General features: G+C 39.9%; 18 protein-coding genes and 2 long non-coding RNA genes across 41 annotated transcripts; 8 read left to right on the top strand and 12 right to left on the bottom strand.

Moving 5' to 3' along the window:
- Window positions 1-7,695: 7,695 nt before the first annotated feature.
- On the bottom strand, window positions 7,696-32,214 carry LOC117502854 (synaptosomal-associated protein 25-A-like). Its single transcript, XM_034161980.1, has 6 exons — window positions 32,079-32,214; window positions 17,706-17,849; window positions 16,109-16,150; window positions 11,372-11,420; window positions 8,039-8,156; window positions 7,696-7,814 (listed from the first exon to the last, which is right to left on the bottom strand). The coding sequence occupies exons 2-6, from the start codon at window positions 17,775-17,777 to the stop codon at window positions 7,772-7,774; spliced, it is 324 nt and encodes a 107-aa protein (XP_034017871.1). The 5' UTR covers window positions 17,778-17,849; window positions 32,079-32,214; the 3' UTR covers window positions 7,696-7,771.
- An 18,463-nt stretch (window positions 32,215-50,677) lies between these two features.
- Window positions 50,678-55,998, bottom strand: ankef1a (ankyrin repeat and EF-hand domain containing 1a). The gene is made up of 9 exons (XM_034162660.1): window positions 55,639-55,998; window positions 55,215-55,376; window positions 54,050-54,249; window positions 53,440-53,589; window positions 53,070-53,193; window positions 51,641-52,451; window positions 51,319-51,545; window positions 51,075-51,178; window positions 50,678-50,927 (listed from the first exon to the last, which is right to left on the bottom strand). Exons 1-9 carry the CDS (start codon window positions 55,874-55,876, stop codon window positions 50,772-50,774), a joined length of 2,172 nt encoding a protein of 723 aa, XP_034018551.1. The 5' UTR covers window positions 55,877-55,998; the 3' UTR covers window positions 50,678-50,771.
- Window positions 55,999-58,866: 2,868 nt separating this feature from the next.
- On the bottom strand, window positions 58,867-90,713 carry emilin1a (elastin microfibril interfacer 1a). Its single transcript, XM_034162051.1, has 12 exons — window positions 90,367-90,713; window positions 75,302-75,418; window positions 68,038-68,246; window positions 67,705-67,804; window positions 66,272-66,380; window positions 66,021-66,185; window positions 64,635-65,912; window positions 62,612-63,026; window positions 62,195-62,320; window positions 61,533-61,550; window positions 61,295-61,429; window positions 58,867-60,915 (listed from the first exon to the last, which is right to left on the bottom strand). The coding sequence occupies exons 1-12, from the start codon at window positions 90,468-90,470 to the stop codon at window positions 60,575-60,577; spliced, it is 3,117 nt and encodes a 1,038-aa protein (XP_034017942.1). The 5' UTR covers window positions 90,471-90,713; the 3' UTR covers window positions 58,867-60,574.
- A 30,311-nt stretch (window positions 90,714-121,024) lies between these two features.
- On the top strand, window positions 121,025-129,076 carry stmn4 (stathmin-like 4). The gene is made up of 6 exons (XM_034162098.1): window positions 121,025-121,171; window positions 126,081-126,143; window positions 126,325-126,420; window positions 126,583-126,788; window positions 127,713-127,904; window positions 128,763-129,076. The coding sequence occupies exons 2-6, from the start codon at window positions 126,131-126,133 to the stop codon at window positions 128,820-128,822; spliced, it is 567 nt and encodes a 188-aa protein (XP_034017989.1). The 5' UTR covers window positions 121,025-121,171; window positions 126,081-126,130; the 3' UTR covers window positions 128,823-129,076.
- Window positions 129,077-132,453: 3,377 nt separating this feature from the next.
- On the bottom strand, window positions 132,454-141,390 carry il17a/f3 (interleukin 17a/f3). Its single transcript, XM_034162327.1, has 4 exons — window positions 141,366-141,390; window positions 133,657-133,856; window positions 133,103-133,246; window positions 132,454-132,668 (listed from the first exon to the last, which is right to left on the bottom strand). The coding sequence occupies exons 1-4, from the start codon at window positions 141,372-141,374 to the stop codon at window positions 132,530-132,532; spliced, it is 492 nt and encodes a 163-aa protein (XP_034018218.1). The 5' UTR covers window positions 141,375-141,390; the 3' UTR covers window positions 132,454-132,529.
- Window positions 141,391-145,478: 4,088 nt separating this feature from the next.
- On the bottom strand, window positions 145,479-152,798 carry mcm3 (minichromosome maintenance complex component 3). The gene is made up of 17 exons (XM_034162254.1): window positions 152,647-152,798; window positions 151,675-151,787; window positions 151,097-151,305; window positions 150,858-150,988; window positions 150,433-150,671; window positions 150,208-150,316; window positions 149,970-150,123; window positions 149,740-149,871; window positions 148,286-148,494; window positions 147,958-148,132; window positions 147,736-147,862; window positions 147,482-147,632; window positions 147,198-147,338; window positions 146,427-146,539; window positions 146,245-146,318; window positions 146,020-146,113; window positions 145,479-145,821 (listed from the first exon to the last, which is right to left on the bottom strand). The coding sequence occupies exons 1-17, from the start codon at window positions 152,719-152,721 to the stop codon at window positions 145,623-145,625; spliced, it is 2,445 nt and encodes an 814-aa protein (XP_034018145.1). The 5' UTR covers window positions 152,722-152,798; the 3' UTR covers window positions 145,479-145,622.
- A 3,607-nt stretch (window positions 152,799-156,405) lies between these two features.
- LOC117503084 lies at window positions 156,406-172,788 on the top strand. Its single transcript, XR_004558476.1, has 3 exons — window positions 156,406-156,420; window positions 168,170-168,174; window positions 172,616-172,788. It is a non-coding gene; the product is annotated as an uncharacterized LOC117503084 (long non-coding RNA).
- LOC117503083 lies at window positions 166,742-188,454 on the bottom strand. Its single transcript, XR_004558474.1, has 4 exons — window positions 188,440-188,454; window positions 176,064-176,233; window positions 175,739-175,902; window positions 166,742-166,916 (listed from the first exon to the last, which is right to left on the bottom strand). It is a non-coding gene; the product is annotated as an uncharacterized LOC117503083 (long non-coding RNA).
- A 12,923-nt stretch (window positions 188,455-201,377) lies between these two features.
- Window positions 201,378-204,631, top strand: paqr8 (progestin and adipoQ receptor family member VIII). Its single transcript, XM_034162681.1, has 2 exons — window positions 201,378-201,511; window positions 203,380-204,631. Exon 2 carries the CDS (start codon window positions 203,414-203,416, stop codon window positions 204,509-204,511), a length of 1,098 nt encoding a protein of 365 aa, XP_034018572.1. The 5' UTR covers window positions 201,378-201,511; window positions 203,380-203,413; the 3' UTR covers window positions 204,512-204,631.
- A 19,919-nt stretch (window positions 204,632-224,550) lies between these two features.
- Window positions 224,551-240,346, top strand: znf395b (zinc finger protein 395b). 2 transcript variants are annotated; one of them, XM_034162160.1, is made up of 10 exons: window positions 224,551-224,795; window positions 227,905-228,086; window positions 230,254-230,441; window positions 231,146-231,258; window positions 231,602-231,801; window positions 232,217-232,317; window positions 233,506-233,797; window positions 234,634-234,729; window positions 235,695-235,801; window positions 238,016-240,346. In XM_034162160.1, exons 2-10 carry the CDS (start codon window positions 227,934-227,936, stop codon window positions 238,125-238,127), a joined length of 1,362 nt encoding a protein of 453 aa, XP_034018051.1. In that variant the 5' UTR covers window positions 224,551-224,795; window positions 227,905-227,933; the 3' UTR covers window positions 238,128-240,346. The 2 variants fall into 2 exon arrangements, with proteins under 2 accessions (XP_034018051.1, XP_034018050.1); XM_034162159.1 differs by having other exon boundaries at window positions 233,503-233,797.
- Window positions 240,347-242,995: 2,649 nt separating this feature from the next.
- On the bottom strand, window positions 242,996-276,439 carry pnocb (prepronociceptin b). 2 transcript variants are annotated; one of them, XM_034162447.1, is made up of 3 exons: window positions 276,292-276,439; window positions 254,575-254,797; window positions 242,996-243,905 (listed from the first exon to the last, which is right to left on the bottom strand). In XM_034162447.1, the coding sequence occupies exons 2-3, from the start codon at window positions 254,713-254,715 to the stop codon at window positions 243,258-243,260; spliced, it is 789 nt and encodes a 262-aa protein (XP_034018338.1). In that variant the 5' UTR covers window positions 254,716-254,797; window positions 276,292-276,439; the 3' UTR covers window positions 242,996-243,257. The 2 variants fall into 2 exon arrangements, with proteins under 2 accessions (XP_034018338.1, XP_034018339.1); XM_034162448.1 differs by lacking the exon at window positions 276,292-276,439 and adding an exon at window positions 268,920-268,941 and having other exon boundaries at window positions 254,575-254,794.
- Window positions 276,440-288,590: 12,151 nt separating this feature from the next.
- si:ch211-63o20.7 (uncharacterized protein LOC566836 homolog) lies at window positions 288,591-294,829 on the top strand. 2 transcript variants are annotated; one of them, XM_034162006.1, is made up of 4 exons: window positions 288,591-288,745; window positions 289,449-290,264; window positions 290,998-291,223; window positions 291,786-294,012. In XM_034162006.1, the coding sequence occupies exons 2-4, from the start codon at window positions 289,506-289,508 to the stop codon at window positions 292,073-292,075; spliced, it is 1,275 nt and encodes a 424-aa protein (XP_034017897.1). In that variant the 5' UTR covers window positions 288,591-288,745; window positions 289,449-289,505; the 3' UTR covers window positions 292,076-294,012. The 2 variants fall into 2 exon arrangements, with proteins under 2 accessions (XP_034017897.1, XP_034017898.1); XM_034162007.1 differs by lacking the exon at window positions 291,786-294,012 and adding an exon at window positions 294,037-294,829 and having other exon boundaries at window positions 288,594-288,745.
- Window positions 294,830-297,427: 2,598 nt separating this feature from the next.
- On the bottom strand, window positions 297,428-310,088 carry elp3 (elongator acetyltransferase complex subunit 3). The gene is made up of 15 exons (XM_034162005.1): window positions 310,067-310,088; window positions 309,572-309,671; window positions 309,255-309,393; window positions 308,944-309,014; window positions 308,685-308,748; window positions 308,390-308,458; window positions 308,019-308,173; window positions 306,015-306,176; window positions 305,776-305,902; window positions 300,298-300,491; window positions 299,885-299,975; window positions 298,798-298,863; window positions 298,414-298,641; window positions 298,237-298,318; window positions 297,428-298,081 (listed from the first exon to the last, which is right to left on the bottom strand). The coding sequence occupies exons 1-15, from the start codon at window positions 310,086-310,088 to the stop codon at window positions 297,990-297,992; spliced, it is 1,662 nt and encodes a 553-aa protein (XP_034017896.1). The 3' UTR covers window positions 297,428-297,989.
- A 1,193-nt stretch (window positions 310,089-311,281) lies between these two features.
- Window positions 311,282-338,009, top strand: LOC117503620 (kinesin-like protein KIF13B). Of its 7 annotated transcripts, XM_034162885.1 has the most exons (42): window positions 311,300-311,400; window positions 311,466-311,520; window positions 312,208-312,290; window positions 314,401-314,494; window positions 320,063-320,075; window positions 320,241-320,301; window positions 320,746-320,838; window positions 321,718-321,898; window positions 321,997-322,084; window positions 322,230-322,364; window positions 322,585-322,697; window positions 323,355-323,466; window positions 325,163-325,375; window positions 325,467-325,577; window positions 325,653-325,787; window positions 326,794-326,924; window positions 327,346-327,432; window positions 327,521-327,711; window positions 327,950-328,172; window positions 328,246-328,408; window positions 328,716-328,862; window positions 328,994-329,143; window positions 329,217-329,342; window positions 329,649-329,822; window positions 329,914-330,071; window positions 330,219-330,351; window positions 331,019-331,165; window positions 331,278-331,304; window positions 331,389-331,488; window positions 331,581-331,707; window positions 331,845-331,900; window positions 331,971-332,092; window positions 332,229-332,405; window positions 332,534-332,626; window positions 333,102-333,254; window positions 333,441-333,518; window positions 334,285-334,341; window positions 334,436-334,529; window positions 334,666-334,766; window positions 335,613-335,672; window positions 335,885-337,025; window positions 337,105-338,009. In XM_034162885.1, the coding sequence occupies exons 3-42, from the start codon at window positions 312,221-312,223 to the stop codon at window positions 337,353-337,355; spliced, it is 5,886 nt and encodes a 1,961-aa protein (XP_034018776.1). In that variant the 5' UTR covers window positions 311,300-311,400; window positions 311,466-311,520; window positions 312,208-312,220; the 3' UTR covers window positions 337,356-338,009. The 7 variants fall into 7 exon arrangements, with proteins under 7 accessions (XP_034018777.1, XP_034018774.1, XP_034018780.1 ...); XM_034162886.1 differs by lacking the exon at window positions 311,466-311,520 and having other exon boundaries at window positions 311,282-311,400; window positions 334,693-334,766; XM_034162883.1 differs by lacking the exon at window positions 311,466-311,520 and having other exon boundaries at window positions 311,282-311,400.
- A 1,049-nt stretch (window positions 338,010-339,058) lies between these two features.
- Window positions 339,059-354,178, bottom strand: hmbox1b (homeobox containing 1 b). Of its 3 annotated transcripts, none has more exons than XM_034162903.1 (10): window positions 353,956-354,178; window positions 350,161-350,835; window positions 347,347-347,432; window positions 346,908-347,018; window positions 344,689-344,842; window positions 344,424-344,506; window positions 343,897-343,992; window positions 343,253-343,347; window positions 342,820-342,903; window positions 339,059-342,706 (listed from the first exon to the last, which is right to left on the bottom strand). In XM_034162903.1, exons 2-10 carry the CDS (start codon window positions 350,829-350,831, stop codon window positions 342,563-342,565), a joined length of 1,524 nt encoding a protein of 507 aa, XP_034018794.1. In that variant the 5' UTR covers window positions 350,832-350,835; window positions 353,956-354,178; the 3' UTR covers window positions 339,059-342,562. The 3 variants fall into 3 exon arrangements, with proteins under 3 accessions (XP_034018794.1, XP_034018795.1, XP_034018796.1); XM_034162904.1 differs by having other exon boundaries at window positions 350,161-350,832; XM_034162905.1 differs by having other exon boundaries at window positions 343,253-343,344; window positions 353,956-354,177.
- On the top strand, window positions 352,863-438,717 carry disp1 (dispatched homolog 1 (Drosophila)). 7 transcript variants are annotated; one of them, XM_034162891.1, is made up of 14 exons: window positions 352,863-352,970; window positions 353,428-353,605; window positions 355,275-355,460; window positions 362,284-362,367; window positions 389,908-389,985; window positions 415,128-415,830; window positions 427,509-427,538; window positions 428,441-428,564; window positions 430,266-430,393; window positions 433,120-433,214; window positions 433,446-433,543; window positions 433,831-435,420; window positions 435,595-435,858; window positions 436,685-438,717. In XM_034162891.1, the coding sequence occupies exons 6-14, from the start codon at window positions 415,163-415,165 to the stop codon at window positions 438,512-438,514; spliced, it is 4,827 nt and encodes a 1,608-aa protein (XP_034018782.1). In that variant the 5' UTR covers window positions 352,863-352,970; window positions 353,428-353,605; window positions 355,275-355,460; window positions 362,284-362,367; window positions 389,908-389,985; window positions 415,128-415,162; the 3' UTR covers window positions 438,515-438,717. The 7 variants fall into 7 exon arrangements, with proteins under 7 accessions (XP_034018782.1, XP_034018783.1, XP_034018781.1 ...); XM_034162892.1 differs by lacking the exons at window positions 352,863-352,970; window positions 353,428-353,605; window positions 355,275-355,460 and adding an exon at window positions 358,343-358,489; XM_034162890.1 differs by lacking the exons at window positions 352,863-352,970; window positions 353,428-353,605; window positions 355,275-355,460 and adding an exon at window positions 358,343-358,493.
- Window positions 430,404-500,431, bottom strand: LOC117503622 (toll-like receptor 5). Of its 5 annotated transcripts, none has more exons than XR_004558593.1 (8): window positions 488,704-489,086; window positions 488,443-488,502; window positions 451,753-451,817; window positions 449,388-451,674; window positions 449,218-449,306; window positions 448,643-448,894; window positions 431,051-431,101; window positions 430,404-430,957 (listed from the first exon to the last, which is right to left on the bottom strand). XR_004558593.1 is itself a non-coding variant. In XM_034162900.1 (8 exons), the coding sequence occupies exons 5-8, from the start codon at window positions 451,798-451,800 to the stop codon at window positions 448,643-448,645; spliced, it is 2,676 nt and encodes an 891-aa protein (XP_034018791.1). In that variant the 5' UTR covers window positions 451,801-451,817; window positions 498,494-498,582; window positions 498,671-498,820; window positions 499,449-499,530; window positions 499,836-500,431; the 3' UTR covers window positions 448,621-448,642. The 5 variants fall into 5 exon arrangements, 4 of the variants coding, with proteins under 4 accessions (XP_034018790.1, XP_034018791.1, XP_034018789.1 ...); XM_034162900.1 differs by lacking the exons at window positions 430,404-430,957; window positions 431,051-431,101; window positions 488,443-488,502; window positions 488,704-489,086 and adding exons at window positions 498,494-498,582; window positions 498,671-498,820; window positions 499,449-499,530; window positions 499,836-500,431 and having other exon boundaries at window positions 448,621-448,894; XM_034162899.1 differs by having other exon boundaries at window positions 430,404-431,101.
- LOC117503623 (thrombomodulin-like) lies at window positions 458,265-460,219 on the bottom strand. Its single transcript, XM_034162902.1, has one exon. The coding sequence runs from the start codon at window positions 460,029-460,031 to the stop codon at window positions 458,391-458,393; it is 1,641 nt and encodes a 546-aa protein (XP_034018793.1). The 5' UTR covers window positions 460,032-460,219; the 3' UTR covers window positions 458,265-458,390.
- Window positions 464,433-466,182, bottom strand: LOC117503626 (thrombomodulin-like). The gene has a single exon (XM_034162906.1). It carries the CDS (start codon window positions 466,145-466,147, stop codon window positions 464,798-464,800), a length of 1,350 nt encoding a protein of 449 aa, XP_034018797.1. The 5' UTR covers window positions 466,148-466,182; the 3' UTR covers window positions 464,433-464,797.
- A 3,159-nt stretch (window positions 500,432-503,590) lies between the features above and the next one.
- On the top strand, window positions 503,591-508,008 carry LOC117502735 (alpha-1,6-mannosyl-glycoprotein 2-beta-N-acetylglucosaminyltransferase). Its single transcript, XM_034161839.1, has 2 exons — window positions 503,591-503,771; window positions 503,856-508,008. The coding sequence occupies exon 2, from the start codon at window positions 504,098-504,100 to the stop codon at window positions 505,343-505,345; it is 1,248 nt and encodes a 415-aa protein (XP_034017730.1). The 5' UTR covers window positions 503,591-503,771; window positions 503,856-504,097; the 3' UTR covers window positions 505,346-508,008.
- Window positions 508,009-512,568: the final 4,560 nt, after the last annotated feature.

The following is a 512,568-nucleotide window of genomic DNA, read 5'->3' as shown; positions in this document are numbered from 1 at the left end:
TGAGTCTTTTTTTTTTTTACTTTATTTACACATTTACATAACATACAAGTATTGACCCAATATTTTTAGGCTCTTTGTTTTTTTTTAAAAACTCAGCATTTTGATTCATGAAGACATAGTTCTAGTGCACTGCAGGCAACAGTAGTCAGTTCTGGGTGATACAAAAATGTAATCAGTGCCTCAATCAATCATGGACAAAATTTCAATCAGACAACTTATATACAGTAGGTAGAAGAATATTGTAATAGCTGTACATACCTTTGAGATTGGAGACCAAGCTCTGGTCACTTGATTAATTTTCTCTACCAATCAGAGCCCATGGGTGGCAGTGTTGATAGTCAGAGGGAGAGGAATTATGCATCTCAAGTGAAAAAAGGAAGTTTTAGAGGCTCATGTAGCCATTCTATTTAGTAGGAAATATGCAGTAATGTGAATGTCTGTTAATGTACATGAAGCAAGCAGCTCGAGTTGTCTGCCTAGAACTAGCTCCAGTTAAATCTGCAATACCATGCAGTATACTGGTAATTTTGCTAATATCTGACTCAAAATATTTTTAGCTTTTTTTTTTTAAATGCAGAAATATCTGAACCTGTTAGTTGATGATAATAGTGTTGGTTACTCACAAGATCAGTAAACTCTATCTTGGTCCTCTTTAAAATTGGACGAGTCTTTATGTTTCTGTTGTGAAACACATTACTGTATTAACAGGCACGTACAGCAGACCATCATCAGTATAACATTGAAAGATGCATTATAATTGAACATTAACCAACTAAGACGTGTTACACTAAAGAAAATAATAAGGGTCCCAGTACAGAACCCTGGGGAGCTCCATATTTTAGACAGGTCTGGGAGCATTCACTGGTCCTGTGCTTCTAAGCATCCACAACACCACAGAGCCACCTTGGGTCATGGATGGCAACCACCCAGTCAATCAATTGATCCATCACTACATCTCTAAAATATCTGCCGTGGTCAGGTGAAATGTGCAAGTCCATATAGCCTTCTCCAGCCACTGAGGTCCTCAACACTCAGACACCTATGAGCTGGGTCATGCACAGAAAACATGCCACATGGTCAAATTGTCAAAGCTGATGCTCCCTCAAGTATGAAAGTGAGGGAGCGTCACTATACACACTTAATCTGGACACAGGTGATGTCAGGAGGACCATGTCAAGAGTCAACGTAACAAAGCAGCAGGATTTGCTAACATAACGTGCCAAGTGCTGAGGGAATGTGGTCTCCATGACTACCAGCCTTGCAGGGCTTTCTGATTTTTGTAACAACACTTTACCTCATTGTTACACAGGTTGCCATTCTTTGGAAGTCTTAAAAGACCAGCTTCCATTAACTGAGTTGAACTTCTGCATGTCAAACAATGTAGTTCTAGTGATACATCTTCTTGAATCTCTAAGATGAGTCATAACATATCATATGCATTATCAACTGGATGAATCCTGAACCCCAGGAACATGAAAGCTGCTGGAGTACAATATGAATGGCCTCTGTGTATATTCAGCACCCACAATCACCAGTGGAGCCCTCTCATCTTCAGGATGGGACATCTGTATTAATTTTTTTTTTTCTACTTTTGATGTAGGAATGCCAGAACCAAAAATCAATCAATTTGATCCTCAGTGGTTGCTTTCATGATTCACCAGCATAATTATTGTCATTTTGATGTTATTCTTCAGAGTCCCATGAGCAGCTGTGTCAAGATCATTCTTATTTCTGGCAAGTTGAGGTGGGATTTCTCAGTCATTAAGACCTGAACAGCCTTGTCCAGTAATGATGTTCATTTGGGTTAAGCTTCCTGATTTTTTTTTCCCATCATCTTGATTTCTTGCCTGGGATGTTATTTTATTTTTTTTTAACTTTATGGCAACTTTGGTTCCATCACTCACTTTAGTGCCCTTAGCTACTCTTCCAAAGTGGACGCTGCCCATCACATTTCTGCACAAGATACCTTCTGACTTTGCTGCAAATGACTCTCTGGCAATCAGGAGCCTCATTCTGATCTTTTTAACGTGTCATTGATGTAATTGTTACAATACCATCTTTCCTCTTGGCCATGCAAGCTGGTCTGCCACATTTCCAACCTCACTGGAATGAAGACTTTTGAGTTGAGACTGACATTTTTTAGACATGTTGATATTAGCAGTTCTGTGAATAAAGAAATTCTTTAACTCCAGCCTTCTGTAAATGATATTATGAAGCAAAATAAGTAGGTCTTGATGATATGTTATGGCTCTTATACATTAAAACTACGGATGACGACCCTTTTTTCTCTCTATTTGTAAGAAAAAGAAAAAAGGAATATAAAAAAATTTGTATTAATTACATAAAATTTGAAACTATGAAATTCTCAAATTTTTCAGAGAATTCTACCTTTTAAAAAGAATTTAGACTCTTGTGGTAGGGTGGAAACCACACCTGGTGTCAGTGACTTGAATTGATTCCTGTCAGATGTATGTTCCCCCTCACCAACTACAAGAAAGTAACTTTCTCAGAGTGATGAAAGTCACACCTGGAGGAACACTGGCACAGGCCTCTCTGCCTTTATGATGTCATAAAGGTTAGAGAGGCAAAGGCTCTCTGGATGAAAGATGGAGCAGATGTCCTGTTTTAAATCACATTTCTGATGAATTCCAAGCAGGAAAGGTTCAAGAAAGTCCCACAGCACAAAGATTCCAGATGCAATAACAGAGCATCACACGGTGTGACCTACATTGACTGTAGTCCATTACACCTTTGATCATCCCTTTGTGGGCCATAGCATGTTTTACTTAAAGAGAAACAGAGCTCATACAAGTAAACCTGTCCTAAATGAAATAGCTTTTATTAGCTATGTGCTTAGGATGCAGTAACTTCACAAACTTTTTATCCCCTGAGATTAAATTGTTCCAACTACAGATCACTTCATTTGTAGTCCACTGTGAGACCAAAATTAAGAGTACAAATAATCCCCCCCACCCCAAAACATCTTATTATCCAGGCTAGCTAGCCTAGCGCAGTCTCTAAAATAGCCAAATGTAGCAAATTAGCATGTGGCTCACTGGAAAATGAGCTTCTTGAGCCATTTTGACAGCGCTTTACAGTGGAAGCAGTGTTCCAAAAACAGACTAGTATAGTCTGTTGTGAGATGTAAGACAAGCTCACAGAGTACAAATACCTCCTTTTCAGGAAATTATCAAGTTATTATAACAAACAGGTTAGCTAGATTAGCTTAGTCTCTACAATGACTGAGCTTGGCTAACTAGCATGTAACTAGCTTGAATAAGAGCTAATTGAGCACAATATATTCTTTTTACATGTTCTTTGGATAACTGCTACAGTAACTTTCCAAAATTTTTGCTGTTGACAGATATTTGCATGTAAAACTTCACACACAAAATTTAAATTCCAGTGTCTTTTTTTAATTACTGGCATACGTGTCTATAATCAGACCACTTCATTGTCACATAAGAGCCTGATAAATACTTGAAAAGTCATAAAAACAAGGATATTAAAAAGCCATTTCATCCTTTGGGTGAAATGGCTTTTTAATATCTTTGACTCATCATGAGAAATATCACATTCCACCTCTGCTGCCTTCTGTAGCCGTTGTGCAGCTGTAAAATAAATATATAAACTTTTGTGACCGATTCTGTTTTACTAATTAATGTGTTATGAGTACACAATATAGTACATCTAGAGAAATATACAAGTGTTATTTAAGAAAAATTGGGATTTTGAGAAGTTTTAACAATTTTCAGTTATATTTAGACAAAATAGTTTGGTTACTGCGCTGTACACTATAGCTGAGCTGGTGTCTTTCATCACTGTTGAATTATTCATAATCTTCAACACCAAAAGAAAGACAAGGGAAATGGGCATTCGTTTTAGTGTTTAAATGTTGCACATTGCAACACAGGTCATTTTTTGAAGATCTTAAGGCATTACAGTAGATAGAGCAAACATTATACATCCATTTTGATCAATAGGGAGAGTACTGTAAAAAAAGATGCAAAAATTAAAAGGGTTTGAGAGCCTTTGCAGTATTTGAGGAACCTGCAGAGTGGATAAAATCCCAGCAAGCAGCCATAGCAAGCACATTGCATGCTGGGAGTCAGTAGTTGTGCAGTTATCAAGCCCAGAACAGAGAACGATGTTCACTTTGGCCCATTTGTAATGTTCTCTGCACTGGTAAAGAAACATATTCATAGTTTCTTTCATCACCTGGACATCTACATATTTGCCACCAATAAAAATCAGATCCCCTGCTGGCTGTCAGGCCGGAGTTAGGACATACTTTGGAATTGCAGTCACACGTTCTTGTTTCCATGAGAAAAGCATATTTGATTTTCTCTAAATTTGAGCTGAACATTCTACAGTAATTTTTAGTGCAGGATTATCGAACAGGTTTGAGTTTGAGAATGAACAGTTTTCATCAAAGCTGTTGAAGAATCCCCCACAACTTATTGAACACAGTATTGATTATTGTAGTTTGTTATCCCCAGGCAGCTGTAGTTTTTTTTTTTTTTTTTTTTTTTTTTTTTAAATTGGTCAGTATAAGCTGGCTTTTTTTGCATATCCCTGCCTTAACCTGTCAGCACAGTGGTGCCAGCAGTTACTGTGCCCCATTCTTCAAGTAAATTTGGAGTTGCACCACGAAGGACCACCATGCAGAACAATATCAGATCTGCTGTCATGACTCCGAGCAAAATGGGAAAAGGCCAAAAGAAAGCATGAATGATTTGATCAACACGGACAAAAGAGAATAGTTGAGTCAACTTAAAAAAGCATTGCAATTAATAAAACCTGAATGAATTAAGTTGTTTGAACTCAAGTTTGTAAGTTAGATCAACTCTAATTTACAAACTTAAGTTGCTAGTTGTTCCTAGGGTGAAGTATTTGGCAGGTTGCAGGGCTTTTTCCTCACTGGGCACCAACTTTATGGAAGAGTTTACCACCTTCTCGTATTTATTGTTGTTTAACTGATTTCAATCATTGAATGAAAAATTATGGCATCACATTCTGGCTGTAAATATAATGTTACAATGCACACAACTGTTTTTTCTTATTTTAGAAGACTAGAATAAGAAAGTACTATATAGGCCCCAGAGGCTCTTTGTTGTTGCTGCTTATTGCTGGATTCCATTGCACGGAGCGGATAAGCGTCTATAACTCCCCCTGAATGAGGCGCGAGTCTGACATTATTTCATCAGCCAAGTCTGGTACCCATTGACATCTGGATGGACTAGGACAATGCAGATGAAGTGTTTTGTCAAAGGACACAAACAGGTAGAGTGAGTAGGAGTCAAACCAAGGTCTACATCTCGGTAGCCTATCTCCTCTCCCACTGAACTACCACACTTCTAACTGAATTGATATGGCTCTGAGTGTGAGAAGGCTCTCATACAATGTTGTTTTCTCCATTCTGTGCAGCACTGTTGATGCTACATGACGCAGCGTGGTGCATCAGAGCCTTTAGGAAACATAACACTGTCTTATGACTTGCTGTTGTTTAAAAGCACCCAAGATTTTTGCTGTACTGCTCCAAAAAATAAAAAAATAAATTTTTTTTGTTAATAATCAACATCATAAACATCACCATCGATTGGCATCATGTGCAGCATTGCTGGTATGAGTTGCATCGTCATGCATGCAAGAGCATTCAAAGGGTCATGCTCATCAGTCATTCCATGTTATTGGTGCTCGGTGGTTCAGAAATGATGGTGGTGGTGCAGGAGGGAAACAAAAAGGTCTCATTGCCTGCAAAAGGTGGGGGGTCTGCTGGATGCTAGAGCAGTGCGGTGGTGGTAGAAATCATGCACATGAGGAGAAGTGTCAAATAGTCCTGGACCAGGATTGCCCAAAAGCATTTTGGGACTGAGATCACAATGTTTTTAGCTCTAGCCAACAAATGCAGATGATCTGGGTACCAAGATGCTTTGGGAGCCCTAGTCCTGCTCTTTTAGTTGAATTTAAAACTCTTTTTACAACTGATAAGCCCTAAAGCTACATCATTGTCGCCATAATAAACAGGACTTCAACAGCACCTGCATGCAGATGACTCCTACTAGAGAAGTATTGGAGAAATGGATGCTTGGAGAATAAGACACTTGGTGATACGAGAGGCACTTATTGATGAATGCTTCAAGCTTGGCTTTATTGGATTTGAGTTTGTTTGTATTTCTATAGCTTTGCTTTGGCTGTGTAAAAGCATCTGGGAAAAGATAAGCGCCGGTAAAAACTGTGCTATTTGTCCTAAAAGAAGGATTGGCGCCAATGATGGCCCAAACCGACAGACCATAAAGTGCTTGCCAACTGTGGAGCTATGAATTCTGGGACAAATCTGAAGATTAATCCAGTAGGGAGGGTGCATTGACTATAAATAAAGACAGACAATACTACAGCTTCTGAAAAAGTGAAGCCAAAATAGCACCATCACCCCCTAGTAACCTAAAATGTGAATCCAATTTTTTTCCTCAAAGATGATGTTAAATTTATAAATGTGATAATTATCCTTGCAAAAACAGTAGTACAGGGTATTGTACTTGCTTTCCTTTGTTTGTATATAGACTAACTCGCAAATGAGTATTCAATTTTTTAAACTCAGTCAGAATATTCACGGAGTGAGTGTCTCAGCTTTTGGAGGGCATTGGTGAAAGGACAAGATTATCTAAAATATGGCCAGAAAAACATTTCTCTGGATATCTCCATATCCAATAGGGTTCCAGAGACAATATAAAGCTTATATTAATTAGTGAAACATTTTGAATCAATAGCATGAGTAAAATTATGATGTCATAAAGAGGTAGTTGTCAGAAAATCACATTTTGCAAGATATCTCAAAAACCACTTGGGCTAAACTAATGTCAATCAGTTAATCTTTCATCATTATAAGGTATTAGGGCTCTAGGCGAAATTCTGTTGTACTTGCATTAATGGTAAATGTCCACCAGGTGGAGACATTGCACCATTTCAAGAACCTTGAGTACAGGCTGCTGGGGGAAATGGCAATGAACCTGTTGCTTATAGTAGAGGATAAATGATGTCAGGTTGTGTATATATCCATAGTTCAAATTCCAAACACCTTTTCACCTTGTTTCCTATGTAATCTGACAGTCTAGAAGGGGCAAACCAGTCTAATTTCAAATTATTTTATAAATTAAACAATTTGAGTCCAGTTTTATGAAAAACTGAGCAATGTTACCTTTGGACCTTTAACTTATAATTCAAGAACCATACATCACAAATATGCCACACTACTTTGACAGTTTTTAACATCTCACCAATTTTGAAATTTAGCCCCTGCCATTAACCCCTCAAGGTCAACACAAAATTGCAAAATCCATTTTCCAGTTACTACGTGCAAGCAGAATACATGAAAACACATTGTCCCCTCTACTATTTTCCTAATGGGAGCGATGGTAACTCATCCATTTTTATTTATAGTCTCCAGGAGGCCGCCATAGAAACCCGTGCATGTGCCTGCACTTGTTGGTGTGTATCTGCAAACACTGTACCGTGTGAATTTGCAGTGCGCCATATGTGAACGGGGCAAAGCTGTTAGGAGCTGGAGCAGAGCGGACTATTGGCTGATGGCCATAATTATGTCACTTCTACCTCGTTTTTTGTGTCTTTGTTATTTTTTTAGGTACTTTTTCTTTATTTTAAATGGCAGGCAGGCAGGCAGGCAAGCAGCACCTACTTGTTACATGGACAGGAGCAAAGACCACAGAATTTCCCTAGATCGTTCAAATTCTTTTCTGCATCCTTCATGTCCTTATTGATTTGGTCCATTCCCTCCTCGATCCGTTCCAGTTGCTCTGATTAAAAACAAGTCATTTATTCCCCACAGAACGAAGCACGAGAGAAGAGAGGGAGAGAGAGAGAGATAAAGAGAAGACAAAGGAGAGAAGACAACAACTTCAGACACTCACTGTGACGAAAGAAAGCAAAAAAGAAAAAAAAGAAAAAAAAGAAAAAAAGAGGAAAAACTGGACGCCACCACATATGTAAAGAACCTTTGGGGCATGTTGTCAGTACCTACTTGTTACATGGACATATGAAAAGCCCACAGCATTTCCCTAAATCTTTTAAATTTTTCTCGGCTTCCTTCATGTCTTGGTTGATATGGTTCATGCCATCTTCAACACGATCGAGTTGCTCTGGTCAGGACAAAGGGATGACAGTAGTGGAATGAATTTCATTGACTGATTGACAGAAATATGAGTTATGATGAGCAGCAGCTGAGTCGTGCACGTCAAGGTGATGGAGACTGAACCAAATTTCTGTTGAGTGCATACCTTTGGTGGGCCAAAATCTAAGAAAATAATCATAGATTTGTTGTTTTTTTTTTTGGGGGGGGGGGGGGGTGTCCATGTACAATGGGTGGAATGGCTCCTCCACGGCTGACTGAGCTAACTGAGGAATAAGGAGCACCATCCATACAGAGAGTATTACAGGAGAGGTGTTGAATGAAATGGAGCACAAAATTGGGCTGCTTTTTGCTCCCTTTCTAGTCTGTACACTGCAGATGCTGCGTCAGCCTCTTGACAGAGCTGGAACAAGTCCATGACATGATGGATGAAAGATTTCTCCTTTTTATTGGATGTTCTTTGTAACTGAGTTGAATCAAAAATGTGTTTAAACTGTCATAAACCAAAGAACGAATTGCCTGACAAAGCTTGAATGTTTGCAACATCGTGAATCAAATTACCTAACCCCAACCCACCCCAAAAACTGGCACCTCTCCTCCCGTGTACTGTTCGAGTCAATGCTGAAATGCTAGTCTTTCCATAATTTAAAGACTGAGCCCAAACTCAAGCTAGTTGACTGCACTACCTTTGTCAGTTGAAATATAACTATCTGAGGATTCAGCACGTGAGGATGGTGACTGTACTTGTTAAAAGAGGAGGAGAGAAGAGCGAGAGAGGAGAGAGAGGAGAGAGAGAGAGAGAGATTCTCTATGGAATTAAAGCTCCTCATTTAAAATAATCCCATTTTTGAGCTCTGCCTGGGATTAGGTCGTCAGCATGGTAACTATTTTGTGTTATGAAACTTTTAATAGGCGCATAAAGTTCCTTGTCCTTGTGTATTTAATGATTAAAATCTAGTATGTGTGTGGTTGAATATCATGGGATTGGCCGTATCTTGTATAGAAACATGAAGTATTTAAAGCTGTTTTTTTTTCATAACTTAGTAATCAATCTAACTAAGCAACTTGCACGACTTGTGATTTGTCACATTGTAAATAGAGAGGGATCAGGATGTAAGAATGGTGAATGTGTCTTGTCAAGAATTATCGAAAAGTCTCTTTTGCACTACACTTGGTCTTAACAAATTCAATGTGCCTGTCTGGTTTTCAATGTTCAGGAATGTTAAAAGTGAAAGTGTAATTGAACTCTGGTTAATAGTCCATGAGCCAGAAACAAATTTTGACCTATTCGATGCCATTTAAGGGACTGAACAACACTTGGAATCCAGCTTCAATATACCATGGCTTACACACACACACACACAAAAATGTATGCTGACATCTTATGGTGGTAGCTGTAGCCAGGTTGGAGTCAATGAAAGATTACGAGGGGTAACTGAGAAGTTTTAAACCTGACCACCAAAAGTAGGGTGTGATTCTCCATCGTTTGCATTCTGAGAAACCAACATATCTTGAGTCACTGGGTGCAATGTTGAGAAATTCTCAATCACCTCTCATACACAGGGGTCAACATTTAAACATTCGGCAGTCATATTGAAAAGTATACCACATTATTTGTCTGGTCATAAAAATTAAAAAAATGTATAGTTTGGACTATCTATGACTGAATGCTGTGGAGTTATGGGGCAAAAACAGAAAAAAATGGCTGCAATTTCAATTTGTACAGGGGTCAAAAGTTAAAGTTGCTCTAATTTTTGGTTTAAAAAGCGTGATGCAAATTATGGGTTGAGCTAAAAGGATTAATAAATGAACTAGTTTGCACTGTTATTGTTAGTTTTCCTGTCATATGTCATGCAATCTAATGGACGTTGACCTGGTTTCACCATTACTTTGGAGGCCAAGTATTAAACACAGTCAAAACTATTCAATTTTTGGCCATGGGTTGTAAGTGTTGTTTAATCCCTGTAAGTGGTACTGAAACCCTGATTGGCCCATGGACTGCTGTGAGCAGCGGGGCGTTCGTCATGCTGATTTGGTGGATGGTGGCTTGGTGAAGGCAAACAACTGTTGCACAGCACAAAAATTCCTTCAGGGTTGCAATTAAGGAAATACAGTGCAAGCAGAGTGTGACAGGGTGAGGCACAGTAAAATATGGAGCAGATTTAGAAACTAGTTCTTTGATATTTTGTTTCTTTTTGTAAAATCCCTGGTTGGAACACATTCATGCAATTATATATGGAATTATATATGGTGATGGCTGAGAGTTTGGATTTGTGTGTTTATTTCATGCAAACTGTCTCCATTTGGTACTGTCTACAGTACTCCAAAAATGCTGTTGAGCTGCAGAAAAATCATTGATGGAGGGTCAGAGGTCAGGTTTTGCTGGTGCACTTTTGGAGAAGCAGCACAACAGGTGTAGAAGACAGCCTGACAATTTTTTTTTCACAGATTTAAAATGCATGAATTAGTCTATACTGCACAGTATTTACGTATTGTACACTATTAGTCACTTTTTGGACTAACAGTCCCTGATTTGCTCCAGTCTGACCAGGGATTATACAACAGCAGGATGTGGGCTGATAGACGAGTGACTGAATATTTTTGTCTTTACCAGCTAAATCGATCGTTTCTTCTACGTTTCACCTCCTGTATGACATATCTGGGCTGGTGGCAGCTGCAAATGCATAACTACAACATGCAAACAATTTTAATCAATATTTCGACAACTAAACAGAACCAAGATCAGACTAGGAGTCATCCTGTCGCTGGGAAAACCAAATCCAGCTTGAATGATGTCAGGAAGCCGCAGGGTTTTTGGCACTGCAGCGGCTGGTACATTATTTTGTTCATGTTTTGGCACAAACATTTCACTAAATAAATCATGTCTTTGTTAGTTACTGAAAAGAAAACGATGCTGGAAAATGTAAGGCAGTTTGGCAAACCACAAAGAAAAATGTTAGGCAAAGGAAACAAAAAGCTGAAAGGAATGAAAAAGGAAAGTTAAATTGGCACTTTCAAACAGAACAAATTCAAATCAACTATGAATTAAATAAAAACCCCAAACAGAAATACTCAGTTAAAGGAAATAATGATTCCATTCGGAAATGCAGTTAAAACAGACAGCTGTATATGAATTGTGATTGACACGGTTTCATATTTCTGCTATACTGTAACACTGATAGAAAGACTGTTGGCTGTTCTCAGATCAGTGATTAACACACTCACCTCCCTGCTCGTCCAACATCACTAAAGTCCTGATGCCGGCATCTTTGCTCTACTCCCCAAAGACAGTGACAGGTGAAGGACAAAAAGAAATTCAAAAATTAAAACAGAAAGATTAGTAATCAGATCTTGGGTAGATCAGAAAAATCACCAAACATGCAAATATGAGTGACAGCCATGTTACAGTTTTAACAGAAAAGTTGGGAGACTGGTCATTCATTCCACTAACACTTTACTTGAAGGTATCATCATAACCGTTACATGACACAGTCAAGAATGTGTCGTAAACATTATGTCAATGTCATTAAATGTTTATGACTGCTGTCATTAAGTGCCATTCGGTTTTTGTAATGATAAATTGACAACTTGGCACACAACCGAAGACCATGAAGGCAAAAGACAACGTCTGGTCATGTCACTTTGATTAAAGACAAGTTGTTATAATAAAAACAACCAAAACCATGTCAACTTGTCATTATAAAAACTGAATGACACTTAATGATAACGGTCATAAATGTTTATGACACCTTCATGACAGTGTCATGTCTCTATTATGATGATACCTTCAAGTAAAGTGTTACCTTAATTCCTTACACTTATCTGTCTTCCATTCTTTAGTATTAAATGAGAATTAAATTTAAAAAAGTGAAAACTGTAGCTAGAAGGGCATCTAGCTTTACCACGCCATTGCTACTCCCTCAAGTTATGTTTCTAAATCCACTTGGAAAGTTTGCATGGAGTGCAGAAATTTTCCAGTAGATACGAATGAGTGAAAGACCGAAAGAGAAGATTATCTGGAAGTAATTAGCGCTAGAAAATTGGGGAAAAATGCGTTTCACATCTCTTTGTTTTGTTTATTCCTTTGTATCTCGTGTTTGTCCTCCACCCTGTATTTTGTTTGGACTCGTTTTTATTCCCGTCCTTGCATATCATTTGGTTGAATTGTTGGTCATAGCTGGATTATTAAATCACTGTGGTTTTGCAACTTACTACTGGTCTCATTGCTGCCTGCATATTGGGTTCCACTTCCCTTTGGTATTCATAACAAGTACACCCAGTTGTAAATGGATACTGGCCTTGGCTGGGGACGTAATGTGTGTTGGACTGGTGTCCCTTCTAGGGCGAGTTGTAGACTCATCTGCTTGATGCTACGGAATGCGAAGATCATCAGCACTGACAGGCCTCAAGGTCTATGTATATAGGGCTTACATTTTTTTGAAACAGGTGGGATGGTGGATTAGCGGTTTGCACTGTTGCTTCACAGTGAGAACCGGGACCTGGGATTGCTTCCTGCGTGGTCCTTTCTGTGTGGAGTTTGGATGTTCTCACCATGTTTGCGTGGGTTCACTCCACTTCCAAAGACATGCAGGTTAGGTGAACTGGAAACTTTAAGTTGGGCATTGGTGTGAATGAGTTTGTTTTATATGTTGCCATGCAATGAACTGCGACCCGTCCAGGTTTTACGCTGTATCTCACCTTATGAGTATTGGGATAAATTCCAGCCCCCCACCCCCCAATGACCCTTAAATGGAATAACCAGCAACACCTTTGATTTGACATGGAGTGTCCCACTGACAAGAAGGTCAAAGGTCATCAGGGCACACGCTTTTCAGTAGCAAACAAATAAATGATTTATTTGTCATAACATGGGAACATAACTCTCCTTCAACCTGTTCAAGCCAGCGACCTTCATCGCTCTTTCAATCGTACATTATTGTTTCTGCAACCAGTCAATGACTCCGTGTCTTTCCCACATTTTTTCAAATGGAAGTCAGTTCCACTAAACCTTCTGAACATTAATTCCTTGTGTGCTTGTGCAACGTGAGTCTGCATGAACATTCAGCAAGAAATCTTTTTGCCACCGGCTCGGCTTTACACGTTTTGACGCTGGTAGAAAAGATGAGCGCCAGCCGACAATAAGGAAACTCTGCTTCTTAGAAATAACATCCACACTGCGCTAAGACGTGGCACCTGGCTGCACCTGATCTGCATAAATTAGATTAATCCTCGTCAGACCATCACACACATCCTCCTGCTTCCTCAGCAGTTTAGGAGGAAAGCCACGATGATGTTGCAAAGCGAGACGGGAGCGTTACGGGAAGTGTGCGCTGTAGAAATGATCCTGTAATTCAGCGTTCCTTACTGCCGAGAAATCCCAGAGCAGATGAAATGAGTCCCTGGATGAAACTCCTGCAGTCATTACCCATGATCCAAACAGGAGAGGAGGGAGTTCGATGATCCGCCCTCAAACCAACCTCATAAAAACACTGATACCTTGAAGTATTTACAAACTTATCATGGATATATATGAAATAACACATTTTAGCTTTCAGCTTCATGAGGTCTTGATATAAGGGCTTGATTAACATGCTTCTTAAAAGGGGTGGTGGCCAAGTGGTTGATGCGCTTGAGTTCAGTGCAAAAAGTTCCTGGTTCAAATCCCACCCCCTGCCAGATTTCTCCATGTCATGTGGAGTTGCATCAGGAAGGACATCTGGCGTAAAACCTGTGCCAAACCAACATGCAGATCCACCTCGGTTTTGCTGTGGTGACCCTGAGTGAAAAAAACGAGGTAGCAGCTGAAAAGTCTTACAATTAACATGCTTCTTAAGTTAAAATATACAATAAATGTTTGGGCTGAAACCAGTTGACCTTTTACAAAACCAATTAACTAAGCTGCTGTATCCTCCAACACTGTGAAGCAAACAAACGTGGCTGCAGATATGAAATGTTTCTGTGCAGTGGCATGACCGCGATAACCAGTACAGTGTATTGCAATACTATCACTTTATGAGAGGTTTCTTTCCAAACAACTAAAAAAAAATCTAACAATGGCAAAACGCCTTTGTAGTACTGCAATATATTTAATACAACTGGATTCTGCCGTAGCTGCCCAGAGCATTAAAGTGCCACTGCACAGTAACGTCTCATGCCTGTAGCTATGTACATTACAAAAATAAGACAAAGGAAGTGGTGGAACTGTAAAGAAGGTTAACAAAGATGCGAGATATGGCAACACTGCCATCGCAATTTTTCAGGCAATAATTTGCTTAATCAGAATATAGAGTAGTAGTTGAATGTTAGAGTGACCACTGACTGAAAAGAACAATGTGCAACAAACAGACTATATATACATACACACATATATATATATACATATACACATGTGTATATATGTATGTGTGTATATATATATACATACGAGGGCTGTCAATAAAGTAACGGTCCTTTTTATTTTTTTCAAAAACTATATGGATTTCATTCATATGTTTTTACGTCAGACATGCTTGAACCCTCGTGCGCATGCGTGAGTTTTTCCACGCCTGTCGGTGACGTCATTCACCTGTGAGCACTCCTTGTGGGAGGAGTCGTCCAGCCCCTCGTCGGAATTCCTTTGTCTGAGAAGTTGGTGAGAGACTGGCGCGTTGTTTGATCAAAATTTTTTCTAAACCTGTGAGACACATCGAAGTGGACACGGTACGAAAAATTAAGCTGGTTTTCAGTGAAAATTTTAACGGCTGATGAGAGATTTTGAGGTGATACTGTCGCTTTAAGGACTTTTCACGGTGCGAGACGTCGCTCAGCGCTCTCAGCCGCCGTCGTCAGCCTGTTTCAAGCTGAAAACCTCCACATTTCAGGCTCTATTGATCCAGGACGTCGTGAGAGAACAGAGAAGTTTCAGAAGAAGTCGGTTTCAGCATTTTATCCGGATATTCCACTGTTAAAGGAGATTTTTTTAATGAAAGACGTGCGGACGGGTCCGCGCATCGGGACGCAGCCGACGCGGTGCGGCGGCACAGGAAAAACACCTCCGTGTTGATAACCATTTGTAAAATCCAGGCGGCTTTTGATGGCTTTCAGTGGAGTGAGTATATGAGAAATTGTTTAACAGGCAGGACATGTTCCAACTTGTCCTTAAGGCTTCAACAGAGGTGTTTTTCCTGTGGCGGAGCGTCGCGGCGGCTGCGTCCCAACGCGCGGACCCGTCCGCACGTCTTTCATTAAAAAAATCTCCTTTAACAGTGGAATATCCGGATAAAATGCTGAAACCGACTTCTTCTGAAACTTCTCTTCTCTCACGACGTCCTGGATCAATAGAGCCTGAAATGTGGAGGTTTTCAGCTTGAACAGGCTGATGACGCTGCCTGAGAGCGCTGAGCGACGTCTCGCACCGTGAAAAGTCCTTAAAGCGACAGTATCACCTCAAAATCTCTCATCAGACGTTAAAATTTTCACTGAAAACCAGCTTAATTTTCGAACCATGTCCACTTCGATGTGTCTCACAGGTTTAGAAAAAATTTTGATCAAACAAAGCTCCAGTCTCTCAGCAACTTCTCAGACAAAGGAATTCCGACGAGGGGCTGGACGACTCCTCCCACAAGGAGTGCTCACAGGCGAATGACGTCACCGACAGGCATGGAAAAACTCACGCATGCGCATGAGGGTTCAAGCATGTCTGACGTAAAAACATATGAATGAAATCCATATAGTTTTTGAAAAAAATAAAAAGGACCGTTACTTTATTGACAGCCCTCGTATATATATATTTACAGAACACTGATGATAGAGAACAATTTCTGCAAAAACTTAAAGGTAGCATCATGCATGCAGCAAAAATAAAAGAATTTGTATTTAGCTGATTTAAATGTGCGTTGTGTGTTAAATGAGGTGTGTGTGTATGTGTGATGGGGGGGGGGGACTCAAAACAGTGGAACAACTATTTAAAAACTGATTTCTCACCTCCTCCACCAGTTGCAGCATACGACGGGTGCTCTCCAGTGACTGCAGATAAATTAGAACACTGTTAACTTCCATTCCTCAAAAACTTAATTTGACAGACAGCTTCAGTCTTTAAAAGAAAAAAAACCTTCACAGAAAACTTGCCATCATTACAGTGCAAACCTCTGCCAAAGCACAAAATATCATGGTGTTTTCTTTGTCTTATTCTTCTATCGTTCTGGAATTTTTTATTACAATAAGTTGTTTTTCAGAAACTGCAATAAATAAATAAATAAAGTAAAAATTGGTTTTGCCCCTTTTTGCACATCCACTTAAAAGGTATTAGTTTGGTTTGTATTTCAAACATTTTCTCATTTTCTGGATAAGCAACAGTGCCCCCGAGTGGCCACCAGGACATTGCGATTAGCAACATGGCTTCACAAGCAACTTAACTAAACTATTTTACTTTATTTTATAGAGATTTTGCACGTTAAAAGATGAAAACATGGGTCAAAGTAGGAAGTTCAGTGGTTCTCCACTGCGTCTAACAGAACCCAAAATGTCAAAGATGAATATGCAAAAATGCATTTCTCCATTAATCCTGTGTTTGCTGTGCTAATTGCAGTGGCCACCAAGCCCACCACTAGTTGGAGTTCAGCTTAATTAATATGTATTATATGATGAGTAACTGTAAAAAAAAAAAAACCTAAATATCTGCAGAAGTATCAGTGGTCGCTATACCGGCTGCTGTGGCCTCAAGAGCTCATGAAATGCGATGTAGGTGAAACGTTTTTTGTGATGCCGCCATTTTGTGCTTGTGCGACGTGTACGTGTGTGTGTTTAATATTCTGCTCAGCTGTGCCCGTGTGACTCATATGTGATGGAGGGATGTGGGTCGATCTGCTCGGAGGCATGACTGAGGCTTTTTCCCTGCGTCTCGTGCAAACGCCCAGTGGAACACACGAATGTGACAACGCGCCTAAGTGTCATGTGCACTCACACGCATGCACACAGTAATACACACCAACCAAGACTCCGCCTCACGCTGTTATGCAAAGGTTCGGTTTAGTATGCATACACAGCTTTTGGTTTTCTATCACAGACTGAGATGAAAACAAACAATACAAGCTCATGTGAATTAGTTATCTGACAGTAACGTACAAATATACATGGAAAGTCAGCAGCCAACAAAACTGCTGTATTTTTGTCATGCAATGAAGAGTAAATATTTAAAAAAAATTTTTTATATCTGCCTAAGAAAAATAACACATCCATTTATCACGTAGATCAGCGGGCATCAGGTAGTGTGCAGTGAATGGCATACTAAATATCAATCTGCATAAAGAGGCGGAGCCAGAATATAAAATCATTTCTATTTCTAGATTCCATGATGGGATGTTTTTGCTTTCCCAGAGGAATACACATGAATGTTTGTTGAAAGCAGTTGATGCTGTCTGCAAAAATCACATTTGCACATTAATCCAAATTTATGCTGCATTCATAATTTTAAAGAATTTTATGAGGCACGTTTCTTCTCGTATGTGAGAATCTACTTTGATTTGTCTGCTGTAATGCACAAATTCACCCCGCTCTAATCCAGTGAGTGCACTGTTCTCACCTCATCGGCCAGCTGGTCGGCGCGTTGCTGCATGTCTGACAGCTCATTGCGCATGTCCGCGTCATCTGCCATGGCTGTTGGATGTGGGGGGTGGAGATACTCTCCAACAGGGAAGAGAAAGTCTTAGTGGGAGTCCGGGGAGGGCTGGAAGAGAGAGAAAGACAGAGATGGAAAAAGACAAATACATCAGAATGGCAAACATGCAAGGTCATGAGGCATACACGCCCTCAGGTCACTAGATCGCTTGAAAAATTCCCATTACAAATTTGAAATTGGGTGCAAATTAGACTATGAAGCTGCTTCTTCATAGTCTAATTTAGAAATCTGACAACATTGGTGGAAAAACTTTCAAATGTGTCAGCAGAATGAAAATAACCAAAGACTGGATGCGCTTAAAACAAATGACTCCTCAGTTTGGTGATGTTCTGAACTGTGGTAGATTATCATTCTCATAATTACATCAAATTAGATTAGTAAGCATGTCCTAGGTCATCCCCACCAACCAAAGGTAGCCATCTGTCTGTCACAACCAGGTCATATGTGGACATCCCATTGGAATTTCCATTTGCTGAGGTCCTCAACCGTGAGGCACCTGCATGCTGGATAATGATTACAACCATAGAGGAAGCTACAAGCACTAGGACCATGAATACAAGGACCTTTGTTTGCATGCAAAGGTCAAAATTGCCAAACACCTCTGTCCAGGGACCTCATATCTACATTGTTTGATCTCAAGGCCTAGAGACATGAATGTTGCTGTCAAGAAAAGTCAATGTTTCAACAAGTTAAGCACTTTCACTGCATATAGATACACTTCTGGTGGCTGTTTTTCTGATGGCCAAATTGTTTCTTGGTTGTTAATGCAGCAATGAGCTTTTTTCATCCTGCAATGCCTTAATAAGGCACAAATCCAGTTTTTGTTCACAGCATTGGAGGATCACCACCTATAACAACTTGATGTTCTGACCCATGACCTGAAAAAGTCAGTCCTATATAGGCTTTAAGTCCAGTTGGTGCCAGTGCTTAACTCCAAAATCCAAAGTCCATGAATCCCAATTGACGGGACACCAGTCCAAGACAGGCTACTTGCCTAGCCAAGGCTGGTACCCATTTACAACTGGGTGGACTGGGACAATACAGATGAAGTGTCGTGTTGAAGGACACAGACAAGTAGCATGACTGGAAATCAAACCCACTTCTACATATTGATAGCCCAACTCCTTATCCCACTGAGATACCTTCTGTGAGCTAACTGGCTAAACATATTACAGCAGCTTGTGATGGGTCAAGGCAATCACATAACTGTAAAGACTATCTCATATGCATTAATCAGTAACTCCATACAATGAATTAATTTGAACCTTTTTAAATTACATTCATTCATTATCATGTTCTTCCATCTAAATGGCCTTCAGAAATGTTCTACAGCCCCGCCTTCCCCCTATGACTAATAGCAACAACAACATAAAGGGATGAAAACAAAACCATCCAGTGTATAAATGAAAACAAAAATGAAGACTGAGATAAATGACACAAAGATGAAAAAGAATTATAATAAGTCCATTTATACATTGACAATATCAAGCCATTGAACATATCGGAACTTGTCTGCAGGCACGATAACGGAGGATTAAAAAGATGCAATGGCTGTTTCTTTACATATTTATAGGACAGGAGGATGCGACTGTTGGTCGCGGACACTCGGTGTTTGGGATTTTCCAGGATAAAGCAGAGAGAAATAAAAACAGTCTGTTAGTCCCGTCATCTTCTGTCAGTCAAGCAAGGGTGAGGAAAAAAAAAAAAAACTGTACTGGATCAAAAATGGGGGGCACCTGAAACACAAACAAGATATTTGAGCTTCACAGGCACCTGTAAAGCACTCAAAGTGAAGACAAACTGTCTGGGATCATAGTGGTCCGAATATATGTTTTTTTCTCTCCTTTGACAATGCAAATAAATAATTATATTCGCATACAACACTTCTTGATGTCATATACATACATCCACAACAGTAGATGGTGTCAAATACTTGTGAAAAAAGTGTGGCCCTCAGGACTAATATTTTAACATGCATGCAAAGCAGCTTCTCTTGTCCCACCACACTTTAATTTTAACACATCCTATTTTCACTGCTCAGATTGCATCAGGAGTGTTTATTTCTGAATTAAGACAGCAGCAGAATCACACCACGCCGTGTCATTTTCCCCCTTGTACCAGTCTCCATAACAGGGATTGTTCATGCACATTTCAGTTTACATTTTTTTTATTCTTAAAACCTCTCTAAGGTGCTTTCCTTGTAGAGAATCTTTTAGGACTTCCAGTCATTTACCCATCTGAAAAGTATGTTGTCAATGTTGCATCATTACGGAAGAGATAATTTGGCACAGAAAGTTCTGCCTGACTGACATGTGGAGCTAAGTGACAGTTTGCACTGTTTATCATACATTTTATGGCACTACTATATGTAATCTAGCCTGTTTTTCTCAGTCAGTGTGCTTGTATGAGCATTATTTTTTAAATGTACAACAAATAACTTAATGCCATTTCCAGAAGTGGCATAAACTGATCCAATAATGGCAAATGATTGGCTTAGAAAGGGTCCTGGATGCCAACTACAAAGAAAGACAACTGGTCCATCTCCACCTCTTCAAAGTAACCATCTATGTGTTACTGCCAGGAGAAAAACGGACATCCCCTTGGTTTTCTCCATCTGCTGGGGCCCTCAACACTGAGGCTCATGCATGGTGGATCATGCCTACAGAAACAAAACATCACATGGCCAAAATGTCACAGCTGATGTTTTCTCTTCACTGCAAGTGGCATAACTCATCTGAGTCTCATCAAGTAAGCATTAATTTGACACAGTCATTCTAAAGGTAGCCAAGGATCCTCTACTAGTCTCCACAACTCTATCCAACACCCAGTGTATGGAAGCATTAAACAGTGCATGAGCCAGAACGCATCCCTGAGAAACACCTCAAATCAAGTAAATTTATAGATATAACACTTCACAGAAATAAATGTCAAGATTAAAGGAAAGTTCTTTAAAGTTTCAAGACAAATTGAACCAAGAATGCACCTTGCACACTTTCACTGCCTACACACAACATCTCTCGAGTGTCTCCACGCATCATTACCATTACAACTCAAACCACTGCTAGAAAACTGGAACGACGATCATATTGTCTCAGTCTATGCAATAAACATAATCAGCGCTTGAAAAGGAGATCGACGAGCTTGTTTTGAAGCAAGCTACAAACAAACTAGCAAGGCTAGCTAGCTTAATGGGCCACTGTAGCAAGCGCATGGGCTAAGCTAGCAAGCAAGGAGAATATTAAGTTAGCAATTAGTGTGTAGTTGTACTATACTAACTGGAAATCGTGTGTTTTTGGAACAGGTTATACTTTAGTTTGGCAACAATTTATTAAATGTGATTGTATGCGCTACAGCCACCTCAGTTTTGGATACTATTTGCTTCTGTTCACTCGAATGTCAACATTAAGACTGTTTTTGACAGTATCAACAATGTCACAGCACACTAACCTCAAACAATGTTAAATATCTGGTTGGATTTCATTCACAGAGCAAATCTGCTCCACTTTCTGATGACCAGTGTTATTTTATCTTCACCATTCTTGCAGAAACTGATCTGCTGGTTCTCTCAGTATAATTATGAGCAAACAGTTAAAGCACTTTGATAGTTTTCCTTTATATCGGTGTGACAGTTGTGCTCATTCTGCTCTCTTTTCTGCTCTCTCTCCTCTGCATTGCTTCACAACAGCGGCGGCCATGTTGACTTACATAAACCACAAAGTCAACAGTGCCGCTCTTCGTGTGCGAGTCGACTCAGAACCAAAACACACTTCAAAATGAGGCACTGAAAGAAAGGAGGGAGCAAAGCCTGCCTCATGCCTACTTATGTAACCAAACCCAGGCAATTACAGTTTAACCGGCTGCTTGGGACTTTTACTTTGTGTCTCAGTGAGAAGGGTCATATTTGGAGTCTGAGTTGCCTTCAGGCTGAGTCGGCCGGGGCACTGAAACAACCACATACATGTGAAGTTAATTGCAAAAATCCCCTCCGGCACTGATTTAAACCATTTATAAAAAAAAAACTACACATGAATTTATATGTTCTCCTCCATAATCACTGAAAAATTCAGCTGAAAATGATGCAGTCCTGCAGCCATGCCCGTCAGTCATGTGATTGGGCTGTTGAAATTTATGATCGATCTTATTTGTGATCACCAGAAGGTAATATTTCAGGCAAGCACAAGGAACCCAGGCATGTTAAAAGAACAACAACAAAAAACAAAACTACAAACTGTGGACATACGGCACAGCATGGAGTTAAACTGAATCATCTGAAAATAATATATTTCAAACACTTTTTAAGAGGGTGACTCTGGAACCTCTGCATGCAAGCTGAGTATAAAAATAAATAAACGGATGTAAAAAGGCATGCACTGTAGGTGTGTGAGATCACAAATCGAAATGCTATTACACCGGGAAATTGGCATCGTAATTTGATGAGTGAGAGCAGAGAGTAGAAATTAATTACAGAAATAAGCATTAGTGTGTGATTTACTAGACTCAATTTCCCAAAATGTGGAAAATATTAAAAACACTTCTGTAAATAATGAGTTAATAACTTGTCTACCAGCCTGAAACCTGCTTGAAAATGTACTGGTTATTATAAAACTAAAAAAAAAAATAATTCATTTTTGTGCAGGACTTAAATTAAATTACACTGCATGACTGTTCTTTGAGAGGGGCTACATATACCGTATTTATTTGAGTCTTTTTTTTTTTTTACTTTATTTACACATTTACATAACATACAAGTATTGACCCAATATTTTTAGGCTCTTTGTTTTTTTTTAAAAACTCAGCATTTTGATTCATGAAGACATAGTTCTAGTGCACTGCAGGCAACAGTAGTCAGTTCTGGGTGATACAAAAATGTAATCAGTGCCTCAATCAATCATGGACAAAATTTCAATCAGACAACTTATATACAGTAGGTAGAAGAATATTGTAATAGCTGTACATACCTTTGAGATTGGAGACCAAGCTCTGGTCACTTGATTAATTTTCTCTACCAATCAGAGCCCATGGGTGGCAGTGTTGATAGTCAGAGGGAGAGGAATTATGCATCTCAAAGTGAAAAAAGGAAGTTTTAGAGGCTCATGTAGCCATTCTATTTAGTAGGAAATATGCAGTAATGTGAATGTCATGTTAATGTACATGAAGCAAGCAGCTCGAGTTGTCTGCCAGAACTAGCTCCAGTTAAATCTGCAATACCATGCAGTAATACTGGTAATTTTGCTAATATCTGACTCAAAATATTTTTAGCTTTTTTTTTTTAAATGCAGAAATATCTGAACCTGTTAGTTGATGATAATAGTGTTGGTTACTCACAAGATCAGTAAACTCTATCTTGGTCCTCTTTAAAATTGGACGAGTCTTTATGTTTCTGTTGTGAAACACATTACTGTATTAACAGGCACGTACAGCAGACCATCATCAGTATAACATTGAAAGATTGCATTATAATTGAACATTAACCAACTAAGACGTGTTACACTAAAGAAAATAATAAGGGTCCCAGTACAGAACCCTGGGGAGCTCCATATTTTAGACAGGTCTGGGAGCATTCACTGGTCCTGTGCTTCTAAGCATCCACAACACCACAGAGCCACCTTGGGTCATGGATGGCAACCACCCAGTCAATCAATTGATCCATCACTACATCTCTAAAATATCTGCCGTGGTCAGGTGAAATGTGCAAGTCCATATAGCCTTCTCCAGCCACTGAGGTCCTCAACACTCAGACACCTATGAGCTGGGTCATGCACAGAAAAACATGCCACATGGTCAAATTGTCAAAGCTGATGCTCCCTCAAGTATGAAAGTGAGGGAGCGTCACTATACACACTTAATCTGGACACAGGTGATGTCAGGAGGACCATGTCAAGAGTCAACGTAACAAAGCAGCAGGATTTGCTAACATAACGTGCCAAGTGCTGAGGGAATGTGGTCTCCATGACTACCAGCCTTGCAGGGCTTTCTGATTTTTGTAACAACACTTTACCTCATTGTTACACAGGTTGCCATTCTTTGGAAGTCTTAAAAGACCAGCTTCCATTAACTGAGTTGAACTTCTGCATGTCAAACAATGTAGTTCTAGTGATACATCTTCTTGAATCTCTAAGATGAGTCATAACATATCATATGCATTATCAACTGGATGAATCCTGAACCCCAGGAACATGAAAGCTGCTGGAGTACAATATGAATGGCCTCTGTGTATATTCAGCACCCACAATCACCAGTGGAGCCCTCTCATCTTCAGGATGGGACATCTGTATTAATTTTTTTTTTTCTACTTTTGATGTAGGAATGCCAGAACCAAAAATCAATCAATTTGATCCTCAGTGGTTGCTTTTCATGATTCACCAGCATAATTATTGTCATTTTTGATGTTATTCTTCAGAGTCCCATGAGCAGCTGTGTCAAGATCATTCTTATTTCTGGCAAGTTGAGGTGGGATTTCTCAGTCATTAAGACCTGAACAGCCTTGTCCAGTAAATGATGTTCATTTGGGTTAAGCTTCCTGATTTTTTTTCCCATCATCTTGATTTCTTGCCTGGGATGTTTATTTTATTTTTTTTTAACTTTATGGCAACTTTGGTTCCATCACTCACTTTAGTGCCCTTAGCTACTCTTCCAAAGTGGACGCTGCCCATCACTTTCTGCACAAGATACCTTCTGACTTTGCTGCAAATGACTCTCTGGCAATCAGGAGCCTCATCTGATCTTTTTAACGTGTCATTGATGTAATTGTTACAATACCATCTTTCCTCTTGGCCATGCAAGATGGTCTGCCACATTTCCAACTCACTGGAATGAAGACTTTTGAGTTGAGACTGACATTTTTAGACATTTTGATATTAGCAGTTCTGTGAATAAAGAAATTCTTTAACTCCAGCCTTCTGTAAATGATATTATGAAGCAAAATAAGTAGTCTTGATGATTATGTTATGGTCTTATAACATTAAAATACGGATGACGACCCTTTTTTCTCTCTATTTGTAAGAAAAAGAAAAAAGGAATATAAAAAAATTTGTATTAATTACATAAAATTTTGAAACTATGAAATTCTCAAATTTTTCAGAGAATTCTACCTTTTAAAAAGAATTTTAGACTCTTGTGGTAGTGTGGAAACCACACCTGTGTCAGTGACTTGAATTGATCCTGTCAGATGTATGTTCCCCCTCACCAACTACAAGAAAGTAACTTTCTTCAGAGTGATGAAAGTCACACCTGGAGGAACACTGGCACAGCCTCTCTGCCTTTATGATGTCATAAAGGTTAGAGAGGCAAAGGCTCTCTGGATGAAAGATGGAGCAGATGTCCTGTTTTAAATCCACATTTCTGATGAATTCCAAGCAGGAAAGGTTCAAGAAAGTCCCACAGCACAAAGATTCCAGATGCAATAACAGAGCATCACACCGGTGTGACCTACATTGACTGTATGTCCATTACACCTTTGATCATCCCTTTGTGGGCCATAGCATGTTTTTACTTAAAGAGAAACAGAGCTCATACAAGTAAACTGTCCTAAATGGAAATAGCTTTTATTAGCTATGTTGCTTAGGATGCAGTAACTTCACAAACTTTTTACTCCCCTGAGATTAAATTGTTCCAAATACAGATCACTATCATTTGTAGTCCACTGTGAGACCAAAATTAAGAGTACAAATAATCCCCCCCACCCCAAAACATCTTATTATCCAGGCTAGCTAGCCTAGCGCAGTCTCTAAAATAGCCAAATGTAGCAAATTAGCATGTGGCTCACTGGAAAATGAGCTTCTTGAGCCATTTTGACAGCGCTTTACAGTGGAAGCAGTGTTCCAAAAACAGACTAGTATAGTCTGTTGTGAGATGTAAGACAAGCTCACAGAGTACAAATACCTCCTTTTCAGGAAATTATCAAGTTATTATAACAAACAGGTTAGCTAGATTAGCTTAGTCTCTACAATGACTGAGCTTGGCTAACTAGCATGTAACTAGCTTGAATAAGAGCTAATTGAGCACAATATATTCTTTTTACATGTTCTTTGGATAACTGCTACAGTAACTTTCCAAAATTTTTTGCTGTTGACAGATATTTGCATGTAAAACTTCACACACAAAATTTAAATTCCAGTGTCTTTTTTTAATTACTGGCATACGTGTCTATAATCAGACCACTTCATTGTCACATAAGAGCCTGATAAATACTTGAAAAGTCATAAAAACAAGGATATTAAAAAGCCATTTCATCCTTTGGGTGAAATGGCTTTTTAATATCTTTGACTCATCATGAGAAATATCACATTCCACCTCTGCTGCCTTCTGTAGCCGTTGTGCAGCTGTAAAATAAATATATAAACTTTTGTGACCGATTCTGTTTTACTAATTAATGTGTTATGAGTACACAATATAGTACATCTAGAGAAATATACAAGTGTTATTTAAGAAAAATTGGGATTTTGAGAAGTTTTAACAATTTTCAGTTATATTTAGACAAAATAGTTTGGTTACTGCGCTGTACACTATAGCTGAGCTGGTGTCTTTCATCACTGTTGAATTATTCATAATCTTCAACACCAAAAAGAAAGACAAGGGAAATGGGCATTCGTTTTAGTGTTTAAATGTTGCACATTGCAACACAGGTCATTTTTTGAAGATCTTAAGGCATTACAGTAGATAGAGCAAACATTATACATCCATTTTGATCAATAGGGAGAGTACTGTAAAAAAAGATGCAAAAATTAAAAGGGTTTGAGAGCCTTTGCAGTATTTGAGGAACCTGCAGAGTGGATAAAATCCCAGCAAGCAGCCATAGCAAGCACATTGCATGCTGGGAGTCAGTAGTTGTGCAGTTATCAAGCCCAGAACAGAGAACGATGTTCACTTTGGCCCATTTGTAATGTTCTCTGCACTGGTAAAGAAACATATTCATAGTTTCTTTCATCACCTGGACATCTACATATTTGCCACCAATAAAAATCAGATCCCCTGCTGGCTGTCAGGCCGGAGTTAGGACATACTTTGGAATTGCAGTCACACGTTCTTGTTTCCATGAGAAAAGCATATTTGATTTTCTCTAAATTTGAGCTGAACATTCTACAGTAATTTTTAGTGCAGGATTATCGAACAGGTTTGAGTTTGAGAATGAACAGTTTTCATCAAAGCTGTTGAAGAATCCCCCACAACTTATTGAACACAGTATTGATTATTGTAGTTTGTTATCCCCAGGCAGCTGTAGTTTTTTTTTTTTTTTTTTTTTTTTTTTTTTTAAATTGGTCAGTATAAGCTGGCTTTTTTTGCATATCCCTGCCTTAACCTGTCAGCACAGTGGTGCCAGCAGTTACTGTGCCCCATTCTTCAAGTAAATTTGGAGTTGCACCACGAAGGACCACCATGCAGAACAATATCAGATCTGCTGTCATGACTCCGAGCAAAATGGGAAAAGGCCAAAAGAAAGCATGAATGATTTGATCAACACGGACAAAAGAGAATAGTTGAGTCAACTTAAAAAAGCATTGCAATTAATAAAACCTGAATGAATTAAGTTGTTTGAACTCAAGTTTGTAAGTTAGATCAACTCTAATTTACAAACTTAAGTTCAAGCAACTTAATTCATTCAGGTTTTACCAATTGTAAAATTAAAAATCCCAGCTTTAAATTTGGAACAAAGAACTTTATTTACCCAAAATCCCAAAGTTAGCTCTGCACCACACCTGGTTGTTTCCAAATACCGTATCAGAGCACAAAAGACATGCTTCAGTACTTCCTAATTCATAATTAATATCTCCTAATTTATCTACCAAAGTGATCAAGCCAACACTAAACCACAGGAGTTCATTGATTGATTGTTTGATCACTTTCTTCACTTTCAGTGTCCAAAATTTTGCATAGATAATCTCAACATTTATGCAGTTCTGAAATAAGACTCATAGTATCTTCTCACTTACAATCAATCTTCTCAGGGTTTGAGTCAGAAGATGAAGGCGGCATGGTTTGCAGTACATCACAAAAAGAACGAAATACATTTTTCTTGAATGTCTGTGATTTTGAATCAACTTTAAGGTTTGTGTAAAAATACTGCAGAGACAAACCTGCACAGAGAATTCTGGTCAGCACCATAAATTCCCTGATAGACACAAATCCTGAAATGAAATCCTTTTCCACACTGTGCACAAATAATGTTTGCAAAACATTAAAAAGTCCCACATAGACTGTACGCCTGATCACACAGTAGAACGTAACCAACAGAAGGTTTAGTCTTAGTAATATTACTTTATTTATCATGATGCAGGGATGAGACACTTCATTTCTTTATACTGAAAATAAAAGCTTTCAAAATAAAAGCTGATTTTGAGTCTCACCATGTTCCATGATTACCCATGTGTGAGGATGTGGCACTTTATTATGTGATCCTGTGAGTAAAGGAGATTACAGATGGAAAAACATCTCAGATAAGTTTTAAATGTGACTTCAGTAGTAAGAACAATGACGGGTTTATTTGATTTTTCTTCACCAGAAAAGCTTCAAAGATGAGAACAGTCACTTGGAAGATAATTTTAACTTCCTCCACCTGTCACTTCCAATGTTGGCTGCAACTGAAGTGAGAAAAATAAGAGCCCGAAAACATTTGTGACAACAAATCTCAATTAATAACCAACTATCTGAGATTAAGCAGGACAATATTCACCAAGATTTTTTTTCTTTTGTTTTCCCACTTTCCTCTTAAAATAGCAATAAAGAAAAAAGAGGTGAAATAAAGAGTGTTTCTTTGGACAAAGAGATTTTATTTTTATTTTGCTTTGCCACAGCTGTGAGGCCTCAGGAATGGCCATTTTCTTGTTCTGTATTTTTGTTTACATGCAGACTGTCCCGAAAAGTGACAGATTATCCTTTGGGAGCTGACTGGACACAAAACACTTCAATCTCGCCTTTTGCTGTGACTCATTCATTTTGCAGCTTCTTTCCAAAAGCAGCTCCACTCCCATTAAAAGTGTCATATTGTGTACATTTTTTGTTTAAGTTTTGTAATTGAATATGGTTGGAATTTCATATTAAACATCCTCACAGTCTTATAATTTAATGCCTGTGCATTTAGATTTTCTCCTTCTATAAGGAAACTTTAGGACTGAAACAGCTTCTTTTAGTCTTCTGTGACGTACGTCATGGAAATCCATATTTGGATTCCAGCTCGTCTGTAAGCCCCTCCCACTGAGTAATTGTGCACATGCCCACATATGATCTGTTGGAAAGATCAAGAACGAGACCATGTCTTTGAAGGGAAATCAGGACCTCCTTTGCATTGATAGCAAGAAGCACAGAAGAAATCTAAATCTTCTTTAGAATGTGCCACCTTTGTGTATGTGCTATTCTGGCTACAAATTTGTATTTATTTTTTAAAGAAACCCAGTGACCTACATTAGTTTCTGGAAAAAGGTGAAGAACATGACCCATAAACTACTGTGCCCCCTGTTTGCAAATGTTCCTTCAAGAAACTGACCAGTCATCAATTTATCATAACACAGTTAATTTACTCACTGGAATAAATCCCCCCCACCCCAATGCAGCTTGGGCACCAGGTTGCGAGCCGGGCTGTAGACAATAAACCCAAATGGTTTTGCTATTCGTAAAACAAGAGTATTAATCGAGACATTCGTCTTCGTTTGTGCACATGACAACAACAGAACAAATTCTGCTGAATGTATTCTCATGATTTAGTTCACCGAAAATCTTAAAATGTTCACAATGAAAGCAAAACAGACCCACAGTGTGCTTTGAGGTTATACCCCTGATCAAAACAACATGATGCACTCTGTGCCAAAGTAGCCTCCAAAAAAATTTTATGCCATCATAAAGCCAGCTGTGATGTATAGCCCTTTTTGATTTTATCATGCCTAAAGTGCCTAAAAATAATAGAAGCTATATGCCTCAAAACTCTACCCCGAACTGTGGAGCATCTCTATAAAATTTTTATTATTGAAACCCTTCGCCTACTTTTTGAGAACAAAAAAAATTAAATGCCTGCTAAACCAGATGATCATACACACTGTGCTTTTTGAAATGGTGAAAATTAAATGATTAATAGGTTAAAAGGATTGTGGCGGTGTACTGAAGCACTGCCATCAGTGTGCCGCACCCCCCCCCAAACATCCCATAATGTAATACAGTATAGAGGTCAGGACAACCAGAGCATCCTTTACTGCAGAGCACACGCACAGCTGCTGGTGTATAATCTGTTCACTCTTCTTCCTTCCTCCCTCATACATCAAACACAGAGAAGTTGAGGTTCTTAAAGATGTCTCCACTAAAATCAGGACACTCAATCTCAAATTACTAAAGTGCCATTTTAAGAATTCAGAAAAAGTGTTGTACACTATTGCAAAGTGCTGATCTAAAGTGTTAACTTCGTGCCTGATCTTGATCTAAATATCATTATTATTGGTGTGGTACAGCTCCTGCTCGAGGGACAAAGTGCTGGCCTTGAGACATACACAAGCATTTTTTTTTTTATTATGTCTGCTTTCTAAGGTCTGATTCCTTCACAAAAGTTGAAATGTGCTGCATGAAATCCATGAAAAAAAACGTGTGTTTTGGCATGCAGTTCTTCAAAAGGACAAATGTTTGTATAGTTTGGGATTCAGTGAATCCTCATGAATATGGAACAATGCTAAAAATATGAAATAGAACTCATTATTGAGATTTCAAGCAGACTACATTAACTCCACAGCTCACGTCAAACATGACGGAGGTCCATCGTCCACCTGTAGCTTTATTTGAAAAATGTATGCAAGATTGACAGAAAAAACAACTATTTAAAATTTCTATCTTGAATGTAAATGCATATGCAGAACTTACGTCACATGCAAAAGCACAAATGCCACATGAGATGTATTTGGTGGTGCATTATGAGGTTGCTGACCACAGAATACTGGCTGCCAGGGGCCTTTTTTAAGCCTCCAGCCTGCCAGCTTGAGACCACTGCCTTAAATCATTGCTGCACTTTGTCCTGTGCACGTGATTTGCAGTGAGGCGGAAAATATGGAGTCATCATTAAAGTACAGTAACAGCATCTGTCAGTCAGGCAGCTTACAGCCCCATGTGGTAATTAAGAGCTTCACCACTGACCAGCAGAAACATCTGATCTGCTGCAGCGTCAAGAAAAAGAATGAGCAAAATCACACCTTCTGTGGTGAAAGCAACACGCAAATCATCCACGTGCACAATATCTGCGGATGGATATGATAAATTATTGATCACGTTCCTGCACAAATGCACGTCGGTCCTGAACGCTTGCATAAGGCGGCTGTTTTTCCCTCTTGTTGTTGGATGAATTTGATCACCGGCTTGTTTATGCGTCATACAGACTGCAGCTTTAAATTTAAAATGTCTGTGTTGTTGCTGCGCATTCATCTGCGTCACAAAAACGAAACAAGCCAAACTGCTCGCCACTTCTGCTGGTTGAACACACCGTGCGCCATGCGTAATTGACAGACAACGTGTGCGACGTGCGTCGCGACGCGGAGACAGGATGGATGGAGATGAGTGTAAAAGGTAGCGGGGATGTATGTGGATGTCGTAGTGCGGGTTTCCTCCCGGCGCCCCCGTTTTCTTTTATATGGTCTGACCCCCCACCACAACCACTCCTCCCCCCGCCCACCGACCCTCGCAGACATCTTCGAGCCGTCATGCGTTCAGTCACGTAAAAGTAGCACGGATTCCACGCACAGACACTGCGTAAAAATTCATCCCACAAAACTGGGCGCGCGTGGCGCATTCTTTAAATCAGTCCTTCCCTCTACCGTCTTCCTCCTCTGGCTGACATGACGCATTGATCCTTGAGTGGCCGTGTTTCCTGCGACATCACCGATTTCAACACCAATCCCTCCCTAGAAAAGACCGACAACAGCCGTTTTTATGGGGCAGAATCGTGACGCATCATTTTGACTCGAGCCTGGAGGCTGCGCCGCTGTCCAAGGTGCTGAAAGAGTGAAAACGCCCACTGTGGGTCTGTGCTGCATTATAGCGCAGCGCTCCGGCATTCATCATCACGGAGGGAGGTCACGTCTGATCACTGCTCTTCTCTTACAAACAAAACTAAACAAAAGGAACAGAAAAACCCATAAAAAAGTGCGTCAAATTATTCGGAGGAGGGGAAAAAAACAACCCCACATTAAAAAAAGGACTAGAAATCAAACCACAGCCGTTTACATTGCCATTATCCAGAGCTTTATGCCAAATCATCGTAAAAACAGCCTCTTAGAGGGATAAAACGTTGACTAGAATGTTGTCGGTCCTTACCTGTGCCTGGTGTCGGTGCCCCGCAGTCAGGAAGGGATGAAATGTGCGTAACGGAGCAGCCTCTGTGTCTGTGCGCGTCGGCCGAGTCCTGATCACTGCTTCTTCAATGGGGGGCGGGAGGGGGGCAGCGCAGCTCCACTCAAAGATGGCGGAGTCCTTTGACGTCAGCAGCGTCTTTTAATAGATATCTGTCAGAAAAAGAGAGAGAAAGACTTCAGAGTGTTTGTTATAAAAAGCAGCGGTGCGGATATCAACGTTACACCACTAATTATTTTAGATGTTCTGCTGTGTATCTGCTGTATTTACACAGTGTGTCAAAAGTTTTTCCATTTATTAAAGATGTATTAACTTAACTCCAATGAACCTGTCTTGTACTTTTCAGCCAGATTAAGTCCTACACAGGATCCCCGTATATCCCCGGATACAGTAGTGTGAAGCGGATGAAAGTGTCCATCTCTCCGAGACTGAACACCAGTCCATCACAGGTTACTTCTCCAGTCTAGGCTGGTATCATTTACACTTGGGTGGACTGAGACGATGCAGGTCTAGCGTCTTGTCCAAGGACACAGACAATCTTGCTCAGAGCACTTGTAGAATCGAAGCATGAATATCGCCAGTGCTTCTTTATCTTTTGCAAAGGGTTTGATTCAGTTGGACTGCTCTCTGGGACATCTTGAGATCTCTATAAAATGAATGGACATCATAACCAGCCTATAAACAGATACTGTGAGCATTGTACGTAACGGAGGCAGGGGAGTCTGAGCTTTGTTCATCAGGTATGTGTTCTGGCTTCTACACTCTGCTTCTGTGTATTGGGTGCTGGGTAGGGTTGTGGAAACTAGTGGCCGGTGCTTTTGTTGGCAAGAAAGTGTTGACTGTGATCCTTGCCCAATCAATGGTTGCCCTGATTGCAGCAGAGGAGAAGCTGAGACAAGTATTGGAGTGTCTGGGTTTGTGATTGTCCTGACAATGAGCATATATGCGGTGACACACCAACTGTAACCATGACGTGAACTGTAGTTTACACTTTTTTTTTTACTTTTCTTGTACCTGCTGAGGGTCACTACTGTGGATATGGCATGGATCCTTATATTGATTTGGATGATGTCCAAGGAGGTCAGGCACAATGGGTTTTGAACCCTAGATGTTATTACTGGGAGGCAAGAGTGCCATGAATGAACAGCCACTTATTTTCTTTGATATGGCCCTTCAGTAGTCATATTCACCATGAAGGTATTTGGTATGACCAACCAGGTGATAAACATCTGTAATTCCACTGCTGACTACAAAACCTTCAGCTTTTATCTACCTAGTAAGTCAAAGACAGGCCCCAAGACCCATCAGGTCAGGGCTCATCCTGGATACTGTACTGTTTAGTGGATGGTAGTCCACAACTCTCCCTGGTTGGGACACCAGCCCATCACAGTTGGCTTCACTTCATCCAAACTATCTAGTTTCTTAGTCCCATTGGCATTCACAAAACATCAAGTTACACATCTTTTACTTGTAAATATTATAACTTATAGATTTCCTAAAAAAAATCCAAGAGATGGGCCTCATGCTCCATCAGAATAAGCTCACTGTTAAGCACGTGGACTATGACCGGATATTTCCATGATCAAATCTTCAACAGCATGGGAACATCTCCCCGACTTCTGTTTTTTCTTTTCTTTTTTTTCAGCTTGGCAGCAAAACAAACTGTCTTAAATTTCTCTGAACTGAACCTGTCTCCTAAATTAATGATAATAACAACTGTGGATGAAAAATCCATTTGGTGAAGAGAGCTGGGGGGGGGGGGGGGGAGAACGGTGTGTATGCAGAATGTGTACTTAACGTGTGCCCATGTTTGTGCATCCACACGTTCATCATTCATTTACTGCTTGGAAACATTACAGGAGAATAATTAGGAATGAATGAAAGCGATTCTGTTTGAAACACTGCAGCTGTTAGAGGAGGACGGCATCCCAAGCAGAGGTGCACGTGTCAGCCTCGGGCCCCGAGGTAGTCTGAGGGGGTCCCACTCATAAATAAATAAAACAACAACACCGGGAGAATGAGTCAATCACAAACTGCAAGTGCCTTTTCCTGTCAAACAAATAAAATAAAAGTAATTTCATGTATTTACATTAATGTGACCCAAAATAAACCCAAAGAGGCAAAAACCACATCTCACATTTGACACAGAGTTATCCAAATTAATTATTTGTGATTCAGAAAAACCATAATATATATGGCTCTGTGCCAATTTGATATTTATTAATTCTGTCCACAACTGCACTTCATCCTGAATTTGTCCTAATCTGACCCTCAATCATTACAAACTGGATCAAAATAAATGAAGACACAGGTTTAAGACCACGTCCAGAACAGCAACAACATCAAACTTTAAAATGATAGTGAGATACATGATTATGTTTCATGTTTGTTGTATTGTACAAATACTGTAGTTATGTAGAATATTTGTGATTTATTTGCAGGGGCAGCACAATAACAGATTCAGTGTTTAGTATGTTGCATATCAATCTGTCCATTTTACACGTAAAAAAAAACCAACCCTAATTTATTTCTTGAATATTTTATTTTGTGCATGGTCTGCCTATATTTCAGAGTAGAATGTAGCTTCAGTACATTTGCACTGGATATTGTATAATGCGGTTAGTAACAGTCACATAATTTTATTATGACTTATGTCTTCCAGTAATGTATTTTTATTAAAAACCTTTTTCTTTTTAACCAGAGCTGACAAAGAATATTCATTCTATTAAATCACACTTATTACTTTTTAAATGTGGTTGGACTGATGCTATTATATTTTTAAATTAATATTTTTTCAGTTTTGTGAACCATGCATAGACAAAATAAATCCTCTGCACATTTATTGCCTTCAATTTACTTTGCAGACATTAGCCGCTGTAGTTTATCATTTAAATAGAACATCACCTTTTACTGGGATTAATATTTTCTTTATTATCATCATCATTATTCAATAAATGTTAAACAAAAGGACTTTAGCTGTAAAATACTTGAAATTAAGTAGCAGTACAAGCCTGGTTGCCATGGCAAAGCTGTTTGCAGATGACATTATGTTGCATGTCACTAGCAGTTCCAAGAATGGAGAAATGATTTGGATGGCAGAAGATGGAATATGAAGGAAAAGGATGCAATATTTGAGGTTTAATGAAGAGGAAGTTCAAGACCTTGCACATTCAGAATATAAGAATGTATGTAACTACAGCCTTAATTAAAGATTCATCTTATGCAAATGGGATCTCATATCTTTTGTTTTATTTGCAATCGAAAACACAGTGCTGATCTTTGTAATGAAGGCAGTCTTACAGAGAAAGTGGTTCTCTTTTCATTTACAGGCCTTACTGCTTTTTTTGCAGAGATAAAAGAGAATGTCCAACTTTTCTGAAGTGGTCTTTGGTGCTGTCGGACTCTGGAGACCTTGGAGGATGGAGTGCCTGTCGAAGTCGGTCAAAGTGCAAAACGCAGCAAGGAGAGAAGATTAGCAGCAGCACTATCAAGTCTGCAGCAGACAAGAAGACATCCACTGAGCTGTGTGTGTGTGTGTGTCTGACTGAGTCCTGTCTTAATTAAAGGTGGGACGCTAGAGAGGGAAGAGGAGAGAATGGATGAGCAGTTCAACAGTGACATGAGAAAAATCTTTTATCGCATCATATTGGACAGCCAAACAAAACGTACATTTGCTCCACATGGTTTTGGAGGGGGACTGAGCCATGCTGATGTCTGTAAAAAAAAACAAAATTAAGACAATTTGAGGATGATCACCAGTGATAAAGAACAAAATCAAAGTAGCCTAATGTGCCAATAGACTGCTGCAAGAATTTACTGTAAAAACCTCTCAGATCCAGATTTGGATTCAACTGATCTCAGAGAAGAAATGAATCACAGCGACACCTTAACAGGAAAAGTCATTTAAACCCTTTAGTTCATGATACCATTGCAAAATAATTTCATGTTATCATAAATGTGGGGTGATGCTGGGGGGAGGGGGGGTGCATATGGAAGCACCCTGACATCAGTGTGTGTGAGTATGTGTGTAAGAGAATGGGTGAATGTGAGGCATCAATGTAAAGCGCTTTGAGGAAAAGCGCTCTTGAAATGCAGACCATTGATTCATGAAACCAAAACTGCAGCAGAACCTTCCAGAATGTAGTTTCAGACTCAGATCCGCCTGCTCGCATCAATGGAAAAAGCTTGTTTGACCAATCAAAGGTATCATCATCGCACAGTCATCTACACCACATGACATCTGACATTAAGAACGAAAACGTGCAGAGGGAGCGAGCGATGGATGGACAGAGCGAACTGTCCATAAGGATGGAGAGAAAGATGACTGTGGTGATGCGACGGCGTGTTGTTCGCTGTGGGGGAGGATGCAGCAGCAGCAGCAGCAGCAGCCTTTGTGTGACTCAGCACTAAAATCTGCCTCTATCTCCCCTCAGTGCTTAGTCATCCTCACAAACACACCGTTTTCTCGTCACTCTTTGGAGTGTTCGTCATGACAGCAGATCTGATGTAAGGCATTCCGTCTCATTGGGTTCTCACAGATGATGTGACTTATATAACAGCGGTGAGCACGTGCAGAGGCTGTTTTGTTCAGGTTGCTTTAAATGGAGCTTTGCATGATCCAAAGACCCGATTGTAGTTTTGGTCAAAGCCTGTAGAGCACAGCGGCACTGCGACACGCGCTCTGTGGTTCCACACCAGCAGGTGCAGCTTAATAAGATCAGAAATAATCAAAATGTCGGCCACTTTCACTTTACCTTCATGGATGTGCTCTCATATTTAACATAACTTGGCAGAGTTGCTCTTTCTGCCCTCTCTGTATATATCACTGTAGTCTGACTCACAGGTGGGTCATATCATTAAAGCTACAGTGTGTAGGATCTAGTGCCATCTAGTGGTGAGGTTACACACTGCATTATGCCGTCGCTGGTCATGTTTTCTCTTTCTTTCTCTTGAGATAAGCAATATGCACAAGCCTCTATTTCACAAAAACAAGGGTTCGCAAATTTGTTAGCCTGTACTAGCGGTAGCGTCTGAATTCAAGGTTGCATTTGTGGGCCACATATGTCATTGTGGTGGGACGAAGGTGTCTCATTTCAAATGCTACTTCAAATGTGGCCGACAAATGCAGCCTTAGGCTAAACAGGTGTATGCTAGCTTGTCGCATGCAGCTGTGAAGTTTGCTAGGCGATCAGGGTTACGGGCAGGATAAGCTAATGATGTTAGCACAAAATACTCCTTGAGCTAGACTGGCTCATTTTACAATGGTTGGTTTGGTCTCCACGGTCTCTGAAGGTCAGATCTTCATAGAAGACCAGGTCAAGTATGGCAGCAATGCGCCAGTGATACATCCACAAGGCCGCGGGACCACCTTGGGTCCTAGATGGCAACCACCCAGAGAGACAACCGGTCCATTCCCACACTTGACTTGGCTTCCAGGCATACTGCAAAATGTGACAAGTGGAGTAAGAATGTCCCATTTGAGCTCCTGTAACATAGTGGTACAACATGGCAGCCTCCTTGAAGGGGGGGGCGGGGGTTCCTCCATGTAGATATGAAGGGCTCATTCTTTGCTTATGAAAACACTTCAGTGTTGCAGGTAATTATACACTAATGCAAAGATGTTATGAATGCTATATTCAATTTCTGATAATGAACACCCGTTACGACTATATGGATTTTGCATATTGCTATTTTTACATTCCTATGAGGAGTGATGTTTCACCCTCATAACATTCATACCTGCTTCTGTTTCCATCTTCTGCAATATCTGTAGCATTTTAACCTTGTTATGTTTTTACAGAAGCATTGCGCAAACACACATCAACAAACATGCACGAGGAATAGCTTTCAGTCGCATCCCGCTGGGGAAAGTGATATTCAATCTGATAATTGAGGTATTGATGGCGCAGCGGTGAGTGGCGACATTAAGTGTGGACCTGAAAGTCTCGTATCCGATGATGAGGATTGTTGTCAGAGAAAGAATCGATCCACATTGACCCGACGCTCTACACCTCATCGGCTTGGTTTTTATTTTGTCTTTTCTATTCTTTCCTTTTCTTCAACCTTCACATACTCTACTGTATTCTCCTTTGGTGTTTCTTGTCATTTCCTGATTTCTGCCAGATCACAAGGCAAAAGTGTTACAAAAAGAGATCAAAGGAAACGTTCTACACACATCTTGATTAACAATAAAAGGTAATTATCTCTTTCTTGACCCAACAACTACCGTTCCACAAAATTGTGTTGGAATCCAGCCACCACTTATTCAGATATCCAACTGTTGGAGGTAAAGTCTTTCTACATCTGGAGTCAACATTTCCAGTGAGGTCACAGGGGACAATGTGCTCTTAGACTGACTAGTTAGAGGTTCAATGTCTTGCTCGAGGACAGATGCACTTGAGGCTTGAACCCAATGACCCTTCATTTGACAACTTGATCTATCAATGAACAAATTTGGTGCCTTCACAGGCTCAGCGACAACTTCACACCTCTTGATGGATTTCCCCAAGCAGCCCTCTACTGGCCACAGATGGCGCCACATCCTCCTGAGCAGGCACACCACTCAGCCAAAGTCAGGAAAAAGTCTTTTTTCAATCAGAAGTCATGGACTCTCACCTACTTTATTCATGCCTGTGCTTGCTCAGGAGAGCCCAAGAAAGGTGCAACACAACTCCATGCAACTCCAGGCAAGTTTAGTCAACATGCCTTCATGAACTCTTGACAGCTAGGGGTCATTATTTCTGTGCTTGGCTTGAAAATTGCATGTCAAGGTGCTTCAAGCTGAGTTTAACTTTCCCCACATTGTTCTGATCTTTGCAGAAGAGCAAGATTGGTCGATATTCAGCCCAAATCTGCAGATTATTCAAGATACACCATAAAACACGCAACCATAAATTCACAAAGGGCACACTTGAACTTCCAATCTTTAACTTTACAACATGTAATGACCTCCACCCTGCCTCTCTGACTTCCTGTCTCCACCTTCATCACTTGCCACACCCCCAGCCTAAGGATCAGCCCTCCTTCATCCTTGCTCCTCTTCCCCTTCAATGTCTCCTGACCTCTAACCTTCTTGACAACTCCACTTGCATCATTCAATCCTTTGTTTGCTCGGGTGTTCTCCGCTGTGATTGGGGTCAGCGAGGTCAGGGTCCTCATCAGCTAATCAAATCTTTGCTAAATGTACTGTGTAGGGGCATGCATTTGTCACAGTAATGTGGAACTGCACTGTACACTTGTCTTTGTCACAGCAGGGGTTATTGCGTGTGTGTGTGTGTGTGTGTGTGTGCACTGGACCACTCACACTGTGATGTGCATGCAAATGTTTCATCTCAGCAGATCGAAAGTTAGATTAGCTCCCAGTGGCTTGCACCTGCCTGTTGTTATGGAAACTGGGTATCCTCTGCGCGTCACCTGTGCCCATGTTTGGTCTTGTTTCCTGCTCCATTCAAAATCTGCCCTCCCCCCCGGTACTGTCTGGATTTCTCTCTCACCCTGTTTCAGTGTATTTACATTGAACACACACGTAACGCCAAATTCATCCACAAATACATGATGCTCACACAAACCGAGCATGCACGTTCTGCAAACACACACTTCGGTGGGAAATGAACACAACTGTTGCTCAGCCAGCTTTGATGAAAGCGTGGTTCAAACAGATGTGCTGTTCTGTATGAATCACCGTTCACGCAAATTAACTCCGGTTATTCATTCATTAACTCAGCAGGGCCCACATGGTCTGTGCTTGACAAGGAAGGGGGCGTGTCCCAGACAGCTTGTAACTTCACCACACTGACCCTGCAACAGCTGAGCATTTATCAGTTTTTTTCATTGCTTTTGGAGGTCAGTCTTACTTTATCTGCAACCAATCAGCGACTTCATTAACAGTTACTCTAACTTCTGCAGTTAGGATAAGTACTTTTAGGTTACTTTCCTTTGATCTGTGATCAAACGCCAGATCTGCACTGCAGAAAGATATAATCACATCTTCCTTGGCCAAAGTCGACATCTGTGCAAAATTTATTTATACTGATTTCTTTTTTGAGATATCTTGCTGACAAACAAAGAGCACTGAAAACAAAAATGGGTCACAACCACATACAGGACAACCTTTCCCGAATGATAGATCTCTGTTTATTCCAATGCCTGCATGTGCAAGAGAGATGGATGGTTCAGAGCAGGTATCTGCAGTATTTACCACAGCTTTTTAATGCGGGTTTTATCAAAGACCATTGAGCCAAACAGCCTGTACCGGCTGCGATTGTAGACCTTCGTCACCGAATTTGTGCCGAGTCACTGTTCGGCCCACACTGACGCAGCCAATTATCCAGAGTGTTGGTTTTGCTTGATGTTCCTACAGGAAACAGTAAGACAGGTTCAGTGCACGTTGCCAGGTTTGGACTGCAAGGTGCCAGGTATACGAAAATTCAGCTGGACAAAGAGCCTCAACTGCAGTGATACAACTCCAACTGGGATGACACCCCCCCCCCACACACACACACACACACCCCACACACACACACACACACACACACAATTGATTCAGTAGTGCAGCAACAGCTGCAGCATAACAAAATAGCAAAAGAAAAAAAAAGAAGCTCCACTTCGGGTTCTGCAGTGGCTGCTGGGAAACACCCCTCTCTTTACTTTCACTGCTGCATCCATTCTTCCCGACCCCAAACCCGCCCTCCTCTTCACAAATCCGGATCCCTTTCCTATGATTCCTGTTCTGCAGCTTCATGTTTCCACGTGCATGAATGGCACACTTGTTTTTGTTTTTTGTTTTTTTTGCAATTTCTGCTTTCTGTCTGCAGGTTTGTCTCGACCGAGCACAACCATCATCTGTGGCTCGCTTTATATTCTCATCCTCTGGGGACAAACTCAAACCCACTGCGCCACACTGCACCTTATTTCACTTGCAGCCGTGCACAATAACAGAAGGATCACATGAATATTTAAACAAGACCGGTGTTCAGCATCCTCTGATTTAGCATCAAGCTAATCGAATGTCAGAGTACAGTAAAAAAGCTAAGACATTTTTGTGTGTGTGTGTGTGGACCTATTTGCATGAACACTTGATACTTGTATATTTAGGGTTGTGTGGTGCATATATCTACATATTAATGACCATAAAATAATTTTCTATGTATATGATAACTTAACAGTACATTGTAAACACTTGACACTTACACTGTAGGTATTCTTTGGGATGTTTGGAAGATTATGACATTTTAAGGCTGTTTGGCACTTACAATGCATATGGAAAGTATTCACTGTGCTTCACTTTTTCCACATTTTGTTATATTACAGCCTTATTCCAAAATGGATGAAATATTTTTTCCCCCTCAAAGTTCTACACACAATACCCCATAATGACAATGTGAAAAAGCTTCTTTTTTTTTTTTTTTTAGTTTTTTTGCAAATATTTAAAAAAAAAATCTAAACAAAACTAAGACATCACATGCACATAAATATTCACAGCCTTTGCCATGAAGCTCAAACTGGAACTCAGGTGTACAGTTGTATTCAAAAGTTTGGGCACCCCTGCTAATTTTCATGATTTTCCTTTATAAATCATTGGTTGTCTGGATCAGAAATTTCAGTTAAATATATCATATAGCAGATGAACACACTGACATTTGAGAAGTTAAATGAAGTTTCTAGTATTTACAGAAAGTGTGCAATAATTATTTAAACAAAATTGGGCTGGTGCATAAATTTGGGCACCTTGTCATTTTATTGATTTGAATACATTTAGCAATAATTACTGGAACACAAAATTGGTTTAGTAAGCTCATTGACCCTTGACTTCCTTACACAGTTGAATCCAATCATGAGAAAGGGTATTTAAGGTGGCCATTTGCAAATGTTTCCCCTCTGTTTCAGATATTTCATGCATATATTTGCAGATTGTTTCCTTAACAACCACAAACTGGTATGTTATATTTACAGTGTGTGTATGTTATGGTGACAAAGTTGGATCAGTTGCACAGCTATACTAATAAGGTGGTAATTTGAAAAAAATCATTCAAACAGTACTCAAGAATGCTTGATAAGATACTTCATATTCAGAATGTACTTAGTGTTGACACAAATACACTAATTAGGGTGGTGATTATCAAACATTACATTTTTATTATTAAAAAATCCTGCAGGGTTTTACTGAATTTTGTTGCATGTCAATATCTGGGTGCATGCAGCAACAAGATGATTTAAAAATGTCCTTTTACCGTCTCATCACTGTCCTCTTTTACATAACTGCTCTGTGTTATTTATAGACGTATCAGAAAGACGTACTGATGATTCCTAATGTGACGTATCATATTTTATGACTGCGCGCTGAGGTTTGATTAAAATGTCCCTTTTGCTCAGGGATGCAACTTCTGCTGAGTGATTGGCTGCTGAAGAGGCCTTAATCAACGGGCAGAGTGTGTGTGTGTGCATGCACATCATGCACGCAAGACATTAGCCCATCTCTCTCTCCCTGTTTTTTTGTTTGTTTGTTTTAGGAGGGTGCAGATGATACTGCAGCATGAACAGTGTCGGCTGCAAAGAGAACAGTGTTCAAGCTTTCAAATGTTTGTCTGCAGCCTGGACGTCTAAGGGTGATTCTTAGACTACGGGCACTTATTATGTCCTTTGATCATATTGTATGAAAAACTGAAAAAAAGGGAAATTTCACACTTTTATAGTTATCTTTACAATGAAAGTGTTAAGAAATTTGTTCTAGTAGTCTATGATGACTTTTTCACCTTTTTTCAGCATCATTATATGCAAATATTGCCGTTTTGTGCTTGTCCCACACCCAGACATTTGATCTTCAATGATAAAAATGAATGGTAAAGAAACATTTTTTCTAATGTTTTAAAATATCTCTGAATAAAATATCAGTAAAATAATCAAAACATAATTGGGGTATTCAATGTCATACAACTGTTGTGATTTTTTTTTAAACAAAATGTAGTTGTCCCACACTATTGCCGGAATTTCCACCACAACACTGTAATGTCCCTAAACAGTTTCTATGAAAGATTGTTTGGGTAGTTTCTATGGAGATAAACAGTGACATCAGAGCACATGTATATAGGGCCAATCACAACAAACAGTTGCCCCAAGGCACTTTATATTGTAAGGCAATGGTGTGGTGGAAATTACATTTACAAGGCCAACAGTTAAAGAATCACCCCTAAATAATTAAAATTTGGAAATGTGTGCAACATATAGACTAAGACTATCAGTTTGTCAATATTTTAAATCCCATATATATAAATTTACAGTAATCTGTGTCTTTATAAGGTGCAATTACTGCCATTTGGAAATTTACTATCTTCCACTGGGCGAGAGGCCATACAGGGGATAATAAAACTGTGTGTGTGTGTGTGTGTGTGTGTGTGTGTGTGTGTGTGTGACAGTGCAGTAACGTTAGCATCAATGTTTGTTTAAAAAAGAAATGTCTGTTTGATGGAGTGCATCCCAAAGTAGGGTGAGATGTCCAGTGAACTACAGTCAAGTTGTTATAACCTGAGCCAATCCTGTGAATAAAGAGGATGAGATGAATTAAATTACAATGAATGAACTTTGACTCATTAATAAATGTTAAAATCCAGTTCTGTGTGGGAATATAGTCGGTTATATCTTGCAGATGGAGTCACTCTGGTGATCTATTATTTGCACCTGCTTTTCTTTTGGGCTCTTTCCCAGGAATTAGTCTGTTTGCATGAGCCAAGCGTCAGCCCCGCATTCACCACCCAGCAATATTGGACTTGCTCTGAAATTCAGATCAATATTCTTATAATAAAAGTCGCAGACCCGAAGCAAATTGGAATCTGTAGCCTGCAAAGAGATCTACTACGGTGGCTGCCGTGGACGCACTAATGAGTGATGAAACCCGGCCGGAGGAAACTTGTCTGCACCTGCACGTGCAAACATCCAGCAGGAAAGTGAAAAATTATCTTACGCACAGACCTCTAAGGCCGCTGTGAAACACGACTCCGGCATTAAATATGGATGGTGAACCAGGACCTCCGCTGTTCCAGTGGACGCAGCATTTCCTGACCTCTGCTGCTGTGTTTACAGTTAATGACTGAACACAGATTTTCTTCAAACTCAGCCAAAGACCCACACAGGCTGTCTTAACACTAATAATAAACCTGGTTGTATTAAATATGATAGAAAACTCTCGTTCCACATGCAGAATTCATAGATTCATTATGCAAACATTAGGGCAACTGCACAGTAACAGAATTAAAATGACGGCAAAGGTTGAGCCCTCTTTTAGCTAACCAATAAAAATGAGCTGACTGTAATTCTGTGAAACCGTAGAATTGCACATTATCGTCCAAAGGCGTTCACATATTCACATTTAGATGCTTATGCATCGTTCTGTGAGTCTGATCAGATATATGTGGGTATTTTTTATTTCTGGGAACAGTCAGATGACTTCTACAGTGTTTTTTTTTCTTATGCATGTGGGGGGGTTTTGTAGCAGAGTGACTCAAAAATTTGTTGGCCATAAAACTAAGAAATAATCCAGTTTATAAAGAGGAAGAACTCGTTACATTTCAGTGTTGATCAGGATTCTGGACCAGTCTTTTTTGTTATTACACGAGGCCAAACCATGCCCATATAGGGTAATGCAAAGCCTTTCCATCTGTCCATCCATGCTCAGTAAAAGTCCACTGCCAGGGTCTTCAAATTCACAGGGAGCATTCTTGGGACACAGACCTTGGACAATTTCAAAGATGGCTAACTATGGCTATATAGTAACTATAACAAAACGATGGCTAACCTATTTTAAGGGGTCAAAAGAGCACATTCTTTCTACACACTCTTTCAATGATTACATGCCCTTACTACCGAGGGTATTTTAGCACTGCATTATATTTTTTATATAGCAACATTGGACTTTTTTTTTTGCATTCAAATCAAAACTCACCAATCTTGATGAAAGTGATCACTTTGTGCCAATATGATGTCCAGTAGGTGAATTCTTTTTGGACAATTTCAGGGTTAATCTTCACTGACATACCAAGATTGAGAGAAATCAGTACCTGGGAGGAGTAGACCAACAAACAGGTAGACATCATTTAGACAGGTAGACATTGACGCCTTGGACTCAGTGACTGACCTTCGGCAAGTTTGTCCTTGTTGGGTAATTCTGGGATCCGGCTCCATATGGGTAGCACGTTTGGAAAAACTTAAATTGTAACCTTTGAACCCCATGACCTGATCCCCAATGGTTGACCTTTGGGTAAATTTGTCTTCCTCTGGGCAATTCCAGAAACTCTCTGCATATTTGTGCAAGTATTGGTGCAAACTCGACCATAAATAGAAATTTAGACATTTGACCTTTAACCCAATGGTTTAAGTCTGGGCGCATGCGCTGATGCTGTGCCTTGGGTTCTGGGTGGTAACCACCCAGGCAGACAGCCAGTTCATCCCCTCATCTCTCAAATAACCATCTATGTGCTGCATCCAGGTGAAATGTTGGGATACCCCAATGGTTGACAAATTTAGTCTCACTTGGGAAATTCCAGAATCTACCTGCACGCATGAGATATTTTTTTTAAACCTTTGACTGTAGTCACCTTGGCCTTTTACCTGCCTGTAGAGCCCCAGACATGTCCAACTGTGCTGGCATTCCTATTTAACCAAATACATGAAAGATTAACTGCAAATTGTCAAAAGTCACCAACATTACCCAAAATATGAGGTTCACTATTCTTCAACTGTATCTATCAAAATCCAAGAATTCAATTCAATTTTTACAAACCCACTTGCTCACTCGATCTATTATACATAAAAAAATGAAGGTCCATTAAGTTTATATTTGTTTTTGTTTACTTAAAACTGGTCTTTGTTAAGGTATAATAATTTTTCCCAGTTATACAAGTCCATTCAGTTAAATGAAAAATAAAATAATAACAGCAATGTTTCATTTTCATGTGCATGCCTATGCTTGCCCTGCAATCAGCAATGATCTGTCGCTGTATGCTGTTACAAAAAGCTCAGACACTTGTGCATCCGCAGAGACACTTCCACATACATTTCTGCCAGCTTGGAAAGCAAAAATCCCTGTGCATCTCCAATAGCAACGAGATGTCAAAAAAAGCTCCCATGTGAGATAAGAACACACTCATGCAGTACTGACACACAGTATGATAGTGTGCATATGCATGTTTTTAAATGTCTACAGGCAGAAAAATGTGCATGGTTTATAACTGTGTGCATGTGTCTGATGTATAATATAGTGCGTGCTTGCTTGCACGTATAATTGCTGGGTTAGATGCATGTGTAAGCATATCTGTGGTTAAATGTCTAGGTATAATGTAGGAAATAGGAGTAACTGTGTGTGTGTGTATTAGAAGCTTATTTTGAAAAGTGAAGGTTTGGAGTGCTGATTGCTGAGTAAGCGGCGCAGGAGCAGAGCTGGGAGACTGCAGTGCTGCTCTGGCAGCAACAAACACTGATCTGAGCTCAGATACTCAGCAAGGGGAAAGGAGGAGGAGGAGAGCCGTCAGAAAGATTTTAAAATGCCCAGAAAGCACAAAAAAATCCTTTATTATCATTATCGTCCACAAGCAAATAGAGCTGGAACCACATTAACATGTTTTATACAGACTGTCACATGCATAGAGTTGTAATGTTCATCCACATGTACATAAAAACAACCCTCTAATAAGTGTATAAATATGCAGAACTAGCACAACTAATCAGTAAAGTCAATTCTAAAATATCAATGAGTTCCTAAAGGTGCTATAAATTACTTTTTCTGCCACTAGGTGTTGGACTTGCATCACACTTAATGTAAACAAATCCTCCCTTCTCGGCCACTCCTCCCCAGCCATCCTTCCTCTGCACTGATCAGAACAAAGAGATCTGAGCACTTTGTTAGTCAAAGGCACTTTTATCCTCAAAATATAAATTTTTTTTACTTATTTCTGGAAACTCAGTACTGTCTGCCATCGTGGAAAAAAATTCAGCAGCTATGTGGTGAGTACTGCTCTTTGTAAATGTGGGGAGGGGCAGCTGTTTCATATGGCAGAACTTACATGCACTAAACATGGAAACTGGCTGCACAAAACATTCACATGCAGCCAGACAGTGCGGCCAACAGGGTGACAGAAAAGCTCAGAGCACAGAGGGAGTGCACAGGACGCCATTAAGCCAGTAAATAATTACACAGAAAAATAGTTGTTGGCTGTTAAATTAATGTTTAAAATGTTTAAAATCACCTTTAACTGCAAGCGGTGATGCTGGTGATCCAGCAGCTTCTTGACCATCCAAACCACATTCCTCTCAGATCAAAGTAGCTACACCTGAAAATAATTTGCATTTACATGCAACTGTTTCAACAGATGCGCTTCTAACCTGCAGTTGTTTAGAAATGGCTCCAACAAACATATCTGATTGTGTAAATCCATGTTTCTCTTTCTCAGATGTGCACTGAGCTTCTTGGACTGTCTCACTGTTCTGTGGGTTAGACAATCGAATGACTGCCGTCCAAAGCATGGTCCCTTTTTATGTTGGCACAGAGAAGCTACCAGCTGTAGTCAATCATGATTGCTAACAGGACGTAAATGACCCTGGCAAGTTCAAGCACATTTATAAGATTCCAGCACCACTGAACTATTACCTAAATGGGTAAATGTTTTTTTTTTTTGTTTTTTTTTTTTACCTTGTGTTAATTTCAGAAACCCCAAAATAAATTAAAACCTACACACCAAATTGCACAATAATTCAGCCCCATAAAAAGAACACTTCAAAGAAATCACTGAAAGCCCAATAATGCTGTGAAATTCATATCCATAAGTGAGTAAAAAAAACTAATTATTTTTCTGTTCTGTTGGATAAATACTCAAAATGCTCAATTATTTTCAACTTTATTTCTTGTAGAAATTTTTTACATATAATTGAGATATTATTAGTTCTTTAACAAAAGCAGGAAACAAGTTTTTTTATTTGAATATCTCAGCAGTAGAATATGTGACTGTTATAATAATAACATATTACAAAATAATTATTTTTCTATTGTTTTATTGTGTTTAAAAAAAATAATCCCATACAATATAGCTGAAACAAATGTTTAATTAGTATAAAATGATGTAATACGGCCTATAAATACGTCACATCTGGTATTAAAGTCATGTGTTTACTCTTGACTTTTTAACACAGATACAGGTAGCTCTTGCAAGGTGTTCTTGGTCTGGCTAATTGTTGACGTGGGATTTTTGTTGAGCAAGAAAAACACCTGTTATCCACCAGACATTTTTATGTTTTGTCTTGTGGTCCTTTATGTGTCCCTGAGCTAAAAATGTGTTTTTTTGAGAAAAGAAAATAGGTTTTATATCAGCATGTAATGGCAACAGATTTCATACAAAACTGCAAATCAACTGTACACCTTTCTTTGTATGAGAATTTTGAAATTAAAAGTAAGGCAAATAACATTCAAAGGAGTGACAGCTTGTCCAATTACTTTTGATCTTTTACAAAAGGGGAGGGATGACCATAATTAATCCACCTCTCAATCCATCAAAACAACCCTCGCATATCAATTCCTCCAGAATTTACCCAGTTTGCATTTGAATTCTTTCACACTGATGCTGAGAATCTGCACACTGAGCTCATATTCATGTTAACGGTTTCAACATGACAGCTGTCACTGTCCAAATACTTATGGACCTGAATATATAACTATAGCAATTTAATGACATTTACACATTTAAATATGACCCTTACTGTAACTGATACCTGCAGGAATATAAATGTGTTTGTTTGTATGCACATAATACACGACTATGACTGAAAATGTGCACATAAGATGCCTCCAGCCTTCAGCACATGCACGCTCATTCAGGAGGAACACGTTCAGTGAAACACACACACACTCACACATGCTGCATGACCATATAAGCCGGAGCCCACGCCCTGACAGACACACTGCGTCACGGCCCAAATCAGCGCCTGCAGCCTTGTTTACTCCCTGTAACCTGCGTGCCACTGATTGTGCTAGAAAAGCCCTCATCTTCTCCTCCCGCCCACTCCTCCTCCGCTCCCTTCTCCCCATCCTCTGAGTCACCCTTAGTAGCCCTCTCTCCTTCCAAATCCCTCCTCCTAACTGCTTCTCTCACCTTCCTTTCCCTTGATGTCAGACTGTTCTGTTTCATTGCTCTTATCTGTTGCATATTTGTCTCATCATGTAGTTTGCATATTAAAACAAACTAGAGTCTGAATTAGCCTACAGACCTCCACGCTCCAGTCTGTCATCGTTCCTCATCTCCCTGAGGTATGGGTTTGTGAGGAAGCTGCAGTCGAATGTTTTCTGGTGGTGACACGAGTGTCAGTTGTGTTCAGCACCAGGGACAGCGACACTGGCACCAATAATCCAACAGATCACATTACAAACATAAAATACAAAACAGGGATTGCAGTAAATTGTTAGATAATGAAATCAGATCAGTAACACATCAGCGAAACAGATTATAATGTGAAAACAGTAAACACACAACGCTGCCATTTTGATGATTCTCTGTGGTACAAGCACAAGTTTTCTACTCAGCCTGCTGCTTCCCAAAAAGCCAAACCACTGCTTCACAAACTGACAAACAGCACCACTTACAGCTTTCAACTAAGAACAGCATTTATTTACAGCTACATGGAACCCTGTTCTGTATGATCCTCCCATCAAAAACTAAAGCATTTAGAAAGCAGCTGAATTCATAGTTTGAGCACCTCTTTGCAAATTACATATTTTTTCATTTAAAATATAGGCTTCTTTAGACAATTTTTAAAAAGGAATCTCAATGTGAAAAACAGGAGTACAACTCAGGATTATTGTAATAATTGATTTTTTTTTCTCATTTTTCAATTCATTAATGAGTCCATAAAATGTCAAAAAACTGTGAAAAATACTGATCACTGATATCCAGAGTTCAAGACGACGCCTTCAAATGTCTTGTCTTGTCCACATCCCAAAGATACTCAGTTTACTGTCAGACAGGAGTAAAGCTTGTGAAATAAACCAGAAAATATTCACATTTAATAAACTGAAATCAGAGACTTTGAACAAAAAAAAAAAAAAGAGAAATTCAAAACATTAAATTGTCAAAATAGCTGTCGGTTAATTTAATAATCAATTAATCATTACAGCTACACACGTGAAATTCAATAACTAACTGAGGAACAAACACTCACATCTGCAATATGCTGTAAGCATACAGAATTGGGATACTTTTTAATGTCGGTTTGTTCGATTAAATTATATGAAGCATTGAAATATCCTGAAAAGCTTATGGCAGTTGGATTTTTCAACACATTTAACTTTCTGGGTCAAATCAAGAAGCACCTGTAAGCAACTACCAAACAAAAACAGAATAAATCTTGTCATATGGAACGTGCCAAACAAATTTACATATAATGTGTAATAATAAATGGCATCAGTGTGGTAATATCTGAAAAATAAACAGGTTTAATGTCCATATCTGACAGGCAAAATCTGTGGATATAATCAGGACACCATGCAGTAAATTCTAAAAGTAACAATTTAAGACTCAATATTAAATACAACAGCTAACAGTAAATCCACAGTAAGTCCAGTTTTGAGACATTTGTCCAGCCAGGAAAGATAAAGTCTGTCTCTGTGGCTAACCTGGTTCCAGTCTAACCCGTGTTTTTTGCTTGCTCCAGAAATTTCTTCTGGATGTTCTGGCTGAAAGATGACATGAAGTCATCAGACTCCACGTCGAAGGGTAAGAGGTCCATCTGTTTCTCTACCTGCGACATTAGCTGACTGGTGGACAGCAGCTTCACACATCCCTGAGACAGAGAAACAAGCAAACATATATATGTATAATAAAAAAAGAGATAAATATATGCCTACATGAAGCCAGCCTCACTCCAACTACCTAACTTGGATCGCTAGCACCAGAAAGGCATTTAAGACTGAGATTAGGCGGTTTTTACCGTCTTTTTCTGTTTTTGTTTAGTTGGCGAGTCCATCAAACATGTGATCAGGTCAATTACTGCAGAGTCTGCAAAATCTCGGGCAATGTCGAGGCAGTTTTTCCCTGTAGGAAGATATGATATATTTAAACAGCGACAATTTATTGTATCTGTCGGCAATTAGTGCTACTGCAGACAGAACATAGTCCTGTAAAGTGACATTATGACGCTTTGTATTTTGGCTTTTGAAGCTCTGTCGTCAAACCTGCTTTGTTCACTGAAGTGACATCAGCGCCTGCATTAAGGAGTAAGTCGACACAAGAAATGCGGGAGCACTCAATGGCCTTCATGAGAGGTGTGCCTCCGTTGAGAGTGCAGGCATTGACGTCAGCACCGGCCTCCAGCAGAAGCTTGGCGATGTCTGTGTGGCCACCATGAGCTGCATGGTGCAGTGGGGTCCATCTGAACTGGTCAGACATGGTCACATTCGCCCTGACAAGAAAATACATAAAACTTCCCCAAATCAAACTCATATGACACTCAGTAACTACACAGCAATCCTTTGATCCAAAAAAGAGCTTTCTTACCCTTTTTTGAGAAGGTACTGAACCACTTTGTCATTGCCACTGGAGCACGCGACCATCAGTGGAGTCTTGTAATACTCATCTTGCACATCTACAGGAACTCCCTGGCTGAAAGCGAGGCCTAGAGACTCCAGATCTCCACTTTTCACACAGGTGTTAATATTGACAAAGACCTTTTGTGGCTTTTCTGTGTACCATCTTGTGTCATTTTTTACAGGATGCTTGGAGTCCAGACGGCAGACATCTGTTAAGTTGGAACATGACTCAATCATGAATTGGGGTGGGCCGCCGTCCTGCCGGCGTTGCATGATGTCTTGTGGTAGGGTACCAATGGGCATAGGAATGGTACTTTTACCACCTTTCTTTCCCTTTTTGCCTGTCTTCGCTGCCTTTTTCTTTTTGGGAACATACGATGACAACAAGAATGGTTTCTGGATGTACTTGACACCTGTGATAAAGTCCTTAATGTTGACGAGCCCCTCGTTGTTCTCCTCATGGGCAGAGATAACTTGAAGAAGCTGGTCTTCTTCAATTGGAACTTTTAACTCCTGTAACACCGAAATGAACACCTCTGTAGATACTGTATCAGATTCATCTCCAAAGGCATGCCAGAGATCACGTTCGCGCTCGTTGCTCCAGTCGTGGAGTGTCAGGGCCCAGGGTTCTGACATCAATATGGCTTCGCTGGATTCTGTTTCTTCTTCTGGTGGCTTCTGTGCTTTCTTCAGCTGTTTGGCTACTACTTTGTGACCTGCTTCTTTGGCAATCTGGTGTGGCAGCAAACCTTTCTGGTTCTTCATCTTGTGGTTACAACCTAAACACAGAGCACTGTTTTAATGATAATACGTTAATACCTCAAAATGGTCAGTATCAGAATCGCCTTTATTGTCATTGTAATTTGTTTTACTATGAGATTTGAGTGCAACTCCAAAAAGGTGCTTTCCGTGATGTGAGTAATTTTTAGCCAATATAAAAGATAGTGAAATTTAACTGTAAATTATTCAGAGTATATGTACAACTAATATAAACATAAGGTAAAATGAAATAAAATAAAATGAGGACCAAAAAATGGCCATATATACAGCTAAGGGTGGATTGAAAGAGGCCATTCTCACAGAAGCATCATATCTGGATATCAACATCAACAATCTGAAAATTTCTCATCTTTGTGATCCCGTTTTCATTTTTAGTGTTGCTTATCTGCATCCATGAAAAATAGAAAAGAATAAAGTTCAACACAGGTCTAGAGAAAACATACTCATTCTACTGCTCAGTTGCATACTTGACAAACCAATACACAAGACAACCAGAGCAGGAAAAGCAGAGACGTTTCCATGGTCATCGCTGAAACTTTTTAAACACTTTTGACAATCCGAACACGTTGTCGGATTAAGTACACCGCCAGCTTTACTCTCGTTCTCTCTCACAGCACCTCTTTGTACCAGGAATTTGCAGCAGAGCGCATCGCCTGTGGCAGCGGCGTAGTGCAGGGGCGTGTTTTCATCTAAGCTGATCACGTCCATTTGAGCCGAGTTTGCAGACAACAGCTGAATCACCTGTTAAACCCAAAACACAAAATAAACTACAAATAACCTCATCATGGCCAATAGCAACTAATGCAACATGACTTAGGTGCTGAAGTTGAAAAAAGAAAACGTATTTGTATTTTACACTTGAATGTGATTTGAAAAAGATAAATAAATACTGCTATTGATGGACCAAAAACTACAAAGCTTAATCAACTACAGTATACTATATCTTACACTATCACCTTCAGGAAAAATGACTTCAGAGCAATTTACCTCCAAAAAGCCTCCCATGGCAGCATAGTGCACTGCACTGAGGCGTTGATGGTCCAGCGCATTAACGTTTCCCCCCTTTTTGAGAATGGCTCGAGCTAGCTGCAAACAGCCAGCCTTAACCGCCGCCATTAACGCTGTGACACCGGTTCTCTGGACACAAAGGACAAGTCAAAAACCTGCTAGTTAGAGGAGCAGATGCACACAGATGGGGATTTCTTGCAGTTTTTCTGGCAGAGCTCTTGTCACATGTTGCATGCCCACACTCAGCAGCGCCCTTTTTGGTCTGTCCTAAAGGTTTTTTTTTTTAACTTGCTCATTTTTATTTCCAACATGTTCAAAGTTTTTTGTAGATCTCAGCAGAATCTCAAGAAAGTTGTACAAAATTGCGAAGAACCACCATCTTTAGGTTGTAACATTATGTTGGGCCTCATTTATTTCAAAAAAAGTTAATTAAAATAATAAAAGCACTAAAAGTAAAAGGATAAAGCCATTATCTTAAACCAAATATCATAAAAAAAATCACTTACAATCTGGTCCTCTTTAGGCAAATGCCTTGGGAAAACAAACAAACCCAACACTTCCCATAATGCCTTGGTGTTAGTCCTGTCACCTGATTTTTTGCATTGGGGTCTGCTCCTCTCTGCAGCATAGCGAGACACATGGACTCAAACTCTTGAGCTTTTTCACACATCAGCTGGAAGATATGAGTCCCCTCTGCAGAGACATTGTTGATGTCTGCCTGGCACTCCACCGCCATCTGCAGGCAGCGTGCATGGCGCTTGGTCGGGTACATGCAGTAGAACAGCACGCCTAAAAAGAAAGGAGCAAGAAGCGTATCAAACACACAAAAAGTGTACAATGGCAGCCCATGATAAATACAGAATCTAGTTTCACATCAAACTCATTTACTGTGATCCTCAGGCATGCTGACTGCAATACCCATGTTAAACACAGGGGGCACTGTAAATGAGCTCACAAACAGCATTCATTAAATGCAAGAAGAAATCTTTCATAAACAACAAAGGATGTGCAGATAGATGAAAGTGTTTGTCTTTAAATCATTGCAGCGGTCTTCATACAGCACATACTGTTGGCTGCACATTGATTCCTGTGGTTTTGGGAATTTACTTGGCCCCACCCACCCTGCAGCACAAAAAACTCAGGCGTGATGCTGAAACTGGCCCGAGTCAGATCTCACAGAGAGCAGGATGATATCAGATTACCCAGCATGCTTCACAGGAAAGGATCACCATGAGGGGTTGATCTGTAATTAGATGTACGTGCACTGCTTTCCTGTTCTTTTAAAGTGCTCATGTTTCAGTCTCGCTAACGCTGCATTCCTTTTCTCACTGTGCTAAAGTGAAAAACAGTTGCTGTCATTGATTCTCTGGACACATGACAATCCATATAAATTTAAAAATGAGTTTAAAAAAGGTTTTGAAGACGCACTTTGCACACCCTGATTGGTGTTGTCTGGGACGCAACCTCTTCATCAATAACTAAACAGAAGCTTTATGAATTTTCATGAGTTGGAAAACAAGGCAACACACTCAGAACCTGAATCGCACAAAGAGAAATCCACACTTCCAGATCAAATGAGAATACGTTAGTGGGAAAGGGCCTACTCCATTAGCTATCATCCAACTGTTTGATAATATCTACTACAAGCTCACTGTTGTATATTTTTGGGTTCAAACATGTAATAATCCTGATTTGGCTCTTAAACTCTCCAAAACGTCTCATCTACACGTCAAAGAATCAGATCTGATTCCCACCTTTGCCCTCGGCATCCTGGAGGCTCAGGTCAGCTTTATGCTGTACCAGCAGCGTCACGGTGGCGACACTGCCCAGCTCGGCAGCCAACATGACGGGGGTTCGGCCTCTCTTGTCTTGGATGTCGGGGTGTGCTCCCCGAGAAAGAAGGAAGCTGACCAAATCTGTGATGGATTCAGACACCATGTTGAAAATACTGAAGTGTCTTGGAAAAATAACTGTTTGCATTCTACCAAATCATATGAAATGCTGACTTCCTCCCAGTTTTAATTCAAACCTCGGGGTGTTTTTAGATCACGACACACTTCAAAAGAAAACTCCAGTTGAAAAGTAGGAAACCCAGTGATGTGCCTTGTTTTATAACAGACTAAAAAATACACAGACACAGCCTTAAAATATAAAAAGTAAGAGCCAGCTCATCATCACCGTCACTGTACGCTCTAACAGCCATGTGAAGCGCTCCTACGCCATCCCGTGGCTCCATCAGGTTAATCAGGTCCTTCACCCCAAACTTCAGCATCTTGTCTATGTGATCTTTATCTGCTTGATGGATGCACTGCAGGAGGCGGTAGACCTGAAGTGTCTGCAGACGGCCCTCTGCTATTGTGCCACTCATTCTGCATGTGCCAGAAGCTGTTTGGATACAAAACATTGAACTAAACATACATTTTTTTTTTTTTTTACATCCAGCCTCATGTTAACCTTGATTTTTTTTGTTGCATCAAAGAGATTGTGTATATACTACAAGCAACCTATGTGCCAGCGCATGTACAGACCCTGTACTAACTGTAAGCTTCAAATATTAAATTAATTTGATATGAACATTCCTGAACTGTCCAGCAGGTGCCAATGTTCCAGTGTTCCATGTTTTCCTTTTTATGTGTACTCCGAAACAATGTTCAAAACATAGGCATGTCAAATGTTCTGTAACAGTTTTTTGAGCTTTTTTTTTTTAATTCTCCTCATTCCATGTCGCAGACCGAATGGTCCCCCACTAAAAATTGTTCCACCCTGCCTTTACTGCACATGCGTCATTTGGGACCACAGCAGTCTCTACATCCAAAGCGATCAAAGGGATTAATGTGATTATTAATCATCAGATGACAAGGTAAAACCTCTTAAATCAATCTAAAATTAGTTTTAAGCAGAAACTAGGTTGTTTTAAGCAGAAACGAGGCAATAATCTCTGAGTCGCTACTGACGCTTTGAAATGACAGAGGTGCAGTGAACACAGCAGCAACAGCTCGTCTGGCTGCGCCGCTCTGATCGCTTCCTTTTATTATGAAATAATGCTGAATTTATGTGGAAATGACTGTTGTACAAAAGCTTCAGATATCTGTCGCTGAGATAGATGATGACTGGAGTGCACTTTTAAGCAGAAACGAGGTGATAATGGGTGAACCGCGGTCGACGCACAGAAATGACGCATGCGCAGTGAAGGCAGGGCAGACCGATTTTTAGGGGGGACTGTTTGGTCTGCGACAGCGGCTTTACTTTCGGTTTTGGGTATATTTTTTCCCCTACTTTGTCACATAGTGGGCAGGATGGTTTCCTCCTGTGGTTGCTAGGCTAAGCTGACACCTCTATGAGATAATAAGGAACGTGTTTGATACCCTCAAATGTACAGCTTGCTTAAAAATGCTGCTATGTCATTTGTCAATAAAAATAAATAAATAAATAAAATAACTCTCTTTTACATTATACTTGTCATTTTCTGGTACGCTTGCACATATAGGCAGCATGATAGCTTAGTGGTAAGCACTGTTACCTCACAGTGAATAGGTCACAGGATCGATTCCCACCTGTGGCCTTTCTGTGTGGACCCCATCTTGGATAAGCGGTTGAAGATTAGTGTGTGAGATCTTTCACATATATCAGCATCTATTTGCATCTGAATCAGAGGCATAATGTGGTTTTCCTTTCTATGTAAGCAGTCACAAATTGAAATTTGGATTCTCATGAAAAAAGTGCACCGTTGGCAGAAGCGTGCCATAACAGAATGAGCTTTCAAAAAAATAGAATGTCTAATCTAACTCAATCAGTAAACACAGATCTTAGATCGAGGATCAAAAAAGACAATTTAAGATAGAGGCCTAAAATGTAATGTTGTTGTTGAGCAACAAGATGGAAATTCATGAAAATTTAGATCTGGCAACATGGAGAAATGGTTCTGATTGTGTCTTGTATTTTGAATTTGTATCATCTGTTAAAATTTTATACGTTGAATATTATGTAACCTTAGTGACCTTTTATATGCAAAAGTTAATTTATTGAACAAAACTAGTTAGATTATGCGTGCATTATTTTTTTTTAAAACAGATTATAAACAATTTTTTTCAGCTTTGTGTTATTTCTTTAATTACGTTAAAATTATTATTATTAATTATTATCATTATTATTATTAAACTGACAAATGCACGAGTCAAACACAAACAACAGAGAAAACCTTCTTACCGTAATGGAAAAACTTTTAAAACCTCTTTTTTTTTTTTTTTCTTTTTTTTTGACGGCTCCAACAACCTTCTGAACAGCGACAACAGCGACTTAAACAGAAGTTTATGTGTCGCGTTTTCAAACTTTTTTAAAAGCACAATCTGGTTTGTCGGCAGGGAAACAAACTCGGCGTCTTGACAACGAAAATATCCGCCGGATGACGTTTCATGATGCCTTCAGGTACACAAATTCACAACGGAATTCACAACTTCGCAAATCCAATTAAACTACAGAAGTGGTGAGGTAAAATGCGCATTCATCAATACGAATTGTTTTATAGTTTGACCGTCAATCTTTTTCCCATATTTACAAAAATTTGTGAAAGACTTGTTTTTTTAGCAAAAAAAAAAAAAAAAAACTTGCTTTCCATCACATTTTGAAGTTGCATCAACTCTGACAACTTACTTTGGCCACTCTGTAGCACTTTGGACCATGTTTGTGACAAAAAAAAAAAAAAAAAAAACTAAACCACCTGCAGGACAGATGGTCATTTATTCTGATGCAACCTAGATTTTTCCAAAGATAAAATGCATTTTTTTAAGCGATTAAAACCTGAGCATTGTGTGAAATTCAACAGTGGTGAAATCTACATGCAAACTTATAAAAAGAGAAAAAACATAATGCATACTGCATTTTGTACGCCAGGTGTATACTTACTTGTTTCAACTGACCCCATTCTCCCCTTCCTAGAATTACCTGTTTGCATGAAGCAACAGAGTTTCCTGTTCTTGTGTGTTATTTGGCAGCTTCTGAGACTTAAAGATTCACCTGTAATTCCCACTAACATGGAACAAAAGTACAAAGAAATGACGGAAAATTATATGACAAATCCCCAACCAGATCTGCACAACCACGTGAAGGTATCGCCTCTGAACACCAGGAGGCGCTGCAATGCAGCAAAAGAGACTGATGTGCTGAAGACAACAGAGGCTGAAATGAACCAGCTGTGTGCATCACTGTAAGTAAAAGCAGCTGGAGCAAATAAAATAAGAAAAAAGTATAAAAAAGGAGGTTGCAGATATTACTTTTTTGTTGTTTTTGTAAAAATGAGTGTCTGTATTTGAGGCACACGTGGGGAAAAACAACATACAAAATACAGTCTGCGAAGGTAACATGAAGTGACAAATATAAAAATCATATAAAGTCAACACTTCTAAAAACAAAAATTGTGCATTATGCGAAGAGTCATACAAAGACACATTCCCACTATAATGTGGTTAAACTTGCTCAAGGATGAAGAACAGCAACAATCAGGCAGATGTGCAGCTTCATGTTATCTTTAGCTTTAAAATTCCACCATCAGAGGAGCACATACAAGCTGCATAATAAAACTTTTCATCCTCTGCTAAATTTAGATGGCCCTTATTAGGATATGAGGAGGGGAAAAATAAAATCCCCTTTATTACGCTTTCCACTCTCAAGCCTCACATTCCTGTTAATGTCCTAAAATGGGCCTTTTGTTTTGCTGTTGTGTGATTTATAAAACCCCGTGGCTTTATGTGCTAGCTTCACTGTCGTTGGCTTTATTTATGCATTTTCTTGTACAGAACAGTGGTTTGGCCCCTGCCCCCTGGCCTTACATCGCTGTAGTTTTTTTTTTTAAATTTTCCTTAGACAATTGGCAGCTAATGTTGCATTTCTGGGAATTTGCTTGTGGCCAAAATAAAACAGTGGATAATAAGAAAAGAAAAGCACATCAGACATGTGCAATTACCTCTGAACATTAGTGTTTGGCAGATTACACCATTTAAAAAAAAAGTATAATTTTGTTTGTTTTGTTTTTTAAACCCAGTTTCCCAATGCATGTTGGACCAGAAATCTACAGTGCTGCAATCAAAGGAAGAATTCAAGCTCACACGCAACATGAAAATGAGGAATTGCCAAAACCCTGCACTGGCATCACACTATAAATGTACTATATAATTCAGGCAACATTTGTCTGCTCCACCCAAGTCCTTTGACCGATTTCCACCGAGTTTGACATGTTGATGATGGTTGACCTCAGAACTGCCCTTAATGTAATAGCTTTGGCAAGTGTCAAGGTCACTGGAGTCAAAGGTCAAAAATTGTTCTTCACGCCAATGTCCCCTGAACAGGCAGAACCAGGAATAGCCCAGGCAAGATCAAATTTATCAATCACTGAGGTCAAAATAATTGCCATGAAAGGTCAAAATTGAAGTTTTTCTCCTCTGATTTGCACTTGGCAGGCATATGGAGGCAGGTTCTGAATTGCCAAGGTAACATCAAATTTACCAAAGGTCAATCACTAGGGTCAAGATCATTGGGTCAAAGGCTACAATTTAAATTTTTCACTCAGATCTGCAACATATTTGGCAAATATATGGAGGTGGGTTCTGGAAAGGACAAATTTGCCAAAGGTCAGGAACTGGGGCCAAAGTCATGTCTGCCTGGCTCACTCCTCCCAGGTCCCTGAGCTGATTTTTACCAAAATTGCAGTTAAACAATTTATTTTGGAAAAGATAAAGGAATTTGGTTTTCCACACATTCTGGAACAAATATGGTGGATTCCAAAATTGCTCTGGCATGGCGAGCCATAGGTTCATCATTTGTATGAAGGTTAAGATCATTGGGGTCAAATGTTGGATTGTGCCCACTGGTCCTATTACTTCATTATTTTCAAACGCAAATAAAAACATAAAATGTACAACGTCTCTTTTTCCCGTTAAAGCGATGTAACACTTTGTGCCTTCCTTTTTAGCACTTTAAAATAAACAATCTATCCTTGTTGAAAGGATTCAGTCTTACACATTCTTCACGTATGTCTGTTCGGCTGTGCATCAGAAGTTCTGTCTCTTACAGTCCAGCAGACAACACAGATGCTCACTTGTGCGAGTCATCCACAAAAACATTAAATAACATCCAACGGTTCATATGTAGTCTCGTAGAGCAACATCCCACTGAAGACCGTGAATGGTTCTGAGGAGTACGCCAGCTTTCCGGTGACAAGGTCAATACAAAGTGTGTCTCCAGCTTCCATGGGTAGGATGATGTTGAAGATGGCCACAGCTCCAGGAATGTGTTTTGCCTCAGACATGGGCTTTTCCAGACCTTCAGGCTGATACCCGGCTGAGTCCACTCGGGCTACTCCAACATTGGACTTGGACAAGACTGCCTCGATGTTCATGTTCTTGTGTCCTGTCAAGATTCCGCTGAAGAAGTACTTCCCACTCACTGGAGCTGTGAAATAGCCTGTGGGTTTAGGGTGGAGAACAATACAAGGAGGAAGTTAATGAACATTTGCACATGAAATAAAATGCTCAAGCATCCCATTATGGCAAATCTATCTAGCGATTTATGGCCCAAGACATGGTAGTAGCAGGCAAAGTAGGAAAGTCCAATTGGGATCAATTTATACCTGCCTCCTCCAGCTCCTCCTGAGGAGTCCTGACCAATTTTTGAGGGTCTAAATAGCGGTGTATTACATTCTCAGCTCAAACAAAAGCTAATTAATGTATAAATGTCATATCAACAAACATTTCTGAGAAGCACCTTCTCCTGAAGATGTTCTAAGAAAGCACAAAGTCTAACAAGAGGCAATCATCTGTGCAAATTCACCCTGGATGTGTACCTGTTTTGGGGTCATACACGTTCTCCTCGTTAACAAAGACCTCGTTAAACACAATGGTTCCAGCGTTGCTCATTTGTCGAGTGAGCGCAGCAGAGAAGGAAAGGCGTGGAACATGAGCGTCTGAGCCGGCAGGACCTGAACACGAAGGAGAACATGGCGGGTATGTTTAAAATAAAGCCAGTAATGGTAATGACCACATTCATCTGCTGCTGCTAAAAAAAAATACAGAGACACATACCCTGTTCTCCTCTGAGACCTGAAATGTGAAAGGAAACACGTTATTTGCACAGGTTTCAACATTCAAAGGTCTACATCAAATATTTTATTTATGAATTAAAACCCCCAACCTGATTAATTCAATTAAATAAACGCAGTCTAATCAGCATCTAAACATTGCAGGAGGACATCCCTAAACTACCCCCCAATCGTCCCAACTAAACCAAACCGACTTCTTTAGTTTCCTTAGACCACCCCAAAACACCATCAGATTGTTCCCCAAAGTAAAAACAAGCCTCGGGCCAGATATTCAAAATGGCATCCAAAATGAACACCAATAAATATAAAATATTCAATCAAAACAAAGTTTTATGTCACAGTAAATACATTTGTACCTCCATAATTTCATTCATAAGTTTAAATCCAAAATGGTGCCCAAAATAGCCATCAAACAGCTGTCTGCCATTAAAATGGAAATGCTAAGCGGTAATGCTAAGTAGTAGGCCATTTTAGATGCCATCTTGTAAATGTGGCTTGAGGCCCCGTCATTTTTTGGGGGGTGGGTGTGGGGGGGCATCCTGATTGCGTTTTTGGGTCATCAAAGGAAAAAGCAGTTGGTTTGGTTTAGATTGGGGTTGGGGGTTACAAAGGGGGTGGTTGTAGCTCCCTGACTATTGTCTTTACCTGGAGATCCAACTGGTCCCCTCTTGCCCTCTCTTCCCGGAGGTCCCACCCTGCCTTGGGCTCCCATTGGACCCTGAGGTCCAGGCTCACCTCTCTCCCCACGAGGACCTGGCGTACCAGGTGGACCTGGAATCAAGGAATGTTTTTTCAATTTAACAGTGACAATGAAAAGAATTCTGGGGTTGTTCAAAATGTTCAGTAAACCAAGAAAGCTAAGATGTTCAATCTGTGCCCTTCCCCTTTAAATGGATTCAAACTCATCTTTCACACAGTCTGCAGACTTTATAGGCTCTTAGACCTTCTCTCTTTCTTTGGCCTATTTTTTTTTTTTTTTTGCCCTGACCTTGTCTCAATTTAACTAAATGCTGTTTCTTGTCCTGAAGTCAGATCCCATGCTCCCTATCCTCTGTAACTCACCCTTAAAGTCCTGCTCAAAGAAGTTTTGGAATTCCTCCACCAAGTCCACCAGTGATGAGTTAAGTCTGTGTATCCTGGAGTCGACATTCTTCAGCTCAACATTCTGGATATTGTTGATAAGATCTCCATGAGATATTAATGTAACATTGAGGCCATTAACACAGCTCCAAAGTCCAGAGACATGTCGGTTCAGTCCTTCCTTGATACTCTCCAGGCTGTCAGAAAAAGTGTCGAAGCGCTTGCACAGCCCCTCCACCTTGGACAGTCTTTGTTCCAGGCCGTTGCTGGACCGCCGGCACTCCCCCACCTCCGTCATGTAGTTACTTGTTATGATGTGGATGTCTTTGCCCAGGCTGCTGAATTGAAGCTTGGAGTCATCGATGTGGTCCATCAGATCCTTGTCCAACTTGTCCACCTTTTAAAGAACATCAACCTGATAAATATCTTCTGACAAAATGATAATATACATTTTCTCCATCACTGTAAGCACATGGAAATCTAATATCTGACCATAACACTTAAATGTTTTAAACATGCTGAAAGGATTTTTGTATATGTTATGTGAAATCGTGTGCCAAAAGAAACAAAAAGCAGGACTGACGTGCTGTTTTATTTAGAGTCTCTCAGGAAAAGTCCATTAATGTATCATGTTTCATACAATGTCACTGTCATTTATATCATTAATATCTGACATTTTGCTTTCATTGACACACTTATCAGGGTTGACTTTGTTCACGGCCTAAAAAACCCAATCTTGCAATGTTGAGGGAAGAAAAAATCTTAAAACGGATATAAGCTTTGTGGAAAAAAGCTAATTTATAGAATTGTGCGTCTCACAATTTGAGAAAATATCCATTATTTTTACTATTAATGGCTCCACATCTTTACCAATATCACAAAAAGTAGTAAAATCCGGCAAAACGTTTGTGACGTTTCACAGTTTTGAAAAACACTATGTTGAAATGGATTTGCTCCACCCAAATACACTGCATTGTTTGAAAAACTATTCACATTACAGACAGAAATGATGCATACAAATGTTTATACATTTACGTTTGTATGTAGATCAGATCTGTTCATATTCACGGTGGCCACGTCAACAGAAAGCTTCTGTTTTTAAAAAGGGCTACATTCACATTCCATGCCAAAGTGACCTGAAATGGAATATTTTACCCAGCCTTTGTCAGACCACATACAGGCCACTTGACATGAAGTTGAATAAATAAATAAATAAATAGGCCATGTGATAGACTGGCATCCTGTCCAAGGTGTACCCCACCTCTCTCCCTATGACTGCTGGGATAGGCTACGGCCCCCCCGTGACCCTTAATTGTTGTAAGCAGGTATAAAAAAAAGTGAATGAATAAATAAATAGATTTAGGCCATTTTGGCCAATTGCATGCATGGCCCAAGATCATGACAGTTAGACTATGTACAGGTCACTTGTGAACTTGAATATCAAGTATCAAGATGAAAGAAAAAAAACTTTATTTTGGAAAAGAAAAACAAAATTTGGGCTTTCTTTTAAAAATTTGGTCCATTTGCCTATATGGCCCAAGGTCTTATTCACACATCAAGATTGGCAATGTGATTAGTGTGACAACAGTCAGAGCACTGTGAACTGACTTGATCTTTTTTTGGAGGGGGGGGGGGGTGCAAAATTATTAAAATAAAAATAAAATTTAGGACACATTTATCAATGATGTGAACAGAACCCATATCTTGTAAAAATTCGATCAATTGTAAAGCGACCCATCTTGGAATTCAAAGGACGCGAGTGAAAAAAGAATATTATGTCACCAAATGACAGAGGGCTTCTGAGCTTTGTGACATCATAGAGAAACAGTTTTAAAGAAATAATTTTTTTTTTTAAGTTTAGTGCAAAGGACACAGATTGATCTGGTTCATTAAAATTTAGACCATCTATATCTAAAGAAATGTATCAAAATGTCAGAATCTGTACATAAGCCCACAGAAGTCATAAAGAAGCACAGTAAGAGCAGCAGGATTGTTGGCGTCGTACCTCAGAGATGATGTTGTCTTTGGCGTCAGTTAGGTGAATCAGAATGTTTTCATGTCTTTGGACAGTCCTTCCCAGCCCATTCAGAGAGTCATTAACAGAGTTGAATGTCACTATGACCTCACCCAGCTCTCCTTGGAGGGACTTCAGTTCTCCTCCAAGTCTTCCACTGTGGATACTGTGATCCTCCATGTGCTTCTTCAGATCATTTATCTTAGTTTGGCACTGAGTGGTGCACTCCTCCACTTCCTCTCGGAGCCGTCCTACCTCCTCCTGGAGGTTGGAGCACACCTGAGAGCAGACAGATTCGTCGGAGTCAATTCTTCTTCGCAGGTCTGTCATTTCCACCTGGCACCTGCTGAGGGCGCTGTTGGTGGAGTTGGTGAGCGAGAGCAAATCCTGTTCTACAGTGCTGCAAATCGAACAGTCTTCAACATCACTGCCCAATGTCCTAACCTCTGTGACAATCTCATTTAAGCGTTTGTCATTCTCTCCTGTCACTGCTTTTATTATTTTGACATCTTCGGCCAAGTCGATCACTCTGTCCATCAGTGAGTCTCCCGACACCGACAGATCCTTTAACCTGGTGTCAAACTTCTGGATCTCCTCTTCGTTGGCTACAACTTTCCACTCTAAGGTTTTGACGGTGTCTTCTACCTTTTTTCCTTTTCCGTTTGGCCCACAGGTCTCATTGCACATCTTCATGGTGGATGTTAGTCTTCTGTCAAGGTGGGTTGTGATGTTCTCCAGCTGAGCTAAACGTCGGCTGTGGTCGGTGACTGTGTCCCCAACAACGGACACATCCAGCTCGATCTTACCGATCTTGACGCTGTTGTCGTCCAGTCGTGTGAGGACCATGTTGCGCAGCTGGGTGACCTCTCTCTGAACGTTGTCCTTCATGTTGTTCCCTGTGTTCGTGCACCTCTGTTCTGTCTTCCTCATAGTGTTATTCAACCTCTTCTCCAATTCTCTCAGCCTGATGTTCAACCTATCCTCGGTCACTCGTCCCTTCCCGCCGCCTGTCCCGGCGAGCTCCTTATCCAGGCGACCTTTAATGGTGTCATATTTGTTAGCGTGGGATGTGATCTGGACCTCCACGTCAGTCAGCCTCTTCTCCAGCCCAGTAAGCGTGTCGCAGCATCCCTGAGAGCGTTCCGTCTCAGTACGTGAGATTTCAACACTCTGCTTCAGCTGTTGATCCAAGGAGCTGATCAGCTTCTCCAGGTCTCGGATCCTGTCCCTGTCCTCCTGCTGTTGGTGCCTCAGGTCCTCCACACCAGCCTAGACGAGAAATCAGGAATCATGAGCAGCAGGTAAGGCATGTATGAACGTCTGTAGGGTTTTCTGATAAAGACAGTCAAGTTACGTGCTCCTCATACTGAACTTTACCTGACAGGCGGAGCAGGACAGAGTCACTCGTCTCTCCAGTTCAGTCAGAATTTCTTCTTTCAGATTGTTGAACTGATTCACTCCTCCTTTGGCCACTCCATCCAGCTCATTGCCTCCTCCATTCACCAGGTGGTTGTTGATGTCAAGTAAAGTCTGGTCATGAACCTGAGGCCAAAATAAATTAATGGGTTGGATCTTTGCATCTGAGCTTTTAGCTTCTTTGGGTGAACAAAGAAACACGTATTGTTTACTTGCGTCCTGTTGTAGAGCTGGTCCAGCTTGGTCTGGATGCTGTGGATGGTTTCCTTCATGTGCGGCTGAGCTGAATCAGCAGGAATGCTCGCCCCATTCACTTCAGGTCTGCAAAACAAAATTATAGATTTTCTCACATTTTTTGGTCATCATTTAAAAAAAAATACAGAAAATTCTAGTATATTTAAAGTTTAGTGAACTTATGTGATTCTGCCGCAAGTTATGGTAAACGTTAATAACAGGAGGTGATATGTTCTGTTAAAAAAAAGTATTCCAAAATGATCTCGATTTACATTTTAACAAGATGCATTCCAAACGTTCATAGTTTTATCAATTCACATGAAATTATAAACATTTCCATGATTCCAGTGTTGTAGTGCCTTGATGTCCATCTTTTCCAGGCCCTTGTCTTGGCCTCGGATGCCTGGACCTTGTCCTTGAGCGTACACAGCCTTGATCATGAAAATACAAGGTATCTTCACTTCATATGGAATTTTGCTATTTTTAAAAATAGACTTTAGATGCTGAAACAACCTGTATGATACATAATACAACTTTTACTCAAAACAACTGTTTGTTGTTGATGAAGTTATTTTCAAAACATAGCTATTTTGGATATAAAGGTCCATGTTTTTGTTTCATTTATTGGATGAGTCTCCATCTTTGCATGTAAACTTCAATTTTTCTCTTGATTGGTGCTTGGGACCAATGAAGGACCTTCTCCTGGGCCTTGAGGGTCAAAACTTTGGTTTGGAACTTAGCAGTAAGGTTTCAAGCCTTTGCCTTGAGGGACAACGCCTGGGGCTCAGGGATCAAAGCCTTGGACTTGATAGGTCAAACCCTTGTTCTGGTCCTTGAGGGTTAAAGCCTAAGTCTGGGCATCAGGGGTCAAAGCCTTGTTTTAGGCCTTGGCCTTGAGGCTTTAAGCCTTGGACTTGATAGGTCAAAGCCTTGTTCTTGTTCTTGAGGGTCAGAGCTTCACTCTGGGCATCAGGGGTCAAAGCCGTGTTTTGGGCCTTGGCCTTAAGGTTTTAAGCCTGTGCCTTGAGGAATCAAAGCCTTGTTCTGGGCCTTGCGGGTCAAAGATGAGACCTGGGCTTGGGGGTTTGGGCCTCAACTACAACACTGTTTCACCTCTTACACAGATTCACCTCAAAATATAACTATCAATTGTCAACCAAGTGTGTCATCTCCAGCATGTTTTATTTAAAAAAAAGTGTATGTGTAATACAGCTTATTGTGCAAAGTTAAAGATCTTTTTCTCCCTCTATCAAAGTCATCCCCAAAGTTTATGCATTTATATTCCAAATTTGACCCAACTAACCCAGATAACTTGGGTTAATATCAGTTCAGTAGTTTTTGGGAAATCCTCCTAAAAATCTAATAACCGGTAAACAGTCATTGCAGCAGAAGGAAACACGTGACCACGTACAGTCTCTGGTTGATGTCATGAACGGTGGACTGGATTTTGTACAGATCTTTAGTCAAACTCCTGATCGTCTCCTCCAGCTGTCTGATCTTCTCGCTGTCACCTGCAGATAATGAACATTAATTACAACCTGTAATTATTATGAGGACAGAGCAGATTTTGAGGTGTATGCGCTCTAATAACCACCTCTTGTAGTTCATTAATTCGCTCATAAATCAAAAGTAAATTGTCAGAAATTGAAGCACACCTCAAGCAGAGCTTGAATCATGTTTCATGGTATTTATGCATGTTCCTCTCATAAATCCTCACAATCTAAAATTCAAACAGGCTTTATACCCTCTCTGTTGTCTCCGCCCCTCTGCCCGCTGGATGGGACGTAACCCGTCAACGTGCCGCTCGGTCGTCCTCCGCTGACCTGAGTGTCACCGCTTTCCTTCGGCCCGTCATGGCAGTCCTCCCCTGTGTAACCATGGCAACATTTCCACTCCATTTCTGTCACCATTTTGTAAGCCACCTTATACCTCGGCCTCCTGTACGTCCGATAGCTGAGGATAAAACATGAATTTGATATAATAAAAGGTGTAAGATTGTAAATAAATGACTGTTTGAACCAGAACAAACAGCAGAAACAAGCTGAGCCATTTAAGTGACATCAAAAAATATAAAATAAATATAGCTGGATAGAAGAAAATGTTTATTCTTGGCAAGTTTTTTTTTTTTTTTTTTAATTAAACATGTAGAATAAAGTGATTTTGTGATGAAATATCATTTGAAGCTGCAATTTGGACTTTTTTTCTTGAGGGAAGCAGCTGGTATAAATGGTTACTTCAGTAACCATCAAAAATTTCAAAACTGTTTTTAACTCTTTGTGTCTGGCGATGTTTTGGCATTTTATTTTGGAATAAAACATCCCTTTCAAATCTGCAGAATTCAGAAGGTTAAATTACAGGTCAAAATTTCCTTTATAGAAGTTCCTGCTACAAGCTATGAAACTATAATGTCCGATCAGCATTTAAATGTCCCGTTGTTTATTTCTATGTTCACAATCAGCATCATTCTGCACATTACCAGCGAATATTCTGTTATCAGAATCAGCCACTTTATCGAGAATGTAATTTGCTCCAGGATTTATTTTCTGCACACAAAAAAAACCCCCTCATTTTTAAGTGAAACTCCAGCATATTTGAACTTCTCCTTCAAACTAAACAGATTAGCAACTTGGATTTTCCTGGCAGAAAAATGCTAAATTATGCTGTTTGCACTACTTGTGTTTTCATGAAAACAGCGCCCTCTATCTCTGGAGGTACGTGAAGGAATTCTATCCTGCAGTTAATATGATTATTAATCAAATGCCTGTTGTTGGTACAGCTGGTTTTTATCTTTTGAATGCATATCACAAAGCATTGATCCTTTTTTGTTAACCCACCTTTATTAAATATCCACGTGGGACTTGGAGCCTGAATGTTTTGGCTCTAGACATACCGAGACTTTAAGCATGTTTATAGGTCCTTGAACCCTTTAGTTTACTCTGTGATATTAATGTGCAGATGCTGCAAAGTAGCTGCACATCATTTTCCTGACAAAAAGTAGCATATGTCTGAACTTCCGATGTTATTTTTGTCTCATTTTCCACAAGAAACCAACTGCACATAACCATCAATAAATCAGAAATTCTTGCTGGTGACTAAGTTTTGTAGAATAATATAAGTATTTTATTTGGCATGTGCTTATGTAGTTTTATAATTAATGTTTTATTCATCCCTGATGATAAAGAAACTCCCTCTCATAGTGACGGTGCAGAAACTAGAAGTGGCCGGAAGTCTGAGTAACGATTTACGGCAGCGCCTCGCGCCCGTTAATGAGCCCTGACTGTGTACGTGCAGCAGGTTACTCTCGTTAATGTCAAACCCACAAAGTTATTTGCTGCATCGCAGAGCCTTTTGTGTGCCACAGAAAAGATCGTCTTCCAGCTCCTTGCACGGTTAGCGTGAGAAAAAGGAATCAAGGATACTCTCAGAGGAAAAACTCAAACGGGGTTTTTTGGATGAGGAGCGAGGCAGAGGTGGGTAATGTTAGAGGGAAAGTAAGTGAAGGGGAAGTTATGTGAAGAAAGGGAGGCAGAAGAAGAAATTGTTTTTGCAGAGCTGGTGACTAGACTGTGGTGCCTGGAACTCTTGTCGGATTCATTCTTAGCATAGTCCAGGTTTAGGGTGAGACCCCTGGCAGCCACGGGGATCAAGCAGCCCAACAACGTAGTAAAACCTTCAAAAGGACCAAACACAGTGGGTGTGCTCATTTCATCTTCTAGCAAACACACTTTTAATTTGAGAAACTAAGTGAATCACAACAAAACACCAGTGGTGTAGGGACAGACAGTGCAGCACGTGCCATCGGGACACAGAGGAGCTCTTGAATTTGTCTGGACTAATTTACATTATCACAGTGATGCACACTGTGCATTAAAGTGCACATCATGCACATTACACAGCTGATTCATTACCTTAGAGCCTTGAAGCAAACCTCTCTGTCATGGTTTCCCAATTAGTCAAATAGTTAAGTGCAATATATTCCAAAATGGTGTGTTTTTTTTTTAAAGAATAATAGGTTAAATTTACAATAACGAATACTCAGTTAAAAGAATAACATAATGGTTGTTTTTCATTCATTGTATTTCATAAGATACTATGCAGTGATGAATGCTGGGTAAGCTATATGCTGCCACCATGTCAACCAATGACATAGCTAGATTTATAACAACTAGTGACACCAAAGATCTTGTAGAAAAATGTCTTCCTACAAACATAAATCTGGCAGTAAGGAAGAAACTTGGAAAACGATCTCTCAGCTGACTAAATTAGACACTTTTGGATTTTTCAACACGGCCAGGAGCTCACCGAAGAGTCCAGGCCCATGCCGCTCCTCAGTGGCGACACCAGGAAATTTTTGTTGGGGGAGCTGAAGGGGTGCTGGGGTAAAAGTTGGAGGGGCTCCACAAAATGTAGCATTGAAATGAACAATATATTGTAAATTGCTTTATAAATACCAAGGTATATGTTTTAGTCGCCCGTGCTCCTCTAAAATGTGGTATCAATGCAGACACACATCACTTAGAATGATTGCATGTTCAGTAAACTTGCACATAGGTATAAATAAAGATAAGTGAAGTTTTAAGAGTGGCCGTAATAAATATTTAGGAAACCTAAATTTTTGGAGTATGAAGTTAAATTTCTCATTAATACTTGCAAATGCACAGAGGGTGATTTACAAATACGAGGTCTATTAGAAAAGTATCCGACCTTATTATTTTTTTCAAAAACCATATGGATTTGAATCACGTGTGATTACATCAGACATGCTTGAACCCTCGTGGGCATGCAAGAGTTTTTTCACACCTGTCGGTTACGTCATTCGTCTGTGGGCAGTCTTTGAGTGAGGAGTCGCCCACCCTCTCGTCGATTTTTTCATTGTTTAGGAATGGCTCAGAGACTGCTGCTTTGTTTGATCAAAAATTTTTCAAAACTGTAAGGCACAACTGAGTGGACACCATTCGATAAATTCAGCTGGTTTTCGGTAAAAATTTTAACGGCTGATGAGAGATTTTGGTCTGTAAGTGTCGCTTTAAGGACGGCCCACGGCGCCTGATGGCGATCTGCGCTCCGAGGCAGCGTCGTCTCGCTGTTTCAAGCTGAAAACTTCCACATTTCAGGCTCTGTTGATCCAGGTCGTTGTCAGAGAACAGAGAAGTTTCAGAAGAAGTCGGCATGAGGAGTTTATTCGGACATTCCACTGTTAAAGGAGATTTTGTAATGAAAGAACGTGCGGGCAGATTCGCATGTCGGGCCGGACTCGACCGCGGGGGGTCGCGACAGGAAAAGCACCTCCGTTGGAAACCTTAACAGACAAGTTGGAACATGCCCAAGATGTTAAACAATTTCTCAGTTACTCACTTGTTGAAAGCCATCAAAAGCCGCCTGAATTTTACAAATGGTTTTCAACACGGACGTGTTTTTCCTGTCGCGGCGCAGATGGATTTGCGGCGGCGTCACGGAACCGACTCAGCGAATTTGCGCGCACGTTCTTTCATTACAAAATCTCCTTTAACAGTGGAATGTCTGCATAAACTCCTCATGCCGAGTTCTTCTGAAACTTCTCTGTTCTCTGACGACGTCCTGGGTGAACAGAGCCTTAAATTAGGAAGTTTTCAGCTCGAAACAGCCAGACGGACGCCACCTCCTACCGCACCGCGCCGATCCGCTTTGTGAGCTGTCCTTAAAGCGAAAGAAACTCCACAATCTCTCATCAGCCGTTAAACTTTTCACCGAGAACCAGCTGAATTTCTCGAATAGTGTCCACTCGGATATCCCTCACAGGTCATGAAAAAATTTTGATAAAGCAACGTGCGCCGTCTCCAGCAGCATCTCAGACAAAGGAATTCAGCTGAGAGGGCTGGACCAGTGCTCACCGACACGCGTGAAAAAACTCACGCATGCGCACGAGGGTTCAAGCATGTCTGGTGTAATCGCACGTGATTCAAATCCATGTAGTTTTTTTTTTTTTTTTTATAAAACTGCCGGTTAGTTTTCTAATAAACCTCGTATCCTTTGATTTGTACATGTGCTTTGTGATCCACAAACACAAATTTATGATTTGTAACTTGTGTGTGGGTTTTTACAAATAAATGTTTATTTGCAAAACTGAACATTCTGTTTGTGAAGGGTGATTCAGCATTGGTGGATCACCGAACACACACATTCATCACTTTGCTCAATTACGCAATATTGAGACATTCTCAGTGCAAAACTGCAGTTGAGATCCACAAATATGTCAGTCGCTATTCAAATTATTGGCAGAATTATTGGGGGGGGCTTGGCTCATTATTGGGTGGGCTTAAGCCCCCCCCCCTTGGTGCTGCCACTGCCGCTCCTCTTATTTCTGACGTTGCCGGTGACTGTGGCGTCAGCTGACAGATCGTTTTCCAAGTTAAAAATGATGAAGACACACCTGAGGAGCTCCACGGGGCAGGAGCGGCTGAGTGGCTTAGCTATCCTCTCCACTGAAAACTCAATAGCCAGAGAATTGGATATTGGGGGCGGTATATAGGATTTTGCCCAGTGCAAGGCTCAGTGGAAGAGCATCTTCCACTGAGCCAAATATTTTTCAGTACTTGGGAACTTGGGGCCTCTTAATAATAATAATTTGACTGTGATGGGTCATCACAGTCACGCCCATCACGCCCATTCCCTGTTTGATCATCGCTGTGCGTGAATTTCAAGGGGGGTCGGGGTCAGTGCTTTGGTTGGACGATCTTTAAATAAAGTTCCCCCCCCCCCCAATAATATCTCCCTCCTGTCTTGTCATGCTACAGGCTTCATTTTCTTATCATCTCTTCTTGCCTTAAAGTTTATCATGTAGGGCTGCACTCTTCACTTTGCAAGAAAATTGATTTTCTAATCACTTCAGCACCACTGTGAATTAGACAGCTCCTCCCAGTGCTCCTCCCACTGTTACAATCCAACAGTGTGTTGGATTGTAAAATCCAACACACTGTTGGTAAAGCTCTATATAGATTTAATAGTGTGGGGGGTGTGCCCATGTGCATGATTGCGCGCGGACGCAGAATAACTAGTAACATGCACGTAGGGCCTGTCAATATATCTTACACTGAGCCCGTGTTGAGGATGCTATGCCACTGCAAAACACGTCCGATGAATGCGCTCAGATTCATTTCTAGATAGCTCTTATTTTGATATGACAAACCTCCACTGGGGTTTCAGTCATTGTTCCAGACACACCCCCTCTCACCAATCCGTCACCTGATCTACACACCTGCAGTAATCACCTCATTAACTGCTCAGTATGTATGCCGCTTTTCCCACTGTTCCATTGCCAGATTAACAGATAAGTTAGTTTTGAAATAGTAGACTTAGTGTGACAGACCAGGCAGAACAAAATTGGATTACCACCCTGCAAAACTGGGGTTCAATTCCTGTTAAACCTACATGTTTGTCCCCTAAGGCAAAATGTTTCATCTGCATTGTTCTAGTCCACTCAGCTGTAAGTGGGGACCAGGATCAGCTGTGGATGTCACCCACAATAGGTGGGGGGATTTGCCTATTTTTGTCTACGTCACGCTATGGAATCTGGGGAAAACTGCCAGCACCAGTGGGCCTCAGGACTGATTTGCTTTTTTTTTTTTTTTTAACTAATGGTTCACCACATAACAAGGCTACAAGCCACTCAAGGTTACGGGGTGACAAAAGACACAATTCATGCAGATGTTAGTTGTGATAATAACACTATCAGTGATTATAAGATTGAGAAGACGATGAAGACAAGGATGATGAAGATGCAAATAATGAACACTGCGATTATGAAATGTGCATCAGTTCATGAAAAGTTTTTGGAAATTAAGTCCTTTAAAAGTCCCTAAACGCATGTTAATGAAAAAAAAAAAAAAGCATTTGGCAGCCATTTGGGCTCTGTCTTAAATATCCGACTTGAGGACTGTTTAGTATTTTTGGCAACATCCTGATTGTTGCTGGGTTCAGAATCCTTTGGCATTCAGAAAGATCTGACGTTAAAAAAAGAAAAACCCTACTTCAGAAAAAAGTGCGTTCATGACATTACCTCGGTTAATTGAGTCATCAACAACTTAGCCTGTCCCACAGTAGAGCTAGGCTAATGTTATCCACTGGGAGAAATGAAATGGTCAAAGATGTTTTTGCTGATGTGTAAACAGAATGTGAATATAATACATATAGCAGTAATGTCGTCTTAAAAATTCTTTTAAAGATGCATTTTTCACCATTATTAATGTTATCTCAGCAGTTGCAATGGGAGCCGCCATGGCTGTGATGTGACCTCGGGTACCTCGTGTTGCTTAATTTCTTCACAAGGTTCTGAGGAAAAATTCCAGCTCAACATAGCGGTCAAGGCATTCTTTTCCCAAACTAGAGGTCAGAATCTCCAAACTTCAGAGGGTTCAGAATGCAGCATGTACGAGTATTTTGGGGTTGTGTCAAAGGAACCTATCTGGTCCCACTCCAAATAAAGTTAAATCAACTCTACAGTATTGCAGTATTAATGACTTTTGCGAGAGTTCAAGAACTTCACAGTGGAACCAAGTCCCAGTAGAGTCGGTTTTACTCTGCAAAATTAACTGTGCACAGAATCCAACTGATCACAATCATATCAATTACAGTTATTGACTAAATTTAATTTGTTTAATTGACATTGCATCACACAACTCACAGTTTGGACTTTTCACCTGCCACTGAGTGTTTTTTCCCCACCCACCCGCCTGTCTGTCTGATAACTTTCCAAAGTTTCCACCAGCCATCTGCTGCTATACCACAGTTCTGTGTAGGAGTTTGACATCAGTACTTAATCACTGGGATTAACGGGTCAAATACTGGTCTGTAATTATGTCTAATATGATCTTCTGGCTAACCACCAACACAGCCGCAGAAAATGAAAAGTGCTGAGTGAAAAGAAACACTCACATGTAGGAATGAGAGTGACCACAAAAACATGTGAGCGTACGAAGGAGTCGGAGCTGCAGGTTGGAAAAGTGGAGCGTTAATAAAGAAGAGATACTCACGCCACTCGAGGGCACTGGCCCCAGGTACAACGTTGGTAGTCCGGTTTGATGTACGTCTCCACCCCGTCCTCCATCACACAGCTGACGGTGCGTGACACCACATAGGCGCACCAGTTTCTATGACGGGAAACACACAAACAGTGGTGCCTGGTCAGAGTGTTCTATAGAGCTAAACATAACCACAATCATAACTTTAATCCATAACACGATGGTCATCCTCATCCAAACCACGGCCAAAACAGTGGTTTGAATTTTCTGAATTGGGGGGTGTGTCAGCCCAAAACAGGGCGCAACTTTCTTATCTAACAATATCTTGAGAAATGAGTCCAAACTGTCATCACTTGCTGGCCCGAGGATCCAGACTTTAGATCAATATCTCAAACTTTGCAGTCGTCATTATGATTGTTATTATGTGCGAGTCCAAATGTTGGATCCTTTCAGGAAAACACTTCACAATGGCTCCCATTGTATGTCCCCTTGACTCCCCCAACAGCCAAACCACATATTACTGCTTTTAACATCTTTATATCCTTGAGAAAATCACTGGCAATACTGACAAGAAGGGAAACTCAGAGGGCCCTATCTTGTAACCCATCCATTAAGGTTTGAGCTTGAGACCAACAAAAACCAGGTAAAAACTCCAGCTCTGTATTTCAACTGCAGCACACACACGCACTTTACACAAGCAGGTTTGCCACATATGTAGACTTTGTGCACAGGGACACATTACAGTACATAACGGGACCAGAACAATGAACACAAAAACAACAAAATAACAGAATAAATGAATTCACGGAAAAGCACAACTTCATTACTTCTGGTTTATATCATAAAAAGCTTGCATTTGTTTGCAGCGTGGTTCTTTTCTAATCTTAAGTTTATGATGAATAGGTACTGAATGCCAAGTGGCCTCTGTGTACATGTTCACGTGCATGCATGTGTATATCTTCGATCACGGATTAACCGGGGAGAACTGACATTTGCTGTTTGGTCTGCTTACATATTTTGGATCAAGGATGAATGCTGCAAAACGTACAGTTGATAGGACTAATATTTTTGGAGAAATTAGGGATATTAGGTAAGAACAGTGAACAATGGATGTTGATATCACCATTAATCAGTCTCTGGTAACCAGACAATCTCTGAACAAAGGAAATATCTCAACCTTGCCAGTTGTAAAAAAATGACATCAACTAAACGTGCCAAATAATAAATACAATTATTCACAAAACTTTCTAATTTTAATTTCCTGCACTTTCAGTTAAAATCATTACAGAAACTTTGCATAATTTATTACCACTCTTGAAAAAATGTCAGCTACCTATTTTACAAACACTATCCAATCTAGAACCCGTAGATCCCCATGGGCAACGTGGTAATTAATAATAATTATAATGACTACTTGTACTGGACTTTCCCAGGAATCAAAGCACTAAACAAAATAAACTCTTAAAGATAAATGCCAATAATCAAAATGTCAACATGTCAAATGTCAACAATGCAAAAATAATTCTAAGTTAAAGAGCTGTTATTACAAAAAAGTAGCGACTTATACTCACACATTTCTGATTTTTAATAATAATAATAATAATAATAATTAGAATGACTATTTACGGTATATCGGACCTTCCCAGAAATCCAACCACTAAACAAAATAAACTCTAATAATAAAAGAATAAATGCCAATAATAAAAAAGTACACTCCAACAACACACAAATAAATAAAATAATACAGATAAAAGTGTGATTTATATATGGGTTATTCTCTTTAAGAGACATTTTTTAACAGGTGTATCTTATACTCTTTTGTGACAAGAAAATACAATACTCAGCCATTAATTACACCCATGTGTGTCATTTGTGATTTTTTTTAATAAGCCCTTTATCATGTTTTCAGCTTGTAACTAACAGTTAGGAAGTGCACCATGGTTATTATTGTAATTAACACACTGGTTGGGTTAATGCTGTAATATTGTGGCATAAACATGATTAATAAAATGCAATGTATTCTGCTGCAAAAGGGAAAATATGTGTTGCCACAAGCAAATGCGCCTCCACCACGATAAAGACAATTAAAAAAATGTCACTATGTTGCAGCATTTGGTGTCCTCAACCCAGCCTCTGCCACGGGTCACCCTGGGTTGTGATAAAAAACAAACCTACAATAAATAAAGAGATGTGAGGCAGCATGAGTTCTATTCCTGGTCACACGATGTCTGTGACTGTTAGCTTTGATGGTCCATTAGCTTTGGAGAAACACATCTAGTTCTTAAAATGTTTCACTTTGCTTAATAACCTTTCGTTTACTTTGTCTTTTCACGTCCACATGGACAATTCTCTCTGTCTGGACCTTGTTTGTTGGACACAGCTGGTCTTAAGTGGGAAGGTTTGAGAGCAGCGAGACCAACGTGCACAGTCTACATGCGACCGCAAAGCGCTAAAAGCTGTAAGAGATGCCCGTTAGCGCTCAGTCTTATGACCCCTTATTCAAGTTCAACTCCAAAAATAAGTGTCTGAAAAGCTGTTTTCCCCACAAACACACACTTCCACAGTCCACTCAGTTTGTCCTCTGGACCGTGACCTCCCGTGACCTCAGATAAGGTTTGTGCGCAGACTTAAAACAGACTTCCTTCTGTCGCTTTCTATCATCATTTTCATATTACCCAGAATGCCATTGTCTCCCTGGAGGTTATTATGCTCAATTAGTGTCAATCTCGGATGTGGCTGAGCAGAACTACGGCGGTTTTAGAAGAACACAAGGAGTTCCTTCATGCTGGAAAGTTAGTCTAGTCAGCAGCTCCTCTTTCCATCAGTCATTCTCCAAATGCAAGAATGTACATACAATCTGCCAAAGGATTAACCAGAATAAACCCAATGACAGTATTTGTATGTTTAAGATGCACACGTGTATTATCATTATTGTCAAAAGTAAGTTGTGCTTGTCAGGAGAAATTCCGTCTTGGCAAACTTTCGTATCTGAAAAGAACTGTAAAACTCTCAAAACCGAAATTTTTCTATGTTAATACTGGAAGGTCAAAACTCTGCCTGCCAAAACATCATGCATTTCTGACATTTATAAATGCTCTTTTTAAAAAAAATGAATTTTGGGATTTAAGTAGGAAATGTACCAGAAGCCCTGAAATGCTCACATTACCCACAAGATGGTGACAAAAACTGCTGAAATGTGCAGCGTGGTCTGGACCTTTAATTAATTTGAGAAGTTAACTTTTAGAGAAAATAAGATGGGCTGACAGCCAAAAATCAACTTACAATTGTGTCCTGAGCCCTTATGGGCAACTTACTTGTTACACTTGTCATATTTTATCAACAGCAGTCCATTAATTTCTGAGAAGCCCCGTTCTCACTTTAACAGATATGCACTGCAGAAACTTATCATTTATACTTGTGAAGCACCAACGCGTGCAAATTTGATCGAGCACGATGTTTCTTGACATAACATGCTGGACCACTGCACCATGCGACCATGTAACCCGTTGGATTTGCACCATGCGATATGCGCAATAACAGCTGTATTACCATAGTGCCTCCAGAAAATCTTACATTACAGGCAACATGGAAGCACAAGGGATTACCAAAATATGTCAAAGGTCACGATGCGAAAAAAGTTAAATATTTGAAAATCTTGAAAATTCAGCCTTGGTTAAAACAAGACGACGGCAATTTGATGGAATATTCTGGTTCATGACAGACACCCTCCCGGGCCCTCAAAGGAGATAACATTCAGATCACTAAGACCCCCTGGGTAAGGTCCTTAATCCCCAAGTTGCTCCCAGTGTACAGTTGAGTGCCTTACATGGCAGCACATTGACATCACTGTGTGTGTGTGAATGTGAGGCATCACTGTAAAGCACTTTCAGCATCTACATTAAATAGAAAAGCAATACAGAAATGGCGGCCATTTACCATTTAAGGTATGGACAATGATTGAAACATCACCTTTCAGGATGCATCGCCGTCCAAGAGCCAGTTGGGGGAATTATGTTAATTTGTATTATCATAATACAAATCAACAGAATTCCATCAACCACAATTGTTTCCTTGCAGAAGATTATACATGATGTCATTCTGCAAAGATCTGCATGATAATCAGATGTTATCAGACACTTAAGGTAATGTCCTGCTGTGTTGTTATGACTCCAATACTTTCCTAATGGAGCCTTCCAGGATTGGATGCTTTATAGGGGAGCTGGAGACACACTGAGAAATTTGCGTACTTTGTATATTATTATTTTTTTTTTTTTATTGGGTATTCAACTCATCTGGCATCGTCACCTGATTTGTATCGCTCGCTGTACTTTGGATGCAATCAGGTCAGTGATCATGCACACAAACAGTGCTGCAGTTCCTTTGCTTGTACTTGCAGATTTGTGGTAGATTGCTCTGACTCTTGTGGGTTATGCACCCAAATGTATTAGCTTTCCATCATGCGGTTTCTTATATTTAATATGGCTCAAATGTCAACTCATTGGCCGTACATCTGAAAGCAGTCTGGGTCGAGTCTTCCAAATGCAGCTGCTTATATCTTTGCGCGTTCCCAGAGCTTGTGGTTTATATTGCATTATGCTCATTCTGCGATTTGTTGTCAAATCAGTTTGGAGAACATTTCAAATCGTAACACCTTCGCCTGTTCCCCTTGCTGTGTTTTTTTTTTTTTTTTTTGCATCGAGACCCCTCCTGCCAGTTATCCTGACTCACTGACTCTCAGGGTCTCACACACTCACACACGATAAAGCCTAAAGTTGGCTACGTTGACACTATCTGCTGTGATGGGGAACAGGCGGTGGGCTTCGTATAAATAAACCTCGCCATCGTGCTGGTTTCATTGCTGAACAGACACAGATGTGGATGTATATATACACACACACACACACACACACACACACACACACACACACACACACACACACACACACACACACACACACACACACACACACACACACACACACACACACACACGCATCCCTTCAGCTCCCAGACACCCACATATGCGCGAATCCCTCCCTGCAGTCTCATTTTCCAGCGTTCCAACACGGGCGTCTCACTCCACTGAAATACATGAGAGGAGTCTTTATATTTCTGAGAAGATGACTAAGTGTGAGGCTGAATGAGTACACATTTACGCATAAGTCCTGCACATGGAAAAAAAAAACGTTTTTACTTGCAATCAGCACTGTGCACAAAAAAAACAAAACAAAAACAAACAAAAGCCAATCAAATTTGGTTAACGCAACAGGGTACTGATGCAGTTGCAGATCTAGAGGGTGACTGCTGACCAAAGGTGCAGGGGGGCGAGGGTATTTGGGACTGGAGCCTATCCCAGCAGTCATAGGGCATGAGGCAGGGCACAACCTGAACAGGATGCCAGTCTATTGCAGGGCCATTAGAAGATTTCCCAGGCTTAAAATAAAGCAAAAATAAATAAAAAATACATTGCGTATTAAAACAATGACTAGAGATTCAGTATTCTTCTTGCCAAATGACCTTGTGCAGGAAAAAGGATGTAGATTTGTGTTTTCAGCTGAAGGCATGTCTCACTAAGACCCCCCCCCCCCCCCCCAAATCTTCTCCAGCTAGATCTGCCCCTGTGATGGTTGCCTAAAACTGTACTCACTTACTAATGTGCTGCATCACACGAGGAGTCAAGCAATCAAAGATTTTGTAGGTTTCAACAACTTAAATTTAAGATAATTTAAGAACTTTTAAGCGAGTCAATGATCACTCAAAATAAAATAAAAAAATACTGTCAAAACCTTAAATGCACTCTGATGAACTACATGAGAGGGCAGCAATACAAACTGCATTTTTAGAGGTAATAACTGACAAATTTTGCTGATTTATGTTTATTTATAGATATTAGATACTCAGCAACTGTTCCATTATTTATTTATTTGGTTCATTTATTTAGTGCTGTGCTGTAGCTTTACTGGCCAGCCATTATTATGGAGGCACTTTATAATTTGTTCTGCAGGTCTTTGTGACATCACAAGGAGGGTGACATTTAAGTCAAACTCTGGAGATGTTTATGTTCTCATAATGCCCTTTCTTTAAATCTCCATCACAAGATCTCATAAGGGCAAAAAAAAAAAGTGAAGGAAAAAAAAATTCAGATTTTAAAAACAAAGGCGTGACTCAAGTGAGACTATACTGTTGCTCTCATAGGATTTATTTTTAAAAAGAAAGGTTAACCAGTGGGAGGGATAAATAAACTAATAAAATGCAGAAATTAAAAACCATATAACCCAGGAGAAGAATAAATAAAATTAAGATGAATTCAAGAGACATGACTTACAAATGAGGTATGAGAGCTGGGACACAATATAGCAGATGTGGAACATTTGCGACACGATGTAAAATTTGGGTGATGAGCAGCCAGCTGAGGAAGAGTTAAGAATTAGTCTAATTAATGAGGATATGAGAGACAGGTGAGCATAAAAATCTTCACGTGAAAGGGTGATAAACTGTGATGAGTTCACTGACCTGAATATGGGCATGAACTGAAAATAGGTTACCACCCAAAATTTTAAATCATCGTTTCTATCAGCACACGAGACTAAGGTGAAATATTTCTATATATTATATTAAACTAGTTCAGCTAAATGAAGAATAACATCATTTATATCTCACTGCTTTATTACTTCTGGGGGTTTTTTTATGATTTGAGACTTCATGACAGAATTGAAAATCAAATATGTTTCCATTAATTTATATATTTGTTTGTTTTATGGCCTCTGTCCACCTGCAGCACCTTCACAGACCACTCCAGGGCCACGGCCCTCACTTTAGAACCTGTCTTATTAAAGAATTCCTGCACCTGTCTGATCATCACTTTACTCCTGAATAAAATCCACCTCCCTTTAAACCAGCAGACAGATAAAACCAGTGGTAAACTTCGTCCCACACACGCCGGCTTTGTTTACTGCATACCAGCCCTGCACAGGGGAATTGTGGGTAAAATCGCAAAAGTGGAAGAAGACGAAGAATGAGGGTTAATGCTTGAACAAAGCCATTGCTTGGCTTTTGTTTGTCACTTTACCACTTGAAGCGGAGCTGAATGGAAAGGGGCGTGTCTCTCTTTTTTGAACTGTGACCCTGAGGTCAAGCATCCCTTCCACGTCCTTGTAAAGGTAGATCCTTCTACACACACAAAAAAACACACAGATGACAACACGCCCGCCTGAGTTCTTACAGGCACACAACAGCAGATGCACCACCGCTCTGTCGTAAAAGGCGGTTTCAGTCCATCATGTGTACACACGCACACGATCCATTTTCGCTCTGGACCAGTTCCACCAACAGGCGACAGCATGACTGTGTAAACTTTGCTCTAATTGTTTAGCCGGACGTTCACAGTGATATACAGTGAAACGACCCCAATGTGCTTCAGTCTTATTGCTTAGACACATCATCAAAATGTTTTAACTCCACTTTTAACCATTTTTGGAGAAAACAGAATTTCATGAAAACGGCCTCAACGTTAACTCTTTAAAGCCCACGGTTAGTGGATTTGACACCCAGACTGTCTTGTGCACAGCGCTGTGATATTTAAGAACTATACATGTGTGAAAGTATTTCTGTTGTGTTAGTAGATTGGCACCAACCTGTGACAGCACACAGCAGACATCAGCCACCAAAGCTCCCTAAGGTGAAGCAGAGCAGCATCAAAGTGAGATGTTCTGTGTGTTAACGCTTATTTCATTAAATGGTTGTTTTTAATTCACTTTTAGTGAGTATTTTACATGCATTATGTCTGTGCGAGTGAGTGAATGAGTGAGACACTCATAAAATATGGTTTTGAAAAATGAAAAATCAGCCCACAGGGAGTATAAAGGTTGATGGGGGAAAAAAATATGCCCAGAAGCTGGTTGAGGTTCATTCAGGTTACATCCCAGTTAGAGCCAAAATGTCAGAATGCAACAATGTGGGTTTTTCAGGAACAAAATTCTTTTTTTTTTTTTTTTCAGGAAACACTTTGTCAATATTAATGGAAAGAAGGAGAAAAAAAAAACACTTTTGCGTTCTTCAACTTTAACTAAATGAGGTGAAGGAGGCTTTCTCAATTGCAATGCATGCTGGGAGCTACAGTAATTAGATTACAATGGCTGTGACTGGAATGGTTCCCTTTCCCACATTCACGCTGCCCCCTACAAAAAGGATCCGTCCTAATTAGAGGAAATTCACACAGATTAATGAGTGAACTTGGATACTTTCCGAGCAAATAGGCATATTTCACGCCTGGTGGCATATTTGTAATGTGTTTGGAGAAATGGTTTCCACTGTCACAACCTGTTTGGGAGGAAGGAATGAAGGTCCATCAGTATTTGGAGATTTTCTGTCCCATCCTTATCTTCAGAATAAATCAGTTGCTGCAGTTAGAAATCAACAGGCGAGTCATCATTTAGTCAGATGGACATACATACATACCTGACTTTTATACATAAGATGATTATTTGACTAATCACTCTCCAGAAAAAAAACAAACTTTGGTTGAAGCTTTTCGTGTTATAACACTGAAAATTAATGTAACTGATATAATTAATAATTTTTAGATTACCGACTGCCTCTTGGAATTTTTTTCTTTATCTGAATTGTAATTATAATTATGTATTATAATAACGAAGTCAAATCTGCAACTGTTATTGTCTGCGATTGCACAGACATCTTTGTGCAACATTTGCATGGCTCTCTCAATGATGTCATAAGCAGAAAACAGATGAAAGGAAACAAAAGAAAAGAACTGATCTCAGATTCACACATGCTGCAAAATGTGACCAGCTCTTCCCTGAAGCAATGAGCATCAGTCCACAAAGTTCCATCAAAATCTGTCCTCTACTGTCTGAGTTACTCTGTTCGCAGACAGACAGGTGATAATATAACTGTTGAGGAGATTACACCTCCAGCCCCCTCTGGCAGTTAACACAGATAACCAATTAACCATAAAAAAAACTAATAACATCAATAAACACAGTCATGATGAACACAGAGGACTGCTGAAATCCACAACAGGGTTTTTAAACAAAAATGCTTCACTGCATAACTATTTTTTCTAATTTTGGAATCGCAACTCATGTCAACAGAACATCTGGGTTTGCTGCATTTCTGTACAGGAGTGAATCAGAAGGTACTCAAGTGTGTTTTTGTAGCTTTATAGCTCCTGTATGGAGTATTACACAGTCATAGTCCACGGGGGAGAAAACACGGAAGGAAACATTAAGATGATCGAACAGGGAGGAAGAAGGAAAATAAGAAGTAGTACATACTGGATCTACTCCTCTCTACCCCCCCAGTGGTGATCTAATGATCTTCCAAACATCAGTTTCCTTTGGTTTCTCCTGCTGGGACATCTCGACGGGGCTGGAGTCTTGTTTATACATTTGCACTAACGCGTTTGGCAGATGGTTTTATTCAAAGCGACTTACAATTAGGGGATTATGCAATGTAAGCTAGAAAGACATCAGGAGATACATCAGCAGCAAGTACAGTAAACACGAGATTTCTTTCTTGAACATTTGTTGCTCTTTTTTGTCACAAATGTTCATGCATGGATCCACATGTATGCAATGCATGACCCTCCCGAGTCCTAGCACATCTCCAGATGTCCATGTACAGTGGAACACCAATGGTCTTGAATCACAGACAGTGTTCATAGGAAGCAAGACCTCTACCATGCCATCACTATACCCCTCACTGCTGATCACTCAGGTCTTGGTCTTTTCTTATTAAAAAAACGTGCAATGGCACGCTGATTGGAGTTGGGCAACTTGCTCCATTGCGTAGAGCACCCAGAGAAGGAATTCTACGTGGGACTTGGGGCAATGTGGAGGTGGTAACACCCGGTGGTAGAACACACAAGATAGCCCATGAGCCAGAAACCAGTTTTGACTGAATCTGCACCACTTAAGAAGACTAAACTGCACTTACAATCCAATGTCAGTATACATGGCAACACAAAAATGTATGCTAGTCATCCAAGGGTAGAAGCTCTACAGACGTCAAAAGTTAAAGTTGCTTGAATTTTGGTAAAAAAGTGATGCATATTATTGGTTGTGCTAATAGGATTATTAAATGCAATTGTTTTGACTTTGGTGAATGGTTGGTTCCACACATAATGGACAAACAAGTTCAATGTCCATTGGATTTGATGACATATGAGAGATGTTACCCCGTGTCTTCAAATTCATCACTCGATGACACCAAATCCTACACACTGTAGATTTAAGGCATTTCATAGTCGAGGTGTGACATGTTACATGACCAGATACAGTATAGACTGATTTTCTGAATGTAGTACAGAGTGAATCTGCATGATCTGGAGATGATTTAAGTATGTTCAATGACAGCAGCAGTAATTTGATGTTGTAAAATGATTAAAAAAAATTAAAAAGTTCAGCCTTTGTTTGAGCTGAAGGTGACATCCTTTCATCTTTAAAAATCTCAGACAGGTAGGAGGAGAGCAATGCAGAAACTGCAGAGTAGAGATGAGTGTCATCAGCATATGAGAGTATAAAAAAATGATTATCTGTGATAGGACCAAGAAGCATCCACCAAATTCTGTTCCCCAAAATACACCTCCATCGAGTTTTACATCCTGCCCTCTTCTCCTGTGACTAACAAGCTGACATGTAGCTCTGCTATTTTGGCAGAAGATGTGTCAGATAGCCGTCAGACCTCCTGAGCCCCCGTCAGACCCCGCTGGACATCGAGTTCATTCAACAGCCTTTGCCACTTACGGAATACTTCACACATCTGTCAAAACAGATCAATTGAGTTCAAACAGATGTCAGAGGCACAAACCCCACAGCTACACGCCAACGCATTCTTCTCCGCCGTGACTCACAATGTGTCACAGCTCAGCCAGGCTGACTCCTTCTTGGGCTACTGGTTCCAGCAGGGGGAAGTCACTTAAAGGCATGAGCCTTCTCTTCTCCTGTCACTCTATCTTTTATTGGATCTTCTCTCTCCTCCTTTTCTTCTCTTTCATTCTCTCTTGTCACGCCTACTCGTTTGCCCTCTCCTCTTTTATTATCTCTCTGATCTTTGTTCTTCTCTTTTTGGTCTTGTCCTTTTGTTTTGTTTTTTCTGTTATCTGATTCTCTTCACCTCAACAGAGGTACTGTTTTTGTCGACTGTCTGTCTGTTGGAAAAATTACTCAAAAACTAATAATTACCAGATGTGAAATGACACATCGTATTTCGTGATGATTGCATCGCAGAGTTTGTATTGAATCATAAAAGTTTTTCTTTTTATGAGTTTTGGGATACCATGAAATTCAAATCCTGCATGGAATAAATAATAATCTCTTGCAGAAGAATTGTAACTGATTTATAAAATACGCAGAGATTACATTCTATTAATTAATGTAAACAGCGCTGTAATTATGTATTGTGATATGCAGGATCACAAAATATAATTACCTTTATTGAAAGAACCCAGCTGAGGTGGTTCAGGCATCTGGTAAGGATGCCCTGTGGGCGCCCCCCAAGGGAGGCGTTTCAGGTATGTCCATTTGGGAGGAGACCCCGGGAAGACCCAGGACTAGGTGGTCAGATTATATCTCCACACTGGCTTGGGAATGCCTCAGGATCCCCCAGTCAGAGGTGGTTAATGTGGCCCGGAAGAGGGACGTTTGGGGTTTCCTACTGGAGCTGTTGCCCCCGTGACCTGATTCCGAATAAGGGATTAAAGATGAGATGAGATATACGAGGGCTGTCCGTAAAGTATAGGTCCTTTTTATTTTTTTCAAAAACTATATGGATTTCATTCATATGTTTTTACGTCAGACATGCTTGACGCGGCGCGGCGGCACAGGAAAAACACCTCCGTGTTGATAACCATTTGTTAAAATCCAGTTGGCTTTTGATGGCTTTCAGTGGAGTGAGTATATGAGAAATTGTTTATCAGCTGGAGATGTTCCAACTTGTCCTCAAGGCTTCCAACAGAGGTGTTTTTCCCGTGACGGAGCGTCGCGGCGGCTGCAAGCCGACGCTGCAATCCGCCCGCACGTCTTTCATTAAAAAAATCTCCTTTAACAGTGGAATATCCGGATAAAATGCTGAAACCGACTTCTTCTGAAACTTCTCTGTTCTCTCACGACGTCCTGGATCAACAGAGCCTGAAATGTGGAGGTTTTAAGCTTGAAACAGGCTGATGACGCTGCCTGAGAGTGCTGCGCGACGTCTCGCACCGTGAAAAGTCCTTAAAGCGACAGAATCACCTCAAAATCTCTCATCAGTTGTTAAAATTTTCACTGAAGACCAGCTTAATTTTTCGAACCGTGTCCACTTCGATGTGTCTCACAGGTTTAGAAAAAATTTTGATCAAACAAAGCGCCAGTCTCTCAGCAACTTCTCAGACAAAGGAATTCCGACGAGGGGCTGGACGACTCCTCCCACAAGGAGTGCTCACAGGCGAATGACGTCACCGACAGGCGTGGAAAAACTCACGCATGCGCACGAGGGTTCAAGCATGTCTGACGTAAAAACATATGAATGAAATCCATATAGTTTTTGAAAAAAATAAAAAGGACCTATACTTTACGGACAGACCTCGTATAGGAGATCATGAAGATAGTGTATTCTTACACCATCTAATATTTACAGTTTTATCGCCAAACTTGGTATATAATAGGGGTTTTTGTCCAGGCAGTGGCAGCAATGCACCAAAGAGCAATGTGTTAACTGATGATAGTTGGGAGGAAGAAAAACAAAGCCTGTTGGTGCGCAAAAAAACCATCACTGCTTGAAATTACTCATAATGCCCCATAGTCACATTAAAAATTATATTTTGGGGCAATTCAGTCAGCATGTGCACTTCCTTCTGGCCTTACAGCCAACGAGCAATTAATAAAAACCATACTCTGAGGCATGTTGTGGAAGAGAAATTGCATTAATCAACACAGTTAAGTAAAGTGGGTGCTCCTTAGAGGATCTTGCTGAAATTTGAGCTTGTCCAAGATATGTTTATTTGGGATATCTGCTTCAAATATAAAGACAACTAGACCAATTTTGTTCAAGTTATCTTATGCACAGGAAACTGCAATTGAGGGGTGCATGGACAGAGTGCAGTTCTTCATCTTGCTTCTTGCCGTATGACCACTGGATGAATCAAATCAACCAGTCTGGTCAGCTGTATTATTTTTCCAAAACACCTTCCTGATAAGTGTTAATATTGCTTCAAACAGCAAGTAGAGATTTGCAAGTATGTTAGCATCTGAACAGCACCAGACATATTTCACTCCGTCTAATTGCTCCAGGCCTTGGAATAGCCTCTGCTGTCACTGGGTGCAATGCATGCTGGTCTTTGTATGCTATTTGAGTAATTTTCTTTAACAAGTCTTCTTGAGAACTTCAGAGGTTCAGTGACTTGCTCAAGGACACTGATGCTTAGCCATGGTCAGTTCAACCAGTATGCCAGCATGGGGCACGGAATTGACATCGCTCATGCGCCTGCGTACAAAATAACTCAGAAATTGGTGAGCAGATTTTCAACAAATTTGGTCAGATGATTCATTGGGTGAGTGTCTCCACATTTTTTACTGTTGGAGGCAATCAGTCAAAGGTCAAAGTCAAGGTCATCAAAATTATGATCTGAAAAACACATTTTCCAAGATATCCCTACAACCAGTGGGGCTACAGAGACAATATTAAGCTTACACAAATGAGTAAAACATTTGTAATCATGTGATATGAGTGGTGTTATGATGACATCACAAAGACGTCACAAAATTGTCATAATTGTCTGAAAAACACTTTTTCTAGGATATCTCCACTGCCAATGAGAAAAGAGATATAAGCCAGAGCTTTTTTCAATCAGAAAATCATTTGTCATTACATCGCATTAGCTACAACCTCATGAAATGACGTCCCTATGCCCCCCCAACATATTTAGGGTAAGCATCATTTCTTTGATGCCTTTCATTTTGATTTATACTTTTCCAATTCCTGAGCAGGATTACTCTAAAACTCTTGAACCAAATTTCATCACAACAGGGCACATGGATAAAGAGATGAATGCAGGAATTTTCCTTTGACAAAAGTATGAACTCTTCTAGTTTTCCCAGCAGCAGTATGATTTCAGATGCTCTTTTTTCCATCATCCTCTTGGCTTCTTATCGCTAACTTTCCATTTTATCAGCCTCAGTCCCCTCTTTCATCTCTTTCTTCTTGTGCTTTTTCTGCTCTCTGAGCAATGCGTACTTTTTTCCACAGTAGTTGGCAGTTTTGGCTCCAAAATGCACCAGGAGAGGCCAATCAGGCACACTGTGCCTCCTCACCACCTCCTTACTCAGGGAGGCGCAGCAGAAAAACTGTGCTGTGGATGCAAACCTGCACACACCAGCACAAAACGTCTTCATTCATGCATTTACAAGCATGCACTGCAACACAAACACATCAGCACACACACACACCTGTGCAGGGGCAAGGACGTGGCTTCACATGGGCCTCAGGCTGGAGCTCAATTACCTTTTTTAACAACACTGGGCCACAGCAGCACCATAAAACTGTGTCAGCTCTGTGATTATAACAGCACCTTCAGGTGGTCACAGATCTGCACAAAAAAAACCTGCTGCAAAGTATCCAAATCTAAAGGTCAAGAAGGCAGGCTTCAAGAATCTGGGCAACCAAAATCATAATAAACATCAAATGTGTGGTTTTGTCCCAGTGAAACCGGACCATCAAACTTAAACTAGTCTTCGGGGTTTGTGGATTATAAATGTCACTCCTGGAAAATGCTTGTGTGGATGATGAATCTTCATCCAGCCCAGCTGAGGGATTGTGGGGCCCCTGAAACCTTTACACCTGGGGGCCCTGAAACAGCAAACACAGGTCTGTCTGGGATCCCTGATTTATAACCTCTACAATGTTGACATGGAGCCTCGAACAATAAAGTAAAAATTCTGTAAAAGTTATTTGATGATATTATTCTGCAGAAACTGAAAAAGTCATAATCAGAATTTATATCACCAAACTGTCATTTTGCTTTTTTTTTCCTTAGTGCAATTACTGCAACTGAGTGAAATTATTATTATTATTAAGTTTCGCACCTATGTCTGCTGGCAGCTCTCGGTCCGGTCTCCGGGTAACCCAGACCCCAGCCGATCCGGATCAGCGCGAAGGAAATCAGGTAGAAGAAGCGAACCTCCATCATCAAGTCCGCTTAAAGGACAATAACAAACATTTGGTTCCTTTCAATAAAAACGTTTTCCTGCTCGTTGATGTTCAGTGAAGTGGTGCTGCGGATGAATGAAGGAGATGAAGATCCATGTCCTCCTCACAGGATGACAAAGTCCCGCAAACTCTGCGGTGCGCCGTTACGCACGATTCACATGGCAAAGTGCGACAGAAGCAGCTTGTTGGAGTGTGACTGCTGACTTTGAAGGAAAGAGGAAAAAAAGTTTCCTGTCAATTCGCCTCTCTCTCTCTCTCTCTCTCTCTCTCTTTCTCTCTCTCTCGCTCTCTCTCTCTCTCTCTCTCGACCATTTATACGGTGGTCTTGAAGTGCAAAACACATCACCAAGACAAATGCAATGCAGGACTGATTCCACTGGACACAGTTTACTGTCTTTCTGTAATGTCACACACGTTCACCTGACATAAAAGTAGGTGTCTTTGCTCTGCCCGTTTTTACATTCTTCTACTTCTACTGGCGGCTCTAGTTAGGGGTCACCACAGCAGATCATCAGTCTCCATCTCAGTCAGTCCTCTGTATCTTCCTCTGTTACATGCATGCCTTCAGTCATTACATCCATAACCTCCTCTTTTGCCTCCTTCTGCTCCTCATGGCTCCATCCTCAGCATCCCTCTCCTGCACATCCCCAAACCATCAACATAGCTAACATCTTGCCAACTTTCCATTCTGTGACAAATCACTCCTGCCACTTTTATCCATCCTCCCTCTTATTCATGCACATGTACGTCATTTGGCTCTGTTGGACTTTTTCATTCCCCACCTCTCCAGAGCATATCACCTCATCTCCAATCTAATTGCAAACTGCTCCCTCATCTCACTAATAGTCCGAATACCGCCACGGTTTGCAGGGTGCTGCTCAGAGACTGCAGTGTCAGAGTTCTCAGTTATCCTTTCATTGAAAATAATGGAAGATCTAGTACATGTGAATATGGCAATTTCAATTTATTTTTATTTATTTAATAACTCTGCCTCAAGCCACTTCACATGGGTAAGGTCTATCAGCAGTATGATATTTCTGGCCATCTTGCTACATCCATTCTAAAATCACTTTAAGTGATCGAAGATGAACTCAAGCATTGATGCTTGCCAATTTATGTCCATACATTGTGCTATCTGCAGTAGATAAGAACTGAAAACAGGCATTGTTTGCCATGTACACACCACAAGACAATCAGGTGGTATTAATGAAAAGGGGGAAGGGCCCAGTCCAAACCAGGTCCAAGTCTTTCGATATATATTGTAAGTTTTGCAAAAAATTTTATCCTTTATGAAACAGACTGAACAATCAGTTCAAATATATAAAACAATCCAATTTTATTCACAAATCTGGGTAAACTTCAAAGTTAGCTGATCCTTTTCCAGGAAAGGTTTCACCATTTGTCGAATATTCAGGAAAATCCACCTCAGTCTCACGGAAAATCAGTTGTGTCTGCATTCTCTGCCTCAGTTTTCACAATCTTTCCTCAGTTTTGTTCTTAAAAAAAAAATATAAATATTATACCACAATTTCCTAAAACCTTTTCCAGATGACACCCCATTCTTCATATACATTTTTGGGAGAAAAAAAATACACATCATATATTTACACAAAATACAAAATAAACAACAACAAAAACATCTGGGTGCTCTAAATTTTACAAACTGGTGCAGGTTTTCAAGAAGACAGTGAGCAGCAAATGTGTGACATTATTTACATTTTGCAAAATTCCATCCATATCTTTCAAATTGGTTTGTCCAAAATATGTATAAATGGTGAGATATTCGGAATCTACGTGTTTGTGCTGCCAGCAGCAGCTAACAGCCGCCTTATCCCACCGGAGGTGAGACTGATGTTATTCTCAGACGTTGTCTCCATTACACTTCAACTCCTCTTCTCCTCGCTGCCGTTATCTGGGTCCAAATTTAACAAGTGCCAAAAAAAGTAAAAATAGCCATCTGCATTCACAGCAGTTTCCTCAACCATTGGCAAGAAAAGGGATCTCGAAGAGAAAAAACCTTCTTAAAATATCTTGCAGTAGAATTCCCAGTTTTGGCCTCCTGCAGCTGAGAAGCATCACCACAGTACGACGCTGCCACCTCCATCCTCTGGAGTCAGGATGGTGTTTGGATGATCATGATGACGGGTGGCATTTGACCAAAGCCAAAAAAACAAAAAATGGCGTTTAATCCGCTGCCACTAATCTCAGTCAAATAGGACCGCAGAACTTTCTACCAGATGACTTCAGAGTTTCCTGCATTCTTTCTGCCTAAATTTGTTTTTAACTACAGCTTTCGCTCTGCTGGATCGACCATAAAGCTGTGATGAATGAAGCTGCTTCTCCAATCACAGCCCTTTTTTAAAAATTTTCATATTAAAGAGTATCATTTTTAAAGTTATTTTATAAAGACGACGGATGCTTGAACCATTTTTTTTGCCTGCTGCATTGGAAAGCCTCTTTTTTCCTCTGTTTAGGAGCAAATTCCATTATTTATTTGGAATGGGAGTATTTTCATGGGGGGTCTTCTACTCTCTGGGTGTATTTCTACTTTTTTTTACTCAAAGAAAGTTGTAAATCTCAACTGTGGAATGCCCAGCTCAGCAATACTCCCATCGGCCCACTAATGAGAGCAGCTCTCCCAGCTGTTCAGTCCCAGACTGAATGACTCCCTGCGGAGAAGGTAACCAGACCTCCTGAGGAGGACGAGGCGATGCACACACATGCAACCATTACCTGCACATACATGATGGAAGCCAGATACCTGTTAGCATCAGTGTTCATGAATTATTCCAAACTATACTGTAGGTCAGGAATCCAAAAACTGTGTTACACTGATGTCCAGAACCATATTTAGAAGTCAGGTTGTGGTACATTTGTGGTATGATGGAGGAGTAGGATAATTTATTTTTTTCAAGAACTCTGTGTTTGTGCAAACTAATGCTGTCAAACTGTGCTTTGCCCAAAATAAAAGCTTTAACAAGTTATGACCTCCAATGATGGGAGGGCTAATGTACAATTTCCACAAAGTTCACACCTCGTTTAGTGGAAATACAGGCTGAAAATTGGTCTTCTAAGTGTACCCTCACTGTAAAAAACCCCACATAAAATCAAAGTGGATTCTCTTTCAAAATGAAAGTTAAAACTGTTAAATAGCATTCTCATCCCAAAGTGTCCTCATATTGATGCTTTTAACTTGGTGTAGCCGTTGTTGACATATGAAGGTTTTGGATAACACTTTACGATAATGGAAACACTAATTAACATTAATTAATGCAGTGATAAGCATTACTAACAGTGAATTAAGAGTAGAATTTGTTTAGTAATAATTAATTATCAAGGATGTTTATGTTATCTATTGCAGTAATAAGCATTCATTAATAGTGAATTATGTGTTAACCGGGTTTAGTAATCAGTTACTAATGGTGTCCATATTAGTTATGCTTTAACAAACTATAACTAACACTGAATTTAGCATTATCTGTGTTTAATAATCATTTATTAACAGTGTTCATGTTATTTAATACAGTAATGAGAAATAACTGAAATGTGACTGAAATGTTATATGTGTTTAGTAATCATTTATTAATGGTATCTTGCAGTAATAAGCATCAATTGATAGAGAATGTGTTAACAGTCTTTAGTAATCAGTAATGGTGTTCATGTTAGTTAATGCTGTAATAACCCTTACCCAACAGTGAATTAAGCATTTACTGTCATATATTAATCAGTTATTAATGGTGTGTTGTTATTTAATGCAGTAATAAGCATTACTTAACAGTTATTTAAAAATTAACTCCTGTTTAGTAATCATTCATGTTAGTTCATGTTCTAAGCATGAACTAACAGGGAGTTAAGCGTTAACCAATGTGTATATTATTTATTCATGGTGTTCAGCACTTTTTTCATAAATTATTAATATTAATGTTAATTAATTTAACATATACTCCCTTACTAACAATGACTAAACAGTTCATGTTTATTGCTACAGTAATTAATGCTAGCTAATGCATTGTTTTGTAATGTGTAACTGGGTTATATGACGGATTGGTAACACTTTACTTGTAGGTATCATCATAATAGAGACATAACACTGTCATACCTGTTATATGACACAGTCACGCATGTGCCATAAACATTATGTCATTGTCATAAATGTTTATGTCTGCTGTCATTAAGTGTCATTCAGTTTTTGTAATGACAAGTTGGCATATACCTGAAGACCAAAAAGGCCAAAGACAACTTCTGGTTATGTCGCTTTGATTAATATCAAGTTGTCATTACAAAAACCGAATGACAATGACAGCAGTCATAAACATTTATGACATTGACATAATGTTTATGACACGTTCATGACTGTCATGTAACACTTATGACAGTGTTATGTCACTATTATGTTGATACCTTCAAGTAAAGTGTTACTGGTGTTACTGTAGAATTTTTTTGTGTTATTCTTTCATACATTTTTTTATACAGATACAGAAGTGTACATTCAGCATCCAATAATGAGACCAGGTTGGTGTAAAATGTTTTCACGTTGATGCTCAATGGCATCTTTTATAAAACTGTTGCATCAAGAAGCCTGTTGTATATTTTTGATGTCATAAAACAATACAAACATGTCAAACCTAAAGTGGGTAAGTACTTTTTATCAGCACTGTGAGTGATAAGACAAAAATAATGAGGTCTGATAAACCATGTGATTTACGACAGAAACCAGACTTAAACTGACCTCAGTGGGAAGATTATGTGAAAGAAGGGATGAATGTTTGAAGGTTTGGGACTCACAAGTTACTGCTGACATCCCACGTTGTTACATATAAATCCTATAGAGAGCAATTAATCTGTGTACACAGACATGCAGCAAAACTCTACCTTCTTAACCTCTTTCCTTATTTAAAGCCAAGTTCAGCAAGTTTAATCAGAACCTTTCAGTGATGATACAACAACCTGTGTTCAGTTGATGTACAGTACATCAAATACTCAAAGAATCTCAGATGTAATCAGTATGTTTATGACCCCTTAAAGGTTCTAAAGTCTTGGATTCCCGATTTATCTTTGGATCTGGAGAACTCCACTGGATGGGAACCAACACTCCAGCGGATGGTTTCCAACTTGATCTTTTACTACCAGACAAATATTACCTACCGCTACCCCGGGCAAATTTTAGGAGTGGTTGCATAATGATTTTTTTTTCTGTCAGTTTTTTCCAACATGTTAAAATACTTACATTCTGCATTAAATTAACATATGAAGAAACACATTCAGCTGTGAATCTTTAACTTCTAATAAGTTTCTCTGATCGCTGTGAAAACGCATATTTAAAAGCTGTACGGCCTTTCAAATTATCCAAAATTTAGCTTCTACCGAAATCCAAGCATTAAAATGGAGGTTTATTTTTGCAATGTGCTGCAAAATTACAGGTCATTTTAATGAAGAGGACATATTTATCTGTGGGGGGAATTCCATGGTGAATATCGTGTTTTCCTTCTAACGCTGTTGTGCAGATGACTTGCCAGAGGAAGTGCGTGTGTGCATATGTGAGGTATTGAGATGACCTTTGACCTGACTCACTTGCTTTGTGCGCGTTCCCGGGGTGTGTACGCTAACATGCGTAAATCATTTTAGTGGTGTTATCCGGTTACATAAACAGTGCTTTTAGATTTAGAAGTGTTTATTTTCTCACTACATTTTATACTGAAAAGCTGTTTTGGACCATTTTCTGCCAGCTGACTTTCTTTACTCTGACTGGCAGTCTCCGTGTGCTTCCCACCATCCCTCACACACTTTGAGGGAAGCCCCCAAGTGATCTGTGACGTTGCTACCACATGTATGTCACGGTGTTTGATTGCTTGAATTTTGAAACTATAAGATGTTTCGAACGAGCGCAACTTTTGATTATATTGGTAATATAGTATTAGGAATCCTTTGTTTAAATATGAAGGAATAAAAGTGGTGCCAAGGAAAATTCTTTTCATGACTTAAATCTTTGGTAACTATTACTGTGCAAAATATTAAATCATTTGAGCAGATAATTTTCCCTTTTTTAATAGAAATCTCCTTTTTTTCCTTTAAATTCCCATTTTAAAATGCATTTTTCACCATTTAAAATATAAAGCAATCAGATGTATCAGCATGTAATCAATGTGTGTAGAAAGAATGTGACCTTTTGACCCCTTAGAATAGGTCAAGATTAACCATCTTTGAACCTGTCCAAGGTCTGTGTGCCAAGAATGCTCCCTGTGAATTTGAAGACCCTGGTAGTAATAGGACTGGAGTTACGCTGAGCACAGACAGACGGACAGACGGACGGTTGCAAAGTCTTCGTGATACCCGATGGCCATATTTTGGCCTCGCTTAAAAACAAATCAAAAACAGCCTTACTAGATTTTGACTAAATGGGAAAGTGTGCCCAAAGTCTTGACTGGTTGTGTGCTTCTGCCAGCACTCGCAGATCCAGATGTGGAAATCAGTTTCACTTTGATTGCGTATGAAAATGAACCCATGCTTCAGTTATTTACAGCTGTCGCCACCTTATCTCAAACACATTTCAAGCAAATGCAGTTCACAGCGAGACACGTTTCTCCATCTCTGAGGCTGATGACAGGATGGCTGGAGGCCTGTCAGAAGCTACGTTTATTTTTAATTCCTGTGAGCGTGAAACAGCGCCAAGACAGCTCGAATAACGGCACCACAACAACGATGTTAGCTATAAAAGTCACAACTACAAACTTGGATGGAACGGATGCGGCAGACCGCAAAAATTCATTTGTAATTTTTTTTTTTTCAAAGAATCTGAGCGCTGTCGTGTAGGCGCGTGGTGCATTTCTCCACGTCTTTTTCAGAGTCTGGCCAGTTTGACCCTCCAGCAGATACCTGATACTTTAAAGTGAACTTCATTTGTCTGGAATCTGGAGTTTTTGTGTGAGTTTGTGTGGTTGCACAGTCAAACTGAATTTTATATAAATGCAACTTGGATTATGTTTCTTTCCTGCAGGTTGAGATTAATTGCATCTTCCTTAAAGAGCCAGTTTGTAATGGTGGATGAACTAGTACTGACCGGGGACTGGACTGTTGACCAAAGCCCTTACGAAGATTAACATTCCTTGGGGGGGGTGTATCTTTGCCATTATAAATAGGCAGTATTAGAGCATTTCTTCACAAAACAAACAAATCCTTTTATTTTTAGCAGCGTGTGTCAGTGAGTGCGCCGTTTACGCCATACAAAAAATTTGCAGTGCTTGTGCACCCAGAATCTATACCGTCAGATTGCATTGTACCCGGTACTCCTCCACCTCCTCCCACTGGCTCTGCTGTAGCTTATCGAGCCGCCTGTGCGTGTGGTATTTGACCACCGCGTGTTTCCGATGGTTTGCAGCGGCCATGTTGACATTCTTCCAAGCTTGGACTGCTCTTCACATTTGTGCCGGTCAGACTGTTTTGTTTGCTTTAACTATTACGGGAGACCGTAGTTGTTATTTCACACTTTGGAAGAACTTCTGAAATGACTCCTCTGTTGTCTTAAACTGTCCTGGGGGGGGACTTGAGCCTCAGCAGTGTTTAAGCAGGTTTTTTAGCTCATCAGAGGTACTGTATTGTCCTGTCATCAGTGTAGACAGGTCTATATTACCTTTGCACACCCTGAACACTGCCAATCTTCCCCATTTGTCTTTCCAAAATAGTTGAAGTATTCCGCTCTGTAAATGCTCATTGGACACAAGCTTGAGCACCAGCAGGACTTCTTGGGAGCCTGTGCTGATGGAACAAGTGAACCTCAGATTGAAAAGATGGTCCTACTGGCTTGGGTTGCCAGGAATTCCCTTTTGGCTGACCTGAACAATATGGAATTCAAAACCCACCGTGGCCTAATTTAAAGACATGTTACACTGTTTGCACGAAGACTTGATTGAGCTCTCTTACTCCTTCCCAGTGAATTCTGGCATTCATCAGGGACGTGTTCTGGCTTCAACTCTGTTCCGTGCATGAATGTACTAGGCACGGGGTTGGGTTGTGGAAACCAACAATTTCAGTGCCTGTGTATTCAAAGATTGTCCTGATTGTGGTATTTCAAAAGCTAAATGAGGAGTCTGAATGTTTGGATTTGTGGTTGTCCGAGGACAAGACAAAGATCAAGGTTATCAGTGAGGTTCTGTCTCAGAGATCCAAAGCACATTTGTATGTGGTGAAGTGTCAAACCTTTAGAGACAAACGTATCTCTGCAGAACCAGTCAGGTCTCTGGGTACTTTGAGGTCTAAGAGTAAGAGATGTTTGCCAGTGCCAAAGGTCCTAGTTCTTCCTGTCTTATTGCGTGACTGTAAGGCTTGGACGCTTACCAGTAACTAAAGGGATTGCCTCAATGTTTTTGTTATTTGGTCCCTTTGGATGATCCTTGAGTACTGATGCAATAACTTTGTGATAAATGAACATTTACTTATGAAGGGTAGTAAGGGAATATCAGCCATGACATTTTGGCAGTCTGGTACGCTACTCTGGGCATAATCCATTGCACAGATGCCTCAGTGTTGAGGACCCCAGTAACTGGAAACTTCCAAGAGGTTGCCCAAGTTCACCTGGCTGGCTGACAGATGATTATTTTCAAGAAGTGGGGATGGACTGGTTGTCTGCCCGGGTGGTTGCTATTAAGGACCCAAGGTGAACCCGTAATGTGGTGGAGGCGTTGACACCCAAGTTAAATACATGCCCCAACAGTGGGCATGACCTGTTTTGCCACTACCATGCTTTATGGTTGAGATATCCCCCCAACTCATGCTTTTCGATTGCTTGGAATGTCATTTTGTCTTCATGGTGCAGACTTGACTCCAGTACTGATCCATCATATATTAAACCATCCAGACACAGCTGTACTGGTATTTATGCCACAATTGTTTAAAAGCCCTTAAGTAAACACAGCTGATCTCTATTTCACCATTTACGTGATTTCTTTTTCTTTTATAAACATGATATATTCCCGTACTAATGGTGTAAAGGGGGCTACTGTGTTTCATGTTTCGGTATCCAGTTCCATATGATCACCTCCATTCAAACATCACACTGCTGTGTGTGTACAGCAAACAGAGTTGACATCTGCAAACGCACGTAGCGTTCATCCATATTTTACTAGACTTTGCACACCTACAATTTCTGAACCATATCTCAAGTCTTTCATTGTCCACAAAGAACGGGACAAATAAAAGAGAACAAAGGTAAAGTTAAACACAAAGCTCACCATTATGTGCTCGTCGTTGACTGAAATGCATGCTTTCAGTGTTATATTGGAAGGAAAAGCTCAAGAAATTGCGCTTGAACTCAGAAATGTCTGAGCCCTGAGACAGACTGTGTGACAACATGTCACCTAAAACAAAATAGTTTTTTTTTTTTACAGTAAACAGAATATAATAATAAAATAAATAATAAAGTAGATGACATACATCTTGCTGAACATACAGTATAACATGATAATATGATTTCCTGAAATGTGTTATGTGAACAGACATTTGTTACGATTTACAGCAGGAACAGAGCGGCTCAAAGCACACACATACACACACAAAAATCTACCAATGAAGAAAGTTCATTTTCCAGGTGCTGCTAATGAAGACTGGTGCACCGGAGAATATCACAGAGGACAGAAGATTATGGAAAGAAAACAAACAAAACACAGCTATCAAGGAGAAATGGACAGCAGACAAACCAACAAAGGCACACTAAAAACCACGGCCTGATATGATGCAGGAAACAGGTATGTGATTAGAAATCTAGTGCAAGTGTGCAACCAGCAGAAAGGTAGAGCACACTGCAACCTCACACATGGACACTAGAGGGAGACAGAAAAAGGGAAAGACAGAGCAGGCAGATAACTACAGTGGTAGAACAGAGCAAAACTACAGAATAAAAACAAAACAGCAAAAAATACAAACTGCCACAAACAGGAGATAAGACATGATGACAGTGTTACATGAGTATAAAGACGGCTACCAGTGGACAGGGTGTAGCTGTCATGGCTAACAAACCTTGCCTACTGGCAACCAAGTACCTTCATCGGGATATTGGTGATTTCAGGATTCACGGACATTGTTGTGTGACTGTGCTGCAAAAACCTTGAAGTACCAGCATCATTACTACCTTTGATTTCTTCACTCTTAGACTTATTTGTTTGCCTGTCAGCAGGATTAAGAAAAACTACAAGGATGATTTTTGTGAAAACTGTTGCAGGACTGTAACATCAACCAAAGAGGAATCAAACAGTTCAGAATAAATCAGGACCAATGGACAGATCCAGGAGATATGTTTTTTTAACATTGCAAAATTTGGCTTTTTTTTTTAAATTAAATTTAATTAATTAATTTATCAAGAACTATTGCACTAATTTGTGTGAAAAAACAGGTATAAGAGAATTTGCTGTGATAATATCAGGATAAATCTATACACTGTACATTGCGTTTGTCCTGTTTTTGTGTTTTCTATGTTATTTTACTGTTTTCTGTATTCTGCTTTGTGTATTTTTTTAAGAATTACACTGTGCTATTCTAATATGATTAACAAATAAGAGTACAAACTAGAAAAGTGGACTCGGCCTTGGATATCTGCACTCTGCAAATGCCCTTCTAGTTAGCATAATTTCAAGGACTAATGCCATGGAAACATAGATGAAACCACATTAACCAAATTCTCCAAGAAACAAAACTTTAATGGTACCTCTGTCAAAATCTGTATCGTAAAAGTGCTGCCATACTTATTAAAGAAAAAGTTCCTTTTTGTTTATTGAGGCACTTTATGCAAAACTACGATGCCAGCAGAGACCTTCGCTTGCTTTGTGCAACAATGTGACATTCTCTGAAACGCCTCTGAAGGACGGTGCCAAATGGTTTTCCACTGTGCCACCAAATTTTACATCCCATAAACATAAACACATCCAGCTGGGCAGTATTGATAGCGCTCCATTAACCCCTCCAAAATTATACTCAAGTGCTGCAATAATTTTCTTTTTGTGTCATGACAGGAATGGAAAATTCTTCATGATGCCAAGACGCGGAGAACAGGAGCGCGACTTACAGTGATAATCCATAAGCCGAGCTGTGATCTTTGGCTGCTATCCGGTTATTACGGCACTATTAGGCTGATTAATGCAACGCTTTGTTTGCTTTATCATGACGACGACTTCTGGTTCCACTTAGAACCAAACAGCTTAAGAACATCTTTTTGCAAAAATCTGATTACTGGTAACAGTCGTAGCAACTCTTACAAGCTGGAGGAATGCCTTCACATAAAATGTTAGTCACATTTCTGAAGTTTTATAGCTTAAAATACCAGAGGATAACAAAGTACCTATTTCTCATACCTTCAATCATTTGATTCAGTATCAAAATCTGGTGTCCAGACATGGTGGGTGGAGCAGAGGGGAAACAATTTCTCTATCATTATAGTCATTTCCTTCAGGCTTTATCATCGCGGATGTTTGTTTAAGAAATCCTACAGCGGTTAGAGGACGAGGACGTATTATCCCATGAGAGAATGAAGCCCAAGCTGAGCTTCATGTCTACGGCTTCAATAAATCACCCGATGTTTCAACGCTTTGCTTCACAAATCACTGAGACGATACAAAGAAGAAAAATAAGGGAATTTTAAGGGAAACACCACTGAGTGTTCCCTTCTTTTCATCTGGACCGCTGCTGATGCATTGTCTTCTGATGTTTCATAAGCTGGTTAATAGTCGCCACTGGCAGCCATATGAGATGAAACCAACTTCCTGTGTGGGCTTTTGTTTGAAGAGGCCGCACTCATAACCAAACCAAACCACCGGGGAGTTGCAGCAGGATGTTTAAGGGGATGTGAGGTAGAATGAATAACTGCAGGGGTCGCTCATGTGCATGCACGTGTACTTTTACATCCAGGCACTTTTGGATTTGCATTCTGCAGATAAACACTCAGATTCCGGTTAAAAAGGAATACCACTGCTTTATTAAATCTGGGTATCATTGCTTTTATTAGCTAAAATGACATTAACTAGTGTTTTAATTGTAATTGAGCTGCAGCCGTGGGTTTTTTTCCACACGCCCTGCGGGGAGGTTATGCACGACACAGCCCAAAGAACCATCTGCAATGTTTTAACCCTCAACCCAATCCAGAAGTCCAACAGTAATGCCGCACATGTTTAAAATGTTTAAACACCACTGTGAATAAAAACAACACATTTGCACAATTTCTCCATTTATGAGCGTTCCACTTGCTGAGTAATTTTTACCATCTGTCTTAAGAAACTGCACGAATCTTTGTTGCAGCCGCTCAGCTCTCCCATGGGAAAACAAAAAGCAAGCCCTGCTCTCATTTATTATCTGAGCACGGTGTCTTATTTGATCCATTTAGGTGCAAATTCAGTGTAACAGCTGCTCATTTGAACTTTTCCTCTTTGATGTTGGCACTCCTGGGAAAATGAGCTTGAACTGCACCAGTACAGCAGCGGTGACATGCATCAACCTTTTTTGGAGGCCACCAACTATCGCAGTGGGCAGTGTGGTAGGTTTATGTTTGAAGTCCTCCGGTAAGAAATCGTTGAGTGATTTGGACATTAACTCATCATCTGTAGCAGTTCAGCATGTTGTGTCAACCATTGTTGCCTATTACAATGTGATGTTTGGTCAGGAACATTAAAGCAAGCATATGCACTCATTCGTGGGGTAATTTCATTGCATGTAAAGGCCAAAATGGGTATTTCTAGTTATTTTGCAGAAAAATATTCCATTGTTCAAATGGAAACTTGGATTCTCAGAGTAGTTTAAGACCACAATTTACTCTCTAGCCTTACTGGTTACTGATATTGGAGTGGGTGAAATTTACTCTTTACTAAAGTTTCAACACCTACGTGATAGAAAATTGCACTCTGACTGAAATTTACATGGTATTTTATAATGAAAGAGAGAGACAGGAAAAAAAAAACATTTGTGTATACACCTGGTTTTGATACTGTATTCAAATATGCCCCCAACTGTGCCCTGTGTGGGGAGTAATAAAATGGTATGGGAATCCCAATGACGTCACGGTTGAACCCTAACGGCAAGCTTAACAAATCATCCAGATGACGCCAGCAATTTTTTTTAATTTGCTTGATATCATCATGTGATATCATTGCCATTTCTGAATACATGTGTTAGTCCCATGAGTGCAGACATCTATGCAGAAAACCTCAGTTGAATATCTCATCTTGTTCCTGAGATATGGTCATTAATGCATTTGAAATGATGACTTCTGATTTGACCTTGACTGTAGTCCTATGACCTTGAAATGACCAGTGTTGTAAGAGACTGGTACACTGAGTCTGTGTGCCAACTTTGAGGCAAATTGCTCTCTGCATTTTAAAGTTATCGCAAATAAAATGATTTTCCCTCTTCTTCTACTCTCTATTACCAACTTCTTATTCTATTTATTTTATTTTCCAACATATTTTCAGCATTTGTCTAACGTCTGCTGTCAGGTAGGTCTTTCCAGCAAAAAATAATTTTGTTTCAGCAGCAACAGCGATCTGTGTGGGATAATTAAAGGAAAATGACATGTTGTGATGGTTATTGTGGGCTACAAATGAGTGGAAAAAAGACAAAGAGGAGGAAACAAGTCAAAGCTGGCGAAGCACTGACTGGAATATGACCTTTCTTGTGTAAAACACCACATATATCTTATTAAAATAAAAGAGTCCTTGTATAATCCCACTATAAATTGTCAAAATTTGATACTGAAGTGATCCCAAATCTGGCCTCACTTCCAAAATCCCTAAAAGGGAAAATGTTCAGCCTGGAGAATTTAGGGCCAAACTCATACCCGACTTCATTTGGACATGTTGCCCAACGAACTGATCCCCTCATGTAGCAGGAAGCTAAGCAGCAGCCGGCGTTTTCATGAGAGCGAGAGTTAAGAAAGCAAAAAAGTCCAAGTGAAGAAAGCTCTCCTTTGTGTGGGAGTGTGAGAGAAGGCAGAGGAAAAATATAGTTTAAAGTCTTGGCTCTTTCTGTCTATGTGTTTTTGGGAGTAGAACCCATCCTATGAAATGACGCGTGCTGCGCCTGTCACCGCCTTCGGCTGTAGGTCCAACTGCAATCTGACTTCATCCAAACTAAACACCGTCTATGACTTCTTTGGATTCACAGGCCTTTGAATCTTAAAGGACGTCTTTGTCCCTGCTCATGTGTTTTGATCTGGTCGGGCTCATGGGACTTTGCCAAAACTGACCCTGGGCAACTGTTTAGCTGAAAACAGATAGTCATCTGAACTTGCACGCTGCTATTAATAGTAATGTTAATAACCAGCCTGTGTAGAACTACAGGCTGCTTTCACTTTTATTAGAGAGAGGATCAACATTCAAGACATCAAAGATTATTATTAAAGAGCGGCTCATTGACTTGTATGACAATAAAATTTAAAGTGATCATATTGTGGAAACCTATATGTCTTTGTAGCTTAAAAAAAGGCTTCATTGTAAACATCCTCAAAGTTCTGTTGTTCCACTTCTTTGGATGTAGAAACGCCTCAGCTGTTTGGAAAAAAAAGGGCGCAAAACAGCTTGTTTTAGATTTCTGTGACATATGTCACAAAGTCCATATCTGATCTCCTGCTTGCTCTGTGGGACACACCCACTCAGCTGTTCTGCACTCTGCTCCTCCCACAATCTATACATATTATCCTGATTTTAATAGCTAGGAAAAACAAATATATAACTCGTTATATTGTAATTATCAGCAGTTAAAATGCATTTTAGGGAACATAAAATGTAATTATGAGTTGTCAAGTAAACTATTTTATAGTTTACAATAGCTTGTGATTCTCTCCTTTAGAGTCTGAGTTTTATCTTCAGAGGCTCACCGAACTCTTAATAGTTACCATCACTTACTGAAGAAAAACCGTTCTGTGCATAAGTGAGTGTACGCTAAATAAAACACATTCAGTTTTTAGAAAATTCATACCAGTCTGGTAAGGTCAGGAATTCTTTTTTTTTTTTTTTGCTCCACTACATAGACCCTATGTTTTTCCTTTCTGGCCTCCACCTACAGTAACCCTAGAAGTGGTTGCAGCCCACACAGGCCACCGTACAAAGACTGGCATTCATGCGTCCGCCGTCCTCCACACCTACAACTCTGACGACACACACAAAGCAGCAGCCAAATATACAACTGATATTTCATGGAAAGGAGACACAGTAGCACTCCTGCATGAACAGTCCCCTGAACGCACCACAAGAGATTTTTACCTTTGAATTCTGAAGATTTTTACCTCTGAATTTTCAGTGCCGTCTGTGAGCTCTTGGGTGAGATGGGTAATTATATGCAGAATTTTAGCAGCTATTTCCAGTGTTCAAGAGCAGGAAAGGTAGACTCACCCTGTGCAGCACTTTGGAATGTGCATAAGGATGCACAGTCACTTTCAAACTGTGACGTGTTCAGTGACACAGGGCATTCAGGCAGGCTTGAAAATAACATTTAAAAAAGGCACATAAAATGTTTCAGGGATGACCCAATTTTACAAATCCAAGAATTTTTATTTTAAAAAATGTAGGTTTTGCAATTATACACATACCAAAATTAACACTGTTGTTTAATGGTTGCAAAAAAAAAAAAAACCCAAACAAAAAAATTGACTTAAGCTTTTGATATACAAACACGTGCATCAAATAATCCCAAAATCTGAGGGCATTGACTCAATAGGGGCTACCTGTGGTATAGGTATCAAGTGCTTACCACTCATTGCTGTCAGGTTATCACATCAAAATTAAAATTCCGCTTGGTTTAAATAAATATAAAAAAAAATTCAGATTTGAAGCAGAACCACTACTTTTTAAAAATTACTTTTCACATTTCATCTAAATATGCAGTTTTGGGCGGTTGACGAGTCTGGAGTACCATGAGTACTCTGGATTATTTATTTATTTTATTTCAATTTTTTTGCAGATGACACTGTGCTTTTCATTGGGGGAGCAGAACCTGTGTTGTGTTATTGTGTGATAGCTCTCCAGACATTCTTTAAAATGAATGGAAACAGTTTAATGAAGCTGTCAGCCTGAGCATATCTTCATTCTGCAAAAAAAAAAAAAAAAACTTGAGGGCCCTTCTAAATCGTAAGATAAAAGCCGCTTTCGTGAGCGTGCCAGCTGCGTGGTGAAGGGTAGCCACCTTGACCTTGCTGAACCCACTGATCTGTGAACCAGAGTTCCTTTCATCACCAAGAAGTGTTCCTGCGCCACGTTATTCCCTCACGGCTTTGGAATCAAATGCACTTAATTAAAAAATCGAAATCAGATTAGGATCAAATAAAGTGGTTTATTGAAGCGATGCAGCTTCTTTTGTTTTCAGCTCTGTTTTTCACTCTATATCCTTCTGCTGCTGGACTGACTGTGTGAAATATAAGGATTGGATCAGCACCTCCTTCCACAGGCTTCATGTTATTGTAAAGCATTCCTTTGGCATAACCTTACTTCTTTCTAATTTCTCTCTGCACTTTGGAAATGTTCTTCTTTTTTCCACCAGCAGCAGCAGCAGCAACAGCACTGGATGATGGATGCCTGCCAAGGTTTGAACAACATCCTGACCTCCAGGAGGTCATATGATCGTATTTGACTGTCGGTTACCAGTCTTACTCAAAAACACATTCATCTTAGCACTTTCAGTTCTGCTACATACAGTTTATTCTCTTGCACTCCCTTCACTGCCCATGTCTCAGCCTCCGTTCTTATGGTTCCTACAGACAGGGAAGAAAGATATGGATGGTCAATCACGCTAGAACCCAAACGTGGCCATTCTGCCAAACCTCAGCTACATGCAACACCAACACAATGACGATGCCAGTCCTGCATGTCCAATCACAGACGATCACATAAACTTTTGTGCAGACCCACATACTCCTGGCTATGCAATCAGTGTGAGAATCCATTTGATTCCTCGTGTATTTCTCACCATCCAGTCAAAAAAGACTCAAAACAGTCTGACTGTGAGCAGCATCATATCAAGATCCTCCTGCAAAGAGCATCAAACAAGCTGCAAATTGCAGACCAGTGCAATGATTTGTCAGTTTTCAGGATCTGTGCTGTCTTTGCACAGATTCCCAGCATCCAATACCGCACTTTCAAATTATGCACCAACACCCACACCAGCTGACCAGTGCTTGTTTGTTTAGGGAGCCAAAAGAATCCAGTTCATTTATTTATGGATCTTTGGACGACATCAGCTGCTCTGGTAGATCAAAGAGGGATCTACAGCACAGCAAACGCGGGATACCGTCCTCTCCTGTGGAATCAGCTCCCAATTCAGATCAGGGAGACAGACACCCTCTCTACTTTTAAGATTAGGCTTAAAACTTTCCTTTTTGCTAAAGCTTATAGTTAGGGCTGGATCAGGTGACCCTGAACCATCCCTTAGTTATGCTGCTATAGAGGTAGACTGCTGGGGGGTTCCCATGATGCATTGTTTCTTTCTCTTTTTGCTCTGTATGCACCACTCTGCATTTAATCATTAGTGATCGATCTCTGCTCCCCTCCACAGCATGTCTTTTTCCTGGTTCTCTCCCTCAGCCCCAACCAGTCCCAGCAGAAGACTGCCCCTCCCTGAGCCTGGTTCTGCTGGAGGTTTCTTCCTGTTAAAAGGGAGTTTTTCCTTCCCACTGTAGCCAAGTGCTTGCTCACAGGGGGTCGTTTTGACCGTTGGGGTTTTACATAATTATTGTATGGCCTTGCCTTACAATATAAAGCGCCTTGGGGCAACTGTTTGTTGTGATTTGGCGCTATATAAAAAAATTGATTGATTGATTGACTGATCAAACCAAATCATAAGGACTCTTAAAGGCACAAAACAGCCTGACAGGGACAATGTCACTGGGTTTTTGCACCATTTTATTCTTGAATAATTTACATTGGATCTGTGCAGTCACATATCACACACACAGACACTAGAGCTCTTGCCAAAATGGGAAAGTCCACCAGGTGGAGATATTGCTCCATTTTAAGAACCTTGAATACAGGCTGCTGTGGGACATGAGGACAAACCTGTTGCTTACGGTAGTATGTGTGATATCAAATTTATATTTGCTTATTGCAAAAAAATTTTGCTGTTTCATTTTCAGTCCATTTGTATTATCAGATGACAGCATGGGGTTGCGACCCCAAGTTCAGTGAATAATTATAGAGTTCAGAGCAACAGTTGCAAGTTAAGCTGAAGCCACACTTGTAAGATTTTGCACATTGCAATACTTGCACTCCCCCCAAAAAGACACTTTTTTTTTATTTTATTCATTTTTAAAGTTATTAAGAGATTCTGTTCTACTATATAGCAAGCATTAAACAACTTAAATACAGTTTGCCCGTCATGAGGTCATCTTCAAATGTTCAAACAGCAGCCGTGCTTAAAACGTTGGTAGTTTGTTCACAGATGAGGCGTCGGCTGTGAGGTCAGCTGGGCTGTCGCACATTTAAACGATAGAGGTTCGAAGTAACGTACGGGCACGCACCAGTCAGAACGCCGCTAACACAGTATACCGTTTTAAAGAAACAAACACGTTTCACACTGTGCTCTAAATGCCTCATTAAAAAAAAAAAAACCCTCCAGTGGTTGAGGTTCTCTCCCTGCAGAAAAGTCTAATCCATCTACACTTCCTCTGAGCCGCCACGCTGACAGTCTGAACACAATTTCAAAGAAAATCTCCCCAAAATGTCAAGGCCTAAGAACAGTAGCCTTGTGTGTAGCCGCTGTGTGCCACATGGGTTTTTCACCGCATGCGTTTGCACGAAGGACAGCAGCACGGGAGCCCGGAGGATCAGGGGCCTCTAACTTAAAGCATCTGTGCCGAGTGACTGAGTTTGTCAAGATTACTGCAGAAATGAAAACAAAGAACCAAAAAAGGAATATCAAAGAAGTGTTCAAAGGAAACGTTTCTTCCCGCAAGTTTTTATGTCTGTCAGGTGCATCGATACAAGTACCCGCAGAACACAGTGTAGGTGGATACTAGGCAAGATACCAGAGGATATCAGCATGAAACAATCCAGCCAATCAAAAAAGCATGTACTTTGAGGTCAAGGTCAAATGTACACACACTTGTGATTTATCCAAGAGCATAAAAAGGTTTTCAACACAGAGTCAGTAATGGACAGCAGTTTCAACCTATATTGGCCCAAACACGGAGTCAATAGTTCCAACTTTATGCAGTGCCAGCCTATCAGAGGTTACTTCCCAAGTCAAGGTTGGTACCCATTTACAGTTGATTGACCTGAGATGATGCAGATGAGGTGTTGTGTTCAAAGACACAAACCATGACCGGGAATCAAACTCACATCTACATATTGGTAGCAGAACATCTGTCCACTGAGTTACCAGGTCTGCAGTATGATAGTCTGGGTCCCTCCCACTAAAATGCATGCATGACCTTTAGCACTGACCTTAAACTTTTTGGTACTAAATAAATCTTACTTATAAAAGTTAGATATTAGTGGGTGCCAAAGTCCAACTCACTATCTGTGTCGTGCCACCTAGGTAGGATTGCCTGTTGGGGTTAAATATGGTGGGGTAGTTGCGTGTCCCTTGGCCGCCATGGTAACAAAGAAAGCCCAACAGGAACCCTGAACACGAGATGGCTAACAGGGCATATGATGAAACAAGAAGACCTCAACGGTGGATCAGGTGGAGGAGGTGATGGTTTGCAACCCAACAGCCGTGAAGGTGGATGAAGGCTACTGATCGACTGGGATTTCCCAGCCATCGGACCAGGCTAAGGATCTGGCAAGGGCTGTGTATTTGTCAGCATGCAGTAACATTCCCACATGAAACAAACCCACTCACGGTCATCTCTGGATTGACCCTGGATGTAGAATTCCACCATCCCATCCAGGAATTGACCAAAAGACTATCTTCCTCACCACTAAGGGCTCGGCACAACAAGATGTCAGTGGGTTTGTGTGTATCCAAATGGTGACTGGCCTGTTGCTTAGCAACAGTAACCACTGCAAACGATTCATTATGAAGACAAGAGATGTCCAAATACATATGGACCTTTCAAATTAAAAGTCACCCTTCTTTCTCATCACCAGTATTGAAATACTTAGCAAATATTAACTCCTGGTGTTAAATAGATGAAAGTATTGATCATTCAAGGTCAAAGTTGAAGGAGGAGGAATAAATTGCTTTTAATTTCACTCAGTTCAGTTTTTGATGCTACTGATGGCTTTAATCAAAGCCAATTAAATATTATTGCCTAGCAACCCTACTATCAGAGGCAAAGTGATCACTGATTTGTGCAAACTCCTATACTAAAAGGGTCTGTGAGGTTTTACGGTCACACACACAGACACACACGGTGTGTCTGTGTGTATGTGTCCACCGCCTGGTGACAGGAGGCCGTCCGCACTAATCAAACTATCAGTGTTTAAAAGCATAAAGAAAGAAACAGTGAGGCAGACACAACAGTCTGTGATGAAACGCCACAGGAATATTTTTGAAAGTGATTCAAACCAGACGTGGGTCAAACAGCATTTGCAAGTAATTTTCTGCATTTTTTTTTCTCCCTTGTGCTCCACAGAAAAGCAGATGGGAACGCTTATCAAAACCATCCCGATTACATCAGGTACATTACTATTCACCTTATTTTTCAGGGTTTGTAGTGTTGCATGTATTTAGAGAACAATTTGCTTCTTTTTTTTTTTTTTTTTTTTAACAGCCTTCAAACGTTATATTTTTCTGGCTCTGAGAGATGTGCAGCTTCCAAAAAGGTGCACAATCCGACCTCCAGGGAATGTTACATAGGTAAAGGGCATCAGTCATCAGGCTGTTTCCACAGCATGTGTCTGAGTCAGAGGAGGTGGACGTTTAACTCAGTTATTCATTTACTCATCTGTGCATCACAATCGTTCATGCACGTCTGAGCTATTTGATATTCCCCTCTGCCCCCTGCAGGTTCTGCTGCTGCTGTGATTTATGCAAAAGTAAAAAGGATGGAGGTGAAGCTGCTGCAAGCGTGACTGTTTAAAATGGTGCCACTGGGAAAACACTGACTAGGACCTGGAACTGTCATACTTAAAAACAAAAAAATCTTTTCTTTGTAGGGAATTTATCTCAGTTGACGGCTCTTTGAAAACATACAGAGCAAGAATTCATTGATTAAATTAGTTGTAGCATGCATGTAAAAGTTTAACTCTAAGATAGGACAGAGTGCCAGTGAACTGCAGAACATAATTTGGTACCTATTAACCCCCTGAATGAGCAAATACCAAATTGAACCGTGTGCATGTTCTGATTAAACATCTGCAGCTAAACAAGTGTGCAGGCTGTACTAACCCACGGTGCCCCGAGCAAACACTGATGACCGTATCATTAGGAAAAGAGCCATTTTTCTGCAGAAAGCTTTAACCAAGACAGTTCAGTGATTTTGGCCTTTAATCTTTTGACTCCAAAATCAATAGGCATGCCTAACACGTACATCAAGTTTCACAACACTCAGGCAATTACAAAATAAGTTATTGTGCTCACAAAAGTTTTTTTAAAAGTATACTCCAGTGACCTTGATCTTTTGACCCCAAATTTGAGAGCTTTCTTTGGGTCAATATACCTGACACACATACCAAGTTTGGAGACAATCAGGCCAGTACAACTACAGTAATATCACTCGGAAGTGAAATGTCTCATCACTGACTGACTGACTGGCTGGCTGCCCACAGCATGGAGAAGAAGTGTCACTGCAGGATCACATGACCTCAGTTGTTTATTTTGATCACTGATACTTCCATCAAAAACAAGACTTCATCTTCAGGTTCCCTTTTGATACTCTGTGTGCTTCTTACTCTGTGTGCTGCTATACAAACCTGCTGCAACCTCATTTTCCCTGAGGGAGTATTTACAAGGGATTAATAAAGTTCTATCTAATCTAATCTAAAATCTGTGCAGAAAACTAAATTTCAGTATCTCATTTAGTTTTATAATCAATGTATTTTATTTGATAAAGTATGCATGTGAAATAATGAGTAATGCACATGATAAAGCATGCATAAATGTGAAGTAACATATGCATGCAAAATAATGACTGTTAGGTGCAAGATAATATATAAAAATGTAAAACAGCCTATGTATGAGAAATAAAATGTGTGCAAGACAAAACATACATGCATGCGAAACAGGAGAATATGTCCAAGACAATGAGGAGAAAATGTGTGCAAGATAAAGAGTGCATAATTGTGAAACGACTTATATGAGACATAGAATGTATGCAAAATAAAATATACGTGTATGTGAAACAAGATATTTGCAGTACATGAAAGATAAAGTATGCATGCATAAAGATGCATATGAGGTAAAGAGATAAAGGATGCATATGAGAAATAATGAGACAGAAAATGTGGAAATTTAAATGTCCCTGTATGTGAAATGTTACAGTTGATAGAGAAAATGCACATGAGAAAAAACATTCATGCATGTGATATGATGACAGAAAATGTATGACATTAAAAAAGCATGTGTTGGTGGGTGGAATATGTATGAGAATGCTTCTGGAAAAAAGTCTGCATGAACGTTCTAGAACGTATGCATACAAATAAAATTATATATGTGAGAAATTGGGAAATGCATGTGAGATAAAGCAGATGTGAATTTCTGTATGTTTGTATATAACGTAGAGGAAAACAGATCAAGTATTTGTGGGGGTGTGTGTGAACACACGTGCATGTAAACTAGTGCAGCGGATAACTGAAAAAAATGCTTCAAATGGTGATGCAAGCACCAAATTTGGCACACATACTCCTTAGACATTACTCTTTTAAAAATGCCAGGTACCCACGTGAACTTTCAATAGGCGGCCAAGAAGGGGTCAACTGAAGTATATTACACAGGGGTCAAAATTTAAAAATGCTCCAATCATATTGAAAGGTATTCCATATTATTTGTCTGATCATAAAGATTCCAAAAAGGTATAGTTTGGACTATCTGTGAATGAATGTTCCGGAGTTATGGGGTAAAAACAGCAAGAACACTGAGAAAGGTCAATTTCAGTTTGTGCAGGGGTCAAAAGTTAAAGTTACTCCAATTTTGGTAAAAAGTGGTGCAAATTACTGGTTGAGCTAATAGGATTAATAAATGGAATATTTTTGACTGTGTTGCGTGCTTGGTTTGCAAAGTAAAGGTTAAACAATATCAGCATCCATTGGATTCTATGACATGTGACATATGCTACCCTGTAACATGATAACTAAGCATGATACATGATGCAAACTATTCCTTTTTAAAACCGTATTCACCCAACTAATAATTTGCATCACTTTTTACCAAAATTGGAGCAACTTTAACTTTTGACCCCTGTACAAATTGAAATTGACCTTTGTCACTGTTCTTGCTGTTTTTACCCCATAACTCCAGAACATTCATTCACAGATAGTCCAAACTATACCTTTTTGGAATCTTTATGATCAGACAAATAATATGGAATACCTTTCAATATGATTGGAGCATTTTTAAATTTTGACCCCTGTGTAATACGTCAATTGACCCCTTCTTGGCCGCCTATTGAAAGTTCACGTGGGTACCCGGCATTTTTAAAATAATTTTTTAAAATTTGGCGCTTGCATCACCATTTGAAGGATCCCTCAGTAAATATTCACTTATCTGCTGCACTAAACTTTGGTATGTCGGAAAAAGAAAATGCATGAGAGTGAATGAGAGAATATATGAATCTGAGACACAGTGGCTCACTGCACTCATGGTAATATGCATGCAGACAAAAGTCAGATTTTCTAACAAATCTCTAAAAGTGTGAAATGCATTTTCTCCCCTAAAGAAGGAGTGTGTGCAGCAGTCCTTCCAAGTGTGTGCTGATCAAAGGCACGGGTCTGGGCTCAGTTTATGGAGTGTGGCGGTCAGTTGACGGCTGAGATCTGAAGAGAACAATTACTTTTCTGCAGACACACATCTGTGCCTGAACTCAACTAATGATGCCTGATCTGTTCAGTAACACCAGTGCGTTTGATATCGTTTTTTCTTTCAGAGAATGGAAAAAATAAGTGTGAAATTAGAGTTGAAATGTTTAATAGATTAGTCTAGTCAGTCACCAACAGAAATCAGCCAATTATTTGTGTTTGATTTGATTATTGATTATTATTTGATTAAATGGCAAATGTTAAATATGAAAATGTTTTACCTACACTTTTCGACATTTATAGGCTTAATTGTAAAAAGAATAAACTGACAGATTAATCAGGAAGGAAAAGATTCTTTAGCTGCAGCTTCGAATCCAATGAGACATTAATTAAGAAGAATGATTGGAGTTCTACTTAAAGACTGTGAAACTGTACACACACACACACACACACACACACACACACACACACACACACACACACACACACACACACACACACACACACACACACACACACACACATGTGCGATTCAGTAAATAAATCAAACATAATGCACTTCTTTGCTTTGGAGCTTTTTTGGCCTGTTTAAACTGTGTTGGGATCTCTTCCAAAATATATTTTTTTTGTCAGGTATTAAAAATGAATAATATTAAACTTTATTCTTGTTTTTTATTGTGCTTTCACTCAGCTGTGGGGGGGGTACCTTTTGTTGTGTGAAAAGAAAACACACTGCACTGCATGTAAAGCCAACATCACTACATCAATGCCTGTAGGAGGCGCTAATACAGCAACAAGGTGGTGGACACATTTTTTCCCCTTTTCTTCCTTCCTCCACTAATTTGCTTTTTTTAGTCACGAAAATTATAAATTTGCAAGATTTCCAGTTCATATTTACACAGTGGCTGAAGAAGGAAGAAAAGCATTTAGCAACTAGAAGAGCACTCGGAGGAGATACCACAGCCGAGGTCCAAAAACACATCCTGCCACTTTTTAAAGGATTTATAAATTGTTCAGAAACTTTGTTTTACCATTCTGCATTTTTGTAAAATTCTTCCATTCTTTCATTAAAAACAAAAACACAAACAAAATATCTTCCTGATATTAAATAACTTTTCTTTCTTTTTCTCCATCTGACATTTTATCCCAGATCTGTCCCAACAATTTCAGCACATTTTGGGGAAAAAAAGGTTCTTGTAACACCATATTTGACAATTAAATATAGTTATTGGAATGATAACACTTTTTTAAAATTATTAGACCTCAATTACTCCACTATTTCACAATAAACAAGTAAGCAAATAAAAATTACATGCATGCTGAACGTATTTCTGCATGTCTTGCACTGCTGGTTGAGCAAATGAAGTAATATGAACTTGTCATCTGGTTTGGGAAACAGTTTATTTTCCATTCACACTGCATTTAAAAAAAGCATTAATCGAGCATGAGAATGAATAAGAATTATTTGCAGCTTACTTATTGTTTATGTCATGTCACACATTGTGTCACATGCATGCAAGAAATGGTGTCTAGAAATGTACATGTGTGGGAGGTACACAAAAAAATAACTTGAAAAGTGACCAAAAACTATACCACGAGTCACCTGGAAATGCCCAACTGTAATTTGTATGAGCGACGCTGAGCGATGTGCCAGAATGTTTGCATTTTCAATGTCCAGTGTCACTGATGTTTGACTCTTGGTTTTAAACGTGTCGGATTCACGTTTCTTGTTGCAGCACTCTTGTTTTCTAAATGAGGGGTGTTTTTGATTTGTGCTACCTGTGCACGCTATCCAAGGCGGAAAGAAACAGTGATTAAAAACGCTGTCAGACGGACAGACGCCTTCGTGCTGATGCTACAAGTGCTATCTCTGCTCTGTGCTCTGCTCCCGAAAGACATGTGACCTCTGACCAGCAGGAGACAGAAACAGGGGGCGCCGCAGGATGAAAACCGCAAACTAAGCCGCAATGTCAAGATTTTGATTCCTGAGGTGCAATATAAATTTTTAAAAAATTACAAATGTGATATTTTATGTCTAAACAGACAGAAATGTGCACACAGCCTTGTCAACGTGTTCCCATCTCATCTGTGAATTTTAAAAAAGGTCTTTACTCCCTTTACTGTAAGAGTCATATTTTAAGTCAGGACTCAGAACCAGATCCAGGTGGCGACCCGCTGAGCAAACAAGGAGTCGTGAGCATGCTGGGCTGACCTTTGACCTCTCCAGCAAATAGTTTTAAGGTTTTCTCGAGGGATGCACAGAACATTTATTGTCTTGTGACTAAGCGTGCGGTTTAGGGACCGCTGTCAGGGGTCAGGTAACAAGATTTAACCTCGATTAAGGCTACAGGTAACCTGCAGCTCCGAGGGAATAACTCACATACCATCAGCTGGGGGGGGGGGTGCTTTTATTTTCTTGACTGAAATTTCTTCCAAGGTTAAAAAAAAGTGGAACTTTATTTATTTGCTGTCCTGCTTTTTGTGCTACAATGGTGAAAAGCTGAAAAAGCTGGAAAATCAGAAATGACATATGAACTTACATCGTTTAGGGTTCTGTCGGAAAATTTCACACTATTTTAATGAAATAATCAAGTTTGAATCAACACCTTCTATAATATAAAATTATCATCATCATCATTACTATTACCACTGAGACTACTGATTTTTACTTATTCAGCCAATAATAGTTTTCAATTTTTATTTTTTTAAGAGTTTTCAACACTGTAGGTGCATTAATTTTTTTTACACACATACAAAAAAAAAAAAAAATAAATAAAATAAAGTCATGAGTTCTTTCTTTATCTGATGCACTGGAACGAACGGCTCAGATTGCAGTTTTTAAGTATTTCTAACATACTGTGAAATAATGCTCGCATATTTTTTGTAACCGTTATTGTATTCAACATTAACAGCATCATGACATTATTAGATCTCACATTCTTTGGTAAAAGTTTTTTCTTTGTTGCATTTTTACTTACGGTGCAAAGAAAGAGAGAACAAGAACTACAGGATCAAATAAGCAGATGACACACATACTGTATATACAGAAAAGGGCTGAAGGGCCGGGAATTGAACCAAACACAAGCATGTTTTTTGTTTTATTGTTTTTTTTAAATAATCTGGTGCATTCAAGTTAACCAGATTGTAATCAGTTTTTCTTTATTACATGCCCTTTAAAGCTGGAGATGCAAAAGATGAAAGTGTGCTTGTTCCTTCTGGCCAGAAATGAACTTTACTATCACAGTGACACTTTGATGATTACACTTTCCTGGAGTGGATTCTCTAACCGCAGTGGGAAAGTTGCACAGTAGAAAATGTGCAGTCAGCCCTGACCGCTGGAAAATAGAGTCATCCGTTTTCCAGGCAGCAGAGGGTGACAGAGCCGCGCAGACCTGATAGCTTAAACAGGCGCAAACATCACGCAGAAGGACTTAGATTTTACTGGAACTTTACAGCAGATTACTAAAGTCCAAGTGGCAGCATTAGTCAGGCTCCGAAACGCTCTCATCTAGTGTTTGAAGCTTAATGGAGACCAGCTTCTCCACTAATATAATTAATCACATGGTGTTACTGTGCACATGGTTTCAATAATAATGCACAGATTGTGAAAGACATGCATGTGAATGAGTGGGTTCAGTGACCAGCTGGAGAAATTCTCCAGAGGCTGGAGTGCAGGGGACGGATCGCTGCATATGTCAGCCATTAAGAGATACAGTCAGTGTGGTTCTGTTCGGTAAATCTGGAGTTGACGCTTCTCAAAACCAGAGTGATCACACAAGAAGGAGACTAGTGAGGGAAGCCACCAAAACACCCTCATGACAACTCTGCATGGCAGAAACGATGCACAGCTTCATGGTGGAGTGGACGAGAGAAGGATTTTCACACAAGAAAACAGATCAGATCTGTACACGTCCCTCATTATCATTATGGTGTCTATGATATTGAGCAGTTTGTGCAACATCCTACATGCACCAAATGCCAAAGGAACCCCCAGCACAGATCCAGCTCTCTGTGTCAGCCCGTTCAGTTTCTTTGTGTTGTTTTTCCTGCAAAAAAAACTTGCTCATGCACTGTTGCACTTGCAGCAATACACTGGTAGAAGACACACTACACACACTGCACACACTTAAAGCTCTAGGCTTCCTCCAGAGGTCTTGTCCTGCTCCGTCCCACCCTGGAGACGGCCTCAGGGTCACACGTCCAGGCCAACATAACTGAATGCATCGACTCACTGAATCAAATGTAAGTCGCACATTAAAACATTAAATGAAAACAGTGAATCCAACAAAGTAGCATTATAACTGTTGTAATAAATCCAAGAAAAAAAAAAATCTGTGAGGATCAAACTTGAGGTTCTGGTTTTCCCTCGATAGCAGAACATGACTAAATGTCCGTCAGCTTCCATTAGATCACCCTGTGCAGTGTTTTACCAGTAATCCAATTATTTTACAACAAGCACATGCACGACCCGTGCACAGAGTGAGTCTAGCTCCTTAGGTCCACGCCCCTTTTTCTCACGCGCTCAGTGGGGTTGAGGCCTGGAGTTTGATGGGATGATCTCATCCTCAGATATACAGAGGAGATGATGTCAGACTTCAGATCAGGATTCTCATGGTGCACCCATGTTGCGTTTGTGCAACAATGTGCACGTGTTTGTGTTCCTGAGCACTGGAGCAAAACAAAGGGTCGCATCAGGTTTTGTCTTTTTTTTTTTTTGGCCAAAAACAGAAAGATGAATTCATCACCGTTTGCAATATTTGCTGAAAACAATGTTTTTTTTTTCATCTCATTTGGTTCTTAGCTACTTGAAAGAGGCGGGGCCACAAGAACATAAAAAAAAAAAACAACCTGCATGATAAAAGAAAAAACAAAAAAAAAAACAGGAAATTTTCATTTAAACAACCAAGTTGTGGTCTGTGTTCCACCACATGGTATTTTTTCTCCTAGATACAGTCTGGCCCTCCCACCTGGTCTGTGCCCCCTTCTGCCCACCCTATGCTCCCTCATATGGTTTGTGGCCTCACATGGTCTATTCTCCCTCATATGGTATCTCCCACATGATCTGTGTTCACAGTGTGTTCCCATCTTTCTCTTGAGCTCCACTCCCTCTTTTCCTCTCCTCGTGTCCTCCCAGAAGTGTTTGATCTTCTTGAGCACTTCTCCTCGTCCTCGTCCTCTGTTCTCTCTCTGGTGATCTCATTTCCAGGATGTGATACCTCAAGTCACCGGTGCGTTTACTGTCAGGAGGGGAGGAGGTGACCAGAGGATCCACCCTAATGTGACCTCACATCTCTCTCTCTCTCCCTCCCTCTCTGTCTCTCGTGCATTTGGACTCTTCGAGATGAGGGCGACAATGAGAGATGATGCTCCGCCTTCTCTCCATGTTTGTCCTCCACACTGCGGCCATGTGTTTGTTCATCGTGTGATAATCGTAACAGCAACAGCACGATAGAGGGGAAGGTTAAAAATAGGGGGGAAAGAGGTTTGCAGCACCATTTTCAATGTCAAATTTCAATAATTTGCTGCAGGGCATAAATCTGTGCATCCATTGGTTCTGCTTAAAAAGGCCTATACTTGATCTGATCAAGTCATTTGAATGTTTTGCATTGACCTCAATAATGTCAACGCCACATTCGCACAATTTCATAGAAAGTGTTTCAAAACATTCCAAAAACAGATTCATGGCGTTTGCGTTCAGTTATAGAAACGCACAAATATTTTACTTGCAAGTCCTTTGAGAAGCATCTTCAGAGCTGGAAGAGTGTAGGCTCCATTCCCTGACTGGATGGATAAATGTGGGTCGAGGAAAGCCAAAGAATTCCCTTATTTCCACCGCGAAGGTGCTCTTGAGCAAGGCGTTTAAACTCCCAGTGCACAGTCGGGCTTTGCAAAGTCATAAACTTGTCTAACAAGGAACAGTGAACTCCAGCGGCCACCAGAAACCTGTGGTTAGTGCTACAGGCTCACCACTAGGTGTCAGTATTTAAACCCCATGCAGTGTTGTTTTTTTAAATGTTCATTTTCCATGTTAAAAACACGCCAACATGGTCCAAAATGGGAGGTTCACTAATCCTCACCTGTGGCTATCAGAACCTGAAATCTCACAGCAGAATATGCAGACATTTTTACAGACTTAATGATGGAAAATTTGCAGACACACTCACGTCTGACACATTAATCCAAGGCAACTGCATGGGAAAACACCTTGTAATCACGAGACAACATCTCTCAACGCTACATTATTTTGCGAACATTTGAGAAGCTCCTTTTATAATAAAACTTCTCAGACTGAAGCTGTAATTATAAGCACTTTAAAATTGAACTGAACTGTATTAAATGTTGCAGCTTTTCATTTCTAGCATCAGCGATGTTGTCGTAGCTGCAGTGCATGAAGACATATTTGACAAGGCTCATGGAATTAAACAGCTATTTGGTAAATGACATATACTTCATGCAGAAAAAGCTTGTAAGTCGTATTTGTAATGTGCATCTAAATAGTTTAGAATATGAGGCGCAGTGCAACATGCGCAAACCACAGCGCCATATAAAACAATCATGCTACCGCCCACCCTGCAGTACAACACAAAGAAGCTCAAGGCCCGCCCCCCGAGGACCCCTCCCAGCTCCCATTGGTTCTGACGCTCGAATGTTGGCAGCATCTGGAGCCAATAAGCCGTCTCCAAGGTGATGTCATGGAGGCAGTGTTGATGCTGTTGCTGATGCTGTATCCCAGCGCCTGTATCCCTGCATCCAGACTGGGGTAACCGTAGTTACCGGTCCACCACCCTCAGCAGCAGCAGAGAGCCACAGGCGGGGACAGAGGGGGGTGAGTCTGCAGCGCTCGCACTCAAAAAGGTGTTTGTTTCTTTTACAGGTGTGGCCATGGCTTTTGGAGGTTTACTTTGAATGTCATTGGTGTTGTGGGGAGTAATGTGGTGAGGATGATGGGTAGTTCCTGTTGTCGGGAGGAAAAAGGAGGACTCGGTGTACCCACAATGCATGGTGTGTGAGCTGCGACATTTATTATTCATGCTCCTCAAGCAGCTTTGTTTCTGTTGAGAGACAGTGAGAAGTCGAGTACAAAATGGAGACTGCGTGTGTTTATGTGTGTGCGTGTGTGTGTGTATGTGTGGGGGGGCAAAGTGCATGTGCGTGTGTGTTCAGAAAGGGCGAGGAGGAAAGCCACAGGTGTGGATGTTAATTAAAAAAATGGTGGATAAAGCTTCAGTTGGCCATATTTTTAACTGCTACCGCTGTAGACCGGTCAGGGTTTATTCGTCTGTGTGTCTAGTGCCTTGCCAAGTGGTTCTTAGGTAAGAACTTGAGGGGCCACAACATTTTCAAACGCATTATGACTGAACTGTACCGACTCATTTTAATAATTCCTTCAGTAACACTGCCATTATAGATTGTCTGCAATAAATTCAGTAAAATTGTGATCAAAATCCACTTATATTTTTCATACAATTATGTGTGATTGTGATGTGATGAAGTACTTTGTGATACTTTGACATATAGTGCAGTTGTGGGTGGAATCAATAAAGAAAAATTATTTTCTCATTAAATAATATATATATTTTTTTATTTAGCTTTGTAGTTGTAGAACTGGATTCTGGGTGGGGGATGGGGTGGGGCTGGGGGGGGCAGAAGAGAGATAAGTGCAGCTACATTTGAATCCAGACTCAAGACAGATGTATACCATTCAAAGAAATTAATGCAGGAAATTAGCACATTCTTGTCACAGATTTATTCAAGTCAATTAAAGAAATCCAGTTAATTGCAATACCTCAATGCCACCAGCTGATTATTCAACTTTATCATCAAGTGACATAACTGACATCAAAAATATGATGCATATGTTAAACTCAGGTGAGAAGACGTCTATGCAGAAAACTGCAGTTTCAATATCGCATCTCAAGTTATGGTCATTCATCTATTTTTGACAACGACCTCTGATTTGACCTTGACCTTTGACCTTGATGTGACCTGTGTTGCAAGAGGGTGGTCCACTGGGTTTATCCACCAATTTTGATTGACGTTGCTGTTTGCATTTTAAAGATATCACAGCAGACAGACAGACAGACATGACCGCCGCAATAGCGTCTTTCCACTTCGGGGTGAAGCTAAGAAATGAAAATGGTATGTTTGCTACTGTTTTTTCTAATATTATTAAGGTGCACAATAATTGGGTGAAGGTAAAGATGCTGCAGAAATCAAGAGTGAAAATCAGGAAGTGAATAGTGGAGAGAAAGAAAGGGCTAACAGGAAGAAGAGTGTCAAAAAGAAAACTGTGCAAAAACTAAACTGTGGCCTGACTTTGCTTTTCATGCAGCATCATATAATGTGAAAATAGTAAATAGGAATAAAATTAGAAAATACAGCGAGTCCACTGTTGTAACTGAAAGAAATACAGTGCTAGCTTGTGTCATCTTGCTAATTAGCCTCACGCCTTGACTGCAATCAAGCCACTTCAACCAGTTCAGAACAGAAAGACGCTCACTTCTGATCAAGTTCCTTGTTTTGACATTACCCACAACGCAGTGGTATGCTACAGTAGGTGCACAAAATCATTGGAAGAGTTACAGTTTGTGGTTAATATTACAAAACGTTTCATGAATATAACTCCTAAACTCGCCAAAGAAGAGGACTGTTTAACTTTTTGTTCAGCATCTTTTTGCTCAAATAGTCAGGAAAAACAAACACACACAGGAATAAAGAGCTCACAAATATACTGTGCACAAACGTATTAATGCTCAACTTTTTGTAGATAATGCATCACCCCAGAACTCTTCCAGTGATTTTGCATACATGCACCACAAACTTAGCATCCCATTGCATTATGGGTAATGTAAAAACGCCAAATGATAGCATTATTAGCTATTCAGGTGCATATATCAGAATTTATATATATTTAGAGAAAGAGAGATAAAAGGATATAGATATATAACGTTACCAGGTCTGAAAAATAAAGTTGTTGACCCTGAGAATTGTCTGATTAAACATTAGAAGAGTATAAATGCAATGTTTCACAAAGAGCATTTTAATTATATACATATTACCATTATTGGATGTACTTTTACAATTGTTAGCAATAATCAGTCACCCACTTTTTGATTTATCTTTCCCAAGATAAATTGTTGGGCTGTGTGTGTATATATATATATATATATATATATATATATATATATATATATCATAAAAAATTTTTCGGGTTGGTCGGATTAAAGGTAGTAAATAGAAACACAATTGAAATACTCAAAAAATGGACATTCTCATTACATTTTATTATGCATTCACTGAAAATGTAATCACCTTCTCTTTCACTTGCTGGTTCCACTCCATCACCCTGCAAAACACAAACCGCCTGCTGTATGTGGCCAAAGTTTGCTCTAAAATCATTGGGGAACCTGTTTGGCCTCTCAACTCATTATGTGATCAACTGAGTGTAAAAACTGCGCGCAAAATATTACACGACTCCACCCATGTGCTTTCTTCGGAGTTTGAGTGGCTCCCTTCAGGACGCAGACTTCATTGTCCAGGCTGTCCAAGTCTTCCAAACTACTGTTGTGCTTTTTTTAAATTGTCCCTTGGAGATAAATAAAGTGATTTGAATTGAAATGTTATACTTTTATTATTAGGTCATCCTGAAGTCTAATCAAGCTCTTCTTCTTTGTCTTTCGGCTGTTCCCGTTAGGGGTCGCCACAGCAGATCATCGTTTCCATCTCACCCTGTCCTCTGTATCTTCCTCTGTCACACCAACCACCTGCATGTCCTCTCTCAGCACATCCATGAACCTCTCTTTGGTCTCCCTCTTCTCCTCCTGCCTGGTGGCTCCATCCTCAGCATCCTTATCCCCTATATACCTGGTCCCTCCTCTGCACATGTCCAAACCATCTCAATCTCGCCTCTCTGACTTTGTCTCCAAATCGTCCCACCTGAGCTGTCCCTCTGATATGTTAAATCTAATCTTGTCCATTCTTGTCACTCCAAAGAGAATCTCAACATCTTCAGCTCTGCCACCTCCAGCTCTGCCTCCTGTCTTTTTGTTAGTGCACCGTCTCTAAACCATACAACATAGCTGGTCTCACTACTGTTTGTAAACTTTCCCCTTCACTCTTGCTGATATTCTTCGGTCACAAATCACTCCTGCCACCTTTCTCCACCCACTCCACCCTGCCTGCACTCTCTTCTTCACCTCTACACACACTCTCCATTACTTTGAACAGTTGACCCCAAATATTTAAAACTCATCTACTTTCACCCTTCTACTCCTTGTAACTGCACTATTCCACTGGGCTCCCTCTCATTCACACACATGTACTCAGTCTTGCTTCTACTGACTTTCATTCCCCTTCTCTCCAAAGCATATCTCCACTTCTCCAGACTAGACTCAACTTGCTCTCTACTCTCACTACAGATCACATAGCCATCTGCAAACATCATAGTCCATGGGGACTCCTGTCTGATCTCATCTGTCAACCTGTCCATCACCACTGCAAACAAAAAAGGACTCAGAGCTGATCCTTGGTGTAATCCCACCTCCACCTTGAATGAGTCTGTCATTCTGACTGCGCATCTCACCGCTGTCACACTATTCTTGTACATGTCCTGCACTACCCTAACATACTTCTCTGCCACTCCAGACTTCCTCATACAATGCCACAACTCTTCTCTTGGCACCCTATCATAAGCTTTTTCCAAGTCCACAAACACACAATGTAACTCTTTCTGTCCTTCTCTGTACTTTTCCAACAGTATTCTCAGAGCAAACATGGGGTGTGCAGCCAGTACATTCTGAGTGCCGGTCCCAAGCCCGGATAAATGAGGAGGGTTGCGTCAGGAAGGGCATCCGGCGTAAAACAAGCCAACCCAACTATGCAGACTCAGAATTGAAGTCTAATCAAGCTAAAACAGAAAATATGACACATTTTTTATGCCAGACAAGAAGACTTGAGATTAAGGGGCTGATTCAGAATGTAGGATGCACTGAAGAAAACCAGTTACTGGTGCTGGTCATTATATCATGACATCACAAAACCTTCACAAATACTGTTTTTTTTCTTTCACGATACAGCCCCAAAACATTTAGAACCACTGGTTTTGACTTGTTTCATGTCAATGTAGACTCCCCATGACATTACTGCTAAACAAACAAAGTAAAGCCAGCAAATGTTGAAATCTCTGACCTTTGACTCTCTGCTTTCAGAGCTCCAGGCCTCACACCATACAGCCATCTTTTGGCTACTGGATATAAATAAAGGACTGTTAAACGATAAATCAGTATAATCAAAGAATTACACTACTTTTCTTCCTGGTTTATCAACACAAATGAAGTGTCTTTGTAAAGGTTAGTACTTCCTGGTCCGTCCTGCAGTGGGTGTTTCTAATGCTACTCCACCAACTACTGGTGGTTGGTTGTAACTGCATGTGGTTCATGCTATTCTTACATTTAGAAGTTTCATGATCTATTTTAATCAAACAGCAAGGTTTTTTTTTTATTTTAAAAAGAAACTATTTCAGCTGTTTTTCCAAGTGTTTATGACACGATCATCCTTTATGTTCTGCTTGGAAATATGTGAAGAAATACAGTGTTTGGAGGCAGATCTGCTCTGGCATTGGTTGAGTTAAACTAGCGCTTCTCAAGGTCATCCTCCCTGCATGACCTTTGAAGGAGAGTCATTGAAACATTGTCTCTCTCGCTCTCTCTCTGCATGTCTCTCACCTTCTCGAACAGAGTGAGAAGGATATTCTGCATCCCTGGAGATTTCCTGACACATTGCGAAAATGACACTGGCAGGTAAATGCAATCGCAGCAGAAATTCAAACATCTCCCAGCTGCTGGTTTACAGCATGCACTGTTGGATTTATTACCACAGTCGTGCATCTCTTCATTATCATGACTATTAAAATACCGAAATAAAAAATGATTGCTTATGTTTGTTGCAAAAGGATTATATAATGCCTTCATGTGTCTCCAGCCTACAAAGAGAAGATGAAAGAGCTCCCCCTGGTGTCTCTGTTCTGCACCTGCCTGAACCCACAGACTCTAGAAAAAACATCATACAAGGCAGAAGGTCAGAAACTTGAACAGTTATACCCACTCGGCACTCTGGGAAATGTAGGCCTCAATTTGGCCATTCAAAAATAATATTCTGGTATGTGCAGGGCCTCTGTGTGGACTTTCCCTCGCTTGAACATTTATTCTGAATGGATAATCTTCATAATGTCCATCACAGATGCAGTGGACCTGGGATGGTGCGTCATCAAAGACGTGGAGGTGATTGAGCTGAACAAGCGGGCATCCGGTCAGGCCTTTGAGGTCATCCTGAAACCCCCGTGCTTTGATGGCGTGCCAGAGCTCAACGCCTCCATGCCGCAGCGCCGTGACCCCTCCCTGGAGGAGATCCAGAAAAAACTGGAAGCTGCTGAGGAGAGACGAAAGGTGAGGACAGAAGGGAAGGATGAGCCGGTATTTCTAAAACCAGTGTTGGAGCATCAACACAAAGCTTGGAGCCGCGTGCTGCAGCTGCTGTGTCGTCACTGTGGGTGTATAAGATTAATGCTTTATTTAAAAGCATTAAAATGCATATTAGTGGCATATTTAATTTGCTCCCATTGAGTTACAACTTAACTTTCAAGCATACATGGTAACTAGCTAGACTAGTATTGCCCAGGTGTTTCTATGAAGCATGCACATTGGAAATATTCTGGAATTAGACTCTATCAGATTCTTCCAGAAGTGTGCAAAGCCAAAATCTGGAAGCAGTTAACAAACTTTTTTCCCTTTCAGAAACTTAATCCCTTAACTTTAACCCTTATGCTAATTCTCTCTGTAAAGTCTTGAATATAAAGTAATATGCAGAGGATACAAGGCAGCTGAGACATTGGGTTTACAGCCACGTTTAGTTCTGAGGCCGGAAATGTATAGCACCCTTCCAGAAATGGCAGTTAGACTCAAAAATGGGGAAAAAGATAAAAATAAAAATCACAAGCTTATCCTGGTTTGCGTAGTTTGCAAAGCACAGCAATTATAGTCACAGTAGCTAGCTAGCGTAGCCATTTGCAGAAAAAATTGACAGTTTTTTTTTTTATGTCAAAGAGAATTTGTTGCTGGATGATTTTTTTTTTAAGTGCTTTATCTCAACTAAATGACAATTAGGTCAAGTTAATAATCAAGAAAAAAGGTCTTATTTGTAGTTTGCCACTGTGGATTCCAGCTTCCATGTGTGCTTCATGTAAATATTGTTTACAGTTTTACTATAGGTACTCCCCTCCTCCTCTTCCCTCCCCATCATCAATAAAAAAAACCCGACAGTAACCACCGGCAACAATCACGCTGACTCCAATCATGTTTGTCTCCCTCTAGTGCCAGGAGGCTGAGCTGCTGAAGCACCTGGCGGAGAAGAGGGAGCACGAGCGTGAGGTGATCCAGAAGGCCTTTGAGGAGAACAACAACTTCATCAAGAACGCCAAAGAGAAGCTGGAGCAGAAGATGGAGGCCAACAAGGAGAACAGGGAGGCCCTGTTGGCTGCCATGCTTGAGAGGCTGCAAGAGAAGGTACCAATGCAAACAAACAAACACCACCATGTCAGGGTTGGGCGTCTTTCAGAATAAAAGTGGTGGGTCATAGTCTTGATCAGCCATCATGTGTTTTTTTAACCAAAATAATACCCAAAATCTGAAATGTTCTTGAATGAAAGTGAGGTCTTCCTGTGATACTATGAACTACATGAGTATTTCTATTATTAAAGCTGCAGTGTGTTGGACTTTGAGGTGTTTATGAGCAGAACTGGAATATAGCATTCATAATAATGTGTTCATGAATGTATAATCGCCTGCAACAATGATTCGATGTGTTTTCATGAGCTTAGAGTGAGCCCTTCATAGTCTCTACTTGGGAGTGGCTAGTGGACCCCCTCATTAAGGCTGCCGTGTTGCACCTCAGTGTAAATACAGTAGCCCAACAGGGACATACTTCATCCACATTTTGCATTTTGCACTGTGGCCAGAAGATAATTAGTGGTTGCTCCACTGCACACCATCTACTTGTTGCTCGTGCAGGCTAACAATTTTGTGAACAATCATTTTTGTGAAATGGAAAATGTTATACTGATCACAAGAAAAGGTAAGTTAGCATGAATCCTGGCCGCCAAAGAGACAAAAACGTGAAGGGAAACAACTTCGTAACCAGCAACGGGATAATGCAATCTGCAACCTCACCACTAGATGACACCAAATCCTACACACTGTAGCTTTAACATTCAAATTGCATGTGCAATCATGAATATCGTAAGTGGGAAAAACAGATTTTTAGTTCCTTTAATTCATTGTTCCTTTGTTTAAATCATTATGAATAAGTGCTGCACCCTCGTATTCAAGCATGTAGAAGCTCTGATGCCGTCTGTGTGTCTGCAGGACAAGCATGCAGAGGAAGTGAGGAAGAACAAGGAACTGAAGGAGGAAGCATGCCGGTAGACCAGCTGAGTGCTGAAGAGAAATGGAGAGTTATTTGAATTGTAAAAGTAAAAAAAAAAAAAAAAAACTAAAAGAGGAAATCGAAATAGTGCAGAAAAAGAAAATTGCATTTCAAAGAAGAAGACAAATTTTCATATTTGGTGTCTGCTGTCGTGTTTCTGAACAAGCTGTAAATTCAAAAGCATTTTTTATAGAAACTCAGCTGGTGTTGGGTTGTGATTGGCATTAAAATGAAAAGTTTTCCTTTAAAATGTGAGTAAGAGGAAACTGAATGGAAGCAGGTGGAGGTAGAACATTGAGTTTATATATATATATATATATATATATATATATATATATATATATATATATAGCTCCTTCATCTCTGCATGATCATAAAAAGAGCTCTGATGAGAAACTCTGGGAAACTGAGCTGTTTGTGCAAAAAATATTAAAGTCTGCAAATGACAGTCTCTGTCCAATCCGTCTGCAAGTCGTCATCTAAATTGTTACTTGGCTTCGTGATAATTCATCACGTTCTCTTCATGCCACTTCCTTGCTGCACTGCATTTGGAGACGTCTTTGTGTGTTAAACTCAGCGAATTTTACAATATTACAAAATGAAGAACCATGCTTTTGTATTTTTTTTTCTATAGCGCTCAAGGGTCACACACATAAAAAAAACCTCAACCAATCAGCTTTTTATCTCTCCATGAAACTTGCATTAGAGTCCTTTTAGATTCTGAGCACTGACTGCACTCTTAGTTCATTAAGCACAACTTAAAAGCACATAATGACATGCAGAATGAACTAGGAAAGCACTCAGAGTGCGTGACTCCGCCAAAGCTCAACACTCCTTGGATTTGACACTGGAGTTAAAGAAGCATTGTTGCAATTTATAAGTATATCAAAGAGTTTCTGAACTGAACTTGAAATGCTGATTGTCTGTCATGGGATATGCTTGACTGATAATTTTCATAAAGATCTGTGCATCTGTTATAGAGAAATTAATTAAAAGTAGACAATAGCACCCAATGGCATGAAGATGCAAAGTTCTATGGCAGATAGGTAGGATCACTTGTTCACAACACAATTCCCAATTGGTGGAAATCTGACTGTTAACACCAATGATCTTGACCTTCAGACAAATGACTGGCCAACGCAATTGTGGAATTCACCTACATATGTGTGCCAAGTTGGGTCCAAATCTGTCTGAAAATCTAATACCTTTACCCCAGTGACTTTAGGCAACTCCAGGCTCAACCTTTATGTTCATACCAAGTATAGCAGAAACTGGCCAAATGACCTGGGAAGACTACACAACAAAGAGGGAGACAGACATAAACGTGACCCCAATGATTGTCCTTGAGCAAATTTGACCTCAGCTAAGCAGTTTGGGAACATACCTTCATACAAATATCTGCTATGTTTGGAGCAAATCGGAGTGAAATATCACATTTTGGACCTTTGACGGAAATGACTTTAAACTTTAAGGGCAATTCCAGGGTCAATGTGGCAAAAGGACCTGAGAGGACTCGACCAACAAACAAACACCTCAAATTATAGCATTGTGACAAATATCTGCTTCCAAGAACATTGGGGGGAAAAAAAGATCTACAATCTGCAATCTACAACCCCTTGGATCTACAATCCAAGGGGTTGTTCCTCTTTATAAGACTTGTGCAGATCAGCTTAACGTGCTAACAGTCAGAACTTCTTGGTAGAGGTAAAAACGTGAACATCAATAACCCCCACTTATTAAAAAAGAACAACGTTGTGGCAAACCAGTGGTCTCACTTTGCTTTGACCCGTGTCAGGTTATAGTTTCACAAAAACAGTGAAAATAAAAGTGAAAATGACTTGAATTGTTGAGTCTGACTTGGTTCTTACGCTGATCCTGTTCGTTTGCACTGTAACATGGGGTTTGTATTTGTTGTAACTGTGTTTCTGTATTTCTTCAAAGGCGGATTGATTGTATGTACTTGGCATGATCAGTAAAAAGAGCTTAAAAAAAATCATACTTTGCACTGGTTCTTCAGGATTTCAGGATCGACACAGGTTTCACAAAGACCTCTCAAACCAGATTTACAGTTTTATTGCATTATGATTGAAATGGCCTCGGATTGTTATATCATCAACTTTAAAAGACGCTTTTGGACACCCTTGATTGGTTTTGTTTGGTAAAGACAACAGCACAGGTACTGCAGAAATGCAGGTGTACTTTCTTATACTGTAGCATCCTTAAATCCTTAAAACTACACAGTTGTAGGAATCACTGGTTTCCTTACCAGGTTTGATCTGCAGAACTAGGACACTGGACTCTATTATTTAGAATGTGGAGCTTGTATTGACATATCTGGGTAATAAAACCAGAATAAACTAATAATAAGCATTTACTGGACAGTCGAGATAATTAAATAAATAATGCAGAGGAGGTATTGGGGGTGACTGATGCATTTTGAGCCTGACCCAGTAAAAGTAGGGTGTGGTTCTCCAGCTTTTGCATTCCGAGAAACCAACATATGTCAAAAATGTGTGAAGTTTTGATTCACTTGGTGCAATGTTGAGAAATGTTGGCTTCTCAGAATGACAAAGATGGAGATGTAGATGTAGATGTAGATGCCCTACTTTTTCTGTACTGGGCTCAAAACTTCTCAATTGCACCTCGTACATCAGTGAGATAAGCCGTTGGGCTACCAGTATGTAGACCTGGGTTTGATTCCCACCCATACTTGACTCAACTGAGACAATGCAGATGAAGAGTCTTGTCCAAGAACCCAGACAGGAGGTATGACTGGGAATCAAACCCAGGCCTACATACTGGTAGCCCATCTTCTTTTCCAACCCTGCTGTTTTCAAAGAAACTAATATTTCAAAAAGGTCAGGCTGAATCACAACCAGCCAGCAAACATCAGGGGGAAGGAGAGAGAACAACATTTGTTTCACTCTCATTATCTGCGCTAAGATACCCTTGAGCAAGGCTTTAATCTGTTTCCTTGCATGGCAGCATCCTAACATCGATGTGTGGGCGTGATGCATCATTGTAAAGCTCTTGAGTCTCTGTCTCAAAGGGACAAACGCTTCATAAAAACAGTCTGCTTATCATTCAGCAGCAGTGGTCTTCTAGCTCCTGAGGGTGTTGTTGTCTTCTTGGTCATCAGCGGTTCCTAATACTGTTCATTTCAACACCCTGGTTTTCCTCTTCATCATCCACATCGTAGCTAATTATCATGCTTTCACTCACTAAGTACTCTGACTGGAGTTGATATTGATGGTGTGTAGAGGACCATTAAACTTGGACTGAAATTAAAATTGTAAAAATAAAATTGTACCTCACCCAGGCAAATGAATCACTTATTTTTACTGATCTTCTTATAGCAAGCAGCAGAGGCCTTGGGAGGCCGAGGATGTGCAAATCAAATCAATTTTATTTATATAGCGCCAAATCACAACAAACAGTTGCCCCAAGGTGCTTTATTTTGTAAGGCAAAAGCCATACAATAAAGCTTTGACCACACCTGCTTCTAATTTCCACCATTAATGTGATGACAAGATTATACCCTGCAACACTCCCACACATGTCCAGCAGGTGGCAGACAGGTATTACAAACATGTTTCCAAAACTGAGGAATAAGTGTCTCTGACACATTTCAGAGAGATCATTTTATTCATTAATAGTAATCATAAATGATAATGCAGCTTTAAGTGAGACAGTGATAAAAAAAACATTATACATTAGTGCCGTGGACAACACTGGGCCTCACACAGGTACAGCCGACTGTGACGACCTCCAACCCCAGCCTGAGGTCATACTTCCTCCGTCTGATCTTCCTCCTTCCCTTTAATTTCTCCTTCTGCAAAGGAATTCTGCAGAAAGACGGGAAGAGTGGTCAAAGCTGAATCTTTGTTAACAGTAAACATAAGTATATCTGTAACAATCCCTCGAAATAGGCATCCTGAAGGAGTTTTATCTTTCAAGGTCAGTCAAGGTCAAATGTCATGACAAATAGAAAGGTGATACATGATGTCATACTTTTAATATAATCACAGGTGTATCGATTACCAATTCATCAAAATAGGCTACCTGTACTATAAATATACCCCATGCATAGGCATTGGACCATAGGTTTGACCTTGGCCTTTGACCTTGACCTTTGATACATTCTTCTCAAATTCAAATCACATTATCTTTGGCTGACAATCTTCCCACAATGCTTGCTCCAAAATGGATCAAAATTCTTTGAGTTATGCTGTTTACACTCAAACAAACATAATAGGTGGAAATCAACCTGCGGTCTCACCTGCGGAGGACCAGCATGGGGTAATAGATCGGTTTGGCCTCCAGGGCAAAATCTTCACCTTCTCCCTGGAGGCTCAGGCATCCAGATGTGAGGCATTGAGCATGGGAGATCTTCCTGGGCAGCCGGGACTCGTCACACGAGTCTCTGGAGAAAAGAAAAAGACAGCATGAAAACAGGGAGGTGGTGTGTAAAGATCTGTTTTAAATCAAGATAACAGGAAGTCAGTTCCCCCCAAATAGAAGAAGGCCAAAACCATACAACAGTTTGGACAACTGCCATAAAATGCATATTTAACATTTGACCTTGACCTTGATCTTTAAAGTTGACATTATGTGGCTGTAACTCTGCATCAGTCATCTAAAAACACTGGTGTTTTGTCTCTCTGGTGTTTCAACCTAAAGAATGTTCTGCAGGATAACTCGGAATTAGGAAATCCAATGTAGATGGTAGGTGGAGCACTTTGATGGTTTCATTCATGCAAAACAATCTGAGGTGAAATTTAGTGTTGGAACAATGAGCAAAATGACTAAACAGGCCGTTGTATTGTGCATCACCTGTAGGTCCACGGTGACAGTGACGTGTTGGCAAGAGTTGCGCTTGACATGCTGAGGATGTGATGCTGTATTGAAGCATCCATGATCAGTCTTACTTTCCTTCCATTTAGTTTGGTTCCCTTCCCAAACATTACCGAATCCTTTTTAGAGACAACATGGGGAAGCATGGCCACGCCCAGCAACAGCAACACTCTTAAACCCTGAAGAGAACAAAATGCATGAGCAAAAGGAAACTTTAGGTCTTTGAGTAATTTAACCCAAATTTGGACACTGTTCCTGCACAGAAATGGACTAAATCAAAGAAATTAAGTTATTTTCTGACTGTTTAACTTAAATAACATGATCATACCTCCACACAATCTTACAGAAAGGATTTAGTATGAATTCCGACACAAAATCAAAAAAGAGTGAGGGAAATGATCAAGCAAGATACACAGTGAATGCTATCCGTGAGAGAGAGAGCAACTGCTTCTGCACAGAAATCAACAAACTCAGAGAAATAAATGGTTATTTTGTGATTGTTTAATGTTCACAGAACTACACAGCTGCATGGAAAGTATTTTGAAGCAGACTTCTTCCTTCTCATTTCCTGTCTTGCTGAACCACGGCTTCCGAATGCAAGGTCCATGGGTTATATTTGGTCTACACACCCTTCATTTTGGGCCACCAAGTCAATTCACTAATTTTCTCCAAATTTATAAATTACTGTTAAAGGCAGTATAAAAGTAGTGTAGTAGTGATTTTGAATATCCTTTTTATTGTCAAAAATAATAGATGTATTTGAAATGTAATAGTCTTGACCACATAGTACAGTTTATTAAGCAAAAATAAAACTGTTTCTTTTACATGGCATGCTCTGTTTTACTTCACTTTATGAATTAAGAGCACCACAATATTGTTTTAAACACACCCAGTGTTCACCTGCTAAATTTTCAACAAAAAATGCCAAACAAATGAAGGATAATGAAAACTCAGGCGTGTGCGGATGAATTTGTAATTAAAAGTGGCTTGCAGAACAATATACAAAACAAAAAAAAGTCTACTACTTGTTCAGTAAATTCGCACCATGTTTAACATATCAGTCCACTTATTGAACTTTCAAAATAAGAACAAAAGCATAATGAAAACCATTAAGCAAATCCTGTCAGTAAGGAGGCGTGATCGCCATTTTAATTCCGGGCAAGTTAGTGATTTGCATGCATAGATGTTCAAGAAACAGGTGGAATATGCCGGAAAGCTGCACATGTTGGCAAAGCCAGACACGGAGGGACAAGGGAGACAATATTTCCTTCCATAAGTAAGTGGTTTTGGTTCTTCTTGTCACTTTGTCCGTGATATTTGGATGATAAACAGCTGTATGTTTCCTGCCGTGTCGCCCGATGACATGGACCATTAACTCTTCCCTTATGTCTAGTTTATATTTTTCCACTGCTAGACCAATGTCTAGTTAAAATACTTGTCATTAGTGATTAAAATTGTTCGACAAGACTGGGGATTTTTTTTTTTTTTTAATTTGCACCTTAAAATAATGAGATTATAATGACCCGCGCTGTGCCGCTCACAGTCACACCCACACATAGAGATGTGTGCCCACACCACTGACTTCATGAATGAAACTCAGTCAATAAAAGATACTTGTGTAAAAATATAATATGTATATAAATGCATTGTAATGGTTTTAGGAGCCGCGCTGCGTTGAACAGCTGCTGCAGCAGGACGCCTCAGCTCAGCAGCTGGAACAGCGCAGATCTGTGTAACTTTCAACACTAATATTTGGGAATGTGTGTGTCAGAGTAAGTTTAATACTTTCCTGACATAATTTAATGCAATTTAATTTTACTGGCTCAATATCCAGGTCAAAGTGGCATTTTTTTTTTTTTTTTAACATGTATTTTGCGAGCATTTTTCTGAGTGTGTCCAGTCGCGGATCTCCATTGAAGGCTGGGGAAGTTTGTTAAGTGGGCAAATCTCATTCTGAGTTACCAGTACATGGCCCCCAGTGAGGCAGTCTTAAGTCAAGACTTAAAACCTATTTTTATTCTCTTTCTTATGAGTAGTTTTTATTTTATGTTTTATTCTTTTACTTATGTTTTTAATTGGGTATTTGAATTTTTTTTTTTTTTTTTTTTTTTTTTTATGTTGAACTGTTCTGTGTGAGGCACCTTGAGACAGCTTTTGTTGTAATTTGGCACTTTTGAAATTGAACAACATTTTACTGAGTCTTAAAGTAAATAAATATGAAATTGGTTACTGGATCCTTAAACTCTGGACATAATAAACTCTACATGGTGGATCCTTGATCTGCGGACATAAACAGAAATAAAATCTGTTAGTTTTTGTCAAAAGCATTTCCTTTCAGACATTATTATTGGCATGAATGTCTTTCCATACCTATGAGCTGAGCTCTTGCAACTGTGCTGCAGGTCAGGTTTATAAAGAATGCCAGACGTCTCATTTTGGGAGGAAAAAACGTTTTAGTCGATTGTAGTTTATTGTCTGTATTGCAACGTTTGTAAGAGGTGTCATTTTATTTAAAGCGGCGATTCGTTTTGAAGTTTTTAATTCCGAGCGGACTCTCAACAGAGAGCCGCGCAGCGTTTGAAGCTGTGACAAAACGATTCTCGTTTCTCGAGACCAGAGTCCCAGTTAGTGACTTTAATCCACACAAAAGTGACTGATGATATTTTAATGGCTTTCAGAGGGGTTAAGAAGCGGACTTACCGCTTCTGAAGAGCAGCGAATCAAAGAGCCACGAGCCATTGAATCGAAGCATTGCTTCGATTCAATGGCTCGATTCAGTCGAAGCATTGCTTCGATTCACGCTTCAAACTGGAGTCGCGCTGCAGAAACGGTTGATTACAGACGCTGTATTGAAAATCGTAAAGGTCCAAAATTCTAGCGTAACGGGCCGTAACGCAAGTTTGCGCTAGCTAGAACCCTGGATAATATCATAAAATGCATTAAAATTGTAATCCTGTGAAGTAATCCCCATTTTTACTAAATTACCTTTTTTGTATCCTAATTACGTAACGCTGTTACATGTATTCAGAACCCTGGATAATATCATAAAATGCATTAAAATTGTAATCCTGTGAAGTAATCCCCATTTTTACTAAATTACCTTTTTTGTATCCTAATTACGTAACGCTGTTACATGTATTCAGAACCCTGGATAATATCATAAAATGCATTAAAATTGTAATCCTGTGAAGTAATCCCCATTTTTACTAAATTACCTTTTTGTATCCTAATTACGTAACGCTGTTACATGTATTCAGAACCCTGGATAATATCATAAAATGCATTAAAATTGTAATCCTGCGAAGTAATCCCCATTTTTACTAAATTACCTTTTTTGTATCCTAATTACGTAACGCTGTTACATGTATTCAGAACCCTGGATAATATCATAAAATGCATTAAAATTGTAATCCTGCGAAGTAATCCCCATTTTTACTAAATTATCTTTTTTGTATCCTAATTACGTAACGCTGTTACATGTATTCAGAACCCTGGATAATATCATAAAATGCATTAAAATTGTAATCCTGCGAAGTAATCCCCATTTTTACTAAATTATCTTTTTGTATCCTAATTACGTAACGCTGTAACATGTATTCAGAACCCTGGATAATATCATAAAATGCATTAAAATTGTATCCTGCGAAGTAATCCCCATTTTTACTAAATTACCTTTTTTGTATCCTAATTACGTAACGCTGTTACATGTATTCAGAACCCTGGATAATATCATAAAATGCATTAAAATTGTAATCCTGCGAAGTAATCCCCATTTTTACTAAATTACCTTTTTTGTATCCTAATTACGTAACACTGTTACATGTATTCAGAACCCTGGATAATATCATAAAATGCATTAAAATTGTAATCCTGCGAAGTAATCCCCATTTTTACTAAATTACCTTTTTTGTATCCTAATTACGTAACGCTGTTACATGTATTCAGAACCCTGGATAATATCATAAAATGCATTAAAATTGTAATCCTGCGAAGTAATCCCCATTTTTACTAAATTATCTTTTTTGTATCCTAATTACGTAACGCTGTTACATGTATTCAGAACCCTGGATAATATCATAAAATGCATTAAAATTGTAATCCTGTGAAGTAATCCCCATTTTTTACTAAATTATCTTTTTTGTATCCTAATTACGTAACGCTGTTACATGTATTCAGAACCCTGGATAATATCATAAAATGCCTTAAAATTGTAATCCTGCGAAGTAATCCCCATTTTTACTAAATTACCTTTTTTGTATCCTAATTACGTAACGCTGTTACATGTATTCAGAACCCTGGATAATATCATAAAATGCCTTAAAATTGTAATCCTGCGAAGTAATCCCCATTTTTACTAAATTACCTTTTTGTATCCTAATTACGTAACGCTGTTACATGTATTCAGAACCCTGGATAATATCATAAAATGCATTAAAATTGTAATCCTGCGAAGTAATCCCCATTTTTACTAAATTATCTTTTTTGTATCCTAATTACGTAACGCTGTTACATGTATTCAGAACCCTGGATAATATCATAAAATGCATTAAAATTGTAATCCTGCGAAGTAATCCCCATTTTTACTAAATTATCTTTTTTGTATCCTAATTACGTAACGCTGTTACATGTATTCAGAACCCTGGATAATATCATAAAATGCATTAAAATTGTAATCCTGTGAAGTAATCCCCATTTTTACTAAATTATCTTTTTTGTATCCTAATTACGTAACGCTGTTACATGTATTCAGAACCCTGGATAATATCATAAAATGCATTAAATTGTAATCCTGCGAAGTAATCCCCATTTTTACTAAATTACCTTTTTTGTATCCTAATTACGTAACGCTGTTACATGTATTCAGAACCCTGGATAATATCATAAAATGCATTAAAATTGTAATCCTGCGAAGTAATCCCCATTTTTACTAAATTACCTTTTTTGTATCCTAATTACGTAACGCTGTTACATGTATTCAGAACCCTGGATAATATCATAAAATGCATTAAAATTGTAATCCTGCGAAGTAATCCCCATTTTTACTAAATTACCTTTTTTGTATCCTAATTACGTAACGCTGTTACATGTATTCAGAACCCTGGATAATATCATAAAATGCATTAAAATTGTAATCCTGCGAAGTAATCCCCATTTTTACTAAATTATCTTTTTTGTATACTAATTACATAACGCTGTTACATGTATTCAGAACCCTGGATAATATCATAAAATGCATTAAAATTGTAATCCTGCGAAGTAATCCCCATTTTTACTAAATTATCTTTTTTGTATCCTAATTACGTAACGCTGTTACATGTATTCAGAACCCTGGATAATATCATAAAATGCCTTAAAATTGTAATCCTGCGAAGTAATCCCCATTTTTACTAAATTACCTTTTTTGTATCCTAATTACGTAACGCTGTTACATGTATTCAGAACCCTGGATAATATCATAAAATGCATTAAAATTGTAATCCTGCGAAGTAATCCCCATTTTTACTAAATTACCTTTTTTGTATCCTAATTACGTAACGCTGTTACATGTATTCAGAACCCTGGATAATATCATAAAATGCATTAAAATTGTAATCCTGCGAAGTAATCCCCATTTTTACTAAATTACCTTTTTTGTATCCTAATTACGTAACGCTGTTACATGTATTCAGAACCCTGGATAATATCATAAAATGCATTAAAATTGTAATCCTGCGAAGTAATCCCCATTTTTACTAAATTATCTTTTTTGTATCCTAATTACGTAACGCTGTTACATGTATTCAGAACCCTGGATAATATCATAAAATGCATTAAAATTGTAATCCTGCGAAGTAATCCCCATTTTTACTAAATTATCTTTTTTGTATCCTAATTACGTAACGCTGTTACATGTATTCAAAACCCTGGATAATATCATAAAATGCATTAAAATTGTAATCCTGCGAAGTAATCCCCATTTTTACTAAATTATCTTTTTTGTATCCTAATTACGTAACGCTGTTACATGTATTCAGAACCCTGGATAATATCATAAAATGCATTAAAATTGTAATCCTGCGAAGTAATCCCCATTTTTACTAAATTACCTTTTTTTGTATCCTAATTACGTAACGCTGTTACATGTATTCAGAACCTGGATAATATCATAAAATGCATTAAAATTGTAATCCTGCGAAGTAATCCCCATTTTTACTAAATTATCTTTTTTGTATCCTAATTATGTAACGCTGTTACATGTATTCAGAACCCTGGATAATATCATAAAATGCATTAAAATTGTAATCCTGTGAAGTAATCCCCATTTTTACTAAATTACCTTTTTTGTATCCTAATTACGTAACGCTGTTACATGTATTCAGAACCCTGGATAATATCATAAAATGCATTAAAATTGTAATCCTGCGAAGTAATCCCCATTTTTACTAAATTACCTTTTTTGTATCCTAATTACGTAACGCTGTTACATGTATTCAGAACCCTGGATAATATCATAAAATGCATTAAAATTGTAATCCTGCGAAGTAATCCCCATTTTTACTAAATTATCTTTTTTGTATCCTAATTACGTAACGCTGTTACATGTATTCAGAACCCTGGATAATATCATAAAATGCATTAAAATTGTAGTCCTGCGAAGTAATCCCCATTTTTACTAAATTACCTTTTTTGTATCCTAATTACGTAACGCTGTTACATGTATTCAGAACCCTGGATAATATCATAAAATGCATTAAAATTGTAATCCTGCGAAGTAATCCCCATTTTTACTAAATTACCTTTTTGTATCCTAATTACGTAACGCTGTTACATGTATTCAGAACCCTGGATAATATCATAAAATGCATTAAAATTGTAATCCTGCGAAGTAATCCCCATTTTTACTAAATTATCTTTTTTGTATCCTAATTATGTAACGCTGTTACATGTATTCAGAACCCTGGATAATATCATAAAATGCATTAAAATTGTAATCCTGCGAAGTAATCCCCATTTTTACTAAATTATCTTTTTTGTATCCTAATTACGTAACGCTGTTACATGTATTCAGTTACTCCCCAAGCCTGGTTATATCTACTGTCAGCTTCAGAAATATATGGACAGTGACACACTTTTTTTTTAAGTGTCTCTGCCCACTGAGTTGACGTGAAATAATTAAGATGAGTTTGTAGTGCCGACTTTCAGCTTTATAATTCAAGGTTTTAACAAATACATTGCATAAAGAATTTAGGAATAACATAGTTTCTTATACACAGTCCCTCCATTTTCAGAAGTGGTAAACTACCAAATATAAGGTTTTTCAGGGGTTTTGTTATACATTTTGAAAAGCTCAAGTCTCCTGTGTGCCTTCCAGTAAACTGTAGGTGAATTTTCAAACACACACACACACACGCACACGCACTAAATAAATAAATAAATAAGTACAAAATTAAGAAAGTACTCTGAAGAAAACTGGCCGAAGAAGTAATTATTTGTATTAACAATAATCGTTGTATCTAGTTTGTCCAATTACTTATGGCCTCCAGAAATGGAGGGAATGTGTATAAAAATGGTAAATATTAATATTAAATAATATTAAATATTTTTTTAAAATTAAATGGCTGTCCAAATACTAATGGAGCATCATGTTACACTGAGTTTTAAAAAGGACAGCCTAAAAAGAAAAGGACACACACAAAAAAGTGCCTTACCAGCATCATGTCTGTGGTCTCGCCTTCAGATGTGAACTTTACTCTGAATGAGTTCTGCTGTTGTCTTCTGCCTTTATACACACGCTGCATTTCCTCTCTGTCACTGATTTTACAGATGCAAAAAAAAATAAATACCCTCTCTGAAAACCTTAGTCCACCCTGTCATGTTTTGTGAATATAAACAAATTGTTTGCTTTTATAGCATTGTTTGAATGTTTAACCAGATATACTTATTGTTGCTAGAGTTGATGGTGGTGGTGGTGGTGGTGGTGGGGGGGGTGCATTGATCACTGAGTTTAGAGTGGGGAAAAAAATCATTTTTTTAGTAATTTCTTGATTCTGAAAATGTTCATTTTTATAATTACTGATGAAAAAAGTATTTACTTTGAATTTGATTGGCTACATTATGTGATTTCCTCATATAATGTCTGCTGGCAGTTAATTTTTCTCTAACAACCTACCGTTTATTTCATTATTTAATCAAACAAAGTAAATTGAAATGTCTGTTTGTGTGTCAATTATTAAGTCTCAAAAATATTTTGCTATTACTGTTTATTATTTATGTGATCATTTCCTGCCCTGGTCATAGTTTGTTTATTTATTTATTCTTTTTTATTCAATCAGTCATTGTCTCTTATTAATTCATTTATTTAATTTATTTATTCATTCATTTGTTTATTCCTTTTGTTTTTTCCAATTAATTAATTCATTTACATATTTATGCATTCATTTTGTTATTTTCCATTTTGTTTCTTTATTTATTTATTCATTCATTTATATACCTTTAAACTTGGCTCATTATTGCTTCAATAAGCATGATTATTTTAAATTGCTAATTGCCATCATATGCTCTGTAAACCGTGCTACACTATAATACACTACAGTATTTCCAGTTTGTGAAAAATAAAGTGTCACCTAACAGAAAATTGTTTGTTTGAAATACTACAAATGGAATATTGACATTTTTTAATCATTTTAACTGAAAATATGCCTGACTCCAAAGGGATTTCACGGCTCCTATTTTGCATCAAAGAAACCACACACACACAAAAATCCCTTGTGTATACGTGTGATATACCAAAACCAGTCATGGTAAATACGAATTATCAAATCCCCAAGACACATGTGAGTTTCTCCTGCAGAAAGATGTGAAAACCATCAATAAATACAACTTCTCCTTAAAACTGTCAATCCAGTTTGAGTCATGTAGGTCAAACAAATGCTTAGAATGCTTCTTGGTAGGGTCACACACAAAATCTCAGCAAAAACAACAAAATGACTTCTCAAAGTGTGATAAGATCTTCCCTCATCAAGCAACATATGAGTAAGGAGACAACGAACTGGAGCATCGTGATAAAAATCAGTTTCGGTGTCGATGCTGAAGCACTTTAACATGTTGCACCTGCAAGAATCCTTCATTTTCATTCATTCATTTGTTCATTTTCTGCTGCTTATCCAAGTCATGCTGGCAAGAGCCCAAGCAGCTCATCCCACACTTTCTAACCTCAAATCTGAAAAAGTCGGAACAGTGTGGGAAAATGCAGATAAGTGCAGTGATTTTTACATTTACTTTGATTTTTATTTCATTGCAAACAGTATGAATCCACATTTCATTTATTTATTTATTTATTTTTGGTCGACTTTATAGACATCCATTCTTGTATTTAAGGCCTGCAACACATTCCAAAAAAAAAGTTGGGATGTAAAAGCATTTATAGAACCCATGTAATGTGTTTAAAAGACAATTTGGCATTGAGGATTCAAGTGATGAAATATATCAGGCGTCATTTATCCCATTCTTCTTGAAAACGCATCTTATGGCATGCAACAGTACACATGCTCGAGTTAAAATAACCGTACAGGAGACTGGACATTTCTGAGTAATCTTGATAAGAATCAGACACACCAGGAGAAACTTGCAGAATGCTATTTTGTATTTGATCAATTTAACCTTCATGGGCTTTGCTCCACAAATAAAATTTTAAGTTTCTACAAGATTAATTTGATGCTAGATCCAGTCACAAATATTTCTACAATTTTAATTCCAGCATTGACAAATATTTATATCCAACCTACAAACTTTGACCTTAATGTCCTTTCTCCCAAATAACTCAGATTAGTCAGTGCTTAAATGCTTCCTGCAAAGAAATACTGAAAGTAAACTTGGCCACAGTTAAAACAGAAAGAGTTTTACACAATACACGATATGAGTCAGACGTGGGTGTCTCGACCTTGAGTCTTCTTTCATATTGGGTGATGCCGACAGCAGATGCAAACTCCTCACCAAAGCTGGTGCAAGCCGTGAGATTGTAAGCTTGATCAGGGTCACGGGGTGAGACTTTACGCAGATGAAAGTTGGACACATCTGTCGAGTGTGGGTGTACGGGTGATTGCGACATCTTCTCACACAACAGTGTGGTTGATCAACTTGAGATCAGATCAGATTAACAAGTATTCACTCAACGGTGCAGCGAGGATGACACTGGTCTCTCAAGTGGGTTAATGTCTTTACAGTAAGTGGAGCACCAGTCCTGCCACCAACCTTTGTGGGGTGATGAGCCAAATGTGAATGTTTTGCATATTGCAAACACAACCTGTAAAGGAACTGTGTTGTGATGGAACCAAACCCACAACCTTCACCTTGAATCACTTTGCCCAATAAATAGTTACAAACCTAACTGAATGATTACAAAACTAATTAAATACAAAGCTAATAGAATAAAAAAAAAGTGTACCATCAAGTTAATCAAACATTCAATTAATCAAATAACAGGATAAATAAGTGAACGCAAAAACACTCCTTGGTTTCAAATATTTACATCAGAAGTTACATGAATAATATTACAATTTTGAAGAATGCGCAAAAGAAAAAAAAACTTGAGTTTCTGCAACTGTTCATTCCAAAATTGTAATATTATTCATGACTTTTGATATAAATATTTGAAACCAAGGAGTGTTTTTGTGTCCACCCTGTATATATGTGGGTGATTCTTAGACTACGGGCACTTATGTCCTTTGATCGTATTGTATGAAAAACAGAAAAAGGGGAAATGTCACACTTTTAGTTATCTTTACAATGAAAGTGTGTTAAATTTGTTCTAGTAGTCTATGATGACCTTTTCACCTTTTTTCAGCATCATTATATGCAAATATTGCCATTTTGTGCTTGTCCCACACCCAGACTTTTGATCTTCAATGATAAAAATGAATGGTAAAGAAACATTTTTTTCTAATGTTTTAAAAATATCTCTGAATAAAATAATCAAAACATAATTGGGGTATTCAATGTCATACAATTGTTGATTTTTTTTTAAACAAAATGTAGTTGTCCCACACTATTGCCGTAATTTCCACCACAACACCAATGTCCCTTTAAACAGTTTGTATGAAAGATTGTTTGGGTAGTTTCTATGGAGATAAACAGTGACAGAGCACATGTATATAGCGCCAAATCACAACAGTTGCCCCAAGGCGCTTTATATTGTAAGGCAATGGTGTGGTGGAAATTACATTTACAAGGCCAATAGTGCCTGTAGTAAAAGAATCACCCATGTATGTGTGTGTTAGCCAGATACACTGAGTATCAAGCCAACTAGTACTTGGATACAACTAAAATTAAGTAATGAAACAATGCATCATAAACACATTTTTCCCCCACATCGCAGCATTTAACATGTATTTGTATTTTGCAGATAAATGAATAAAGGTATGTTGTAAACAAAGCAAACCGTACATTAAGAGATGTCAGTTTACAGGTTTGCTTTTTTTTTTTTTAAATTATCATGTAAATTATTGAAAGTTTAAGTTATCTTCTATAGTAATTGAAATGCTCCCAACTCCAAAGCGACTTGATTTTGATATGCCTGCCCAGAAAGCAGTCACCATCCAAATGAACCAATTTCAGGTTGTTGGTTCAAGCCCCACATGCTGCATACCAATTCCACCCTAATTAAAATTATAAAGCAACATGCTATTTTTTTTTATACATATCCATGAAGCCAGACCTTTATCAAACACAACACTTTATTTAATATAAAATTTCACCTATATGTACACAATTCCACATAACACAAATCTACTACAAAATCATAAAACATGAAAACCATCGCCTGGACTAGAGCATGAACGGGTTCCTATCATCACTGTAGATATGCACAGTAATTATCACAAAAGGAACAACAGCCGACCAGTTTGTATTTGAAAAACTGACATTTGTCATCAAGTCCACATAGTGGAGGTAAGAGACATTGTCCTCCCTCAGATGAGGAAGACCATGTCGTCCGCCACCATGACCTGGTTGTCCTCCTGCATTTGAGCCAAAGCAGCGCGAACCTCTGGCTCTGTGAATCGTTTCTCCAGGTCCTTGTTGATGTCGTCCATCAGGGTCTTCATTTTTACAGACTGAGCGTGAGCTGACTGGAACACGGCGAACAGCGAGGACTTGAACTCTTTCAGCCTGGTGGGGAGGGAAAAAAAAAAAAAAAAGTTTTGATTGCATCTGCAGCTTAAAGATATTGAACAGTCGCCCAAAAACAAACAAAAACACCCCCTTGTACAGATATCTTCTGAGATGGTTTAGCTAAAGTAGATCACTCCTCCTACGCTGTCAAATGCACTCACATTCTTCTGAACCACAGTTTGCTCGATCACCCACCTGTCTGCAGACAGATCCGCCGCTTGTGACGTGGTGTCCATCGGCTCCTCCTCCTCATGTGGAGGGGTGGCTGGTTTCGGGGTGCCAGCCTGAACTGAAGAGCATGAAGGAAAGTGCAACATGTAAGAGAATAAACAACCTACAGGTTTCTCTTTAAAATTCTTAAGTTTTGTCATTCTGATATCAAACTGGAATACTGAGACATTAAAAATTAAAGATTCTTACTCTGAGGGATGTCCTGGTCTTCACTGAAGTCATACGGACTGTAAGGCTCGCTGCTCTGAGAGCCACGGCGCCCCCTGCAGGGCACATGTTCACAGCAACATGAGCATCAGAAGCATGACTGCTGGTGAACATTTTTATTTCCACTTCAGACACACAAGCTTCATTCCCGTGTCAGTTTCTACCTCTTCCTCGTAGCTCGCTGAGAAGACTGAGTGGCTGCTGTCTTCTCCTCCTCTTCATCCTCTGATCCTGAATCTCGTTCCCGCTTTGAACGTTTCTTCTCCTTCTCGAGAACCTGAACAGAAAATTACAGCTAGAAGGTAACAGCCGGTCGTAAAGATAACGAGGTAGAGTTGAACTTTAAACTGTAAAGGTTTAAAAAGATATTTAGTCAAATGAATTAACAGATCTACTTGTGCACCTGAACGCATCATGTGACAGTTAATGCCAACTTCTGCACAACTTTAGTACAACTAAAACATTTGTCTTTAAAACAAAGAGTTTGTCAGTTTTATACCAAGAACTACACTTTGCACAAGCATAAAAATAATAATAAATAAAGCTCAAGCAATTCATAGGATTAAAATAAATAAATAAAAAAGGAAGAAAAAAAAATGGGCCAAGTAAAGTCAGCATTCCGGAATAATTGAATTTGGCTGTTACATATTCCCAAAAAATAAACAATAATTTTGTAAAATTAAAATTGTGTAAAATGATTCACATAACCAAAAAACTGTAATTAATTTTAATGCAAGTTAAATTTATCTTTGGACTGTACAAAAGTCAAACTGGCCATTGAAAAAAAAAAAAATATATATTTGAGATGTCTGAAATTTGACACTTTATAATCAGTTTTGCGACCTTTAAAGTTGACAGAAAAAAATAAAAGTCAGTATTCATGACTTTCTGCTGCAGGAGGACAGACACCCAAATCCCATCAGGGCAACACCGACCTTTTTAAAGTAGGCAAACTGGACGAGCTCCACGGCGACCTCAGAGTCCTCCAGCTCCACGGCTTTGCTCATCCGAGCCTTGGCGTGTGCCGTGGACAGACGGATCAGAGTCTCCAGCGTGCGTGCCGTCACTGGCGAGGTCTGAGGAGGAAGAGCGTGGGACAAGGTCATCATGAGCTCATTCGCTGTGAGCGTGACAGTTTGAGTGAGCGAGTTTGTCTCCACATGGGCAGACATTGGGCGGCACAATGTCGAGATTGATAAACGTGCACGCTCCTGCTCACCCGTGCGATATCGGCTGCCAGCTGCTCCTGGCTCCTCAGCCTGGAGTACTCTTCTGCGATGTGATTGGCTGCCTCCTCTGTAAGCACGGGCGTCACGGACTTGGCGATGTGAATGTACTTCCTCATGAATTCTTTACTCACAACCTTCTCTCTGAAAAAGAGCAAACACATAACATAAAGCAAACAATTTATCATCAACAGTAAAAAGATTTTAAAAAACACAGAAACTGTGATAACAGATTTTGTGCACTTGCCTCTTTCTCTTGCTCCCGTGCAGCAAGTTGTTGTGTTTCTCGTAGATCTGCAGCTCCTCCTGCTCTTCCACAACCGAGTCCGGATCCTCAGTAGCGAGAACATCCACCGCCCCACCCAGAAGCATGGCTGAAGGGAGAACAAGGAAGATGCGTTATGATTTATGAAACACATAGCGCACAGCAGCATCAAACCACGCCGAGCGTACAGAAGAGTCACAGCACCTGCGCCCTCCTGCTCGTGTGGGTCCCGATAACGGTGCATCCTCAGCACATGGTCTGAGATCTCCCGGTCCTGTTCAGGGTCCATTTGGTCCAACATGATGAAGAGGAGATCGAAACGTGACAGCAGGGAGTCCTGGAGTCCAATGTTCTCCATGGGAGTTTTATACTGGTCATACTGAAGACAAGAAGCAACAGAACATCACCAACCTTTAAACTTCACAACTTACCCAATGACTGGTTTAGCAACACGGTATAAAATGCTAATATTTATTGAGGTGCACATCTTCTGAACAAAAAGGGGTTTGCTAGTTTCCTTCTGCACACTCACCCTCCCATACACGGGATTGGCAGCTGCCAGCACAGAGCAGCGGGCATTGAGTCTGGCGTGGATGCCGGCTTTGGCGATGGTGACGCGCCCCTGCTCCATCACCTCGTGGATGGCCGTCCGGTCCATGTCGGACATCTTGTCAAATTCGTCAATGCACACGATGCCGCGGTCCCCCAACACCATGGCGCCGGCCTCCAGGCGGCGCTCACCTGAGGGGCAGAGCGTTATTGTTCCACATGTTCAGGATGTTAAAGTAAATCAGGTTTCTGGACAAAGTTCTTCATTGCTCAGCATAACGAATTCCCAACACAGACTTGTTGGTGGCACTACGGCAAACTTCAAATCACACATCTCCAGAGGTGACGACAGGTCATGCTGGAAAAAGCTGGAATGACCTGAAATATATATATATATATATATATATATATTTATTTATTTATTTAATATAAATTAAGAGGTTTGAGGAAACCAAATTCTGGAGTAAGAATTGTATTTTTAGTACATGGCAGTGATAAAATAAAAAATCATGAAAATGGTTTGTTCATTTGTGGTGCAGCAATTTCAAAAAGCGGAAAGCTGTGTTTCCGTGAAAAACTTGGTCTGATGATGTCCAGAAACTCCATCTCCTGACTTCCACTTGACATCCTCACAGACAACAAAAATAAAAATAATGAATCCGGATCGCCTCATCCACAGTGTAACCTGCTGTTGCTGCATGCACGGGGGTCATCGTGGGCCCGGCAGCATCAGACTTATTTCCACAGCTGTCCTCAGGAAATTAAATATATAAAGAGAAAAATAAATGCAATAAATCTGGTTCATTGGGCACAAACCCAGAACATAACACCACTCTCAAAAACAGTCAACAGAAGCAGCTGATTGGTGAATTTGCAGATCATAATCAATAATCTAATAACACCCCCCCCCCCCCCGCTTTTTTTAAATTCTCATTGGATCTGCATTGATCTCACATGTGGCCTTTTGGCAGCCCCAGTTGACAGAAATCCATTGTTGCAACAGAGAGCTTTAATCCCTGTGGCTAACAGACATTTATTTAGGCAGTTTTTTTTTTTTTTTAGGATTACAGCTCACCTTCTCAGGGTTCCTCATGTTTTTGGCAGATACGCATGCGTTGCTTGGTCTCTCAACCAAGTGGCGCTTTGAGTTGCTGTGAGAAGGACAAACCAATGAACAAGGTCCAATCAGGACTCTTGTGACATACAGGGGACTGTTGACCAAAATAACCAGAGTGCGTGGTTCGTCTACAAGCTGTGGTGAGTGGAGTTGGACCCGAGGTCAACCCATTACCCTCCCACCCAGAATTTTTACACCGATCTCAAAAACATTTCCTGGAGAGACCAAAAAAAAAAAAAAAAAAAAAAAAAAAAAAAAAAAAAAAAGCAGGAAACCGCGGCTCCACGGGAAATTGGCACACCTGCATTTCTATGTCTTACCCGTCTCCTGGTCAGTGGTGACTGCAGCGGTGAGACCGACGCCAGAGGAGCCTCGCCCGGTGGTGGGGATGGCTCTGGGCGCCGTGTGCAACACGTAACGCAGCAGCTGCGACTTTGCCACTGATGGATCACCTTTAAGAAAAAGAAAGAAAAATTTCACGAGATTTTTTTGGCGACCAATCAGCAGACTGAACTGAGCTCATCAATGAGGTGGGGGGGGGCTGCCATACCGATGAGCAGGATGTTGATGTCTCCTCTGATGCGCGAGCCATTTTCCAGGACCTTCTCCACGCCGCCCAGCAGCATGCAGAGGATGGCCTTCTTGATGTACTCGTGGCCGTGGATGCTGGGAGCCAGGGAGCGAGCCAGCTGATCAAACACGTCCTAAGAGGAAAACATAGGCAGGACATGAACTTTTCACCTCATTTTCAGGTTTGGAGAGCCAGTTGGGAGAGAGTGAAGCCTCACCACACTTCGAGACTGACTAAACTTCTTGATTTTGCCAATGTCTGCAGCCGAGAAGGACGGCAACACCTCCTTGATCATCTGTTTGACGTTGCAGGCGATCATGATGGTCCTGCCAGGAGACAGTAGACTGATTATAATCCGGGCTTCATGTTGGACATGCCAAACTCAACTGAAGGTTTTTTCATGGAAACAGCAAGTCGTCTTCGACACTTTATCCCATCTCACCTGAACGTCCCGGACGTGAAGCCGCCCTTCTTGCCAGGCAGGCAGCGGTATGTTCCCACGACCTGAACTCTGTCGCCCGGTTTGACCAGATCCACCAGGTCGTTGTCCAGGATGATGTCCACGGAACGCGGCAGCTGCCCAGCAGGCGCTTTTTCTGGCATCTCCTGCACCGTGATGGTCTGATGGTCCTTGTAGCTGGACAACCCAAACTCTGTCTCCAATGGGTTATTCTCCTCATCCTGTTACCGGACGGAAGAGGAGATGCTTAGGACAATATTGTTAGAATGGGTTAAAAAAAAAATGGAATTGGAAAAAATTGATTGGCACCATCCAAAGCACAATCACCACACCCCAACTTGCCAATTCCCAGTCTGACCAGACAGACACCCCTCAGTAATGGACCAACAAGTTAAATTAATATTTACCTTGGTGGGGTAGATGGCGCTGGAGGGAAAGGCTTCCAGAGAGGTCATATCAGTGTACTTTCTTTCCATCGTTTTCTTGGTTGCTGGACAGTAGTGAACACTTCGCACAACTTTAGGACAAACCAGCGAGCCTACAGCAAGAACCGGGTTAGTCAAATTAAAACCCGGTTTATATCATTCACAGGCTTAAACTGTGATCATCACAAACAAGTGGATGAATTCGCCCAAAGGAAACTCACACTTTGTGATGATGCCCTCCACGCACACCATGCTGCCCAGCAGCCGAGAAGTGAGGGTCCGTGGGGTGACGTGTTTGGACCCAAAGCTGCCCTCCAGGCCGATGAAGAACTCCTCAGTCTGCTTGGCATAGGTGGCATCAACAGAGGCCACCAGGTCCTTCAGTGCTCGCTGGAACGCCAACAGCTCCTCGAAGGCACCATTCATCAGCCTGGCCACACAAACGCACATCCACATCACAGGGTTTGCTGTTTTTTTTTTTAGTCTCGTGAAGAGCAGCGATATCTCCTTTTAATATATGGGTTTACAAATGGATTTTCAAAAAGGACTGAAAGCAAGATTAGTACCTAGTTAGAGTAAGTGCTTCCCAAAATATGAAAGAACCCTGTTTGAAATGTGAAAAATGTCAAGCCCATCCATATTACCTCTACCACAAAGGTTATGTTGATTTGCTTAATTGCACAGTTCTAGAAAAACTACTGGATAAAATTTCACAAAGCATGGTGATCAGTTGGGGTATGAACCAGTGAAGAAAACTGTTTGTGTGACCCCAGATTGAGACGTGATGTCCGCAACATACTTCGCAGCCCGGGTCTCGTTGCGCCTCCTCAGGTCATTGATGTTGACGATGAGCCGAGCTTTATTCTCACTGATCATGTTCCTGACTTTGCCCTGGTAAATTCCCTGGTCTTGCTGCATAAAACACACAACAAAAACAGTTTTTGACACAGTGACCATTTTTTAAATTTTGCATATGACATGTGAAAATTAACAGAAAAATATATCGCCTTTATCGACCCTCATTTATGTTCTAAGGAATATTTTTTTAAACAATTTGAGACTCAAAACACAGTCAGTGTCCAACAATCTGAAACCAAAAAGTGTCATAACACAGATTCTGCACACAAAGAATCACTGTTTTTCAGGAAACTGTGGGGTCTTCAACAACACAGTATTTGATGATGATAACGCCCCAAAATGCACAGATGAGTCAACGGGAACCCCCATGTTTCATCTGAGGCCCGTTAGTCCAGATGAAACCCCCACAGACAGGACCCGAGTGTGACTTGGGTCATTTCCTCAGCCAAGGCCGATACCGGTTTACACCTGGGTGGACAGGGACAATGCAGAGGAACTGTCTTGTCCAGGGATACAGACAGGTAGGATGACTAGGAATCGAACCCAGATCTGCACCACAGTAGTACAAATCCTTAACTCACAGGACCAATGTGCCGGAAAAATAGCAGATACATAATACATCCGGGTGTGGACTCATAGTGACAGCACTTTTCTTACTGTAGTAGTAATACTTGTTGAAAATGAAAAGAATAATAAGATTTTGTGATTGTGTACACTACACGCAACAGAATTTTTGTGTATAAAGTGTTATTTTCATAAATTGTCAAACTGACAATTTATCATGTTCTTTTCTCCCCCTAGCAAAGCTATTCTTATTACTTTTTCACCAGCAAGTACTTATTATTATCTTTTAATATTACATTACATGAAGAGGATTCTTCTGCATAACAAAGTGATTCAAACATAAACTTACATCATCGTCCAGGAAGTCCAGGTAATCCCTCTGAGCCTCTCTCAACTCCCGGTCATCAACCAATTCTGTCGCCATTTCTTAAGATTATCACTATTACTTCTAAAATAAAAAGACTATAAAACAACACAACTTATAACGTGGACTCGCTGCTCGACTCTGAACGGAAGACTGACGACTTTTCCCGCCACTACGTGCTGCGTAAAAGTACAGCGTAAAATCGGATTGGTCATTTTGCTGATATTTGTTTGCATATTCGGCGGGTAATCCGACGACTGCCCAATGGAATCTTCAAGTCAACACATAACTCCGCCTCCTGAAGAAATCCCGCGAAAACACCACAGGAAAAGGCGGGGCATCCGGTTGGGGGGGGGGGGGGGGCGCCGCAGAAATTTCCTCTTTTCAAAATAAAGACTGCGATTGTATTTTATTTTATTTGTACGACGGCGTTTTAGGGCCACATAGAATTTTTTTTTTTTTTTTTTTTTTTTTTTTTTTAGACTTCGAGAATAAAGTCGTAATATTACGAGAATAAAGTCGTAATATTACGAGAATAAAGTCGTAATTTTACGAGAAAAAAAGTCGTAATATTATGAGAATAATAAAGTCGTAATTTTACGAGAATAAAGCCGTAATATTACGAGAATAAATTCGTAATTTTACGAGAATAAAGTCGTAATATTACGAGAATAAATTCGTAATTTCACGGGAATAAAATCATAATATTACGAGAATAAAGTCATAATATAATATTTCGACATTTTTCTTGTAAGATTACGACTTTTTTTCTCGTAATATTACGACTTTATTCTCGAAGTCCAACCCCCCCCCCCCCCCCCCCCCCCCCAAAAAAAAAAAAAAAATTCAATGTGGCCCTATCGTATATTTGCGATTAAAATAGTGGCGAAAATTTTCTTTTGTTCTCATTAGACTACATTGCTTACTATTTGTAATATATGCCTGTTGTAGCATTTTCAAATTTATGAAAAATTTGAAGCACGAAAAGATTTTAAATGTTAAAAAGCAGCATTTCATAATTTAATAAATATATAAAATAAAATTACATAACATCTATAAAAAAATCTACAAACAAATAAATAAATAAAACTCATAAAATTACACAAACATATCAAAGAAAAAATATTTCTAAATGGTATAGTGTAATATTACTGAAGGTGTTGACACATGTAGATTCATTACAAAACAGAAGCACATTTGCTTAAAATTAATTTTTATTTTGTGAAGATTTTACCACAGCAAGTTACTGGGAATTTTAGGCAGTTCGACGCCTTTGTACCACCTGTCAAATGTGATTTTCAAAGCCTTTTATGTGTTAAGTCCGTGTTCCAGGATAGGTACTTCTGAATTGTCCTAAAAAAAAAAAAAGAAAAAAAAAAGAAAAAGCAGTTTGGCAGGTGAGCCAGACTGCAAAGGTGACAAATGGACCAACAAAGAGATACAGGTGTTGTTGGTTTTTTCTCCGTGGATGAGGACCAGCAAGTATTTGAGTCCTCGAGGAGTAATGACAAAATCTATCTTCCAACTGAAACTGTTGCAGAATTATTACTTCACTGCATAAGTAGCTGCACATCATGAGCCCAGTGGGTTCGGGTTAAGGAAAGTTGCCCCTTCAAAATTTTAGCCCAGTAAATGTGACAGTAAGCATTTTATTTATTTTTTATTTGGTGTCAAGGCTCCAAAGCTTGTATTTTCTGCAGAAGCTTGTATTGTATTCCCTGGAATCACATGACCAGTACCTGTTGGATGATGATCACGAGATGAGGTTTCATCACTGTCAGTAATGAAGTGAAGAGCCACAACACTTAAACAAGAAATACATGTGGTATGTGTTGTATCTGGACTGGAAGCTGTGCCTGCTAATTTGTTTTTTTTACTTTTACCAAATTTTACCCAAGGAAATGACTCCGTATTCACAGGGATGTCTACTTATTTTGCACAGGATTACTAGAACCTGAGGTCATTTTACAGAAGAGTGCAAATATGACTGAAATGGTGCATTCAGATGGGACTAAAATCACCAAGAACTCTTGTTGTACTGGCATTACCTTGTGATCCATCCCATGTATGGAAAACTAATCCTATCCAAATATATCTCCAAATAAAAAAGGGCATATAACAAGGAGAAACCAGTAAAACATCAGGTAAGTTTTGCACCAGATCAAGGCTAAAGGTTACTTAGTTTTTCTGTCTGGGTTTGTTGCAGTGAATAATCTTATCATGTGCATGATAGAAATTAGGAGCAAGTGTTTTTAAAGTAACATGAAACTTGTTTGTCAGTTTCTTATATTTCCAAAGCCTAAATCAGGTCTGGTGGCCAACAAGGCTACCACTGCTTGAAACAATAGGAAAAGTCAAAATGTGTGATTGATTGTCTTGGTTGAAGCTGATGTGTGATGTGCACCATCAACATCAGTCAGACTGTTTAGTTGATAATTAGCAGATATGTGAATGAAAACAGGACAAACAGGTTAGTGGGTTGTGAAAGAACAGATGAAAACCCACAAACACAGACAAAAGCTCCTGCTGCTGAACCTGTGACCTTCAAGTCACATGCCATGATGGTTTGTTCAAATTCATTAATATTTTGCACACTGAGGGGGGGAAAAAACGTGATTTAGGAGATACTGAGTTTTGCAGCTGAAACCTACAAATCTAAAAGAACTTGAAAGCATCTACAAAACACCACAGGAGATGAACAAAAAATTCAAAAACAAACTAATTATGGAGCATTTTATTGTTTTACTTCCCAAGAGGACCACGAGAACGTGCTCATCGTTCCACGTGATAAATGATCATAAAGCCGAGTAACAACTTAGATTCCAGCTTCCAGATCCACAGTTTTTTTTTCCTCCTTCGCTTCCTTCTTCTTCATTATTTCGTCTTGAGGACTTCTTGTCCTGCAAATATACAAAAATCTTTTTTTTTTTTTTCATACAAAAAATTAGTTTTCAAGGACAAAAAAATGGCCTGTTGCTTTTATGTGATAAGAATCCAGAGGCATTTTATGTTGCAAAACAATGCATTTTGTGACATTTTTTTGAATTTCTTAAAGTAGGTTCAGCTGATCCTCTTAGAAATTGATTAACTCGTCGATTTCATGGACACAAAGAATCCGTTACATTTTGGTGTTGATTGAAACCCGAATGCGGATTCTGGATAATTTTATTCAACCTTCTTTTGCGCCATCAGAAAGGCATTTTGCAACATTATTTCAAGCTCGATCAACATGAAAACTGGTCAAATTGTCATGAATTTTGGTGTTGATCAACATCCGGTTTTTGAAAAGTGCTTCATTTTCTCAACATTTTGACAAACATTAACATGCTCATATGGATCCAGATGTGGAATCTTGAATTTTTTATTTTTATTTATTTTTTTTATTTTTTTTGTCCTTTAATGTACATTTAAAGACAGGCCAGAATCACAATATTTTCATCAATTTCAAGAAGAATTTTCAGATGATCTCCATGATTTGAATTAAATTGGTGGAATAATCAATATTTTGAAGAGAAAGAACCCACTAACACTCCATTTAAGTGTTTTTGTACCACAAGAGTGGCTGTAAATTAAAACAGATAAAGTCAGTTTAACTTCAGATATACTGTCTTGGCTCACCTGGGATACTGAGTCCAAAGAACAACAAGAACAATGCCGATAAGGAGTAAGGTCAAGAGGGACATGGTCACCAATCCTGGTGATGAAACCATGCATGCAAAGCCCCAATCTCTACAGACACATCTATTGGCCATTTTAGTTGTACAACCCCTGGCAAAAATTATGGAATCACCGGCCTCGGAGGATGTTCATTCAGTTGTTTAATTTTGTAGAAAAAAGCAGATCACAGACATGACACAAAACTAAAGTCATTTCAAATGGCAACTTTCTGGCTTTAAGAAACACTATAAGAAATCAAGAAAAAAAGATTGTGGCAGTCAGTAACGGTTACTTTTTTAGACCAAGCAGAGGGAAAAAATATGGAATCACTCAATTCTGAGGAAAAAATTATGGAATCACCCTGTAAATTTTCATCCCCAAAACTAATCACTTTCCTCGGTGAGTGTCAGTGCTAAACTTCATTTCGTACCTCTGTTACTGGGCACCCAAACTGCTCTGTCTGGTACATGCGAGTGCTTTTTTTTTTTTTTTTTTTTTTTTTTATGGAAATGCATTTCAATGAGTGAAAATCCATTATACAAAATCTGGTATATATGGTGTTTATTACATGGAAAACCATATAAAAACATTGTGACTTTTGCTTTTGTCGATGCTTTTTTTCCAAGACCTGTCATTTCTCTTTTCTCCACTTTGAATGAAATCCAATTTATGAACTGAAATCATGTAAACCAGGTTTTTCTGTTTAACGGATAACTGAAGTGCATGGAAACGGTGACACACAGCCGATCTGCTCTGTGTAATCCTGATCTCAGAAGCTAAGCAGAGCAGGATCTGGTTAGTACTGGGATGGGAGACCTCTTTGGAACACCCGCGGCTGTGTGTGTTTCTCCGGGTAAAACTGGAATTGCGTCAGGAAGCACATCTGCCGTAAAACTTGTGCCAGTTACCGATGCGGATCTGGTTGTATCCCCTGTGGTGACCCTGGACAAAAACTGGGAGCAGCCGAATGAACAACAACAACATGGAAACGGTGACATATTTGCTCCAAACACACCCATGACTTTTCAAAAATCAACCGTGATCTTGAATGCATATGGAAAGAAAGCGTGCAATACTTTTTTATTTCTCACTGACTGCAGCCACCATAGTGTTATATTTGTTTGTGCATCACATGTCACTCAACAACACACATTCATCATCGAAAGTTGGCCCAGTAAACACACCACACCTGTTCTCCAAACACACCATATGTCCTTTTGTTTTCAGGAAACATTTTTTAGAATGTCACTGCAAAATGATTCATCTCATTTAGAGATAGAGTGCATTAATTTTTAATTAGTCTTCTCCTTATTCTTATTGTTATTATCCTCAAAAAAGGGCATTTTGCAATGTTTTATTAAATTTCTTGAATATTTTTCAGCTGATTCCCATTCAATTTGATGTTTTTATTTTTATTTTATCAAAACAAAGAACATATTACATTTTGGTGTTGAATGAGAACTGAATGTGGATTCTGAGTTCTTCTTTAAAACTCTATTTTGTAGCTGGAGAGGGCATTCTGTAATATTTCAAGCATTTTCCTGAAGAATGTACAGCTGATCTCCATGAAAGTTGGTGAAATGTTCAGTCTTATCAAAGAAAAGAACTGATTGAATTTTGGCATTAATCAGGTTCACGATTTTACAAAACCCGTTCCACCAAAATTGGTGGAATGATCAATGCTTTCAAGAGAAACAACCACAATATGTAATTTCCAATTGATGTCTGAAAATGGATCCCAGAACATGTTTAAGGGCCCCTTCACATATAACATGAAGTTAGGCGAAAGAAGTAGAAACCGGCCAAAAATCCGTGAAAAAAAAAAAACGAAATGGGGAACCGCGAAGCATTCCACCAGCTGTTGGGTGGGACACACGATCGGACAGGCGTGCATGATACCGTGGTGATGGTTTTATGCACGCTCGTCTGCATGCATGAACACAGTGCGAGCACCTGGAAAGTGTGGCACCACATCGCACCGCGACTGTGGGGGAAAAGCTTTCATTAATACTGAGTCCAATTTCTGCATCAAAAATCCAGAGATGCGTTTGCACCAGCCTATTTTGCATAGTTCACAAACTGCGACAAAAACCTATCTGGGCACTGTCATGGTCTGGCCCTCGCTGTTATGATTTTGGACCTTTTTTTCCATGTTCTGAGCCTCTATGCCATGTCTTATTATCATTGTCATGTTCATGTTATGTTTGCTTTTGTTTCATTTATTCTCTGTGTATCTTTTCTTTGCCACATATTTTGCTTTGCTTTATTGTTTATTATTTGCTTTCACTCTTGGTCCCTTAGTTACTTTAGTCTTAGTTTCATTGTTTATCACATTTATTATATTATGCTTTAGTCACAGGGTTTTGTTATTATTTATCGTCAGTGTTTTTTATCTGATTATGTTCTATTTGTTATGTATTGCAATTTCTGTTTATCAGTAATGATTTTCATCATGAGTTATTCTGTTATGTTTTTCCTATCACTTTGTTACTTTCTATACTTTAGCCATTGTCAAGTTCTGTTCTAGTTTTGTTCAGCCAGTTTGTGTTTTCATTGTTTTTCATTTAGCTTTCATCTGTATATGTTTTCTGTTATATTTTTATATCGGGTTTTGATTTCTGTTGATTAGTCTGTTCCTGTTTGATTCTGCTTTTGTATTGATTTTCTGATCAGTTCTAGTTGCTCTTGTATTTATGCTCATGTTTGATTTTGGTTCCTGTTGTATTTCATTCTAACCCTGATTTCCATTTGACTCTGTTCTGCTTTTGCTGTTTGTTTCTGTTCGCTCACACTGTTGCACCTGCTCCCGTGTCTTTGTCTATTACATCACGCTACTTTGCTCACTCCCTTCCTCACACTTTTGCCCTGTCTTACTCTTTAGCCAGAAACCACACCCCTTCTAGATTGTTCCTCACGTGCACCTCGTTTACACCACCTGTCCCTCACTTCTTCCTAATTAGTCCACAAGTATTTAAACTCCACAGTCCTTCACTTCTTTGCCAGATTGTAGTCTTTGTACTCTTTCCAGTGCTCATCACAGTCCTGGTTTTTTTTTTTTTTTGTCTTGCCGCGTTCTGAACTTTGCTCTCATCCCGGATGTCTGAGTTTGCTCGTGCCTCTGAACCCTGCTCGTTTGTGACTGCGTCTCAGCCTGATCCTGCTTGTACCTCTGCCACGCTGACTGACTACATGTGTACCGCAACCAAGCCTGGAATAAAGACCATGATTTCTCCCACACCAAAGCCTTGTCTGGCCTTGTCAAGAACAAACTACAGGTGTCTCTGGGTTTTCTGAGGGACAGTCTGACTGACTATCAGAAGGCTGTGAAGGAGGCAAAAGCACAATATCTGTCTCATATTATTTCGAGCAGTTGTCATCGTCCCAGTGTGTTATTTCAGACTATAAACTCAGTTGTAAATCCACACCTCTGTTTTGTTGGACGCTACAACCACAACCTGTGAGGAGTTTCTTCAGTTTTTTATTGATAAGGTTTCATCAGTCAGACAGAACGCTGATCAGAGCTGTAATGTTGAGTTGTCTGCTCCTCGTGCACATTCTGCTGTGCTCGAACAGTTTGAGCCCATTTCTTTTGCATCTCTCACTGATGTTGTAAAACACATAAAATCTACAAGTTGTCCTTTTGATGTTGTTCCAACTAAGGTGCTGAAGGAGGTTTTTAATACTGTTGGGGCGGGTCTCCTAACTTTTATCAATGCTTGTCTTAGATCAGGGTCTGTTCCAGCTGCTTTTAAACATGCTGTGGTTCGACCTCTTCTTAAAAAACCTCACCTGGACTCATCAGTTTTATCCAATTTTAGACCTGTGTCTCATCTGCCATTTCTATCTAAGGTTTTAGAAAAGGTTGTCTTTTTACAGTTACAATCATTTTTAGAAGACAATCTAATCCTTGAAAAATTCCAGTCTGGGTTTAGATCGCGACACAGCACTGAGTCAGCACTTTTAAAAGTTCATAATGATATTACTCTGTCGGTGGATGCAGGGAATCCTGCTGTGCTGGTTCTGTTGGACCTCACAGCAGCCTTTGATACTGTGGATCACACAGTACTTGTTTCCTGGTTGGAACATTTTATTGGCATTCATGGGACTGCACTTAAGTGGTTTAGATCATATTTGGCTGAAAGGAGCTTTTCTGTCATGATTGGGGACCTTTCCTCATCAGCTGCTCATCTGTCTTGTGGAGTGCCGCAGGGTTCTGTCCTTGGGCCGATTCTATTTTCTTTGTATATTCTGCCATTGGGGTCAATTATAACCCAGCACAACCTGTCCTTTCATTGTTATGCAGATGATCTGCAAATCTATCTGCCTGTGAGGACTAATGGGAGTGATGCTTTGTCATCATTATTTAATTGTATTCGTGATGTAAAGCAGTGGCCGTCCCAAAACTTCCTTTACCTGAATGATGGTAAAACTGAGATCATGGTGTTTGAGCGCACTGGCATACCAAATGTGGTAACACCAAATTTTGGTGCTTTGGCTAACTATGTAAAACCAGCTGTCAAGAATTTGGGAGTGATATTTGACAGCTGTTTGAGGTTCGATCAACAGATAAATTCTGTTGTCAAAGCTAGTTTTTTCCAACTTCGCCTTTTGGCTAAAATAAAGCACTTTCTCAGTAGACGTGATCTTGAGACGGCCATTCATGCTTTCATCAGCTCCAGACATGATTATTGTAATGCACTTTATTCGGGCATTAATCAGTCGTCTCTTGCACGTCTCCAGTTGGTGCAGAATGCTGCTGCTCGTCTTTTGACAAACACTTTTAGACGTGAGCATATTACGCCCATCCTGTACTCACTCCACTGGCTTCCAGTTCGTTTTAGAATTGATTTTAAAATTTATTGTTTGTTTTTAAAGCTATTTACGGCCTTGCACCTCCCTACTTGTCTGAAATTTTAACTTTGCGCACCTACAGTAGGACATTAAGGGCGTCTGGCCAGCTTTACTTAGATGTTCCAAGGTCAAGATATAAACGCTGGGGTGATCATGCTTTCGTGGTAGCTGGCCCCAGACTGTGGAATGAGCTACCTCTTGAGTTACGTACTATTCCTGACCTAGCACTTTTTAAATCTAAGTTAAAGACTTATTTATTTAAACTGGCTTTTAACACTTAGTGGGGAGGTGACATTTTCTGTTATTTTTATGTTCTTTTTTATGTTGTTTTAAAATTTTATTTTATATGTTTTATTTTTGTAAATTTGTGTTTTTAACATTAAGCACTTTGGACACCAGTCGGTGCTGTAAAGCGCTTTATAAATAAATGTTTGATTGATTGATTGATTGATTGTCTGGGGGTTTGCATTGCGGGTCCAGCTGCTCCTGGTGACGGGCTCCCTCCCGCCCTGACAGGCACAAAGAAGCCCTTGCCAAAAACTTTCAGGATTTTTTTTTTTTTCCTATGGCCCACTTTCATCACTAAACTTTAAAGTCACACATTGAGCACAGGGTCAGTGTTGATCAGGTTCAAGGATCAATGTCACCCAAATTCATTCCTTTAAAGGCCTAAAAAAAATTAATTATGGAAGGAGGACCAGAGGCCAGAAATAAATATTGATATTTATTATTAATTCAAATTTCAGTCCATAGTTGATCTGTGATCTGCACCATCAAAATCAACATCAGTCAGTGTTTAGTTGATAATTAGCAACTATGTGGATGAAAACAGGACAAACAGGTTACTGGGTTGTGAAAAAACAAAACAAAACACAAAGACAAAAGCTCCTGCTGCTGAACCTGTGACCTTCAGGTCACATGATGCCATGATGGTTTGTGCAATTTTTTATTATTATGCACTGCAGAAAAGACTGAAGAAAATACTTTTTTCCTACAAGCTGTGGTCATCGATTTCCTCCACGTTTCTGTCAGCGTGCTTGTCCTGTAAACACACAAACGTCACTGTTTGTTCCTGTGACTGTTCCAAAATCAACAGTGATCTTGAACGCATAAAGCGTGCAAAGCTTTTTTGTTTCTCACTGACTACAGCCAACACAAAGTTTTATGTCTTTGTGCGTCACGTGTTCACTCATCGACATCGTGTTCATTGTCGAAACTTGGCACAGCAATAGTTACACATGTCGAGGAGATTATGTTTCTTTGTTGGTATTCCCTTTTGTTATCGGGTTTGCAAGCAAATATTAAGGGTCCTAGCATCCCCTGCACCACTGTGGATCCAGGCCTGCCCCAAGCAGGGACCATGAAGAAGCCTTCAAAGACTCTCAGAAAAGTTCGAAGTGAATTTTGGAATGTTAGAGCTCTGAAATTCATAAATCTATGCAGTGTACTGCCATCTAGTGGCACAAATCCACCAAATTTAGCACTGTGGATCAAACAGAGGTCGTTCATAGACCTGCCAAATTTCATGCCATTTGGGTATTCAGCATTCTGGTTGAAGCTGGCAAATTTGGCAGTATTTGGTCCATCTATAAATGAGAGTGCATTTTAAATTGTTTTGGCTGTCCTAAAATGAATTTAAAAATATGAAATAATTTTTTAAAGAGGTGATGATTATCTTTAATCTGCCATTAAAGCTATATTTGAAAGTTACCTGTGGAAAAAGTGCTTTACAGCACCATCTAGTGGTGCAGTTCTACCAAATATGGCAGTGCAACTCAGAGGCCATGCATATACCTGCACAATTTCATGCCATTTGGTGATGCCATTAATGAGAAAATGAGTCATGGAGTAAATAAATTTTAAGATTTCCAGTCCAATTATTGAGATTCGCTAATCAGAGAATGTTTCGATACAAATCTGGATTTTCTATGTCAAAAATCCAGAGATGAGTTTGCTCAGACCAGTTTTGCATATTTTGCAAAAAAAATAAAATAAAATAAAAAAATAAAATAAAATAAAAAATAAGCATGAATGCCCCAGGGCCTGCACTGTTAGAATGGGCTCACTCCACCAATGGCAGCGGTATAAAGATTTCCTATGGTTGACCCCATGGATCAAAAGTTATGAGTGTTTGCACTTTTTTTTAATTAAAGCCCTACCTAGAGTTTTTCACAAGCCATTTTTTCTATACGGCAAGTTTTTTTCCTACATCTATGTTAATGCCCAAAACGTGAATCAGCTGCAAATCGTGAATTATCCACAAACTGTTAATTGCAACGAAAAAAAATCTCCCAAAACGTGAACGCAAGTCTTACAAAATGTGAATATCATGTAAATTTCACATTTCAGTTCCGTGTGGTTTATGCTGCCCAAACACTTTTTGTACCTAGAAACAAAACAAACAAAAATCAGCACAAAAACAAGAGAGCAGCTTCACTGGTACTTGGACCCTAATTACAAGATTGGACCTTTTTTGCAGACAGTTTCTCAAAAACACAGTTGTGTTTGAAACTGTTGGTACCACATGACAAACAAATTGGAATTTCTGTGGTGTTGTGGATGCGGCAAAGCCCAGCATCAGTGCTCCCAGACTTTATATGTGGCCTCTACTCAGCTTCTCAAAATCCTTGACTTTACTGGCCTGGACAACTTCTCAAAAAGCATGACTTGATCAAGTGCAAACTCCATAGAAGTCTGGTTAACATTTTTTGTCTGTATGCCTCGGGTACCAGCTCATAGGCACACAGCACCATGGACTTAATGTCATAATCTAGACTTTGATCTGTTGGGAGAGCAGCACACACCACCTGAGCTTTTCCCACTAATTTGCATTGAAGCAGTAAAGACCACACATCCAAAATGAAACAAAAAATGCCAAAATATAAGTCCACCTCCGACTCCCTGAACGGATGCACAAGGACAATATTCTGATTTGCATATCATCTCTCATTGGGTTGCAGATTAACAGGTGAACTGGGACGCTCCAGGTCCAAGGCTCTCACCCAAAGGTGCAATGCCTGCACCTCTAACTCCCAGCCTTTCATTTCTACCTCATGACTTTTCAACTGGAACTCTTGACTTCTCACCTCCACTTCCCAATTTTTTCAAATTTTCTTTTCTTTAAATTGAGACAAACAAAAAGTTACACAAAAACCTTACAGAGGATAAACATACCAGCGCAAAAACATGAAAAACAGGTTAATATCCTCTGATGTAGATCCAAGAAGTGTTCAACATTTGACATTTCCTGTTTCACTTTGGAGTCAAAATTTGGCCACTTCCTGTTTGGGACTCCCTGTACAATGGGTGAGCTTGAGCCGCTTGCACGTTGCTTCGCTTGTATAAATTCAAATTTCAATCCGCAGCTGATCTGTGATCTGGACCAACAACATCAACAGCAGTCAGATTGTTTTGTTGATAATTAGCAGCTATGAGGATGAAAACAGGACAAACAGGTTACTGAGGTTGTGAAGGATCAGCTGCAAATCCACAAAGACAAAAGCTCCTGTTGCTGTGTTGCAGCTGAACCCTATGAATCTAAAAGGATCTACAAAAACACCACAGGAGATAAAAAAAAAAAAAAAATCCAGAGAAATGAAAAACTAATTATGGAGGATTTTATTGTTTTACTCCCCGAGAGCACCACGAGAACCTGCTCATCGTTCCACATGATGTTTTTTTTAGCTGAACTCTACAAATCAAAAAGGGCTTGAAAGCATCTACAAAAACACCACAGGTGATCATCAAGAAATTCACAGAGAAACTAAAAACTAATTTTTGAGCATTTTATTAATTTACTCCCCAAGAGCACCACGAGAACGTGCTCATCGTTCCACCTGATAAATGATCACAAAGTCCAGTAACAACTTAGATTTCAGCTTTCAGATCCACAGTTTCTTCCTCCTTCACTTCCTTCTTCTTCCTCATTTCCACTTGAATTCTTGTCCTGCAAGTATACAAAAACAGTATTTTTGTTCATATGAATATTTAGTCTTCAAGAAAAAAAAAGGCTTGTTACTATTTTGTGATAAGAATCCAGAGTCTTTTTATGCTGCAAGACAATGGATTTTGTGACATTTCATTGAATTTTTTCAAAGAATTTTTAGTTGATCCTCATAGAAAATGTTTGAATCATTGATTTCATGGACACAAAGAACCTGTTACATTTTGGTGTTGATTGAAACCCAAATGTGGATTCTGGATAATTTTATTCAACCTTTGTTTGTGCTGTCAGAGAGAATACTGTGCAATATTTTTTTCCTGCTGATCAACATGAAAATTGATCATTTTGGTGTTGATCAACATCCAGATTTACAAAGTGCTTCATTTGTAGGTTTTCAGGGTGATCTCCATGAAAACTGGGGGAACCCATTAAACATAAACATGTTCATTTGGATCCAGATGAGGAATCTTGATTGTCTTTCTTTTACATACATTTAAAGACAGGCCAGAATCACAATATTTTAAACAGTTTGTATGAAAGATTATTTGGGTAGTTTCTATGAAGATAAACAGTGACATCAGAGCACATGTATATAGCGCCAAATCACAACAAACAGTTGCCCCAAGGCGCTTTATATTGTAAGGCAATGGTGTGGTGGAAATTACATTTACAAGGCCAATAGTGCCCGTAGTTAAAGAATCACCCTTAAATAAATTAAAACACATTTCAAAGACAGACCAAATCCTTGAAGTCCAATCAGTTTTCAGTTGAACTGATTCTCAGAGAACAGTTTGTACCTTACACTGTGTGTTGCTGCACTGATCTGTCACTCTGTCTCACTCTGCTGTCAGTCACTCAGTGTGCTTGGATTTTGTGGCTCACAGCAGACAGACAAAGGAGGGAGTTGCGCCTGTCATTCAAGATTTGTTGTTAAAAGAAACGAACTCATGTCAAACTACATGTAACTTCACACAAACACATTCATTGAGCACAGGGTCAATGGTGGCCAGGGTCAAGGGTCAATGTCACCCAAATTCATTAATTTCAAGGCCTAAAAAAATTATAGAAGGAAGACCAGAGGCCAAAAATAAATATTCATGTTTATAATTGTCAGTATTAGTTCCAATTTGAATTCACAGCTGATGTGTGATCTGCACCATCAACATCAGTCAGAGTGTTCAGCTATTTTGGTGAAAACAGGACAAAAAGGTTACTGGGTTGTGAAAGAACAGCTGTAAATACACAAAGACAAAAGCTCCTCAGGGATGACTCAGAAACAAGATGCCTGCTGACGTAAAGATGTTCTGCAGCACTTTTTCACTTCAGGCAGACGCTCAAAGATCTTAACAATAATACGTCACATTCACACGGACATCAGGGTGCTGTCACTCAAGACAGATGGAGATAAAGGACTTTGCCCACATTTCCTGGTTGGTGCTGAATGTGTGACCTGCAGGTCACATACCATGATCGTTTGTTCAAATTTGTTCATATTTTGCATGCTGAGGAAAAACAATCTGTTATTTTGGAGATACTGAGTTTTTTAGCTGAACCTACAAATCGAAAAGGGCTTGAAAGCATCTACAAAAACACCACAGGAGATCATCAAGAAATTCAGAGACTGAAAACTAATTTTTGAACATTTTATTGATTTACTCCCCAAGAGCACCATGAAGACCTGCTCATCGTTCCACGTGATAAATGATTACAAAGCCAAGTAACAACTTAGATTTCAGCTTCCAGATCCACAGTTTCTTCCTCCCTCACTTCCTTCTTCTTCATTTCCTCTTGAGGAGTTCTTGTCCTGCAAATATACAAACATCAGTGTTTTTGTTCATATGAATAATTAGTCTTCAAGAAAAAAAGGGGACTGTTAGTTTTTTGTTGTTATAACAATCCAGAGGCCTTTATGTTGCAAAACAATGTATTTTGTGACATTTCATTGAATTTTTTTGAAGAATTTTCAGCTGATCCAGATAGAAACTGATTAAATCATTGATTTTATGGACACAAAGAATCTATTACATTTTGGTAATGATTGAAATCCGAATGTGGATTCTGGATAATTTTATTCAGCCTTCTTTTGTGCCATCAGAGATGATAAATTGCAACATTTTTCCTAGTTGATCAACATGAAAATTAGTAAAATTGTCATGAATTTTGGTGTTGATCAACATCCAGATTTTGCAGTGCTTCATTTTCTCAACATTCCAATCAATTACTCAAACAGTTTCCAGGTGATCTCCATGAAAACAAGTGGAACCCATTAAACATAAACATGTTCACATGGATCCAGATGTGGAATCCTGTTTGTTTGTCTTTATTTTACATACATTTAAAGACAGGCCAGGATCACAATATTTTCATGAATTTCAAGAAAAATTTTCAGATGATCGCCATGATTTAAATTGAATTGGTGGAATAATCAATATTCCTAAGAGAAAGAATCCACTAACACTCCATCTAAGTATTTTTGTACCACATGAGTGTCTGGAAATTAAAACAAATAAAGTCAGTTTGACTTTTCAGATATCACTTCCTGTTCCGGAGCACAGCGGTGTTTTTCTGTATCTGTTAGCTGTTTAATCTGCGCAGTTAGATTGATCTAGTTATCTAGATTACGATTTGTTTCCCAGTGTAATCTTTACGTGCCTTAACTAAAGCACTCCTTCTGCTGAATCACCTCTAAATTATTTTACACATTATTCACTTTGCGTGTTTTTAGGAATCCGCTAGCTTAGCGTAGCTACTAGCTCTTAGCCGATTTAGCATGGCGGCTTCTCCTGTCTCTCCCGCACTTTTCTGCTCTGGGTGTGAAATGTTTAGTTATTCCTCGGCCTCCTTTAGCAGTAATGGTACTTGTAATAAGTGTAGCTTATTCGTAGCTTTGGAGGCCAGGCTGGGCGAATTGGAGACTCGGCTCCGCACCGTGGAAAATTCTACAGCTAGCCAGGCCCCTGTAGTCAGTGCGGACCAAGGTAGCTTAGCCGCCGTTAGTTCCCCCCTGGCAGATCCCGAGCAGCCGGGAAAGCAGGCTGACTGGGTGACTGTGAGGAGGAAGCGTAGCCCTAAACAGAAGCCCCGTGTACACCGCCAACCCGTTCACATCTCTAACCGTTTTTCCCCACTCGACGACACACCCGCCGAGGATCAAACTCTGGTTATTGGCGACTCTGTTTTGAGAAATGTGAAGTAGCGACACCAGCAACCATAGTCAATTGTCTTCCGGGGGCCAGAGCAGGCGACATTGAAGGAAATTTGAAACTGCTGGTTAAGGCTAAGCGTAAATTTGGTAAGATTGTAATTCACGTCGGCAGTAATGACACCCGGTTACGCCAATCGGAGGGTCACTAAAATTAACATTAAATCGGTGTGTAACTTTGCAAAAACAATGTCGGACTCTGTAGTTTTCTCTGGGCCCCTCCCCAATCAGACCGGGAGTGACATGTTTAGCCGCATGTTCTCCTTGAATTGCTGGCTGTCTGAGTGGTGTCCAAAAAATGAGGTGAGCTTCATAGATAATTGGCAAAGCTTCTGGGGAAAACCTGGTCTTGTTAGGAGAGACGGCATCCATCCCACTTTGGATGGAGCAGCTCTCATTTCTAGAAATCTGGCTAATTTTCTTAAATCCTCCAAACCGTGACTATCCAGGGTTGGGACCAGGAAGCAGAGTTGTAGTCTTACACACCTCTCTGCAGCTTCACTCCCCCTGCCATCCCCTCATTACCCCATCCCCGTAGAGACGGTGCCTGCTCCCAGACTACCAATAACCAGCAAAAATCTATTTAAGCATAAAAATTCAAAAAGAAAAAATAATATAGCACCTTCTACTGCACCACAGACTAAAACAGTTAAATGTGGTCTATTAAACATTAGGTCTCTCTCTTCTAAGTCCCTGTTGGTAAATGATATAATAATTGATCAACATATTGATTTATTCTGCCTAACAGAAACCTGGTTACAGCAGGATGAATATGTTAGTTTAAATGAGGCAACACCCCCCAGTCACACTAACTGTCAGAATGCTCGTAGCACGGGCCGGGGCGGTGGATTAGCAGCAATCTTCCATTCCAGCTTATTAATTAATCAAAACCCAGACAGAGCTTTAATTCATTTGAAAGCTTGTCTCTTAGTCTTGTCCATCCAAATTGGAAGTCCCAAAAACCAGTTTATTTGTTATTATCTATCGTCCACCTGGTCGTTACTGTGAGTTTCTCTGTGAATTTCAGACCTTTTGTCTGACTTAGTGCTTAGCTCAGATAAGATAATTATAGTGGGCGATGTTAACATCCACACAGATGCTGAGAATGACAGCCCAACACTGCATTTAATCTATTATTAGACTCTATTGGCTTTGCTCAAAAAGTAAATGAGTCCACCCACCACTTTAATCATATCTTAGATCTTGTTCTGACTTATGGTATGGAAATAGAAGACTTAAACAGTATTCCCTGAAAACTCCCTTCTGTCTGATCATTTTTTAATAACATTTACATTTACTCTGATGGACTACCCAGCAGTAGGGAATAAGTTTCATTACACTAGAAGTCTTTCAGAAAGCGCTGTAACTAGGTTTAAGGATATGATTCCTTCTTTATGTTCTCTAATGCCATATAACAACACAGTGCAGAATAGCTACCTAAACTCTGTAAGGGAGATAGAGTATCTCGTCAATAGTTTTACATCCTCATTGAAGACAGCTTTGGATGCTGTAGCTCCTCTGAAAAAGAGAGCTTTAAATCAGAAGTGTCTGACTCCATGGTATAACTCTCAAACTCGTAGCTTAAAGCAGATAACCCGTAAGTTAGAGAGGAAATGGCGTCTCACTAACTTAGAAGATCTTCACTTAGCCTGGAAAAAGAGTCTGTTGCTCTATAAAAAAGCCCTCCGTAAAGCTAGGACATCTTTCTACTCATCACTAATTGAAGAAAATAAGAACAACCCCAGGGTTCTTTTCAGCACTGTAGCCAGGCTGACAAAGAGTCAGAGCTCTATTGAGCTGAGTATTCCATTAACTTTAACTAGTAATGAGTTCATGACTTTCTTTGCTAACAAAATTTAACTATAGAGAAAAAATTACTCATAACCATCCCAAAGACGTATCGTTATCTTTGGCTGCTTTCAGTGATGCCGGTATTTGGTTAGACTCTTTCTCTCCGATTGTTCTGTCTGAGTTATTTTCATTAGTTTACTTCATCCAAACCATCAACATGTTTATTAGACCCCATTCCTACCAGGCTGCTCAAGGAAGCCCTACCATTATTTAATGCTTCGATCTTAATATGATCAATCTATCTTTGTTAGTTGGCTATGTACCACAGGCTTTTTAAGGTGGCAGTAATTAAACCATTACTTAAAAAGCCATCACTTGACCCCAGCTATCTTAGCTAATTATAGGCCAATCTCCAACCTTCCTTTTCTCTCAAAAATTCTTGAAAGGGTAGTTGTAAAACAGCTAACTGATCATCTGCAGAGGAATGGTCTATTTGAAGAGTTTCAGTCAGGGTTTAGAATTCATCATAGTACAGAAACAGCATTAGTGAAGGTTACAAAGTGATCTTCTTATGACCTCGGACAGTGGACTCATCTCTGTGCTTGTTCTGTTAGACCTCAGTGCTGCTTTTGATACTGTTTGACCATAAAATTTTATTACAGAGATTAGAGCATGCCATAGGTATTAAGGCACTGCGCTGCGGTGGTTTTGAATCATATTTGTCTAATAGATTACAATTTGTTCATGTAAATGGGGAATCTTCTTCACAGACTAAAGTTAATTATGGAGTTCCACAAGGTTCTGTGCTAGGACCAATTTTATTCACTTTATATATGCTTCCTTAGGCAGTATTATTAGACGTATTGCTTAAATTGTTCATTGTTACGCAGATGATACCCAGCTTTATCTATCCATGAAGCCAGACGACACACACCAATTAGCTAACTGCAGGATTGTCTTACAGACATAAAGACATGGATGACCTCTAATTTCCTGCTTTTAACTCAGATAAAACTGAAGTTATTGTACTTGGCCCCACAAATCTTATAAACATGGTGTCTAACCAGATTCTTACTCTGGATGGCATTACCCTGACCTCTAGTAATACTGTGAGAAATCTTGGAGTCATTTTTGATCAGGATATGTCATTCAAAGCGCATATTAAACAAATATGTAGGACTGCTTTTTTGCATTTACGCATATCTCTAAAAATCAGAAAGGTCTTGTCTCAGAGTGATGCTGAAAAACTAATTCATGGCATTTATTTCCTCTAGGCTTGGACTATTGTAATTCATTATTATCATGTTGTCCTAAAAGTTCCTAAAAAGCCTTCAGGTTAATTCAAAATGCTGCAGCTAGAGTGCTGACGGGGACTAGAAGGAGAGAGCATATCTCACCCATATTGGCCTCTCTTCATTGGCTTCCTGTTATTCTAGAATAGAATTTAAAAATTCTTCTTCTTACTTATAAGGTTTTGAATAATCAGGTCCCTTCTTATCTTAGGGACCTCGTAGTACCATATCACCCAATAGAGCGCTTCGCTCTCAGACTGCAGGCTTACTTGTAGTTTCCTAGGGGTTGTAAGAGTAGAATGGGAGGCAGAGCCTTCAGCTTTCAGGCTCCTCTCCTGTGGAACCAGCTCCCAATTCAGATCAGGGAGACAGACAGACCCTCTCTACTTTTAAGATTAGGCTTAAAAACTTTCCTTTTTGCTAAAGCTTATAGTTAGGGCTGGATCAGGTGACCCTGAACCATCCTTAGTTATGCTGCTATAGACGTAGATGGGGCTGGGGGGTTCCCATGATGCACTGTTTCTTTCTCTTTTTGCTCTGTATGCACCACTCTGCATTTAATCATTAGTGATCGATCTCTGCTCCCCTCCACAGCATGTCTTTTTCCTGGTTCTCTCCCTCAGCCCCAACCAGTCCCAGCAGAAGACTGCCCCTCCCTGAGCCTGGTTCTGCTGGAGGTTTCTTCCTGTTAAAAGGAGTTTTTCCTTCCCACTGTAGCCAAGTGCTTGCTCACAGGGGGTCGTTTTGACCGTTGGGGTTTTACATCATTATTGTATGGCCTTGCCTTACAATATAAAGCGCCTTGGGGCAACTGTTTGTTGTGATTTGGCGCTATATAAAAAAAAATTGATTGATTGATTGATTGATATACTGTAGATTTGGCTCACCTGCGATACTGAATCCAAAGGACAACAAGAACAATACTGACAAGCAGTAAGACCAAGAGGGACATGGTCACCAATCCTGGTGATGAAAACATGGCTGCGAAACCAAGTCCTCCAGCTCCAAATTTTTCACTTCCATCTGGCTCATAATGTTGTGGTCTGAACATTTCAATAAAAGTTGTCTGCAGAATAAAGCTCAATTAACCAAATGCTGAAATACAATCAAAAGGATTTGCAGCATGCCTGCATGTACAAAAAAGTCAAAGGAGATAAAATTCTACATCCTGTTAAAAGTCTAAACAACTTCCAGATGAACAGATTCTCAGAGAAGAAGAGTTTGTACCTTACGCTGAGTGTCGCTGCTCTTCTCTGTTGCTCCGTCTCACTCTGCTGTCAGTCACTCGGTGTCCTTCGTCTTATGTGACTCACAGCAGACAGACAAAGAAGGGCGGGACTCTGGAGTCGTGTCTGTTGTTCAGGAGGTTTAGCTACAGGAATTTGAACACACTGACCTGTCAAAAAAATTTTCTGTAGTAGTTGTACAACGTTTGTTTTTATATCGAGTGCAAAATTCCAGGATTGGTGGCAGCGCTGCATCTTGATATATATATATATATTTTTTTTTTGCCATGGTGATGAAAGTATGGTAAAAAAAGAAAGTCACTGCATGTTTCAAATATGGATCTGATTCACCTGCGATACTGAGTACACAGGACGATAAGAAGGCCGAGGAGGCCTTCTTATTAGTAAAGCCAAGAGGGAAATGGTGATAAATCCTGGAGAAGAACATGTGGTTGCAAAGCCAACCAGCCACCTTGGACATAAGTGTAACTTCATTTTCTGTAAAATAAAACTCAACTCAAAACAGACCAAATCCTGAAAGTTCATCAGTTTGTCAGATGAACAGATTCTCAGAGAAGAACAGTTTGTTACCTTACGCTGTGTGGTGCTGCTCTCCTCTGTGCTCTGTTCTCACCTCGCTGTCAGTCACTCAGTGTCCTGAGTCTTGTGTAGCTCACAGCAGACAGACAAAGGAGGGAGGGGCTCTGAAGTGTCATTCAGGAGGTTTTGCCACAATCACTTGAACATATTGTGGTGTCAACAAACCCTCTCAAAAGAAAATGATTTTTAATTTTCTCCTGCAGTTCTACAAAGTTCAGATATGTGCAAGTTTATTAAACCACCTGTTATTCATACGTACATGCTGGTTGTCATACATCTGAGTGCATGTTTCTCATATTGTGGATCAGTCTGAATACATCAAAATACTTGAAGAGGTCATGTTGCCTTATGCCAAAGAGGAAATGCCCTTGAAATTATTTTTTCAACAAGACAACAACCCCAAACACACCAGCAGCAAGTGAGCAGCATCTTGATTCCAGATCAAAAAATATTAATGTTCTGGAGTGGCCAGCCCAATCCCAGGACCTTAATCCAATAGGAAATTTGTGGGGTGACATCAAAAATGCTGTTTCTGAGGCAAAGCCAAGAAATTCAGAGGAATTGTGGAATGTAATCCAATAGTCCTGTGCTGGAATACCTGTTCACAGGTGCCAGAAGTTGGTCAACTCCATGAAACACAGATGTGAAGCAGTTCTCAGAAACAATGTTTATACAACTAAATATTAGTTAAGTGATTCATAGGAAAGATGACTCTTCAAGCATTTCTCAGTTTAAACAGAAAATATTTGAGTTTTCAAAGAATAATGCAGAGCCCACTTTTTAAAAAAAGCCTAATATTACTTTTTCTTGACTTTCTGTGAAGGAATAACAAATTTGCTACATTTCTCTTCATGTTTTGATTTGGAATAAAATGTGCACTGTTCCAAATGCATTTGTGTGTGCTGAAATAAAAACAATTATAACAGTTATTAAGCTTTTGTCTGTTTGTCAAAAACAGAGCAAATCCTTGAAGTCCAGACAGTTCTTAGTTGAACTGATTCTGAGAGAACAGTTTGTACCATCCACTGTGTGATGCTGCACTGATCTGTCATTCTGTCTTACTCTGCTGTCAGTCAGTCAGTGTCCTTGTCTTTTGTGGCTCACAACAGATAGACAAAGGAGGGAGTTGTGTCTGTCATTTAGGATTTGTTGTTAAAAGAAATGAACAAACTCATGTCAAACTACGTGTAACTTCAAACTCACACATTCATTGAGCACAGGGTCAGTGCTGACCAAGGTAAACGGTCAACGTCACCCAAGTTCACGCCTTTGAAGGCCTAAAAAAATTAATTATGGAAAGAGGACCAGAGGCCAAAAATACGTATTGATGTTTTTTGTTCTTAATTGAAATTCAGACAGACTCGCCCACAGACATTATCTACCTGGTTGGTGCTGAACCTGCGACCTTGAGGTCACATGCCATGATGGTTTGTTCAAATTCTTTCATATTTTGCACGCTGGGGTAAAACTTTGTGATTTTGGAGATGCTGAGTTATGCAGATAACCCCTACAAATGTAAAAAAAACTTGAAAGCATTTACAAAAACATCAGAGGAGATGAGCAAAAAATTCACAGTGAGACTAAAAACTAATTATGGAGCATTTTATTGAGTTACTCCCTAAGAGGACCACGAGAACATGCTCATTGTTCCACGTGATAAATGATCACAAAGCCGAGTAACATCTTAGATTTCAGCTTCCAGATCCACAGTTTCTTTCTCTGTCACTTCCTTCTTCTTCATTTCCTCTTGAAGAGTTCTTCTCCTGCAAATATACAAACATAAGTGTTTTTCTTCATATGAATATTTAGTCTTCAAGAACAAAATGGCCTGTTTTGTTTTGCGTTTTTTAAATTTTGTGATGCAAATCCAGAGGTCTTTTATGTTGTAAAACAATGCATTTAGTGACATTTCACTGAATTTCTTGAAGAATTTTCAGCTGATCCTCATAGAAATTGATTGAATCATTGATTTCATAGACACAAAGAATTTGTTACACTCTGGTATTGATTGAAACCCGAATGTAGATTCTGGATAATTTATTCAACCTACTTTTGTGCCATCAGAGAGGGCATTTTGCAACATTTTTTCCAGTTGATGAATTCGATTGGTAATGTTTTCATGATTTTTGGTGGAGATCAACATCTGGATTTTACAAACTGCTTCATTTTCTCAACATTTAGATCAGTTTTTCAAACAGTTTTCAGGTGATCTCCATGAAAACAAGTGGAACCCTTTAAACATAAACATAAATATGTTCACATGGATCCAGATGTGGAATCTTGATTGTTTGTCTTTCATGTACATGCATTTAAAATCAGGAGAGAATCACGATATTTTCATCAATTTCAAGAAGAATTTTCAGATGATCTCCATGATTTGGAGAAAAAAACAATATTCTTAAGAGAAAGAACCCACTAACACTCCATCTAAGTATTTTTGTACCACATGAGTGGCTGGAAATTAAAACAGATAAAGTCAGTTTGACTTCTCAGATATACTGTAGATTTGGCTCACCTGCGATACTGAGTCCAAAGGACAACAAGAACAATGCTGACAAGGAGTAAGACCAAGAGGGACATGGTCACCAATCCTGGTGAAGAAAACATGGCTGCAAAGCCAAATCCTCTCCTTCCACCTGGACGTCGATGTGGTGGTCTGTACATTTTAGTCAAAGTCGTCTGCAGAATAAAGCTTAATTAACCAAATGCTGAAATACAATCCAAAGGATTTGCAGCACCCCTGCATGTTCAAAAAAGTCAAAGGAGATCAAATTCAACATCCTGTTAAAAGTCCAATCAGTTTTCAAATGAACAGATACACAGAGTAGAACAGTTTGTACCTTACGCTGACTGGTGCTGCTCTCCTCTGTTGCACCGTCTCACTCTGCTGTCAGTCTCTCAGTGTCCTTCATCTTATGTGGCTCACAGCAGACAGAAAAAAGGAGGGTGGGACTCTGGAGTCATGTCTGTCGTTCAGGAGGTTTAGCTTCAGGAATCTGAACAAACTGTCCTGTCAAAAAATTTTATGGAGTAGTTGTACAAAGTTTGGATTTATAACCAAGCACAATTGTTAATTTCACAGTAATAAAATGTTTACTGTCAAACAGACAAATTAATGGAAATTTTACTTGAATAATCACAGCAGCATGATTATGTTAATACCACATAAAGACATAAAGGAGGTGTCAGAGTTACTGGTTCTGAGAAGTAATTGTTTTTATAGCGAATGACTGCAGAAGTAATGCAAATTGCAACCAACGTTTTCATTCAAAACCTCAAATTCCGTCCCTGCTCCAAGGGCTTTCTGGTGAGACAGATTCAGCTGTTTGAACATCCCAGTGGCATGGACATGGGTGAGAGGTGAACTAACCTACTCACTACCTCCGAGGTCCATCTGAAGGAGCACTTCTTCAGCTGGCCGCTAAGACCGACTGCATGACCTGGAAGGTTGTGAACCTCCAGACTATTCTTGAATACACTAATCACGCCGATGCTGTCAAGAATAGAAAGGAAAGATTGTGTGTCTCTGCAGAGAAACTCAATCTCATTTTTTATGCTGATCATGCCAGGATGATCAGTTCAGCTTTGAAGTAATACAGCAGCACAGTTACAGCAAATCTGAACCCCATATTGGCAGTGAAACAGGATCGAAGTGGGCAAGCGTGCACATAACTGGTGCTCTGGTGTTGTGCATGAGAAAAATAAATGGATGCACTGCAAAAAAGACTAAAGAAAATATTTTTTGTAGAAGCTGTGGTCATCAATTTCCTTCATGTTTTCCATAGAAGTGCTTGTCCTTCAACACAACAGACATCACAGTTTTTGTTCGAAAGACTGTGGTATTATTAATGAGGATGGATGCACAGGTGACACGTTTACTCCAAACACACCGGTGACTCTTCCAAAATCAGCAGTGATCTTGAATGCATATGGAAAGAAAGCGTGTGATACTTTTTATTTCTCACTGCCCTCAGCCACCACAGTGTTTTATTTTGTGCATGACAAAATCATCGACTCCATCAACACCAATGCATTCATTACTAAAACTTGTTTCATGTGCCAACAGCAAACCACCACCCTGTTCTCCAAACACACCATGAATACACATGCTGATGGCACAATGTTTCTTTGGTGGTTGTCCCTTCAGTCATCACGAAACATTTTTAGAAAGTTGCTTCAAAACATGCAAACTGATACTTCTCATTTAGAGATAGAGTGCACTATTTTTGTCATTTAATACCAATGTGGATTCAATATTTTTCTCCTTATTTTTCTTATTATCATCACAAAATGGCATCTTGCAAGATCTTATTAAATTTGTTGAATATTTATAACTGATTCCCATTCAATTTAGTGTTTTTATTGCTGTTTTATGAAGACGAAGAACACATTACATTTTGGTGTTGATTGAGAACTGAATGTGGATTCTGATATCTTCCTTAAACCCTTTCTTGTTTATTTGTTTTTTGTCACCAGAGAGGACATTCTGTAATATTTCAAGCAATGTGCTGAAGAATGTCCAGCTGATCTACATGAAAGTTTGTGTAATATTGTTTAATTCTTTGTTTGTACATCACCAAGCAAACCATATTGTTATGTGTCGGACGCAGCTCGGAGAACCGACCAGCGTTTGAAGGACCCAGTATGAAATAAGCAGAGCATGGTACAAAGGCTAACTGAATTTAATACATAACAGTGATACAAAATACAACAAAAGAAAGTGCGGTCTGGCGTGGTGTGCTCCCAGCAGCGCTAACGGTCCGGAGCCAGAAGCTGTTCGGACCCAAGGACCCCGCCGACACCCCCCAGGTGGCCGCAACAAACCGAGTCTGTGAAAGAAGGAACCATTATGTGAGTCCACACTCTACACACAGAGAGAACACTTAAAAGGTGTACAAACAGCAAACACTTCCTGGCTTGATTACTAATCAGCTTCCCAACCTGCAGGCATGGAACATCCAGTTCACAAAACTCCACTGCAGTGGAAGCCGATACATGACTAACATACAGCTCAATATAATAAGGTGTGAGGGACACCACATTTACTGACTGTATAAATGTTAGTCACAAAATCTAACGTACCTCAGGAAGTGTGCTGACGAGCGTGAGACCTCACCCCCTCCTCTTTCACAGACCGTGCATCAAACCCTGGACGTTCTCTGCATCCACTGATGATGAGATGGCTCCCGAGACGACGATCTCACCCGTCTGGTCACAAGGTCGAGTCTCTGGCAAATACACACTGTATACTCCAGTCTTAAATGCCACCATGTTCCAATCCATATAGATGCACCTCAGCTGTGAGTCCTGACGAGCCGCAGGTGATCAGGGTGAGGTCCTGATAACCTCAGCAACACAGCCACTCAGTCCCAAATGCAAGCCACCTGGAAGGAGAAACAAAGGACAGAAACAAAAAGGCAGCCAGGCCCCCCCAGCCATATAACACATATTTCCTGACCTTTCAATGACTTGTAATTCTTGTAATTGTAATTCTTGTAATTCAATGACCTTTTCATGATGGTGAATGGAGAATTTTGGAACAAATTAATGATTAAAAAAAAAAACACATAGGAGTTTTGTTTTTTCCAAGGAAAAAATTTCTCCCCCACAAAATGCAGTTCAAAATCCACCCATGCATTCCAGGAAACACATGGGTGGATTTTGAACTGCATTTTACTGCAATAAACATTCACCAATCACAAAGAACATGTTCCACTTTTCCATGATTTTTCATAACCTAAAACCAAATTCCATGACTTTACAGGCCTGAAAATAAATTTTTCAATTGCCATGACATTAAATGAGTGAGCCAACCCTGAATCTTGCACACCTAGGAATTAGTTACATGAGGTTGGTCACCATTATATTGTATTGTATCTTTTATAATTTATATTTACGTTTATATCTTGTATCTTATATTTTCAATCGTTGTACTCGGCTCCAGCTCAAACTGTACGATAAAACTGCAGGGTGTAAAAGTTCAGAGCGCACGATATATGTTCTCACACTATACGGTCTCACATTGTATGTTCAAAAAGAACACGTTGGACTTGTGTTTCCGGAAGGAAAACGTAAACAGAAGCTGCTCTGTCCCAAAGAGATGATCCCTGTTTATGCTCTCCCCAGTTCTGCATTGGTGTTTACACATGCGCAGTGCAAGAGGTTGGGGTAAATCAGCTTGTAAATGCTCGTACCGCTGCTTCAACAGTGCGATACCCTCATGAGGGCCGACCAGAATATCAAACAGGTTTGATTTTCATCCGACCATACGATTGCCGATGGCGAGGTGGTTGTGAGAGGTTAAACACAGCTCGTTCGTTACTCCATGTATACTACATGATGCAGGATGCACGATTAAGCTGAAACTTGGTGCGATCCAAAAAATTCTTGCACGAGTGAAAAATTGGCTCAAAAAGGGCCAAAACTTGCACAGTGTAAACCCAGCTTTAGGACACCGAGTGATTGACAGCAGAGTGAGACGGAGCAACAGTCAGCGTAAGGTACAAACTGTTCTTTTTCTTATCGTGCCCCTGTTTTGTGGAATGACCTCTCTGTGTCAATAAAATAGTCAGATTCTGTGGAGACTTTCAAGACCAGACATAAGACACACTTATTTTTTTTTTCGTATGGCTAGCATACTGGCATAGTATAGTTCTACACTTTTTACTCTTTTAATTAATTTTATTAGGAAACGGAGCGTGCCGGAGTCTCAACTTTATCTAAATTCTGGGTCTTTCAGTGAAGCTTAGGTCTCGTGGCCGGCGATCACCTGAGTATATCCTGTTTTTATTCTTGTTTAATGCTGACACATTATACTGTATTTCTTGTCTTTCTGAGGCCTGATTCTGTTTTTTTTTTTTCTCTCTGTTTAAGGTACAGCTCCATCCAGAGATGGGTGTGGTATTTGTGCTGGAGACCCTCCTGTCCTGTGCACCAACAGTATTTCCTGTATATTCGTTTTGTGAATTGTTCTGTAATTTATGTTTGTAGCATGGCCCAAGCAGAGGGTCACCCCTTTGAGTCTGGTCTGCTTGAGGTTTCTTCCTCAGAGGGAGTTTTTCTTTACCACTGCTGGTGTTGGGGTTAGTAAGGTTAGACCTTTCTTGTGTGAAGCACCTTGAGGCAACTCTGTTGTGATTTGGCACTATATAAATGAAAATAAATTGAAATTGAATTGAAAATTCTCTGAGAATCTGTTCATCTGAAAACTCTTTGGATTTTTAACAGGATGTAGAATTTTATGTCCTTTGACTTTAAAGTACATGCAGGTGTGCTGCAAAACGTTTGGACTGTATTTCAGCATTTAGTTAATTAAGCTTTATTCTAAAGAATATTCAGACCACAGCATCAAGGTCCAGATAGAAGTGAAGGATTTGGCTTTGCAGCCATGTTTTCATCACCAGGATTGTTGACCATGTCCCTCTTGGTCTTACTCCTTGTCAGCATTGACATTATTCATATGAACAAAAGCACTGATGTTTGTGTGTTTGCAGGAGAAGAACTCCTCAAGAGGAAACAAGGAAGAAGGAGGAAGTGAAGGATAAAGAAACTGTGGATCTGGAAGCTGGAATCTAAGTTGATACTTGACTTTGTGGAAAGATGAGCATGTTCTCATGGTTCTCTTGGGGAGTAAGACAATAAAATGCTCCAGAATTAGTTTTTAGTTTCTCTGTGAATTTTTTGCTCATCTCCTGTGGCGTTTTTGTAGATGCTTTCAAGTCCTTTTAGATTTGTAGGTTTCAGATGCAAACCTCAGTATCTCAAAAATCACTAATTTTTACCTCAGTGTGCAAAATATGAAAGAATTTGAACAAACCATCATGTCACGTGACCTGAAGGTCACAGTTCCAGCACCGTAGGAAATATGAGCAGGGAAGTTAAAAAACAAAATTCATCTGACTGGCATGACCATCGAGCAAAGTCCTTTATCTCTGTCTGTCTTGAGTGGCAGCACCCTGATGTCTGTGTGAATGTGATGTATTATTGTTAATATGTTTGCGTGTCTGTCTGAGGTGAAAAGAAAATGCTGCAGAACCTATTTACTCTTCACTGTCAGCAGTCATTTCATTTCTGAGTCATCCCTGAGGAGCTTTTGTCTTTGTGGATTTTCAGCTCTTCTTTCACATCCCAGTAACCTGTGTTTTCTTGTTTTCACCCACATAACTGCTAATTATCAACTAAACACTCTGACTGCTGTTGATAAATGGTAAATGGACTGCATTTATATAGCGATTTTCCATCTGCATCAGATGCTCAAAGCGCTTTACAATAATGCATCACATTCACCCCAGTATCAGAGTGTTGCCATACAAGGTGCCCACTACACACCAGGAGCAACTAGGGGTTTAAGGACCTTGCTCAAGGGTCCTTAGTGATTTTCCGGTCAATTTCAATTTCAGTTTCAATTTATTTTCATTTATATAGGCACCAAATCACAACAGAGTTGCCTCAAGGTGCTTCACACAAGTAAGATCTAACCTTACTAACCCCCAGAGCAGCAGTGGTAAGGAAAAACTCCCTCTGAGGAAGAAACCTCAAGCAGACCAGACTCAAAGGGGTGACCCTCTGCTTGGGTCATGCTACAGACATAAATTACAGAACAATTCACAAAACGAATATACTGGTGCACAGGACACACTGTAAACCCGGACAGTCATACTAACTCATAAACTTTTGATACACATGAATCATAAAAAGACAATTCGTTGATTTAACATTAATCTTTTGAGTACACAAAGTGACAAATCTGGATTTACTTTGAATACAGGCAATAATCTCTGAATTGACATCTTAACTTTTGAGTTTTCCGTGGTTACGTCATGACGTCACATACACCTCCTCTCCGTTCACGCACGCGAGTTCGAGAAGCAAGATGGCTGCTTGAAGCGGAGGACAAACCCTCGTCGCCCGCAACATAAAGGTAACGTTTATTATCTTTATTTCTGCATGTGTTCATGTAAAACTGTGCTACTATGTTTATTTAAGGGTCGGACGTTGACAAGACGACGTAACGTTAACTAGATTGTCTATCGCTAGCATAGCAAGTTTAAGCAACATAGTGAACGTTGTATTTTATACTTGTTCATTACATACAGACTGATTTATTTCAAATGTTTTTTGTTTTAATTTTGATCATTATAACAAACTGACTGGTGATAAAAGCATGCATGCATCCACATGTTGGCCTGAGACAGGCCTGAGGCAGGCTCTGGCAATGTTTTTTAAATCAATCAATCAATCAATTTTATTTATATAGCGCCAAATCACAACAAACAGTTGCCCCAAGGCGCTTATATTGTAAGGCAAGGCCATACAATAATTACGTAAAAACCCCAACGGTCAAAACGACCCCCTGTGAGCAAGCACTTGGCGACAGTGGGAAGGAAAAACTCTCTTTTAACAGGAAGAAACCTCCAGCAGAACCAGGCTCAGGGAGGGGCAGTCTTCTGCTGGGACTGGTTGGGGCTGAGGAAGAGAACCAGGAAAAAGACATGCTGTGGAGGGGAGCAGAGATCAATCACTAATGATTAAATGCAGAGTGGTGCATACAGAGCAAAAAGAGAAAGAAACACTCAGTGCATCATGGGAACCCCCCAGCAGTCTAAGTCTATAGCAGCATAACTAAGGGATGGTTCAGGGTCACCTGATCCAGCCCTAACTATAAGCTTTAGCAAAAAGGAAAGTTTTAAGCCTAATCTTAAAAGTAGAGAGGGTGTCTGTCTCCCTGATCTGAATTGAGAGCTGGTTCCACAGGAGAGGAGCCTGAAAGCTGAAGGCTCTGCCTAGCTAAAACATAGCTAAAACCTATTTTTGGGATGTTCTTAATGTGAGGAACAAAAGTCAGCTCAGAATCAAAAATCATGCCCAAGTCTCTCGCTTGTGGAAAGGGATTAAAGACAGGAACTGTAGTTGGTTTAAAGTTTCACTCTTAACCTCATAGAAAATCTGTGGTGTTTTATGAATAAGATGCTGTTAATGATCTGTATTTGTTTTAATAAATCAAGTGTAATTTTTTTCCCCCTTTGTGCTCCTATGTCTCAGAATAGACCAAAATCATTGTCGTCTGGCCTGGAAGCTGATACAGCTTTACACCTCTACATTTAAATGACCGAGGTATGTATTGACTTGCATTCAAACAAATTCTTAAGCACTGTACGTATTTTCTAGTTAGGGTAGCTAGTGCTAGTGTACAGGAGGAATGCACACTTTTGCTCCGATGATGATAATAGCAATCTTTAGTTCATTATTAGACAACAGACTTTTTAAAATACACAGAATGACTCATTTTACATATTCATGCTGCATGTGTTGTGCAAGTCAATATTTGATTGATTAAATTTAGAAAGTCATGTACTGTCCACATACTGTGTGGTTATGTAACTGAAGTGACTCAGGAGCAGAATGGCCCCTCTCTGGGGCCCGACGGAGTGAGCCCTGGAGCGTCACACTAAGGTGGAGACTGTCTCAGCGCTAGCAAAGTATTGCTTACTTCAGCTAATGCAGAGTTACAGCCACAAGCTAACATCACAGAAACATGGATGTGTGCTAATGTGTAGCAGAGAGCCACAGTTTTATCTGTGTGAAATAAGGGCCATGAACCTGGCTCCTGTGTCATTTTACTTGCATAAACGTACTGTATGAGGTGGTACATTACTCTTCTAAAATTCAGTCAATCAAATATTGACTTGTACAACACATGGAGCTGCATGAATATGTAAAGTGAGTCTATATTGTCTAATAATGAACTAAAGATTATTATCGGAGCAAAGTGAGCATGAGATTTTTGTGTTTAAAAAGGCCATTACATTGGGTTTAAAAATGCTGAAATTCCTGGCTCTTCCAGGCTGCGGCCCCTGGACCCCCAGCAAATTGTCAGAGTTTGGATGCATCTTCTTATCTCCCATTCTCTTCCCTGTGATAGCCAGCTTCAAGCAGACTTCTAGATCAGTGGTTCACAGCCATAGTAGTTGAGTAGAGTACAGTCTTTTTTTTTTTTTTATAAAATGTTTAAAATGTACCCTTATTACAAGAGAAACCGGCCCTGCAACAGAAGAAAAGGGTAACTCTTCTGAGTGATGTTTGGAGAAAATTATTTCTTTTTTGTTTTTGTTATCCCATAAACTGTATTGAACGTACAATTCAGAAAATTGGTCAAATCCTTGTTATTAAAAGTGGAAGTCTAGCTGTGTAAAATATTTAACTCAACCCTAAATGTGACCCTTTTTATTGGCCTTACCTTAATCTATCTGCAAGCAAAAGATAATCCTTACATACAATGCAAGTAATGCAACTCCCATTGGTCATGAAATGTTTACTGATCACAATCAGATTACTCACTGATACTGTATGTATTATCATACTGACAATCTATAAAAAAAAAAACAGTACAGCACAGCAACATATATCAATACGACATAAAATGTAGTGTGACCTATTGAGTAAATGTGTCTTCATGTGTATTTGAAATCCTTATACAGCTTGCAGACTATTGACATTTTTTGTTAAGCCTGATTCTCTGGCTGACCGAACTAAACCATTTCTCTTCAACAAAAATTTTTAATTTTTTTAATCTTCTTTGTCAATAGGAAGTCTTCGGCAATGTTGACATCAGACGCATATTGTGTCTTCGGGGACTTAGTGCCTACCTAATGGAAGATGATACAGACTTCTTCCAGTGCTGCAATGTAAGTATGTTTGTTCTTCATAATGAAATTTATTGAGGTGACTTACTTTTCAGATGACATTAAGATTCACTAAATGGTGACTTAGAGCAGAGTGGTTGAGGACTTTGAGGCTGAGGCAGAAACAAGTGCATGTTGCAAAGGACAATGCCACCACTCACACTTAACAAGATGCAGGTTTTATCAAGTTGTAGACACATTGCATTGTGATTAGGGCTGAACTATTAATCGCATTTGCAAAAATATCACAATATTATAAAACACAATTTTCAAATCGCAAAGTCTGCAATTTTAAAATTGAATAAATGCTTTTTATGCCAGTTTTTTTTTTTTTTTTTTTAGACTTTTATTCAGTTCAGACAGTGTTAAATTGAAGTAAAAATGAAGTTCATGTTTTCTGAAATGTGAAACGGTGAAGAGGTAAAGCCATAGTTTGCTTTAAAGCTGCACATTAATAAACAAGTTATCAGGTTAAACAAACCTGATAGTTTATTATGGAACAAAATCATGTATTAATTTTATTTAATTAAAATACTGAATAATGAAAAAATACACTTGAATTAGATGCCTTTTATAAGATAAAATATCTCAATTTAACAATGTTTTACATTGAATAATCAAGTCTTTTCTCTTATTCAACGCATCTTATTTCAAGCAAAATTTGCTTTTAAAAGTATTTTTATTGTTGTTGCCAGAGTCAGAGGTCAGAATGACTCATAAGGTAAAATATCCTTTAACTGGGTCATTTTAACTTATTAAGGCATCGTTAATTTGAAGTGGATGGACTAAACATGCCCCCAACCGTGCCCCCTGGCCTTGGTTCCCCAGGGCTTTGGCTTCCTGACTGTCCTATATATATATATATATATATATATATATATATATATATATATATATATATATATCCCCTCACATGACCTGTATACCTTTTTTTTCACCCATGTTGATATCATATATTGTATATTAAGCATGCTCTGCCTTGCTTTAGCTTTCTGAACTTTTCTTGAAGAGAGTAGTGGCAGCGCGACGGTGGTTGCAGCAGCCTGAAAGGCACTGATCAAATTTGTTGTCTTTCTGTTTTTGTGCTATGTTGTTTTATGTCTGTTTTGATTGTCTTTTGATATAAAGCACTTTGGCGATCTTTAATCTGTGAACAGTACTATATAAATACATTTTTGATTGATTGACATAGGTAATTTTATTAATACATAAAATGACAGGAACAGTGGGTCTTTAGATTCCTTTTCCTCATCTCTGACTGTGATTTAGCCCACTGCATTATGTTATTACTTGCACAATTTGTTCTAATTTTAAATGCATAATTTGTATTTTGCAGCAAGATGGTGAACCTGATGTGTCCAATCTCCCTCTGGCTCTACTCATCGAGTCTCCAGAAGTCTTCCAACCAGGCAAAGTCTCAATTATAGTGGAAGGAAACATTGTGATGCACGAGTGTTCTACTCTCCCAAAGGCGTATATGTTGTTAATTGGTTTACTGTACATATTCAACATTGAATACCCAAAGCTACTTTTGAACACATTCACATTTGTGCAAAACATTGTGATTTGTCTGGAGAGCAACAACAAGCTCTCAAACCATGTCTGGCATCTTTGAAAAATTATCTTTTTGAAGACCAGTGTTAAATGTTGCAAATCAGGTTGTTCACTATGGTGCTGCAAGTTGCCAGTGTTCTTTTTCTTCTATGAATAGCTTTTAGCAAATTTTAGCTATAAATTTTACAACTTTTTTTTTTCGTAAGAGTGTGTAAGCATGCAAAATGACAAGAGGCAAAGTTCCTGATTGATTCAGGAGGGGAGGGACAAGCACTGACAGGGGATAGTGCCTGATAGAGCTGCTACAAACGACTATTTTGATAGTCGACTATTCAACATTTCTGTGAAGGCTCTCAGGTGTCCAGGTGGTTTCCATTGTAGAGAAGCTTGAATCTTCAACTGGACTGGGTTGCTTGATGCAAGGGTGTTTTCGCTTCTAATCACAGAAGCTTCTCAGCTAAACTACTTGCTCTGGTAGCTGACTTCTGTCTTGACTCTTGTAGAGAAGAAGGCAGACGTAACTTTAAGCTGGAGTTTTAAACATCAGTCTCATTAGGACAGTTTCACTACAGCACAATAGGTGCTAATTAAAGCTTTTGTTAGTCACTAGCCTCTCGACAGGAGGGGTCTGGTTATGTTTAAAACTCCAGCTTAAAGTTACGTCTGCCTTCTTCTCTACAAGAGTCAAGACAGAAGTCAGACTACCAGAGCAAGAAATTTAGCTGAGGAAGCTTCTGTGATTAGAAGCGAAACGTCCTCGCGTCAAGCAACCCAGTCCAGTTGAAGATTCAAGTTTCTCTACGACTAGTCAACGATTATTTTTGCGACTAATCGACTAGTTGGACCATATGGCAGCTATTGCACAATTATACAGCTGCTGTTTTATTCATCGTTCAATCATTAGCTTCCAGCTTGAGTTGGTGTTAAACTGTTAAGCATGTATTGCCAATACAGCTTATAAAAACACAATTAATAGCTATGTAATCATGACAGCATTTAGAATGTTCACCCCAGACAAAGTTAATACATGTGTTTCACTTTTAAGCATATTCATTACATTATTTCAATATGTGGACAGACTGAAAAGAGGCGATGTGTTGTGTTGTTGGCCTGTCGGTGTGCGGGCAGACAGACCAGCTCGTGTTGTGCATGTATTTGTGTTTACTGACTGATTTAGATCAAAAATATTAAAACATATCAGGCCTTACTTTTGGATGGATGCACTTTTACTTTAAAGTTTGAGCCATGGCGTTTAATTTAAGACGAATTTTCCGTTTTGTCTTATGGGACTTGTGGCGCTGACGTCTGGTTCAATCATATTTACGGACACATTATGTAGCTGTATGTTTGCCTATTGACTTTTCTTTTGCTTCAGTATTCAAAGACGTGTGTCGTGTACACCAGCCATTTTGAGTGAAAAACAATGACTGTTCACTTGTTTGAATAATAGCCTAAAGGTTTGAATTGTTTGAATATTGTTTTGAATTGTTTGAATAATAAATGCCATTGCTTTGAATATTTGGCCTTGGGTCTTGTGTTGAAAGCTGACCTGATTATATTATTTGGATGTTTTGTGCAAGTGTATAGATTTTAAGTTAAAAGTTCTGTAAAAGTAAATATGATATGCTAATATAACTTAAAAACTATTGGTTGAAATTTTCAGAAAAAAATGAAATTCAATAAGTCAGGATAACTTTAAAATTCTAGGTTGAAAGTGACAGAAGAAGTTAATGTTACATGTTAACCAAACTTTAAAATTTAAGTTTAAAACTGACAAAAAGTCAGTGCAATAAGCAAGCTGAACTTTAAGGTTTTAAGTTTAAATTGGGAAAAAAAAACGCATATGCAATAAGCTCAGTAAACTTGTAAAAATAAGGTTGTATGGGTCTCTTGAACTTGTAACTTATAAGTTGGACATGACTTAAAAATTTTAGAACATTAACTCAAAAATTATGTCGTAATTTTTTTGCCATTACTGAACTTTTTCGGATTTACAGTGGGGTCTCCAGCACAAATATCACACCCGTCTCTGGATGGAGCTGCACCTTAAACAGAGAGAAAAAACAGAATCAGGCATCAGAAAGACAAGAAATACAGTATAATGTGTCAGCATTAAACAACAAGAAAAACAGGAAATACTCAGGTGATCGCCGGCCATAAGACCTAAGCTTCACTAAAAGACCCAGAATTTAGGTAAATTGAATGAAGTGTAAAAAGCATAGAACTATACTATGCCAGTATGCTAGCTATACGAAAGGGAAAATAAGTGCGTCTTAAGTCTGGACTTGAAAGTCTCCACAGAATCTGACAGTTGTATTGACGCAAGGAGATCAGTCCACAGAACAGGGGCACGATAAGAGAAAGCTCTGTGACCCGCGGACTTCTTATTCACCCGAGCGACACAAAGTAGTCCTGCACCCTGAGAACGTAAAGCCCAGGCTGGTACGTAAGGTTTAATTAGGTCAGCTAGGTAGGGAGGTGCCAATCTGTGAACAATTTTATAGGCTAGTAGCAGAACCTTAAAATCTGGTCACACTGGGACAAGAAGCCAGTGAAGAGATGCAAAATGGTTGTAATGTAGTCAACTTTCTGCTTCGTGGCAAAAGTCTGGCTGCAGCATTTTGAACCAATTGGAGAGCCCTAATTCTGGACTGTGATAAACCAGAAAATAGAACATTGCAGTAGTCCAATCTTGAAGAGATAAACGCACGGATCAGGGTCTCAGCATCAGCCATAGACAGGATGGGACGAATCTTCGCTATATTTCGCAGGTGGAAGAAAGCAGTCCTAGTAATATTTCTAATGTGGAGGTCAAAGGACAATGTAGGATCAAAAATTACCCTAAGGTTCCTCATTTTGTCAGTGTAATGTATGACAACAAGCCCAGGCTAAGCGTTAACTGGTCAAATTGATGCCGATGTCTCACTGGACCAATAACCATCATTTCAGTGTTATCAGAGTTTAAAAGCAGGAACTTTCTAGACATCCATCTTCTCACTGCTGCAAGGCAATCTTCTAAGGATCTTATGTGAACGAGATTACCAGCAGTTATCGGCATGTATAACTGAGTATCATCAGCATAGCATTGAGAGGTAATCCCAAAGCGCCGCAATATGTGCCCAAGGGGTGCTATAGAAAGGGAGAAAAGCAGGGGGCCTAAGATGGACCCATGTGGACCCCCAAATTTCATGTCACTAAGGTTAGAGTTCGTGTTACTGTACAAAACACAGTGAGAATGACTGGTCAAGTATGACGTCAGCCATGCAAGGGCACTCCCAGTAATCCCAAAATGATTTTCCAGCCTGTCAAGTAGAATATGATGATCCACGGTATCGAATGCAGCACTGAGATCTAACAGCACCCGAACCGTAGTGAATTAAATGGGAATCAGTTGAAAATATTCAATAAATGTATAAACTCTTGCAAGATGCCATTTTGTGATGATAATAAGAAAAATGAGAAAAATGCTGAATCCACATTGGTATTAATTGATAAAAAATAATGCACTCTATCTCTAAATGAGAAGTATCAGTTTGCATGTTTTGGAGCAACTTTCTAAAAATGTTTCGTGATGACTGAAGCACAAACCACCAAAGAAACATTGTGTCATCGGCATGTGTATTCATGGTGTGTTTGGAGAAGAGGTGTGGTGTGTTTGCTGTGGCACCTGAAACAAGTTTTGCTAATGAATGCATTGGTGTTGAGTCGATGATTTTGTCATGCACAAAATAAAACACTGTGGTGGCTGAGGGCAGTGAGAAATAAAAAGTATCACACGCTTTCTTTCCATACGCATTCAAGATCACTGCTGATTTTGGAAGAGTCACCGGTGTGTTTGGAGTAAACGTGTCACCTGTGCATCCATCATCAATAATAATAACACAGTCTTCCGAACAAAAACTGTGATGTTTGTGTATTTGTAGAACAAGTACTTCTATGGAAACATGAAGGAAATTGATGACCACAGCTTGTACGAAAAATATTAAATTTATATTATATAAATATATAAATATATTAAATAAATATATAAATTTTAGTCTTATTTGCAGTGCATCAATTTATTTTTCTCATGCACAACACCAGAGCACCAGTTATGTGCATGTTTACCACTTCTGATCCCATTTCACTGCAATATGGGGTTCGGATTTGCTGTAACTGTGCTGCTGTATTACTTCAAAGCTGGATTGATCGTCTTGGCATGATCAGTATAAAACATGAGATTGAGTTTCTCTGCGGAGAGACACAATCTTTATTTCTATTCTTGACAGAACCGGCGTGATTAGCGTAACCGAGAATAGTCTGGAGGTTCACAATTTGCATTACTTCTGCAGTCATTCACTATAAAAACAATTACTTTTCAGAACCAGTAACTCCGACACCCCCTTTATGTGGTATTAACATAATCATGCTGCTGTGAAGCCAATTATTCAAGTAAAATTTACATTCAGTTGTCTGTATGACACTAAACATTTTATTACTGTGAAATTAACAATTGTGCTTGGTTATAAATCCAAACTTTGTACGACTACTACAGAAATGCTTTGACACGACAGTGTGTTCAAATTCCTGTCGCTAAACCTCCTGAACAACAGACATGACTCCAGAGTCCCACCCTCCTTTTTTCTGTCTGCTGTGAGCCATATAAGACGAAGGACACTGAGAGACTGACAGCAGAGTGAGACGGAGCAAAAGAAGAGAGCAGCACCAGTCAGCGTAAGGTACAAACTGTTCTCTGTGAATCTGTTCATTTGAAAACTGGTTGGATTTTTAACAGGATGTAGATGTTTATCTCCTTTGACTTTTTTGTACATGCAGTCAAGATACAAATCCTTTGGATTGTATTTCAGCATTTGATTAATTAAGCTTTATTCTGCAGGCAACTTTGACTAAAATGTACAGACCACCACATCGACGTCCAGGTGGAAGGAGAGGATTTGGCTTTGCAGCCATGTTTTCATCACCAGGATTGGTGACCATGTCCCTCTTGGTCTTACTCCTTGTCAGCATTGTTCTTGTTGTCCTTTGGACTCGGTATCGCAGGTGAGCCAAATCTACAGTATATCTGAAAAGTCAAACTGACTTTATCTGTTTTAATTTCCAGCCACTCATGTGGTACAAAAATACTTAGATGGAGTGTTAGTGGCTTCCTTCTCTTAAAAATATTGTTTTTTTTCCCTCTCCAAATCATGGAGATCATCTGAAAATTCTTCTTGAAATTGATGAAAATATTATGATAGTGGCCTGATTTTAAATGCATGTAAAATAAAGACAAACAATCAAGATTCCACATCTGGATGCATGTGAACATGTTTATGTTTAAAGGGTTCCACTTGTTTTCATGGAGATCACCTGAAAACTGTTTGAAAAGCTGATCTAAATGTTGAGAAAATGAAGCAGTTTGTAAAATCCAGATGTTGATCTCCACCAAAATTCATGAAAATTTACCAATCAAGTTCATCGACTGGAAAAAAAAAAAAAAATGTTGCAAAATGCCCTCTCTGATGGCACAAAAGAAGGTTGAATAAAATTATCCAGAATCCACATTCGGGTTTCAATCAACACCAAAGTGTAAAATTCTTTGTATCCATGAAATCAATGATTCAATCAATTTCTATGAGGATCAGCTGATAATTCTTCAAGAAATGTCACAAAACACATTGTTTTACAACATAAAAGACCTCTGGATTCGTATCACAAAATTTAAAAAATGCAATTTGTTCTTGACGACTAAATGTTCACATGTATGGCCTTGCCTTACAATATAAAGCGCCTTGGGGCAACTGTTTGTTGTGATTTGGCGCTATATAAAAAAATTGATTGAAGAAAAACACTGATGTTTGTATATTTGCAGGAGAAGAACTCTTCAAGAGGAAATTAAGAAGAAGGAAGTGACGGAGAAAGAAATTGTGGATCTGGAAGCTGAAATCTAAGATGTTACTCGGCTTTGTGATCATTTATCACGTGGAACGATGAGCACGTTCTCGTGGTCCTCTTAGGGAGTAAATCAATAAAATGCTCCATAATTAGTTTTTAGTCTCTGTGAATTTTTTGCTCATCTCCTGTGATGTTTTTGTAGATGCTTTCAAGTCTTTTTACATTTGTAGGGGTTATCTGCATAACTCAGCATCTCCAAAATCACAAAGTTTTACCCCAGCGTGCAAAATATGAAAGAATTTGAAAAAACCATCATGGCATGTGACCTCAAGGTTGCAGGTTCAGCGCCAACCAGGTAGATAATGTCTGTGGGGGAGTTAAAAAACAAAACTCATCTGACTGGCATGACCATCGAGCAAAGTCCTTTATCTCCATCTATCTTGAGTGACAGCACCCTGACGTCCGTGTGAATGTGGCGTATTATTGTTAAGATCTTTGAGCGTCTCTCAGGTGAAAAAGTGCTGCAGAACCTCTTTACTCTTCACTGTCAGCAGTCGTCTTGTTTCTGAGTTGTCCCTGAAGAGCTTTTGTCTTTGTGTATTTTCAGCTGTTTTTTCACAACCCAGTAACCTGTTTGTCCTTTTTTCACCCAAATAACTGCTAATCATCAACTAAACAGTCTGACTGCTGTTGATGTTGCAGATCACAGATCAGCTGTGGATTGAAATTTGAATTAATAACAAACAATACTTATTTTTGGCCTCTGGTCCTCCATCCATAATTAATTTTTTTTAGGCCTTCAAAGGCATGAATTTTGCTGACATTGACCATTGACCTTGGTCAGCATTGACCCTGTGCTCAATGAATGTGTGAGCTTGAAGTTACACGTAGTTTAACATGAGTTTGTTCATTTCTTTTAACAACAAATCCTGAATGACAGACAACTCCCTCCTTTGTCTATCTGTTGTGAGCCACAAAAGACAAGGACACTGAGTGAGACAGATCAGTGCAGCAACACACAGTGGAAGGTACAAACTGTTCTTCTCTAAGAATCATTTCAAATAAGAACTGATTGGACTTCAAGGATTTAAATCCTTATAGTTTTTTTATTTTTGCACAAACAAATACATTGGGAACACTGCACATAATATTCCAAATCAAAACATCAATAAAAAATATCAAATTTGTTATTCCTTCACAGAAAGTGAAGAAAACGTAATATATGGCTATTAAAAAAGTTGGCTCTGCATTATTCTTTGAAATCTAAAATATTTACTGTTTAAACTGAGAAGTGCTTGAAGATTCATCTTTCCTGTGAATCACTGAACTAATATTTAGTTGTATAAACACTGTTTCTGAGAACTGCTTCACATCTGTGTTCCATGGAGTCGAGCAACTTCTGGCACCTGTGAACAGGTATTCCAGCACAGGACTATTAGATTACATTCCACAATTCCTCTGAATTTCTTAGCATTGTCTCAGAAACAGAATTTTGGATGTCATCCCACAAATTTTCTATTGGATTAAGGGCTGACTACATAATCTTTTTGGTCTGGAACCAAGATGCTGCTCACTTGCTGGTGTGTTTGGGGTTGCTGTCTTGTTGAAAAACTTATTTCAAGGGCATTTCCTGTTCGGCATAAGGCAACATGACCTCTTCAAGTATTTTGATGTATTCAGACTGATCCACAATATGAGAAACATGCACTCAGATACGCGTATATGACAACCAGCATGTGTATATGAATAACAGGTGGTTTAATAAACTTACACATATCTGAACTTTGTAGAACTGCAGGAGAAAATTAAAAATCATTTTCTTTTGCTTGTGGTAAAACCTCCAGAATGACATGTGACTTCAGAACCCTGCCCTATAAATTAGATTCCAGCTTTCACATCCACAGTTTCTTCCTCTTTCACTTCCTCCTTCTTCCTCATTTCCTCTTGAGGAGTCCTTGTCCTGCAAACACACAAACGTCAGTTTTTGTTGGAAGGACTGTATTAGAAACAACGTGTGTTTTGTAGTTTTTAACTGTTGTCTGAAAATAGATTCAAGAACCTGTTTAAATTACAAAATCAGACCTTTTTTGCTGACAATTTCTCAACACAATGATTTTGGTTCAAACTGTCAATACGTCATGGCAAAGTGGAATTTCACACAAAGATCATGTTGTGTCACAGTGAAATGTTTTATATCCGGTGCAAAATTCCAGGATATATATATATATATACACACAACAAAAATATAAACGCAACACTTTTGGTTTTTCTCCCATTTTGTATGAGATGAACTCAAAGATCTAAAACTTTTTCCACATACACAATATCACCATTTCCCTCAAATATTGTTCACAAACCAGTCTAAATCTGTGATAGTGAGCACTTCTCCTTTGCTGAGATAATCCATCCCACCTCACAGGTGTGCCATACCAAGATGCTGATTAGACACCATGATTAGTGCACAGGTGTGCCTTAGGACTGCCCACAATAAAAGGCCACTCTGAAAGATGCAGTTTTATCACACAGCACAATGCCACAGATGTCGCAAGATTGAGGGAGCGTGCAATTGGCATGCTGACAGCAGGAATGTCAACCAGAGCTGTGCTCATGTATTGAATGTTCATTTCTCTACCATAAGCCGTCTCCAAAGGCATTTCAGAGAATTTGGCAGTACATCAACCAGCCTCACAACCGCAGACCACGTGTAACCACACCAGCCCCCAGGACCTCCACATCCAGCATGTTCACCTCCAAGATCGTCTGAGACCAGCCACTCGGACAGCTGCTGAAACAATCGGTTTGCATAACCAAAGAATTTCTGCACAAACTGTCAGAAACCATCTCAGGAAGCTCATCTGCATGCTCGTCGTCCTCATCGGGGTCTCGACCTGACTCCATTTCGTCGTCGTAACTGACTTGAGTGGGCAATTGCTCACATTCGCTGGCGTTTGGCACGTTGGGAGGTGTTCTCTTCACGGATGAATCTCGGTTCACACTGTTCAGGGCAGATGGCAGACAGCGTGTCTGGCGTCGTGTGGGTGAGCGGTTTTCTGATGTCAATGTTGTGGAGTCGAGTGGCCCATGGTGGCGGTGGGGTTATGGTATGGGCAGGCGTCTGTTATGGACGAAGAACACAGGTGCATTTTATTGATGGCATTTTGAATGCACAGAGATACCGTGACGAGATCCTGAGGCCCATTGGTTGTGCCATACATCCCAAGAACATCACATCATGTTGCAGCAGGATAATGCACGGCCCCATGTTGCAAGGATCTGTACACAATTCTTGGAAGCTGAAAATGTCCCAGTTCTTGCATGGCCGGCATACTCACCGGACATGTCACCCATTGAGCATGTTTGGGATGCTCTGGACCGGCGTATACGACAGCGTGTACCAGTTCCTGCCAATATCCAGCAACTTCGCACAGCCATTGAAGAGGAGTGGACCAACATTGCACAGGCCACAATTGACAACCTGATCAACTCTATGCGAAGGAGATGTGTTGCACTGCATGAGGCAAATGGTGGTCACACCAGATACTGACTGGTATCCCCCCCCCCCCAAGTAAAACAAAACTGCACCTTTCAGAGTGGCCTTTTATTGTGGGCAGTCTAAGGCACACCTGTGCACTAATCATGGTGTCTAATCAGCATCTTGATATGGCACACCTGTGAGGTGGGATGGATTATCTCAGCAAAGGAGAAGTGCTCACTACCACAGATTTAGACTGGTTTGTGAACAATATTTGAGGGAAATGGTGATATTGTGTATGTGGAAAAAGTTTTAGATCTTTGAGTTCATCTCATACAAAATGGGAGCAAAACCAAAAGTGTTGCGTTTATATTTTTGTTGAGTGTATATGCGCCATGGTCACGACAGTATGGTAAAATAGAAAAACTCATTGCATGTTTTAAATATAGCTCTGACTCACCTGCGATACTGAGTTCACAGGACGATAAGAACAATGCTGAGGAGGAGTAAGGCCACGAGGCAAATGGTGATAAATCCCCGCACTCCAAGCAGGGCGCCATCTGGTGGTGGTGGGCCAGCAGTACCTCCTCTTCAGCGGCCCACACAACAGTTGTCCATGAGAAAAATAAATGGATGCACTGCAGAAAAGACTGAAGAAATACTTTTCCAACAAGCTGTGGTTATCGATTTCCTTCATGTTTCCACTGGAGTGCTTGTCCTGCAAACACACAAACATCACAGTTTGTGCGTTTCAAAAGCCTGCGTTATTATTAATGAGGATGGATGCACAGGTGACACAACACACCCAGGACTGTTCCAAAATTAACAGTGATCTTGAATGCATATGGAAAGAAAGCATGTGATACTTTTTATTTCTCACTTACGGCAGCTACCACAGTGTTTTATTTCTTTATGCATCACTCAGACACTGAAACGTTCATCATCGAAAACAACAAACACACCATAATTACACATGCAGAAGACACCGTTTGTTTGTTTGTCCTTCAGTTATCAGGAAACATTTTTAGAAAGTCAATGCAAAACTTGCAAAATGATTCATCTCATTTAGAGATAGAGTGCATTACTTTTTTTCAACTAACAGCAATGTGGATTCAGCATATTCAGCTTCTTCTTATTATCATCCAAAAGGGCATTTTTCAACAGTTTATTAAATTTATTTAATATTTTTCAACTGATTTCTATTCCGTTTGATTTTTATTATTATTATATCAAGACAACAAACATATTACATTTTGGTGTTGATTGAGAACTGAATGTGGATTCTGAGTTCTTCTTTCAACCCCTTCTTTTTCATTATTTTGATTATTTATTTGTAGCCAGAGAGGAAATTCTGTAATATTTCAAGCAAAAGCCTGAAGAATTTGATCTGTATGAAAGTTGGTGAAATAAATGTTCAGTCTTATCAAGGAAAACAACTGATTGAATTTTGGCATTGATCAGGTTCAAGCTTTTCCAAAAAACATTAATTTTAAAGAAATAGAGATAAAGGACTTTGCTCGATGGTCACATCAGTCAGATGAGTTCTGGGGTGATTCTTAGACTACGGGCACTTATGTCCTTTGATCATATTGTATGAAAAACAGAAAAAAGGGGAAATTTCACACTTTTATAGTTATCTTTACAATGAAAGTGTGTTAAGAAATTTGTTCTAGTAGTCTATGATGACTTTTTCACCTTTTTTCAGCATCATTATATGCAAATATTGCCGTTTTGTGCTTGTCCCACACCCAGACTTTTGATCTTCAATGATAAAAATGAATGGTAAAGAAACATTTTTTCTAATGTTTTAAAATATCTCTGAATAAAATATCAGTAAAATAATCAAAACATAATTGGGGTATTCAATGTCATACAACTGTTGTGATTTTTTTTTAAACAAAATGTAGTTGTCCCACACTATTGCCGTAATTTCTACCACAACACTGTAATGTCCCTTTAAACAGATTGTATGAAAGATTGTTTGGGTAGTTTCTATGGAGATAAACAGTGACATCAGAGCACATGTATATAGCGCCAAATCACAACAAACACTTGCCCCAAGGCGCTTTATATTGTAAGGAAATGGTGTGGTGGAAATTACATTTACAAGGCCAATAGTGCCCGTAGTTAAAGAATCACCCTCTGGTGTTTTGTCCACTTGCCCCACCCACCTTTCTTGCCTGGTTGGTGCTGACCCTGTAACCTTCGGGTAACACGCCCACTTCTCAAATCTTTAGTTTACCACAACGAGAGCATCTTAAACTCATCTGTATGTTTCTCTAAATGAAGTGATTACAACAATACATTTAACTTTCTTCTATGGTCAACGTTGACTTTTACTGTTGTATTATTAGATCCCATCATCTTCATCAAAAACCAGAACATCAGGGCAAGAAAGATCTCATTCAAGGTCACCATTGTTCCCAAGAAGATTGAGGCATTAAGGATTTAAGGATGGCTGCAGGTGAGGTAAGGGAGTGCTCGCTGGTACCGCCTGTCTCCCGCATCCACCACACCTAAAAATCTAAAAGGACTCAAAAGCATTGACAAAAAACATGACAGGAAATGATCTAAAGAATCACACACAGACTAAAACTTTGTTGAGCATTTTATTTCATTTTTTTTACTCAAGAGTGTTGTAAAAACCTGCTCATTCGTTCCACGTGATAAATGAACACAAAGCCGAGTAACATCTTAGATTCCAGCTTCCAGATCCACAGTTTCTTCCTCCTTCACTTCCTTCGTCTTCATTTCCTCTTGAGGAGTTCTTGTCCTGCAAACACACAGACGTCAGAGTTTTTGTTCGAAGGACTATTAGAAACAACCTGTGATTTGCAGTTTTTAAACTGTTGTATGAAAATACGAGGCCTGTTAGAAAACTATCCGACCTTTTTATTTTTTGCAAAAACTAAATGGATTTGAATCGTGTGATTGCATCAGCCAAGCTTGAACCTTCGTGCGCATGCGTGAGTTTTTTCACGCCTGTCGGTTGCGTCATTCGCCTGTGAGCACGCCTTGTGGGAGGAGTGGTCCAGCCCCCTCGTCGGATTTTCATTGTCAGGAAATTGGCTGATAGACTGCCGCTTTGTTTCATCAAACTTTTTTCAGAAAGTGTGAGACAGCCAGGTGGAAACCATTTGGAAAATTCAGATGGCTTTCGGTGAAGATCTTACGGGGATCACACAGATTAAGGACAGTTACAACTGGATTAAAGATGGCCCACAGCGGCGGATGGCACGCCGTGCACCGAGCAGCGATCGACAGGCTCAAACGACCAGATCATTTCCAAAGTGAACGCTTGGTTGATCCGGGACGTCGTCTGACTACCAGAGAAATGGCAAGACAGCTGGACATAACACTTTTTCGGCACATTCCACTGTTACAGGAGTTTTTGTAATGGAAAGAGGAGCGGAGAAATTCACCACAGAGCCGCTCATGGTGCGGGACGAAAGCACCTCTGTGTTGGTCTCACAGGACAAGCCCTAACATGCCCAGCTCTTGCACCATTCATAAAATTCAGACAGCTTTCGGTGGCTTTTCAGTCGTGTGACTATCCGAAGAAATTGTGGACGAGCTGGACATGCCACAACATGTCCTGTGAGGCTTCATCACGGCATTGCTTTTTGTTCTGTGCCCTGCGCCTCCGTCCCGACGCGCGAAGTCTTCCGCACGTCTTTTCATGACAAAAAACTCCTGTAACAGTGGAATGTGCCCCCTCATGCACCAAACTAAATTTCTCTGAAAGGAGAAGATTAATAAAGAACTTTGAACATTACACCCCATCATTAAGACATTTTCTAACATGTGACAAAATATATTGCTTTGTATACCCCTGGATTCTCATCACAAAATTATTTTAAAAAGAAACTGACCATTGTTTTTGAAAAGACCTTTTTTTTTTTTTTTTTTTTTGGTGATTGGCTGAAAATGTTTCCTTTGAAGGGTGCGTTTGAACAGCAAGAAGTACAGATGATAAATGTGTTGGTGTTGATGACTGAGTGAACACATGATGCACAAAAACATAAAGACATTGTGGTGATTGCAGTCATTGACAAATAAAGTATTGCACACTTTCTCTCCATATGTTTTTTTTTTTTAATCATTCTTACTTTTTGTTATTTGATTTGGAAAGTAATGCAGTGTACACTCCTGGACAGTAGATGGAGACACACAACAGCTCATTTCTCCCTCTGTGTCAGTCTTTATTTATTTATATTTTAAATACATGGCGCTCATAGAGTTCACACAGTGCCCTCTAACGGCAAAAAGAAACATTCCACAAAAGTTTTTTTGTTTTGTTTTTTTTAAGAAATAAATATACACTAAAAACAGCAAATACTAAATTTCAAATATGACATAATTGGTGACATAGGTAACTTATGTTCAGAAGCAATTAATGTTTTTGATTATTTGAACAATTACTGGTTTTTCATTTACCTTAGAGCACAGGAGATGTCTTCAAATGGCCTGTTTTGAGAAATAAGTCTAAAATAGAAAGATCTTCAAGGGGTTCGACCACCTACTCAAATCAAGTTCCTCAAATTTCATTTCAGTCCAGTTTAATTTGTTTGTGGTTTCTTCATTCATGTCTAATTTCTGTTATACAGCCCATTTTTAGCGGTTAATGAATTGCTACCATGGCCTTGGTGGCCACCACACCTACGCCTTGAAAATGAACGAAGCTGACACGTTACAGCTAACGTCACCAACGCCTGCTCTTAATTTCCATCATCTGTCCAGCAGCTGTTAGTGGCCTTTGTGAGATTTTATATAAGCAAAACATTTGTTGGCTGATGTTCGCTAAAGCAAGCATTAGCTTTATCAAGCTAACATCTTACTAAACTATCTTTCAGCAAAACATATAGAAACTAGCTAGTGTTACATTCAACCGTAGCTTCTAACAGTCAAAAAGTAAAGTGTGTTCAACAAAGCAGTTAGCTACTACAGTATCCATTAGCTTGCACCACACAACGGAATGTCAACAAACTAGCCGTTGTAACGATGCGAGTGAGACAAGCAGGCAAAAGCTTAAATTAACCTTAAGAAACTGTATGATCCACTTTAGAGGTGTCTGAAATCATTTACATCATTTACATCTTTCTTCCCAGATGTATAAATGTATAAAGCTTTTTGAGGAGGTCCAAGTCTAAACGGGGGGGTCAGACTCCCCCCAGTCCCCCCTGTAATTTGAAGCTTGGGTGGAATTAAGTAACACTATGCCAATTTATTCATTTTAATAGAAAATACACTCCATGTTTTAATATTACTTGCTACCATTCAGTACGATTATTGAAAAATCAGTTCCATTTATTTATTTATTATTTATTTATTTACAGTAATTAAATTCAGTAAAAAATAATAAAAAAAATTTTTAAAGCAAAAACATTTATCTCTAATATTTTACCTTATCTGGGTTGTCTTCTCGCAGTTATCTCATAAAAAAATCGAAAATATGTTGAAATTTTTATGGGGGTTAAAATGCACCTGCAGTCTTTTTTTCTTTTTTTTTTTTTTTACCATATAACTCCGCCCACACTCGCATGTCTCCGTGTCTCTTTCTCTTGGGTCATTTGACAGCTTTTGTCCTTTTGCCACCACCTGTATTTCATGTCTTAAACTAAGTTTTTATCCGTTTTCGGGGATTTAATGTGCAGCAGGAACGACCGACCACGCAGTGACGTCATTAGCAACAGGTGTGTCGGAGCAGGTGAGCTGATGTTTCGTCTTACAGACCGAGCAATATGTTTAACTTTATTTTATGGCATTTTGGAAATTTCACATCATTTATAGCAAAAGAGGAATTTTTGACGTATTGTTTTGTTTTTTTTTCCTGTTTGGGCAGCGATCTCTCTTCAGGGTAAAATTCCGCGAATGTTGTTCGTACCTCGTTATTATTAAAAACCTTCAGGCGGTAAAAAAAATAAAAAAAAAATAAATGAGAGTTTAAGTCACCTAATCCAGAACGCTGTAACAGCAAATTAATCATTTTGAGGGGACTGACAGGTGGCACCAGGCTGAGATAATGTCGGGAAGTTTTTGTTTCCTTGCAGGGGCGTAGCCAGCGAGTGTCACTGCAACCCCCCCCCTCCCCCCCATTTATTTTAATGACATGCAGCATATGTAAAACCGGGTTGGTCTGAATGGTTGCTAATGTATTAACTTTTTGTGGGACCAGCTGCAACTGTTGTGTTGTCAATGTGCATTTAACCCCTTAACGCCCATCGTCGCATATATGCTACAATCTCTGACTCAAATATGCAACTTACCAAATTGACCTGTATGCCTGCTGTCGCAAATTTGCAACATACCATCATTATTATTATAACATAAAGTCATTACCAGAATACCCAATATTACTATCTAGTTTTTGTGCAAAAGTGAAATTAATAATCTCAACATTATTTACCCATCTACTTAAAGGCAAAAACACACACAAAACATTTTTTTATATACAGCTATATAAATTCAGGCGTTAAGGGGTTAATCATCAAACCTTTTTTTTTTTTTGTGGGTTTGGTTAAATAACTAACTGGTATTTGATGCCACAATGTTTACACACACATTAAATTTTATATTTATTTTCCTCTGTCATCTCAGAGGTGCTTATTCCTTTTTATAGTGTTAAGTGCATGAGTGTCTACGACTCCCCTCGGACGGGACACCAGTCCATCATTCCATCTTGGTGCAGATTAACTTTTCTGTCCAAGGACACAGACGGGTGGTTTGGAACACAGAGCTGTAATCAAACCCTGGTCTATTCTGTATACTGGCAGTCCAGCTCCTGTGCTGCAGAACCACCTGCTTTGTGACATATGATGATATTATTACTTTGATGAAGGTCTGCCTTTCAGTCAGGTCACCCACACTGTACTTGAAGATTCTTTCTCTTGTCTTGATGTATTTTGTCCTTTAGCTGTCAAAGGAAGAGGGTGATTACAGGTTTGACTACATACTGGCACGATGGGGAAGAATGTCTGCATGCATTCTTGAGAGTGACAAGATGCTGTGACACAAGTCCCCTTGCCCGACCTTATTTCCGACGGATATAAATAAATACAACTTGCAGGATTTGCGACTTTGTTCCAACTTTCAGGTTGGAAAGTCAAGATTTTATTCAAAGCTTTGAAATGCGTAGATACACAGTAGGTGCAGGAACATTTTTTTTTAATCTATACATTTTATGTGCTCCCTGCCTTCACCTTGACTTTTTGTACTTATTTGTTATGCCTTAATAATTTCATGCTGTGTATATGTTTTACTTGACATTCCATCAGTCATAATCTAGTCCAGGACTTCCGACAACACTCCAGGAAAAAATTTATGAGCTAAATCCACTCTTGTAGAGATACAAAAAGCTAAGTACAATGCCAAAGCCCTGCTTTTATTTTGAAATGTATGTATTTCAAGTTTGTGATATATCTTCCACTGCCACTGTACATGGTTATAAGGTTGTCAGCTTACTTAATTTCAGTTGGTTTTTATGTAATCAATGATTTTCATCTGGTAACGTGTAAAGTAAGTAATATTCACCTGAAAAATTCTAGTCACTTTTTTTTTCTTTTCTTTTTCCAAAAGGAATTTTGAGGGAAGTCCACCTAATTTTCTAGCCATGTCCTCTCCTCTTCTTCAAGCCATGCCAGGTGTTTTTCTGCAGTGTCTCAGCACCTTGACTTTAAATGTCAAGCACCTCAGCCGCCTGCCACGCCTCCTGGACCTCTTCCCTTATTCCCTACCGTCACCCAGCCCCACCGTGGCGGCATCCCAAGTCCCCAGCCTGTTTCGAGAACCCTACATCCTGTCAGGCTACCGCCCTGTAGAGCAGGACTGGCGCTGCTACCTCCTCAGCCTCTTCCAGAGACACAATGAGTCCTTGAACGTGTGGATTCACCTGCTGGCAGCACCTTTGCTGCTGCTCCGCTGGTGGGCCAACATGAGCACCTTGGGGTACACCGCGGACGTAGCCTCCTTACCTCTGTGTATCTCCATGGTTTCCTCTCTCACTTATCTGTTCTTCAGCGTGGCAGCTCACCTTTTGCAGTCTCACTCTGAGCATGCACACTACTTTTTCTTTTTTATGGACTATGTGGGCGTGGCTGCCTATCAGTATGGCTGCTCACTTGGCCATTACTTCTACACCTCCGAGCCTGCATGGAGAGAAACCATCGGGATGCTTTTCCTGCCTGGAGCCGCTTTTTTAGCGTGGCTCACCTGTGCTGGTTGTTGTTTCGCCAAGTTGAGGTACCGGAGGCCATACCCATTTGAGCGCAAAATCTATCAGCTGATTCCTGCCACCCTGGCATACATGCTGGACATCAGCCCTGTAGCTCACTTCCTGTTTACAGGTTCCTGGGCAAAGGAGCCCTCACTCCCATTCCATGCCCTCCAGATAGTCTCTTTCCTTTTGTCTGCCATCTTCTTCTCCTGTCCCATCCCTGAGCGCTTCTTCCCAGGCTGTTGTGACTTTGTCGGTCAGGGCCACCAAATCTTCCACCTCTTCCTGTCCTTCTGCACCCTGTGTCAGCTGGAAGCGGTGTTCTGGGACTACGCCAGGTGCAGGAACACAGTTGTACAGGTGTTTGGTGAGAGGCAGCTGTGGTGGGCCTGTGTCACCTTTCCCGCGCTCATCTTCTGCTGCTTGTTAACAGTGTTCATTGCAATGAGACACGTGCGCAAACAACTAGAGGGGAAACGAGACAAAGACATGTAATGTGAAAGACTGGTCAATAATAATTTAATATTTTTAGTGTCTTTTTTTTTTTAAAATCTTTGTTTTACTTGGTGAAAATGTTTAATGTATTTGCCCAATAAAAATGCTGACTTTTCTTTATCTTTGCCATGTTTTTTTTTTTTTTTTTTTTTACCCACAACTGTTTGTTTGGCTCATTTGCAGGATTTATTAGAAACTAATGAAGAAATTCTCAAATACTTTTTTAAATGTATATTTCACAAAGATTAAACCCTAACCCCTACTGTAAGGCCTAAACCATTTAGGATAAAGACTTGTAAGGTTCCCAGCCAGCTAAGATGTTGGGTTCCGAGCCTTGTTCTGACGGAAGCAGGATTTAACCAATCCTCACCCAATGTAGTGAGCAGGTCGAGTCAAACCAAGAATGTGAAGGATTTACTTTTTTGCGGTCAACCTGTGCAAAGTGGTAGAGCCACAACATTTCAAACTATTTATTCTGGAAAATTGGAGAGATTCAGCCAATACTGGAGATGATGTCAAAATGAGGGATGGAGCCACACGAAGGAGCGAGGCCTGGGACTATTTTTTAAAAATTGTAGTATTCTGAAATGGGACTTTCTAGAGATGAATCCATTTTTTTTGCAACTTTGTGAAAATGCTGGATGTGAGTTTACCTCAAAGGATAAAAGGCTGGAGACAAATACTTCTTTGAGGCAGGGCATTTTAACAAGAACCAGAAGTTTTCATTTTTAATAAACTTCTTGTGCATTTTCAAATTGTAAAATGACGTGTTTTTAATCTCAAAGCTTGGTGAAATTGTTTGGTCCAACCTGTAATAGTAACCATTGGGGCATGTTTACAAAACAGATGAAACTAGTAAAATTTAGAGCTGCCTTGCTTCGAAAAAGAACTTTATTAATCCCAAAGGAAATTATTCGGGAGCTGAAACGGTAAACATTGTTTTGTGGTTTTTTTTTTTTTTTTTTTTTTTGGTTTTTTTTGTATGATGTGTAAGGGCCCTGTTCCTTGTACTGTGAAATAATTTGGTTTAAATATATCTTTAACTATTACCCAATAAAACATCATGCAATTGCTGCTGATGGCCTCTCTTTAATGAAATTTGCTAACAAGCAATTTTAATCTGAAACAATGAAAACTGCAGCTAAAACTGATGTTGGGAACTCTTTAGAAATCACAATTATACTGACTACACAAATATGGATTGTTATTTCTTTCTTTTTTTTTTTTTTTTTTTAAGGTTGGGCGCAGCTTTTCATTTAAAAGTAAAGTTGCTGGTAACACCCCAAACCTGCTTCACAGGCTTTTCTCTCTGAATCTTTGGCATTCCGCTGTGAGCTCAGAGGCACTCGGCAGTATCACTAAAGCTGAGGGAATAAACACATTACATAGTGTTAGTGGCGTCCTATCCGGGGTGTATCCCACCTCTCGCCCTATTACTGCTGGGATAGGCTCCATCCCCCTCGTGACTCTTGATTGGAGTAAGTGGGTATAGAAAAATGAATGAATGTTATCCAAAGTGGACCAGAGGCTGGGTTTGTGTGAACAAAGGAGGCAGTTGAAATGAGGCAGCGTGTCGACAATTTAGGTGACGTGGCTGACTGCAAAACTTCCTCGCAAGATCAGTCACAGCGAAAGAAATAATGAGGGTCTGAGAAAGGTCACGGAGCTAATAGTGCAGCAGATAACAGAATATTTGCAGAGGAATTGTTCAAATTTGGTTACAAGCACCAAAATCTGACTGTGTATACCTTTTGGTATATATTTTAGACAAATAACGTTAGTCATTTGAATTTTCAATCGGGGGCCATATAGGGGTCAAGGAAGAATTGCACAGGGGTCAAAATTAAAAAATGTTCCAATCATATTGAAAGCTATACCACATTATGTGTCTGATCATAACTATTCCAAAAAGGTATAGTTTGGACTATCTACGTACTATCGTATGACTGAATGTTATGGAGTTACGGGGTAAAAATGGCAAGAATGGTGACAAAGGTCAGTTTCAGTTTGTACATGAGTCAGAAGTTAAAGTTGCTCCAATTATTGTAAAACATGATGCAAATTATTGGTTGAGTTAATAGGGTTTTAAAAAGGAATAGTTTGCTCCATGTTTCATGCTTAGTTGTTATGTTACGGGGTAACATATGTCACATGTCATAGAATCCAATAGACGTCAACATTGTTTGACCTGTACCCTGCAGACCAAGCATTCATCACAGTCAAAACTATTCAATTTGTTAATCCTATCAATGCAACCAATAATTTGCAGCACTTTTTACCAAAATTGGAGCAACTTTAACTTCTAACCCCTGTACAAACTGAAATTGACCTTTGTCACCATTCTTGTTGTTTTTACCCCATAACTCTATAATATTTAGTCATAGATAGTCCAAACTATACGCTTTTGGAATCTTCATGATCAGACAAATAATGTGGTATAGTTTTCAACATGATTGGAGCATTTTTAAATTTTGACTCCTGTGTAATTCTTCAATTGAACCCTACCTGGCTGCCTATTGAAAATTTAGGTGGCTAATCTGCTTTTACATAAGAGTGTTGTTTAAGGTGTACATGTGCCAATTTTGGTGCTTGTTTCCAGAAATGAACAATTGTTACTGTTATCTGCTCCACTATAAAGCTGTCCAGCAAAAATGAAAGGTGAATGTGTGTTTTATATACACATAGAAACAAGTATTACATCATCAATTAACTTAAAAAACTTTTAAATGGAACTGTTTGGGGAACTGCTGATTAACCAGGTCAGATAAGAAATTCACTTGATATTTTCATTTCTTTAGTTGACAAAATGTTTGTTTTATGGGGATTATATATATATATATATATATATATATATCTACAGTAGTGTTCAGAATAATAGTAGTGCTATGTGATTAAAAAGATTAATCCAGGTTTTGAGTATATTTCTTACTGTTACATGGGAAACAAGGTACCACTAGATTCTCACAAATCCAACAAGACCAAGCATTCATGATATGCACACTCTTAAGGCTATAAAATTGGGCTGTTAGTAAAAAAAAAAAAGTAAAAAAGGGGGTGTTCACAATAATAGTAGCATCTGCTGTTGACTGTACAAACTCAAAACTAATATGTTCAAATTGCTTTTTTAACAATCCTGTGACTCACTAAACTAGTATTTAGTTGTATAACCACAGTTTTTCATGATTTCTTCACATCTGCAAGGTACCAGTAGATTCAGTAGATTCTCACTGCGAGGCATTAATTATGTTGGTTTGGAACCAAGATTTTGCTCGTTTACTAGTGTGCTTGGGGTCATTGTCTTGTTGAAACACCATTTCAAGGGCATGACCTCTTCAGCATAACGCAACATGACCTCTTCAAGTATTTTGACATATCCAAACTGATCCATGATACCTGGTATGTGATATATAGGCCCAACACCATAGTAGGAGAAACATGCCCATATCACGATGCTTGCACCACCATGCTTCACTGTCTTCACTGTGAACTGTGGCTTGAATTCAGAGTTTGGGGGTCGTCTCACAAACTGTCTGCGGCCCTTGGACCCAAAAAGAACAATTTTACTCTCATCAGTCCACAAAATATTCCTCCATTTCTCTTTAGGCCAGTTGATGTGTTCTTTGGCAAATTGTAACCTCTTCTGCACGTCTTTTATTTAACAGAGGGACTTTGCGGGGGATTCTTGCAAATAAATTAGCTTCACACAGGCGTCTTCTAACTGTCACATCACTTACAGGTAACTCCAGACTGTCTTTGATCATCCTGGAGCTGATCAATGGGTGAGCCTTTGCCATTCTGGTTATTCTTCTATCCATTTTGATGGTTGTTTTCCATTTTCTTCCACGCGTCTTTTTTTTTTTGTCCATTTTAAAGTACTGCAGATCATTGTAGATGAACAGCCTATAATTTTTTGCACCTGCGTATAAGTTTTCTCCTCTCCAATCAACTTTTTAATAAAACTACGCTGTTCTTCTGAACAATGTCTTGAACGTCTCATTTTCCTCAGGCTTTCAAAGAGAAAAGCATGTTCAACAGGTGCTGGCTTCATCCTTACATAGGGGACACCTGATTCACACCTGTTTGTTCCACAAAATTGACAAACTCACTGACTGAATGCCACACTACTATTATTGTGAACATCCCCTTTTCTACTTTTTTTACTAATAGCCCAATTTCATAGCCTTAAGAGTGTGCATATCATGAATGCTTGGTCTTGTTGGATTTGTGAGAATCTACTGAATCTACTGGTACCTTGTTTCCCGTGTAACAATAAGAAATAGACTCAAAACCTGGATTAATCTTTTTAGTCACATAACACTACTATTATTCTGAATCTCACAATGCATACATGACACATTTACCTAGAAATAGAGTTTTAGGTGGAGAGATAGAAGTACCTGCAGGAGAAATTCTTTAAATTGTTACAATATCTGAAAGCATAGTTTTCTCCTTTCTTACCTCAATGACACACAACACCTCGGGTACAGCCTTCCGCAACATGTTGATAAGAAGGTTTATGATCAATCAAAATTACATATTATAGAAAGACAGTATTGAAAATACAAGCCAGAAAGTACAAACTCAGTGCAACATAAGATGGAGTATGCAATCCTTTGTAACGCAACTAAGTCATCACTTGTGTAGTTTTCTATACCAGGAATAGTTTTAAACAAAAAGCTTCATTCTAAACTTGATGCTTTATCACTTTCTCGCAAAATGCAACTGAAATTTCACATCTTTTAACAAAGTCCTTCTTTATCCCTTTGCATTTTCATTATCGTTTTTCTAAGAGGAAACATTGTATTTGTCAAATTAGAGATGATGCCATTATTCAAAGGTGAAACAATTTGACAGTTTAAGTTCCATCAGGGGTGTGCTCACTACTGTACATTTCATTGCTGTTGAAGAACTGAAGAAATGCAGATGCACATAACTGGTTCAACTGCCTCATTCACTCGTAAACGTTTTCCGAGGAGGCAGTCTACAACTTTGGGTGATTTCCAATTCTTTCCTTGAGTTGTACAAGATGTTTTCATCACAACAATACTGTAAATTGTTCCAACTTTTTTTACAGCACAAATAAGAGAAATGTGCAAAAATCAGCTTTACAACATGTTCCTGAAGGGACCATTAGCTCATAAAATCAAATCCAGCTCACAAATCATCTCACAACAGCTATTGGGCTTCTTAATGCTGGAACCAAACTGTGATTTTAAACATGAGGCTTTAACTGATTTATTGGTGAATAATCAACATGGCTCTGTATCGTCTTCTGGAAACACCACCACAAGCCAATGATTTTTATCTGAGACAGCAATGGTTGGGGTTTTGTTAGCTCACACACACACACACACACACACACACTGCAGGTCTGACTCATGCATTGATACTGGACCATCCTGAAACTCATCCCACAGGAACAATACATGTTTGAAGAAAAAGGGGTGTGTGGCTTGAATTTCACTCATATGTACTGTATTGCATAATAAAAGGTGGTTCCAACCAAAGGAACACAATGATATGGTTTCTCCCAAACAGGGCTAACAAGCTGTGCAATCAGCATTAATCACCAGGCATCCTTGGTGATAAAACTATACCACATTATCATGAAGCTGTAATAGTGCGGATAAAAAAAATTGCAAAACATACACTATGTACAATTTCTCAAATACGTTTTTGAGAACTGTCTACTCCAGATTTACCATAGAGTGCCATACTGTTTGTATTTCTTCATAACTGATGTAAATAAAGTTCAAGACATATTCAGTGACTTGGAAATGTTCACGCATCCATCCCTTGGCTTGTCTGAAGAAAATTGGGAAAAAACAAAAACAAAAACAGATTATTTACAGATATTATACCAAAGTGTCCATTACTTATGTAACCCATCATCTTGGATTTTATATTTTTTTTTATTAATTTATTTAATGTTGTAGAAATTTACTTTCAGTTTGAGTTTAAGGTAGATCATTTTAGAATTTTTTTATTATTATTGTTATTATTATTATTTTGTATTTGAAATGGCATAAACTAATTAAAATGTGTGAAATACCAAGTGTTCCTATACTTTTGGAGGCCACTGTATGTGTAATGGTGTTGAAAAAGTATTTGTGTGTGTGTGTGTGTGTGTGTGTGTGTGTGTGTGTGTGTGTGTGTGTGTGTGTGTGTGTGTGTGTGTGTGTGTGTGTGTGTGTGTGTGTTCAAATCCTGCAATGCTCTCAAACGCTGTCCCCATTTTTTGTACATTTTTTAAATACAATTTTAATGGTTGTAGTGAAAGTATAAGCACATAACATAAGGAACTGAGCTTTATTAAAGCAATATTTTAGTTATTATGATTATATCTAACTGCAAAATTTAAATCTAACTAAATCTGGAATGTCTTCTGCTCACACTGGATACACCTTAGTTGTTGCACAATCCTAAAATGTGGAATGTAACACAGAAAGTGTGTGCAGATGACAGACAGCAGGGATGGGCAACTTTAAGAACGAAGGACGCCAGTAACAATAAACTAAAACCACACTAAATAATTTCTTTTGTAGTTAAAAGTTTAATAAAACACCAAATACTAAGTTTCTCTCCTTTTTTTTAACTGAAAAGCAACATTTAACCTCAGTTATGTAAATCTGCTTCAGAGTAGTTGATTTTGATCTTATTAATTCATTCAAGATGCTTTGAGAAACAATTTCTGTGCAGCAGTCGTCAGTACGAAAGGAATTTGGTTGCTGTGTTTTGCAATTCATGACATACTTGTCATACGTGCCGCCTTGTTGTCATCGTGTGAAGTTGAAATTCTTCACAGTCGACATTGTTTCCAACAAAATACCAAACGCATCTACTTCCCTTTGAGATGATTTAGTTGTAACTGTGCTACAAAGTAACCAACTTTCTGCTGCAGGTCAAACTTGAGCGTCCCCTCTGCCTTGTGTATTTGGTTACATATTTGACACTGATTGGTGGAAATTATTTTTGTTGTGCTTCTGTGCAATTTTGTCCAGAATTAAAGAACTTTATCCTTGACTAATACACAACTCTTCCACAATTTTTGATTCATATTGGACCTTGAGTTTGACCTTTCAAGGTCATCTGCCCAACAGAAACATAATGTATGACATATTTATTCAACCCACGGGAGAGATGTAAAAATTCTAAACACTTTCTTAATTTTTACAGGGTTAGTGAACAGTAGAACAACTTTATGAAAGTTGGTATTTAACTTAAAACTAGGTTCTTACAGGCTCACATATAACAGGCATTGAAGCACTATTATGCTTGAAGGAGAAAAAAAAAAAAGCAGCACAATGTGCTGTTTGTGGCAACTTGTGACAACACCTCCTAGATGACAGACCGGACTCAAAAGCCCCGCCCTCCCTCATCTACCGTGAGTCACATAAGAATAAGGACAGTGAATGACTGACGGCAGAGCGAGACAGAGCTGCAGAGGAGTGGAGCGACACTCTTTGTAAGGTACAAACTGTTCACCTCTTGAGTATCTGGATGTAGAATTATATCGTATTGTCATCTGACTTTTTTTATGCATACAGATGTGCCAACAATGACTTTAACTGTATTTCAATATTTCTTGTTTTGTTTTATAGACTGCTAAGATGTACGTGGCTCCACCACCAGGACTGGTTGGCTATGCAGCAGCATTTTCATCTCCAGGATTTATCGCCATTTCCCTCTTTGCCTTACTCATCCTCAGCATCATTCTTGTCATCCTTTGCGCCCAGTGTGGCGGGTGAGCCAAACCATATGACTGAAAAAAAACTTTAGATCCACACTGACTTTACAGCCACTCATGTGTCACAGAATTATCTAGTAAGACCACTGGTAGAGGTCACACCTTTGCCAAAGCCAACAATCCCAGGGTTTTGCATTGGATTAAGATATTTCAATTTACATCACAATTCTCAGAACATATTTCAGTGAAACACAACATGATTTTTTTTTTTTTTGGTCAAATTTCACTTGGTTTATCATGGGATACTGACACGTTTAGTCAAGATTAATGTACAAGTATTTTGTTTTTGTGACATTGTCAGAAAATGAGAAAAAAAGTTATTGTGTTATTGAATTCCCAGATTAACAGGTACATTGGGCAGATGGTTTCTATTGATGATTTCACCAATTTTTTGTGAAGCTCATCTAAAAACTCTTCTCGAAACTGATTCAAACACTGATGAAGTGGTCCATCTCTATTTAAAACAACATAAAATTAATTTGGAATCCACATCTGGGTCCAGATCAATACCATCATATAATGGATTTGTCCTCTTGATATTATTGACCATTCTACCAATTTATAGGGTGATCAGCTGTAAAGTATTTGAAAATTTGACAAAAATGTCATGAAAATGAAACATTTTGTTGGATCCTTGTCCTGCCAAAATTGATAATTCCACTAATTTCATGGAGATCAGATTAAACATATTTGTGGAAATTGCTGGAAATGAAGCAAAATGCTGTAAAAGTTAAAAAAAAAAAAAAAAACTACAATTGGGTCCTGATCATAATTATAAAATGTACGCAATATTCCCTAGGACTAATAAAGTATTCTGATCAACACCAAAAAAATATAGCAGGTTCTTTAAATTGATCAAATTGTTCATGACATCAGTGTCTTTAGATCCTTATCACAAACAAAATGTGAAGGCCCATTCGTCTTCATAGATCATAAGTTGCCTGGTAACACATTTGTACTTGGTCCCCGGGCACCGGGCACCGGGCACCGGACTGTGGCTGCTCACTGCTCCTAGTGGTTGGATTGTGTCTAACTGGTTAAATGCAGAAGACAAATTTCGTTGAGAATTAAGCCTCTTCTTCTTCTTCAAACACAGCATCCTCCGCAGGTGTAATTATTAAAGACATTAGTTTCTGAGTGAGTAATTGTGTCCGGCGATGCCACCCATGAGACTAGTCATCTCTTGTTGGGTCTGGCCGCTGTCAGATTTATCTGTATTCATGTCGCTGTGCAGCAGCGCAGAAGACGGACTTGTTTGACTTGATCGGTCGTTGCAGTTGAAGGGTGTGTTTGAAGAGCAGGAAGTAAAGGAGCTCAGTCTTTCTTTTTTTTTTCTTTTTTTTTTAGTCATTCAATCAGCCGTGCTTCAATCAAGAACCCGTTGGTACCTTTATGTGACTCTGACAAACACGTGGCGCATGAGGAAATAAAACTGTGGCGGCTGAAATCACGTCACTGAGCAAAATGTTTTCCAAAAATGAATTGTATTTTTTAGCTTTACTTCTTTTGTCAACTAATATTAATTCTAGCATCGTTTTCAGAAAACACAGAGGATTTCAGCAGCTGTTTAGATGTTACTCAACCTTTTGTTCTAAAATTGAATTCAGCGGGTGGAGCAGCACTTTTTTTAAGTTTGTAATCTATTCCTTGCAGAACGCCAGAATTTGCCCCCTAGTGAACATCCTTTAATAGGTACACCTTGCTACTACCGGGTTGGACCCCCTTTTTGCCTTCAGAACTGTCTTAATTGTTCACGGCATAGATTCAACAAGGTGTTGGAAACATTCCTCAGAGATGTTGGTCCATAGTGACATGACATGACATTTTCAACCTACCATCCCTGGTTCTCAAGACCAGGCACCTAAGTGGCTCTACTCTACTCTTTTCTACTCTTCTATTTTATGCTTCCTTTTTAGATATTTAGAGCATAGTTCCACCTTAGAATTGGAATATAATATATAAGGTGTACCTTACTGAATTTTCATGATGGCATCACACAGTCGCCCATTCAACCAGTCTGCCCATTCTACTCTGACCCATGATGTCAACAAGGCATTTTTGTCCACACAACTGTCGCTCACTAACTACAAGTATCTTCTCTTTTTTGGACCATTCTCTGTAAACCCTAGAGATGGTTGTCTGTGAAAATCCCAGTAGATCACCAGTTTCTGAAATACCCAGACCACCCCATCTGGCACCAACAGCCATACCACGTTCAAAATCAATTAAATCTCCTTTCTTTCCCAATCTGATCTTCAGTTTGAACTTCAGCAAGTCTTCACCACCTCTAGATGCCTAAATACATTGAGTTGCTGCCATGTGATTGGTTGATTTGTGTTAACAAGCAATTGAACAGGTGTACCTAATAAAGTGGCCAGTGAGTGTATAAGACCAGTTACTATGTCAAAATCATTTACATGTAATGTTATTCAAAATAACAGTGATAAAAATGTATTTTTCTATGCTACGTTAGATTTTCAGTGAGTCAACAGTTTATATAAACTATGATAATTTCCTCTTGAATAATCCCAGATTGAATTAGTATTAGAAGCTTGTGAATGATTTATTGCCGTAATTTGGGATTAATTGGGGAACCTTTTTCTGTACAGAAGGGCCAACCTATCAACCCACACACATATCATTGAGGAAGGATCCAACCATACACAACACATTAATGCATTTGGAATGTGCGATATGCCAGGATTGTAGCATCATCCACACTACATAGCAGCGTGTTTGGAGTATTTGTGTTAGGAATGTGCGTGTTGTGAGTTCACACAAGCAAGTACGTTCAAAACTCCTGCAAAGCGACAAGTGCCGTATTTCCCATATCACTTCATAACGTGCATTGCGTGGTGTTACATACATGTTATTACAGGCAGAGAGATGCATACAGCGGCACACAGGCCACTATTACAAGTCCACTTAACTTACCTCATGAATACGTGTGGTTTGAAAATGTTTTTACTGTCAAAACCACAAACAGGAGCAACCTTGAATATACACGTATTGCATATGTCCTCTGCCAGTTCAGATTCATGTCCATGATCAGTGTTGCCACAGTTACTTGAAAAGTTACTTTTTTAGCTACTTTATACAGTACCTTATGCAGTTATGTTATTAGCAGCTGCCAACAACTTGTAACTAATAAGTAAAGTACAGTAAGTAATAAGGTAACTAGTAATCAAACTTGGTTGCTCTTAAGACTGAGTCATCAGCAAAGTAACTAATAGTTACTTTTTGAATGCTCAATCTTGAAAATAACTAAGTTAGATTACTAGGTACTTTATTAGTTACATTAGCAGCTACATACAAGTTGTCTGCAGCTGCTAATGTAACTGTATAAAGTAACTAAAAAAATGTAGCTGTAAAAAGTAAAGTAACTTTTCAAAGTAACTGTTGCAACACTGTCCATGATGCACAACATGCAAAGCCTTCACAGTGTTTCATTAATTCATGACAAATATTTAAATAAATTTGGCAGCACATGCAGCCAAGACAATGGAAAAGGTGAGACATTGGCTCACATGCACGTTGTTCTCTGATCCATCAAAATCCATTCTGTGCTCACTGAATGTATTTCCATGTTTGCTGCAATCCACATAAACACCAAGTAATAATATCTGTCACTCAAATGGTTATTTGCTGTATCAGCAGTCTGTGTGCACTCAACTTGTCACAGTGCAAGAAGCTCCTCAGGTGCACACATAGTAATAAAACATGGGAAGTAATTGCATCTTGTGCGCGCACAGTAGCATTTTGAGTGCTCGATGACATGTGGCCTCATTATGCTTATTTATCTGCAGTCTGGGGTTCTGCATCATTCACAATTGAGACAACTGAGACAACTCATCCATGTCTACACAAATAGAGGCACACACCATAACATGTATGCTGTGTTCTGCAGATCTTCTCCTGCATTACGTTAATACAGCAGTATCACATGGTATCATTGTGTAGTTCCTTGCAATCCTGAGGTTCTGGTGCACTTGGTGCAAATCCCAAAGCATATCTGTACTCAGCCTGCTGCCGTGACCCCTAGCACCCGAGAGCAGCCAAAAAACAAACAACTGCTGAACACAAGAGGTGCTGCAATGGAGTCCACATTTCTATAAGATGCATGCCGTGATCACAGACCTGCTCGCCATGTGTGGCAGCACATGCACAAACAAACAGAAGCCGTGCCATGCAGAGATATGTTGATCTAAAACATGTCCACAAATACTCTTCATATGGAATGAGACATTTGGGATGATGATGATGATGATGATGACGACAAGTGTTTGTTTTTGACCTGACTGAGATGAACAGGAGGCAGATGAATGGAGCTCTAATGGTGCCTTGAATCAAACATTCCCGATCATAAATGCAGCTTTGTCCCCACGCAGATAAAACAAACCATCACGACATCTGCTAATCTTTACTTTTCTTTTTCATCCACAGGAACAGTGACAACACATATGAAGTGAGTGGTGGAAGAACGGTATGAGGGGTGGGGTGCCTGAATTTCTCTCTCTCTCTCTCACTCACTTCTTTTCCTCCACCTCACTCCCTCTGTCAACCTAAAGACTTCACTGTTTGCATGCGACAGAAGCGTTGACATCTAAATTGAGCATCTAGTGCGTGTTGCAGCTCATTTGCTGCCAATTAGGAGAAATAAGTGACTGATTATCAGTAATCAGTGGGAGGATGATGGAGGCTGTGATAGCAGAAAACACAGTACTTAGCTCATTAGATTAAAACTGCACAAGCCAGTGGGACGTCTGAGAATAGATGAGCTCATCAATGAAAATATCTAATTACTGGAAGCTTTCCTCAGAGCTTTATAGAAAGAATATAAATATTTTATGACAAAGTGTATCATAACCACAATGTTTGATTGTGATTGAATAAGATAACACTGACATACTGTAGCTACCAATACTACCACTACAAATAATAATAATAATAATAATAATAATAATAATAATAATAATAATTAATAATGAACAATTTATTTTCAAAACACTATTTAACATAGATGCAGAATTGAATAGAATTATTGTGTGAGAATTAAAAATTCAATTTTCTGGGCAAAAAATTGAAGGCAAAACAAAAATATGCCTACAAAATTTTTAAAATGTTAAATATTTCAAAAATTGTCTAAAAATTTCAAAAATGTTATATAAATTGATTCAGTTTACTACATAAGTCTAATCTTGGTTGCGTCTTTTCAAGGGTTACTGCTGTAGTCACTTTGCTTTTTAAAATTCTGAACAAATTTTAATTCTTTTCGTGCAATCCACAGAGTTACGCAATTACGCTTAAGGAATCTACGTGACGAACTGTCGTGATGAACTTTAATGCACAAATTTTTAATGGTAAATCTTAAAATGTTCATCCAAAATTGTGGCTATCGCGTTAGCAAGGACATAAAATAAGTACTACTATGCAGACTTCTGCCCTGTTGAAATATAAAATTTCCCAGAACCAGATTGATGTAGTTTGCAGGTGGTTACACACACGTCAATACTTTAGATACATTCTTTTCAGGTGTTTTATTTAATATTTGTGAAACTAGCCTAGCCCAATTAATACAGTGGCTTGGTAAGCCAGCTAGCTTAGCTGGTTAGCATATAGTTGTCTCAAAAATGAACAAGTAGAGCTCATTTGCAGCATATAATACACTCTGCTAATACATGTTCACCGTCCTTTATATTTTATCTCCATATTTAACCTTTGTGACTTTAGTGAAGTCACTTAACCAACAGGCTTCCAGATATATGGATAAGAATTTTAATTATTGACCAGAATTCAGATATTTAACTGTATGTAAGCCTTATGAGTCTTAAAAACATTAAATGCAGTCCAGACTTGATATTAAATTCAACATGTCAAGAAAGTACAATAAGAGAAATCTGATTTGTGGGATAAAGAAAGGTCTCAAAGTCCTTGCAGTAGTGACATTCGAGAAAGACTGGACATACCAAAGACAGGATGTTCACATTCCATGTGGCTGCAGCAGATGGTTGTTTTCAAGAAGTGTGGATGGACCAGAAAATCTGAGCAGTGACCAACGTAAATTGAAGAAAGCACCATTTGTCTGAAGCAAGTTTGGAAGTACTAAGAGATGAGACAAATTAGACAAAGAAAACATTTCAGTCTTTGAGCAACAAGCATTAAAATATTACACACATTGCTGAGCACCACGTTGGGTCGTGGCAAGTTGCTTGTTGTGATTGTTTGTACTTCTTGACACTGCCACGCTTCCTGTTTTTCTCTACATTAGACTGATGGTGGAGCTGGAAAAAAAGGCACCAGAGGAACTGCTGGTCAGTTTTGTGTAGACACATATGTAAAGGCTGATTGTGTTGCTGTTCTCTCTTTTTTTTAACATCCATTTGTTAAAATTGTATTTATAGGTGCAAATCCCACACCGTGGAGGGATCACACTTTGCCTCCAAGCACACTAGAGAGACCGAAAGCACATACTACCTAATCAACCAACCTTTACAGCTATCGAAAGCCACATTTTCCAAGACAACAAACGGGGGGAAAATAACACATTTTCCACACTTGACATTGTCACACATGGACAGATGGACAACAAAGGAAAGACCTCGGCCAGTTGAAGTCACCAGTCACAACGTATCTTCAGCCTAAGGCTTCACTCCATCTGGAGAACTGAAAGGGTGATAAATGTGTTCTCCCATTTATGGATTCATCTCCAAAAAACTCTTTATGACACTATTGAAATATGCTCTTGAGTGTTTTTAAATATATAATAGTGTATGTTTGACAATTAACACCTTTTCTTCCCACAGAGAAATAGTCCTGACTATATACACCACATCATCATCTGCATAGAGTTAAACTTTGAAAATTTAACTGACAAAAAGGAGGCCAAATCAAATCTGTGCACACTGTCAATTTATTGCTCTGTAATGTTTTTATGGTGACAGTTATTCTGAGTTGACAAGTGACAATCTGATACTCATGCACTGTTGGAGCATTAGCATAGCTGTTCACAACAGTCTCATGTATCAAAAAGGCACAGACTATTGATGATGGACCAAAAACTGCTGCACATGGATTATTTTTACCACTCTCAAGTGCAAGGAGGTCATAAGTGGACAAACTAAATTATTATTAATGCAAATATCACTTTTAAAGCAAGTTTTCTTGAGACAAATCAGATGGTGGACAAATGAATATTAATTACCAGGTCACTAAATATGTCTTGGGCATGATTTACACCAATCATTAAGAATAATAAAATAAACAGTATGGTACTGTATTGATTACTGAGTGACTGTCCAAGAAGACTAGTGAGGGAAGCCACCAACACATCCATAACATCTATGAAGGAGTTCTAGGTTTCATAGTTGTAATTGGTGAAACTGTACATCGTGAAACCTTTGTCTGTTGCATCACAGCTTGCTGATGGGGTGGAGCAGAGAAGGATTTTCTAAAAAAAAAATTACATGTGAAATTTCACCTACCATTTGACAGAAGGTACATGGAAGATTCAAGCCTGGATTTGATCTGTTTTTGTGTGTGTGTGTGTACCCTGCTTCACTCACTGGTTCTTGGGTCATAGCGCAGGATTAAAGACCCTTTTTTAAAAATGTATTATTTTTGACCACATTAATGTCACTATTGTGCTTAATGCAATAACGGATGTCAGATGTCAGTGACATGGATAACTTAAAAAAAAAAGTTATTATTTTTTAAATGCATCTTTTGCTGACATAAGAGGGACCTATTTTGCTTTTGTATTTTGCATGGTGTCTTACTTTGAATGTAAACATTCAGGTAGTTGTTATTTTCACTATAAGTTCGAGTTCATTAACTCATTTGTTCTTGAATTATAAAGACATTTTTAAAAACCAGCATTTGCAATCATGATTGATTGCTATGAGATGGGAGTGGCACATTGACTCTGTTGTAAAAGCAGGGCAAAGTTGTCGGCCTTGTTATGCCTGTTTTCATGCCATTTTGCAGCCATATTCACCTGCTGAATTCTCCAAATAAACATGCCCAAATGTAACAATACTCCTGTCATGGACACTCTTTGTCTTACTACTATTGTTCACTTTTCTTACTACTACTTGTCTTATACTTAAAATGCAATTTATCAAATCAAATCAATTTTATTTATATAGCGCCAAATCACAACAAACAGTTGCCCCAAGGCGATTTATATTATAAGGCAAAGCCATACAATAATTACAGAAAAACCCCAACGGTCAAAACGACCCCCTGTGAGCAAGCACTTGGCAGCAGTGGGAAGGAAAAACTCCCTTTTATGTTTATTTTTATATTTATGTGCAAAACAGCGCCACCAAAGCAGTTTTCAGCCACATGATAGGATGCTAATTTGTTGGTACCATTGCTGCCAATTCAGATACATACTTGTATATTATTACTGTTCCACACAGTTTGCAAATCAGAAATATTCCCCAATCAGACCTGGAGCATATCGCAATTCTGTTTTTTTTTTTTTTTTTTTTGCAAGACTCCCAGAAATGTGTAAAGTTGTGGTCAATAAGTGGAAGTATTTTTCAAATTTCCAAACATTTTAATGCACTATACAAAAGTTTAAACCTACGCTGAAACCACACCTTAAGAAATTCCACTTTTAAGGTACTGTCATTGAATATAATGCCCATGTGTTGCATATCAAAATGTTCAGCACACTGAGCACATTGTGCGCACTGTCACCGTACTACTCTACGATGCCTAAAGTTAGTAACGAAAGTCATGACTTGTGTTGCATTTCTCCTTGGAAGCCTGTCACAGCATGCACTATAATGGAGACGTGCAAAATATGTTTCATTGTGATGATGTGAACACAGCTTCACGGTCTCCACTGGAAACAAATTTTCCCAAACAAAAGACACTTCAAGCCCTTTGACTTTTAATTACTACTAATTATACCACTTTAACGTCACATAAAATGTTCTGCACTTTGTGTAATTGTTCATCTGTTATCTCCTAGTTTGTACATTTATTGTTGCATTAGTAGTATTTGAATTCACAAGGTTTAAAAAATAATAATTTGAGTAATAATAATAAATCAACTTTTGCCAAACTTGGAAAAACGATTGGGTCAAACAGTGGAGCTGTAAAAATGGGTGGAGCCAGAGCATGTTACGAAATGTGTTGGGTTTTGGCACTAAAGTGTCATCACTCTCGGGAGGCACCAACGTGGAACTGGGGGCGAACGCTCCTCATAGTACTCTGATTTTATCTGTAGAAGTATGTGGTCCCTTCTCGTTGTTTCGCTATTGTGTCAAAGTGGTCAAGGCGGTTAGCAGCAGAGCTACAAAGGTTGTTTAAGATCCAAATTATCATCAGACCTACTGCTGATAAACTTAAGAACTCGTGTGAGGACTCAGTGATGATTTTTGGTTTAGATCCCTCCAACAATATTCAACACAGTGATGTCAGAAACAAGACTTTTTGGTATTTTCAGCGAAATGAAACAATTGCTTCAGAAAGTGATTCCCTATTTTGAAATGGCTCCAAACACTAAATGAAATTTTGAAAAAAAAAAAAAATTTTAAAAATTAATAGTAATAATTCACTTATGTATCACTTTAGACATAAATTTTTACAAAGTGCTTATCATAATAAAACAGGAAAACGATTTAATGTTTGTGCCACTGCAGCTGTCTGAAATTTCAGTGTTATCATTTAATGCATCGCAAACCGACCAGACCAATCACAGCTCAGTCCGCGTTTGAACAGGCCAATCAACCATTAGGAGGGCGGGGCTAGAGGACTGGCTAGGAGGCCTTTTCCATCAGATTTTTCAAGAGTTTTGTGCACCACAAAATATATATTCTTGGTAGACGAATATAATGTGCCCTTTTTAGAACGTACACCTTTAATGTAATTAAGCATTTAGACACCTTAATGATTATTTCACTGAAGAAATTCAATTGCACATCGCTTTCTAATGGCTCAAATAGGAAACAAAAGAATGGTGTCTGGTTTAGGAATCAGATTGAGACGAGGATTGACTCACTCTCTCTGTGTGCGACTGCGTTGCCGCTCAGACCTTAAAATGCCTGCTCACTGGATGTCTGGTGGAGAGGGTGCAGACAGCCGACACTAATCCGGTCTGTCTCCATTGCACTCGGATCCACACAGGCCAGTGCACACATTCACAAGCCCTGCACATGCAGCCAAGTCCAGTTTGATCTCCATGCTGGCAGTTTATTTTAGATGATGTTGGGGGTTGTTTTGCAGTATGAAGCCTTTGTTGTTTTTAATTTACGGAGGTATAAGCATGTGATTAAAACTGTAAATGGGGCTTGAACGCTTGGATGGTTTCTGATATACAAGGTGCTACATTTTGCAAGGAAGGTGCTCTTGAATTATGTCAACATGGCCTCAAATTAACAGGCAGCTTGTGCATTTTGCACATTACAGGCCCCAACAGACACCCACATGGTTTCTAACAAGGCAGGACCCATGTTATGTACCATGCATATGTGCCCCACATAGTGATACCCAATTACTGCCTGTGCGCACGTAGCCTTTTTTTTTTTTTTTTTACCTTTGTTGGTCCCACACCGTACAAATGGGACCCACAAATTTAAACCCATGTGGGCCACACCTGCTTGGTACCCATGTGGCATATGGCCCACATGGCAATACACTTTAACTGTTCAAAGCTGTCCCTAAAAGACCCATACCCACATGAACCCATGCACAAAGACAGGGATATGCAATTTGTGTTATAATATACTCAGATCATGCCCACATTACCCATAATTAATGATAGTGAGGTGCACGTTATTAGTTAACAACGGATCCAACCCTTGATAGCCCACATTTTACTCATAACCACCAATCACATTGACATGTTACTTGTTAAATGCCCGCGAGGAACCCATAAATGATTCCTGCCATGTGTGACCCTTCTTATTGCACCCACATACTGTATGCCTCAGTTTAGACCACTTTGGCCCAATGCTTACTACAAATTTTTTTTGATGCCCACATAGTTGGTTGGAGGGCAGGTGGAACTGGACAATCAATATGTTGGCCTTGGTTTGAGCCCTTATGAGTCTTGCTTAACCTGTGCAATTGAAGAACACACCCACTTAGTACCCACATAACCCTTGAGGGAAATCTTTCCAAGAATTTTATCTTCTTTTATTGTATGGATATAATTTCAGTAACCACCAACTACATACCATCACGTCAACATTTTGCTAACGCCAGCTGGCTACTTTTCCACTGAGGTTTGTGCAACAACTGGGCACCACTGTCTCCTTTGAACCCTAAGTGATATTGCGGGATTTGACCAGTTATGGGGACAGCTGCTGCCGTTGTGTAATATATACACAGCATACGTAACTTCACATGGGAAAATGGTTTACTATTTTCTTTTCGGCTATAATCACCAAAGCAGTTGCGAAAAAAAAATTTGGTTCCCAGTGGAAAAGGGAAGATGAAGCAAATGGGAGACACTGTGTCGGTAAGTTTTAGCCTACGCAGCTAACCTCATTGCTCCTGGTGTGTAGTGAGCGCCTTGTATGGCAGCACCCTGACATTGGGGTGAATGTGGGGCATAATTGTAAAGCGCTTTGAGCATCTGATACAGATGGAAAAGCGCTATATAAATGCAGTCCATTTCTAACCAGAGTAGCTGCGTTCTCTCGCCTGCAAAACCATCTCCACATGTTTGTGCTACGGGTCATAAACAAACCACAACACATCATCACTTTTTGTTTGCATTTTCTTTTTGTTTGCATTTTCACTTTGTTTGCATGTAATTTGCCCAAAAACTCAGAGAAAACGCCATGTTTTTGAAATTACGTCTTATGCATCATGTTTTACCCCTTTAGCGCCTGCCCTCAAACGAGACTGCGCTGCCCAATTATCTTACAATCAACCAGTTAATCCTAAATACAGCATCAAACGCTGTGTTGCACAAAGTGCAGCATGTGCAAGGGTTCAAATATGGACTTCTGTTACATATGTCACAGAAGTATAAAACGAGATGTTTGATGCCTACATTTTATTTGCACTCTGATAATTAGGGACACTTCAAATTGTGAGGGTATTAGAACAGTGGGTGAAACACCAACCATATAGAACTATAAAAGCTCAATAAAATATTTTGCACACCATGACCTCTTTAACAAACTAACACACACTGGTTCCCGCATGCATTTAACTATACCAGCTGCTTGTATTTATTTTGATGGAGTTGTAAGGATTTTGGAAGAAATGTGGAGGACTATTTTGTGGAAAGGTTGGACTTCATGTGAACAGATTTGTGACACACAGACACTGTGGTGTTTCCCCCCTCGTGATACGGCGGTGCGCTGCAGCTTCATATGTGTGCGCTGTGTCCAGCTGTCACCGCCGGCATTGGTCCACCAAGCAGACACACGTAGGCGCGGATCCGACCGACCAACCCCCTTCTGTTTTCCGGCAGACAGAACCGGCGAGCGGCGGGACAGGGCAGCCAACGACGGCGCGCTGCAGAGCTCAACGGGACGGACTGCGCACGGCAGATCTCCGCTGGTCCACCGGGTGATTTAATGCATTTTTACTTTTATTAAGCTTTGGTTTCGCGTAATGTTATTGGAATACATGTTGGGGGAGGAAGGGGGTGTTCCCTCCTGATCGCAATCTGCGTTGCCGGGTAGAGCTCAGGATGCGATTTAAAGAAGAAATCTGTCGTTAACCTGTTAAAAAATAGTCATAGCACCATTAGAACGAAGCAACTTATATATATTTTGTTTGTAAAAGTGTGAATGGCGCCGTTTCGTGCGCACAGCGTGCGTCATATTTGCATTTCCGTTTTTTAGAAGGGTGCATGTTCATGTTTGTGCACGTCTAAAACGACGTGTAGATGCTTTAATGTGGATTTAAAAACCGGATTCTGCAGCGTTAATGACGGTATCGGCTGTTTTCGGTTGGGTTCTATATCACGTTTTCATCCGTGATGACCAAACTGCGTCAATTTTTTTTTTTTTTTTACGGTGTATCATTTGACGCTTTTTTTTGTTTTTACTTTGTTGTTTTATTTATTTATTTGTGTATTTTTGGGTTCTGTCCCTCCCGGCGAGGCTCGTGTCTTCACACGTTGTCAGAACGGGGGTGTGTTCCTGGAAACTGAAACTCAACCAATCAGCGGCGCTGACCCGCCCACTTTGTAGAACCTGTTTACTTCTGAAACTCGACGCTGATTGGTTGGAAAGCTGGGAACTGGGCCTGCCTGCTACGTTCGCGGATCCACAAAAAAATGGAGCATTTGAAACAGCAGCAAACACAAAGAAATGCAACAGCCATTTCAAGTATACTTGCACAAAAAAAAAAAAAAAACTTCATAAATTTAAACCGTGTAACGGAAATTGATATGTATTTTTTTTTCTATTTACTTATATTGGTTTGGTGGTGCATGTTCCTCTGTTGGTCACAGATACTTCACAATAAACAATGAAACATTTTGTTCTCCATACATTAATCTTGACATAGGCGGCTCTAGAAAGGTGGCTGAGTGGGCAAGTGCCACCCTTGAATTTTAATGAACCGAATACCCACCAACACCACCACTTTCATTTTTGCTAAATTATTGGCTTCTGTCTCACAAAATGGGCAGACTATTTATGTCTACTATTTTTTACACACACAACAAAATCTGTAACTACATGCAAAATATAATATTAATAATAATATAATTAACTTTATTTACATAGTATATTTTAAACAGAAACAAACAACATAAAGTGAAGTGAAACAGTTTTAAAAAACAACAAAAAGTGCACCAATAAAATTTTATAGCAATATATGAAAAAGGCAAACACAAACAATTAACAGGGCACATACAGTAGTGTTCAGAATAATAGTAGTGCTATGTGACTAAAAAGATTAATCCAGGTTTTGAGTATATTTCTTATTGTTACACGGGAAACAAGGTACCGGTAGATGCAGTAGATTATCACAAATCCAACAAGACCAAGCATCGATGATATGCACACTCTTAAGGCTATGAAATTGGGCTATTAGTAAAAAAGTAGAAAAGGGGATGTTCACAATAATAGTAGTGTGGCATTCAGTCAGTGAGTTTGTCAATTTTGTGGAACAAACAGGTGTGAATCAGGTGTCCCCTATTTAAGGATGAAGCCAGCACCTGTTGAACATGCTTTTCTCTTTGAAAGCCTGAGGAAAATGGGACGTTCAAGACATTGTTCAGAAGAACAGCGTAGTTTGATTAAAAAGTTGATTGGAGAGGGGAAAACTTATACGCAGGTGCAAAAAATTATAGGCTGTTCATCTACAATGATCTCCAATGCTATAAAATGGACAAAAAAAAAAAAAAAAAAACAGACACGCATGAAAGAAAACGGAAAACAACCATCAAAATGAATAGAAGAATAACCAGAATGGCAAAGGCTCACCCATTGATAAGCTACAGGATGATCAAAGACAGTCTGGAGTTACCTGTAAGTGCTGTGACAGTTAGAAGACGCCTGTGTGAAGCTAATTTATTTGCAAGAATCCCCGCAAAGTCCTTCTGTTAAATAAAAGACATGTGCAGAAGAGGTTACAATTTGCCAAAGAACACATCAACTGGCCTAAAGAGAAATGGAGGAATATTTTGTGGACTAATGAGAGTAAAATTGTTCTTTTTGGGTCCAAGGGCCACAGACAGTTTGTGAGACAACCCCCAAACTCTGAATTCAAGCCACAGTTCACAGTGAAGACAGTGAAGCATGGTGGTGCAAGCATCATGATATGGGCATGTTTCTCCTACTATGGTGTTGGGCCTATATATCACATACCAGGTATCATGGATCAGTTTGGATATGTCAGAATACTTGAAGAGGTCATGTTGCCTTATCCTGAAGAGGACATGCCCTTGAAATGGGTGTTTCAACAAGACAATGACCCCAAGCACACTAGTAAACGAGTAAAATCTTGGTTCCAAACCAACAAAATTAATGCCTCGCAGATGTGAAGAAATCATGAAAAACTGTGGTTATACAACTAAATACTAGTTTAGTGATTCACAGGATTGCTAAAAAAGCAGTTTGAACATAATAGTTTTGAGTTTGTAGCGTCAACAGCAGATGCTACTATTATTGTGAACACCCCCTTTTCTACTTTTTTTTACTAATAGCCCAATTTCTTAGCCTTAAGAGTGTGCATATCATGACTGCTTGGTCTTGTTGGATTTGTGAGAATCTACTGAATCTGCTGGTACCTTGTTTCCCATGTAACAATAAGAAATGTACTCAAAACCTGGATTAATCTTTTTAGTCACATAGCACTACTATTATTCTGAACACTACTGTATGTCCTGGTGTACGTACACATCCTGCACTGACTGTAGTCATTAATTAACTTGTGTTTTATTATGTTTCAATACCAGATGGGGGAAATCAAGTGGAACATTTCTAATCACTTGTTACAAAACAGTTTGTGACATAAGATTTGCTACAAATTAAATGAAATTCATTAATTTTGTTGACAAAATTCTTGTTGATTGAACTTTTCTTCTCTCTCTCTCATTGATTACAATGTTGCATTTCTTTTTAAATTTCTACTCTCTTGAAGTGCATTGAATTCCATTCTGGGGCAGAACCAGTTTGACTGAGTCCAATGTTGTGCTCTCTCTGGTGTTTTGCATCTGCAGGGAGGCGACACTGTTCTCCCAGCGGCACCATGGCAGCTATGGGACCTGAGGGCCGAGTTGGACCCGGGCCAGATGGGACAGTCGCCGAGCCAGATGGGACGGTCGCCGGCCCATCACGGCTCCAGGCTTGCATCTCCAGGACGACGCACAACAGCAACAGGCCTCACCAGTCTCAGATCCTGGTGAGTTCACAATAAGGCCACGCTCCAAGTTGAGTTGACAAATATGTAGCTTCCTGTGTATTGATCTGGAATATTCTGACATTATACCTGCTGCCAAGAAACAATTTTGGTGAAAAAGATATTGGCGAACAAACCAGAACATTTTGGCTTGGTTCTGCAAAACAGGACAAAGTCGGGAAAGTTAAGTCAGGGCTGCACACTTTTGGGCCCCTGGGCTAAATTTGGCCTACGCCCCCTTTGTTGTTGCCCACCATGGAAATGGACAAATTCTGCAAATTAATAAATTGTTGAACAGATTAAAGATTACATCAGGAAACATGTTTTATAATTTTTTATTTTATTTTCAAGTGTTAATTTTATGCAAAACAATATGTTTGTATGGAATTCACACGTCAACATAATTTTTTATGATCCTTCAAAGAAAACAATTTGGGCATCTTTGTGTGAAACATATATATATATATTTAATATTACTAGCTAGCGTAACTATTTGCTAACATGTTTTGAATTTGACATACTGTTATTTATAGACATGTATATCTTATTGTAAAAGTGCTTTGAAATAGAAAATCAACACCATACAAATAAAGATTATTATTATTATTATTTGTCGTAGTAGTATATTCCATATTTTTTTGAGGCAGATCCAGATGAATTAATTTAAAAATAAAGATAAGTCACCATTCTCTCTGAATACCTTTCTATATAAGTACCAGTCTGTTTTTTTAAGGAACTTTTTTCTGATGATTTAATTGATTCAGCATATTTTCGTTTTATACGAAACAGCACATATTGTCAAACCCATATTTACATAAGTTGGTGCTAATGAAGAAGAGCATTTTTTGTCATTGTACACAAATACAGCAAAATTTGTCCTGTGATTTTACCCCGTCCTAATTACAGTTAGACACAATCTAACCAGTAGGAGCAGTGAGCGGCCACAGTCCAGATGTAGAGACGCTGCCTTGGTCAGGGGGTAGAGAGAGGAGCAGACCCTAAATAAGCATGTTTTAGACATTTTAATGTTAGCTCTAACCTGGAATAGCTCTCTGTTAAATTTTTCGACAGATTAGCCAAAAGGCGACCAAGCCAAGCCAGGACGCTGTAAAAGATGGTTTATATCAATCATTGTGAGCCATGGTGGATTTATGCACTCGCGCATAGTTTCACTCATCAATGCACTTTGATGTTGGTGTTGTCATCTCCACTGTGTAACCAGAAGATGGATGAGCTAACACCGGTGACATCATTTCTTTTCCATTGCATGTAACGTTGTGTTTTGTTGCATGTTGGCAGCCGCTTCCTTTTCTTACTGTTTTGTTGGCATTTTGTGAGGTCTGCAGGCAGCACACAGCAGATGGAGAGGAAATAATCTGTTAACCGCTTTATTTGTGCCAACGGGGACAAGTGGTTGTAGAATAGCAAAGACATGTTCATTTGACAAGTGAAGGAGTTGAAGTACCTCAGGGTCTTGTTCATGAGTGAGGGGACAATGGAGCGTGAGATTGGCCGGAGAATCGGCGCAGCAGGGGCGGTGTCGCATTCGGTTTACCGTACTGTTGTGATGAAGAAGCTCTCGATCTACTGGTCATTCTTCGGTCCTACTCTCACCTATGGTCATGAGTGTTGGGTCGTGACCGAAAGATCGCGGGTACAAGCGGATGAAATTGGCTTCCTCCCGAGGGTGGCTGTTTTCTCCCTTAGAGATATGTTGAGAAACTCGGTCATTCACAAGGAGCTTGGAGTAGAGCTGCTGCTCCTTCACATTGAAAGGAACCGGCTGAGGTGGTTTGGGCATCTGGTAAGGATGCCTCCTGGGCACCTCCCTAGGGAGATGTTCCAGGCACTTACACCTGGAGGAGACCCCAGGGAAGATTATATCTCCATACTGGCCTGGGAAGGCCTCAGGATCCCACAGTCAGGGGTGGTTAATGTGGCACGGAATAGAGAAGTTTGGGGTCCCCTCCTCGAGCTGTTGCCACCAGGACCTGATCCCAGATAAGTGGTTGAAGATGTAACTATATGGATGTCAATTTACTCCAATCAAGCAACCGTTGGGTTATACTGTTGGTGTCGACGTTCAGTCATTTAGCCCGTGTGCAGTGACTAGCAGAGCAGTTATCTGTATGTGGGTTGGGGCCTATTGTAAGACTGTTTCTCTCTGAAGGTGTGCACTCAGAGCCGCGGGCAGTCAGATAAAACATTTGTGGACAGCGAGCATCCCAACAAGACACCGGTTCGCCTGCAGCAGATGGACGCCAAGGAAGGCCAGAGCAACCTGGCTGCTCCTCCGCAAACAACAGCTCCCACATTGCACATCTGCAACATGTCGACAACTGGAGAAGCACCCCACAGGTGATTCATTGTTAACACATTGTTAAGGTTTATGGGTTGCAGTCAGCTGGACAACAAGATTGGAATATTCATGGAGTGAGGAAGGTGGTGACTCGGAGGTTAAATCACTGGTCTTGTGTGCAGAAGGTTGCAGGTTCAAGTCTGGGCACCTGGTGCCTTCTTCCTGGTCAACCAACAGTAGTATGGTACCTCACTGCTTTCAGTTGGGGAGATATAATGTGGCAGTTTGTTGGGACCAAATAATGTGACATCACACTAATGTTGATTGTTGAGTAGGTGGTTCTATTGCATAGTCGTTGGATGACCAACCTATACAACGGAGTAACAATCCAAGATATACCCCCTGCTGGCACTGTACCCAGTGTTCAAGTGGGCTAGCCTGTTTTATACCCTTTGTATGTTCTGGGCTATACCCCAAGGTCTAAATATACCCAAGATATAAACCAGCCTGAGCTTTTTTCTAACCCCAGGGTACATCTGACACAACTCCATATTACATGGAGAAATGTGGCAGGGGTGGGGTTGGAACTGGGAACCTTCCACACTGAAACCAAGCGCACTAACCACTTGGCCACCACCTCTGCCTTAATGTAACTGAGAAAAATGACTTAAAAGTGAAACCCCAACTTTAGAGTTCTGCCTGAACCTTCCAGTGATGTGTGCATAAGCAGGCAAATGTTGTGCTGATTGTATGTTGTGTCCAGTTTCCGCAGCCCAGAGTCAGTGGAGATGGACGAAATTATGGCAGCCATGGTTTTAACAAGTCTGTCCTGTAACCCTGTGGTTCAAAGCCCTCCACAGACCGATCCTGGATCAGGTTTGCCACTGCACCTACACACAGGCCAATCAACACCTCACAGAGGCCAGCAATGCAAGAAGAACCAAAAGTTGAGCCAAATTATGCATAAATGTATACGAACAGTAAGGAAATAAGTGTTAAATTGTAACATTTATCGTATTGACTCCGATTGAAAAATGTATTAATGTGCAAGATGAATGGAAAAACCTATCTAGCAAACTATCTTGATAGCTAGCTAACCATATCGCCATCTCTGTACATACGTAGGCTTAGCCAGAAAAAGGTTTAAGAAAATGGGTCAGCATCGTTTGACCGCTGAAACATTTAGATGTCATGGTAACACCACTTCGCTTTCTTCCAGTTGGTCCATCTCCGCCCGCTGAAATGGAGTGCGGTGGCGGCGAACTTTCTGACAGTGGCAGCAGTGGGTACTGGAGCTGGGACCACGGAAACATGAGCCCCGCCCCCTCGCCGTCCGTGACTGAGATGGATAGCAGTCCAGATGAAGGAGTACAGATGGAGCCTGACCAGGGGGAGGAGCTAAATGCCAAAAAGCTAAAGGTGCATATCAATATTTACTCAAAGGAAGGCTCTTCATTTATGGAGCTTGTAATAATAGAAAGTTTGTTGTCCTGTGGGGACAAAACAACTGTCCTACGATGATCAGAAAGCTCACCAAAATGAGGCAGAAAAGAAAACTGCATCTTGTACTTGGGCTCACTACTACCACCTGCTGTTTTGGAGAATATTGCAAGAATATTTCAAAAGCCTTGTCACTCGGTCGTGAAGGCAAGAACAAAAACTAAGCTTCAGCACCTGTTTTACAGACACATTTCACCTGCTGATAAGGTGGATAATATGAACAATAAAGCTCTTCTGATGTATTGCATGTCCAGATATTTGCATGTGTTTGATTGCGCCTTGATGTTTCCTCCTGTTGGCATCATCTCCGCCTCCTCTGCTGTCTGTTTCTCAGAGCTCTTTCAGAGGTGTCTATCAATGTCTGTGGCCCAGCTGTGGCAAAGTCCTTACATCTTCAGTTGGAATGAAAAAACATGTCCGTATGCTTCATCTAGGGTGAGTCGACGCACGTCTTGCTTTTTACCGTCAGACACGATGTTGCGAATGATGATCATCACAACGTGTCTATTCATCATGTTGGAAAGATAATAGGATTATAGAGGTGTATTCCAGGCATGGAAAGCCTGGGAGTTTGATAATGTGTTAGTGGAATCCAGGTAATTTATCCATTGAAAGCATTTCTGAGCCAGGAAGCAATGTTCATAAATAAATAGGAATTAATTTGTATGTAATAGAGGCACTGTGACTTAATTATAAATCACAGTGCCTCTATTATTATATTATTTTCTATTTTTATTTGCTTTTATTTTTTCTTTGTTGTTTTAGCTTAATTCTTATTGTCATTATTTATTTTTAAATGTTTTTTACATTTTTATAATTCTATAATTTCTTTGAAATTTAAACTTTAATATACTGTGTGTGTGTGTGTGTGTGTGTGTGTGTGTGTGTGTGTGTGTGTGTGTGTGTGTGTGTGTGTGTGTGTGTGTTTTGTGTTTATCTTTTGTTATATTGTATTTTTCCATTTTATTTGTATTTAAATGTTTTTTGGAAAAAAAAATACAATAAATAATGCATTTTTACCTTAATTTTCATTGCCATTATTTATTTTTAATTTTTTTTTTTTTACATTTTTATAATTCTATAATTTTTTTTTAAATATAAAGTTTAATATATGGTGTATATATAAATAAACATTTGTGTTTATCTTTTGCTATATTGTTATGTTTTCCATTTTATTTGTATTTAAATATTTTATTTTTTTAAATACAATAAATAATGCATTTTTACCTTCATAATTTTTTTATTGCATTTATTTTAATTTAATTTTCTTTGGCATTATTTATTTATTTATTATCATTATTTATTTATTTATTTTATATTTTATTGTATTTTTCATTTTATTTGTATTTAAATGTTTAAACATTTTCAAAGGTATTCATTATAGTTTAAAAATCTATTAAAATAAAAAAAATAGGTCTTACCTTTTTAATTTCAATATATTTTTATATTGGCATATATATATATATATATATATATATATATATATATATATATATATATATATATATATATATATATATATATATATTTCATGAATAACACTTATTAAAATAAAAATACTGTATTTTTGCATTTTGTGGTGTTACTTTGGTCGTTGATCTGCTTCACTTGTCCTCATAGCAGTGGATCAGCTCACTCCCAGAGGGAAGAGGACTTCTACTACACAAAGATCTCCTGTGAGTCCACAGATGCCCGATTTGCTCCAGCTCCTTCTCCGCAGGCTCTGGGCCAGGCCTTGTCCTCTCATCTCTGCTGGACCTCCTGCTTTCCTCCTCCATGCTCTGAACTCCAGATCCCCCCAGCGCACAGGCCCAGGTCCAACTCCAGCTCTGGTCCGGGCACGAACAGGCCCAGTCCACTCAGCCAATCGGCCCCCAGCAGCTTCTTGCAGATCCACACAGAACATCTCTATCAGGTGAGTACAGTCAAAAGGTAAAAGTCATGCCAAAATGTAATACATCTTATTTTATTTGGGAACCAGTAATAACTCACCGGACGGATTTGACTAACTTAAAAAGTAACTTATCATTTTCATCCAACATTTGGGGCCTCATAAATGTCCATATTTGCCTTTTTGAACTTTTAATTTTTCTTTTTGGCTCACTGCACCATCTTTCCAAAATCTCTGTTAATAAAACATAAACTCTGAAAAGATATCTTTCATGAGCTTATTAAAATTTTGGCGCTGACCAACATGGGGATTTCATGGTTGCATTTGGAAAATCCAAACGTTTATTGTTAATAACTGTGAACGTCATAGCATCAACTCTCTGTAGGAAGATGAGGCTTTAAGGGGGTTAGTTTGAGAGTTCAGAGCAATGAAAGACGACAGAGCAGCTGCGGTTGGTGTGAATTATTAAATGTGTGTGTATTTTTATGGAGTGTGTGCATGAATACAGGATTTTCCCACTGCTCGGGACCCACATTCAACCAATCATATCATATTTCCTGTGAAATCAGGACGTGAGTAAATGAGAAATAAACATCTCCTTCCCCCGCGTGGAAGTCTGCCAGTAAACGACACAGTTTTATGCATCACAAAGCTGCGCATGTAGCCGCTGACCTGCATTTGCCCCATAGCACCGCGCCTGTAAACGGTCGCTTTGTGACAGTGAGAGAGAAAACACTTCCACACAGACGAGAAAGTTTTTACGTTATCTACAAATATAAATGATTATTATTAGTATTATTATTATAAATATTAGTCAGACACACTGATTTGTGTTTGCACCTGTCTGCCTCTTTTCAAAGGCTTGTAGCCCCGTCCAGGTGTCTGTGATTCCCAGGAATCTTGGCTGCTACAGCGGGACTCCGCCCACCTATGTCTCTGGTCACACTAACACTCCTGTGAGTTTCATTATGTGTCTGTTTTTTGAGACTGTCCATCGTTTTGTCTCTTTCACACTTACTGTGTTTTCCTGAGCATACGTCGCACCACAACCTTTAATCAGCATATTATTTATTCATGATGCAAACACATTAATAAGCAGAAGCTAACAGTCTGATTAATAAACTGCTTCCCTTGAGAACTGAACAGATGTTCATATGCGGGCTAAAAGTGCACAGTAATTAAATGTTTAAAAACACAGAATGTTAAAATATTTAGTTATTTAGAATGCACTACTGCATTAGTCAGCAGAAGCTAATGAGTTAATTCATGTTATTGTAGCAGGCACAAAACGCAATTAAATTTCTTTTGGCCACTGAACAGAAAATCATACATGAGGTATAAAAGCAACATAATTCAGTGTTTGACAACTCTGCACATTATTTATTTATACATATACAATACTGCCTCAGTCAACAGACGTTGACGAGCTAATTAATGTTATTATACCAGGCACAAATGCGAGTAAACTTCTTCTTATGGCCACTAAACAATCCTACATTAGGTAAATGTTTGAAAACTCTTTTTAAAACATTTCTACAAGATAATAACCTTAGCTTAGCTGACTTGCCATTGCTGTTCTTCTTGTCTCACTCAGACCATACAAGTGTTAAAGTGTAAAAAGTGTTACGGCGTGAAAAGTGTAAAAGTGTGGTCTTTCAGGTGGAGAGCATTATTTCTTAAATGTACTTATTCTCTAAAACAAACAACATTTTTCTCATTCACAGCTGTTTCTTCTTCTTCTTGTCATGCATGTACACAGTGCCATCTTGTGGTCATAGATGATAATGTAGTGTTTTTTTCTTTAAAAAGTTACTTTGGAAGCAACTTATACTCCAGAAAATATGGTACGCATCATCTGTGCTTTCAGTATGCCATTATTTGACATTATTTATTCTGCATTTGTCTGTTTGTGCCTCGTCAGATGGTGAAACCGCGCTGTCGCTCTGTTAGTGTTGGTGAACAATGGCTCCAGCAGAACAGACTGCAGGCTGTGAGCGGGTCGCCCTCACGGAGCCACTGCTCCTTCAGGTGAGCCCCCGCCTTCCTGGGTTGATTTTTTTTTTTTTTTTCTTTTGGGGAGGAAAAGTTTTGAAAAAAAGTGTTGTGATCCAGTGTTTTTGAAAATCGACATTGACCAGCATGCATTGCAGCCACTGATGTCTGAAGCCATGCTGAGGCCAACTCCAGTGTGAAAATTCTGGAATTCTGCAATTGCACAAGATATCGGGATTTGCACAAGCCATTGCACAATTGTGGAAGTATTGCTTGAGTTTCCAGACTATTTGTTGCACAGAAATTAAACTGAATCTAGGTCAACCAGTGAATAGAGCAGGATTTGATTCCCAGTTTGTGCTTCTTGCTACCTGTGTCTGTCGCTGGGCAAGACACTTTATCTGCATCATCTGACTCCACCCACCTGCTATTAGGGACCAGCTTTAGCTGGGGAAGTAATCTGCAATAGGCTGTCATCCCGTCTGTGAAGGAAGGAGGGGTCATAGAGTCTTCATGCGACGGTATCCAGGGATAGGAACCAGCCTGATGGTCCTCATGGCTTGTATAGGAGTTAACTTTTCTTCATCCTTTTTACAAGAAAGGGATGTTTCAGGGCTGTGAAAACTCTGCGGATCCAAGGAATTCCATGGATTTCATCATGGGGGGGGGTGTTAGTGTTGTACTCTGTAATCGTGATTGCCAGTCGCAAAGTGTTCTTTTTTTTACGACATTGTGCAAGTTTGATAAGTCAGCGGACTCTGATTGGTGTGTTACAGATACAATTCAGTGTCCTCGGATCCGCAGAAGTCCGCGGAAAAAATGCCTCTCTCAAAGTGTGGACTGGTGGGTTGCTACGACGATGCTCCAAGACGCTGTTCTTTAAGCTGAACGTAGCATGTGGACATCGCATACTCAATAGAAGAATTTTGCGGCATGTCTGCGTCACGGAGCGACGTCTGAGAGAGGGAAGATGGCGAGAAACACTTTTTGAAAAAGTTTAATAAGGACAAGAATCCATGGAACTGGTGCTGGGTTGAATTTAAAGTTCGCCGTCATGAACACAGATAAAAGAAACGGGAAAAGCGAACTGGATCTTGTGCCCTCAGGAAACATGGTAAGAATTTTTTGTCTCTGGAAAATGAACACTGCTTTTCAAACAGGATTTCACACAAGATTATGTGTCTTTTTTTTAATTAATGGAGACTTTCTTTCATTGTTAAAAAAGGCATTGTGGCTTTGATTGGATTTACAGGAATTTACACAAGAATATAAGTGACTTTTTTTTAACTATAAGCTATGTTATTGATATTTAACAATGATTTTCAAAATATTCTACAAGCTTTGAAATGCTTTAACATCAGTCTTCATGAAGTTCATGTAGTTTAATTGTTCTGAGTTAATGCATAATTTGGTTTACAATTAAAAGGAAAATCATTCCAGGTCCTACATCCACGTTATATTCTGTTTTTTCAACATTATCATTGATGGTTCAAATGACAGGTTGAATCTAGGATCATTTAAATATGCACTTCTTTTGAGATTTTTTTTCTTCCAGGAGATGCTGGTTTCTGAGGCCCCGTGGGCCCTAAACCCCAGCTCTTGGGGGGCTGCACCCCCCCAGGCTCCCCTGCAAATTTTCCTCAGATTTCACAATTTTCATTTCACATCCCTGATTTTTAAGGTCACGAGCCATCTGAGATTTCAGTTTTGAGCCTCATATCAATTCCAGAAGCATTCAGCACCAAGAAGTGGTAGCCAGTGTCGTCACAAAACCTTTAGATTTGGTCCACTTTCCAACATTACACAACCACACCTTCTCGCGTTGTAGCGACAAGGATCACAAAATATCCAAAATTTGTTTTGTTAATTCACACCAGTGCTAAGCTCATTATCACGTTCTCGTACTTGCGAGAAAACAAAATAGTAAATGGGCCATTTTTTTTTTCTGCTGATTGAGCATTTGGTGCATTGCTGCCCCTACCTGGACAAACATGTGTACTGCATCCCTGATATGCGTACGCACTTCTCCTCACGGTCAAGTTTGAGAGCATGCAATGGTGCCATGCGTCATCACATCCACCACAGTAGGGAACCACCCAGGTTCTGGCTGGCAACCACTCAAGCAAATAACCGGTCCATACCCAGTTTGTTTTAGAGCGGCCTAAATTAAAAATCTGATAAAAGTGAGTTAACGCGTTTTCTTGTCATCTTGCATCACTCCTCACCCACGCCATGTTTTCACTTCTGCAGGAAGGGCCGTGGCGAGACCAAAAAGTGTCGGAAGGTGTACGGAGTGGAGCGGAAGGATCAGTGGTGCACTGCCTGCCGCTGGAAAAAAGCCTGCCAGCGTTTCCCCGACTAAAACCGTCTGCGTGACAAAGAGAGAGTGAGACAGAAAGAAAAGGATGGATGGGATGGGATGGATGGATGAGCGATGAGACTTTTATGACAAAAGGACGTATGATTATAAATCAAGGCCCCAGAGCCATAAAGAAAACCATCTGTTCTTTGACTATATTTTTCTTCAGCTTTAAACTTTTTGTTTCTTTCCTACAGGAATGCAAACCGAGTTTTCTGTATCTTTGTAACTTCATCCTTAGAACTAAAGTCCACGATGGTGCTGTTAACCGATTTTAACCATGTGATGTGCTAAACTTACAATGCTCTCCTTTACCCAAAGCTCATGTTACTGCCCCGTAGCCTGTGGCACGGTCACTCCAGGATACAGCAAAATGGGCATGGCTACAAACTTGCCGTCGTAGTAGTATGCTCTTGCGGGAATGACGACGTGTTGTTTGCACTAAACTTCTCTGATTACGAGATCGGTTGTTTACACCATCGAATTAGTCTGAGATTTGTTTTGATGCGTTAAGCTAAGCAGAAAAAAAATGCACATTATGATTAAAGTTTGAGCAGAAATCAGTCAACCGATGATGAAATCTCAAGTTCTTTCCAAACAGTTTCTACCCACCAGGTCTTGAAATCCAAGTCACGGTCAGAATTCAGCAAGGACGTCGCTGATTCGTATCACTTGGAAAAGCAGGGAGACAACAAAACAGAAATGTCTGATCAGATGATGTATAATTCCCCAACAACACTCTTGAATCACCTTTTCTGGAGTTATGTTTATCAGAATTTAACGTTGTTCTTTCTCAGATATGCATCATGGAAGTTCAAAATTTTGAACCTTTGGCCATACCTTCAAAAACCTTCCAGGAGGTCCAGGTGGCGGTCCACGAGGAACTGGGCTATTCTGCCATTATTGCCGTGGAATTGTTTAACCACAGCAGGATTGTTAACATTTTAGAAAATTCCTTTTTTTTCCGTTGCTAACTTCAACACATCTCTTGCATTTTTGTGAAGCCAATAAAATTGTGACATATATTCTTTGACATCACCAGTTGGTTTTCCATAAGTGCCAGCATGCTATGGTTGTTTTTTGCATGTCACATGGGTACAAGTCCGTCATGTTACATTATCAAACAGCATGCTAGGTCACATTTATGGGCAAAACCACGACCTTCCGGGACATGTATCCACAGAAGTCAGAATGATGCTTTAAACTTGACTTGCAAACAGTTTAATGTTAGCTTGTTAAACAGCCTCACCATCTAAACTGCCAAAACCAAGCAATACATCAGCTGTGGCTAACGGGAAGGCTAACAGTTCGCCTCAAAACATGATGGCAAGCTAATGGTAGCTTTTGCAAAAAGTTATGATGTGAGAAAAACTATTTAAATGCTCGGCTTGTCCGTTTGAGCTTATTATATCATAATTAGCCAAGCTAACTGGAGAACTGGGGTAGTTAGCAAACTTGCTGAGCCACTACACAAATAATAATTTAATCCGGACTATATATGTCCTATCATTGTTGTCTTCAGGCTAACTTAAAAACATCTGATCTCATTATGTATCTGCAGAATTTCACCACATTGTGTTCTTTGGTCAAGCTAATATGGTAGCCGCCATGATTTTGCACAATTGATCATTTCAGTTTCCGCAAAGGCCAACAAAAAACGGGATTTGGGATAAATACAAATACACATCACCCAAATTGAACCAGACATAATATTTGTGCAAATTTGCTTAAGTATTTTTGCTTGAGCAAATGCTCCGTCTCCCTGGGGGATTTATGCTAATTCCACCGAAATTAGTAGAAAATGTGCTGACTAATGCTAGCGTGACCGTGACAGACTTTTTGTTCAAACCTTTTTTCCAGTGTTTACACGGTGGTTATGATGTATACTACAGTATATTGCGCATTTTGAGTTATGTATCTGTATTTTATACCCTTTTTTATTGTATTGTTCAGCCCGTATATTGGGCAGATTTTTGTAATCCATGTTTTCTGGCACTTTATTGGGTATAAATTCACAAGAATAAGCTAAATTGGGTTTGGCACAACCAAGTACCTTCCATGAAATTGAGTTCCCTGCTGCCTGCGTCGGTACGAAATCAGTGTTAATGGTTTTAACTGAAAGAACCATGGCAGTGGGACTGCAGGGAACATGAGTCTGTAATAGCAATAAAGAAAAAGAAAATATATTGTCAAACACAAAATAAAAAGCACTGATAATTTGACCTTTGTTATTGTTTTTTGCATGACAGTCCACAAAAGAAATAGCAAACTATTTTATTGTTTTTCTCTATACACAACTTTTACCAGAACAATATAGAATACTGTATGTTTGAAATGTGGCCAGAAATGAACACTAGTGTATGTTGACCTTGCACAAGCACACACTCATGCGCATGCACATGTACACGCCAACAGACTCGTGTGTACACTCAAGTGCATACTCTCTGCAGTCGCTCATGAATACATGTTTTATATTGCTTAATCGAACACTATTAAGCAAGATGCATGAACAGCTCTGCCAAAATATTAGTAATAATCCAGAATGAAGCTTATGAGCATCTATTAGTTTCTTATTTGTTACTGCTTTGATTTAGCACTTTAAAATCACTCTGTCCGTTCTACAATTGGAACTTTGTTAAACGATGCATGAATAATGTTGACACAAAGAAATGACTAAAACCACACTGTGCTGCCACACTCGTGGAAAAAAATTGCTCTGTGTGAATGTATGTGAAACGTTTCAGGTTTTCACATGAAACCTACAGGATATTTTCACATTATTAAGCGATAGAAGGTAATGTTTTAATGTGAAACATCACATTAAAATGTTAAACTTTTCACATAATGATATGAATGATCACATTTTTATGTGACTAATTTCATGCTTTAACCTGATAATCACTATCACATTTTAACTTAAGTTTGCATTTCTTAACATGAAAAGTTTAATGTCATAATGATAATGCGCTATATTTTTTTATTTGTGTGGCAGCAATATAATTCCATATAGTTCATCTAGCTTTGAAAAAAAAGTGTTTATCCCTGCCTGATTATATTACTTGTTAGATCAATTTGAGTTGCGTATGAGTCATAAATGACAAAAATTAGTATGATTACAGCTATAGTATTTCTAATCCCAATGATTAATAATTACAGGAAACCAGCAATCACCCAAGATACAATTTAGGCAAAGCAAATAATAATAAAAATATTCCAATAAATTATAGAAACCCATTTCCACCAGTTGATAAGGTGATACTGTATACTCAGTCATTATTATGTCATAATTGAAATGAAAATTCCTGACTATCAGTTATTGTGAACTACTGTATTTACCAACTCAGAAAATTACTGTCTCATTATTGTCTCATCTTAGGTTTAATAATTATGACTCTTACTCATAATCATGACTTAACATCTCGTAATTATGAATTACCATATCAAAACCTCTGATTTTCTCATTTCCTACAACTTAGATGATTTTGTAATTAGTTTTTTGCTCTCATAACAGTTTGAACACTTTTGGACATGTTGGGTACACAGTAGGAACTTCACTGATCTATCTTGTAATTGTTGTATCAAATGTTCGAAATAAACAGTTTTCATTCATTCATTCATTCATTCAACATTCTATTATGATTAACTAGTACCTCAAAACACCCTTATCATGTAATTATGACTTAGTATTTCATAATTATAATTTTTATTTCAATTTCAGAATGATGAATCTATCTTGTAAATATCTTGTCTAGTAATTTCCCTGAACTCATAATTATGGTTTATTGTATTGTAATTATGATTTTACATCTAAAACTGTAAATTCTCAGGCTTTGGAAAAAGCCTGGCAATGTGCCCTGGAAAATGCAGAGAGTGAATGAATGAATCTATCAATTCCAGATTAAAAACCTTGTCAGTCTCCAAATTGAAAGGTTATATGATGAGGAGAAACTGATTAAAAGTTGGTCTTATTGCTGCACCAAATTAATAGAAAATGCATGTTTGCTTTGCTTATATAATGCACATGTAACTTGTAATGACAAGCTTGACATGATTGCTATAATGCATCTAAAAACTGACTTATTTTGAAATTGTAACTGTCAGAATTATGATTTATTTACTGCCATATAATTATGACTTAATATTTCATAAGTATAATTTACCACTCCAAAAATATCGAGAAAAAGCGATGTTTTGATGAGATTCAATACATTCAGCAGCCTTACCCGTTTTAACGTTTCTTTTTTTTCTTGAACACGAGAGGTCGCTGTTGTTGCACTAGTCCGTTTATACAGAATAAAGAGAATAAAGGGACTCGAACTGAAACGAGCCTCTGCACAGTTCCAAAAGAAATGTGCAAGTCCATGTTTCTGTAAGATCTTCAGAACATCAACCTGGTCTCACTACAGGTTGTTTTAAATAGTTTTGAACAGTGACGTGGACAGTAACTGCATATGATCAAATTAAAGACAAATTGATTGTATATGAGCGTAAATCAAAGCAACATGATATTTAAGTATGTAGGCTGCGTTCACATTGTCACCTAAAGTGACCTGATGTTTTTGTATTTCTGCCTGCATGTGCTAAAAGACAAAAATCACACTGAGTTTACTTCAGCCCAGAATGTGAACATATACAGTCAGGTCCATACGTATTTGGACACTAACACAATTTTTGTAATTTTGCCTCTGTATCCCATAAAACATGAGGATTATTGTTCATACAAATCATCACTTTTTTTACGTTTTGACCAGACTGTAGCCTAGCATAGCTCCTAAGTGCATGCAACATGACCTTCAAGTCCAACATCTGGGCAGTCAACCAGCTTCCCAGTTTGATTTTTGCCACTCTTAATACACCGACACACAAAAATATTCAAGTGGACTTCTCTAATTCTTTTATTTCACAGAATTGCATGAAAATAGGCTTGAGAAGGACATCACGGTTAAAACATTCCTTGTTACTTAGAGACACAAAGAGAGGTGCATTGATGGTGGCCGTTCTCACGATGGCGACGTCACAGTTCAAAATCTGAGTGAGCTGCTGGAAACATGATTGGCTGAGGTAACCGGAGCAGGATTCTGCGGCAGCATCCCGGTACAGACGAGGGCCGCAGGTTTCACGAGAGCAACGGCCTTAGAGTTTGTTTTGCCTCCAAACTCTGGTTACAGGAATCCCGTTGAACCTCCCACTGCGATTACTCCTCATCCCCAGGTACTGCCTGAGCAGCTGGTTGACCCGTTTCTGACTGTTCCATTTGCGGGCAGATTTGCGGACCCCAATGAACCCACCGTAACGCTTCTGCAGCGGTCTCACGGGAGAGCCGATCAGCTTCCTGTATCCGTGGCGCCCCCTCAAGAAGCCGCCAAAGCGCTTGGATAAGGTGGTGACCTCTGAGGCTGCGCCCTCATCCCGTTCTAACTGGCTCTCCAAATTCCTCTCCTCTCTCAGCTTCCTCTCTCCATCCTCCATGCTGACATCCAGGCCCGGCAGGCCCTCCCCCTCCTCAGAGGATTCCAGCAGTGATGAGTCATACTGAATGCTGCGTGGCTCAAATGGGGGCTCATCGTGATCCCCCTCCTGGAAGGGCTCTGCCGATGCAGATTGCAGCAGCTGACTGCGAGAGTTCAGGTCAAGAGAGGTCAGCTCCATCTCCTCCCCTGTTCTCTTGGAGACAGTGCCCCCCTCTGAAAATGAAGGGCGGCGCGACAATTCCACGGCACTTTTGCACAGCTCCCACATGAAGGAGGAGGAGACGTGACCCTCACACTCAAGAAAACACACCTGTCGAGAAAAGAGATGCGTACCATTTATGAAACCAAAGCATGATCCCAAATCCTGGATTTTTACAAAGTCAAGATTCCTAACAATAGAGGAAGAAACAATGGAAACATCATTTAAATGGTGATACAAGCATGAAACGTGGCAAACATTCACATTGGGGTAGTCTTCTCATTTTTCTGATGAGCCAAGTGATAATCCAAGATGGCCACCAAAATTTCATTTTCCCATATCTCTGAAGATCACTGATGGATTTGAATGAATGCTGGGTCTGTTAATTTATTTATTTTTATCCTAAACCTGATTTAGCAATGAATCATTCTTCAAGAAACCTTCTTGTGTCTTTAAGATAATCATAATGTGTAAATGTGTAATCTGGCATTAAAGTTGGACAAAAATGACAACAAATCCATTTTCATTTTAACATGACAAGATATGTTCTTCATTCATTGTTACAATATAAAATACACTAAATTTATTATGTCATTCCAACAGTTTCACTGACTACAATCAACACCAGTGTTTGACATAAAAAATTTACAAGTTGGTACCTAAGATGATTTTATCAGGTAACATTTCAGAATACTAAAAACCATATAAAGAACAACTATAACTATTTACATATGTTGTGTTGTTCGTGAGATATGTCAGATTTTGATTTCCACCATTGCTGTTTGCAGCAACATTGAAAACATGGCAGCCATCTTGGATTTTTGCTTGGTTTATGAGTTTATTTTGAAGAACACCGATATGAATGTTTTTGCCGAGTTTTGTGCTTGTATCTTAGTTTTTAATTATTCTCCTCAAAATCAGCAGTTAGCTGCCCTACTTAAATAAAATAATTTCTGTAAAACTGTCAACGGTACTTTCCTACACATTATATGGCACCAGACTTTTGACCTTAGATTCTAACTATCAAGTCACTTACCATCCATAAGGCTAATGCACTCGCCAGGTTTAATCAAAATTAAATTAGGTGTTCTTAAAGCTACAGTTTGTAGGATTTAGTGTCATTGAGTTGTCATGATTTTGCCCTCCTTTATTTTTCCTTCTTTGGTGATGAGTATTCATGCCTTCTCTTATGATCAGCAATATGCATGATCGTTTATTTCACAAAAAAAGTAGAGCTCTCAAACTTCTTAACAACCAGTAGACAAATTCCTTTTGTTTTTCTTCTCCCTGAGGAAGTATGTTCTTTTTGGGATCCTGTATCAACATGGCGGTACAGCATGGTGACCACCATGAGGGGGTCCACTCTCATGTAGCTCATTCTAAGCTTATACAAGTGCATTGATTTGTTGTAGGTAATTATGCATGAGACAACAGGTGATTATAAGTGCTATATTCTGTTTCTGCTGCTAAACACCCCCAAATCCTACACACAGTAGCTTAAAGCTAAATTGTTAATGTACATAGAATTGCCAAGGAGATCACAAGCATGTACGCCTCTGGTGAAGCCGCAAACAGTCACGCTCTTCAAGGCAAAACTTGCTAAAACCATGCTTTGTTTTCCTGCTTGATGTACCCTATCTAACTGGGCCTGTGAGTGCCTTTGAGTCCACAATCAGAGGCCGCTAAGCTAACGCAATGGGACACTGACAGAAAACATAAGAGCCTATAGGGTTTTGAAGTTACACGGAAATGCTTGATGGTTTCCACTGTCACCTCATTCTGTTATTTTGCTCATGTTGGCACAGACTTGATAGGCAATTTGAAAGTGGACAGAACTTGAAAACAGAAAAGTGGGAGCTAGCACTTTATTTTGAGTGTAGGAGAAGCAGTAGCTCCTAGGTTTAGCTCACATACAATGCTCTTGTTTGACCAGCCTCCTCTATAAGAACAAATTTAGACACAGCATGCCAACTACAACATTGGGACAAACAGAAGCAATAATTTGTCAACTGTCATCCAAGCAAGCACCTTTGAAAGTGACCCATGTCTGCTCCAGAAGGTGCCACCATTTACAAGCTAACAGGTATCCTTTTCATATCCAAGTAACTTCAAACAGAAAAAATGAACACAAAAATGAAATGAACATATATGAAAATTATGTAACCTAATGTATATTGTTGAAGGGCCTGATAGCAGCACAAACAAATAAGCTAGTTTTGGTCATTAGCGGATGAAAGACTTTTTAGGCTTCTCTAGTTCTCTCATTATGTGACTTCTAAAGCCATCTGGCTGTAAAAGTGCAATTTATTATTTCATGTTTCATATTTATATTTAGTCTATATTGTATTTTAGACTACTATTATGTATAACTATTGTTTTTAGTAATACTTTTACTTATTGACCTAATTTGATATTTATTGTGCGAACTGGTGATAGTAACGCAGGTAAGTAAGCTAGTAGCTTCTCTATTTCTCTCATTATGTGACTTCTAAAGCCATGTAGCTGTAAAAGTGCAATTTATTATTTCATGTTTCATATTTATATTTAGTCTATATTGTATTTTAGACTGCTATTATGTATAACTATTGTTTTTAGTAATACATTTACATATTGACCTAATTTGATATTTATTGTGGGAACCGGTGATAGTAACGCAGGTAAGTAAGCTAGTTTTGGTGATTGGCAGATTATATTTAATTTACATAAAGTTGGAGACTACTATTTTGTGGAATTATTGTTTTTAGTAATGCTTTTAATTATTGATATTATTTAATGGATATTGCTCCAGCTTCGACTAGAAATGCAAACCAGAAAGCTAATTTTGGTGATTAGCGGATGAAAGGTCTTATCTCTGTTTCATGAATATTATGAATTATAAAGCTAACTTGCTGTAAAAAAAAAAAAAAAAAAAGCTATTATTTTATGTTTCACATGTAATTTTTTTTTTTTTTTTTTTTTTTTTGGTGCTTTAAGAATTTCACTTTTCAGTCAATGAGAATATATATATATATATATATATATATATATATATATATATATAATTGCTACTCTTTGACGATCCCTTGACTCAGTTTGTTATTTTTATTTATTTTGGTTTCATGACAATACAAACATAAATGTTCACATGGGAGCACATTTTGTTGCCACCGCTGTCAGTATTTTACCGGCCTCATAAAAAAATAATAATTAAAAATATTATTTGCACTATCTTTGTATTAGCATTTCCAACACTGTTATTATTGTACTTAAATTTAAATGGATTCAGGTGCTGCTAACACCCACATCCACTCTGTGATGAGTGAGTGAGCAAGGATGGAAAAAAGGTTTTTAATGGCCTTGTTGACAAAAGTGTTAGTACTTAATAACAGAGTAGCTTGGTGCGCTTCCAGATGTAGATGCTGTGACTGCACCTGTGCCCTTTGAATGTCAGAGTCTGTCTAACCCTCTGCATAATCAGCATCTCATTTATAATATGTAATTACATTTTATTTTTTTTATCTGAACTTCTGAGCAGACCCAGGCTGATACCTACAAGCTGAGGGCCCCATTCCTGCCGCCTTCAGCATTTATGGAAATCTAGATGCCAAGATGGGAGGTATGTCATTTGATAAATGTGACACCAACAAAATGATTGACAGCATGGAATGAAAAGAAAATGGGACATCAGTTTGAAGGAAAGCTGATAAATTACAGTATGTCATGCGCTGACAAAATAATGATTTTTACCCTCAATTAGTTCCTCAACTAACAATAATGGGTTTTTGCACTTATGATTTAGTGAAGGAAGTTTTCACATGGATTTAACTTTTGCGGTTTCAACGAGCTTGCTGGTTTATTTTGCTGAAAGAACAGATTCAGTGGAATTGCAGTTGCGTTTAAATGTATTCTCCTCTAAAGGCAGTGACGTCTGTACTAAAGTCTTTCTAATAAAAGCACAGAGCTGTCAAAATTCCCATTTTCAGATGATCAATAAATGACAAATAGTATATGTCATCGCGTCTATTCTATCAGAGATGTCACTTGGCATATTTTCTCATCTCTGTTCAACATGCATTAATTGCAAAACTCGAATCTCATCCACATTTTACTTTGAATGTCATCTGCTGGGTCCTTTAATACCAAACATACGGTTGCATCTGTATCAGTGGTGAAGTCAGTTTTTCTTAGGAAATTTAAGATTTAATCACAAATATGCAAAACAGTGTGATTATTATATACAAGTATAGCTTTTTAACAGTACTTTTAATTATTTAAGTCATATTTAAAAATAAACACCAAAGAAAAGGCAACAGCATACGTTGTAAATCATTCTTAATTGTTGGATGGTATTACAAGTTGTTCATGTGGTAGACTTAGGCAGGGTAAACATGGAAAAATATTTGAGTTTAATAGTAAACTTGTGTTTTTTTCATATGGTTTAATGCATGTATTGAATGGATTAAACAATGAACACTAGGGGGGCAGATTTGCAGTGAATAATCTCCTTGCTGTTATTGGTGATCATATATCTATTCTTCCAGTCTATTCATCCTTATAGTGTCAGTTTCTCACCGAGGGGATCATGTTTATAGGTCTCGGAATAACATATTGCATTGTTGATTTTGTTTTTCTGTTGTTGTTGTTGTTGTTGTTTTTAAAGGGTAACCAATGGATTCAACATTTCTGTGTGCATTTATTACCACCAGCCACGTGGCTTTGGAAATGAAACAAACTGAGAAACCAGATCTTTTCAAGCTACATGCATCTTAACCCACACCTACTCCTAATTTCCATCATGCATGTGATGATGAGTTTATTATGTGCGACAACCCCATACATGGCCAGCAGGTGGCAGACACATATATAGTATATTCCATATGCAATACAAAGTTGCTTTTTTTGGTCTGATCTGGTGGAACCAAGTGATGAGCTGACAGCATTTATTCTTTTTCATTTATCATGTTAACAATCCAGAGGGGATTTACACTCATTTATCAAACAGCAAATTGGTGCTTTGGTGCTTTGTAATAGAGGCGGGCGATACCGGGAATTTTGGTATTGATCCGATACCAAGTAAATACAGGCCCAGTATCGCCGATATCAATACCGATACTGATACTTTTTCATATTTAAGCTTCATAGACCCAAAGGATCCAAAAGACCTAGGATAGAATTTCACCAAGCATTGTACGTGAAAACAAAATGCAGCTGATCTGCTCTGTGTCAGCCTGATCCCGTCAGATCTCAGAAGCTAAGCAGTGCAGGACCTGGATAGTACTTGGATGGGAGATCTCTTTGGAACACCAGCAGCTGTGTGTGTTTCTCCAGGTAACACTGGAGTTGCGTCAGGAAGAGCATCGGGCGTAAAACCTGTGCCAAATATCAATGCGGATCTGGTTGTATCCGCTGTGGTGACCCCGAACACAAAAACGGGAGCAGCCAAATGGACAACCATTGTATGTGACAACAGAATACTTTATTATCACAATCAACATTTTTGTTAAAAAAAAAAAAACATCACTCAACACAACTTAAAACAAAATCTCCTGAGGTAGAGGGCTGACAAACCACAATACAAGGGTGCACTGTTCTGTGTTGTGTGACACAGAGCAGCGCTGCTCTTACAGACAGAGAGTAGACTTTGATGAATCTGAGTGTGCAGCAGTCAGTGCATGCGGGAGAGAAAAAAAGCTTGAGTATCGATCTTTTTACACGAGGATCGTTCAGTATCAATACCAGCGTTGGTATCGATATTATCGATATTAGGATCGATCCGCCCACCTCTACTTTGTAATGCACCATATGGGGAAATGTGTTGAAATTCAGAAACCCTAAAAACACCATTATTTTGCACCTTACAATGTCTCAAATAGATTAAAAAATTCCTTTAAATTTTGCTTGAATGGAGGAAATAATTTTTTAAAAATAAGAATGCCCACTATTTTGCCACATGCATGGTCACATCGCTCCATTCACCATAACCTCCTGAGTCCATTTTTGGTTTGAGGTAAGAACAAAATCCCATTTACTCATCAAGCTCCCCCCCAAATGAGATAAATTGCATTCTTATCAAGAACCTGCTCACATCAAAGGAATGAGAGAAGAGGGAGTTCTGCTGTGAATTTATCAGTGGAAATTAATTATCCATTGTAAATGAAATGACCACACTTGGGGATTCTCCACGTCAGATCAATGGAGCAATCTAAAGGAGTTTATGAGTGAGAGATGTGTGTGTACACACAACTAGTCCTGTACTTGTGAGGACCGACCGCTGTGAAAATCCTCCGACGTGAGGATGCTTTGCAGTTCAGGATTAAGTTAAACGACAGAACAACATGCATTTTCCAGCCCAGTCTAATTTTTCTTATGATACTGTCATGAAATCATCATATTTTCATGGCACGTTTTACTCACTACTTTTTTTTATTAAATCACTTTTCGTACCACCATCACAAACTTGGGGTGAGATCGGTTGCATTTCCGGTGGCCCAGCAGTGGTGGGGCCTCTTGTAAAAATGTGCCACCAGGTCAGGTTTAGGCATTCATGCAGTACCTGGTTGCAGTCCTGCGAATGAGCATGATTTCAAGTCTAACACAGTTTACTTTGTGCATTTTTTCTTATAAGGCTGTTCTTCATTCAGAGTTACTCCAGTAGTACCAAAGGGTTCTCCAGTGTCACATAGTACCAAAGAAATCCAGTCACTGTCCAAACTCACAGGTTAGCATATTCGGTGATCTAAGAACACATTACCAAATGCTTTTAGCTTGCTAAAGTTAGCACACGTGAATGCATTTCACAGTAAAGAACTGCTGTCACTTTGATGCTTTAATTGTGAAACACATTTGGTGAAAATATGAATTCATATCAGCAGCTTTACACGCTTCGTTTACTGCCAGCGTTAACAAAGCAGAGCAGCACTTGGCTTACACCACAGCCAAAGATAGGGCCCACCAAGGCCGTGCATTTGTAGGTGAAACCCTGATATGTCAGCAGTGTTATCAATGAGTGTGTGTAATGAAAAATTGAATCATCAGTGTTCCTGGTGTGAGAATACGCAGAGACGGAAATGTCAAGAGGCTAATGCAGGTCGTTTTCTGGCCACAAATGGACCACAAGTGGTGCCGTTTTTAGGGACCTCCTGTCATGCTTAATAGTTACGCATATAAATTAATTTGGAAGTGTGACATCTGAAGTGGAGGCGCTAAACTCATTATCGCCTGCTCTTTATTGGCTAATTGGTTGAGAAAAATTTTGGGTTAGCCTAATAATGTAATAAACAGAACAAAAAGGATTCAATTCACTCTTTGATATGAATAAAACAGCGACGCACCTATAGATTAAAAAGCACCTCAGTTTATTTTCTTATGCATGTTCTCCTTCCTGTTTGACATTCAGGATATAACTGTGTGGCAGAAACCAGCTGTGCCAGATTTAAAGCAGCTTGGCAGCCTTAAGATTGGTTTAAAGGAGGTCAGTGGCGATACATGGTCTGAAAAATGCATCCTGGCTTTTTGGAACTGCAGAAGACAACATACTTATTCATAATTATGGTTTAGACATGTGAATGAACGCATAGGTGAGTGCATGAATGCATCAGTGGTTCCTGACTGTATAACAAACACCATGACACTTTCTGTCTGAAGTGGGAGACGATAGAATTGCTCAGTACGTCCCATCTGTGCCTCAACGGGAAGACGGCAAACAAAACGAGGCGCTGATAAAATGTGTCAGTCTTTGTTTCAAACCCGGGCTGATGATACTGAGCAGCAGTCGATTACATAGTTCCATTACAACTTCCCAAAGGTCCCAGCTGTCTTTCTCTGCATCATTATCAGCTAAATTAGCCGTCCAACAGCTATTCATGGCTGCCCACAGACTATTTTTACACAATGGGAGTTTGTAAATGATGTGTGTTGTGTTGAATTTTTGCTAAACTGGTGTCGTAATGCGCATATTCTTGATTTCTCATTGGGGTGATGTGTTATAAGTATTTTAGTTACTTGAATATGCCAATGTTCCTGCTTTTGCAATGTATGTGCTCTTGCACACACACATGATTAACTGTAGGCACTGGTCTTCATTTTGATTCAGACTTTGGAACAGTGTTCTGACATACGTTTGTTGCAAAGGTATTGAAACTTTGCAAAAAAAAAAAAGTGTTTTTCAGCTTGCCATCACTAATTTGCAGTACAGACGAAACACTTTTGCATCATCCCCAGCCACACATTCTATCCATTCTTTAATTTCCATTTTACTTTCCCATTCTGTTGTATACTTTGTCTCATTTTTGACCACGTAGTGAGTGTCATGTTTCTCCACAGAGTTGCTAGCTTAACTTGTTAGCTGATGCTGAGGTGAAGGTGGGCACTGCATCCAGCAGGGGGCAATCACATCTATCTGATATTGCACAGGCAAAACAAATTTGCTGTGGTGCATCAGCGTTAACCGCCATGTAAAGACTTCATTATCATTGTGTGTTCTTTGAATTAAGTGAGTTACAAGATGACAGTGTTTTTGTATTTGTCATCTCAGTGGGATGAACTAACTCACTCACTGTAACTGACAAACTCACTTACTGTTACCAGCACAAAGGAAAAGTAGTAATTCAAAATGAAAAATCCAGACTGCTTGATCAGGTAGAGTTTGCATCCCCCGTGGAGTGCCACAGGGATCATTTCTGGGTCTACATGCAAATGCCTACCAATCAAATATTACTCTCAATGCTGATTTTTTTCAATTTCAGTTTCAATTTATTTTCATTTATATAGCGCCAAATCACAACAGAGTTGGCTCAAAGCACTTCACACAGGTAAGGTCTAACCTTACCAACCCCCAGCGCAACAGTGGTAAGGAAAAACTCCCTCTGAGGAAGAAACCTCAAGCAGACCAGACTCAAAGGGGTGACCCTCTGTTTGGGCCATGCTACAAAACATAAATTACAGAAGAATTCACAGAACAATTCACGGACGAATATACAAGAAATGCAATTGCCGCACAGGACAGAAGGATCGCCAACACGAACACAACTCCCATCTCTGGATGGAGCTGCACCTTAAACAGAAAGAAAAAACAGAATCAGGCATCAGAAAGACAAGAAATACTGTATAATTTGTCAGCATTAAACAACAAGAAAAACAGAGAAATACTAAGGAGATGGCTGGCCACTAGCCCTAAACTTCACTAAAAGACCCAGAATTTAGGTAAAGTTGAGGCCGCGGCCCGCTCCAATTACTAATAAAATGAATTAAAAGAGTAAAAAGCATAAAACAAAACTGTAGCAGTATGCTAGCCATATGAAAGGGAAAATAAGTGCGTCTTGAGTCTGGACTTGAAAGTCGCCACAGAATCTGACTGTTTTATTGACGCAGGGAGATCATTCCACAGAACAGGGGCACAATAAGAGAAAGCTCTGTGACCCGCAGACTTCTTATTCACCTTAGGGACACAAAGTAGTCCTGCACCCTGAGAACATAAAGCCCGGGCCGGTACGTAAGGTTTAATTAGGTCAGCCAGGTAGGAGGGTGCCAGTCCATGAATAATTTTATAGGTTAGTAGCAGAACCTTAAAATCCGATCTCACTGGGACAGGAAGCCAGTGAAGGGACGCCAAAATGGGTGTAATGTGGTCGAACGTTCTGCTTTTTTTAACCCTTTTAACTGTTTGGGGAACAAATCAGGCATTGATTCATGGATATGATACTATTTTCTCCGATTGTAATTATCAAAACAAAACCTCTTCTAATAATTGGTTCAAGAAGGTAAAAAAAAAAAATGTAGTTACAACCTCTCAGCATATGGAACGACAGTCAGTATGTTATTACAACTCTTAAACTAAAACAGTACTCTGTCTTCTGAAGAACATAACCAAGCCCAGATCCTTTTTCCACCCATTATACAGAGAAATTCATTGAAGCTTTACAAAGGCATTGCACTCCTGCATCCCGAAACAACAACAAAAAAATCAAGACATAAACTACAGCTTGTACAAAATGCTGCTGCCAGAATTTTCAATAGAATAAAGAAGAAAAAGAAGCTCACCTCACTCACTGTTCTGAACTCCCTCCACTGGCAATCTTAGTTCTTGTCTACAAGTCTGTTCACAGACTTAACTGCCCATGAATGCATATCACAGATACACACCAAATAAAAGTCCAGATGGAGCCTGAAGATCTACACACTCTTTGTTGCTCAGTGCAGTGGAAAAACCCAGACAGAGATTTATGGTGAAGCTGCTTTCTGCAGCATTTATTGTCTGTTTCTCACTGGTTGATCATAAATTTACATTTTGATTAGTTGGAAAACCAAATGCATTCATCTTAATGGATTTAGTAATAATTACAACAGATTTAGGGGAAAAAAAGACAGAAAGGAAACACATGAACAGGTTCCATTCCTCTCATATCACTTCTCTTGGCTAAAAATATACAAGCTGCACATTTTTGGAACTATATCTCTAATTTTTTCATGGCAACATAGTTGAAAGCTTTTATCATTTGCCCCCCTCAAAAATTTGATGTTACCTATTATTATCAGTATTATTATTATTATTGCAACTATATATATATATATATATATATATATATATATATATATATATATATATATATATATATATATATATATATATATATATATATATAAATTCCAAGGGCCATTTTGCATGGCAGCACCATTGATTTACCCTTCAGCTTTCTTTTTTAATGAGCTGTGAAGTACAGAAACTGAGAACAACATATAAGACATCATTGGCTACACAAGTCTTTAAGCTGCAAAAGAAAATTCAAAGCAAATAGCGCCTCACCATGGTGTTGAAGGCTTGCTGTAGCTGCTGCTGCTGCTGCAGGAGTGCACCACAGGCCACACACTGGTCCTGGCAGTCACTGTGTCCGGGGTGGAAGAGGCATGCCAGCAGCACTGCCAGGCACCACAGAGTGATCCTCATCGCTCAGCACACCCAGAAGAGAACGGCACTCAGCAGCTGGAGAATGTGGGAGATTCAGAGCCTGCGATCTGGGTCCAGCCTGGAGGGAGAAACCAGACGGAGTAATAGCAATATTGCATCAGTTCCAATTTAAAGGGTTCATTTGTTGGATTTGGGCAATCAGTCAAAGCGTTGGTGGTGGAAGAGTGTTCAGCCAAACACCACAAAATGGACAGTGTGGGTGGGATGTAGAAGGAGCACAACCTGAGGCGATAAATGAGAAAACGGGTATTTTTCACTGTACAGAAACCATCCACTGTAGGCTGGAGGTTTGGATGACTGATAAAAATCATACGACACAGATTTAAGACGTGTTTAGTAACCTCTCATGTAATTGTGTCTGTAAGAACCCTCCAGGTGTAGAAGGATGATGCAGGAAGAAGTTTGTCTTTATGGAGATGGAGGGCAGAAATATTGTGATGTTAACATGGAAACTGGAGGACTTAAAAATGTTTATAACATGTCAAATACATTGTAGAACACATTTAAATACATCTATAACGCACAATATTACTGTGGAAGTGTATTTGTGGTGTGTCCAATGGGTACCTTGATCTATCACATGGATTGATGATGTAATGCACAGGTGTAGTGTGCTGTTTGATGATGTAATGACCAGGCTTGTACCATGTGACATGCATCCAGGGGTAAGCACCTGGTACCAGGGTAGGTCCTGATTAGTACTTATATGGGAGACCTCTTAGGAAGAGAAGGAGTTCTGTGTGTTTCTCTTGGAGTTATGTCAGGAAGGGCATCCGGTGTAAAACTTGTGCCAAATCCCAGTGCAAGTCCCGATGGCCTCAGGGCCTATGTAGGACTTCAGTGAAGGCTGTAACCTGCTGGTTCAGGTGCTGGATCCAACCTGTGGACTTCTGATTCACAGAATTATTATTATTTTCTGAAGGACTATAATTCATAATATATCATACTAGAAAATGTCAATTCCACCTTAAAGTTACAGTGTGTAGGTTTGAGTGCAACCCGATTTCACTCCAAGTTCACGATGGCGTCATGGAAAGTGATTTAATCTATTAGTTCATGATAACTTCACAAAATTTTGTCATGATATGACAAAATTTGGGGTTGGTTAGGGTTAAAATTCGTGTGCGGAGGCTGACGCATCATAAAAATATTATACATTTTGTGATGGTCTCATGAAAAAAATTTTGTGCACCAGGGCTGTTTGAGTGTTACCTAGTGGTGAGGTTGCAGATTGCATGATGCCATCGCCATCTTTTTATCCCTCATTCTTCTGGCTGCATTGCAACATGCAAAAGGCAGCGTAACGGTGTCCCTTTTCTTGTTGCAGGTAATTATCCACAAATGAACAGGTGTTTATGAATGCTATATTACATTTATGCAAATAAACACTCCTGAATCCTACAAACTGGAGCTTTAAGGCAAACAACTGCTCACATTTAAGCATTTGAAGCTGTAAAATGTGGCCATACATGTGTGCAAAAACTGGATTCAGATAATGTGAAGGAATACATCCAGGTTTCTGTTTCCGGCCACAGATATATGAATATTTCAATATATTCCTCTGTTTGACCTCCACTCCTCGCTGACCCCATCACTCCTGTCACTCACCACCATATCATCTGCAAACACAAAAATTACAGTTTACAAAAAAAAAACACTCACAAGAACATCGATTGCTTCTGCTCGCAGTCTGCTGCCTTACTACAAATATTATCTCTGCAGAATTCAGAGGAAACCTTGAAGTACAACCTGAATGTTGAAATCAGATTTGAGACTTGATTTATTCTTTTATTTGAACACTTTCTTTTAAATTACAAAACCTACTTTTCACTATTCAAATGGCACACCTACTGTGGGTTCTTCCTTAACTTAAAACTAATTGCTACCCATTCTTGTAGAAAGTTGGCAGAAGAAAAGCTAACCAATTCATTTATTTTATGACCTCTCTGCAAATCTTCAATTTGGTTTAAGAGCACTTTATAGCTTTTAACGACTCGCCCTTACGCCATGACAGAGTTGTTTCCATGGCTCATGCAGGAAAGTGTTGTTTTTTTTTTCCCCTCTCATTTGAACAGAATATTAATTTTTCTATTGCAACTTAAAAGGGCATGTTTTAATTATATAAACTTTGGGTATTTTTGCGACACCCAGGGGTCATTTTCTCTTATAATTTGCAAAATTACCATTAGATTTCACAGTTGGCTGCACACGCACATTGCAACTAAACAACAGCAACAGTTGCTGTTAAATGACTTGCTTCTGGATATGCATTTGTAATTTCTTAAAAATACTGTGGGGAAAAAACCCAGATTGGTTTTAAAGTTCTCATTTATAGAAATAAACCAAACCATTATAATGCAATAATATGCAGTATTGTTGTGATCAGATGAATAGGGCAGTCCTTTAAAAATCACATGAAACTCAAAATGTTACTCTGTCATACATCACGTGTGGGCTGGGTGCCACGGTGGCTTAGTGGTTAGTACTGTTGCCTCACAGAAAAGAAGGTCCTGGGATCACTTTCCACCTGGGAATCTGTATGTTGTCCGTGTGTTTGAGTGGATTCCCTCCCACTTCCAAAGACATGCAGATTAGGTGAACTGGAAACACTAAATTTGACCAGTGTAGGTATGAATGACTTTGTCTGTATATGATAGACTGGTGTCCTGTCCAGGGTGTACCTCGGCTCTCGCCCTGTGATCGCTGGGGTAGGCTGGAATTAGCAGGTATAGAAAATTAATGAATGACTGAATATCATGTGTGGGTGGGTTTTAAAAACTAAAGTGGAACTCAACAAAGTGCTGGTCCACAGCTTTGATTACATGGGTTTATAGGAAAAATTTCACTTGTGTTATAAAACTATTGTATAATGGTTTTGCACTGCAGCTTCTCTTGAATCCCTCGCAAAACTATTTCATTCACTTCTTTGTTATGAATTCTAGAGAATCAAGTCAATTCATTTTGTTCTTTGTTTACTGTTGGCCCAGAATCAGTTAAATCATTTGTTTCAGTGCTTCATTCATTGCAATGTCCTGGTCTTAAATACAATCCTTCAATGATTTATTCATAACAACTCCTGGTCTTAATTCACTTAATTTTGAGCATTGTTTATTGTACCTTTCTTGTCTTAAATATGTTCATTCAGTGCCCCATTCACTGGAACATCCTGGTCATATATCAGTACTTCATTTATTACAACTTCCTGATCTTAAATCAGTTGACTTACTCCTTTGTTCATTGCAACTTCCTGGCCTTAAATCAATTAATCTGGTGCTTCATTCATTGCAACATCCTGGTCTTAAATCTGTTAATTTAGTGCTTCATTCATTCATTGTAACTTCCTGGTCTTAAATCAGTTAATTTAGTGCTTCATTCATTCATTGTAACTTCCTGGTCTTAAATCAATTAATTTAGTGCTTCATTCATTCATTGTAACTTCCTGGTCTTAAATCAGTTAATTTAGTGCTTCATTCATTGCAACTTCTGAGTCTTAAATCAGTTAATTTAGTCCATTCACTGCAAGTTCCTGGTCTTAAATCAGTTCATTTGTGCTTCATCCATTGCAACTTCCTGGTCTTAAATCAGTTATTTTGGTGCTTCATTCATAGCAACATCCTGGTCATAAATCAGTGCTTCATTCACTGCAACCTTCTGGTCTTAAATCAGTTCATTTACTGCTTCATTCATTCATTCATTCATTGCAACTTCCTGGTCTTAAATCAGTTAATCTGGTGCTTCATTTATTGCAACATCCTGGTCATAAATCAGTGCTTCATTCATTGCAACTTCTGAGTCTTAAATCAGTTAATTTACTGCTTCATTCATTCATTCATTCATTCATTCATTGCAACTTCCTGGTCTTAAATCAGTTAATCTGGTGCTTCATTTATTGCAGCATCCTGGTCATAAATCAGTGCTTCATTCATTGCAACTTCTGAGTCTTAAATCAGTTAATTTAGTCCATTCACTGCAAGTTCCTGGTCTTAAATCAGTTCATTTGTGCTTCATCCATTGCAACTTCCTGGTCTTAAATCAGTAATTTTGGTGCTTCATTCATAGCAACATCCTGGTTATAAATCAGTGCTTCATTCACTGCAATCTTCTGGTCTTAAATCAGTTCATTTACTGCTTCATTCATTCATTCATTGCAACTTCCTGGTCTTAAATCAGTTAATTTGGTGCTTCAGTCACTGCAACCTTCTGGTCTTAAATCAGTTCATTTAGTCTTTTGTTCATTACAACTTCCTGGTCTTAAATCAGTTCCTTTAGTCCTCCATTCATTACAACTTTCTGATCTTTAATCAGTTAATTTAGTCATCCATTCACTGAAACTTCCTGGTCTTAAATCAATGGATTAGGTGCTTTATTCATTGCAACATCCTGGTTTTAAATCAGTTCATTTAGTACTTTGTTCACTGCAATATCATGATCTGAAATCAGTGCTTCATTCATTGCATCTTCCTGGTGTGAAAACAGTTCATTTAGTGTGTCCTTGACTGCAGCATCCTGATCTTGAATCAGTGCTTTAATCATTGCAACATCCTTTTCTCAAATTAAATCATTTTGTGCTTGATTTATTATTACTTCAGCTGAACTCCAAATTCTCTGAGAACACTCATTTTTCACCCGTTTAAAAGACTGTGTTTGTAAGAGTCGCTTCAGTGCAACTTCTTTCTCGGTGCTCCTGCTATCAAGTCAGCAAGAGTAACTGAAAACACAAGCTCCAAGTCAAAAGTAATGAAGAAAATAAAGGAAAGTTGAACAAAAGATGAAACTAAATCATCACGCTTGTCTGCACTTCATATTATGAGAAGAGCTGCTACAGGTAACAACATTCAGTGTTACAGATGTTCATTTTTTGGTCTTCACGAAGCCAGACATGATCGTGTTGTTTGCACTGGTTTGATGAACAGGAATGAGCTGCTGGAGAAAGAAGACGGTGGTGACTCAGTAACGACATCGGCATCGATGAGTCAATGAAAATCTTTGAGAAAGTACGCATTGTTTGTCATATTGATGAACACGCTTAAGCCAAAGTAAATAAATAAATAAAAATTTGCTCACGGTGACCATTTCCATTCACTGCATTAGCACTTGTCAATAGAGTGCGACACTGGCCCATTTAGAAATATATATACATGGCTTTATGGGAAATCATTAGTGGGACCTCTTTGCCTTGCCGAAATGTTTTATGTAATGATCATTTACTCGCCTGCTGACGAAGCCCATTTGATATTATGTTCTCCCCTAAGTGGCCTTTACTTAGTGAACTGAACAAATGCAGCACAAGTGATGACATTCTGTAGGCCACTGAAAAGGTTCCTCTTTCACACATTGAATATCCACTGCAGTGTGTTATTGTAAACACACATTTGGAGCCTTTATGAAATTCTTGGCAAAACACAAAGAAAAAAACCAAAGTGTCACGAAGCCCGTCATTTTTTCCTATTTTATGTGCTTTATATTCACAAGTCCATTTGTGTCCTACCACACATTCAGAGGGTCTTCATGCATCATTGTCATTTAGGCTTTTAGCCAAACAATACGTGAAGAGCATCGGATCATCTGGTGCAGCAGTTTGTTCAAATTCCAACATTTCTAACGCTGGCAGGGAGGTCATGCTTTCATCCATCTGTTGTTGTGTTTGTTTGCAGAATTACTTCGAAATTAGTAAATGTGGTGAGAAAGTTGTGTGGAAGATGGATTAGAAAGTGAAGTGATTTGAGGGGGATCAACAAATGGGGTTTAAAAAAATTAAAATCGTAAGATAGGGCACGTTAACGTGACTGATTTTCATGAAACGTGGTGAAAAGGTTGTGTCTACGTTGAAATACATGGTATTACATTTTGGACAGAGGCCTTTGGTGATGCTGATATATTTTCGGGAGAACAAAGGGTCCTGGTACTTCGTGTTTTACTGCATAATCGAGAGATTTGGATGTCAACCAGTGACCTATGACTGGATGTCTTTGGTACTAGGTGTCTTCTGAGGATTCTTGGGTTAGATGGTTACCAAGCCACAAAGAGTTTCTGTAGTGTGGAGGATGTGGTGACTTTATCAATTCATCTTTGTTGAATTTGTTGAACAGAAAGACTAATTTTCTCCTAAAGCTTTGGTTCAACTCAGTTCAACCAAGGGGCTTTCAAATTGCATTTGGACAATTCCCATAATGTTATTCACTCGCCAGAATGATTTAAGCTGATAAGATAATGGAGCCCACCATTGCTAATATTGTTGACATTAGCATTGAGAGTTAATGAAATAAAATGCCACCTGAGATGTTTACAGTGATTTTTTTTTTTTTTTTTTTAGAAAGCTTTGTATTGGTTTACTCATGACAATGGGAGAGATGGACCGGCCGCATTTGCTCCATTTATTTAGTGAAAGTGTGATGTGACTTACTGCATTATCAGGAGAGGGCCAAGTTTTCATGTCATACAGACAATATTAAGCATATTTTTTCCATTGTTTTGTAAAAGCCCTGGCATGTACCCTCTAAAACGTAGTGAGTCAACATACAGACTAATGAATGAGTCCATTTCCTCCTGTTTGTTAATACAATCATGCAAAAACAGGAAGTCTTGTATGTCTCCAAATGAATGAAAAATGTTTATTTTGCTTATCTAATATCTCTTTGAGCTGCGTGCCATAAGCCAAACGCTGCCACCTGCTGCATGGTTGGTGGCTATTGGATGGGTGATGGAAATTAGGAGCAGGTGTGGGTGTCAGTGAGAGCGACAAACTGTTTCTACGCAAAACTAAATTGTTATTTTCTGATGATGTCACAGCAGTCACCAGCCTATGCAATCATGTGGAAGGTTTTGTATGAATTTATCAGTGAAAGAAAAAGCAAGCAAGGGAGATGGCTGAGCAAGATACGGAGTGGATGAAATTCATGAGAGAGAGAGAGAGAGAGAGAGAGAGAGAGAGAGAGAGAGAGAGAGAGAGAGAGAGAGACTTTCTGATTGTTTGATTGCACTTACTTTGTAAATCTCAAATAGCACACACATAAATCCACACAACCCTTTGGAAAGGAATGTAAGCAAAGCAGACACTTCTTCATTCTCTCTTCTTCTCTCTCAGGCTCAGCATATCTGTGGTTTGGAAGATGCATGTGACTTGAAATCAGCTTTTTTATATATAAGTTTATTTTAGTTTGGTAGCCACCAAGGCCACTGCTATTTCTTCTACAGTGTACAAATAAATGCATGATATTTTATTGACTGTATGATGTGGACTGCAGCTTCTGAATTTGATGGGGGGAAAGGGGGGTTATGGTTGTAGTAATATTTTGAACAGTAAGATTTGTTAGATGTTCCATCAGTCTATTGCAAAATTCATTTTGGGATGAATTTGCTTCAGGAAGTAGTTTAGAATACCATCAGGTCTTGGTTACCGCACATTCTTTAGAAGACTTGTAACTGCAGTCAAGAGATCCAAACACAGCTTTTCCATATCTCAATATCTCAAAATTGAATATTTACGCATCACATTCCTAACACTCTGAGCTATGAAGCTACAAACTCCCCTCTCTGCTTTATTCTCCAACTGATTCTCTTCCACGTCTTGACACTGCCGGTGGTCCATTTGAGTCACTCTTGCGTATAAATTTGCATACTTTTCCAGCTATTGCCAGTGCTTAGTGTCATTGGCATAAATCATCTGACAGTGAGGGTAGCTGACTGCGTAAAAGGGGGCTGATAAATGAAGTTCTGAACAAGGTAAAGTGGTGATTGCTGGGAAGGGAAACCCCTGCCAGGCATAATCTGTCCAGGAGCCTGGAATCTCATTACAAGCAAAGTTTCACTTCAAAATAAAGTTTCATCATCTGCAAACATGTGTAACCTTGTCATTACAAATCAATGCTGGTAAGAAAGTTAAAAACAAACTGTAAAAAAAAAAAAAGACTAATGTCATTCCATCCTACAAAAAAGAATGCTTTTAACCATTTTTCAAAACTAATATGCAGTTATGTACCCCTGTCAATTAAGTAACTCAGAGTGTTATTGAATAGAAAATGTTTTTCTCCATCAGACAATGCCCAAATGGAAAGCTTCTGTCACACATTTGGTTTAATTTCCGCAGAGTATTCAGAGCAGAGCTTGAAATACACGCAGGAACACCTAATGTTCCACCAGTTTACACTTTAAAAAGACCTTTATTTCCCCTGTCCACATCCAAAAAGTGCGTGCATTAATGTGTGCTACCTGTACACTGTGGACAGAGTGGTCCAAAGTGTCATGAATGTTGAGCAGAGTAGAAGAAAAGCTCTGTGCTTGTCTCTGACAGAGCTCTGACTCACTCTATCTCATCCATTAGTCGTCCGCACGAAGCCGAAAAGCACAAAAGAGTCTGCTAATGCATAGATAACCTCGAGGTCTCGCTCTCTTTTTCTTTCTCCATTGTCCTGCTCTGTTTTAGCCAGGACGTGTCTTTTTCCATCTTCCACCCCCTTCCAAATCTCCCGTGCTTTTTCGGCATCTGAAATACAGCCGGGATCTTTAATCTATAAAGGATTGGGGCGTTCTACAGAGGTTTCCAGCCGACATGCAGATCTTTGCTGTCCTTCGTTTAGGCCAAACTAGCCATCAGTTTGAAGATGGATGATATGAAGATACGGTCGCTTTGTAGGAGGAAACGATTTAAATTCCACTTCTGCCGGTTACATCTCACGGGCCATTAATAGCACATACAAGCCGAAGAGATTCACAAGTGTTTCATCACCTCACACTCAGTAATCACCTGTTCAAAATGTGTTGATCTGAGATAATGGGCCAATGGAGTGTGTGAAAGGAGAGAGCAGAAAGGTAAAGACCACTCTTAAAATACTGATCCACAATCCGTGGTTGCATCTATTTCTCTGGACTCCAGGGATCTAAGATTGAAATCAATTGGCTTTTCTTTTAACCCTTTACGGATGACGGAGCTCTGAGGGAAAACAACTCCAGCGTTGCTCTCGGAACCAGATATGCACCGTAAAACCAAAGAAGTTAAAATATTCAAAATGTTGATCACCTTGGAATATTCAGGTAATAGTGGTTTATTAAGAAAATATAAGTTAAAAAATAGAATTTGCAGGTAATGTAATTCCTTTGAGTTTCTTGTCAAAAGGACTTGACTAATTTGAGTTAAATGAACAAAAATAAGGATACCATCCAGAAAAATTCCAGCTTGTTGCTCTAAGACACAAAGAAGCAGTCTGGGATTGATCCACTGATCTGCTTCTTTGTGTTTTAGTATCTGACAAAATATGGAACAAAAATTGTTCTTTGGGAGTTCATTGTAGCATAAACTGAGTATGTTTTCCTGCTTGCTTTGAGGCCACCCATACCAAATTGTCCAAGTACATCTGGAGTCTTGTCAGGGCAGGAAGGGCATCCAGCACAAAAACTGTGCCAAAGCAATAGGCGGAACTATACTGGATCTCCTCTGAGCAAATCCAGAAGAAGCCAAAAGAAATCTAGGAGTGTGTTGGTGTTTAGGGTTAGGGTTAGGGTTAGGGTAAGGAATTAGGAATTTGTTGGTATACATATGCTAGAATTAAACGCATTCATGTAAAGAAACTATATTCTTAGACAATGTCCAGATGGTAGAGTGTGCTATTCTTCAGATGGAAAGTTGGTGGATCAATCCTTTTACTCCTCTTTGGCAAAGTTAAATTTAACACTTAAAACTACACTTGATAAGATTGCGCCTCCTCTTTTAAGGTCACGCCCTCCTAAGGCACAGTCACCTTGGTTCAATGATTATTTGCGAGACCTCAGGCAGAAGGCTAGAGGTTTGGAACGGAAATGGCGTTGTTCCAAATTAGAGGTGTTCCGCCTTGTGTGGCGGGATGCTATTTTAGATTATAAGCATGCACTACTGGCCACGAAACGGACCTATTACTCTGATTTGATCAGTAAAAACAAACATAACTCAAAGTTTTCGTTTGACACGGTCTCATTTCTTATTCACGGGCAGCCACCTGTTAGTCGTTCTCCCTTTTCAGCACAGGATTTCTTGGATTATTTTGAGAAGAAAATAGAAGATATTAGGCTGAGCATATCTCAGCACGCCTCGGCCCAGCCATTAAAACCTGCTATGGAGGTGGGCGCTACCATTGAGGTGTTACCTAGATTGACAGAATTTAATAGTATTTCATTGGGCGTGCTGACGAAACCTGTGGCGTCTACAAAAAGCACAACCTGTTTATTTGATCCCATACCAACAAAATTCTTTAAGGACCTGTGGCCCACTCTTGGACCAACTGTGCTGGAAATTATTAATCTGTTATTAACCTCTGGATCTGTTCCGAAATGTTTTAAATCAGCGGTGATTTAACCATTACTTAAGAAATCTAATCTTGACCCTAGTGTATTGAAAAATTACAGGCCGATATCAAATCTATCATTCTGTTCCAAAATTTTAGAAAAGATGGTTTCACGGCAGCTCGTAGACCACCTTACTGAGAATGATCTTTTTGAGCTGCTGCAGTCTGCTTTTAGGAAATATCACTCCACAAAGACAGCACTCATTAAAGTAGTGAATGATCTTCTGTGAGCAATGGACTCAGATACCACTACGGTTTTGGTGTTGTTAGATCTCAGTGCTGCGTTTGATACTGTGGATCATCATATTTTGCTCAATAGGTTGGAGAATTTTTTTGGGATTACTGGAAGTGCCCTTGCCTGGTTGACGTCATATCTGTCCAGTCGTTCTCAATGTGTCTTGTATAATGGCACTACCTCTGACCTTGCTGACATGAGATTTGGGGTTCCACAGGGATCTGTTTTAGGCCCCTTGCTTTTCTCCCTGTATGTGGCACCCCTTGGGCGTATACTGCAGAGTTTTGGGATTACCTTTCATTGTTATGCTGATGATACTCAGTTGTTCATGCCAATAACTGTGGGAAATTTCACTCCCATAAAGTCCCTGGAGGACTGTCTTCTATCAGTGAGAAGTTGGATGTCTAGTAACTTTTAAAACTTTTAAAAACTTAAAAACTTTTTAAAAACTTAAAAAAAAAACTTTTAAAACTTTTTTAACTTTTAAACTTTGATAAAACTGAAATGATGGTTTTTGGTCCAGTGAGACATCGGCATCAGTTTGACCAGCTGGCACTCAGCCTGGGTTCGTGTGTCATACATCATACGGACAAAATGAGGAACCTTGGGGTAATTTTTGATCTTATGTTGTCTTTTGACGTCCACATCAGGGATGTTACTAGGACTGCTTTTTTCCATCTGAGAAATATACTGAGGATCCACCCCATCCTGTCCATGGCTGATGCTGAGACCCTGATTCATGCTTTTGTTTCTTCTAGACTAGATTATTGTAATGTTCTATTTTCAGGGTTACCACAGTCCAGCATTAGGGGTCTTCAGCTGATTCAGAATGCTGCCGCCAGACTTCTGACACATAGCAAAAGGTCTGAACATATCACACCCATTTTGGCATCTTTGCACTGGCTCACTGTCTCTGTGAGAGCAGATTTTAAGGTTTTGTTATTGACTTATAAGGTTGTTCATGGACTGGCGCCATCTTATCTGGCTGATCTGGTGGAACTCTACATGCGGGCCCGGGCTTTGCAGTCGCAGGATGCGGGACGTCTCTGTGTTCCCAGGGTGAAGAAGAAGTCAGGAGGTCAAAGAGCCTTTTCGTATCGTGCACCCACCCTGTGGAATAGTCTTCCTGTGACTGTGAGGCAGTCAGAGTCCGTGGACATTTTTAAGTCAAGACTCAAAAGCTATTTTTATTCTCTTTCTTATGGATAGTTTTTTTATTTATTTGTTTTATTCTTTTACTTCTGTTTTTATTTATGTATTTGAATTTTTTTTATTCATTTTTAATTATTTATTCAATTTAATGTTGACTTGTTTTATGTAAGACACCTTGAGACGGCTTTTGCTGTGATTTGGTGCATTATAAGCTAATTTAATTAATTAATTAAATTAAACTAAAGTGTTCTCAAAAAGACCCAACCACTGCAAAGAACAGTGCACTGTCTTAGGTCTTGGCTTAAGTGAGATCTTTGCAGTAAAATTAAGTTCTTTTAAGTGGAATATTGTAAGTTGGGGCCAGAAAATTGAACAATATTCTCATTTTAGTTGTAATGAAGACAGATATGCAAAGGTAACTTCAAATATTTAAGTTCTAATAACTTATTTTGAAGTACATAAACTTTTAAAATTTTGATTTAATCGGCCTAATTATTTTTTGAGTTCTGCTAACTTATTCGAGTTCATAGTGCGGGTTGATCTCTTGTCAGGACACAGCACCGGTCAGATTTTGGAGCTTACGTTGGTTCATGCACTGGAAAAAAGGTGAAATCCTAATTAAATTGCTTCATTTGACAACACACAAATTAATTAAGTTTGTGCAACTTACGTTAACAGGTGGGTGTGAATATTAGCTGTTAAGTTAATATTCACACCCATCTGTTAGCTGTTTTTGTTTGTTTGTTTGTTTGTTTGTTTTTTCTTCACTCAACATAATTTTTGGATTTAAGTTCAGCTCAGCTTCCCCTCTTTCCTGGTCCCATCTATTCCTGACTTGATATTCATATGTGCACAACATAAAATAGTTTCTTAAATGAATGTTAATGCATGACATTGGGTTATAACCATCACATTCTGACACCACTAGCTGGTAATTTATTCAGTTTTTTGTTATATTCATTGGTGTTGCTTTGCTGTATTTTGTAGTGCAGTCTGAGCAAAATGTGAGATTTTATAATACATCTGATCGTTAGTGAAAAAAATTATGTTGAGCCTAATTGCAGATGCACTGAGTCATTACACACCAGAATCTGAGACAGACAGGTGACCTGTGGCCATACCCTGACTCACAAAGAACCCATTTTGGGATCATTTGCAGCTCTAGCCCAGTGACACATGGAGATAAATACTATTACTTCAACTACTTCTACCACCGCTGTGTTCTAAAATTAATTTAAAAAAAAAAGCTGGATGGTAAAGGGATGCTCCCAGTGCAGTATGCTGAACTGGTTATGTTCCTGCATTTTAAAGTGTTTAAATGCTTCATAAAGAATGCAAAATTCCTCACAGATCCCTGTGATCACACTGTATTCAAACTTTTTATGTGGGTTCATTCTGGTTCCAAAAAACAGCAAATACCATTCAAAGATGTTGATATAATTCAAATAATGTTGAGGTCCTCTACAATTATTAATTATTTTACATGCCTAGTACACCGAGAGCATCAATTTTTTTGATGATTTATGGTGATATATATTGATATATATATGGTAACTGCATCAAAGATACTATACTACACTGTACTATACTGTCTTCTATGTAACAGTTACCATACAAACGTTGGTTAAACTTACTGTTGTGAGGGTAGAAATGTCAGGAAAGCTAGCCTAGCTTAGTTAACAAGTAAGTTCGTTACTACAACAGGAGTTGCTTATGCTACCTTTACTCAAATGCATAACACTAATGTTGTTTTAAGAAAGACTCATCCGTTGTAGCCAAAAAAGAAAGGTGGTTGCAAATGACGTAATTCCAAGTTCAAGCTTCCCAATTTTCCTGTAAAGCCTATGGTCTGATTAAATTGCAATGCTGGGTCACAGCTTTTGGAATTTCGTATTTGCATTGGTGGTAACTTGAAATGCTCTGCCCCAAACAGTGAAATGGGTTTCCCACACTGGTAGAAATAATTCTTGCATTCGTCAATTTGATTAAAACTCTCTCTAACCTTAACTTTACCTTAAACACAACTACCACAGCATTGTGTCCTAGCAAGCTTTTTTCCAAGCACTCTTATATTCTGATGTATGGCTGCTTTAACCATTGGCAACTGACACCAGAGGAGCATCAAAGGCAAACGTGATGCTCCTCTGATGTCGTATCACGTTTGCCTTTGATGTAGCCTCATGTAGCTTTCAAGTTCTTCTATCATGCCCCCCCCACCCCACAACCCCCCAAAAGCAAATCTCAGAGGTGGTGTGCAACTGCCACCAACATCAAGACTGTAGTAGCCCCATTGAAACACCTTTAATAAGTAAATTCAGGGGATTTACAGAGTCTTTGGATCGTGTTCCATGAGAAGGTAAATCCAGCCTGTTCAGTCACAGATAAACGCTGTGTGACTCAGTGGAGAGTTTAGAGAACAGTTGTGCCCTTCCTCTGGGGAGGATCCTGAAAATTGGAGAAAATGTGTTTAATCCCATTTCTACCTTTCTGCCACATGCTTCACCAGAGGGGATTGGCAGCCAGTAAGTTCACACTGGATTTCGTCACTTTCACCAATGCACCTGCACCACTGGTACTTTTCACTCAGAGTTTATCAATTATAAGCTTCATCGAGAAAAAGCACTCAAGCACAGGGAGAAGGGAACAAGTCGGTGAAGTCATGACGATACTGTATTCACAACGAAATTCATTTCTTGGAAAGGAGTCTGTTAGCACAAGATTGCATGCAGCCTCCTTTTGTCTTTCAGTTTCACTTTGTTTTAATTGCTGTATCTCTATAACTACTGGGTCAATTCCTCCTGCTGCATAATATGTTCTTTTATTGTGCATTGCCTTTATTCTCATAGAAATCCTATTTCATGTAGCCTGCGGAGCACAAAAATTAGTTGGCGCATAAACATTTACACAAAAATTAATAGCAGATATGGCGCTCTTGATGTTCGTATTTGGTTTCTTTTGAGACGTTATCATATCAGATCAATTGAGCATATCATCTCTATCGTTTCTATCATACCAGCAGCATTTCTGTAATTGGAAACATATTTTCGCCTGAGGGTGGATGTTCAACTGGGCGGCATGTATTGTTCCATCATCTCCAGCATCAGATATGTCCTTCATAGGGTGTACATCAGAAATCACACCAACAGACACTTGTCTCATTCAGCCGCTGCAAAGCTGTGTAATATAGCCCCAAATATTATTCTGCCAGCTGAGTTCAACTTGATAGCACGCTGAGAGAGAACAGAATGAAGAACAAACACGCCATCTCTCAGTTCGATGGATAAACTGTCACACTGGCTGAAGCCGAAGCAGGATTAGACACGTGTATAGGTGTGAACTCTGTGGAAAATAGGTTCTTTAAAAGAAAAAGGCAAACCATTGTTTGGCATTCTGTCATTAACATTAAGATGCATTTTCATGCATTTTTTTTAAAGCTCTCATATGACTTCCCATGTGTAGTCAAGTACAACCCCTGGCAAAAATTATGGAATCACCGGCCTCGGAGGATGTTCATTCAGTTGTTTAATTTTGTAGAAAAAAAGCAGATCACAGACATGACACAAAACTAAAGTCATTTCAAATGGCAACTTTCTGGCTTTAAGAAACACTATAAGAAATCAAGAAAAAAAGATTGTGGCAGTCAGTAACAGTTACTTTTTTAGACCAAGCAGAGGAAAAAAATATGGAATCACTCAATTCTGAGGAAAAGATTATGGAATCACCCTGTAAATTTTCATCCCCAAAACTAACATCTGTATCATATCATATCTGCTCGTTAGTCTGCATCTAAAAAGGAGTGAACACACCTTGGAGAGCTGTTGCACCAAGTGGACTGACATGAATCATGGCTCCAAAACGAGAGATGTCAATTGAAACAAAGGAGAGGATTATCAAACTCTTAAAAGAGAGTAAATCATCACGCAATGTTGCAAAAGATGTTGGTTGTTCACAGTCAGCTGTGTCTAAACTCTGGACCAAATACAAACACCATGGGAAGGTTGTTAAAGGAAACATACTGGTAGACCAAGGAAGACATCAAAGCGTCAAGACAGAAAACTTAAAGCAATATGTCTCAAAAATCGAAAATGCACAACAAAACAAATGAGGAACGAATGGGAGGAAACTGGAGTCAACATCTGTGACCGAACTGTAAGAAACCGTCTAAAGTAAATGGGATTTACATACAGAAAAGCTAAACGAAAGGCATCATTAACACCTAAACAGGAAAAAACAAGGTTACAATGGGCTAAGGAAAAGCAATTGTGGACTGTGGATGACTGGATAAAAGTCATATTCAGTGATGAATCTCGAATCTGCATTGGGCAAGGTGATGATGCTGGAACTTTTGTTTGGTGCCTTTCCAATGAGATTTATAAAGATGACTGCCTGAAGAGAACATGTAAATTTCCACAGTCATTGATGATATGGGGCTGCATGTCAGGTAAAGGCACTGGGGAGATGGCTGTCATTACATCATCAATAAATGCACAAGTTTATGTTGATATTTTGGACAATTGAAAGGATGTTTGGGGATGATGAAATCATTTTTCAAGATGATAATGCATCTTGCCATAGAGCAAAAACTGCAAAAACATTCCTTGCAAAAAGACACATAGGGTCAATGTCAATGAGCAGATCTGATTTGATGCAGGTGTTAATTTGGGGGATGAAAATTTACAGGGTGATTCCATAATTTTTTCCTCAGAATTGAGTGATTCCATATTTTTTTCCTCTGCTTGGTCTAAAAAAGTAACCGTTACTGACTGCCACAATCTTTTTTTCTTGATTTCTTATAGTGTTTCTTAAAGCCAGAAAGTTGCCATTTGAAATGACTTTAGTTTTGTGTCATGTGTGTGATCTGCTTTTTTTCTACAAAATTAAACAACTGAATGAACATCCTCTGAGGCCGGTGATTCCATAATTTTTGCCAGGGGTTGTATTCAATACTAACTTCACATTAGTTTGATGCACCTGTTACAGTCCAATACTTAATAGTCAATGGATTTAGACACCACAGCTGCCAGGTCGCGATAAGGAAAGACTCAATTTTGCACAGAAAAGGATCCTACTCATTATTTCAAGTGACACCTGGTAGTCATGGCAACAGTGACATGACAAGACCCAATAGGCATGGGGGTGGAGCTTGGTCCCTTCTTATCATAATCCAAGCATAATAATGGTGGAAATAAGGCTTTTTAGAAGCTTTGAACCAATTGCTTCATAAAATGATTAACTGTTTCACAATGGTCAAACACACAAATTCTTCATAAAATAACTGTGTTTTAAAATGCTCAAGTCACTAAGTGAGCTGATTGCTACCATAAAATGGAAGAACCACTCGAGTAAGTTGCTTCCAGTGATTCGCCATTTCCATATAGAGTCACTGGAGTGACCAGCAAAGCTTCAGAAAATGATTCACTGTGTCAAAGTACTTGAAAGAGCAAATGAAACAATTGCTTTATGAGATAAAATGTGGTTTCAAAATTGTAAAACAAGGGTATAAATATGTGACAGTCTCTTTAAAAAAAAGTGTACACATATTCATAATATGTGCACACAATATTGAGTTGCTCAATATCGTGTGGCTCTACACTGAAAAAAAATGCTACTTTGGATCAACTTTAAAAAAATTGATGTAATTTGTTACAGCTAATTTTTTAGTTTCTCACAATGTATATTTAGGATTTTGTAAAGTGATTCCAGCAGATTTAAACTGGAAACCACAATTTTCCATGAGACCAATGTAAATAAGTACTTTGAATGAAGTGAACTGTGTTGTTTTTTTTCAGTGTAGATGTGTGAATTTATACTGAAACTTTTTGTAGCCATCTGAAATCACTTTCTTTACTTTCCAAGAGAGAAACGTAAAGGTGGACCCTTCTAGCAACGCGGGTTGCCTGCAGTTCATCCAGCAAAGTGTGAAGCTAATGATCTAGTATCAGGAGGCTACTATGAAAGGATGACGTTTAGCGTTTGAGTGAGTAAAGCTTGCTTCGTTTTACAAACTGGATTATATGTGTGTTTGCAAGTTAGTTAGTTTGCACAACCTTATGTTCCAGACTTCAGGTTGTGTGCATGTTAAACAGTCATGAGTCTATTTTACTTGTTGTTTGTTGTTCTGTAGTGGAACCCTTTTTGGTAGAATGGCCTAAGCAGTGGGTCACCCCATTGAGTCTGGTCTGCTTGAGGTTTCTTCCTTAATATCATCAGAGGGTGTTTTTCCTTACCACTGTCACCTGTGTGCTTACTCTACTGGTTAGTAAGGTTAGATCTTAGTTGTGTTAAGCCTGTTGAGGCAGCTTTGTTGTGATTTGGTGCTATATAAACTAAATAAATTGAAATTAAACTGAAATTTAGTAAGTTCTGCACCAACCCAATGTCCAACTTTCAATACATATCAAAAGATTTATGACTTTTAAAAATTTGATATGCCTAAAAACAAGTAAATGGTATTACAGGTAAGCTGAAAAAAGGACACAAATGTCAGTACGAGTCTACGTGTGCAAAAAATGTCTTCTATTTCCAAAACGTTGTTCAACTATTAATCGTCATTACAATTACGACTGTATCACAACACGCCTCCATTCGTCAAACAGAAATCAGACTTAAAACAAAGGTTTTAGCTGCACATGGACAACGTGCCCTTCAGGATGCACTCCAGCCTGCAGCGTTACTGTAGCTGACGCTGTTGCCTGCAAATTCTGCAGCGTGTTTAGGCGGCTGACATAGTGTCATCATTGATCTGGTTTGTGTTAAACTGCGTTGACATCTCCACAAATCCATTGGACATGGAGTGAGGGGAAAGTAATCTACCGCGGTCAGACATCCTCTCTACCTTTATCAAGCTGAGGACAGTGAGACGGAAAAAATAATGAACTGCAAAATACTTCAGGGGGCAAACTGTGCGTCTAACTTTGCTGCTCACATTCAGCAGTAAATAACCTGTATTAAATCAATCTCTCATCACAGCAGCGACTTTATATGTAAAACAGAACAAGCAGTCGTGAATGAATGTTGACACAGAGGGCAAAAATCCTGTTAACAGTGTAATCACTTCAGTCGTGGTGTAGGCGGTGCAGCAGAAATCCTTAAAGCTATTTCAACTGATTAGAAACACAAAATGCTTTTGATGTGCTGCTGAAGAGATGAACAGATTTATTTATTTATTTTATGTTATTTATTTTGCCAGATAGAATAAATACTCTGCCAAATGAAATCACATAAGCCAATAAATCAGTTATGATTAGATCAAATCGATAAGCAGCAGTGCAGAAAATGATTTGGTGCCTATGAGATGCTGCGTGAGATATTTTTAATTTTTAAATACAAACATCATCTTTAGAAACATCTTCATAGCAAGCGTCACAATCTAAGAGTTGTTTAGTCTTACTGGCAACCTGATGCTTTCAAGGAAGGCTGCCAGGGGCGGAGGCAGGATTTTTGTGAAAGGGGCATTCAAATTAACCGGTACAACTTTAACTGCATAAAAAACACTCAAAATAATGGTTACTTTAGGGTTGTAACCAACTAATTCTTACAAATGATTGTTTGTTTAAAAACTGTCAAAAAATAGTTTTGCTTTGTTTTGTTTTGAATACATTTTCAGAGGTTGTGTTTTCCCAAAGGTCAGGTTCATGTTAAATGACTTGTTTTGTATTTTGATGATCAGGGTATGTTTCATTTTCATTCACACAAATTTGCTCTTAATTTATTTAATTAACTTTACATTGGCTGGTTTCCAAATAAAAAATGTTTGCTGCCGTGTGCCACAGTTTTAGTGACTTTTACATCTCCTTGTAATTCGGAGACCACATTTTACATATGTCAACATATAGTCTAAATCTTTTAAGAAATAATGCATCTAATTTTTATAGATAAGCAACCTGTGCAACTCTTTTTTAACCTTTAAAATCACAATTTGTTTTACGTGATAAAAATGCTCTGCTTCGCCATAGTATCCAACTTAACAAGAAAAACTGGCTGTAAATAATTAGATTTTTACAGTGTTATTGAGTAATTATCTCCATCTGTCTTTGTGTTGGCATGTATACCTGTAATGAAATCAAGTTAAAAAAATACACTTGAAAATCAGGTTTGTAACTTGACAATGACTGACACATTTGCTGGACTATAAGTCACAGTTTTTTGTTTGTTTTGTTGTTGTTGTTGTTTTGTTTTGTTGTTTTTTTGGTGGGGGGGGTGTTAGTTTGGGAGGTCCTGTGACTGATACAGCACTTCAATTTATATACCAAAAAAATAGTATAAATATAGCAATTACAATAACTATTCACATGTGACTTTCACAGGAATCAAATCTCTAAATAAAAATAAACTCCAATAACAAAAGAATAAATGCAATAATAAAAAGTAGGCTACAAAAACACAGAAAAATCCAAAATGAAAGACTTGATAATATAGAAACAAGGTGTGACTTATACTCCAGTGCAATTTACATATGGTTTTTCCTCTTCAAGAGGCATTTTTTGACAAGTGCGAGTTTCTTGATATTTTTGATTTACTAATGAAAAACAACATATCAAACACTACATTTTCATAAAAATTCAAGGGTGCCTAAACAAAATTCGTCCAATTTTAGGGAGGTGCAGATAAATTAAATCCTACATGCACTACTTGAAATTACTCAGAAGTGTGACAGCATTAAAGAAGTTTTATTTTTCATCCAAAGTATGCCATAATCTAAGAGTCCCTCTAATTTTTGCTTGTGTTACATATCAGCACCCCTCTGGCTGTGCCCCTGGGTGTAAAATCTTTAATTGAACTCAAACCCATAATTGTGTGATGGGCTCTGCGTCTAAATTTTCACACAATGCAAAGGCGATTATTGGAAATCATTAAATTTGTGACTCTGACTCATTCAAATCCAATTAGCCTGATAACATAGAAAATATAAATCCACAGGACTCCATCAAAACACCTGACTGTAAACATATTTCACCGTTCATGAAACATTTCCACAGTGTGGCATCATTTATCTGTGAATGCCACATTAACCACCCATTTTCTCCCTTGTGTGCTTGACTATCATCTTTACTGATAATGGGAAAAGATTATGCATATTCATTGCCATTATCATTAAACCCGTCATTACCATGTGCTTAGCATAATAACAATATTGAACGGATTCACTCCACCAGCATTTTCCTGCACCGCCGCACTCGGCTGGTGCGCTAAAGCTGCTCCGAGAGGAATGAAATGGCTCCTGTCGACGTTTCTTTGAAGATTTTATTGGATTTTTTTTTCCACACTGACAAATAATATTTCATGATCAATCAAAATACCAAATGATGAAGAAGCTTCTTTTGGTGTGGTTTTGACTTGAATGGAGTTCTTGATGAGTTCAATTGAAAAAGTCTATATATATATATATATATATATATATATATATATATATATATATATATATATATATATATATATATATATATATATATATATATATATAAATCACCAGAAGACATAAGTATATTCAAGTTGAGCCCTTTAAAGTGGATCTGGTTGGTTAACCACTATCTCAGCAGAATTGCCTTCCTGTTAATTACGTGTTAATCAGGTGTTGTGTGGCTGTTGCTGATGGGGATGGTGGTACCTTTAGAGCCACAGGGAGACCAGTGGAAAAAAACAGATTACTTCAGGTGAGGAGGGTTATTTCAAGTCACCTGAGGTCAAAAATCCCAGCGCGAGAAACTAATCAAGCACCACAATGAGAACATTAAAGGCATGTCAAAGAACATATTCCCAAGTGGATCACCCTTACAAGGTACAACAAGTGCTTTCCAAATGAACAGTTTCTCAAAAGAAATGCACAGTGTGCCGACGGTGATGTGGAAAAGTTCCTTACCTGTATCTGTGGCGTCTCTCGGTCCTATACTGTGGCTACAAGACAGTTTGGTGGCTCAGCTCGTATCCTAAGTGTTTCAACAACTGCACGCATGCCTCCTCTGAGGCTTCTTATAATGGCACACCCCTTCCCTCCTGGCTCCCCCTCCACCTCCCTTCCCCTGCATCACCATTCACATCACCACAGAGGAGAGGTAGAGAGGGGTGGTTTCCCCTATTCTGTTACGCACAAACCACACCGACACACAAACGGTGGCCCACGCTGACGTATGTGGCATTGCCTACACCACCGGTTTCATCTTCCTTGAGACATCTAATGGGGGGGCACTAAAAATATGCCTTGTCCTCTATGAGTTTGAGGCATAACCCTTCTATGGTACAAATTTCCACAAAGCCCAAAACTGAACCACCGACCTGATTGCCAAGGTGAGTTAGACCATGATGACTCAAAAAGTACAAGATGAGTGATCAATGTAGCGCCAGAATCATCTGGATGAGCAACAACCAGCGTTTATATCTGACAACTTGTTTATTGCATCTTCGTAGCACTACTCGTCATCCAGTTCTTTAAGTAGCGCTTCGTTATAATTCATTCATGGCAACTTGACTGGAAGTGTCTGTATTTAGGTATCTTCTAATCTAACCTTGCAATGTATTTTGTATTTGTATTTGAGGACAATTTGCGTAAGTATTCCCACAATGTTTCACGTCATTTCCACGTTGCTTCACTGCAATCAAAGACTACCATACGGCAACAACTCCACCTGTCTGCTATTTTCCACCCAGGTTTCACATCTTAACACAACCCACTTTTAAACCGTAACAAAGTTTAATACATTTTGTGTTCCTTGATTGAAACTAGGATAACATCAGGCCACAATGGGGCCCTCGTGATTTAGTGAAGTGCTAATTAGCATTAGCTTGACTGACTACCCAACGGAAGTGGGAGTAAGTCACTGTCAAGTCATTCTCAAGTCATCAATCTGCAACTCCCAAGTCAAGTCTCAAGTCACAATAACCACCAACTGTTTGACAGCTGACTTGAGACTTGACTTGGGACTTGCAGATTGATGACTTGAGAATCCAAATTCACATTTCCTTAGCAATCAAGTGGTGTTGCATTTTAAAATACCACAAACTCTCGTGGTGCACGATTTCATCCAAGATTCACAAGGGACAATTTCCGGTTTGCTGGGAGAATCTTTACGGTTCTTTGTGTGGGAATCTGTAGTACAATCTCTTGATCCCAAGTATCTTGTCCTTCCTGGATGAGTTGCTGCATAATGGAGCAGCACAAAAAACTACCTGTGTGAACCACTTTCCTTCTTTTCGACCAGTAAATTTGGATGAATAACTCAAAAAATTGCTGTAGTCTTTACTAGTAATTGCCGCACACTAATTTTCGCACCAAAAAATGTCGTGTTGTGGGAAAATTACGGTGCATTCATGGAAATGCAAAGCCACTGGATTCCATGACATGTTAGATAAGTAATTTGAGTAATCAATTCCACAATTAGCATTTACGAGTTTTCACTGACATGTTAACTAGCTCGTGTTAGCTTTAGTAGCTCATTAAATTAAGAATTAATTCACTATTATATCATGTCAGATATAATGTAATGCAGTCAGTGGAAACACTTTTGGTGCTTTATATCTCCTTTATATATTATAAAGGCATAAAGGTATTTTATCTAAAGGTGGCTGAAAAGTTGTAAGGCTCACCAAGAAGGAGAAATGCCATTTCAATAAAACTTGGCATGCATTAAGTTCAACTCTTCTGATGACTAACTGTTATTTTCTTCCAGGTTCTGAGGTAGTTTGTGGTTCATAGCCAAGTTTGAAAGTTCATGGTAGAGGGAAACGGCAAAAATGGACAAAATCTGGTATCGCAGTGTGATTAAGTACCTGCATAAGAAGGGGTTAAAGCCCAAGGACTCCAAGGTACTTGAATTCCTTCACTTGGGGCAAGACCTCATTCCCTACCTGGAGTAGGCAATCCATCGGTTTCCTGCTGAGAACCATGGCCTCAGATTTAGAGGTGCTGATCCTCATCCCACACGCTTCACACTCAGCTGCGAACCAATCCAGTGAGTGTTGGAGGTCACCGGTCGATGAAGCCAACAGTACCACATCATCTGCAAAAAGCAGTGATGAGACCCTGAGCCCACCAAATTTCACCAATTTAAACCCAGCTTATAGTGGTTTAAAACCAGTTCAAAGGTGCTTAAAAATTGCTTAAAATCCAGTTTAATGTGGCTTAAATGCATGTTCCAACCAATTTATTCTGGTGTGGAGCAGTTGAAAACCAGATTACCTCTGATCCAGACAGATTGTAGCCAATTTGAGATATTTTACTTTAGTTTTAGACCTGTTTAACGCAATGAAAACAAAATGTGATTGAAGCCACTTCAAAACATTTAAAGCAGATCAAAAGCTCTTTAAAGTTGTCAGCATAGTGTAAACCAGTCAGATCTCGTTTGTCTCACACGAAGCACCAAACGAGTGAATCCCTACATTTGACAACCTGGAACAAGTCATGCAAATGGCAAACGATTAAATCGACTATTAGAACAGGTGACGATTATTTTCCTGTTGATATCAATTAAACGGGTAATTGTGTCTGCTCCAGTCCAGACACACGATGGTGATTTCTTCAACAGGAACAATCGCGATCGAGAAGAGAATGAAGATGAAAGCACCACAAAGGGGCACAAAACAGTGAGTGAAGCAGTATGAAGAAAAATACTGGTGGCACACTGCTGATAATAATACTTATTAAGATGTCCCTGATAAGAAAGTGGATTAGAATTAAGAAAAGTGACTAGAAGTTACACTTGAAGTTACCTTTTGATCTGAGGCGACGTCGTTCCCAGCTCGGTGTCACAGTGTGAATGTTGGCCCTGGACCTGTGTGACGTCTGATAGTGATGGATGAATCGGGTGCATAGACAGGGCCCTTGGTGCGGTGGAGATAAGGAGCCCAGAAGAACAAGCAGCCGCTACCAGGCCTGTCTGTCATTGATATCGCCGTTATCCACTCGCTCTCCTGTGTACATAAACGCTTCCTCTGTGATGACCAAAAGGCAGTGATTACCCTGATGACAGACGGGCTCATGCCGACCTGGCAACACATCACATTGAAAACCTTTTACTGTCAATGTCATATCACTGGCGTTGAAAACATTAAATATTGTTTTTGAGATGAGATAAACTGCAGCTAACACAAACTGGTTTTGTTCATATATATATATATATATATATATACACATGGTGTATTTAATGCCTGTGACCCTTAATTGGAATAAGCAGGTATTGAAAATTGATGGATGGATGGACAGACGGACGGACGGACGGACAGATGGATGGATGGATGGGTGGGTGGACGGGTGGACGGATGGACGGATGGACGGACGGACGCACGGACGGACGGACAGATGGATTGATTTAATGTGTTTTGTCACACATGAATCATATGCAGTGCTTCAAAACAATGTCTTGACTAAATGTGTTCATTATTTAATGCCTGTGACCATTAACTGGAGTACGCAGGTACTGAAAATTGATGGATGGATGGATGGATGGATGGATGGATGGATGGATGGATGGATGGATGGATGGATGGATGGATGGATGGATGGATTATACAGTATTTTTTTGTCTTTCTGATGCCTGATTCTGTTTTTTCTCTCTGTTTAAGGTGCAGCTCCATCCAGAGATGGGAGTTGTATTTGTGTTGGCAGTCCTCCTGTCCTGTGTGCCAATAGCATTTCTTGTATATTCGTCTGTGAATTGTTCTGTGAATTGTTCTGTAATTTATGTCTGTAGCGTGGCCCAAGCAGAGGGTCACCCCTTTGAGTCTGGTCTGCTTGAGGTTTCTTCCTCAGAGGGAGTTTTTCCTTACCACTGTTGCTCTGGGGGGTTGGTAAGGTTAGACCTTGCCTGTGTGAAGCGCTTTGAGGCAACTCTGTTGTGATTTGGCGCTATATAAATGAAAATAAATTAAAATTGAAATTGAAATTGAAATGGATGGATGGACGGACGGACGGACAGATGGACAGACGGACGGATGGATGGACGGACGGATGGATGGATGGATGGATGGATGGATGGATGGATGGATGGATGGATGGATTGTACAGTATTTTTTTTGTCTTTCTGATGCCTGATTCTGTTTTTTCTCTCTGTTTAAGGTGCAGCTCCATCCAGAGATGGGAGTTGTATTCGTGTTGGCAATCCTCCTGTCCTGTGTGCCAATAGCATTTCTTGTATATTCATCCGTGAATTGTTCTGTAATTTAGGTTTGTAGCATGGCCCAAGCAGAGGGTCACCCCTTTGAGTCTGGTCTGCTTGAGGTTTCTTCCTCAGAGGGAGTTTTTCCTTACCACTGTTGCTCTGGGGGTTGGTAAGGTTAGACCTTACCTGTGTGAAGTGCTTTGAGGCAACTCTGTTGTGATTTGGCGCTATATAAATGAAAATAAATTAAAATTGAAATTGAAATGGATGGATGGATGGATGGATGGATGGATGGATGGATGGATGGATGGATGGATGGATGGATGGATGGATGGATGGATGGATTTAATGTTTTGTCACGCATGAATCATATGCAGTGTTTCAAAACAGCGTCTTGACTAAATGTGTTCATTATTTAATGCCTGTGACCATTAACTGGAGTAAGCAGGTACTGAAAATTGATGGATGGATGGATGGATGGATGGATGGATGGATGGATGGATGGATGGATGGATGGATGGATGGATGGATTGATTGATTTATTGTTTTGTTACATATGAATCATATGCAGTCTTTCAAACAACTTATTGATCAAATGTGTTCATAACTTTTGAGCCTTTTTTTTGCAAAACTATAACATTAGCTTAACATCACTAAGTTGCTAACGGTTGCTTCACCCACTGATGCATCACTTGTCCACAGTAACATGATGCTGTTGCTTTGCTAGCGAAATGCCTAGCTGCAGCATTTTGTAGCATTTTAATCAGTGCAATGTTGCGACGCTGCTTTGCTCGCTGCTTTGCTCGCTGTCTTGCTCACTGCCTTGCTCGCTGCCTCGCATGCCTCTTTGTTCATTGCTTTGCTCATTGCTTTGTCCCCAGATAGGGCCCTTTGATTTTAATGTCTATTTCCATATGCAGTTTCATGTAGATCTGTAAAACGATGTGGTTCCAGTGAAAATAGATTGAAGTCAGGTAGTTACACATAATTTACAGCTTAAATGTGAGTTGGGGTTAATGTGGTTGAATACTGTGTCGTTTCTTGGAATAGGTGAGCACTTTACTGTGGTCATCTAGTTTAATGAAAAACTGACAAAAAAAAGCTTCAACTCTTATCGTGCCACGTTAAATGCGACAAAAGAAGCATCCTGTATCCACACCAAAACATTTTGTCTCCTACCCACCATGTGACCAAGTTTCACAAACATTGGCCTGTAGGATTTTGACTCATGCTGACAAATAAACAGATGCTGTTGCTGTTTTTTGTTTTGCCTCCATCATATGCTGGAAATTGTGACCAGTTTCAGGTCTCAGCATGTTTGCAGGCATGACTTAAAATCTGTGCATTTCAGTTGACTTGTATATTTTCTACTCAGCCGGGTGTCACTGCACATCAGTCCTCCTCCGAAATCAACCAGATCTGATTTTTTTTCCCCGCACATTGATTGATAGAACCTTCTGTCAACATTCTGGAAATTGATTTATGAGCGCTTTCTCATAGTTATTACTCGATGTCTTTGCTGTGAAATTTGCTGATGTGAAGACAATTTCCTCTCCTGGTGAACGTTAAAGCAGTAATCTGTCCTATTTTGGTCTCTATGTTGTATTGTAACACCCAGTGATATGCATGAAATTATCTGGATTTAGCAATTAATCTGCATCGTTTAAGCAGAAATATGTGTTTTCATAGGCTGTGGCAGCAGCTCTCTGTTGACGTGTAGTGATGTTCTACGTATTTGAAATACTTGTCACATAATGCCTGCCGTTTTTTTGTTTCAGCGGTACATAGCTTGAACTTTTGAGCGATCTTCTCCAAAGTGTTTGATTCAAGATGAAAAAAAAAAAATGCTGAACAGCAGCTGTTTGGCTCTCGGGCCAAAAGAGTTTGTGGAACTTCCAGACAGCAGCAATCCACAGTATCTCCAGTATCTCCAGTATCTGGCTGGTGTCTGCTGTCGATTTCTATTTGATGCCGCAGTCGGCCCTCCATCTATTCCAGCTGAGGTATTTCACCATCCTCGTCAACAATGAAAGCCAATGATGTGGAACTGTGGAGGGGGGGTCTCTGCAGTGGTTTATAGCAGCTCAGGGCTTTCATCTGTCAAGATGCAACTGATGTTATTAACAGCAGGCCAAGGATGAATTTTGCCTGGAAACGAATTAAAAAGCCACCTTTATTTTGCATGGAAGAAGAATTACAGGTGCACTCTAAAAATCTGCAGCGTCAACTGGTGTAAACAGAAGAATTTTACTTCAGAGTAAGCATTCAGTGAGACATGCAGCCGTATTTCATGCCTTTGTATAGATCTACCTCATCCCATAACACATTCACAATATTTTTTCACTGCCAGTTGCAACTACCACATCGATAAAGAGAGTAGCGGGATATTATTTCAAATAATTACCATACCCAAAGGGCATTTCAAAATGATAATGCATTGCCATTTGTTTTGTTTTTTTGTTTGCTTGTTTGTTTTTTTGTCTGAAAGTTTAACCGTTTGTTACAAAGCCTTGAATTGATTGAGAAACCTTTTCAGTGAAGGGGATCCCAAACTCCCCTTTCCCAAGCCATATTAACCACCTCTGACTGGGGAATCCCGAGGCGTTCCCAGGCCAGCGTGGAGATATAATCTCTCCATGTAGTCCTGGATCTCTACCCCGCTGGACGTGCCAGGAACACCTCCCTAGTGAGGCGCCCAGGGGACATCGTTACCAGCTGCCCAAAAGCGAAGGAACTAGAAAAAACATGGCGCCTGTCGGTCAAAACACTGGTACACCAATGTTGCCAATCCCAATACATGAGCAACACAAAACTTTTGTTTTTTTGTATTAATTCAAAGACAATCCGATTTTCAACAGTGTGTTCCTCACGATATGCCCTTTTAAATTGGAGTCTGACAAGATGATAGTATTTATTGTGCTGTGGTGTGATAGTGTTGAGTTATTGCGTTAACACACTGGAAGTGATGGACTTATTATTCTCTCACTCACTCAAAGCATTTCATAAGGTACATTCCTCGGCTGTGACAAAAGCCGAGGAAATAAAAAGAAGGCTGACCGTGTCGCCCCCTTAAATCTCATTTGGTCCACACAATGTCAGAGAAATTTTAAAATGAGATAAGAATTGTTGCCGACTTCCTAATAAAATTGCACTGCGAGGAACAAAATCATCAATTGTAAAGGAGTGAAGAGTGCTGTGAAATTGAGTACAGGGCGCTGACAAGATGTTTACTCTTTGTCTGCTGGAAGCTCGGGATAGACCTGTTCAGGATTAAATGCAGGGGTTTTGACCTCAATCAAGGAAATAATTACTGTTGCCCCTCCTGTTGTTGGACTCCATAATTAGCCGGCAAAGCCCCCACAGAAACACAATTAGTCTGAAAAAAGACGTGATTAAGACTATAATTCTTATTGCACTCATTAACATCTTTTTGGGGGATCTGGATTACCTTATTGAATTTGTCAGGAAATTCAATTTTAGCTCTTTTTCTGTGGTTCCCACAAAGTGTTTCCTGCAATAAATTCCCCAGCAGGGTCCAGTGTGCACATCCACATGTCTGTCTGAACACGTGAGATATAAGAACGGGCCGCGCGTGCTTCAAGATGGAAACGAGCGGAGCGTGACCGAGTCCATCTTCTTCACCTAATGAAGAACATTGATGATCAGCATCATCAATAAAAGGCGCAGAATGCACAGACCCGCACAAAGACACGTGCTTTCGCTTCAAAGCCAGCCTTTGCAGTGTGCGGTGAAACCGCAGTGTTTGTTTCTGTACTGTAAACCTGAGCGTTTATCTGTGATCAGTGTGTGGCTCTGCCGCCAAAAACCAGTCGATATCGCTGCAGCACCCACTGATGTTTTGTTCAAAGGGCCCTTTCAGATTAGAAGAGACTGCAGCAATGAGAGACCTTTTCTGCACATTCAGGACATTCGGTCAAATTAAGTGTCTTGATTATAAAAGGCTTTAAAGACATTTGATTACTGACTGAGAAATTAGTAAGACTTTCTCAGCACTACTTTCTCCTCTTTCCTTTTGCTTACAGAATGTAATTTGTGAAAATGGAGCTGGCTGAATCAGGAAGTTCTAATCTGATATGGTCAGTATATATATATATATATATATATATATATATATATATATTTGTGTGTGTGTGTGTGTGTGTGTGTGTGTGTAGTGTAGTGTGCTGGGGCAGCAGGCTGAAGGCAGCTGACACAAACAGACTTAACAAGCTCATCAGGAGAGCTGGCTCTGTCCTGGGGGTTGACCTCAGAGAGGAGGATGTTGAGGAAACTGCTCAGCATCTGGGACAACACCTCCCACCCCCTGCATGGCACAGTGACGTCTTGACAGAGCAATTTCAGCCACAGAGTGAGACCACCGAGGTGCACCACAGAACCCCACAGGAGATCATTCCTATCTGTGGCAATCAGACTGTATAATTCCTCCCCCTTCTGCAGGATGAATACATAATGAACAGAGTTATTCAGTTACTCAGAGTTATGTGCAATATTATCAAACACCTTGTGCAAATGTCTTCCAGTCATTTCATATAAATTTGTTGTACTTATTGTAAAAAAACAAAACAAAACTGTTTCCTGTTTCGTTAGTCTGGAAAAATATTTTCCTTTGTAATAACTAAAGTTCTCATATATATATATATACGTATATATATATATATATATATATATATATATATATATATATATATATACGTATATATATTATACGTATATATATATATATATATATTATATATATATATATATACGTATATATATATATATATATATATACGTATATATATATATATATATATATATATATATATATATATATATATATACGTATATATATATATATATATATATATATATATATATATATATATATATATATATATATACGTATATATATATATATATATATATATATATATATATATATATATACGTATATATATATATATATAGATATATATATATATATATATATATATATATATACGTATATATATATATATATATATATATATATATATATATATATATATATATATATATATATACGTATATATATATACGTATATATATATATATACACGTATATATATATACGTATATATATAACCTGGGGTCTAAAGTTGCACCCTAGGCTCTATAGATATCCTAACCAGATCTGGCATTGTATCCGAGGGCTCTCTTCAAGATGGTGATCATTCCCTTAATTGCAGACAACTGCACCTCATGTGCACTTGGGTGACCGGGGATTGCCTCAAGGTATTTCTTCAGGTTCTTCTTCATCAGGCCTGTTGCTCCCACCACAACTGGGATGATATCGATGTCTTTCAATGACCATGTTGTTCGTAGGTCATTTTTCAGGTCTTGGTATTTTGAGATCTTTCCCCTTTCAGCTCGATTCAGACCGTACTCATTGGGGACTGTCACATCGATGATTTTGGCTGTTTTCTCTTGCTTGTTCCAGATGACAATATCAGGTTTGATTGCACCTCCTTCAATGTGTCTTCCTGCTGGGATCTCTTTGTCATAGAAGATCGTAACTTTTCCATTGGATGAGATTGGTGCTGGCTCGTGCTCCCAGACATGTTCTTTGACTTCCATCTCCAGTTCCTTGCAGACCTTCCAGTGGAGATATTGACAGATCTTGTTGTGTCTGGATGTATAATGCCCATCTGCCATGAGGATCTGGCATGCTGAAGTTAGATGGTTTACACTCTCAACAGCTGTATGACAGAATCGGCATGTATCATTCTGTGAGATCCCTGCCATTTTTTTGAAGCCATTTGTTAGAAGTCCCTGATCTTGTGCTCCAATCAGAATTCTTTCTCCATGTCTTGAGTAAGCGAAGCAGTAGAAGATTGTTTTCTTCTCTTCAATGGTCCAAGTAACAGTGGTGTATTTTCGTAGATTTCTTTTTAGCCTTTGAGGCTGTTGCTGCTGGAGTCCAGGATCAGAGCTATGCTGATCTGATGGGTTATCCAGTTGAGTGCTCTCGCAGGGGAGATCATTCCCTGCAGCACTGACAGAAGTTGCACCATTACTTTCCTCACACACCCTGGTGCCTAGGCGTGATTTGGGGACCTTTTTATCCTGGGAGACATCCGGCCAGATAAATGGTTTTCTTCTTGCTTTCCTCCCCTTTTCTTGCTCTGAGTTGTTCATGTGACCAGATGTTTTTCCATATTTAGAGCCTTTAAATTGTTTCTCATCAGTGTTGCCTGAGAGAACAATATTGGTTTTTTTTTCCGACAGTTAAAACTTGACTGAAGTTTTCTGGTCTGTTTCCAGTCATCACTGTCATCAGTCTCAGTTCCAGAACTGTCTGAACTCCTGCCACTGGTATCTGGTTGTAAATGACTGTTTGGACCTGAGTTGCTGGCTGGTTGTGGTCCTCCATCGTCCTCTCCATCAGCTTCTGCTGTCAGTGTTCTGTGTACAGATGAGCTGCTGGCTACAGGCTCAGCCTCTGTGCTCTCATCACTTGGGCTTTGATGAAGCTGTGATGACTCTGGTTTTTCATCATCATTTTCACTCTTCACAGGGACGGCAGTGAAACCAAACTTGGTGAGATCTGCCTCCTCCAGCTGCTGGAGCTGCTCTCCCTGCTGACTTATCCACAGCTTCTCTTCTTCTTTAATGTCCTCCTGGTCAACAGTCAGATTCCATTCCTGGTGTTCAGGGAGAGTTTCTTCTTTAATCACCAACAACGGCTGCATGTCTCTTTTGTTCTCTTCTTTTAAATGACTCATTTCTTCTTCCTGGTCTGTGATCATTCCTTCATCAGCAGGTGTTAGCTGTAGTTTCAACATGTCCCTTCAGACATGTTTGTAGAAAGACTGCTGTGGATCAGCGAACTTCAGGCTTGAAAACTAGTTTCTTCTCTTCTTTAAATCCACTCGTTCTACTTGCTGCTCTGCAATCTGTTTCTACCAACTCAAATATCTCGGCTTCATTAGCAGCAGTTAGCCGCTGTTTCAACAACCTTCTCAGCTCTTCCACCTTTTCGCGCTAACTTCGCCTTTTCTTCTTCTTCCGGTTTACTGTCGACCTTTGTGCTTCTGGAGCTCTTCAAAAAACATATTCGAGGATCACAGAGTGAAGTTTGATCTGTTCACACACAAGTTTCCAGTGTCTCCAGAGAGAGAGAGACCCCTTGTTGGAAATAATCCTGTTAAAATTGTTAAATAGTGTCATCTTACAGTTGTAGCTTTATTGATGGCTGTTGCACCCATCAATGGGTAGTTGTGATATGTTCATTAAGTTGTTAAATATACTATAATAATAATAGAATATAGAATAAAAATAGAATAATAATAATATTTTAGATGTCATTGTGTATGGCTGTATGTTGGCATCAACACTTTAGTCACAAATGTAAGTTGTGCTTGTCAAGAGAAATTGCTGTCCTTCCAATCCGTCTGTATGGGAAAACCTTCCGCATCCTATAACTCAAGAACCATAAAACTCTCAATATCAGCGGTTTATAAATTAATACTGGGAGGTCAAAGCTCTGCCTGCCAAAAGAATCATGCATTTCTGACATTTATAAATGCCTCTTTTTTTTTAATGAATTTTGCGTTTCAAGTAGGAAACTTAACACTAACCTTGAAATGCTTACACGTCCCACTAGATGGCGACAAATGTTGCACAAATGTGTGGCACAGTCTCTACACTCTAAAATTTAGTGTGTACTGTTATTTACTTTTGTAGAAAATAAATGGACTGACAGCCAAAAATCAACTTACAGTTGTACCTCTTCTCTTTATGGCAATTTACTTGTCAATTTCAAGATTTAATAAAAAGGGTTTAGTACAAATGTTTTTTTCCCCCAAAATGAATAAATTAAAACATAATAAATATTAAAACATAAAACATAAACTTTGCATGTTTTGAATGAATTTCAAATCTATAGTATTGTGCAGTTTTTATAAATAGTCAGTTTTTGCCCTAAAATTTGAATTAAATGACGTGCTCCTCAGCTAGGGCTGATAACCAATCAGCGCACCCGGTTGCATTTTTTTATCCAATCAGCCAGAGCGGGATGTTCTAAATATCGACGCGGAAGTTTGTCGGAGTTGGTTAGTTTTTGTTAGTAATAAACAAAAAACTTTGGTTGAATATGTCGAATATATGCTTGTTTGCGAAGGAAATTACAAATTTGAGCTGAACTGTTGCGGTGTTTTCAAGCTGAAGTCGTTTTGGTAAGTTTGAAACCGAAATAAACAGCTCACTTCTCTTTTTTTAAAACTCTTAAAGTTGGGCTTTGTTAGTTGGCGTGGAATTATTTCGGAACTTGTAATATCTTACTTTATTTTTTTCTTTTAAAAATAAAGTTTGTTGAAAAATCTAACTGTATAAACAACAATACAGATATCTACCAAGGGCTAAAAGAAAAAAAAAAAGTTTTGCACTTCATTTCTAAAAAAATTTACATAAAATGTTCTCGTTATCTTAAGATAATACAAAAATTTCATTAGCAATATCACACCATTTTTGTTCTGATCTGCTGAACAGTAATGTTACAATGAGTTTAATTGACAAAAATATTGTAGATAGTGTTGCTGTTTGTTGTGATGACATCATAGTATGAACAAAAAATACAAGTCTTGCATGTTCTTTCAAAATTTTTATTAAAGAATTCAGACATTTGTGTGGAAAAACAGCCTCACTCACTAATATAATTTCAAATTAAGCTTTAGTTCTTGTGTACTGGCGTAGGCTCTAGGATTTACCATAGATAAGTTTAAGATTTTTTTTTTTTAAAAAGTAATGGACTTCCATCAATTGTTGCTAACATTGGGACATCCAGTTAAAATTTGCACAGATAATCATGCATGTTTAAATTATAATCATCATAATTGTGTCTCATCGGATCTCTTAATTTTTGCTTACACTCAACATCAGGTCCAGACTCCTGTGAGTCTGCATGCAAACAGTTAGCGGACTTGCAGTGTTCCCTGTATGGTGAAGATGGAGGCGCTCTACACTTTAGAGAGGGAGGTAGGACGCGGAAGCTATGGCGTGGTCTTTGAGGGCCACATGGCCAAAACAGGACAACGGGTTGCTATCAAGCGGTTGCCTTGCAACAACCCAGAATCTATTGAACTCTATCTGAAAGAGCTGTGGGCCATGAGAGCCACAGCCAAGAACCACATCAATGTCATAGCCCTCCATGGCTGCCTTTTACAGACAGGACCAAGGAGTCTGAAGAACCTAAAACCAGGAAAACTACCTGTACGTCTCGTAGAGAGTGTAATGAAGGGCACTGTCTCTAGGCTGGCACAAACTGAGGAAAGAAGCGCTTCCCGGTCTAACTGTCAGAGGAGGAATAACACTCGTTCAAGACTTGAGGACAACACTTGTGTTAGTCAAGCCAGACCCAAGCTCCAGGACAGAACTAACTCACCTATATCAAATACTGAGACCCCACGAACGCCTCAGAGCAGAGTCGGGAAAAGATCAGCCCAGAGGGAGGATGAGGAAGAACAGCAGCAGGTACAGCAGCGCTGCTTGGCTCTGTGGCTTGTGATGGAGTACTGTGACGGGGGAGACTTGAATCAGTACCTGCTCTCCAGACCTCCTGATTGTCAGGATAATCACACTGTTGTGCAGCAGCTCAGCGGTGCTGTGGCATTCCTGCATGGTCTGGGTATCACCCATCGTGACCTGAAGCCGGACAATGTGCTGGTCTGCCTCACCCGAGAAGGACCTGTTGTCAAGGTAGGAAAATGCTCATATTTGTTGTTGTTTAGGTTACACTCACTGCTTTTGTCACTGTCACTACTGTTATCACTCTTTCTGTAATGTCTGTGTGGTGGGGGAGGGAGGGGCAGCAAATCTGCAGTATTAAAAAATTATGTGCGAGTCAGCTGTGACTCATCGTAGTTGTATGTACAAACACAGGGATTAAAACAAAATAACATGTTTATGTGTGTGTGCTTGGCTGAACATTGTGGAAAATATTAAATGTCAGGTGTGTACGTGCATCATTTTGGCACAACATTGCATAAAATGTAAAATTGCAAAACGGGAAACTAATCCAGTGGAATAAATGTTAGTCAGAAATGTAAACATGCCAATCGGACATAATGATTGATTGATTGAGGGCTGTCATATAGTGCATTTTTTAGTAATGCATTTTACTGTGCAATCTGTGAGCGCCTGAACCTGAAATTCTGCATTTAAGATACAGTTTTGCGGCACTAATTAAATTTGAGATGACAAATCTGAATTGCAGTGGTTTATTTTAACATGTTTGCAAGTTGAAAACTTGGCAATTTTTAAATTTTGGTTTTGACATTTTAAAATATATTAAATTTTTACTGCATCACGTCTGTTTTTTTATTGGCATTGTGACATTGTCCTCAAGTGTTGAGATGCTCGTGGGGTGGTTATGTGGGTTTATGTATGTATATATATGTGTGTGTGTGTTAAGTCCATTATTCTCCCCTAGGTGGCAGACTTTGGTCTGAGTAAGATGAGTGATGGCCTGATGGAGGGTGATCAGACCAGACAACACTTCTCCTCCACCTGTGGCTCAGACTTCTACATGGCTCCAGAGGTTTGGGGCGGCTTGATGTACACGGCCCAGGCGGACATTTTTTCCTTGGGCGTGATGTTCTGGGCTGTCCTGGAGAGAATCACTTTCCTGGAAGAAGGCACCACGCAGGAACAACTGGGTATGTTTGAAGTTGAGTGGGGTAGAGCAGAGCAACAAATCCATAATTACTTGTATTACATGGGTTTAAAAAAAAAAAAAAAAAGAGAGCAAGAGATTGGTGCCTTATTCATCTAATTTTTGTTTTTTCAATTCATCTTTGATCAATAACTTAAATCAATCAGCAGTCAGCAGTTTAAAATGTAAAGATGAACAGTGATTGTTCACATTTTAAATCTAGAACCAGACAAATTTTGTAATTTTAATGATAAATTCATTGTAAACATACCTCAAGATTAATTTGCTTTAGAATTACTGTCATAATGTACTAAGATTTGCCCAACGCCAATAAGTGCTTAAACTAAATTACTGTCCAGTCCTTTTCCTGACATTACACTGTGAAGAAGAAATTGTAATAAAAGTAATTATGCTAATGAAAAGTTGGGCAGATGGTTAATTTTTTTTATCTCAAATATGAATGTGCTCTAAATTATGTAATTCTATATAGGTTTTTCTTTAATGTTCTGTAAACTCGGCAGATTCTTTGCCACCACTGGTGAACCACTGATGCCTTATTTTTATAGGTTGGGTCATGCTTGGGAGCATGTGCCTATCCTGCATGCATGCCAGAACTGCTTCGGGTGCTACCGGGCAACCACCCAGGCCAACCTGCAGTCCGTCCTTATCTCATTATGGAAATTACCTTCTATCTGGTGCAGCCAGGTGTTCGGCGGACGTCATTTGGCACCTGTCTGCTGGTTTGTGCTTTGTAAAAACATTCCACTCGGACGTTGTGTCACAGCCAATGCTGCCTCACATTGTGCATAGTTGTCCAGTGTTTCCCGATGCGGGGGTGCAAAAATATGAAATATGACAATTTGTCTCCCTGAAATCTTGCGATAGTTTTCATGATGTGCAGATATGCCAGTCCTGCATTGAACATGAACTGAAGATAAAGAATGATGGTTTGATGGGGTGACTTCAGGTCAGCTTGATGTGTTTTTGGGATACACTTGGACAAAACAAATAACATCATACTTCCCAGAGGTCTTTGCACTGACCAGAGACTTGTAGCCAAAGCACAGGATTTTCTGTTTCACCACATGTGCCATAACTCTTTAACTTCTTTCTTATTCACATGAATTAATCACGAGTATCATGTAATCCTTGGATTTTCTGAGCATTTTATATTGTTCCCTTAAAGAAATTTTTCTTCCATTTTTCCTTTAAAATTTCCCAATTATTTCCTGTGGCTACAATTATTGTTTCATGTCATCTAGATGTTGTATGAGCCTGTTTTATTATTAAGCAGATATACTCCTCAGTGTTAATGTAGAGTGAATAGTGAGTGGGCCGGTACCACGACAAGTTGAATATCCCACTTTGACGATTCATTTTTGGATGAGAAGACATTCCGTGCGGGCAGGTAACTATGAGGGCAGGTGCTGTTTTTGCTCTTTAACAATTATGATGTAATATCACTTGAGTCTGTTCTTTAATACCCTGTAATATATACCTGTGGGTGATCATGAGATGACATCATCAGAATAGTGAAACTGTTGTAGTCACTGGCTCTCATTCACAAAGAAAGTAGGCTGGCAGCTTGGGATATTAACAGTCCTATTCAGGTTTATGATCTGACAATCGGTGAGCCTCAGTCCGTTATATGATGAGCAAGTAGAATTCAGCTGATCACAAACCATTTTGTCAGTGAGTGAAATGGGGTTGAGGCAGCTGGAAGGTTTTTATGGACAGCTTAAATTATCCATTTGGTGTGCTTGCTTCAGCACAAAGGTGTTAATTTCCCACTATGGGATGAGATGTCTGCTGACAAATTAATCTTATGGTTACAAATGTGATATGCATGATCTACAAATGGAAAGAAAAGATTTTCAGATGTGTGCAATGATTTCTGCATAATTTGAATTAATGGTAACGTGTTCCAAATGCCAAGCTATCGGGGCCCATGTAAGATAATTACAAGTACACAAATGCACCATCCTAATTTTATTCCTCACAGAGATTTAAATGTTCTAATTTCACAGATGTGCAAAATGTGTGTGCATGGATCATCTAATATGTGTTGTGTTCTTGTGCTGGTGGGGAAAAACTAGGACATCTGGGGTTTCAGTGGGCTCATGTTTAATTTCAAGGTGGGAAAGTTCAGTTTAAATGCATGACATCAGCTATCCAAAGTAACGGAGAGCGTGGTAGACGGGAAGAGCGTGCAGGCAGGGTGAGGAAAGGTGGCAGGAGCAATTTGTGACAAGATATCTGCAAAAGGGAACGTTTTCAAGGCTGTAGCGAGACCTGCTATGTTGTGTGGTGACGCTAACACAAAGACGGGAGGCACAGCTGAAGATGTTGCAATTTTCTTTGGAAGTGGGTTATAAATGAACACATCAGAGGGACAGCACAGGTGGGATGGTTTGGAGACGGAGAGGTGAGATTGAGGTGGTTTGGACATTTACAGAAGAGGGACAGGAGGGTATATAGGGAGAAGGATGCTGAGCATGGAGCCACCAGGCTAAAGAGGCTGTTTATGGATGTGCTGAAGGACGACATGCAGACGTTTGTTGTGAGAGATGAAGATATTAAAAATGGTTAGTTTTGTAGTTGTCTACTTGATAAATGAACTTTATTTGAAATGCAGCACACAATGATCCGAGTATAAAAATCTACAAATCTTAAAGTTCCACCTTCATTTCCATTTCTTCCTCATTTCTTAAGACCCTCCAGCTCTGTATTCACTCATGCAGCTCCCTGCAGCCTCTATAGTTCCTGTCGGGGAGGAACTTCCTGTATGATGAATGTTGTTTCCCGTTCCGCTTTTAGGTGCTTATGTGTCTAAGGGCCGCTGGCTGATGCCGTTGGGCGAAGCATTGTGGGAGAATGCCGACCTCCAGCTGTGCATCCCGATGAAGGCTAAGCGAGCGCCCCCGCTGCCACCACCTCCTGGCCCCGCCACGTGCAGCCTCCTTCTTGACATGCTGGCCTCCGATCCGGACGCCCGGCCCCCTGCAGATCAGCTGGAGGCCAGAGTGCGCTGACTGAGGACACCCACTGACAGAGCAGCTGTTACCCACTGAAGCCTCTACATGGAAATATTGACTGCAATCTGCAAAATGTAAGTAAATAATGGCCACTTAGCTGCAGCAGGCCTTTGGGGACAACAGTGCAAACTCTAAATATTTGGAGCTGCTGAGTGGGTGCCACCCAGTGGGTGCTGAAGAATATCCAGCGATTAAGTTAATTTATTGTAAATACCATGCTGTTGACTGAAAGTCTTAATGTCCACAACTCAGTTTTAAATACTCACTGGTCAGTTTATGAGGTTGTCAGGTGTACTTAATGAATTCTTGCTAATTGTCTGTTCACACACACTGATAGACGATTTGCATTCACAAGCAGGTGTTCCTAATGAAGTGGCCAGGCAATGTTGCTGTTCAGCATGACATGAATCCACATTGATTTGATGGATCAGGCATGAGGTATCAGTTTGTCAAAAGTACTGTGCATCTGGAAAGTAGTCACAGCATTTCACTTTTTCCACGTGTGGTTAGGTTACAGCCCAATTCCAAAATGGATGATTTTTTTCCTCAAAATTCTGCACACAATACCCCATAATGACAATGTGAGGTTTTTGCAAATTAAAAATAAAAAAATCAAGAATTTGCATGTACATAATGTTTCTGTACCCTTCCTCAGATTTGTGCCTTGTCTCTGATCCTGTCTGTGAGGTCTACAGTCAGTTCCTTTGACTTCATGCTTGGTTTTGGTTTGTGCTGACATGCACTGTCAACTGTGGGGCCTTATATGTAGACAGGTGTGTGTCTTTCCAAATCATGTCCAATCAACTGAATTTACCCCAGGTGGACTCCAGTAGAAACATCTCAAAGATGATCAGTGGAAACGGGATGCAACTGAGCTCAATTTTGAGCTTCATTGCAAAGGCTGTAAATAGTTATGTACATGTGATTTCCTAGTTATTTTTTTTAAATAAATTTGCAAAAATCTCACCTTTTTTGCATGTCGTCATTATGCCTGTTGTGTGTCGAATTTTGAGAGGGGGGGAAAAAAATTAATTTCATCCATTTTGGAATGGAACAAGTGAAGCACTAAATACTTTTTTTTTTTTTTTTTATGCACTGTAATTTCTGATTCCCACCAAAGTAATAAAACAGGGCAAGCACGCCACGGCGGTCACTAATGTAACGTCCCCTTCATGAACAGGAAATTGCAGCTGGGTTCTGGGGTCGTTTACATGATCACATCTATGCTGACGCCACAATATTTATTACAAGTCATCAGTTTTAGTAAGTGACGAGACAAATATTTTTCATCTTCCATGGAAGAATGTGGGGATATTCATTACGACCAGAAACATGACAAGAATTTTATTTTTTTTTTTTTTGAAAAATGTACAATATTTTGTCTTCCATGTAATAAGTCTGCAGTCTCTGCAATGTGACTATAACAAGATAACATTTTTATGAATTAGTTTAAGACAAAGGGTTTAAAAATCTTGACATTTTACTTCTTTAATAATTCTGTAATCTTTTAATCACCACCCTGCACCCCTAAATTTTAATTTTTAAAAACCCAGTGACCTTGCTTTTATTTTGAAAGCATCTAATGTGTACACTGCTTTTAATTTGTCAGTCTTTATTACATGTTTCAAATTGCTGGTATATAAATAAACTGATGAAATTAACTTTTTTGTGTAAATCTGTTATAAAGTTGTAATGAGAACGCGACAAAATACTTTTTTTGTCAGGGGGGCACGTATATAATGCCAATAAGGTTTTGGTGTGTATTTGTTTATTGCACATGATGGAATAGAACCACTTAATAACAAATGGAAGACAAAGTAGCTGTACTTAAATCGGTCCCAGTTCAAGTCTTACATTTTCTACTGTTTCAAAGCACCCATTCCTGTTTTACAGCACCTGTGTGCATGTAAATTGACAGAAGGGGGAGCTCTAGCCTCAGGAACCACACCGACAAGCCCACTTGTCAAAAATGGCTGTAGATCTGATTAATTTGTATTTAATTGTTGTCCCGCTGCTACGCTAATGTGTGTGCATTTAGCATGAAATGCTCAGCACTGTCTGCGATGGCTGGATTTGAACTTAAAATGAGCAAATAATATGCTCACCATGTTCTCCAGCTTCTTAAAGATCTTCACTTTTTAAGTGTGCCGCAGTCTTTCAGCAAATATAGCAATCTTCAATTTTTTTTGTGGTGGTGGTGGGGGGGAATCAATCCTTTGACTGACTGCTGGATTAATTTATTATGCCCCTGACTTTGACTTTCTTTGTCGACATGAAAAAGTAAAGAATCCAATTTCATCTTCCAAGATTGACCCATTATGAACCATTAAAAACTTCATAGTTCGACATTTTTACAAAGAGTTTCAAAACCTTGAGAAATTCCACACGCCTCAAACAGGGACTCTGCCGGGTTTTTTTTTTTTTAAACTATCTGCTGTGCTTGTGCTCATGTTGCAGTGAAGATTAAACTTTTATTCTGCCTCTTTCACAGCACAAAAATCTGCTTGGCACAGACTCTGCAAGCAGAGAAAGTTCTTCCAGATTTTACAGCTGATAACAGGAGTGAGCAAGCGTGGCGAGAAAATACAGAGCAGCCGATTTTTCTCACTGCGTCAATGCAACACCGGCACAGCAGAGTCACAACGGGGACCACAGCCAGGAAATTATGCAGGGACATTTGGCTTGAGTCACCTTGTGCACCTGGAATCCATATGAGACACGGTCCGCCATAGAAGACGTTTGCTTTTATTGCAAGCTATTTTTCAAGTGACAGAGCCTTTCCAGTAACGGTGAAGTTGAACATAGCACTCAGTCAATGTTCAGCAGACAGGTAACTGATGAAGGCGTAACTGGAACGGCTGCACCAAATGACCCAGTAAAACTCATTCATAGAGCAAATCATCTGGGGTCTCCACAAACGCCGGCACCCTTGACATTGGAGAATGCATTACAGGAGGTGCTGCTGTTGTGCTGACATTTATAATGGAGGGGAAAACATTTTTCTGCGATTTAGGTTTAATCAATCTCTTTAATTTACTGAAATATAAAGAACTATTCTCAGAACAAAATGCACTTTATTGGGGGGGAAAATTCCCAAAATTTGGGCATCACCAGCAGCATATGTGCCACACAAGAATGCACGACAGGAGCGTGACAAACAGGATTAACTGTGAGGGGTTTAAAAACCAATTTATGTAAGGCTAAAATTAATTTCCTGCAGTATAAATAAAAATGGTCCAATTGCCCAACAGCTGTCCATTGAGAGCGCTCCCCACTGTTTCTACATCCACTGAAAACCATTAAACAGTTGAATCTTAATATTTCTATGTAATTCTAACAGACACAATTAACTCAGACAATGACAGAGCAGGATTCTTACCATGTTATTTCAGGGACACTTACTGAGCATTTATAAGTGTTTCAAACTGTGTCTGCAGCCTTATTTCTTCTCGTAACATCAAATCAGTCCTGCTGAAAACAATGTTTCAGTTCAATGTGCAAAATAATGAAAACTGAGGGGGATGTTCAGTGGGAGGGGGAAGGGGGGGGGGGGGGGGGGGGGAAGTATCCATTATTGCATTCCAATCTCAACTCTTCCTGCACTACGATGTTTAAAAGTCTAAAAGTAGATCAACGTGGGTGATGAACTGGAAAAACAAATGATGTTCAGCATCTATTCCACTCATTGCAGGAACCTTGTCCAGATAAAGACAGCATCTTCAGGACCCTATAAGTTCAGTCTGTTCCAGGTCTGTAGAGGTTCTTCGCCATATACGGCCCCTCCAACTCATAGCCCAACTTCCTGTAATAGTTCCGAGTTCCTACACCTGCAGACAAGACAACAGAGGACTGAAGATGACATGAAGGTGTATATGTTTGTATGACTGAGCCTTCTTACTCAGGCTACGTTCACATTACTCTCTAAAGGGGTCGCATTTAACTATGCCTGAACGCAGATGAACTGATAAATTGGTGTTCTCACCTGAGATGACCGCTAGATTGTTTGAGCCGTGCTCCTCTCTGGCGATTCTCTCTGCTTCCTCCATCAGCATCATACCGAAGCCCTGCAGTGGAGGAAAAAACATGCGAGGACAAATTAAGATGTTGATGTAGAGCAGGGGCTGCAAGTAGCAGTGCACGTTGTGGTCGTGTGCGACACCTGATGCTGGAACTTGCTGGGGTCTCTGCTGCTCACGGGCACGACGCTGCCGTACACGTGCAGCTCACGGACAATGGAGACGCCGCCTTTTAACTCTGGACGGAAGGACTGCGGGGAGCAGCGGCGTAGACGCAGCAATCCAATCAGGATGTCTTGCTCCGGATCCTCATAGGACAGAAAGGTCTCCCATCCGCCATTGGCCACGTAGTCCCTCCGAACCAGCTCCACCTGGACATGTTTGAACATGAATGACCAAAAAAATAAATAAAATTTCACTTCTTTCTTCTTGTAGCCCAGGACACATCTCCACCTTTTGCCCATTAAGACACTGAAGAGCTAAAACCTGAATATACTTCCACGTGTGTTGAAGATGACCCTGGTTACCTGATAAGGTTGCACTTTGTGGTGGATCTCCTGAATGCCAACCTCACGGGTTCTCACGTCTCGACACTGCACACAAATGGATATTTTCAGGCTGGATGAATTCTGCTTTGTTTCCCTCCACATTTACAGGACTCTATTAATGCAGATTTTTATCCTGTTCCATGCTCCGGCAGTTCTAAGCTATACCTGGTGGGCTTTCTGTCTGTCATCGTATTGCTCTGGACCTTTTGTATGCAAAATAATCAGCCAGCCAGCATTTATGTGTTGGCAGTAGAGTTTTATAGTGCATCCAGAAAGTATTCAGTGCTTCACTTTTTCCACATTTTCTCATTATTCCAAAATGGATAAAATTCATTTTTTTCCCCTCAATTCTACTTACAACACCCCATAATGACTAAATGAAAAACGTTTTTATTTGGGGGGTTGTTTGTTTGTTTTTGGCAAACCCCATGTGGACTCCAATTAAGCTGCAGAAACATCTCAAGGATGATCAGTGGAAACAGGATACACCTGAGTTCAATTCTAACGTTCATGGCAAAGGCTGTAAATACTTATGTACATGTGATTTCTTAGGATATATATATATATATATATATATATACATATACACACACACACACATAAAAATTTGCAAAAATAAAACTTTTTTTCACATTGTCATTACGGGGTATTATGTGTAGAATTTTGATGGGGAAAAAAAATGATTATCATCCATTATGAAACAAGGCTGTAACATAAAATGTGGAAAAAGTACAGCGCTGTGAATACTTTCCAGATGCACCATACTTTATGGCAGGGGTAGGCAACCTGTTCCAGAAAGAGCCATGAGGGTGCAGGTTTTCTTTGCAGCCACTGACTCCACCAGGTGATTTCACTGATTAACTGATTCCATCTGCTCAAAGTGATATTAATCAGTAAAATCACCTGGTGGAGTCAGTGGCTGCAAAGAAAACCTGCACCCTCATGGCTCTTTCTGGAACAGGTTGCCTACCCCTGCTTCATGGGAACCATTTGGATCACATCCCAGTTAAGAAGCTCATTAGCTTTCTTGCTTAAAAGAAGCTGATACTGTGACTTTGTGTCTCACCTCGGTGCCCATGTCCTTCATCCTGGCCAGAGCCAGTTCTCTCAGGTTGCCGTGTTCTACTCCAGAGCTCACCAGTGGCATGGGGATATCCCTGACGCACGCAGAGAGGAAGATGGGTAAATGGGAGTAAGCCAAGTAGCTTTTTATTACAGGGGTAGCAAAATTACAAAAAGGAAAGTAACAGTGTAAAATGCACATTAACACTGCACAAATACACGCCTTGCAACCTTCCAAAATAAAGGTGTGTATATTTAAGATAAACAGATTAAAATTGGGTTGACTTTGATGCACCAGTTCAATGCATGGGCTTGAAGGGATTAATATCACAATGTATGGTGGAAATTAGGAGCAGGTGTGGTTGAAGTTGCATGCATCTTGAACTACATATGCATCAAGCCCAGTCAGTCTCTCACCTCTGCACCCGGTAGACTCTCGTCCAGGGTGGCACCAGAGCCAGAATTCGGGCCACCAGGTCGACCAGTGAGCTGGGTGTGTAGCTCTTGTAGCGGCTGGTCTTCCACAGCTCATACAGACCTGTGCCTCGGATCACCAGGGTCGGGTAAAGCTTCAACCCATCAGGCCTGAACGCTGGGTTTTCAAAAAACTCCTGCAAACGACGCACAGATCACCAGATGAAATAAGGATTTGGGGGGGGGGGGGCAGTCACATGCAACGATATAATGAGTCTTTCTGCTCAGAGGTGGTGAGATGAAAGATCGTTTATAGACGTCTGACCGATCGTCTGTTCAGGTCCAGAAAATAAATTAATGTTGGTTTTGGAGCAGTGACTGTGTGATTTCAGGATCAGAACCATGACGTGGAAACAAACACGTTCTGTGCAACAGATGTATTATCAGTATCACAGAGTCGCTCACTTGTCACAGCTCATTATCACAGACGGACGTTTCCCACATGGCCCCACGCTAACGCTGTGACAACGCTGCAGTACTAAAAATAAATAAATAAATAAATTCCTAAGGCATTCTGTGCATCTGGTGACTCCCATCATCCCTGGCTATCGGCGCTACTGGTCGGTTCAGGACGTGCCCTCTGGAACAGGGAGCACCTGGACGTGGGAGATAAGTGTGGGAGGATCTCAGACTGGGAGGTAGTTGTAATCGAATTTCATTATCACAACAACCATGATGGACACAGGGAAGATGCAAAGTTCCTCTGCTGCCCGCTCAAAGGGTCTACCATCAAGACCATCGAGATCATCTCCACAAGTTGGAGATAACGGCAAAACGAAAGCAAGATTTTAAAAGGAAAAACCCTTTAATACATATTTTTAGTGTGACATTTATGATGTTTTTCTGTATTTTGTGTAAGAGTACATCTTTTTCATGTCCTGGTAAGCAGAAGGTAATTTTCCACCCTGGTGGACAACAGAGATGGATTTTACTTTAAAACCACAACTGACATGGGAAAAAAAAAAAAAAAAGATAAATCCTTGCTGGCGACTGCTGCTGGAATCCTGAAGTGAGCAGGTCTGAAATGAATTATTTCAATTTTTATGGACACTCTTGTATATTTAAGCCACATCCTTTCCCTGAAAGCGCCGCCGCTGTTTGCATCATATTTACAACATTTGTACCACGTTCCCGCCAAATTAGATTCTGTGTGCAAACCCAAGATGTGAAAAATGTTTCTGCATAGAGTGGCTGGGATGGAAGTAGGGATGTGCCATTTATTTAAAAAAAAAAAAAAAAAAAAAAAAAAAAAAAAATTATATATATATATATATATATATATATATATATATATACACACACACACACACACACACACACCATTTATCCAAGTTGGAAAAACAAATTAGCAGAAATTTTCACATTTCTCAACATCCTTGAACTAACCATGTGCACCAAAAAAAAAAAAAAAATCTACATCTAACATCGCTGTGCTGTTTCCATAGAGGTGCAAAACTTGCAGGTAGTGTGAACAATGACTGTCCAGTGAGTAAGAATGTGACAGAGACCAAAAAAAAATGTGACAGAGACCCAAAAAAAAAAAAAAACACCCATAAATTGCTTGGTTTTAAAATTTGAATTATTTATTTTACTTCCTGGTTCAGATTCTCCTACATGGCACACATTATTTGGTTTTTCCTCCAAATCATTTTCACAAAGTATTGAAAAAAATCATGTTCTTGTCTTGCTACAGTATGTTAAAAGGATCCATTTTTGCAACTTAATTGTTTTCCAGGTTAGATCAAAATTTTGTAAACAGAAAAAAAAAGTTTAGACATCAGGTGTGCACATAAATGGTGCTCATGTGTGCTTAAAAAAATGCATCATGCACAGCAGAAAACAAGGAGGGAAGCATTTCTCAAGAATAAAGTGACAGCAGCACATTGTTAGAAAAGCACTTCCCTCTGCGTATCTTTAATTTTTAAATACACGAGCACCTGAGTACCAGTTATGTGCACGCCTCTTCAGACGTGATCTAAACACAAAGGCAAAAGTGATCATGGAGGGAATAAATCGATACAAAAGTCTCACACTTCTACTATAATAATGCAAATTGGAACATCTCACATTTATCAGTGACTTCCATATTGCACGGTGGGTTCCTGGTCTAAAGGCGTAGCAGTAACTTTTTTTTTTTTAATGGATATGCGGGAACTTGTAGAAATGTTAGTTTAGATACTAAAGTGAAGAAGTCTATGAACATGAATTTTTCCACTCTGAACTCAAAACAGTCTGAAATATGAAGCGGAGGAGCAAACACAGCTCGTGTAATCTGGAAGTGTCAGCGTGATGGGAGAAGAAAGGACAGAGAGGAGATAGATGAAGTGACAGGCGAGAGGAACCGGGCTGTCACATGGGAGAGAACTCACAAGCTTGTGATTGGATAGTGGAGAGAGGAAAAAGATAAGAGAAAGTTAATCGAGGGAGACAGAAGCATGACGAAACAGAAGCCTGCGAGGAGACGCTTCCACTTTGGGGAGGGGAAAAAAAAAAAGACGAGGAGAGACAAAGGAAGAAATTAAGTGTCTGAAGAGGAGACGATGCTGCAGGAGAGCAATGAAGTGGAGGAAAAATACACCCAGAACCAAAAACATTTAATCTGCTTCCTCTGGCTCTGCCGACCTGCCGCTGCCCTCCACATTACCAGCAAACACACATTCAAACAGGGACGCACTGGCGCGCGTACGACCGTAATGTGACTAATTTGCTGGGAGACACGAACCGCTTTCAGCATCTTCAATCATTTTGAGAGAAAAATGAAGCACCCGAGAGCTGTTGATGTTCAGAAGATCGACGGCGCCGCGAAAGCCGCCATCGCTACACATTCAACTTTCTCATTTTACTCCGTCAGCAACAACACCCAAAATAACCTCCTGATCAACTGAAAGATTGCTTCCCGTTCGCAAAGATCTGTCTAACTGCAATTTAAAAGTCCGTTTAAGCTCAGCCAAGCACTGCATCAGAACCATCCATCCCTTTTGTGGTCTGTAGCCCCCAATTCCCCCCCCGCATTGGTGACGTCAATAAAATGATGGTTGCAAGTTTAATTCCCAGATCTGCTTAACTTTATAAGACAGCCAAGTTTTTGCCTTTTTTTTCCCATTTCAGGTCATCATAAAGTTGTTCCTTTTTTTTCCTCTCTTTATCACATCCATCGAGGTTTGCATAAATGATAAAAAAAAAAAATGCATTGATCAAAAATATACATACAGCAGACTGAATATTTGGTTGAAAGTCTCAGCAAGCTTCGCCTTAGCCAGATGCTTATGCTAGCCATCAGTTTTTTTGTTTGTTTGTTTTTTTCAAAATCCAATTCTGCCCAAAGGAAATGTGGCAGAATTGGACATCTGTGCACACTTCTTGGTGGACTTGGTGAAGATCAGTTAAATTAATTGGATTCCTGGAATGGACTCAATGTTTAAACAGTCCACATATTTTTGACAGGTTTGACGTCCTTCTCTAAAAGCTTCATACCAGCTTTGGGGTCACTGTCTTGTTGTGGCACAGTTTCAGCTATATGATTGGTGGTTTGAGGCTTTGCTGAGGTTGTCGTCCTTTTTAGTCACGATTACACTTTTTGTAATGCACCTGTTCCACTGGCAGCAACATGGCCCCACAGCATGACGCTACCACCAGACTTTTAACAGCTGGTACAATGTTCCTCGGATCAAATAATTCACCTAAACTCCTCCAGACACACTTCACTGTGTCCAAACAACTCTATCTTTGTCTCATCTGTCTGTAAAACACTCCCTCAGAATGTTTTCCTCTTTGTTCACATGCTCAGCTAGAACACAATCTTGGAGCAGAACTGTCTTTCTTGGACGGCAGCCTTTCAATCCACCATGACATAAAACTCTTAACGCTAGACCATCACACTGGTGTTCTAGCAGATTCCAGTCCATGTTCTGCCTCCTGTGTGTTGGTGGTTCCAAGCTTGTTCCACCTGAACCAGTTTCTTCTCAGCTGAGGCTGAAAGTTCAGGTCTTCTCCCCAATAGGATAAACTAGTTACGCCTCCCAATAACTTGTACTTACAAGTATTTGAACTGATGATGTATGAGTCTGCAATCTTTTAGAAAGTACTCCAAAGAAACATTTATTATGTTTATAAGTTTATGGCCCTCTCAGATCTGCACCGAGCTCCTTGGACCTTCCCACAGCGCTGTGTCCTGGCAAAGAGGTACAACTTGTGCACCAAATTCTTGAGTGTATTTCCTGTTAGAGGTTTTCTTTGCAATCAATCAACCCCAGAAAAAAAAAAAACAAGAAATTATTTAAAGCACCATAGTGCGTGTAAATATTTGCTGTATTTTAAACTGGAGCTGCTCCACTTTGAAACAGAATGAGAGAAAAGTAACTCATTCATAGAGAGATAGATGAGTAAGCATTATGGTTGAGATGGAGCACATTTTAAAATATATGATTCACATGAAATGTAAAAGTCTTGTGCTCCATTAACCATTTCTTCTTTATTGCAATCTTTCTAATCATTCCACCCCCCCCCCCCCCCCCCCTTTGGTTCAATCAGCTGAAATTGCACACGGTGTCAAACTGAGTCTTCATTTACATCCAACAGTCAGACTCGTTGCCGAGGCTGTGATTCCAATCAGAGCTGCAAAGTCAACCTGCTGTTGGACACCAGACATCCGAAGGGATTCTTCACACAGTCACGTCACTGTACAAAATGCGCGCCGCCCGTCGCAGCTTCACAGTTTCTATTTTCAGATGCAACATGTAGGACGCACTCATCACTACACCGCTGTGAAATAAGCAGTGACGCCGCTCGCCGACGCCAAACAGAAGACACGATTCCTATTGTCAGAACAAACGGCAAAGCTAATCATCTGCTTGTTGCTTCATTTCAACTTGCTGGCTTGAGACTGCAACTTAAAACTTCTTTTTTTTTTTTTATCAGTTTATGACACTTAATCCACCAGATTCTCAAAGTCTCCTTAAAAAAAAAAAAAAACAACCTGCATTTAAAAACTCATTCAGGGTTCTTTCGGTAAGATCTAATTTGATCTTTAAAGTCCTAAAAGATTAAGCAAACAATGGGGGGGCTGTAACTAACAATTATTTTCATTATCAAGTGAGTAATTGGTGATTTTTCTCAATTAATTGACTAGTTGTTAGGGCCATAAAATGCAGATCAGTATTTTTCAGAGCACTTGTTTTGTCCACAACTTTGAAATATTCAGTTTACTCCCAAAGAGAAGTAAAACTATAAAATAAACCAGAAAATATTCACATTTAAGATGCTGAAGTCATACAACTTGGATTTTTTCAAAAATCACAGCTCTAATACACAATATGCCAGTTTACCATTTGATCTAACTGGAGGAGGACCCTGAGTGCATACCCTCGCCAGGTACCCAACTCTGATCCCGATATCTGACGACTTCTCGAAGAATGTACTCACTATAAACTGCTCGATGTCCCTCTCCATGCCCACGTTCGGCAGATCCGGCATCATGTGTGAGACCACTTTGAAGCCGGCATCCTTCGACAGATGGAAGGACTCGCACACGGCACGCACCGTGTGCCCTCTGAAGCACAAAGATTTCAAATGTCACACTTGAAGATACAAATTTAATTCAGTGATGCAGCTGCAGTGATTTAAGTTAATGTTAAGTTAACTTTCCTTCTTGACCCACTGACCTGTTGGTGTCCCGGGCCACGTCTTCATACACGCTCTGGACGCCGATTTCCAGCCGCGTGCAACCGTAGCTCAGCATGTCGCTGAGGTGTCGCTTCAGGCAGTAGTCTGGCCGCGTCTCAATGGTGATTCCTACGCACTTTGTGTTACTGCGCTCAGAGTACCTGCAGGAGGTGTTTTTGTATTCCTGACATGATTATTCATTTAAAATAGTCTATCGCGGAGAAGAAATGAAACAAATTTAAAAACATGCTGGAAGTTACTGAAGACTTGTTTATTCACATGGAAAATAACAGTTTGTATAGAAAAAAATTTAATGAGCTACTAAAGAGTGTTTACTTTGGGTTATAACTAATTATTCGATAACTTATAATTCATAACTATGAGGGCATAAGGATTATTCAGGCTCACACAGGCTGCAGCTAATGACTGACTATTGATAAATCTAGTAATTGTACATATATTTAATCAATTGTTTAGTCGACAAAGTGTAAAATAATAACTGAAAAAAAAAAAAAGACTATTACAGTTCACAGAGCTCAACTCTATTAAACTGTCAGTCATACAGCTAAAAGATGCCAACATGGCCCAAGCTAGGAGGTTCACTGGTCCTCATCTGCATCTATCGGAACCCAAAATTTCAGAGCTGAATATGCCGGAATTTTTATAGAGTTATTTAGAGAAATTTTGTGACCTGCTCATTACCACCCCTGCCCCGCCCCCCAAAAAAGAAGTGAAAACTCACCTGAAAATCTGTTTAAAGACTTTGTTTTGTTTTTTTTGTAAAAGCAGTAATATATGTGAAAGTCCAAATGATGCGAGTATTTTTTTTTATCTGCACTGAACAGCATGTTTGAATCCGGTGCTATTTCTCAAATGTGTTTGAGGCATTGATTATAAAAAGAAAAACACTACAGGAAGCCAAAAAAATGCATCATCTCAGCCCGCTGCCCAGCTGTCATTTTCTACACTCCAGCTGCTGCGATGACCATTAGCACCTGTCATGCCACCTCATGTTCCTTCTGATTCTGTACCTGATGACAACAGCTCCATCTTTTACAGTCTGCTGCCTGATTTACACCAACAGCGCACGTTTATGCTCCAGAGGGATGATCAGACTGTATGAAATGAATCAATAAAAAAGTCCATTATCTCAGGTGATTATCTCAGTATTTCACTGTTGCGATCAGATCAGGCGGGAACCAGAACTGTACACTTTCTTTGAAATGCAAACACATGCACGCAGAGATAAGTACCGTCCACAGCCAAGTGTGCTCAAAGTGAATAACGGCCACAGCAATTACCGCAATCTCAGCATCTTAATGAACACGGCTGATAGAGCAGGGAGAAACCAGCCAATCTCTCCATCACACCTACAAGCTTACCGATGAGTGCACATTTGGCAACCGACACGAAAAAATATTCTGAGCACATACACCCAAACTCGCCTTCGAGGTCTTATCGGGCTTTAGGGAAGTAAATAACCTCTGTGCTGACGAACAAAGAGCCTCAATCCTGTGAAAAAGTCATTATTTTGTCTAATCAGCCATACGGCATATTGACCTACTCAACAAACAGGTATTTGTACTTTGACTTTGAAGCCTCTCCAAGTCATCACTGCTCATCCAAAGTGGGTACGCACACACCCAATTTCATTCAAGTGGGACATCAGGAGAAGAAAACACATTTTCTGCTCGTGGATTCAGAATAAATTAATCTGATGGTCAGTGAAAGTAAACAGTGCTAGAGTTCACAAGGTTTTCCAAGTAAATTATTTTATTTTTAGGTGATAGAAATGAGACTGATATATTTTTGTTGCTCTTATATGTACAAGAAATACGTCTCAGGGAATGTTTTAAATGACAGAACACCTCCCTCTGCTGGACACCCTGCCAACAGCTAACATTTTGAGTTACTCCAACATTTCTAACAACTGCATCATGATGCAGAGAAAGAGAAATGATTTTCTCAAGTGGCGATAGGGGACGTTTTCTGTTGCTGCGTACCTGACAGCCTCTGCCACGTTGTTGGAGGTGTGTCCTGACAGGGCATCATGCAGGTTCCTTATGAAGAAGTCTCTATAGTCCTCAGGCAGTGCCATGAACGTTCCACCCATCACAATGAACTCCACTTTGTCCACACTGTGGCCCAGTTGCTTCAGCTGCAAATTGCAATCAAAAATAGGAAAAAGACAAAATAATTAGCTGCCACTATAAAGAAGCTGTTTCAGCAAAACAGTTATTGGTATATTAGTATTTTAACAGACAATGGTGAATTAGGAAACTATATGAATATGTTTTTTATGTTGTCATTAAAAAAAGCAGCTGATGTGCAAGAGCCATTAAAAAGACAAATGTGGTGACCATGTGACCCTGACCTGCTCCACTCGGTGTCTGGTCTGAAGGTAGGGGTCATAATGTGCTCGGATGGCCCTCATAGATGTTGGCTAATCGGGGAAGAATGGTGAGGAACATGAAAGATTCAGCAAAACGTGTGATCCAAATGAAGGTTTGTTTAGTCTGAATCAGTAGGAGAACAAATATAAAGAGAAACCTTTGGCTGTCCTGAACTCACACTTAAAAATGAATAAGTAAACCTCAAAAAGTTACTACAATAATAGTCACTAATGAATCAAAGCAATAAAGTGTATATATTGTACATAATGAACTCACCTCGTAGCCGGTGTAAGACTGTGTGGAATACTCGAAGTCAGAGTCAGGTCCACCGGGACAGTACCTGCCAGAGCACAAAATAAAAATCATGAAAAATAAAAAAAATTTAATTTGCTATTCCTGCATGTACATCTTAAAAGACATCTACAGATTCATTCCAAAAATAATATAAAAACATTTAAACATCTGCTTGCCACTGAAGAAAATAACATTTCAAAAAAGTGATTTCATGAGTGGGGTGACGATAGTCATGACTTACACACATATGTTCCCTGTGAAGGTAACATGTGGACATCGATGTGGTTTGCACATCACAGCGACCACTGCAATCTGGACACAAGACACATCAGCCATAATTGCTATTCCAAGTGCACCTGCAGTTTAGCGATATTGATTTTTTTTTTTTTTTTTTTTTAAAGCAACAATAGCTACCACTTTGATTGTGCCAGAATGTTCCAAGAATTTGCAAAGCTTAAACAAAAAGGCACGGAAATGAGAAAACTGTCTGATCTGAGTGGATCATTGGAAGATGTCACCCTGCGGACAGCGTGACAGATTAGGCTGATATACCCCGCTGGCTGTGCGAATCGGTTTGGCCTTTAGTTTAGGAACCAGAGCACGACGGTAATGTGGTGGAACAGCGGCGATGATGTCCACCAGTCGAGGCTGGGACTGAAGTCCATACTTAGCTGAGGTCTTAGTCTTCACTCTGTTGAAAAACACCAGCAGATAAAATAGTACAGTCTGTGTCACAGGTAGAAGAGCGTCATTCTTAAAAAAAACAACAAAAAACTAAAGCCTGAAAAAGTCCTCTGAGCGTGAAAATCTGCAGGAACACCACTGACCTGACCCTAACTTCATAGACTTTCACAGATGTTTGGACCTACTTATTGAGATTAATATCTTTTCCCTCTTCGTGGGCTTCAACCAGCTGCTTGATGACGTCAGCAATGGTCATCATCATCAGCTCTGCTTGGCTGAGGTCACCTGTTAAACAGCAGGTTAAGAACTTTTACCATAATCAGGTCAGTCACAAATACTAATAAATCATCACTCAGGTGGGCCCTGGTCATAAGGTCCACAAGTTAAAAAGTCCACAGCTAAAAGGTCCACGAACCAAAACAGGTACTTCAGACTCAGACAGCGCTAACGCCAGCGCATCCTCTGATCACTGGGTTTTTAACAATAAACATACAATTTAAAATTTTACAGCCACGTATGGCCAAGTTTAAAGGTTACAAATAAACATTAGATGCAGTTAAATGTAAATTTAATCTCTCGTGTAAAACAAAAGCACAGTTAGCTCGTACATAGTATTAGCAACGAGCTTCGTTAAACACATCCGGTGTCGAAACACTTTAAACACGTTTCATTACACTCACTCTTTTTCTTTGGCTTCCACATTTTTTTTCCTTCCAAGGCACCAAGTTCCTTTCACAAGAGTAAAACGGCCGCAGAGGTTCTACATCTGGATTTAAACCACGAGGCTGCTAAAAAAAAGAAAAAAATGTAAACAACTCCGCGCCGACACTTCGAAGCTGAGCTGTTCAGCACGAAGCAGTGTTCCGAGGCTTGATTCGTTTCCGAGAACACCACGTGACTGATGTTTCGTCCACCTTTGACTAACTGGAAATCTAAATGTTTGTTTCATGCAATGTTATGTTTATTCGTTTGTTTTAAATGACGGTCTATGTGCATGTACTGCTTTTCTGCCTGTTTTGTTTAGCTTGGTAACAAAGTAAATAGATTTGTTGAATATTCCCTGTGGTCATAATGTTATTTTATTATATTTCTTATTGTTAAAACGGATTGTTTTTAAATTCATTTTATTTATGATGTTAGTCAGCGCTTCCCTGCAATACTGAACCGATTTCCGACACAATGGTTCATAAAGATTCCAGGTTTCAGAAAGTGCCGTGTGCGGTGTATGTCGTCCGGCAACCGCAACTGTCGTAAAACAGTCTTCCGTCATTACAATTTTTAATTTTCACATATTTGATGTCCTGGGTAAGTTTGTATTGTTCAGTCTTTCACAACTGATGGAGAGATTATTTTCATTATTGATATAAATTTTAAAAGTTTTTTTTTTAATATGATAGTAACATTTCCAGGAATTAAGTATGAATGTAAGGAAAATAAAAAGGACAAAATATTCACAAAGAGAAAACAAACAAAAAAACATTGGATTAAATTCAAACAAATTATAGGGCAATATAAATAAAATAATAATTAAAAGGAAAACAGGAAAAGTGCACTTCATAGAGTATTATTATTATTTTTATTATTATTATTATTATCGTCATTGCTGTTGTTTTGAAATTGTTTTGAAATTAATTGATCGTTACACTTTCCAAGAATTAAAAAGAATTAAAAGTAAACTGTAGGACGAAAAGGAAAAAAGTATTAAAGCAAGATTTTTTTTCATCACGTTATTTTTTACAGTTTCGCCACTATTTTTGTTTTGCAGTAAAAGTTTGAAACATTATTATTATTATTATTATTATTATTATTAAAATGAGCGCAGTGTTGCAGCGCGCGTGCGGTTCCTCGTGGCTCCGCGCGGTGGCGATACACTGCGTAGGTGCGTTTTGCGCAGACTTGGAAGTTGGTAATCTGACAGTAAATCCTTTGAGCTGCCGCTTGGACATCATGGCTCGACTCTGCGGAAACTTTCAGGAAATGCAGCAGGTGGAAGGAAGACGACAATGAGCAGTCAGTAAGTGTGCGCGCGCGCTGGTTTATCGGCGGCACTGACGGTATTTGACCGTGTTTGTTGTCCAGCTCGCTGCGGTGTCGGTGAAGTACTTTGGAGGAAACAGCTGCACACTTTGACACGGTTAGTCTCCCAACAATATCTGTCACATTTCACTGAACACAGTCAGGCGGCCAAACGGGTTTATTTATAGAGACTTTCTCACACTTTAGGAGCTCCAAGGTCGCGAAACGAACTAGAGTGGAACACCAGAAGAGGGCATAGTTCCGCCAGGCCACATTCAAAGTCTATGCATTTGTGTTTGACAAACAGAAATGTTGTAATTTTATTTTAGTTTTTATTATTATTATTTTAAACCAACGTTTGCTTAAAAGAAAAAAAAAGGTTTTATTGGCTTCTGTTGCTGTGATTGGAGAAATTGCATAGTGCAACTTTTGTCTGTTGCACAACCAGTTATACAGTTTCTTGAGAGTGGCGCGCAGAATGATATGAGAAAACAAATCTAGGCTCCGTTGTCCCATGTGCCTTCTAGCAAACTATAAAACAGAAAAATAAAAAATATGCAGTGTTTTGTCATTTTTAACAAATGACAAAATAATACAAAATATGTCACCTTCACATCGTTAACTTTAATATAATGGCTCACTAAGGTAGCTAATTGGGTAATTAGCATATAGCTGGCTGAAAAATAAGTCTGCTGTCATCATGTGAATATATTCACCAAAAATAAGTGGATGTGATCAGTACTTTCAGATTTAAGATAATCTCCACATGTACAATTTCAGTTCACATAAGTTGTTTGATTGACAGGTCAGGTGGCACCATGGATGACGGCAGCATCAATGCCTCCAACGTAAAAGTTGCTGTCCGGGTTCGAACCATGAGCAGGAGAGGTGAGCGGTTTTACTCAAACCTTGACTGTGTTCACATTTCTGGCTAAAGAGGCCCCAGTCTGTTTTTGTTGCATTTGATGCACTATTTCTTTGTTGTTGTTGTGCAAATGATGCTAACCCCCCCCCCCCCCCCCGATATTAGCTTTGTGACATATGAGGAGCCGTGACATATCCTCTAAACAATAAATACATGGAGCTAATTTTTATCTTCAAAATAAATCTGAGCTGACATTAATTTGAACGTTGCATTTCTGACAATCACTTATAAAAGTTTCTGCATGGAAACACTGTCTGTCTCACTGACAAACACACCTGCTCCTAATTTCCATCATCCATCCATCTTACATGAACCATCCAGCAGGTGGCAGGCAGATCTGTGTGATATAAGAGTTATTTTTGATTGATCTGGTGCTTCAGAGTTTGAGTTGACAAACAGGAGGACGTGGATTCACTTATCCATCTATTCACTCACTGGATTTTACAGGATGTTATGTCTCAGCTTTTCCAAAGTTTAGGAATAATAATGACAATATGGATCATGGATCAATGGTGGCTCCACATTGGGAGAGTCCTAAGGAGATGTTGAATTGTGTGCTCTGTAGCAGGAGTTGCATTATTGTTTACTATATTCCAACAACCTGGTCCTTAATAATGTGTCACCTTTCCAAATGGAAATTCCTCCATCAATTTCTTTTTCTTGTTCCAATCTGTAACATAGTTTCTCTGTCAGGAGGTTTTAGTGCCGTCTCCACCTTTGCGCTTGGAATGAGGAAGTAAAGGTGTTCCTTTACAGCCTGCTTCTGGAGTATTGAACTGTTTACACAGAAGAAGCCGGAATGACTCATCATCAGCGTTTAAAACGGCTTCTTGCTTTTCCGTGTTGATCACGAGGAGCTGCTGATCTCACACTGCGTTCCACCTGTTCTGTGATGACAGTTGTGTCCGTGACAAACAAGGAAACTTATGCGTTATGTTGAGGGAAAAAAAAGTTAAAACCGTAAACGATGGTGATTGTGCTGTGTTCAACTTCAACACAAACTCTGAGTTTCTCATTTTGTAGTCAGAAGACTCACAGAATGTACTCTATAAAGTCCTTATTCTGGCTGGGAAAGTTGGACTTGAGTTCTGATCCCTCCAGAGTAACATGAAGTCAGTTTCAACATGGCTGTTGGTGATGTCAACAATAACACACTTTTATACCTTGAAATGAAAGTTTTGTCGTGTTTATCTTGACCGTTAAACATCATCAGTAACCAGATGAGCCTGTTCAGCCGCAGACTGCTCCTTCCCAAGTACAGGACCAACAGACTGAAAAACCCCTTTGTCCCTCAGGACATCAGACTGTACAACTTCTCACTCAGGGGGAGGAGGAGTAACAGGAAGACAGGGGATGGGAAGGAGAGGAACAGTAGTTGCCAGTAAACCAGTAGCGGGCAGTATTTATATTTGTATTTACATTTTGCGGATTGTTATTTTACTTTCACTTTTGACACACTGTGTGCTGCTATACAATGCTGCTGGAACTTCAATTTCCCTGAAGAAGCCTTTCCAAGGGATTAATAAAGTTCAATCTAATCTAGATATTCTTTGAAACTTTGAACTGATGGGATGTTTTTGTCTCTTTAAGAGGGTGAACCATTTAAAAAAAAAAAAAGGGATTTCTGTTTCCCCCACATGAGCTAATCTAGTGCTAGTAAGCTAGTTGCTACAACATTAGCTGCTATTGCATAACAAAGTTATCCTTTTGTGTAAAATTTAAGATGACCATTTCACCACTTCAGGGAATCATGAGCTTTCTCAGAGGCTTGGATATTTAAAGGTGTAGTCCTGTTCAGTTTCCCACAAAATTTATTTGTTCTTGAAATGTGAAGTAGCGGGATAATTGAATACACAAGAAGGAGGTTGAGGTTTCCCAGAAGCAATTCTATGCTGGCTGGAGCTCCAGTTTGTCTTCAGAATGTTTTACGCGCGCTGCAAAGTGAGTTCCTCGGTTTGGAAAGTTCCGATATAGTCGGCATGCTTCTTTATGCGGGATAAAAGGTGTAGCTAGGCAATATCCAGCTGAGCCTTTGCTCATTTTCTTTTTCTGTTTAACATTTTTCCTATCCAGAAAAGGACTTGAATACAAAATGTGTGGTGGAGATGGTGGAGAACCAGACACTTCTGCATCCAGCTAGCACCAGTGTGAGCAAAGCAGACCCGAGGTAGGGATCAAGAATTCCAAATGTATCCATACAATTATTTATTCCTGCATCTAAGAAATTTACAAGGTTCCAGCATTCTTCTATTCAGTTGTATGGTCCAATTCACCTCAGAGTCCTGGACGATGTTGTCCATCTTCTCGGCTGGTGGTTTCCAATCCTGAACCTCTACAACCCCCTACCTTGCACATTCTTGAGCTCTACCCACAGTTGATTGGCACAGTCAGGTCATTGAGGACCGGGATTGGGAACCACTCTTCTAGGTCTTCCCCAGAGTCCGCCCAGTTGGACGCTACCAGAAAATGCCCAGATGGAGACATCCAGAGTGCATTTTAATCAGACAGCCAAAACTTTCCAAATGGTCTCTTAAAACATAAAGGAAATTTTCCAGTTTTGGTTTTGTCATTCCAAGATGAAAATCTCTTGGATGTCAAGTCCACAAACCCCAGTCTTCCTGCCCGTCACTGTCTCGCCATTGTGGTAGAACGTGAGCAGAGCGGTTTAAGTATCAGCGTTTAAACCAGGTCTATGTACAGTGTACACAGACTGTAACCTGCCTGTCAGGTTAGCTCCCAGCTCCACGGTGAGGAGATGCCGGTGGAATCTTTGCTCCTACCATCCTTTCTCTACGGCTTCTTTCCTTTCTTTCTCCTTCCTTTCTCCCATTCCTGCCTGGTGCCTCTCTTTACAAAGGGCGTGTCTCCTGCTGCAGCTCAGAAACAAATGCAAAGAATAAAAAAAAAAAAACATTGTGCAAAATATGTATCGATTGTTTCTGACCGAAAATGTTGCAATGGTGGGAAATAATCCGCGGAGTCTTTGCAGAAAGAGAGATTCTCCTTTTCCATAACTTTAGGAATTTTCTTTGGGTTTTCTGCCCTGACATGCTTCAGCCGCGGTATGTTTCCCCTTTGGGGATCGACGTGAGCAGGTTTTACAGGCTCCTCCATACCACAGCAGCACAAAGAGTCAAAGTCAAGCAGAAACGGTGACGTATTGGCGCATTTTTAAAGGGCGAGCGAAGAATGCAAAGATCTGTTTTATGGTCACTTTAATGAGCAATATTTGAAAGTGTGTTACCTGCCACACAGTGCCCTGAGGTTTTGCTGAGTCAGCGGTCTGGCAGGTTTGAACCCATGCCTCGCCAGCCTCCGTGTGTTAATGTGTCGCAGCGCGGCCTCAGCTTCAGTAAAAGCTTGTTGCTGCTTTCATGACGGCTAAACTGATAAAACTAGTTTTAAACATATTTTTGTTTAAGTGCACGTTCTGTAAAAGTTTGTTAAACTGCTTTGTTAATTAAAAGTAAATTATCTGTGTTACATGATGCTGGGAGTCGACGAGCAGGTTGAGACTGTTTTTATGACTCAAACTGTGCTGTTTGAGAAAGGACAGGCTGTTTTTTATTATTCAGTGCAGCCCGAGTATCAGCAGACAACAGGCCGTTTTTTTGTTTTGTTTGTTTTTACTTTTTCTGTTCCTTTTTTTTTTTTTTTTTTTTTTTTTTCTCCTGGAATCATATGAGCTGGATTAAGTTTGTGAGGCTGATCAGGCAGCATGTAAAAATCTTATTACTGATGGTGTGTGTGTGTGTGAAATCTGAACATTTTCTGTTGCTCAGTCAAAGCTTTAATCACAATTTTTATCAAGTTAAATTAGGTCAGATAAATAAAGAATAACAATTTTAAAAACTCATGGCTTTGATTTGGGACTTTTTAAATAAAAAAAAAAATCTAATTAAAATTTTATAATATTTAATTATTTATAAAATTATGCAGTTTTATTCATTCTAATTAGAATGGTATTTTATGAATTACTTTTTATTTATTATTTAGTTGTTTTATAAAAATGAATGTTTACTTTTTACTTTTCGGCACTCTGGCAACACAGTTTCCTTCGGGATTAATAGTTATTTTAAACTTTCGCGCAAAATTAATAAACAAAGGTGTGTTTGTTTTTGACCTCGTGGTCCATGTACAGTACCTGCACGGCACACCGGGGGGGGGGGCTGCGGCCCACACCTTTGGGTACTCTAGTGTAGAGGATCATTAGAAAGGCTGTTTCATGGATGCACATACGGCTGCTAACCATAACATTGATATGGCGTTGTTGTGTATCACTTTTCTATTCCTCACGTGGCCTTTGACCTTGGGTGATGTTGAAAGGTCACACTCACTTATTTTGCAACAAGAAGTTCTAGGACACAAACTCACCCATCCAGTAATCTTTCTGCACACCTGAAGTTGCGTTCAGACGTGAATCCAGTGTAAAAGATGTTGCGAACCAACACACGGATCCATACCTTTCTGTTGGGCACTTGACCTGTGACCTTCAACAGTCAAACTCTAAGCCATCACTCAAAACAGTTTGCAGGAAATCTGGATTCAACATGGTGGACCTGTTACAGTGAAATCTGGAGGTCACTCAGCGCTGTATGTTACGGTTTCCCTGAATCAGGATTTATTTGCTGTGTCCAACCTGCACTCTGGGTTTGACTCCAGTTTGATCACAAATACTTGCTTGCATTATATTTTGACCTTGACCGCTGCTAATATTGTGTGCGTGCGTTGAAGCGTGTTGCGTGTAGTCGTGTGTGTGAGATCTTTGGTTCGAAACTTGCTGACCTGCCGTCCTCCTCCCACTCTCGGTGGGACTCCTTGGAGTTGTGAGTCTCTGCCAGTTATCTCAGGAATGTCCTCGCCTGCCCGGGGGGAGGACAGGACTTAGTGTTGTTCTTTCATGGCACGACACATAGGGAGGCCTTGTTTCAGACCTCCTCGTGCACGCCCATGACCTTTTTTTGTCTCAATGTTGATAATTTCTGTCAGAGTGAAGATGGACTATTTCAAAGTTCAGGATTTTATTTATTTTAACTTTTTCAAATATAGCTATTAGGCATTTTCTGGAGCCGTTTGTATTAGAGCCCGACCGATATGGATTTTTTTGAGGCCTATGCCGATAATGATATTTGGATGAAAAAAATGCAGATAATTGATAAATCGGCTGATTTGCCGATAGCCGATAAATCAGCCGATCAGCTGAATGTTTCAACCTCTTAGCAGTAAACTAAAGTTTTTCATGCTAGAAATAAGGTCTACACAACGTGGGCTTAATAAAAAGCGTGACTGACGCAATGAAGCACATACACATTACTACATACACTGAGTTAATCAAACTGAGTTGAACTGAAACGGGAGAAATGTGGGTTGAATGTAATCACAAAGTTATTACAGACAACATCCTTATAAACTTGTATGCTTTTGTCAGCCGATCAGTGCAGTGTGACAGCGAACTACGGGGGCCCGTGATGAACACATTTAAGCAGGGGTGTAAGCAGCTCTCAGTTGAATTGGAGTCAGACCTCCATCTACTGGACAAACGGTGCAAGGACATTTTACATTGCAGACACAAACATATAGGATCAATCGATTTAAATTTGGTGATGATCCGGGTTTAAACTCTGGAATACAGCATAATGTATTAGTTTGCCCTTTTGTGAATCCACATCCTTCGATATTGATATGTGGCGTGGCGGAGGAATGCGCTCTACTGAGTGCCCTTCTAGTTTCATGTGAAATACTTTCAGTCAGGCGTTTACGCACATTTCTGAGTTACCGGTTTCTGCAAAACACAATGGCCACAAAGATTATTTTTAATGCATTTTCTTGGTTTATTTATTTTTAAATTTCAGAATTTGTTCTGGTTTTGGGGACAGATTTCTGTTCCAACATTATGTCCTCTTACTCAGTCAGCCAGTCATACGTTTCACTTATGATCGAGATAACTTCAGTTGTGCTCTCCCAACCGCCACCAAACTTGAGGCATGCATTATGCACAGTGATACCAAGAAGCCTATTGAGTTTGGGATCTAAAGGTTAAAGGTCAGCTTCCATGGAACACAGTTTGTAAAAATGTTATGAGCTCAATAACTTCTTTTTAAACTGCCTGATTGTCACCAAACTTGGTATGTGTGTGAGGCATATTCACCCTAAAAGTCCAATTGGCTTTGAGGTCAAAAGGTCAAGGTCACTGGCTTGTACCTTGTAAAACTATTGTGAGTGTGACAACTTCTTTTCTAATTGATTTTTGGGGACAAACGTTCAAACTTACTTCACTGTACTTGGCAAAAGCCTTCTGCAGAAAGCTTCAGATGCCAGCGGTAAGCTTATTGGAGTTTCCCCCAGAGTGCCGTGGGTCAGTGCAGACAATGCACTCATTTGTTTTACTTTTTCAGAGTGATGACGGTGACTGTTGGACTTCACATTGTAAATGCAACAGCTGAAATCAGCTGTGCTTGTTCACCTGTAAGTTAATAATGAGGAACTCGCACACCAGTGAGCATGAAACAATTTGGGTACATGATTTGGATGTAAATACTCCAAAAACAAAAAAATTAAAGCTGAAAGTTTGCACTTGGAGCTCAGGTTGACTTCGCTTTTAACTCCAGTATGCTGTTGGAAATGGTCAAAATAAGCCCTAACTATTAAATCAACCAAGAAAACAAGTGCTTTTTGATAGAACTTCCATATTGACAGAACGTGCTCTCGCTGAAGATCTGCTGGGTGACTTGGTTACAGGATGGTATTTTCCGCCGCATTGGGACAAACCTAAAAGCCGCTGAGTGTGATTTAAAGTGCTCCAGTAAGAATGCAGAGATTGCTTCGTCTCCCAGAAAGGCTGTTTGGTTCTTAGTAGAGCTGAAGGTCACGTTTCCTGCTTGATTTGCCATGAGCCAAAGAGGATTAGTCACCTTGACAGATTTTCAAGCTTGACTATTAAACCACTGACTCTATGTCTTCGAGTCTCTTCCCTCTTATGTGTAAACTGTTTTTCTGTACTGCATAGCTGCTTACTGCCGTTTGTCCTCTTGTCCTGGTTTACTATTGAGCATGGACATCTAATACTACTGTTGGTCCCGTGGGGGTAGAGGACAAACGTCAGGGATTGCGGAATAGTAGTAGAGTGTAGTTTTACCTTTCAGAGCAGTACATTTGGAAGCGTTTTGGGAGGGGTCATTACAGTAAAGCCTCGGACCTGCCGTTTGTCTCCTCTTTATATGGACTTTAATCGTCCCCTGGTTGGGTCATAAAAACCCTTTGAAACAAAAATGCATTAATCTGTCCCGTTTACCACCGAGAACGTGACTCGACATACAGTAAGTATCCATTCAAAATCAATCCATTTATCTCAAAGTCTGTGCCACTGTGGTGAGTTGGAATATTTTATGGAATAGAAAGGTTTAGATTCCAGGACAAAAAGGTATTAATCTGTCCCGTTCCCGTTCACGCCTTAAGACATGACTCAACACCACTGTCCCTTTGAGTTTATAATAAAAACAATTTATTTCTAATGCTGCATCACCATGGTGGACAGGAATATGGTATGAAATTGAAAAAAAACCCTGAGATTATAGGACAAAAATTGTCCTATTCCACCAGAATGTTGGTAATAACTGTCCTCTTTATAAATATGTTCCATGCAGACTGTTTGGTTCACTTAAAGTCACCATATTAAATCAATATCACTTCAGTCACATGATTAAAAATGATCTTTCTCTCACTCCCCCCCTCCCAGGAATCAACCAAAGGTGAGTATGAAATTAAACTATAAATGTAGTGATGATAATAATATGCACACATATATGTGCTGTAATTGTAATCTTTTCAAATGTACATTTATTGTCTTTTTGTTCCTTCTTATTGGTGTAAACACTTGTCCTTCTTGTTTGTTTTATTGTGTGTGTTCTCTTCAGGTTTTTGCTTATGATTACTGCTTCTGGTCGATGGACAACTCTCAAACGGATAAATTTGCAGGTTGGTACCGTTTGTCAGAGTCTCTCTTTTTGTTGCCTTTTGAGTCATTTCTTAAACTTATCTCTTGCTCGACTATTTCCTGGATTGTTTATGGTGTCACAGAAAAGGACTACAGGAGGACATTTATTCCCGGAGACAAAATAAAGACAGAGGCACTTTTTTCTGGGTTTGTTCTGTCGGCTTGTATCTTAAATACACAGAATAATTCCCTTGGCAGTGGGTTGATCTTTTTGTTTTTAATATTAAAGGCAGTTATTCATCTCCACGTTTGCACCAGAAATGTTTTTTTTCTCTCTTTTCCTTTAAATGTCCTTCTCTTTAGTGTGGGTCTGCATGCAAACTGCAGTATCAGCTGCGCACTCGTCCTTCATGTCTCACTGAATTTTTTCAGCCTGTGTGTTGTGTTATTGTGTTTTGTTTTTGTTTTTTTTTATGTTTGAGCAGGTCAGGATGTCGTGTTCCAGTGCCTTGGTGAGAGTCTGCTGGACAACGCCTTCATGGGCTACAACGCCTGCATCTTTGCTTACGGACAGACAGGTGACAGATTTTAATCGGACCCTGGATAGACTGATCTAGATCCTCCGGTAAAGGGATAGTGCTGTTGTTGTGTTCACATGAAGGGTAACGACAGTTTTGCAGTTTACTTTATTTGACGTGGACTTTTTTCTGCTTGGATTTAAAACTGTTGGTAGCATCGAAAGAGTTCATTTTTCACTGCACCTGCAAGTCCTGCACCTGAAACCAAACGGCACCATCATAGCGAGATGTAGATGGAACTTAAACATATCTTTTGTACACGATAACACAAATATAAGGTCATAAATCATCAGGAATGGTCTGGGAGTGTACACTGGTGCCATATGTCTCTGCAGCCGCCACACTACTACGGAACTGCCCCTGGTCCTGGATGGCAACCACTCAGATAGCTGATCAAACTGTCCCCACCTCTCCAAAGTAACAGTCTATCTGCTGCATCCAGGTGAAATGTGTTCCTTGACCTTCTCATGCCACTGGGGTCCTCAGTACTGAGGCACAAGCCCAGAGATATGTACCACATGTCCAAAATGTTGCAGGTGATGTTCCCTCACAATGCAAGTGAGATATCTTAGCTGACACAAAGGGCCTTCTGAAGAGACCTCGTACCAAAGACATCCTGTCATCCTTTTAGGTCATTGGTTATTGTCTAATTCTTGGAACCATACAATCAGACAGGAAGCACCAGAACCCAGATGACTTCAAGTTGGCACCATTGGAATTTCAAAACCTGACTTTTATTTTTTGCAGTTTCTGGCTGTAAGGTTCTTGTTGTGGGGTTTAAAAGATTAAATCCCAAATAGTTTTCATAATTGCTTTGCATTTGTTTTTTAACTACACATTTTGACCTGTATGGTACCCTGACTGTGTGTGTGTGTTCAGGCTCGGGGAAGTCGTACACCATGATGGGTTCAGAGGAGCAGCCTGGCCTTATTCCTCGGCTCTGCAGCTCCCTGTTCACCAGGATCGTTCAGGAGGCGCGAGAAGGAGAGAGCTTCACAGTGGAGGTCTCCTACATGGAAATCTATAACGAGAAAGTCCGAGACCTGCTGGACCCCAAAGGGTGAGCAACGCCTTTGTCAAAACTGAGTTGTGTGTATTTTGTTTATCTGACTGAAAATCGAGACTCAGATTTGCAGAATTCTGGACTTTTTTGTGCAGAAGTCGGCAGGCGCTGAGAGTGAGAGAGCACAGTGTTTTTGGTCCTTACGTCGATGGCCTCTCTCAGCTCGCTGTGGCCAGCTATAAGGTACTGCAGGCGGTTTCTTGCAGTACAATTTATCTGCAGTTTTATTTTGCTTTTATAGGGAAAAAAAAAACTCTGTTTGTAAATGGTTGGGTGCAGACAGGATGAGGAAAAATGTAGGAAGTTGTTTGTTTTCTGGCACCAACAGGACATCGAGTCTCTGATGTCTGAGGGAAATAAATCTCGCACAGTGGCAGCCACAAACATGAACGAGGAGAGCAGCAGATCCCACGCTGTGTTCAATGTCATCCTCACGCACACGCTCACAGACCTGCAGTCCGGGGTGAGATGCACAGTCATCAAATAATAATACACTGCAAAAAAACACACACAATCTTACCAATCTACACTTAATATGAGACTTGTGCATTTTTGCGGTGTTTGGCAAGGACTTATTTTTAACAGATGCTTTATTTTAGTCAATATAAGTCACGGTGTGTACAGTGATGCGATCGAACTGTGAGGTTTTTTTTTTTTTGAGGTTTTTTTTACGTTTGTTGCAGACGAGTGGTGAGAAGGTCAGTAAACTGAGCCTGGTGGACCTCGCCGGGAGTGAGCGAGCAGCAAAGACGGGCACGGCAGGAGAAAGACTGAAAGAAGGCAGCAACATCAACAAGTACGGGCAATCAGTAACAGTAAGATTGATTATGAATCTGTCAAACACAGTGAAACCAGGCATTTGTTGGGATTTGTGTCAAGGTTGTTGTTACATACTAGTGTACATCGTTACGTTGTCATCCATTTCACCCGTGCACATTGGCACATGTGTGAGGATGATTTCAAATGAATGAATCTGAAAACATGGTTCAATTTTAATAAAGAAATTGCTGAAAGATAAAGGTGACAGGTCAAGGTCAAATTTTTAATCCCAATGCCTTTTATATAAAAGAGATATTCAGAATGACCAAACTGAGGAATTGGTCAAAGATGCACCTGCGGTTACTATAAAACACTAATATGAAGCATGTTTCTTTGTCACATGACCTTTGAGTTTGCATGACCTTTAAAGGTCAAACTGTCATTTATTGAGGAAATGTCACAAAGAAACATTTTGTGTTTTATCACTGAGCCATAAATAATTTGCATGCATTGACGTCAGATGTAAAATGTAATCGTTGCACTCTGAATGTGTCTTTTAGTTAGCAAGAAGTCTTTCTGCATTGACATTTTTCTTTTTAAAGCCCCTTTTCTTCCCTCTGTTCCACTCTTTCATGCCTCTTTCCTCCCACTCTTTATTCCTCTCTGTTCTTCCCTCTCTCTGATCTTTTTCCAGGTCTCTAAGTACTCTGGGGTTGGTGATCTCGGCCTTGGCCGATCAGGGAGCAGGAAGGAACAAAAGCAAGTTTGTTCCCTACAGAGACTCTGTGCTCACATGGCTGCTCAAGGTACGCACGACTAAAGTAAAGCACCAGGTACACTTCAAAAAAAGTTTGACACACAAGCACAATCATTTTAGTGACTTTGTTTTTTTGTTTTTTTTTAAGCCTTCTATTTGTTCTGCAAGTCCATACATTTCCCCAAACAGGAATATTTGCAGGAACAAATAATTATTTTAAACACACAAAATACCAAAAAATAAAAAAATGCACCAATTAATGATAAAAAATATACAGTAACGTCCTCCTTTGATCGCCGTATGGTGACAGCCAGCGTCCATCCACTTCCTTCAGCGCCCCCACCAGGTGAAGTTTGCTTCTGCCACCTTTGGTCCATGTTATGTGGGCTGAGGCTTTAGCACCACATCAGTTTCCACCCTCATGTGGGCATTTATCCAAAAATTACCTGAATCTGGAGGTTTGAGGCTACTGAGCCGTTTACGTTCTGATTGTGATCTGGAACATTTTGGACCTTGGCAGAACTATGTGCTCCCACAAGTGCCCTTGTAGTTAGGTATTGGTGATCTCTTTTTTTCTTCTTCTTCTTCTTCTTCTTCTAACTAGTGTTCACATATTAATTTTCTTCTGCAAATGAACAACAAAATTTATAAAAGAAATATAGATGCATTCATGAAGGTTGCTGCTAACGTTTGTTGTTGTGACTGATTTTTTTTTTTCTTCTTTAAAGTCGTGTATTCAGAGGTCTTTGAAAAAAAAATTTCAAAAAGTGTATCATGCATTGAGGCCGATTATAAAGCCTTCTTTAATGACCAGATTGTCTTCAGCTGTGTGTCTGCTTTAGCATTTTGTTTGTACAAAATGTAACTTTGAAATCCGAAGAAGCTGGGCTGCCATTTAATTAATTTCTTTTGCTTTTTGGTGATAAATACATTGCGTTTCAAAACTCTGATGGTTATTTTCTTTGGTTCGCTTCAGTTGGAAATAATTTTGCTTTCCCAGCTTTGGACTCATAAACTGATTTTTAAAGCAGCTCCAGAAAACCTAGAGAAACCATCAGGCTGCTTCTAAACCATGTTCACTAATTATTCTTCAAAACCAGTCTGCAAAATGGTATTTGTTGTGTTTTTGTTGCTAGAGCCGCCTCCTCACTTTAATGGATGAACCATCCAGAAGGTCACAGTCCATAAACTACAACAAACCAGCGTGTGAAGCTGACTGTTGCCCGTAAATGTGATTTAGCGTGCAGTCTGATGGTCTCACGCAGTCTTGTACTGTGTGACACTTTCAAAACCAATTGCAGCACCAAACATGGGCACTTACCAAAAACCTCCTGGTGGTAGCACGGCAGCGTTACCACGTCTTTGGAAACATAACCAATTGCCCAAATGTCAAATTTGGCAACATAAAAAAAAGGAATTTTTACTCATCTTGAAAACCCCACAACAATATCACAGAACTATTCCTGAATAATCTGGTTTATCACGGACACCCTCTAAGGCAGCGGTGGGCCCGAAAGGGTCAAGAGGATGCAGGTTTTCCTGTCGATCACTTCAGCAGGTGATGTCACAGAATGTCATGACTTTATTGTGCGGCGATGAGCGTAGTGAAGCCATCTGCTGAGGCAATATCTTACAAGGAAAACCTGGATCATCTTGCTCCTCTTCCAAGGTGCGACGCAATGACCTTTTGGGATGTATTTTCATGAAAAAGAGGCTTGAGGTTGAAGATCTGTTTGCACCTTCAGGACAGCTTGGGCGGTAACAGCCGCACCGCCATGGTCGCCACCATCAGCCCGGCAGCAGACAGCTATGATGAGACTCTGTCCACACTGCGTTACGCCGACAGGGCCAAGAGTATCGTCAACCACGCCGTGGTCAATGAAGACCCCAACGCCAGGATCATCCGAGAGCTCCGAGAGGAAGTGGAGAAACTGCGAGAGCAGCTGACCGAGGCGGAGGTTTAGTTGACCAGTTATCTAATCTGTGCAGAATTTGTGTCAGCGTTTCATGTAATGACAAAAACCTAAGGTAGGTCCTTCTCACTTCCAGTCCATGAAGGCCACCGAGCTGAAGGAGCGGCTGGAGGAGTCAGAGAAACTGATTCAGGAAATGACAATCACCTGGGAGGACAAACTGAGAAAGACTGAGGCCGTGGCACAGGTAGCGTGTCGAGTCAGACCAGGGTCACTTCTGTCCAATGAACTGTGTAATTTGGGGAAAACCTGTTCTCTGTAGGAGCGGCAGAAGCAGCTGGAGAGTTTGGGGATTTCCTTGCAGTCCTCTGGCATCAGAGTGGTGGATGACAAGTGCTTCCTGGTCAACCTTAATGCTGACCCCGCCCTCAACGAACTGCTGGTCTACTACCTTAAGGTACTAGAGCTTTGCTGAACCGCAGAGGGAACGACCTGAATGCGGTCGCATTAAAGCAGAAACCACATTAAAATACCTTTCAGTCACAGAGCGCCTCTTTTCTTCTGAGCAGGTTTTATTTTTATTTAAGCAGTGATGTCAAGATGTTGCTAGGCAACTCGTTCCCACCTGTCAGTGACTTGTGTGGCTGCGGGGCTGCATGTGGTAACGAGCAAAAGCGGTGACATTCAGACACGTGAAAACAGACGTAACAAACTCTCAAATTGTGTTGAGCTTTAAGGTCAGATGAGGTCATACTTTTTCCAGTGGACAGATGCTGGTGAGGAGTCGCAGAGGACTTTTGGGGCGTGCATTCCCATCATGTTTTTTCAGTACGGGAGACTGCCAAGTTTGATAAAGTACAAACAATGACTGAGTTAGAAATATTTCTGCCCTGAGGGGTGGAAAAAAGTTTGAACAAAATTTCTGGAAATTAGAATACAAATGATTGGTCCGGGCAGGGGGGCACTCTCAAAATTCACCTACATAAAAGTGATTAGGTTTATTTACAAATATTAGAATATAAAGTAATTAGTCCAGCATTGGGAAATTTGCATTATCGCAGCAGTTATAAAAGAATAGTGCAACAGGATGACAAAGTAAAGTGTGCAAAATAAAAAGCAAACACACATACATCAGCATGGCAAAACAACAGAGGAAAAATATTATGTGGGTTAATATTTCTGTAATCAAACAAATGAGTGTGAGAATAACTTTGACCCACAGAACGAGGGAAAAACTGCAAAAAAGAAAAAGAACATGCAGGAATTCTTGGGAGAAAGTAGTTTTCCAACCCTGAATTTCAAACTAATTTACACCACAGACAGTGAAGTACTGTTTTAAAAAGGTGATATTATTTATTTGATTGAGCTATTCATTTATTTATGATTACAATTCGTTGCAGCGTAAAATTTTCTGATGTGCATCAGCTCGAGGTAGAATCCTTTGTTTTGTTTTTCTTGTCCAGGAGCACACGCGGGTGGGGTCGGCTAACTCGCAGGACATCCAACTGTGTGGGATGGCCATCAATCCTGAGCACTGCCTCATCGAAATCACGGTGGACAGCGGCGTGGTGCTCACACCGCACCGTAACGCTCGGTACGGTACTGATGCCTTGTGTACGCAATGTCGTCACAAAGTCTTTGCATATCAAGGTAAAATTTAGTACACAGGTTTGACTTAAGACCTCGCACAAGTTCAAGGCGGGGCATGATTCAGTTTTAATTATCACCACCAGGGGGCAAAGTTTCTCACTGAATCCTTGGGTATGTGATAAGGCTATAAGGTCTTTGTGGATCTTGATGAAACTTGCTAACATACATTATACCTTGATTAAAACGGTGTGTTTCATGTTTAATTGTAGCCACAAGGGGGCAGAGTCCTTGAAACCATGTGGACATCATCCTGATGAACTTTGCTCCACTTGCTAAAAGCAGTGTTCTCCAGTCATCATTAGGGCTTGGAATATGTTGTAAATGTTGTGAGTTTAGGGTGTAAACGTGTTGTTTTCTGCATGTAGAACATGTGTAAACGGTGCCTTAGTTACCAGCGCAGTCCAGCTTCATCACGGAGACCGAATCCTGTGGGGCAACAACCACTTCTTCAGGTTTGTTGTGGTGAACAACGGTCACGTCTGAACAGCAGCATTAATTACAAGGGCCCATAAACTGTTTTTCCATGTTTTCCAAACTCAGGATCAGCCTGCCGCGGCACATGGTTCACGCCGGGCGTGAGGATGAGGAGGAAGATGCTCAGATGAAGACTTGTTTAAGCACCGACAGACTGGAGGTGGACTTGGACGCAGTCAGCGACATATCGAGTGAGCTGAGCTTCAGCTACGAGTTCGCTCAAGCTGAAGTCATGATGAAAGGCATGTGCAGCAACGGTGAGTGACGCTCTGACAGAACACCAAAACACACTCTCTGCTCCCTTACACTTTTCTTTTCCGTAAAGTTCAGTTTGTTAAATTGAGATAATCCTCCAATGGTTGGACTTTGACCCAAAGTACCATGTGTTCTCTGGTTGTTATACTGAAGCACATCATCTTCGGCCCTGCTGCTATCACTCATTTGTTCTTTCCTCTTCATCTTCTGTCTATCCTTCGGATCCTCTGCCTTCTTCAGATCCCTTGCAGTCTGTGCTCCAAACCCTGGAGAGGCAGTACGAGGAAGAGAAGCGCTACGCCCTCGAACGCCAGAGGCAGATGTATGAACAAGAGCTACAGCAGCTCCGCCGGCGACTCCACCCTGACAAGTCATCGTCTCTCCTGGATCCGACGGGTCTCGCAGCCCAAACAGGACCATTGTCCGCCTCCCACAAACGGATGCGTCGATGGAGTGAGGACAGGTGCGGGACAACACGACCCACTGTTGTTGCAACAAAAGAGACATTTTTGTAGACTTTGTGTGTCTGTTTGCAGAGAAGCAATGATAACTCGCAGCCTCCGTCGCCTCAGGGGGCAGATAGTCCGGGCCAACGTGCTGGCCCGGGAGGCCGGCTTCATCGCTGAGGAGCTCAACAAGAAAACTGAGTACCTGGTCACTCTGCAGATACCTGCTGCCAACCTGGATGCCAACAAGAAGGTAGAGTGTGTGCAAGTCATTCAGACAAAGTCCCTTCACAGCGGTTACATTCTAAAACTCAACGTGATTGTACCTTCTCACAACCCTACAGAAAGGATTTTTTGTGAATGCAGCTGAAGCAGGCACTTCTTCGTTCTCTCTCTCTCTCTCTCATCGTGTGTGTGTAGTTTTGAAGTTGGCTTGAAATGAGTCTTTCATTTCCAAACCTGATCTTAGGTGGCCTCCGCTGCTTGTCATTTAAAGTCTGAAAGGAACATCATGCAGATGTCACCTTCAACATGCCGATTTCTTTCCCTCCTCTTGTTAGCGTGACGTGGTGTTGAGTGAACCAGCCATCCAGGTTCGTCGTAAAGGTAAAGGGAAGCAAATCTGGGCTCTGGAGAAGATGGAGAACAGGCTGGTGGACATGAGGGAACTCTACCAGGAGTGGAAGGACTTTGACGACGACAACCATGTGAGGGAATAACTGGCTGTGGTCAAAGCAACATGTTTGATTTTATTAAAAAAAGCTTGAAGTAAATCATTTTGTGACTCTTGCTCTTCTTTTTTCTTCTTCTTCTTTTCTTCACCGCTCGCCTGCACCAGGTGATGCGTTCTTATTTCAAACGTGCCGACCCGTTCTTTGATGAGCAGGAGAACCACAGTCTGATTGGCGTGGCCAACGTTTTCCTGGCGTGTCTTTTCTTCGATGTCAAGCTGCAGTATGCAGTTCCCATCATCAACCAGAAGGGGGAGGTAGGAAAACACCATTGTTGTTGTTGTTTATCACATATAACTGAAAGGAGGCTCTGGGTTCTCTGTGTTTTAGGTGACGGGTCGGCTCCATGTAGAGGTGTGGCGGGGAACAGAGACTCCAGGAGATGAGGGTCCAGGACTGACAGACGCTCAGGCCGGCACAGACGGAGACTCACAAGAGCGTAAACTGGACTGCATGGTGAGAGCGGGTGGATTTACCGCATGGTTGAAGACATTACCAGTTGGAAAAATAATTCCAGATTAGTAAATGTGACGGAAGACAGATAATAGATTCCCCTCTTTAATCATCATGTCCAAATGTCTCTGGAAGTTTTGTGTTCTCCTGACTTTTAGCCATGATTTGGTGCAGGACTTGCAGGTGCAGTGAAAAAAGGTCCAAGGGGATTAAAAATTTTACAGGCGCAAAACAGAAAAAGTTGTTTTTTATCCTTAAATGGAAAAATGATGGAAAAGAATGGGAAACAGTTTTATGTTGCTCTCTCAGGTCAAAATTCTCCAGGCCACTGGTCTTCCTCGCCATCTGTCCAACTTTGTCTTCTGCCAGTATCACTTCTGGGGCCAGGAGGAGGCCATTTTTGTGGCCCCAGAGGTGGAGCTGTCAAGCCCCTCCCCCACCTCTAGAGACCCTCAGTGCACTGTGGTCTTCAACAGCTCCAAGGTGATGTCACCACCACCAACCAACCACGATATAAATATGCTGTGCAGTAAAATAATAAACCAAAGACTGAACGGCATGTTTTTGTCCTCAGGAGTTTTTGGTGCCGGTGTCCGAGGACTTTGTGGAGTTTTTGGCAGAAGGTGCGGTGGCAATTGAAGTGTACGGTCACAAACAGGCCAATCATCGGCGGAACCTGGCACTGTGGGACCTCGGAGTGATTCAGGCCAAAACCCGATCCCTCAGAGAGAGGTTTAGTACCACAAACACTCAAGTTATCTCAAAGGCAGTGTGGATGAAAACAGTCTGGCTAAAAAAACCCAGGATCCTGTAAGAGACGGGCGGGAGTGAGGGACGTGTGTTGGGTTAATGTGGTTTTGTGTCGGCTTGGACCTGCAGGTGGAGCGAGGTGACGCGCCGGCTGGAGTTGTGGGTGCAGTTGATGGAACTGAATGAGGTGGGCGAGTTCACGGCTGTTGAGGTCCTTCCTGCGAAAGATGTTCGCACCGGAGGAATATTCCAGCTCAGACAGGTGTCCAGAATCTCAACAGTATCAGATTTGATAGTTGTTTGTGTATTTGTATGATGCATTTCCTGTGTCGAGTTCTTTTTGACTCTGGTCTTTACCTTGATTTTGAAAACTACTTAATTTTGTTTATTGGTGGGAGGTCCTGCAACCTACGTGTTTTTTTTTTTTTTTCCTTCTTTCTTTTTCTTATTAATTGTATAGGACTTGCCCTATAATCCATGCACAAACAGAAAAAAATGCCAAGAATAAAAGTCCATTACAACAATGCACAAAAATCCCAAAATAAAAAGCTGATTTTTAAAAAACAAGTGTACTCAGGTTTTAGTGTATTGTTTTCAATGATGTGGGTCAGCAATCCGCATTCATCTCCATCAAATAACATCCAATATGTTGTCCATCTTGTTTATTTTTGGAATTTAAAAGTCCTTATGTTAAGTAACGGCACACACTGTGGCGTGCACGTGCAGTTACATTGAGCTCCTGTCTGATGTTGAACTCGCCTCCAGGGAAACACTTAAAAAAAAAAAGAAAAAAAAAGTGCAACTTTCCCCCCCTTAAAGGGACACATTTTTGACAGGTGCAACTTACACTTCAGAAAATACAATAACTGATGATCAGTTTAAATCACTAAGTCTAATCAGTGTTGTGGTGTTTTGTTTTTTTCCTCCAGGGTCAGTCCCACCGGGTGCAGGTAGAAGTGCGTTCAGTACCAGAGTCAGGCACCATGCCACTCATTGCCACCTCCATCCTCGCCATCTCCATCGGAGATGTAAAGATCAGACAGGCACATCCCTCCAAGCACAACCAATTCCAATGGGTGAGGATGGAAAAAATAAAAATCATGAGGACAAAAAATCGTAATTATCTGATGTCTGTTTATCCTTCGTGAGTCGACCCTGAATGCAGTTTTGTCTGTGTTTAAATTTAAGGCAGGTGAAGAACTGGACAGCTACCAGGTACGTGGGTCATCACATTCATTAGGATTGTCAGCGTGAGGCTTCATCCTGGTTTTGCTAAGGTGCGTCTACCCATCTTTGCAGGAGTTGGACCTGGAGAGGATTCGGCAGCAGTGGTTGGCCACGCTCACTCAGAGACAAGAGTATCTGGACCATCAGCTGCAGAAGATCGTCTCCAAACCAGGTGCAGGAGTGGAACTGAGAAACAGAAATGTCTTTTTATATTAACATTCCTCCGGGCGATGGATTATAGAGTGCACATGTTTGCACCCACAGACAAATCGGAGGATGACGTCGAACGGGAGTCCCAGCTGCTGGAGTGTCGTCTGACGCTCACAGAGGAACGCAACGCTGTCCTGGTGCCGGCTGCTGGCAGCGGCATTCCCGGAGCTCCAGCAGAGAGGCAAGTGTGATGATTGCAGATGTTTTTCTTTACTTTGACTTTCCTGAAGAGCTTTTTGTATCCAAGATACAGATCTAAACCTTGTTTGGTTCAGCGAGACCCAGCAAGTGTGTAATAGAATAGCTGTTCCTTCACAGAGTTCCTGTCCCAGGAATGGAAACGCACATTCCGGTGCTGTTCCTGGACCTCAGCGGTGAGTTGGTCATGTATCATTTGTGCTTTTATTTTAGCGGGGACTGATTACTCTCTTCTTGTTCCTCCAGCTGATGATTTCCAGTCCAGTCTTTCAGCCCCGCTGTCTGGAGGTCTGGACGCGATGCTCAACGGGGAGGTTGGCGATGACGACTTCTTCGACCTTCATATCGTCAGACACTATGATCCAGAGGTGAGGTGCCGCGAAAGGAATTATGGGTCTTTAACTCTGCAAATCCAACCTCATTGTGTTATACAGGCTTCATTTTTTTTCCAGTCACCCAGTCATGATACTTTATCGTCACTTTCCCAACTCCTGCCTTCTGCAGCTGAAGGTGGAGGCGTCCTGGGATTCAACAGTCCACGATTGCCCACAACTCAGCCGTGTGTTGTCAGCTGATCAGAGAGTTTACCTCACGATCCGTGCAGTTGTTCTGCTCAGCCACCCGGCCCAAATGCAGCTGATCCTCAGGAAACGCATCTGTGTGAACCTCACCGGTAGACAGGTGAGAGTTCAGACTGAAGAGGGACACTTACCCTGCAGCAGTGACCTGTTTAATGCTACAAATGGATAGGTTTCCCCACCTTGTGTGTCCTTTGATTTGTATATCCACAAACTGTTATTTGTGTTCAGGGTTTTGCTCAAAGCCTGCTGAAAAGGATGTCGCACCGCAGCACCATCCCCGGCTGTGGAGTCACATTCGACATAGTCTCCAACATTCCAGGAGTAAGTGAGAAGTTTACACTGAAATGAGACACACACACACACACCTAGACTTGACATAGTCATGTCCCAATGTTCTTGAAATGGAGCAATATTGCCACCTGGCGGACATTTACCATTAATGAAGGTAGAAGAGAAGTGTGTTTGTAAATATATCGTATTATTTAATCGTAAATTAACATTCTCAATCAAAAATGGAAAAATAATCAAATTCTTCCTGTTGCTTATCACTAATTTATGAATTTTCAGAAAATTTGTCAATTACCATAGTGGGCCAAAATAAAAGGAGTGTGGTCCAAATGTGGCTGTCAGGGCCGCAAATCCCTTGATCCCAGTTACACTGGAGTGTTAATCTGTCCTTTGAGAAGACATTTATCTCATGTAGAGTTGGATAAAAGATGTGAAAAATGATTCTTAAAACAAAAAAAAAAAACCTTTTTTTATTGATTAATTAATTGTGTGGGACGTGTTGCTGCAGGACATCCAAGGTCCAGAGGACAGGGACATGCTGGCCCGGCTGGCCGCCAGCACTGAGGACAATCAGTCACCTGACAGCGAGGCGGCCATAGAGAAATACCTGCGTAGCGTCCTGGCTGTGGAGAACGTCCTCACACTGGACAAGCTCCGACAGGTAAGACATGCACTTGAACACAGTCCCTGTGATCGTCTGTACAAGATGTTGGTCCGAGTGAAGATGAAGCTCATTTAATGTGCAACCTTTATTGTTGTCACATGTGGGTATCTGTGGCTCCAGCTTATGAAAGGGTGATGCATGCGTTCACATATTTGTGTTACTGGAGCTGGTTTTTTTGTGCAGGAGGTTGCTGTGAGGGAACATCTGGCTGTCAAACAAAAAGCTCCCAGACGGTGCCTCAGCTCCCCGTACATGAGGCGGGTAAGTGAGCTTGACATTTAATATATGACGTTTGATCTTATTGTCTCCTATTTACTTCATTTTTTTTCTAACTGGACTGAACAGCTGTCAGTGCAGCCACGTGATCTACAGCTGTTGTTTTTTCCATTTTGGAGGCCAAGTGAGGTGCTTGATTAACTCACTCGGTGCACAAATAGGCAAATTAGCGCTATGTGGGGAAAATGTTTGCTACTTGGCGTGCAGCATCCTTAAATTCTGCTCGGATAAAGTAACACGAGACACTCATTACAGTTATTCTTGTTAGAAGGTGGGCAGCTCATGAACAAGAAGTGGATTCTAAACTCCTGATCAACTTGTCAACTTTAGCAAATATTTTAGAGAAAGAATAACTGATCCCACATGAAGAAGACAGAGTGCAGGACCTGTAGTTTGAACAGCACAGGGGTTTATTTTTTTCTTCCTTCCTGTTTTTGACCTGTTGTTTTAAAATGCGGTACAACAGTTGTGCATCTGCTGTAGTTCATTTTTTGCTGCAGTCAGCCACTGTTCATCAATCCAAAAATGTATATATATATATATATATATATGAATGCCTCTTCATTTTCTTCAAGGCTGCAACATTAATTTGACCTTTGTTGCCTCGAGCTGAGGGTGCAGGTGAAGCCAGCATTTTCTACCAAGTTTAACTGTATAATGTTGCTTCTTTTCATGTTGCATGAGCTACCAGGGTAACAGACGGTCAACATCATGGGCTAAATTCTTTTTGCTGCTTTAACCCACTAACCAGCTGTCAGACGGCAGTGTTTTTCTCTCCTCTTCTACTCATAAACTCATCGACTTCAAGGTGAGACTCTAAAACATTTTGTTGTGCATGTTCAGTTTGTTCTGTTCACCACTAGAGGGCGATAATGCATACTTTTTCTTTCCCTCGTGTGCAGGACTCAGAAGGTCAGCAGGTCGCCTCTGCAGCGCCCCCTCAGTCCAGACGCACCCTGCCCGGCTCAGAATCACAGAACCGGAGCCCAGAAACGGGTACGATGATTAAAATCTTCAGACGCTCCCTTTGGCTTTGACTTTTTTCGTTCCTTCTTTCATCTCACCCAATCCTCCCTAAAAGTTTTATTCTTTCTTTCCTTATCACCTCTCCTCCTCCCATCATTTTATTCAGGCTCTGCTGCTTCTTCTCTCCTTCCAGTGAAGGTGGTGCCTAAACTGATGAAGTCACTGCTTCCTGGTGGAAAGGAAGACCAGACCGCTGTACCACAGCAGGTACTTTATCCTGGATTTAAGCCAATTGATTATTTTTCGTTTACTGGTGATGCTGCACTGATTCCCGCCTTTTTTGTGAATTAATTTAGGTGACTTTGTGATGAGTTTAAATAACTACAAATGTGAAAATTCCTTCAGAGTGCACATTCCCACGAAAGCGTCCCGTCTCACACATTAAAAAGGACTTTTAAAAAGAACTTAAGAATGATGACTACTTTTGCACCGCGTTAAACAAGAAATCTGGTTTTGGTTTTTCATGTTTGACACCTGCGGCTCCTCACCTCCGCCGCCCCTCTCCCCCGCCTCCTTTAACACCTCCCCACTCGGGGTGATCTTCAGTCACGTCAAGCCCTGCGAACCTGATTTGTCTCATTAGTGGCTTCAGGAGTGGAAGGTCGTCAGCGGAGGCATGTGAAGGTTTGAGAAGCTGTTGGACTTCATTGTTGATTTGTTCAGGGGCCGTCGTCCTAATTGGAGCTTCGCCCTGCCTGTCACGGTTGTTTACAAAGCTCAACATAAGCAAAAGCATCCATTATTCCTGCATATAATCAGTGATTCATTTTAATACTGTGCGCAAACCTCGAGTGAAAAAAGTAAATGGTAGAGTGGAAGATTTATTTATTTATTTTTCCCATTTGAATTTGATTTGCTGCTGGAATGTTTCAGAAGAACTAACACTTATTTACAAAAATACATTTTTACAATAATATGATTACTTTTTAAAATTTTGGAATTTTTTTTAAAATGTTGCTGAGAACATCTGGCCAGCAGTCGATTTGTATTATGATAGATTTTTGAGGTGTGCACTCTCTGGTGCCGTTTTACGTGGATATTTTCTATTTTCAGAGTTTGCCTCGCATCCTTGTGCAGTCGGCCAGTGTCGGAGAAGAGCTGAGCGAACAGCAAGTACGTGACTCACATCAGCTTGTGTTTTCTTTTGTAGTTCTTTACATGGTCATGACACATTTTTAAAATTTGTGCACTCGGACGCATAAACTTGATAAATGATGAATCCACACTACATGATTTTCTTGTCTCGAGTCTTTGAACATTTTTGGAAAGAGATGACACCGTATGAGGGAAATGCGTTTGAAATCATTTGTTGTCACGGGTTCCAGGTTCCTCCATCCATCCAAGCAGAGAGTCGCCGATCTGTACCCCTTCCACCGCCAATCATCCCAGACATGGACGACTTCCCTCCCAGCCCACTGAGCGATTTGTCAAGCAAATACACCTCAACAAAGCTGTCAGATGTCTACAAGCTGAGTTGGGATCTGCCTCCTTCCCCCACTGCAGGCGAGGACTCAATGGAAGCTCCTTTCCTTCCTTCAGTCTCCATGATAACACACTCCAACAGTCATCCCAAACCTCTTCTGGATCAGTCGCAGCCTCTAAAGTTGCCATCACCAACTCCTCCATGGCCCCAACTGGAGTTAAACCAGGACACCTTGGTTCCGCGAAAACAGGATTCCTGTGTTAACAAGCTGAATCCAGATAAAGAATTACAAGATTTACCATCTGACCAAGAACAAGTGGTTAGTTCAGAAGAACTGTCATCAGCACAAGATGATGAAACCAATCCATCAATGGAAACATCACCACCCCTCACCGACAACCCTAAACTCTCTGTGGCAGAAGAACCCGAAATGAAATCTGAACTTCCAATCCAAGATCAAGCACAGCCGCCTGCACAGAAAGTTCGTCAGTTAGAAATGCTGTTGGACCAAACGTCTTCAGAGACTGTTCCAAATCTGGTCCCACCATTGTCTGAAATATCCACGCCTGCTTCTGGTCTGGCCTGGTTTGAGGAGCTGAAGGCTTCAGATGCAAACAGAACATCCACCCCAGGCGCACGCAAAGTCCAACACGAAGACCAACCTCCCGATCAAGATGCTCCGTCCTGCCTTCAGCCTTCCAAAGCTGCCGCCTTAGCAGTCAACCCCTTCAAGATCCAGAGAGTGAAGACATCTGGTCTGAAGTCCTTCCAGCAGATCCTGGGTGAGGATGAGGAGAAGCCGGGGAAAGCAGACAAGTCTGGCAAGATCGGAGCCGGACTCCATCTCTCTGTGCCAATGGAAAGCCTGGAAATCATCTCTGATTCAGAAGGAGAGGCACCTGTGGTGACTGTTGTTCCTGATTGGCTGAAAGAAGGAGAGTTTGTGAGCGTGGGAACCAATAAGAGCGGCATAGTCCGTTATGTGGGTCCCACAGATTTTGCAGAGGGCACCTGGGTGGGAGTGGAACTGGAGGTACCAGCAGGTGAGCTGAATAGCTGTAGCTCTTAGAGGTGGCATGAAATAAATGCTTCTGTGTAACCTCATATTTCATGTTCCTCCAGGAAAAAACGACGGCTCTGTCGGCGGCAAACACTACTTTCACTGTAACCCTGGTTACGGGTTGCTGGTGAGGCCCAGCAGGGTTAGCCGGACCGGGGCCAAACGTCGCCAGCAACAGCAGAAGCGGCGCAGCGCCAACCTGTCTACTTCCAGCCCAAACCTGGCAGCACTGACGGTTCTGGCCAAGGGTGAGGGGGGCGGGGCATCATCGGGTCACAGCAAAGGAGAGAACAGGAAGTCCTGGAACACCTGAGAGATTTGAGGCGGGTTCATCTCTGTCTGTGCAGGTAAACGGACGCCCACTGCGCTGCCTCGCGTGGTTCTCAAGAACGCCATCTTCTGGTTAGTTTGGGCCGATTTTTACTGCAGCAACTGAATGTTTTATCGGAAAACGTGAACATTTTGAGCAAACTTTGCTGTAAACGTTTCAAAGTTCTACCAACAATCGCGATCAGCATCGTGACTTTGACATGGGAAGCTGCTATTTTAAAGAAAAAGTATTTGTGGATATGTGGCTAAATATTTAAAGTTCCAAGACTCCACACAGGCAGACATTTCTCCTTTGTGCCTTCGAGCAAATTGTTTGTTGAACATGTTTGCTCTCAAAGATGCAAAACCTACTGATATTTATGCAAATTTAGTTTTTAGATATTTTTAATCAGCTTTTCCTGTTTGAGTCATTATGAAGTGGTACCAGTTTGTGTGATTTCAGTATTTTGTATGTGATCGGGGTGTTTTAAGGGATTTTATTTGTACCACATTGAGGATTTGGTTTGGCAAATAATTTACACATGTGTAATTTGACATGACGCTTGTTTATTTATTGAAAGATAGCCAGATTTTATTGATGAAATCTAAATCAGCTTTTCTATCAGTGATTTATAATAAAAGTCTTTTTGCCAACCAACGTCTAATATTTAGTTTCATTATTTCATTTATTTGTAGTTTTTTAGTTTTTCCAAAATGTGAACATTTGTTACTCATCTGGTTTGTGATGAATTGACTTAAGTTTTGAAATCACTTAACATGTTTTAAATGTTGCGTAAATCAGTTTTAAACAAACTGTAAAACCGGGGATTAACGAAGTTTAAACTGCTTTTTAAACCACTGCAGTAAAATGTGCATCAAGTCGTCTAAAACCGTCTTGCATTGGCTTCATACTTTATGTAAATAATGTTGTACTCAACAACTAGTGTGCAAAATGCAGACTTGTGCCTTCTTTAGTTTCAAAGACATCAAGCCTTTAAAAAGTGTGCGCGGAGGGTGCAGCCTGAATGCGCATGTAAACAAAACTGCAAAGTTCTTTAAGTCATTGTTTTCAAAATATTCATACTACATGCTTGAAATGTGCAGGTATTGTGTACATCAACTCGCAAATTTTAGTAAATGCACAGTCCACAAATTATAAATTGCATACAGAAGAATTAGAATAGTCATCAACCTATAACTTGGCAAATTTACACTTTAGGGCAGCCAGCGTCTAATAACTGCACATGTCATGTATGTAAAACGGAGAGTTCCAAAGAGGATGTATCAATCTTTGCAGTTTTATTGACCAATGTGCCCCTTTTTAAGGCCTCTGTATCTCAGAAACAAATTTATACAAGTTTAAAATTTTGCACAGTACTTGTTGAATATGGTGACGTTATACATGTGAAGTATGAAGTAAATTCAATATGGTTGGTGTGGACACTTAAAAACAAACTAAAAAAATCAGCTTGACATGCAATTCCTGACTTTCTGGTATAAAACGGATCTAAACCACTGTTGCATTTGGTCATACTGTGGATTTTAAAATGTGACTTGCTAAAAGATGACCAACTTTATTTTGGAATGCATTTAATCTGAAGATGTGCTTTGACATTTATAGCTTTAATTTAAACCAAACCACGAATGTTAAATCTTTAGGCCTTGCTTGGTCAGGTGTAACCAACAAGAGTAAAACCAGAAAAAAAATGGCATTGATATAGCTTTATTCTTATACATTATATGTATCATACTAAAATAAACACAAGTTAAAAAAATGAACAAAGAAACTGTACAAAAAAATGTATATATACTACATCTTAATTACAGAACAGTCTACTGTCCAAAAAAGGCACTAAATTCTGAAATGAGTAATACAGTAATTGTGAACAGAAGTAGATTTTGAGACTGAAACAGCATTCAGTCCTTTTTTCCAGAGCTACACTGAGATGAAGTGGATGGTGTTCACTGGGGACGCACACAAACATGTAGACATCTTGACCCTGACACACCACAAGAGGGCGCTCGACCTCACACAGACAATAGCCTTTTTCCTCATCACAATTTATTTAAATTTTTTTGTTTTTGCCAATGCCCAAACATTCACATTAAATACTGCTAACTGGGCCTCCGTGGTTCTCAGGTGAAGACGATGTCTCGCACAAAGAATAATCTCAAAATGCACTCGTGTCCTATTTTCCCTCCACTAACATTTAAGTTTAACGTACATTGTTTGGAAATGAACATCGCATCAAACTTCCAACACCGAAAATCTTCTACGGCCACATTCTGGCATATGTGATGTCAAATCCCAATTTTTCCACCACCTTGCAGTCTTAAGGAGTCGGACTGTTTCTAATTATCTTTTATAATCAAACAAGGTTGCAGTTCTACATTGAACATCCTCAAAACCTAAAAGCTAAATGTCAGAGTCTAGAAAACCTCCTGCTGTAACCAGAATTTAAGCTTCGTAAACGCCTCGTTTCAGGTCGTCACATCATGGTGGACGTAAGGCAGTATTCTGTTCTGGGAGTTGGAAAGATCTTGTGGCAATCTCAATTATTATCCCCAAAAAACTTGATCAAAGACAGTCTTATTAGCTCCGCCTGTCCACCATTTATCAAATCAAACAGAACCTGATTCAGCTAAGAGCTGAACCAGTGTAGGTCCACTCCTTATGACTCTTACTCATTATTTCTCCCTGAAGTGTACATTGAGGGCCAGACTCTGTTACACGCACATTATTTATGAACCTTACTAATACGTTGACTGATATTTGAATGGGCCTTTAATCAAAGTGGTTTTATTTTATTAGTTCTCAGTGTTGAGTTTGGTACGATGTTATTCTGATAAAGCACGCCACATGACCGAGAGATATGTGTTAAAATATTTATCATCAACAGGGTGACGTGACATTGACTGCTGAAAATGTACGTTAAGTCTTTGAGGAGGGAAGGTTACGTTTCAAGCTTAGTCAACAGCGATTATTTCTCATTAAGGTGCATTTTTAAAATAGCTTACTGCGTCAGACAGACTGTTGTTCAGTCAAATAAGGGATGGAGGAGAAAACAAAATTCAAAATGTATGATTAATTTAACAAAGTCATTTCAAAACATCACTTTCTGTACATTACCTTAATAAAAATGAGTATAAATACAATATCTTTAAACCATTTGTTTTTGAGTCACAGGTCCCAGTACTGAGCCGCCGTATCGCGGCCACTGAAACAGAATTAATAGCGCGGTTATCCACGCGGTTTTTAGCATTCACAACAACAAACAGAAGTGAGGCGTTTAAAAATGTATCTGAATGATTTAACAGGGTTGAGTGTCACTCTTTCTCCAAAACTGGGGTTCCCTTAAAAAGAAAAATAACTGGCTTCATAAAGATCAACCCAGCACCAAAACAAAGGGCCAGTGATTTCTAAAATGACCCATGTATATCTGAATGTGAAGCTTTAAAGCTACAGTATAAGTTTTAGTACCATCTAGTGGTGAGGCTCTGTTATGCTGCCAATTTCTGATTTTATCACTTTTCTTGTTGGCGATGGAGATGCATGCTCCCTTGTTTTGTTTTATTGGTGGGGGGAGTATGATCCCACATTTCACAAAAACGAGGGCTCCAAAATTTGCTAGCTTGCACTAGCTACAAGTAGAAAATGTTTTTCAGGGTGCAACCACTGATTCTTCTTTATTCTTCAGTGTTACAGCTGCATGGCAAAAGGCACAGTACATATGTCCCTTCTGGGCTACTGTATCGACATGGCAGCCTCCATCAGCGGTTCTGGCCCTGTTTATTTAGGGTTCATTCTACACTTTTGAAAACTAGAGTCCTTGTTGCAGAAATTCTACATGAGCAGACTGCTATTAATGCGTCATCCACCTCCGCTAATAAACGCTCCTAAATCCTACATACTGTGGCTTTAACAATACCTTTGAGGCTGTTAAACATTCAGAACGGCTCAAAGGTTTTGATATTCTGAATCACTTCTTGTGTGGATTTAGTTTAACTTCAACCCACTGATATATATTTAACAATAATAATAATAAAAAAAAATAAAAAACAGGTTTAGGCTCTTAAAGAGGCAGCGTCACAGAATACGCAGGAAATCGCTTCAGGATCTTTGATCATATTAGCTGTAGTGTCACCCACTAAAGGTCACAGTGGGTTAAAAAAAAAGTCATCAATGCAGTCAATGAATGTTTAAGTGAGTTCAGCTTTGCTCCATCTCTTCCTTTGGCATGAATGATGTTTAAAAGAAAGTACAATATTTCTATTGTCACATAGTTTAAGTTTGCATCATCTTCCCTCGATTTCATTTCACGGCCTCAAACGTTTTCCAGGAAGCTGAATACCAACTGACCACAAAACGAGTCACAAGTTCTCTGAAGAAAAAAAGCCCACCGCTGCTTCTTTAACACAAAACTAATTTGGACATTTCTCTTCACAGTCTGCACACTGGAAACATTTTATGATCCTTGATGTGAGAGAAACACTTTGGAAAAGAAAAGAAAAAAAAAAGGCGTATTAAATTAAGGCTACTTCTTCAGCTTCAGACTCTCCAGCGGTGTGAGGATTCCATTCAACAACAGCACGGCAGGGAAAGGGAACGGGAGCTACAGCGGGATGGAGATAATGACAGGACAGTTCGGGTGGAGAGACGCTCGCTACTCTTCTGGTGAACTGCACGATGAGGATGGCGGGTGAGTGAGAACTATATATTTATATATATTCTATATACAGTGCAGGTAATTTTTCTGAGGTTGACGCTGAGGTGAGAGACTGAGGATCGGCTCAGACGTCCAGGCTGGAGAGGGGGGAGGAGAACTACAGACGAGGTATCCTGTGAGGAGAAAGTGTACTGAGGACAGTCAAACCCAGACCATGGTCATCGCTTTGGAGGATAAAGGCCCGGCTCGCTCGCTTTTCTTCTTTCTGTGGGATATTCGTAGAGAGATCAGGTGGCACGCCGTCGCCACCGGTTCCGTGAGTGTCGCCAGGAAGCAGGAGGGGAGGTGATGACCGTTTAATTCATGGGAGGAATGGAGGAGAGGAAGTCTAGTGTGAGCCTGATTCCTTTTACTAAGCTTTTGTTTCCCACCTCTTCTTTCCCTCCGCCCTTTCCTCCTTTTGCAGATTCACTCCACAGTTTTTCATTTTTCCCGTTCGCTGCCTCCACCATCCCGGGTTTTTTTTTCCTTACATGTGTACGGCTCATTCATCCTCCAGGGACTCTGTCTTGATGTCGCCGGGTACGCCCCCGGTTCTGGACAGGGCCAGGATGGTGTGATTGACAGCAGCCATCTCCACAGCCAGGGAGATGGGGTCCTGGTGCTCGCTGTGCGCTGCGCTGTCATCCTGAGGCACAGAGGGATTGTGGGTCAGAAACAGACTCGCTAGATTTTTTTTTTTTTGGACAATCTAGTGAACATATTCTAATGATAAAGACTCTCAGGAGAAAGGGGGCGCACCTGAGTCGGTGAGGTCGGCTCCAGGCGGTAAAGACCAAACGGTCGGCTCAGAGGTCTTTTGTCAAAATAGGGCAGGTCACATGCCTGCGGGGAATTCCAGAAATACGGTTAACTCGGAATTTAATTTTACAACTTCAGAATTATGTCACGCTTGACGATACTGGACAAGAAATTAAAACCTGAGTAAACTTGTAAACATTGGTATAAACAGCTTTTAAAGACTGACTTTAAACCAGTTCCGTTGTAATTTACAGCCGCTCTAAACTCTGTAAAACTGGATTTGTTGTCCAACTTACAGTTTTGCTGAATTTGGGACTAGAAATGTCAATTTCTGGAATTTTAAGGACCAATCAATTAAGCATGAAAATAAGAATTGATCCGTAACATCAACAGCTGTGCTGTTGAACCTGATGTAGGTTTGTTTTCGCTCTACCTGCTCGGAGAAGTCGTTCCCGTCGACGTCGTCGCTGTTCGAGTGTCCGCCTGGACTCTGGACATCGATCCCATGACTCTCCAGGATTGTGGCTTCTTGGAGGAAGAGGACAGATTATTAGATTTACGGCAAATCACTGATTTTGTAGGACTGCAACTGACAATCATCATGTGTTCACTGCGGATAATTCAGGTGTTTGGTCCTTAAAATAGGTAATAAAAGAAATTAAAGTAGAAGAATTAAATTAAATTAAAGAAGATGTTGGTTTTCAGAGGAGTAAATAAATCAGAAAATATTCACATTTTAGCTGATAGACAATTTGGTCATTAAAAAAAGACAGATAAAAGTTAATCGATAATCAAAATAAAGGCACATCTCAAACTTTAAATGAAGAAAGTTATTTCAGAAAGTAAAAATATTATATTCTAAACTCTTTACAAATAAACTAAAATGTTAAACTGTTTATTTTAACAATTAAAGCCTACAGCAGTTGTAGTAATTTGTTACAAAATGTGACTGATCCATAATCACCAAAATAATTTTTGGTCCAAATTCAAAGGAAAAAAAATACAATAAATAAATAATCTGATTTTTATAAATGCTGTTTGAGTTTAAATGGAAAAATGGTCCCAAAGCCACATTACCAATGTTTGCCCGCCTCTTGATCTCCTTGCGACGGTTGGCGAACCAGTTGTAAACTTTCAGGGAGGTGACTCTCTCCAGATCAGACAACTTCTTCCCTAATAAATAAAATTACAGGTTGATTACACTCGATGTGTCACTGTACGTGCTGGTTTTTAACCTCAGAATCCAGTTTAGTTTACTTGATTGTCAGCAAAATTTCTTAAGACTAAGTGATTTCAGTGAAAGGTGGTCGAGAACAAACAGCCTATATTTTTGGTGTCAATCAAAGTGAGTGACTGCACAAGGAGAGGAGTGAGGGAAGCCATCAAGACAGACATGACAACTCTGAAGTTCTCTGCTTCTGTGGCTAATTGGACAAACTGCACTGTGCAACTTTGGTCTTGGTTGTTGCATCATTGATTAGTTTTACGGTGGAGTGTAACAGAGAAGAACCTTCTTGAAAAAGGGTGAAATTTCAGCTACTTTGTCAGAAGGCCCATGGGAGACCAGAGCCTAGATCTGTTCTGTGACATGATGTTTGAGATACCTGGTTTCTGAATCACAGCGTTACAAGCGTTGGCGATCTCCTCCCTCTTTGCCTCGTCTGGGTACTGGTTGTCGTTGAAGTAGCTATAAACAGCAGAAAAGTCGCACAGATTAATGTTTCGATATATAAAGAATATCACACTCCTGAGTTGCGGGCTTTGCTTCTCGTCTGTACAGCGGTTGTGTGACTTTGCAATAACTTTAATTCCTGTTGGAAATAAGGGAGCTTTAATTTCCTTCAAACCGATGTTATCGGTCCTGCTCACCTCTCCATCACAGCCAGACACTCCTTTCTCCAAGTGAAGCGACTTCCCCTTCGCAGACGGAAGGTTCCGGGCGCAGTGCTCAGAGGGGGCGGGGTTTGCCTCCACTCCATGTCCTCCAGGGGCAAAGGAGCTGGCCGCATGTTGAGGGTAGCACCTGAAAGGGGGAAAAAGTCAACAGCAGCTGTCGGATGGTTCCAGTCTGCACTTTCAGCCTCACGTCATCAAGCTGCAGAGCACGACCCTGATTGGTCGAGTTTACCGCTGGGGTCAGGTGACCGCGCTGAAACTACACAAAATAATGGAGATAATGTTTGTCTGGTTCATCCCAAACATCGGGGAAAAATGTATAACAAGGAAACGTTTACCTGGGTTCCTCTTGTGGTGAATTTCATCAATTATCGCTGAGATAAGATGCTAAGCTACGTGCCTGGGCTACTTTATCCATACCACAGCACACAGTGGCAGCGTGGAAATGAAAACACAGACCGACACGCAACTGCCTGCACACAACGGTCAAGACAGCACCGGCATGCAGCATTGTTATCGTCTCCACAGGCTTTTACATATGATAATTCAACGGTTGCCTAGCAACACAACTAATCAGTCTGCGATTCAGTATTTAGATGCTGTGTGTGCTCCTTCCTCTGATCGCAATAATCACTTTTACACTGTGTATTAACAGCAGGAAGTCACTCTTTGCAGTGCTCAGCTGTAACTCACTTTGGTCCATAAATATTTGGACAGTTTGGGCGACTGTTTTCACCGTCTCACACAGGAAACACGAACACACTGCAGAATGTCTGTTTTAATTTGAAGGTCACAGCATCTAAATTGGGTGAACGTGGGAACTACAGTAATTTATAAGTGGTCCATGTTTACAGTCCATTTTTTAAGGGTGCAAAAGTATTTGAGCAACCAGGTGCTACGTTGATGGGTATGCAGGTGTTCCTTAATTCTTCACCCCACCCTGGATGCAGCACAAGGTCAGTACAGGTCACACACAGTTTGGTGGCGTTAATGTTTATTTTATTTATTCCTTTAAGCCTGCTCAGAAGAAGAGATGGCATCAGAGTGTTTCAGGTTTGTCCTTCCTAATATAAAACCGTGAGAGCAGTGGCAGAGTTTTAATCGACACTGCAGCAAATCTTTTGCAAATCCCATAAAACGTTCTGTTTAACAGAAGCACAGCTGACTTGCGCCACAAGGACCGTTCTGCTGCCTCATCTCAATTCACAATCACAGCAAAAACAAAAAAGTAACAGTGCACAAAAGGCGTTTGATGTACACTCCAAACGGCTGCAGTAAAGCTTCCAAACCAACAAAAATGCCTCCCTCCCGCCGTCAGCGCAGCGGCTCTGTTGTCAGATACATTATTGGGTGTTGATGTTCAGCCGCAGTCAGGATCAGGAAATAATCTGACAACGGGAGCGAGGCCGAGTTGATTCACCCTGCAAGGGTACGGCTTGTCAGAGAGGCGCATCGCTGGTGTTTGCAGCAGTGATGGAGGCGTGTGCGGGGCCGGGCCGGGCGCAGTCTGGCCATAAATAGCACAGAGCAGCTTCCGATGCTGACAATGTTGGCAGGGCTCCACACAGGAACATGCCGCAGAGGATGAGGCGTGGGATGTCTGTCTGATAGCACGCACCCGGCCAGAATCCAAAGGGAGCATGAAGTCTGTCTTGGTTCATAACCACCTACTGTGTGGTGCAGATTTAAAGAGTGTCAGACAACTTGTTCACTTCTATGTGTCTCTTCTCAAAAAATATCAAGCACAAACTTCAGTCCCTCTGAAGAGCTGAACTGCGTAGTCACAATTCTCCACTTTTTTTTTTTTTTTTTTTTTGGTGGCGGGGGTTGAATTTTCTCTGAAGATTATCACCAACAGCAGCTTTAATGCTTGGAGTTTTCCCAGTCAAGTGTTATACAATTAATGAGAAGACCTGCAAAGCGAAACCAACAAGCTGCTCTAAAAATGCAGATAAAAATACAACATGGACAGATACCATCATATTTAAGATCCGACTACACCACATAAACCACAAGGTCATGAATAGCTTTTCTTTTTAACATTCTGTTATCTTACTGTGGTCTTTGACAACTATCTGCTGTGACTGACAAATATTCAGATCATATCAGGGTCACTTGCTGGTGTTTTTCTTAACATTTCAGTTTTCCAACTGTGTGTGTGTGCAGGAAATCTTTCTCAAACTGTCCCTCACCTGGTGTGGTTTTCTCCAGCGTGTACCAGCGGTAGAAGGCCCTCTTCTTCTGCTCGCTGAGGTCTGAGCCATGCTGCAGCAGCCAGTGGGAGATTCTGCTTTGGCTGATCCCTGGAAACCAGCCAGACATCAAATTACAAGTGTTTTGCTTTGACCCCACGACCAATTTGGAGAAAACCATTACAGAAACTCAAGAGACCAAAAAAAAAAAAAGAAAAAAAAAAAAGGGCAAGTGTACTGACTTCCACCCTTAGCTCTGAGTTTATCTACCACTATCTGTGGGCACAGAAATTCTGCTGGAAAAATGCATAATAGCAAACAAAAACTCAGTGTTTTTGTTGGCAGAGAAATTTCTATCATGTATCATTTCCTCGTAATCAAAGGCCAACATCTGTACCTGGATAACTGTTACAACAGGAAGGTGTAAAGTGTTACTGACCGGTGACTTGGGCCACCACCGCCTGAGAGATCCTCCTGTTCCCCAGGAAGGCCTTGATCTCCTCCTTCACCATACTGCTGTCCCTCCTGCACACGGCACAGGTACGAAAACACCAGAGACACAAAGACGCAAACTTTCATTGACCAAACAAAAGCATTTCAAAGACAACAAAGATACATTTCTGTCAATGGGCTTCAGCTCATGTTTCAATCTAAATCATGGGTCATTTAAGAGAAAAAGTTAATTTTTATTTGTTTCAGCTTGTGAAATATAAGAACTTAAAAACACTTTTCTTAAGGACATGTTAAAAACTAACTTTTTAATGGTGTTAAACAGCGCAATTGTCTTAAACTGGCACTGGTTTAGTTTATTTGCTATTAGAACAGACAGAAACTAAACTTTACATTTTTAAACTGGCATTTTATAATATGTTAACATGTCATTTTATTAATATTCAGAAGAATGTTTAAAGGGCGGTTTCACAAACTGGTGCCTGTTTAATGCATGAATTGGATTTTTATCAATTATGACGCAGCTAACATCTGAATATTTCGGGCCCCAATCTTGATGGTATGTGGTGCGCGGTCTTAAACGTATAGAGCATGTGAATTTGGGGCAGGTCCAACTCCACAATGCCATTTATGTGATGCAAAAATCTGACCCCAAAGTGGAGTCAAACAATATAGTATCTCCACACAGAACATTTAGCCGGACCATACTCTGACTGCATATAAATGACTCGCCACCATTGTTCCTATGTGTATTGACACTACTTAAAGTACATATCCTATGTTTACATTATAACAGGGATAACGGAAATAGTGTATGTAGCAGTGTTGGAGTCACAGCCTCAAACACACCATCAGTGACAGAAAATGGAAGCGTTGCTATCCAGATGGAAGATAGGGCCCTTTATCATCAACATACCAGGCTCAACTCAAACCATCTTGAGGGTATTATAATCAAATCTTTGTTTAGGTCATGAATTTAACTGTGAGAAAAATAGAAACCAAAAGTTCCATTTTGATTACATATTTGACATTGGATTTCAAAAGAACACAGAATAAGCTATTTTAGAAAACAAAAATCAGCCTTTAAAACTGATCTAGCAAACATGATTCTACTCCTGAATCACACATTTAACAGAGAAGAAAAAAAATGCATGCACAGACTTGCAGGAATGGAAAGTGGCAAGTGAATGAATGTGCAAACTGTGTATCCACCCTGCTTTCTGGATCCAAGCCCAATTCCTTCCCCTATACATCATAACAACACACACATACATGAACACGCCAACCAGATTAGAACAGCTTTGGCTTAATTCCTCAGCCTGCAGACATCTGACAGATTCTGTAAAGTGATTGGTGCATTTATCCACACTAATAGTTCATGCAATTATTTCTTGACAGCATTTCTACTGGGTAATATCACCCCCACCCCCCCAACTCAAATAGCACTGGTGTCCAAATACACAATCACAGCAACTTCTTCAACCACCCACTCTCACACAATCACACTGAAGACAGTATTATTAAGACCTATGGCTCTATTAGCAGATTTCTGAAATGAAAATACGTGATGACTCTTTGACACCCAGCATCAATATCCTGAGCAGGAGTCTCTTGCGGCACAGCTAAAATTAGAGCTCAAAAACGCTGCTTGAATTGACAATGCTGAATCAATGTAGCACAACCCCTGCAGAGACGGAAATGTGCACCTAAAAGTGAGAGAAACCACTGAGGCGCTGTGGGACTGTCAACGAGCTCTAACCGCCTGTCACGCCCCTGCAGGCCTGCAGAGTGAGACACGTTGAGAGCCAACAGGCGGAGAGGATGAGTGCTTTTAAACACTACTTAACTACTGCGGCCGTCTGGAGAGCAAGTGTAATTTCACAGGGAAGCAGCACGACTTGCATGACATTGCGGATGTACACTGAGCTGCAGAAGGCTGCGCTTCTTCTCCCTGATCTCCTACGGCGTAGCTTGAAGGCAGCAGATGTCTGCAGCAGTGAGAGTAAAGGGCTCATACGAGCGGCCCATCGCCGACTGAACAGCAAAACATTCCAACTAATGGGCCGAAATATTCTGAACATGTTTCAAATACTAACCGTATTTCATGTTTTGTTCACAAAAGTTCACTTCCTTCTTTGGAAATCTCATCTTGACTGGTGAGAAAAAAAACTTGACTTTTTAAGGAAGTGAATATATAAACTCAAATCATGAGACAGAATCAATAACGGCATCCATAACACCTTATTTAGTCCCGTTCCTATACAAATAAACCAGATTAATTATACTGGCCGAGGAGCCCACGTTCCAACCTTAAACTAAATTTCACCTTAAAGGTTGCTTGTTATAACAACCAAAAATATCTAATTACCACCTATGATGTTGTATTGTATGCTCGTGTCATCAATGAAACTTGATTACTACTAATGACAAAGCAGTTATCAGTTATGGTGATGAAAAAGTTAAAAAACAAAAAACACTGAAGGACTGACCACTAACTTAAAAGCTGACAAAGAACTGGTGTTTTTGATAAACTAATACAGTAAGAATGCCGAATGTACCTCAAGAAGTATTGTCAGAAAAAAAAAAAAATTCTTGAATGTTTAAATGCAATGGCAACTTGTTTGCTCATTCAATAGTTATTTCACTCATTCCTCCCAATTCAAACCAACATAGAATTTGAAACAAGATCACAAAAGACGACCTATAATCAGCCCCACAATCTTACATCCTCATGACTCAGCCATCATCAGGATCTGAATGTATATACAAAAAAGACAGAAGTTTTGTTGTGATAACTACTGACCTCATCAGCTCCTCCACCTTATCGTCTATGTCCAGGTCCTCCTCGGCAGCTTCGAACCCAAAGGCCCGTGCCGCTGCTGCACTGTTCACTGGGTATCGTGGAGGGGACAGCTTCCCGTTAGGGGTGGCAGCCAGGCTGTCGCGGCCGTTCTGTGAAAGCGCCACCAGTGAGATAGGTGAGGGCAGAATGGCAGAAGGTGGCGGCGGCCCTGGAGGTGGTGAGGTATCATAGCTGTTCATAAGGGATGGCGAGAGTGCCCCACTGCTGAACTGCGTCTGCGTGGCGGTGGAGATTTTGGAAGGCGTGGAAGAGGCGTCAGCTGCAAGGTGATCGCCGGTGCCCTCGCCGCTGCTGATGGCACTGGTGTTGCCGTTACATGACACTGAGGAGGTGGTAGTTGCAGAGGCAGTGTTGTTATTGTTGAATGGTGTGGTAGTATTCGAGGCAGAGTTGTTGGTGCAGTTGTTTGCCCCGCCTACTCCGTAAGAAGACGAGGAGGAAGAGGAAGAAGAGGTTCGGCGGCCAAACTTGTCGCCATGCTCCCGGTCCAGCCGTTCGAGGGTGTCAAGTGCGTGCAGGATCTCCTGCTTGGTCATACCAGTGCGACGCAGCCGCTGCAGCAGATCTATTTGCTCAATAGTGAAGCGCGGCTCCTCACTGAACTCAGACATCCTGCTGCCAGATCAGACACAAGACAGAGGAGAAATAAAAGAAAGGCAGGGGGAAGTTAAGGGAAAAGACTGGCAAGTAAGAGAAACATGGAGAAAGAGAGGTGGAGGAGGAAAGCAGATGAGGGAATAGGGCTGGCAAAAGGAAAAATGAAAGGCTGAAAAGGAAAGCAGGAAAATACAATCTGAGGTGCAAATGGACTGAAAGAGAATTAGACAGCTATAGTGGGAAGAGAAGGGCGTGATAGGAAAAAACTGCAGGAAGCAAATAAAGAGGCAGCAGATTAAAAAAAAGGAGATGAGCGAGAGATAGAAGTGGGAAAGAAAGAAGCAGGAGGGGCAGGGCATAAAAATCAGCTATTTTTGGGAACAGGCAGGCAATACACACAGAGTGCCAGAGTCACCTTGACAGCTGATGCTATCTTAACATTGACTGCTGTTCTTTAAGAGCTACAACACATCCGTGACTTTGCAGGCCACCCACGCTGTATGTTTTTTTTATAAGCAATTTGCTGCGCTCTAAATCAATGCAACTGTAATCAGACTGCGGCAGATTTTTTCCATCTTCAGTGCCAGCCCGACCCTTGCAGATATGACAAGTAATTTAAAAGGGGTCACTGCCATTTTTTCTACATCTGTTTTACTCTGTAATGTAATAAAAACAGCATATTTAGCAGAATGCATCAGGATAATTTCCATCAGGGCTGCTCATATAAGTACCAGCCGACTGTACCATTACTTTTATTATTAATTGTTCAGTCTATAATTACCTTTTTTGTAGCCCAGCAGTCCCAAACCCTAAAATATTTAATCAAATTCCAATCTTAAAAAAAAAAAAAAATTGAGGAGAGTTCCAAACACTGAAGATCCCCCCCCCCCCACCCCCTTTTAAAAGGATGTTGATTAAAATAGCTGACAATTTGATCAGCTGATCCTATCAGTTATAGTGTCCAAGAAAAAGTTACTTTAGGTCAGTGCTGAAATTGTGCATGATTCTTGTACTGCCACGTGTCACAACAGCGCCTGTGTACATTAACTAGTCTCCTGAAAATGCATTATGATAACATTCATGACACACACTGTAAATTATTACCAGACTGTTCTGTGCTGAAAATGACTACAAAAAAAACAAATGTTACTGAATGGTAAGTTTAACAAATATTATATTGCATTGAGGCGTGGCACAACTGATTAACACACTTGTCTTCTAAACAGGCGATACCCGGTGCAAGACCACCCAAGCCTTGGAGCTGAGGCAGCTGGCGTACAACATATGCCAAATCAACACCTGCATCTGCTGCGGTGACCCAAAAGTTGAGCAATCAAAAGAAATTATTTTCATGATTGTATTTTAATGCTGTGGAAAAATGTTCTCTTTTGCTGCCAGTTGCAGTCAAAACTGTGTACCAGAAATCATTACCCAACATGTTCTAGTATCTACAGAGTTAACTATTCACTTGGACAACAGCTGGTTTAACTGGTTGCAATGCTAACAACACAAAAAAGCCCCTGCTAGCAACAAAAATATCAATTTGAACTGTTGAAAACAGAACTCTTCTGGCTGCATTTTATAGATTTTGGTTTATTGATCGCAAAAATCACATTTAAAAAAATTACTAACTCACTGTTTCATGGCTATATCCTAGTTGGGATTGCCTATTATATTCTAGTAGCACAAAACCAGCTCTTTTGGTCAGTCCAAGCATGTCTTTTCATCCACAGTGTAGATACTTTGCAAAAGTTGTCTTAGGTGTGTTTGGTCAGGTCAGCAGATGGCAGACAGGTGACAAACACTTCTCACATTTACAGATGCTGCTTGGATACATGTTGACGCACATCTTCCAGGCAATACTAACGTAAGCCCACTAACAGCAGGATTTAGTTAAATCATTTTAAATAACACATTAGGTCTGCATCGTTTATGTGGCCATGTATAATTTGGTCTAATGTGATGAAATTCTCTCAGTTTTAATGTTTCCTCAAATTCCAACATGATGCAGGAAATCTGAAACGTCATCTCTTTTTTTTCTTCAGGAAGCAAAACTTTTCAGAGAGAAAAAGTTGGACAGAGAGGTCTTTAACTCAAATTACCTAGAGGCCACCAAGTTGGTCGTGCCATCTTAACATGACATCAACTGCATGGTAGGAAGGGGAACTTTTTCTGTATTGTTACAAACGATCTCACATTTTATTCAATTAAACAATGTATAGGCCTTTTCACAAAGAAACAAGGGACTGTCTGATGCCCTAAAGGTAAGAGAAGTGGCCTCAAAAGTGTAGGATTACAGGTTCAAACCCTCAACCAGTCAGCCAGACATTTTGGAGGGAAGACGAACAAAAGTACTTGTCTCACTTCTTACCAGCGCTAATGTGCGCTTGACTAAAATCCTTAATCCCCGATTGCTCCATGTACGCAGTTGAGCTACTACTGTTAATTACAAAAATTCTCTTTAAGACCCTTTACAGGTCCCAACACTAAATTCCATGCATGTGTGTGGTTTTATGAAACAACCACATGGGGCACATCTGTTCTTGCAGCACAGCTTTCGTGCAGATCTCCAAAAACTTTGCACTTATTTTATTTTTTTTCTCTCCATAGGAATGCAAATCACACAACCACCGACATGGCGTCCTGAACCTGAAAAGCATCAACCGATCAGACTCCTGTTTGTTTGCATTGCAGCTGTGTAACGTGCTGTTGCACGTTCTCTCTGCTCTGGATGTGTTTCGTTCACATGAAGGCCCGCAGTGAGCTGTCGCCTGTTCAAACACTGCAGGTTGGTGCTGATGCCAGCCTTCACGCCCTTTTGCCCCAAAGCTAACGTCGTTAGCATATGTTTTCCATGACACACCGCCAACGCTTAACGGAAATTAGCCGACAACTAGTTCTTTGCGGTTTAACCGACAGTTCTTAATTTTCGGGGCCATTTTCTGTATGGATGCATTTTTAGTGACGGCAATAAAACAAGACGTAAGAATTATGGCGGAGCGCTAAAACTCGTTTTAGCGGCGGAGACGTGCTAGCAGTGCCAACGCTGATATTAGCTGACGTTAGCCGCTGGCTAGCCGACGTTTGATATTAATAACATCACTTTCAGTGTTGGCGGCAGCTAACTACGTGACTTACCTTAGCTCAGATAGGCCACTTCACCATTTAACTTTACAATTCGAACAGATCCGCGCTGTCTTTTACCGCAGTCGAACAATAAATCAGTTTGATAGCAGCGCCCCGTCCGCCGCTTCTCCCAGGATTTCTTATCAGAGACGAATTATTTGCCTCTCCGCTTTGTCTGTCTGACAACAGCCATATTGACAACTAACACCTCCATGGAGCTCTGAGGGAACTGTAGTTTTTTCCATTCACGAAGGCCTGTATCACGCGGCGGCAGTATGTCCATGAAAAACTACAAATCCCCAAAAGCTCAGCGACGACTGAGCTGAAGCGCAGGTTAAAAAAAAGGCTATACAGTTTCAAATGTGGCCACAGCAGCTGGCCTCAAAGATCAAACCTTGACTTCTCTTGTCTTTTTTTTTTTTTTTTAAACCTGTACTGCTACATTAGTCACCGAAACACACGTTGCTGTTTTTTTTTTATTTACTTTTTATTTAACAAAATTAAACAAGACCTATCCATAACCCCTAACACGGCTACACTACACACAAAGAGAATTTACAATTATTTGTTAAAAACAATGAATTATATTAAAATAAAGAGAACAACAACAAAAAATCCTTAAGGTAATAAATGAAAACATTTACAGACATTAATAGTTTTTATAGCTTTTCTGTTTTGGAAGGTTTTTTTTTTTTTTTTCAAAAGTAGTTAGATGTAAATGAAAGTCTGATAGAATTTAAACGCATGTTTCTCATTGCTAGATTAAAAAAATATAAATACACTGTGGTAAAATTCATTCTAAAAATGACCAAAAAAATGGTGGCTGAAAGAGGCCACACTTCCAAATTAAGATAATACGAGCAAATGCACAAACCACTTTCCTGAAGGCATCAAAAAATGTCTTACAAATCTCGAACAGCCTTACAAACACTTATAATGCACATAACCTGCAACAATTCGATTTAATAACATATCTGCCGAAAAGTTAGATGCATAGAAACCACTGACATGACACCCTGCAAAAATCCACAACAGCACTCGCAACAACAGAAAAGAGATTTATACCCAAAGGGCTTCTCCTTTTCACATTTTATTGTTGAATAGAGACATTGATAATGTTATTAAATGTACAGCCATACAAAGATTTGTTCATGTCCTTTCAAGAAGGTAACTTTAAACAAAAATGATGGGTATTTTCAACCCAGAGAAGGTCAGCATGAATAAATTAACATTCAGGACTCTAATGGTGGAGTATTGTAACCTCAAGTTAACAGATTACTTCATAAGTTTATTTTAAAACCCTTTTACCCCCTCTCCTCCCTGACCCATAGATTCAGGTGAAGTTGCTGCATTGCTGCTGCCCCTGGAAGCATTCCATCCCTTACTGCCACGCGTTCCAGTTTGTACGGTGATGATGACCACATGCAGGTTCTGTTTGATGGACTCTCTTCAACCAGAAAACGGGACAGCTGGTGTGGAGATCTACATGCATTTCAAGCAAATGCCTGAATGTTAAAGTTAGTACTTGTATGCTTTATATTCACTGTCTCCAGTATATACACACGCCTCTGCACAAATTATGAATTCAGAACTATGAAAGATGCCCTGGCTTGAACTCATCTTAAGATTGCATATCACAACTGAAATAATTAGCATTTTTAAAAAGTAAAGACGCCAAACTTGTTTTCTTGAAGTATTGCCTTGTATAGATGTGGATATTAACAAATTTAATATAGATCAGATAAACATGAATGACAATTACTGTGAAGAATAGGCCATGTTTCAAGGTCAGGCTGAGAAAAAATGCCACATGTTGCTGTGTTCACCACTATGTGAAATCACTTTGATTCCACTTTGGAAGCAGCCATATAATAGTGGGGAATACAAATTTTGCATGATTTTTTTTAATAAATCTGGCAATTCCACAATTTTAAAATCAGGGGTTTATCTCCACAGTGACTTCCCATGGATAGAATCCATGTCTGACAAAGGTTACGTCTCCAGCCAAGGACAGTGTCCATTTACACCTGGGCAACGAGATGGCTCCATGAGGATTTAAACCCAGGTTTATACATTGGCAGGCCCATGCATCCCCTGAGCCACCTGCTCTACACTTAGACTTTTAAGTGAACTATTAATATTTTTCTGAGTTTTGTCTGCTTCATAATTAGTCTGCACCTGTGCATGAGTTACTCCTGATATCCTATAAGATTACACACACACACACACTGTACATTTTATTATTAAATTCTGCTGTTAGCAGTTTTCACTGTTGTGGTTTCTCCACCAAAAAAATGAAAAATGGTCAAAACTAGTAGAAGATCACATTTATGAGGTAAAATTCTTCTGTTGGACCAAGTTATTATTTACAATGTGGAGGCCAGTTTGAGAAAATCTGGGAAAAGTACATGACAAGTGGTCTATTCTTCCTTAACAACAGGCAAAGTGCTTTTGAACAAGACGGTTAGACCTAATCTGCCCCAGTGGAGGTGTTAAGTAGTCAGATGCATATTTAATATATGTGTTGCACAACAGAATAATATGAATATAAATGCTTTTAGAGACGTGAGTGTGACCTATGAGTCATGAATAATGCATAATGGACTCAGAGCTGCTGTAATGTGCTTCTGATGCTTCATTTTGGAGTTGGAGCTTTTACTTAGATAAGATGAATAAATTGTCCTTATGCATGGTCTCATGTTTTTTCAGCTATTGCACCCACTTGATACAGAAACAAAAGGAAAGAAGCTAAAATAGATTTTACAAGCACAGGATATTCACTGTTATCCAGTTGTTTTCAGGATGAGTGGCCTGGACAAAACATTTACTCATTAAAAAAAAGTGTTTGACAGTGGGCAGCACGGTGGTTTAGTGGTTAGCACTGTTGCCTCACAGCAAGAAGGTCATGGGTTCAATTCCCACCTGTGGCCTTTCTGCGAGGAGTTTGCATGTTCTCCCCGTGATTGTGTAGCTTTCCTCTTTCCTCCCACATCCAAAGACATGCAGGTTAGGTGGATTGGAATCTTTAAATTGTCTGTAGGTGTGCGTGTGGGTGTGAATGTGTTTGTTTGTCTGTTTGTGGCCCTGTGACAGACTGGCGTCCTGTCCTAGGTGTACTCCGCCTTGTGCTCTATGACTGCTGGGATTGGCTCCAGCCCCCCGTGACCCTTAATTGGACTAAGCAGTTGAAGATGAGTGTGTGTGTGTGTGTGTGTGTGTGTGTGTGTGTGTGTGTGTGTGTGTGTGTGTGTGTGTGTGTGTGTGTGTGTGTGTGTGTGTGTGTGTGTGTGTGTGTGTGTGTGTGTGTGTGTGTGTGTGTGTGTTTAACAGTTATTTTACTTGCATGAACATGCAAATTAATTTGGAAAATAATCTGGGCTAGTCATAGTTGCTGAGTTTGTGTGCAGCCACATCCTAGTTATAGCTGGGAATTGTTTGTGATATATATATATATATATATATATATATATATATATATAAAATTATAATAAACTAAACTTTCAGTGTTTAAGTGTTATGGAAATAGTACTAAAAGCACTTAATTAATTAATAACATATATTACAATAAAATGGCATTAAATTTAATTACATATATTTATGAATCTATATAAATAACAATAATCATAATAGCAAATAGGAATAATTACAAAATAATTGTTTGAATTTATGAATGAAATATTAATCTACCAATCCTTATTATACAATTATAATACAATATTATACAATTCTAATACAATTAAATACCAATACAATTATTATATAATAATTGTATAATATAATACAATTATTATAAATAAATAAAGACATTAAAAAAATCTTTTGGAAAACACAGTGAAAAAGATAAATAACTGAATTAAGAATGCAGATTTTAATTAGGTAATTAATGAGGCAGTTTGCATTTACATTTGTCCATTGATTGTCCTTTTAGCTATTCTGTTCTACGGATCTGTTCTGCAGGTGCCCGTAGATCTGTGCATGCATAGGTATACTTGGATATAGTTTAATGTGCTTCCCACAAAAACATCTTAAAAATAAATATTAAAGATTACTGCTAAAAAAAAAAAAAAAAAAAGACACTAAGCACTGAGGTGATGCATCCTGAAAACATACGTTTTCAGCCTTTGAACATTCTGTCACAGTGTTCGCCAAATAGAAAAGATCTGCTTATAGCCACGCCCCCTCCACAGGGGTTTCTGTGATGGTGTTTCATGTAACTGGAAAGCTGTATTTAATTGTAAAAATAGTATTAAAACAGCACAATACGACCCCTTTAAATGAATTCTTTCTGTTTGTCGATGATAGAATGGAAACGGGGTTTACTTTACATTAGGAACTCAACAATAGGAGTCATCCTAGTGTCCTTCAATGCTTCCTACATTCCTGTAGAAAGCCTCAAAGTAGGACTCAGTGCGCAGCTGCACATCCAACATGGTTTGGCACATGAGTAGTGGAAACAAATATTATTCGGCCAAAAATCAAACGTAGAAAACCGGGAATGTGTTTTTATCTTCGCTGATGGTCACCTTATATTTGGTTTTCGGATTCGGTAGGTGCGTATGAGGACGTTATTTGTGAGTAGAAGCCGCCGCTCTTTAGCCAGCTGTTTTGCTCTGTTAGCTGGCTAGCAGCTAACATCAATTAGCCCGTAAACAGTTTTGGGTCGACTTGGCCTTAAAATGATGCTACAAATCAAGCGTTTCGAGCTGTCGTTGTACTAGTTCTGGTTCACGAGTTTGTGTGAAGAAACGTTAGCGTTTCGCCTGTAATTTAACGTAGCTTTAAGGCCGACCTGATTTATATAGCGTTTCATTTGGCTAACACATTCTAAAGTTTTCTAGCCATAAACGTTCACGTTATACATTTTGGTAAGTAGCCACTCAAATCTGATATATTTAAGTTTTTGTGGGTTGTTGCAGAATTGCCTACCGTTTGAGTTGTTAAGTAGCTATTATTTAGAATCGTATAGAAAAACCTTGTGATGTAAATATGTAGTACTGGTAAATTTTGCAGTAACTGAATTACACTGACAGCAAAATCTGGCCATATGTTAGCATACCATTAAAAAAAATTGCTTTGATTGTAATTCCGTTAGTGTGAAATTAATCGGTGAGTGGGTCTGCAAAACTACTGCCTTTTCCTCCCTGAAATTTGGGGTCCGGTTAGACACAAGCGATCAGCAATTGGCCTCCTATTTGGGGCCATGATGGCATCAAGCAGAGGTGGGATGAAGTCACCATCAAGTCAATCTCAAGTCATGAATCAGCAAGTTCCAAGTTAAGTCTCAAGTCATAATGACCACCAATTCTTTGCAAGCAGACTTGAGACTTGACTTGGGACTTCCAGATTGATGACTTGACAATGACTTCGTCCCACCTCTGGCATCAAGTGACCATAAAATGTAGAAGTACAGGCCTGTCAAGTTACATGTGTTGCCTTGTTGTTACTCTCAAAGTCCCAGTGTTCGCTGTCACTTTTATAGTAGTATAGCTCAGAGACAAGATACGTAGTGGCTATTGATACAGTACTGTATTCCATCACTTTGTATGGTATCCAGAACGAAGCCGCTATGAATATTGTAAGATAAAGATGGATATCATGGAGTCAAAGCTGTACAGAAGGCGTACAATTAATTTCAAGCTCTAAAGGTAGGTTAGGTGAGTTGGGGTTAGACTTTGGGTAACAGGATAACAGTGGGTGCTGTGCTAACAGCAGTTGACGGTTTGCGTGCAATACCATATCAGTAACAACAGCCTACAGTGTGTTCAAACAACCCAGCAGGCAACCAGTTGCCATCAGTATCATCAAAACCATATGAAGCCATCAGTGTTATCACTTGGTGGATACCCTGATTAGAATGAGATCTCTGGACTGAGGTGTTTGGCGATGCTCATGTCTTTGCAGTAGAGTGAAGGGTCTTTCGGATTTCAGTGCTTCCCCTCTGTAATTGTGAGACTTGGATCTTTGTTTCTAACTCTCTTTGGCGGATACTTGGCTATCGGGAGGATTTTGTGCCAAATACAACCCCTGGCAATAATTATGGAATCACCAGCCTCGGAGGATGTTCATTCAGTTGTTTAATTTTGTAGAAAAAAAGCAGATCACAGACATGACACCAAACTAAAGTCATTTCAAATGGCAACTTTCTGGCTTTAAGAAACACTATAAGAAATCAGGAAAAAAAATTGTGGCAGTCAGTAACTGTTACGTTTTTAGACCAAGCAGAGGGAAAAATATGGACTCACTCAGTTCTGAGGAATAAATTATGGAATCACCCTGTAAATTTTCATCCCCAAAACTAACACCTGCATCAAATCAGAACTGCATCTCAAAAGGAGTGATCACACCTTGGAGAGCTGTTGCACCAAGTGGACTGACATGAATCATGGCTCCAACACGAGAGATGTCAATTGAAACAAAGGAGAGGATTATCAAACTCTTAAAAGAGGGTAAATCATCATGCAATGTTGCAAAAGATGTTGGTTGTTCACAGTCAGCTGTGTGTAAACTCTGGACCAAGTACAAACAACATGGGAAGGTTGTTAAAGGCAAACATACTGGTCGACGAAGGAAGACATCAAAGCGTCAAGACAGAAAACTTAAAGCAATATGTCTCAAAAATCGAAAATGCACAACAAAACAAATGAGGAACGAATGGGAGGAAACTGGAGTCAACGTCTGTGACCGAACTGTAAGAAACCGCCTAAAGGAAATGGGATTTACATACAGAAAAGCTAAACGAAAGCCATCATTAACACCTAAACAGAAAAAAACAAGGTTACAATGGGCTAAGGAAAAGCAATCGTGGACTGTGGATGACTGGATGAAAGTCATATTCAGTGATGAATCTCGAATCTGCATTGGGCAAGGTGATGATAATATGGGGCTGCATGTCAGGTAAAGGCACTGGGGAGATGGCTGTCATTACATCATCAATAAAAGCACAAGTTTACGTAGATATTTTGGACACTTTTCTTATCCCATCAATTGAAAGGATGTTTGGGAATGATGAAATCATTTTTCAAGATGATAATGCATCGTGCCATAGCGCAAAAACTGTGAAAACATTCCTTGCAAAAAGACACACAGGGTCAATATCATGGCCTGTAAATAGTCCGGAGCGTAATCCAATTGAAAATCTTTGGTGGAAGTTGAAGAAAATGGTCCATGACAAGGCTCCAACCTGCAAAACTGATCTGGCAACAGCAATCAGAGAAAGTTGGAGCCAGATTGATGAAGAGTACTGTTTGTCACTCATTAAGTCCATGCCTCAGAGACTGCAAGCTGTTATAAAAGCCAGAGGTGGTGCAACAAAATACTAGTGATGTCTTGGATCGTTCTTTTGTTTTTCATGATTCCATAATTTTTTCCTCAGAATTGAGTGATTCCATATTTTTTTTTTCCCTCTGCTTGGTCTAAAAAAGTAACCGTTACTGACTGCCACAATTTTTTTTCCTGATTTCTTATAGTGTTTCTTAAAGCCAGAAAGTTGCCATTTGAAATGACTTTAGTTTTGTGTCATGTCTGTGATCTGCTTTTTTTCTACAAAATTAAACAACTGAATGAACATCCTCCGAGGCCGGTGATTCCATAATTTTTGCCAGGGGTTGTAAATGGTGATTTTGGGCTAATTTATTCTATATTTACTTCCATAGATCTATTTGTGCATTTCCATACATCCACTGCGCACAGGCTCGGATGCTTCCCACATCATATATGGGTTTGGTCGATGAAGTTGCAGTCATGCATCTACTGCAAAAGAGACAAAAATCATAGGTAGCAGTGTAGACAAATGTGGTATGTAAGGTCCAATGAATACTTCAATGCAAGATTATGTATATAAAATTCTCATCTTAAATATTCTGCCCTTGTGAACTGGCCTAATTGTGTCTTGTTGCAGAGGGTTGTTTCCTCACAATTTTTTTTTTTTTCTACACTGCTTCTGTAATTTCTGGTGACACTACACCATTTTTATCCTATCATAAACTTTCGGAAAACACAAATACAGATTAGATGAATGCAGAGTGCCCTGTCCATATGAGTATTCATATTTAAAGTTGAGCATTTATGAGCCTTTAGGGAGATTTTGATGAGGTGTACCACTTGATGATGATACCAGATCAAGACAAACTGTGTGACTGTAATAAGGATTAGTTCAATGGAGAGGACTTTTTTTTTTTGTATACAAGCAAGTACCTTCAGCTTTTGCTTTGTTTTCACTTGGGGTTGCATATAATATGACAAGACTTTTATGACAATAAGACGTTTTGTGGGAGAAGTAGAATCTGCTGGGATTTGTTTTGGTGAACATTTCTTAGTATTTTAATAAGTATCTCTTATCAGGGTTTCGTGGAGGCTGGTGGAAGAGATCGCATCACTGTTGGAAACAAGGCAACATAAACTCAGTGGTCCTCCCAGAAATTCACTGTAAGTGCTATGATGTCATAACGGCACCCAGACTCACACCTGCACCAATACGCACAGGTTTAAATGGCCAAAACTCAAATGATGTGCTTCGGTTAAATGCTTTAAACTGTCATACACAATGTATTTGCAGCTGTGACAGAGCTTTTAAGGTACATAATCCTTGGTGAAATGACACTGTAGTTAGTAGAGTTAAGCCGAAATTGCCACTAGATGGCAGTGTAGTGCTTCTCATTCCGCAATGCCATTATGTGGCTGATGCCATTCAGATGGGATGCCCTACTCTGCTTTCACATTTGGTCTTGCCAATCCTTAAAACTTCTTTTTTTCAAACAGAAGAGCATGTCAACATAGAGCCCCATTGAAAGATGTACCCAAGTAAGCATCAGTACAGTTGGGCCCTTTCTTATCTAATTTATCTGTAATCTAAAGGGATGCATATCGTTATTTTTGCCTTGCTTGTCATTAACCCCACGTTAAAGTTTTTACAAGTGGAAAGCACCCTCACATCACTTGTTAATTAACAAAAAGCTGCAGTAATTTTGATGTAGAGTAATAAAAATGCCAAGCATTTTTGAGCTTGTTTTGATCCTCAGTCATCATTGTAATCCCAGTTCCATCAGTCTACCTATCCTGACCCAACCCTACCTTTTGAAATAGGGTCTTCAGTCGTAATCATAGGTTTATCTTAACCTTCCAGGACTGTGACCATTCTCACTTCACTTACTCTACCTTTTGAAATAGGATCCTCAGTCATAATAATAACTCGAACCCTGTCCTTAAACCTGTTCCTATCCAACCTTACCTTCCAAAATAAGATCTTTGGCTGTAATTGTAAACCTAACCCTACCTGACTGTGACCATCATCAGTTGACCTAGCCTACTTTTGAAATGGGATCCTTGTTCATGATCATAACCCTGTCCGTACTCAACCCTACCTTCCAAAATAGGACCCAAGGTTGTCATCGTAAACATATCCCGACCCAACCCTACCATCCAAGATAAGATCTTTGGCTGTAAAAATAAGCCTAGCCCTAGTCTTGACCCAAATCTCTATCCAAACCCAGTCTTACATCTGGAGGATTGGGTTGGGATAAGTCATAGTCTAAACAGAATTTTAATGTTTCAGGTCGACATCGACTGACAGGATCCTCCAGTGATTGTTCAAATAATCGATTATGACTGAGAATCTTGATCAGTTTCAGTGAAGTTGCTGGTGGTGCTGAATGTAACGGGATCAAACATTTTCAAAATGTCACTGTGATCTGGCAAAATGTAATTGAAAATTTCACAAATTCCAGAAGATTGACGACGCAGCAGCGGACAACCGATAATTAAAAGGGCCATTAGTTGCTGCTGTGACCTAGCGCCTGTCCTCAGAGCAGGTATTAATTCACTGTCTGCAGTTTAACTGCAGTTGTCTGGCACACAGATCACACAGTTCCACAGAGCTGTACTGGAATAAAACGTGAGCCACTCGAAGGTCTGCTTCTCTCAATCTCTCGCTGCCAACCACCATCATGTCTGTCTATCACCCCACCCCCTTTTTTTTTTTTCTCTGTCTTTCTCTGAATCCCTCCATCCTGGCCTCTAAGCCTGTATGAACAACTGGCCAAGACAGCTGGCTGCAGCAGCTGCCTGTCATTTAATTTTTGGCACATCTCCATCTGGACAGTTTTCCAAAGTGTTATCTGCTGTAAGCTGCACTTTCTTTTTTTTTTTTTTTCTTTTTTTTTTGTTTCTAAATTGGTCTTTATTCTGCATTCAAAGCAACATTAGCTGAGCTGTAAGCTTAAACCTAGTTCACAAATCTGCTGTGATATACTTTGAGAATAAATGTTGGCAGCATTTATCCATTCAGCACCTGTTATTTTATCTTATTGGGGATTTGTGGTAATATCTGTTAATCCCACTGGTTGCTAAATGAATTCCATGTGTCATCTGTTTAAAAAAGAAGAAGAAGCCGTGACTGAATCATCTTTTGTCCATCTGTGAATAGATAACATGTTGTAGTCATTCCTGATGGTTACTGCTGGTACTAAATTATAGCAAATGTTTTTTCCCTGTGCTGTGTGCGAGTAACGTCTCAGGAGTTATTTATTATTTATTTATGTTTGTGCCTGCATTTATGCTCAGTTATTGTTATCACCCTTATAAATCTGAGCAGCTGTGGCTCACCTGGTACAGCTTAATGTCCCAAATTTGGTGGTTTGATCCGTTGATCTTCCTCTGCCTTGCATGTTTGCTCTCTTGCTATATTTGTGTGTGTGTGTGAGACAGTCATTGGGAAATGCTTTTCTCTGATTGCAACTACAGTTTTTTTAAGTGCTGCGGAAAGGATGCTAGAAGGAGGCAGTGGGTGGTTGCAATTTGACATAAAAATAGAATGCAAAACTCTCTCAACTACAGTTGTTAGTCATTGCAAGAGTATTTTTTTTTTTTTCAGTAATTCTGCATGGACTGAAAGCCCAGATCTCTCCAGTAAATCTGTAGACATTGTGTCAAACTGGAGTTGTACAGTTGAATCAGGAAATGACAGAACGACCTGAGAAGCGTCGTAACTGTATCTGTTGTGCTACAAGGTGTAGCTCCTGCTTGTCCTCTGTGGGGTGCTACAGGGTTCATCGTGCTTGCTCTGCAGTGCCACTGGAGGTGTGACTGTGCACATGCTGCCTATAATTCAGCGTGGCATTGCTTTCTTTGATGCTGCTGTATGACTGAGGTGGGTCTTGTGGACCACTTTGCTGCTGCATGCCTTTTTCCACAATGTGCAGGTATTTACTATAAAATGGGTATTCTAGCAGATATGTTGCAGTGTAACTTCAAGTCTTTGGCTTTTGTTGATCTGTTGACTAGAATAACCTCTTTCAAAACATTTTGAGATATTAATAAACAAATTGATCAATAATCCAAATTATTTTCTGTTGAAATCTTCCTTCAGTGTGTCGCCTCAGCAGGTGTAGTTTATGATACTGGCCCATGTTCAGCTTGTTGGATAGGAATAAAATTGGAACTACGTTCACATTTTGAGTGTTACTGAACCACGGGCAATTCTATTGGTGATATTTTCTTGATTCTAGCATTGATTTGCTTGTAGATTGACCTGGTGGCAAAATGAAACATCAGCAGCAGACCAAAGCGGGGATCCTGCCTTGTCATTTTGCAGACCATCCATCACATCAGCTCCTCTGACTGTGTCTTCAGGGAGCTTGTAATTGAAAGCAGCCTGCCCGATAGGCTCGCTTCCTTTTAGTTCCTCGTCTTTAGATGAGAGAAATCGATAGCGCCTGTTGTTGCTCACAGAGCATATGTGAAGTATTAGAGGGTCTGTCTGCGACACTCTGCTTTCAGCTATTTGACCTGGAGAGGGCCCTGTGTGGGAAGAATTGCTCAGCGAGACAACAGTTCTTTCTGTTTTCTGCTTCCACCGGGCCCAGAGGCTAGCCGTAACCCTGACTGCATCACAGCTGTCACTGTTTGTATATTTGATATACTGACGGATGCTGAAAAGGAACAGGTGATGCGTATTAGTGCCACTATTTTATTCCTCTCCCTACACAAATATGCCAACTGCAGTCAATAGAGCTGTCAGAGTGTATCCGTGGAATATATGGCAATCTGAATTTTAAATTGGGCTCTGCTACACACCATTACCTTGAGAGTTTTCCCGAGGAAAAAGAAGAGGCACAGAAAGGTGGGGGGAAATGAATTAATGTGGTTCAGGTGGACTGACCCCAAAGTGGGGTCAGAAAAGTAGGAATGTCTTTGATCGTCAGCAGTTTCCGACCGTCTGCCTCTTTTTGTGGCATGTCTGTATTGAGTTTTTACACACATCAAAGACAGATGGAAATTTTTCATATCTGATGGTGTGGTTCATATTTTAGTAAGTAGTGGATATTATTTTTGAAACTGATTTCCATATCGTTATTTATTCACATATATAAATGTTGCAGTACTGTATCTACAGTAATGTTTAGAATAATAGTAGTGCTATGTGACTAAAAAGATTAATCCAGGTTTTGAGTATATTTCTTATTGTTACATGGGAAACACGGTACCAGTAGATTCAGTAGATTCTCACAAATCCAACAAGACCAAGCAGTCATGATATGCACACTCTTAAGGCTATGAAATTGGGCTATTAGTAAAAAAAAAAAGTATAAAAGGGGGTCTTCACAATAATAGTAGCATCTGCTGTTGACGCTACAAACTCAAAACTATTATGTTCAAACTGCTTTTTTAGCAATCCTGTGAATCATTAAACTAGTATTTAGTTGTATAACCACAGTTTTTCATGATTTCTTCACATCTGCGAGGCATTAATTTTGTTGGTTTGGAACCATGATTTTGCTTGTTTACAAGTGTGCTTGGGGTCATTGTCTTATTGAAACACCCATTTCACGGGCATGTCCTCTTCAGCGTAAGGAAACATGACCTCTTCAAGTATTTTGACATATCCAAACTGATCCATGATACCTGGTATGCGATATATAGGCCCAACACCATAGTAGGAGAAACATGCCCATATCATGATGCTTGCACCACCATGCTTCACTGTCTTCACTGTGAACTGTGGCTTGAATTCAGAGTTTGGGGGTCGTCTCACAAACTGTCTGTGGCCCTTGGACCCAAAAAGAACAATTTTACTCTCATCAGTCTACAAAATATTCCTCCATTTCTCTTTAGTCCAGTTGATGTGTTCTTTGGCAAATTGTAACCTCTTCTGCACGTCTTTTATTTAACAGAGGGACTTTGCGGGGGATTCTTGCAAATAAATTAGCTTCACACAGGTGTCAAAGGTCTCACAGCACTTACAGGTAACTCCAGACTGTCTTTGATCATCCTGTAGCTTATCAATGGGTGAGCCTTTGCCATTCTGGTTATTCTTCTATCCACTTTGATGGTTGTTTTCCGTTTTCTTCCACGCGTCTCTTTTTTTTTTTCCTTTCCATTTTACAGCATTGGAGATCATTGTAGATGAACAGCCTATAATTTTTTGCACCTGCGTATAAGTTTTCCCCTCTCCAATTAACTTTTTTTTATCAAACTACACTGTTCTTCTGAACAATGTCTTGAACGTCCCATTTTCCTCAGGCTTTCAAAGAGAAAAGCATGTTCAACAGGTGCTGACTTCATCCTTAAATAGGGGACACCTGATTCACACCTGTTTGTTCCACAAAATTGACGAACTCACTGACTGAATGCCACACTACTATTATTGTGAACACCCCATTTTCTACTTTTTTTTTTTACTAATAGCCCAATTTCATATCCTTAATAGTGTGCATATCATGAATGCTTGGTCTTGTTGGATTTGTGAGAATCTACTGCATCTACTGGTACCTTGTTTCCCATGTAACAATAACAAATATACTCAAAACCTAGATTAATCTTTTTAGTCACATAGCACTACTATTATTCTGTAGTAAAAGTCTAAAAAACTAAATGTGAGAGCTGCATCCAACACATACTTTGTCAGTGTTTATCAGTTGTTGTGATAAACTGTTGGACAATATCAAATGTATCACATCTTAAAGTTTACGAGAGCCCACAGCAATACACAAATGTGCCTTTTTTTTTTTGGGTGACGTCAAAAATGAAAATGATGGTCGATTTATAGTATTAGGAAACAGAACAAATACTCATATTTCAAAAGATAAAAACAATCAAAGTTAGACATTTTACTGCCCCCCCCCCCCCGCACCAAAAAAAAAAACAAAAAACAAAAATTGTAACAAATGTATAGTTTATATTTTTTATTATTATTATTTTTTTTTTATTAAGTAAAGTCTTGGGCTCCTAACAATTTATTTTAATGGATGGGTGTGTTATCTTAATGGATTAACATATCAAATATGTTTTGATTAATTAACAGTTGTTTTTTCATTAATCCGTTGATTGATTTCTGCTAATCGTAATTTCTGCCAGTAACCTTATATTTAAACATTTTGTGATATATATATATATATATATATATATATATATATATATATATATATATATATATATATATATATATATATATATATATATATATATATATATAAAATTCCCAACACAAAAAGGATATAAAGTTCCAAAAAGAGGGGGGACAGAAGAAGTATCCAACTAATGTGATAGCCACATCTGTTTTGGACAATGTTTCTTTCAGTTGCCTCAAACATCAGCAGTTTCTGATGGCTTGTGATTGGTATGTTTTGACATTTGAAAAGTTATAGTTGAAGTTGACCTCTGTGTAAAATGGCTATAGATTATTTACAGAAATATTTCATCTTTTTGAGAGAGGCAGTTCACCTTAAAACAAAAAAAAATTATTAAAAGGAATCCTAGTTTAGTCCAAAAAAGTTACTGCCAGAATGCTGGTATGATGGTCCTCTATTAAAAATGTTCACCATTATTTCCTCTCGATTGACAGGTTAAATGAGTAACTATTTAATGCCTTCAGTGTTTCGATGGACACATTTTAACCTTTGCTCTGCTCAGGCCTGCAGACCTCTGTTTGGCTTCCTTTACCTCATCACTCATGGTTTCTGTGTGTGAGATGGTTTTCACTGGCCATGTATTTACCCTTGGTTGAAGCTCTTCAGACAAATCTCCACAGACAGGGCCCACATTCCCCCCACAGAGACCAGCCTCATTAGGTTTTGTTGCACAGACTGGAGCACGTTGACTAGCTGAGAGAGCAGCGCCTTCCCTCCCAGGGACACATGCTCCTTGCTGTGTCTTGACCCTGGAGCACTGGGCCTTGTCGAATCATATTTGGCTGATATTCATTCCAAACAGAGACTGGTTACGCTTGGAACAACCTGATGTTCCTTTACGGAGGTCTGAATGCAAATCTGATTTGAAGATTTTAATCAACTGAAAGCTGATTCATGCAACAGAAAGATGATGTTACTGTCATGGGGCACTGTTTCGTAAATACCACATACTGATGCCATTAAGACACTAATTTAGTGAATTCAGGAACAAAATGTGGTGGTGGTTGGAGTTTTTTTCCGCCACCATGAACAACATTGCTCCCTCAAATCACAGATGCTGATGCTAAATACACGCGAGTGAGGTGCAGCAGCTTTGAACATGACTCCATATTAGTGTTGTCATGTTGTTTATCATCTGTGTTGCCTGAATGCATAGATTTGTGCATGCAGGGGAGGTGATGGTCTAGTGGGCTTGAGTCCAGAAGATCATGGGTTCAAATCCCCACCTGACTGGAAAATCACTAAGGTGGCAAGGCCTTTAATCCCCTATTGCTCCCGGTGTGTAGTGAGCGCCTTGTATGGCAACACCCTGACATTGGGGTGAATGTGAGGCATAATTGTAAAGCGCTTTGAGCGTCTGATGCAGATGGAAAAGCGGTATATAAATGCAGTCCATTTACCATTTGTCTGTGTGTGCACCAGACACAGAGAGTGGAAACTGAGACATGGGTCTTTCAGACACTTTTTGGTAATGGACAGTTGAGACTGAAGAGTGCAGGTTGTGATTTTTAGGATATCAGGATTTAGAGGATGCAAGCGAGTGCAGGGCATAAAACGGACCACCGTGTTGAGTAGAGAGACGCAATGAGACCTGCACCTGGCGGTGTGCTGGTTTAATGTCAATGATGGGACCTATAATATGTAATGACAGTGGTGCATCACTTGTTCCAATGTAAACAGGGTGTGTCTTGCCACCTGTGGTGTTCCCAAAACAGAATAAGATTAGGAAGAACCTGTTATTATAGGTTAATGGGTGTGTTTGGAGAAATTATGGCCAGTTACATCAGGTCTTGGTAATCATGTTGGGTGTTCTCAACCAATGATGTACTCACCATGATTTAACAGTGAAACTGGGCCAAGAGTGTAATCCATGGGAGAGTTTCTTGAGTAGAAATGAATAGCCTTTTCCGAACCTGACTATTTCCCCATTTAATTTAACAATTTAAGATCACCTAATTATCGTGGACTTCTAATCTGTTGTTCAGTTAGTCCTGATTGTATTCAGCCACATCATGTTGGTTGTTGTAGCCACAGGCCTGCTTCTGCTTCTGTCAAAGGTGTCCCTGTGCTTTATGAAGGGTCTATTGAAAATATTTAAATTGAGTCATAGTGTGCCTTTTATAACATGAAGGTGAAGCTGAAGTATAATGGAAAAACATGCAATTGTATTTTTAGCAACATGTCCAGCTGCCTTTATATTGGTTGGTTGTCACTTGTTTGGGGTCTTTTCATGTTTGAGTTTCAGAAATGATGCCATCGTATTTCAAGGAGTACCATCATGTTGGGCTGTGAAACCTTCTTTTACATTATACAAAAATAACCTATTTTCATATGCATAACTTTTAAACTTTTTTTGTCAGACTGCAGCCATACGTGAACACAACTCACAAAATAATGATTTTTACATTTGAAATGTCTGATTGAAGAAACAAAGTTTAAAAATCAAAGTGTAATGTGCCATGTTTTGGTGGAGCTGACCAACAGCTGAAGTCATTAACTATTGAGGTGCCGCCAGATTAAAAAAAAATATATATAAAAATGCATACTCACAAAAAAATTTCACCTTTGAAGTTGAGTTAATGTTATGATCAGTAGTTGATTACACCCATGAAAGTACACCATTAACCTTTTCTAAACTAGTTGAGATAAATTCACTTATTGTCAACAAAGTCCAAGAAATAGCATGTTTCTATTCATACTTATAAGAATTATAGTTGGATGCAAAAAATAAATAAATAAAACCTTGATTTGACAGTTTATCAGCACATTGTAGTCATTGCATTGCAGCTCGGCCTACCCAGTTTCTGTCTCTTGGCCTTTCGTCATCTCTCTTTCTTGCTTTGACCTCCAACTTTTAACTCCCACCACCTTCCTGTTTCTTCCACTATGGACAATATAAAAAGAAACACTGTGAAAACGTGCTCTCTGTCAGCTCATTAGTGTTGAATGGTGAAAGGACTCGCCTCCAGAGGAAGCAGCTTGAGTAATGCTGGACATATGGAATATGTAACTCACACCATGTATGGCTCCCCGTCTCAACACCTAGCATCTGGTTTCCAGTAGACGTTTCTCAGCCACTTACCTTAGCATAGCTTCATCAAACATCAGTTCAGTTAAAACATGGAATTTAATTAGGATCTTTTTATTTATTTGTATTTATTTATTTATTTACCAAAAAGAAATAAAGTTTAAAGCCAACAGTAGTGGAAAAATCAGGAATTTTTGTCAGGTTACACCAATTACCTCCTCCTTTACCATAAAATTTAAATAAAATCCCTTTGTTTACACACACATACAGTGGTAATCACATAACCTCACAGGCCTCGTATGTGGTTGGAGCTAATAATCTTGAGAACTCTTCTTGTAGCACTTGTGCTGTAAAAATGAGGCTAAGAGACTTGCTAAAATCCTGATCCCACTGGTATTTTAACAACAATTTGTTTGTGAATGTCACTTTATTTATAGTAGAGAAGCTTAAATCTTCAACTGGACTGGGTTGCTTGACGCGAGGACATTTTGCTTCAAATCGCAGAAGCTTCCTCAGCTAAAATTCTTGCTCTGGTAGTCTGACTTCTGTCTTGACTCTTGTAGAGACGAATAACAGAAGCCACAAAAGCTGGAGTTTTAAACCTAACCAGACCCCTCCTACCAAGAGGCAGACTGCTATAGGCTAGTGACTAAACAATTGCTCTAATTAGCACCTATTGTGCTCTAGTAGCACCATCCTAATGACAGGGCAGCTGTCCCTCCTAATGATGGGACTGATGCCTCTCTTGATGGCTCGCCTGACGACTCTCCTGATGATGTGAATGACTCATTGACTCACAGAAACGTCACTTTATGTAATATTTGCGTCATGTATGGTTGTGTCATATCATTGGCTGGGATTAACTCAACATGGTTAAATATTTGCTGGAACAGTATGTGGGAATTTCATACTGATCCTTGACCTCTCAATTTTGCGCTGACACTTAATCACAAACCCTCTTGATACGGCTCATCTCAGACAGCTGACGTGAACAATGTTTTTTTAAAAAGGATGCTGTATAATAAGACTGAAACGTAGTTCCTTGTAGGTTGTGCAGCTCTTGGTATGTGGGTGTGTATGACTTGTCATTTTAAATGGTAACCAAATATATTGACATTTTGCTGAACTACAGAGTCACACACTTGTACAGAAAACTGTACATCAAAATGTGATTGAGGCAAGTCCTCAAAGCTTTTGTTAATTGAAATAAAGAATATGTCACTCTATGCTATTATAGTGACTTCATTTCTATTTGTGAAGGGTGCAGCCGACAACATGGCATCGAAGTATGCCATTAATACACTTATCAACTTTAGTTCCCACTAGTGCCTTTAAATCGTGATACAGCTTGAAGTTATACGGGTGTGGTTGGGTGCAAAGCTGTAAAGTGGATATCATCTATCACGAGAAACTTTTTTTCACGCACAAGCAAATGCATTGAAAGAGTTTGAAAATCCACAGACTTGACGTTTGAGGATGATGAGTTAATATGATCAGTGGCTGATTACACCCTTGAGTGCCATAGAACAGAAATACTCCTCATGCCGTGCACCATTGACCTTTTCTAAACTAGCTGACCGGACAAGTCCGAATTCCTGTAATCCTTCACGCCAAATTGCACTTTCACTGCTTAATCATTGCTGTCACTTTCCCTGTTGTCTTTCCTCCCACTTGGTAGATGCAGTCAGTCTTTTCACAAGTCAATAAAATAATATGCAGCTGGTCGGTGACAAAAAAAAGCACATCTTGTGTTCATACAAGATTTCCATCCAAACTTGGAAGGTTCTGTATGAAGTCCTTTCATATTACTCGCTCTTCAGCTTATGTTTTGACCGATTTAGATTTTTAGGTAGACTTTCTGTCCTAAAAATGGTAAAATCTTTCTAAAACTTGGTGCAGTCAACCTGTTGGTGAACTATGCAGGGTGGTGCATGTTGAAACTGGTGCCATTAGGCATTCAGTTAATACAATGTCTGCATTATTTGACTTAACACTTTCCTCAGAGTTCCTCTGTTCCCTTTGGCTGTTCTGGGAAGCATTAGAGACCCATAATACCTGAGCATGCTCAGAGAAAGAGAAGCTGTGTAGATGGAAAACTGGACCTCTGTGATCACAGATGGAGAACTTGTTCATCCACAGTCCTACAAAATAAATCTTTTCCACAGTTGGCTTCTTTACCACTGCCAGAACATTGATGCTTTCAAATACTGATGGCTTTACTCAGCTTTAGTGAACTGCAGTTGTCTGGATGACCATTTTTATTGTGGCGTTACTCACAAAACTGTGGAAAGATGACCCTGAGAACGACACACTGTACTTGTTCATTAATGCATAATTTTCAGTTTGTTGAAATTGAGGGCAGCTGTTTAAATAGATAATTTAACTCTGAGCAACAATAAGCGATACAATAGTAAGATGGCAGAGAAAACTCTTGTGACCACATCCACAGCATATCTGACTCATCCTGTGCCATGGATGGCAACTGCTCACGTAGACAACTGGTCCATCCCCACTTCCAAAAAGGTAGACATCTATCTGTCTCAGCTGGGTGAAATGTGGGCATCCTCTTGGCCTTTTCCAGTTGCTGGGGGTCCTCTGTGTGGAGGGACCAGTGCACCGGTTCATGCTCATTGAAATGTGTTGCATGGCCTTAGTGTCATTACTGCACTATGCAAGTATTACACTTCATCCCAGTCTCCTTAAATAACGTTTTATTTGACATAGTCAGTCCATTGGTGCCCAGGGTTCCTCCAGAGAGAAGTATTACAAGACACATCCAGTTTTCATTTGTTGGTGTCCAGGTCTCACAATCATACAGTAAAACTGGCAGCACCAGGATCCAAATGACTTGGACCTTCATTCTCGTGTAAAGGTATCATCATTATCAAACAACTCTGTCTGGCAACCACATGACTAAGAGTCTTGTTTTTGGAGGGTGGCAACTGGTGTGGTAGTGAGAGGCCATCTACTGCTCGGTGGCACCTAGGTCCAGATTTGAGGTGGGTTGATGTGGATGGGTACACGGAATACTGTATATCTTTTGTCTTTGCAAGGCTGACCATCTCCACTGTTGTCAAGAGAGCTTTGAATGCTCCACATTGCAGATCTTGGTGGGAGGACACACTTTTTGTTCTGGTTGCTCTGGTGGCCGGTTTGCTTAGGGAGTGGCAGTTGCTGTGGCGGACCCGCTTCTTCTGATGATACAGTACACATGATAAGCAGCAAATGTTTAGTTGAAAGCAGCACAAGTTCAATGAAATTCAAATCAGGCACCCATATCTGCCACAGTTCACTTCAAATTTTCATTTCAAACTATAGTGCAGCTGTGGTGTAGTCTGAGTAAAACCTTTGTTTTTATAGAGGGTTCAGTCATTATTGACTATCATGATGCATATGATGATGTCATTCGTCATTCTCACAATGAAACAATTTCATGACAAATGATCTCTGATTTGATTTCTGACTTCTCTCATTCTCTCTCATATAGTCATTCTGTTTCTAGTCTGTAATGGCCTCCTTGAAGGCTTCCAGGAATCTGAAGTCTTGATGCAGTAAGAAATAAATTGGAAAAATGTGCAAATCTAAGGGAGATTTTGGACTTGCCAGCCAGAAGATCACTTTGAGAGCATTTCCTACTCTTCCTTGCAGCTTCATTGCTCTTTTGGTTTTATTGCTCTTCGCTTAATCTACTTTCTTGCTGTTGAACCTGTCCATTAAATTGACATAGACCAGAAAGGGGTTAAAAATGTGGGAAGGTGATGTCTTAGGTGGGTGGGGTTAAGGAAGGAGAAACTGATAAGTTTTGAACTGGGTCCAAGCCTTCCAACGCTGGAGACTTGTTGTATGGGTCACAATACAAAGACTGATAAATAGATGGAGGTAGAGGGATGGAGTAATGGAACGAGAGGAGGAGGGCTGTGTCAGATTGTCATCCTAATCCATTTTTGTTTCCTCTGATTAAGAAGTTTGTATGGCTTGAGTCATCCATAAATTGGACTAAATGGCTGACTGTACTGTTTCTGCCAAACAGAGCCATTTGACATGCCCCCCCCCCCCCCCGGTTTTTTAATCCCCCTCTACTACTGCTCATCTTTTGTTGGTCTCTCTTTTCTTTGGCATTTACTTTTTGCACCATTCTCTTTCATTGGCAGCTTTCTGTTAAACTCAGCAGTTCTAGGACTAAAGATCTGTTTGGTTCTGCTGGAGTTGGTTTCCATGAAAATTCAGTAAGGTATGTCTTCTAGAATATATTCCGTTTCTAAGGTAGAACTCTACTAGTGTATACTAAGGTATATCTAAAAAAGGAAGAGTAGAATAAAGTAGCGCCACTTAGGTGCCTGGTCTTGAGAACCAGGGATGATTCTCAAGACCATGACCCATGTTTGCCTGTTTTTACACCATATACCCTATGAGGGACCAAAATATATACTTCCAACACATTAACAGACTTTTGCCATTTATTTGAAATAGGTTTTTGTTAATTGCAGAATTAATTCTATTATAAGTTTACTTTTGAAATTCTTGTGTCTCCAGATTGTGTTGTTACAAACAAGTAATAACTCTTATACCGACTCTGAGGTCCATCAAACCTGTACTTATTTTCAAATAAGAAGCAGGTCAGAGCCTATAACACTGCCTAGACTGGATGCCAGTCCATTGCAGGTTGCTTCTCCAGCCAGTGGTACCCATTTACAGCTGGGTGGACTGGGACAATGAAGAAGAAATGTCGGGTCCAAGGACATAAACAAGTAGCATGAAGCACAGACTGGGAATCAAACCCAGGGCTACATATTGGTAGTCCAGCTGCTATCCCACAGAAGTAACTGCTCTCTCCTCTTGTAATATAAACTTCCATTTGAACTTTTTTGTAACATCTGTAACAGTAAATTTTCCATCTTTGAGTCCTTATCAGGTTTGGGTCTGTAATGGAAGATAGACGTGATTCAAATCTTGTACACGCTAATAAAGCAGAAGTGCAGAGGTGCTGGGAAACATTCATCTAGCTTGTTTCACATTTTAACTTTGCAGCAAAGTGGAAAGAGGCTATTGTATTGGCCGTGTCTGTCTGTTTGCCTGTTTATCCGTTTGTCTGACGGTATCTTCAAAACGCAAAGACCAGTTAAAGTCAAACTTAGCAGGAAAATTGGGTGGTGTGTACTGTCACAGTACAGTTCATGTTAAGGTCATAGAGCGAAGAGGTCATCATCTCAAAAGCATTAATAACATTATTTCAGGAACTAGATGAATTATTGAAATTGGTTCTTGGTATGAATGTATGATTTCCTGAGGCTAACAAGTGTATCAGCTCTCCGACGTCAATAGCGTCCTGCGATGGCGTCAAGCAAAGTTGAAAAATTACCTGGCGCCGGCGAGTCCTTGTTTAAAGCTGTGGATTTCAGATGAATTATGAGATGGATAAAGCACTGAGTACTGTAATCCACAGTGTAGCGTCGTTGTGGTTTATGCTTTGTGATTTGTGTTTGGAATATACAGGCTGGCTGAAGAGAACATTACAGTTGATTTCAAATTAATTCTTTGTTTTTTTGCATGTACCCATTTGGTTATTTCAGTATTCTAATTGCTTGGATCTGGGATTATGAACATTGCTTTGTTTCTGCATAATTTGCATAACATGCGTTATGCGCAAACATTACAGATGGAGCAAGCTGTGTCAAAAAATATATATATAGGTTTGTTTTCTGCATCTTATTACACACTGTTTCTTTAGACCACTGAGTTGTTCCTATTTTATTAAAACGCAAAACCTTTTTAGGACATGAAGTTTGCTCTCCAAATAGCTTGCCCTCCAAAAGTATGAGGGCCCATAAATACAAAGATTAATGTACAGGCCTTTTGGCAGGGATATTCAGGTTTTACGTCTCCCTCTAAAATTCTTCTCTTGATCATCCTTGGCTGCCAGTGCTCACACAAGCCTAATCACAAGATCTCCTCAGCTATCGAAACCAGCTCTACACTGTATCCAAGAATTGTGTTTGGGAGCACAGTTGTATGTATGTATGAATGAATGCAGATTAAACAGAAGTTTAGAGTCTGGAAGCTTATATTTTGTTGTTGATGTTAGAGCGTAATCCTACTGAAGGACTGCATGTTGGTTGTACGCTCACAAGTCCATGCACTGGGTTCTGGTGTGTGTCAGCTGTCAGCAGCACTATGGCAGGTCTAACTCTAACTGTGCCATCTCCTCTGTTATCTTGAGCAGAGCAGGCTTAAGACATCTGGAGACTTCATGCTACAATTAAGTTTGGTGCTTCACTTTGTGGACCTGATTGTAATTTGTGGAGATTTTGTCTCAGAGTTCAATCACATTCTCATTTATTGTCCAGCTCTGGTTCAGGTTAACTGATTGGAGTAGATAGCTTGGAATTTTACAGCGTGCACCTCCCCAGTCTTTACTGTTGTATGTATGAAATTCTTTTTGGTGGAAGAAAGCTCTGAAAAATGTAGATATCAAATGGATAAGTGCTAACTGAGATGCTGGTGATCTAGGCCTGGCATGATTGCACTTTATCTGGTTAATGTTTGGTAAATGGACATGATCTTGAGAAGTTTTGCTGAGCTTGATATTGTTGTGTTTATTTACATACAAATCTCACGTTCATTTAAACTACTTGATGCTGGAATAAACAGGATTTTTGCTCACCACTATAAGGGTGCATTCATGTCGGCTGTCAGCGCCAGATGGAAAACTGGATGTTCCATTGTTTTAAAAGTACTGCCACCTCTGAGTGTGAGTGTGGCAGCCACATACTGTAATGGCACGTGCCATCAAAAGCTGAAGATTTTCAAATTTTACATCTTACAGCAACAACGTTATATCTTTAAAGAGAAAAATAAAGACAGCAAGATGGATTATTTAAGTGCGGAGAGTCACCTGGTTTTAAACAGGAAAACCTAAATAATTTGTGTGATTTCACTCACTCACTCATCTTCAACTGCTTATTCCAATCAAGGATTGCGGGGGTTTGTGTGATATTACAGAAAGGAATTACTCTTTAACCTCAAAGGAGTATCTGAGTATGTTTCAATTAAGTAAATTATTGTCCATGTTAGCATTAAAAAATGACCCTGCCTCACGTCGTCACATCTAGTCTGTTGCTGCAGACGACGAGAATTCTGCTATGACAACTGCTGTGATAGTTTTTCTGCCTCTGATATGTGAACACAGCAAAAGATGGGCACAAGGCCGAAGCCCAATGAACAAAAAAATATGCTGTCATATGGTTTGCTGTCATTTCTGGATGCAAACTTCTCTTTGTCAAAGATGGACTGTGGGCTGGGCTCAAGATACCATACTATTACTGCATGGAGTGGCATGAAATAATTTATAGCATCAGAATAAATAGTTCAGTGCTGTCTGAGAGGATGTACTCTCATTATCAGTAGTGTAAAATAGTTGAAATTACATCTTGTATTGTGATTGTTTCAGGGAAACTACTATATTGTCCAACAAAACTAGTTCTTGTGACAGGCCTAGGTGTTACTGTGCACATTTTGTCACATTAAGTTTTTCTTCCCAAACACGTCAATCAGACCTGTCCTCTTCCAAACCTCTATTAGAGAAACAGAACAAGCTTTGTTTTTTATTAATCACTTGAGGCTACATCACATTTCCAAAGCACACAGGTTACAACAACCTCCCCTTTGTGGTTTGATTTACTAAGTGGCACTCAGACCAGCTACTGTAGGTAATCACAAGAATTTATAGAGTGCATCACCAAGGAGCCTGATGGCCAAGGGATGTTTGCTGGCACGCAACTGCAGGTGTTACAACCCTCTTTCCTTTGGTGCCTTCTTTCTTTCTGTACTCTATTATAGGTGCTGATAGAAGGCAGCTGGTAGATGTTGCTTGTTGGGTTAAAAGGGGCGTACTGTTGCTAGAACATTTGGCTGGCAGCACCCTATTCTTTCTCTTCTTCCTCTCACTGGCCAGTCCGGAAAGTATTCCACACATAAAGCTTTCATAATTACGTTCATCTTGGGGGGGAGGGGCTTTTATGACCTGCTGACACATTCAATCGCATTTCAGCATGGCCCTTGTTAGGGGCGCCTGTGTTTTGCATAGTCCAAGTTCATGTCCAACCGTTAGCACGTCTCATGTTTCTGATAATTGGGGTTTTTCACATGGCACTGAAGGAGAGTAGAAAAGGATGGATGGAGGGATGGAAGACACATGACAGGGGGAGGTGTGGATGGACCAAGAGGGGGTTGTTGCTTAATTGACTTTGAGGGTGAGACCATCAAAAACTCCAGTGGCATGCACTACAAGATCCAGATGTCAAACTCTGCACCCCAACAATTTCATCTTCACGATGTCTGCTGTACATGACCTGTTGCATTGCATAACGTTTTGGCATTCCTCTTCTGTAGAATTTTGTGTGTCTGTATACAGCTTTGTTCATGGTGCCTCAGTTTTGTGTTCCCGGATAAATACAGGAAACAATTATTAGGTCCTCCCTTATTTGAGGAAATATATGCTCCCTTATTTCCCCCCCTCCTCCTACCCGCTTTGAGTTTCCGCTCAATCGTGTCTTCGGTCTGGTTTGAGTGAACGCAACAGCAGGGCAGAGCTAATGAGCTTGCTGTGATCTTAGAGTAGTGCCATCTATAGGCATTCACTCCAGCCTGTGCCAAATGCCAAACCTGCAAATGGGAGGGAGCGACGCAAGAAAGCCTTGAAATTATGGGCTTCAGTGTCAGCCAGCAGCCTTATTTACAGGTTGTTTTGTGTGCGTACATATGTTTAATTTAAGGAAGGTAAATATCACAGAAAAAGGTTTTAACAGAACAGTGACTCCAGTCTGAGGATGGATGATGTATGAAAATGAGATGTTAAACAGGACAGCTGTTTGTTGGCCTCAACTCCCCTCACCTCCATCATTCCTCTCTTTCCTCCCATTCTCACCCCTCCTCTTCTCCAAGTAACCTTTGGCATAAGAGGTCACATTTGTGTTCCAGCAGGGTGACCTTTGGTAATGAGTAGGCAGGTTAGCAAGCGGCCTGGAAGTGCTTTGTCTGCCTCTCCTGGGAACACAAACAGTGATGGTACGAAGGCACACAGGAACAGCTGCAAGGTTGATGCCTCGTGCGATCCATCCTCCTGACATCCAGTTGGTATTTCACTTGAGAATGGGGGAGAGAAAAAGTTTATACGCAGACAGTTTTGATTATTCTCCCAATAAGAAAACCCGAAAATACCAGTCAGTGTGTCTTATGATGTCATTCAAGGTGTTAATGTTTGAACCAAGACCAGTATTTACACCTGTGCACTGTGGGAGCGACAGTGGGTGTATTGTTTTCATCCTCTTGTGATTGTCTGTGTTTAAATAATGTTTTTATCTGTCTTGGATCAAATTTTGTGGAATGATCAAGGGTCAGACAAAGACAATTTTGGGCCCAGTGCTTATCGTACAGGGGATATTCACAATGGCCAGTCTGAAGAATTGGTTAAATACACACTTGTGTTACTATTAATGACTAATATGAAGTCATATTAGTCACTAGTTAAACTAAAGGTCGTAATGGTTTAACTCAAGCATCTCTGAGCCAATATGGATAAAACATTGTGGAAGGGTTGTGTGTTAGTCGATGGTAAAGTGGTTCAGTTTTGTACGTAATTGCTCAAATGCAAAGGCCACACAGAGCCATATGTTACGGTCTCATTGAATCAAAAAGTATGCATGTGCAAAACTGTCAACATGTATGCTGCAAGTGTTGCAAGTTCTAAGTGCTCATTGTTGAAATTTGATGTTGACTGAGGTGGACAAATACTTTTTTTCAATTTTGAGCTTCATGGCAAAGGCTGTGAATACTTATAAACGTATGATTTCTTAGATGATTGTGATTTTTTTTTTCTCACAATCATTTTTTTGCATTGTTATTACAGGGTATTGTGTGTAGAATTTTGAGGGGGAAAAATTAATTTCATTCATGTTGGAATAAGGTTATAACATAACAAAAAGGGAAGCGCTGTGAATACTTTCAAGATGCACTGTATCTTTGCAAAGCAACTTAAATATCTTGCATGAAAATGAACAGCTGAAATAAGGGAAGACAAGAGAGGAAAGGGTAGCTTGTTTTTGGACGACATCCATGAAGTGCAGACGTAGCTAATCTACGGTTCTTGCTCAGACATCCTGCCTTGATTTACAGAATGTCTTTGGCTTTTGCAAACTTGAGCAAAAGTACCTTTCAGGTTTAAAAAAAATAACCCACATATTAAATTTTACTAGCATGTGTAGTACATTTGTAGCTTACTTTTGACCTCTGAGTACGGGGAGTACTGGAGAGAGAGAGAGAGACGGGGAAAGGGCCGTAATATTTCACATGGATTTTTAACTGAGCAAGCGAAGTTATTTCAAGGCAGAGGGAAAGCGTGCTTTACTTTTTCTTTTTTTGACATGAAAGCAGTACAGATATGAGGTTACTTTAATCCTTTGCAAGTGGGAGAGACTTCCATTTGAACAGAAAGACAGTAAGCCTTTTGGAATGCTGTAAGGTTTTTTTTGTCACTTGGAAATACGACTCAAAATAATCTTTGGAAATAATAAAAGGGCAAAGATTAAGGTTTCTACTGAGCTGAGAGCAGGCTTCTTTTAGAGTGACTGCTGACTTTATATAACTATTACTATATACTATTACTTTATAAAACAATGTCGGACTCTGTAGTTTTCTCTGGGCCCCTCTCCAGTCGGACCCGGAGTGACATGTTTAGCCGCATGTTCTCCTTGAATTGCTGGCTGTCTGAGTGGTGTCCAAAAAATGAGGTGGGCTTCATAGATAATTGACAAAGCTTCTGGGGAAAACCTGGTCTTGTTAGGAGAGACGGCATCCATCCCACTTTGGATGGAGCAGCTCTCATTTCTAGAAATCTGGCCAATTTTCTTAAATCCTCCAAACCGTGACTATCCAGGGTTGGGACCAGGAAGCAGAGTTGTAGTCTTACACACCTCTCTGCAGCTTCTCTCCCCCTGCCATCCCCTCATTACCCCATCCCCGTAGAGACGGTGCCTTCTCCCAGACCACCAATAACCAGCAAAAATCTATTTAAGCATAAAAATTCAAAAAGAAAAAATAATGTAGCACCTTCAACTGCACCACAGACTAAAACAGTTAAATGTGGTCTATTAAACATTAGGTCTCTCTCTTCTAAGTCCCTGTTAGTAAATGATATAATAATTGATCAACATATTGATTTATTCTGCCTTACAGAAACCTGGTTACAGCAGGATGAATATGTTAGTTTAAATGAGTCAACACCCCCGAGTCACACTAACTGTCAGAATGCTCGTAGCACGGGCCGAGGCGGAGGATTAGCAGCAATCTTCCATTCCAGTTTATTAATTAATCAAAAACCCAGACAGAGCTTTAATTCATTTGAATGCTTGACTCTTAGTTTTGTCCATCCAAATTGGAAGTCCCAAAAACCAGTTTTATTTGTTATCTATCGTCCACCTGGTCATTACTGTGAGTTTCTCTGTGAATTTTCAGACCTTTTGTCTGACTTAGTGCTTAGCTCAGATAAGATAATTATAGTGGGCGATTTTAACATCCACACAGATGCTGAGAATGACAGCCTCAACACTGCACTTAATCTATTATTAGACTCAATTGGCTTTGCTCAAAATGTAAATGAGTCCACCCACCACTTTAATCATATCTTAGATCTTGTTCTGACTTATGGTATGGAAATTGAAGACTTAACAGTATTCCCTGAAAACTCCCTTCTGTCTGATCATTTCTTAATAACATTTACATTTACTCTGATGGACTACCCAGCAGTGGGGAATAAGTTTCATTACACTAGAAGTCTTTCAGAAAGCGCTGTAACTAGGTTTAAGGATATGATTCCTTCTTTATGTTCTCTAATGCCATATACCAACACAGTGCAGAGTAGCTACCTAAACTCTGTAAGTGAGATAGAGTATCTCGTCAATAGTTTTACATCCTCATTGAAGACAACTTTGGATGCTGTAGCTCCTCTGAAAAAGAGAGCTTTAAATCAGAAGTGCCTGACTCCGTGGTATAACTCACAAACGTGCAGCTTAAAGCAAATAACTCGTAAGTTGGAGAGGAAATGGCGTCTCACTAATTTAGAAGATCTTCACTTAGCCTGGAAAAAGAGTCTGTTGCTCTATAAAAAAGCCCTCCGTAAAGCTAGGACATCTTACTACTCATCACTAATTGAAGAAAATAAGAACAACCCCAGGTTTCTTTTCAGCACTGTAGCCAGGCTAACAAAGAGTCAGAGCTCTATTGAGCCGAGTATTCCTTTAACTTTAACTAGTAATGACTTCATGACTTTCTTTGCTAATAAAATTTTAACTATTAGAGAAAAAATTACTCATAACCATCCCAAAGACGTATCGTTATCTTTGGCTGCTTTCAGTGATGCCGGTATTTGGTTAGACTCTTTCTCTCCGATTGTTCTGTCTGAATTATTTTCATTAGTTACTTCCTCCAAACCATCAACATGTCTATTAGACCCCATTCCTACCAGGCTGCTCAAGGAAGCCCTACCATTATTTAATGCTTCAATCTTAAATATGATCAATCTATCTTTATTAGTTGGCTGTGTACCACAGGCTTTTAAGGTGGCAGTAATTAAACCATTACTTAAAAAGCCATCACTTGACCCAGCTATCTTAGCTAATTATAGGCCAATCTCCATCCTTCCTTTTCTCTCAAAAATTCTTGAAAGGGTAGTTGTAAAACAGCTAACTGATCATCTGCAGAGGAATGGTCTATTTGAAGAGTTTCAGTCAGGTTTTAGAATTCATCATAGTACAGAAACAGCATTAGTGAAGGTTACAAATGATCTTCTTATGGCCTCAGACAGTGGACTCATCTCTGTGCTTGTTCTGTTAGACCTCAGTGCTGCTTTTGATACTGTTGACCATAAAATTTTATTACAGAGATTAGAGCATGCCATAGGTATTAAAGGCACTGCGCTGCGGTGGTTTGAATCATATTTATCTAATAGATTACAATTTGTTCATGTAAATGGGGAATCTTCTTCACAGACTAAGGTTAATTATGGAGTTCCACAAGGTTCTGTGCTAGGACCAATTTTATTCACTTTATACATGCTTCCCTTAGGCAGTATTATTAGACAGCATTGCTTAAATTTTCATTGTTACGCAGATGATACCCAGCTTTATCTATCCATGAAGCCAGAGGACACACACCAATTAGCTAAACTGCAGGATTGTCTTACAGACATAAAGACATGGATGACCTCTAGTTTCCTGCTCTTAAACTCAGATAAAACTGAAGTTATTGTACTTGGCCCCACAAATCTTAGAAACATGGTGTCTAACCAGATCCTTACTCTGGATGGCATTACCCTGACCTCTAGTAATACTGTGAGAAATCTTGGAGTCATTTTTGATCAGGATATGTCATTCAGTGCACATATTAAACAAATATGTAGGACTGCTTTTTTGCATTTACGCAATATCTCTAAAATTAGAAAGGTCTTGTCTCAGAGTGATACTGAAAAACTAATTCATGCATTTATTTCCTCTAGGCTGGACTATTGTAATTCATTATTATCAGGTTGTCCTAAAAGTTCCCTGAAAAGCCTTCAGTTAATTAAAAATGCTGCAGCTAGAGTACTAACGGGGACTAGAAGGAGAGAGCATATCTCACCCATATTGGCCTCTCTTCATTGGCTTCCTGTTAATTCTAGAATAGAATTTAAAATTCTTCTTCTTACTTATAAGGTTTTGAATAATCAGGTCCCATCTTATCTTAGGGACCTCATAGTACCATATCACCCCAATAGAGTGCTTCGCTCTCAGACTGCAGGCTTACTTGTAGTTCCTAGGGTTTGTAAGAGTAGAATGGGAGGCAGAGCCTTCAGCTTTCAGGCTCCTCTCCTGTGGAACCAGCTCCCAATTCAGATCAGGGAGACAGACACCCTCTCTACTTTTAAGATTAGGCTTAAAACGTTCCTTTTTGCTAAAGCTTATAGTTAGGGCTGTATCAGGTGACCCTGAACCATCCCTTAGTTATGCTGCTATAGACTTAGACTGCTGGGGGGTTCCCATGATGCACTGAGTGTTTCTTTCTCTTTTTGCTCTGTATGCACCACTCTGCATTTAATCATTAGTGATTGATCTCTGCTCCCCTCCACAGCATGTCTTTTTCCTGGTTCTCTCCCTCAGCCCCAACCAGTCCCAGCAGAAGACTGCTCCTCCCTGAGCCTGGTTCCTTCCCACTGTCGCCAAGTGCTTGCTCACAGTGGGTCGTTTTGACTGTTGGGGTTTTTCCGTAATTATTGTATGGCCTTGCCTTACAATATAAAGCGCCTTGGGGCAACTGTTTGTTGTGATTTGGCGCTATATAAATAAAATTGATTGATTGAATTGATTGATTGGTTTATCATCTTAATTGACAGTGATTGGATGGCATGTCTTACTCAGGCAAAACCTTAATCAGTAATGCTCTTTAAGTTCATCAGAAAATATAGCTTTGTGACTGACACGTTGTCCAAGACTGATTTTTGCATTATGTTGCCTCTGAGAGTAAATGATTCAGCAGTGTTGACAGATTGCAAGTACGTGGCATCTTTTAAAAGCAAACGTAACATGGGGAGCACGTACAGTTGGATCCATAAGTATGTAGATTGTTGCATGATTTTTTTTTTGCTACGTTTCGTCTGTACACCAACACAATGGAGTTGAAATTAAACAAAAGATTGATGGCAGTGGAGACTTTCATATTTAATGCAAATGATTTAACAAAAATATCTGATTAACTGTAATATTTGGGCCATTTCTGTAAACAGTTCCTCCACTTTCAAACGCCATAAGTAATTGGACAGACAGGATTTAGCTCTTGAACCAGTGCTGACAGTATGAGCACTAGTGTGACATTTGGCTCTCGCATGTCAAGGTGCAGGGCTGTCTTGTCCGTTTAGGGATCACGGCACTCCCTGAAAGGAAATGACTCTGCGATACACAGGCATTGCTTAAATTCCTTCCCGTGTGTCACCAATGCTAAAACAAATATCTTCTTCTGAAAAAGGACACTGCTACTGAATCAACAAATTGTGCCTTCAGCAGCTCAAAGGGCAGCATTTTGATGTAATCTGGAATTGCAAGAATTTGTAGTCTTTCTTTGCCTAACACTCTGAAAGTGAAACTCGTGGCTTGAGGTTTTATTTGGCACCTTCTCTGGAACGGTGACAAATTATTCTGCCTTTACAGTCTCACTTTTTTGTTTTTTTTGGAAATTTTTAGTTCAAAAAAGTATCTCAGTTTACAAAATTTATACATTTTTACATTTTTACTTCTTTTGATAGTTAGTTCAATACACTTTCTCACAAATTGGAACATAAGTGACCAAGTGGCATCTCAGCAGTATCAGGTAATTGTTACAACATACAACTCTGAAGTCGAGCTGTAATTTTTTTCCATGTGATACACTGATTTTAGACCCTCTTTCCATTGCTTAAGTGTAGAGGTTTGGACTTTAAGCCAAAATTGTATGTTTTTTTTTTCTTCACTAATAGTATTTGTATCAATTTGGCATGCTTATGTGTCTCCATGTTTGGGGATATTCCTATTACACAATTGATTATTTCCAGAGACACTCTACTTCAAAATAGTTTCAACCTCGCTCAGAACCCCCTGTCAAAATGGTCCCAATACTGGGCAATCCCAAAACATATGTGTATAATCACCAATCTGCAGTTTCTACAATCTGCAATTTGATTTATTTTTATCAAAACTAAATGTGCTTGTGGGGTGTCCTAAAAAATCTAATCATAACTTTCCATCCAAATTCTTTCCATACGGGACTATTTGTGGTTTTGTGGTTATCTTTACATGCTTTCAACCATGTTTCATCATCAATGATAATATTTGCTTCTAATTCCCATTTGCCCTTTATATCTAAAGAGTTATCTGATAAATGAAATTGTAAGAATTTGTACAAATTTGAAACTATTTTTGTTTTGTTCTTTACAGGCTCACTTTTTAAAAGTATTTTTGTGCTAAAGGGAGATACCCAATTTTCAGTTCACATAATTTGAACAGTTTTCCGTGGAATGGAAAATAGTCCGGCTTGGCCCTTGGATTAATTGGTGCTTGCTTAGGCTGGTCCAAGCAACATCCCAGGGTGGATGGGAATTGTCTGCTGCATAGTTACAGTGTATGTGGATTAATTATGGTCCATCTGTGTTTTCCTGGAAAACAGTGTGAGGTTCTGAACTGTTCCTGTCAGAGTTTATGCTCAGAGAAAGCGGGTCATTATAATGACAAGAACAAGTGCTTTTGGAAAATTACACATTGTCCGAAAATTACACATGGTCCTTCTGTATTGTACGTTACTGCAGAAGCAGATTAGATTGTATAATAAAAAAAATTACCTCTTGTAAAACAAACCACAGCTGACATGCATGTTGTTTAAAGCCACATATGACAGTGGGGGAAATGGCCAGTATGTTTTAAATTAAAATGTCATTTTGGTACCAGCTTAACTTTAAATTCTGTAATGTGTATGCCAGGAAGCAAAAGCTGTAAGAGGTTCAAGACTTTCAGAAACAAGTAGCCTCCATGTGAATGTGCCTTTTAGTCTTGTTTTGCGTCCAATATTTAAGTCCAGGAGTGCTACAAGAAACTGCCGGGTTAAACAGAGTTTTGATTTGAGCTTGTTACTGCAAATTGGATAAATGCCTCCTCCTCTCATCTGTCCATATGTGGCCATCACTCTCTTCTTCTTGTACTTGTCAAAGCACACTTTAGTAATTGGTGATTTGGACCTGGACCACATGCTTTTTTTTTTGAATGGCCTTGTGTTCTGCAGAGCTGTACCACATTCAAAGACATATCATAACCACATCATTTGTTTTTCTACCTGTGGCTTCCTTGACCGATCAGAATGACTTGCGGGTGGGGGGGTGTTGCTTCTAAGATTTTTCATTCATAAACTATGAATTTCATCCATTTTGTAATAAGGCTGTAACATAACAAAATGTGGAAAAAGTGAAGCACTTTGAATACTTTCCAGATGCACCATATATTGAGTAAGAGATGATGATATATCACTAAGTTGTTTACATATTTCCTTAGAATTTGATTGTTTTAATTCTGATTTACTTGAATGAAACTGAACTGTGAATGTCACATCACCGGAGCGCTTTCAACTTGGATTCACTTCGTCATTTTAGAAATATTAGTTTATGAAATATGAGATAAATATTTCCCGTACTAACATGATGTTTTTGGATGATTTGCTTTTTCTGTCCTTTGGTTCAGAACCCAAAGATCTACAATTGGAACATTCAGCAGAAGTGTAAATTGGCATATTTGTGCAGCTGTAGACTGTTAATTTTTGTCAGTTTTCATCGAATGACTTAAAAATGTTATTTGCTAAGTGTGTAAAGATACGGCTTCTTATGATACTGTTTGCTGGACAATGCACAGTTTGATATACTGTGATTGTAGAGAGCTGAAGGTGAATCATTTGGATTTGATGTGATGTTTCAAATCCTATAATTTATGGTCTTTAAAGTCAATTAGAATTTTATTAGACTTAATGGTTCCTTTAAATTGTATAATGCTGCTTATGTTATAGATTGTAATGGCAGGACATTTCACAGAAAATGGACATTAGGCTGTAATGTGTTTACCTGTTTTCCTTTATAATTTCTCCTGAGATTGTGTGACCGTAATTTTTTTTTTCCATGTTCAATTAGAGAATAACCCTATTGTGTCTGATGATGTGTCGGACATTCACGCTAGGATATACAGTCGAAAATAGGCTTTAAAAAGCAGTTTTAGCGGCGACATGTTAGTGGAGCCGATAAAGAGGATATTTTTGACCGTATATAACAGCATGAATGTCCGACACATCATCAGACACAAGGGGGTTATTCCCATTCTAATCCAGTTCCATCGTTTGCACAGTTTATTTTTCTGTAGGTAATTTGGTCGGCTTACCGTGAAGCAGCGAGTCATCTCTCCAACAGTGGTCAGGACACGGAGTAATCCATCAAATGTGAAAATCCATTAAATCCATCGAATGTGAAACGGTAATTCTGTATCAGAATCCACATCAATACTTTTGTATGGTAGTTTAAATACACCCATTTCAGCGGTGGCATGCGACTTTCTCTCACTCAGAGCTAACAGCTAGCAGAGCGCACAGGTGGTGTTCTGACAAATTGTGTGTCTCCAAGGTTCTGCGTCCCGACAATAATGTGCTGTTCTGCGTGCATGCGCTGTTGCATGCGGAGGACAGGAATGACATTTAACAGTAATCACATCTCGTCAGGGTGCGGAGTAATAAATCTTTGGCCACCGGTCTAATATTTTGTTCTGTTCCACAGATATTATACGCCTGATTGTTGCATGATTAACCAGTCAGATTTGCGGAAAAAATGTATTTGGATTAGAATTATGAATAAATAATTTCGGTCTTAGTACTGATTTAAAGTTTTTGAGGTCCTCTGAGACAGAGAAATACAAATTGGTGACAGTAAGTCTTTTTTATTATTTCTCTCCACAGATCCATCTGTTTGCTGTGTAAAGTCGATCACCTGAACGCATGAATAGCTGCATAGTATGCTTTATTTTCATCCTACACGTAACAAAACACAGTTGTCAAACATCAAATCTGTTACCACTGAGCAATTCAGATGATTGCTGGTTTGCAATGTTAATACAAAATTCTTTTTAAAATGTCTGGATTCACTACCACTGACGAGGTTCAGCATTTAAAAAGTAGTATAAGATCTGATCATACAGTTGGAGTTTTTGCTATTATTAAAGTGCAGTTACTAGAGTTTGTAAAAGCAGTGTGTCTCCATGAGCGTTTGAGACAGTGATTTATGTCCACAATGGCAGAAGCTGTGAGGTAAGATGAAGTACAGGTGTCACGGGTATTACCGTATTTGCCCGTGAGAGCACCCAGGGCTCATTGTCAGTCCACCCCCTTTTTTTTTGAAGAAAGTTGGTTAAGAACCCACCTGAAATGGAACTAAATTCTATTAAAAGAAACACCTTTAGTGTATGAGAAAAGGACAAAAACAGAGACAAACAGTTGAGTTATTCTTATTTATTTTTGTGATGAAATCGGCCCTGGGCTCTCCTACAGGCGAATATGGTATATTGGTCACATATTTTCCTGCATGCTTACAGGAACTTTAACATTTTCATCACACATCCACCTGAGCGTGTGTGAGATTGGTGATTGGGCAAAATCTCTGTCTTTACTAGTGATTTCACAGAAGTTCTTCTCATGAATTTCCATGCAGTGGCATGGTGACACCATCAGACAAACTTGTGTTGGTGTCATCAGAACTTGAGGTCATTTTTGTGTTGTTGTTTTTATTCCAGCTGAGGTTTCTTTTTCTTCTTCACTTCCTTGTACTGTCCCCTCCTTTGTGATACAGGTAGTTAAATTTATGGCCATGTTGAGTCTGTGTGTTTTCTGTACATGAGGGGATTCAATCACGCGCTCCCATCACACTTCACGGCAACCAACCAGAGTCTGTTTTATTCACACAGATCAACAGCGCCAGTGTTGCATTGTTTAATAAACTCAGAGCTGACACTGCAATAACAGCATCTGTTCTCACTCAGTGATACAACCAGTGCGCAACGAAGCAGTTTTTAAAAAGTAAATTATAATGAGAATAGGACGCCGCAGTCTCATTTGAACCCTGCATGATATCGCTGGATTTGACCACTTACGGGGACCTCCGCTCCTGTTGTGCAGTATATACACAGCATAACATCACACGGATAAACGGTGTACTGTTTTGTTTTCTGATTTATTTATTTATTTATTTTTGGTTCCCAGTGGAGAAGGGAAGACAAAGCGAGTGGGAGACGTCGGTAAGTGTTACACATCTTACCAGAGTAGCTGCGTTCTCTTGCCAGCAAAACCGCCGTGACATGTTTGAGCTCCAGGTCATAAACAAACCACAACACGTCCAATTTCCCATTGCATCATCGCATTTTCACTTTGTTTGCATGCAATTTGCCCAAAAACCCATTGAAAATGGAACGTGGTACCCCGGAAGTAGAGACATTACGTCATATTTTACCCCTTTAGCGCCTACCCTCAAACAAGACTGCGGTGTCCAATTCATGTATTTACAACAACTAAAACGTTAAATCAGTAGTGTTATGCATATCCTAGTTCACTTAAAATGTATAAAATACATGAACAAATAAACTGTTTTCATGCCAAGATTTCACCAGAGGATCCCAATTTTGCTTCATTATTTCAAATTTCCCCGAAGTGGGTGGGGGCCATACTTTACCTTAGTCTCGTAATTTTTGTAGCCCCCCCCAAAAAAAGAATGATCTGTTTTTTGTTTCAGGTGAGATGCATCATTTTATGAACTTTTTTAGAGCTGAGGACTCCTAGCGACAAAGGAGGATGTAAAATGAGTCGGTTTGGTTCAAGCTGCTATTATCTTTTAACAATCAGCCTGGCTCACTGAAAATTCGGTAACCGTCTGCAGCATAATGACAAGCAGACGAAAAACAAAAAAATTGTAGTTAGCAATTACAGAGAAGTAAGGAAGCATTTTTGTTCCCCCTGTCTTGCAGGTCCACACAAGCCTCTGGTAAAAGGTTAGGCTGTTTTGTTCCTCACCTCAGTATAAGTAGGTCATTGAGTGACATAAAGCTGCTCATAAATATTTATCATATCGTAATGTGCCAGGAAGAGGTAATCGCAAAGCATTTTGTTCCTGTTAGGAAGTAATTTTACTCCAACAAATTGCTTATTGGATGGTTTGTGGTTATCACATCTTGTGACTGTTTGACAATTCACAAATTATCCCACCGAAGAAAAACAGTATACATTCATATAGAATTTCGTGATGCATAAGGAGTATAAATGTAGGCAGTCTCACGTGCACTGATAAGCTCTCAGGCATTTTCTGATACACACAGACACAATCGCTCTGTTCCGACCTGCTGAAAGGATTTTCATGACCGTGTCAGACAGCCAACAACTCTCTCTCCATTCAGAGAGCCTCATTCCTGCAAAGTAGCTGCTTTATGTTTGCATGCAGTCAACACAAACTGGTGTGCACGTGTTTTGGGGAGCAATTATACATGCAGTTGGTATGTTTACTTACTGTGCATCTTGGACCAACTGTATGCAGGAAAAAGGTGGCTTTGTTCAGCTTTTGATGTGAGCAGACGCACACACTTGTAAGGATTTGACTGCATAATATGTGCGTGTCTGGATTCATTTATTATTGTATGTGTGTGGACAATTTGGAGCGAGAAAAGAGCAGCTGTGGCTGCTTTGTAACACGGATAACGTCTGCTGTTGATTCTGCAGGATTGGAGGCTTCAGGGCTGCTCAGTTTCTTCTGCATGCAGCTGCTTGAACTCTCGAGGCTTCACAGCCTTTGAAAACAATTTTAGAGGCCTGGAGGAAGTAAACACTAACATTAATCAAGGGAAAACCCATTCTAGTCACTTGATGTCCTTGCAGTAGTGTTCTGGGATCTCGTGTATCTTTGAACATTTTGGTTTTTTACAGATGTTTGAACACGTGAAAGTGTGGTGGAGTTTTCTGCAAATTGTCTGTTATAAATTAAGTCATTGCTTTAACGAGCAACAGTGGCCTTGGTGGCCACCAGACCTAGGCTTTAGAACGGAAAGGAACAGGCACATTTAAACATACATGCTACTACAAAACCACACACCTCTTGAGAGAGGCAATGAGAGAAGGAAGAAGTCTCTGCTATGGCTACATTCATATATGATCTTTTTTGTTGGGGCCTAGTCCAAAAATAATGAAGCCTAACCTTGTGCTTCATACTAACACACAGTAATACATTTTTGTAAAGGTAGAAATGTCATTTCCTAGAAAAAACATCATGATTCTAAAGCAAGGTAAAACTGTCGCAAGCGTTACACTGACAATAAGCCCTTGATTTATTTGTGTCAAAACCTTAGCTATATCTCCTACTCTGCATCAGTGCAATAATTATATTGCTTGTTCAATAATACCAGGAACTAATGGACAGAATTTCTTTGTTTCAGGCTTCTGCAGACTAAAGAAGATACCTCCAACTATTGCCGCAAGCGTTACGCTCTAGCACATTATAGTATATATGCACTGATGATTTCTAGCAATGACTGAACCGAGACCAATAGAAATATTGAAATTCTGATATATAACCATACCTAAAATGATAATATTTCACAAAAAATACCACTTTTAAATTTTGACGGTTATGTCACACTTTGGCTTCATTATTTTTGAACTAGGCCTTGGGTGTTGTGGATTTGTGACCCTCTTAAGGCCTTTTATGCTTCTACTTTTCCGTAACTCCGTGGCCACGCAATTGTTTCAACGCAGTCATGAACTTTTCAAAGTTCTCTGTCTAGGTTGGCGGGTGTTGCAATGCAATTCACCTCCAGAACAGAAGGGGGCATGATGCATTTGGTGAAGACTGGCTTACTATCCCATTAAAGTCACTGATTATGAAACTGGAAAAGTGAGATTCTGGAAATGATGTAGATGGTGGACCAATCACAGCCTGTGGGGTTTCCTTTATCTCCACATGTAGTTACAATTTTGGGAGGTGCACGTCAGGCTACGCAGAAGGGATCGTAGGGGATTCGCAATGATGCAAAGAGGTCTGCATGGATATACTACAGCATAAATTGGGTGTTATTCTTATTTTAGAATGTGTAGCCAAGCGCATAGGATTGTCCTGATTTGATACAGGCTCTGAGGCCCATTGGTGTTTATCCCTGGATTCTGTAGTATGAAGCGGCGAGAGTCTATGATTCATTGATGGAGGAGGTGCTGGTCCAATACAGGTTACACCCCCCCCCCGCCAAATCAAGGCAATACCCAGTAAATACTATTACAATGCTCACAAAGTATCATCTAAAAAAAAAAACCTTTTTTTTTTCCCTTTTTTACAAAACCCATTAAGAAGCAGTATGCATGATGGAAAGTTGTAATGAAAGTGCATTATCATGGAAAATCAAAGTATCTGATTGATACTCTATTGGCGGATACTTAATATTGGGAGGTCACTGCACGTGTGTCATCTGTGTGCACCATCAGTTCTCCTGTTCAGTGAACATGTAAGTTATGAGTGGAAGTAATTTATCATTAGGTTTTAGGTGAATTTTTATTTTGTCCTCAGTATGGATGTGTGCAGTGGGATGTAAAGTTTTTTTTTTATTTTACTCCCAGATATCAACTGTAACTTAAATAACACATAACTTCCACTCACATTAACGTCAGTGAATTACCGTAGACATAATTCAGTATCCCGTCACTCGGCATTGTCATATATGCACAAAAGTTTTCAAAATGGTTTTTGGGTTTAATGCTAATGTGCCTTCACTTGCTGACTCAAAGCGCTGTGCCAGTAAGAGCCCGGCCCTCGCTGAACTCCTCACAGCTGTGTTGACCGTCTCGTGCTTGGGAACCGTTTATTACTAGGCTGACTGTACATCTTTGGCTGAGCCTGGCAGCCAGCTCATTCTGCCTCCTTCTTCAACACGCACACACAAAACACAACCTTATAAACTTTGATCTTGCAGAGTTGTAAATGGCTGCTGCTCCATCACCCGAGGCTTTGGGTTATCCGCCCGGCTTTATTAGCCTAATGAATGGTTTGGGGATGTTTATCTACACGTCACTGCGTCTGTCTGACAACGCCTCTGGCAGCAATTTCATCTTCAGCAGCCTCGTGTTTGCTTCATTAGAAGCTTCAGCTGCAATGGCTCCGGATGATGTCTTCATTAAAGTTTATGATTTGTTGATTTTTAATAATGTATTGTGTTCTTTCATGTGATTGTTAGGGAGGCGTCATGACTTGATAACAAGACCCAGGTGTAGGAAAATGAGATCAGTGTATAAGCTCACTTAGATGTGTCGCTCTAGCCAAAAAAAATGGGGGGGAAAAAAAAGACGAGACACATTTCGATTTATGATCGATGTTGCTTGGCATATTGCAAGAGAATTAATAACGAAGAACAGTGTAATGGGGAAAACTCAATATGTCAATATTTTGATGAACTTGTTTGAATCTTTCTTGGTAATCATGAACAGATGCTTTCATAAAATTAGTTTTAAAAATATTTGGAACTTGTTGAAATTCATGGATTTTTTTATTTTATTTTTTTTATGGTGCATCACCTCAGTTTCTATGGTATATTTTTGGCTATAATCTACATCATCTGTCTTTAAGACACATGGTGACCAGTATTTTTCTGAAAAGTGTATATTATCACTGCTTTCAAGTGGACTTGTGTGTAATTTAGCTCATAATTTCAGAAACATTCACCTTTCGTGTCTCAGAGTTAAGACATTTCTCGGACATGAAACAGATCTTGTGTTCAGGGATAGTGAGAGGAAGTAATACATTGACAGTCACGGATATGGTGGTCATCAATGCAAATATGAGCTCTGTGTATTGTTGAATGGGCTGAGGTTTTAATAAAGACAGACTGGCTTTGATCACAGTGCATTACTAACATGCTAGGCCACTACATCTGTGTTTGACACCTGGGTAGCTTTCTCCATGAAAGATTATTTTTCCAGTAACAGAGACCTAAACACATGGAATTTCCATCCTTTGAACTTTCCATTGACTTTTAATAGGGAACATTACTGGATTTCCATTACACTGTTTGGACTGTGAGGACTAAAGAGCTGGTCAATTAGCAATAGTGCAGCAGAATATTTAGAGCGGAATCCTACAAATGGTGATAAAAGCATCAAATTCAGAAGAAATACTGCTGAGATGATCCTCTTTTGAAAAAACCTATTGGCTACTTAAATTTTCAGTTGGGGTTCAGGTAGAGGTCAATTGAAGATTTACATAGGAATCAAAATTAAAAGATGCTCCAATCATATTGAAACCTATGCCACATTACTTGCCTGATCGTAAAGATTCCAAAAAGGTATAGTTTGGACGGTCTGTAACTGAATTCTGTGGAGTTATGGGATAAAAACAGCAAGAATGGTGACAAAGGTCAGTGTCAGTTTGTACAGGGGTCAAAAGTTAAAGTTGCTCCAATTTTGTTAAAAAGTGATGCAAATTACTAGTTGAGTTAACACGGTTTTAAAAAGGAATAGTTTGGACCATGTATCATCCTTACTTATCACGTTACGGGGTAACATATGTCACATGTCATAGAATCCAATAGACGTAGACCTTTACTTTGGAGACCAAGCATTCAACACTGTCAACACTATTCCATTTATTAATCCTATTAGCTCAGCCATTAATTTGCATCACTTTTTACCAAAATTGGAGCAACTTTAACTTTTGACCCCTGTACAAAATGAAACTGACCTTTGTCACCATTCTTGCTGTTTTTATCCCGTAACTCCATAAAATTCAGTCACAGATAGTCCAAACTATACCTTTTTGGAATCTTTATGATCAGGCAAATAATGTGGAATATTTTTCAATATGATTGGAGCATCTTTTAATTTTGACCTCTGTGTAATTCTTCAATTGACCTGACCACTGATTGAAAAGTCAAGTGGCCAATCGGTTTTTGTTTTTTTTTCAAAAGAGAAGTTTCTAAGTATTTCTGCTGAATTTGATGCTTTTATCATTTGCAGTATTGTTTCAGTTATCTGCTGCACTACAATTTAGCTGTAATGTATTTGCATATACGTTGCTGTGATCACTGGATTTTCTCATAGAGCAATAATATTTATTATATATTACTAATTAATCTGTACATTTTTATACATTTCAACCATGGTGAAGGTTGACCTGCACATTTGAGCTGATGCCCAATCACAAGCTGTCTCCAGACTGCTGAACTTCAAACAAATCAGTTTCCTTCAAGTAATTAAATATCCTTGTGTTAACATGAAGGTTCGATGATGGTGTGACAGCGATCAGTGCATCAGAATTGGAATGTTGAACATTTTGTCTGAACCGCTGCCTTATCTTCACTTCACATGACTGAACAATCAAGGATTTTAGCCTTGCTTGGACTGCCTGATGTTTGTGGCTTTACCTTTTAGCCTTTTGTACAGCACTTGCCATTAAATGGTGTTTATTTTTTTCATTCAACAATAAGCAGCAGTGCCATTTTTCATTTTGTAAGGAAGTGTAACAAACAAATGTTGTTACTTTGACATCCTTGGCTGCCTCTAAAAAGCCCCGTTTTGTTCTGCTTCAGAAAAGTGACTTTGGTTTCTTTTGTTGATGAGTGTCTTCATGGGGAGATGAAGCCTGGAGGGATGTGTATTCAGAACATTAGAGTCCCTTTCTCATAGCTCACATTGTCTGGTGTTGTGGATCCTTTTTGCTCCATTGTCTTGTAAGTTCCGCTGGTGGTCTGTCATGTAAACAGCTGTCAAAGGGCCGACTGCTCCACACTCCTTTCTCTCAGCCCATTCATCTTTCTGTGGTTGTCTTTCCTCCATCCCCTTTCCATGGTTATTCATCTCTATCACAGACAAACATCTCCGCTCTGACCAGTCCCAGCAGAAGACCCAACCCAGAGCTGGGTTCATAGCGTATTGGAGATTTAGGTGCCACTGGGGACAGAAAGACCCTGCTGGTTTGTCAGTGTCTGTGACCCCCTTCGTCACAATGTGATCCTCTTCCCACCCACTCATTTCCCTGCCAAGCTGGGAAGAGCAAATATTTATCAGGTCCCACAACAATAGACCAGCAACGGCAAGAAAGAGTTTGACTAGAGCTTCTGCATGCCCTGTACAGGGGGCTGTGTCTCTGATGGAGCATAAAGATGAGTTGCCGGAAGATTAAATGGACCCCATGACATTTTTGGGGATTTATAAGAGACCTCATAAATCGTAGTCTATGCTGTTTTGCGTCAACTTTCCGCTTGAGAGCATTTCAATGATTGCTGAGTTGGACAACATAAAGTTATAGAAAACTGCACATTTAGTTTTTGGCAAGTAGAACCTTTTACCATCACAAAATATGTTCTGCAGTAAACTGATTAATAAAGTATTTTCCCCCCAACTAATAAGACTTTGCACCACTCAATGGGCTGCTGATTTTCATTTATATTGTTTCTGGAAGTATAATAGAACTGCATAGGGAGGAAATGCCCAAAAGTTATTTTAAAATTTGGCTCCCTCCATTAAACACAGAAGTTAAGTGCCCATTTTTTTTTCTCCTTTCAAGGACCATAATTAATCTCAATTCAAGGCCAGGGGTCAAAATTAACTGTTCAGCATATGGGATTACATGCGGGTCGGTCACAATCAAGGCTATAGATACAAAATACAGATGTTATCATATCAGAAACACTAAATCATATGTCATGAAGATGTACTTTTGCTTTCAGCATCTGCATATGAAAAAAACTTCATGTTGCCGAAAAAATGGTTTGATTAATCCTAATATTTAATAAGTCATGACCAGAAATGTGGTGCATTTTTAAATGAAATTAGGCATTATTCTGTCACTTTAAAATTGATGCAGCATGTTTTATTGTATAGCAATAAAGGTGTGGTAGTCTTTTATGTAAATGTTTTTCTATGATATAAACAAATATCTGTTTTCTATTTTCAGAAAATTTCATTAATTTCGGGTGATCCGAGAGACAGCTACATAGTTTTACAGAAATGAGTTACACCGTTGTAAAATTTCATTTTCAAGACAATATTGAATGGAAATGCTGAATGAAAACAATAAAAAGTCATCCTTTGGTCTTTAAATAATGTTATTTGAAGTCTCAAGGGTGTCTAAAAAATAAACAAAAAGATTTAATGCGGCCAGAGCAATATTTTGTTTTTGGCGATGATCGCACTGCATGGTCTCAGATGTTCAGAAAATCCTGTAGAGTCCGTGACATACCTATATTTAAAAATAATAGCATGATGAATGTAACTTAGGTAGTTTTATTGTCCTATGTTAGGATAATTAGAGGATATAAGTTGAATGGAATAAATAATTAGGTCCTATACCTGTTATGATGAGGGCTATAGGTAGCACCTATAGTTTTAAAATAGTACATTGATGATTCCTTGAGTATCCATGATGAAGTGCTCTATCTATATTGAAGAATACAGTTTGTTAAGCCTTATAACCAAAACATATACCATTTTTTTAAGTAAATAGTAAAATAAATGACTCTTGTATTAAGGATATCCTTTCTATTGTAGAGTCTGTGATGGTCAAAATATGACTTTGCCTCTTCGTCTTAATATTGTCACCAAAAAAAATTGGCTAGAGATACATGAATAAAATTTTGGATTATATTGCACTAGACATTGGTCTTCATAAGGGGTCTCAATTCAAAGAAAAATACTTACTTTGATTTTTGTCTTAAGGTGACACACCTTAAGACACCTTGATTGTGACTGACCCGATACAATTACATAACCATTAAATACAGTTTATAGAAAATGAAGTTTAAAAATGGAACCTAAAATTTAAAATAATAAAAACTTTACTCTTAATTTCCAGAGAGCTTAATAGAGTTTGATCCACATCTGATCCGTATTGCGGTTATTTGATTCTTTTTAACATTAAAAAGCCTTTTTGATCTATATTTTAGCTTATGAAAAGCCACTATTAACAGGACTTTGACCTTGTAACATTTTCCAAAGTAAAAATTAGTGTAATTGGAAACTAGTGTTGGTGGAGGTTTGCTCTCTGTGAGTGCAGGGCTGTAGTTTATATTCATTTCATGCGACCCAGCTGTATTCACAGTTGACTGTCATTTGATGGAGAGGTATATGTATATATGTATGTGCATCTTATGGCTTACGTTGAACATCAGCATCAGTCAAATAATATAGATACCTCTGGTTTGCCTCTGGCCTTTCCCCAAGTATACCCCCTCGGAGTAGCCCGTTGACCCAGAGCGTGATGTAATTCCATAAGCCTGTCACTAATAGTTTCCCTCTCATTTTTTATGACTCTTGAGATTAAGACCAGACCAACACCGGGCCCTCATCATTTTTAGGGTGTGGTATTTTTTTTTTCTCCCCCTTGTCTGCTTTTATAGCAATTTTACACTGTTTATAAATATTTATGGACACATACAGGTGGCTAATAGTCAGCTTTGGCAGAAGGACACCGGACAACTTTCTGCTTATTTTCATTTTTTGAGCATTACTATTCCACTGCACTGCCCCGCTTTGTGTTGCCAAGAAGCTGTACCTGCCGTTTGAGTCATAATAAGTTGTTTTCTTACATATGAAAAATAATTACTTACAGACATTCAGCCCAAAAAGTGCTCTGAGACTGGGCGAACAAAAACATGTCCTCATGTCTTCCATGCATGGACAGCGTGCACCTGTGCAGCCTCACCGGCGTGCACACAACACTGAGCTGGTCACATCTGTCACTCAGACACCTGTGAGCGCTTTCTGCCCTTTTTGGTACTGTATCAGTTTTCTGTTTGTTTTCGGTTGTCAGGTGTCAGTGAGCGTGGAAGATTCAGATGTTGGGAATCGGACGAGCTGTCAAGAGGAGAAATGGCCACCGCCATTGTTTCTGTAGGAGTTTGTTTATCCTCAAAGATGGGGTCTTGGATGAGGAGATGGATTTCATACAGTATAGCTGAACGATGAGACCACTCCCAGCTTCTTCTGTTACCTCTTCTTCCATATTGTCTCCGACGTACGGACACATGAACTGCCATCTGTGGATGTGAGAGAGACAGCAGTACATACGTGTTTATTTCTAGGGAACATTTGTCACAGCGCGCATTCGTCATGGAGCCCACAGGTGTCAAACCTCTTGCTCCCCCCCCCGACGTCTCTATTACATTTGTCTCCTGCTCACAGTCCACATGCACAAGGCCCACTCCACATTATGCTGTGCGTTGATAACTCCAAAAAGGAACACTTATATTCCAGGCTGGTACGTCGGCGCCATGTATGGCCTTTACCTGCAAGAAAAAACTGTTCATTATTGTATAAATTGATAGACATCCACTGTTGTCTTTCAGAAACTGTAAAAAACAAATGAGATGATCACTAAATCATAAATGTCCTTCATTGAGTCATCTCATTCGCTCACCTTGCGATCACTGTATTAGGTCGTCAAATATATGCGCATATGTGCAGAGCCGGGGAGGAGGAGAGCAGCTGCGGAGGTTCTGGTTCCTGCCTTGATAGAGTAAACCTCTCCACAGGGAGAGGGTAGGGCTCCTAGTGCCATGAACTTGGCTCCAACCACCCCCAGAACCGCAGACGTCTGTTCTAAACACATGCATGCATATGCACATGCATACCCCGAGGGCCCTGTCGCTTGCTTGTTCTCAGTCCTATTTTCTGTCTCTTTTAGTACCCGAGGCCCTCAAATGTTTCAGTTCTGTGAAAATTTTGTGAAAACACAGTCAGTTTTTATCGGTAGTAAAGATGCATATGGTGAAACTTTTATAGTATACCGGTGACCGAAGGCAACAACCGGATGTCTTTGGTACTGGATCAGTCGGAGGATCCTTCGGTATTGATGGGAATGACTTGGTATGAAACAAGTGGCTACTTCGATAGACTACGATGAGGAGCATCACTTGCCTTGTGACGAAATGTCAGCTATGACATTTTGGCCGTGCGGTGTATTTTTCTGGACATGATCCTGCATGTAGGTGCCTCAAGTGCTCAGAGCGTGATGATAGTGATTTTCTTCAGGATTTTTTTCACCTATATTGTACACTGTTTTTAGTGTCATACTAATCGGCAAATGGAATATTTTCATCAGGTATTGGAGGCAACCTGCTGTTGTCTGGTAAACAATTGTTTGTTGAGCTTTTTTTTTTTTTTGTTATACAGTTTAGCTCCATGCTGACTAGCCAAGATAGCTGACATGTTATGACCTTTGCACATTCGCTACAGGAGTAAAGCCCTGGTCAGACTGAATAATGAACGATGAATAATGAGCCACGTTTCATGAATTTATTCATGAAACGTTGGAGAAGAGTGGCTCTTAGAGGCAGATTATTCGGCTAACGAGGCGCTAATTTTGTGAAGTTTAAAATATAGCAAAAATAGCGTGGGACGATATGTGTATGAGTTACTAGGAGGACAAACAAGGATGTTAGTGGTGAGTACGGGGCTGTTAGAGACCCGTTATCCGAGTACCTGGCAGCTACGAAGACAGGACATCTGTTTCCTGCAGTTCCTTCAGAACATCACATACGTGGCTCATTAATCGAATAATCACTGAAATTTCTAACAAATCCATGCGTGGCTCATTATTCATGGCTTTATTATTCGGTTTTAGCTAGTTCAATGTAGATTTTTATTTATACAATCTACTATTGCCTTCGAACTGATCACCTTACAGCTGACATTAAATGTGTAAAACTTAATGATGTGAAATATCAAATGTAAATTAAATAATATAAGTAAAAAATTTAATAGATCATAGTAAAAATACACTTTTTGATCTCAAAGGCTGTATAAAAAGGGTTGTATTTAATATTTTTTAAGCATAAAAAGGGTTGTATTTAATATTTTTTAAGCAATCATTTTATTATTAAGTCATCATCTTCAACTTTCTGTGTATTGTTGTGTTCCAGCAATGGAGCTACTACGAAAAAAATCTTAGAGAATGACATTTGAAACTTAATATTTGTTTTTACAATACAAGTAGGAAAAAAAAATTCTGTTTTTTTTTTTTTTTTTGTAATAAATTAAGAATATGTGAGTATTTTGTGGTCGTTTTATAGTTTGGTGGAGCATTATTTTATGAAATGGTATTGTGCAGGGTGACGAGCAAATACCGCTACTTCATTTTAGGTCACCTGGGTTCAGAGAGGCAGTGAAGCAAGTTCAACTGTCCATCCCTCTGTGCGCCCTGAAAAAACTAATTTGTCATTCAGTAAGATGACAGAGGATGAAGTCACTCCATTTGCTTTGGCATCGACATCTTTGTTTCAGAAGTGCTGATCTGCCAAGGACAATGTGCTCACAGACTCAAAGCTCTGCGAAGGGACAAAGCCATAAAACTCAAGTGTCCTCTGAGCCGCAACCACAACAAATTACAGTGTGGGACAGGCTGATCATACTCGAGTCAAAAACCTTTTGAGTAGTTTTGCAAAGTAGCAGCTGTCCAAGAAGTGACTTACAAAAAAAAAAAAAGAGGAAGACATGTAACAGTTAGCGGCGGTAATATGTCACTGCAGTCAGGCCTGCAGGTGGCGCTCTCTGGAATGTCTCTCCACATCAATATACTGTTCAATCAGCATGTAGCATTAAAATGCTGGAGACCTCCCTGCAGACAGGAGTACTTGTGTAGATATGAAGGAGCTGCAGTTATGTTTTTGTATTCTGCTTGTTCGTTTTAATTCTGAAGATAATCTTATGAGACCTTCAATTATTTTTAATAAGTGTGATACCAGTCACAACAGAGCAGTTTTGAGAAAGTGTGAAAACTGTTTGAAAAGTGCAACTTTCTCTAATAATTTAAGCTCCTCTGCCTATGATAAGGTCTGCGAGAGCAGATGATGTTACCGGGAAGACGAGGACAAGCTTCTGCATTGGCATTTTCTGTTTTCCAGTTTTTAGACTGTGGTTACAATTTTTACAAATATACATATGTTATCAATACAAAAAAGAGAGCAAATATTCAATTTAATATGGGAGTATTACTGTATACTTTTTCTGTTGATTACTTGATGAATAGATTATTTTTAAGATCTGAATAAATCTGTTAATGTTTTTTGTTCTCTTCAATGTATCAGAGGTTGTCTTAGTTTTAAAATCTTTTTATTTGTGTTTTGACACAACGTAGATTGAACTTCATAAGACTCATGCTCTCCCAATATGGCGCTCAGCTGTATAGCATTGCAAAGTTTTAGAAGTTGAATTTTATCTCGTTTTCTTTCTCTCCTCTTCATTTGTGTGAGCCCATGTTATGATCCTGGGTATGAGTTCTTCAGGCTTCCTGTTTGTGTCCTTGGACAAGACACTTTATTTGCATAATCCCAGTCCACCCAACTGTAAATAGTTGGTGGTCATGGTTGGGTTGTAACCTGCGATGGCCTTGGATTAAGTCGACTGTTCTTCATCCAGGTCTGCAGAGGACACTTTGAGATCATTTTCACCAGTCTGACCTCTGCTACGTAGACATAGTCTGCACATGATACCACAGGATAGAAAGTACCAAACATCCTCCGTGAACACCATCACACAGATCACGCTCTGTTCAGGTTGAAGAATTCAGGATCCAAAGTGCAACACTGTAGGCCAAAGAGCTCTTCAAGGCACGCTTCCACAACAATTACAGTTTATTTTACAGCTGTTGTCAGGTTGATCGCAAAGGGCTTTAAGACTGTAAGGAAATACTACATCCTCTATCTCGCTCACAGCGTGGACGCTTAACACCTCAAAACACTCACACAATAAGCAGACTGTTTGTTCACTTACCCCTTTACTGATTAACTTTTCTGTCTTTTCTCAGTCCGCTTATTTTCTGTCTAATTTTTAAAAATCCCAGTATTAGTATACATAGTATATAGTGTGTATTTTTCTTATTGTGCCTACCTTGTTGTGTACATTATGTGCCGAATCAAGTTTTAATGCTTTATCCTGAGATGCCCAAGAATTCTGCTTTGTATTTGTGCACATGTCAATAAGTCTCTTGAATCTTTAATTATTAGTGGTAACTACTGTCCTTTAGTATTTTTATAGTGTTGAAACACTTCACAGATGAATACAGAAGCCAGTCATCAGACAGTAATTGGACTAACACAGGTTGTAAAATGTGTGCTTAATCTTGACAGTGGATGCAAAAATAAATTGTGTAGTGGCCACAAATCCGTTGAGAGTGTGTCTGGGCACACACTACTATTTAAGCGAATGGATATGCCAGCGCAAGACTACACAAAGGGATTGAATTTACCATGTTCTTTACACATGGGAGTGTTGTAGTCCTTATGTAATATCAACCAATCGGAGAGACACCTGTCCTCCACCAGAGTCTGCCAAGTGAACACTGTGATTTTTAAGATTGCAAATGCAAGTTATGAATTGTGTCAGCCTGCCACTGTACAGCAGACGGTGGTCACCAAATGGTCTTGAGAGCGTGCACGGTGGCAGAACACAGGTGCGAGATATAACGTGGTGCTCTTGTTTCGAAATGATCAGGAACCATAAGCTCTGACTGCGCCGTGTTCTTTGAAGTTATGGGACTCGAAGCAGGATTAAGCGGATGGAAGACGTCCATCCTCGCTAGTTAAGGTTTTAAAGGGATTGTTTCCCCTCGTCTCGGAATTACAGAATTTGAGGTCGGATGTTTTTCTTCCGAGATTAACTTTCTCTTTGTGTGTCATTTAGTCATTCTAGCCACATATTTTGTCTTTTTCTATTTGAACACTGCATTTTCCTCATTAGCTGAATCTGTTTAATTCCACTTTATGTTCTCACACTATATCTTTCATCGCCCCCTCCCCGTCCTTTCTGGTTCGTCACACATTATCACATGCAGGCGTAGCTGTAATGCTCTAAGGGATTCTAGGATTACCTGCCGCCTTCCTGCATGTATGTAGAAGCACATTACGATCCAGCATCTGAACGCTCCATTAGATCGCTGTTAATGCGCGTTCAAATCACAGCGAGTTGGGTCATGTTTAAATTTTACAGTGCAAAGCCTTTTGGGGAGTGTTTTTTTTTTTTTTTTTTTTTTCTCCCCCTTTGTTCTTGTTTTAAGCTTTGAGGTTTTATGTTCCCTCTACATTAGTCAGAGAGAGAGAGAGAGAGAGAGAATTATCCTTTGAAAGTTTATTTAAAAGTGTGTTAAAAGAAGCTTTACAAACCATTTTGGCCATGCCATTCCAAAGGCTTCGTGGCTTAGAACCATCTTGTCTTCTTCCATCTTGCGCTCACTCCTCCCTTCACTTTGCCCCGCCCTCTTTTTGTTGTCGGGTTAGGGTTCAGACTTTCACTCGGTGCCTCTGTCCTTACTGGTGTGCGATCTTTGATGTGGTTCTTTCTTTAGCATCGCATGGGCCGACGTTGACCCTGGAAGACTAAACCCAAAACTGGTTCATCTAATCCATTTTGAGTATTCGGACAGCAGCTGCTGAAACTGTTATTTCAGTGGAAGGTGTTGTTGTTGTCCTGAGCTGATGGGCCACGTAACCACCACCACCAGTGAGTTGATGATGGGTTGTCACAATCCACGGGCACCCACAGGGAACTGGCCCTGAGCCTCAGCAACATGTTGTGAAATACAGTTGGATTTTGTAGTCATGAAAAACAACAGTACCACAATCATCCTGTGGTCTGAGGACAAAGATACTTTGTGTTATTGACTTGTGGTTGTAAATTTTCTAAATCATCAATTCGGTTAATGTCATGAATATCATAATACATCATCAAGTGATTTCTCATGAGGTTGGGCTATATCCACTTAATTAGAAAATCACAATGTTCTTTTTAAAAACTCTTTTAAATGTCTACTTATAGTAAGTCCCTTCGGCCTTGCCCTTTTTTCCACACAGGCTCGCCTCAGCAGATCTGAGGTGGAACGATTTTTACACTGGATGCTCTTCCTGATGCAACTCCACATTACATGGAGAGTGGGCAGGGGTGGCCTTGAACTGGGAACCGTCCACATTGCAAAGAAGCGCACTTAACCACTTGGCAACGCTTTCTAATTTAAAGAAATTATTGTTTGATTTATTTAATGTTGCTGATTTAATGACTTTCCATTCACGGACGGTGTAATACTGTACCTCAGCTGATTTTACCAAGTAGCTGTCACCAAGCCAGGTTTGGTCGTCAGTTCTTCCTCAATATTCTGCCGAAATCAGGAAAAGTTGTCCCCCCATCCCCAAGTCGGAGCTCTCGGCACTCCTCCATGTAATTTCAGGCAGTTGAACTCTTCTTGATATCTGATTAATTTTGTTTTCTGTTCTCTGCAAGCAAATTTGATTGGGTCATATCCCCTCACAAGAAGACACGCTGCAAGTGCACGCTGTCTTCCTGTGCTTGCCTTGCAGTACATCTCAACTATTACATATACAAATAACAGCTCGCCGCCATTGTTATTTATTTATTTATTTATTGCACTCTGGCAGACGCTCCTTAAAATACTTATTCCTCAGTGATCTCTTGAACTTAATCTCTGTGGAAATGTGTGATGCAGGGTGGGGGCGTGGCATCATGATGTAAGTCAGCCATCAGCAGTCATCCAACTTCCCAACCCTAATTTCTCATAAATCTTAGGTTATAATTGTCTGCAGTACCTCTGCATGGTTTACAGAGAGAAAATGCTTCTTTTTTTTTTCCTGGTTAATTTTTTTGCTGTAATATACTCTGAACCAGCAGGTGGCAGTAGAGATAAAACACTATGGAAACTGAGTATGAAACCTGAGTGACGTTTGAATGGATTTGCAAAAGGTCAGTGAATCAACACTTTGTATTTAACCATGAAATTTTAAAGAGTTGGCACGAGTTGCACACTTACTGCATGAATAATTCACAAATATATTTTTAAATCAAAAACTGTTTGCCTTATTCTTCAGAGTGAATCATTGCTGTCATAGTTGCTAAAAGAAATGTATCATCTTCTCAACCCATAGACTGTTTGTAAATGTATTTAGCTCACTAGCAACTGAATGTTCTCAGCAGGAGAGAGAGAGAGAGAGAGAGAGAGAGAGAGAGAGAGAGAGAGAGAATATGCTGGAAGTGCAGCAGTCTGTACCTGGCTTTAATTTCAGCTGTCCACCATGATTAGGACACAGTTCATGCAGCAAGCTGTAATCATCTGCATTAGTGAGGCGCTAATTCAGAGCTGGCCCCAAGGGTAGTCCAAGCCTAAATCATTTTGTGCTTTGTAGTTCTCTGCAATGAAAACTGGTTTGTGTTCTGTGGGATTTATTGTTCTTTTGTACTGTCCTTTCACATGACAAGAAGTTTTGTTCTTACTGACTCTATGTTGCTTGGTAATTATCTTCCACCACCAGGTTGACTTTGTTGATTATTTAGGAAAACTTGCCGTTTCGCTTATGTTTCTCTGACTACAACTATGCTTAAGTGCCTATGGAGGGCGCTGTTTCACCAACCTAACAGGAAAATTGAACCCAAAGGGAGGCATCATACAATAATAGAAAAATGATTCTGGAACCACATCCAGATGTTGCGCTATTTCAAAATCTAACCCGTGCTTCCTAATCTGTCAAAAATGTTTTAGGTTTTGTTACAATATTTGGTGCAGATGTTTGGCTTTATCTGAAATATATTTAGTTTCATTTTTGAGGCAAATCCAAATCTGCATAAAGCAAAAATTGTAAAATATTGAGTATGGCCTATTCTATTCACAGTTTGATCAGCTGTGAGAAGGAAAATTACCGATTGCGTCATCCAATTTTGCTTTTTCTTGTACTTTCAAACATGCTAACTCTTCATGGATTGAATAGCGATCTGTTTATTACATCGTCATCTCCTCAGGGTTCATGATCGCCCTCATGGTGTTGCTAGGTAGGACAAATTATCCTTGTGACAGCTATTGCATATTCTTGACGTCCTTGACATTTTTTTCTCTCTGGCTGGCTTTGCAAAAATTTCGGTAGAAAATATTCTATGTGTAATACCTGTCTCCATAATGACAGTAACTATTCTGTTTTGTAACAGCACATGATACAATCTTCTTTTTGTAGGGGGGAAAAATGTGTTTTCTAAAGAGTTTTCAGTCCCATCTATGTGTGAATGGCGTTGGATACTGTTGTCAAGCATCTATTCTGCAGTGTTTGTCCTCCCAGGAGTGACAGTGTTATTATGTCTGCAGGTGTTGTGTTCATGACTAACTTGTCTGAGCACCATTATGTTGTGGGTCTGCAAAAAAAGGGGCGGAGCCTTGAAAATGATCAGTTCATAACGTGGTAAACTGGGACTTTTTTCATCTTTGGCAGAAGTATGCACTCTGATTGCCCAGTTATCATGATGAATATGATGTCGGGTGGCGCTGATCCTGATGGGGGATCCAGACCTGTGTGTGCGGCAGTGAGCGAGTTAAAGGAGGCGTCCTGTTGGTGAGCCCACCTCTTCCAGACCTCCTGCCTCCGGACAGAGCCGGAGCTGCTGCGTGTCTGCGGCTGTCATTGTGGCAGCACACATTCCCACGAGAAACGGCTCTGTCCACGACTTGTTGCTGCTTTTTTATTTATTCCACAACGCCGGTGGAGGTTTGAACAAACCGGAGGAACGTGAACGCAGCGCCGCGCGTTGCCAGATCCCACCGCGCGACCGCACGGTAGGAAGAATGGTGCTGTGTGTTTTTCTCGATCTGTTTTTTCCTGTTTGTACTTTTTTCCCCACACACACGCTACTGTGGAATAGACCTCCTGTAGCGGCATGCGCTCGTGTGTTCAAAAGTAAGAAAAATCGCGTTCCCCCCCCCCCCCCCCCCTTTTTTTTTTGCCGTTTTGCTCCGCGCGTCACGAGCGTCGAAATGATTATTTAAGGATCTTTTTCCGTCACAGTTATTTTAATCATCGGTAAACGGCTTAAATCTAAGTTAAACTAATTGATCACAGCAGTAGGCTTAAAGAAATCTTTCAGAAAACAACTGTTCTTGCAATATTAAACAGTAACATGGTACACAGTTAAGTTAAATATAGTTACTGCAATTTGCTTTTAATGCTGAATTTATTACATGATTAATCACTGTTGAGCAACAGGCAAACTGTAAGTATTTTAAGTAATTAACAAAGAAAATGTCAGTCTGAATAGCTCCAGGTAGAATCAGTTCCTTTGCTACAAATGAATGATTTTTTTTCTGATTGTCTATTTTTTAATTATGCAACAAACAACTTTGATTACTGGAAGTTGATTGTTTTCCCTTTATCACTGCATACAAAAACTCCTTTGTGGTTTATTAAATCTTGTGATAACTACAAAATACTCTCTCTCTTTTGCAATCATGGATCAAGAAGTAATCGGTGTTGCAGCCAGCTTCTCAAATGTGAGGGAGATTTTTGCTTTTCTTATTTCTCAGTGAAGCGTTTGATTGTTGCTCAGACAAGACAATATTAAAAGATGTCATCTGGAACGCTGGGAAATTTCCCCAACTTAAAGCGTGTGCAGTTACCGAATTGAAAAATTGTCAGGTGAATTGACACGCACAAAAAATATATATATATATATAGTTACAGCCCCAGTTGCTAACAGTGCCAAACTAAATTTCTCTTTTTCATTCACTGTTTTGTCAGTTTGCATGATGTTCTGCAAGCGAACATTATATGTTCTGTCCATGCATCATCTACATTATTGCATATTTCACAGATGGAACACGAATGCAGCACACACATAGTGTATGACGCCTTACGTTGCATTGCGCTGTTTTGAGTAAACACACATCTGCAACTTCTCAAACATGCTAAAAATTGTACTGCACTGTGTTTGTGTATACACCTTAGGCTGCGTCTACATTACAGTTCAGCATATGTGCATGTATATAAAATGTGTTACAAGACAAAAATGAAGTCACTCCTAATATTAACATGTAATCTTAGTTATGTTTGGCTCACCTGTGCCAGGGAACCTCAGGGTTAATGCCAGCCTCGCTGCAGGTGCAGTGCTCCCAGAGGACACAGTATTCTTGTGTATTATATATGGTGCAGGAAAAAAATGGCAAGACCTTCTTCCTGTAATTCACGAAGAAGTCCCTCGAATGTGCCAGAAGGCACAGTTGGGTGTTTACCTGTTTTACATCACGAGGAGTAGTATAGCCTTGAGCTTGCACAATCAAATTAGTATATGAAGTGGAGAAAAACAGTACTTGGGGTGGGGGGTCCAGATATGTCCAAACCCTCTTTTGACTGCCAGAAACATGTCAACGAGAACATGAGTGGAGGCCACTTCAGATACATGTGTAGCTGGCACGGACAGTTCTACCTGTTGTTGATATTATTTTTAGTAGAAATGTGGTTATTAACTGTCTCTTGACTGATTCCTTGTAATTACTGCTTATTACTTTTAATTAAAGGGATGGAGGATGCCTCGCCTTGTGCTGTGAGACTGCCTGTCGCCTAAGGTCTCTCTCCATCTCGATTACACCCCATAATCATGACGTTCATATTAAAGACAGCAGAAGAAGCGCTTTATCACCCGAGTTGTTCCAAACCACTTGTGCTGATAATCATTGGCAGTCTTTCCGTGTTGTTTAATAATGAAATACTCTGAGTAGCAGCAGCAGTAGTTGGTTCAGGGGACAGCACAGCTGAGTTAAACAAATCAGAAGATGAAGTAAAGGATGTACACAAAAGGCAAGTGTCCATATCCCACTACTTGATACAGGTCAGGTCTGGTACTATGTGTCCATCATACTACCGAACCATCTTGGGTACTAGCTAGCAGAGATCTAGCTGTTGGTTAGCATCCATGTCACACAACCATTCAGTAAGACGGGAAGCACCAGGACCTTAAAGACTTGGGTCTTCATTCTCCTACAAAGCCATTGAGTCACCAAACACCTCTGTCCTTGGACCTCATCACTCATTAAGCTCTTTTATAGGCGTCTCTTGATCTTAAAGATGCTTCGTTGATCACAGAACTTTCCGAGGAGGAGGTGCTGCAGCAGAAATGAAGCTCTGAACTGTTTCACCTCAGGGAGCTTTGGTGCTCTCGAAAACCTCTTACTTATAAGTGCTTCTTTATCTTTAATTTGTTCTTCCAGCTTATGTTTGTTGATGAAAGCTATGTTGCACCTGCTTTGATGATCCTGTAACTTATTCTGGCATCATTTTGCTGATGTGCATTAACTAAGTCCACCTCTTAAGTGGGTAAGAATGACGTAAACGGTTTGGAGCCTTTGCTCCAATTGGTGGTGGCACAACTTTTGTCCAGCTGTCTAGTTTTATTTTGAAGACGCATACAAGATCCTTCTTGTGTCCACACAGTCCACCCTCAATGTATCATCTGCCTGTCAACGCTCTGCATTGGTGTGTGTGTGTGTGCGCACACACCAAGGAGCCCAAACAGCAGCGTCGCTCCCTAAAAGCACACGTGGTTGCACTGGGATTGCGTGTTGTACTGCTGTTGCATACTTGTCATATTCCAAAACTTATTTCTCCATATTTAAGGCTTGTTAAACTCTCCTGCCTGCGTCCAGGCCTTTTAAGTTATTACGGGGTCTTGACAGCTGTTGGAGCCAGACTAATGACTTCATCTGGGTTTCCCTCAGCACGCCACTATTCTGAGCTCTTCAGGCTTGCGAGTTATTCTGTCTCTCCTCCCCTCCTTTCAACCCCGTCCTCACAGCGTCCCCTGACCCGACTGGGCTGTCACGATCAGGTTTCACTCTTTCATTCATGTTGAGGTGTCACAGCCCACACTGGTCACATTCTGCATGGCTTCTGCCCAGCAGTTAAGGGGAGGAGGGAGGTTTGTTGAAGAATTAATGCACAAGTATTGGATTGATAACGTCATTTGGCCAGTACTTTGACATCGGATATTGGAATCGTTGGGTTGTTCCTTTTTCTTTTGTAGAAAAAAAAAAAAAACACTTGTTTTGAAGTTAACAAAACACATGTATAACAGCAGACTTTATGGTCCAAATTTTTCATTGCAAAATTTTGGCCAAGACTTTTGCTGCTTCACATGTTGTCAGATACAGCAAACAAGATCTGAAGCACAAAACTGTAGCAACAGTGTTCATTTTGCAGCATGTTTAGTAAAATGACATTAATTCTATTCAGAATTTAGTCATCTTGTTTTCGTTTTAATCTAATTTTATTCAAATAAATGTGTTGCCAACTAAATTGGTTGAATAAAACTAATTTCATTTAGGATTTAAACTGTAAAATCCATATGAAAATTAAACAAGGTTCAACCCTTAAATTTAGTAATTGTCCTCTGGCATGTTTTATTCTGAAAGTGAACTCCTTTTGCAGGCGCTGCTTGAATTCTTTACCTTTTGTTGAACTGTGTGAGTACAGATGGCTGGTCTGTTGATTCCTACTTTCTTCACAGCACTTTTACACTCTTACAAAAAATGTTTTGCAAATAAAATGTGGCTTCAAATCTTGCAAAATTGCATGATATTTGTTTTGTTTTACACCAAATAACAAAGTAAACCAACTTAATGAAAAGCAGGTTCTGGATTTCTGAACTTAACACACAGCATGTGAAGATGTGCATGAAGGAAAATCATTCCAGCCCTTCAAGGGGTGTGTGTGTGTGTGTGTGTGTGTGTGTGTGTGTGTGTGTGTGTGTGTGTGTGTGTGTGTGTGTGTGTGTGTGTGTGTGTGTGTGTGTGTGTGTGTGTGTGTGTGTAATAAAATCATAATTACATTTATAAATAGACATGTTGGGCTCTTCAATACAGAGGTCGACCGGTTTGATATTTCACTGCGATTTTATTTATTACGGTTGCTGTATAATACGACTTGTATGGCAGAGGGGTGATATCAGCCCAGTTTGTCAGGTTTCTTTCCATTGTTGGCTCTGCTCCAAAAAAACAGACCAGCACGACCTGCATTACCTGTGAAAACCAACTGTTTTTGAAGTGTGCCGAGCATATCGTGGCACGAAGCCTCAAACGCAGTTTGGTCCCTCACTTTTCACCTCTGCTGTGCTTCAGTTGCCCACAGGATCTCATTTTCACATCCTGTGAGTATTTTTGTAATTTGAGATGAAGAATAGGGGTTGAAAGCAGAGCATAACATGGTCCTTCGTGCTTTTTTGCCTTTTCCCCCTTCAGTGTGTAAAACATTATATTCCAGAAGATATAGAATAGAATCATTAAGATTATCCATTTGGTCTAATTTATTATTTCCAACAAAGTCAAGTTATTTTCTTAGTCAACATAATAGTGGAGCAGATAACTGTAACAATTGTTCATTTCTGGAAAGAAGCACCAAAGGTGGCACAAATACTCCTTAGACATTACTCTTTTGAAAAAACTGAGTAGCCACTTGAATTTTCAGTAGGCGGCCAGGTAGGGGTCAATTGAAGAATTACACAGGGGTCAAAATTAAAAAATGCTCCAATCATATTGAAAGCTATACCACAGTATTTGTCTGATCACAACGATACCAAAAAGGTATAGTTTGGACTATCTATGACTGAATGTTATGGAGTTATGGGGTAAAAACAACAAGAATGGTGACAAAGGTCAATTTCAGTTTGTACAGGGGTTAGAAGTAAAAGTTGCTCCAGTTTTGGTAAAACGTGGTGCAAATTATTGGTTGAACTAATAGGATTAATAAATGAAATAGTTTTTACTGTGTTGAATGCTTGGTCTGAAGGTAAAGGTAGACCAATGTCGACGTCCATTGGATTCTGTGACATGTGACATATGTTACCCTGTAACATGATAACTAAGCATGCCACATAGTGCAAACTATTCCTTTTTAAAACCCTATTAACTCAACCAATAACTTGCATCACATTTTACAATATTCAGAGCAACTTTAACATCTGACCCCTGTACAAACTAATGCTGACCTTTGTTACCATTCTTGCTGTTTTTACCCCATAACTCCATAACATTCAGTCATAGATAGTCCAAACTATACCTTTTTGGTATCGTTGTGATCAGACAAATAATGTGGTATAGCTTTCAATATGATTGGAGCATTTTAAAATTTTGACCCCTGTGTAATTCTTCAATTGACCCCTACCTGGCAGCCTACTGAAAATTCAAGTGGCTACTCAGTTTTTTCAAGAGTAATGTCTAAGGAGTATTTGTGCCAACTTTGGTGATTCTTTCCAGATTTGAAGGATTCCTCTGTAAATATTCTGTTATCTGCCGCACTATAATTCCGGCAAACGATAGAAATAATCAACAGTCTAACCCTTCCTCCTTCTCTTGTTTCTCTTAGAGGAGTGACTCTGCCAGGCCTGCGGGGAGAGGACCATGGCCCTTTGTGATGCCAGCTGTGACCCGCTGTCCCTAAGCAATGGAGGCCGCTGCTCTCCCAGTACCAGTAAAAATGCACCTTTAAACACGAGTATGCCGGTTGCCAAAGGCCAGGACCCCCTCACAGTGTCGTCTAGCGCCAATTTCCTGCCAGCAGATGCAGATGATGTCACAGTCCAGGATGTAGCACTGAAAGTGCATCAGAAACCATGTTCTCAGCATGTTGTCCAGAGAGCCAACAGACCAAATAAAAATGGCGGTGTTGTCAAACAGAACGGCTCCCTGAGGAACCATGCGCTCTCCTCCGCTGCCTCGACAGACTCTCAGACGCTGGTCAGGCGCCACCTTTCCCCGTCCCCGTCCTCTCCTCCCCTCCAGGCGTCCGTGATGTGCTGCCAGCACTGCTGTTTTCACTCCACGCTGTGCTGCCCATGCGGCCAGCAGGACTGCCCACTCTTCCAGAATGCCGGTCCAGAGCTCGGCCTGGTCCCCCACGCTGGGACGCCTTCATCTTGCCCTTGTTGCCTCTCTGTCGGCACATACTCTCACTCCCATCCTCCTCCTGCTGCTGCTCCTCCTCACCCCTCTGCTCTGTGTCTGCATCTCCACCATCACCATCGCTGGCAAGAGCATCTCCAGAACCAGCCGCATGGACCCAGGATCAGGTATGGGGGGGATGAAGGAGTGAGTTTGTCCTGTCATCTGATGTGAAGATATGTTTTTGCTTTGTGCATATTTATTTTATACATTTTGCACATATGTACGTAGTAAAATTAACAGTTACACTTTGAAACAGTTTATACACAAATTTGTCACAGGGGCCATCACAGAAGGGTTATTGGAGGATCAAATGAGGCGTTGCCATGGCAGCAGAGGTGTTCTCAATGTTTAGATTTTGAGCCCAACCATATCCATAGAGTAGGTAACGATGCTCCCCCTTCCTGTAGGTTCAAGGCCCCCATAACTGCTTTCACTCTGCCCTCATGGTGAATAACATGTCACGGTCATGTTTAGGAACCACGATAGGCCTGGAATGTAGTAAGAAGTGTGCGTGCAAGCTGAAGGCTGTGATGCATCAAAAAAAATTTGCGCTACATGACAGGAATGAATTTTCCAACAGATAATGGAGGCTGAGTATCCAGTGATGGTTAAAGGAGTCACGCCACCATGTTGGAAGAATGACAACATATGAACTCGGGCTCGGCAGTTAACTGAAAATGCACTGAAGCAGATGGCTCGAACCTCTGTCATAAAAGGTGCCGCTGAAGTGCATGAAGCTGAGCAGCGTGCCAAACCTCTGCATAACACCTGTTGCACAATGTTGTGTGTGTGAGTGATGACTGCATTGCTGAAGTCATTCTCACATGAAGGTGGACGTGTTGTGAAAAATGGGTCTAAATGTTTGTGACTCTTTAATGTGAACTGTGTTATGGTGACTGATGGCCAGATAGTAGTGTGTAATCCAGCGTGACTCAGTTCGGGGTCCACGGGCCACATTATGGCTGCACTCCTATTGTTTTGACCTGATTTGACAGGGGTGTCTGGGGATAAAATTACAACAGAAGGGAGTGCTCATACGCCCTGAGATCTGCCCGAGATTACTGCAGAAGAGGGCAGTGTGGGGGGGAAAAAGGGGTGGGACAAAAACCCATATAAAATACATATGGTATTGGTTTGGAATCACCCAACCCTAATATTAAAGGGTAGACATTACATGGAATCTAGATCTGTCTGCCTGTTGACATACGAAGTCAAACAAAGCAAACCGTATCCACAAAATGTATGGGCGACTTGCAAGTTTTTATTTTTATTCATTTTTTTATTTTAAATGAAATACAAAGCTATACACAAGCACACATGGTCACCGCCCCTTCTGCACCCGAGTGGGATGTTACTTTTGAATTTGCTGGCAAACCTCTTTTCTTTCCTCCACCGATCCATATTTAGGGAGTTGGTTCTTTGCTTTTTATTTATCCCAAACCCACAGGCCTTCCACAGTGTTTGAAACTGGAACCATTTAATACCTCATGTGATTTGCATAATCCTATATTTACCGTCTCCACAGAGAGGTAAAAACTTTGCAGATGTAATTATTTACTTATGTCCGCTCCTTTTTTTTATGGTAGAAGCTCATTGTGGGAAATCTGATTTGGATGGGAAGCAATTTTTTATTCTGACATCTTGATGTAGGAATTTCCTGTTTCAAATTAAATCTGATTGGGCTTCTTAAATTTGTTTCGAAAGGAGAATGTTTTGGTTTGCATTCACGTTAAAGGGTTGTGAGTCCAAATTGGGTGCATGCACCAAACAGTCTGCACTGTGCACATTAAAACCCCAAAAATGCTTTAAAAAAAATGTCTTTGCCACCGTTGTGTTGCAGAACGCTGAATTTAAATCTCTTGATCATCATTAAACGCTTGCACAAGAACAAAGTAAAGTGGACCAGAGAGACTATAACACCTCCAAATTAAGACACTTGAAGAAACCAGGTAGTTGCATCAAAAAAAAAAAAAGTCTTGCAAATTGAAAAGTCTTGCAAATTGAAAAGTGTTGTCTTAATTTGGAAGTGTCGTGGCCTCTTTGGGCCAACATACAAAAACAACCCATAACATGAAATGTTTATATATTTTTCCTGTATAATTTGAGAGTATGCCGTTAGAAGAGGTGGTGCTGCTGGGTATTGGTTTGATCTCTCACAGACGAATTAGTGGAGGGATTGTCTCACTCTCTCTTCCCATCTCACACATCAGTGAGACGTAACATCATAAATCTTTTCGGAGCTCTTTGTTATGTGGTTCCTGTAACTAGGTTTTTGTGTGCTTGATCTCGGCTTGACAAAAATAGTAATCCTTTTGCTAAGATTAGCCCATATATTGTTACCTAATGTTTCTATTTTGAGAAGGAACAGCAATTCCTTTGCTTCTTTATCCATGTGTGAGGTAAACTCGGGCCTGTGTTTTGGAAAGATGAGGCACAATACAGCCAAAGCTAAGTGCTAAAAAGACATTTATGTCTTATATATCCATGTTGCTCTGTTAAACCATTAGGACCATGTTTGCTGTAAAAGTTGCAGAGAGGCTGTATGGGTATAACAGAAATTTCAATCAGTGCTTTTTGTCATTAGCATTAAGAGCGTTGTAACCTTGTGTGTTAAGATGAAGCACTTTTAAGTAAGAGATTTTCTGGAGAGTAAGCGAGAGCACCAAAGCTTCCTGAGGTGAAACAGTTCAGAGCTTCGTTTCTGCTGCAGCACCTCCTCCTCGGAAAGTTCTGCGATCAACGATTGACCAGGAGGTCTGTTGATTTCTGCTGCTTCATAAATAAAATGCATGGATTTTAAGATGAGCACAGTGATACTCTCTAGTTCTGTGACACGGGCGCATGGTGTGAAATTAACTGCATCGGGTAGAAACCAGCTTGTGCCAGGTGTAAGATGGTACCTGTAAGTATTTCTGCCCTCCTCATCGATGTGTGTTTGAACAACTCTTTCTGTTTTAGGGCAGCCTGATGTTGGGTTTAGATTCATGTCTTGTCAGATAGCAGGGATTCCTGTCTCACTCCCTCTGAAGATTTCTACAGAAAGGTCAGATTTTATTACAGTACCTTGAACATGCTTGAATTATGCGGTATGTTTTGGAGGTAGGTGGTTTAGTTGCCATGCCGATTCAGGGGTGAAAACTGTCAAAACATGACCGCATGAAATTCTGAGTAGTTCATCATGTGGTGCAATCCAGCTGCTTTATCAGTTGGATGATTTTAAACACTTTTGGCAGGTCGTGTATCTGCACAGTGTTGGTGTGCTGGAAGTGGACGTCATGAGCAATGCAAACTTCTTCATTTAATTTTTTTGGTCTGCTTGTCTCTTCTTTTAAATCCAGTCACTGGCAGTTTTTCGAAGCACATCACATGTCCATATTTGGAATACACATGGAAACCAGGCTAGCGGAAAACACGCAATCTAACCGCCCACAAGTCTTGTTATTCTTTACGGCGCGCAAAGTCTTGTCAAGCTGACATCCTGAAATAAAGAACACAGAGTTCATGCTGGGGCGAATGCAGCTGTCTGATGGAGATTAAAGGATGCAGCATCATTAAATTCTAACATGTGAGAAACATCTGCCAGCGTGCTGGGGGTACTACCACGTCATATTCATTGTGTTAAATTATTGTAATTAATTTAGGTTTTATTTTTTTTTTAAAGTTATGTAAAATGTGTATTTATTTCAATCTATATTTTTAAGATGTTAAAATAGGGTGCTTTTTTTGGCCAGCTTTTTTGTTGTTGTTCTTAAAAAGAGGGCAGATTGTAGTGGTTTATCTGGTGATTATGTGCCAATGACAAATGGATTACATGTGTCATGAGTCAGGCAGGGGGGCCCCATATCAGAATTTTGCTTCGAGCCCCAGAGACGATAGAACCGGTGTTCTGTCGAGATGTGCGGTCTTGTGGAATCGTGCATCCCGATGCATAAGACACTTATTGCGGTTGTTTTTTTTTTGTTTTGTTTTTTTTTGTGTGTGTGTGTGTAAACACAAAACGTATGTGCATTTCCTTCAATGGGGGAGCTCAACTCCATGTGTGAATGTTCTGTCCAGTTGTGCATCCCGGCAGTAGTGCGCTGTAAATACAGCGTGCACATGCAAATTTTAAGTTTTTAAAATTCTAAAGACACGTATTGCTGTTGTACTTTCATTCCTCGGTTGCTCAGTCGGGGAGGTCAATGCGGTTTAAAAGAGGCACTTTTGTGTGAAAGTCTGGGTAGAGAGAACTGTGCATGCGTGTGCACATTTAGGCTAACGTCTTGACAGGAATGACATCTTGTCTGGACACCAGCTCTGCAGCAGCGACACTGATGAAGCCTCTAATATACAATGGGATGCTGAAAAGTTGCACAATGTTGCTTTTTGTTTCAATACCTCGGATAAATCCAAGTTACTTTTTGCAGTGGCGCACATGCCCCCCCCCCGATGTGAAAACACCCCTGGCCAGTTGTGTAATTTGTCTTTGACACTAACCGCAGTGGAAAGCGGGTAAATTTGAGTGCAGGGTGTCATACGACCCTTCAAAACCTTTCACAGTTCATTTATAAGAAATTAAACTCGCCATCTGAGACTTTTTGCATCTTGTAAATTCTAATTCGGTGTGTCTTCAGAAAAGCTTCAGTCATTAGTCAGAGTTATGCCTCGGTTTTAGCTGACATGGGAAGAGATCATCTGAAAAGCCCGATTGTGTGTCTGTGTATAGTTTGTGGCTCTTGGGGCTTTTCGTAAAGACTCTGAAGGACGTGTGAGATTTTACCGATATCCTTCAGGTCTGATCCTCTCTGCTCTCAAATTTCAAGAGCTCCAAGGAGCTCAAATGTGATGCATGTAAATATTTTTCACTCCAAAACCAAGATTTAGGTGCCTGACTTTACTTGCCTTTTTGAATGTGTGGGGAGGAGAACCACGTGGTTATTGTTCTTTTGTGGGCAGATGCCAGCATCTGACTGTGCACCATTCATCTGTGGCAAAATGATGATTGTGTCGGATTATGCGGTTGTGGTCGTGCCGTGACTTACATGAAAGATACGTCGTCATTTTCTGTTATCATAATCATCAAAACCACTTTTGTGAGATTTCCTGCCTTCTTTAAAGACTGTATGATGCAGGAAAAGGAAACAAAGTGCTTTACTTTCTTGAAGCCTTGCTTTTGCAAATGTCACCTTCATTTTGGGGAATAAAATGATGTAGCATTTCATAAGTGAGGAGGGAGGTGAACTTTGTTTAATTAAAAACATGGTGCACAGTCTGGTCTGCAAGTATTTGGACAGCGGCATGTTTATTTTTCTTCTACAGTCAAGATGTACTTTTAGTGCAGACTATCATCTTTAATTTAAGGGGTTTAACAAGAATAGAACACGACCCATTTAGGAAATAGAGCCATTTTTGTACATAGTTCCTCCTTTTTCAGAAGCCGTAAGCAATTGGACAGATTAACAATTCTAAACATAGTGATTAAATCATCACTTTTCCAGCCTGTCAAGGATAAGTCAAGGATGGATACATGAATATATTACCAAGTCTGAATATTACAGGCTTCATTTGCATCAGTGTATAAGAAATAAAAACAGCATGCTGGTATGTTGTAAATCTATCTGGAGAACTGAGCAATCATGCAAGAAGAAAATCTGTGATCAACTCTGGAGGATTTACACGCTTCTGTGGCTGTGATTGGAGAGAAACCACTTATACACCAGTGTGGGTGGACATCACCAGCTAGACAATGTCATGACGGAGTCGAATACAAAAGAATTTTCTCTCAGCTGCAGTTTTACAGATTTTACATTAGTTTCTCCAATCTCAGCCACATGGGTGATTAAAGTGACTTTTTCTATGTTTTTACATTATCGTAGCAACTATTTTTGTACGTTTTCACCTGAAGCTGGTGGGGAAAAAATGTTACTGGAGTTTTTGGCTGACAGCTACTAGCTAGTTCCAATTATTAAAGATTTTTAAGGGGGATAAAATACCACGTCTGTGCAGGCAGGAAATGTATTGATGTCACTGGGCTGAAATCTGTCTTCCACACACACATCGTCAAATTCTCCCAGATTGGCTGGTATTGTTTGAAGAGCATGTTTGAAAGTTTGCGCCAACTGTGCCAAGCCTTTGCCTCTAGGTCATAAAGAGGGGGCGAGGAGCAGCCGTAATACAGACCTCACGCTGACTGACGGCGTGTAACTACTGTCCACGCTGCTTAAATCCAGCCCATATGCCTGAAATCTGTGCACGCCCATATTTCAACTTCAAAGTCTCACCCAGCAGCCAGCGATCCTGTTACTTTTGCTAACGCTGGTCCACGCGCAGGTTTCTAAGCATCTATTCGGCTAATTATTTGTCATGTTTTTCAGCATCTTCTGTCTCTGTATGTCTCCAAGCTAAGCTTTATTTAAACTTTTTGTTAAAATAGAACTGGCTTCTCCTCGTGTTTACTGGGTCATTGTTACAGACAAGACAACCTGCGAAAGTCAACATATTTATCACAAGAGCTGTGATTATTGTTTTTTAGTTTTTTTTTAAGATGCAGTTTGATTTCTTGCTGGTCACATTTCTGGTTACACAAATTGTGCCAGATATTTATGACTGATTATTGGACGCTTTCCTTTATTCAGCAGTTCTTTGCCATAGTTTTATTGCTTGACTTCCATGTGCTTGTTTTTATTTTCAGTCTTGTTTGTCGTCCCAGAACGCACAGGCTCATTTGTTATCAGGTACTGTCAGTGTTCTCCACCAATAGGCATAATAACACTACGTTGTTTCTTTAGTTTAGTTCTTCCTGAACTAATCTCATGATGTCATTTGGATGTGAGCTTTGGTAGGCTGGGCCCATTTCATGCCTAGGTCAAGCCACTAATTGGGTGCAGCGTTCCAGCAAGGCACTAATCAGGGGGAGGCGGCCTGAGCCAGCTGACTGTTGACACCAATTGCTCTTCCTCTGGCTTTACCCTTGTTGGTGAAATATGCGCCTGTCTGTTGACAGTTAACCCCCACTCTGTTATGCACATTCCCAGCATGAGTTGCTTCTTTTTTTTTAAATAGAAATTTCAGAAGGTTTCACTATGTTGTCCCTTGGAAATACAAACACACAAAACTTGGCAGACATTTTTGTTTGAGGGGAGAAAAATATGAATTTCAAATAAACAAGACCTCGAACAAAGACGGACACTTTCTGAGCTCCCACGCTGAGTGTAGCTTGCAAAAAGCAGCGTATACTTTGACATTTGACCCTTTAAAACCAAGCGGTATGAGGGTTACGTGTGTCTAGAATTCAAGCAAATCCATTTAAGTGACTTGGAAATTTTTAAATTATCCAGTTTTGAAATTCTAAAAAAAAGTGATCACAGTGATTTCAGCAGGCGAAGTATATTTTTATACTCCATGCAAACAAAAATTTGGAGGGTACATGCTGTATGCATCACGTTGTCAGTCTGCTTTTCCATTAAGTCTACAACATCTCCTCAACCAGTTTGTGGATCTCGGTGAATGTTTGCACAATTGTAGCACACCATATGATGATGTGTTTACAGGAAAATGGTTCCAGTCCCACTTATTCGTGGGGACATAACAGGACATTTGTGTTTGTTTGCTTCATCATATGCGACCTCGTAAGTGCAATTCCTCTTAAACCTTCACACAGCATTCGCATGAAGGACAATAATTCTGGTCTGACATCTTCCAAGGGAAGGTAATAAGACTTTCCCCCCCAAATGTATGTCATATTTGTTAATTAGATGTTCTTACAGACCTGTTGGACTCTTCAGTACACAGATTGACCACAGATGATATAATATAGAGTGTCTCGCTTTGTGAATGTCCTTAAAGTGCTTGTGCGCTTCAACTATCTGCCTGCTAAGATTGTGGAAAAGAAACGGACTTTCGCTTATTGGTGGCAGCCTGTTTTGTGCATTTCGAAGAGACTATGATCTGGCAGAAACTGCGATTCTGTTGCTAGAACCTCCTGTTTGGAGGTTCTGTCAGGTGTGGGCTGGTAGAATCTCCATTTCTACCAGTTTACGATTTCTATCGTGACGTCATGAACATGAAGACAAATTTACGACCACTTGTAGATTTATTTTGCAAATCTTTAGGGGTCATCATGATCCACAGGCTGGAAGCCACTCCCCCTCCTCCTCCCCCTGCACTTTAAAAACCCGCCTCTCTCTGATATGTTCATACGCACAGCTTGGCCTAAATCGGCGTGTCCCCAGCAGCTTCTGTTTCCCTCTCCTTTCCATCAGCGCGGTGCTGAGTGAGCAGCCGGCCGTCTGTGTTTTCCTTTTTAATTAGCTCAGTGATCCAGATCACTCTCCCCTCTGTAAATACAAAAACACTGAAAGGTTACTCTGGGTCCAGAGAGAGGGTGAGTCGGAGCGTGTTTTAGGTTGACTTCAGAGCAAGCATGGCTAAAGTTGATCAGAGAGCTCAGGAGGAAACCTGACGCAGCGGGTTGTCCTGGAGAATTTAGAGCCTCTGTGATAATCATTGAACACAGCGTCTCAGTCCTGAGAGCTTCCGCCCTTCCCTCCACCTTTCAGTGCCCTTTTCCTCTCAGGAAGATGGAGAAATATTTGTTCATGCATGAGAACACTCGATGTTTTGTGTTTGAGAACCCATAATTATTGTCTTTGGGACAGCCGTTGATCCCAGTTTTCCAGATTTTGAATTTAACACGAGAAACTCCTCAGAAAATGTCACTGGAGTTTTTGTAGTTGACTTGATGGATCCTTCATCCTTTTTCATCTTTGTCCTCTGGGCCAAACGGCCGGCTCAGGTATGCAGTCCGTCTTTGCAGTTGGCTGACGGGTTCAGATCCAACGAAAATTCAAAACAGACCTTTCGCAGACAAATGGACACGCCTGAAAGCTCTTTCGTGAATCCATTCCAACTATTTCCAATAACTCAACTCCTACATTTTGGGCCATATCTCTGTCCTGATGTCTGCACTTCAGGGCCATACATGGAAAGCCAAGAGACGGAGCAGAATGAAGGGAATTACATTAACAATACAGATTACGGCTACTAGTTCAAAGAAGGGCAGGGAAACATGTTTTTTGTTGTTGTTGTTGTTAGTTAATGTTGGTTTAAGCCAGGTTAAAGGTTATTTTGCAAGTTTAAAACTCCATTTCAGTATTATTATAATCATGAGTAATTTACCGTAATATTTGAAATCATAAATCCACAAAGTCACATCTGTTATTTTAAGTGGCTCCTCTCTAGAGAAGAGCCATATTGTTCGAGTGATACGAGTTCAACAGCCGATAATAAGAGGTGACAGATATATAATGCCAATTTATGTTTTTACTGCACATGATAAAATACTAAAATTTCATAATCAAGTTAGTCTCATTACATCTGGCTGTGCAGCCTTTTAAATTTCACCAAACTAACAAAATTTAGTTTCTAGCAATCAAAGCATTATAATGTAGTTTTATTTTTATAACATGCTGCAAAAATACAGTTCATTTTAATGAACAGAACGTGTTTATCGGAGGGGAATTCCACTGTGAATGTTGTGTCTTCCTTCATCTGTGTGGTGCAGATGAGCTGCAGGAGGAAGTGCATGTGCACATGCATGGGGTTTTGAGTTTTCATGCACAGTGCATCTATAAGATGTCTTGTAAATCGCTTCAGAGGTGTTATCTGGTTACGAAAACATCATTTTTAGATTTAGAAGTGTTTATTTGGCACTAATTTTTACAAAATTTGTGAGAAACATATTAGATTTAGACAGAAATAAGCTGTTTCTGAGTGCTTTCCGCCATTTTTGTTTATTTTGTTTGAGCAAACAGCCACCTGATGTCACGCTGGCTTTCTTTACTGTGATTGCCAGCTGTCGTGCCCTTCCCAGCGTCCCTCGTACAGATCGAGGGGCCACGTGATCTATGATGTCACTACCAACTATATGTCATGGCTTCTGATTGCTTGAATTTCAACCCATCAGGGGTAGAAATTCTAAATTGTTTCGCAGCAGTGAAAGTTTTTATCATATCGGCAAAGTATTGTGAATCCCTTATTTATATAAGGAATAAAATTATAATGTGCCAAAGAAAATTCTTTTTATGACTTGTATCTTAAAAAAGAAATCCCAGAGGCCATACAGCTTTAAGGAGGTAATTTACAAAGAAAAAAACAATCATATTTACTAACTGATTGATCAGTTGATTGTTTTTGACTGAGTGTATTTGATTGGAAGCCTGTCACACAAATTTGTCCAGTGAATCTTTAAAAGTGATTTTCTGTCTTTCTACAAACCTATAAAGTGAAACATCAATGCCAACAGGGCAGATTACTTTGTGCCTCTCATTGCCACTTCTTCATCTTTACTCAGACTCATTTTGACTTCAAACTAAGAAAAACTACATCAACAGCCTCTGTGGCTGTTCAGGCCACGCGCTTAAATCACAGCACAAGTGCGCACAGTGATAATAACCTAATTGGCTGCAGCAGAATGCGACCGCAAAGCTCTGTTTGTCTTCCTCTGGGCTGTTTGGCGGGTGAATTAAGGCCACGTCCTTTACAGTAGTAATCTGAACACAAACAGAAATGTCTCTGAAATCTATTTGGCTTTTACTTAGTCCTATTGAAACAGATCACTTATTTCATACAGATGTGTGCTCTAGCAGAGGTTTAAATCTGTCCAAAAAGTGTCCCATCTGGTTCCAGTGCCTTTCTTCTCTCTTCTGTGCACACTTAATGCTTGTGGTTTATGTGGAACACTGCAAGTTGACTTAAAAAAATAAAGAAACCCTCTTCACCCATGTGAAGCGTAACCACACCTGAAGGGAATATATTTATCCAAACTTAAATACAGACCAAAAATCTATATAGCACAACTCAAATCTGAACATTTCGGTCGCACTCGCATTGGAATGAAACGTCAAAGAAGTTTGAATTCAGCATCATTAGAGCTGTAATTGACAGTTACTCTCATTTGAATGAAACCGAGTTTTTCTTAACTTGTTTTGAGGAAGCTAATTTTGTCATTCAACATTCCACTTTATCTCACTTTTCTTAAGTGGTGTTGCCAGTGAGCTGTTTAAATCCACTTAAAACATGGATTTAAACCATTTTAAACCTTAGCTACACTTTGTTTGCTATAGAACAATTTAAAAAGACACTTTCTATTGTTTAACCAGATTGTGGTTGTTTTACTGTTGGCGTAGCAGTTTAAAATAAGTCCTGTATGAGCCCGTTAGTGTCTACAACTCCCTCTGGGCAGATTGTCCGTCACGGGTTACTTCAATATCCAAGGACCGGTAGTTTAAATGGGAATCGAACACTTGTCCACATATTGGCAGCTCAGCTCGTGCTCCATTGAGCTACAGCTGTTTTGAACCACTTTACAACCAGTTTGTAGAAGTTTAAATCAGGTTTGAACAATTTAAACCACTCTGAGCCAGTTTATCTCAAAACAGAAAAATAAGGCAAAGTCTTGATATTTTAAGGAGCTAGAACTAGTTTAAAAGTTTTTGACATAAATTATTTTTTGTTTGGTTATCAAAACGTGATGATTAGTTAGTTGTATTATAAGTAAGTTTATCACATCTGAAAGAGATTTAAAAATAAAAGCCAAGAAATTTTTAGCAGAGCGTGTCTGACCGATGTTAAATTTTGATGTTTTCAGCCGTCCAGCACCCAAGACACGTGCTGGAGCTGGAAAAGGAAAAGAGCATCATGAACACATCTATACTTGCTTGCTTTTTTGTACACACACAAAAAAAGAAAAAAGTCAGAGCATGTCTGTTTTTGATTCGCTTTTGCTTCTTAATGGAAACCTGATTTATCTCCCTCTGTTTTTCAGCCCTGCGAGGCCCTTTCGATTCCCCAAAAGGTAAGACCTGCCAAAAAGGTTTTCTCGTCTGCTTTGGATTGCAGAGCTGTCTTCTTCGCCTCGCTTTTTCTTTTTTTTTTTTTTTTTCCGTCCCCCTCTGTCATCCATCCATCACTGTGCCTGTGGAACAGTCATCCTTCAGTAGTGAGTTGTCAGTTAGTGATGGAAATTCAGTCTTTTGCATCTGGCCTCTGTAAACCAGCACCTTGGACGCCTGCACCGTCTGTTGAAGCTTTGCAGTAAACTCTGCTGTCTTGAACATAATCTCAAGGCCTGTTTATTGGAGGAATAAGTGTTTTCTGTGGCTTTTAGAACATTTGAGGGGCTAAATCACAGGTACAATGAGGTTTTCTAATCCAGACCTTGTAAAAGACCAAAAACAGAGACACCCATCAACACTGCTACTAATCGCTGCCACGTGATACAAAAACCGAACGGTTAACGCTGCCATCTAGTCTCAAATTTCTCTCACATAATCAACTTGCATCCTATTCTTCACTTACATGGAAGTGCTTTGCAGTGACCACATAAATATATATAAAAATATAATAATAATACATGTAACTGTATCAAGGCATTAAATTGGTTCAAGGAACAAAAGCAAAAACAAGAAACAATTGGAACAAAACCAAATCCAAAAATACTTAAAAAATATTGTCTATACCAGTAGATAATTGTATAATGTCCAAAAGGTGCACTGAATGATTTTGGCCAGTATTTTGTTTGGTTCCAACCATTTGAGGATTGGTGATTTTTAAGGTTGAACCCAGAACCAGAAACATTAAAGTACAGATTCTGCTCAGAACAAAGATCTGAGGGAAAACTTATGACGCACGTACAGAGTTGTTTGATGCCTCTTTCTCCGTAGAGTAACTAATATGAACCTCTCCTCTTGTTCCTAGTTATGCTGACCTGATAGCTGATTGGCCAGTGGTTGTGTTGGGCGTGTGCACAGTACTCATCGTGGTGTGTGCTCTAGTGGGCATTCTGGTGCCTGACCTTCCCGATTTCTCTGACCCACTGCTGGTGAGTGTAGACACAGTCACACAATGGCGTCAAACTGCTCAGTTCATTAGATTTAATTAATGTGACAAAGCTCCTGCTACGGAGGTAAAGGAAAAAATGGGGAATTTGACTGGTTTTATATTTTACTCTTGCCATTTTCTAATAATCAGTTCTAAATCTTTATGTAATTGAGCACATAATATACACCATATATGTGCACTGTTGGAGTCAACATCCAACTTCATACCACAGACGCGCTGTTTCTGCTCAGAGACTGGCTTCTTTGGGAAAAACACACTGCAGCTGCCACTGCAATCGATCAGTTTGGGCTACATGCGGTAGAACACCAGGCTGGTTCTTGAGCTCAGAGACTCCACCGACCAGTCGGTTAGGATTGCAAGTGCCAAGGTTCCTACCGGCTGGAAGTGGAATGCCCAAACTGAGGTCAGTAGGCTGCAGCATGGAGAGATCATTGGCAGAGTCCAGACAGGAAGATCAGGGCCAGAGTGGGGAGAAGCACTGCAGCTTTGGTCCAAAGCTGACAGTAGAGAAAGAAAGGAGATCGTGGTGGCAGAGGTGACAAGGATGGAGGAATAGCACTATAAGTTCAAGGCTGTGCCACAGGGCTGACAAGGAAGCAGGACTACCTGGGAAGGAGTTGTCAACCAGAGCATCAGTTGGACAGACCCTTGGAAGATCCCACAGGCAAGGCTCAGCTTCCTAATCTGCTCAGTCTGACACGCTCCCTTGTCCTCTGAACTTTCCCCAGTGGTTTGGAAGTGAGGAATGCTGATCCCAATGCAAGACTCCAGCACATCCTCTCAGGCTGTAAGATTGACCTCTCACAGGAGCGCTACACATGGCGCCATGACCAGGTCCTGAGAAAGCTAGCCGAGGTGCTCGAGGGGCATCGACAGGGCAGCAAAGGACCACCACCAGCAAAAGGCCACGTCAGCTTTGTCACGGAAAGTGGGGGAAGAAGTTACACCAAGCCAAGAGAAACAACAAGGCCTTTCTCCTCTGGAGTGGAAGATGCGGGTTGACTTTGGCAGGCAGCTCCGCTTCCCTGTTAAGATTACCACTTCTCTCCACCCTTACTTAGTTGTGTGGTCTACCAAAGCAAAAGCTGTGCTCCTCATTGAGTTCACGGTACCAGTGGAGGAAGACATTGAGGTTGCCTTTGAGAGGAAGAGAGCTAAAAACTCAGAGCTGGCTGCTGAGTGCCGGAAGGTTGGCTGGAAGACCACCATCTACCCAGTAGAGGTTGGATACCGAGACTTTGTGGGGCTGTCAACCACACGCCCCCTAAGGGACTGGAGGAAAATTACAAAAGGCAACAAAGAAACTGGCAAAAGAGGCAGAGAAAGGCAAGTTTTGGATCTGGTTAAGGAGGAAGGATAAGAGCCGGGGGAAGAACCCCTAACTTAGAAAACAGCTGCAGAGGGATAACATCTATCAGCTGCAGGGGTTGACCGGGAGACGGCCCTGTCACTGCTCCACCACCACGAGACGTTCCAGGATTAAAGGAGTGAAACGTTGGTGAATGGTAGCTGTAGCTGATCCATGTGCACCGGAGGAGCTGCGACAGGCAGCAATGCCCAGCAGGTTACTCCACCTACCTGTACACTTGCAGTCGTAGTTGTTTGAACAGCCCAACTTGTGGCGTGCAGTTGCCTGGATCAAGTCAAACTTGTTTGTTCTTGTCTCTGTTTTCTCCCAAAGGGTTTTGAGCCACGGGGAACAGCCATTGGCCAGCGACTGGTCACATGGAACAATATGGTGAAGAACACAGGTTACAAAGCCACATTGGCCAACTATCCCTTCAAATATGCAGACGAGCAAGCCAAAAAGTAACGTCACACATCCCTCTTACTGTCCCCACAGAACTGAACAACAAGACTTTATCAGGCAGTGAAATGTTGGGAAATTATTTTTTTAAATTGCTTAAGAAGTTAAGAATAACGTGTCCTGTTGTTGGTTTAAAAGAATGTGGTGAATTTTGAATATTCTGTGTAAGTGGAGCTTCACAGTGTAAGTCCACAATGCTGCTCTTCTCACGGACGTGTGGGAGATGGGGGAGGATGGGCTCATCCAGGAGACTGAGGTGGTGATGATTGGGATGAGGGGAGAGCCAGAGGGGATGAAGCATACTGCTGACAGACGTGCTCTAAAGTCTGAATCCCTTCCTGAAAGAAAAGGGGAGCGAAGCTGAGATCAGTCCGTCCACAAGGTCATCTTCTTTCTGCTGTCAGAGGGAAAGTCTGTTCTCTAATCAACAGCAGGTCTTTGCGTGTTTATCTCTTTCCGTGCCTGCGTCCACACATGAATGTAATCTTCATACTCCCTTTCAAATTGTAGCTCGTATCTCATCTCTTTTATCTTTATGGTTCTTGTAGCTGAAGCGATCCATTTCCCTGAGAAATAACCATTAAAAACCTGATGTAAAACACCAGAACACATATATGCATCTGTACGATTTTTTTAAACTAGTTTTGCAGAGTAGAGACCTGGATGGTTGCTTGGTTTTTGAAGTCCAGATAGTGGTTACCCCAATACACCTGTAAAAAAAAATAATAATAATAATCAGGTGTAATGTCAACACATTTGTCTGTCAGCATGTTTTGGTTATTTTTGCCATTCATTTAGACAGACTTTAGTCACATCTCCAAAAAATATAATAAATATTTTTTTTTTTTTTACCATTTTTGTCTTTGTTTGTTTTTTACCAATTAATACAGAAATAAATAGATAATCAGAAATGTGTGATGTGAATAACACAAGATTTTCCAGTAACACTTGTATGGGTGTCATCATTAATGCCACATTGGATTGTTTAATGGACATATTTGTATGCAGGTTTTTGTTAGTGTTCATCTCAGGACGGGACACAGTGGTGTTTTACACATTAATATAGCAGCCAAAAACTATTTTCCCTGAAAATATTTGAAAAGAGACACTGGAGCAGTACTCCCTCTGTGCTCTGAGCTTTTCCATCTGCTGTTTACATTCTTGGTCTGGCTGAGGGTGCACATTTTGTCCATGACATTTACACTTTTGCACATTTAATACATGTGGGTCCTGCCCTGTTAATCTGTCCACCCCCCCTCCCTGAAATAAAGGGAAATAGCACTCACTGTGTAGCTGTAAAAAGAAAAAAAAAAAAAAAAAAAAATATATATATATATATATATATATATATATATATATATATATATATATATATATATATTCAAATTAGTGGACAGCAGAAGCATTACAGAAATTTGTTCAACAAACATTTAGGGGCAAAAATGCTTGTGGTAAAGAACATGGTGGGACTAGAATCTATATATGTATGGTTTCTCCCATTTGGTCCTTGAGCTCAATGTGGATGAGGAAGGGTTAGGAAGCAGTGGTGTGGAAGTAAAAGTTCTTGGTTCTCAAAACTGAGCTAGTGTGACATCTAGTGGTAAATTGTCTTTTACTCAGAACACACAAAAATAATTTGGTGGTTGTAAATCAGAGATACACATTCAATCCTACACAAATAATACAATTAATAAATATTTACACAGCTTTCTGAGAATCTTTAGCAGTTTTAGCAGACAATGTTTCTGTTGTTGACATCAGAATATAAAAAGAAAAAAAGTGAAGAACAAAAATGCAACTGCAATTATAAATGGGCTCCTTTCTGGTTTCCCTGTATCTCTGTCTCGTCTCGTGTCTGTGGCCGTCTTTGTACTCCTTTCAGTCTCCCTCCCTGTATCTGTCTGCGGTGTAATTGTGTATTTATGTGTGTTGGGTGTCGTAGAGGCCTCTGCCTCAGTTCTCCCTGATGTCAGCGAGCTTTGCTGCCTCGTCCCCTCCATCTGTCAGCCCCTCTGCCTCTCCCTAGACAGTCTCCTGGTTGCTCTGCTTTCCTGTTTCTAGGAGACGTATAAACTGAAGAAATGCACCACTTTGAGATTTGTTGTCTCAACCATAATCCTTGTTGGCACAGTGGCATGTACACAAACAACAACAAAAAAACTACACAAACCTGACTACACCTCACAAAGACATCTGCAAACATGCATGTCATGACTGTGATGATCGTAGGGTCCTTTGTGCGGTTACTTGATCCAGATTCATGATTTCTCCTTTTGTATGATGCTGACCCGACAGCTTTCAGTAAATCCACATCTCCGCTCACTCCTCAGCGGTTTGTGAAATCAGCCAAAAAGACCACTTTGGTTTTTCCGTCCGTGGTCCTTATGGGAATGGATGGAATAACAGTGGTCTGATTTAAAATTTTAATATCAAGAGTTTCATAAGAATATTTTAGAAATGATGGCAAACATTTTCTTTTCCGTCCTTTTTTTTCCGCTGAGTCGATTCATGCCGGTGCCCACATTTACACTAATCTGCATAATAATGTGGTGCTCAGGGGTAGAAATGGGAACAGACTCTCAGACAGTATTCACATTTATTTGAATCTGAAATTAAGCTGGAGATTGTGGTTATTTGGCTCCTATTATTTTCCCATTATTTTAAATTGTTCTTGTCAAACATATGTTAAGGAGCTCTAGGAATGTTGACTTTGTGCTTTGTTTTCTAGTCACCAGGAGCCAAGGTGGCCTGAGGACCATTTCGAGAGAGACAAACGACAAGCAGAGTGGGACTTCAGTAAGGAGTTCTTCTGTGACGTGCCCGGTATGTCTGGATTCAAACAGTTTCAAACACAGAGAAAATATAAAGACATCAGGCTGTACCATGGTGCCAACTTGTAATGTGTAAAAAACTTATAAAAACTGGTAAACTTATTTCATTGACTGCATGTTGGCATCTCAATGCCAAAATTTGTTGATCAATTTCTTTATATATTTTTCCGGGTTCAGGACATGATGTTTTCTCCTCTGTGCAATTCCTTTTTTTTCCACACAGGTGACAGTTACTCAAGATTAGTGTTCACATCGGCAGAGGGAAAGAACCTCTGGAGCATTCAGGCCATCAAATCCATGTGCAATCAGGACAACACAAGGGTATGTATCTGGGGAACCAACAACATCTCTAACGGTCAGAGTTGGCAGTTCCTGTTTTATATGATGAACTATAGGGATGAAGGATGCAGGGTTGCCATGACATTTGTTTACTGGGGATTCCGTAGAAAGAAAATTGATTAAATTTTAGTCATAATTTCCAGTTGTGCCCACAAATATTTAAACAGTGCTGCAATTTTTTGTAATTTTACGGAATAGACTTTTTGGCCATTGCTGGATGGGTTGGGGGTGTTTTGGGCCTTACATTAAATGTCTCTGTCCATCTTCAGGTGCGCTCCCACCGTGACTACTGGAGCCTTTGCCAGCGCACTAATGATGCCTCCTGCTGCCCCAGCTGGACACTTGGCAATTACATCGCCGTCCTCACGAACAGATCGTCCTGCCAGAAGATCACTGAGCGCGATGTGTCCCACACACTCAAGGTCCTACGCTCGTGTGCCAAGTACTACCACAACGGCACGCTGGGACCTCACTGCTGGGACATGGCTTTGCGACGGAAGGATCAGCTGAAGTGTGCCAGTGTGCCTCGAAAGTGCGCAAAGTACAATGTCGTCTATCAGATCCTTCACTTCCTGGTGGACAAAGACTTCCTCAGTCCTAAGAGCTTGGAGTACCCTCCACCTGTACTCAAGTACAGCATGCTTTTCTCCCCCACAGAGAAAGGAGAATCAATGATGAACATTTACCTAGATAATTTTGAGAACTGGAACTCCTCCGATGGCATCACCACAGTCACAGGGATAGAGTTCGGCATCAAACACAATCTTTTTCAGGACTACCTCCTCACGGACACCGTGTACCCTACCATAGCCATCGCTATTGTCCTGCTGGTAATGTGTGTGTACACGCGCTCGGTTTTCATCACTCTAATGACTATCATAGCCATCATCAGCTCACTTATTGTGTCCTACTTTCTCTACCGTATGGTCTTCAACTTTGAGTTCTTCCCCTTCATGAACCTCACAGCGCTCATCATCCTGGTAGGCATTGGCGCGGATGACGCTTTTGTTTTGTGCGACGTGTGGAACTACACAAAGTTTGATAAGCCCCATGCCGAGTTGGCAGAGACGGTGAGCGTTACCTTGCAGCACGCCGCCCTCTCTATGTTTGTCACCAGCTTCACCACCGCTGCAGCGTTTTATGCCAATTACGTCAGCAACATCACCGCCATACGCTGTTTTGGCATCTACGCGGGCACTGCCATTTTAGTCAACTACATACTAATGGTGACATGGCTCCCAGCTGTTGTGGTGCTACACGAACGCTACCTGCCTGATGTTTTTCTCTGCTCTGTGCCTCCACACCAGCAGAGGGGGTACTGCACCAGGATGTTCTGGGCTGGCCTATGCCAAAAGGCCAACAAATGCCTCTTTACGGTCTCTGAAGCATCGAGGATCTTCTTTGAGAAGGTGTTGCCATGCATTGTCATCAAGCTGCGCTACCTCTGGCTCTTCTGGTTCCTTGCCATCACAGTGGGAGGGGCTTATGTAGTGTGCGTCAACCCTAAGATGAAGCTTCCTTCCCTGGAGCTGGCAGAGTTTCAAGTGTTCCAGTCCTCCCACCCGTTTGAGCGCTACGACGCAGAGTACAAGAAACTGTTCATGTTTGAGAGGGTCCATCATGGCGAGGACCTCCACATGCCTATCACCATCATTTGGGGGGTGACCCCTGTTGATAATGGGGACCCCTTAAACCCTAAAAATAAAGGAAAGCTAATGTTGGATAGCAGTTTTAACATTGCCAGTCCAGCATCTCAACTATGGATTCTCAACTTCTGCCAGAAGATGAGGAACCAGAGCTTCGTCTTTCAGTCAGAGGAGCAGGACTTCACGAGCTGCTTTATTGAGACATTCAAACAGGTCGGTACTGCTTAAAAATAACCGGAGGCATGGTGTGTTGTGTATATGTATAAAATTAGCAATATGTTTTATCACTTACCAAAAAAGTTACTTAATGTGTCAAGTTTTTGTGAAAAGAATCTCTATCTGAAAAGTATAACCACACAAAACTGACATTTAACCCAACTTCATTAGTGGATGGAGAACCAGGACTGTGAGGAGGCGTCTGTCTATCCCTGCTGCAGTCAGTCCACCTTCCCCTACAAACAGGAGGTCTTTGAGTTGTGCATCAAGAGAGCCATCATGGAACTGGACAGGAGTACAAATTACCATCTGGACAGCAAGACTCCTGGACCTCGATTTGACATTAATGACACCATCAGAGCCATAGTTTTAGAGTTCCAGAGTACTTACCTCTTCACGTTGGCCTATGAGAAGATGTACCAGTTCTACAGTGAGGTATGAACCCCGAGCGTTTGACATCTCATTGTTTGGTCTGTGATTACAGGCCATGTGTTTGTTTGTGTTATGAAATTCAGATGTAGACTTCTGCTGTTCATTATCCATATCACCTGCTCACAATTTACCCAAAACTTTATCTTCTAATCAATTAGGTTTTTCCCCATAATGTTTTGTTGCCCAGTAAATTGTTAGACATAATTTTGGTAAGTATAGACTTTGTTTTTTGTTTGTTTTTGCAACTGTTAATGTAGAAAATCCTTTCAAATAATAATTAACTTTTAATTCCTTAGATTGACTATAGAAGAAACATTAAAATATCCTAAAAAACCTTTTGCAGAATTAGTCATTGAGGGAAAAACACCTAGTACAATGGAGTAACTCGTTATTTTTTACTTCACCTGCTTCACTGTTGCTCTGTGTGTGTGTGACTGAAATGGCAACGGCAGTGTGGCCAAAAAAATTATAGCAAAATGTCTCTTTTTAAACTTTTTTTTCTGTTCATTTGGCTTAGACACTATGAGGAAAAAGCTCAGACACTGTACCATAATGGTGAAAACAGTGCTGTTTATTATGGCATCCTGTTGGTGACATTCTTATGTAAACAGTCAAAACCAATGTGCATTATCAAGGTTACATCTATATATTATAGAATATGTAAGTATAGCAACTATAATAACAGTTCAAGTGGTTCTTGGTGTATATTGGGATCAATATGAGAAAATATATTCTGATATTTTTTTTGACATGTCTTGAGGTTTTATGCACCCTTTTAAAGAGCTTATATCAGCTTTACTTTGAGTGACTGAGTGTGACTCTGTTTCAGGTGGATGCCTGGATCAGTGAGGAGCTGCGTTACGCTCCTGCGGGACTCAACCACGGCTGGTTTGTGAGTAACCTGGAGTTCTACGACCTCCAGGACAGCCTGTCAGACGGCACTCTGGTTGCCATGGCGCTTTCAGTCGCCGTGGCTTTCAGCGTGATGCTCCTGACCACCTGGAACATCATCATCAGTCTGTATGCCATCCTCTCCATCGCGGGCACCATTTTCGTGACAGTTGGCTCCTTGGTGCTTCTTGGTTGGGAGCTCAATGTCTTGGAGTCGGTTACCATTTCAGTGGCAGTAGGACTGTCTGTAGACTTCGCCGTCCACTACGGGGTAGCCTACCGGCTCGCTCCGGAGCCAGACCGTGAAGGAAAGGTGATTTTCTCCCTCAGCCGCATGGGCTCTGCCATCGCTATGGCAGCACTGACCACATTTGTTGCCGGGGCGATGATGATGCCGTCAACTGTGCTAGCCTACACCCAGCTGGGAACATTCATGATGCTGATCATGTGCATCAGCTGGGCATTTGCAACTTTCTTTTTTCAGTGCATGTGCCGCTGCCTGGGGCCACAGGGTACGTGTGGTCAGATCCCCCTGCCCAAAAAATTCCAGTGTCAAGCGTTCTCTGAGGTCACATCCTCGAGTACCTCGCCACAGGAGAAGAGCTGTGGCCTGGGGAAGTACCAGCTAGACAGCAAGGGCGGGGAGGTGGAGCATTATGAGCTGGAGCCTCTGGCGACCGGTAATAAGACTGAAGATAAACCCAGGGAGGAGCAGGAGGTGTGCGCTCAGCTTTATAACGGAATTCCTCCTCAACTCCAACCTGCCTCTTTTTCACACGTCCACTATAAGAGTAAATTTGAGGCTGGAAGAGCCGGTCCTGAGAACGGGCTGGTGGCCCCAATGAGCACACAGTCCAGGTGCCAGTACTCCCAGAGCACTAACTGCTCATGTGGAGACCCGGCTCCTCCTCCGCACCTGCCTCAACAATGGACTGCCCACTCCTGCACTCAGCCCTTCCAGGACTCACCTTCCTGCACTCCCACCCCCCAACTGTTCCCCCTGTCAGGAAGCAAGTCCAGCAAACAAAACGCAGCCCTGTTGGCTTCAAATGTAGAGCCGAGCTACACGCACATAGAGTGCCAAATGCACTATGTGCACTGTTCCCGCCTCCAGCGCTGCCCCCAAGGAACAGTAGTGTCACCCAGGCAAGGACCCGCCCACTGCTGCCACCTCAGGAAGTACTGTGGGCACACAGCTCACCACCAGACTGGTTCCTCCAGAGAACACAGATCCTCCCCGCCTCCTCCCGCACAGGACTCAGAACCAGTTTCTGACCCCAATTCTGCAGGACAGGATGTCCACACACCTGAATTAAGGGGTAACATCAGCCCAGATTGTAGCTCCTCACTCCCAGCTGAAATACAACACCCTTCCTTCTCTTCAGGGGGTGTGGTTGCCCCCCCACGCACACCATCTTCACACACAAACACTCACGAAAGACGGAACGCGAGTGAGAACAACCGTCACTGTACTGATGATCACTTGTCCACCAAAACCGCAGAAACGGCGGACGCTTGTTATAAAGTCCCTGGTAACCAGGAGGAGCTCGAAGGTATTCTCGCTGCACGGGAGGAAAACGGCAAAAAGTGCAAGAGTAACTCTGTAAGAGAGCGGACGCTGTCTGTGCCTCCAAAGAAACTCAACTGCTTTAACAGGACGTTGAAGGTAAAGTGCAATTCTGCTGCAGATTTTAATGTGCCAAAAAGTGACACCAGCGTGCCTCCTGTCGCAGTAAACACCAACCCCTCTTCAGAAAGCTTATGTTAACACTTACAACTTCATCACAAATAAATGGTAAATGTGCAAAAAATAAAATAACCTAAAGGGAGCCGTTGTAACAAAAACAACCAGTGATATTTCACATGTATTTGTTGACCAAGTGCCTCTGTGTTTTTCATGAAACGACACAAACTTCTGTTTACAGATTTCCGTGTACAGTATTTTCTGGAGTAAACTGTCAATAACATCCAGTATGTTGTCCAGTGCACATTTATTTGTCCGTCTTTCATATTTTTTTGTGTTTAACGGACTTTATGTTACACACCACAAGCTGAGTGCTTTGCTTTTGTCTCAACTGTATTAAATAATGTCCGATACGTTGTCCAGCACATTTATTTGCCCATCCTGCTTTAAAAGTCCTTATGGTAAGTAACAGCACAGGCTGTGGTGTGCACGTGCTGAACTGACTTCCTGTCCATTATTAAGCTGCCCCCAGGGAAATGCTGCTGTTGTGTAGTTCCACATAAAGAAAAAAAAGGTGCGACTTATACTCCAGAAAATATGGTACTTAAGTACTCTTGGTGCACACGATCATGCTTTGTTTTATGGATAGTTTACGGAGGTGGAACCTGATGAGGTGCAGACATTTTCTTTGCTTGTGGCTTGTTTGTCTGCACGTGCATTTAGAACATCCTAACCCTAACTCAGAGTTGTCTGTGGAGTGAAAATATTGGTAAAATATCACATTTTAAATTAATATATTCTCTCAAACTTTTTAAAAAGATCTGCAATGTTTAATAGATACTGTCGGAGTGGGAAGAAGACCTATTGTTACTCAATGTAGAGTTTTATTTTTTGGAATTGGTTAAGTCCTGCAAACAAATTTTGAATGACCCGACTTTCTTATTTATGAGCTTCGTCCAAAAAATAAAAAAAGGTTTACTTAAATCACGGTGGCCACGTGTGGGACAGGTGACGGCGAGTGAAAACTCCAATAAAACACACTTATCACACTGATGACGTGCTTGTCTTGTTTTGGTTTTTTAATTCGGAACATCGCGCTGAGCGTTTGCTACTGACGGGAAATAGTGCAGCATCCTTGATGTGACTTTTATGCACGTAAGGTGACCGATGTTTTGACATCAGAACAAATCTGTGCTGTATTTTCCATCCTGGGGAACTTTGTGGGAGCTAATTGGGTTTCTGCAGTGTGTTCTTATCTTCAGGTTCCTACACGCCTCGGATAAAACCAGATGAAACCATTTTTCACTCTCGTTATGAGCTATTTTTCTTGTCCCGACTGCAGAAATCTCACTGGAGTCATAAACCTTGTTCTGCTGTATTGAATAAAATGCAGTGTGTCATTTCAGGAGCGGTTTCCGTGGATTTGCAGCAGGGGAGGGGACGTTTCTGCTTCTGTCACCTAGTTTTTTTGTTGTTTTTTTTTTCTTCGCCTGATTAGAATGTGCAGGTCATCACCTGGTGTTCAGAGGTAAGCTGTGTTCCAGCACATTCTCTGGTTTTTCCAAAAGGTTTGCTGAGATAAGATGATGTGTATTAAAGTGTTCCATAGGTGCAAAACTTTAATTACTAGAAGACAAAAAGAGCTTGAGATGCCATCAGCAGTTACTTATTTTTTTTCTTGTCTGACAAATATGAATTGTGAATTACTCAGTGCTGGAACAAAATGTGCTGATGTCTGCTTGAAATGTGTTTGTCTGGACTTTCTCCAAACTGTTGAGTGAATACAAAATTTTTCTATGCATGTAATTGATGCTTGAAGGCATTAAGAGCAGCAGCAACTTGACATTTGACCCCAATGACCTTGACAGTCACCCAAATGATTGAATTCTGCCTCATTACTTTTCCAGTAATGTTAAAGATAATAAATAAATAATATATATATATATATATATTTTTATGAACATTTCCATGTCATCAGGCCCCGAACTAATGTTCTTTGTAATCCGCCTGGCCGCTCCTGTAATTATGTTCATGAGAAAGTGTTGTTTTTGCCCTAATGTGTGGCGTGAACAAACTAACTCGGTTTTCATCAGATTGGGCTCAGACTTGGTGGAATGATTGCGGGTCAGCCATTAATGAAGTGATTTGATTTTGAAACAAATTGCTCAGAAAGTCAAGGTCACACTCCAAGGTCAAAATCTGGGCCCAGCATTTGTATAATAGCCAATATTTAGAATGGTTATTTGAGGGACTGGTTAAACATACACACGGGTATTAAAGACAAATATCACCTCATGATTGGTCACGTGACTTCAACCTTAGGTGGCCTTGAAATGTGAAATTCGATTTCATATTGTTTAAAGGTTTTGTTTTTTTTTCCCAGTGATGTTTTCAGTTAGAGTAACAGTCATTTGTTCTTGCAGTATTCATCTACTCATCTTCATTTTTCTGTCTTTTTCTCCTCACCCCTTCACCTTCACCGTTCTTTCTGCCACTGAATTTATTTCCAGCCAAGCGCAGAAACACCTGTTTCCTCTGAGGTCACTTGGGGGAATTCAGCCGTCTGCTCTGTGCTCACTGTAAGTTAACCGTAACTGGGTGATTCTTAGACTACGGGCACTTATGTCCTTTGATCATATTGTATGAAAAACAGAAAAAAGGGGAAATTTCATGCTTTTATAGTTATCTTTACAATGAAAGTGTGTTAAAAAATTTGTTCTAGTAGTCTATGATGACTTTTTCACCTTTTTTCAGCATCATTATATGCAAATATTGCCGTTTTGTGCTTGTCCCACACCCAGACTTTTGATCTTCAATGATAAAAATGAATGGTAAAGAAATGTTTTTTTTCTAATGTTTTAAAATCTCTGAATAAAATATCAGTAAAATAATCAAAACATAATTGGGGTATTCAATGTCATACAACTGTTGTGACTTTTTTTTTTAAACAAAATGTAGTTGTCCCACACTATTGCCGTAATTTCCACCACAACACTGTAATGTCCCTTTAAACAGTTTGTATGAAAGATTGTTTGGGTAGTTTCTATGGAGATAAACAGTGACATCAGAGCACATGTATATAGCGCCAAATCACAACAAACAGTTGCCCCAAGGCCCTTTATATTGTAAGGCAATGGTGCGGTGGAAATTACATTTACAAGGCCAATAGTGCCCGTAGTTAAAGAATCACCCAACTACCACAGTGGGTTAGTGTTGTGGTTTCCTTAACCAAATTAAATCTCTTGATGTGGTAATTCAGGCTCGATCTGTTCACCATCTTGAGTTTTAGTGTTTTAATGTCCTCTCTTTCGTTGGGAAATAAAAATGTGAAGATTAAACACCTGTTGTTCAAATGTTTTGCTTTAATACAGCAGGTTTCTTTTTTCGTTGCTCCAGAAGAATTGCAACAACATGAAACACTGGTGCCAAACTGGCAGCCCAAGGGCTGGATAAGACCCCCAAGCCAGGAGCTGATGGACCACAGCACTCTATATAACTGTTTTTGCATGTCAGCTGTCTCACTGATGGGTTGGTCAGTTACTGATATGTAGACTTGGGTTCAAGTCCTGGTCATACTACCTGTCTGTGTCCTTCTAGAGGACTCTGCTTCTGTCCAAGTCCACCCAGCTGTAAACTGGTACCAGCCTTGGCTGAGGAAGTTACCTGTGATGAGCTCCAGGGGGAGTCGTAGACTCTTATTCGCTTCACGTTACAGAATCTGGGGATATCCCTCGCGTCTCTTCTTGCGCTTAAAATCCTGTGAGTTTAGCCAGTCAGGAGCTGGGACACACCAGATTTAAGGTCCGTTCTGTCTTTCATGAATGCATCCCAGAAGGTCACAGCCTGCAACAAGCGCTGTGTGAAATGTTTGGTACTGTAACAAGCCAGACTTGTACCATGTGACCTATGCAGAAACAACCGCAGCAGTTTAGCGCAACCTTGGCACTTTTGGAAAATGTTGACGTGATGTATGAGCTACAAACAGGGAAAAAAAACGGAGTTACCTTCTATCTTGAAAATCTCATCATGGCACAATGATAAAGTAGCCCGGTTCATCACAGATCTCTTCCCGGACCCTGAAGTTTTTCCAAGGCATGGACAAGGTTTTGAATTGTGCCCTTTTGGGAGGCTTTGGCAAAACCAAGAGCCAGAACTTTGCAAAATTGGCAAAGGAAAAGTACCGGGGGGGGGGGGGGGGGGGGGGGGGGGTTCTTTCCTTGCCATCACGCCCCTTTACCTCAACATAAACTTCCACAAACAAGCAAGCCCTATAAACACATTACATAAGCAAACCTCCCACGCCGCAGCTGCTTGATGCTCCTGCGGTAACGGAAAGGTTTTATTTTGGACCATACAGCTCCATTTGTTCCACCACAGCACCCCAGCGGCCGCCTTCATTTCTCCTCTGCTGTTAAATCGCTGCGGTGAAGATGAGCCTGCGTCCCTCAGCGGCTCCTTCACAGGCGTGCGTGAGCATCCCTGTGATTATATTTGGTTAAATGTGGATCAAATATTAGCCGTGGGGTTGGTGCCATTTCCCCATTTCCCAGCGGCATGAATGTCTGTTCCACGTTTATTCCACAGGCCTGAAATAACCGAGGAGGCCACAGAGCTTGTGTACAAGGTAAACATTTGCTTCCACTTTGCAAATTAGATTTTGGGGAGCTGCTGGACGGGGCCACATTTATGGACGTCAAACATCACTCTTCATCACCAGAGTCGCTATTTTTTTCTTTTTAACACAAGACAGATTTTAATGAAATTTGCTCAAAGCAGTCCATTCTGGAGATTCTGTTTGATTTTGGTGTGTATCTGGATACAGGGGTGGAGCCCCAAATGGACCATAGGATGTTTTGCTAAAGAAACTTGCTGAAAATGTTGGGTCTGATTTTACCACACACACACCTGTAAACTATTTAAAGCTACAGTCTGTACAGTTTAGTGCCATCTAGTGGTGAAGTTGCAGATTGCATTATGTCATCGCCATTCACAGTTTTGTCACATTTTGGGCTCACCTGTGCTGAAACTATGTTTTGATCGTCCATTTGACAAAAATGATCATCTCAAACTAAAATTTCAAACTTGTTAGCCTTCGCTAGCAACCAGTAGATTGTGTGCAGGAGAGGAAACCAGTGATTGCTCTTCGTTTTTCGTCCGTGTTCCGTGCATGCTGCGTAACATGGGTTATGTATGTCCCTTTTAGGCTACTGTAACATCATTGCACACTAATTATAAATGCTGTATTCCATTTACGCTGATAAATGCTCTAAATTAAAGTGTTTAAACTACATGCATAACTGCAAATGTTGCATCCAAGTTTATTATTACTGAAACAGTTTTCACAAAACTTTGTAAATAGGTTGGAAATTCAACTGGAATTTTAAAAAATTGGTGTAAATCTGGGTTGTGAAAGTACGCACTCTGAGTGCCTTTGTAGTTTGACTTCTGCCTGTTTTAACATTCCTCGTGCCGTTTATCTTCCATCTTTTGTGCTCTGGTCATCTTGGTGATTAAATCTTTAGTTTTGCTCAAATTTTTGATTGATATAGACGTGCGCCACACAACTGAATGAAATCATGACAAAATTATGAGATTTTACGACGCTTTGAGGGGAATCGATTTGTGAACCGAGTCACCCCTGAGTTGCACGCAAGAGAACCACAAAGTAATTCGGAGTCTGGATACTTTAGTGGCCTGTGAGAAATTCCTATTACAGGTACAAATGGTATGTTCAAGTCCAGCATGCAGAAAAATGCCATAAAAATGTAAACATCTGCACAATAAAAAGCGAATTGGACAGATGTGAGCGCTGCCCTGCACTCAGACTAATGGACTGTCCACAGTGTATAAGCAGCAGGAGCCTGCAGGCGGAGCCAGAGTCAATGGTAATGCTCCGAACTGCTGGCTCATAAAGGCGACAGGATGCAACCCGGGCCAAGAGGATGGAAGCTTTACACTGCCTGGTAGCTTCCTGTTTGCAGACGCAGCTCAAATGAAAGGAAGTGAAGTGACCTCAGATTCACTGTGACACTGACCGATTTTATTCACAGATGTCACTGTCACAGAAAAAATATACCTATCTTAAAATCCTCAAATGTGATCAAATAATGAAGTTAATAAAGTCTCCCTGATCACTCAGCACGTGCCAAATAATGTCAGTAAATTAACTGCCAACATGTGACCAAAACCGATCTAAGCAAGTGTGAGGCCGCAGTGCTTCTGGAGGAGGTAATTCCGCGTCAAATCAAATTTTAGAATGTTTTCCGGACTGACCATCTCAAATGTGTTTCATATGTAAATACAGCAGGTAACTCAGTGCTGTAAGATGTGGACTTAAACAATAAGTAGACATATAGTGCAACAGATAAGAGAATATTTAGAGCGGAATCCTGCAAATGGTGATAAAAGCATCAAATTCGGCAGAAATACTCCTCAGACAATACTCATTGAAAAAAAACTGATTGGCCACTTGAATTTTCAGTTGGCGTTCAAGTAGAGGTCAATTGAAGAATTACACAGGAGTTAAAATTAAAAGATGCTCCAATCATATTGAAACCTATGCTACATTATTTGCCTGATCATAAAGATTCCAAAAAGGTATAGTTTGGATGGTCTGTAACTGAATTCTATGGAGTTATGGGATAAAAACAGCAAGAATGGTGACAAAGGTCAGTGTCAGTTTGTACAGGGGTCAGAAGTTAAAGTTGCTCAATTTTGGTAAAAAAGTGATGCAAATTACTAGTTGAGTTAACACAGTTTTAAAAAGGAATAGTTTGGACCATGTATCATCCTTACTTATCACGTTACGGGGTAACATACGAGGTCTGTCAATAAAGTAACAGTCCTTTTTATTTTTTTTTTCAAAAACTATGGGGGTGATTCTTTAACTACGGGCACTATTTCCACTACACCATTGCCTTACAATATAAAGCGCCTTGGGGCAACTGTTTGTTGTGATTTGGCGCTATATACATGTGCTCTGATGTCACTGTTTATCTCCATAGAAACTACCCAAATAATCTTTCATACAAATACAGCGTTGTGGTGGAAATTACAGCAATAGTGTGGGACAACTACATTTTGTTTAAAAAAAAATCACAACAGTTGTATGACATTGAATACCCCAATTATGTTTTGATTATTTTACTGATATTTTATTCAGATATTTTAAAACATTAGAAAAAACATTTCTTTACCATTCATTTTTATCATTGAAGATCAAAAGTCTGGATGTGGGACAAGCACAAAACGGCAATATTTGCATATAATGATACTGAAAAAAGGTGAAAACATCATCAGACTACTAGAACAAATTTCTTAACACACTTTCATTGTAAAGATAACTATAAAAGTGTGAAATTTCCCCTTTTTTCTGTTTTTCATACAATATGATCAAAGGACATAATAAGTGCCCGTAGTCTAAGAATCACCCATGGATTTCATTCATATGTTTTTACGTCAGACATGCTTGAACCCTCGTGCGCATGCGTGAGTTTTTCCACGCCTGTCGGTTACGTCATTCGCCTGTGAGCACGCTTTGGGAAGGAGTGGTCCCGCCTCCTCGTCGGAGTTTCATTGTCTGGAAATGGAATAAAAAGGACTTTTTTTCCATCAGAATTTTTTCAGAAGCTGTTAGAGACTGGCACCTGGAAACCATTCGAAAAATTTATCTGGCTTTCGGTGAAAATTTTACGGGCTTCACAGAGAATAAGGTCTGTTACTACAGCTTTAAGGACCCCTTTAAGGACGCTCGGCGCGCCACGCTCCGAGCTGCGACGACACGGCACAAGCCACCGGACCATTTGTAAACAGATGGCTCTGTGGATACGAGACCGTCGTGTGCTCTTTCTCTGGTTATCACAAGAGCTGGACATCAGCCATTTTCTGGCAGATTTCACTTTTAACAAGAGATTTTGTCATGGAAAGCCGCGCAGAGGCTTCGCTCGTAAAGACCGATTCTCTTTGGAAGCGAGACAACGGAACACCTCCGTTTCGGCGTGTCAGAGGACACGTTTGGACATGTCCAGCTCTCCACAATTTGTCTGATACTTACTGGACTGGTAAGCATTGAAAGCCGAGATAGGCATGTCCAAACTTGTCCTCTGACACGCTGAAATGGAGGTGTTCCTTTGTCTCGCTTCCAAAGCGATTCGGTCTTTATGCGCGTTTTCCATGACAAAATCTCTTGTTAAAAGTGAAATCTACCGGAAAATGGCTGATGTCCAGCTCTTGTGATAACCAGAGAAAGAGCACACAACGGTCTCGTATCCACAGAGCTATCCGTTTAGAAATGGTCCGGTGGCTTGTGCCGCGTCATCGCAGCTCGGAGCGCGGCGCGCCGAGCGTCCTTAAATGGGTCCTTAAAGCTGTAGTAACAGTCCTTATTCTCTGTGAAGCCCGTAAAATTTTCACCGAAAGCCAGATAAATTTTTCGAATGGTTTCCAGGTGCCAGTCTCTAACAGCTTCTGAAAAAATTCTGATGGGAAAAAAAAGTCCTTTTCATTCCGCCATTTCCAGACAATGAAAATCCGACGAGGGGGTGGGACCACTCCTTCCCAAGGCATGCTCACAGGCGAATGATGTAACCGACAGGCGTGGAAAAACTCATGCATGCACACGAGGGTTCAAGCATGTCTGACGTAAAAACATATGAATGAAATCCATATAGTTTTTGAAAAAAATAAAAAGGACTTACTTTTTGACAGATCTTGTATGTCACCTGTCATAGAATCCAATAGACGTAGACCTTGTTTGACCTTTATTTTGGAGATCAAACATTCAGCACTGTCAAAACTATTCCATTTATTAATCCTATTAGCTCAACCAATAATTTGCATCACTTTTTACCAAAATTGGAGCAACTTTAACTTTCAAACTGAAACTGACCTTTGTCACCATTCTTGCTGTTTTTATCCCGTAACTCCATAGAATTCACTCAGGTAGTCTAAACTATACCTTTTTGGAATCTTTATGATCAGGCAAATAATGTGGAATCTTTTTCAATATGATTGGGCATCTTTTAATTTTGACATCTGTGTAATTCTTCAATTGACCCCTACCTGACCACGGATCGAAAAGTCAAGTGGCCAAAAGTTATTTTTTTTTTTCCAAAAGAGGAGTGTCTAAGGACTATTTCTGCTGAATTTGATGCTTTTATCACCAATTGCATGATTGCTTCAGTTATCTGCTGCACTACTAGGTGTGATAATTGATCGCGCTTCCTGTATGTCTTGTATTATGCAGATATATGAAGGTTTTAAAAAATGTTATTACATCAATAGTGGCGCTCAATCCCTGCAAATTTCAAGCATCTTGCATCAATCTAAAAACAAAAAACACTTATGGAACTTTGTTATAACATGCATATCTGAGAAACTAATGGCCCTGTCACACCTTGAAGATTTAGCCTGCGTATGCTGACGTAATAAAAATTTGGTGAATACGCTCGCGTTCGCCTAATAAGTTTAGGGTAAGTTTTGTACAAGTTGAGAGCATGTTAAAGCACACTGGTATATGTTGTAGTATGACGAGGTTATCCAAAAATTTTGTGAATGCACAATATTTTTGATGCATGCCAGTGCACGGCACATATGTCCCGCATACGTGGGCCATACGTTGTATGCAAGTTATGCGATTGACACACTTTACTCATAAGAGTAAAGTGTGTCACTTTACACTTTACTCTAGCCTTTGAGTAACTTGTATCAAAGTTATCTCCAACATATATTGACATACGAGGTCTGTTAGAAAAATATCCGACATTTTTATTTTTTTCCCAAAGTGAACGCTGTGTTGATCCAGGACGTCGTCTGAGTACCAGAGAAATTGCAGAAGAGGTGGACATCGGCACTTTTCCAGCACATTCCACTGTTACAGGAGATTTTGTAATGAAAGACGCACGGAGGAATTCGCGCGTCGGTACGGAGCTGCTAATGGCGCAGAACAAGAAGCGCCTCCGTGTTGGAAACCATTCGGAAGATTCAGACGGCTTTCGGTGGCTTTTCGGTCGAGTGAGTATCCGAGAAATTGTGTAACAGCTGGGCATGTCACAATGTCCTGTGAGACAACCTCAACCATGAAATTCCATGCCTAAGCTTTTGTAAAGCCTCAGAATAAACAAATCAGGAAAAGAATTTGATGTCCGTAGTTTTTGTGCAGCTATCAAGTATTTTATTTTTTTTTTTAACTGCCGTGCAGCACCGTGACCCTACCTACGCATTCACAACCACAGCTCTGATGGGTTGCAGCTGGATCTCGTCTGGTTTCTCGCGTTGAATCTCAAACTGTGCCGCCTCCTCTTTGCCCTTTGCGACCTTTTTGAGTTTGGTGTCTTTGAGTATCTGCAAGACGAGGCGCTCGTAGAACCACTCCAGGTCCTGAGGATCCTCTGGCCAGATGAGGTATTCTCTCTTCTGCACGAACGTTCTGACTGCGTTGTATTTCATGAGCTGGTAGTGAGGCACCTTCCGAGAGGAATGACATTAAAGGTCAAGACCTTCAACAAAACTGACGTTCTCTAAATGATTTTGATATTAAGTGGAATTCCAGTGCAGAGAATTGCAGTGCTGTACTGATGTAATGCAGGTCTGACATCTAGTGATAGAAATGAGGTAGAGCAACCTCCAATACCAACCCTGTCAAGCTAATTGCTAAACTAATTTAGGCACTGATCCCAAATTTAAAACCTTTGACTTTAGCTACCCACGGGCTCTGGCGCCCTCAGATGGCTCATGTGTATGGAAATGTCATACTGAATAAATATGTGACAGAAACGACTGATACATACCTTCCCAACCACCAACATAATAAGAACATTCGTCAGCTCCTCCAGCATCCGGCCTTGGGCCAACTTGAATGCTTCCAAGCACCAGCCATCTAGAAATGGGTATAACCTGGTTACTTTTTTAAAAGGTGTTTATTTGAGGTGTTGTGTTCCTAAAATCTGAGAAGTTGTACCATTGAGGAATGCCTTGGACACGATGCACACAGTTTTCCTGCTTCCCCAGATGGCATCTCTGATGTTTGAAAGGTGGTCCATACCAGGTAGGAAGTCTCTGGCCTCGAAACAACAATGAAGGATGTTTTTGTCTAAAAACTGGTTATCCAGCTTCTTAAGCAATGCAGTCTCCACCCACCTGTAGTCCCTGTCACTAAAGCAAAAATAGGCATCGTATTGCAGCTTGCCTGCAGGAGGTTTTGATCCCTCAACAACCCAGCCAAGGATTTTTTTGTAAATGATAAATACATGACCGCGGAGATGGGCATATCCGATCCCACTCACAATGACTACAGTGACGAACAGGGCACAGAAGGGGAAAAGAGCTAACCTCAAACCCTGGACTGCCTTCTCGTCGTCTTCACACGGTTTTACAATCCTGGAGTAGTTCAGCAGAGGGAGGTTGTACACATCAGCTGGAAACTCACATCTGTACTCCTCAATGGGACTTGTGAAGGTCACATTGGTCGTCTCCAACCATCTCAGAAAGCGCTCCAATTTGCAGTCGCAGTGGAATCGGTTTCCCATGAGACTGATGCTGCTGAGAGACTGAAAAGTCGCTGGGTCGGGCGATGCCAAGAAATTGTTTAGAAGGTGGAGTGTCTGCAGGCTGGGAGGGAAAACATCATGTTGGAAATAGGTCAGGGCATTAAAGGAGAGGTCAATTACAACAACTGAGCGGAGACCACTGAAAATTCCTTGAGGGAGAGTGGCGAGTGAGTTGGAGCTTAAATTAAGCCAGAGCAGACTTTTAAGATGATCAAAGATGTCGAGACATGTCTCCTGTGCCCAGATGACCTGCAGAGAACTATCGTGAAGATCCAAGTCTTTCAAATGATTCACACGAGGTATTGCAACATTCTGGTTTAGTGTGCACCACTTGATGACATTGCCGCCAAAATAAAAATACTGAAGATCCTTGAATTGAGTTAAAATGACATAAATATCCTCCAGGTTGTTTAACTTGTTGTCAGAAATATCCACCATGATACTGCTTTTGCCCAAGGCAATGATGCTAGACAGCGAAGCAGCGTTCAATTTATTATCAGCCAAAAGGAGAATTTTCAAGTTTGGTAATGTTGCAGGGTGGCCGAGATTTCGCAGAGAGTTTCCCGTTAAAAACAAATTTTTTAAATTGGGTAGACTGCTGAATGCTTTGTATCCCAGCACACCAATGTGGTTGTAAGACAGATCTAACAACAAGAGTTGGGTCAGATTGGTAAACGTGTAAGAATGTATTTCTCCTATAAGGTTCGATGACAGGTTAAGCAGTAGTAAGTGTCCCTGAAGACCATCAAAGGCATTTCTGTTAATCCGGTTGATTTTGTTTTTGTAAAGGTCAATGATCATTACATCACTTAAGTGACTAAAAATGGCTCTCTGTAAAGAAAATATGTCGTTTTTAGAGATATCCAAAATGCGAACTCCGCTCCTTGCGAGTCCTTCGAATGTGCTGTTGTCCGGATCTGCCAAGTTATCATGTGAAAAGCCTTTACCCATGTATCCGTGCATTATGAGATGACCAATTGGAGTCCCTTCTATTAGTTTTAAAAACAACCTTGTTGCAGTGATGCTGAAACTGTTGGTGGATAAGTCGAGCATGTGAAAGCCCATTCCTCTGAAAGGGTTTCCACATCTATCCCAGTCAAAACTTCCATCAAATATGCGAAATAAGTGGTTGGAGTCCAAGTTCAGGAGCTTGAAATACTTCCCCCGAAAACCAACCAGGTCCTCTTCACATAACATTTGAATCTGATTCAGTTTGAGGTTGAGCTCTGTGAATTCTGTCAGGTTCACAAAAAACTTTCCAGGTTGGAGTTTCTGTATTTTGTTGCCAAAAAGATCCAATTTTGTTAAGGAGAAAAGCGGCTGCAAATAGCTTTCAGTCAAGATGGACTCTGTCAAACCGCAATGATCCAGGTAGAGGTTCTGCAAACTGAACAGTCCTGCAAACGCCTTTGGCTCCAGTTTAAGACCCATGTTGTCCCCAAGAACTAACCGTGTCAAGCTTTTCTGCCTGGCAAAAGCCTCATTTCTGATTATGAGCGGCACATGCTGCTTTCCGAGATCCAACTGTTGCAGATGCTCCAGCCCTGCGAGGGAGGTGCTATTGAGCTCACTGATGTAGTTAAACTCCAGGTACAGGTGGGTGATGAAGGGTGGGAGGGTTGGAACCCAGAAGTGACCCTGTGATGCACAATTAGCAACAAGTGTGTATAAAGTGCACGATGGGTAGCACCTTTGCACCTGCATGGAGAAAGCTCGAGTTAGTTGCATTAAAAATCTGCTTTTGATTGGTTGGTTGGTGTGTATGGACAGTCCTACCTGCAGATACACGCCAATCAAAACCAGGTGAAGTGTCCGTATCCACATCCTGTTCAACTTCTGACCTACAGGTGAAAGTTAAAAATGTGAAATTCTTCCAGCAGAAATTCTTGCATAAATAAGACAAACGACTTGAACATCAAAATTCTGTATATATATATAAAAAAAAGCACAATCCAGCTGTACCATTCAACCAAGAAGGATGATGTGAGAGAAATACAACTTGTATAGAAGGAGATATTTCTTCGTGTGGTTTCCAGAGTTATGTTATTATCAGTGCTTAATTTGTAAAGTGGGAGGTCCCGGAGCGCAGTAGGTTGGGTGGCTCCGGTGCAAAAAAAAAAAAAAAGAACAATGCTGTGCGCCACACTTAAAATAAACTGCACACAGTCCCGTCGCCAGATCTCAGTCTTAAGGGGGGGCTTATGAAATCCACCAGGTGGGCACCACTATTAATAGCTTATTTTTGCTTATTTTCACTATTCACGCAGCCCCAATCCCTCACAATAATCATCACATTAACCATGACCGGACCAGCGCTCTCGCTCTCTCTCTCACACACTCACACACACACACACAAGTACAAATAACGTATTAGATCACACGCAGCATCTCGAACTAAACACACAAAAAAACACCACGGCGGGTGCATTTCAAAGCAACCAACAGAGGGGTCGCTACCAATTGCCAACACATGCACACACACACACACACCGCCGCCACCACCACCACCGAGTGTGCACATGACGTACTAGATGACAAGCAGCATCTCAAAAAAAAAAAAAAAAAAAAAACACCACGGCGGGTGCATTTCAAAGCAACCAACAGAGGGGTCGCTACCAATTGCCAACACATGCACACACACACACACACCGCCGCCACCACCACCACCGAGTGTGCACATGACGTATTAGATGACAAGCAGCATCTCAAAAAAAAAAAAAAAAACACCACGGCGGGTGCATTTCAAAGCGACCAACAGAGGGGTCGCAGTCGCAATACCAATTGCAACACACACACACACACACACACCTGTGGTGGATGCTGGTCCTTCAAGGAGGGGAAGCTCAATTTCGGCCTACATCATAAAATGTGTCGGTTTATTTATACGTAAATTCTACCCTCCGTTCCTTTTCAAGAAACAGTATGTTTATTTGTTACAGCACTTCCAGTCAGCCAGCTCTCCACACCTTTTGCACCAAATTAATCTGAGGAGTTGATCGGCCAAGTTTTTCTTCGTAAGGAAGACTATCAAATGGCTTCGCCAAAATCCGGTCCACAACATTCAAATTGTCTGCCATTATGTGCAGCTCGCTAGCTGGGACTGGAGCGAGGCTCGTGTGAAGTTTGTCCGCCTGTGAGTGCTTTGTGACGGTGAAGGAGCTCAGCAGCACCCGCTGCTCGGTAGGGACAGAAACTGGGATAGAAGTCAGTCTCCAAACACAAGCAGCTACAACAAAAAAACAAAACAAAACAAAAAAAAAACACCAGAAATAGAAGCTCGATTTGTCGCTAGTCGTTTTTAACAAAGAAAATGCCGCTAAGAGGATTAGGAAAGTCTCCGGTTCAACTCAGAATAGAATGAAAATTAAAAAAAAAACGCTCCCACGGATGTTTACACCAAAAGATCGCTGATTCGCTCATTTCGCTGTCAATCAAAAAGGGATTCAGCGGGCCAGCCGAGGCCAGGAGAAGCACCTGAGGTGTCTGGGCCTGTTGGTGTAGTGGTCAGCTGCTTGGTTAGAGTTTGACTTCAGTATCAAAAAGCTATGGGTTCAAATCTTGTTAACAGTACAAAGTTTTGAAGTCTAATTTATGAAGGGGAAAGGATAAAAGCACCACGAGGGGACGGGTCCAACATGAAGTGCTTGTGGTTCAGTGGTGCAGCTTTTCTGTTAAGAAAGCAAATTTGACATTATAAAGTCATGGGTTCAAATCTTGCACATTTTACATTTTCAAGTCCAGTTTACCGAGTGAAAGGATAAAAGAGCCACGAGAAGTATCTGAGGTGTCTGGGCCTGTTGGTGTAGTGGTCAGCTGCTTGGTTAGTTTGACTTCAGTATCAAAAAGCTATGGGTTCAAATCTTGTTGACAGTACAAAGTTTTGAAGTCTAATTTATGAAGGGGAAAGGATAAAAGCACCACGAGGGGACGGGTCCAACATGAAGTGCTTGTGGTTCAGTGGTGCAGCTTTTCTGTTAAGAAGCAAATTTGATATTATGAAGTCATAGGTTCAAATCTTGCACAGGTTAAACTTTTCAAGTCCAGTTTACCAAGTCAAAGGATAAAAGCGCCAGGAGAAGAGGTGAAGTGTTAAGAGCTGGTGGAGTAGTGGTATGTTTGTGGGTAAGAGTGCAGCTTTGGAGTCATGAAGCTATAGGTTCAAATCTTGTTGACAGTCCAAAGTTTTGAAGACTAATTTATGAAGGGGAAAGGATAAAAGCAGCACGAAGGGGTGGATCCAACATGAAATGCCTGTGGCTCAGTGGTAAAGTCTTTTGTTAAGAGACAAATTTGACTTTATTAAGTCATGGGTTCAAATCTTACACATTTTACATTTTCAAGTCCAGTTTACCAAGTGAAAGGATTAAAATGCCAGAAGAAGAGGTGAAGTGCTAGGAGCTGGTGGTGTAGTGGTATGTTTGTAGGTGAGAGTGTACCTTTGGCGTCATAAAGCTGTGGGTTCAAATTTTGTTGACAGTCCAAAGTTTTGAAGACTAATTTATGAAGGGGAAAGGATAAGAACACCACGAGGGGATGGGCCCAACATGAAGTGCTTGTGGTTCAGTAGTAAAGTCTTCTGTTATGAGACAAATGTGACATCATGAAGTCATGGGTTCAAATCTTGCACATTTTACATTTTCAAGTCCAGTTTACCAAGTGAAAGGATTAAAGCACCAGAAGAAGATGTAAAATGTTAAGAGCTGGTGGTGTAGTGGTATGTTTGTGGGTAAGTGTGCAGCTTTGGAGTCATGAAGCTGTGGGTTCAAATCTTGTTGACAGTCCAAAGTTTTGAAGTCTAGTTTTTTAAAGGGGAAAGGATAAAAGCACCACAAGGGGGTAAGTCCAATGTGAAGTGCTTGTGGTTCAGTGGTAAAGTTTTCTGTTAAAAGACAAATTTGACATTATTAAGTCATGGGTTCAAATCTTGCACATTTCACATGTTCAAATCCAGTTTACCAAGTGAAAATATAAAAGAGCCAGGAGAACAACCTGAGGTGTCTAGGCTTGTTGGTGTAGTGGTTAGCTGTTGTGTTGGGAGTTTGACTTCAGCATCATAAAGTTGAGGGTTCAAATCTTGTTGATGGTCCAAAGTTTTGAAGTCTAATTTATGAAGGGGAAAGGATAAAAGCACCATGAGGGGATGGGCCCAACATGAAGTGCTTGTGGTTCAGTGGTAAAGTCTTCTGTTATAAGACAAATGTGACCAAAGAACCAAGGCTTGAGGACATCAGGAGTACTTCTCTGAGAACTTTTACCCTTTAAATTTGTCTCCATTTGAGCAAAATCAGGGTGGACTTGAACCCACATCCTCAGAAACATTCAAGCCTCAGCACGCAACTGACAGCCTGAGCCACCATCAGTAACTTCAGCTTGGAGGGTTTGACTTCTCCCTTTTGTTGCTAAACTTTAAAATTCTGAGGTCAACCTGAGAATCAAACCCATAACATCAAAAACTCTGTATGTTTACCAACGAAGAGTCTCAGTCATCCAGGTCAGAGATATCGTGACGTTTGCTCTGCAGCAACTGGATTTCTTGGTAGAACGTTCTTGGAGATGGTTGGTTGCTTTCTCCCACTCTTTATGTCACGAACAGACTTTGACAGTTGCCCAGATGCTGCATATTGACCATGTGGCAGCTCATATCACAAACACTGACAAATCTGAAAACGCCAACATAGACCTCGTCTACACCTTGTTATATATTCTTAATCCAATGTCGGATTTCGAAATTGTCCCCAGTCAACTGTTGACTCTTATGTCTTCGACCTTTATTTCAGTACGTCACAGGACAGGATTAAACTGAATGATATCAGAAATGATTTAAGACACTGTCACAATTTTACTCTGAATTTACCTGTCTTACAAAAAAAGAAAAAACTAAATAACTTTGGTAGCAAATATCCACAGTCATGCTTCGTCCCGAATTCCCGCCCTTTGGCTGAAGCGTGCACTAATATGTCCTCTTGAAATTGTTTTCCGCATCGCCTTTGATTCGATTATGACGTGAGCAGCATTTGGCGGAAAATCATAGCGATTTGTTTTTCCCGGTCGTAAATCAAAACATTTAATTCTCAGTGAAAATCTTTGCATAAGTGATCAGCTGGGTGTGTGTCTCGCGAAGTATTATTTTTTTAAGTTATTTTATTTATTTATTTATCTTACCGTGGTTGATCTGTTGTGGGAAAGCAGCGATTTGACTCCCGTGGAAAAAGCAACCTTCTGCTTTTTCCTGTTTCGCGACTTAAACAGGATTTCAACATATCCTCAGTGAACAAACGCACACAGGAAAACAAAAATATTTTCCTCTTTTTGTCACTCCGCCTACTGCTATTTTGAAAAAGAAAAAAAAATCCACCCCAGTAGTATTCGAGAAACCCTTAAAAAAAAAAAAAGAACGTTTCTTTTTAAAGTTGTCAAAAGACAAATGTGCCGAAGACAAGACAGTGGTTTTCGGAGAGCAGATATTTTATTTTGGAGGAGCCAATGCGGAAGTAAACGTTTTTAAGAGAAACTTCTTCCGGTCAAGCTGTGACTGAATCTTTACCGGTTAAGATCTCAGTTTTTCATTTCTCTAATATGTATATGACGAAGCTCTTCAGTATCTCACCATGTCATTTAGGTCCTTCAGATTTTTATTTTTTTTTTTTTTTGAGTAAATGTGAACATGAGCTTTCAGATTCTGTGGGAGGGGAGCCCCCCAGACCCCCACCTTTTTAATAATTTTTCTTTTTTGCTTACAATATGCACAAATTATTATATTGCAATATTGTCATATCAATATGATATAAGATATGACTATAATTTCACACAAAGTGCAGCAACAGTGAAAATTAAACATCCTTAAACAAACAGTAATAATACCACACTCATTTTGCACTCATCATATGCCTAGGATACAGTGACCTAGAAAGGTACTGGAACACTTGGTATTTCACACATATTATGTTAGAAAGATGTAGAAAAAATATAAAATCAAACCTTCACTGTGCCTTGAGATAGAATCACTACGGTGACCTCTCCAAGATGGCGGCCGCGTTTCTTGCGCATCAGCAACAATGCGGCGTCTACTTCTCTTTATAATGTCTATGTTCGTTTGCCATCGATTTGAGGCTTTTTACTACAGCTGTTTGTGACTTTTCCCCACTGCGGTGATTTTTTTGTGTCAAAAAAAAAAAAAAGATTTTTGTGCCATTTCCGGTTTGTGCCTTGGCGCTATTTAACCACACTGTACACTCTTCAACACGAAGTAAATGAACAAACAAAGCGATCAGAAACATTCTGCTCAAGGAAATCTATCCAAACCCGCTGCATGACTGAATGCATGAGGTCTGTTAGTTATTTTTTTAATTTAACAAGTCCTGCTTATAATAGCACATTGTGACCGTGGTAATATATTTATTTATTTGCAGGAATATCAGAATTCAAATACTTTACATATATGGTTTATAACTTTATAACCTCTAGGTTGGCAACATTATGCAATACAGCACTTTTCTCAGCTCTCATAAAAATGAATTGTAAGCAGAGAAAGAGCTCAGAATTCACTTTTTCAAATATTTGCTAAATGCAAAACTTAATGGAAAAAAATAGTACTTGGTGGAGGTGTGCCCTCTGAGTGCCCCTTTAGTTATTAAAGTTATAGGGCCTTTCAAATTTCACAACCCTGAATAAATTTAGTTTCTACTGAAATCCAAGCATTATAATGTAGGTTTATTTTTGTAACATACTGCAAAACTGCAGCTCATTTTAATGAAGAGCACATTTATCTGGGGGTAAATTCCATATTGAATATTGTCTTTCTTTGTAGCCATCATGCAGACCAACTACAGGAGGAAGCACATGTGTGCATGCATGAAATTTTAAAATGACCTGTGACCCAACTTACGTTAACATCCATAAGATTTCTCATAAATCCCTTCCAAATCTACCAAATGTTGGTCATAGCGTCTGATCTGTTGAATTTCTCCCCCTCAGGGGTTTAAAAATTCTATTTGTTTTTTTTTTTTTCCAGACAGCATGAATTTTGATTATATTGGCAATATCATATTATGAATCCCTTATCTAAATGCTAAGGAATAAAATTATAGTGGTGCCAAAGAAAATTGTTTTCATGAAATAAATCTTTTTAAAACCCAGTGGCACTACACCTTTAAAATCAATGTCTTCTTGGGCTCCTGGTGCAAAGAAGTTTCTGAACATCAGCTGTAATGTTGTTTACCTTTTGTCCACAGGGTGGTGGTGTTGTCAAGGATGTGAATTAGCTACCAAACAGGAGAAACCAACACATTGGGTCATAAATCTGATAATTTAATATAAACTTTCACAATTTTTTCTTTCTTTGTCACACAAATTGCTACTTTTTTACGACAGTTTTCATTTAGTCTGTAAATCCAGGCATTAAAAAATAATTTTGTCTACTGAGTGTCCTTTGGAAGCTCCTTGTCGCTCGTCACATGGTGGAGAGCGTGCGCGTCGACGTACTGCCACTCTCGGCCTTTGAGGACGTGGTGCACCACAAACACGAGCAAGAGCACCACGAACACCACGCCCACGATGATGCCCGCCAGTTTCCCCGCTGAGGACTGCGTGGGCCTCCTGGTGGGCTCCGGGGGCTTCTTTACGCCGGTCGTCGTGAGGACAGGTGGGGTCGTGGTGGACGCACCGGATCCCTCCCACCCGTCCGTGTCCGTGTCGTCCTCACTCTTGACGCACTTGTAGTGCTTCACGAGCGTGTACCCGGGGTAGCAGGAGCACACGTAGCCGCCGTACGTGTTCTGGCACCTTTGATCGCAGTAACCAAACAGGCACTCGTCAATGTCGACGCAGACCACGTGCTGTTCCCGCTCGTCGTACACGTACCCATCCGGACAGTAACATTCCAAGTGATTGTTTGGGTCGCACACGGCCGCGCACTCCTCCACACCGCAGTACAGTCTACACTTCTCCGGCGCGCCTGGATCCGGCGCGTAACCGTTAAAACACGAGCACGTGTAGCTTCCCGCCGTGTTGTGGCATTCGTGCTCGCACGGAGCGGACGCGCACTCATCCACGTCTGTGCACTGGCCGTTGCTCAGCCTGTATCCGTCCTCGCACTCGCACCAGAACCCTCCGACCGCGTTGACGCACTTTAAGTTCTTCCCGGGACACTGGCGCGCGTCCTTGCAGTCGTTGAAGTCCACACACGTCCTGCCGTCCTCCGCCACGTTAAAGCCTTGCTTGCATGTGCACACGTACGAGTCGCTGTTCTTTAAGCAGTGGTGCTGGCAGCGCAGCGGCACGCACGGGTCGTCTTCGTCCACCTCGCACGTGACGTTGTTCGCCGGGTTCACGGCGTATCCTGGCGGGCACACGCAGGAGAACACCCCGTGACCCCCCACGCATTTGTCCTCGCAGCCGCCTTCTTCGATCTCGCAGCTCCACGGCGCCTGCAGCCACTGCTGGGAGAAGCAGATGTGTTTGGTGCCGCTGGGCGTGCGCACAGCGATGGTTCCGGGCGGCAGAGACAGCAGGTCCTCGCCCTCGAAGCCGTAATGTGTTTTGTAGGTCACAGTCTCGTCCACGCGCACGGGCAGACGCCCGCACGGGTTTTGGAAATTGTACTCGCATAGAAATCCAGCCGCGTGCACGTCGCATGATGTCTGGGTCCACTTGAAGTCGTCTTGTTTGGAGACGGTGACGCACCGTGGAGCGGAGCAACTGGTGCTAAAAGTCAGCGCCCAGTTTTGGAAGTTGGACTGACTGTCTCCGGTTACCCATTGGAAGCCCCTGAGACCGGCTTCAGACTGCGGACAGCCACTCGGCAGATGCAGACCGATCCAAAAGCTCCCCGGCAGACTCCCCAGCAAAAGAGTAAGAGTGTCGTGCTCCACAGACGAGCGCACAGTCATCAAGTGTCCGCCTTTGTCTCTGCATTGGTCCAGCGCGGCCGTGGAATCACTGCGCGCTGGAAAGACGGCAAAGCATTGTTTCCCGATGCAGTAGCCGTTATTCGGCTCCGTCCCGGGCGCTCCTCCCATCAGGAAAGCGAACGCAAACAGCCCGGTGACATGCTTCATTTTGAAACTATTCGTGTCCTTTTTAAGTCTGTTTGTTTGAGATCGCGCTGATCTCACATTTATACGCCCCCGACTCCATCTTTAGACCCTCGGCCGAGGAAGGAAGTTATTTTTTAAATCAGCCTCTGTCCGGTCCAAAAACTTTCTCTTCCCACCGCGGCGGCGCAGTACAGACCACATTCCCAATTACGCACGGCTTTTTTTTTTTTTTTTTTTTTTTTTTTTTTTAATGCACGAGGGTCCTCCATAGACCGTCAGCGCCCCTCCCCGTGTGCACGACAACCACAGTAACTAATCTGTTTAACTCTTTTTTTTTCAGCTTTCACAAATGAATAAGTGCAACTTAAAGTAAACATAACGAAGTCTACAACTGGTCACAACAATCTTTAAAAAAGAAGGAGTTTGGTGCTAAACTGCAGCATGTTTTGAGGAAAAATAAGATAAACAAACCCATGTTTGCAAATGTCATCTGAAGAGTTTACATATTTCATTACATTCCCAATTACGCACGGCCTTTTCTTATGCACATACGCACGAGGGTCCTCCATGGACCGTCAGCGCCGCTCCCCGTGTGCACAACCACAGTAACTAACATGTTTAACTGTTTAAGCAAACATAAAGAAGCCTTCCACTGGTCACCAAAATCTTTAAAAAAGAACGAGTTTGGTGCTGAAATGCAGCATGTTTTGAAGAAAAATAAGATGCACAAACGCATGTTTGCAAATGTCATCTGAAGAGTTTAGATATTTGTTTTAAATGCACACAACAATTTCAAAAGGGGTGACATGGTGCTAAAATCAGTTTCAATATTTTTACAAATTTACAAAGTCTCTCAGTTCAGTTTGTGCATGAGCATCAGTTCCTGCTATGATTTGGGATTTTAAAAAAAGCCTCGCATTTGGTTAAATGGGCTCATTTCTATAGCTCAACCACTTTACAGTGATGCCTCACATTCACACATCAGTGTCAGCGTGCTGCACGCAAGTGGTGCAAATGCACCCCAGGAGCAACATGGGAATTAAAACCTTGCCTAAGAGCCCTTAATAATTTTGCACCATTTTCATCACCACCTGCACCTGACTCAAGTGTGACCCCTAAACCTGGACAAAAATGTCAAAAACTGTCACATGGTTCAGTGTGAAGTCTCCATGCTGTGCCGTCTGTCCCCCTGCACAAAAGTGCAACATTCCACAAAAACACAACTCTAAGCCAGAGTTTTATCCATTTAATACATTAATGATGGGAATCCTAAAGAAACAGTGAGAGCTCACAATAATCCTGTTTGACAGGCAGGATGAAGGAACGGCCTCCGTTTCAAGCAGACCACAGCAGCAGGTTTACATTCAGGTTTTTGCTGATCCGCACAGCATCCGAGGTTCAGAAACACACAGGATCGACATAAAATCTCAAACACACAACTACTATAAATGTCAACTAGGAAACATCAGTAAGCTTATACAACTAAAATAAGATGTCAACAAATGCAGATTAAATCAGTGTTTTGTTTTTGCCTTTACATCAGCACATTTTTAAACTTGATTTCTACCACTTAATAAACACAGATAATCAACCAGATACAAAGTTACAGTGTGCTTGTGATTAACACAAAATATACAGGAAAACACTATCAAGAGGTCTTTGTGTTGTTTATGTTCAATCATAAAGGCGTGAAAAGATTTATAAAACTATAGATGACACATTGTGCAAGTAATACTGGAATACTGCATTATTCGTGGAAGTCTCTCTTGTCTTCTTACAGCGTAATATTGTTTCAGTGAGCACACTAACATAAATCAGTGTCAGTTTTCATGAAACTGAAACATTTAAGATGAAGATTGGCTTCATTTCAAATGTTTCATCAGGCCAAATTTAAACTTGATAGTACCATAACTACTGGAGGTTTGAACAGCTCATTGTACAATTTTTTTTTTTTTTTAACTAAATAGGGTTTTCTGAGGCATTGGGTTGAAAAGGAGGTTAAAATAATGCTATCGATAGATGGCACACTTGGGGCGACCTCTCTTTGGCATTGAGCACAATAGGCGCTTAAAAGTGTACAGCCTTTAAGATTTAAGTTATAAAAGAATCATCTTTGGCGCCATATAATTTTATTTATAGGGATTCATAATATGATCAAAATTCAATTTGGGAAAAAAATTCAAATGAGCAGACGGCGTTGAACTGCATTCAGCAGCGACCCATACAGTCTATGTTTGCAACCATACCGACATCATAGGTCACGTGGGGCAAGGGATGCTGGGAAGCACACAGCAACAGCCAATCAGAGCAGAGCTGCACGGTGACGCTAGCTGCCTGCTTTCTCAAATAAAATAATCCAACATGGTGGAAAATACTCAGAAACAGCTTATTTCTTATAAATCGAATGCGTTTCTCATATTTTGTAAAAGTTTGCAGGAAATAAACACTTCTCAATGTAAAAACATCACCAGATAACACATCTGAAGTTATATATAAGACATCTTACAGATGTTAGTGTGCACGCCTCTTGGACTTGCATCATGTGATTACTGATATGATAACGCTTGGATTTCAGTCAAAAGTAAATTTTGTCAGTTTTGTGAGATCTGAATGGTCGTACAGCTTTAAAGTTGCATGAGTCTTTACAATTTACAAACATACTTCTTATACTGCGTTCACATTCTGGCACCTTAGCAAACAAACTAAAGGTTCCATTATTTTCAAGGAGAGGATTTTGGGGAAGTCTCCCACAGCTGGCTGTGAGAGCAGCAGACCCACACTGTGCCACCAAATGTTTAAAACTTTAAACTTTTTCTGCCTGAAATACAGATTATAGACAATGCTGGACTAAAATGCAGGTTCAAGAAACTCATTTGGGAAATACGCCTTCAGCGAGTTAGTGTTATTCCTTTCCTGCCTGCACGCAGTGATGGAAAAGCAGCACAGCACGAAACTGGAGAAGTGGTCGCCGAGTTCCAGTCAGACGTCACTTATTTTCTACCTCCTTCATGAAAGAAATGTAGACCTCAGAACAGCCTAATAATAATAATAATAATAATAATAATAATAATAAAGGGATTTTTTTACTTTCTGACCGTGTCTGCGCATCAGCAGCAGGCACACATTTCTCACAATTCCCCTGCACAACCAAAATCCAATATGGCGTGTATGCAACCCCCTATTGAAAATAAAGGTGAACAAACTCCACAAGGCAACAAAGACGTACATTCAGAAAGCATTTTCAAAAAGTCAACTAAAAATGCCTTCATATACAGTAATGTGGAGATCTCATGAGACTTTCCTGTGTGATTAAAAGCATTTAAGGCTGGAAACAGTGTATTCAGGCTCATAAGTGCAGCAAGGAAGAAGTGGCCAAACCCACTGCTGGAATTTCGAATGGAAGCCCCAAACAGTCAACACATTCGATGCACTGACTGACTCAAAATACAAGGTGCTGAATTAAAACTGATCAAATATGTACAGAAAAAACTTTACAGATTAACCTCACATAAACGTGTATTGTTATCCAAATCTACACCAATGGTCTACTTTTAAAACCGTGTAGAATCAAATTGTATGTATGCACAACACCCACTCCCATCTTTAGCCATGAATGGATATAGCCATTTCCTCACACAGCTTCAGGAGAACATCCCTTAAAAGTTTAAAGCAGCACACGAGCAAACTATCACTTTGAGGTGGAAAATCAGTATGAGCTTTACGTACTTGATCTCGATCTATAGCTTCTTTGGCAAATGTTCCAACAACACCAGCACAGCATTATTATGTACAAAACACACCTGAACACTCAACAATCAACAAAAAATGATTCATAATGACAGTTATTTACAGTACAGTTTGTGAAAAAGTAATACTCGGGGAGCTACTACCACTACCTTTGCACCCCCCAGGACTAAACCAAACAAACTTTTTTAGGTTCCTTAGATGACCCCAAAACACAATCAGGATGTTCCCCCAAATAAAAACTGGCCTCAAGCCAGTTGTCCAAGATGGCCGCCAAAATAGGGTTTTTTTCCACTAAGCACCAATGATTTCTGTCATTATTAAGTCTATTGTTTGTTATTCCTACTATGTATTTTAATAAGGGTCTATTGGTGGCCATCTTGGACGCCATTTTGAATCTTAAACCCATGAATGAATTTAGTTTAGGCACAAATGAGTTTGCTGTGACCTGCAATGGTCTTCCCATTGAATCTCTGTGATATTTAAGTTGTTTATATGTTGTGTAAAGGTATTTTAGTGAAAAAAAAAACAACAACAAAAAAAAACTATTTTGGTGGCCATCTTGAATAACTGGCTTGAGGCCAGTTTTTATTTTTGGAAACATCCTGATTGTGTTTTGGGGTCATCTAAGGAACCTAAAACAGTTGGTTTGGTTTAGTTCTGGGGTTGGGGGGGGGGGGGGGTAGTGGTAGTAGCTCCCCTAGTATACAATCAGAGCAAAAATTTGAAATCTGTAGGTAAATTTTGCTATCATCGTAATTCTGCTACAACAGAATTGCCCAAGAGTGTGTGTGAAGAGAATTAAGAAGCACTTTGTCTTGCATTATGTCACCTTATTTTTCATTTCCACTTCAAAATGTGGATGCACACTCTTCTTTTATAAATACCAGCTCATGCATTTGTAGGAAAAGTTGTGCAACTTTCACTGCTAAACACAACAATATTTAGTACAAACGTTGCGTGCATCCTTCTAGAGAACAAATCCAACATATTTGACATTTTTGATTGGCGGGGGAGCAGAATTTTAATGAACATGTCTCTACCTAAAGTCTTTGCGAGTCACTTTTGGACTGTTTGTCAAAAGACAGTCTCTTGTATTTCTCTGTGGTCACTTGCTGCAGATAGAAAATGTCCGTGTTGGGTCTTGTGAGGGAGTAAAACTGCATTTTGCCGCAACGTTTGAGCAGGTTTCGCACCAAAAAGTAGAGCAGTACCACGCACACCACCAGGAAGGCGGTGATGCCCAGCGCGCTGCCGGTCTTCACGTACGGCGGCACCGCGGCGAGCCGCGCGCCCTCAGTAGGGCCGCCGGGCGCTCCAACAGATCCAGATCCGTCGTCGTCCTCCTCGGTGGAGACGCAGCTGTGGCCGTCGTGGAGCTCGAAGCCCTCGTGACAAAGACACTTGTAGCCGCCGAACAGGTTTTGGCACACGTGGTCGCACTGCAGCTCGTTGTCACATTCGTTGATGTCGGTGCAGATGGGCGTGCCGTTCCTCATGTCCTTGATGTAACCGTCCGGACACAGGCACAGGTGCTGCTCCTTCGACTCCAGTTCTGGGTTCGGAATCAGGACGCACTTGGCCGGACAGTCCTGCTGGGTGCAGTGGATGTCACACTTGGTGGGGTCATCCCGTGACACCCTGAAGCCGTCGCGGCACGCGCACCGATACTTCCTGTTCTCTTTTACGCACTTCATCTGCTCACACATGTGGCAGATGGACACGTCCACGCACTCTCCGTCCTCTTCCACAAAGCCCTCTTTGCAGATGCACGTAAACCCACCGAGCGTGTTCACGCACTTATAACCTTCACCTGGGCACATGTCCCCCGCCGCGCATTCGTCCACGTACACGCAGGTTTTCCCGTCCTGCGCAAGCACGTAGTGGTCCCTGCAGGTGCACACATGCTCGCTGCCCCGCTGTTGGCACCCCTGTGCGCAGTGGGCGCACGGATGATTGGCGCAGGTGAAGTTGTTTGGATGGAGAAAGTGCCCGTCCGGACAGGTGCACTTATGGGTTTGGTGGTCGGTGACGCAGAGGTGCGTGCAGCCACCATCGAGCACCTCGCAGTTCCACGGAGCTTTCTTCCAAATACCGGAGAAACAGATGCGCTTCCACGCTGGATATTCACCGGATTCCTTCACGGCGATGGTTCCGGCAGGAAACGTCGCCCAGTCGTCGCCCTCCACGCCCATCGGCGTGTGGTACTTCACCTGCGCGTCTGCGCCAACTTGCACGGGACTACACAGATCCTCGACCTCGTAAAGGCACACAAATCCGTCCAGCTGGCGATGGCACGGCAGTTGGCGCGTCACGCCGTCCTCTGCAAAGAAATAAGAACAGGAGCAGTTCTGGAAACGAGGCAGGTATTTGGAACACACTGGAGGCTCCATAACGACCCAGAATCTGCCGCTGAACCCATGGAGAAACGTTAAGTCCTCCACCGGGGACCCATCGCGGGGCTTTGCGCCGGTCTCTTCGCACCTTTGCTGTGCGTCTTCATAGTCTTTGGGCTCCTGGAAAAGCACAACGCACTGATTCCCGGCGCAGTGTGCGCGCTGGCACAGGACGGCTTCCTCAAGCCAGAAGAGAAAAAGCGCAGAAAGAAGCAGTTTCATGTTCTGGGTGTCAGACTAAGTTCTTCCGGTGATCGCTGATGATTTAATCGTCCGAATTCTGCGATCTGAGGCTGAAAAGGCGACTTGAACATGGTCTGTATTTATACATTTAAAAACCTCCTCTGTTCAACAACGGAAGGAAGGAAGTTCAGGTCCGGCCTGACTGCCCAACCCCCATGCTGTCCAAAAACCTTATCTCCAAAATAGTCTTGTCTCGTCACAGCGCGCGCACACACACCAAACTAAAATAAAAATTAAAAAAGTAAAAATAAATAAATAAATCCTCATGTTGATTAAAGTCTCAGGAAAAGGAAACAAAGCGGCCAAAGTCCACCTTTTGTTAAAAGGACAGTTTTACTTTTTTATTGTCTTTTTTAACTGGCAGTCAATATATTTTAGAATTTTTAAACAAAATCTTGCAAATTGCATATTTTTCAAACTGCAAAATTGAACAAATGTTAAACTGAAATAATTACAGATGTAATGTTCAGAAATAAATAAAACAGAAATAATGTAGTTTTCTGTCACTCCACACAAAAAAGGTGAAACATGGACTTTTTAAAAAATACTGTAATGTTACATTTAAATGCATTATTTTTTTCATCAAATTGCATTTAGAATTCAAGCTTTCAACCAAATTACGTATAAATACACTTTTAAAATGTAACAAATTAGTCATTTTTCATTTTTTTTCAGGGCACCGTCTGGTGATGCAACAGACTAAAGTTGCACTGTTTCACCAATCTACCACAGAAGCTTATATTCCTTGATAATTATTATGAGTGTCTTGGTGGCTTCCCTCACTTGTCTAGTTCACAGATGGTCACTCAGGTTTTGAGATCTACCTACAGATTGATCATATAGTAGCATACAGTCAAATTATTCATGACTGATGTAAGTTTTTTAGCCGATGAAGTCACTGAGATGTCTCTACATATATAATGTGAAAGACAGAAAGAAAGAAAAGTTAAAATTTTAGAGGACGACAGGCATCTCCTCCAAGAAGTAAGTCCTATATAGGCTCTGAGGCTCATCGGGTTGAGGCTTATTCCTGTATACAGCGTGAATTCGTGCTCCTGTCATGAAAAGTGCCCCATTTTCGTGATGGTATCACAAACTGTAGATTAATTTACTTTTTGTAATGCCATCACAAACTGCCGTGAGATTGGGTCAGGATGAGAGGCTTCGACTCCCCCTGGATGGTACGCCTGTCTGTCGTAGCTTACTTTCTTGTTACACAGATGAATGAACAGGGCCCCAAAATGGTGACAAGTACAACACTGACAAAATGAACTAAGTGATTTTGTTTACCAAACGAGAAGAGTCAAAGTCCAAAACATAGGGATCTGTCCAAAAAGTTCACAGGCGTGGATGGAACAGGTGGTGAGGCCCGGCGTGGCCAGCACAGGAGCTGCGTGAATTAACTAGCAAGGAGTGGATGAATAAGCTGGTCTTTTAAACTGCACAGGAGTAGATGATTGATTGCAGGTGCAAGAGGCAAGAAGGTCAGCCACGCCCAGTCTAAGACTCACAGGACAAACAGAAAAAGGGTCAAATCCTACTCTCCCTTTGCCCTACCACTTTGTCCTTTCCCCTCATTTTGCACATTCACATAAATGTAGACATGCTGAGAATTTAATCCCTTTCCATATAGTAATAATTCAACTCCTATTCTGGGGAGCCACCTGTTCTACAAATTCGAATAAAACCATAATACACCATCTCCAAAAAAAAACAAAAAAAAAAACACTCATATGATTGATCCACCACTTTGAGATATTTCATTTTAAAACAGTCATGATTACATACATACCCCCCCCCCCCCACACACACACACACACTTTCCTGTTAGCAGGGGCAATAAATACAATAAATAAATATGAATAAGTTTGACAATTCAACTGAAATTCCAAAGCTAGAGCAGAAAGATAGTGAGCACCAAGAAAAGAATTTGTTCCAGCAAAGACACTGACTCAAGGCTCTGGAGAGTCGAAAGGTGGAGGAACTTCCTTCAGGTACAACAATACAGGATTAACCGTTAATCTAATTTTAAAATCCTTCATCACGTTTCAACTATTATGTCACTTCAGCAGTTAAGGAGAAAGACTGATGACTTCAGCTTTCCTCATACAGGGGAAAAAGGAACGGGATTTCACAAAGGACGCAGGAAGAAGAAAGCTGGATCTCCTTCTGAGAACTCCATGGTGCTCCGGAATAAAGTGAGACAAGTGTGCATGACTTTGTCACCAAAGAACATCATGCAAACACAGAGTTTTGGTTGAATGTAGTAAGAATATGATTGCATATTGATCCCCACCCAAAATGACAAATAGTGACTAAATGAGTAACAGGAGGTGAGCCGCGTGTTCCGATGCTTAAAAGTATGGAATCATTCGGGAATTATTTCCTAAATGCGTGTTGGCATGTCCAAGCTTTTTGTGCCAACACCCACGTGGTCACTTATCTATAATGTTATAGTTACTGTGGACAGAGTGGGGAGGTCATAGCGCAGGGATTGAACACCGGCTGAGTGAGTCCTTGTTTCCCCTCGTAAATGGGTGTGGTGGGGGTGGACTTAGGTGGAAGGGATGTGGTGAGGTGCACAGGCTGGGAGTTCTTTGTTCACTCTGTGCAAAGAAAATAAGCAGTGCAGTGTTTTCATTTGATTAGTCTCTTTCTTTTTTTGCATGAGAAACCTATGTTGCCAGACTGCTTGGCAGCGGGCAACGTGATTTCGGTAAAACGGTGACACATGGATCTGTTTAATGTTACGACTTGTCGGTTTGGCGGCACAGAGGGTGTCGGTCAGTAATCACTGATTCCTACAGTCAGAGGGCATAATTTGTTTTTCCACAGTCAAAATGTGATCCATAATCCTTTTAAAAAAGATTTAGTGTTTATGCCACAAACCACATTTGTTCCAGCTCAGTATTTGATCCATATTTCCGCAGCCGTATTTAAGGGGCCTACCTGAGGAAGCTGCGCCTTCTTGCATTTAAGAGCAGAGGAAAAACAAAACAAAGAATTCAGCTCAGTCATTTGGAATAATATTTGGCGTCTCCACATTCCAGTTCCTCCGTAGGAGCCATTTGAACAAGCACAAAGTCTGCACTAACCCACAGGGTCCTGGATCAACATGAGGCTTTTCTGCAGAAGAATTTTACAAAGTACAGTCCAGTTGTTTCTGTCCAAATCCCGTGTACATGATACGAGGGACGACTGAGAAGTTTTGAGCCTGACAGAAAAAGTAGGGCATTATTCTCCATCTTTTGTACTCTGACAACCCAACATTTGTTGACAACGTATGAAGTTTTGACTCACTGTTGAGAAATGTTGGTTTCTCAGAAAAAAAAAAAAAAATCGATTTTTTTTTTTTTTTTTTTTTTGGATAAGGCTCAAAACTTCTCAGCTGCCCCTCAAATCTTGACAAAGGTTTAACAAACTGTATCAAGGTGAAACTTGGATAGAAAAGTCACCTCAATAACACCTCAGACAAGTTTGATGTTGGGTTCTTCAACATGAGTTAGGATGAGCGTTGCCCTTTTTTCCTTCTAGTACATGTTTCTGTGATTATTTTTATGATTACTTGCCATTATGATTCAAAGTTAAGTCATATCTGCTTCAAATATGAAGTTGTTTTCCTACTTTAGCCACAGAAAAATGGCAGAGAACTGTAGAAACCTTTGGACAACCACAAGTTGGCAGAACCAGCATCGACAATCTATTTATACACAGTACGTCCTATATGCAGGTTATGGAGTCTTGAAGAATTTTTTTGATAAATAGGGGGTTTTTGTTGTTAAAGGAGCTGGAACAGGGATTAAAAGCAACAAAACATCTGGAATTTGAGACCTTCAAACTAAAGCTCTTGTTTATGATCACAACATCTGTAATTCAACTATGCCATCAATGTTGTGTCACTGGAGCCATGAGAATGTTTTTCCCGTCTCTACCTTCCAGCCCACGTTGTAAAAGTGGCATTAAGTGAAAAAACATTTGTCCATGATGACATGTTTTCACAACTCAAACTACTCAACCCTCCAGGTCAGGGACAACCATGATAATGTTGGGTCCAGCTTACTTTGTTTTCATAACCTTTGCCCCTAAGCTTCACTGTCAGCATCTTGGCGGCTGCCAATGACACCATCACGATATGAGGACTCGGAGGACTTTGTGGAGAGTTAGTGTGAGGGCTGCCATCAACTCAACAGGAAAAGGGAGGTGTTTCCATGTCCTGGATGAGGATGAAAGGAAGGAGACCTGAGGCTAACTTGCCTTGGCCTTACCCAGACACAGTGGCATGAACAATACAGCAGACTGTTCACATTCTCATATTGTGTCTGGGTATTATTCTACTTGTCTTATTTTATGTCAAATATATGAAAAAACATTTTACGAGGGCATATTTGACGACTAGTATCAATTATTTCTATTCTTTGCAATATTTCTGTTTTCCAAAGTGCTGAGGTGACTAGAATTCGTTATTTCCAAAGATATGCTTATTCAAAAAGAGCGGATGGAGTTGTGTTAAACAACAGGTGACATGGTGTCATTACAGATGGCGCCCCTTAGCATCAGTGCAGGGTTTTGTTTTTTCTGTGAAAAGTCTCAAATAATGTTCTTTTACTGTGGGCACAGGTCAGGTTAAGGCTGGAGTTTCCGCCTACTCATGATCAGAACCCACAGAACTTTACTGACATGAATCATCAAGTAAAATGGCCAGGACTCTACTCTTGGTCACCGTGATGTCTTGTCGTGATGTCTTTCGGGTCCTGCTGCAGGAATTATGTTGTCAGAAGGAAAGCAGTCATCGAAAGTCGACTGCAAGGCAAATTTTATTTCATTTAGTGTATACCTGTACCTACATCTCCAGTAGTGGGTTAAAGCTAGGGTAGGTAACGCTGTTCAGAAAACTTTTTTTTATATTGGGTGAAATGGTCCGTCTATCCTAACAGTCGTCAATACATTATGTATTCAGAAAAAGGAACGAAAAAAATCAGGCAGCTGTAGGATCAATAAACCTCTGACCACTATAAGCCCCGTGGTGCGCTCTCAAAAAACCAATCAGATGCCTTCATGGCCACCAGGCTCAACGCCCCCCCCCCCCCCCTCCTCCGTGTGTGCACACTCATCTCGTTTCACCGAAGAAGTTCCCTTTGGTACAATGGCAGAGAGAATACAGCCAAAACTATCACTTCCACAGTTACATTTAACGGCTCACCCCGATAGAAAGCCACAGGCAGAAAAGGCTGCGATGAAAAAGGCTCAGGATAAAGCAAGAGGTCAGATGAGAGTCAACATTGGTGCAGCATTTTCTCAGTGGAAATAACAGACATCTGAAGGGCCTGAAAAGTGATGCAGAAGTTGCTCTCTTTCTGTTGGCAGGTAATTACTTTTGCTTTGGGGGGGGTTGTTATTTTCATATAAGATTTGCCAACTTGGCTACTTTTGTAGCTCGTATTAGCCCAAAAGCTAGTTTGGTCGATGCTGAAATGGAAAAGTCGTCTCTCCTCTGCCCCGCTGAGTCCCACAGTCTGATGCACGTTCAAGTTTGTGGGGGCGTGGCTTTCAACGGAGAACTTGCGGGGTAGAGGGGAGGGGTGGAACCTAGAGGAGGTTCTACTTTCAAATCTTCCTAGCTCTCTTGCTAGCTCGCCAGGACTACCAACTCTAGCTTTAAGGAGTTAAGGTACCATTATGTAGACTTGGGTCTGATTCCCACACTACCTCTCTGTGTCCTTGGACTTGAAAATTTACCTGCATCGTCCCAGTCCACCCAGCTGCAAATGGGTACAGGTCTTGAATGGGGAAGTAACTTGAGATGGACTGGTATCCCCTCACCCGCTTCAAGCTACGGAATCTTGAGATGAGTACCAGCATTAAAGGGCCTACATAGAACTTATTTTTTAGTGTATATAAACTCGCCACGAAGCAGCTGAATTTTCCCAACTGACCAGTTTTCAGGTGTAAATTGTTTCTCAATGTTAATCCCTTTAATCTCTGCCATCTGTGCAACCCACATCTCGTGAGCGATACGTAGCGGCACACTACCTCATGAATCTATTGAATTAACCCACATTAGCAGATCATGTAATATGTTTGCAATAATAAAAAAAACTCCATCATCTAAAGTTCAAGCGTGCTACGTGACAACTAGCCAACCTTGCTGGGTTGATAAGCCAAAGCTAACACAAGTAATAAGTTACTTGAAGGTAATCATGGACAGTAACTCATGCCTTCCAGCTGACTGAAAAAAATCTGTTTTTAGAAAAGTTAAAAACCCGGAATTATATAAAATAGGATTATTTTAAATTATATTCCAATTTTCACTTCATACCACATTAAAATTAGTTCAAATTTACTGTGACCAAAACTCAAGTGTGACACGCTCCCCAAGAGTGACAGTTAAGTTTTGTGGCTGTCAAAAAGTACAATTCTGCAAGAGCAAAAAAAAAAGCTTATTTCCCTGTACGGTGCTAAGACATTAAGTTCATGTGCTTTGGCATCACGTAGTTTCTACGTGATGCCAAAGCACATGAGCTTAATGTCTCGAGAACTCCAAACTTCAAATCCCTCTGCTTCCCCCTCTGGAGTCTCCATGCTGACAAAGTCACACCCAGTTCTGAGAGAAGAAATCAAACCCACAGTGGACAGTAAACACCATCACTGCAGCTAAAGGTGCTCCAAACTGTATTTCATAATCTTTAAACATATGTGCACATAAACCCCTAACACGGTTATGTATATACAGGTATGACGCACGCCACGCGTCCTGTGACCCAACATTCCGAGGAATTAATTAAGCCGTCATTACTTCACGGGGTTTCACCAGCTAAAGTTTATGCAGACCCACATGACCCTTCCTCTGCTGCACATCCGCTCTGTGAGGAGGGGCTGGACTTCTCAGGAGTTCCATCTTAAACGGACGCCTCACCAGGTTTCCTGGCACAACTCCAGATGTACGTAGAGAATGGTGGCATGGGTGGCCTTGAACCGCAAACCAAATTATAACACAGACACAGCAGTGGTTATTTTAACAAAACAGATGAGCAAGAAATGTAACACAAACACTGGGTAGTGAGTCCACATCTGGCTCACGGCATGCTGGGAAGTGATGCGGTGACCCTTTTCACTCGGGGGACACCACAGCAGATCTAAGGTGGATCTGCATGTTGAATTGGCACAAGTTCTACACCGGATGAACCTTTCTGATGCAACTCCACATTACATGTGGACCCTGCAGTACTGACCATAAATCCACAGTAACACTTTGACCGTGACTAAATACGACCTAACAAAGGCTCATACATACATTATTCAAATTTACTTCTTTAAAAAATGTAAATAATGAAGATGGACTAAAAAAATGTTAAAAAACAAACAAACAAACAAAAAAAACACTAAGAAATGAAACACTACTTGTATATACTTAATCTAGTTCTGTCAACTGGCCCTACAATTGATTACGTAAATAGTAAAAATTAGAGTGAAAAAATTGCTACAGTTAACTGTATATTATTTTTCTGTTTTTAAACAACCAGGTTTTGTGACAGATAAACATAACATTTCTTTTTTATAGTGTACACTCTAAAAATGAAACTGTCTCAATGAGAAAAATCATTGTAACAATTTGCATAGATTTTAAAAAAAAAAAGTTTTTTCAAATTAACTAAAGTCTAACACTGGAAAAATGCCAATGCATGAAAAAAAACAAAACACAAAACAGACTGATAAATTTAACATGCTCTTCTGCAGGATAAGCCCATCATTCCACAAAAGCTTCTGGAGATAGTCTGAAAACCTTTAAGGTAATCTTGCAAAGAGACAGGAGTATTTTGTTTTTAATTGTGTTTTATACTTGTTCTTAATTCATGTTGAACTGTTTTTGAACTGTTCTGTGTGAAGCACCTTGGGGCGATGTCGTGATTTGACACTTTTATAAGTTGAATAAATTGAGACAAATGAACCAATAGAGACGACTAAAACAAAACTTCTTCTTGTTGGTAATAAGACTGAGATTATACTGACAGTTAATTAAAATGATAAACTAAATCACATCAAACCAGTATGAAAAGGATTCAGCGCTCAGCTCAGGAAATTAGATTAGAATATCTGGTTTAGATTCAATTTTGTGCAAAATTTCTTCTGCAATGTGCTAAAATGTTCACTCCTGTCCGCAGAATGTAGAAACACACACAGAAGCGCGCACACACACACATTATATTATATTATATATATATATATTCTCCGATTTGTCTCAACATCTGAAGCAGCTCTAAATAACAGTTTACAACATCAATTTACTTTGCAATTCTGATCTTTTTGAAGCAATCTTAGCACATTATTTTCATTATTAAACAATTTCCTTCGGGATCAATAAAGTTGTTCTTATTCTTGTTTAACAAAGACATGCCATTTCCTCCCCTGCAACTGATGTGAGCCGCTAGCAGTTTGAGATTCTCTTAAAATAAATAAATAAATAAATAAATAAAAGTTGTTTTATATTGTGTAAAACTGATGGAAACAGTTACAGAACTTTTTATTTCTAACAAGATTTTAGAAATAAATTTTCATGGATCCTGGATGTTTTTCAGAACATACAGAAATGTACTGCAGCATGCATAAACCGATCTTTATGCATGTTTTATTTTTGCGTGGCGCATGGACTCAGACATACGATGGATGACCTAATTTCAGGTCGTCCCTGTCAGTCTCGGGTGCACGTGGTCACGCTCTCCACATACCACAGCTAATAACCTGAACAGGCCTCATGCAGCATAAACACAGAATATTAATCTGCATGTTGTGCAGCAACCAACAGTTTGTTGGAGGAATGCGTTCTCATGGCGGCAATGCTTCCTTCAAACAGGAAATCACAGCGAGATTTTGCCATTTATTGCCCGCGGTCATTTACTGCCTGGAAAACAGTGGCGGGTCTCAGTCGGCCTGAATGTGGATTTATTGGCACATGGTACTGCTCACCCCATTTCCTGCTATTGTGTTTCATGTCAGAAAGGAGCAAAGTAAGCAGGTGATTGAACACGCTCGCCAACATGTTATGTGCTGCAAAAACACTTTACGTCTGCAGACAGGCATGCCAACACCGTCTGCAGATAAAACACACTCATTTAATCAACGCAGCTCCTCCACACTCCCAACATAATAACACTGCTGCCAAGTGTCGCTACCATAACAGAGACTTGCTGCTGGAAACGTGAAATCCAAGTAGCCAAGACCAGTCCAGGCCAAAAAACAAAGCAAATCAAAACAAACCCTACAAGAGATGCAGCAAAAAACACTCTAAAAAAGGAAGAGCACACCAGCTAACCCAAGACAACAAAAACCAACTGCAAGACTACGCACAACAAACACTCCTATGTCCGTCAACAACAGCTGGCCAGATGAAAAACACCCTCCAAGAGTAAGACACATTTCACTCACGGAAATACCAGAGTCCAAGTAGAGTTTTGTTGTAGGATTTCACACCAAAACAGCTTTAGCAGTTCACAGTACCCCAAACTGAACCAGCAACACACTGAATCTTGACAGATTAACAGTTGAGGAAATCCATCTCTTTGCATTTTTATGTTCCCAACCCAATCCCCCCCCATGTCTCTTTACAAACTCCAGAAACCCTCAGCTTTCCTGCAGGCTATTCCCAGTCCCACATAAAACTCCGCGGTCTGGTGATGGACTGACAGAAATTCTCCTGCTCTGCTCTCCGCACTTATGCAAGAATAAGATTCTCTCAGAGGAGGCCAACTTGGAACCCTGATAGAAGTATGAACTTTGTGCGACCCCAGAAACAAGAACAAACGGTGGAGCCCTAACAGGAACCTAGTACAATGGACGTAGTATGGCAATGCACACATCTCTTTCTGGCTCTTTACACACCTTTTGTTGCTTACACACACACACACACACACACACACACACACACACACACACACACACACACACACACACACACACACACACACACACACACACACACACACTTGTTGCCTTCTTAGGACCATTGTAAAAATGCCTTGAATCAAGGATCCTGAGGTCACAAGCTCACTGCTTCAACTGCTTGACCATCATCTCCCCCTTTGTCACATCAAGCTGGACAATGCCAACACAAAGAAATGTGGTACAGGAAATATTTCAGAGCAGCCAAGGTGGTAAGAGCAGTGCATCTAGGTTTTGTAATGTTTTGAGATGGTCTCATCCAACAAAATTTAATGGTATCAAGAAAACCTGGGAGAGGCATTTTGAAGAGGAGATAACTCAGGAGCTTTGTCTTGCTGCGAGCTGTCCAGGCAAGTACTAAGTCTTAATTAATTATGAGATCATTCGTAGAGGTTTGTGGACTCCGAGTAAAACGGCAAGACTAAAATTACATCTACACTGGAGATGTGATAAAAGCTGAGGCACATCTTCAACAGAGTCCTTGGAACAATGTTGCGTCAGAGTTCTGCACACTGAATATTTGGAGTAATACTCAAATGAGTTGAACTATTGGCTCAGCAGACAAGGTACAGACTGGCTCATACGCTCCAGTAGTGCAAACAAAAGAGTATTGTCACCTTTTATGAGAAGAAGAAGAAGGAATGAAAGCCCTTTGTCACTGTACATACAAGAATATGTTGAGTGAAATCTGTCCTCTGCAACTGATTTGATTTAACCCATCCTAATTACAGTTCAACTAAATCCAACCACTAGGAGAAGTCCGGCGCCTGGGAACCAGCTCCAGATGGAGAGACGCTGCACTTGGTCGGGGACAGAGAAAGAATCAGACAGAACAAACACCAAGAGTTTGGGAGAAATTACCAAAATAGCCAATTATGAACAATTAAAGTGAATAATAGGCAAGGGTTATTTTTGAAGCATTGGGGCCCCTACGTAAATATGATAATGACTGGTTAACTGACAAATAGTAGAAAGATAAATTACTTGATTGTGGGAGTAAATGGGAATAATGATACGAGAGTGACAGAAATGTGGTTTCTGTCAAAAAGATGGTTCTTAAGGTATAACTGTGTGGTGATGATGATGTTGTTCTTTGCCCAATATGGTGTTAACAGTGTGGTTATACTTATGTTAATGGAATTTTCTCAATAGTAACTTCCTAATAAAGAAAATTCTAGGAAATAAGCTTTGAGGGGTGGGGGTTGACAGGACTGTGATTCCCATCACTTTCCCATTATTCTACATCATTATTCCCCCTGTTCTTTGGTCCCCAGACAGCAAGAGTTCATTCCTTACTGTCTGAACTATACTAAATGCACTTATGGAATATGGTAGTTACATCTTTCCCAGTCAGTTTTTAGAAAAACTTTGCGGCAGGATGTATCCTGCAGCATCGGACACAGTTTTCGTTCTTGTTGGAAACAGTTTCCTTCATCCCTGACAAAAGTACACATAATTAAGTAATATTGCAATAGTGATTCTCAAGAGACAAGATGTTCCATGTGCCAATTTTGAGACTTGAAAGGCGCCGCGTCGCAGATTACACATCAGCGCCATGACAGCTTCCATCGAGGGACAAGACCTGGGTCTACTTTGAAAAAGGTCTATGCATGTTGCATCACTGCAGTATCATCTGAAACAGCAGGTGGCAATAAAGAGAACACAAGTTCTTCGATACTTAGAATGATACTTCTCACTGCAAAATATTCCTGTTTATTGCAACATAAAGAAAAATAGGTAAAAAAAACAAACAAAAAAAAAACTCTTGATCATTTTACTAATTTAGCCAGAATTTATGACCTGGCAACAATTGAACTGCTACATAACCTAAATCTTAAAGCTTGACATTTGTTTCTTGTGGGCTCCATGTCTAGACTTGGTCTATTATCTGGTAAACACATGAGTTCCTGGTTCTTTTTCCTTTTGTTTATTGTCTCGTTTTTATCCAAAAGCTAAAGAAGACCAAGACACAGAGGGCAACCAAGCCAACTCAGACTGAGATCCATTAAGTGTTTGTAGATGGTGTATATGTTTGAATGACGTTATAACCAAAGGAGTCAAACAATCTTCTGAATCAATACTTTCGCTTATAATATTTTTGGAAATGAACAATTTCAACTATCCATTTAAGGAGAGGATGCTGGCCTTAAATAAAGTTTTAGAAAATTTCAATACACCAATAGTAATTCACCTTTCATTTTCCAAAGAAGCACCCTCTTGTGGCCAGAAGAATAATGACAGTCCTCCCCACACATGACTGGAATTGTACAAAATGTTTATTTGTAGCCACAAAAATCTCTTGAAATACACGCTCATGTGTAAGAAGCATGTAATTTCTTACACAGCAGATAATACCTCAGGTTTTATAACTGAAAAATGTTTTGCTTTTTGGTGCATAAATATCTGAAAATTAATGTTGGTACATTAGTCCATCTGGATGGCAGGTAAAAATGAACTTTGACAATTGTCATTGAGTTATGAACAAGTTGGCTAAAAATACATTTAAAAGTAAGTAAAAACATTTTTTATGAGGAATCGGGAATATTACGGAGCAGAAAAAAGACGTAGAGTATGTTAGCTAGCAGTTCATAAAATTTTTCTTTCGTGAAGCATACTGTTATAAAAACAGATCAATTTTATAGTCAGTTGTAAGACAAGGCTGGATGGCCCAAATGAAACTATTACTTGCTATTCAGCTAGCCATTCTAGTTAAACAACGGCTCCTCAAGCGAGTTAGCTTTAATAATTAGCATGTAAGCAACTGGAAAATGGACTTTTAGAGCTTATTTACAAGTAACCAATGTATTCTGATAACGTTGTCATCAAGCAGTAATCTAATCACAGATCTGACTATATAATTTAAGTTTGTACTTATGTTACATATTCATGCATGACATTTAAACCAAACCATGAAAATACAACAGCTGCAGCACGATGTAAAAGATGCCAAACTTCCAGACCGGCTCATTAAACGAGAATGTCTGCCGTCGTCGATGACCTGCAGCTTCTCTTTGGCTCAGATCTCACTGTGCGTCGGTTAGTTTGGAGTCACTTCTGACTAGTTGAAAGTGAGGGAACGTGAAATACAAGATTCGTGGGTGTATTTAAAAAAATAAAACCCAAGAACACACATTTTACCACAACTGACGCAGATGATTTGAGAACCAAATTTTTGTGACACACTCATTTTTTTTCTATTTTTTAAACTCATGACAAAAAAGAAATTCCCAGAAAAAAAAAGTCAGATGCTGATTCATTTCTCCAGTTAATATGCAATTAAAACAAAAAGCCCATATTGCTGCAAGGGATCCTCTTGACCTCAGAAAGTCAACCTAAAATATTTAGGGACAGATTCCCTGGGAAACCAGATGACCGATAGCAAGCAAGAGAACTCCAATTAGTCACAAAAAGCATTTGTCAAAAAACTGTAGTAAGACAAGCTCCGATAGATTTAAAACTCCACAGCTAATGACATCACAACATGATTCCTTTCACTTAAGGGTAAAACGAAAATCTACTCTAATGCCACATATGCTGTGGAACTTCTATAAGGTGCAACTATGATACGTTGATTGCAGTTTACAACATCTGAACAATTATTCTCATAAAGTACTCCACAATATATGGATCAAAGTCCAGTTTTCTATTTCACATTTCCAAGGCTATCGTTATAAAATGAGTACTTCTCAACTTTTCAATCATGACTTGTACTCAATCCTTCTTTTGAAGTAATTCTGTCAACAATATTTAACATGTTCCACCCCTCTGAAAAATACAAGATGATGTTTTAGAAAAATAATGTTTGCCATGCCCATTTTCATGACGACAGTTAACTTTTTTCTTCCACCAAGTCTGTGTTTTCTTCAGCATCATGTTGCTGATTGTTAGCAGGATTATTCCAAAGTGCATGATTAGATTTTCATGGAACTTTGTAAAACTGTTGATTGGTGTCTGGACTCCGAACCCTTGCATTTTGAAAAAGAACCTGGAGACTACTGCTGTATGTCCATGTGGCACGCTTAATCGCATGTACGTCCATCTGTGTACAAAATAAGTGTCTCTAGATGATGAATGTTTGGAGGATTGGAGCAAAGTTGAGGATGTGAGACTAGAGACATGCTGTGAATCTTATATCAATCAGTAAATCATTTGTAATAAGAAGAATTAGAGCCATTTCTGATGTCTGCCAATCCAGATCACCTCCAAAATTCAGTGGAGTCTTCCATACCTTAATATGCACCTGTGGTGCAAATTTTGTCAAAATCTGTGCAGTAGTTTCGACGTAATCCTGCTAACAGACAGACAAATAAATAAATAAATGCCGATGATTTTATAAAATGGTATGAATGACACTACAACAACACCACAAATGCATCATGAAATGATGTAAAAAAAAAAAAAAAAACGCACATTACATATCTCATGGACTGCAGCAACCCTTCAAAAAAATACTACACTTTCCAGTATTATGTGCATGTGCAGGGTATGAAGTCTTTCATTTCAGCTTGTTTTCTCCTATATTAAATAGTCCTACATAACAATTATTTACACAGCGACAACAGCTGAGGAGCTGCAAGATGCAGGAGCTGTAAGATTCCCCAAATCTTCCAGACCTGCTCATTAAGCTAGAATGTCTGCTGTCGTCGTCGATGACCTGCAACTTCTGTACGCCTCAGAGTTCACTGTGTGTGGGCTGCTTTAGTCTGCGTGGAGTCACTCGTGACTAAAGAGTGAGTGAGAGTGAAGTGGACAACTGTGCATCTGAGTGAATGTGAAGAAGGTGATTCAGCACAAAAAAAATTATAACACACATTTACTAGTAATTGATGTCACTTTTTTAATTCTACTTTGGTGATGCAAAGATATTGTATTATTTTACATAGTGTTGGGTACCAACAAAGTCTTACTGCTATCACAATTTTATTTGTTGATCATATTTTGTGTTGTGAATATGAATCAACAAAGTAACGAGTGAATAAAGCTCTTAGATTGAATTTAAGCCCTCTAAAAGCTCTTGAACCCCACTTGCAATCTCATTTTTTTGGACTTAGGTATGTACACACACACACTAATTCCCACACACACACACACACACACACACACACACACACACACACACACACACACACACACACACACTAATTCCCACAGAAAACAACATCTGTTCAAATACTCCATACAATTTGTCAGTTGCTGATTAATTTTTCCACTTAAAACATAATGAAGACAAAGAACACATTTTGCCACGAGGGGATTCTCTTGACCTAAGAAAGTTAACTGAAAATATTATCTGGGAAATAGTTTTCCTGGGAAACCAGTTGACCGGCAGCTCATATCATCTGAGACCACTTTACATTTGTAGTCTTGAAAAACCAAAAGCATCTGTCATTGAGTTGTAGAAAGACAAGACCTCGTCGATTTAACAACCCAACAACTAATAAGACCTCAAAATGACTCGATACACAAAATGGAACAACTGAAAATATAATCTAAAGTTTAAAAACTACCATGTTTGTACTGATATTTAGCAGTAGTTTAACATATTTGACCAATTATTCTTGCAAAGTGTCCACATTATTTGGAACCAAGTCCATTTTTTACTTATTACATGTTTAAGTAAAGGCACCATCATTATAAGGTGAGAACCACACACCTTTTTATTAATGATTTATTAACATCTATGATTTTCTCTCTTTAAGACACCATAAGTGAAGAAATTAATGTCAGCAAACCATAACTAAAATAATTTACCAAGTCTGCAGATGTAACTGTTATTAACAAAATGGTGTCTGGTGTAGATGATCTGCAGTCATTTTAAAGAGGGTAAATTTGAATGCATACACTGAAAAAAAAGAATGTTTGAACCAACTTTAAAAAGTGTTAGAATTTGTCAAAACCTGAATGAATTAAGTTGTTTGAACTTAAGTTTGTAAATTAGAGTTTATGTAACTTTCAAACTTAAGTTCAAACAACTTCATTCAGGTTTTTACAAATTGTAACACTTTAAGTTGGTTCAAAGATTCTCTTTTTTTCAGTGTATGTCAGCCAACACATAAAACAAACCATTATGTACAATTTAAAACAAACAAAAATTTAAACAAATTCCTGGATCTGCCAATTCAATGTGCCAGTGAGCATGACACCAAACCAGATTGTGCTAAACATATTTCATTATTAAAATGCTGTATCACATAATTTTAACATTGTGTTAAAATATTTTAACTGCCCAACCTTGCAATTTTTAAAAAAATGGGCTTTATATTTCCTCGAACCACCCATCTTTATACATAGATTTCCCCAACAATGATACAGGTTGGTCATAAAAATGTATAACATTTTAGTGAAAGCTGTTGTATTTTTGTGTAATCCTGTTAAAAATGGTCACACTCTTTACAACGAGGGTACTTCAAATGACAGTTAATGAAGTAATGTCCATGTTAGCGAATGTAGTACTGCACATTAACAGTTAAGAGTTAGTCACAGTGATCTTCTGGTCTCAAGCCCAATGCCTTAACCACTAGACCATCACCTCCCCCAAATAGAATAAAAAATATTTAAAAATAACCAACAGCTGGAGGAGTGTTGGAGGAGCAATACAAGCTTATGTCAACCTGGATTCAGTAAGTGACATATTACTGCTTTTATACGGCCCCAAATTCATGAAGGAGAATAAACAAGTAAATTGCCCATAAGCCCATCGTATTTTTGCCAAAAATTTACTTCTCAAATGAATAAACAGCTGTACATTTGAGCAGCTTTTGCTGCCATCTAGCGGGCAATGTGAGTATTTCAGGGCTTCTGTACATTTCCTACTTGAAACCCAAAATTCAGTTTAAAAAAAGGCACTTATAAATGTCAGAAATGCTTGATTTTTTTTTTTTTTTGACAGACAGAGCTTTAGCCTAACTGTTTTAATGTATAAAAATTTTGATTTTGAGAGTTTTTGACAGGTCTTGAGTTTTAGGACATGGAAGGATACAACAACAGACATTTCGCTTGACAAGCACATTCAGGAACCATCTGAAAATAACTGGCAAAGCAGCAATAAATTGTATAAAGGTTTGGTCACATTTTTTGTCTTATCACAAGATAATGATGTGAAACTGATGGTGAAATGTGACAGCTGGATTTCACATAACTCACACTTCTCGCTTTGTGATGCTCCTACAATCAACAGAGAGGCTAAAGACACAGATCCTGACACAGATCAGCTGTTCAAAACAAACCCAACGAGCAGCTGAGTTCAGTCAAATGTTGACTTTAAAGTATAACATCCCGACCAACAGAAAAGAGTTTTTGCAGCCATTCATAAATGTATTTGCTTTAGAATGCGGCACCACAGCAGGCATATGTTCAGATTTCAAAAGGGCAAAATCTAATGACTCCCAGGGATGTAATCAGGTGGAAGCTGAAACAATTTCTATTCCATTATTTTCTATGAGATATGGTTGAACGGATTTCCATCTTGGTCTCACAAATACATCAACACCTTGTTTTTTTTTGTTTGGCCTGCCAAGCACTGAAACATTAAATGCGACCTCTTGTGTATTTTTAGCAGTCAGGTTCCACCCCGTCAACCACAGAGTGGCCTTGAGTTTTCATCCAAATGATTGTTTGAGCAAAAAGGTGACAATAACATTTCAGTGCTTCTTAATGAAATTCAAAGCCTTTTGGATGTTGGCCGTTTGCCTGAGAAAATATCAGACTCTCACAGTTTGGATGTGATTTTGACGCCGGTTTCTATTGTGCAATTGCAAGCTTTAGACCAAGACAATCCTACTTTGTCTTGGTCTTACTTTTGAAAAATTTAACACTGAAGTACTTTGTTGATTTAGAACCAGGAACCGACTTGACAATGACGGTATCAGTTCTGGCATAATGAAGTCTACTTACAAAAGATGTCAGAACACCAAGGCTTTGGGATGAAGTCTGCTAGGACTTCGGACAGCTGCTTCAAAACCAAAGCTGAACTCAGTCTAGGTGTAACCAACCGCACACAATGAAGCCACGCAAATCTAATGGAGACTGTTGTTTAAAGCATAATTGCAGAAGCAAAATCTTTTAAATCCGAACAGAAGCCATTTCCTTTCCTCAAATTCTTGGATTGAAGTCAAACCATCACATTGGGATTTGCACAGGGGAATAATTGTGGTTTTCACTTTCTGACAACTTTTATATAACCTAACATTGCACTCATAAACTTTAATATCCTTCACCAGACATCATAAACTTTGCTTTCAGAATACCACAGCCTGTGGAATGCCTTATTTATTATTAAAGAGGTGACTAAAGTAGCAGACATCCAAAAACTAATATTAACAGTAACTAGGTAGCCAAAAACACACCACAGATACCGAAGTGATGCATTCTCAAACATTTTCAAGTCTCTAAGAAAGTTTGTATCTCTGCAGGTCAAGTACGGCCTGAGAGGATGTGCGCGTGCAGCCAGCACACTACGAAATTGTTCTGGATCCTGGTTGCACACACCCTTGCAGACCATGATCCATCCCAATTTTCCAAAAGTAACCATTTATCTGCTGCAGACAGGCAATACTGGTGTTCTGGATCGTACTTTAGGAAGTACATCAGACGGCGTCAGAGCTGCTCTTCCCGTCAGTCATTGTTTAACACAAAGTCCTTCCAGCAACACCCAAGTATTCTTCAGAGACATTAAGTCAATATCTTAGGTTAATGGTAGGCATCAAAGTTTCACAACCATAATGCTGGTGGTCCTGGCACCCTGAAATAGTTGAAAACTTTGTTCTTTCTAGGTGTCTGAACTGCACAGGCCAAAGTCCCAGAGACATGAATGTCCCTACCGAGATGACGTAATCGGTCAACAAGTTTGACACTTTCACCAAACACAGATACACTTATGATGACAGAGTCAAGGAGGTAATAGAAAACCTGGATCTTAGCCTTGACATTAGACAAATGCAAACACAGAAACTGTGACTCTTCACTCAGTTTCTCAAATGCTGTATTCAGGACCTCCAGTGATTCCACAAAGATCTGCAGCTTAAACTGCAACGTCAAGGTCAGTGAACCCTTCTACAGTTACAAAGGCACCCAAGTTATTGGAATGTATAACCCTACCAATGAAATTATTAATGGGAACACATCCTTAACAGATGTGAGAATTCACTGGGAAGAAGTCAAAGACACTGCTTCCACGCCGCACAGCAACCACAGTACCTGTATGGAGACATCATAGCTAGCTATGATACTGGGGATCCCAGGTTGTCCCACAAAACAGCGCCATCAACTGAACCAAGTGCTTTCCAAGAATCACTAAAAGCTGCTAAGAAGCCCAGCAGATATTCATGTTGGAGTTCAATGACTACTTGCAGAAGTTAGATGAGGCCAATGGTTGAATTCATTGGCAAGAACCCATTTGAAGAAATTCAGGTCCAACAACCACAACTGCTTTACATCTCTGGTCTTTCACTGCCTTTGCAATCTTCCTGAGATTTGCTGGTTTGAATCCACCTGAACACCGACACGAGATGACCAACAACAGAGTAAGAGAATGAGCCTTTTATACAACTGGTCAAAGCAACCAGCCCAAGTGGACAGTACAGCAGAGTCATCTGACAGGACTATGCCTTCACTTTCCATACTAAAGTTTTTCTCTTTGTCAGCCGTCTGCACCTCCAGTAGACATAGTCAAGAAAATTTTTGCCACTGATCAGTTGCATTTACTGTCAAATTTGCCAGAAATAAAAAAACCAACAGAATTACTAATCTGATTCAATATCCATATTATTTTGAATTTTTTGCTTTAAGACAAGAAAAAAAACAAAACAGTGGCTATATTTTATGCACATACACAAAGTCTACAGTAACCTGGCCTTGGCTGACCCGCGCTAAACTCATGAGATGATGAGAAGAACGTGATGGAGGACAGGAATCCTTGGCTAACTGGCTTAATTATGGCAGCACCACTCAAAAATGTTCATGTAAACATCACAACCCCAACGTGACCTCCCCTGGAGCCTGGCCAGCAATCTCTGTGTGCATGTGAATGTTTTCCATATAAAATCATATTTTCTTGGAGCTGCATTTGCGGGAACTGACCTTTATTTAAACCAGGATGTAGCCGTGAGAGCAATGCTTTTTTTGGAACAAAAAAGCTCATAAGGCCAAGGGTGTTGAACTCGGACCTTCAATTTGACACCAAGGACCAATCAGATACTGCTGACATTTGAGGTGGCTGAAACTAGAGGCGCTGAGCCAACAACAATTCAAAACACTGGATGGTCATGTGGTTAATGCCGGCGTCCGGTACTTCCAGGAAGTGCTTAGCAGGCAGATTGTGTGTCGATAAAATACAGTTTCGATCTTGAAACATCTTATCCTTTACAAGTGCGACACAAACGTCTATTCTGCTGCAACATCACTGCACTGCTAGAATAAATAAAGAAATAATAATAAATAAGTTCATCGATTGCCTTAATCCATAGCTCTGACTAAAACACAGTACAGCTATCAATGTAACATAGTCCAATTTAATAAAATCATGATCTGCCTCAGGAGAAGATGTTCAAAAAGATGAATATGCATAGTTTTCAGTCAGACGTGATAGTACAAATTCATTAAAGAAATCAACATAGAGTAGAGTGAGCTAGTTAGCAAGCCTAGCCCTACCCAGTTGGTACAACAGCTTTGCAAACCAGGTAGGTTTGCTAGTTAGCATGCAGCTAAACGTGCTAGTAGCTAGCACACCAGAAACGTCCTAGCTACTAGCACGTTTCTGGTGTGCTAGCTACTAGCACATCAAAAATGGGAAATTACGAGCTCCAACTTGGAAAAAATTATTTGAACACAAAGTCAGGCCAGAATTGTTACGACTATTGATACTAATTGATTAAAAAATCAGTGCCCTGATATATGTGACTTCATGTCCACCCACAATATTACTTTTAAGAAATAATTTATCCAGTAGGTTTGCATTCTTTATGTATTAGTGAAGCGGCTGACGCAATACGTTTTACAAAGTTGTCTCTAATTAATAATAACGTCACAGAGTCTAGATTGCAAATACTCTTCCATCTTGCTCACCCGCACTAGTACCTCGCAAATATGTTACGGTGAACATCCATATTGTTTTCCAAGCTGATAAAATGAATTAATGCTTTTTAGAACTCTCACATTTCCAATTTGGGTTTTTTCAGTTTACAGTTGTCTTGCATACAGCATAATTTATTCTATCAATTTATGCCTAAAGTAACTCGTGCATTCTGCCAATCAGTTTTGGGTTAAAACAACCCTGTGTGTGGTAAACGTACGTCTGACCTACAGACCTCTCGGCTGCCTTGCACATTGTAAAGACACACATAAAACCTTGTACTGTAAAAAAAACAAACAAAAAACATCACGCATGTTTTACAGTGCTGCACTCCAGCCTTGAACCTGCTGCATGATTCAGGCAGCGAGGAGGTCTGCATAACTTGGAATCCAGCCATAGGGATCAAAACAAGATTGAAAAGAAGTTGAGGATTTTCCAGCTTTGAAATACGTCTGTTGGTTTTATCGGTGTATTCACTGACGCACGTTTTATTTTACCAAGACCAAGATATTTTTCTTCTCAATAAATATGGGAATATTACAAAAAAATAAATAAAATCATGTCTGATCACTATCAGTTTACATTGCTGTAAAATTCCGAAGTAAAGCCAATAATCACTGAACATTCCTTCATTTTGGTTCTGCCTCTGTGTGCAGATATGAGTTTCTGGAGGTTGTCCAGTCATTACAGAGCTATAAGTTTCTGTAATTACCCCATTTTAAGACACCTAGATATATTTAATAATGTTAATGGAGCCTTAAGGTGCACTGTGCATGTGATATATGTGACAACCCTGCCTGTGCCTCTTTAAATGATAGATTTGCACTTTCCTGCTACAGTATTTCCATCATATTCTACTTCTCCACACTTTTGCAGCAAACATGACACATTCCTCCACGTGTACATTAATTAAAGGGTAAAATGATACAGTATGTGAAAATGTGATTTTTGATTGTTGAATATTAGCTAAAAGAATCTGTGAGGCAGTGAAAACTGAATGTGATAAATGATGACCACCAACACCATTCAACTCATCAGATCCTGTCACCTTTGTGATTGAAGCATGCTGTAGGTTCAAATCCAACTACGGTCCTTCTCCAGCGTTTTCCTACAAATAAAGATAATGTCTATGAACACAGTGAGTGAAATTGTCCATAAATCCTGAAATGAATGGTTTGCCATTTGTTTAATTTGATGCTTTATGGTGCGACTGACCACTTTTCTAAAGGTTATTGGCACCACTCCCACCATGACCCTCAACACAACACCATAACAAAATTAACAGAAGGCTGGAGAAATTTACATTTACCTGTTTCAGCGGCTGTGCTGTGCATCTTTGTAGGCTGTGTTCAGGAACTTCACTAGTCTGTTCAACACTGTTGCTCGAACAACCAGGTGTTTCAAACCAAAGCGTTTAGTCTTATGTGTTGAAATCAGTCTGGGCTCCCATTGATGATTTTTGGCCCCAGTTTGCATCCTGATAAAAGTGAGGAAGTTGGGGCACAATTATTAAAATGGCAGGAAAAATTTGCGCTTCCTACTACGTATTATTGCCGACTACACCAGACGAGTCCCGTGAAATGAGTCACGACTCCATACAGGCTGTGTGGTATATACTCCTGTGGTTATTACCACACATTTATAGTTCTGTGCTTGCGCTGCTCATGTGCACAGAGTTTTTCTCGATACTACCTCCATCTGCACAAATTCCATCAGATTATTCACGCTAGATGTGTCCCGATGTCAGAAATGTTTTAAACATGTTTGAAACTCCCCCCTTGATTGCTGACAATGTTCTAAAACACTACTTTTACCACAGATTACGTCTGTGTTCAGGCCATGATTGTACGAGTATATCCAACTTTGTTTCCATGAATGGACACAATCGAGTGTCACATATTGGGATTGGAAGGCCACACCAAATTCACCTTGTGGCAGTCCACGCATTACAAAACACCGTTAAATAATTAAAATACATGTATATATGTTTCAATGTGAACATCAGAACATTTGTAATACAAAACCTGAAAATATTTCACATATTAACATCAGACATGCTTGAACCCTCGTGCGCATGCCTGAGTTTTTCCACGCCTGTCGGTGACTTCATTCGCCTGTGAGCACGCCTTGGGAAGGAGTGGTCCTGCCCCCTTGTTGGATTTTCATTGTCTGGAAATGGTGGAATGAAAAGGACTTTTTTTCCATCAGAATTTTTTCAGAAGCTGTTAGAGACTGGCACCTGGAAACCATTCGAAAAATTTATCTGGATTTTGGTGAAAATGTTACGGGCTTCAAGTTTGGACATGTCTATCTCGGCTTTCAATGCTTACCAGTCCAGTAAGTATCAGTGAAATTGTGGAGAGCTGGACACGTCCAAACTTGTCCTCTGACACGCCGAAACGGAGGTGTTCCTTTGTCTCGCTTCCAAAGCGAATCGGTCTTTACGCGCGAAGCCTCCGCGCGGCTTTCCATGACAAAATCTCTTGTTAAAAGTGAAATCTGCCGGAAAATGGCTGATGTCCAGCTCTTGTGATAACCAGAGAAAGAGCACACGATGGTCTCGTATCCACAGAGCCATCCGTTTACAAATGGCCCGGTGGCTTGTGCCGCGTCATCGCAGCCGAGCGTCCTTAAAGGGGTCCTTAAAGCTGTAGTAACAGTCCTTATTCTCTGTGAAGCCCGTAAAATTTTCACCGAAAGCCAGATAAATTTTTCAAATGGTTTCCAGGTGCCAGTCTCTAACAGCTTCTGAAAAAATTCTGATGGAAAAAAAGTCCTTTTCATTCCGCCATTTCCAGACAATGAAAATCCGACGAGGGGGCAGGACCACTCCTTTCCAAAGCGTGCTCACAGGCGAATGACGTCACCGACAGGCGTGGAAAAACTCAGGCATGCGCACGAGGGTTCAAGCACGTCTGACGTAAAAACATATGAATGAAATCCATATAGTTTTTGAAAAATATAAAACGGACCGTTACTTTAATGACAGACCTCGTATTTTTCAGGTACGGAATTCAGCATAATGCCTTCTCAAAATGGTAATCTCTTCTTCACAGAGGTGCCAAGAAAATCACGCATGAATGCAACGCGAGTATGCATCTCGCGCTCACACACAGACACCAGTCAGCCCCCTTAGAGCTGGTATTTCCAGAGCAAACCTCCAGCTGTTTGTTTAGACATCCAGTCACCTGTCTTTTCCTTTGACTCAGACTGTGGGAAGATGTTCCTCATCAGCTTCATCCTGATTCTCAGAATAGTTTCTCTCGCCCACTTATCTTGTTATTGCAAGAGAAAAATTACAAGACACTTTAAAGATTTTATGCCTCAAACTATTGAGGGAAAACTAGATGTGCAAAAAAGGAATAAGCTCTTCAAAAGCAGAAATTTATTAATTAATGATAAGTACATTTTCTGTAATCTAGTCGTTAAATGCAGTTGTCATTGTGATGAATTACAAACTCATTTTCCTTTTCTCTTCTTTGTTTTTACAGCTCTCCTCTTTTAGCCCCCGCCCCACCACCGCCGTTTCCAAAAAGCGGATTTCTTCGCCAGCACCACCAATAAACACTTCATTTATGTTCAGACATTCCTCCCCACAGTTACTCTTACTGGAGCAGCTCTCCGCCATACAGCTGTCTCTCTGGAACACGATGGCAGGCTCAGAGAATGAAAAATCTGCAAAAACTTTTTGACCCCGTGCCTGCATCCTCAGCATGATCCAGATCAGCTCGAAACCAGATGTGAAGTTTCCGTAACAGCATGTCCTCTAGTCTGCACCCACCCAAAAAAAAAAAAACCCACCAAGCTTATAGCTCAATTTTCTGTATCAGCACATTTCTGATGCATCGTCAAATTATTTTTGTCCTTATTCTAGAAAGTTAAATCAGCAATGGTGAACATGGTGGCAACCAGACCTAGACTTGAGAATCTTTGGGGGGCAAGTCATACATCTGCTCCTAAGGTCCATCGTGCATGATGACAGGATTCTCTGCAACAAAGCCCACTCATTTTGGCTGTTTCATATGTTAAATAAGCAAAACCAACCGCTTTTTTGTTTTTATCTGGTGCAAAGTCAACCAAATTTTAATAAATTTATCCTAATCATATCCGAAATTTAATCTTTAACCCAATGAGCTTGACCACAATAACTGGCCATTGATTAATTTGACCTCACCTGGGCAATTCCAGAACCCACCTCAATGTGTGCGCCATGGTTGCTGGACATCAGAGAGAGAAAAAAAAAAATTTGGCATTTGAAATCCAATAATCTTGACCTTTATCAAAATAAACTCCAGAGTTGACCGTCACCCATGTGACAAGTTTGGTAGAAATGGTACAAAGGACCAGGGAGGAGTAGGGGGAGCACACAGACTGCTCAAATTATAGTCTGATTTATGGGATGGGATTTGAAACGGCTTCTTAAAATTGGCTGAATCCAAATGGAGCCAAATAGTCTGTTGGTTAGACTCAATAAAATCTAATTCTACTCACGTGGAAAGGTGTACGAGTGCACGAGAGAGGTGTATGTATTCCCACAAAACCTTATGATAGAGAGCTCCAACGACCTTTTACATCGTTGCCATTAGAAATGACTCAAACTCACCCAAAAGGACTAATGAAATTTGCGACAGCACAGAAGTCAAGGGTTAAAAACTGTCATCTCCTCGTTCCTTGTGAAAGACCAAGGAATTTGGATGGGAGGCATTAGGAAGCTAAATAAGTATTTATTTGAGGAAATGAAAACATTTTGATCACAGGGGGATCTGGCAAATCAGCCTCAAACACACACAAACACATGGTGTTGCAGAAAAAAAATCATATTGAGTAATGATCTTTGTTTTCCCTCATATTTTTGATGCAGGCTGACTTGGAAGTGAAAAGCACAATTTCTCAGTTTCACATTTCACTTCTGAAGACTCTCTGGAGCAGGATGTGAAGTATGTTTTCCAATTCTTTTGAAAAAAGTCTTAAAAAGACAGGATTTTTGGACTATATCGAGGAAAATAGACCAGTGGCTGACCTATACGTGGAAACAGCTTGCACACAAAGAGCTTTTCTGTTTGTTTGTTTGGAGAAACCACCTCAACAGGACAACCCCCTCAATCATCCCATCACCATCACAACATCAATTCAAACACAGAGCGTGCTGCAAAACATCCTTTCATTTCTGAGGCATCAGCATGTGAAGCTCCCATCTGGTTTTGCTTAGTTCTCAACAACTCCACGTCATGACACCTCTAGAACGCACCACAACTGGTGGTACAAGTCCCTGCAAACAAGTCCAAAGTCTGGATCTCTCTGGCGTCTCTTTGTACCATGATACAGACAGGAATTTTTTTTTTTTTAAACTTCTGTCAGGGAAGCTCATTTTTGCTCAACACTCAAGTTCTTTTGGTCTAATGTGCCTCTAGATGAGTGTATATAATGAAAATACCGTGTTTGAAGTGAGTTCCGATGTTGGATTTCATGCAAATCACCACATAATGTGGAAATTTGCCAGATTACAGAAGCAAAAGATGCTTTCTGTTTGATTTCCTTGTGCAATACAATTTGATCAGTTTCTCCAAAGTCGACAGCTGCAAGCGTTTTTCCCTCTGTGTTTCTGCATAAAGTCTTCCTTAGAGCAGTGGGCTAAACATTGCATTTAGTGTGATGTAACCAGAGGCTTGCAGAGAAAAATCCTCCCCGCATTTGGTGTTGTAATGTTTTCCTCCCACTCGGGAGGTCCCGGCCGATCAGTTTCTAATTTTCTTTTGTTTTCAAACAACTCTGAGTAACAATTGTTTGGATGGCCTGCAAACAGCAATCCAACATGTCGACAAGTCCAACAAGAATTCTGACATCAAAATTTCTGAGCAAACCATTGATCCATTTTTAAATATTTCAACACGATAATAGCGTTCAGTTGAAATTGTTTGTGGAAGATGAAATATTTGAGATGTCCAACATGGAGGTGGTATCATGCTAGCTAACAATGTCACAGGGACAGATCATTATTCCGAAGCTCCACTGGTCCAAAGGTCCCCAAAGAAAGCCGGTCAGTTACTTAGCTAGCAGGCTAACAGCATACAGCGATGACCCTCTGCCAAAGCAGAGGGCCACCCCTTTGAGTCTGGTCTGCTTGAGGTTTCTTCCTCAGAGGGAGTTTTTCCTTACCACTGTTGCTCTGGGGGTTGGTAAGGTTAGACCTTACTTGTGTGACGCGCCTTGAAGCAACCTTGTTGTGATTTGGCGCTATATAAATGAAAATAAATTGAAATTGAAACTATCAAATATTTCGAAAGCCCCCCAAAAATGTTCAAAACAGCAGCAACACCTTTCCTAACTCTAATCTTCCTCAGGATTTTAAAATTTCTCCATGGCACGTCAAGTTCGGATTCTGCCCTGGCACTGGGGAAGCGCTAAAGCTCCGGGCATCTGCTTGCACGCTGATCCACCACTCTGGGGCTACTCGGTTGAGCATTACACCGTCCACATCCAGCCTGATGGACGTTCGGACCAATGGGCCTTCACAATACTCAATGTCACAGCATCCAATTCGATATCACCTGTCATCTGATTACATTGTATAAACACAGTCCCTGGAATAAATTTCTGTATTGATAGCGCACAAGCTCGCCAGTCACTCCAAAGGCTTGCCAAAAAAGCTAGTTAACGTGTAGCTTCAAAAATTTGCTTCTACCAGCAGTTTCATATGTCTAGTTCTGTTGGCCACTGCTCCCATTCTGTCTGGTGGTGCAACAGAACATCTGATAATGACCCACATCTTAATGATCCATGCATTGTCCAGGTCCTTCACCAGCCTCATTCGTGTACAATCCTTCCAATTTTGAGAAGTGACTACACAGTCGCCCCACATTTTCATATTAAATTACAAGATGGATACTCAAAAAAAAAAAAAAAAAAAATTACTGTAATGAAAGTTAAATTACGTATCTGCACTCTTCTTAAAGCCTGCTGTGGCTGAACTAAAATGAGTTTAAATTATGGGGTTTAACAGTTTAGAGGTCAACATGTTCGTGATGAGACTCCTTCAGCTCATAACTCATGATATGTTCTGACTCCCTCTTGAAGTTTTCCTTCTAAAAAAACCCCAACAAAACCAGAAACTCAGCACCAACAAAGATAACAGGACTAAAGTAATAAATAAACCTCATAAATCATGCTAACGTGGTGTAAACACCGTTTCAGCTTTAAGTCTGTTTTCTCTTCATGTGCTTATCTCCTGCAGCATCTAAAAAAATTGTGTCATTGTGTCTCTTTAGTACAAGCTGTTCATAAAACCAAACGTATGACTGCAACACTTTTGTTAAATGCTGAATTTTACTGTGCCTGTTCCACATTTTGTGTTTGTCAGTGAGGATAAAGGATGCTGTCAGCTGTGCAGATGAAAGGATCCTTAAAAAAAGAGGCTTATTCGAGTGCCTTCATGACATATTTACAAGCTTGTGTTTATTGTACTTTCTATTGCAAAAGAAAGCCAGGAAAAGAGAATGTTAGATTATTTTTTTTTCATTAAAATGGAAAAAAAATTGATTCACAAAATAGCAGCATACTTGGCGCAAAATGGATGAAAGTTGAAAAACAAATAAATAAATCTGCCACACATTAGTGTCACCAGGAAAAACAAAACAGAGCAGCAATAAATAATATATAATAAAATGTCAAGCACTTAATGCTGTAACATTTTTCTAATTATGCAATTTTATCATGCGTGGAGTCATTTAATTTAGCCAGATAAATTAATGTATAAACTTAATGATCCTGGCTTAAACACTAAAACACTGTTTAGAAACAACACAGTGAATGTTTCAGTTCATTTCTGTTATTATGGTGTTGATTTAACAATACTCGAAGCAGGACTTGATATACTTGCTGCAGAGTCTGTTCTCTGCAAAATTCACTGTGTTGATCACAAAGATTAATCAAATGAAGTGAAATTAACATGATTGTAAATGACAAATCAAAATCAAGCACTCTGGCTTTTTATACACACACATGCACACTTTCAATTTAACGATAATGATATTTTACAAGTTATGTAGGTAACCGTGTGCATGCATTATGACTGCATCTTAATTAAATAGATAAGAGGAGACAGAAAATTAAAAAATACAATAAACACAAACAAAGATTAGCAAATCGGTAGTGGCAGAGTAAGTATGGGGATACTGACTCAAAGGTAATTTAACCAATTAAATAATTTTATGAAATTAGTCTTTATCCTGTAATAGAACAGATATGCTAGAAGGAGTAAAACCTTGAAATTTTACATTTATTTTAACATTGCAAGTTGTAAGAGGTACACAATTGAATATTTCTGACCCTGTACATAACTTCTTAAAAAGCAATTTTCTTTAAAAAAAAAATACCATGCTGCACACAAAATATTACATGCTCACTTTCTTTAATTTAGTTTTAACTTTATGAAGCACAGTAACATGTTATTAGATGAAGAGGTTTTATATGAAAATGTTTGAAATGTGGTCTCACACATAAATTCCAGACTACATGTCCTGTTTTTTATTCAGTCTTATGATTTTTTCCAGAGAAGCCGGGTCATAAATTGATTTGCAGCAGAAGGAAACGTGTGCAGATTGGTTGTTGCATGAGAGTTTATGGCAAGAATCACAAAGGGAACTTTACTACAACATTTTAAAATATTTGTATATATGATGGGTAATTACTGAGGTGCATAAATACAAGTATTTTCTGTTCATTAACACGGTGAAACCGTTAAATGTTGATGTCACACTTGACCATTGCTCAGACTTTCAGACAGAGAGTTTATGCAGAGTGCTTTTTGGGTCTAAAGTAAATTCAAACAAAAGGTTTGCCTCGTGAATCTAAAGTGCTCAAAATAAACTAAACGCAGCCTGGATATATAAACATAGTTTTCTTTTCAAATAAACCGCCCTGTGATTCATACCCTTCAGTATGACTGCAGATTCAGAACAAAAACAACAACAAAAAAAAAACAGCAAAAACTGAAACTTTAGCACAGCAAAGTATAAATTTGTGCATTTTAGCAGAGAAAAGAAAAGAATAACCCCCAGCTGAGCTCAGCACATACTGCATATGTTCACCGTATTTTGGAGTAAATCCACAGAAATGTGAGATGACACCAGAAATAAAAACTACAGTGGAGCTCTGAGCCATGCCTGACAAATAACTCCCTGCACAATTTTCTCTGCAAAGAGAACCTCTGCCATTGTCTGTTTGGTTCCACATTGTTTTTGTTTGCAGGATGAGGACACTGTGTACTATTCAGCACGCAGTATTCACACAGATCATCTAAAAAGGAAAAAAGCATCATAACTACCGCTGTTGATGTGTAGTATTCTAATGACGTTACATGTCTGTGCGGTTAGAAAAATATCAAACGGTCTCTCTGGAGGGTAACGTAATATGAAATGCAATTAATGGCAACGCCCTAAAAAAGGCCATTCATTTCCAGGATAAGCACCAGATGTGTTGCACTGTGATGATTCAAATGTCTGATTGCAATCAGCTGTTTTTGTCTTTTGTAACTAATATTGCAGGCATCACATATTCCCCTTGTGTGATATTAAAGGTGTTACAAGTACCTCACATAAGAAATATTAGCACTAATGAGTGTATAGTGACTGCTTTTGTCAGAATACACAGACTGTCCTCATATTTACTAATGTACATAAAAGAAATCACATTTTTTTTATTTCCATGAGACACTTTTCTTTGTTTTTCTGCAATTGGGTGCTGCCATCTGCTGGACTAAAAGCTGCACAGCGTGTATGAGTCATTCTAACAATGGAGCATCTGACTCGTTCACTTTTTCAATGTTTATCCAACCCTCCTCTCTCTCTGTGTGTGTGTGTGTGTGTGTGTGTCTTCAGCCCTGACACATTCATTACAAAGAATGCACACATTTTATTTTAAAAAAAAGTCCACACTGCCCATAAAAACAAACTGAAGTGATGCAATAAAACAATTATGTAACAAGTTGTTCAGTGTAACTTATTTATAGAAGAAGTCGCAAGTTGTTTCTCAACAATGATCAAAGGTAAGAACTTAAAACCTCCACATAACTCTTGCCTTCAACTTTGTGTTTTAATCTTCTCAACTTCATCTTTGGTTGCACGGTTTGGAACACAGCCACCACAGATTGCATGTTTCACACAAAGTCTAACAATATGGACTGATGATGTGCAGATGCACGCTGCAGTAAGACCTGCACATGACCAGTGCAAGTATTTTTAAGGATACTGTTGGATTAAGTATGCAGTTATATGCAAACCCTGCAAGTAGTGCACATCTTATACAAATCTTAAGTGTTAAAGTACTTTTTTTTACCTTAATTTGATCATCTCAGGCATGACTATGAGCTAAAAGGTTGCTTTTGCAGTTAGTCATATCTTTTAAAGTAAGCAGTAACATATTGTACAAAATACTCAAGCATCCTGCATTTCAATTTTAAAGAAGTAATATTGAAAAGAATTAAAAATTAAAACCCTGAAATCAAAAATATGCAGCTTAAGTAAACATTGAAGCTAAATGTACTTTACTTTCCACTTCAAATTTTTGGATTCCACGCAGACGATGATCTTCTGATCTTCTGATAGATGTCACACCCCTCAGCCCAAATGCATGAGTGGATTTAAGAGACGTATAATGAAATACAAACATAATTTAAAGAAGAGAAGCATCTATTTTTAACTATTTGATTTGTTGGATTGCAGCAGAATGGCTTTAAACATGCTTAAATGATTTTTTATTAATATATATATATATATATATATATATATATATATATATATATATATATATATATATATATATATATATATATCAATGAGCCGATTAGCGCCGTTATAGTTTGAGACAAAGCTGCAAAAAAAGAGCTGCAGCCACAAAATATTTAAAGACTGTTTAAATATGGCAAGATGGGGGTGTTTTGGCTGTAGGAGATCATAATTCTGGCCAGCAGGGGACAGAGTCTTGCAGATGATTTGTACAACTACGAACAATAAAGAAGTAAAGTAAATAAAATGCAGTACATACCCTTTGATGATGTTTGAAGTGAGACCCCGTAAAGACATTTTTTATGGCTGTTGACTCACCCCGTTGACGAATTTTGAATCTTTCAACAGTGAAGCAGCTTCCACACTCCCCCCATCATGTGGACCATCATCATCATCAGGGCTGAAAGCTTCAAGGACAGGAACCAAGAAGGTTTTCATGTCATTTGAATCTGTGCACAAATCCTGAGGGGGGAAACTTTCTCATATTCTGCTGACCTCCATGATTCTCTCTGGGAGCTGCTGTTGCAAACACAAGGATCTTTAGAACATTCAGTCCGTCCCATGGAGCTCATTTGGGTTCGGCTTCACACCAGAAACTTCAGCCAAGTCACACTGCACTGGGATCAGCTCGGGTATAAATAAAGCCTGAGAAATGCAGGATAGGAAGATGTATTATTGTATTCCATTGACGGGAATATTTTTTGCTCATTTGAGAACTAGTAAGGTGGAACAGTGGGTAGTGTGCCCCCTTCCTCCAGCATAGAGACAGAAGGTTCTGGGCTCAAGCCCACCAATGCCCAGTTCCTTTCTGTGTGTGTATCATACACATTACATTCTTTCTCCTTGTAGTTCTGGAGTTGTGTCAGGAAGAGTACCCAGTGTAAAATGTGGTGACCCCCCAAGTGAATGGGATACAATCCCATGTTGTCTTTCCCCTTTGTGCTTTTTAAATTCCATAATAATAATAATAATAATAATGCATCACTTATGAACTGGTGCCACATTGATTATCAACTCAGCAGAGCCACCTAATGGCCAAATCCTCATAGTGCAGCTCCCGAGTGACGCATCGCCACACACTTGGAATAAACAGAAAGTGCATTCACATAAATACTGAGGATCTCCAGTTTTAGCCCTGTCTGTCTGACTTCTTTACATTTCACCAAGTGCATGCTGGGATATAAAACAGAAAAAGGGCAAACACCATGCAGAAAGTGAAGTTTGATAGATGGAGACCTGACAAAGTTCTTAATTCTTTTTTTACTGCACTCACAGCTTTGTGGTCAAAGATGTTTTGTTCTTCACTTTTCTGCTGATCATCCACAGTGAAACTTCACTTTGTAGTTTTACTTCAGCTATTAAAAAAAAGCAAAAAAAGAGCAAAAAATAAAAATGAAAACCTCAAACATATGTCCTCCTTTCAGAGTTTTGAGGCAAATTATACTATATAAAGTTTGCAATAGTTGCAGTCATTGTTTTAGCACTAACTTAAAAACAAAATCAAAAATTCAAACTGATGTGGTGCAAAATCACATTTCTGTATGTGAAATTTCCCTTCAGAAATGATGGCAAATATGTTCTAGTGGGCAGCTTTGTGCTTTGTGAAATATTTAGCACGCATTCTTTAAATGTTAATTCACAGTGTGTGTGCTTGTCTCACAGTTCTGTTCCGTGTGTGTTATCTGGAGGAAGCGGTCGGACTGCAGCAGCACGGACAGGCCTCCAGAGACCAGCCGCCATGACATCAGTGGGTGGTGACGGCCTGCAGAACATCACAAACAGATAACAGAGCTTCTCATAACTGCCCATCCTGCTGCACTGTGCATCCTGACATTACTGACAGTGAAAAAAAAGCACAAGTTTAATGAACTTTGTCATTCAAAGTGCCTTCATGATGTTAACCAGAACTTCGAAACCTAGTTCTCACACGATACTGTGTCAGATCATTTCACAGGTTCTCTGCGTTTGTGTGAGGTATGAGATTCGACACCATGACCGCCTGTTTGTTGTGGGCGGCACTTGTAACAATAGCACTGACTCCTCGTCAACTGGTCAAACCAGAACCAACAACCTGAAGGTCAGGAGGAACATTCTTCTAATCCACAGTATGAAAAAGTAGAAGCAGCCTTTCCTTTTCATGCAGATTGGCAAACCCACTCATTGCTGAGTTACTACCACACATTCCAGGCAATTATCTTAAAGACTCGTCATTATCAGACTGATAAATTATAGCAAGAAGTATGTGAACAATCCAATGACATCAACACTTTGACCTTTTCATCATATCTTTCATGGTCTTCATGCTCCAGCAACAAAACACCGACATTTGCAGAGGAGGGATGGAGGGTATATAGTGAGAAGGATGCTGAGGAAGCAGCCACCAGACAGGAGGAGAAGAAGGAGGCCAAAGAGGAGGTTTATGGATGTGCTGAGGGAGGACATGCAGATGTTTGGCCTGACAGAGGAAGATACAGATGAAAACTGTAAAACTCCTAATGGGAACAACCGGAAGAATAATCAGACCATAAAAATGTAATACATAAACATATTTAGTTATGAAAAATCACAGTACTATTAAAAAAAAGTCTAAAATAATACAGCAATAAATACGGTCATCATTGGGTGAAAAATAACCATTACACTCATAATATACGCAATCATTTCGATATAACAGCGAATTTGTATTCCTGAGATACTTTGCACCCAGATATACACTTATGAACATATATTATTACCAGGAGGATGCCAGATTGATGTCCGGAGTGTGTAAATGCTAGAGGTAGGCATACAACGTATTAATGCTTAACTTTGGTTTAATAAATATGTTGTTGGCATGCCAAGCTGTTTTGTTACGGGGTAATTTTCAGGTTTGAATGATTTGGGTTATTTTGTGAATTTTAATTGTGAGGAAAAAAAAACTGCAAAACCACTTAAACATACTCCTAAAGTATCAAAGCTAAAAATTTATATGCAATTCAGTGCATTCACTTGCAAGTATATAACAAACTAAAATTTGTAAATTAACATGATTAACATAGATCTCAATCCTGTTTCTCTTCTTCTTGGTCTCCCAAGTCAGCAGATTAACAACAAATACAATAGTAAATTGTATAATGTGTTAACTTTTTGCGCCCGGAACAACATTTTGTTACAATGGATTTCCAATAAGTCATCTATTGTCGCCGGATGGAGAAAGCTTTTATAGGAGTACATCCCACTTGATTTTTTGACCTGCCTGGTCCATTCTAAGACTGACACTTTTTACAGTACATGGAAACCCTTTTTGGACTATAATGAAGGATACATATCCACCATTTTGTCCAGTTCATTTCTAATATAAAGACGTAAGCTCCCCCCTCAAATTTTGTGTAGTTATTTTCATATTTTTCAAGGATTGTTTAGTTGAGCGTGGTGTGTTTATGTGAAAAATGGAAAGCAATAAATATATTTGTCAAAAAAAGTACCTGCATACTTGCAAAAGTATTCAGCCCCTTGGTATTTCACAGATTTTAATTTGTTTATGACATTTCAAATACAAAAAATAAACCAGGCTTCTCAATATAAAAATTTCTCAAATTATCTTCCTTAAACTCAAATGGAAAGTAAATCTCTACAACGTGACATAAATTAACTAAAAAATATAAAAGCCAAGATGATGGGTTTCATAAGTAATGGCCCCTTTGGTATAATACCTGTAAATAACCAGTTTTATTGCAAGTTTTCTTCAGACAAGTCAGGGGATGGATACATGAACATTTTCAAGTCACTGAATATGTCTTGGACTTTATTTACATCAGTTAAGAAGAAATACAAACAGTATGGCACTCTATAGTAAATCTGTGTGGAGTAGATGTTCTGAAAAACTCACTGTGCAAGAAGGAGAGGAGTGAGGAAAGCCACCAAGACACCTAGACAACCCAGAAGAAGTTATAGGCTTCTGTGGCTGTGATTGGAGAAATTGTGCACAGTGCAAGTTTTGGATATTATATCTCATCTGGGCTTTTATATTTTTAATTAATTTATACTAAGTTGTAGAGATTTGTTTTCAGTTTGAGTCTAAGGAAGATCATTTTAGAATTTTTTATATTGAGAAGCCTGATTTAATTTAATTTAATTAGCTTATAATGCACAAAATCACAGCAAAAGCCGTCTCACGGGGCCTTACATAAAATTTAAAGAAATAATTAAAAATGAATAAAAACATTCAAATACATAAATAAAAACAGAAGTAAAAGAATAAAGCAGATAAAAATAAAAACTATTCATAAGAAAGAGAATAAAAATAGGTTTTCAGTCTTGACTTAAAAATGTCCACGGACTCTGACTGCCTCACGGTTGCAGGAAGACTATTCCACAGGGTGGGTGCACGATACAAAAAGGCTCTTTGACCTGCTGACTACTTCTTCACCCTGGGAACACAGAGAAGTCTCGCATCCCGCGACCGCAAAGCCCGGGCCGGCACGTAAAGTTCCACCAGATCAGCCAGATAAGATGGCGCCAGTCCATGAACATCCTTATAAGTCAATAACAAAACCTTAAAATCTGCTCTCAGAGACAGGGAGCCAGTGCAAAGATGCCAAAATGGGTGTGATATGTTCAGACTTTCTGCTAGGTGTCAAAAGTCTGGCGGCAGTCTCCCCATTTACTTTTGGCAAAGGCTACACGCCCAACCGTTGGGCAATTAAATATAACGTCTTACCTTATTCGACCAACCGTGGTCGTGTATTTGACATGTTTTGTGCATCTAAACTATGTTTTTCACACCACTTTTTAAGGCTCTATTGCGGCATATGTTTGACACATTTAATGGCGCCATCTTTAATTACTGCGAAAACACTGCAATGAATGAAAACAGACAAACCTCATAAGCATTTTGAACGGAAGCCTGTTAACGATGACGAAACCGTTTTTGAACAAAATGAAGATGGTGTTAGTTTGACACAGTTCCCTGGGTGTGATGAGCCAAACAGAACTGCTTTAGATCACAGCTCCTCCGCGGAGTGCGAACCCTCCGGCAGCCGGCGAGAAAATATCCGCCTTTTTTCCCTCCCGCATTGAAACCGGAAGTGAGCTTACAAGCGCCCTCACTGGTCGGTTGTGGTTGGGCGTATATGCTCGCATATTTACTTTATTGACCCAACGGTTGGGCGTATAGCCACTCTCTTTACTTTTTGTATTTGAAACGCCATAAATTAAAATGCGTTAAATACCAAGGGGCTGAATACTTTTGCAAGCCACTGTATATGTATTAAAGTCATTTCAAACACAGAGAGGGTGGGTGGCGCCCTTCTACACCCCCCTTCTTCCACCGCCACTGCATTATCACACACACACACACACACACACACACACACACACACACACACACACACACACACACACACACACACACACACACACACACACACACACACACACACCTTACCAGCTTTTAGTGCTCGTCTCCTCCTCATATTACACAACTTATAGGCAGGACCAGGACCAGGCTCCCCCCAGCTTGTTGGCTGACTTGTACACGTCAGCAGTCAATGAGTTGAAGTAAGGATCATCATCACGGCTGAGTTCCTTCTTCCTGGTGTCAGCCTTTTAGTCACGGGTAAGTCAAGCGCCATTATTTCAAAACAACACCAAATGACTCGCCGTCTCAGTGAGGAAATGTTACGCTTCTCTCCCTTCACAGGTGCGGGGGAAAAAGAACGAGTTTTTGTTCGTCAAATGTCCCAGTTTTTAAGTGGACGTTGTGTTGGAGTCTGACAGTCTCGCGACGCTAGTCGACGTAGAAGCGCGCGAGCTGATAAAATGTTTACACTGAAGTCTCGCGCCACGCTGAGGTGACTACTCCCCCCCGCCCCCACCCCATTTTTTTTTAAATAATATTTTTTCAATCAAACCTTCCAAAATCTTTTTTTTTCTGATGAGAAAATGAGGTTTCGCCTGCTGAAGAGGAATGTACTCGTTTTGTTGGGTGTTGTTTTTGTCGTTGGGACTCTCCTGGTCTCAACACGTGTCCTAATAATGTCCAGGAATGACACAAGTGGAACCCCAATCCAGGCCGAGGGAAGTGACGTGTTAAAGTTTAACTTTAACTTTGACTCCATATCGGCGTTGACTAAGTCTATTTACATCGCCAATCACAAGCAGTTCGTTCACAATGCAGAGAAGTTTCCAGGAGATCCTCGGCTGGTGCTGGTGGTACAGGTCCACAACAGGCCCGAATACCTCAAACTGCTCGTCAGGTCCTTTGAGAAAGCTGCCGAGGTCCACAGCTTCCTCCTGATCTTCAGCCATGACTACTTTTCAGAGGAAATGAACGCCATTGTGCAAGGGATAACGTTCTGCAAAGTCCTGCAAATCTTCTTCCCCTTCAGCATGCAGCTGTATCCCAGAGAGTTTCCCGGACAGGATCCTCGAGACTGCCCCCGAGATGCATCCAAGGAGGAGGCTCTCAGCACAGGATGCCTGAACGCGGAGCACCCCGACTCTTATGGACATTACCGGGAAGCCTTCATCACACAAACCAAACACCACTGGTGGTGGAAGATGCACTTTGTTTGGGAGAGAGTCCAGGCTTTGCAGGGTTATAGCGGGTTTGTCCTCTTTTTGGAAGAGGACAACTATATCTTACCTGACTTTTTCCATTTTTATAAATTAATGGTGGAGTTCAGAAAGAGTAGCTGCCCAGATTGTGACATGCTGGCTTTGGGTAACCACAATGGAGTTGACAATTTTACCAGATTGTCCAATAAGGTGTTGACCACTGGGTGGATGTCCACCAAACACAACATTGGCATGGGCATCTCCAGGGAGGTTTACTACAAGCTGATGGGCTGCACCAACGAGTTCTGCACCTACGACGACTACAACTGGGACTGGACCCTGCAGCATCTCTCAGGAGCCTGCATACCGAAACCCCTCAAAGTGATGGCAGCACTTGGGTCCAGAGTTCTCCATACGGGAGACTGTGGACTTCACCAGAATGAGGACTGCAGACCAGAATGGGTGTCGCAGAGAGCGGAGGAGCAGCTTCAAATGGCTAAAGATGGCATGTTTCCCGCTTCTGTTATCCTTAATGATGCAGAAACAGTAAAATATGAACCACACATGAAGAATGGTGGATGGGGAGATGTCCGAGACCACGTTCTTTGCAAAAACTATGTCAAACGGCTTTAAAAAGGTTTTTCCTCAACACAGAATGTTAATCTTTTTCTGCAAAATATGTGCCATGCATAATTGTTTCAGGGTTTTCGAGGGTGACTTTGTCCACTTGGAATACATCTTAAGTTAAGACTTGGACTTAAATGTAATTCCTCTGTTCTTCTTTAGCTTTCTAATAAGCCAAAACAAAGTCTTACTTGATGATAATGTGAGAAGGACCAAATTTGATCAAATTAACATTAAAATAATGGATTGTGGACGTGCTATATGAAATTATGGACTTAAAGTCCTGACTCTTGAGAGAACATCTCTGGTGTCGGCGAACAGATGTCGCGATGCAACAGTGTGCAAACAAACTCAACCGCGATTGTAATGAACATTGGTAATTCCTCTTTCCATGAAAATAAGAGTGTCTACGGATTCCTAGTCTGGTAATAATCAGTTTACTAATAATTATTACAGTATGGGCTGCAAATAACCATTTCCAAATCTGATTAATCTTGATTATTTTGTAAATGAATTAATTAGTCATTTGATCCATAAAATGGTGAAAAGTGTCAATTAGTGTTTCCCAAAACCCAAAATTGTGTCTTCAAAAGTCTTGTTTTTTTCCAAAACCCAAACATATTCAAGTTATGGTCAGAGAGGAGGAAAGAAACAAACAAACAAAAAAATCACATTTGAGAAAATGAAATTTAAAAAAAGTTTTGTTTTTGGTTTTAATTTAGTAGTTCATTACTCATCGATTATTCTTTTCAGCTGCACAGGAGACTCAAATACGAGGGCAAATTCTTCCGCTGTTGTATGTCAACCACTACAATTGTGGTTGAGTTAGCGAGACTCTTACTAAAATAGCGATCGAGTTGGCGGTTGCAACATGGCACTGCAGAAGTTAGTTGCAAATATGCAAAACATCACCTGGGTGTAAATAATCTCCAAACAAGCCAAATAAAAGGGTAATTTTGTAAAGCATATATACATAGGTATTTCTTACAAGCAAGGACAAAATAATTTAAGATGTTTATGTTAAATCAAACTAATTTTTCTATGTTATTCCTGAAAGACTCTTTAAAGTTATTGCTGGTATTTCTGGTAATTGTCCAACAATTTTCAGATCAAAGTGCAATAAAATTTTTAGAAACGACAAACTTAAATCACACATTGTAGCAACAGCATGAACCCTGCGCATCTGTGGGTTTGTGGCACTTTATCAAATTGATAAAGTACAAAGGATCATAGCCTGTCATATCAATCCATAAAACCACAGCTGATTCAAGACCTGGTTGTTTCTTAACAGTAGGGCTGAAACTAATGATTATGTTCCTGATTAATTACTCTATTTGTTTTTATAAGTAATTGAATCATTTGGCACACCAACAGTCAAAAACCCCAAATACTCAATTTACAGATATCTGAAATGGAGGGGGAAAAAAGAGCAAATTATCATATTTGAGAAGATGTAAGAATGTTTGACATTTTTTTCTTTAAAAAAAAAAAAGCGCAATTGTGACTCGAAAGAGCTGATACTTTGTTTTGCACAAGTCAAAAGTTGCCCCCCTCCCCACCAATGTGCCTTTTTATTGAGTAATTTTAAGTGCCATTAAAAAAAAATTATAAAAATGTGAGTGTCGTATACACACTAAGTGTGCGTACAACAATCTGCAACATAAGGGGAAAGTTATGGTTTTAGTTTTTGTGTATAACTGCCGTCTCTGATGTTGACTGCTGACTTTACTGTGAAAATTATTTCATGCACATAATGGATTTTGTTACTGAATGTACCAGGACTCACATCGTGCCATCAAGGACTTCGTAATTGATCACTGTTTTGCAACAGCTGGACTATTTCTGGGATATATTTACTTTCTGATTGAGGGGAAAATATCAGCATCCTTTGTGATTCTGAATTTGTGTGTTTGCACATTCTTGGTTAACGGGTTGTTGGATAATAAGAGAATATTAGTTTGTAAGAGGCAAGGCATTAATAGTTCTTTCACTCAGTATTTCCTTTATTTTTAAAGTCACTTTTTGTCGTTTCATTTTGGTTCAAATATTGGGTTGCAGCCATTTGCAAGCATAAAGATGAATTAACACCTTGAAGGCTGGACAAAGTGACCAAAATATTAGAATTACTTTGAGTAAACCACCACTAGAAATTTATGCCATTATGGGTTCTCTGTTGAAGATCACCCCTGTCCATTCTCCATGTAATATGGAGTTGTGTCAGCAAGGGTGTCCAGCGTAAAATTTGTGCCAAATCAGCATGCAGATGCATATCAGAACTGTTGTCACGATCCCAAGTGAAAAAAGTGAGAAGCTGGAAGAACTTCCTGTAGTGCCTTTATTCCAGGTTGTGAACATGAGTTGTGATTTTTATTTCTACAGAGTCCATTAGTTTGAGAGCACGACTAGATTGTATGTTTCTGTAATTATTCTGTGCCTTATGTAGATTTACGGTTAAGAATAATCTAATCTGATTTGAAAAGCACAAGCAGCTCTTGACAAGCGTTGGTTCCAGCGTTAAAGATGTACTTGTCTGACTGTTTATTCTGTGACATAATCAAGCTCTGAATGTTTCCTTGAGCTTTGATTACTTGAAATTACCCTTTATTATTATTATTATTATTATTATCTGCCAAATGGGGAAGGAAAAAAATTAAAAGTGTCTACATTTTCAACATCTGCTTCTTGTGGTTAAATATAATCTAGAGGAAACAGCTTTTTCCAGGCAGAAGGTTTGACACGCTTTGACAGCAACACATGGAGATAAGTGCAAATTCTGCTGTGTGCAAACATTTGCACACCCATAAAGGAATTAGCGAAGATCTGTTGAAAAACTTTGCACATTTTACAAAAAAATGCATGCACTGCTGCACACACTATGAATCTACCAACTCAATAAACTATATTGACTATATACAACCGACTTGCAATGAAATACATTATATTAACTAAATTTTAAAACTGATTTCTGATTATTTTTTTTTTTTCTGCTCAATGATCATTTTTACAAATTTGGAAGAAGAGTGGGTTTTTTGAAGTGCAATTCCATGCAAGCATATAGAGGCTGAAAGAAATTAGGTACTGCAATGTAAGAAACGGCTTCATAATGGCAGTGATGTCAGGTGAAAAGGCTCAAGAAAATCCAATATGAAAACAATATTTAGCATGTAGTCAATGCAGTATAGTTTTGCTGAAAGCAAGTTTTAACTTGAGCATCAGCAGATAAAATGTCTACAGTTTTTTTTAGGTGTTAAATAGCTATCTGAATTGATAAATCAGTCATTAAGAAAAGAAAGATTTCCAATAAATCTGTCTAGAACACACTATCCTCAAAAACTCATGCACATTTTCAGAAGAGGAAACAGAAAACCACTGTAAAAAGAAATGTGTATAAATCACGTGGTATCCTCCAGATTACTTGTACATCCCCGTTTTATATGGTCTTGAGCACTGGCTTATGTGACAGTTGGCAAAATCAAATTGGAGTAATACCGCCATCAAGTGGACAACTAGTAGCACTGCAGTTACATTTTTCTTTTTGATTTATGAGAGTTGGTAAACAGATTATTTGTGCATTTCTGCTACCAGTTGGTCTGTAGTTGTATCCATATGTTCTTCCAGCATTATCGTGTTATACGACATGGAATTCAAACTTTATTCTTTAATTCTCCACACCATCCTCTAGTTCTAATTCTTCTTTTTTTTTAATGGCTAAACATGTCAAACTTTATAGTATAGGTGGCCAAATTTCATCTGTGGAGGCTGGATGTACCACAAATGTCCACTGTTATTTTTTATTATTATTTTTTTTGTGTGTGTGTGTGTGGGGTGGGGAACTTTGTATATTTAAATATTTGTTAATGAAGACATCAACTACATCGGCACTTACATGATATTACGTTGTTGAATATTTAAATGAATTGCATCTGATTGTATATCATGCATGCTATTATGAAAATTCAGTAAGGTAAGGTATATATTATATTCCAATTCTAAGGTGGAACTATGCTAGTATACTAAAGTATATCTAAAAAAGAAGATTTAAATAGAAGAGTAGAAAAGAGTAGAGTAGAGCCTGGTCTTGAGAACCAGGGATGGTAGGTTGAAAAGGTTTTTTATCCAATGGGAACTCTCCCTACCCACCCAAGCGGCTCAAGAAAAAAGTATATATAATAATAAATAATAAGACATAAGAAAGAAGACATTATATATATAGTAAGTAAGTCCCTCGGCTGCTCCCTTGTTTGCACTCGGGGTCGCCACAGCAAATCCAAGGTGGATCTGCATGTTGATTTGGCACAGGTTTTACGCCGGATGCCCTTCCTGACGCAACTCCACATTACATGGAGAAATGTGGCAGGGGTGGGATTTGAAGACATTATATATATATATATATATACTCAACAAAAATATAAACGCAACACTTTTGGTTTTGCTCCCATTTTGTATGAGATGAACTCAAAGATCTAAAACTTTTTCCACATATACAATATCACCATTTCCCTCAAATATTGTTCACAAACCAGTCGAAATCTGTGATAGTGAGCACTTCTCCTTTGCTGAGATAATCCATCCCACCTCACAGGTGTGCCATACCAAGATGCTGATTAGACACCATGATTAGTGCACAGGTGTGCCTTAGACTGTCCACAATAAAAGGCCACTCTGAAAGGTGCAGTTTTGTTTTATTGGGGGGGATACCAGTCAGTATCTGGTGTGACCACCATTTGCCTCATGCAGTGCAACACATCTCCTTCGCATCATCCGTGAAGAGAACACCTCTCCAATGTGCCAAACGCCAGTGAATGTGAGCATTTGCCCACTCAAGTCGGTTACGACGACGAACTGGAGTCACGTCGAGACCCCGATGAGGACGACGAGCATGCAGATGAGCTTCCCTGAGACGGTTTCTGACAGTTTGTGCAGAAATTCTTTGGTTATGCAAACCGATTGTTTCAGCAGCTGTCCGAGTGGCTGGTCTCAGACGATCTTGGAGGTGAACATGCTGGATGTGGAGGTCCTGGGCTGGTGTGGTTACACGTGGTCTGCGGTTGTGAGGCTGGTTGGATGTACTGCCAAATTCTCTGAAACGACTTTGGAGACGGCTTATGGTAGAGAAATGAACATTCAATACACGAGCAACAGCTCTGGTTGACATTCCTGCTGTCAGCATGCCAATTGCACGCTCCCTCAAATCTTGCGACATCTGTGGCATTGTGCTGTGTGATAAAACTGCACCTTTCAGAGTGGCCTTTTATTGTGGGCAGTCTAAGGCACACCTGTGCACTAATCATGGTGTCTAATCAGCATCTTGGTATGGCACACCTGTGAGGTGGGATGGATTATCTCAGCAAAGGAGAAGTGCTCACTATCACAGATTTAGACTGGTTTGTGAACAATATTTGAGAGAAATGGTGATATTGTGTATGTGGAAAAAGTTTTAGATCTTTGAGTTCATCTCATACAAAATGGGAGCAAAACCAAAAGTGTTGCGTTTATATTTTTGTTGAGTGTATATATATATTTTTTTTTTTTAATATTAAGGGTAATAACATATACAATAAATATGGTACTACTATATAATATGCAGGAGTAGGTATTAAAACCTAAATATTAATACAGGAGAAGATTTGGTCATGGTATTTTATTGTAGAAATTATAATTATTATCAATCAATCAATCAATTTTTTTATATAGCGCCAAATCACAACAAACAGTTGCCCCAAGGCGCTTTATATTGTAAGGCAAGGCCATACAATAATTATGTAAAACCCCAACGGTCAAAACGACCCCCTGTGAGCAAGCACTTGGCTACAGTGGGAAGGAAAAACTCCCTTTTAACAGGAAGAAACCTCCAGCAGAACCAGGCTCAGGGAGGGGCAGTCTTCTGCTGGGACTGGTTGGGGCTGAGGGAGAGAACCAGGAAAAAGACATGCTGTGGAGGGGAGCAGAGATCGATCACTAATGATTAAATGCAGAGTGGTGCATACAGAGCAAAAAGAGAAAGAAACAGTGCATCATGGGAACCCCCCAGCAGTCTACGTCTATAGCAGCATAACTAAGGGATGGTTCAGGGTCACCTGATCCAGCCCTAACTATAAGCTTTAGCAAAAAGGAAAGTTTTAAGACTAATCTTAAAAGTAGAGAGGGTGTCTGTCTCCCTGATCTGAATTGGGAGCTGGTTCCACAGGAGAGGAGCCTGAAAGCTGAAGGTTCTGCCTCCCATTCTACTCTTACAAACCCTAGGAACTACAAGTAAGCCTGCAGTCTGAGAGCGAAGCGCTCTATTGGGGTGATATGGTACTACGAGGTCCCTAAGATAAGATGGGACCTGATTATTCAAAACCTTATAAGTAAGAAGAAGAATTTTAAATTATATTCTAGAATTAACAGGAAGCCAATGAAGAGAGGCCAATATGGGTGAGATATGCTCTCTCCTAGTCCCCGTCAGTACTCTAGCTGCAGCATTTTGAATTAACTGAAGGCTTTTTAGGGAACTTTTAGGACAACCTGATAATAATGAATTACAATAGTCCAGCCTAGAGGAAATAAATGCATGAATTAGTTTTTCAGCATCACTCTGAGACAAGACCTTTCTGATTTTAGAGATATTGCGTAAATGCAAAAAAGCAGTCCTACATATTTGTTTAATATGCGCTTTGAATGACATATCCTGATCAAAAATGACTCCAAGATTTCTCACAGTATTACTAGAGGTCAGGGTAATGCCATCCAGAGTAAGGATCTGGTTAGACACCATGTTTCTAAGATTTGTGGGGCCAAGTACAATAACTTCAGATTTATCTGAGTTTAAAAGCAGGAAATTAGAGGTCATCCATGTCTTTATGTCTGTAAGACAATCCTGCAGTTTAGCTAATTGGTGTGTGTCCTCTGGCTTCATGGATAGATAAAGCTGGGTATCATCTGCGTAACAATGAAAATTTAAGCAATACCGTCTAATAATACTGCCTAAGGGAAGCATGTATAAAGTGAATAAAATTGGTCCTAGCACAGAACCTTGTGGAACTCCATAATTAACTTTAGTCTGTGAAGAAGATTCCCCATTTACATGAACAAATTGTAATCTATTAGACAAATATGATTCAAACCACCGCAGCACAGTGCCTTTAATACCTATGGCATTATGTCACTTGAAGGGGGGGTAGTCATACAATAAATATGGTACTACTATATAATATGCAGGAGTAGGTATTAAAACCTAAATATTAATACAG

The sequence above is a fragment of the Thalassophryne amazonica genome, chromosome 21, assembly GCF_902500255.1.
Source record: "Thalassophryne amazonica chromosome 21, fThaAma1.1, whole genome shotgun sequence".
In the NCBI taxonomy this organism is placed as follows: domain Eukaryota; kingdom Metazoa; phylum Chordata; class Actinopteri; order Batrachoidiformes; family Batrachoididae; genus Thalassophryne; species Thalassophryne amazonica.
The sequence above is the reverse complement of the archived record's forward strand: the minus strand, read 5'-3'. Positions and strand labels throughout refer to the sequence as shown.

What these genes read in the sequence shown, in the direction of transcription:
- LOC117503622 (XM_034162899.1), bottom strand. Translation starts at nt 488,728, where the DNA reads ATGCACAGCACAGCCGCTGAAACAG. An exon ending in AGCATGCTTCAATCACAAAG is followed by an intron (nt 451,818 to 488,442) that starts GTGACAGGATCT and finishes TTTCACCTGTAG; the next exon opens with GTCAGAAGTTGAACAGGATG. An exon ending in TTATGTTGGTGGTTGGGAAG is followed by an intron (nt 448,895 to 449,217) that starts GTATGTATCAGT and finishes TCCTCTCGGAAG; the next exon opens with GTGCCTCACTACCAGCTCAT.
- disp1 (XM_034162891.1), top strand. Translation starts at nt 415,163, where the DNA reads ATGGCCCTTTGTGATGCCAGCTGTGACCCGCTGTCCCTAAGCAATGGA. An exon ending in CCGCATGGACCCAGGATCAG is followed by an intron (nt 415,831 to 427,508) that starts GTATGGGGGGGA and finishes TCTGTTTTTCAG; the next exon opens with CCCTGCGAGGCCCTTTCGAT. An exon ending in CCCTTTCGATTCCCCAAAAG is followed by an intron (nt 427,539 to 428,440) that starts GTAAGACCTGCC and finishes TCTTGTTCCTAG; the next exon opens with TTATGCTGACCTGATAGCTG.
- paqr8 (XM_034162681.1), top strand. Translation starts at nt 203,414, where the DNA reads ATGTCCTCTCCTCTTCTTCAAGCCATGCCAGGTGTTTTTCTGCAGTGT.
- LOC117502854 (XM_034161980.1), bottom strand. Translation starts at nt 17,777, where the DNA reads ATGGCAGATGACGCGGACATGCGCAATGAGCTGTCAGACATGCAGCAA. An exon ending in TGCTGCAACTGGTGGAGGAG is followed by an intron (nt 11,421 to 16,108) that starts GTGAGAAATCAG and finishes TTTGGGGAGTAG; the next exon opens with AGCAAAGATGCCGGCATCAG. An exon ending in TTCATATGTCCATGTAACAA is followed by an intron (nt 7,815 to 8,038) that starts GTAGGTACTGAC and finishes GTTTTTAATCAG; the next exon opens with AGCAACTGGAACGGATCGAG.
- hmbox1b (XM_034162903.1), bottom strand. Translation starts at nt 350,831, where the DNA reads ATGTCTGAGTTCAGTGAGGAGCCGCGCTTCACTATTGAGCAAATAGAT. An exon ending in AAGGTGGAGGAGCTGATGAG is followed by an intron (nt 347,433 to 350,160) that starts GTCAGTAGTTAT and finishes TGCCGTGTGCAG; the next exon opens with GAGGGACAGCAGTATGGTGA. An exon ending in GGAACGACTTCTCCGAGCAG is followed by an intron (nt 342,904 to 343,252) that starts GTAGAGCGAAAA and finishes AATTCCCCGCAG; the next exon opens with GCATGTGACCTGCCCTATTT.
- znf395b (XM_034162159.1), top strand. Translation starts at nt 227,934, where the DNA reads ATGGCAGCTATGGGACCTGAGGGCCGAGTTGGACCCGGGCCAGATGGG. An exon ending in CTGGTCACACTAACACTCCT is followed by an intron (nt 234,730 to 235,694) that starts GTGAGTTTCATT and finishes GTGCCTCGTCAG; the next exon opens with ATGGTGAAACCGCGCTGTCG. An exon ending in CGGAGCCACTGCTCCTTCAG is followed by an intron (nt 235,802 to 238,015) that starts GTGAGCCCCCGC and finishes TCACTTCTGCAG; the next exon opens with GAAGGGCCGTGGCGAGACCA.
- pnocb (XM_034162447.1), bottom strand. Translation starts at nt 254,715, where the DNA reads ATGAGGATCACTCTGTGGTGCCTGGCAGTGCTGCTGGCATGCCTCTTC. An exon ending in AGCAAGCCTTCAACACCATG is followed by an intron (nt 243,906 to 254,574) that starts GTGAGGCGCTAT and finishes TTTTCTCGACAG; the next exon opens with GTGTGTTTTCTTGAGTGTGA.
- LOC117503626 (XM_034162906.1), bottom strand. Translation starts at nt 466,147, where the DNA reads ATGGAGCCTCCAGTGTGTTCCAAATACCTGCCTCGTTTCCAGAACTGC.
- mcm3 (XM_034162254.1), bottom strand. Translation starts at nt 152,721, where the DNA reads ATGGCGACAGAATTGGTTGATGACCGGGAGTTGAGAGAGGCTCAGAGG. An exon ending in AGTTTGCCTACTTTAAAAAG is followed by an intron (nt 146,540 to 147,197) that starts GTCGGTGTTGCC and finishes TTTTCTGTTCAG; the next exon opens with GTTCTCGAGAAGGAGAAGAA. An exon ending in CAGCGAGCTACGAGGAAGAG is followed by an intron (nt 146,319 to 146,426) that starts GTAGAAACTGAC and finishes TGTGCCCTGCAG; the next exon opens with GGGGCGCCGTGGCTCTCAGA.
- emilin1a (XM_034162051.1), bottom strand. Translation starts at nt 90,470, where the DNA reads ATGATGGAGGTTCGCTTCTTCTACCTGATTTCCTTCGCGCTGATCCGG. An exon ending in AGAGCTGCCAGCAGACATAG is followed by an intron (nt 75,419 to 90,366) that starts GTGCGAAACTTA and finishes TTCCCGTCATAG; the next exon opens with AAACTGGTGCGCCTATGTGG. An exon ending in TGTCCTGCTCCGCCTGTCAG is followed by an intron (nt 65,913 to 66,020) that starts GTAAAGTTCAGT and finishes TTTCTCGTCTAG; the next exon opens with GCTGGTGTGGAGGACCTGAG.
- ankef1a (XM_034162660.1), bottom strand. Translation starts at nt 55,876, where the DNA reads ATGTTTAGTTCAATGTTTTGTATCCAAACAGCTTCTGGCACATGCAGA. An exon ending in TGTTAGAGCGTACAGTGACG is followed by an intron (nt 55,377 to 55,638) that starts GTGATGATGAGC and finishes AATCCATCACAG; the next exon opens with ATTTGGTCAGCTTCCTTCTT. An exon ending in ACCCCAATGCAAAAAATCAG is followed by an intron (nt 53,590 to 54,049) that starts GTGACAGGACTA and finishes CTTTGTGTCCAG; the next exon opens with AGAACCGGTGTCACAGCGTT.
- elp3 (XM_034162005.1), bottom strand. Translation starts at nt 310,088, where the DNA reads ATGTGGAAGCCAAAGAAAAAGA. An exon ending in AACGTGGCAGAGGCTGTCAG is followed by an intron (nt 306,177 to 308,018) that starts GTACGCAGCAAC and finishes CACCTCCTGCAG; the next exon opens with GTACTCTGAGCGCAGTAACA. An exon ending in GTGGCCCGGGACACCAACAG is followed by an intron (nt 305,903 to 306,014) that starts GTCAGTGGGTCA and finishes TTTGTGCTTCAG; the next exon opens with AGGGCACACGGTGCGTGCCG.
- LOC117503620 (XM_034162883.1), top strand. An exon ending in ACCCGATCCCTCAGAGAGAG is followed by an intron (nt 330,072 to 330,218) that starts GTTTAGTACCAC and finishes TTGGACCTGCAG; the next exon opens with GTGGAGCGAGGTGACGCGCC. An exon ending in AGCACAACCAATTCCAATGG is followed by an intron (nt 331,166 to 331,277) that starts GTGAGGATGGAA and finishes TTTAAATTTAAG; the next exon opens with GCAGGTGAAGAACTGGACAG.
- stmn4 (XM_034162098.1), top strand. An exon ending in AACATCATACAAGGCAGAAG is followed by an intron (nt 126,421 to 126,582) that starts GTCAGAAACTTG and finishes TGTCCATCACAG; the next exon opens with ATGCAGTGGACCTGGGATGG. An exon ending in TTGAGAGGCTGCAAGAGAAG is followed by an intron (nt 127,905 to 128,762) that starts GTACCAATGCAA and finishes GTGTGTCTGCAG; the next exon opens with GACAAGCATGCAGAGGAAGT.
- LOC117502735 (XM_034161839.1), top strand. Translation starts at nt 504,098, where the DNA reads ATGAGGTTTCGCCTGCTGAAGAGGAATGTACTCGTTTTGTTGGGTGTT.
- si:ch211-63o20.7 (XM_034162006.1), top strand. Translation starts at nt 289,506, where the DNA reads ATGGTGAAGATGGAGGCGCTCTACACTTTAGAGAGGGAGGTAGGACGC. An exon ending in GAGAAGGACCTGTTGTCAAG is followed by an intron (nt 290,265 to 290,997) that starts GTAGGAAAATGC and finishes ATTCTCCCCTAG; the next exon opens with GTGGCAGACTTTGGTCTGAG. An exon ending in CACCACGCAGGAACAACTGG is followed by an intron (nt 291,224 to 291,785) that starts GTATGTTTGAAG and finishes TTATTTTTATAG; the next exon opens with GTTGGGTCATGCTTGGGAGC.
- LOC117503623 (XM_034162902.1), bottom strand. Translation starts at nt 460,031, where the DNA reads ATGAAGCATGTCACCGGGCTGTTTGCGTTCGCTTTCCTGATGGGAGGA.
- il17a/f3 (XM_034162327.1), bottom strand. An exon ending in CTGTCACCGTGGACCTACAG is followed by an intron (nt 133,247 to 133,656) that starts GTGATGCACAAT and finishes TCTTTTCTCCAG; the next exon opens with AGACTCGTGTGACGAGTCCC. An exon ending in CCCATGCTGGTCCTCCGCAG is followed by an intron (nt 132,669 to 133,102) that starts GTGAGACCGCAG and finishes GTCTTTCTGCAG; the next exon opens with AATTCCTTTGCAGAAGGAGA.